The 576,716-nt window shown below is 40.6% G+C and overlaps 5 protein-coding genes and 3 long non-coding RNA genes across 24 annotated transcripts in view; 3 read left to right on the top strand and 5 right to left on the bottom strand.

Moving 5' to 3' along the window:
- Positions 1–10,001, bottom strand: part of LOC101483178 (adhesion G protein-coupled receptor B1) — a 22,892-nt gene extending 12,891 nt beyond the window's left edge. For both annotated transcript variants that reach the window (XM_004549017.4, XM_004549018.4), the window contains exons 1-12: positions 9,491–10,001; positions 5,289–6,184; positions 4,369–4,518; positions 4,175–4,273; positions 3,875–4,036; positions 3,301–3,465; positions 2,003–2,167; positions 1,701–1,865; positions 1,492–1,593; positions 1,268–1,374; positions 970–1,164; positions 812–880 (exon numbers count right to left, since the gene is read on the bottom strand). In XM_004549017.4, coding sequence (XP_004549074.3) covers positions 812–880; positions 970–1,164; positions 1,268–1,374; positions 1,492–1,593; positions 1,701–1,865; positions 2,003–2,167; positions 3,301–3,465; positions 3,875–4,036; positions 4,175–4,273; positions 4,369–4,518; positions 5,289–5,991 — 2,082 coding nt within the window. In that variant the 5' untranslated portion in view covers positions 5,992–6,184; positions 9,491–10,001. The remainder of the gene's footprint in view (positions 1–811; positions 881–969; positions 1,165–1,267; positions 1,375–1,491; positions 1,594–1,700; positions 1,866–2,002; positions 2,168–3,300; positions 3,466–3,874; positions 4,037–4,174; positions 4,274–4,368; positions 4,519–5,288; positions 6,185–9,490) is intronic.
- A 106,271-nt stretch (positions 10,002–116,272) lies between these two features.
- On the top strand, positions 116,273–125,110 carry LOC101482892 (homocysteine-responsive endoplasmic reticulum-resident ubiquitin-like domain member 2 protein). 2 transcript variants are annotated; one of them, XM_004549016.4, is made up of 9 exons: positions 116,273–116,356; positions 116,834–117,107; positions 118,785–118,862; positions 120,997–121,110; positions 121,288–121,412; positions 121,980–122,093; positions 122,192–122,479; positions 123,472–123,586; positions 124,146–125,110. In XM_004549016.4, exons 2-9 carry the CDS (start codon positions 116,961–116,963, stop codon positions 124,314–124,316), a joined length of 1,152 nt encoding a protein of 383 aa, XP_004549073.1. In that variant the 5' UTR covers positions 116,273–116,356; positions 116,834–116,960; the 3' UTR covers positions 124,317–125,110. The 2 variants fall into 2 exon arrangements, with proteins under 2 accessions (XP_004549073.1, XP_012774100.1); XM_012918646.3 differs by having other exon boundaries at positions 116,312–116,369.
- Positions 125,111–126,431: 1,321 nt separating this feature from the next.
- Positions 126,432–185,254, bottom strand: LOC101481040 (sodium bicarbonate cotransporter 3). 12 transcript variants are annotated; one of them, XM_076879397.1, is made up of 27 exons: positions 161,495–161,613; positions 161,294–161,381; positions 156,657–156,738; positions 154,802–154,948; positions 153,250–153,388; positions 149,591–149,751; positions 149,223–149,411; positions 147,801–148,160; positions 144,361–144,476; positions 143,417–143,574; positions 141,960–142,047; positions 141,711–141,857; positions 141,166–141,272; positions 139,913–140,087; positions 138,819–138,952; positions 138,479–138,724; positions 137,855–137,960; positions 137,116–137,277; positions 136,460–136,573; positions 135,952–136,113; positions 134,976–135,227; positions 134,668–134,736; positions 134,259–134,432; positions 133,920–134,057; positions 131,772–131,872; positions 131,412–131,450; positions 126,432–128,835 (listed from the first exon to the last, which is right to left on the bottom strand). In XM_076879397.1, the coding sequence occupies exons 1-27, from the start codon at positions 161,596–161,598 to the stop codon at positions 128,754–128,756; spliced, it is 3,840 nt and encodes a 1,279-aa protein (XP_076735512.1). In that variant the 5' UTR covers positions 161,599–161,613; the 3' UTR covers positions 126,432–128,753. The 12 variants fall into 12 exon arrangements, with proteins under 12 accessions (XP_076735512.1, XP_076735508.1, XP_076735510.1 ...); XM_076879393.1 differs by lacking the exon at positions 131,412–131,450 and adding an exon at positions 130,439–130,555; XM_076879395.1 differs by lacking the exon at positions 131,412–131,450 and adding an exon at positions 130,439–130,555 and having other exon boundaries at positions 144,397–144,476.
- Positions 185,255–197,451: 12,197 nt separating this feature from the next.
- On the bottom strand, positions 197,452–201,846 carry eomesa (eomesodermin homolog a). Of its 2 annotated transcripts, XM_004549006.2 has the most exons (7): positions 200,953–201,846; positions 200,346–200,500; positions 199,387–199,508; positions 198,963–199,121; positions 198,725–198,786; positions 197,876–198,594; positions 197,452–197,749 (listed from the first exon to the last, which is right to left on the bottom strand). In XM_004549006.2, the coding sequence occupies exons 1-7, from the start codon at positions 201,660–201,662 to the stop codon at positions 197,736–197,738; spliced, it is 1,941 nt and encodes a 646-aa protein (XP_004549063.1). In that variant the 5' UTR covers positions 201,663–201,846; the 3' UTR covers positions 197,452–197,735. The 2 variants fall into 2 exon arrangements, with proteins under 2 accessions (XP_004549063.1, XP_004549062.1); XM_004549005.2 differs by having other exon boundaries at positions 197,452–198,594.
- Positions 201,847–243,190: 41,344 nt separating this feature from the next.
- LOC143414735 (uncharacterized) lies at positions 243,191–258,959 on the bottom strand. The gene is made up of 4 exons (XR_013095431.1): positions 258,834–258,959; positions 256,859–256,927; positions 244,044–244,223; positions 243,191–243,532 (listed from the first exon to the last, which is right to left on the bottom strand). It is a non-coding gene; the product is annotated as an uncharacterized LOC143414735 (long non-coding RNA).
- Positions 258,960–259,449: 490 nt separating this feature from the next.
- LOC101479418 (RNA-binding motif, single-stranded-interacting protein 3) lies at positions 259,450–573,067 on the top strand. 3 transcript variants are annotated; one of them, XM_004549004.4, is made up of 16 exons: positions 259,450–259,725; positions 262,746–262,934; positions 350,008–350,244; positions 408,478–408,635; positions 422,967–423,025; positions 440,313–440,404; positions 497,040–497,197; positions 502,366–502,445; positions 527,270–527,376; positions 536,308–536,351; positions 538,735–538,831; positions 542,689–542,736; positions 561,320–561,430; positions 568,408–568,497; positions 570,214–570,338; positions 572,164–573,067. In XM_004549004.4, exons 2-16 carry the CDS (start codon positions 262,761–262,763, stop codon positions 572,165–572,167), a joined length of 1,584 nt encoding a protein of 527 aa, XP_004549061.1. In that variant the 5' UTR covers positions 259,450–259,725; positions 262,746–262,760; the 3' UTR covers positions 572,168–573,067. The 3 variants fall into 3 exon arrangements, with proteins under 3 accessions (XP_004549061.1, XP_004549060.1, XP_076735566.1); XM_004549003.4 differs by having other exon boundaries at positions 570,214–570,374; XM_076879451.1 differs by lacking the exons at positions 259,450–259,725; positions 262,746–262,934; positions 350,008–350,244 and adding an exon at positions 371,069–372,522 and having other exon boundaries at positions 570,214–570,374.
- On the top strand, positions 268,132–270,636 carry LOC143414738 (uncharacterized). Its single transcript, XR_013095434.1, has 4 exons — positions 268,132–268,847; positions 269,213–269,266; positions 269,364–269,589; positions 269,693–270,636. It is a non-coding gene; the product is annotated as an uncharacterized LOC143414738 (long non-coding RNA).
- LOC143414739 (uncharacterized) lies at positions 278,022–280,526 on the bottom strand. The gene is made up of 4 exons (XR_013095435.1): positions 279,811–280,526; positions 279,392–279,445; positions 279,069–279,294; positions 278,022–278,965 (listed from the first exon to the last, which is right to left on the bottom strand). It is a non-coding gene; the product is annotated as an uncharacterized LOC143414739 (long non-coding RNA).
- Positions 573,068–576,716: the final 3,649 nt, after the last annotated feature.

Here is a 576,716-nt window from a genome sequence, read left to right as displayed (position 1 = left end):
AGTTTTCCTGTCCCTCTGACTGTTAGGGTTGTGATTATTCTTTCAGAGTGCTCTGCAGTGGACTGAAAAAGGAGGAGAAAAAATGTTTCTTGCTGCTATGCAACCTCGGAACTTCCTTAAGGCCATAAATGGGCAGGCTGTTGATTCATACTGAGGTTTTTTCGTCCACTCTCTCCTGCTCAGTGGAAGGGAGGGCTGCCCGACTTGCGTGTTTCTGACGCACAACTGCAGCGATGTGGGCGCAAGGTGTGTGCTTGCATGAGATGTACAGCTTGTGTCTCCCTACAACAGCCATCAGTATGTAGGATGGGATGGAGGCTCACAGATTGCCGAGTGGGAGTAGTGATTTTCCCTGATTCAGTTTCTCTCTCTCCCTTGCTGTCACCTTGACGTGCTTTTCTCTGTGTCGCAATGGCCTTAGTAATCCACCCTCCTGTTTTCCAGTTTGTACACAAACACGTGTTTGCAAGATGCGGTGGGAGTTTTCTTCTTTTTGAACTTTTCTATCTAAAAAGTCTTGTCTCTGTTTGGGAACTCAATTAGTAGGAGTTGTTTCATCACTCGCTTTAGCAGGAACACTGACAGAGCATCATGGAAGTGGGAGGGGGGAATATGTTCTTCCCGGTCTGTTGTAAGAACAACTTAAGAACATATTTAAACAAATTGAGAAATTCTAGATGTTAGAGCCATAATTCTAATTATTTTCTTGTACATAATCCCATCTGGAGAATGTCATGAAAATAGACTCTTTTTCTCCAGCTTGCTCGCATCTACTGTGAATCACTTGTGTATGAACCCCCTTATCACCTACCAGCTGTGCTTCATCCCATTTGTCACGATGTTCCTCCTTCAGTAAGTTGCTGATGGTTTGGACGTAGTTCTGCAGATCATTAAATAGAGGCAGAGGTGTAAGAAGGTGCCAACACCGGTGCTTTTTGAATTCCTTGCTAACAAATCTTAAGGCCTCACCTCTATATCGGAGTTGCTCAGTCTCAGCCTAGTTTCTTTGTAGAGTTCGGTGGTGTTCTTCAAGATCTCCATGATGGCCAAGATGTCGCCGCTGTAACTTGCCCCTTTATCAGAGGAGGTTCTCAGGCGTGAGATCACCTCAGCGACCCCATCCACGCTTCGCCCCATCTGTGCTTTGGCGTTGTAGTCCCTCGACTACAACAGAGAGTCAAGAGGTTAGTCTGAGCCTTTGCGCTCCCAAAAAACAGATGAGGCATTTAGGATTTTAATTAACTGGGGCATGTTTTTCAGGGCTTACCAGCATCTGAATGTTTTCATAGTTCTTGGAGACACACTTGATGTAAGTTGGGTTCTCCCAGGAGGCAAGGCCAATAGCATCAAGAGTGCAGCGGCGCAGAATCAGACCTGTTGTAAAGAGAAAGCAAAATCTTGTTTTTGGCATAGTGGGGGGTTATATAGTTTAAGCACCTAAGGGGCGGAAATAAAAACTACAAATCACATCAAACATCAGTGTTACTCTACCTGAGGCATTAGAAGGGCAGCCAGTGGCAGCCAGGTCTCCAGCGGGGGTTTGCTTCCACACGACATCTCCAGTGATTTGCTCGGGGCAGATCTCATGGGGTTCTGACAGGTAAATGAATCAAGTGAGATAAGATAGGAAATCTATTTTCTTTGTATTTGGGCTGCGCTGTACTGAGACTATGTTTATTTATTGTATCAAGACCACTAACCAGGGCATCTCTTGTCATTGCAGCGCTTATGCTCTCTAGAATCACCAGGGCAAGGTTCTCCTCCAAAGAAAGGCCCTTCACAGACCCTCTGCCTCTGCTGGTTGCCTCCACCACAAGTCTTGCTGCAGCTGCCCCATGAGCTCCATTCATGCCAGCGTCCATCAACTACACACAAAATATTTTACAGCATTAACTCTGTACTGTGAAATGCCTGATTCATTTCTTTTTTTTCTTTAAGTGAATTAGATATATAGATATAAACATATATAAATATATATATGTGTATATATACATATATTTACCAGGGCACTCTTTCAGGAAGCAGTCGGCTGTCTCTTTAAAGCTGCCGTGGCACTCTGAACCCCCGTAAGATGGCCCGTTGCACTCCCTGGTTCTCTGCATGGTGCCATTGGAGCAGGTGGTAGAGCATGGAGTCCAGGCAGACCACTCATTCCAGAATCCGTCCACTAGAGGGAGGCAGAAGAGCACGTTCGCCGGAAAGTTATAACTTTGTGAAGACGTGACAGGCCCTCAGGCCAGAGGCATCATAGCACAGTCACCAGTACATTAACATTTCACATGAACTACTTTTTTGAGTTTAAACGAAACAGAAAGTTGGAGCTCAGTAATCTGCCCTTCAAGCATGACTGCATGTACCTTTCACCCTCTAAGATCCACTCTCCTTAAATAGAACACACGCAATTACACTGACCACGGAAGCCATCTTTCTTGTAATGTATTTTTAAATAAATTACTCAGAAATGCAACTAAGATTGAAGATTGACTGACAACAGAAACCAATTTTCACATCCTATTTTTATATTTAAGAGCATAATAACCCTGAAAAAAAAAAGAAGAAAGAATCAAAATTGTTATTAAATGCTGTCCTGAAATGATAAAATAGATGTAATATTCCTCGTGGTCTTTAGAAAATTTGGTCAAAATAAAGAATTAAATTACAGCAAATAGGCAGCTAAGGATGACTTAATTTCCTAAACATTTCAGTTTCAAATTGAATTTATAATCCTCTCAGTAAATGACTTTGCCAACTCTCTGTTTCAAACACTAGCAGTGATTTAGCTGTAGACGACAGAGACATCTGCTGATAGTAAAATGCAACTGCAATAAGATTTTATTCTGATTTAAAAAATAGAAGGAAAAACACACTACCAGCTGTGAACAAAGTAGGGAAAAACTAACAAACTGCTGCTGTGACTTCAAAATGAGTTAAATCTTTTCAGTACATGTGTAGGTGGCTGAATGACCGTGAGCATATTATGAGTCACTGGCAGTTGTTATAAAGCTACTGACTAATGCCCACAGAGGATTTTATTCTGATGCGTCAGATGTAATATCAACCTGCCACTGCAGTCGCTGTTTGTGATGGTGGTGATGCCAATAAGTGGCTTAATTAGCTCCCGTCTATGAATCACTTCGCCAAGGGGGGTTAAATAGCATATCCAGGGTCAGTTGTCATAGATTTTTAAGGACAGTAGTAAAAGAACATGAGTCCAGTAGAACTTATTTGATGAGGATTACGTATGTCTTTTTTATACTTACACTTAAATAAGCACTTACAGTCTAAAGGTTCATGACTCACCTGGGCAAACAGCAATGTTGCAGAACTTGGTTTGCTTTGAGGGGCCACGGCAAGGCTCTCCGCCATTCTGGGGCTGCTTGCATGTGCGGGTACGATCACGATAGCCGCGGCCACAAGTGGATGAGCACAGGCTCCAGGGGGTCCACTCATCCCAAGCACCATCCACTGCACAAAGGTAACACAAGGGGGTATTTTGATGAAGGATATTATAGAACACAGGATGAAAATGTAAGCTTTAATGTCCTGGAACATTTTATAAACTCTCCACTAGGTGGGGCAGTCAGCTAGGTGGAAGATAGTGAAGTTTCCTTGATGATGACAGTCAGCCCTTTTTTTCAGGCTCTAAATCTCAGTTTGTGAGAGCTCAGAGATGTTTTTATAACTTGTCTGCATCTCGTCATCTACTTTACTTTTGTGATTGATGTTGCATAAAGGAACCTAATTAAGAGATAATGGCTTCTACTTGTATTATACACTTCAAAGACGTCAGGTGTCTCTCCAATTTTCTACAGCTCTCTCTGTTTTTTTTCTTTTCTCCTTCTGCAACATTAAAGAGGATCAACCAGGGACTCACCAGGGCAGACAACTGTGTTATTACATGGCCGGTTCTCGCGCAGGGGTCCGGTGCACTGGGTGGTGAATGAGGAAGTAGCACAGACACGGCTTCGGCCCTGCCAGCCCTCCCCGCAGGTAACTGAGCATGCACTCCAGGGGGTCCACTCATCTGTAGTAGCATCTATGAACATGATATAATAGAGGGTCATCACAGCCCCTTAACACTCAGAAATGTTAGGATGATAATTAGATGCCCTGAGTAACACCTTTGGCTTGGATCACAGTGTGCAAAAGTGTTAACAAGTGCTTGCTATCTCACCTGTTTGAGTGGCAACAACTCCATGGTTAGAATCATCAGCATTGTCCCTTCTCAACCCAATTATGGCCCGCAGACCCTGGCTCTTGTTGCGCTCCTTGCCTGAAAGAGTTTGAAAATTACGCCATTACACTACTTAATCTGCATCATCTGCACCATCGTTCTCAGTTGCATGACTAAATTAGAGCTGGGCTTACCAATGCATGCCTGAGAGTTGCAAGCCCGCCCTTCCTCCACTGTTCCCTCGCACGCGGTATCATCAGGCTGGCAGGCTCGGCTGCGCACCTGGACTCCGCCACCGCATTCCTGACTGCATACGGACCAGCGGCCCCAACCAGACCAGCCCTCTGCAGGAAGAGATAAGAGGGAGCGAGATATTGAGCAAAAGTTGGAAACTTAAACTGTTGTAATGTAGCTGATTTTCAATCACATTTCCAATAAAAGAACAGGAAGTGAGTAATATATGTTTTATGTAAAGACAATGAGCAAGGACGATTCTTTATAAGCAATACAAGTTCAATTTGAAATGATGAATGTTTGCTTTTAACCACATGGTGTGAACCACAGCAGAGCAGTGTGTGTGTGTTAGCCTGACTGGTGCGTTGCTATGACAACCTCAAGTGCGGCACTTCGATTTCTGGTGCCAGCTGGCTGCGAGTTCTTTGTGTTCTTCTCTGCCCCGGGCTAACAGACAAACATGCCCTCTATCTCCCCCTAAGACTAAGCCTCCTTGTCAAGCATCTAGATAAAATGAAGAGCTGACTGTGTGTGCAGTTCAGGAGGTCCTGCCACTTAGGTGTGAACATGCACTGGCGAATTTCTCTAACACCTTTGATTTACCCCTCATTACTCTGCGATGGTTAAGTACACAACCTCTGCCTATGGCCCCGCTCTGCAGACGAGGATCATTACCTTAGCTCCTCTTCAGACACACACGCTAACAGACGAGTTGTAGAAAGCATGCAGAGCTGTGGGGTCTTGCACAACATTATCTAACCACCCCAACAACAGTCTGACCTATTTGATTATTGCTAAGCAAATAATAAGCAAGCCAGAACATACTTGGGGAAAAAAGGGGGATTGAGCACAAATCAAAACACTCAAGTTACAAACTTACTGATAATCTCAGCATCACGTCCATTGTCTTTGGGAATGGGAAGGCATTTCTCAACATAGACACCGCCTCTGTAGCAGCTTCCTGGCTTCCTCTTTGGGACCTCCCAGCACTGGCAGGGGGTGTTCATGATGCCACAGGGGTAATCATGGGTGCTACTGGACAGGCACTTCTCCAGCCACTGGCACAGCATCTGGCAGGCAGGCATACTTGGGTTCCTCTTCCCCACGACCAGAAACTCAGCCTTGAACTCACTGACATCATTCTCACCGTTCACAATCTGCAGGCCGTTTTGTGGAGCAACCTTGCGCATCTGCAGGAACTGCTTGCTTGACTCCAGATAGGTGACAGTGGTTGTACCATCGCACAGCCTAACAACCTCATCGAAGCTCTCCATGCCCAGGTAGGTACGGGAGGTCTCAATGAAGGAGTCGAACTGGAAGGTCCGGATCTGGCGGGGCACGCAGGACTCGGTGGGCTTGGTGATTTTCATGTAGACGGTGTAACGGCGAGGATCAGGATTCTGCAGGGTCCAGGAGCATGGTGTGGAGTGCAGGGTGGTCGTGGAAGTGAAAACACCAAAGAAGCGGCTCTGTTCCAGGGTAGCACAGGTGGGAGAGGCAGGTCCAGAAGGAGTGCAGGAGGTCAAACCGAAGAAGAGCAGGACGAGGGCCACACAGGGGCCGGTAAGAGCTGACCACGCCATTGGGTCGGCTTAGATAGAGGATATTGTTGATATAGCTGTGATTTCTGGTTTAACCAGGTCGTTTCTTTGACTTCTTTGTTGCAAGTTACTGCACTCAGATCTCTTACTTATCTTCACAACCCCTCTCAAGAATTGTTGGATGCTTAAGTTTTAGCAATTCAGACAATGTGCCATGTCTGTATCAAAGAGGAAGCTGCAGAAAAACAGAGAAATGAAGAAGAGGAAAAAAATTGTCAGTATGCACTAACATCTAACTAATCAAAACAAAACACCACATATTAGTATGCATGAGAGGCGCTTTCTTCAAATACAATGCATTTCTTCCACTTCCATGATATGCATTTTAATTGGCCCTATTGTCAGACTAATATTTATGCATCAGGAATCTGCCTTTGATCTGTATCACAGCGTTTCGGGGTATGTTCAGTGATCTAAAATGCCCTGTTCTTTGGGACATAATTACTCAGGCAGTGCAATTACAGTCCTTCACAGCAAGCTGGTATCTCCAAGCTTTTGCTCTTTCCTCCCACACACTGAACTGTACTGCGAATCGTGTGCGTCAGTCTGACGTTCATACAAGCATTGCCACTGGCAACCACAGACGCCTATTAGTTCCATCATTTGTGCAATGCGCCCCTGCTATTGAATGCTAAACAAGTGAAATGGTTAGTCTGTGTGTGACTTCATATCCTGCTATGGCATTTCTAAAATTGCTTTTGCATTACATACCATTGCAGTGAGTGAAATGATCTATGCAGCTATGGTGACTAATGCTTGTCTTCTGTGCATAATTAGGGAAAAAGCATGCATTTTAGGCGAGGTGCATGCACATATCATACCTGTGAATCACTGAAACCCACTCTAGTGAACCATTTAATTCTGCTCTGCTGAAAAGCTATATGCATGCACATTAGACATCTGCTGCATTCTTTACTTTTCTTTATTTTGTCTTACTAATCCTGCAGGCATACTTTGTACAGAACTTGCTTTATCTTGTAGAGACTCCAACCTTTGCCACTATATGACTAATCCTGCCTGGAGAAGCAGTGCACAGTCACTACAAAGTCTGTGTAGTCGACTGGACTCACAGAAGAAATGGCCAAGATGCTCCCTGAGCTCAGACGGGAGGACAAAACACTGTTGCTCAGCAACACCTTTTAGGGTTATTCTTTTTCATGTTCAGCTATACTTGACTGATTGTTGTCAGTGCAGCTCACTGAAGCTATCATCCACTGCGACATTTAATACATAAGCTGTGATCAGGAATTGTAAGATATGTGTATGCAGGATACTAAACATGTTATTTCAGTAAAAGCCTGTATTGGCTACATGTTGCCATAGGGTTAATCATAAAGGTGGGGCAGCGACACAGCCACACAATTGATGCCTATAGTGGCAGTCACTTTGAGAGGCACCTGCACTTTTCAGGCAGAGAACTCATAATTACTTTCCTCACATCTCGTTTCACCTCTCTCCATCCATCCCTGCCTCTCGCTAACCCTCCCTCTCCTCTTTTTGAGCAGCGCAGCAAAGACCTCTGCTTTGTGTAGGTGGGTGTCTCCCACCCGCCTCCCAACAACCGGAAGCTCCATGAATGGGCATCGGATGAGACACAGAGTGAAAAGAAAGGTCCAGCTGTCTTTGAAAAAGTCTGTGTTGCTCTCTTTCAACACCCCCCCCCCCTCCCTGCTCACCCTCCCCATCCACCCCACACCCAGTCTTTCTGCCCCTTTCGTCTTGCTTTTTCCATTTGCTGTCGTCAACAAAATTTTTGCATAGCGGGCAGCCTAAAAAGCAGGCAGATTGTCGTTATGGAGACGGGGTTATTTTTTGCAGATCAGTGTGAAACACATAAAAAGTGCAAAATAACAATCCGCAGCATGCTGTCTGCTTTTGCTGGCATACACAGTTCCTCTATGGCACATACAGCAAGCTTTGCATTACTCGTGTCAGGTGCAAAGAAACAATTATACTTATTAATGCAAAAAGCAAAAAAGCATCCATTTGATGAAATGTTACATTTGCACAGGCTGTTAAGAAACACCTGCAGATGTTTAAGACATCTGCATGAGTCTTGGCCAGGTCTCTCTTGTAAAAGAGAGTTTTGATCTTAATGAGACTTTTACCTGAATAAATAAAGAACTATATTACTGTGTAAATCAGAAAGTTATGATAATTTCCATGGGTTGTAGTAAGCACTGAGTTCTGATTTGGTTAAGATGTGATAAAGAGGATAGTGTTGAAATTAGTCAGAATACTATCTCCCAGAAGAGATATTTAATATTAAAATCCATTAAGACAAACCAATTACTTTTAATCTGATGTAACACTTTGAAAGCAGATACATTTAGTTATCTAGATTTGTATCAACTGAAATGTGAAACTTAAGCTTTTCTGTCTGAATGCTGTTTGAGATGGAATCTGTCTCCTTCTTCACTGGTAGATTTGTGTGTATGTATGTTTGAGTGCAGTAGAGGAAGGATAACAAACAGATAATCAGTATTTCTCGACCTCTGTCTTTTCTTTGCAAGCTGCTCTCTTTTGCTGAACCGAACTCAAGAAAAGCAATTTCTGAAGCCATTACTGATTGTGCTTCATCCACAAATTGCTCGCTTTTTTGTTTGCTGCACCCATTGCAAGTAGTTGCACACGTGTGCAGGAAACTAGACCACTGGAGATGGCTTTGCTACAGTAAAAATATCAAACAGCGAAACTCAACCGATTGCTCACATGGACTCTAGGCACCTGGAGGCACAGTTTGCAGAGTGCATGTGTGTTAAATAAACTCAGTCTGTAGGCTTTTTTCAGGGATGCAGACATTTCTTTTTGCTGTGCAAAGTCTCTGTCTTAGTTATCGTTGAAATCCTGCTACATGGAGTAGTCAGACGATGTAAGCTGTTGAGGGCATCACTTAAAAAGCATCTGCAATAGTTAAATGTTCTGCTTTATACAGTTCAAAAGATTCTAACATCTTTCACAGCCACACCCAAATCTTCCATGTAGTCTAAAAGATACAGCTATACCAGAAACTTCTGTCAAACAACCTGTTGCCAAAATCAGAGCGGCATGACATGGTACTATCGCTACCCTTCCAGGATTGTTGAGCTAGAACTTTCTAACAGTTCAGAGCAGCTGTGCGGATCAGCTGTAGGGGCTGTTAAAGGAACAAACATGGGTTACACACAAGAGCTGAATAACTACAAAGAACAACAACAGAACGATTCGGCAGAAACGCTTTGCACGAACAGAGCAGATCAGATCACTGACAGGCGAGAGTTTCAGCACCACAGACAGCGACTTACAAGTGACAACAAACTCCGCTGCCGGAGGACAACACTCATACACAATCACTTTGTAACTTTCAGTGTTCAGTGTCTTAACAGCATGTTAAGTTATGAAACACAGAAAAAACAAGCCCGCACTCACATAAGGCACGTTTAAGAGATGAAGCAACGAAAGAACGAAAAAAAAACAACCCCCACTTGTGCTCTTTTCTTACCTTGAAAACGTTTTCTTTGAAGTCTGGTCAGTGGCTCTCTAACCGATCGCCCAGGTATCTGGAATCTGGACACGGATAGCAGCTGCTGAGGATATCTCAAAGTCTGACCCGACTCAAAGTCTTGAGATCTGCGCTCTGGCCAAAACTTTCGCAGTGTTTGACGCCGCGAAAAGGATGCGCCAGGTCCAGCCCGACCCAGGAGGGTCGATCCCAAGTTTCAGTGCAGTCCAATCTCACAAGCAAAGAAATATAAAGCGACTCTAACCAAACTCCAAAGAGTTTACTACCAACTTTGTTTAGTTGCTATATCCAGAGAAACTGGTGTATAGCGGAGTGACAAATTGGTTGTATCGGAGCTCCAGCAGACAGTCCGCAGAACCAAACGCCGTGGTCTCGCTTGTCTTTTCGCTCTAAGCTCCAGGATAAATGTTGGTACTTCTACTCCCGGCTTCGGAGTCTTCTTGCTTGTGGTCTTTGCACTGCAAGTGGGTCCAGTCTGAGTGTAGCTTGTGGCCTGCTCTTGGTTGTATATATCCAACCCCGCCCCCCCTGCTTCAAGTTGGAGTTTGTGCGTGGATGGAGTACTGAAGTGAATGAGACAGCACCAAGACGGGGGGAGTGTGCGGGGGAGACGTGTTTGTGTGCGTGCGCGCGTGCGTGCCAAAGTGTGAGAGTGACTATGTCAGCGCACGGAGGAGGGAGGGAGCCTGAAGAGAGGGGAGGGATTTGTGCAGGGAGACAGAGACAAACGATTATGAACACCAAACTACGCAGATATCAACGCAGAGCCAAAGATACCGGAAAGAGGATCAACGAAATAGGTGTGCAGCCACGGGGACGACATAAAGAGATGAATTGTCCTCACATAAACACGAACGCAACACAAGACTTTGTGTGCGCGAACGCTGGACATTGAAAGATACGTTTTTGAAAAACGTGGCTTTACAATAATAAATATTATATTAATTATATTATGACATTTAATATCATATAGCGAACATGATTATGTTTTTTAATGTCAGACACATTTGATTTGTGGCGGAAACTCATCGAGGGACGATCCCCTACTTTAGATAAGGGAAAAGTAAAAGTTGTTAAACGGTCATGTGGGGGTATTTTGCAAGCTCACACGTGCATCGAACATGATGTATGCAAACGGCGGTATCTCCTCGACCAATTAAAAGTCGAGGTGTGGTGCAGACGGTGTGGTAATGCAGGAGGAAATACGGGCGCGCACATTCTTTCCGTCTGTCTGTCTCGCTAAAACACACACACACACACACACACACACACACACACACACACACACACACACACACACACACACACAGGACTAGGCGCCCCCCCCCCCCCTCGCATCCCTCCCTCTCTCTCTCACTCTCGCTCTCTCTGGGGATGTGGGTGGATCTGGGTAGTTCTCGAAGTGTGAAAGGGATAACCTAATGTGGGTGTCTGCCTGTTGGTGTAATGTTGGCTTGATTCCTCTCCTAGCAGAACTACATGACAGAAAAAAAGAGATCGGAATAAATAAATGACTGCCCAAACAGCATGATTCAGGAAGTGTAAAGCAGAGGAGCTACAACAACTGATCATCAGTCATTGTCCTTTTTTGTATTTTTTAAATTCTGTCCCGCAGTTTCATCGCGGTTAGTGGGAGGGAGGAGTCATGCTGAGTTGTGTTGTGATGGCATGGGAATCTTCTTTAAGTGCGGAGTCACCACAGACTTACAAAGTAGTACATTTAAAGGGGTGTGTGTGTGGCGCATATTCAAGTCAGGAAGGGACCAACTTGACCCCGTAGTTTTGTGGTTAAGGTGACCTTCAGAGCTGAATGTGTTTTTTTGTATGAGTAATCTGGAAATATGGTCTGTTTTGCACATTTTCAGAATGCAATTAAAAAGCCAGACATGGCACCTCTATCAAGATGCAACTACATACTGGATTTCGAATGAGACTAAAAATGACTAGAGTGATCATAAACAGTGTAAAAAAAACGAACCCCCCCCAGACAACACGTTTTTTTAAAATAACCTTTATAACTCTTCGCATAACTGGGACAAAGTTGGATTTTGTCACTGTTTGAATCACTTAAGCTTTATTTTTCCGTTTTTTTAATTTTTTGTGGAGAAAATTTTAAATTTTAAATAATCATTTGCAGATTATTCACCACTCACTAATACCTAACATTCTCTGTTTTCAGCTTTTATTATGAATAATTTTAATAACTGTTCCATGTAAGTAAACTAAATGTATGGATTTTAGAGCACCGGAAATAAAATAAAATTGAAGGCGTCTAACAACAATAAATAAAACCCGAGCTGACTTTAATTGGCTCGTAAACTACTTTTGCTCTTTGTGTAGTGTCACACATTTAATTGTAAGGGCTTTGAAACTCTACATTTGAAGGCAGCGTCTTTTCTTTTCACGGAAACTGTCTGAACTGTCTCTTTTGCGTGTGTAGGACGTCTTGCCAAATCCCTTCAGCGACTTACACTTAATGACATTTCACAGAGTTACGAGAACAGCTGTAGCAAAATTGTATTTGTTTTTTGGACTGAAGTCAGCACACAGGCTTGTGACGCTGGCGTTATGAGTAGGAACAACAGCGTTTGTATTTCTTTACACATGGGTGACACAAACTGTCACTGCAAAACAACATCCTGTGCATCATATTACGAGCCATGTTCGACATTTATAAAGCCACTTGTTACACAACACAAGTCGGGCTCCCTTTTACTGTACATTATCCATTATCATCATATCATACTGTCTACAGTAATGGCAGTTCTTTGAGTTCACTGTAACCCTGCCATTAACCTGCATTTAGTCATAAAGCTACATGTTGTCTGCTCTCCTGTTGCTGTGGATGCTGTATCCCATAGCAAGCATCCTCTATGCATACATTGTCCCATAACTTTTCACCCCTTCAGTAATACATTTATGTCACGTTTATTCGGATAGATTATACTTTCTTTTCTTCTGCTGTCTGAGCAGAGTGCTTTTGAGTGGAAATACCAAATATACGTCCAGCTGTGTGATCAAATGAGCCATTAGACGTCCCAGCATGTGAGAAGCTGGGGACAAGTTTGACCCATTGTTCAACAACTACCCTCCCTCATTAAGCTCGCCTACTGGGGATGGCAGACTTAAAGGGCCAGGAGAGTTTGTGAATTTTGATGATGAGTGGATGCTGGTTGTGACTAAAAAGGTAAACAGTGGTAGGAATTCTGATTGGAAGACTCCAGACAGTCTGGGCAAATAAATGTAGAGCATGTTTGTTCACTGTCTACTGCTTACCAGACCTTTCCTCACCTCCAGCTACTAAAGTAGAGCTGCTCAGAGGCCATAACAGCAACTGTGCAAATGAGTGCATGCCTGCAGCGAATGTGAGAGTAATTAACAAGCATGCACCATGGCTAATAAACAGCGATCTAGCTCAAAACAACTCAAAACCCAAACCGCTCCATTTAGTTATTTGAACCTGTGAATGCTTTCTGCTTTGCCGGTGCTCATTTGCGAGGGAGGCGTGGGCTGCTGCAGGCACAGTTATATAAACAAATGCCCATATATGCCATTGTAACAGAGAAAAAAAAAGTTTTGAGGAAACACCAGTGCACCTTTCTACCTTTCGCCTCCGCATTCTGTTCCACATGAGCCAGGACAGCCCTCTTACTACACAAGTATTTCGGAGGCGAGAGGACCGCATGGGCCCAGAAAAAGCATCACGCCCAAACGGAGGCAAATCCCCACATGCAGGTGACTCACAGGATGTAGTTTTCTCAAGGAACCAGGTGATTTAAAAAAAAATTGGTGGTTTGATTGTACTTTAAGACCTAAAACAGGTACATTTACAACTCTTTCAAAGATCACAGCAGTGTCAGAAAGGTATTTATTTCTACCCAATTTCAGCCATTTCAGCTTTGCACCTGTGTTGACTAAGCCCAGCTTTAGTTACACCAAAATGACTGAGGTCATTTCTCATGCTCAGCTCCTGGTTTGCCTTCATGGACCAGCAGCTATGAAGGTGTCTGGACTCTAGATGGTGCTGTCTTTAGATGAAGCTGCAGCATGTTGTGCTGGCCTCCTGTTCATGTCGAAACCAGGAGAACACAGAGCTGGGCTTCTGCATTGGCAACGCTCAAATTATATAAACAAATACTAAAAAATTTGTAAATATGGAAATAAAGGAAAGATTTTGAAAACCGGTTACTACTTGAGATTCATGTACATTACATGCACTGCAAAAATTTGGATGAAACTGGAGAGACAGACATTAAAGAGGCTTTTTGTCCCTGTTACTCTTTGGCAGCTGAAGTCTCAGTGCTTACATTGATCGTTCAGTCTGAAATGTGCTCAGCTGCAGTCTGCTTGAAAGAAGAACATCTCATGCATCTTACAGGTACTTGCATAACAAGACAGCTGTGCCTGTGTGCAGAAGCTTTTTGCCACGTACAATTAGCGTATTTGCTGAGACTCTAACTAAATAAGATGCTGCACAAATGATCTGCTTCATGCTGCACACTTGCTGTAGCTTTAATACTCCTGACAGCTTGAAAGAAAGGCAATGAACAACACAAAACAGGAGATACAAATGTTTTTATTTACTTTTCCTTTTTCACAGTGGAGAGCAAAAGTAGGACACAGACACAGTAGAGGGTGAAAAAAGGATACGGTGGATTGGTCCTCGTCCAAAACCAATTACCATGACCTGGGCTTGCAAATCACCCCTCACAAAGCAGACAGCACACCACTCTGTTAAAGAGGTCTACATCCTGTGGACGCTACAACACAGATGAACTACTGCAGTTCATCTTTTCTCAACTCACCTGATTCACCTGGAAAAGTTGTGGAAAGAGTGCATTTACAGAACAGAACAAAACACAACAAAAAGCCCACAATGCTTAGTGCCTGAGAGTAAACAGTTCAGCAAATGCTGTAGTTCCTATTGTAAAAGAAAAAGAAAATAAAACACAACTATAGCACAAACAAATCCAAAACTATATGTACAGATGTAGCTGGTAATCTGCTATATGATACAGATAAATAACTCACAGAACACTATCCTAACCAGGGTGTTTAATCTTAATCTGGAGGTTTCATAAATAAATATTTTCATATTTTCATCCGGTAAAATAAAGTGGATCCCATTAATCTGGCACATGTGTAAACTAACTTTTAAATTGATTTTGTGTATGTTTTGGCCTTTATTCTGATCAGAATGGTAGAGTAAAGAGAGAGCGCAAAGGGAAATAGCCCATGGCAGACCTGAACTGAGACCCCTGGAGAAGCCTTTTTAGCACATGTGCAGGCCGCCTGTTTGACCCGGTGAACCGTACTGGCACCCGGTGTGAATTCACTTTTAAAAGTCAGCCAGATATGCAGTTCTTAGTTTTTTCTTTTTGCGTATGTGTGGTTTTGGCCAAGTAACTTGAAACAAAAGGCAAAAACAGAAATCCTGGTGGGTGTCTGCTGGCATGAGCAAGGCAGGCCTCCAACAGCTATGCTTGGCGTGGATTTGAAATTCTGCTAAAGTAGCTTTAATGATATTTCCGATGCTCTACTTGCTCTTCAAATCACTGGAAGATAGCTTTTATTTCAAATCTTGGTTAAAAGTTACACACACATACATGTATAAAACATAAAAATGAGCAGTTCTGCTGTAAAAAAACACGTCTTTACACTTGCAGTGTGGCATAATTTCCCTCTAAATGACCACCTACTTGCCTACTTGCTCATCATTGTTTATCTACTGCCACTTCATGTGTACTGATAGTTAAAGTAATGGTTTCAATTACTCGTTATTAGTGGGAGTACTGATAAGAGCTTCCCTGGAAGTGAAAGAAAACAAAAGGTGAGGAAAACTCACTTCTCAATTCAAGAATTTGGCTTACATCTACAAATAAAAGAGATCGTACTTGATATAATACGTGGGAATTTGCATTTAAACATGAAAATTGAATTTTTTTTTTCACACGATGACCTACTTTCAGTGACAAAAGGAGACCCCTTTCCCTTTACAACTAAACCTGAGAAAAAGTGAGAAAAGAATATCTTCAAAGGTGTCTTTCATGCCACACTTTCACTCTTATCGCCATGTGCCAGTCAGACTTTTGCTGCTCATCATTTTTCTCGCCTTTTTCTTTGTCTTCATCCTTCAAACACTGATTGACAAGACAGCAACAACTGCCGCTGTCAGTCGGTGGACACATCCGTACTTTTTCTACCACTTATCCAATTTAGGATTGCAGGGGGTGCTGGAGCCTATCTCAGCAATCACAGGGCAAGAGGCGGGGTGCACCCCTGACAGGTCCCCATAGTGAGTGGACACGTGTCAAAGCTAATCTTGTGTTTGGTGGCAGGATGTTAACCTCACATCCCTTTCTCTAAAGCGCATCACAAACTCACTGAACCTCTATAAAACATAGCCATAAAAGGTCAAAAGCTGCTACATCAATGACCTCCTGACCCAGTATGAACCATCCAGATCCCTCAGGTCATCTGGATCCGGTCTTTTATCAGTTCCCAGAGTCAGAACCAGACACGGAGAAGCTGCATTCAGCTTTTATGCTCCTTATATCTGGAACAAACTCCCAGAAAGCCTCAGATCAGCTGAAACACTCAGTTTATTTAAATCCAGGTTGAAGACTCACCTGTTCTCAGCTGCATTTGAATAAAGCACCAAATCCACACTTTAAGCTTAAATTTCAAAACTTACATTTAACTACTGATTTTATCTACTGTTCTGATTTTATCTGTTTTGATTTTATATACTGTTGTTTGTTTGTTTGTTTGTTTGTTAATTAGTTAGTTAGTTTATTTGCTTGTTTTAATCAATTTTAAATCATGCTTTTTATTTGTTCTTGTTTCTAATGTCTCTGTAAAGCACTTTGAATCACCTTGTTGTTGAATTGTGCTATACAAATAAACTTGCCTTGCCTTGCCTTGCCTTGCCTTACACTCACACACAAACCATAACTCACCTTTAGAGCAGGGAAAAAACTGTACGATGTACCAGGACATACTGTACCGCACGGACAATAAGTGGCAGCATGAAAACAAACACGAGCTGGCTGTTGTTGTTTGGGTGATCTACCTTATATAACATCATATTATTGTTATTTTGATTTGGTTAGCCCCCCCACTGGTAGCTCTGTAGTCGTAAGAGCATAATCTCATTAGATATTGCACCACACACACACACACACACACACACACACACACACACACACACACACACACACACACACACACACAGATGTCATAGAGGATGATTGAAGTTCAGGAAAGATTATGTACTAGAAAACTAAATACGCACTGTTTATTTAACCAAGACAACAATCTCCCCCCAACTTTAACTAAATAAACTAATTAAAGTTTCCACACAATTTCAGTAACATATCCTGGATGGCAGCATGGTAGATAAATACTTTTTTAAGAGACAAGGTTGAGAAGAAGGAAGATTATGAAGGAACGTTTTAAAGGTCTCAAGGTACTTACAGTTCACACTCAACTACACTAAGATGGTCTCACTCCTCACAATCAATATCCCTCAGGGCTCATCAACTGGTCATTAACTCCCCCATTGTGTCCACTTCCCGTTTTTCACTGCAACGGCTGAGTGTACTGGGTGGCAGTAGAATCGTTTTAGACATCAATTTGGAGGCAGAGAATAAAAAATTGACTTGAGACAGAAAATTGATTCCCCTCCCTTAACATTTAGCGCATGCTGAATTGAACCCCCTAGATTTTTCTCAAGAACAGAAGCAAAATCACCCTGCCTGTCCACGTGTCAAACTGAGGTGGACAGGCAGGGCGTGCACCCAAGAGAACTGTGCGTTTGTGTCGGATCATACCAACAAAATGAATGATATGCATGGAACATAATGTTCATTTTAATCCAGTGGAAGCTTTCCCGTTGTTCATGACTTTCTCAGCGACAACAATTACAGTGAGCTAACAGCACGCACCGAACTGTTCTTTGTCATCGTCACGTCTGTGAAAGAGCAAGATTCATTATGCACTGATAGGACAGGTGGTGTGAATTTAATAAACACCAGGGAGAGAGCGCGAAAGAGATGTAGGCATGCAGGAGAATGACTCACAGGAGTTTCGTTACACTGAGTGCCAGAGGAAGGCCTCTTCACAACAGGTCCCCTCAGAGGAAACAGATCTGGCCACAGGAAAGACATACATGGTGTTACCTGTGGATGAGTAGTGCGGTGAATCCCAAACAAGTAGAGAGAGGATGAAAAACCTGGATAATACAAAAGCCAGGCTGGCCTTGAGGGTCTGACTCATTTCTTGCTTAGCTGCTGAAAAGAGTGACATAAATGTAGAGGAATCAAAGCGACACTGACATAACATTTTTCATTTACCTTGTAAATCTGTAACTAACCACATCAGAAAAAGTCAAGAATGTACAGAAACTAAAGAAACTGTAAGTAGCTTTAAAGGGACGGTTTAAGGACAGATGCAACCTTGCTATCCTATGACGACTAATATGAGAAGCTCATGCCGATCCATTAAATATAAGACGACAGTCATCGGACAGTTTGCTGAGCTTTGCATGAAGAGACAGACTCATATGGCATATACTCATCAGCCACTATTAGGTACACGTGTCTTAATTCTTTGTGGCATAAACTCAACAGGTTCAGGTCACATGAGTGCAGTGAACTCCCTGAAACACGTTTGACATGATTTGAGCTTTGTGACAACTGAACTGGATTACAGTTGGAACACAATGTCATGGACTAATGAGTGCATAATCTGTCCCTGTCACAGCCGTGTAATTTTCCCGGTTCTCATATAGTTAACATTTGTTACTGCTAACATTTCGGTAAAATCCTGTCTCCTCACACAGAGACAGCAGAGAGATAAACAGCTCTGTCTTAGAGGGGATTATACTCCTTCTCTCCCAATGAGGGGTCCACAGACTTGAATTATAGACTTGAATTACTCTAAGCTGTGTAAAAAGTGTTGCAACAGTTTTAATTGTGCAACACTACTGGCAGTATTTGTTTACTTTATACATTTACTTCATTTTTCTCCCTGCTCCCTATCACAGAGGCATAAATTTAGTCTATAACCTGAATGTTTCCATTAACCTTTCTGTCTGTAGCATGGCTATTAGCATGATAAAAGAAAAGGTTAGTCGTGGACCAGAGTGGGTATCTTGACTGCTTTGTTTGAAAGTCTCAGGAACTTCTAGATGAATTGGCATAAACTTTGGTCCAGATAATCTGAAGAGCAATAGCTTTATTTTGTATATTTGCTAATTGCAACCTCTGGGGTGGAAAAATGAAGCAAAAATGCGAGTGGTGTTTGATTCTTGCTTAGCATGTGATTGTACAAAAAACACTTTTTGGAGTCAGCTTTTCAGTTTCTTCAGTAAATGCATTTTATTTCTAAGCACTCAATTGTAATATCACTGTGAACAACATATTCACAGCGCCTCTAGGACGACATAAGGTTTGTATATTGCAGTCTGTGCATTTGAAAGATGTGCCATTGCATGTATAATGCAGTAAAAGTAAAAAATAAATATCAAGAAATGTAAAATTTGCTTTTTAATTTCAAACCCTGTGTGCAGAACTTGCAGAATACATTTTTAATGCACATTTTTTAATGCATTTTTCAATGCACGACACATGAAACATACAGGTGTGAGCAGGCTGCAGTGCTGTGGGTAGAGCATTGCGTGGATTTGGAGAGAGGAAACTGGCTTATATTGCAGAGTGCAGAGATTAATGTTTGCACAGTCATTGCTTTTCTTCTCTGGCCGTGTTACTTCCTCAGTGGGAATGTGCGGTTGTTATAATGTGAACACCATTACTTGTTTTAAACGTCTGCTGTTACACAGCTTTTGCAATGCTTTTCTTTCTTTTGTCGCTTGCTGTCTCACTCTGCTTTCTCTCCCTCTCTGACTTGCACACATGCAAGGCTAGGGAGTGTGGGAGTCTGAGGGATGACTCATCTGTTGCACACCTCATCGTTGCCTGGCCATATTTGGGCTTCCCGGAAATCCATTTTTCTGGTGTAGCAGAGAGAAGCAGGCAATGCAGAGACAACATGATGAGCTCTTTTCTACTTTCTTTTTTCTTCTGTACTGTTTTTCAAAGCATGGTCCTCTAATTCAAGTGCCCCAGTTTGTTCATCATCACGTGAACAAATGTGGGGCTAATTTTACATGTGCTCCTCACGGTTTTCATTATTCACATTTTTAGATTTCATGAACAATCAGTCATGGATATGTGTTTCTTCCCTCTCTCAGAGATATGAACACTCTCACACACACTCACACACCATATGAACCTAATACCACATAATACCCGTATTACTGTATTCATTAGGCCAGATTAACTTGACAAAACAACAGGTTTCCTACTTGTCAGTGTTTCCTTTTCTCACATTTCATAGATTTACACTTTGTCGGCCTGGTATTACTCTATGTTCAGCTCTTGCAGACAAAAGTGATGCGCCATATTTCAGTGATTTTCACAGAAAAATGAAATGCAGCTTCTTTTGTGCTCATATATGTTGGTGTGCACACACAGTGGAGACAGCAAAGAAAGGAAGGTGGAAAATATGCAAGTCAATAGATTTCTTTCAGTAACAGGACACACACACACACACAAAAGATTTTTGGGACTTGACGCAGGGACAAAAAAGGATTTTAGCACTAAAGTCATATTGATCTGTTCAATTTTACTTTTCTGTCCGCTTCTGTTGCATGTGCAGATGCTCGCACTCACAAAAACACAGTTGCATTCCCATCACTTCAGAGGACATGCCTTCGACTTACATTGAGAACTAACTAACTGAGAACTAACGCTCATAATAAATATGAATTTTTACTTAATGGGGGCTTGATTGTCACCAAAGGGGTGGCGGATCCTCATGAAGTGATTGCGTAAATTGATTTTCTTTGCTGTCCCCCGAATATATGTGGCAGAGTGCCATATCAACACAGATACACAAAAATTGAGTTTTTATTCCATCTAAGACATTCTCTCCCAGCAGTCTTCCCTCTTCAAAAGTAAAGGCACCGTTACACCTTTGGGCTATTACTATTTGTGCATATTTGCATTCATTGCACCCACCATGGAGGACATTTGTGTCAGAATGACAGCTTGATCAGACACTTTCATCTGCATCATATCTCGGTAGGTTTGCCTTAGTTTCTGCAGGTCAGCAGCTCGCAGTGTTTTCAAAAACCCACAACATACATCCTGCAGAAAAAAGCTGCTGCTGTGACAACCTGCTGTGGAACAAACAGAAGCAGCTTCCGTGTGTGTGGCAGAGACACTGTTGGATATCGAAACAATGCGGAAAGAAAATGAAGGTAGAATCGGATGAAACATTTCATCATCAATGCCCTGCGAGGCAGTGTCTTTGGTAAGTTTTTTTTAATTAAATGGGATTGTTAAATATCAAATAAGTTGTGAATAACATTATTTAATTCAAGTCATAATGATGGTTACACTGCCTGGTGTTAAAATACTTGATCTGTGCCTGGTCTTTCATAATTCTTTGCCCACTTACCTGCAGCATAAAGACATGCTGGGGCAGCAAAGGCTCTAAATGCCTTCTTATTCTGGCATATGCCAGCACACTGGTGCCGACTCCATCTTCCCTACCACATTGCACATGAATAAGCAGAAGTAGGCAGTGACTTGCTTGGTTAAATTTTGGCTTCCTCTCAAATAGTTCGGGCAAGTTTCCAAGACAAAAATTTTGTCTGTTAAGGATTAAAGTGTCCTGTTAAACCAGATTAACTCAGAAAAAAAGAAAAAGGTTTGACAGGCTTTGTGGGAGTCCTGGATTCAACCTCATCTTTAATTAACAAAACAGAATACCTGAAGAATTATTACAGTTTCTTCACAATTTAGAGGCTTAAGTTAAATCTCCAATGTGGCAAATTACTGCTGTCTTGGATTATTAGTGAAGCCCAAGGACACAAAGTAAGACAAGTACTTATTAAGGAGAAAAACCCACTCAATTTTGACTTTATGATACTAAATTTCAGTTTACAAGCCCATTATTACAATATATATATATAATATCACTAATGAAGTCTAGATCTAATGTTATTATGGAAAACACTTTTTTTTGTCTAACCTGGTCCCAGAACAAGGCATCGCGCATACTAGCTTTATCAACATGACATTAGCACAGACTGTTTATGTCACAGTTTCACACAAGATGCCCTTCCTGATTGGAATCGACCCAGCAACCTTTCACTTGCTGCCACTACACCATGAAGCACATGTTTTTTCAGTAAGAAGAAAAGGGGAAATTATTAGTATACTCACTAGGATGCTCACTAATATCACTAACAGGTGTCTTTGGAGCATGTCTGAAACAGCATTAGTTATTTGGCCTGCTTTTCTAATTTTTGCAACTTAGTATTTGTATTCTCCCTCCATACAGGAAATCCTGCATACCTTGAGTAGTGTCTTGCTCACTACCTTCAGGAGAACAGGAATCAGGAAGCTGGCCTTGTGGAGTAAAGATGAGTTAAGAATTTACTGGACGTTTAGACTTGTCTGAGTTTGTCTGGTTCATGTCTTGGATTTGATAGCTGGAAGATTTTCTTTCAGCTATCTCCTTTTCATGAAACCTGTGAACTCTTCCCTGCTGTGTCCTGCTATTAAATTTTTTGTTGGTGATGTGATGACTTTGCTGTGTATCTGGCAAACTAGACCAGAATATTTTCTGAGTGAATGAAAACAGGAAACATCGCACCAAGCAATTATTTCATGTACTTAAAAAATATGTGGAACATGTTGGACAAACAGCATTTACATTTTAAAGAGTCTCTGTGGCAAAAGTGTGCAAACATTTGCTGAATTACAGTTTATTTGTCTGTCCGTCTGATAAATTGAAGTTCAGAACAGCGGGGTGTTGGAGCTTAAAAGCAGCTGCCTGTTGCTACTTAAATGTAGAAGATGAAAGCAGGGAGGGTGGAGGGAAAAACCATCACAAAAAGTTTAAAGAATAAATTCTTTCTAGAGCTGTGGGAATCCTCAGAGTTTGGTGATGATTTCCACTTTGTCACTATGAGCAACCGCAGTCACGACTTACATGTTTATACGATCCACTGATGATTAAAAAGTACTGATCAGTGCAGCTTTAAGCAGACGTATTGTATCCACGTGTTCCCGTGTTGCGACAGTATCCCCGTGATACTTTGGTTCATGCCAGTTTCTGTTATCTTGAAGCCCACTAACACCCACTTTCACTCATAATTTTCCTCACTGTGATTATATCACATTTAGTCATCTGATTATTTTACGTCTGTGAGGTAAAAATATAATCGGTCTGGCACGCTCTCCCTTGCTAAACCCACTCACAGATACTGGTGTGAAGTGGGTGAAGAAGAAACGATTGAAGAATAAGCCAGACTGTTTATTTCCCAGTTGTGTACCTATCTGGTCTTTCTCAGTGCCTCCACGGCAACTGCTGAGTTTTGCAGTCATTACTTGCATTGTTAAGCTGGCTTTATTGCCATCGTGACCTTTCTGTGTGTTTGCTGGCGTGATTTAATATTAGATGTTTTTACCAACTTCTTCTGTCTTATCTGTCTTAAAGACATTCAAAGCTCTTCATTTGACAGTGGCTTCCTTTGGTTCTGCTCTCTGTCAAGATGATATCACACTGTTTCAATAGCGTTGAGGTCCAATCCATGACTGGTTGTGTCCCATCATGTGTTTTCTATTCAGGTATGCTTTTACAGGGCTGGAAGTGTGTCTGGGGTCATTGTTATGCTAAGAATTAAGCAGCTGACAATTAGGTGCTTTCCAGGTGTTGGATAAATATGGTAGTGCTTTTCTGAACTCATAATTTCATAATTTTGGATGAATCTCAAACTCCACTGTTGCATCTCACTCTCCACGTCCAATGTATATATTGTTGACACTGGACTCAAACATTTCAAATTTAGATTCATTAATCAGTAAGACCTGTTGCTGCTGATTTTCAGTCCTCTGAGATCATTTTTGACGAGGCAGTAGATGGGTCAGCTGAAGGCCAGATTCTGTCCTCTTTCTTAAGGGCATGACTTTCAGATACTGCTAGTTTGATAGTTTTATAGCTGTAACATTTCTTTTTTTTTTTTTGGCCCCCATTTGTCCAATTTCCTTGAAAATTTCTAAAGGAAACCCCGCACACCCACCTGATATATGTCAACTTTTCAAATAATAGCTCTTTGTTAACTTGTCTGTTATGTGTAGACACAACACTAGTTAATGTTTTCAGTTAGGTTCATTTTTTATGCTTGAGATCAGCATTAAGTCTCTTAAAAAACAAATGAAGAAATATTCCTATGAACATGCTCAGTTACACGAACCGGACTGAAAACGAATGAAAAAGCAGCCAGTGTCCAAAGAAAAGCCTTTCAGACAGCCTGGAGAACTTTTGCTCAAGACCACAAGAAAGTTTCGACTCCATACTTTTGCACAGCACTGCATCCACACATATAAATTTACTGACATTTTTTCTAATTTGCTATTGTTAAGAGAATTACATAATTCCAACAATTGTTTAGGGCCGCACATAATTAGGCTCGTTGCCAGCAGATGTGGAGACTGCTGCCTGCCTTCACACACGGACTATGGCGCTTTATAATCTCTCGCTATGTGGCTCAAAATGAAACAGTGATTGCTCTTGTAATCCAAACCTGTGGTTCTTTTTAATTATTTATTATGTTTTTTATTGTGTTTTTATTATTTGCATACTGTCAGTATGTACACGCACCGAGTGACCATTAATTTCATTGTATTTAGAAGAATGAAAAGAGATTGATAACTTTTAAATGATATACATGAAAATTGACAAATTTGCATTGTTTTAGGTTTATTTTATAAGATGTGGTCTTTTTTGTTATTGTTTTGTTGCTTTACCAGATTTAAGGGAATTTGGTCTGTGTGCTTGGAATTCACTCATATAGTTTGCGGTGGGACATTTTATTCAAGTATTTTATTTGAAATCTGAAGTGTCACAGGTGCAACACTCTCAGTGCTCCATCAGTGGTGGATGGACTGGTGCAACTGTTTAAATGCTGCTCAAATAAGATGTAAAAGTAAGGCTAGACCTTTTTTTTTTTTTAGCTGTTTACCCCTGAATGGCTAAACCAAAGTCAGCCAACACTGAATTTAACTTCATCACCTGGAGTCAACAATTCTCAGTATTCTCAGTTCATGTCCTGTAGTTGCATAAAATGGCCATTTCCAGAAGCAAAAAACAAACAGCACTCCTGATAACACAAAGCGGCAGCAATTCAGTCATTATATGTACTTATTTTTCAGATACAGGCATAGGATCCTTGAAACCGGTACTTAAGATAGCATGTTTTTAGTTTACAAAAACGATGCAAAAATAAAACAAAAACAACCTGTCAAGACATCAACACACATTTGTGTTTTCAAGAAAAGGATCAGAAAAATCAGAAGAAAACAAACACCAGGGGGGCGTGAGACTGAAAGACAAGGCTTATATCAGCCAGCAGTAGATGTAAAAATGTTGATGGACAGTGGGCTTAACTAACTTTTACAAAACATTCTTTTTTTCCTCATTTATCTCTGAGAACCTTCACAGACTCATTTATCTCTGTTTATTCGTCTCTCTCACGATGATTTCTTTTTACTAAGAAATCCCCTCTTGCGGTGTAACACTGCTGTACAAGACAAACACCTCTCTTTCTGCAACATCACATGTTCAACTAAATGAAATGTGTATTTATAAGCTTTCTGAAGTCTTGGTGCAAACTCTTTTGTAAAAAAAAAAAAAAAAACTCACAAAAAAAAAACCACGGTCACGTCACAATTTTATGGAAATATACTGTTCTGACATGCTTCTATCTGTGATGCACTTATTACCACACAGCTTTTCATCATTCAGCTATGTCAGGCTGCATGGAGACACAATGTGAATGAAATTTAGTCACATCCTAAATCTGGATGAGGAGGGGAGTAGGAGAAGATGCTTTAAATAGCAGACATGGTTGATGAACGCAGACATGGGCTTGCTGTTTTTAACCCAAAGCATGAGCAATGTAATCTAATAAAAGATCCTCAGTATTGATTGTTTAAATCCTTGATAGGATTAAGGAGTTAATTGGTGCAAGGGCACAGAGTTTCAACTGCACACACGGAAAGGTGTTGGAAAGCATCCAGTTTGCACTATTAAATCATACAGTCAACACTGCGTTACATATTGTTCTATGTGCAGAAGAATAAAGTTTCAAGCAATGAAGACAGTGTATCAGTGTATGCACAGTACAATCAGCCTGCTCTAAACACTCCGTTCTAGGCAGTATTTTCTAGTCTTGGAGAACACATAAGCCCCGCCCACCTACTGTTCAAACCTGTTTGCAAGTGGTAGCCAATCAGAAGAAAACTGGGTGAAAGTGGGTCTCAATGGAGCTACAACTGCTTGTTGTTGTAAGATAAACAACTCAAGTCAAGACAGCTTATTCATATAGGACAGTTAACCACAACAGCAGCAATATAAAAGCACCAATACAAATACTTTAAGAACAATAACAACAAATAAATAAATAATAAAAGTTAAAGTAGCAAATAACAATGAGAAAGGAGAGTAAAACTAGTAAAAGAGATGTTCTGGGGAAAGTGACATAAGGCTGTTGGGACTGGGTTTAGGTGGGATTTGACCGAATCTGAAAAAGGAGACAATTCCAGAGTTTTGGAGCTGCAATGAAGAATGCCTGCTGTATCCGCCAATCAGGAATTTGGAATTGCCAGGAGATGCAGATCAGTGGATCTAATGGTACGGTATATAGGAGCACGTCCATACGACACTTATACGTAAGATGCAATATTCTGAAACTGATCTGGTACTTCACAGAAAACTCGTGCAGCAACTCAGGAATGGGCAAAATATGATCATGTTGCAATCTCGATATTAATGTGTTGCTCAGTCCAACATGTAATGAACTGTAGTAATTCAGTCTAGATGTAATAAAAGCATGCATGACTTTCTCTACTGTAGGTTGTTGGTCTGGCTTCAGTTAAAAGTCTGCTGTAAATGAAATGAAAATATGCTTCACTTGTTGTTTTACTGTAATAGAGTGCAAACTCACACTGTCATCTAAGGCCCAGTCAAACATGCTGGTCAGTGATGTCCTTGCAACCCAAAATTCTGGTGGTCAGCTTTGGGGAACATACTTTTTTCCCTAGCAACTAGTGGTTGCCAGGGTGTTACTGATCAGTCTGGAGGCCCAGGGCTTTACTGTCATGTATTTGAAAAAACAGGAATTCTTCCACAATGTAAAAATAAAACTTTGAACACCTTCATAATCAGTCCGGCCTCTGTGAAGCTTGTGCTCAGGTTTGAATGCTTTCTTTTTTATTATTGTAGGGTCTTTACCTTAAAATATAAAGCACCTCGAGGCAACTGTTTTTGTGATTGGGCGCTATATAAATAGAAATTGAATAAATGAGGCAGGATCAGGGAGGTTTTCATTTAATTCGACAGTAATTTCTGTGACAGTAGGTGCTGGTGGCTATTATACTCAAAAGTGTTACCAAAATATCTTTTCCACCCTCATTTACATACAAACTGGGACTAAATCCTTTTAATATAATGTCAGCAAATGTGCGTCCTACCTGAATGGCTCTCCTGGTCTTTCCTGAGTCATTAGGTTGCTCCTGTGCTCATAGACTCATGCAGGGGAATGGGAATTGTTTTGGCCATTAAAGACTTTTTATTGAGGCAGGAGCAGTAAATGTATGACAGCATCTTTAAACGAGGCAAGAAGGGGGTTTACTTCTGTGGCCAGATGCAGATCACTGTGACTTTCTGTGTTAAAATGTGTCATCGGGTTTTTCCAACGTGCGTCAGAGACTCCATCACATCCCATAAAGTGCAGATTTCTTTGCTTATAATTGAAGGGGGGGGAAAGACAAGTGCTCTTGTTGGTGCTTAATTTCAGGGTTTCTGCAATCACTTGTATAGTAATTTGCAATTAGAGAAAATCTTAGATCTATAAAATATTTTAGAGTCTCGAGGGTTTTGAAGGATCCTTTTGTCGCTGCTATATGACGGTTTTAATTTGATTAATAGAAACTGAAGCTTTTCTATTGTTAAGAGATTATATCAAAGATCAACTCCAGTCTGACTTAATTAAGAGTTCTCGAAAGCCCAACTGCAGCTGAAGTCATGTTGCCCTGTCCTTGTTTACATATTTTGCAGAAAAATGCTAAAACAAGCCCCCCACAAACTTTACATGAAATTTCATGTATCATACATGTATACATACACAATATACAACATACAGTATGTGCCCTGTGTTACAGCGGCACATGCTGTTTAGTCAGACATATCAAAGGTCATGAAAGTCTGGCCAACATGGCTTTAAAAGTACTTTTATCCTCACAAACAAAAGGTCCACAGGAGTGACCACTATTCTCGCTGCATGTTGGTCAATATCAGACACATTTAACACCCAAATATCTATTTCAAAGGGAGACTCTTTTTATAAAATCTCAACAGCGTACCAGTGTATTTCTAGAAATGCTGTACTAAAACTATTAGTTTACTGTTTGGCTTCAACCCAAAAGATATAAAGATGACAAAAATTACCCATACATAGGACTTATGTAGACAAAAAAATAAAGGCTGAAAATCCCAAGAAAGGTGAAATATGAAACCACGGATCAACACCAGTACATCTGCTGCCCGTGGACAACCACTTCACTGTTACTCATTTATTTTTAAAGCTGTTTTTATGTCATACCTGTAATGTCAAATTCATTAAATCAGAACATCTTATTCTCCTCACACTTGGTAAAGAAAGATCATGGTCTGTCCCCTCACCCTTCTGAGTGTTTCACAGTCAGCAAAAGCTGTCATCTGTTCTTTGCCAGGTACCAGGAAAAAAATTACTCACAGCTCTGTCAGGTGTGCAGTACTTTTGGGTTTACTTTTGTAGTTCGTGGCACACATCAAATGCTGATCACAGACCATTCTGTTTGCATATTATAGAAATGCGTTTTACTGGCGTCTCTGCAGATTATTAGCGACCGTCGACGGCGGGGCACAAAAACACAGGAGGAACGTTGACATGCACAGAATGACTGCTCAAAGCTGAAAAAGACAAGCAGTTGGGCTCTTTCTGTGAGGCTGGCGATTCTAAATCGTGCCTGGGTATGTATGAGAGCCTGTTTTGTTTCTCTGTGTTAGCCCTATGATGGATGGATGGCCTGTGTGAATGTGCCCTGCGGCTCCTGGGAAAGGTTAAGACGATGGGTGTACTGACTGCTAAATAGAAAGCCAGAAACAGCGGATGACCTCATTAAATATTCACATTTTTATCTCACTATGCAAGATGATGAGGGTGTTAACAAACAAAGAGAAAAAGCTGGTACAAATACAAAAGACTTTCTACTGATATATATTCCACATGAGTAGCTCCATCTCAGACATCTACTTGTCCGAAATGCACCATTTAAAAAAAAACAAAAAAACGTTCCAATCACTGATATATTGATCCAATTTCTTATGAGGGCCTCTTTATAAAGGGCTTCAGTAACAGTTAATGCCTTCCTACACATTCTCATTTCCAACTCATAAATTATTGGTTAGGCCCCTGCTTTAATTTTTCTATGAACAGGACAGTGCTCCAGTTCAGCTTATGGCCAGATGAAGAGCTTAAAATCCACAATGAGGCATGAGGGAAATAAATTGCAGGACTTACAACAGAAGAACTTCACATCTAACGCTTTTCTTTTCTTTGTTTCCAGCTGCTGTTTTGGGAAGGATCAGCGCTTTGGTTAAAATATACTTATACTGTCTCATATGGTTAATGACATGCTTCAAAGTAAATATCTCCAATCTGCGACAAGCTCCCCCCGACTTTCTGTTATTACATTGAAATGTTCTGTGACGGTGGCGACACAAGCAGAGAACATCTGTCCGAACAGCTGGTGCTCATTCAGTCATTTTTTTTTTCAGTCAATTGAAGAGTGTGTGTTTAAAAACTATGCTCGTGTTTTTAACTAGTGTGATGCTAACAGGTCCTGCAAAGTGACAAGTGAAAATGAACCAAAGCTGGACAAGACCAAATTATTTTGGATTTGCTGAGTGATTGACCAAAGATGCACTCACCACTTCATTAGGCACATGGGTTAAACTGCACATTATCATACTGCTTTGAACTGATAGCATCTCTGAATGCACAGTATGTCGAAGCTTAAAGCAGATGGGTTACAGAAGAGCAAACCGGGTGCCACTCCTATCAGCCCAGATCAGGAAAATGAAGCTGCAGTTTGGATAAGCTCACCACAATTGTAAAAAGATTACTAAAAAAAGACCCTACCATCAACATGATAACATGGAGCCTTGTATCAACAGTTCAGGCTGCACGTGGTGTAATGGTGTGGGGAATATTGTCTACCAACAATTTGTCCCTATTGGCACCAACTGATCATCATTTAAGCACCACAGCCTTAAGTATTGTTGCTTACCATGCTCGTACCTTTATGGCCACAGTGTACCAAAGCTCAGATCATCTCAAACTGGTGCCTTGAACATGACAGTGAGTTCACTGTATTCAGTCACCAGATCTAAACCCAGTAGAGGACCCTTTGGGATGTGGTTGAATGGGAAATTTGCAGCATGTGTCAGGACTGCTAGGCCAGCAAAACTAGTGAGCTCAACATCCAGAAACAATGCAGATAGTTCTAGACAACAAAAGGGCTTTCATGGAGTTCTGGGATAATGCACAAGTGACAGACATCAGTTGATTAGAGAAGAGGAAACGGGTATAAAATGGGGTCAGTTAATTCCAAAACTGTCCACGGAGAAAAATCCACCACGAGTAGAAGTGGCTGATTCAGATTGCTTACTTGATTTATTAGAAGGCAACATCCAGGAGGGGTTTGGTTCCGCAGCATGGAAATGTTGGAAGATGGACAGACAAGTGTAGTGGTGAGCAAACAGTGAAGGGTCGAGGTTATAAAATCCAGCCTGATGGAAACAGGTGAGTATGAGTGTCCACTCCATCAGCCAGCAGGGAAATACTGGAAATGTTATGCTAGAACACCAAAGGTTAAATAAAAATAAAAAAACCCTACTTGATTTACCCTGTTTACCTATCAAAATTGCACATAATCTGGTAAAGATGGGAGTAAAGGGTGGCCCTCCTTTCCTGTTTGATGAGGCACAGGTGGTCTTGGCTGAGGAGTGGAAAATCCAGAAGGGTGGAGCCTGCCTGCTCAACCCAACCTGGACCTGAAGAGAGTTAGCACACAAACCAACGGACAGACCATGACAGCATGGATATAGAGCACACAATTCTGCAGCAACTGTGCGATGCATGTGCCCCTGCCCTCCCCCCAGCTATCTATCTATAGATATTTACATCAGTGAGCTATTAGCGTAGCTCATAATAAAGCATTTGCCAAGTTAATTTCTCATTTACCGATTCAGAATCTTTACAAAAATGTTCCAAGTCAATAATCTATGTTTATAACCTGATTCAGTAGTATGAACTGTAAACTATAGTTTTCAAATCCATCAAAGTAAGTTCCCAGAACTGTCTCACTACCCTATTTGTGTTAATGTCCTACCTGTTTACTTCTCTCCCCTTTGCTCTTGTTTTTGTTTGTGCAGTATGTAAATGGAATATCCCATCACTGCCTAAAATAACAGCATGCCCATGCTGAGACGTGTGTTTCACAAAACCAGTGACGACGATGTCTGCCTCAAGAGTCTGTGTGCTGATGAAACACCACAGCGGGGAGTTAATGATGATTTCGTTTACACCTCTTCCCACACTGCTCAGGGCTTGGGCCTAACTGTCACTGTCCATCTCAGCCAGAAAACCACTTGTATGACACATTGCACGGCACCCATCATTCATTACATGTGGTTTATGACTGATAACTGGGCCAAACGCCCAGAACAGGCTGCTGACGACTGGTAGGTCCCCGATACGAGGCACAGGACTCAACTTAGTCTTCCTTCTATCTGCAGAAAGTGGCATGAGGTTTGAATCATCAGTGGGTTTGGCACACAATAGCAGGGTCTCCCACCCACACGGTCACTATGAGTGGCTACAATATGGACTCATCTGAGCAGACAGGATGCCACTGGGAGCCACCTACTGATTTTCATTTGGTTTACCGTCATGTTATTTGTATTCATCACGTATCAGGAGAGGGAATGACGAAACATACGGACATGAGCTTGTCTCCATTTACCACTCACTGCTTTGCCCATTGGGCAGGAAAATGATGCGAAACTTTCACTGACATGACGTAAGTTTTGCTAAAATGTGTAATGAAAAAGAAAAAAACATTTCCTGACACATGATTTAAAAATTATGCTCAATGCATACGGGAGTAAAACTGACAAATTAAAGGATCAGTTGGACACTTTGTTGCAAAATGGCACTCATGCTTAGAGTTAAAACATTAGTATTAGACTCAGGTCTGTGAAGTAAAGTGAAGCTCAAGCCTCTGATCGTTTAGCAAACTACTATAAAGACTGATAGCGAGCAATTTTTAGCCACTACCTTCCCAATTTTATACAGGGAGTGCAGAATTATTAGGCAAATGAGTATTTTGTCCACATCATCCTCTTCATGCATGTTGTCTTACTCCAAGCTGTATAGGCTCGAAAGTCTACTACCAATTAAGCATATTAGGTGATGTGCATCTCTGTAATGAGAAGGGGTGTGGTCTAATGACATCAACACGCTATATCAGGTGTGCATAATTATTAGGCAACGTCCTTTCCTTTGGCAAAATGGGTCAAAAGAAGGACTTGACAGGCTCAGAAAAGTCAAAAATAGTGAGATATCTTGCAGAGGGATGCAGCAGTCTCAAAATTGCAAAGCTTCTGAAGCGTGATCATCGAACAATCAAGCGTTTCATTCAAAATAGTCAACAGGGTCGCAAGAAGCGTGTGGAAAAACCAAGGCGCAAAATAACTGCCCATGAACTGAGAAAAGTCAAGCGTGCAGCTGCCAAGATGCCACTTGCCACCAGTTTGGCCATATTTCAGAGCTGCAACATCACTGGAGTGCCCAAAAGCACAAGGTGTGCAATACTCAGAGACATGGCCAAGGTAAGAAAGGCTGAAAGACGACCACCACTGAACAAGACACACAAGCTGAAACGTCAAGACTGGGCCAAGAAATATCTCAAGACTGGTTTCTCTAAGGTTTTATGGACTGATGAAATGAGAGTGAGTCTTGATGGGCCAGATGGATGGGCCCGTGGCTGGATTGGTAAAGGACAGAGAGCTCCAGTCCGACTCAGACGCCAGCAAGGTGGAGGTGGAGTACTGGTTTGGGCTGGTATCATCAAAGATGAGCTTGTGGGGCCTTTTCGGGTTGAGGATGGAGTCAAGCTCAACTCCCAGTCCTACTGCCAGTTTCTGGAAGACACCTTCTTCAAGCAGTGGTACAGGAAGAAGTCTGCATCCTTCAAGAAAAACATGATTTTCATGCAGGACAATGCTCCATCACACGCGTCCAAGTACTCCACAGCGTGGCTGGCAAGAAAGGGTATAAAAGAAGAAAAACTAATGACATGGCCACCTTGTTCACCTGATCTGAACCCCATTGAGAACCTGTGGTCCATCATCAAATGTGAGATTTACAAGGAGGGAAAACAGTACACCTCTCTGAACAGTGTCTGGGAGGCTGTGGTTGCTGCTGCACGCAATGTTGATGGTGAACAGATCAAAACACTGACAGAATCCATGGATGGCAGGCTTTTGAGTGTCCTTGCAAAGAAAGGTGGCTATATTGGTCGCTGATTTGTTTTTGTTTTGTTTTTGAATGTCAGAAATGTATATTTGTGAATGTGGAGATGTTATATTGGTTTCACTGGTAAAAATAAATCATTGGAATGGGTATATATTTGTTTTTTGTTAAGTTGCCTAATAATTATGCACAGTAATAGTCACCTGCACACACAGATATCCCCCTGAAATAGCTAAAACTAAAAACAAACTAAAAACTACTTCCAAAAACATTCAGCTTTGATATTAATGAGTTTTTTGGGTTCATTGAGAACATGGTTGTTGTTCAATAATAAAATTATTCCTCAAAAATACAACTTGCCTAATAATTCTGCACTCCCTGTAGACTATAAACACAAACAATTCTGATCTCTGTGACCATATGAGATACTCTGCTACATAATGCCTAAAAAAGATGAATTTTATTATTTCTTTCCAGATGCTTTTAGATCTCTTTAGGCCTTTTTGTAATTCTTTAAAGTAAGCTGACAAGCCGCTGGCTCCTGCTTCATAAATACTACAGAGTTGTGAGGTTAGTGCACTTTATCTCTTTTACTATCTGCTCTTTAAAATCAGTTTGCCAAAGAAGCCAAAACCCCACTTGTTATAATTTAAGTGCACCACCCCTATATATCTTTTGCTTTTGTTCTTAAAGGAAAAGACAGTTGGTGCATGCAAATGTACCCACCTGCACATCCACACCTTTGCACACCTCCATAACTACATTTGTATTTACACGATTCACCTACACCCACTTATGCAACCAACCACACACACAGAGTACAAAGTAAACTCAAACACATACCGGAGCGGAGACTCAAAGGGCATCGCAGCAGAGACTTTGCTTTGATTCAGTTGTTTTTGCTGGGAAAAGAACCAGTTGGAAGCAGCTTAGCAGTATAATCTAGCTAATCCTGGTGGCTTCTTCCACAGCTGGGTAGTCTCATTTTCTTGGTCTTGTATTGCTCCGTCTCACACTCACCAAAGCCCTCTCTTTCAATATCATAATTGAAATGTGAATGTTTCTCTAACTGTCCTTCTAAAAAACAGGTTATCACTTATGATGGAGCCCTACCAGTTACAGTTGGAAGGATTAAGAAAAGTCGAGAAGCTTTCTGAAATAATGCACAATGGTTTAGTTTGTGTGCTTGAAAAATAAACCTGTTTCAAATATGTAACATCTTACAAAACTGTGCCTGAAATTAGACCTTTTTTTCTGTGAGTTTTCAAAAGAACAAGCCAATTGTTATGCCGAATAACCTCAGGACAAATGATTCCAAATAATTACAGCTATTTATGCTGGAGATAAGATGTATAAAGCAGCAGATTTAGGACTTTTGCGCGGGCGGCTGCCTTTGCTTTGCACCGAGATTACTTGTAATGATTTTGCTATTGTGTATTCGAATTACAGATCATAGCGCTGAAATCAAAACCTCTAATGACATGAAGACCAGGTACATACTCTAACCCAGACTCGTGACTTCTACTTGTTTGTAATGCCCCCACACAGCTTGGTAATGGCCTTGTTTATTTCCGAATGCAGATCACGATCCTCGTTGCTTTTGGAAGCTGATTTTTGACAGTAATTTGTTCTTAAAAGAGCTTAGTGATTGATTTTTTTAGTGAGAAGTTCTGATGATTTTTCTGCTTGAAGATATGCAATAAATCAAAAATAAGATACTGTGCCCTGATCTTAGGAGCCATTCTTCAGATAAACAAACAATTTATGGTGCACATGGTGACAGTTCTGCTTACAGCATTGCTGGTGATTGCTTCCTTCCGCAGCTTTTGTATTTTTCCATAGTTGCCATCAGCGCTCCACCAAACCAACCACTAAGCCTTAATAATATGTGACGTATGTTGCTAACATTGTGCTGTGATGCGATCTGTTCAATCAACAGAGTAGTCTGTTGTAACAAGAGCTAATGAGGAGGTCAGATGCTGCAGCAGCACACATGATATTACAGTATTGACCGGTGCCTGAGTCATTCACATCTCCTGAAACCTAGACTCAATTTAATGGTGACTCCAGTTCTGATTTAGAGATAATAAAGCTGCCACCGTACGATCAGACCTGCTCAAATTTAATCAAAGGAGTAAAATTCAGTCTCATGGGGACTTTTTTCCCCTTCAGTTTTGATAAATGTCATGAAACACTTCAGTATGTGCCTTAGTAATATTCCATCCACATAAATGTGTTCTCCAACTTCATTATTCTGTTGTTATAGACAGAAACCCCACATTTCTCTCCATTAAAGAATATGGATATAGCATTTGTTTTGTATCCTTTTTTTGTATCTATTGGTTATCAACTCCAACTCAAATGAATTTTTAAAAGGTTTTGTAATCTGCTGAAAAATCTTTTCTGAAGAACTAAGCAACCATCTTAGGCCACTTTTAACCCTTTACAAAGCTGCTCCACAGCTGTATCTGTAGTTTGAGTGTCAGAGCTTTACAACATTTCACAATTACTTTTCCCATCTGTAAACTGCAGACTGTGGCATTATGAGAACACGATGTGTCATTCCGGTAATGAGTGTTTGGAGCTCAGATTCGTTTGTGCTGGCCAAATTAACATCTGATCCATCCTTGATTGGCAAATTACTCACAGTGGATCTGACTGTATCAAATGCAGCACGAAAATCTGGAAATGAACAATAAAGAATTCAATAGAGTAAGTTGGGTTTTGTAGTCTTCCACTGAAGAGATGGGCAACAGGGGGCGAAAAAAGTTCCTTTTGGATCTTTGTAGAGCTTGGTATTGAGAACTGTGCTTAACTTTTACGAGAAGGACCCATTTTTCATTCCTGTCAGAAGCTCAGACACAGTCTCTTCTTCTGGTGTTACCTAATGCTGAGACAGGTATTTTAATGGAGTTTTGTAAAGTAGCAGGGATAGTCCCTCCAAGCTACCCTCTGTTTCTTTAATCATTAAATATATTTCAATTTTTAGATTTCCAGGCCGAACTGCACCTCTACCCACGTCGCTCTAAGGCTGCACATCTGCCGTGTGATATTTAAAATGGTTTTAATTAGTCTTTTCTGTAAGAATAAGATTCTATCTTTTCTAAATTTGTTTTTAGTAATTACGCGGAGAATCATAATTTCAGACAAGGTTAGAGTGGCCTAACCTTGTTTTTTCCTTTGTCCCAGGCTTTGGTTTTCTCATCGTTCCTTGTGTCTAATGTGGTGGACCTGAATTCTGGTAGTGACTTGAGACTTGACAGATTTTGTCCCTTTTGTGCTGCAGTGTAGGTTGATGAGATTCCATTGGTTTCGAGCCAAGTTTCCCCGATTAATCGGTTCTGGTCACCTCGGCAGGGTGACCACCCTCCTCCTTTTAAAGCCGGGCTTGGGACCGTCCTTGGCGGAGTTTAGATCGAAAAGTGTGGAAGATAATCGTTGGTCAAGCCAGAGAACCTGCGGCACCTACAGCAGTGTACTAAAGGACAAGAAGAAGAAGAAGAGTGTAGGTTGACGTGCCTTTATTTATTTATTTTTAAAAATACTCCCTGCAATAAGCACTCTGTCTATTTTAATTGCTTAGGTTGGTCACTGATGTCTGGCACCAGCTGTTTTAGCTTGGCATTTAAGTGTTCCAATAAAAAGCCTATTGTTCATATTCATGGCTTTACTGGTTCAAATTGGTTCCATTAATAGTAAAAGTCAGTTGTTGATTTGGATGTATGTCAACGGCTCTTCCTTGTGTAGGTAATGTAAATTGTCACTGCTACATTAACTGTAGCTATCACATGTATATGATAAGTAAATAAAAATATCTTAAGGCAATCCTCCACTCCCCCTCCTCAGCTTATTTTTATTCTCAAAGGGAAAATCTTTTTGTCATTACAAACAGCCAAATGTACCATTAACATTTCCTTCATGCTGTCCTACTTGCTGTAGGTCGGCAGTTCATTTACATGACATTCTCCAGCTTGTATTTTTCTTCAAACTTCATGCACGGCACTTAGTGATTAATCTGAACCACAATCTCAAAATAGTCACAGGAATCCCTCCCCACAATCAGACAAATGCGAGTCATTCAGTGTATTTTTTTTTTAAAGCAGATTGTGTGTAGGAGCTCTAACCATACAAAGAAATATCCGGCTCACACATTTTCTTATCAATTCCAGGGTGATACATCTTTTTTTTTTCCTCTCACCCTCCTCCATTCATGCATTTATCATGAGGTGTCCTTAGTCTTGTTGTGGGATTCGTCATAGACGTGTGCTAGCTATATCTGGGCTCATGTGTGGGCTTCCTTCATGTGTTACCCACTCTGTATTGCAAGCATGCAGGGCTTACCAGGTTGAAGTGAATGGTAGGCGGAGGAGAGGAGGAAAGAATATTAGCAGATATTACAGTGTCTTGTTTTAAAAATACATTATTTTTCTTGATTTTTTTTATTACATGCTAACAAACGAAACAGAGGGAGGGTTGTTTGATGTAAGGGTGTGGGTCACCTGGTGATTAATTTCTCATATGGCCAGTAGTGTGGCACTGCCTGAATCTGAGACAGACTGAGGGAGAGCAAGACAACCTGCTGCAGTCTCATGGGTTTGCCCAGTGATGTCATCTTCCTTAATGACCTCATAGCGCTATCCCCACAGCTATTGGCCATTACAGCCAACGGCAGAATAGAAGCTTCCTGGTGACTCATTCGTGATAACCCCATTTGCAGTCCTCTGATGTCTGTTACCAAAGTTCAGTTTGGAACATTTAAATGTTAAAGGTTGCTGCCATATCTAATACTTTATAGATTTTTTTTTAAAGCGGATATTGCCATATCAAATTTCTGATTTTGTTTATGCCAGGATTTAAAAGAACTGGCAAGTTTGCTGTTTGAATAACTGATTGCTACAGCAGCTTGTTGTGGGAAAAAGCCAGAAGGCAGAAAAGGAAAGACTCATATTTTTCCGAAGAGGAGCATGTGTGAATCATGAGGTTCCTACAAAAACCATGAAAGAAGGGACCAATAAGAATTTTATTCAAAACGGTGTCTGAAAGCCTAAAAGGCTCTCATTCACATCTTTTATGCTTTTATTTTACTTTGGAAGTAATCCATGCTCGTATGTTTGAAAATAAAAACCCTCCTGATGGAAACATCAGTTTGCTGTGCAGAATCTCTAAAACAATAGTTAAGAAATGGACTATAAAACTAAAATGTTTACAGAGAGAAGCAAGGAAGCACAGTGCACTGATTAGCACTGCTGCCGCACAGTGAGAAGGTAATGAATTTGAATCCTGGTCGCCTGAGGCCTCTCTGGGTTGAGTTTGCATTATATGCCTTCCTCCTTATGTGATTCTAAACTGGTTGTAGTTGCAAATATGGGCATGAACAGTAGTCTGTCTCTGTGTTAGCCCTGAGACAGACTGTGACCGTGCACCCTCTCTTGCACCCCATGACAGCTCCTGTCACCCTGAACTGGAAAAGTGGAACAATACGAATGGATGTCAATTTAACTTTTTTCGATGCAGCCTGTAACCTCAGAGCACAAATGGCTGGCCTCAGACACTCAGAATAGCTTACAGTAGGTCACAGTATGCCTTAGCACCATTTATCCATTGCCCCATCAGGCAGACGACAGCACCGAGCAGCTTTTAGAATATTTTTGCTCATTATAATAAAGTGATGCATTTAAATTTAGATTTTACGTAAACAGAGGTAATGGATTTAAAAGGGAGGCCCATCAATGCTCTTTAACCAAAGGTTTTCCCATTCACAGAGCTGGTAAACACAAAAGGTTTATCAATTGAAAAGTTGAGACTCTTAAGAGTCCCCATCTGGTGAGCAAAAATGATTCGCTGGCCCTTTTATGAATCTCTCACTAGGCAACATAATAATATCACTGGGGTCCATTAAAACAACCGCAAGGATATTATTCATGATCCTGTTGCTAAGCCAACCAGGACAAAAATAATGTAAAAATAAAACGTGATGACGAGGTAAATCAGCAGGAGTACTTCCTGGAACAGGAAAGCTAACTTCGTTATGTTGAGTGCTCTGAATAGATTTAAGTTTAAAAAAAAAATTGTGGTTGTAGTGTCCAGTCAAAATAACACTGGATATGCGCAGCTTCCGTTTTGGTGCAATGGGCAGCAGCCATTCAGAGCAAACAAAATAATATGTCTAGTCTACAAAACAAAAAATAGACACCAAACAACAAAAACCTAACAGAAATGGCAAAGAACTGCTGGGACATTATCTGGTAAAAGCTGCCCCAGTAGGAGAGAGTCACTCTGCACTACTTTAAAACAGCAGGTATCACTCAGGAGTTAGTAAAGTGATACGCAGCTAACACGTGGAGATTATGCAAAATCACTTCCAAAGTTGCCATGGTAAAGCTAGGACCTGCAGTAAATAATGTCCAATTGATGGAGTTTAATATGACCACTGTAGGAAGGTGTTCTCCATTCACATGCACAGGTGCGGGAAATTACGGTGTCTTTGTTAAAAGCCTGAGCATCTGATGGAAATCTGTGGTGCAGAGTGGTGGTGTGACTGATCTTCCCAACACAGTGTCCTGGGCTTCAGCTGGAGAGGCAGATGACAGAAAATGTAGATGCTAATTTGTATATTTGTGGTTTGTTTTAGTGAGTTATTTTGTGATGTAGTATTTGTTCCTTTAATATAAGTCAGTTTGTGAACTGGAAGTACATCTCCCACTTGTCCTCAAACCTGGAAATTGTGTCATCAAGATCACCAAGAATGTGATTTCCATACTGAGGTCTGACAACGACAACCTCCGGTGCTGTTGGCTAGTAGGGTGCTGGTGTAAACTGTGCTACCCTTGGCTGAAGACGCAGGAAGAGAAATGGAGAAAGGTGTGTTTAGGGAAGCGAGAGCATGAGTGTGGAGGTGATCATGCGTAAGCTGCACCACAGGTTGGATTTTCTGAAAAGGACAGAAATGGCATATTTCAAGAAGAGGGAGGAACATAGGGTGACAGAGTGGAGGAAGCTATACACAGGAGGACTGTATCTTATGCAGAAGCTGCAAACAAAGCTAAAAGAAACGGGACATGGAAGACTGTAGCTAGTGGGAATGGGTTGGTAGCCTGCAGAATGGCTTTGTAAATCAACACGAGGAAGCGAGTTAAGGCAGAAGCAAGGATTAAATGGTGAAAGCTGAAGAAGGAAGAATGTTGCCCAGGGTTTAGGGAGAAGCTGAGGCAGGCTTTAGGTAAAAGTACAGCAAAAGTGGTGAGAAGAACTGCTAAGAAGGTGTTTGGGGTATCCTCTGGACAGAGGAAAGGCGATAACGAGAATTGGTGATCTAATGAGAAAGTACAGGAGTACTGGGAGGCTGCATGTTCAGCAAAGAGAGCCAGAGGAAGAGGCTTAAAGTGAAGTGAAGTGAGACCTGACACTAAGAAGGGTGAAAAGGACTTCTATTGAATGGCTAGACAGCGACAGAGCTGGAAGTGATGTGTAGCAGGTAAGGGTGATAAAGGACCAAGATGGAAATGTAGTAATGAATAAAGAGAGTGCGCTTAGACGATAGAAGCACTACTCTGAGGAACTGATGATTGAAAAAAATGAATGGGAAAGGAGAATGAATGGAAGGCAGTTAGGGAATCGGGAAATGAGTGGGATTAGTAACAACAAAGTGGCTGAAGAGTGGAAAGACGGCTGGTGGCAGCGGTAACAAGATTCTAGTAGGGGTATGGAGATGTCTAGGATAGAGGGCAGTGAACTCTTTGACCAGATTAAGCAACTACAGAGGGATAAAGATGATGAACAATACCATAAAGATATGGAAGATAGTGGCTGAAGCTAGATTAAGAAAGGTAAACAAAAGCACTGAGCTAAAACCAGCAGAAGGAAACTGCAGTGTTGGCTTCTTTTCGAGAAGTAATCACTGTCCCTGAGACAGTTAAAATGAAGTTGTTTATTTCATATGTTTCTGTGATAGATTCATGCTTAATTTAGTTCATGCATTTGTTGGAAAGAATTAAAAATGTATTGGATAAGATGATAAAAGTGTAGCATTGATTAAAAAAACTAAAATATGTAGTTAGAAAGTAATGGTTTGTTAATGATGTAAAGCGCTGTAAAGTTTGTATTAGGTAGAGTTTGTAATGGTCACATGACCAGAGTTTGGCTGAGAGCACAAGCATGGCATTGTGGAGCTACCATGGATACAGAGCTACAGATGCAGCTACAGCCACAACATTAATGTTATTCTGTATGTGGTCCAAGAGGCGCACACGGTATGGTTTCATGTATATTGTTCATATAATGTTGCATACCTGTTCTACATTGGTAAAAAGTAATATCCATTCATTTGCATTTTTTCTGTTCTGCTTGCTCACGAATGTTTATGGACACTAACATGAGAGACTTTAATAAGATCAAAGACATTTATGTTGTAAACTTTGTGTTTCTTCAGTTTTCATGGTGTCTGAAGACAATAAGAGAGAGAGAAAAATAAATTTCCGAAGACATCAGTATGATGTGTGGCCATTCTTTGTTGGACCCCTGTAGTCACAATCCCTTTTAAATGAAAGAAGCCATGCAATCCAGCCATGAAGCCATGTTTATCTTCACCAAACAAAGGGAAAAGTTACCATGGCGAAGTATTTAATTTATGTCATGCAAATAAAGTTAAAATTCTCGGTTAACCTAAATTAAAGCAACCTCTTTCTGCTTGGATAATAAATTTTCTTTTTATTTGTTGTGGTTTTGTGATGCTTGTTATGATATTCAGACTCAGCGCATCATCACAAAGTTAATGGAGATTGCACTGATCTATTAAATGCATTAAAGGCATTTAATAGATCAGTTTCATTGCCCAGTGCACCTTTACCTCATTATGAGTGCTACTCTTGGTAAAATGTAATTTTTTGAAACTACACGTAACATTTTGAAAGCATCCTGACTTTAAGTTCCTAAACTTATCCATTTCAGCTATGATAGGGCAGGAGGCTGGGTACTACCCTGGACACGTTGCCAGTCTTCTGCAGGAGAAACACCCTTTTTTGTGTGTGTAACAAAACCCAAACCAAGAAGCTGACTCCCTCATGCAATCACCTAAATGTGTGTTTAATTTGCAAGGCACTATGACACTGAGGTGATTTATTGAGGGAATAAAGAGAGATAAGCACAAAAGGGAGATAAAGAGAGAAAAGCTGAGGCAAATTGAGCAGGGCTTTAATGAGAACACCGGGCACAAAAACACATCTAGCCTCTGACAAGTCATTAGTTTCTCCTGTAGCATAAATTGTCTGTTTTTGCCTTAGAGGTTGCAGACAAGCATATTTGGTATCACTGTCTGGTTTTCAGCAACTCTGATGTTCTGGCACCAGACATCCTGCTGACAACTACATCTCAACAGGCAACAGGCAAGTCAACATCTTTGATAAACTTCACAACGCCCCCTCCCTGGTCTTTCACCATGTTTATGTAATGCTGCCAAATGTCACAAGATGTCTTTTGCTCTCAGTCAAATGTTATTCTACCGAAATGAGGACAGCAGGGGAAAATTTGGGACCGCACATTAGGAATGATAATCGTAAGAACCGGGCTCCAAATGTGACACGGACCAACAGATGGATTTGAATGCTGAATGTTGCATTCATAATTTAAGGATTTGCATACGAACATTGTATTTCCAATCAGAGTATTCACAGAAAATTCTGAAACGCATGACAGCAAAGAAAGAGGCCTCAGGAATGAGTGAATGACATAATCTAGCAAAGACCTGGCATTTGTGTCATCCAGCTGTATAACTCACTTCCTGTTACTTTCTCTTCATGACGGTAGTGTAATGATTACAATAAGTGGTTCTCAGAAAAGAGGTTCCGCTCTCATAATGACGTACTTGCAATTATAATAGGTTTGAGTTTTGAAAGGTCTCGGTTTCTTAATCCTGAAATTATATGAAACTTGCTGACTGACACCTTAATTGACTTGTCAGAACGATCACTTATTTTTCTTACTTTGAGGACACGAGGGGAACAAGTTCTCCGATTCTTTTAAGAAGTAAAAGTAACACAGAAAAGTTTTGCAATCACATGGGAGGTCTTGCAAGTCTAAATTGGTAGAAGCATATCTACTGGTTGGTTATTAAAATCTATTGTAGCTTGCTGCAGAAGATAAAACCATATATGATGCCCTTAAGAAATAGGAAAAAATAAAATCCTGTAAAGACCCGACACAGCACCTGAGAGATAGATCTGAACCTTCAGATGATCGCTTACCGTTCACTGAAGTTTCATCAGAAATGGTCTATGTGTTGGAAGTGTTGAAGAATTAAGGTGGTAATACCAAATATAGACTTTCAACACTTGCTTGAATTGTAATAACTCTGTTTTTGCCTTAATTACTGCATTTTCATGCATTTTTGTGTATTTTTCAATAAACTGCTCCATGTATTTTCCATTTTCCTGGCAAAACTAAAAAAAAATGAGGGGTGAATTAAAACATTTACACAGCACTTTATACTTTACTTTCCACAACTGGCCTTGGCTGTTGATTTTGTAAAATGTGTTTACATGTACCACTTTCTCTACATTTTAAGTGGACCACGTCTTTTTGTCTTTGCAATTGCAATGATGTCACTGCAGAGAGTGTTTACAACGGAGTGGTGCACCACTAAAATGTTTTTCATCAGAAATGAGTAAAGCCAACAACTAATTATTAAATTGGGTACTTTTGGCCTTCCAAGCAGACTGCAGTGGGAGGCGAGGTGATGCACCCGTGAAAAAACAGGGTTTGTCGTTGGTAGCATAACATCATGCTTTTTTTTTTCTGCACGAGAACGTGGGACGAGATTTTTTGGGGGATCACCTGTGGAGGATGTGGAGGGCTCAGTTGGTAATATGTGCTGTGCTCTTAGTGCTGAACAGGAAATCCCTTTTATTGCCATGGCAACGCCTTGTACCTACGTTGTAATGGCGTCAACCAAGTCCCTGAGCCGCACAGCAATACTTTCCGAAGTAAATCAAAGAAAAGCTTTCCTTTTAGCTTGAGTCATGTCATGATCTTATGTCAGGAACAGGATATGACGGGAACAGACTTGTCTGTGCCCTGATTAGAGCACTTATCACCAGATGTGAAAACTGTAGGTCTGGTATTTTATACTTGCAGTCATATTCAGCTGCAAATAACTCCATAAAATTCAGGTCAGCTGTTAAAATCTGATTTCCAAAGTTGCTTTTTTCACAAATAACGTGAAGTACACAGAGGTATGTAAGAAAATACCTTCCATTCATACATCAATACTTCGTTGTCTTTTCAACCTGCCATCCCCTGCTTGCTCACTTTGTATATGGATTACATTGTTAGTTATGGGGTGCAAGTGATGGAGATTTTCATCAAACATTTCATTTTGATGCCACACTCCCGCTCCCCTTTTAAAATTCATTCAATTCTTATTAGTACACGAGGATCCGCCCGGCCTTCCCCAAACCACAGCCTGAATTTATGATTCTCCATCTGCCATTGTCCAGTCTTAATGAAAATGTGGTCCCAGCAAGTAAATTACTGATAAAATTTGAGAGGTGTAAGCATGAATTTTTGTGCAAGAATCACTGCTTTAAGGACACAAGCAAGAGCTGTGCTAATGTACCCAGGGCCTCTTTCCAATATCGCTTACCGTAATATTGGCCATTAGAATAAGCAGTCATGCTAAGCTGGTTTTGAATTCAATATTTTAACCCAGAGTTTCCTGAGTGTTTGCATGAAAAAAGTGGTGCTGGACTCACATGACCAATCATAATCAGGATAAGAGCAGAGGGGCTAATTTTTACAGAGGAAGATCAAACCATCTGAAAGTAACACACAGAAATCAGCAGTGAGTGTGTGAGAGGTAAAGCTCTGTGTCGTAGTTTAGTAGTAAAAGTGTTGTATGAATATATGAGACTGAGAGGGATAGGCTACACTATAATAATAATTCAGTGTATTTAAAACCTGGAAAGAAAGCCATCAAATATGCAGACTGTGTGAGTTAGCAGACTTATCCTTACCACAGCTGTATTATTATGACAGAAAAGAATCTGATGGATTATATTAGAGTATTTCATTTGATTAATGTTTTAAAGACATTTTTATTTTTTTCAGCTGCTGCCCTGGTGGTTTTTAATTATCTCAGAGCAAGTAGAGCAAGTCTCAGAGCTTAGATTTGTCATGGTCCTGGGTCGTGCGACCCAGTGTTTTGTGTTTAGCCTATTTTGATGTTTATTGTTTGTTTAGGTTCATTAAGTTAGTCCAGACCATTTGTAATTATGTTACCCTTGTATTAAGCCTCCCCTGCCCTTCGTGTGTTATGTCTGTGTGTCTTGTATTGTCAAGTCCATGCTGTCGCTTCAGTTGCACTCTCCTGTCCTGTCGTTAGGTTCATGTGTGTCAGCTGTGCTCCCATGTGTGGCCACTTCCCCTGATCATCCCTCATGTGTATTTAGTCTCGGTGTTTCATACAGTCTGTGTCGCGTCGTCTGTGTTCCCACCCTCCGTGTTTCCATGCCCAGTCTTTTGTATCACCAGCCATAGCATAGTTTGTTCCCAGTTTAGGTTTGTTTAGTTACTGCTCTTGTGCTGCCCTCATTCTTGTTTGTTTCTTTCCTGATCATCAGCCACAATAAAAGGCTCGCTTTTGTTTAAGTGCACCCCTGTATCCTCACTTGTGTTCGCACCTGGGTCCTCAACACACTCTCCACACGGTCTGCCACTGCGACCGTGACAAGATTATGTATGAATCTGATATAGGGTCCAGGTGCTTTGTTTTAGGATCATATATTAGTGTCATGGTCCTTCAGTCCATCATCTTCTGTCTCTCCTCATTTTTTGCTCTCCTCTCCCCTGTCTGTTTGTGTTTGTCTGTTTCTGAGAACTTTAGACCTTCCTACTACCCATACACAGAGGTCTCATGGATTCCAGGAATGGCAGCGTTATTTTTTAGAGAACTGATTTGGTGAATTTGTTTATTCCGATCTCAAACATAACCTGCTCCCAAGCAGGTTTGACCTACTGCACAAGTACAGAAAATCCAGGCTTAACCCTGAAATTATGTGGATGACCTGTAGGTTGCTGAGCAGGAAATAAGCCAAAATGAAGTTGAAGATCGACAAATAAAATAAATGATTACAAACAAACAAACAAACGAAAAAAAAAAAACAGGAACACAAAGGATCCCTAACGAAACAAGAGATGAAAGGAAAAATGGAAAACTAGATCTGACCAGTCATCCAGCCACTCATTCTCTTATTTATTTGTTTTCAGGACAATCTTAAACAGAGAAGCCAATCCAAGGAAACATTGAGGCATTCCTAGGCCAGCCAAGAAATGTAATTTCTGGGTTCACCCTGGGGCCTCTCTCTAATAGGACATGCCCGGAACACCTCTTTTTGGCATGGAGGAGTAGCAGCTCTATGAGTCCCTCCTGAAGAACTGAAATTTTCTCACCCAATCTCCAAGGCTGATCCAAGCCATGATTATTTCTTCCACTTGTATCTGCTGTCTCATTCTTTCAGCCACTACCTTGAACTTGTGATCATAGGCAAGGTTAGGGATGTATTGGGACTGCAATCAACTTCTCTTTTACACTCAACTCTCTTTTCATCACAATGGAGCGTTACAGCATCCACATCATTGAAAATAAAACATGGATGAAAAGACAAAAAACAAGACGATTCATCCAAATGGATTTAAAGAGGGATTATTATCACACTACAGTTTTATTTTCCATTGTTTAAATGCAAATAGGCAAATATCGTTTTATTTTTCTTTGAGTAGTTCTTGTTGGAGCTTTGAATGTCAAGACTCTAGAAAATGTCAGCACAAGAGGGAGGCGGCTTGAGTCTCTCACAGTAACATCTGGACACTCCCACGAGACCTTCACACTCTGCTTGGTGACTAGAGCCTTACTGTGTGTTCAGTATACTCACCCTTCTCACTTCAACACCCTCAGAATAACACCCTAAACTCACAGGTCAGGTCCCCCTCATTCTGAACTGTCGATGATTGCAAATTTGATCATCAACACTGCAAACTGTCACAGTCCGTTAATTTCTAAACCGCACGTCTGATTCACCTGACCTCAGTTTCAGTGTTTTCTGTCAAACATCATTGCAAAACTACATGCACTCACACTGCAGAACACAAGTTTCCAGTGTGTACACATGAGGCCTGTTTACTTTTTAACCTATGCTAATCACTGAAGCTTATCACGAAGCCTACTCAGACTGTCATGGTTTGGTAGAAATGAACAGAAAGCAGATGGCTGCAGAAGATGTGAATTTCTCAGAGAGAACGGTATATGAGGCAGTAAACAAGCTGAGTGGCAGTACAGTACCGGCGGGGCTGAAAAATCACCTGCAAAGTGCAGTAAATCTAAAAAGGAACTACTGAAAGTAAAAGTTGGTTAACTGAGATAATGAAATAATAAATAAGGCTTCTATTTATTTGAAAAACAGGTAAAAACTAGAGGTCCTGTTTTCAAGCTGCGTTTCTTTTAAACATATAAAACAACCATTTTTCCCCCTCACAGTAACATTTTTATCACCAAATCTACAAGAATTTTTACAAGCTCTTCTCAGGCACTTTACATTATTTGAATATTTTATATATTGTAGCATTCTTGCTGCCAATAAGCCCAATGTAGGGCTTTTGCATGCAGGAAGTCCATTTATTCATTACCTATATCAAGTTATTCTTCTGCAGGATTTGAGTGATTTACAAATACTTTGTATTCAGTGTTACTGACTAAACTATCCTTCACACTCTGTGGTAGAGGAAAATGTAACAACTCCGAACAGTAGGGTTAAGTTTAAAATCTTAGATCTGTGGAGAAGAAGTAGATACTGGATGGAAAAAATTGTACATGCTCACAGTTCAGGGTCTTCTTCTTAACTGTAGAACCACAGACTCGAGTATTTTTAATGAAGTATTAAAACATAATATTCAAAGTAACAAGGTCTACTTAATACGCCTAATCCTTGACTTCTTAATATTCTCTTTTTTGTTTTCTTCTTTAGGGACGATTCTGTTAAAGTTCAGGCTTCAAGCCACAGGAATGAACAGTCAGCTGAGACACTGAAGGTCAGAGGTCAAATAAACAGATCTACAGTTAGCTGAAGGAATGCACTCAGATCAAACAAACAACTGCAATAACCACTGGGCAAGAAGGTTGGACCTCAGCAACAGGAAATCCAACTGGAGGCAGGGAATGGACACTGTGAGGTGATCTCAAGGGGAGCACAACTTGAGGGCCTTACTGGCAAAACTGTAGCACCTTTGTTTCGCCATCCACTACGTATGATCAAATAATTGCTCCAGAAAACTGTGCTGGTACTGTACAGCCTAATGTAAATCAATGCAAGAATTCAGCTATAAATTTTACTTATGAAGCGTATCATTTTCAGCTTTTGTTGAACCTGAAAACTGAGTTACTTTTTTGTTTAGACATTTAGACGACACTAACATGGTCACAGATTCATTAAGGATATTGAGAAGTAATTTTCTGCTGAGTGCGTTGGGCAATAGACAAAAAACAAGAAGCACTTTCCATTATTTGCCAAGGTATAGCACAAATATCAGGCGAAGTCATGATATTTCACTGCATGTGTAAGGGGGATAAAAAGGAGTGCATAGAACCAAACACTAAATGCTGTGAAAGTAAAAATGGTGCAAAATTTGTGTTTAAGCATATTGTCATCCATCCACACATTCAGACTGCAGAGGTGAGCATATTAGATGGCATTAAAATGGAGGACTTTGTTTGAAAGCTCCATGATTTCAGGCACTCGCATAACACCTGGATCAAAAAGACGAGGCTCTTCAGTGTCCACCTCCTACACCCTACACATACTCACTGGCCTGACAAAACAAAACACCGAACCACTACCTTTGTTTTCTTGTCATTATTACTCGAGAGTCTGGTTAGCATAGGCAGTGTGTGGGATAGACTGTCTGCCTTAATATATTCTCCTGCAATTTATATTCATTATGCCATTTGCCTGCCTAATTATGATTGTAGCAGAGAGGGAACAGGCTGACTAACACTCTCTTTCCTGTCCTCTCAATTCTTATATGAGCTCTCCTTTTTAGCCATGTTTCAGAAATTGGTTTTCAGTCCAACTCTGTTGTGCTGGTCTTTGTCATTATCAATTCATCGCCAGCCTGGTGTAATTCAGCCTCTCATATATTTATGATATCGCTGCCCGAGGGTCACCAAGACACTAAACCTATTAACAAAGATTTGGTAGCTGTGTAGACTTTCCTGATCCTTGTCTTTGCTCGTGTTTAATATGCATACTCTCGACTCACACACTGGGCCATGTGATGAGTCAGAAGCGGGGGAAACACACAGTGCTCTCAATGTGGGTGAAGTACACAGAGCAGAAGATTGAAGGGGAGGGCTGCAAGATCAACCACACAGCTCTGTGTGCAGGGATTAAAAGAGGATAATGTGAATGGTTGATCAAGAAGGTCGGGTGCTATTACCTCATTACCATTAGGACATGCACCCAGCTGATGTAATAAACTAAAAAATCTGTGAGAGCCACGTGCCTCACTTGGGTTTACTGGTAACTTGAAGGGCCTGCAGATTTCTTTGTGCTACTTTGAGTGACTTCAAGTTACAGGACTGCTTCTGAAAACCAAGGCAGGAGAAACAATCCCACACCTAATAAGTTTTTATTTGATTGATTTATTTGTTGGTTTGTTTAATAATAATTTTAAGATCTGGAATTGTTTCATAACCTTCAGATAAAAGAGGGTGAGCTGATTTCTCTTTTTTCCACTTGTTTTCCACTGAACTAACCATTTCCTGTCTGTTGGTTCATGTGAAAGAAATGAGAGTGGCATTGGTATTCATGTGCACCTTAACCTTCAACAAATGAGAAGAGCTGAATCTGAAATATCAGGTTCATCAGTACCTCAAATTAAAAAAATCAGATACACTATGCATCAACACTTTTTAGTTATTTAAAACTATTGACTTGTTCCAACCTCATCACTCAGCATCAAGATAGAGTTGTATTAAGAGGGTAGCTGTAAATAAGCAAACTGCATGATGTGCTTATTTTTCTTCAATAAAAAGGTAAAAGATAAAAAAAAAAAAAATACAGTATTTACGGCAACAATAAAGTTTGCATGCCCATTTCTATTCTTCATCACACCCTGAACTCTCGTAGGCAGGGGTGGGCAACTCAGTTCTTGTCATTTATTTAAGCACTCTTCAGGAATACTTCTCCAGGCTCCTTGAAGGATACTCAAAACTCTTTGTTGGATGTTGGCTGGTTGTTCTGTTCTCTGTAAAGATGATCCTACACTGCTTCAATAATGTTGAGGTCTGGGCTCTGGGAAGACCATTGTGTGTTTTCTCTATCCATGAAAAATGAAGCCATTGCTACTGGAACTTTTCCAGATGGTATTGCATGGTGTATGAAAATCAGATGATGCTTTCCTGCATAACTAGATCCATTTTGGCACGACCCCCAACAGCATGGATGGATGGATGATATTCTCTCCATTAAGAATGGAAGGGACAGCCAATCTTCTACTGAGGCAACAGGGCCAGATGGATTTTTCAGGTTCTGTATCAGGTCTTTGCTGTTCCCTATTTCTTAAAAACACAACTAGCTAAATGCTAGTTATCTGCCGCAGATGCCACAAGTTTTTAGGCCTGCCACTTATTTTGTCCTCCACTTTTCCAGTTTCCTCATATGTTTTAAAGACATGCTGAGATATACTGAGTTTCACATTTGATACCATAGTGTGAGGAAAGCAACATTTGAATTTCTTACATCTGCTTTTCTTTTCTTCTTCTTTTTTTTGCTTTTTTAGCAAAAATTGGAAATTTTTCATTCATAAAAAAGAAAGATTGTCACATTAGCTGGCATACTTTTGTCTCTTCATCCAAATGAGATGCTAACAATAGCCAGTGATAGCTGCCTGGAGACCTATTCTCTTAAGAAGAAGACAAATAAAGCACTGCATGCTTTATACAATTTGCAGTTAATGAGTTTGAACAGAGGTTTCCTAAATTAAAGACAGTTAAACAACAAGCTGAGTACATAAAAGCTGCAATGAGCTCAAATGAAAAGCTGTTGGTGTGAATTTGTGTTTTGATTGCACTGGTTTGGTTGACATTTATGAAAACTTGACTGTAGGTGCTCTACAGCGTTGGATTCCCATAGTAATGCTTCCCAAAGTTTTTCAACATGTTTTTCAAAGTAATTAATAATAGCCATTCACTCATTGATATTCTTGATATTGATGTCTGCGTGAACACTAAAAGGCCACATCATAACCACTTCAACTGGTTTTCTGATTCATGCTTAAAGTCTACAATGTAAATTTACCACAATTTTCTGTAAAGTCTGTCATTGAAGTTTCTCCCACTCCCACTGTTCCAGTTAAGAGACTGGTAAAAATTGATATATTTGACAGCAAGCTCAGTATGTAATTTTGTGCTTCATCTGCCACCCTCATAAACCATCCTGTTTACTATTTAGTGTCTCTTTCGATTACCAGCCAAGAGGATATTGGCCTCAGCCAGGAAAAGCACATAATATTGTAGCCCACATTTTACGTCATCGTCCTTAAATTTCAACACATTCGCACTTTGTCTGAGTTGGTAACTGGGAAAAAGCTTGTGTTAAATTTAAATTTCAGACTACAACTTCCATCCTGGGAACCATCAGTCTGCGCCTACCTCCTGGTGCTCTATGGAGCTCATGTGCGTCATAACAAGTGCATCAGTCTGACGAATACAAGTCCAATGGGAATGACAAACGGGGCCATAAAGATGATTTTCTTCAATAACATTTGTACAGCTGTGTCTTTATCAGTATCATGGATATTACACTCAACTATTTATGATTAATAAAATATATTGTTTATAAACTTCCAATAAAATATTTGCAAAGCGTAATAAATCATTTCTCTGTGATTTGCTCATCAGCATTTGATTTTCTTCATAACTGATTATATTAAACTCAACATTGATGTTCTGTTAAATCTGATCAGTAAGTCTAAAATAATTGTGCATCGTAGTGACGATTAAGAGTGCAGTGAGAGTGCTATTATTTAATGGAGACACTAGTCATATCCTTCTATCCATCCATCGCAACACCATATAAGATCTTGGTTTGTTAGCCCAGTATCTGATGCACACCTTTCCCCATACCCCCTTTATGTGAATATAATCCTCTTTATACATTTAAAAAGGTCCACAAACTTTCTTTCCACTCAAACTTTTGGTAATAAGCTGTTGATTGTCAGGCAAGTCTTTTTGTTTCTCAAAGTTATTCAGATGTTGCTGCAAAACTGAACAAATAGCTAAAATCTGTGTGACAAACCATTATGAGATATAACTATGGGGGTGCAGAACATACTTATTTGCCATATAGCAAATAATTTTCTATCATTTTTCTGTTACTTCTGACTGACATGGAAGACTGTCATAAAGAAACTACTAATACTGGTTTCCCCAGTAAATCAAAGGTGAGGCCTTTAAAAGGATTGAGTTGTAGTCATTGTCTCTGGACATGTAACTGAGAACTAACTCATCATCCATCAATAACACACTATTGTTTTGTAATCTGCTCCATTAACATTCTGCGTGATGAGTGCGCTAAGTGTCATTTTCAAGCCTGAAACCTTTGCTTGTATTCACTCAGAGAAGGCATAAAGGTTGCATATTTTGAAAAGTGGCTTTTAATGTTGATGCATTCAAAATAGTCCTCAGTGGAGACATGCCGCCATGTTTAATGGGATTACTCCTTCATAAATATGCATGAATCACTTAGTAAGTAGGACATGGTAGATTTTTCCATTGTCATGGTTTCTAAAATAACATAGGAAGGAACTGGATGTATCAGACACTATGAAATGCTAGCAATGCAGCAGCCAAAACACTTACTACAGTGCAACTTTTAAACTAAGTCTTACTTAAACGTGTGCTCCATGTTCTCATTTCATGAGCAAGCAAAATATTTGTTTAAACTGACGGCTTGTGCAGAGTTTTGAACTTCTGTGCAGGATTGAGTGTTCTGGTGAGGTTAAGGCCACTTGTGTCAACAGAGAATTGGCGGTGGATCCAGACATGCTCTTTGGCGTGTTTGTCAGTACAGTCGGGGAGCTGATAGGGAGATTACCTCTCCTAAAGCCATCTGGATCTGAAAACCCTCCATGTGATGCTGCAATTTTGAAGATGATAGTTAGAGATGATGTGCAGCCTATTAGAGTACAATCTGTCCTCGGGGTAGTTTTTAAGGCATATTTAGTCACAGATATTAATTGTAAGGCAATCAAAAGAAACCTGTTTCTCATTTTTTCCCAATAACTTTAGTAATTGCTGCCAAGTTCACCTGTACCTTTATAAATAATAAGTGCATGTTTATCAGAAAAGCATTAAATGTGGTGTGTGGACCTCTGTTATTAGCCGTTAATTATGCTCCTTCTACTGCAAATCAGATTCTACTATCCCTTCACATTACATGGAAGAGATCACGCAATCCCATATAAAATCAGCTATATAAAAAAGTTCATTAGATTATTCATTAGTTAGAAACTGCAACTAAATTGCAATCCAAAATCTTGTTTTTGTTTATCACGATTTCTCTCCTTAAGCAACTTTCTGCATCAGTATCGTCACCATAGCTGCACCAGTTTAATCTGAAATCTTTGAAGTAGAGAAATAGATAAAAGTTGAGAAAACCTGAAAAAGTACATTTTGGGTAAACTTTTAAGAGTCATGTCAGTATGTGGATAGATGGCAGCTCAAAAAAAAAACCCCCAAAAAAACGTATAACATCTGACATGTCCAGTGTTGGGTAAGTTACTTTAAATTAGTAACTTACCCAACACTGGACATGTCTCATTTCTACATTTTAACATCAGGCTTTTATTCTAGCTGTGATTTCCATGTGTCAAAAGCATTTTCTATCATAGTCATACTTTGAAACTTGTGAAATGTTCTATTATATCATAGTTTGGAGACACTCCATTCATCAAACATCTTTAGGTCTTCAAAAACTTTTTTATAAATCCTCATAATGTGAGCACACAGAAGGGCCTGGATCACAGATGGTCTCAGGATCAATGGATGAGCTCTTCATATTTTGCTGCCTTAAGGTGAAATGCCTCTTTACCCATTTCACTAATCTTTTGCAGAGGGCATCCACTTGCTGTGACTCTTGTGTTCAGTGCCCTTATCTGCTCGGGCACACTCGGGTCAAACGTTCTGTGCTTATGAATCAATATAGTCTCAATAATACTGGAATCAAAATGCCACAAATTATAAAGTGCAACAACCCTTTGCACTTTGAGGGTTTGTAACTTCAAAAATAGTCTTAGTATGAAGTTAAAAATATAAAATATAAGTACTGTTAGTGTATAAACAACAAAATCAGCTTATTCTGAGGGCGTTGGGTGGGAGGTAGTAATTGATTTTTCAGGGAATTGTTTGAAAACACGGATTTAACCTGAATACATGAAGAAAATGTTAATGGTTGCACAAGATAATTCATTTAATTGCTAACTTTTTTTAAAAACTACACAACCGAACAAACAACTGCAGCATCACTGCAGTTGAAGCAAATCTCTGTAAATTTTACAGGGATTACTTAAAAGCCGGTGTGGCTTGATTGTGAATGCACCCCGAAGCTAAGGCATTACCAGCAGTTTTTCCTGTAAATGATTAAGAATTTTAAAGGCTTCATTCGGTGAACTCCCAATCTTTCACCCCGTAGGGTGTTCTTGTAAACAAACAAAATTATGTTCATATTTAGTGCTTCTTACTGACTGTTCTGGCTTGCCTTTGCAGTCACACATCTCTTACTGTCGTGGTCTGTGGATTTTGTTGTTTGGCGCCCTTAGTTTGAAGCTTTTTCAGGTTCAGCTGTCAGTTGGGTTTTGCTTTACTTTTGTAATTATAAGTAAGACTCTTATGGTTAAAGGATTATGTTATTGTGTTTCTTTGTGCCACAGACTCAGTCATTTTAGTCTTGTTCCTAGTTTCTGTTTAATTCCACATAATTTAAAAATCATCTCAGGGTTTTTAGTTCCTTTTAAGTTTTGTATCATCATCTTCCTTGTTATTAGTAATTTTTTGACTATGTGCTCTCAGTTTAGTCTTCAAGGATCCTTAATCCTTAATCTCTCTTTATTAGTTTGTTTTTTATGTAAACTTCCTTGTGTTTTGGGTAATCCCCCATCCAAATATTACTCTGTATCAAATTTCTGTGTTGGTTGGTGTCTTGCTTCGGTGTTTAATTAGTTACTTCTGTTACTTGGTCCGTTTCCCTCTGATTTGCTTTATTGCCTTATGTGTATAAATAGTCCCAGTGTTCCTCACAGCCTTTGTCAGATTATCTGCCATTGCTCATAGTAAGTTTCCTAGTTAGATTTTTGTATTAGGCATCCTTTGATTATTGTCTGTTTATTGAATTTAGCACTAAAATCTATCTCGTCTTTAACAAAAATTGTTTTCTTCAGGTATTGTCTTAATTCACACAAACATGTGCCTCCGACATTCACTAATACAAGTCAAATTTCTGAGCTGTGCCAAATTGTCCCATTTCAAATATGGCTGTTTAGCCTAAAACAACAACACTGACCTCTTTATCATGTTAGGCTTCGAGGAGCTCGAACTTTTCCATTATGAGACCTGACACTTGGAATATACATGTGGTCGTGTGCATGATCAGATTATGTAAAGACAGCTTCAGTGGCACCAGAGTTAAGATTTGTTATGTCAGAGTACCATTTCCATCTTTAAGAACATCCACTCTCACTCACGGGCACATGTGTCACTGACATATGTCTCTGTGAGATGGTGGTAGTGTGAAGGACAGTGTTCACAAGGAGATGGAGTGGTGTAAGTGGGACAGTATAATTTGGAGAAAACTCAGAATACCAATGTGTGTGTGTGAGAGAGAGAGTGATACAGTACAACCCTGCATGTTAGGGGGTAAAATATGGTTTCTGGTGTGTGACATTATGATGGCGTGTGGGAGAGAAAGTGAGATTTTCGGCTGAAAAACTTTAATGTGTGAACATGCATGTGTGCAGATCATCACGTACACATGCACACATAAAAACACGCTACCCTCTGACCCAATCTGCTCCCAGTGAGTAACTCTTTGCAGTTCCCAGGCTGTACTCTACACCCCCCCATCTGTAAAAGTTCAAATGGATCATATGTGAAAATCTTCACAACTTTTTTACACCTCCTGGTCTAAAAATCCTTGGTGTGATTTAGCAAATGAATATTTCATGGAATTGGGGGGAGGGGGGGGGGGGAGTACATAGAGCATCACAAGATGAAACGTGTATGTCCTCATAAACAAACAGAACATTGTACAGTGCCACTAACTTCTGAAACGCAGGACAAGAAACCTTCGCATTACACTACATCACTAAGGTCAAAACATCTGCTTATTTATCAGCTGATTAGTCATCCTTAGCAACAACCTCATCATCAGAGGTGGATTTAATCAGACCGTCAGCTTTTGCTACACGTGGGTGTGAGACAGAGTCAAAAAGATCTTTGACATTTGAATAACAAAACCCTCAGTCTCAGCTACCCTCCAGTTCCATATCACAGTGACATTATTTACATAATCTACGTGACCGTATTCACAGACAGATTTGTAGCAATGATGCATCCTGCTCTGACACAACAAACAAGAAAACAACAAAAAAGATGAATTATTTGGGAGCTGAAATGTCGCCTACAAGCTGGACGACTTGTTTAGCCTTCAAGATAAATCTGTGTCATTAGTCGTTTCTCTTCATGAAATGTCATTAGTGGCACAATGACGTGGCTGCTACTACTACTACTACTGCTCTTTTACCTCAACCTAGGCTAACCAGACCACTGACCACTTCTATTTACTGATGTTTTCTTAAGGTGCAGTGCATTTGAACCTTCAAGGCTTTAGGCCACATATTGATCCACCACTCCAGCACCTTCAAATAATGAGTTATAAAATCTGACAGGCAGTTTAATATTTAATATCAAGTGAATTTATGTTTCCTTCTCATTCCTGACATGCATTCATTAATGCAGTCATCAATAAAGCTAAGGTCACATTAATTCAACATCTAGCCAACAGCTTCTTTGATTTTTGGTCTAACACTTCAAATGGCTAAACAAAATTAGACAACGGATCTAAACATGTGTTGCAGACCTTATTTAAATGTTTTTGTATGGACAAAACTACAACAAAATACTACAAATCACAAATAAACAAATAAATGAATAATTACTGGTTAGTTTAGTAGAGTTTAGTGCAGGCTAACCTGGGTTGTTTGCAGTACTTGCATGGTGTGTTGTATGTAGTCAGGTTAGGTCAAAGGCAGCATTCATCTGTTTGTTAAAATAGCAAATGGACTGGTACTGCACTCTAACTCTGCACCAGTGTTGGTCAAGTTACTTGAAAAATGTAATCAGTAACTAATTACTGATTACTTCCCCAAAAAAGTAATCCTGTTACTTTACTGATTACTTATTTTCAAAAGTAATTAATTACTTAGTTACTTAGTTACTTTTTAAAAACACGATTTACAACCTGAATAGGTGATAAAGCGATAGATCTTTCAGCCCAATTCTACTTTTTCTGCATAATCCATCATACAAAATGTAATCAAATGGAAAAGTCTCTTTTTTTAACTTGTTTTATCAGTTTTAATCTTTTAACTTTATGCATCAAGCAAAAATTTAATTACATGCAACATTCTCTGACTGGAAGAAATTTGTTTAATATTTAAACCTGCACATTCCAGCACATAAAATAAAATATTTTTTTGTGTTTACACTCAGTCTTTTAAATAGATGCAAGTGAAACACAGCAGAAAATAAATAAAATCAAAGACTAGCGGTCCTGTTGCTCTATTATCACCTGTAAAGCAGGAGTGAGGTAGGCGGAGGTTTACCCTGGTGCAGGTGTGCCACAGTTGAAGAATCCGCGAGATTCTCTGTGTATTTCCCATTACGTCGTAGCGCACTCGGTGCTTGCTTGGAAGTTTAGGGGTTTTTTCGCTGTAAAAAAAAGTTTTCTTCCCACGCACAACGGACACTAATGTTTTTGTCACTTTTTATGGAATCAAACTCAAAGTAAGGTCAGTGCTTCCACACTTTAAAAGCTGCACGCTCACACTCTCTCCTGTACTCGATATATGATCCATTGTTGATCTGCACACAGCTGTTGTCACGAACGTTGCACTCGCTTACGTCACTGTCATGAGACATTCTTGCAAAAAAATCACGGTCTTAGTAACGCAGTAACGCAGCGTTCCTACGGGAAAGTAACGGTAATATAATTACCGTTTTTGCAATAGTAATCCCTTACTTTACTCGTTATTTGAAAAAAGTAATCGAATTACACTAATTTCTGAATTAAATTTAGGTTAATCGTGCTACTTATTTTCATTAGCCAAATTCTGGTTGTTCTCCCCCGGGTGGCTTTATATTGGTTAGGTGTTAAAAAGCTGTTGTTATGGCTCATATGACATCTGCTTCTATCTTGTCCAATTCATTTGTTTCCACAAAGATTAGTGACTCTTAAGCCCAGCAGCAGCACCACAGGTCAGCTGATTGCAGCTCATGGTCAAAGGAAAATCTACTGGAGCTCCCAGTGCAAATTATGTGACTCATTTCTAAGTGATTCTTTTCCCCGCGCTGCACGGCTTCACCAGATCTTTAAAGGGTTCCCCCACCTGCCAAATTCTACTTCAACCCCTGCAGAGAACCTAGGCATGAGGTATCAGCAGGATAAAAATAAAACTGGTGGCACACAGAGAGGCGCCACTTTTTATACAGCAAACATCGCCACAGCTGGTGGGAATAAATCTGTTTGTTACGACCAAATTTTCCATGTTCAGTGAAATTTCCTTAAAATGATATGCTCATGAGCACATGTTGTTGGCAGGCTTTGAAAAGGAATAGAAATAATGGATTACATGTATATTATAGAGAAAAAACATGATAAAAAAAACATCTGATGAAACTTAAACATTTTGTTGATGTTTGCCAGAAGGACAACAAAGTTGACATACATAGAAAAAGTTTCTTAAAACCAAAACTTAAAAAAAGAAGAAGTAATCACTGGTGAATTGTGCTGGAATCCACAGCTCCAAGAGATTCTTCAAATGAAAGCTAAGTGCACATTTCAACTAAGCTCAAAAACAAGGGGTTTTCAGCAGTCAATGAGACTTGCATAGGGGGCTGAGACGGGATGGATCACTGACACTGGAGTAAACTGTGATTAATAATAATAATAATAATGGATTGGATTTATATAGTGCTTTTCAAGGCACCCAAAGCGCTTTACAATGCCACTATTCATTCACTCTCGCATTCACACACTGGTGGAGGCAAGCTACGGTTGTAGCCACAGCTGCCCTGGGGCAGACTGACAGAAGCGAGGCTGCCATATCGTGCCATCGGCCCCTCTGGCCAACACCAGTAGGCGGTAGGGTAAAGTGTCTTGCCCAAGGACACAACGACCAGGACAGAGAGGCCGGGAATCAAACCGGCAACCTTCCGGTTACAGATATGCTTCCTAACCCCCTGAGCCATGGGGCGACCGTGGCTCAGGGGCGACCGTGGCTGATTAAACTGATTAAGGTGGACAAGGTAAAGTTAGAAAAGCATGACTGGTTAAACCGAGCAAGCAAAACACCAACAAAAAACTGTGTGACAATAGTGTGCCTGAGAGACTGTACTACACAAGGAGCGACAACAAACTGGTTACAAGTGGAGATCAGGATTGGAGCTTTATTCTGCAGGTGACTGGCAATGAAAAACAGGCACCCCAACTAAGGAAGTGCAAGGACTTTCCCAAGGCACACTCTCCCTGAAAGAGTTTCTAATAGCTACATAAAAAAAACCTCCCTGTTTTTAGTGATAATGTAAAATCTCATAAATATCAATGATTCATCATGAAAAGAAAGTAATCAAATTCAGTCAGTCCCTACTTAGCAAACCATACGCCAGATATGAATGAAGTCCAGAGCAAACCACACTATAAATCAATACACTTACTGTATTTAGAACATTTCCATCTTGATTTCATCTGCCTCCTACTCAAACCTGCGATTAAATCTCACTAATAATGGTGCACAGCATATATCACCAACCTCTGTGAGTGGACAATGTGCTTTTGATTAGATATTTAGATACATTTTGGTGTAATTTGGGTCATGCATAATGATCATGATGAGGAAGAAAATGATACTAAAAACGCTGTTATATTGTTAAAGCTATCACACCTGCACTTCCTGTGATATGCAGATTGCAATTAATGGAAATCACACCGTGTTCTGAACGTGAAGAGGCCTTGGTAAACACTTTATTACTAGTTTCGGAAGTTATTTTAAAATTATGGCTTATTTTAAAAGCAAAAGGTAATTATCGTCAGTGCTGTAAAAAAATTTGAGGAGTGAAATAGTTGTGGGTGTAAAATTGTGTTTCAATCCTTTGTATTGGCATCTCAGCTCAGTTAAAGCTCCTTTCAGTTTTAGCTCTTTTTCACATCCAAAGGTAATAACAGGAAACGCTTTTACACTGTGAGAGGGTGTGAAGTGCTTTGTGTTAGAATGAAAATAGACAAAACTTTGTTTTTAGCATCATTTATGTGGATTGTAATATAGTGATCTGACTCGCCAATCATCGTCAGTAAATTTAATAAAATCCTGTATGGCCACATTTTTAATCAAAGCTGTTAAAAACTGTGTTGTTAGTTTTTGTTGTTTTAGTTTTTTGAGCTTTTCAAATACATCTTATTGCTTCTGTCACTTTGGGGAAGCTTATTTGAGGCTTTACCACAAAGCCAAGTTTCCTCCTTATACTATTATAGTACATCTATATCGTTCCACTTAAACATACCCTTAGCTCTTGACTGCTAGCAGGGCATAATAGTCTCTTCTTTTGTATGAGTCTCTGTTGATGACATATTTTCACACATGTTAAAACATGTCACAGAAAGACAGGGTAAATAGGTGGGCTTCATTATTAGCATATGATGTCAGGAATGCAGGGACATTTTAAGAGATAATTGATGGCTGCTTTTATTACGGTAATTGTCAACATTGTCAAACATTAAAACTACAATCATAACATTTCATACTACAATTAGGCTTTGTCCATACTTTCATTATCTGTCACACCAGCTTGCTATATGGGTTACTGCACTTAAGAAAAGAGCTAAACTAAAGCTGCTTAAAACTACATATTTTACATATTAAACAATCAATTATAATGTTATGCTACAGTTTTTATTGTCTATTCTGTCAGTTAAAGCTATGATACAAGTTGAATATTGATATTCAGGACTGTCACTGTGAAAGTCACTACTAATTTGTTTCCTTCCAAGGAGTCTTAGAGTTTTTTAAAGTGGTATTAGGCCGTAGTTCTGCTTTGGATTTACCTTCATTTTCACATATTTTCACTTCCGTCCTTGTAAAGTTTAAGAGATCACTTTCTCTGAACCACTGAACCGAAAATAGCACGTAATTGAACGGATAAACTAGTGTTGTGTCGACACATAACAGGTGGCTGAGGTATGCTAATTACATAAGAACTGGGCTGAAAATCGATGGTAACAGGTCTTATGCAGTGGTGAATTTAAAGTTTTTGGTTCCGATCTTTGTATGGATGCAGTCATCTGTAAAACACAGTAGAGCCTCTGCCATGGTGATGTTGGGGGATCTTGTCAAAATTGATGGAATTATGAACACAGAAAAGTGCTGTCAGATTTTGATCCACCATGCAATACCATCTGGAAATGCAGCAATAAACCAGACAGAGCCTCCACTGTGTGACTGACAGCAGCTTCATTTCACGAAAATGATCCCAAACACACTGCCAGCGCAATTGTTGCACCTATTTCCCATTTTCCTAGTAAAATATAAAGAAATATGGGGTGGCTTAAGACTTTTGCACAGCACTGTAATGTAATGTAATATAAAAGCAAAAAATTTGGAGTCTTGCAAGTATCTATATGCACCATTAATGTCCGGCTGCAGGCTGCAGAACTTTGTGGAGGGAGTCTTCAGCTCTGCTGTACTACTACATTCACCATCACTCCAGGCTGCAGTAAATCTATCCCAGAACAACACACACACACACACACACACACACACACACACACACACACACACACACACACACACACACACACACACACACACACACACACACACACACACACACTCTTCTGTGAGCGGATACCAGCAGGGCAGCTTTCTCAGTGTCACACTGTGTTGTGACAACAGCCACACCAGCGGGTCAGCCGCACCATCAGGTCAGCTCATTTGTACCACAGTGATGCAGTTTCACACTTTGTTGCACTTGCATTGAATTACATGTATTATGTATCATGCTTTGGTAATGGAGTGACACATCACCAAAATTGTCCAGCTTCACAGAAAAAAAGAAATTACACATTACTTTATCAGTGTAATAATTAGGCGTTTGGCTAGCTGGACAGAAATAGAGGTGTAAGTCTTACTGACGTCAGTGGCACACAGTTTTCTACTCGTGAACGCTCACAGAAACAGAATGAGTGTTTTGTTCTGGAAAAAGGGGAGCAGCAGAGAAAACATGTACAGTATCCAACTATCAAGAGGTTGTACTCAGACCTGAGTCATCCTCAGATGCTTTCAGGAAACAGGTATTTATTCCAGCCCTTGCCCCACTACCACCACCACACCCCCTCATTACTCACAAAGAATGTTAAGGCTTTAAGCTTTTAAGGCTATAAATACATAAAGAAATATGGTGTCATTCATTCACCCTCCTCTCCTACATGTCATCCTGTTCATACTGTACTGTTGCTATTCATAGCTAAAACACCTTTTTGTGAACTCAAGTGAACTCTTTTTGTCTACCTTTCCCCCATTTAGCAACCCTGAAAAGTGGCTTGGAAAGTGCAACAATGTGTACACACACACACACACACACACACCTACCCTGTTGAGATCCATTAGAACACTAAAACATGCCACTTCTGAAAATAGTTCAGAGCAGAGATGCGCAGGAGTGACCATGCAGGTGGATGTATGTGAGTAAAAAGTGTGAGACTGAGGGAACTGAAAAGACATGTGAGCCAGTTTCGGTTGTTTTGAGTTTTGCTCTGGCTTTTCGTCTTATTTCAATATTCATACAGGCATAAATCCATAAAGTGTCTGACAGAATTAAATCAGTAGACTTCTCGCTTTTCTTATTTCCTGGTGTGAATAAATGAGTGAAAAAGGGGAAAATTTGCAATCTGAAGTGTAAAATGCAAAAAAAGGATTTTGCATGTACACCTATAGATCCACTATATGGACACCTATTAATCTTTGAGTTCTGGTGTTTTCACTCATATTGCCACATGTGTATAAAATCAAGCGCCTAGCCATGCACACTACCTTTAGAAACGTGTGAAAGAATGGATCGTGCTAAAGTGGTCACTGAACGGCAGAGTAGTATTTACAGTATTTACCTGTTGTAACAAGTCAGTTTTAAAAATGTCTTTCCTCCTATATTTTGCCGTTTGTAATTACACAGTGGAGGCATTTTGGGAACCACAGCAACTCGGCCACGTGAAGTTACAGAGTGCTGAAGCGTGTAGTGTGTAAAATCCACTAACACTCTGTTGACTAAATCAGCTTGAGGTGTTCCAGATCTCTACTGGCATTAACATTAGCAGAAAACTGTGCACCGTGAGCTCTATGGTATGGGTAGACAGCTCCTGCAATCATAATGTGTAGGTGTCCCAGTGCTTTTTGTCTACACGGTCTATATTTTTAAGGCCATTATGTTTTTGTTTTTAATGGACACTTTGAATGAATTGAGTGCTGACTGGCCATTACTTTAACATTTTTCAGACACTGCGCTCCACTGTGTTGAAATGTGCACTTAGCAATCCTCCATCACAACAATAGACCATTTAGACATGTAATAACAACAGTTAACCTAAAATGCATTCCTGTGTGAGGCACCTGGAGCACCTTGAGAAAATCCATGCAGGCAGTACTATTTGCTCACCCTAAAGAGTAACTTTACTCTTTAGTGGGGTGATTGTGGATCAGGAGGTAGGTGGTTCAATCCCTGGCTACACCAGTCTGCAAGCCAAAGCAAGATACTGAACCTTAACTTGCTCATGGAAGTGTAAATGCATGTGGATGTTAGATAGAAAGCACTTAAGCATAGAAAAAAGTGCTTGATTGAGTGTGTGTATAAAGGGGAATGAGGCATGTTGTTTCTGAGCGCTCTGAGCCCTCTAGCAGAGTAGAAAAGCGGAACATCAGAACTATTACATTTACCAGTGGGCACCTTTAGGAGAAACTTGGGTAAATCCAGATGGACAGGAAAAATTGCGCTAGGCTAATATATCAGATGAAAATACATGTGAGGAGTTACAAATACATATTAAAGACGGGGGTCTTCAGTTTAACTTCAAGGGCCCATTGTTCAGGATACACCTATAAAGTTTCACAAACACATCTTTGACAGTTGAAATGCTGTGTTGACAAACGTCTAGACAGTCCAGACAGATAGATTACGCATAAAAGTAGCCATAGGTACAGTCTTTCTGGCATTTTCTGCTACAGTAGGTCTCCAGAGCCACATTTGGCTACAATGACGCACACACGCAGAGGCAGAAACATAAAATACCAGGCACACTGTTGCAGCTATTAATCACCTGCTGCACAGGATTGCATCAAAATAACCTTCCTTTAAACACATAGTGTTATATTGAATTGCATAAATACACTTTGTACTTGGCTTTAAATTGTATTTATTGATAAGCATTTTAAATATTTTTTAGATTAACACATCCTACACTCTAGTGTTTGCTCGCATGTCCCAGCTCACACCTGCTCAGGTTTCCTGATTTGTTAGATGTAGATTAATTGCAACTTGCAAATGAGGAACAAAGTTTAATTCTGAAATTATACTTAAAGATGAGGTTAACTGACACACAAATTCATCAATGCAAATTTGTAGCACATAAGGACATAATGTAAATTGTTATTTTTCTCTCTGTTTAGTTGAATGCAGTACATGCTGATAGCCTGAATATAGCTTTCCAATCACTCTGGCCCGAGGGACGATGTTTTCTCAGGGAGCAAGTATACAGATGTCAGTCGAGTGACCATCAGAGAGACAGAGATTGCAGAAAGAAACCAACTGACCCCCAGGCTGAGGGGCAAACCATTATGTCAGAGAGAAAGGGAGAAATGGACAAGCAGAAAGAAACAGCTTTCAGCAGTAGGCAGAAACACAACAGCCTCACATTATTGCTGACGTTAACCTGGCTGTGAGACAACAGCCAACGGAAAAAAGAGAGAGATACAGGGAGGAGATACAGTGAGGAGATACAGGGAGCGAGGGAGCGAGAAGCGAGAGCGAGCGGAAGTGGTGGGCGAGGCTGAGGCAGACAGTACGTTGAATTTGTGCAAGACTGATAGAAAAGCACTGATAAGAGAGATGGAGAGCTGCTGGAGGGGAGGAAGGAGAGACAAGTATGTAGTGAGTGTTGATGAGAAATTGGCCTCGGAGGAGCAAAACAAAGAGCTAATCAAGGACAAGAGAGCAGCACACTGGTAAAGAGCCCATTCTCAATAACAGATGCATTATGCACTGGCATCAATTGAATAAAGAAGAGACTGAGCAGGCATGTAATGTTTTGCAGGCATGAAAGTTGAAGTCTGTAACCAAACCTAGAGGGAAATGAGAAAATTATAATTTATGGTTTTGATGTTTTCAGATTACACAATGTGTGGCTTAAAGGAATTTTATGATAGGATCAATTTGTAGAGATCACATTGTTTTTCTACGTGCTAGAGTAGAAACAATGACTATTATGTCAGACAACAAAACAGTCTAGTAGTCTGATGACAATAGAATAGGCCAAATGAAGCCCACTACAGCAACTTAGCACAGCTAGCTACATTGTTGCAAAGTCGGAATTACTTGAACACTTGTTGGCATCATTCCAACAAACATGGAAACATGTGATTGGCTAATGATCCACCACATCGTCAGCACGCTAGTCCAGCTCAACTTTGACTTTTTGTTCATCACACCCGTCATTCAGCAACAAGTGTCAGGCTTCAAGCCGCCACCTTCTACTGACACTGGCTTGTACCCATTTGACTTTCCACCTGCAGTCTGAAGAAACCATTAGATAAATGATTTTCTAAATACATCTTAACCTTTGGAACAAACTTCACCCTTTCACTCAAATTGTGGAGATAGTGAAGTTAGTTTCATAACACAGCCATTGATGTGTGACTTCTTATTAGTGGTGCAACTATTCTCCAAAGGGTTTGAGCCATGCCTTCAATAGGCTGTCTTTATATAACAGGCCTGAACAGCTGATCGTGATTAGATTGAGAATAAATATTAACCTATTATTCTGCTATATTTTCTTTCAAGTCATTATCTGAAAAATCTTTAAACATTACAGCTCTCACTGATGTTGCATGCTTTAAGTAATCATTAGCACCTCCACATGGGGTATCACGTTATGGGAAGATGGAACCACGATAACATATTATGGATACTTGGCTATTGCACCCTTACATCGTCCTTTTTGAAATAAACATCCAACTAGACTTCTTTCACTGCATGCCTTACTCATAAATGAAGTAAAGGGATGTTAAGTAAGAACAACGATTCAGGTCTTGCACCCCAGAAACACCTTCACCATTCTCTCTTTTCTTCCGTCTCCCTCCCATCCTCTTCTCCTCACACCCTGTCTGTACCCATCACTCTCTCTCTCAGCTGATTAGGTTTCCATGGGGACAGAAATCATTCTGTAGGCAGGTGGTGAATTCTCAAGGACTTGTATTAGTAATGGATTTTCCACTTCCGACACGTTAATAATTTCTCACAGGAAATAAAAAATGAAAAAAAAAGAGAGAGAGAAATTCAAGGAATGTTCCAGCTGAAGGCAGCGGGACTTGTCAACTACATATTTAATATGTGTTCTGGCTGTATGACATTGCCTTCTATTAATGCTAATAACTTAAATGTGCAGCCCTGTCTCTGCTTTCTTCATGGTATATGTGAAGTACTGTTCATTATGCAAAGCAAGTCAATTAAAGGAGCAGCTTACCAGATACTAAGACAGATGCACACATTCATTTTTTTGTAATTACACAGTGGTGTTGCCTTCAACCCCTGATTTTCTCCTTTTTTCCTTCCTTTATTTTGACACAACTCGGTCTCTGAATACTTTTGCATTACTTTTGCCAAAAAATCCATTTACCTCACATTTACTCTTTCAGTTCAAAAGTTTTATGCGTTACATGTTTTAAAAACATTTAAAATGATTTAAATTTAACCTCAAATAATCAATAACCTGAAGCCAAAATACAGAAGCAGTGTGTGAAAAACAAAAAAACTACAGCCCATGATTAGTTATAATGCACAGTTCTATGTTTGGGAAAAAACAAACAAACATGGTACTGTGCATTATGGCTAAAAATCTCCATTTTGGTCTCCTGTCTTCAATGGACTTGTTCTGGAAGTCTTGTGGTTTGTTCAGATGCACCGTTGTAAACCGAAGCCATGCTGCCAAGTTCTTTTCAGACAAAATAGGCCTTCTCTGGGCAATCCTTCCAAACAAGCCATACTTGTTCAGACAGTCAGCATGCTAACTGAGGCCTGCAGAATCTGAGAGGTAGCTCTTGTTTTTTTTTTTCTCTGAGCATTTAATACTTTGACCTTAGGATGAACTTGCTGGGATGTCCATCTTGCATAGACAGACTGTCGTGAATATTTCCACTTGTGAATAATGTTACTCACTGTAGAGTGATGGACTTAAAATTCTTTGGAAATCAGCTTATAATCATAGAAAAATAGCCATTGCTGCCCATCAGTCTCACCATTCTGAGACTGGTGGGCAGCAAAGGCTATTTTTCTATGATCATTGCTGATATCGTCCATCCTTGGCATCCTTGGTGTTGATTACTTAATGGCTTGCTGATGACCAATTAATCAAGTACACTGACTAACCCTCTTAATTCCTATAGCTGTAGTAAAGGTGTATATTATTTTTTTATTCAAATTTCTCTTGTTCAATGTCTTATTGCTTTTTCTTGCTGTGTAATTAAAGTGAAGTGAAGTGATGCAGTTTCTGAGATGAAAAAACAAACTCGGGGAACTAACAAACATGAGACTGAAAGCAAAAAGCAGACACGAAATTAGGAGTCTGTGCAAAAAAGACTTGGCAATAAACCTGAAGTAAATTGAACCAAAGCTTTACCGCAGTACTTTCTACACTCTGTGTCTGCTAGTGGTTTTGAAAAGCTTGCGAAGAAAATGTTCAATACCTAACACGAAAATCCAATACCTGCTGTGAGAAAGTATTGGCCTTTCCTGACAAGCTACCGGGCTTTTTTGTGTCTCTCTGGTCCACTGAGTTACAATAGAATATTTGCAGTCGGCGTGTTCCGTGTGAAAGGAGCACTGCAGTGCTGCTGTCAATGTCTGACTCCTTAAAAATATCAGAAAGTTATGTGACACTCTATACAACTGCAAACAACATTAAGTTGTTGAAATTGAAAATTATTAATAATATACTTGCATTATGGTGGTAACACAATACCAGGAAGATGGAAGAATAACTATACTGCAGCAAACTATCAGACAACAGTCAAACAAATGCACAATGAGGCATTTTAACTGTAACATGTTTTCTTAAAAGTACCTTTCCTAACAGATTTTGCAGCCCTGTTGTTCATGAATGAGGATTTAAAGGAAGTAACTAAAGGGATCCATAAAAAAAAGTATGCAAATTACATGGCAGCTCTGCAGACTCCGACGCCAATCATCTTTCTCCATCTGCCTCTTATGCTCACTCTCTCACAGAAAAATATGAAGATGCATTGCTTCTGAGGTCGCTCAAGAATTTAGCTTCCTCTCAAAAAAAAAAAAAAAAAAAGCAGGATGCACTCATCTTGCTATTGGGCCTCCTCTTCTGAACAATTACAATAGGCCTGACCCATCTGTACTGTAGCAGTGATCCAGGAGCAAAGTGACGTCCCAGTGACTCATATTTGCAGCTGCTTCTTCTCTTCTAAATATGCACCAGCAAATTGCATGTTGGTCATGATTTAACTCTCAAAGCATCATAAAAAATTGTCCACTAAATACATGCAATAGTAGGTGGGTTTAGTCTAAAGCCAAAGCTCTGATCACATTCCCGGGAGGAAAAAAAAGTGCTTTTTAGGTTTTTACAACCTCTTTAAAAGGAAACCACAGCATGTCTGTACAGGAAATATTTGTATATTTCCCCTTTATTAGCACACGTCCTATAATAAAAACTCTATTCTTGGATGCATGGGGACACTCATTAACTTTTAGTTCAGGTAAAGTCGCTACAACATAGCAAAAAATAGAGTTCATTTAGCAAACCCAGTTCTGAGAGAGGGTTTTCAAATTTAAGACATTCAATTATTTCTCATGTTTGAAGAAAATAGTCTGTGTATATCAGCATACTTTACTTTGAAAAACACATTGATTGAGCCACTTATAGAAGCACTAACCTGACTGTATTTGTTTTCATTTCGCATCAAACAATCTCAGCCTAGATAAATGCAACATAATTGATTGTGCACGGAAAATTGAAATACAAAGTGGAGGCCATAATTTGGGAGCTATTTTTTGCTTGACCGGCCATTTCAGTACAAATCTGGAAAAACAAGGAGGCAGGGAGTATTTGCAACAGTTTATGGTTGCAACAAATAGACCTTAAACAGCATGTTGTGAAGTCAAATCACTTGTGTGATTTTATTTTTGTGTGTTTCTTTATGTAATATGTGAGAGGCAGTACATTTCTATTAGTGTGTTTTGTTTCTCCTGTGCTTATAGGCTTATGAGTATGCATTACAACTAGCAAAACAAACCAAAGTTGTCTTAGAGGAGCAATATGGTTAACGACTGCAAGCTTTATGGTTAACGACTGCAGTTTCAAGAGCTTGAGTTAGAAATGCTTTTTAAAGCAGAATTAAATGGTGCTGGGGCACTTGTTGTACTTACAATAATAAGCAGTAAGTACAACGTGATTAACACAGATTAATTATCTTATAAACAGAACAGCATTCATTTGGAGGAATGTTTCTGGCCACTTGATGATTCAAGCTGAAAATGCGCTGTCCATTTAGCTCTGTTTTAGCACTTTGCAGTGAAATGCTTACCTCAATTAGCTCAGCCAGGATTGGTACCTTTGTCTGCCAGGTGTTTGGTGCTTTGGAAGAGGCTATAGATAATGCAGAAGCAGCTTCCTGGTCTGCTAGAAAGCAAGGTTGATAGAGTTTTGAGACTCAACAAGTAAGTTTCATACTTTAGAATCATCACAATGAACAGAACAATGAAAAAGACACTCAATACAGCTGATAGAAACTACACAGTCAGAGGATTATAACCTGTGGGTTCACTGACTCTATGAACAATACATTCACCATTAAAACCTCCTGATGCTTTGTGTAGCATCTAGTATGGATGGTGTAGTCCATAGTTAAAACATGTTTTGGAAGATTTGCAAATGTTCTGTCTAAGGACCACGCATGTTTACTGGCTCAACTTTTCTTTTTACTCAGTGCCCCTTTCTTGAGTATTTTGAATACATGCAGTCATGGAAGAGAGTTTGCACAGGATTCGGTGCAGTCCTGTGCAAACTGAGTACACGCCACGCTCAGTAGCATGTGGAACCACCATTAACAGCAACACCATGAACTAAAATTCTTCTACATAACTTTATCAGACTCTCAGATTATTGCGGCGCAATCTTGACCTGCGCTGCTTTATAACATTGCTTCAGTTTATTGAAGTTTGTGGGAATTTGTTTATGCAAAGCTCTTGTCATGTACCACAAAGCATTTCAGCCAGGCTGAGGTCTGGACTTGACAGTTGGTATGAGGTGTTTGTGCTGACATGATGTGTTTGGTATCAAACATGGCACATCTAAACACGTATGCTTGGTTTCATCTGTTTAACCTGTCCAAAGGACATTGTAATAGAAGTCTTGCTACGTTCACATGCAGCTTTGGTAAATCTAAACTATGCTGCCATGTTCATTTTAAGAGAGAATAGGCTTTTCCCTGATAACCCTTCCAAATATGTTGAAGCTCCAGCAACACTTATGAAGAACAACTTGATTATTTGGTCAGATGGTACGATGTGGACCTTTTCACTGAGCATTTCACAATCTGACCTTGGGTTGAGTTTGCTGGGAAGGCCACTCATCAAAAGATAGTGTTAACGCACACCTGCTCCAGACCAGCAAACTGCAAAAACTTTTACTTTTATAGAGGTGCTCACACTTGCTGATGATCAGTTAATCAAGTGGATTTCATTAGCAGCACCTGTCTGCTACTTACCCTCTTTTATTTCTATGGCTGTAGTAAGGATGTACATAGTTTTTCACATGACTATTTAAGGGCTAAGAAAGAGCCCTACTGTAACACCATTCCCCAAAGCTGTGTTAGAGTTCCTAGTGAAAAGACAGGTCTCGCTATGATTAAAAAATTAAGCAGAAGGCTTTTTTGTTCTGTTTTCTTTTCCTTCATTGCTTTATTCTCTTTCCATCCATCCAACATGCATTCGTTGTCAAGACAAATCTATGTATACCTACTCCAAACATCAAATGACTCATTTTATCCTCTATTGGCAAAAAACACATAAACAAGCCTCAATGTGTTTACACAACACAAGTGCATTATGGCAATTCCAATCCACTTATTTACTATAAAAGTAAAACCTAGAAAAGTAAAACCTAGAAAAGTAAATCCGATGCGTTAAGGTTTACAAAGAGATTAGCTTACTTACAATGTTTTTTCAAACTTGCATTAACTGTAAAATACTGTGTTTAAAGTAGACAATTTCTCGTGCGTTTTTTCCAGCATCATTTCAAAAAAGAAATTTCAACTGGAACAGCTTCTTTTACGACTGCAGCCACTCAAATTCATAAAGTACTCAGTTTGTTCCTCAACTTCATCGGCTGGCTGCGGGATTTTTAGATTTAGCTCTCATTTAACAGTTTTAATGAACAATCATTTTTCTTTTGGTCTATAATGCTCTTTTCTTGCCAAAATGTCTTCTAAGTCTTGTCTTATTCTTTTTATAATGCCATGATGGCACTTTGTCTGCAGCAGAATAGTGACGGTCCATCAATATCTGCCTGTGTAATGTTCTACTGAGTAGCACTGACAAGTAATGCTCAGTCACTACAAAACAGTGCGTCAAACACACTAGACAGTTTAGTCCCTACGCTGCCACTATTAATACAAACATTACCAATGCCACCAGCCCACTGGGATATCACCACTTCTTAGTAGGAGAATACATGTGTAGGGGGCAGGAAATAGGGCCCAGTTTGCAAAATAAGACAAAAGACAGAAGTCATATTTTTATTTGATTATTGATCCATGACTACAAGTTGTAGAATGAGTAACCGCTGACACACGGTCCACTCCTACCTTTGAGTGTAGGTTGTGGGATGGTGTAAAGCACGAGTTTTCTAGGCTAAAAATGATTCCAACCTGCTGCCCAAACACTGAAAACTGTCACACTCCCCCGCACAAAGACTGGATAGCCTCGCGCTCACTCCCCCTCACTGTTTCACCAAGTTAAGGCCAGTTTTGTTTATTTGCAGGGATGAAGATCATTGTTAACAATAAGGTGAAGACACAAATATAAAGAAAACAACTATATTTTGCAGTCTCAGAGCCTTGAAATTAAAATCAAGGGCTCCAGCTGAGGCATCAGTGATTTGTACCTCTTTCGGGAGTGACATGTGGAGCATGTCTTACTTACTTCCTCGACTTCTGTCCTCATGGCTGTAGAAATGTGTGGTGAAAGATGTGATAAGGCCAGAGGCAGGTGGCCAACATAGACTTTGCAATTAACCTAAAATGAATGTGGGAGAACATTAGAACACCTGGAAGAAACCCACACAGTGAAACAGATAACATGCAAACTCCACACAGAAAGGCCCAAGCTGATCATCACGCAAGAATCCAGAATCTTCTTGCTATGCTAATCAATGCTAACCACTGCATTTATGTAATACTCCTTCAAGACTTTCCACTCCAACAGATTCATCCCAACACTTCTAACCCCAGAACTTGCCAAAGTGCAGACATTTAGGAACTGACAAAGACTGCACAAATCTGACCTGAAGGGAACTAACATCATGCTCTGAAGCATGATGGTGGTGAACGGGTAATTATTTGGTGGTTGCTTCATTATACCAGGGACTTGCAATGACTAATTGAACAATGAATTCTGCAGTATAGAAAATGTTTAGTAGAGTGCCTGAAGTTGAAGCTGAAGTTGAACCGGAAGAAAGCTTTTGAACAAATTAATAATCATAAGCACAACAGTAAATGTTGTGGGAGGACTTGAAATAGTTGGTATGCAAGAAAAAGCTCTCAAACTGCAGGAACTCTGCAGTGGTCAAAATTTCTGCAAGCCAGTGTCAAAGCCTGGTTAAACGCAAGACGCCTACAAGAAGCTATTTTTGCTAAGCAGCCAATACGAGTTTTTGCAAATGAGTGGGAATCAGGGCGTTATTTATTGTGTTCACAAAATAATTTGTTGGTATTTTTGTTCAGCTAATTACTTATTTTCCTTGTGATTTTTATACCTTTATGCACAAGCAAGCTTTCATTAGAGGGTCAAGTGTTCTGCCTGTACACGTCTTAAAGAAGGCAACAATTTTGTGTGGAATGTCCCTTTTCACTTGATCGTAGTGCCACATCTCAATCCTCTGAGAGTGATGTGACGGGCTGAAAGGTTGCTTTAATCTGGTTTTCACTTGATTAGTGAGAAGACCTTGATGTGATGAATCATTGTTGGACTGGTGTGTGACTTTTTGAAAGTGCTGATGTCATCCACAGTGTGCAGAAAGGTATGCGTCACGGGACAAGGCTTAAGACAGGAACATCTGGTGCATGAAATGTGTGTGTGTCTGCATGCATGTGTATCTTAATCAACACATGCAATAATTTCTATAGTCATAAAAGTCATTACTGCTTATGAAAGGTAAAGACACGATACTTATATATTAACAGAAAACCTTTGATGTATAGATTAAGGCTTTGATGCCTCATTTTATGTCTATTTAATCATAGTTTGACAGTCACCACTTTTAGAGATACCTGAGGAAACTTCTGGAATTACTATCAGAATTGCAACTCTATGACTAAACAGCTGAGCTGTCCTTTAGTAACCTGCACTTTCCTCAGGCAACTCACAGTGCTGGCTCAGAGAGGGCATCTCCAGCCCTCTTCTGCCCCTCTCAGGCTGAACTGGGAATAGCAACACTTCCGGTTGCCCTCCTCTTTTGTATTCATCCTGTAGTGCAGTCCTCCTCCCTCTCTCAATCTTTCTGTTTTTATTGAAAGGACATCAGCACACACAGAATATGGTGAAGTTGGTTAAGATGGAAAGCATATATATGATTTTTTTTTTTGCATAAATCTGCAATGAAAAGGAATACTAATCTAGCCAAATATATTAAATGTGTATGCAAATGTCAATTCATGCTTTGCAGCGTTCTTGTGGCTAAGATGCAGTCATATCAAAATGAAAGCTAGGGGAAAAATGATGTTAGGTAACATTGTGTATACATGAAAGTGCTGCTAGGAGATCAGATTGAAATGAAATTGAAAAGCCTTTGAATCCAAAAACTGCATACCACTTCAGTGAATGGATGAGAGTGATACTGATGATCTGCAAAAGGAGCACGTAGAGCGTGAAAGGACTAGATAGAAGTTAAACTGAAGAATCCTAATATATTAGTTTTAAAGGAAATGCAGGTTAAATAAATAAGATAAAGACTAAAGCTGAGACATGCCTTGAAGTATACTTGATTGACAGAATCATGTTAAAATGAATTCATGTTAAAAGAAGTTAGTAAACGAACATCTGTACAAGCAATGCATGCAAAAATATTCCATGCAACATGTTATAGATTGCTATACAGTGTGACTCATGCATTTCCAGTTCATATACCTGCAAATGGTCTGCACATTTTTAAGCTGAGAGCATCTGTATAGGAAGTGCTGCAGTATGTAGCAACATAAATACTTAAAGCGCTTCATGTTTTTTTGTATTTATTTTTTTTATTGGGGAAGGTTTGTTCAAAGCTGGAGTTTAAAGTCGTTCTCATGCTCCCCTATGTGCTGTGGATGCTTCTAGACGCCTCCCTGCCTGCCTCCCTCTCATGCTCAGGCAGACCTCTGCAGAACAGACACCAGATCAAGCAAAACATTATTTTGTCGAATCTAAGAGACCTGGGAGCAAGATTCAAAAGAAAAAAAGTTTCTTCTGCAGTCACTTCCTGCAGTTCCTCTGGTACAGATTTCTGCTTACGTCTGTGTAAGGGTAAGTGCAGTCCCAGAACCCTTTGCATCATCTCCACCTCCTCAAACGAAAGAATCAACAGCGTCCAGCATATTGGTTTTAATAACTCTAAGCCGCACGTGGTTTTGTGCAGCACATGCTGAAGCAATCCACGAGATTGCTTCAGCATGTGAAGTATTCCTCCTCCTCCTTTTCACTGATATTCCCTTTAATAGATAAATCTAATGCCTGATTTGTGGACACTGCACCTCAGAGTTGACAGGAGTGGGTGGATGGCGTTACAGTCTGAGAAGAAAAAGGAGAAAAGGGAATTAAAAGTAAACAGGCTGGAAGAAAGATACAGCTAGATAAAATGTGTATAAAAGAGAGATAAATAAAAACAGCTGCCTTTAGCATTTTTGTCAAAATGAAATGTAACTAAGCTTATCGGCAAAACTGTGAAATCCTGAAAGAAAACCCTATTATGAGCACAAATAGAGAAACTGCAGCTTTGTCCCACTGTTGTTGATTACCCCTCTGGCTATAAAACAAATCTATAATGTGAGTAACAGCATGCAATTTGTTTCTATAAACACCAACTCTCCAGTCAGCTAGTAAACCTTTACCTCGTAAAGTAGGAAGACTTCCTACAAATGCTATTTAACAGGAGAACAAATTCAAGCGCAGACAAGGGCTATTTCATCTGAGAGGCTTTTTCTCCTTGTTTTTAACCACAGGGAATACCTTCACAAAACACTTCACAGAAGACGCTCCTGGGGGACAAGTGACCCTTAGAAAACTTCAGAGCCATTAACCTAAGATGACCTAAGTTTTTTCCTATCATTTGTTACATCAGTAAGTTCAGCAATGATTTATGCACTTTATGCTTTGAGATAAAGACCCAATAGAGAGACGCAATCCAATAATCAGCTTTGCACAAGCACTTGACAGTGTGTTGCTCAGAAAAAAATTAAAAAGTGAATGAATGAATAAATTAGTGACTGGTTGTGTGGACTAGTGGTCAAAAGATTCACAGTACATGCAATTGATATGGTTTGGAACTAAAAGGAGACACGAACACAGCCTCGCAAGCTAGTGTACTGTCAGTGCTTGTGCCAAGCCCAGATAAATGTGAGGAGTCTGTCAGGAAGGGCATCTGGTGTAAAACATGTCCCAGACAAACATGCAGGTCCATCTGCTGCCATGACCCTCTTGAGAAATAAGGGAGCAGCTGAAAGTACCTTCTTCACCTACAAATACCTGTTAGCAGTAATTCTTATTGTTAACAACGTACAACTTCTCAAGTTAAGCACGAACCAGGTGTTGAATAGCCATAGTCCCCCACCCTCCCGGGTGAATCAGTGTACCATGCTGAGCACTTACAGCTACGGGGTTCAATGAGCAGTGTTTTCTCTAATATGGGATGATATTGTTGATACACAGGCTTTTATTAAAACCACCGAACGTATAATTCTGTCCTCAGAATGAGTAATGTCCGGCATCACAGCACCGTCAGTAATTATGTGTCCCCAGCTTAGCAGTACGTGTGACAAAATGCATCCGTCATTAATATTATCATTTACGTTTGCTGATGGCAATGGCTGCTTCAGTTTAGGGGGTCTCGTTTTGTGCATGAGTATTCACCTTCGCTCTTACTGCACTAGACTGGAGCTATTGAAACTATCATGAAATTAGCACCAATGCCTGGGACATGTCAAAATGTCTGCTATGAAAAAGGCCTTGTACTGTATACTGAGGTTGAGATGCCTGCCAAGCTAACAGGCTAAAGAACTGATGTGATTTGCAAAGTTGCGTCGTGGAGTTGTGGTCTGTGAAACATCTGAGGTAGGTTGCTGATTATTTGATTGCCTTCCTGGTGGTTCACTTTCCCCCTTTAGCTCCTTTGCCGGTTGTTTCTTTGTCACCTTTTCTTCTTGCCTCTTTTCTCATATTAGTAGTTTTTTTGTGTCTTTGTTTGTTTTACGCGCTTTCGTAGCTTCAGTTAGTCTGTAATTGTTTTCAGCTGTGTGTCGTTTCTCAGTCAGCTTCTCTTGTGCATTCACACAGTTTGTATTCACTTTCATTCCTGCATCTTCACATTCTTCACATCTTGTTCCCACCGGAGGAGAGGAGATATCCTGAATCTCAGATGAGCATAGTAGATGAGAACTTATATAATTAGGAATGCTATTAATTCACAATTAACACAATATAGATCTTTTTTTCTTTTTCTTTCAAATCACACACCCATCATAGCATGCAAAAAAGTTCAGTTTAGGATGTTTATCTTCTTAACTGTGTTTCCAGCCATACTCCTGTTTTTCCTGTTTCTATATGTCCTTCCTTACTTGCTTGATGCCTTCCTGCTTCCTTTGATTTTCCCTCTTCTTACCTTCAGCTGGATCTTGATTTAAACTATTCTTGTTTAAACTACAACTGGTGTTTTTGTCTCTATTTTGTTTTCTAAATGCTAGTAAAATCCCTTTGTTCATCTTAACTGCTGTCTTTCTAATGTTTCTTCCTCTAAGGGCTCGTCAAGGTTTCACACAGATGTTACACTTTTTCCACAACAGACATTTCAACATGCCAACCTTGTCCCAGTAGCCACAGCTAAACTAAACACAATAAAGCCATCATCTTTCAGTTTAGTTACAAAACACACATAGGGCTTCAGATTTATTTTGACTAAACCTCTTTTGAGGACCGTTTGGATGTGTACACATCGTGTTAGCGTAAATCTATTATTTATTCATTCATGCTTTCGTTCAACTCATAAGGTATTTTGTTTTCCCTTGACTGGCTGTTTATTGCTCAGTTCAGTGCACTCAGAGGCTTTGCTGTGACAGCTTTATTTAGTTTAGTTATTTAGTCACTTTACTTACTAATTAAAGCAAAGCTGCACTCCACTGTATGGTGAAATGAGATTGATATATTCAGTGTTTTATCACAGGGTTAAAAACTAAAAGAGAAAACACTCCATATGAGGAAAATTACCCCTTATTTTGACTTGGTGTGTTCATAATGTCAAGGTGTTTGTCCCGGAGCTAATCTTCTAGTATTACACAAAAGCAATCATCTTATGTGCTTTGTAAGGTGTAGCCAGATGTAAACAGGTGGTTCCTCTTAAATTGGATGAACTGGTTTCTATTATTTTTATTTTAATGTAACTTCAAGAAGTGGTTTGTGAGGTTTATTGACATGGTTGTAGTTAAATACATAAGGGTATTAAGAATTATTTATATTGGCAGTTTTACGATGACCTCTTTACACAGTGATTCCTGTTAACTTGGATCACTGTACTTTGTCTCATTTCAAATCAAGAGCGTTATCTATCATACAGAGAAATACAAGGCCAAAAGGTGATAGCAGAGCAGGAGAGCAGTGTTATAGTGCAGTTCTAGTGAAAAAAGGCTTAATGCACACTTAAAATCTCAAGTGGTGGTCGATGCAGAATGACTGTTCTAACAGCATGACAGCAGCCAGTCAAGTCAGGATGGACATCTGGTATATGTGTGTATTTGGTGCAGAGCTGGTTTTATATTACCATCAAGAATACAGGCCAATGGTTTTACTGCAGAGCTGGGATGTTTTAAACTCTCTGCCCTGAAATTGAAAAGGCTCTTATGCTCTACCTGAGAGAATACTTTGGTGTTCCTGTGCGAGCAAACCTGTAATTAAAGTCAAGAGGTACAGCAATTCAACTGAAACTCTAATTCCCAGACTAATTGGGCAGCCGTAATAGTTTTTTGGCATGTTTCAAACATATTAAATTGATGGTGTTCTTTCAGAGAGCTCCATCTTGATTTTTAAAAGTGGAGGCAGTGGAACAGAAGACTGAAAAAGTTGTATAAAACTTAAAACAATAATAAAAAACCTGAAGTATTTCACTATATAAAGTCTACGTACATATTTAAATATTCAGAAAATGCCCTGCATTAAAAAGCAGACAGAACACTTTCGCCTTTAATGCAAATTAAAACAAAAAAAGAAACTCAAGCAAAACTAAAGAAACAAGACTTCTCCATACTCTGAGTTCCAAAACAAGTGGCTGTCATGGTCCTGGGTTTTCATCCAAGCATTTTAAGTTTTTGCACACTTTTGTTTGTTTTCATGTCTCTGTTCTGAGTTTCAGCTTTATTACTCTTTCTGATTGGGTCTTTTATTTACAGCACCTTGTGTTTTGAGTTCATTAGTCTCATGGACTGAATTTCTGCCTGTTCATATTACTGGCTTTAATTACCCTTCTTTCTATGTGCCTGTCTGTCAGGCCTCCGTCTCTGTGTTCAATTCAGTACTTCCTGTTTTATTTTGTTTTGCTTCTCTCATCTTGTCATCTTGTATTAGTTTCAGCTGTGTTTCGTTACCCTGGTGTTTCCCACATCCCGGACTACATTGTGCGTATTTAAGTTTCAGTTTGTCCTTTTTTAGTGTTTGTGTTTCCTTAGCATAGCATATGCTAGTCTGTGATAACTTTACTGTGTTCCCAGTTCATGTTTTCTAGACGTAAGCATTAGGATTCTTGTCACGCTCCTTTGGATTTTTTTCTTTTGCACTACATGGACTTTTGCTGTGACCTTAAAGGTCTTTTTTTAATGTTCACCTGCTGAATTTTTGCTCCAGTCACAGCATTATCCCTGATGCTGTAGGGTTGTTAATGCACAAAGCATACATATAACCTATGGAACAATATATGCTGCCCTTTAGACAACATATTTTTTAGGGAAGGCCTTGATTTTTCCGCTGAGCGACACCACCATAGTCTGTAGAGTGGTCTGTTTTCAGTCCAGACTTGTCTCTTGATGAAAACATTTATTATGGAACATTTACACAACAAAGGAGGCATTACCAGCAGGATTTCAGCTGCTGGATTCCCAGATGAGTAGTATTGAAGTAGGGATGATGCAACAGGGTGGTAAATGTGTCCCTGTCCCAACTTTTGGAATAATTTCAATGACGTCGAATTCAAAATCAATCTTTTTTTCTTTTTTTTTCAAAGACTAATACAGTTCTTCTGGACCAACTTTAGACTGTTTTTAAAGGATTTGTAGATAATTCGATTCTGTTTTTATTACAATTTTTTGCAGTAACTAGGTTCAGGGTTCTGTATAATGCATGGTATAATCACAACTGTCCTCTAAGTGTTATAGTAATCATACTACTACCGCATATAGTATTACATTATCCACAATTTACACTAATAACAACAGCAAACTAATAGGGGATAATTTTATTATGCTGAGCTTTTATCCAGCATAAATTTCTCAGTTGGAAGCTGTGACCAGCTGTAATCAGATTTTCTTTTCTCCTTTAGCATTATGCACGTAGTTACATTATCTAATTGCTCTGAACCTGCTAACATGTTCTCTGTCCAGGTTTAAAGATTTGCATAAATGTCAGATTTCCTAAGCAACAAAGTCACTACTTATACGTTTGGCATAAAGTTGAACCTAAGTGTGACAGTCTGTGACATCCTGTTGCATCATGAACATAAAAAGAAACATCAACATCATCACTCTCTCCTGGGACCATGAGTCAAAGTGTTGTCCATAAAACTTAGTGAGGGAGGAGCAGTAAACATTTCAGCGACTTCAAATGCTTGGCGGAGGAAACAACAATTACATAAATGCGTTTTGTTTTGTAATGTTTTGTAATGTTTTTTTTTTCCATTGCAGCAAACATATAAATAAAGATCGTGTTTTCATACCATTTTCCACGTTGCTCTCTGATAGTTTGTTTTGAGATCAGATAATGTCTCGTTTCCTTTTATGTCACAGTGAAAATAAACATACACGCGAGAGGTGGTGAGTTTGTGACATTTTTTTTACAGGAAAATGGATTAAAGTTCAGCGACCGGAGTATTTCAGCGGTCCTGAACAGCATTTTAACAGCACTCTGCTCAGCTCAAGTATCAGCTCCAATCTGTTTATATCATCAACTTTTTACTTTGATATTCCAACTGTAATGTAACCACAAAAACAAACAAAAGTTCACCTATGTTTGTCATATTTAATGCTACATTGTAGACCCTAATGACAATTTTTACCTGCAAATTCAACCCAGATCTATGTCTAGATTTTAACATACAGACTATTATTTACAACAAGTAGTCCATATAAGAAAGACATCTAAATAAATATTTTATTTATTTTACCTTTTATTTTATACCTTGGTCTCACTGACACCAAAAGCATTGAGATACCTCACCAGTAGCAGCAGTTAAACAATCACAATTGAGTAACATGCAACAAATGTAAAGTAACACTAAATTGGAAATTGCACATCAAAAAGAACAACCACATACTTCCTTCATCACATTCTTTATGACATCTTTGAATTCATCACTAGATGGTTTAGTGAAATAATACAGTACAAAGATAATATACTGTATGTGGAATTGCAGTTTAGTCCAAAGTTTTTCTTTGTTCTGTGTATTCACCCCCAACCAGTCGTGGCAGATGGGCACCCCTCCCAGAGCTTGTTCTTCTAGTTTTTTCCTGTTAAACGGGAGTTTTTCCTTCCCAGTATCACCATAATGCTTGGGGCGTTCTCTGTTTGTGCCTTGAAACACCTGCTGTTTTCATTTGGTGCTATATACATAGAATTCTTGTCATCAATTTTGATTGATCACTGATCACTCACTGTTGTACCTCTCCTGCCCTCGTCCATACATATTGGTGATGATTTGAACCAATCGATTTCACTTTTTGAATTTAAATTAATCACTCCATAAGACTCATTGTCAATCATTTTCAGTCCATTTCTTGTCTAATTTGGCATACCTCAGCCTTCAGTGAACAGTAGATGGATCGTCTGAAGGGCCTCTCAAGTCCTGTGTCAACCAAACAAATTATGTGTTATTGAAGAAGCTGCCAGCAAAGTGCCTAAAGATACTACTGATAGCTGGTTCTTTGAAAACTTGTCTGTTACGTGTAGTCACAACATTAGTTCATCTCGTGGGTTAGGTGCCTTTTTATGCTTAGATGATTCAAATGTCAGTGTTAAGAGGCTTAAAAAACAACAAGCATCCTCATGTACAAGGGCTGGACTGAAAATGAGTTAAAAAGCAGTAAATCTCCCAAGACTTTGGTTCAAGACTTGCAAAAGATTACATGTTCAGGGTGTATGGGAGAAAAAAAAGGATATTAAAGAAGAACCATTTGAAGAAGTATAGTTGGTGACTTACCCAGCTGAGACAGAGAGAGGAGGCAATGTGGAAGTTTTACCTGCTTTCACATTATGAATAAAAACATACTAATCATGTGCTCTGTGAGCTGTCAGTGTTCACCGAAAACAAATCATGAAGAATGAAACTGTGAGCTGAAGACTTTGAATTTTTAATGAAATGCAGAGACGCAAAGTACAAAAGCGCAGTGAAGTAGGATTACACATGCTTATCGCCAAAATAAATCACAGGCAAAAATTAACTTCCACAAGTTGAAAAGACTAACTTAATTCATGCCAGAAGTCTTCTTTGTTGTTGTTCTTTGAGATTATTTGGACTCATCAAGTATGATAAACTTAGAAGAAAATAAACAGATTTTATTAATATTCCATCACCACCTACAATCCCCATTTTTGTCATCTTCATGTTTACTGCTGTCATCATGTCAGTCACAGAAACAGTGACACAATCCGAAACGTCTTCTTTGAATGAACCATGATTCACAGAGAGGCTATTTAAAGATTGTGGAGGACGAAATGCTCCCTAAGATACTTTTCTGTGGGAAGAAGATCTTTCTAGATATGAGATATTTTAATATGGTTTTACTTATTAAAGCGTACGATGTCACAGTGATTCACAGCAGAGAAGAAGGGGAAGAAGGACTCTCATTTCAAAACTTTGTGTGCATTATATATATATATATATATATATATATATATATATATATATATACATATATAAAGCTCCCAAATGTAAATTCACAGCTGGACTGAGACAAAATTGCCCTCGTGATGCATATGCGCTTTTATCTTGACCTAATGAATGGATCATATGAATTTTTATGTGCAACTGCTAGAACTTAATACAAATTAAGTTACTTTGTGCTGAAGCACTATATATGAACAACATCCAGTGTGTAGTAACACAATGACCTACTTTATAAAGCAGAACATCTTCAACCTCCTGAGACCTGAGCTCCTGTTTAGGATGCAATTTTTTTAAAACAATATGAAAGAAGAGCAATAAAACCTGAAGAGATGAAGATGCAGGGATTCAGATACAGAAACTGTATGTAGCTAGTGATATCACCCACTGGCTGATGGAATACCATTTAAATGTGTGAGCACTGCATTTATCCTATACCACCTTTGTTTTTTTTGTCATAAATATTAAAAGTGTAAATGAGGGGATTTCATATCCTGGTATTTTAATAGTTTTAGCTCCTTTCAGTTTAGCTGCTACTTTGTTGTTACTGTAATTCCCTCTTATGTTGCTGGCAGCCTCAGTATTTCCTTCTCTGATTTGTTTCAGCGTTAGTCCCTTCTGTGTTCTCTGTTTCCCTGTCATTTTGTTTAATTTGAATCTCCTGTCTGTGTTCTCTCTGTTTTTCCACCTGAAGTGTTTCACCTGCATCAATTATCTCTCATTCCCTCCCTGTCTCTTCTTGTTTGACAAGCCCTCTTTGTATACTGTATCTCTTTTTCTGTCTTCATCACTTTGTGTGTGCCCTGTTATTCTTTCGGCCATAGCCATTCCTCTTATGTTTGTGCCGATTTTGGAATTGATCTACTGTTAAAGCTTCCTTTTTATCGAAATAGCTCGGACATACTCAATTTCTGACAGTTTTTTTTTTTAAATTTTACTTTTGAGTCTCTAAAACGTCAAAGAGCGTGAGAGGATATTCCTAATATATAGCACATAAGTAAAACACAAACACCTGAAATTAAAACATGCTAATGATGGGCAGCCATTTAGAATGGCGAACACTGGGGCCCCCTGACCACCACCAGTAGGCAACGGGTGAAGTGTCTTGCCCAAGGACACGGCGAACTCCCAACTCTTGAGCCACGATCGCCCCATGAAGTAGAAACAATAAGTCTTTCACTTGCCTGAAGCGTTGGGACTGCTTCAAAAATTGAAGCAGTCCCGCAAGTGATACCTTTAGTTGCAAGCTCAAAATGATTCCTTCTACCTGCACATAGTGAATAAATATAACATCCAATATTTTCTTGTGACAAGCATGAATGAACAAGTATTTGCTTTGAAACTATATGATCCACTGGTTCAAGTGCCTCAGCTAGATCAATAAAAGCAGTGTTTCCTGTTTTCCTTTGAATCCACTACAGAATGACCGCCACCATCCATGTGTTGAGCTTGATCGGTGCTGTTATTCCCTTTGGGTAATTGATTTTCAGATCAAAACTTGACCATTCTATATAGAATAAAGTGGTCTTTACTGGAATAATCATGTGGTGGATCAATAGCCTGTGCTTACTTTGAGAATGATACTTTTCATCAGGTGTGGCTGATTGTTGAGGGGCGAAAAGAATCAGCTACACCTGATTGTGTAACAGTCTTAGTCTGCACCTACAGTAGTTGTGCATCAGTTGCACAATTTCTTCCTCATTTTCTTCAGGCATTTCTGCCACTGTTCAATCTGTGGTCCAGGGTTTAATTTAAAATTTTCAAATACCCACCTTAGGACCAATTTTATCTGAATTATGCACTAATCAGCTATTACAGATTATTAAGGATGTTTGTTTGCACCGTAAATTGCGTCAAGCATCCTGGTTTGTTGAGTTTTATTCCATAATGATGCATCTTATAAACCTAAGAATAGGTGATTATCAGCTCTTCATCATCACTCTTACTCACCCCGAATTCATCTACTAAAGGAAGTGACACGTCTAATGACCTGAAAACACCCCCACAGATTCCTTCATAACCTCAATGAATGAACTAGCTTTCATTTTGTCTGTGTTCCTTCTCTAAACCTGCTTTATGTCTCTGAGACTCTTTTCTTTTGTAAAATTACCCCCACAAGGGTTTGCACCATCTAGTTTTATTGCTTTTACAGCACTGCTTTGTATAGAATGCAGTGATGTTGCAGTGTTGAAAAGTGTAGTTTTCTAAAAGTTGATAAAAGAGAAAATTAAGGTTTTAACATCAATAAAAAAATGTGTTGCTTACTCTTCTGCCTTACTGCAGTCAAGACTATATTACAGATAAACAAAGCCTGCCTTGTTTCACAATATAAAATGCAACCAAAGGCACAGAAGACAAATTTTAATGCTGCAAATTGTTTTTTATCACCCAAGCAGAACAAGCAATAACAGCAGCAATGTACTGCTAGAGATTGGGCAATATAAGCGATTATAAACATTGCTCTATTTAGATTACGTGGGAGATGCAATTCATTCCAGAAACACTTGGCTTGGCACTATGTTTTTGCTTACGTACACAATGATGCAAATGCATTCATTCAGTACTGCTAAAACTATACCGAATATAACTGAGTCATGTGCCACATGGAGGAGACACCCACATATTTGCACTGAGGACTGAGATTATAAGAGGATCCCTTTCACTACATCTACCTTGCACAAACACAATTAAAACACTATTTGATAAACGATGCATTAACACCTGCTTGCAAAGGCGGACAGGCACACAATGAGTTTTGCACACACTGATGTCAGCACATTTCCCAACCTACGCCAGCATGAAATCAGCGTTGTACTGTAGGGTTCAGTTTCTCAGTGTGTGACGTGTTCCCTGACTGCTTTGCCGGAGGCCAGTGGCAGAGGAGTGCTCCCATGTTAAAGAATGAGCTACAGAGTGACCATGAATCACTGCCTTCCTCAGTGGTTTGTTATTGTTGGTTTGGGTTTCCAAAGGCAGGTGGGAAGTGGATAATTGCTTTTCATTTCTCGATAACCGTGAGCATTTTGGTTTTTTGTTTTTTAGTGTGAAAAAAATAAACAAATCTGTAACATCCCTCTCAATTTGCTACAGACAGCAATTTCCTGAGTATGACAAATACACTGTATGCTAATGACAGTTAGTTTTTTTTTTTTAATTAAATCTTAAACTGATGTCATAGTCATTAATAGAAAGGGAGCATATTAAGTGCAATGCATGTATGTATAGCAGATAAAAATACACCCACTAATTTAAGAATGTGGTTGCAGATAGTTGTTATTAGCTCAGTAGGTCTACTCACACAGATGTGTAGCTTCACCCTACAGCACATAATCACTGTCTTAATGTGAGTATTTAATGAGCATTATTTTCAGTGTGTGTTAAACCTAGCATTGCTAAGTTTAATGCACATTACGTCTTTTACAACACTTAGGTTAATTACGTTGTATTTTTAGATACTATAATATTGTAAATCACTGTCTCTGAGGTTAAAGAAAGTCTATTTTTATATTTAATACACTTGAGGAGTAATTAAACTTATTTCTATCAGGTTAAAGATAGAAGCTGAAATTACACCTGGTAATTGAAAATGACTGTATGGATTCTCATGAGAAAACTGTTTCACTGAAGTTCAGTGCTGCACTGAAAGATGTTACAATCTGACCCCTGGATGCCATAGATGAAAAACAATGTGACTGTCTTCATGCTTTATTACAGCATTCTCTTTTTTTGTGTAATCAATAAACCGTGGTAAAAATGTAATTATGTCACTGAGCCTGAATACTACGAGTCTGTCATGCTTCGGGAGAGAGCGTGGACCCAACCTCAGGATGCCAAAAAATAAAGCTGCCAACAAATTTCATTATGAGCAAAATGTTAACAAAAGGAGCTGCCCAAAGACTAGCAGAGGACCGAGCCAAGAACAAGATAAATGCTAACGATCCTGAGGAAATTAAGCAGAGGCAGAAGTAACAAGCAAAGAGAAACACAGAACACAAGAAAACCAGTGGGTGAGAAACCAGATGGTAAAGGGGCAGAACAGGGCTATGTATGCACTAAAGGATGATTAGACACAGGAAGGGAATGACAGACAAGTGCAACTAATCAACACAGTTCATAAAAAGCACGACACGAGAACAACAAAACAACTAATCAGTACTGAAAAGAAGAGACGCTGAAGCATGAAAGACAAATACTGAACATGAATCAGCAAATTCAGGGGGAAGCACAGAAAGACAAGACAAAAAGAGTAGCAGACAAACATGCAAATTAAAAAGTCAAAGTAGGAACTGAAGCTAAACACAAAGAATTCAGAACTAACAATACAAACATGTAGGACAATCTAAGCTGGCATCCAAAACCCTGTAGAAACTAAACAGGAGCCAGAACTCAAAAACTGTGATTACAATGAGGCTTAGTATTACTAAAATGATCCTATAGCTGATATTTTCTCTAAAATAATGGGTTATTAAACACAGGATGACCCTGATGAAGGCCACAAGCTGAAACACGTTGGCCAGTCAATAAAGTTGTTCCTCTTCCCTTAAGTGTTGAAGGAGTCCTTGCATTGTGATTTTTTTCATCCTCTCCACGCACCTTGGAAGCAGGTGAAGTTGTGCCACAAATTTTTTGCTGTGATTTAATATCTCAAGTTACCTAAAATTACTCAGAGTAGAATCTGATCCTTCTTTCCTGTAAAAGTTTAATTACCCTTGTTCTAGTGAACCTTCTGGTAAGTATAAATAAATACAAATAAACTCTAATTTCAGAACAAATCCACTCAAATGCCATCTTAAAGTACCTGTATTATAAAGTGCTACCATTTGATGTCATATAAGTTTATAAGTCTCTTTCCACTTTCAAGAAAAATATACTGCCACGATGTTGGAAATGTTGGCATATCTGGACCATATTAGAACTACATGAACAGACCAGGACTTTTATGTCAGTATGGTGAAGTTTCAGCCAGAGCTTTGAATGAAAACCAAAAAACAGCTAGTGCAACTTAAATCAGTGCTATTCTAATCTCCAACACTTTGTCTGGTCTTAAGAATGTAGGAATATGCTTTGGTGAAAAATCTGAATTTAAACAAATGAATACTCCAGATAATCACGGCACACGGAAAAGGTCAAAGCCTAAAAGATAAATATCAAAATGTACTCTGTAGTGACTTTAATAAAGTGTTCCATGTGAGCTGTCTAGCTGAATTATTGTCAGTGAAAACAAGTGTGTGGCTACAGCAACACTTCTGAAGTAATAAAACAAAGGAGAAACTGACATTTACATACATACCAAAAACTTTGGATCTAGTATTTTTGAGATACACTTCATGTCCTTATGAATTGATAAAAATGAGAAAAACTCAATGTATTTCCATACAAACCATATTTTGTAATATTGTAATTTACTAGAGTTCAAAACAGAGTTTACCTTTAACCCTATTTTGATTGCAGAGCCTCTACACAACTCGTAATTGGACTCCAACATTTGAGTGACATTTACTGTGATTAATGAGTGGTTGTTAGATATACACAGAATTTATATTAAGAAATTAGATTAATAACAAGAGGATGCCATTTACTTCTGATCAACATTTCTGAAAAGTGAAATAAGGAAGCAATTAACACGATTGCAAAGTGCCACCTGCCATGATAAATGGCTCACTTTTAGTTCTGCGCCGCAGGTACAGTTTAAGAGTAAAGTTTGAGAATGTAAACAAGCGAAGCCACAATCACAGATTTAAAACATATGATTAGCACCTGCATGAATCCTTTCCAACGTCACCAATCAGAGAGTTACATTTTTGGGGAAGCTATTAGTATGGGAAACTTGACTGTAAACACAGGGGGAGTATGAGTATTGCTGAAAGATGCTGTGGCAGCTACAATGAAACAAAAAGTTTTGAATTTACAGTCAGAAGAGCACGTTTGGACATAATGAACATATTAGGAACCACAGAAAATTAGGTTTCTGAAAAAAAAACTCGGTTGCTAAAGTTGGCTCAGTTGATGTTCAACCCCAGTTCCCCCCAAACTCCCAACAGAATATAGAAAACATCAAATATCATCATTTTACCTTTTCATAAAAGCTATAAGCTCATGTTGTGTCTCCAAAAAGTTGAGATGTGGCAACAAAAGCTGGAAAAACAATTTTAGTTAACTGCATGACTGTGTATAAAAAGGGCATCTTAGAGAGGCAGAGTTTAAACAATCTGTAAAAATCTGTATCTACAAATTGAACCCCAGTCTCAGAACTGTGTTCCCTTGGTGTAGGATTGCAAATATCTTACATATCTCATTATCTACAGCACATAATATCATCAAAAGATTCAGAAAATCTGGAGAAATTCGTGTGTGCAAGAGGCAAGGCCTGAAAATCAAAACAAGATGGCCGTGATCTTCGGGCCCTCAGGCATGACTGCATTCAAAATTTGAAAGAATTTTCTGTGAATACAGTTATTGTAGCATTCACGAATGTAGGTTAGAGTTCTAACAAGCAAAGAAAAAGCCACATGCAAACATGATCTAGAGACACATCCATCTCCTCTGCTCTCCTCCTCCTCATCTTCCTCTAACAACCAGTTTTCCTCAATTCCCAGATGTTTACACACTCTTATTAAAGATGGGATGCTACACAATTGTATCAATGTTTTATATGTTTATAACTGTGCACTTGTTTCATTAAATCTGTCCTGTCCTTTTTGTTAAGTGGATTTGACAAACCAAGCAAAGTTGCAGCTGATCTGCATTTGAACTGCAGCTAAACTTATTTTATTCGTCTCACTGAGTTAATAAGGCAAACGGAAATAAATCAACAAATTTAATAATAACTCCAGCCTAGCCCCCCCAGAAGGTTAAAGCACATCCCATATAACTGCAACCAAAGTTCAGTTTCACCTGGGGTTGTGTTTTGATTTGACCTTTTCTTGGAATGGATAAAAGGTCGTCGCATTAGGATTCATGCTCTCTTGGATTGCCGTTCCATTGGAAATTTTAGTATGAATCATTTATGCAAAACATTTGTAATTTTTGCATGAATGATTTATTTACAATTCCAAAATGCAATGGAAACCTATTTAACCTCCTAACACCGAGACTCTTGGACGACATGTATTTTTAATTTCTCTTTGATATTTGGGCTGATTGGGACCTGATGAATGTAAAAACAAAGAATTGCCAGATTTTTTTTTTCCCTGATTTTTCTTTCTGACAAAAATGAGAGCCACATATGAGGATATTTGTTTAAAATTTCAATAGAACAGTGGCAGTATACTGTCCTCGTAATTGGATATCAGGCCCTTGTAGAGCAAAATTTAGTATTTTGGTCTAGACAACCCAAAGCGTCCACATATGTGGACACCAGGTCCTAGGAGGTTAAAGATGATCTATTTTCGCTCATTTCCTCCTCCCTCTTTGTATTCTTGGAATGAGCCAGAGTAGATGAGCATCATTCATACTTGGAAATTGTAATCTTGGTAATCTTTATTTGTGTTACACTGGACCTTGGAGGAGCTCCTTAGTTCAAACACTTTCTCAAGTCATTTGAGCTCTTCCTTTAAACCAGATTTCTTATAAATAGATGCCCCTTGAAAACAAAGGCAAAAAAATTGAAAAGCAGCCAAGTATGGTGTCAGACTTCCAGTGGTGTGAAAACACTTGCACTTAAGTGTTTAGGATCATTAAGCAATGTAGATGTTAGACAAAGATGACATAAGTAAACACAATATGCCATTTCTAAATGAAAGTGTTTGGCCCTAAACCTAATAGCTAAACCTTGGCTTCCCTTAGCAGTAACAACAGCAATCAAGTGTTTGCAATAACTGGAAATGAGTCTTTTACAGCACTGTGGAGGAATTTTGGCCCACTCATCTTTGCAGAATTATTTTAAATCAGCCACATTGGTGGGTTTTCAATCACCAATTGCCTTATATAGGTCATGCCACAGCATCTCAATTGGAATGGCCTAGTCAGGTCAGGACTTTAACTAGGCCACTCCAAAGTTATTTTGTTTTTCTTCAGCCAGTTGTTCTGCTGCACTCCTCTCTGCTCGGCTTTCACTGATGTCATACAGAGCCAAATGCAATTGCTGGAATGAGCCGGCTGAAGCCTGAGCTTTTGGCTCACTAGTACATCTTTTGCTGTTAGTTTAACTCTTTAGTTTACTTTATCAGTTTATGTTACGTAAGTTGGGCAATATCGACCGAATTTCTTAACCCTTTGTCCATTTCAAGATCATTGGGTGGCGGAAGCCTATGCCTGGGCCAGAGGCAGGATACACTCTCGATAAGTCACCAGTCTTTCACAGAGCTATCAGTATTAAGTTGTAATATGTGGTATAATGTGCATCATTTTGTTATTTTAGGCATAAAAGTTAAGTTACTTATTACAACCTTTTGTAGGAGTTGATTTTTGTTCCCTTTGGAGTTCGTAGTGGAATTACTTAGTGTTAGTTAAGGGAAATATCATTGCCAATAATGACTTTATAGTTCCAGTAGTACTGCAGGCCCATATAATCCCATCCTGCAAACAAATCTGACTACATACAGTGTTTCTGGGATATTTATGGCCAAATACAATTACATCAGCATTGTGTTAATGTAGGAAATCACACATCACCCAGGCCTTTATGGTGTCTGGTTTCATATACAAACATAACTGGGTATCATCTGCATAAGCATATTTTCACTACTTTTTGTGCTCCTGTTTCAGGTTGACTGAGTACATTCATTACCTCATTGTGACCTCCTCCTCTGCAATAGCTTAATGACACTTGAGTGGAGAATTCATACCACCAGCTGTTTACCTAGATGTACAAAGTACTAATATTCATGCAATGATAGTAGCTCAAAATGCACAAATATGACCAATTGGCATTGCCATCCTTCAGCGTGGCTCTAAAAATGCATAGCCATATTATGGTACATCATTAGTTTGTCACTATAACCAGTACATTCTCAAATGCTAAATTCCAGAAAAATCTAGATAAATTGGTTTCATAGTTGGTGGCTGATGCTGCATTAATAAATGGTTATTTCTCACGTAATCTATTTCTTACATAATCTATTATGAACAAAGTCATTGCAGGATTCAATTATGGTGACACATAGGTTTTATTACTCACTGTGGAACAGGGTTGAAAAAGAGAGTATTTGTTTACGCCTTTATTTACACAATACTACATTATAAAATAGTTTCTTTTGATCTTTTCATTTGAAAATGTATGTTATCCATTATCGGAGCCATGGTGTTTCACAAATATGACTAATTGTTCAGCAGATTACTCTGTTTGCACCTTTGAAGGGCATCCCATTTAATGGGCAATTAAGAAATGGCTTCTGCAGTCATCCCTGGGCACGGCACGCTAAAAGCACTTCCATAACGACCAAAGTAATTAATATCGGGATTTCATGCAAAAAAGCCACTTTCTATCTTTTAGTAAAGTGGACATTTCATTTGTGTTTATAAAGCCTGTTTTCATTTAACACCCATGACATTAAGGCACTTCAAACATTAGACAGACAGGTTGAACTTGTGCTATCAGGAATACTGGCTGTACAATGGGAATTCCATTAACCTGTACTACCTGACTGCTAATAGGAAGAACTGGATGTCAGACAGGCACTGCACTTCAATTCAAGTTAACACCAATTAATAAGTGAAAGCAACTTTATTAAGAGAATTCCACTGGTGTTTGAGGATGTGGTGGATGTTAACTCTATGCTAATCACCCGGGCAGATCCTTAAGTAAGTAACTACCACTTACCCTGTTTTTGAAGCCAGCAGCAGAGTTGCTGGAAAGACTGTAAATGCCATTAATCAAAAGTCCAAACGTTGAAAATATCAAATTACAGAAAGTTAATGTGTGTTATAATATATTTTTCTTCTCTAGCAGCAAACTATGGTGTAAGGTCACTGTGCATACATCCTCAGTTAAAAATAACACTAATGTCTGCATACTGACCAATAGGCTAAACATTTTTTTTATTAACATAAACTTTATGAAAGTAAAGCAGTCAAATATTAGTCAGTCTCAAATATAAAAATGATGTTAGCTGATATTATACATTAATAGTATGTTAGCAGTATTATACTTTTAGAGGTAAATGTAACAGTTAATAATGTTTTGAAACTAGCCAATATTCAGCATTCAGAAAACAATCCTGGGTTAAATAGTTGGCTCGGTAAGTCATTTACTGGAACTTGTGGCTGGCAGTAAGTACTTCATTAGCATAGACAAGGGAGAGAGCATCCAGAAGTGCTCCTTAGGTGAAGATAACAGAATCGGCACAGAGCCCCACAGCAAGCAGTCACATTGACACAATCAAATCAGGCTGAAAACACATACAGAGCTTTCTCCAGTCTGGATGTGTTCCCTCTTATTTGTCTGGATGTGAAGTTACTCAGAACAAAGCACTGAAAGACTGAATAACCATGACTAGTTTTAGTGTTGTTGTTGTCACTTACTATTGCTAAAGAAAAAACCTTTAGGCCTCTTTATGTTTTTGTAAATAAGTAATGTGGGATTTCCATTTACCTTCATCTCATTGTTTCCATTCATATAAACAGAATCGATATGGTTATAAAATCTGCTGTTACAACAATTTCAACCTAAGCTCTGCCTGGAGTAAAAAAAAAACTAGAAAATAATAATTCATATGATTCAGGAGTAGTAGATCTACAGAGCCCCAGGTAGCAACCAATGCAACAATACTGCATCATAATCATTTGCATTCTTTCACAGCTTGTAATAAACGACAGTGACATAGCTGCCTTTTTAAAAGAGTGTATTCGTGATCTTGCACCTTAAAATGACTCAATATTGCCCGATTTGTGCGTATTTGTCATTGCATTTGCGTGTAAATGTGCGTGTAGGACGTTATTGTAGAGCCATCAGGTGGGCGCCTGTGTCAGGGATCCAATGTGTACACTGCAAGCAGTTGCAGCCTCACAGGTCTTCAATCTAACCCAAACAAACAAGGAAGATAGATGACGCACAGGCCTTCCCAAACACCATCTCCTCCATATTCATCATGAAATCTAACAATCCATAATTACAGGTTTTAATGGATGTATGCATGAGATGGAAATGTTCATATTACCATGCTAATATACAGCAAACTAGCATATATTACCAGTTTTCCCAAGACATTCTAAAGCAAAAATTAGGTGAGAAGAGTTTGTTCCAAAAACCTGCCGTTCCACAAGCATCTACTCTGCATTATTATTTTGGCCATTATTGTGTTTTTCTTTCATTTAATCCTCAGGAAAGTCCAAGCATTATACTGTTGTTTATGATTTAAGCCTTGGATTACTTTGTGAGTGGGTTTTTTTTTGTTTGTTTGTGTTTCACAGGAAGTGAGGTCACACAGGGAGCAGACAGGGACAAATATCACTGCACTGAAACTCAAAAAGAAATCTAATAAGCTCGTTGACGTCAGTGTCCAGGTTCAGAAGGCACAATGTGATCGAATCAGTGCGGCCGTTGTAAACTGAACCAGCATAGAGTCTGTGTTTAGCTGCACACGTTTTGTTCTGATAATCACTCGCTTCAGGCTCCAACTTTGATGTCAAGTTACTGGAATGAGATTTTAAGCTGAGAGCCGAGTGGGGAGTACAACTTCAAATTTCCCAGGAGAATCTTCATAATAAGCTGTCATTTTGCATTCTGGGAATATCTGTCTTTTTAGTAAAAGTGTTGGCATTTATTACTGGCTAGCATCGTTTAGAATCTGCCGTAAAGCTCCACCTAATGAATGACTGAGCTTTATTGCGGTGTGACTTGTCATTCTGAAATGCTGCACTATATGTATTTTTTAAGATGGCATTTTAGCACAGCTTTATCTTTTCTCTCTTTGCTTCTTTTATATTAGCATAGAAGAGACAGATTCTACAATGCACAACTCAGAATTATTATATTAGATATGTTGCTGCTTGAACTTCCACTTTGCCACACTCAGACATGTCTTACTGATTTCCCTTGTCGCTGTGCTATGCTGATTACTTGATCTTGATTTTCTTGTCCTTGGAAGTAGTTGGCAAACAATGGCAACTCTTGTAAATTTAAGTATACACTGATTATTTGGCTTTGATTGCATTCGGCAAATCTTTAACACACTATTATGTGAATCTTTGCTCATCTCCTTTTATGCAAATCACTGATGGGATTGTCTTTTTTGATCATTAGAGACATTGTTTTCTTAAATTATGAGTTGAGTGCTTGAAAAGTGTTTCTGAATGAAAGTGCTGCTAGGGTGAAGGACTCTTATATCTTATGGTTTTTAGTCCTAAATTTTTCTTCCATTTACACCATGAGGGCGAAATTTTCTTTTATGAAAAAGGCCATTGTGAGTGCAAGTGTGCCACAGAGATATCTTTTTTTTTTTAATTCACTTCAAACACCCATATATTTGCCACATGTTCTGTTTTAATGAATGGTGAATGCATTGCAAAATGTTGCAGTAAATCTTAATTGACTTCTGAGAACTGTGCTTAACAATACAGAAAAAAAGACGAAAAGATGAAAACAGCAATGTCTCTTTGAGGTTTCAGAGAAAGAGACAGCCTTGCAGAGGAAGAATAAAAGCATTCAGGTTCAGATAGTTTAAGCATCCAATGTACACAGTGGATTATTTGCTCAGGGCCAAACTATCACACAATCTGGCAACTTGTTTCTTTCAGGTATTGCTCTTTTGCTTTGAAATATTTAGTGATCCATTCAGGTCGCCTACACTCATCTGAACAAAAATTGATCTGCATTCACCTGCCTGTTTGTGTAACCCACAGGAAGGGGCTGAGTTGTTAAACAGCATTCATGACTGCGCAGTTCTTTCAAGCCTCTAATGGTCACTTCCGCTGCAGAAAGCCTTCCTGTGACAATCTCTAACGCATTTCTCCTCACATATTTGTGTGAAATCTATTAACCTAACGTTTAAAGCTTAAGACATCGAGGTAATCGTACAAGCAGGTGATACAAAGCTCTCCGCTGGAATTTGTGTTTGCTGTCTGTTGAGCGATATACAGAAGGATGAGCTTCTACACAGCTTTTATTTCCAATACAGCCCAAAGCTGTTTTTAGCTTTACTGTATGTCATAGTTGAAATACCTAAACCGGAACTGCTCAGTGATGACAACTTTTAAGGAGATAAATTCAATACAGAGAAAAGCTTTGCTGGTGTATGAACCTTTCAAATGCTTATATTTTGCAGAAAGTGGATTTACCTTACTTTTCTATTATGTACATTCAAGGCATGATTATAAGTACTGGGCCTCTGCCCTTCTAATCTATGAATTCAGGAGTATTTAGTTGTATTGCCACAGGTGTATAAAATCACGTGCCTAGGTATGTGTCATGGTTGGCTGTGTGGCAGGCAGGAATTGGACCCAAAATGCAGGACTCACGGAGGCAAAACGTGAACTTGAAAGCAGCTTTAATGCTGACCAAAGGAAACCAAACAGAAAACCTAAACTGGAAAGCTAGAACTAAAATACAAAAGAAAACATCAGGAGGGACACAACACGAGAGAGAACTGACGTTAACGACGCGACGCAGAATGCTGGAGGACGCACACTATAAATACCCGGGCAGGAACATGAGGGAACGAGGAACAGATGGGAACACAGCCGGGAGAAATTAGACTAAACGAGACAGAGGAAGCGAAACTAGAAACACTGACATAAGATATGAACCTTCAAAATAAAACAGAAAATGAGTGCTGAGGCACATAGTGCGTAAAAGTCACCAACGCTCTGCTGACTCAATAAATGCAGAGCAAACCTCCTGTGGCATTAACATCAGCACAAAAACTGGTGCACTTCATGTCATGGGTTTACTGTATGTGTGGGTGTCGCAGTGCTTTCCAGGGCAGTCCACATAGTGTATCAAAATGAACGTTTCCCATTTGCTTTGACAGTCTAAACTCCTTTACCTTCACACCTCAGTTCTCTTTGCTTTGGATTTTGTCACGAGTTTGTGTTTTTCTCACAGCTGTTGAGATGAATTTTCTAAAAGAACAAGCAGCACCATAAAAGTATGGAAAAACAAAACTGTTTATCTTACTGCAATGATGCTAAAAAGGATGCTAGCAGTTTATCTGTGGCATCATTTCTGTATTTGGCAGGGTAGAACAAAAAGAATCAGCCTAAATGAGGTGATTAATACAGTGCGGTAGGTAACAGGGTGCAGACTTGGTGCCTAATGCGAAAGCTATCTCTCAGTCAGTTTGACTTGCCTGCAGGCTTTGTACAGTGTGTGTGTGTGTGTGTGTGTGTGTGTGTGTGTGTGTGTAGCAATGAAACTCTAGTTTTCTTCCAAGACAGATTCGCGTGCAGTTTTCTACTAAATATGTTTGACCTGAGCAAGTGTGGGTAAACATGCTCATTTCAAACAGTTTATAGCAGAGCTCCAGCCTGCAGTGAGGAAAACCTTTAACAAAGGGAAAGTCATCAAAGGTTCCGGAAAAACCTTGTGACTATTAGATGGTGTCAAAAAAAATGCATTTTTTTTCTAGGGGTCTGTTCTAAGCTCCAACACTTCATGTTAATTGCCTTGGTGAGCTGGTACTTCCAAGTAAGTGATTGCTGTAGGTGTTAATTTTCTGTAGTTGCTGCTTCCCTTAAAATGTCATTGACGTCAGTGGAGTTTGGAAAAAAAAAAAAAAAGCTAGCCCTAACAATTTCTCCCAAACCTTTTTCATTTCTATTCAGACACACATTAACCATGCACAGATTCACAGCCACACACAGATACACCACACTGAGAGAGAATGAGTGGGCTGATTGCAGTTATTGAACACAATGACAACATGAATGACAGCACTTCAAAAGCCTGAGCTGAAACAGACGTCATTGAACGCTGATGGGTGAAAAGACTAAGAGAATGAAAGACAAAGGCAGTGGAACTTACTGAAAGCAAAACATTTCATGAAAGCGCACATGGGGATCCAACATTACAACATGAAATTGACACCAAGAGGTAATCAATGAAATGTTGGCTTCAATAAGGTGTCAGAGTAAGCAAAGCCTTTCATATATGTATAGTACAATAACTCTGCACAATAAATGAGTTACTGAAAGTATTAGTGCACGTTGCATTCATTTATTTCTTTTTTTATTTAATTCAATTCTGCAGAGCATCTTTGATTGTGGAAAATACCTGTAAATACCTTGTGTTTGCTGCTGTAACATTATTTGCAAAGTACTTCTGCTGGATCATAATGACTTTAAAAAATTGGAAGTAACAGCCAGCGAAAATGTTGTTTACACAGACTGTATCTGTCCAAATTGAAAAAGCCTCCAGGGGGCAAGGATGTGCCTGATGCTCTGCCAGGTGGTGTAATTTGCTTGAAGCAACACATGGATTTCCAGTTTTCAGTTAAAAACAGGGCAACTTTCCACAGGACAACAAGTGACATGTAGATAGGGAGCTTTGTCCTTTCCATCTAATGACTGTTATCACTGCCAGTGGTTTGGGTTCAAAGCAAGTATTGTGGCATTCAGTTTTATTGCAGTTATTGTTGTTTGTCCAAAACACAGGGAAAAAAAGATTAAGTTATATTTTGTGCCATGGCAAAAGTAACAATTTAACAACAACTATTTAAGTTTATATCCCACTTCTTCTTCTTCTAAAAACATGATAATTAATGATCATTTAAAATATAATTTTTACCAGATTTGATTTTTTCCTTTTATTTCATTCCTAGTCGTTCCTGCACCTTAAACTTAATCCAAGTCAAGAAATCACACACAACCTTTAGTATCTAGCTAAAAACTTGCTTTAGAATTGATTTTAGGCTTTAACTGATTCATTGTAAAAAATTTAATTTATGGCTATATACACTTTTCAGAGTTGCTCTAGCCCCTAGCATTAAGCAGTAAAGAAGTAGATAGATAAGCCCACTCGGGAGTGGAACAAAAAAACATCAATTTTGTTTTGTTTTTTTGACTATGCAGGTCAAATGCACTTTAATGCTTTGCAAATCAGGTCATGTTGTAGTACCAGTACCAGTTTCATGTCAGTCTGTCTTCACAATGCAGCAAGTATTTGACTTAGTCATAAGTACCCAATGACCTGATAGAGGAGAAGATGGTACTGCAGAGAGATTAGTCTCACACAGATCCAATGACGCACATCAACCTAAAAAAAAACGTCTGCTTGGTGAGGCAGAAAGTCAGGTGAACAGCAGGAATGTGAAATGCATGCTATGCTGGATTAGTTACGGTTTCTTCACCTTTCCTCAATGATAGAAGATATAAGCATGGTCTGCATGCAAAATAGTGCAATGCTCTTAGATGTGATTAATGGATTTCTGTGCTTTTTAAAATAAATAATGTTTAAAAAATCTGTTTTGTTTATATCCAATAAATGCTTCATTTGCACAATGACAAAAATCCTGTTTGCTTTTGGCCAGATCACAGATAAACACAAGCTGCAAAAGAGCTTCTGCGTCACTGAGTGAACACTAGCAATAACAATATTCTCTGCACACTGCATATGCATACAAACACGCAGTCTGAGCAAAGCATCCATCAGCACATGCATGATCTTTTTGACACAGAGTGCTCCCGGAAGGAAACACCGAATATGGAATAGTGTTTGTCAAACCTAAAGCAATTGCTCTTTTCGCTCTCTAATATAATTGTTTCACATCGAGATGCAGGGAGCTCCTCTGTGCTGGAACTTCACTGCAAAACATGTTGTCAGGGTAACGAAGCCTGACTTATGGGAGAACCCTCAGCTTGTCGTTGCCGTGTTGCTGTGGTGACGCCTTTCCTCCGAATAAATTAAATGAATCTGACATGACGAGTGTGAACTGTGAAGGCAGTAGGGTGTTCACATAAAAATCTATTAACATTAGGTAGAAAACCTGAGCAAAGCCAAAGCACAGGCACAAAATGTCAGTGCAAGCAGGCTTATGATGCTATTACATGATAAAATGCACATGCATGTTGTAAATGTGCAAACCATTTAATTGATTATCTTACCTTATCTACATATATATTATATATATAAGATCTGCAACTGCATCTGATTTCATACTGCAGAAAATGCAGTTATTCACTGCTGCACGCTCACACTGTGACTGATAACTGACTTTTTTTTTGTTGGCAGCATTTTTTAAAATATTGATATCTGGAAACAATTTTTTGACTGACAAGATCAGCAGTAGTTCACGCCTCAAAAGGTGCAATTTTTGCATAAATGTGCTCTAGAGAGGGACATAGGGTATAGACGAGGTGCACCGCTTTAAGTCAAAGGTTTAACTAAAAAACTTGAAAAGCAAATTGTACAGAGTCAGAACGGAAGCTGCATGGGTTTTAGAAACACAGATGTGGAGCAGGGAGCGTCTCTGCGGTGTTGTAATTACAAAGGCTTGCACTGGCCATCGGTGTCTGTTGGAGCCTCAGCTTCCGGCAGGAGCTCAATGCAGAATACTAATGCTGCAATTAGTGTAACCCAGCAACAGGAAGTTGGCTGCCCTTGAGGGGAGGCAAGAGAATGGAGCTGAATACATCGCTCTGATACTGACAAGCTCTAGTGGCTGCTGTCAGGTGGCTTATGCTCTTTGCTTAGACCTGGGAGGAAGTCTAGAACAGTAGTTCACTGCAGAGGAGCGCTCGAGTTGACATGGCTGCAATGAGGGAGAGGTTTAAGGGCCATGTCAAGGTCAAGTACTACAGGTTCAATACAGTTAAGCCTTCATGACAACTGAGAAAAAAGCCATTTCCAAATGTTCCTGCTTCTGTTGAAAGGCTGCCCAATAGGTCATGATCCTGTCTTTGAGTTTAGAATATGTAATCTGACAAGAAGAAAAGTAAAAAAAATAATAAAAAAAAAAACAACTAGAGTGAGCAATTTTGTTTTGCAGATACAGAAAAGTATTGGTGCAGCTACTACAGAGTCTGACTTCAGGAAAAACAAACCAACTGTTGCTTCCTGTCAAGGATCTGCAGATGATGTGTGATTTTTATTTGTAGACACAATTATTACTCCCGTATAATAAAAGTCTCAGTGGAGCACCAGTTAGAGTCAGTAATATGGCTCATTTTATAATTAAACAGAATTTATGGCCACAGTGGAATTTTATAATGTCCTTAACTGAGCAAAACACAAAACCGTTGAAATATTTTAAGCAATCCAAAGTACAGGTTTACCATACAGGTTACTCTTGTCATCCTTTTTTTTTTTAGCTGTTACTCATATGAACAGAAATGGTGTTTTTGTGACTCATATGTTAAAAAAAAAAATGAAGTGGACTCAAGAAATATTTTCTACATTTGAACCTGACTGTCTTTCTGTGTGGATTTTGCATAGATTGTTCTCCCAGTGTCTTTTGATTTGTCCATTTCTGCCTCTTTTTTGGTTTAGGCTTCGGCTCCCATCAACCACACAAATGAAATTGGATGGACGTACACCAAAAACCACATGAAATTAAATTTTTGCAAATGGGACTGGATTTTAATGAGATTTCTGCATACGCAAAACAATTTTGGGAAGGGCAAGCATAACAAAAGAAAAAAAGGCTTGGGATAAACAATATATCATTTACTGTGGACATTGGTCATATTTCAACCAATCAGATTAACAAACACTCAAAGCAATACAAATTTGAATAAACATAAGGAAATCATAGAAAGGATTTCCATGTGATTAAATTGCTTTATTTTAGCATTATGCAATTCTTTTATTTCAACTTAATGTACTCGAGTTGGACCAACTTAATTAATTCATAATGAATCAACGTATTTAGTGCAGTTGAGTCAACTTAATTTAATTGAGTTAATCTAACCCATGCAAATTACGTTAGTCCAACAGAAGTACTTACTGTTAATAGAAGGACATTAATTATCGTGGATATCCTGTCCATGATTATTTTAAGTTCACTTATCAGGGTCACGGGTATGGGGGCTGGACCTAACCCAGCTGTCAAAGAGAGAGAGGCAGGGTACACCCTGGACAGATTGCCAATCTATCGCTGGGCTAACACAAAGACACAGACAGCCATTTGCACTCACATTAACTATTTTAACCTAACCCCACTAACTGCAAGTCATGGGACTGTAGCCAGAACATGCAAGGCCCCGTCCAGTTGGTGGATTCGAACGTGCAAAAATGTAGAATGAGTCTTAAAAGCTAGAAAGTAGCTAGTATAACTAATTTTGTTATTATTAATGTGCACAAAAATATTGCCAAACATAAATAATAAAATATATTTGCAGGTTTGACCTTACTGGTCCAAAGTAGCTGTGGCTCTCCTATAAGTCTGAAGCCTGCCAAACTAGATTCTCTCATGATAATGCACTCTTAATTCTCTCAAGAATCCAGCTGCCTCACAAAGTAACCATAGGTTGGCGTGTCATGAACTCTTTTTAAAACTTGAATCATTGAAACCCATTATGCCCCAGTGTGATTAAGAGGTCTACAACCAGCACCCATTTATTGAAGTCACATGTGTGTCACTTGTATGATGAACAAAGTCATATAGTGATCTCCTGTGGCAGAAAGACCATTAGAAGTAACTCTCCAGACCACAGAGAAGTTACTGGATGGATGCCTGCTAATGCAACTTAATGGTACCATTTGTGACTCTGCAGAGTGCATCAATTTAAGCCGCTTGTCCCCTTTCTCACATCTCAAGTGTTGTTAGACTATACGTGTTCAGCGTTCTGATGAACCTGTAGCTATGGAAACTCATTCTGGAGTGCTAACTTGTTCAATAAAACACACTTTGAGCGCTACACAGCACTTTCACTTAAGTGCAGTTTTCCGCTTGATAGCTTATTGCAGAGGCCTTGCACCCATTATCCCAATGTTGATCGACAAGAAAATGATAGACAGTCTTTTTTTTTCTTCCTTCTTGGATACACAGCAGGGCTTGTTTTCTGAATGAGTAGTCAGACCCATTGACAGTGCTGACATGCTGCAGTCTCCATTCATGTTTTTGTTTCTTGGCTTGTGGAAAGGAGGAGCGGAAAGAAAGAAAGAAAAAGAGGGAGGTTTACTAGTTGTCATGCTTTTCTCTGCCAACGCACTTGTTGCTTATTTTATTTTTGCCTTTCCGTGGGATGGCTGTAAACACTTTTTCTCAGTTTATTGTTATTCATTAAATTTAGCTGAAGGAGGAGGATAACAAGAAGGGGAATGGGATCTGGGACAGGATGGTTATTTGAGAACCCAGGTCATGACAACGCTCAAATAAACTTGACAACTTTTTAAAAATGTATATGTTTATGTAATCTGTCACTAATTACAGAATCCTTCTATTAAAAAGGTGTAAATGCATTTTATACTAACAATCAAACTGTCTGTTTATGATTTTTGCTTCCCATATGGAGGACCACAGGCGCCTGAGGAACTGCTGGTATTTGCTTCATGCTGATAACTGATGAGGGCTGATAACAAAAACTACTCTAAACTGAACAGCAGTCTAGCTTTCATGATTACAGTTAGGGATTTGCCACGATTTTACTGCAGTAGTAGGTAGTTCAGAGAAATTGCTCCTCAACTGGAAGACTGAGTTGTATTCAGAAGGCATTCATACACATAGTCAGGAAACATCATACCCCAAATGGCTTCTAACTCTCTGTTGAAAAAAGTTTTTTTTTTTTATGAAAAAATGTAAAAGCAAAACAAGCAGTGCTTCTCTAATGAAATCTAAAGTATTTCAGATGAGCCCATCCTTAAACATGTCTGTGTAGGTTCTCAGTCATCCAAGGCATGGTAATCTAAGGAGCTTGGAAAGAAAAGCGACTTGACTTCTTTAAGTTTCTTGAAGACGTTTCACCGCTCATCCGAGAACATTCTTCAGCTCTAAGATAAAATAGTGGAGAGTCCCAGCTATTCAAGACCCGGTGGGAGTAATATTGATCCAATAACACTCACTGAGAAAAAATTTTTGCAAAATAATTACTTGTGCTTTTAATAATTTATGCACGGTTTTATGTGTAGATTGGGTTTTTTATAGTGCTTTATGGCTACATTTGCAAAAGGAATGGTCCCCCAAAAGAATCTCCTCCACCACTCATCATTGTCAGCTAAATATTTCACAGATTGCTAAATAAGTAATAATATTTTATTAATTCTTCAGCCAGGAAGGAGCGTAGAAAATGAAGAAGTCCAGGACAAGGGCAATATTAGGCTGTCAGCATATACAGATGAATAAAGGGCAGGACTACACAGTATCTTTTAACTCACTCTTAACCAGTTTGTCTTGTGATAGAAAAGGGGGGTAGACTGTTTTGGTGATGGTGGTGAGATGTCTTTGTCTCTACTTGCTTTTCTGTACAAGTCACAGCACAACACTGGCTTTGATATGCTGTTTTAGTGAGTCTGTGCTGGCATATTTATGTTAGCCAAAAAAGTTTATTTTATGATTTGCTCTCAAAATTAATATCTAAGCTATAATTAAGCTTGTCAAAACTGGGGGTTTGTTGCTGGTTAAGGATTAAAAGGTGGGTGGTAAAACAAATACTGGCAGATATCAAGTAGAACAGAACATTTATTGTATTTAAGTGGGCTGAGCTGTCAAATTTCCTCCCATCTTAAGTCTTTAAAAGTAAGCCAAGCCCTTACTGAAACTTTTATAGATACTTAAATAAACACAACTTTTATTCTTAGACAATGTTCCAACTCAGGGTTACAGAAAGTAGCCAATTTTTAAAAAGGAAAAGGAAAAGATTATGTGATCCGCTGCCAGAGGATCTTGGGTTTGAATCCACTGTCTGTCTCAGGGCTTTCCCTGTGGAGTTTGTACGTTTTCTCTGTGCCTGCAGTGGTTCTCTCTGGGGACTCCAGCCTTACAAAAGCTGTTAGGTTAACTGGCTGTGTGAGCATGAATCAATGTCTGTGTTAAAGCCATGCAATAGACTGGCCCCCTGTACAGGTTGTAAGCCACCTTTCAACCTAAGATAGATGGGACAGGAAATGGATGGAGTCTTTGTCAAATTTGCTTTATCTATTCCTAAAGTCCCACGGAAGTTGTTTAGAGAAGTCAACTAAACTTATTTTCTTTAAAAACCTAATAAAGTTAACAATGTCCCCAGCATCCCAGTCTCACAGCTGTCCAGTATGTATATTGTCACTGCAACGAGTATGTCAGTGCAAGAAATCAATAGAATCAAGTTTGGATATGATTATTTAGCTGTACTTCTCAGGTTAACGTTGGACTTTTTTGTGAATTGACAATGCCTGTGTTGTAGTCTGCTTCATGTAGTAATTCCAATGATGATAAATGTGCACGTTTCAACTCTGCAATCAAGGCAACATAGTGAAGTGTCAGTAACATCCACCCATTCACTCTCAGGCAAGACGTTTAAAGCACTTTGCAAGACATATAAAATATAAAAGCACTTTGTAAGACATATATCTTGCTGTTCCACTCTTGTATTAATGACGCGACTTTGAACAAACGTAAGACAGCTAATTAACCTGCATATGAGTTATAATTCGGAGATAGTACATAGATTTTATAAGGCCTCAAAAAATTATTTAACATTGACTTCAGCCTTAAGTTTGAAAGAAGTCCTCTGGGCTTTAGTGAGCAACTTGGTCTCGCAGTTGCCATGACATAGCTTTTTGAACTTGAGCTGTTTGAGCTTGAAAAGCAGGGCTGTATTTTCTTCATATTGAGTAATAAAATTGAGCAGGGCGACCTCTACTTTAATCCAATGTATCTTTGTTTCATATCAGATCATATAATATTATGCTATATATTAAAGAAGTCAATATTATTTCATTTTATTTGGTTTTATGGTTGCTGAATTTGAATACGACATGAACTGTACCGTTTTGGGTTGTTGTTTTTTTTGTTTGTTTGTTTTTTATTATTACTTTACAGACAATCTTGTGATGCAAATGGGTTTTTTTAACCTGCTAATTTCCAAAAGTACTATTTTCAGCTTTCCAAAGCTCCGTTTTAGGTCACACTGCCCTATAAATACATGTCTTGAAAATGAGTCATTAGCTGCACACTACTAGTTATCTGTAATGCCCGGGATTGAATTTCAGGAACTATTTGTAGTTGCTGCAACTGATAATTTACCCGAGCGGGGAACTATTTTTGAACACAATGTTTCTGTCAAGATGTTCTTGCCTGAGGGCTGCACACCCAGTGTCTGCTAAGTATGCTATTCATGGTTTGCATAGGGCTATTAGAAGCCCACCAGAAATAAGTCAGCATTACAGGAACCCACAGGTGGCACATACATCATTGGCAGGCCTATTGCAGAGACATGGCACAGGGTCAACCTGATGATGCAACCTAATGACCCACAACAAATTGATGTGATAGACAAATACCACTACAACAAATGAGCTTTTATGGGCAATTTACGCCCCCCCCCCCCCCCCCCCCCCCCCCCCCCCAGTCTTCTTCAATCATCATGTCCATTTTCACCACTAGTAGGAGGGATTTCTTCAACAAAATACCAGACAATTGACCTTTCTTAATTTGCACATCTTTCCTTCCTGCAGGCAGAAAGCACTTACATACAGTAAAATGCCTGCTCACTCTAATTACAGTGCTTTTATCCACAATTTCTGGTTCCTGCTCGTACACAAAGAAAACTTAAGAGTAATGCTAAAAGCACAATAGAAAAAAAACCTGAGTTGCGTCAAGTTGGCAGATGAGTCATAAGTATACGTAACCACGTGAAGCCGGAGCAAAAGGCATGACCTCTCAATATGATACACTCAGTGTGTGCAGATGTTTATGCATCAGTGTTGCAGAACTCATAAACCGAACCCTGTCTGTCATTTCTCTCTCTCCATCCTTCTTTTGAATGTATTTTTTATTTATTTATTTATTTTATTATCAGGAAATCTCTTTATGGAGCTCCTGCAGATAGGAAACCTGTTTCCATGGGGACTGCTGTCTTTCAGACTGGCTGGATGTGTGTGCGTAAGACAGTCATGCAGCTTGAAAAGAAAAGTTTTCAGTTTGATATTTAATGTTATACTTAGCCATTGACGTAAAATAAAATTGCTGGGAGTGGTCTTAAAATTTCGCTCCAGTTAATCAATTACTCAATACGGTGCAATAGGTGCAGCACACAGAGTGTGCACAGCAGATCATAGTGCACAAGGATAAGTATCTGTTGCATCAGATATACAGCACATGGTTTCATGGTTAACAGTGACACTGGTTCAAGAGTAAATGATGCTCTTCTTTAAAATCAGGAATGGAAGCATCCACTCTTTAAAGCCTGTGATGTTAGATTAGGGTTTGCATGTTCACGTATACACGTGCACTTTGCATGACCAATGTGGACTCAAGTGACCATTGCTTTTTCATCTTCATCAGTCCAGAAGCATTGTTTTCTGCAAAGGTTACAGCATTTTTTTCGTACTCTGCTTACGCTCTTGTGCACTGATGACTATAACAATCAATGCAAAGTTGCATAATTCAAACCCTGTGATTATGAAAGTAATTATTTGTAAACATTACTGTTATCACATAGGTGCAGGGAATATAGCAGTACTCATGCATGCTATTGAGGTTGTTTGGATTTAGTATAAAAGTGATTGCATACTGCCACCCAGTGTAGGCAGCAAGTTTGTGTAAAAGTGACAAAAGTATGACTCAGAAATTCAAGTTTTATGTTTATTAAAAACAAACAAAAACTAACAAACAAAAAACACAACACATGAGATCAGAAATTCTCCTACCTCCATGTTTGAAACGTCTGGCATCATTGTGAGGATATATAAATCGGGCTGCATGTGTTTGCTGTCAAATATATCCAGATACAATATGTTTATTTAAGTTGGCATTCTTCTAAGCAAACAACACACATAATTACACCGTGTGCATGTCAAGGCAAAGTTAAATAACACTGAGTTATTCAGGCTGGAGGATATCAAGTTAACAGCCACAAACAGAGAAGAAGCACTACTCATTAGTATGGCATAATTAAAGGTTATGCCATACTAATAAGTGGTGCTTCTTCACAATACTGATGTCATTTTTAAACTAGTCAACATCAGTTAAAACTGTAGTCAAATGCCCCGCGTTTGTTCAGCGTTTGACTTTTCCCACACTGGTGAGTCACTAATTGTAGGCACCGTCATGAGTAACACAGAGGGGGCACAAGCGCTTCAGACTCTTTTCAGCTCAATACAAAAAGGAAACACAGTCAGACAGCACTGACCTAAAGATAATTGATTTTCATTATTTGTGCAAAGGGCAAAGAAGACAAGAAAATAACAAAGCTACAATATTTGATAAACATTTTTTCGGCTTAATTTCATTAAAGGTCACAAATAGATAAACTTGTTAAAATCAAATTACTTTATTCAGTCGTCAGTAGTATAGAGAAGAATCCATCTCAGTCTGACGTTATCCATTCACAGAATACAGAGCTACAGTCAAACTTTGATGACTAACTTTTTGAATTTTACCTTCATTCCTACGCCAGAGATGAGCTGCATAAGTCTGAGACTGGCAGACCTTGACAACCAATGAACTCTTGTGAAAGTGACGTCTGAGCGAGTTCCTCTGAGTACGATGTTTAAATTTTTATGCTCATGCTGCTGGTAGAGATTTAACGAATGCTTCTGCGTAAGTAAAGGATACTTCTTTAAAGTTTTATGGGATGCACCGAGAGCGCTGAGGTGCAGGTAGAATACCTAGAGTGTAGAAAGTAGGAAAGCTGTGAAACAAGTGGCAAATATTTTATCGGCCAAATTTCTGGCATTTTCTTAATTTGTAATGCACCAAGAACATTAAATACCTAACTATCACCATTCCCTATACAAAACAAAGATACTTTTGTACTCAAATGTACCAAACCTTGTTTTAATTTGTTATTTTCACAAGCAAATTATATCTGCCTTCCTGGAGGAGCATCACCTTAAGTATTTTTGATTCTGAATTGTCCTAGAGAATGCAACAAAAACAACATTTGTGTCATTTGAAGAACTTATTATTAAAAGACTGTAAGAACCGAAATAGCTGTGTTTATATTTCTCCATATAGTAATGTGCTAAAAGTCTTGAGTCACCCCTCAATTCATCATGTTTTGCTGGGAAAATGGGAAATAGGAGCAAAGATTTACTGAAGCATGCAAATATACATTTAAACACAAAACTAGAGTTTGAGCGAGCTTGAGAGTCAATATTTGTGTTTAAGAATACTTTTATTCTTAAACACAGCCTGAACTCTAGTACTCTTTCTTGTAATTTCCTTAAATAGTTCTCCAGGCTTCTTGAAGGACATTTAAAGCTCTTCATTGGATGTTGGCGCCCTTTAGTTCTGTTCTCTGTCAAGTTGATCCCACAATTTCCATCAGTTCTGACAAGATCCGACCACCTCCGGCTGATATGAAGCCAAAAACCATGACCGTGTTGGCTGTAGACATTCAGTGTTGTAGCTTTCTCCTGAATTCCTCCAGACATACTGATGTGATGTCAAGTTCTTGTGTAATTTGGCGTACCTCAGCCTTTTCACTACATTGCATAATGGCTTCTTGACAGCCACCCTTCCACTGGAAACGTTTCTCAATGGTAGATGGATCAACTGAAGGTCCAGATGCATCTCTCAGGTCCTGTGTCAGATTTTTTTTCTTCACTTTTTTAGGATATGACTTATTAATCTGTTGTAGACGTTTTTAGGCTTCCCACTTCTACTTTTGTTTTGGTATTTTTGGGGGTTAAAATATGCCTTTTTGCAACATTAACCCTGCACTTGAGAAGCTTTAATCATTAAAAACGGCGTCTATTTTTAGTTTGTGCTAAAACTCTAATATACAGTGTTGTATTAGAACATTCGGTAAGTTTTACTTTTTTGTAAAGTCCCTTCAGGTTATTAAATGTAAAAAAAAAATGCAGTGCGAATGATATTACTCAGCATCTAAACTATCTGTCTCTGTGAGTTTTTAAAATATTAAAAATACAACGTAGCATAATCAAAACACCCTGAAAACAGAAGATTTCATGCTGTTGGCTAATTGGGAAAAAATATACATTGGCTACAACCTTGGCTCTCAGTGTAGTCAACATTCATATTGCTGTGCAGGTTAAAAGATATTGCTTCTACAATGGATTTACTAGATTTAATATCTGTCACTTACACATCTTTTCACTGAGTAAATGATTAATTTTTCTGACCTCCCAACAGTGAGAGAGAGAGAGAGCTCTGTAATGTGAAAGTAATCTGACACACAAAGAAAGATAAATAACACTGACCTCCAAATCAAACTGCGTCACACCTTTACTTGTTACTGCTTAATTAAAACCTCCTCCAGTCGTTGCCCTTTTCACACTTTTGAATCACTAATGTAGTTGCTCATTATGAAAAAAGGGGGCGGGGGTACCCCCTCTGTTTATAATGAATCTGTTTATTTCAATAGAAAATGAAAACTAATTGCATTGTTGAGTAAATAACAGCCTCTCAGTTGTTAGATTTGTGGGATTTGTCAGAGGGCAAGAATGAGCAGACAATATTGAATTAAACTGTCAGGATTTGTGATGGTGCATTTTTGTTTTTCCATTTTATTTATTTCATGCGAAACATCATGTGAATATGAATAAAGGAAAGAGTGTTCCAGCAGCTGCATTTGTTGCTCAGGAAAACTCCAGTGTGCAGATTCACATTAAAGAAGAAGTAGTCATAAAAAGAAGGCATATCTCGCAAAATAAAGATAAAAGGTGAGTTACAACCAAAAACGAAAAACTTTATTTCCAATAACTTAACTCAGCTGAATTCACAATATATGTAAAGAAGCACACCTTGAGGTTTCCCATGTGAGTATTACAGACACTGTTGCTAAGAAAAAAAATGTGTACAGCATTCCCCAATTGGCTGTCTCTGGTTATAAGTGGCTGCTGGCTGTCACTGGGTGAAATCAGTTGCAAAGAAGTTGATGCAAAAAATACAGTTTTTTCTGCAAATATGCAGATGGTCACAGACTAGTCTCAAAGCCTGTTTGACTGGGCTTCTATTATAGAAATCTGACAACACCACGGCCAAGTACTCACTCAAGTTTCTTTGAAATTCACTACCTGGAGTACATCTATTGTTGGTGCAATGGAGTGTAAAATCCTCAGATGAGTCCACTCAATTACAAAGAAACTGCCAGACACACAAATTTAACAGGTGCTGCTTAAAAAGCACAATGCAGCACAATGCAAAGCACACCATTTACTCTCTTCACACGACCAAGGCTGACCCACTGAGAGCATGAGCAGCTTTTAAAGCAGTGTTGATTGTTGCCCACTGGCTCCACAGGAGAAAGAGGCAGTGCACCATTATTCCTTAACCCTATAGACTATATTTTCTCATGTGCTGAGGTCCATTAGCCTGTTTAACCCTTTTATGTCTGAACCATGAAATAACTGCCAGAAAATTGTTTTGTGAAACTTCTGACAAAATGTTAAAAACATATTAATTTGCATATGTGAGTGTACCTTTTTCTATCATATACTACATCAGACATTTTGGGGGGTGCAATTTCTTGATAAAAAATGCAGTTTATTTCAGTTTTTCACACCATAGTTGTCATGTTTCTAAGGACATGTTTGTTAGGCTGATTAATCTGATATTCTAAATTGACCATAGGTGTGAAAATGAATGCGAATAGCCCTGTGATACACCTGTCACTAGTTACTTGTCCCTAAGATCTTTTCCATTTCTTTTTCTTTTTATTGCATTTTCCACTTTGCAAAAGGAATCCCGATATTAAGAGTAACATGACATTAGGGGTAACCTCCATTAAGTGGCATCCTCCAGCACCAGAAATAGGACACAGGAAGCTCTTCGAGACCTCTGAGTGCAGGCTGACATTTTCTGGGATGAACAAAATGGAAAAATAAATGCAAAGAAGGCATTTTTGGCTGACTCAAGAAAACAGGGTCTGCTCATCTCTTGACATGTCAGGACAGCATAAAATGCAGTCGGTGTTGTCAAAAAAGCAGAAAAAAAATACTTGTCATAGGTGAATACATTTATTAAATTGTAGTGATTAATTAGTGGGTTACTACTTTTTTTTTTATCATTTTCCATTCTTGGTATTTTTACTATTATTAATATGAATTCTCTTGCATAATTTCTGTTCATGAAACTGCAGGAACATCTGTCTGCTGACTCACTACTACAAAACTTTCATAGCAGCATACATACAACAGACAACAATGCAATCACATAAAATGAGGTGTAGAAATAGAGTTTAGAGAGAGAGAAACAAATATTTGATATTCATTTATATGTGATATTTAACTGAATGAATGAATCTTAAATAGCGTTCTCAATACTTTGTCATTTGCAAAATGAAATGATTAAATAAGCTTTGTTTCTAAAGGTGTAACCTTTAGTTTCTAAATGGAAGAAATCACTGTAATGAGGGATCAGTAATGTTCCATCAACTCCCTTTCTTATGCAAACACCCAATCAAATTGTTACTTGAGCATAAAATTCAGCTTGGCTAAATTTATTCCAATGAGGATTTTGTTTCTGCAGCAAAAACACCCACTGAACAGACAGAGTGTAAACACAATGGCAACAGCAGTGCAGGTACAAAATCAATAAAGAACGAGGGAAATATCTTCAAAGCTGTTGATGCGCACTAGCGTATCAAATGACGCATGTCACCTAATTAGAAAATGTAAAATATTATTTTCTAATGGGATGGAAAATCCGAATTTAGGTTAAAGCAGACGTAATTTCAATCCCTTCCACTTTTGAAATCACACAAACAGTGGGAACAGGTTGGTGTCCCATATTATCACCCACTGCTAAATTGAGGCATGGTGTGAAAAACAGTCCTTTGTGACAGCGCTAATAGATGGAAACACACACAGGAAGAGGGGAAATGAAAGAAATTGGATATCTCTAATGTAGTGCCCTTAAAAAAGGAGACCCCGCTGACTGCTGCTATACTGAACACCACCTTGTCAACATGCTGCATCCACTGAGAGTGAATTAAAACGTGAAGACAAACATGATGGACGTCACAAAAAAGTGCATCACCTGCCCCGATGAGGTATGTGTTAATTGTCAGAAGTGTCTGGTTGCGTAACTCGGAGTAAGTAAATGAACAGTTGCTGAAATAATCATTCATTAAATTATTGTTTTGCAAATTATTATTTTTCCTTAAGAAAATCTTCATTTATTCTAAAGAAAATAACACATTTTGCAAAATAACAACAAAAGAGAAATGCATTTATCCATCCAACCTGCTTTCAGGTCATTTACAGGTGGAGCCGACAGACCTCTCATCCATCATGTGGTTCTGTGAAGCTGTGTGAGGTCATGTATACGCTGAGAATGTCAGTCTGTCACAGGGCTGACAGATGATCAAAATTCACATTTATACTGTAACTACTTTCTAGTTCAGTATGCTAATTTTTACTCATGCAAATAAAATGGAGAAACTTGAGGCAATATTGACCATGCAGGGGTTTACTACTCAAAGACTTAAAAAGTGCATTGCAGCTTGCTGTGCTTTTATGTGACGGCAACTGATACAAAGACAACAATGTATTTTTATCCCATACAAAAGAAACCAATAAGCTGGGACATTAGCACAGGATGAATAATGTGATGTTCTCTGCTACTCATAAAAGTAATAGCATGAGACTTGTTCTCGTCAGGGGACTGGAAGGGTCTCTTGAGTTGGCTGAGTCAATCGGAAGCTGACCCATTTCCAGAGCACGTTTATTTTCAGGTTTTCAGTGAAGGTCGAAGTAACCCAACGTAGTTTTTGTTATTATATGCAGAACTGCATGCTATAATAGAGATCTGATCATTTAGTTTGTTTATGTATCAAAGGTATTAAGGTGATTATTTACCTTAGGTGACTTTAGGCTGCATGTAGTAACTATGAGGAAAATGTGCTGTATTTTTCCAGTCCCTGCCTCTGAGTGCACCTCCCAGAGAACTGAGGATTTAAACAATAATCTGCAACATTAAGTAAAATATTCATCTTTACATTACCTGGTCAGTCAACTATAACCTCTTTGCACAACAGTAACTCACTAAGCTTCGGTAAGTTTTGATTTATTTTACATATTTAATTTCCATTCAAGTGTTTATTTATTGCTGTGTTTGAATATGCATAAATGCTGTCTTGGCTATCTTAAGCTCTCCTGTCACGGCAGCACCCGACTTAACAGACCACTATGAATTCAGTTCCTACACGTCCATCATTTTTCTTCAGACTAATCTCACTGTTGCATAGTCCCAGCCTTGATTCCACAACTGTGCTGAATATAATTTAGATAAAAGCTGTCCAAGGACACCAAACACAATGACCGTTAATGTAATGAGAAAGAGACCGGGCTGTTTCATCATGCTACCAGTAGATGGCAGTGAGAAGGCTTTCAACTGTTTTAGACTCAACTCTGATAAATGTAATAATGTTTGGGCTTCCGTTTCTTTTTCTCTTTTTCTGTTAGTTATCAATCAGTCGATTGTTTTAATTACTGATAGTGAAAAAACAGTCGGTTATTTCTGACTGTTTGTTGTCATGTTGGAGGAAGGCATAAAACAGGTAAATCATCAGCAGCATATTCATCAAAATAGGATAATTGTAAATATCTATATACTGCATTGAATGTAAGCTTTTTTGGTAAGTGTAGTGGATTTACCCCCAAAAAGTTGATTCTGTTCGTCTGGTCAGAGCGTTTTCAGCCAAACATTTCGTCACACATCTAAGTGACTTCTTCAGGCTCAGCCTTCAGCAAGTTCCCCCAACCTTATAAACAGTACCTTTGATCACAATGACTGAAACTAGCCCACTGAATAAATAATGGGCTGTGAGCTCAGTTCCTTCATCATTAATATGCAAATTGTCCTGACTTAATAGATTTAATGCAGGTAACATGCTGTGCAATAAATGGTTGTGCTTATCAAATGATCTATTTTTTGTAGGCAAATAATTTTCCATTTTCTTTATCATTTCTTTCTTGCACAACAATGTAGTTTTCTATAGTATTTTATTATGAAGTCCACATCTATTAGAAATTTTAATTAACTGCAGTAGAAAAGTACACCCTTACTGCCTCCATGGGTATTAAGAGGGAATTAGCAGCTGTGTGCTGCTAATTAAATGAGTTAATTTGCATTTGATTGGACATCCCTGCAAAGGACAAACTGACAAAAAAATCCAAGAGTTTCATGTCTGAATCTACAGGCTTAAGTTTGCAAGCTAAAGGCGACAGTTCATGACAGTGCAGTTAAAAAAGACTGAACAAGTATGGCTGGTTTGGAAAGGTTGCCAGAAAAGAATATAAACTTTAAAATGAATATTGTAGCATGGCTTATTGTCGCAAATTTCATTAACAGTTCCTTAACAAATCACAAGATTTCTGGAACAATGTCCTTTGAACAGATGACACCAAAGAGGCATCTGGGCTTATAGTACAGCACCACATATGCCAGAAACCAAACACAGCATATCACCACAAATACCTCATATCAACAACACGGTGGAGGAGGATTGATGATTTGGGGTTGTTTTGCAGCCACAAGACCTGGGCAACTTGCAGTCATTGGGTTAACCATGAACTCCTCTGTATACCAAAGTATTTAGAGTCAAACGTGAGGCCATGTCGCAGGATCTTAAGACATTAGTATATCAACAAAGGCTTGCAAACTTCAGTGACCTTAAGAAGATTTGTAAAGAAGAGAGGGCCAAAATTCCTCTTCAGCAATATCAGAGACTGATAGGGCCATACAGAAAATACTACTTGAAGAATTGCTGCTCAAGAGGTTCTACAAGCTGTTTCAAAGGACTGCAGAGACTCCTTTGAAATGTATATTAAACGTACATCTCCACAGTCTTTTTTAGCGTGTCTTTGTTGTAATGCACACTAAAGTCCAGCAGGTGGCAGTAATAAGTATAACGTCGAATGTTGACAACCTTCCGAAATCCATCAAAGAAGTATGACAACCAGGTTCAGTCCGTTCAGCCAACTAGACAACATTTTGCTGTCCGGAGGTAAACCAGGTACGTTAACCAGGTACATCATAGCTTAGTTTTACAAGAACACCGTTCTACAATTAGATCATTGTAATTTGGGCGGGTAGTTATCCAAGGCGAGAACTTTTTTAGCTTGACTTGACTGCTGTTAGTAGCAGAGAACCTACTAAAGCTAACGTTAGCTTAGCCATCCATTAATTACCCCTGACAAAATGTAGCGTTAGTTTTCTGTTAGAGCATATCACTTTGTCCTTAGCGCTATTGTTTAGTTCGGGAGCTTGTTACAATGTTGTCGCGAGTGTTGTATCTGTAATGAAATATATGTGTGGTTCAATGTGTGTCAGGGCGAATACAGGATAAAAACGAATAACTCTTCTTTCTCTGTCGGAAAATATTGAACCGTTTTTTCCCGTGCTGTTATTATTTGCTTCATTTTACTACGTAATATGTCACTATGCCACCTGGGCAACCCTAAACTCATGTTGTCATTTCTGTTTCTTCCAGCTGTGAGATTTTTTCCCCTCGATGGTGCCAGGAACCTATTTGAAAACTAACAGAGCTGGAACAAGGACACACACTTCGTAGTCCAGATCTCCTTTCTCTCTTGTTTTCCACTGAAGACAAATGAGTCATGGATCAAGCTGTTGTGGACAATCCTGTTACCCTTGTGATCAGGGCTCCCAATCAGAAATATGATGACCAGACAATCAACTGCTACCAGAACTGGACTGTGGAGAAACTCAAAGCTCACCTGTCTGATGTGTACCCGAGTAAACCTGTGAGTATCTCACCCTTATTTAATCAAAGCTGTTGATGTAAGAGGTTGACTTGCGTGTTAATTCCCTCTGATCATGGTAACACTTTCCTACTTTGCTTTTGTTATCCAAACCAGCTGATCACTGTTATTGAAGTAGGAGCAGCAGCTGCTGTTGTAATACTACTACTGTATTTGTTTTGATGGCATACAGTAATGCAGTAGTTCTCAAACGTTTTGGTATGCTTCACTTCAGAGGTTAGCAGAATTTTATTTCTGGCTATTTTAATCAAAAATTTACAATTTAAAAAGAACGATTGAAATTGAATTTTAATTAAATGGAAACTATTGCATCAGCAAACTCTTGTTTTTGTTATTCCCTTATAATGATTAAAAAAATTATTACATTCATTCAACTTCACATTTTTCTTCTGGTCGTTCATGCCCCACAGTTTGAGAAACACTGCAGTGTTGGGAGATAGTTATGTGGTTAGAAAGATACTCATAACATGGAACAAGTGTAACAAGTGTTTTCTTGCCTTTTTCAGTTAATAGTAATATGAATGACACACGCAATATGTTGGAGTTACAAAATCAACGAACATAATGGTACATAATGGTGCTGTGACATGTATTCTGCTCCATATGCTGCAGACAGTGACAGTATTGCAAACACTGCAGTGAAAGCCGCTCTGCTGGACAAACTGTGTATTGATATCATTACCAGATTTTTTTCTGCATTATGCTACACATATCAGGCAGGAAATGGCCTGCATACCCCCGTGTGTTACATATGAGCTTCACAGTTACACAGTTTTGAGAATGAATTGCATTTTTTGTTGTTTCTGTTGCCTTTTAACTGTGTTTTGATTTTTAGCTCTCACACAGTCTCAACCTTCATTTTGCTTTGCTTACTTTTGCTTTGTGAGTTCTGCTGAGTTCCCTCATGAGTCATATTATGTCACTCAGTTGAATAATCACTGAGTGACATAGATCATTAACCTTGATGTTTTTTCTGAAGGGAAAGAAATGAGGTTCCTAGAGTCTTTGTAGCTGAATGAGCCTTGGAGGCTGTAGATTTGACGTCACAATGAAGGGAAGGTGTTTATATTCCGGCTTTATTGTGCTGCTAATCTGACTTTGCTCTGCTTCCTCTGTGCTCTTGGCTTGTTTTGATGCAATCAAATTAAATACATGGGAGCAAACTGCATTCTGATAAAGCTGTAGAGTGTTCATCCAAATGCCTTTACATTTTTGTGTACCTCGGGGGAAGTTATTTCTGGAAATCTCAAAAAACAAAAAAATACTTCCACTTCCAGTTGTAAGATGGCCAGGATCTAAAAGAGAAAATGTGTTTTTTAACAACTGTAGAGTGAATGCAAGCTGTAAGAGGATCACACTCTGACCTTGTTGTAGTCAGGAGAGCTAAATCCACTCTTAAGACCCACTTATCCCAATTGAGGTTACTACAAACCAATCCTTATCACTCATTCACAGAAAGTTTCTGCCCTTTAATGCTGTGATCATGTACATTTAACCGTTAACTCTGTTTTCTTTCAGTGTATGATTGTATTTCTGGCATCTTTACCCTTTTAAAAATGTAAAACAAAACTGAGCAACCTAGATTCTTGGTGTTGTTCATTATACATAGGCTTCCTTCTTTGACCCAGTTATCGTTATCCTTTTTTTTTTTTTTTTTAGAGCTCCAAAGACCAGAGGCTGGTGTATTCTGGAAAGCTCCTGCTGGATCATTTTACCTTAAAAGATGTGCTCAGAAAGGTAAGTTTGTGTAGTTATAGGCATAGGATTTATTAAAGTCCATGTAGTTTAGTAAGTCTACAGCTCACAAGATTTAAACTGCCTGATTTACAAAAATGTATCAGGCAATTGTTACTTACTGTGTTTAAAATTTCAACAAAAGAGTCTCTCTGCACTCAAAGTAGAATGGAGTATGGTGTGGAAGAACTTATGTAGCCTACACAGAAACACCTTCCCACACATCTGAGATAAACTGGAATTGCACTCAAAGGACACTTTATTAGGTACACCTTGCTAGTACTGGGTTGGACATGCTTTGGCATTCAGAACTTGCATAACTCTTTGCAGCATAGATTCAACAAGGTACTGGAAACATTCCTCAGAGATTTTTTTTGTCCATGTTGACATGATGGCATCAAACGGGTGCTGCAGAATTGTCGGCTTTACATCCATGATGTGAACCTCCCATTCTACCACTACCACCCTCTACTGGACTGAGATCCAACGACTGTGGAGGCCATTTGAGTACAGTGTCACTGTGCTGTCCTGTCTAAGAAACCAATTTAAGATGATTTGGGCTTTGTGACATGGCACATTAATCTTGGTGGAAAAAGCCATTAGAGTATGGGTACACTGTGATTGGATGGATATGATCAGTACTAATACTCAGGTTGGCTGTGGTGTTTAAATGACACTCAGTTGGTACTAAGGTTCCCAAAGTGTCACCCACACCACTACGCTACCACCAGCATTAGCCGGAACTGCTGATTAAAAAGCGGGGGAAAAACCTTTCTTTCCCATTCTGATGCTCAGTTTGAACTAAAGCCTGATTGCATGCCTAAATACACAGATTTGCTGCCGTGTGATTGGTTGGTCAGATATTTGCATTAACAAAGATCTGTACCTAATAAAGTGTCCAGTGAATGTAGTTTGTCGTGCTTATGTAATCTTTATTTATTTCACTGGAACATTCGGTGCTTGTGCAAACAAAGCCACCTTATACACAATTACTGGATGTCAATGAGTCTTCATGTTGATTCCTGCAAAATTAGGCAACTCTTAGGTTGACCCATTTTTCTGCTATCGGCACGAAGTGACTTCACTTTTGTATTTGTTGCTGTGAAGGACTTTTCCTCCTGGTTTTCTTTGTGTAACCTGCAACAATGATTATGTAACCATAGGTGGCACAGCAATGACAAAGTCTTGAGGGGAAAAAAGTTTTAATGTTCATGTTGATCTTTTTTAGGTAAATTCAAGTCTAGTGAATTGATTTTTGAAAACGAAAAACTGGCCGACATATCATCACTAAAAAGAGAGTAGAATGGAGGAGGGGGCAAAGCAAGACAGTGTGTACAGGTATATTGCAGCTCTAATGAGAGTTTGTGTTCCTTCTTTTTATGTTGTTCTCTTTTAATTTATTTTTTAATATGTTTTATTACCTAGTGTTCCACTTTTTTTTCTCTTCTTCATCTCTAGGCCACTATTAAAGTAATGCATTTTATAATGGGCTTTCCTATAATTGCATGCTGTTTTGTAAAGAAACTCAATATGTTCAAATATTATGTAGGTATTATTAATATGTTTGTGTTTGAGCAGGAACATTGCAAATCTTAAATGTCCTGTCTCTTTTGTGAAGTTGTCCTTAGCCAAAATAGGCAGCAGCTCAGTTGGCAATAGTTATGCAGCAGTAAATAAACAGCATACAAAACATACATACATATAATGTGTACATAAATGGGGAACGGCATACAAAAAAAAACAATCGTGTATTTGTTTCAGTTATCACAGGTTAAGCTGGGATGCTGAGTTACTGCTGATTTGTTTAGAAACAGTCGCTTCCCTCGTGTTAATTTTGTCTTGTTTAAACCTGAAAGCAACATTTTTAAAGTTTTCCAGCACCTGATTAAGGTATATCTAGATAAGTAATTAACAAAGATAGTAACTTGGAAAACTCTTTTGAAGGATTTAGATCTGTAGCCTTGTAGAAAAGCTTAATGTATAGTATTCTTGTCTTTGCATTAATCTAATAAAGCAAATGTCCACAAAATAGATTTAGAAGCGCTTTGAAGTGTTCTTGAGGTTTAAAAATAACAAGTCCAAAGAACATGCTGCACTTAAGCTGTGTTTAATAATGAGCTCTTATTGGCTTCTACAGCAGGACGAGTACCATATGCTCCATCTGGTGTGCGCCTCACGAACCCCTCCCAGCTCCCCAAAGCCCACCCGCAGCTGCAGTAACAAGCCCCAGGAGAGCACAGCCCGTCCCACGGTGGGTCAGCCGTGTGCTTCTTAGACCTTGCATTTCATTTCATCATCGCCATATTTTCTTTCATCAGCTCCCTAACTGCTGTAATTTGCAAATCTCTGGAGATTTAAAAACGTCACTTACCTTTGTGTTTGGACGAGCAAGAAAATAGAACTTTTTTTTCCCCCTCTCTGGTTACAGGCCCCTCAGAACTCCAATGGAGTTGGTCAGGATAGCCACTCCTCTACGGGAGGGAGCAGTGATGGACTCAGACACCGAGCTGGATCCTTCCCTTACCACCAGATGTATCCACAATTTATGTACAGGTAAGCTACTGAACTGCAGTGCAGGTGTGAAGGGTAGTTCAGGAAACTGTTTCCCTAGACCAACTAATGATGAAAATAGAAAAACAATGCAAATACACCTGCTTATAAACTTCATTATTAAGTAGTTTTAACATGTTACTCAAGACACTTTACATAACAATCTTAATGATTTGGACTTGGCAACTTTATGCACATTGCGTCTTAAATTTTGTCAATCAAATTAGTGCTTGCATCCTAATCCTTTTTATGCTGGCAAAGAGAAACTACCAGCTGTACTCATTTATGACGATTAATCAGACCCCGCCAAAGTAAAAGACACTGTAGAACCTTCAGCACCACTTATAAAAAGGCTTTTTGAGTGTGTGTGTGTGTATATTTGAGCCTGTATAGATTGGAAAAAATCCCAAATAAATTAAAACTTATGCAGAAATCAGTAAAAACCCAAATTTACTGATATATAATGTTGTCATGTTTACAGTGCTGATGTTTTTCCTTTGGCTCTGACTAAAACCTCTTCTCCAAAAATGGAGAATGTCACTGTTTTCATATTGCACCCTCTTTTTCCAGCTGGAACCAACACTCTGCTCAGTCGATGCCTCCCGCAAATATGCCCGCTTATTACAACCCCATGACACTCATGTGGTGGCAGCAGCTGTATGCCAGGCAGTACTACATGCATTAGTAAGTCCATTTGTGTTTTAGTCTCTCCATTTAAAAACACAAAGGTTTTTAGGGCTGTGTTCAAACAGTGTTACCACCATCTGTCTCTCGTCCTCTAGTCAGTTACTTGCCGCCTCCTCTCAGCACCTCAGGCCCGACCAGACCTCGACCCAGTCTAACCAGTCCCATCCCCAGAGTCAACGACCCCAAGTGGGTCGCCACGGCAACCCAGAAGTCCAGATGAATGCCCAAGGAGGGGAGATCCTGAACGAGGAAGAGCTCAATCGGGACTGGCTGGATTGGGTGTACACATTTTCACGTGCTGCCATCTTACTCAGTATAGTCTACTTCTACTCGTCCTTCAGCCGCTTTGTCATGGTGATGATGGCCATGCTGGTGCTTTACCTGTGAGTTTACTTTAAACATGTGTTTTAAATGCCCGTCATTACAATACAGTGACCCGAACTACACTAAAACAATCTTCAAACTCTGAAACTGAAATAAAGTGTATTTGCAGCACGCACGGTGACACGCTAGCTTTAACTGGGAGAGTTTCTGGTATTGTTTAATATAACAACAACAACAACAATCTTTATTTATAGAGCACATTTAAAAGCCAGACAGGACAGCACAGTGACACTGTACTCATTATAGTGGCTGACAAATGACTCAAAGGTGCTTTTATCGCTACTTTCTTGTGGTACCAGAATGCTACATCGTTCCAGGCGTAGGGAAAAACAAGAAAATGGATATTTTAAGAAACAGTCACATAAATTATCGAATTTATTTTCTATATACTCTAAGAAATACTCGAAAATCTTGCCTGTCTGTACTTACAGTAGTGTTTGTTCTGTTACTGCATTGTTGGGTCTCATGATTTTGTTAGTGCTTTTTTGGATTTGTACTTTAACAAAAGGCAGTAATTGTGGGTGATACTCGGTCTCATCTCACATCGAAATTCACAACAATAGATAAATGCTTTTCTCCGGAAAGCATTTATCTTTAAAAAATGGTTGCCTTTACAATGAAGGCCACATTGGTTGAATGCTCTCTGATTAGAGCGATTTCCTGTGTCTTCATGCGGCGCTGCATTGAAGATTCCCTGTTGTGTTTCCCCTAATATAACTGGAAAGAAGTACCTGAATTTTAAAGTTATGAAGACTCAACAGAAGTTTCGATTTTTACAATGCATTACTTTTATATATTTTGCCTTTATCTTAACATTAAAGGCTCTTAGAATTTTTATAAAACATATTTTGTAGACACGACAGGGATTTGTTATTTTCATACCGCATTATAAGTACCTCAAAGATTACTCAAGAGTATAATGAATAATAAGTTGATATGACCAACACTGTGAAACATTTGTAATTTCTTTTCTCGTTGTTTCTGCCTGCAGGCATCAGGCCGGCTGGTTTCCGTTTAACCTGGAGAACGAACTTCAGCTTCCCGGAGACGGAGCCAATCAGGATGATGCCGAGGGAGAGCCACAAAACCAAGACTTACAAGAAATGGTAACTGTCTCTCTCATCCACTGGTGCTTTACTCAGAACTGATTGGATTCTTATCGGTATCATTTATTTTTTATCTGCAGTATAAGCTGTGAAATGAAGTACCAGTTTCCAGATAGCTGAAGGATATAGTACACCACTCTTCTTTAATAACTCATAACAGTGGTATTGTATTGTAGATTGCTCAATTTAAGAAAACAACAAAGATCATGAAAATGAGGTCAATTGGGGTCAATCACAGTTTTTTGACATTTACTTGATTTCAGATGGTCTGTTATTTATGTTGTTGTTCTAATTAGGTTAGAAAAAATGTAATTTGCCGGTCTAGTGGAAGGGAAAGATGAGCTAAAAACACTAAAATGGCATTTTGACTTCATAGGGGAATGAAGAAATGTTTTTTAAGTATGTAGACAAAGTGTGGGGCGTTATGCCTGAAGCTAATTTAGTGGATATCTCATTTCACAGTCAAATATGACTCTCATATTCTTGCCTAATCTTGTGCACTGAGCGTCAGGGAGATATAATCTCACTTGATTCTTGTAATTTGACTTCCCTCGTATAGGAAGGAGTGTTGGATGACGGTTCTGATGATGAGGATGGGGAAAGCGGAGAGGAAGGAGCGGAAGATCCTAACAGCGCCCCCCACACAGGCTTCTTGTCCTCCACATGGTCATTCATCATAACCTTTTTCATGTCACTCATCCCAGAGGGGCCACCAAACGGCGCTAACTGAACCACAAGCACTATGTGCTGCCACAGTTCCCCACCGAAGCATTTTCTTTAAGAGGAGGGTGAATATCTCTCCAGGTTAGGGAAACTCTTTCTTTTACAATGCAGTGTTACAGTTTCCCAATAGTCTACGTGAAACTTTGAGCAGAACCACAGCAGGCCGATTTAAAAAAGGAAAAAACGGCAATTTTACGTCAAGTTGTTTTGTTTGTCTGCACAAAGACAAATATTTTAAACTAACCAACGAGAAGTTTGTTCACGGTGTATGAATTGATTGCTATCGACGGCATGTAAACATAGGGACGACAATTAACTGCTGCGTTTTTGGCACCTAAATCTTTATTTTTTCTTTGTAAGAAGCCATTGTTGAAATAGTTGTTTTGCTCGAATTGTAATGAATTATTTGTAATTGTCGTTATATTACAATAAGACATTTTAAAAGAGCCACGTTAGTGTAAAAGCTGAATTTCAGTGATTAATAGTGAATCATGTAGCGCCTGTAATACATGAGTTATTTTGGCCCAAGACTTTATGAAACACATTTGTACTGTGTTTAAGTGAAACCCAGTGATGCTGGCTGGTAATGTGTGATTTTCTTGTTTGTTTGTTTTTTAAGGAGAAACGATGCTTTCAGACAGTCTCAGATTACTGAATGACAGAAGAAATTATTATTTTGACTGAAGTTCTGGCTGTTGAGAAGACAATAAAAAAAATCTCACTGTTTTTTGATTGCTGTGCGTCTCTGGATTTTCTGAAAATGACTAATTCTAACGTTTATTAAAATCCTTTTTATTGTAATTTAATCACGTGGTTATTCGTTTCTACCAGGTCAACACAGGAACACAAATAATGACTGAATTGTTCGCGCTGAGCAGGATTTCTGCTCTTATGAGAAGCATATCCTGAATTTATTTTTCACTGGGCTACAAATTGCAATACATTTTGTAGCCGGAAGATCCTTTTTTTTTAATAAAGAGAAAACTTGAAGTGAATACTTACTGGAATGATTTATTGTAGCGTCTGCTGTGCAAGCTCTGGTCCGGATGCATGGGCCTGAAACAGTGCTGGGCACATGCTGCTCAAATATAATGCTCAATCAGTAGAATTAAAATTACTGTAACCATTCATTTAATAACCCGAATAAACTGCTGAGACTGATTTCATTTCTGGCAGTACTTCAAAGTGAAGTATCTGAAATCTTTTCCATGACATGGTTTCTTGCGTAAGACATTAAAGCTGATGTACACTCATGAAAAAACATGATTAAAAATAAAGTCCTGAACTAATAATACACATTTGCCCTTCCCTTGTCAAACATATTGTCAAACTGTCCTTTGCTCAGTTCTTGTGCTGTTCAAGGACACATCTTCAAGAGGTTTAACCTCTTTCCTCCGTGTCTCTTTTATTTCTTTGTAACATTAAAAACAGGCTTATTGCGCGTCCTCCTTCATTCAGCGGGCACAGATGCATATAGAGTGTATTCATGTTGACTTGTACTTTACCATGAAGGAGAACATGCACAGCTGAAATGTCACATAAGGCCAAGTTTTAGTCAAACCAAATTATTAGACCATAATAAATATGCATATCCACATATCTCCACCTATTCCGGATTGCACCTCTCTTTATGCTGACCTTGCACATGAATTTGTAGTTTGCAAGAAAACAAAAATGCATTTTATTTGTATTTTAACGGGCTCCTAGAAACTAAGTGGAGAAAAAGGAGCTTATTAGTCCCCAAAAGAGGTTTGCCTTCTTGTCACCTTGAAGCAGTCTGCCTCCTCTGACCTCTGGTATCAACTGAACATTTTCACTCAAACAATATTTTCTCTTTTTCAGATTATTCTCTGTAAACCTCAGAGATGGTTGTGCAGAAAAGTCACAGTTTTTCCTTCATTTAAAACTTGTCCTAACTATGGTTTAAATGAGAAATAAGTGACTGCTAACAGATGTACCTAATATAGCTCCTAGTGAGTGCACTTCAGAGTTCTGGGTTTTAAATCATGTTGACTGAAAGTTATTTATCAATACAACATAAGGTAAAATGCGACCCGTAAATCCTAAACTAATGAAAAAATCTGTATTTTTTTTTTTTTTTTTAATGAAGACAGAAGAAAAATCACTTTGTATTCCTTTTTATTGCTTTTCAACAATCAGTCATGACAGAAGAGTCATCGTTCAAGTTAACAACTGGACGCTGTGTGCTTCACTGATGTCTGTACAAAACAAATGCATTTTCTACTCTGTGTTGTTGGTGTGACAATAGAGGCCAGAAACTCCTTCACATTATTGATCGTTTATCCAGATTCATGCATCTTAAATCGAACCTCATAATGTGGAAAAACAAGATAAACAACAGGAATCGTAAATTCTTAGCTGGTTGGTGGACGTTAACTGTCTCTGATGATACTAATGACAACATTTTACATGTCATTTTAACGTCCACATATGTAGTGAAATAACCACACATGAATCATTTTTCCCACTAATCAAATATATAAATTAACATAGATGTCACTTCTTTCTGGATGTTGACGGCACAACACTTTGACACACACTAATCACTTAGAAAAGAAACAGTACCTCAAAATTGATTACAGAGCTTTTATGTTGTGAGCAAACACTAGCTGTGATAGTAGAACACACAAACACACTGACAAACAGTATTTAGTTACATTTTTAAATGGAAGAATAAATTGAACTACACTGTTTTGAGTCAATGGCTCAGGCTACAACCTTCACACAGACATGGCATTACACTACGACAGGGAGAGCAGTGTCCTCGTTCACTCTACGATTCGTCTTTGGGTGCCACCGCGTATGCCCGTACCTCTCTTCTGAACACTTAAACTATCAGTACTAGACTTGTACACAAAGAGCTTCAACAAGGCACATAAGCTATTGTCCGTATAGTCACTGTAGCTACACACAGACAGAGCAGATTAAACATACACAGAAGTCGTTTGATGAATAATTCCTTGCCTGAATATTAGCCAAGTTCAGGAGTCCGTCCATTGCACAGTATGGAACACTTATTGCTAAAACAGGACTGCTGTCAGCAAAATAAGAATTCCTAGAATATAATATATTCTTTTACATATACAGTAGAAATATTTTGCATAAAATGATTTATGATTTGCAACGCTAAACAAATTATCTTTATACCACACGCTCGCTCGTACTCACACACCCACGCATACAGTAATAATAATACAATAATATAGACAGTATAAAAACAGGTGCTGCTATCTGGGGGTCACAAATATTCTCTCATTTCTTCGCACCTTTGTATATGTCGTGATTTACAGCATTAGGTAAAATAGTTGTGATGACAGCCATGAGAGAAACACAGTGGCCAGAGGGTTAAAATATCAAATGACAACAGTCAGAAATCACTCAAGATTCCTGAGTTGTATAATTAAAATTTGAATGACTGATGTATAAATACAGAGGGAGGAGGAGTAACCTTTTTATTAACACACCATAATTCATCTTAGGTAAGAAACTATACTGGCAAAGTGCTTACGATACAGTACAGACTTCGTATGGCCTCTGAAGTAGATTTCTACAATATTACAAACGAAAAGAACACAGTACACATACGCGTGATATTTCAGTAAGATCACATACACTATCAACAGTGAGACTTTACAGTAAAAACTAATTTTGAGCAGCAGTATAAATACTGAGTGTTCCCCTAGAGACAGGAGAGATTATTCATGAGCAAATCTGACAAAGATGTACGCAGTAATATTAGTGTGGTGCAGTAGTAGTATCTGAATGTACCTCTGTCTGTTTTGGTTTGTGTCATTTATTGTGCCAGACTAAATATAAAATAGAATTATCTGGTGCTGACAGTACCTGAATGGCTTTAATCAAAAAGGTTTCAAAGCTGGTGTACTTTAGTGAAAGGTCTCAGTTCCACCTTAAATATATAGAAACTGAGAATGCTAACAAGAAAGAAAAAGTAGAGTAAAATGAACAGCTAAAATAACAAAAGTAAAATATAAATACAAATAAAAGTTTTGATGGTTTAAAAGTAAAATTCACACAGTTGAACACCCCCACCAGTGAGGCCCCTTCCTTTGGTGTCTGTGCTTCAAATGAGTAATAAATGGCTGCTAGACAGAGAGAATTTCTGAACAGTGAACATCGGTGGGCAGTTACAGCAGAATTCCTTTGTTTCTTGGAGTTTTATCCTTTATAGTACATCTTGGCAACCATTCGTACACATTCTGTACATGAAGGACTTCAAGACGTGTGTTGAAGAAAGACTCGCATCCTTAAGGGAGCTCATCTGCTGCCCTGAAGGAGCTCTGCAGAGAGGTTGTGCTGCTCCAGTTCAGTGTGTCCCCTTTCCTTCTAAGATTGCGTCCATCGGTGTGGTAAAAGTGTTGTGAAGGAGAAGGTATTGAGGACAAAAGGAGTTCTGCACAATTTATTACAGGAACGTCTCGGTAGTGGAGTCTCTTCCAGGTGTGTCTGGGCTGACGTCGACTCTAACGCAGGCCACCTTTTCTTGGCTGTTCAGGGATTAACACATAGAGAGAAAATGAGTGTGTAGGCAGATTCATGGAGGTGTTAAGGGTTGTGAGCAACTACAAATGTGTGATTTCTATCAGGTAGAGGAGTGATAGGTCTTAATTACAAACACTTACAAGACTTTACCAGCTTTAGTACAACTTGGTAAGAATGGGACTTAATGAGAGAACTGTGGCAAAAGATTTGTCAACACAAAGCACTGTGCAAAGGTTTTAGAGACCGAACTTCAAGTTAGGATCTGTTTTTAAAAATCAAAACTAAACAACACAAAAAAACAAGGAAGTGGCCCACAGGGTAAGGACTTCTATTCAAGGCAAGAAGACAGTGGATAAATCTTGGGAGGCTACCTGTCTTTATTCTGTGTCTGATTGTCTTTGTCCCTAGATGTTTGAAACTTAGATTTGTGCCCAAATCTAAAGACATCTATGGATGGATGGATAAATCTAGTGAAATTAATATACACGTAACTCAAAAAAGCTGTTTACAGTGCAATGCAAAAGTCTTCAACCACCACATATTTTTGCATATTTTGGTAGTAAGATGGGAAATAGATGTAGAAAAGCATTTGGAAACCAACCAACAAATGTCAAACTGTGATAATCTTTGGGTTCTTTTTCAAAATGAACTAAATAAATGAATGAAAGCAAATTATGTGTTTATGTAATAGGTTCTTTGTCACCGGCAGTCTAACTATAAAGCTCAAAATTGATTCACATCAACACAACACTGGTTCATCCCTTCAATTAGGTACCTTTTTTATGCTTTGGTGATTCATAGATCAGTGATAAATGGATTTAAAAAAAACAAACAAACAACAAAACAAACATTCTTATGAAGAGAATGCAGATACGAGGACTGGACTGAAAGCAGCAAAAAATACAAACATTGAAATTCCTTTGGAAAGTCTGCAAAACTATTGTTCAATTCCACTTCAAAAATAACAAGGAAGTCTGTCTCCTTGAAATAAGGAAATAAGGGTAGCACAAGACCTTTGCACAGTACTGTGTTTTTCCTCTTTGCATCAACACACCTACTCAGTTTTTCAAGATACCTAAAACAAATTGTAAAAATCTTTGTGACTTTAGGAGATACACATCATGACAGCAAGTATGTTTAGGATAAATGAAACAGGGTGCAGTCTGAATGTGGGACCAATCAGAATCCAGTCCGATGGAACCAGGTGATAAATAGTAATTATTTCTAAGTGTTTCCTACCCTTTGCCTTTCCAAGGAAACCGAATCAGAGTTTGACATGCATTACTGTGCAAACTATGTCAAACTGTTATTGAGGAATGCCATTTTGCTGCAAATATATTCCTGTCAACTCAAGTCAGGTTAACAGCTATGGGATCTAAAAGGAACAAGAACTATTATCTTTGCTTTTACAGGATTAAACTGATTCCCAACACTCAAAACTGCAATCGCTGTGGACTTCCAGGCAGTAACTAGCTTCAGTTTCTGACTACAGCGTACGTTAAGATAGCACTACCAAGCAGTCCCTCTTGTTTTTAGCGAGCATATCATATTGAAGTAACAGAGTTGGGTGCAGGGGCTCTGGAAAACTCCAGGAGATGACATAGCTACCTTCCGCTAAGCTTCACAGGTTGGACACAAGACTCTGCACTCGAGTTCACTGCTTTCCACACTGCGGTTTTGGCCATCTCATCAGAGATATTTACAACCAAGGGGTCAGTGTCAGAACTACATGCCAAAATGAAAACACACACACACACACACACACACACACACACAAACAAACAGAAACAAAAAGAGAAGACAGGCATGTAGACATCAAGACAGCAGGACAGGATCAGTGCAGGAGAGGCAGACGCAAACATGCATATATTAGAGATTAAACCAAGTTAACAACACAGTATGGCTGACCAGACAGACCACAAACAAACTTCTGTGTTAACATGTATTAAGAGCTGTTTGCGTTTTAGGCAAAGGGGTATCCTGAGAGTTGACTGTATGCATATTATTAGATAAGGCAATCATTCTATCATAGACCTTTTTACCTTAAAACAAATAATAATAATAAAAACAAAAAGACAGGAATACACAAAGCAGTGTGTTTAAAGCCATCTGTTTTGAAAATCTGTTTTTTATGGTCTGAAAATTTCACCCATGCACAAACTATCAGCAGGGTTAATCGTGGGTGATCGTGGCTCAAAGAGTTGGCAGTTCGTCTTGTAACTGGAAGGTTGCCGCTTCGAGCCCTGGCTCGGACAGTCTCGGTCGTTGTCCTTGGGCAAGACACTTCACCTACTGCCTACTGGTGATGGCCAGAGGGGCCGATGGCGCGATATGGCAGCCTCGCTTCTGTCAGTCTGCTCCAGGGCAGCTGTGGCTACAACTGTAGCTTGCCTCCACCAGTGTGTGAATGTGAGAGTGAATGAATAGTGGAATTGTAAAGCGCTTTGAGGGCCCCGAAAAGCGCTATATAAATGCAATCCATTATTATTATTATCATTATTAATATGCAGCAATGTGAGTCAGAGATTATTATTATTATTATCATCGTCATTGTACACACAGCCATGCTACCTCTTCTTACAATGGGACGCTGTGGGTCACTACTTCTATTCTGTAGGATCTGTTAAGATGGACATAACCACACAGCTGATGACCAGTCTTTAAATTGTCATTTCAAGCTGTAGATAAAAACATATTTTTTAAGTTTAGACACAGCAGAAGTCAAGACATACGAAATTAGTGAAATCTTTATTTATCTGGATCAAATTTTTTTAAATATATTTAGCCATGAGGCCATAAGATAAAAATATTATAGTAGTATGTGAGATTTACGGTCACTAACATGAATACACTTCACTCCCAAGTGAAAATTTACAGAAGATTCAGCTCTCCATCCCACAATCTGACATTTAAAGGATGCTTTATGGAGTGCATTACTCACCTCCCTGAGAGTTCCTTCACTGGGATCTTGAGCCGGTTCGAGTCTTCATAAGTGTCCTTAATCCCCATCTCTTCTTCTTCCTCCAGTCCGGACTCTTCATCCTAGATTCAAATGCATCTATAGTTTAAAAACCAGTTATTACTGCAGTGAGGTTCATCCTCCAACAATTGAGTCTCACATTTTTATTCATATTTACCGTAATTGTCGGGCTATAAGCCGCTACTTTTTGCACAAGCTTTGAACCCTGCGGCTTTTAGTCAGGTGCGGCTTTTCTATAGATTGTCCATGATTTTTGTCATATCGTAAGACGATTTGTTTTGTGTGTTCCGCTGTTGTATGGCACTACGTTGCCTGGCGGAAGGATCGGGGTTCAAGAGTGGTATGTTGGTCACATGTCCGTCCGCTAGGCAACGTAGTGCCGTACGAAGTAGCGCGAAAAACAAACTTCAAAGTAGCGCTACACGTTCAGCGGGAGGCGTGGATGACGAGCGGCGATAAACTTGCGAAAAGCAAGTTATGCTCAACTCCACCGGTGGATTCTGACAGCGTGGAAAAGTGTGAAAACATCCACGATCACCAATGGATTTTGAAGGGCTGGACTGCTGCATGATGGAGAGGACGACACCGCCACGGCCCTTCAGAGGGTGTTCGACTCTGACACTGACAATGAGGATTTCTTTGGTTTTGAAAGTGACAACGAAGGAGAGAAGCGGAGAGTGGATGACGAAGCCATCCTGAGCCTGTTTGTATCCGACACTGGAGGAGAGGACTTTGGTGGTTTTAGTGCGCAGGAAGAAGAGAAAGATGGTGGTGAATGACTGACTTTTCTTCTTGTTAAAGCTGTGTCACTGCACCTGAGCCTAAAAGGTAGTCCGAATCTATTTTTCTGGTGTGCTGTAGGCTACTGTTATGTACTACATGTGCAAATATGTACCCATAACTTGTTTTTCAAAATATTAATAAAAGTGATGTCTCCAAACAGCCATCTCTTTCCTGACAATTCCCTTTGTGCATATTCTCTTACATATGATAAGTCAACATTGAAACACCTGCGGCTTTTAGTCAGGTGCGGCTAATGTATGTACAAAACAGGATTTTCCCCTGATTTTAGCTTGTGCGGCTAATATTCAGGTGCGCTTTGTAGTCCGGGAAATACGGTAAATCAGCTTTAACATCTGGCTTATTGGCCCGGGCTTATATTATATTGGGTTTTGGTCTCCCGTGGCTGTGTAGCACTGAAAGTACTTGATTCAAAACTCTCTTCTTCCATAACAGCCATGCTTGCAAGACCAATATACCCATTTGATCTTGCCTAGTTGCCACAATTATATAGCAATTTAATTAGCAATTTGATTCGATCCACTGTTAAGGCACCCACTCGAATTGTAGTATAATTAAACTGTCTTCCAATCTGAGCTTCAGAAGGATTTACACGATCTGGAAAGCTGTTGTTTACAACAAAGACAGATGGAGCATTTGGAGAGATTTTGCAGTATTACTGTTTAAATGCAAATTAGGAAGAAAAACAAAGGATAACTACATTTTTGTCATTTCAGTGCATGTCTTGAAGTACAGTAGAAAGGAAACAAAATCTCATTTAGTAAATTTTTGTAACTGAGGAGCAGTTTTAATTTTGTATCATTTGGAAGCAGAAGTAGTTGTGACCTTCAAGTAGATATTGAAAATAGTCAGCTGTTACCCTCCAGCTCTTTCCTCTTACTTTTAAGTTCTTTCCACAGAAGGAGCACAGGCATGAGCTCTTCACAGATGCTCTGAACTCCACTCTCAGGGTCAAGGCTGTCTGCTTAATCCTTAATCCTATAAAACCTTGAAACCTTGAGTATACAGAACTAATATTTTTATTCATTAGTTCTGTATACTAGTTACTATCATTGGAAAAGGCTTGTGATTGGATACATTTCCTGTCATGGTTTAGATCTTGCTTCCTATCATTAACATCATGCTCAAAAGTTAATATGATTTTTTTTTCTGTCCAGTGATCCCAGTAAAATACCGCCTTCCCCATTTTTGACACAAAATCTGCTACAGCCAACTTTCTGTTAATGCAAAGAAAAGCAAAAACTTCTTTCAAATTCAAATTACAAATAAACTTGTGATGTTCACTTATGGAAAACAGATGAGTTTTACCAGCTTTTCACGCGCTTTCTTTTTCTTATCATCCTCAGTCTTCTTTTTGCTTTCTGGCATCAAGTCATCGAGCCAGCTCAGCTCTCTCTTGGTAAAGAAAAAGTCTAGAAGCTTTCGGATAAAGACCAGCGCCAGAACCTAGAATTACAGATGAAACCAAACATAAAGTAAAGGAATGACACAATAAAAATCATATCTACTAATAAAAGAAACCCTCTGCTATACTGTTATTTGGCACAACATACAGATGAATGATCAATAACTGTGACATTAAAAACATTTCTATAACTCTTCTCCAGTAAAAATGAAGTGATAAAATAAGTAAGGCTGAGTCATTACCATCATGGGGAATACAACAGCTGCTGCAGACACCTTGATTACCCAGAGCAGCACCAAACAGCTGAGCTGTATCAGGGTGAAGATATGGACCTTCCACAGTGGCACATAGCGCAGGTAGATCAGGTCAGGCTGGTGCTTTGCAGGCATGCCAAACAGTTTGATTCTGTCAAAGAACTAGAGTAAAGAGAGTCAGTGAAACAGTTAAGCAATACAAATGCATGAAAGTACCACTTAATAGATTATTCAGAGGAGGAAACACATTTAAGAGAAGCTCCCAGGGACTCTGAATTACCATTAAAGGTTTGCAACAGCAGGGGGCAAACTTATCTTTATTAACAGCTCCAGACTCCTGCTCTGTTCTGAATAGAAGGGCAGCACTAGCTTCAAAGACAGCAGGGGAGAGACTTACTTGAATGCCTTTGAGGGAAGAGACACCCATGTAGAGAAAGACTCCGTACAGAACCGGCATTGGAATAAACTGCCGAAAGCACAAATCAAACAACATATTAGAAAATATTTAACTTACGGTACATGAAGCAAAAAGCTGAAAACATCTATGACACACTTGTGCCAGGTGACAACACATTAGTTAGTTTACACGGAATTAACGCAACATTTGTCAAATAATCAAAAGACATTATTATATACAGTGATTTACAGGGGGAAGCAAATCCTCATGAAGAAGCAAATATTATTTCACTGACAACCCCATCGCACCTTGAGCACTGATGTCATGAAGACAGAACAACCCATCAGGACAAAGATCATAAATCCCGTGACTCGCTGTTCCCGGATTCCCAAAAACTTGGGCTGTTCTCCCGGTGCGGAGCAGCCAGACTCCACCTTCAGGCTGTTAACGTGGGAAATGGAGAGGACGGTTGCAGCCACAAACCACGGCAAGCCCATAATGGAGCACACGCCCAGCATTATTGCCACGAGGAGCAAGTCCAGGTGATAGCCACATCCTTTCTGTAAGATACGAGAAGTAGAGGCATGGACATACACAAACTTTCAAGACTGAAGAGAAAAATCTTTGTGACAGATTCATTCACTGTGATCAATCAGCTATTTGCCTTTTTCTGTAAAAAAAAAAAAATTAAAATAAATTTTGTGAAACTTTTTATACTTCCTCCAGCTTCTCCCTTTAGAAGTGACCACACTGAATCATCTGTCTCACCCTTTCTCTACCATCCCTCTGCATGTCCTCCTTCTCTACATCCATAAACCCTCTCACTGCTCTTCCTCTATCTTGTAAACCCTCCATTTCACTCTTGCTGCTGTCCTTCTGTCACAAATCACCCTTGACACTTGTGTTCACGCTCTTCTTCACCTCTTTTTTGCACTGTCTATTCCTTTGGATGCTGACCCCAAGTATTTAAACTCATCCACTTTCACTAACTCTACTCCTTACATCTTTACCTTTCCACCTGCCTGACTTCATCAGTCAAACCTGTCCATCACCACTGCAAACAAGAAGGGGTTCAGAGCCAATCTCTGATGTAATCCCACCCCCACCTTGAACCAATCTGTCACTTCTACAGCAAAACCTCATCACTGTCTCGCTGTACTCATACATATGCTGCAGTACCCTAGCATACTTCTCTCATTCCGGACGTCTTCATACAGTACCGCAGTTCCTCCCTTGGCACCCTATCACAAGCTTTCTCAAAATACTTTCAGATAAAAGTCAGACCTTCAGCTTGTGCTCTTTGCGGTTGATGATGACTGCTGTGATCTGCTGATCCATAAAAATGAGGATGGTGCAGAGCATGGCAGGAAGTACTGCCACCAGCAGTGTCCACCAAGGGTTTTCTCCTAACGGATCCATTAGCCAGCCTCTGTTCTTTGAAGTTGGCTGAGGGGAAAAGTGCAAGCCACATTAAGTATTTAAGGTATGAACTAACTGAGAATATTTATCTTACACATTACTTGTAATGTGTTGGTCAGAATCTAGACTATTCCAGCAAGAGCTTTTGTATATGAAAGTCTTAAGCACACACAATCTGTACTTTTACATCTCTGAGAAGAGACTGCTACCACTGTAAAGAAACCCTTGAGTAAAATACAATAGAATTACAAAACCTTTACTTTATCTACAGATTATATACTTTATTTAAAGCTTACGGAAGATAATAGCTATGATCCGTAAAAATGTACTCAATAGTAATAAATGGAGGAATGCAGATGAACAATATGCCTACCTCAAAGCGGTCAGGAACATTCAGTTTAGGAGACGGGATCCCCATTAGGTAGTCCACTAGCACCATAATCATGATGGTTATAAACACTGCAAAGTCACTAATAGTGGATCGCACCTATGTAACACACACATATACAAAATAGATTAATTTATTTAGGGATTTGACATGTGCCTTCAGCCACCCTTTATAAATGTATTCCTAAAACAAAGAAGCGAAGCTGCTTAACTTCATATCATTTCCTTCTGTAGGTACAGCTCCATCAAAGTAATTGTTGCACATTTTACAGTTTACACAATACCAACACCGGCCTACACCGAGTGATAACACTGTAGATGGTACTATGTGGGAGGATGCAGGAAGATCTCTTCTTTCTGAACATGAGTCTGCTCCTGTACTAATGACTCAATGCAAACATTTACATAGTGTCAGAACCTTTTAGGTTAATCTGCCCACACTTGCGTGCACCAGGTGTACAAAACATATAATGACATGTGATGTTACAGATCTGATGCTTCATATTTCAAATAGTACTATTTAAACATCATTTTACATGATTAGGGATTAAACAGTGCTTTCTTTTGTCTTTTAAAAGCTTCTTTTTGCTGCGTTTTACAAAAGAAATAACATACATAAACAAATTAAGCCCAACATCTCACCCTGGTGGGGAAGTATCTTTCTGTTTTAAACTGCTTGAGGAATGATGACAAAAAGAAGGTTGTGAAGAAGAGGATAACAGACCAAAAGAGAACATCTGGGATGTACGGCCCATGGTGACCACAGGCAGGACCCACAAAGTCTCCATGGAGCAATTTGCACGTCTTTAAAGAAGAAGAAAAAGGATAAAAATTGGTAATTTAACGAATCATCTGTATGACAGAGGTAGATGTATTGCTGGGGGTTGTGCTTATGACTAAAATTGTGAATTATATAATGTAGACTATTGGCTTATAGTGGAATTGAACTTCTATGTTAAATCTACGCTGTAGGTATGTAATGGCAAACCTTTCTGAAACCTTATGCAGTAACTTACACCCTAACCTGACACACACCTCCCTACTGATGTAACTTCACAGTACAACAGCACCACCTTTTCCTTCCATGCATTTCTGGCTACTTCTTTTGGTGCCATTTTTGAAATCAGCTAGAAGACAATGGAGCAACTTGAAGAGAGAAACTCCACTGCTAGCAAGTGTTTATGTGGGAAAATTGTAGAGCAATGGAGACACACCACACGCACACACAAGTATAAAAGCTACTTGGGGAAGCTATGGCATGTGCTCTACATAGATTCAATGCATGAAGTCAACATTAAGCTTCACTGTTTGCTCTCCAATTTTAAAACTGTGTTTGTAATTTCTGCTTTTTACACTAGAGGTCACTGTGCGCTAGTCTTACTGAAACACTGAGGCTGCTCCATTCGATAGAGTCTGGACTATATCCGGACTGGTTCCACTTCTGCATGACCTCATCTGTAGCATTTGCTGGTGGAGAGCACTGACACCTGGGGACAGAGGATCCAAAACTAAGCAAAGTCTGTACCTTGAGCCTTCTGTGAGAAATAATGTTTAAGGTTCAATTAAAGCAAACTTTAAGTACATGCTACAGTGTATCTGCCGGGTAAAATTATATTTTCCTTAAGAAGGAACTACTTTATGTGATGCTTTGGAATTTAATCTAAAGACTGTAATAGAAAATGTGGAAAGTCCCTACTTTGAGACCAGGGGCAGACAAGTCCCTCTGAGGTTGTGTCAAAGCCCGTTACAAATCAGAAATTAAATGAAAATTTAATAAGACTTTAGAGTTTTCCCAGTAAACCAGTCAGCTGAAGTAGTCGTAGAAGAAGATAATATAAATTTTAACCTCTCTCATTATCAGTTAACGCACTCTTGCAGAGACAGCAATTTGAAGAGCTAAATTTAATGCAACCTGTGCAAACAATTCAAAATATATAATACTGAGCAAACAATAATAAACAAATGGACCTTTAATCATTCATGTAACTTAAATCTCAGTACTTACGAATACAGAGTAAGGTTGTCCAAGCTGTTATGCATGTTGACAGGGTACAATTCTCCCAGATGAAAGAGCTTCTCTAGAGCTTCGTAGATGAAGATGATGCAGATCAATGCTGCAAAAGCTTCCTCTGTGAAGCGGGTAATGTAGCAAACCAGAGAGCTTGCATCTGTGGCCACGAGGAGGATACACAGGAAGGCAGTCCACAGACCAATGCTGGTCCGTAGAGACAGGTAGGACAAGCTATAGTCCCTGGGAAAGACAAAGAATTTCTATTAGACAATGGGAATCAACATAAAACACTGTTGAGCATTTTTTACTACAATGCAAACTTGCTCAAACTCACTTGCAGAACTTAAAGAGGATCTTCTCAAATACTAAAACAGGCCCCGTGCTGCCAAGAATAGTGAGGGGCTGGCCTGCAAAGAGGGAGTATGCTACTCCTGTCAGTGATGCCCCAAATAGAGACTCGATGGCGCTCTGTAGAGACAGAGGAGAGGAGTGGAGTGAGGGAATAAGAAAGGAGGGATTGGGGAGGTGAAATTGCACAAAGGAGGATACAGAGGGAAAGGCTGAAGGAGAAAAGAAACAGATGAGGAGGAGACCACAGACCAGAACATAAAGCTTTGATTAAACAGACATTATGGGCTGCGTCTGAGAGGCTAGATAAACTGTTCAAATGTTCCCACACTGCTGACTTGTCCGAAGTCATATCTCTGTGCAGCGTGTGAGTTTATTTAGACGCATTACACACACCAGCACACAGACTGTCTGTGCCAACAGTCCCTGGCCTAGCACAGACATCTGGATGAAAGAGAAGCAGACAGTGAGAGAGAACAGAGAGAACCACAAAAAGAGACACTATACTAAACAGTTTGTATGGTAACAAAAAGAAAGAAGTGAAATGTATTAATAGTTTGATTTTATGTAACATTTTTTTTATTTTGATTGCTCATACACGTGTTTTAAAGAGGTCAGAAACATGTTGTGTGTAACATGTGCGCATTTGATCCCATCTTATTGTCTAGTGTAAGAGTGCTGCATTATTTAGCTAAAATTGTTCAAACTGTGAAATGGATTTCTTATTTGAAAACACTGATAACACTATTATGGATGGTAGAAAGAACAGATTTTTGCACTTTACAATTTTACGATGGAGCGTTTAGGATGTAAAGCGCTTTGGGGTCCTTAGGGACTAGTAAAGCGCTATATAAATACAGGCCATTTTTAGGATTCTGTGGAACTGGGGTATTTGCTTTCCGTCATTCACAATACCCTCACAGAACCCATCTGAAGTGCCAGTGCAAAAATCACAATATGTAGTAGCAATAGTCCCAAACGTTCGACTATAACACGACTAAGGGATTAGGGCTTTTACGCCCACTGGAACCCATGAAGCGATCAAATACTGACTTTTAAGTGCCAAGCTTTATGACTCACTATGTTGCCTTTTGTCGCCTCCCCAAGCAGACCCCCGAATGTGATGACAGGAGACATGCAGGCGCAGTAAAGGAAAAGGACAGAAGCGAGACACTGCAGACTGAGAGCGTCCCTGATGTCGCTCCAGTAAAAGGGCGCTTTCCGCTTGACATCCAGGACCAGACCTCCGAAAATTCTAGAAGATTCCCAGAGCAGATTTTAGTGCTTGAAATTTTCAAATTGAATGTAATGTAATTACAATTACCGTAAGAAAAAAAAAAATGCAAACTTCAACATATTTTCAATCAGGAAATGTGAAGAGTGGAAGCTTCAAGAGTATTACTGTCACAAAAACTCAATTAATATGAAGCTAAGTATCTAAGTGTCTGTGGTGGATCATGTGACCATCTGGTTCAGAGCTTATTAGCACTAAAGAAAAGACTCTTACTGTAACAGTGTCAGCTGTAAACCGATGTTCTTAAAATGTACTAATTTAATGTTTCTGGCTTCACTGAGATGCTGTCTGATGTTACTTACTGACCACTCAGCCTCTTTCTGCCTGTTTTTCCTTTGCCTTTCTATTTCTCAAATCCATTTCTCACCTTGTATATCGTCTCCTCTCTTTTCTCTAACACCAATCCAAAAGCCTTCCTGTGAGGTCTTTTTTTATATTTACTTTCCCTCACACCTCTGAAATAACCTCTCTTGCTGTCCTTCACAGCCCCTGCTGATTCTTTCACAGAGCCCGTGTTTTCATTTTTTTTCCCTTAACATTAGCTTCTTGTACTTTCTTACGCTCAGCTTTCCCTGAGTAGCTCGCTCATAGCACAAGCCTTTTATAGTTGCAGTGAAAGGGAGCGTGACTCTGTAAATAATACAGTGCCTTCCAACAGACATGAGTGTGTGTCAGTCTGAGGTTGCCAATAAACACATTGTCCTTAGTGTGTGGCCCGTGGATAGGTGGTATCAGTTATCCATAAATGTCGACATTTCAGTTTAACAAAGTAATGTATCTGCTCAAACAAACTAATGTCGTGCTTCTAAAATTTCACATTTCATACCATTTCAAATTTTAATAAAAGCTCTGTTAGAAAAAATTATTTGGCTGATAGCTTTGAATTCACAGAAATTTCATTTTAGAGCATCCTAGAACCATAAACAAACCCCTGCAACTCAAGATGATAAACAGAACAATAAACAGAACAAGTCACTTCCATACAGGGAACAGCAGCTGACTGGATAGATGTTTAATAATGTCACCATTACATACTCACCTCCCAGTCCTCTGCAGCTCAGGCCCTGCATGATGGTCCTCCTCCTTTTCCAGTTCTCCAGCTGGAGGTGCACTGCCATTGGGCTGCAGTGGTATTTTCCTCTTTATCTGCAGGTAGGACAGTTTAAAACAATATGTTCCATATGTTTTAATTCTTTTAAGGCCTCTCTCTTCGTTTAAGGTGCCTCTCTTACTGTGATTATGATGATATAAAGCTAAATGTGACATATAAACAACATGTTACTGTTTATAAGACTTGTATATATGGAAGTACAGTATGAAAGATGTTGTATTCTTAATGACTTATCCAACTGTTTACCCAAGCTGAACTCTAGACAGGCTGCCAGTCTATCACAAGACTAACAAAGAGATCTACACCTATGGCCAGTTTTAGAATCATTAATGCATCAGTGTATCCCAGGCAATTTTCTCTATATTTTTGTTACAGTCATGTCATTTTAGGCTAGGTTTAAAATGAAAATGGACACTTAAATGTATATTCAGTAGATACACCTGATATAAAATGTGGTAGAGATCCTAACTTACCTGAGATGGGACATTCTTGGGTGGCTCAATTCGAATTGTGGGATCCCACTCTCCAGGAGGAAGGACAGTCACCTGATCAAGGAACTCATCTATCCCAGAGAGTAGATCAGTTCGGTCTTTGGCCTTGTATGCAACGTCGTGGAAAATCTAGAAAATGAAATATATTTGGAGAATGGTTGCACAATTCAATTAACATTTGAAAAAGATAAAATAAGATAAAATTCAAATAAATGGCAGTGTCCTTCTCACCTCGTCTGTCATTAGCGTGGCCATGGATCTGCCAATTTCATGGTACTGTGGTCCTTTGCCGTGAGGACCCAAAAGCAGGAAAAGAAACCTTTCAACAAGAAACAGATTAATTAAATACACTTAAACTGATGACAGTGATACAAACTGCATTCAGTCTTTCTTAAATTTTTGAGGAGCTGGTTTGTAGCTCCGAAATAAAAAAAGAAAAAAGGTGTCATCTCATGCTATGTATTTATGCTCCCTAGAGGGCACAACAACAGCACAAGCCCAGACATGTGAGATCAAGAGCAGAACCTCAGCTAACCTCACCTAAGGGAGCTACTTTACAAGTATGGAAGTACTTTGGCTATTACACCACCAATAAAGCGCAACACTTTGAAAAATGTGCAAGAAAAATAATTAAAGGTGGAAGCAAATTTGTTTCATCACTTGAGGTAAAAATACACTGTTGATTGCATCCAAGCTAAGAAGCCACATGAGGAGGAGATACCGACAGCTGGTGAGGTGCGACCCAAACATAAACAAATGACTCAACCGAGCAATGCTGGATCTGGCTATTTGCCCTCCATATGACAGACAGAGCAGACAGTGGATAGAAATTACTGATGTGGTTAACTTTTGTTTGCAGGCTTTAAGAAACTGGTCAAAGTTTTTTCAGTTTATTTTTATTTAACCAGGAAAGAATATGACTCAAGATTAAAATAGAGTGTCCTAGTAAAGAATCGGTTTATCATAAGTTGAATAAATTAAATCCACACAGCAGTTAAGTATGAGTAATAAAAATAACAGAAAACAACGAAAACACCTAAAAAACCTAGGGTACATTTTTTTTTTTTATTTGCAATTGACTTATGTTGCATCACTACAATGGCACTGCAAGAGCCTTGCAGCAATAGATTCACACTTCAAATTAGACAGTCTGACACCAGTGACAAAAATAAGGGTGAAGAATGCCCTTCATTTTGTCTGCACTAGCTGCTACTTACTGCAATCTCCCATAAAACATTCAGTATGTTTTTCTACATCATCATTAATGTCTTTATTGCGAAGTATGATATCATTTCGGGGCTATATAGCTATATAACAATTTGCATTGTTTATGTTTGTTTGTTAAGCCATCAGCCTTGTTGTTTCTTCTTTTGATCGCTTTACTTCTTCCCGTGTTGATTAGAAAAAAAAAAAAAACAAGCGTTGCCCACATTTTTGCACACCATGCTACAAATTTTTTGCCCAATTATATGTTTCAAGATTTGTATCCAGGCATTGCAAAGGGTTGTGTATGATCACAGTCATGGTAAATCCACAGGTTATAGTAGGTCGATGTGATAGCAGCATTAACAAATTATTTAAAAAGTCTGCTTTAAAAAAAACTAACTTTTCATATTTGGTGTGTTTTTTTAATGACAAAACTTTAGGCAAAGAAAAGACCTTATGTGATACAATTCTTAAAAACTTACCTTGTGGGCACAGGCACCTCAGTAAGGCCTGTGATAAGGACTGCAGGTGACAGTCGAACAAATGCAATTATGGGCTTCTCCAGGAAGTCCACTTCTCCCACTAGCACATTGGAAGCCTCAGCACCCGGGGGAATCTTTTTCATGAAATTCATGTCCACCTGAAGTCAGTGAAATAGTAAAATCATACATACAGATCTACACAGAAGAAAGAGCTTAAAAAAGGTATAATAGACTTGGAGCCAGTGGAAGTACAGACATGTGAAAAGAGATGAAGATATGGAAATGAAAGGAATGGCAGCAGGTCAGTTGGATGCTATGATAATAAATGAATTATAAGGGGATTTGAGAGCAGCCTATAGAACTACATAGTACTGAGCAAAGATTGTCCATTGATTTTATCCATTTCTTATTATGTTCCTCAGATAAATGGCTTTTACTGCTACGCTAAATAAAAATAGACCCGAGCATGGCAACATTTTGTTCCTCTCTGTGTAAAAGGGTCTGTGCCTTCATCTCCTGTGACTCATGCAAACACAGCACCTTATTTTTTGGCAGTTATGGATGCTTTCATATTGACAAGTGCTTATGGCAACCTGCCATTTTACTTAATGGATGCAGACCTAGAAAATGGTAGGATGAATGGGAGCCATGCTACGGATTTCCAAAACTAAACAGTTATGTAACTTTTACTTTGATGCTTATTCTGCATCCATTACAGGAGGAGCAATGATTAATGCCTTTTACTGAGCCCAGAAGAAAAAGGCTGACAGGTATGTGATGTTGGCGCTCATAGAGGCTGTTTTCAATGGAGGCCATCGAAATGACTGAACATCCAGAAACTGAAGGAAAAAAAAACAAAAAAAACAAAAACAAAACACTGATGGCTCAGTCATGGGTCCCTCCACCACGGACTGTTTCTGTGCTCAGTACTGGGGATAGGTTACCTTGCTGAAGTCGACACTGCTGCTTTCTCTACTGACCCCTACTTTGGATGGCCGCCTATCCATTGCCTTGTTGCTATCCAGATTGTTTGGGACGGAGTTCTGAGACACCAGTGGTCCTGGGATGCAAAAGAGGAGAGAAAAAGACAAAGCGGCGGTAGAAAACGTGTAAGTACAAGGCAGGAAATGACGGCAGGAGACCAGCTGTGAGGTCTGCCATGAACGCTATCTGTCATGTGATTAGTAATAAGATTAATAATGATAATAACAACTTTTAATAATTAAAGTAAGTGCCATTAATTTGCCTGTCTAATTATGAAGAAGATTATATAATGATATGCGTACTTCTACTTTACAGCATGGGCTCAACAAACGTGACGCAATTGTGGAATTTAATCACTCTATGCAAACAAACCTGATACAAAGCGAATCACACTTTTTAAAAAAAATTTAGTATTACAGTTTAAATAAGTGTTTCAACTTCATATTTCTATATTCAGTTTTAAAGGGAAAATTAAACACTGTATGTGCTCTTAGCTAAGTGGCCTAAGGAAATTTGCTTTAAATGTTCAACCAGATCAGTTCTGCAGTTTTTTGGCTCCAACATACTGCGCCAAATGTTTAAATAAAAAAAAAAACATATGCCGGAGCTGATTAAAGATTAGTTGAATCTATTTTATTATGTTATTTTTCTGTCAAGTGAAATGATTTCTTCCACGAAATCCACTAAATGTGATACAGAGCAGCAACGATGTGACAGCTCTTCAGAGGGAAGATGATATTTGACACTACAGTATTCCTGAATGCTCCCAGTCTGTTGAGCTCATGCTCTGGCACTGAAGTTACTCCTGCTTGGCTTGAATTCATGTCGGCTTTGCTCTAAAGGTGAATGGAAGTGTTTGATGTCCTGGCAGATCAAATGTTAAAACTGTCATTTCTGTGGACGACTGGTTGCACACTTTATGCGATCTGAGCCATACCAGATACAGGAACCGCTAGCACTTTATGCGAGATGAGAGAGGGAGATGAAATGAGGGAGTGCTGCATATAAAGCGAAGGACTACATATGCATACTGTCCTCTGAAATTCTTTTACCAGGTTTTTCTTCATTTCCACTTCCACAAAAAAAATAAAAGTCATCAAGAAATAATTAAGCAAACATAAAAAACGAAATACACCACAAGTCAAAGTGAAAATGTATCATTTCTGCCAGTGATTTCTGGCCACTGATTCATACCCTTGAACTGTACCCTGGAGTAACCCCAGTGAATGCTGGGTAGCTAGGACTGCTGAACAGAAATGTGATTGCTCACATACCTGACAAAGCCTCTTGAAATATGGGAGGGATTAGTTTAGGTTGTGTCTGCCAGCACACCTCATTCAGGAAGGCTAAGCCCTGGAATGCTCCACCACACCAGCCTTTTAAACAGTGGTGTCACAGCACTACCTCATTCATATGCAAAAAAGTAGCACAGATGTCTGAAATTACCGACTGGCGGAAATTCCAATAAAAGACAAAAAGAAGATTAGAGGGTACATTTATAGCACCTGTAGGAATACATGTACAGATCTAAAATAATATAATTTGTTATATGCATGAAGGAGTTTTAAATGCAACTACTGTAATAATAACAACAACTCTCTCTTTTAACGTGTAACAAGTGGAGTGCAGTGAGTCCCTGAATGGCCCGTGTAAAGGTATTTTACACATGACACGAGCACACTCAATGGGTGCATGACATTTACACATAAATAGCCTCTTGTCAACTCAATATCTACAATACCTTCACTCTATGTATTTGTAACATGTAAGCTAGACTTCAAATAGCCTCCAGACATGGCATATACACTTGTACAGCTGTTAGATAATTAGCCATTTAGCTCAACGGTACAGTTTCTACAACCTCCAGCCAACACCAGATGACATTATTAAATTTAATGATTTGAAAGTGGAAAGGCCTGAAAGCCTCCTCTGAAGCCTGCTCTTAATTCTATGTATTTCCCCAGGAGGGGGTACAATTACAGAAGCTTGTCAGCTATAATAAGACCTCCCTAACCTTTCAGATTCAGCTCCCATCAACTGAATGCGGATTCTAACAGCCCATACTTTGAAATGGAGCCATTCCCAGAATGAAACAAACACAGACGTACGTACACACATGCACACAGAGTCTAATAATAAATTAAAACCGCTTGGTTCGGGAAGAACAAAAAGTCACAGTAGGTGCCAGTGTGATGGTACATACAGTACCAACACACCAGCTCTAATCACAGGCTTATTTTTGGCCACGCTGCTGGCACACATTGCTCTCTCTACACTCTTAGACGGGTAAAAGAACGTTTATCTTTGGAACTGATGCCAAATGATGAGAATGGGTGCCAAATGATGCAATGGGAAAAGCACAAGTTGAATGACATTTCAGTGAAATCAAAGGATCAGTCGCCTGAGGGCAAATGCTCATAGCTAAAAGGATTTAGGATGTATTGCTAGTTTTGTTAGTTCCAAAACACCACCACAAAAGCAAAAGAAATGTCCCAAGGCTTCTGCAAGATTTGCGTCAAACAACAATCAATAAGTGCTGCTCTAACTGTGCAAAAGTCCCCAATTAATTGATGGGAATGTATTCTTTATACAGTGCTGTGAGTCACTGACAACAGCAGGACAGCACAAAAAAATAAAGGCCAGCAGCTCCAGTTAACGATGCCCACACTAAGAATGGCTAAAGTGGGTTACAAAAACTAGGCAGCATTTTTCAGCTGTACCTCCACAGAAAACATACAGAACACACTATCAAAAGATTTATGTGACACCAGTGATAAGAGTTACACTTTCCCTGTTAATACATTTGGATTTTTTTATAAACATATCTAGCCTACGTAATTAATGCTGTGCAACTCTGAACTGCAGAAAACGAAGATGAACTGAATGACCTATTGGGCTGATAAACTGCTCATTGTGAAATAAACCCAATAACAAAACCCCTTCAAACAAGTTTTTCAACTAATAAATGTGAGTCATGGTGAGCAGAATGTGTAAACAAAAACATGAAAAGACAGATGACGAAGTATCGGCACAAGATTTTGGGGGTAGCTATGCAAACACAAGGGGAAGGAGTGAAGATGGACTCAGCTAAGCAAGGCGTAGATGCTTAGAAAATGTGTGGAGCAAAGTTTAAGGGGCAAAACAGGGATGAGAGATAGCAGAAAGGAACAGGCTGGTGGAAGAGATGAACAGAAGGGAAGGGAAGCAGAGGTTTCATCAGTGAGTAATGTCAAAACGTTTATTGATATATATACACAGTATTCAGTGAGTGAGCCTTGCTGTGGATTAATTATGAGATGGACGCAAGGTTGGAAGTTAACAGTGAGCAGAGCTTTCATGCTAGTGCTAGTGTTCTCTGTTCAAGCTGTGACTCACACTGGCAGGCTACACAGATATTTGCCTTCTAAGGGCAGCAGCTCAACGCTCTGGGATGCTGAGGATGCTCGCCGGCTGAGCTGTGGTGATACCGCCTCTTCTTCTGGTGGGTCCTCATCCTCTGGAGGAGATACCACAACCTCAGGGATGCCTTGTGGGCCGAGGACTACGCCCTGTCTGTGTGATGGGCTCTGAGAACGGCGTAAAGCCTGAGGGGTGGTAAAGGGAGAAGGACCTGGGAAAAGCCCAGTGTTGGAAGAAGAAGAGGGCAGCAGGTGGTTGAGCAGAACGGAGACTCTGGACTCTCGTCTCTGGGACAGGTTGGATACGGAGGATGCTGTCCCTGGCTTGTGGAGAGAAAGACGTGAAGAGGACAGGCCCTCTCCTAACAGAGGAGACAATGGCAAAAAAAAAAAAAAAAAAAAAAAAAAAAAAAAGAAATAAGGGAGGGGGGGAGGAGGAGAGGGAAAGCAAATAGGGGAAAGAGGGGATTGAGGGAGGGATGGGGTGGGACAAGGAATAAGGAATGGAACAGAAGAAAAACATGTGAAGTTGCAGTACATCACAGAAATGGTATCTGAAGGAGACAGCAAGAAAGAGTGGGCAGCGATAGGGTGACAGAGGTGTAGTTAGAGATTCGTGCTTGCATAAACGTGAGCTAAAAGCATGGCTGTGTGCAGAAGAAGCCAAGAATGATTCAGTGAGGCATGTGGGAGGCTCTACAAGGGACAAACAACGTGTTATACTCAACTCCAAATAAGCCGGTCACACACTATGAGTGAGGCAAAGCTCCGAGTTCAGAAAGGCTTGCATGCAGGCGAGGATGAGTTAGCGCGATGTTGGTGCACTGCGAGGAAATGTGCTCTGTCACACACAGACCACTCATAAGTCCTACACAACACATTCATATAAACATACATATTTCAGACTGCAGCTGTTACCATCACAAACCTACAACGTGAGAGAATTCTGACCTCTCACATTTGCATTTCAGTTTTAATGCTGTGAAAATGCAAGCCCAACAAAAACCACAGACAGAGAAGTGGAGAATGGGATATTTCATTCATTGTTAAAACCTCAGGCATCTAACCCAAGATCCTAAAATGTGCAACACCACTGTGGCCATGCCTAGTCAAAAAACAAAAGATGCACACAATGCTGACTCCAGTTGCAGGTAAAGCGTTATTTCCTGAATGTCACACCCTGAGGAGTGAAAACAATTAATTCAAACCCCAAAGCCAGGCCAGCCATACAGGTTAGCACATAAATTAGCACTCAAATTTCTTTTTCACTAAGGGGACTGAGTGCTTCAACAATTTTACTCACTTTAAACCATCCACCTTCTACGCTGGCTTTGAGGGATTTGAACAGTGGATTTTTAAGAACAGTTCCCCAGTGGTGGAAAACATCGGAGAAAAAGAAATGTGAGTGCGCCGTAGGATCTCACCGTTCTTTTCAAGCAAGAGTGGGTCAGAATGTTTCTTGCCTATGTCAGCAATGGAGCGCACAAGTGGGATGCGATTGCTGAGCTTTCTCTCATTCTGATGATGGTGTTTCTTCAGCATTGCTTCCCGCACCTTGTCACGCAAATCCTCCTTCAGCTGCCCTGACGCCACCATGCTGTCTATCACCATGTCTGAGTCACACAATGTCAGCGGCAAAAATACAAACACACAAGAACACACAAAGAAGGTTATATATAGACCATTAAACATGTAATTATTATTGTAATAAATTCAATGCATTTCATAGTAATCGCAATGCTACCTAAAAAATATAACAATGATATGTAAAAGTCCTCTATTGTAAATTTACCTGCGATTTCCTCGATACTACTGGCCCTCATATCCAGCAAAACTGTGCCGTTAAGTATGCAGCTACGCAGTTCAAATAAGCTGTGCAAGGACAATGTGGCCACGTAAGGCTTACTCCACCTCTCACCACCATCTTCCACATCCTCTTCAAACTTCAGCCATCTGTAGGTAAGCGCCAAAAAACAGACATGTACAGAAAGACGACAATGTTTTATTTGTACCCACATACAAGCTGTATTGCAATTCAGTAAGAGTCTGTGCTGGCTTGCAAAGCCAAGATGCTATCCATCCATCCATCCATTTTCTTCTGCTTATCAGAAACAGGTTCGGGGGGGGGGGGGGGGGGGGGGGCAGCCTGAGGCAAGGATGCCCACACCTCCCTCTTCCCAGCCACCTCCTCCAGCTTATACAGGGGTAGACGTTCCCAGGCCAACCAAGAGATGTAGTCTTTCCAGTGTGTCCTGGAAAACACCTCACCCACGAGGTGCCCAGGAGGCATCCTCGTCAGATGCCCTAGCCACCTCATTGGCTCCTTTCAATGTGGAGGGTTAGTGGGTATACTCTGAGTCTCTCTCAGATGACTGAACTCCTTACCCCATCTCTAAGAGAGAGGCCAGCCACCCTTCAGAGATAGCTCATTTCCACTGCTTGTATCAGTGATCTCATTCTTTTGGTCACTATCAAGAGCTTTGCCTTTCTTCTGATCCCTTTCCTTACAACAATGAACCAATGCAGCATCAGGATTACTGCCACAGGCCCAATCTGTCTTCGAATCTCCCACTCTCTTCTCCCTTCACTTATGAACAGGAGCCCAAGCTACTTAAACTCCTCCACTTAGAGCAGCAACTTGTCAGCCAAGATGCATTTTTTTTTCTAAAGCACTGCAAATTAAGTTTCAGTTCAAATTATGTCAGTCTTTGAGATGCCAGGGAAGCTAGGTCGTCATTCGTAAACTTAGCACAAAAGTTTGTATTTGGTTGATTATTTCTTTGTTGTAAAAATGCTTTTTGTCAATAAATCTGCTCAACTGACAATCTAGGTTGAGAGTTGGGTATGTGGGTTGCACACATAAAAAACTTGCCAAATGCTAAACCGTTTATTCTCTGACCAAGACAACCACACTGACTTGCGACAAATGCTGGTTAAAGAATGTGATGCCATCCCACAGCAGTGTTTGACTAAGCTGGTGACCAGCATGAGGAGATGTCAGGCTATTGTGGCAGTGTATGGTTCTTCCACGTGCTACTGAGGCCCCTGTTTGTTCAATGAATTGTTAAATTGCCAATATGTCTTGTTTCTTCAGACGTCAATCATTCAATCCAATAAATAATCCAGACAAAAAGTAGAATAGGGCGTTTGGCATTGACAGAGAAGCAGAGGTGTGGACTCGAGTCACATGACTTGGACTCGAGTCAGACTCGAGTCATTAATTTTATGACTTTAGACTTGACTTGAAAAAATGTTCTAAGACTTGTGACTTGACTTGGACTTTTACACCAATGACTTGGGACTTGAATTGGACTTGAACCGGTTTACTTGAAAAGACTTGATATTTTACCCCAAATATAAAATCTAACATGCATATTATATAGAGATTGAAAATGTGACGTCATTCACGGGTAGAACCGCAAAGGATTCTGGGAACTCGTGGCAAGCGGTACTAGCGCACGCAGGCTTTCAATTAAAATCAGTTATACAGCGATAAAAAGAAACACAAAAATGTCAAGAAGCCGTTGTATGATTAACTGCAATAGCCGGTCGCATGACAGCCACGGGAAGCCGACGAGTAAAGAGATCGGTTGTTATCGGATTACGTCGTTGAAGAGAAATTGTTCAAGCCATGTTTCCGAAGTAACAAAGAGGCGACGGATGGCCTGGATTGCAGCCATTCAAAGATCAAATATAACATCCCAGAACACTCCAGCTCACAGGTTAGTCTGCTCCAAGCATTTACACGAAGGTCAGTGTTTTTTAGTAGTTAATACGTCATTTTCACAACATAATTAGTGATATAGGTTACAAGCAAGTCTGGCGCTGAACAGAAATTGTCGCGCTATGCTCCTTTATTTATTGTGCATAAATAGTGAATTGTCCTGACACAATATTGCGTTTCGCTTCTGTTATTATGGTACATTGACAAAAACATATACTTTTATTCACAGGATAAAACAGGTTTTTTGTATCACTAATTGCCCAGTACGATTACAGCATACAATATTGTTGTCACTGCTACATTTCTGTGATGCTACCAGAAATTATTTCCACTACTAATTAATTACCGTTGAGCTCAAAGGTCCTATTAATAAACGGTTAAGGAATGTGTATTTATGACGACGATTTGTGAGACTGGTAAACTTATGATACGTACGATGGTCTTTCGTTCTACACGGTGCATTTCAAGGTCCTGCACCCATCCGTCGGTAAACTGTACCTGGGCTTGTTGCAGTGACCTGAAGTTACTAAACTTCATGAGTGTATGCACTCACTCCAAGAACCGTATGATTATAAATATGCATATAAATATGCTAAGATGAGATAGCTGACTTCATCTAACTAGCAAATGTTGTCCAGGCTACGTTGGTGATACAGTTTTTTTTAATGTGTATATTTTTGTCATGCGATTTTAAAGCCGGTCCTACAACCGCATCCAAGAATAACATGCAGCTTATCTCAGAACTGTCGGTGAAAATTATTCTTGGAGCTAGGTTTAATTGAGCTGCATTTTATAGAGGTGCAATTTCACAATTTGTGTATATTTTCTAAGTTCACTATTTTGTCATGTGTTGAGAAAAACACAGATTTTAAAATTACATGGTCTAATATTTACATTTAGCATATAACTGCAACATTATTTTTTCGTTGTTTTTTTTTTAAAGACTCGAAAGGACTTGAAATTCAAAGTTTCAGACTTGTGACTTGACTCGGACTTTTACACCAGTGACTTGAGACTCGACTCTGACTTGCCTGACATTACTTGAGACTTGACTTGAGACTTGAGGATAAAGACTTGAGACTTACTTGAGACTTGCAAAACAATGACTTGGTCCCACCTCTGCAGAGAAGATTCGGCAAGTTTTTCATGGGCACAATCCACATACTCAACTCTGCGGATCAACCAGTAAATACATTTTCCTTACAAATGTGGGACCATTTATAACAAACAGGCGGTTGCCAAGAAGCATTGTAACAACAAAGGAATCATCGACCAAATTTATTTACTTTTTTTTGCCAAGTTTATTTCAAACCACAGCAAACAACCCTGGAAATGTTTATGTATGATATTAGTTTAGTTTTCTTTTAATATCAAATTAAAATTGAGATTGTTCAATGAAAGAAATGTTTCAGGATTGCTGCAGATTCTGGGGGCATTAAAAATGCTGTGAAGGCATTATGGAATTATTCAATTGTCATTTAAAGTACTTCACAGTAGAAAAATTCTAAAGTTCACAATGATTTTTTACTGAGAAATAAGCCACTTAAGCTGATAGCTGTGATTATTTGTCAAAAAGACCTTAGGTAACACCTTCCCTTTTAAATCTAACTGAAAATTAATGGGTTTTTCTTTAAAAAGCCAATAGATCTGTGCTGTGGGCTTCTGTTCTGTCTTTTTTAAACTTCATATGGTCGTTATGCTGTTCACACTTTCATCTGCCTCCTAACCTGGCAGTCTCTCTCCACTCAGTGGCAGTGCCATCTCTAAAGGACAGCTCATCCATTTCGGTGAAGAGGTCGTGAGGGACGTGCTCCAGGTCATCATCCTCTGTACCCAAGATGAACTGTACCCTCTGGGATGGCGTGTCTAAACAGAGAGTGGAACAAAAGGCCAAGGTTCATTTTTGCAATAATTATAACAATAACAATAAAATTAAAGAAACTGAACAAACTGTCAGGAAATGCAGGGAAGATAGAAGTTTCCAAAATAAAGTATAAACTCAGAGCATTTTGGTTAGTGGCCCAATGTAAACAACTTTTCTTACTTCACAAGAAAATTGCACAGGGCAGATGTCTTATTCTTAAATGTTTATTTCAACTCTAAAGGATGATGTGGGAAAATGCTCTGTGAAAGCAGAGATTAAATCTACAATTATAAAGCCGGATGGATTGCGTCTATGTGTAGCTGGTCACGACAACCATCTATGTAATTGCTTTTCTTTGAGGAAGAATACCAAGAAGTGTGCTAAAGAGAATAATAAAACTCGGACGCTTTAGCAACTTCCTTTTCATGTCTGATTGAATTAAGAGATACAGTATTAGGATATCTGAAACCACAGAGAAGAAGGAAATAGATAAAGTATATTAGAAGACTAAACTCCACAGGGAGGCAGAAATTAAATAGTTGAAGTGAAAACAGGTGAGTTACTTTCTGTTAACACAAGGGTACATTGTGTGGTGATTTGGTGTCTATTACGCACTCAATATTAACACTTGATTTCCAACTGAAAAACATTTATTTTCTGGAGCAAAAGCAGATACTGAAACATTTTTATAAACATCCCGAACACACTGAAGTGTTTTAGTTTGTCATCTCTGTATCACTGTGATAAACTGTTTTTATAAAACACATTTTTAGTCCTATCCCAAAAAGTCTACCTCAGAATATTGACACTTTAAATGATAAAACCGTGCTTTAAAAATAAAAGTATCTTTTGTTAGTTGCACTGTTACAAGGCTCGATTCAGTCTTTCATCGAGTTCAAAGTACTGCTTGGTTGCTTACGAGTCTTACAGCTGGAATGACGCAGCAACTTCAATCACAAATGCGTACGCACATCACTTAAAATGCCGGAGCCTTCAGTCTGTGAGAGGCCGTTCACAGCGGCCTTTAATGCCTTTTAGAGCTGCACTGTTTGACGTATGGAGAAAATCAGAGGGTTAAACAAAAGTAATTATCTAATTGCACACAGTGGCTACATTTTTTTTAACTTAAGCTTTTTGTGGATGCTTTACTTAAAGATTTTATGTGGAGTTTTTCATTCATTATATTAAAAGATTCTACCTATTCTAGATTATAGGAGATTCTATTTAATATGTGAAGGAAGCCCATTAGTGTGCGGTAATAGATAAGGTAAGGTTCAAAGGTACACACTAGCTGCAAGCTACAATACTGTGGGATGGGATATAAGAAAACAGAGCAGACTAGAGAAAGAAAAGTAAAAAAAAAAATGGCATGTGATATGGATGAAATTGCAATTAAGTTCAAAATAGTCGCCAACCATAAGTAGGAGAATCCCTGCCATCTTCTTTCCCCTCCTCGGAATCTCTATTCTTCTTCTTTCTTTGCTTGTGTCCTCTGTGGCGATGCCTCCGCTTACTCTCCCTCCCAAGAGGAACATGGACACCCACGTACACTGCTCTGTGGCCTAGGAAAAGTAAAGATGCAATATCTATTGACACACTGTATTACACTGTGACACAGCTTCTAATCTGCAAACACTTTACCAGCACCAATAATTGGATGTGAAAAAAGAGATTCATTGAAATTTTATTAATTATTGTCTGCTTGTGTAGGAAATAAAAGGAGGGGAGAAACGCCATTCAACCTCCTTATGCATGTTAACATAATCATTTGTCTGCCAGAGGACACGGTGCAACTTACCTGTTCCCAACACACCTGTTTGGAAGCCACAAACACAAAAACCAGCAGATCCAGAGTCAAGCAGAACATAAATGAGTGAATAAATAACTACACATAACAAATATTATAGAAATCTGTTTCTATTTTGTGTATCTGAAAGGAAAGAAAATATTGTTCAATATATGAGGATATGATTTTTAAATCAACAAATCCTGGCTCAAGTTTAAATGACCACAACTGCTATACATCTTGTTATAATGGATCTACATAAAATTTGAACTTTTTTTCTCTTCGGATAAAGAAGTAACAGTTCTATATCTAGCAAACCTGACAGATTCGAGGTATAACTCCTCGGGTATAACGACAGCATACAGCTCACAAACCACATGTGCAGCAACATTATTTTGTGCATTTTTTCGTGGACAATCCCGACACTGCAACTGTGCAGAGTGGAAATGCTATAGTCATTTCCTGCATATCGGTAGCTTAAATTTTTAACTTATAGAAAAAAATAATTAGATTGTGGAGCAGATCTCACGGCACAAATACCATTCAAGTTCTCACTTGAAAAGGTCATCCATGCTCTCATTTCAGACTTCACTACAATAATGCACTTTACACCAACCATCAGTTACTATAAAATGTACAGGCTAGAGTTAATTAAAAATTTAGCTGCCAAGCTTTAAAAACATAGCAAAAGGAGTGATTTTCTTGTTGGCTTTTAAAGCTCTACGCTCCTCTCAGGCTCCTGCTTCACATCTGCAAGTTGCCGAGCTTATATAGGGATATAAGTGGAATTAAACACTAATATTAAAAAACACTAAACTATGTTGAAAAAGGTTTACACTGTGAAAGCAGTATCATATTTCCAGGGACACACACATTCAAGAAAAAAAGGCAATTAATTTCTTTCCTATTCTTTTGAGAGCTTCAAATAAAAAAAAAATATGGAGGAAAACCATAAACGTGACACCCCACACCAGTTTGATCTTCTCTTCATTATTGTTACTGCGACAAAGGAGCCATATTGCAAAAAGACAGCACCCCATTTTCACCCTGCATTTGCTACCAATACCCTTTTCTTTGTAGATGAGTCATCGTTCTTTGATCTGAATGGGAGGAGGATTAAAATCAAGAGAAAAGGATTGAGCGTAAGGGACACAAGCACAAGTCTAACAGATGGAGACAAACACCGAGAGCAAAGACAACAGAAAAAAGGCGCAGGAGATGAAAGAGCATGAAGAGAAGAAAAAAAATGGACAGCTTAGCTGGACAGAAAGCAGAGGGCTCCAGCAGTGCCTTAAAACTGAGATAATACTGAGAGGAAGTTATAGTTATGGATCCACTTGAAGAAAGATGCTTTTACTTGAATCTTGAAAGTGTTTCCACCTGATGAGTGCTGGCTTAATCCTACATTTCCATTACACAGTAAAGCACAAGAAATATCAATAGTTGCAAGAAAAATACTTGTGGTCTGGCAGTTTTAAACTTACTTTCAAAATCGTCTTTCTCATAGTTTGAGAGAGTGGCGAAGCTCGTCTTTCCGTGGTCAACAATCGCCTCCTCATCTAGACCCTGACAAAAAAAAAAAAAGAAGAGGTAAGAAGCTAAAAGAGGATTGATGGTTTGCATAAGAAAAAATGTGTATTTTCACATTAGTTATGCATTTTTTGTGTTTTATTTTCCCATTTTTTATGATTTTTTTTAGAAAACTCGACCCTAAAAGCTTTTATGCTTTGATAGATGATCAAGGGACACCTTGATCACTCTGCAGGGGTTTAAAGCAGAAATAACAATGTCAGAAAATCACCTGTGAGGTGGGTGAACAAGTTGTTTTTGGATTTGTATATATACACCCCATAGTCAATAATGCTGCAGCTTTGCATTTAAGCTCATAAGTACAACAAGCTTTTTGGTTTTACACACAGCTAATAGCTCATTTCCAGACCACTTAACATGGCAGTCAAGAGAATTAACTTTGCCAATGATCTGCACAAAAGTGCAATTACGGGCACTTAATGAGCAGTAGACAGATAACACATCTTATTTTCCCTCAATGAAATAACATAGTCAAACAGGTTAAATTTAGACCAAGTCTTTAACAACCCTGTCCACTGTATAATGCAGGACGGTATCACTTGCTGTTTTATTATCTATGTGCCATTTTCCTCAAACTAATTAGTCTGTATTGTACTATATATTAATTGTTGTAGTCCATGCAATTAAGGTTATGTTTCACAGCAACATCAAGAGGCTGGCTGGAGTCATTTAAAAAAAAAAAAAAAAAAAAAGAGAGAGAGAGAACATGACCTTAGTGAACATAATTAGCTTGATATCACTAGCATGGACACATCTAGAGATAAGGAGTTTGCAACAGTGAGGACATAAAGCTGTCAGGACACATAAAAACAAAGCCACATATCATTAACATTTCTTTATCAAATAATAGCACCCATAAAATCAGTATTACAGCACAGCAGCACACATTATCACACATGTGCTATACTGGTGAGGACACAACTGCCCCATTGATCGCCCAGAGCATTAATCATTTACCAGTATAGGGGTAACCTGAACCTTCAACGTGAAGGCGGCTCAATCTTTACACTAACTTTAAACCAAACCGCACCTCAAAAAATGTGAAATGCTCTCACAAGTGCACAGGTGTAACGAGACAAATTCACACCTAAATAGACAAAAACAACAGACTTGAGAGATGCTTTGCTGGAAAAAGTCTGGGTGTGTCTAACACTGGAAAATACCAGGTGACACACATTGTACTGAGGCAACAACCACAAAAATGAGAGGCGGGGGGGGGGGGGGGGGGGGGGCAATTTGTCAATTGATTCTCAAATCAAACCCCCAGTGTCACTGTGAATCTATTCGGCAAATCAAACTAGGCAGATCAATTTACTTTAACCATTACACCTCTGAGACACTGCATTTGTGAAGGGGGCACCTCCGACAATTTCAATAACTTCAGCTTATTTGCAAGGGAGAAAATCAACAGAAGATGGGGTTGTCCCGTCATAACAGGAAAATATTACATTTTACCGGTACATAAAACATTACATAAATATTACATTTAAGGCTATTAAATAGCTGATTTAAATTTCACAATAGATATAAAAAGACTTCAACATCACAATGTGGCACAGGTTCCTGAGTGCTGTTGTATGTGTCAACTCACTGAGTGAGAGGTAAAAGTAAGAAAGAGCAGCTTCTGTCAGTGGTTTGACGCTACGTAAAGCAAATATTGAAACTGTTTCAAACACTTTCAATCAGTTTCACTTTTGACAAAACTAACATTAACTATAAAAAGGTATCGTGATCAGGAAGGAACAGCTTTTTTTTAGCCAGACATGCATATAGACTCAAAGAGTGAGCTAATCCTAGCTCTGACTGTCAGGCTGATACAAAACAGAGATACCCAGTATTAGGTCTGAGATAAACCAATCCTTGTAGCTAGGATAATATATTTTCTTTCAGGTTTTTTATAAAAAAAAGGTTGAGAAAAGGATGAAGACTATAGCAACCAAAAATCTTAAGTTAATCTAATTCCTTATTATATTTGTAATATAATTATTTTTCTGCGACCTCACAAATATGTGACCTTCAGTATCTTATGTAAGTCACGCATAACAAGAAAACATTTCAACAAATACAAATCATCTGCTCTCATGCCTTAAGGACAAACACTTTGACGCAATACAATTCCCAATTGGAGGAGCCCGTCAACCCCTTCAGCCAATCACAGAGAGGCACAGCTGCCATGCAGGAGTGAGTGGAAACAAAAGGTGATGCTAGACATATGCTGGAAAGATACACGACACCTGAATGATATCACGGCCTTGTGTGCCACAGCATCTCAGTCATCTCTGCTATTCACACTTAGTTTCTTTCATTTTGATGGAAAGCACATACTCTTCTGCTCTCCCTCGTCCGTTATTGGCCTACTTGTATGAATGCGTCTTTAATGACATTCAGATATCGACACACATTTCCACCTACAATGAATGATGCCATCTGTGACTGAGCTTGTGTGAGCACTTATAAGTTTGGGAGCTTGCGTGTTTCTCAGTTGTTGGTGAATTTATATGATAATGAGGCACACTGCTCTCTGGCAGTGCCTTGATGGGGAGCAGTAATGATTCAGCGTAGGGAGAAGCACAGCAAGAAATTAATCTGTGTCTCTCTAGTAACTGCTGTTCTTTCCAAACAGCACAGTTCAGTAAAAGTGACCAACAGTGACTAAACTGGAACGGGTTTCTCCTTGTCATTCGTGATCAAAAAGTGCCAAGAAATATAACTAAGTGGGTGCCACACATCCAAGACGGAAGTTTGGCATTTAGTTGTTGACCTCCTGTTTTTATATTTGTTTGTTTTATTCAGATGTGACTATTTGGAGGAAAAAGTACAGCTAAGGAGATTAGCTAATGCTAGCTGGCCTAGACAAGTTGCATCTATAATTCATTGTGATATTAAATGGAAGGCTGATTTTGGATAGCAAAAAGCAGGCTAAATATATGTACCCAATACCTCTTGGAGAAATTGGACAGCTAACTGTTTTTTTGCCAGGTGCAGAAAACCCCCAACTGGGAGCCGTGGGTGAGGCACTTTGATATTCTTTACCATGGCAACCAACCAAACTAAGGTGTTGCAAATATCTGATCAGCCAGGAGCAAAGACAATGATCCTCCAAGCATTATTTTTCTTATTAGTATTATCTTGTCTGCGGATATCATTTGTTACAGGTATGGACACTAAAGAGTAGCCATATCCAATTCTCCCATATTGTTATTGTCCCATACTGTAACATCTAGTCCTTTTACTGAATCAGAACTCTGGGGTGATCCAGTGACCGCTGCGAAAGAGCAGCTGACAATCAGGGAAAGACCAGATGACAGACTGGAAAGACTGCTGACAGGAGGAAATAGACCCTAATGGGGCTGGTGTGGGTTAGCACCTCATACCAGCAGGACCCAGCGCTTTTTAGCATACTTGGGTACACCCAATATTGCTACAGAAATCTCAAAGGAAAAGATACCCCTAGGGTCTGCCTTTCCGTATGGATTTAATGGCAATGAACCATGGAACGTAACCAATGATCAGCCAGCATTGCAAATAATGGACCATCAATGGAAAGGAAAGAATTCTGCAAAACTGCATTTGTGACTGGTCAAAACTAACAACTGACATGGGCCTTAAAATCCACCAAGGCAGGAAGAAGTGCCTCAGCAAGCTGAGAAAGGGGTCTTGCATTGACACATACTTTTTAAGAAGTCAAATTGAAGTCCAGAGGCAGGAGAATCCCCACAGTCCTTAGGGTATCAGCACCCCGTTCGAAGTTCATTGTCATACAGACCCCCCCCAATAGTCTCCTGATTGGAACTCAGTCAAATCCAGCCAGTAGCAGTTCCCAAACTTGAGCTTAGCCAGCCACACCCAATATTAGATTCTAGCACAGGGCCCGGCCATTTAATATCAGCCCCTAGCTTAGAGTTTAGCCATCAACAGCTAGCAACACATTTGTGTACAGATGTAAGCCAGCCACAATCAACACCATGTTCCAGCCCAGAGCTCATCCAGAAGCAGCCAACAGAATCTTCGAACACTGAGTCTAGCCAAGCACTGCCAGCAAGGGAAAGGAAGATGGAAGGTAGGAAAGATCAGATTATGTGGCCCAGATCCAGTGAGAAAAGAAAGTGGGAAACCATTGACTCGGAACTGGCTCTTATACTAGATGAACAAATGGGTCCAGTTTAAAGGAAGTTGGAGAACCTGGGAACTATCATCTACAGCTATGGGGCCGAGCGATTTGGGGTAAAGAACAAGACTCAGAGACAGCAGAAAGGCCCTTTAAACCAGGTAAAGTCCAGGAGACAGTAGGAAATTGACAGATTAGTGAAAGAGAGAAGACAACTGAGGAAACAGTGGAGGAGGGCCTATGAGACAGAAAGGGAGGAACTCACTGCCCTGCAGGAGGAAATAAGGCAACAACTTACTAAGCTGCGAAGAGCAGAACACCTCACACCCATACAACTTTGTTAAGGGCCTTTTTGTCAAAGAGAAGAGCGGGTGCTTCAAAATGCCCATAAAAGACCTGGAAGATCATCTGAGGAAAACTTACTCTGAGGATTGGAGGCATGAGCCAGTTACCATTCCAAGTGATATGCCGCCTATCCAGGCACCTGAACACCAAATGGACATAAGACCGCCTACATGGAGTAAAGTGGAGAAGGTAGTGAAGCAGGCAAGAGCAGCATCAGCCCCAGGACCTAATGGCATCTCATATAGGCTAAATAAAAACACCCCACAAGTTCTCAAATACCTGTGGAAGCTGATGAAGGTAGTGTGGCAGAAAGGAGTGATTCCAAAGGCTTGGCGAAAAGCAAGAGGTATTCTGATCCCTAAGGAGAAGAACTCCTCATCCATCAGCCAGTTTTGCAGATCAGCCTGCAGAACTTAGAGGGAAAGATCTTTAGTGTCTTGGCCCAAAGATTATCTACTTTCCTACAAAGAAAAAACTACAGGGAGTGCAGAATTATTAGGCAAATGAGTATTTTGTCCACATCATCCTCTTCATGCATGTTGTCTTACTCCAAGCTGTATAGGCTCGAAAGTCTACTACCAATTAAGCATATTAGGTGATGTGCATCTCTGTAGTGAGAAGGGGTGTGGTCTAATGACATCAACACGCTATATCAGGTGTGCATAATTATTAGGCAACGTCCTTTCCTTTGGCAAAATGGGTCAAAAGAAGGACTTGACAGGCTCAGAAAAGTCAAAAATAGTGAGATATCTTGCAGAGGGATGCAGCAGTCTCAAAATTGCAAAGCTTCTGAAGCGTGATCATCGAACAATCAAGCGTTTCATTCAAAATAGTCAACAGGGTCGCAAGAAGCGTGTGGAAAAACCAAGGCGCAAAATAACTGCCCATGAACTGAGAAAAGTCAAGCGTGCAGCTGCCAAGATGCCACTTTCCACCAGTTTGGCCATATTTCAGAGCTGCAACATCACTGGAGTGCCCAAAAGCACAAGGTATGCAATACTCAGAGACATGGCCAAGGCTGAAAGACGACCACCACTGAACAAGACACACAAGCTGAAACGTCAAGACTGGGCCAAGAAATATCTCAAGACTGATTTTTCTAAGGTTTTATGGACTGATGAAATGAGAGTAGGGCTGCCACGATTTGTCGACTAGTCACGATTACGTCGACTATCAAAATCGTCGACGACTGATTTAATAGTCGACGCGTCGTTTGAAGCTTTGTAAGATCCCAAAAGACGCAAGAATAAGAAGCAGGATTTAAGAGTGTAATAACGGACTGAAACAGAAGATGGCAGCACTGCATGTACAAGGATGCCAGCTGCCGTTAAACCCCGAAGAAGAAGAAGCTGTGTCCCAGAATTCATAGCACAGCCCTGCTCAGTTTCCAACAATGGCGGCAGCTAGTTAGTTTTAATATTACTCTTATTATTCTTTCTGGGTCACAAAATAAACGTTTAACATATTTTCAGGCGAGAATGTAGCTGTGTAAACCTCAAATATCTGCTCAGTTTATCAAGACACCACATATTTTCAAAAGCGCTCCGACGTTTTCGGAGACGTCTGTTACCCACTAGCTCGATAGCTAGCCGGAGCTAGGTCACTAGCACCGTGAGAACACCGGACTCCCGGCAAATTGTTTTCAAACCCACCGCTGTCTTTCGCTACTCAGGTTAAACATGATATATGAGTCACTTAGATAAATTAAAAATGTTATTGTTTGACTTTTTTCAGTATTTTATTTGTTCCTGAGTAAATCGGTTTGGCTGAGATTAAAGTTTTTACACAGCTGAATAAACGTCAAGCAGACAGCTGATTATCAGAAGTGTGAGATGCTCCAGAATATACTCCGGTGTCCTGTTATATTTTAGATAGCAAGGAGTTTATTAAACTTCACCAAAACAATCTGCAGATTTCATTAAAATTTAATAAACTATCATCTTGTCTTTATTTTTAGTTAGCACCTTAAAAGCTTAAAGCTGTAAGCTAATGATAGTTATATAAGAGCAGATGCTGCTGGTGCAATAAGCTGTAGTTTTACGTCCAATGGATGATGATCTGATTAGTCGACTAATCGCATAAATAATCGGTGACTAGTCGACTATCAAAATAATCGTTTGTGGCAGCCCTAAATGAGAGTGAGTCTTGATGGGCCAGATGGATGGGCCCGTGGCTGGATTGGTAAAGGCAGAGAGCTCCAGTCCGACTCAGACGCCAGCAAGGTGGAGGTGGAGTACTGGTTTGGGCTGGTATCATCAAAGATGAGCTTGTGGGGCCTTTTCGGGTTGAGGATGGAATCAAGCTCAACTCCCAGTCCTACTGCCAGTTTCTGGAAGACACCTTCTTCAAGCAGTGGTACAGGAAGAAGTCTGCATCCTTCAAGAAAAACATGATTTTCATGCAGGACAATGCTCCATCACACACGTCCAAGTACTCCACAGCGTGGCTGGCAAGAAAGGGTATAAAAGAAGAAAAACTAATGACATGGCCACCTTGTTCACCTGATCTGAACCCCATTGAAAACCTGTGGTCCATCATCAAATGTGAGATTTACAAGGAGGGAAAACAGTACACCTCTCTGAACAGTGTCTGGGAGGCTGTGGTTGCTGCTGCACGCAATGTTGATGGTGAACAGATCAAAACACTGACAGAATCCATGGATGGCAGGCTTTTGAGTGTCCTTGCAAAGAAAGGTGGCTACATTGGTCGCTGATTTGTTTTTGTTTTGTTTTTGAATGTCAGAAATGTATATTTGTGAATGTGGAGATGTTATATTGGTGTCACTGGTAAAAATAAATAATTGAAATGGGTATATATTTGTTTTTTGTTAAGTTGCCTAATAATTATGCACAGTAATAGTCACCTGCACACACAGATATCCCCCTAAAATAGCTAAAACTAAAAACAAACTAAAAACTACTTCCAAAAACATTCAGCTTTGATATTAATGAGTTTCTTGGGTTCATTGAGAACATGGTTGTTGTTCAATAATAAAATTATTCCTCAAAAATACAACTTGCCTAATAATTCTGCACTCCCTGTATATTGACACATCAGTGCAGAAGGCTTGCATCCGGGGCTTCTCGGGATATCTGGAACATGCCAGCATCATCTGGCACCAGATTCAAACTGCCAAGAAAGAACAAAGAGACCTTCATGTGGTCTTTTCAGAACTTGCCAACGCCTTTGGGTCAGTTCCGTACAAGATCTTGTGGATGACTTTCAACTATTTCAGCGTACCAAACCATATCACAGGACTGGTCAAGACCTACTTTCAGGATTTACAGTTTTGTGTGACAGCTGAGAACACCACCACAGCCTGGCAGCACCTGGGAATTGGAGTTATGGTAGGCTGCACGATTTCCCCTCTGGGATTTATCATGGCAATGGAATTGATCATGCGGGAATCTCGGTGGGTAGTGGGAGGTGAAAGACTCAAGAGTGGCCTTTGTCTTCCTCCCATTGGAGCCTACATGGATGACATGACCATCATTACAACAACAAAACCATGTACTAGGCCATTGCTACAGAAGCTCCAGGAAAACATTGAATGGGCAGGAATGGAGTTTAAGCCAAGTAAATCTCGCAGCATCTGCATCATAAAAGGAAAACTGACAGCTGAGCAATTCTATATCGGTGGAGAACCAATTCCAACAGTCTTAGAGAAGCCCATAAAGAGCCTGGGACGGTGGTATAACAGAGACTTTAATGATACGTGGCAACTAGCACTCACAGACTCCCGGGACCCCATAGTGAGAGGCACTGCTCCCACCCGAGCAACGGGGAGGAAGTGGACCGCAACCTCATCTGTGCTACAGGCCAAATCTGCTCTCTGGCATCGTGACGTGGTGGGTCATGTCCAACAGGGCAGAGGATTTGGTCTTGGAGCAGTAACACCTCGGTGGCAACTGAACATCGAAAAATGGTGAAGGAGGTGCGTCGACAGGAGGAAACACCCAGACATGCCAGAGCCAAGCAGGGCCGCTGGATGAATTGGGAGAGTGTGGACAAGAGGAAATCTGGGGAATGGAGTCTAATAGACTAATTTTCGTCATCAATGTGACATACGATGTGCCACCTTCCCCAATAAATCTGCAGCTGTGGTTTGGAAAGGACCCATCCTGCCCCCTGTGTACAGTCCCAGCCACACTCAAGCACATCTTGGTTGGTTGTACGACTAGCCTTACTCAGGGCAGATATACATGGAGACACAACCAGGTCCTCAGGTGTCTAGCAGAGAAAGTTGAGTGCAAAAGAAAATCCATCAACGCTCAACCTTTCACGAACCAAGAAGATCGTTGGCTTTCATCAACATTTGTCCAGGAGGGAGACAAGTCGAGGGCAAGCCCCTCAACCCCGGACCTGGGCCTGCTGAAGGTTGCCAGGGATTGGCAGATGCAAGTGGACTTGGATCAGAAGCAAATTTTCCAGCAGGGATTGTAACAACTACTCTGCGACCAGACCTCGTCCTTTGGTCTAGCGCCCAAAAACTTGCATACATCATTGAGCTGACAGTACCATTTGAGGAAGCATTTGAGCGTAAGAAGCTACGGTATGACAACTTGGCAGCTGAGGCAGAGGACAGAGGCTGGAGGATCAAGGTGCGCCCGGTGGAAGTGGGATGCAGGGGCTTTGTTGCCAGTAAAACAGCAACATTGCTAAGAGAGATTGGGATCAGAGGACAGGCGCAACGGCAGGCTATAAGAGAATTAGCTAACACTGCTGAGAGGACCAGTCACTGGCTATGGCTAAAAAGGGCTGACATCATTTGGGCAGCTAAGGCAGTAAGCTAACCGCGAGAGAAAAAAAAAAATTCCGCTCTTCTCCCCTCTGCTCTTGTTCCCTTTTCTGGGAGGGAGTGGGGGGGTAGAGCGTACCTAATGATCCGGCGGGGAGGTGTGGGAAGCCAGATTGGGCGCACCCCTTCCGGCTCTCCTATCTTGTCTTTTTGTCTTACTTCTCTCTATCACCTTTTCTATCCCTTTGAGGAAGTTACCTCCTTAGTATTTATAGAGCCTAACTATTATTTCTCAGTTGCAGTGAATAGATAGTAGAAAATAACTATACAAAACTAAACAGAAGAAAGAAGAAGAGAAATAACAATTTAATATAAACTAGTGACACACTCCGGGGTAGGGCTGGGCGATATGACCCAAAATTCATATCTCGATATTTTTTAGCTGGATGGCGATATAAGATATATATCTCGATATATTTTTTTTTAAGCCATAAAGTAAGAACAAAAAGAGAGTTCTTAGTCAAAGCTGTGTCCCAGATGTCACACAGGCACTTTTATTAACATACAGCACAGATGTACATGAAAAATTACTCAAAATTAAATTATGAGCATTCATTAAATAATAATGCTCCATAAATAAAAGAAAACAAGGTTGTTTTTGTGCTAAACAAAGAGCTCACAATTGTGCAGTCAAAATGTAAACTAAAAGACGCTGAGCGTAATAACAAAGATTTCACAGCTGCTCTGTTCCCAAGTTTTACTGTGTGACTGATAGCCTGGAGTTTGAAATCCGCTTCATAACCACGTCTCTTACAGGTGCCATTTATGGTCCTTATACACACACAATACGGTAATATTACGTTGATGCACAGTACGTATCACTCCGCGAAGCTCTTCGGTAGCCGTAATGCGCCGACAATCTATCAAGCGGTGCAGCTCCGTAGCTTACCAAAGTCGTACTCAAACATTTTTGACAGATTGCTGAGCGCCGTGTACCACATAAAATCGGTTCGCGGCCATCAAGCACAACCAGAATTCATACATAAGGCGCGCTATCAACTTTTGAGAGAATGAAAGGATTTTAGGGTTAGCGCTGTTAGCTCGTTAGCGCGGTTAGCTCGTTAGCATGTTTAGCTCGTTAGCACGTTGACGCCGTCCAGCCCCACGCATGGGGCGATGCGCAGTAACTCATTAACGGAGATTTGCCGTGTCCGTCTTGTCGCTGCCTGCACGTGAAGCGATGGGGTAGAAGGGGGAGTTGTCTTCAGTGAAGGCGAGGCGGAGTAACGTTGCGTAGAGACAAAAGTGGACGAAAGAGAGGCAAACTTGCGGCTCCACAACTATAATTATAACGTAACATAGACTATATCGATATAAAGGATATTGTCACATCTTATATCTCGTATAAAAATATATCGATATGTTTTAAAAACTCGATATATCGCCCAGCTCTACTCCGGGGCCTGATCAACCCTGGCAGGGCCTCCTTGGATGAGGGTGTCTAGTGATAATTGTCGAAGCACCCAATGAATCCAAGGTCCACTACTGACGATGTGTCCAAATTTCAATATGATAATCTAGATCAGATCTCTAATCCCTAAACCTAATCAAGGGGAAAAAAAGATGGCATATTAGCTTGGGTAAAAGACTGAAAGTTGAGACACACAAAATGTGTGCTGCTGTTAAGTTTCTGGGCTGTCTTTCCTCATAACAGCCATCCTTCAAGCTTCTCTCCATTTAAAGCAATGCATTATCAGGGACTGTAACATCTAGTCCTTTTACTGAATCAGATTCCGCAATTTTATAGGTTGCACACAGATCAGCTGTCTATTTGTTTGTGTCAAAAACTTTATAGCTGTTAATTACCTGAAAAAAAAAAAAGCACTAAATGCAGTGATCGGCGTGGAAGTGAGGGTCTCTATCTGATAGTGTCGCTAGAATTTTTAGCATCTTGCAAAAACAAGGCGCTCCAATTAAAAACTTAATACCATAATATGATGGTACTGTGCTTTTTGGACAAAGGAAGAAAACCTTTCAGTTTAATAAGCCGGCTAAATAACCAGCACCCTGAAAGGATCAAAGTATTCAAGGTAAATGAGTTTCGATTTAACCTCCAACAATATTTTTAATATTATTATATTTTCAGTATTATCCTTCTTATCTTATCCTAAAAATCATATTACTTTTTTTCTTTTGACAAAGCTGACATTACTGTTATACAATCAGCTATGTTCCAAAGGCCAATATGTTTATAACAGCTAACATTTTTAAAATGCTTAAGCTAGCATAATGTTATATATGCTATACCTCATGGAAATTATAGAAAAGTATTAAGAAACCACTTCAGTCTTTCAACAAAATATCTTTAGATATACATTAACAAATAGTCTTCCACTGCTATGTCAGTGATTTAATATGACCTTTTAATAATTATATTTTGAATTTAGAATTTCTGTAAAATGGCGTCCCTATCGCAGACTTGTCTTGAGAGACTTTACTTTACTCCGCACCTACACATGAGCCCTTCAGGCAGACTTCAAACGGATGTCAGAGAACTATAACTGGGCAGACTACCCGTGCATGGGTCTGCAGCTGTTCGTGTCTACAACCAAGTGTAATAACTGCCTAAAGGGATGCCAATTAGTCTCTTGTGGCCATTTGAGGCCACTAAAGACCATTTGTGGAACCTTTCATGTTGGTACATATGTGTGATGGCTTAATTTTTCATCCCCAGAGGCTTATGCTTAGCAAACGAAAAATGACTAACATATTAAAGTCACCCTATTTTTTATTTTTTTTTGATCAAGGTCTTTTTATTGAACTAAGAATTGCTTCAGAACAGTGTAACTAAAACCCAGCCAGAGAGGAAAGAAGAGATAAAATAAAATAAAATTACAGATACAAAGTAAATAATAAAATAAATGAACAACAGCAAGGGAAAAAAAAAAAAAAAAAAAAAACACTCACACGCACACTAAGCGATAGTATCCGGACTTAATCTTTCAAAGTAAGTGAGAAAAGGTTGCCATGTGTCATAAAACCTCCGAACCGAACCTTTTACAGTGTAGCGGATCTTTTCCAGCTGAGTATAGTACATGACATCCTTAACCCATTGCCCATATACAGGTGGAAGTGGCTCTTTCCATTTCAATAATATCATTCTACGGGCCAAAAGAGTGCCAAAGGCCAGAAGATCAGAGTGTGATTTGGAAAGACTGGCATCACAAAGCGTCACCCCAAAAATAGCTATAAACGGGCAGGGTGCATTTGGAACACCAAATACGTTGGAAATGGTTTCAAATATGCTTTTCCAAAAGCTACCCAGTTTTGGACATGCCCAGAACATGTGAAAAAGGGAAGCAGGCTCTCGTTTTCACCGGTCACATGTGGGGTCAAACCAATCCTTGATTTTGCTCAGTCTAGCTTTAGACCAATGGAGACGGTGAACCACTTTGAACTGAATCACCACATGTTTAAGGCAAATAGATGACGAAGAAATTCTATTGATTATCTTATCCCAAGTCTCATCTGCAATCCGTTGGCCAAGATCACTTCCCCATCGTTCCCTAAGTGATTGCAATGTGGACAGCCTAAAATTACTTAACAGCTCATAAACATCACTTATAACCCGCTTGGCATTTGGTTTAAAATCAAAACTATCAACTAAAAGGGATGGAGGTGGACAGGACGGAAAGCACTCAGTATTAGAAGCAACAAAATTCCTGAGTTGTAGATACCTGAAAAAGTGTGACTGAGGGATCTTGAACTTGTTCACCAGCTGTTCAAATGAGGAAAAGATATTGTCTGTGAAAAGAGCAGTCACTGATGTTATTCCAAGTTTTGTCCATATGTTAAATGCCTTGTCCGTTAAGGATGGGGAGAACATGCAATGTCTATGCGGTGGTGCATTAAGAGAGAGTTCAGTCTGTTTAAAGTGCCTTCTGAGCTGATACCATAATTTCAGTGAGTGGACAACAAGAGGATTCGTGGTGAAGCTGGAGATCTGTCCCGCCAGAGGTAATCTGGCACACAGCAAAGACACCAGGGAGGATTGACTCACCGACAGCTGCTCCAGTGTTACCCATGATGATGATAAATTATCATGGTCTTTTATCCAGTACAATAATGCCCTTATATTAGCTGCCCAGTAATAAAACAAAAGATTTGGGAGTGCTAAGCCTCCTGCGCTCCGCGGTCTTTGTAATACACTCTGTTTCAGCCTAGGTGGTTTTTGTTCCAAATGAAGGAGGAGATTTGACTATTTAGATTATTAAAAAATGACTTAGTTAAAAAAATTGGAAGACACTGAAAAAGATATACAAATTTAGGAAATATAGTCATCTTAATGATATTTAATCTACCACCCAGCGAAAGAGGCAAGGACTCCCACTTTGGTAAATGGTAAATGGCCTGTATTTATATAGCGCTTTACTAGTCCCTAAGGACCCCAAAGCGCTTTACATATCCAGTCATCCACCCATTCACGCACACATTCACACACTGGTGATGGCAAGCTACATTGTAGCCACAGCCGCCCTGGGGCGCACTGACAGAGGCGAGGCTGCCGGACACTGGCGCCACCGGGCCCTCTGACCACCACCAGTAGGCAACGGGTGAAGTGTCTTGCCCAAGGACACAACGACAGAGACTGTCCAAGCCGGGGCTCGAACCGGCAACCTTCCGATTACAAGGCGAACTCCCAACTCTTGAGCCACGATCGCCCTTTCCAAAATCCTCTTTTAGCTTAGACAATAAAGGAAGATAATTAGTTTTATACAAGTCTCTATGGTTCTGCGTAATCCAAATGCCCAAGTATTGAACTTGTTATAGCTGAGTTTGAAAGGTGCTAAAATAGTTCCCCGGTTATTGTACCTAAAGGCATTGCCTCGCTTTTCCCGAAATTCACCTTATATCCGGAAATTGTCCCGAATTCCTTAAGTACATCTAAAAGTTTAGGAAGGCTATTTGAAGGGTTGGAAATAAAGAGAGACTTTATGCTCGACATCCCCACGACGTATTCCCTCTACCTCAACAGTGTCTCAGAGCAATAGCTAGCAGTTCAATTGCGATGGCAAAAAGGAGAGGTGACAAAGGGCACCCCTGTCGTGTGCCACGCTGAAGCTGAAAAAAGGGGGACAGACTATTGTTGGTCCGAATGGCCGCTACAGGGTCACAGTACAATACTTTTATCCAGGATACAAAATTACTCCCGAGGCCAAATTTTTCAAGCGTATGGAAAAGAAAGTCCCATCTCACCCGATCAAACGCTTTCTCAGCATCAAGTGAAATAACAGTTTCCAATACAGTACCTTTGACATGGCTATAGATTATGTCTAATATTAAAAAACGAGTACCTGTTTTTGATAAAGCCTGTCTAATCGGGTGAGATAATGGAGGGCAGATGTTTCTCTAAACGGCAGGCCAACACTTTAGCAAGGATTTTGGTGTCCGTGTTCACCAAAGATATTGGACGGTATGAGCCACAATCTAAATGATCCTTATCCTTTTTTAGAATTAGGGAGATCACTGCTTGACGCATTGTTGGAGGCAAGGATTGTGAGAGGAAAGATTCTTCAAAAGTTGATTTTAACAATGGATTCAATTGGTTAGAAAACTTCTTAAAAAAAATCAGAAGGATACCCGTCGGGGCCAGGTGATTTTCCAGACTGCATACTCCATATGGCCATGTCAATTTCAGCATTAGAAATGGGCTCCTCCAAACTGGTGGCCGCATCGTCTCCTAAGGAAGGGATATCAAGTTTCTCAAAGAAATTTTCTAGTGCCAGGTCATCCTTAGCGGGGGGGGGGGGGGGAGCTGTATAAAGTCTGATAGTATTTAAAAAAAAAAAACTATTATTTATACCTTGGTTATCCGTGCACCTTATTCCCTGGTCATTCCGGATCTCAGGGATAGCTTGATTAGCTGTTCTTTGTCGTAGCTGATGAGCTAGCAGCTTGCCTGTTTTTTCTCCATGTTTATACGAGTAGCTACGCAACTTCGAAATTAGATACTCAGCCTGTTTTAAAGTCACCTTTTAAAGGTCAAGAGCCAAATTTGCAATTCATTTCAACAGTGAGCTTCATTTAAAAAAATCCAAATCTTGTAATACAATAATAAAAGGCACCTCACTTCTGTATATAGAATTACTGTAAATTTTCAAAGCAAATGAAAAGATATTTTTCAGATTGAATATGAAATCTAACTAGCATAAAATGTGAGATATTTATTTATGAAGAACTGTCTCAAAAATTCTATTAAATAATTCTGGTAGCAGTCTAGTTAACACTATGGATGCCGCTGTCTTCAGGAATCACATGAACCAATGTTTACAAGCAAGGCATGTGAAGCTAGTTGGCTCATACATTATAATAAAATCTGTTAATTTTACTGCATAAACTACAGTTTGTATACAAACCCCCTTTGTCATGCATTCAGAGTATGTTGTTTACTGTTACATGCATGTTAGTGTGTTAAACATGTCTTTGGTGCCCTCGACCTTGCGTTGCTTGGTACAATTTAAGAACCCATGATGCAACATGTCACATAGCTTTCTTGAAAATAAACCCCACACTGTCAATCACAATCCCCAGGCTGGGGGGCGAGGGGGTTTATTCCTCCTCCGGCTCAACCACAGCTGTGCTTTGTAGCCATAATGACCAGTGTTACTGAGGAGGACTCAGAGACCAGAAGAGTAGACAGCTGAGTGAAAAAAGCCACTATATAATGTCATCAGTGTAGGGGTGTTAACAGAAGACAGATGTGTTTCTGGCTGCATCTGGCCACCATATGTACCTATAGCGTAAAGTTCTTTATCATTAAAATAAAAATGTGTGCAGTCTATAAGAGTCTAAAAGCAAAGCAACTTGAGCTTGTTTTGCTTCAGTTTTGAATCAATAAACAATATAAATCCAATATTTCATCCAGCTAGGTGATACTGGTCATCATCCAGCTCAATAATTAACAAAGCTGCTAGTAATGATTTGATGATTTATCGGTTATGAATATCTATCAAATTGCATTTTACCTTTTCTAACTCTTAACAATAAAAGGCTGGTACGGTGTGTTGTGTGTTTACATGGTAATATCACCAATGTGCAGTCAGTTTTATGGACGAGTGGAGATTTACAGCTCACATCATGCTTTAAGAGTAAACAAAAGCCATTTGTGTTGATTCAATGAGCTAGGCACACAATCTGTATGAACTCACCATTTAGAAGGGGATTTATCAAAAGGTAAAATAAAGGCGAAATGTACCAGCAAATATTCATTTATTGTTCAAGATTTTCTTTTAGGAAATTAGGGTGACTTACACACACACACACACACACACACACACACACACACACACACACACGCGCACACACACGCACACACACGCGCGATCAAGATGTAAATACAATACAACAGCATTTGATAAACATTGGTTAGTTGTGCTCTATATTAATATATTACTGTAAGGTTTACCTTAAATTGCACTTCCAGCCTCAGTTGAATTAGAATATTGGACACATTGTTTGAACTAACACACTGCATTTGTTTTGTGCAAATGTTACTAATGTGACTAATGACAAAAAAAATATCTTTTTAATCCTTGAAACTTATTAAAAGTAGCACGAGTTTAAAAACGAAACTCCTCAGTAACAAAACACCAATGGAACTAGCAAACAAATTAATCTAATTAACAGATTACTAAAAAAAGAAGTCTTCTCATTCTATTTGATTCATTGCTTCACTTTAAGCCGGCAACAAATTTAAGCTAATTTCATCATTAACAACGTGCAGGGTGACCTCATTTCTTTTACTGTGTTTGTAAGGGAGTAAAATAACGGCTCGGCTGCCAAACACCTCTTCAGCAAAACAGACAGTGAATGAAACAACCACCCAACAACACAACAGACCTTGGTCCGTCTAATCTTAATTCTTTGCCAACCCTGCTGTACTGGGATCTGATCCAAAGAAGAGGAAATGACGCAAGAGTACATAGTGAGAAACCTGTCCTCAGAATACCATCTCTGTCTCACAAATGCAGCTTATAGATGGCAATGTATACTGCCGATTTGTCTCAAAACACCATAGCACAAATATTAAATATAAATAAATATATTCTGATTGGGATAATAAAATTAGAGATGCATAAAATTGAGATAGATGGCTGCTTAAAAAAAGTGGGCTCCATGATACAGTATGCCAATGAGGCACAACATTATGACCCTGTCTGCCTAACAGGTTTTTAATAGTGTAAGTATTTAACTTGATATATCTCTAACACTAGTGATGTTATTTTGGCCAGCACCTCCTGTATTTATACACTGATATTGTGCATATATATATATATATATATATATATATATATATATATATATATATATATATATATATATTTATTTTAGGGGTGCAACGATACACAAAATTCACGGTTCGGTTCGATACTTTGGTGTCACGGTTCGATATTTTTTCGATACAAAAAAAATGTTCATGCCTTTTTAATTTGTCATTTATTAAAATTATAAATATATATTTTAACTCAAAAGTACAGTTTTTAAATTTAACCCTAACCCTTGTGCGTGTTTTTTATTTTGACAGCGAATGCACACCTGCGGACCACTTATGTGCAGCCCTGGTTATTTAGCTCGTCATATTGCAGCCACAGAAATTATTTTGTCCATGAAACCATAAAGCTGCACTTTCTTTTTGCCTTATAGTCTGATTTGTCATAACTTCTCCTGCTGCTTTTACACACGCACTCACATAAGCTCAGCGATTCTCTGCGCGATCAACCTCTCACATGTTTAAGCTTGCTGCAGGAGATTTCACTTGTCATGTTTGCATAGTAAGCTAACGATTAATAAGACGATGTCAGAGGAATTGGTGCACAAATTATCATCACTCACCAATCAGTACTGTCGCTCTCTATACACAGTTCGCACGATTGCAAAGTGAAAGCAAAAAAACAAGCGCAAATTCAAACGCGACTTCAATATGTCACATATTGACAGTGGCTCACCGATGCCAATGACATAATTACCCAGCTACATTTCTGAAAGAATGCAAAAGCATTGACATATATTTTTCCTACAATAGCCCGACGGGCAGGGAAGAGATAGATTTTGGTAGCCCGACTGAAAAAAATCGCTAGCTCCGGGACGTCGGGCTAGCGATATTGCGAGCCCTGTATCTGACTGAGGAATCACTCATCTTTGGAAAAGAGAGTTTATTACAGAGAAATGGCTCTTTCCAAAATAAAAGCTATACTATCCGCTTCTTCTGGGCTATATTCTCAGCAGCATAAGGAGAATCATGTGCTAACAGCTGTCTAAATGACTCGGCTAAAGTTAGTAGCATGCTTGTTGTTTTTGTCTTTGCACTAGGATGATGTCGGCGTAAATGTGCAGTCATATTCGTTGTGTTCCCACTAGTGCTTTCAGGTTAATCTCGTTGAAATGACCTTAACGCCACAACACTGCAAATCTCCGTTAACGAGCTACCGCCGATCGCCCCGTGCATGGGGCTAGACGGCCAACACGTTAACGAGCTAACTGCGCTAACACACTAGTTCACACCAATGTAATTGAGCATTGCATGGCACATCCAACATACTGTTTTACTTTAGTCCATGACTCGCTTACCTTCAGGGTCATACGTCACATGAAAACCAAAATAATTCCAAACGCCAGATCTGAATGAGAGTGGGGGAGGTCCATGTTGCTGAGAGCTTAACTTCTGTCTCGCTAGGTTGCCCTGTGCGCTTCCTCCTGACTATGCTGTCTGTGTGGAGCGCTCAGTGGATCTGCGCTCGACAGTGCAGCCTAGGCGGAGTAGTCGAACACAGATTCACTGAGCGCTCAACACAGACAGCATCGTCAGAAGGAAAATTGATAAAATAAATTACAAATGTTGTATTGTTCGATACATATGCGTACCGAACCGAAAGCACTGTATCGAACGGTTCAATATCGATACGAATATCGTTGCACCCCTAATATACACACACATATATATATATATATATATATATATATATATATATATATATACACACACACACACACACACACACACACTATATTATATATACTATATTTACATAATAAAAATAAATAAATAAATAAAAATTAATGTAAATATAGTCTCTCTGTATCATAAATGCTTTCCTCCCTCTGTGCATCCAACCCAGTTTAACGACCCCCTTTTTACTAATTGCTCAGAGTATCATTTTTTGCCATATATGCTTTTATCCAGATTGCGGAAAACCAGCATTTCAATTAATTTCCCTTCAGTCAATAAACATTATCTCTATTGACAGCATGCTCCTTGTTTGGATCCTGCTACCTCCTCCTTTCCCTGACAGTACTTTTCCTCTCTCCTCTCTTGCTTCCTATTCTCCTTGTCCCGCTCCTTAAAGCAGCCATGACTGTCTGTCTTTCTCTCATTCGTGCTGCTTGAGGCCATGAGATAACAGCCGCTTGCCCCCTCAAACACCTTATCCCTGTCATCCTCACACCTCTGCCTTTCTCATTCTGGTCAAATGTACGGACCACCTGCCCCATTCATTTGCACAGACCACAACACCGCTGCACCGCAGAAGAACACAACCAGAAAAACCAACATCAATACAAACACACAGCATAAATGCAGCAAATTCAGAGCTGCTGGATCAAGAGCATACGGTGACAGTAAGGAACACAAACACAAATACACACAGGATCAGACGTACCGTGAGCACATGTTCCCCTTCGTTCTGTTCATCCATTTAGACTAAAACATCCACAAAGCAAAGGCACCAGGGATGTTCACCAGTTCCTTCTGTCTGGCGTTATCTATGCTATAGAAGGAGCTACGCGCGGCGGTGTCGCACTCGTCTGTTCCCTCTTCCTCGGCTCATCTCTTTATACAGAGGGAGGAAGGGAGAGAGGGAGCGAGCTGCTTCAGAACACACAGTGCTCTGCTCTACCCTGTCAGCCCGCTCTTTGCACAGCAGCCAATCCCACCATGCCTCTATGAATATTTTATTTGCCCAGCCAAGAGCTTAAAAACACACTCACACACCATCACACAGAGGACACATACACACATTTCGAGGACATACAAATGCTCACCCGCTGAGGTATTCAGGTCACAAATTAGGAGACACCACCAACACAGATAAATAGAAACAAGCACACGTGTGGGCTCGGCATTCCTCACTGGGTGCAACGGACTGAAAAAGGGCAAACTGCTGTGTATTCAAATCATCGAGATTCCAAATGCCTTTGACATTCAAAATCCTTATCATAGCTTCAAGGTTGGTCATGTTTTTCAACAACCTGTAATTTAGCAAGGAACTGTGACCCATTTGTTCCTTGTATATAACAAACGTGCTTATGATCAGGGCAAAAGACCATAATTCTGCAACCTGAGCAGCAATAAAAGGGTCTATTTTTTAATTCAAGGAAGCCCCCAGGATCCCTATCCACACCAGAGATACTCTATTAAAAGTTTAAACTAGACTAACCAGAAAACCATAATGGCAAAGTGAAGCCAAACTTAAAATTAAATTATGTATTATAAAAAGGGATTTAAAGTACACATGAAAGCAAATAGAAAGAGTGACATCTAATGGCTGAACCTACACTGAGTTGATGTTAAGGGAAATGAGAACATGAGATTTTGCAAAATTGAACTCACAGCAACATCCAGCAGTGTCACGCAGCATAATCGTTTTTAGGAGAGGCATAAGCTTAAAATCTTTCAACAAGTAACATATATTCTTATATTAGAGTTGCCATAATTATTTAACTGTTTGGTACCTGCGAAAGACAAAAAGAAAAACACCCACCAGTTCCCAGTTCTTGAGGAAATATAAACAGCACATTTATGACATTTAGGTCTCCTGTTCAATTTATTTTTAAGGTAAACACCTAATTAGCCAATTATATAGCAGCAGGTCAATGCATTTAAGAATATAGGCATGAAGATGTGGTCTAGATGTAGAGCATCAGAACGGGGAAGAAACAGGAGATTCAAATCATGGGAATTCTCTGAGGAATCTGTGTTTTCAGCATCTGATTGAATCTGTGCCACGAAGAATTAAAGGTGTACCTAATAAATTCTCCAGCTGTATTTGTCATTTCTGTGTCACATGTTAAATGTTGAACATTTCTGCCTGTCATGGCATTGCTTTCTACGCCCATGTCAGCTTTACAACTGTTAGGAGCTGACTGGTCACTCTATTAATCACTTATCTCACTGAATTAAGAAAAAATAGCTTCTTACTCTTTTCAAGTGTGAGAACATGTTTTTGTTTTGTTTTTTTCAATTCTATTCAAATGCATAAAATTATCATATAAAACAGTTACTTTCCTTGCTAGAAAGTTCAAGAAAAATGTCGAGGAGACATTCAAGACAGCCTGCCCAACTTTCATTTTTGTGTTCCTGTTCACCCTAGATTAGATTGCCAGCCAACAGTAAATGGAGTGGTGCCTATATACTGCTTTTCTCCTGGAACTGGGGACTAAAATCACTTTTTACTACAAGCCTCATTTACCCAGTAACATACAGTTTTCAGTGCTTAAAATGCTGTTTTTTTGTGTCAGTTTAAAAACACAAAATGTGAAAGAATTTGATTTTCTACTACAGATAAATGCAAAAGGCATCAATTAATTCCTATGCTAATCAAGACTACAAAGTCTAAGCATACTGCTTACTAAAAGAGAAAAGTAAATAAAAAAAAATCAAATCCCCACACTGACTAAATCAAAGGAATATTTGGGACTGTTTTTCTTGGAAATCTTCAGGTTTACTATCCATTAAAATTATTCATTTTCCTGTCGGTTTGTTATGGAATCACCTAATTTCTTTAAGCTTTTCTATGATTTCTGCTTCTAAGAAAGAAAGAACCTCTGAGACACAGCATTTACTCAACCCAGGGTAGTGCTGGATCAGGAAGCTTAGCTGGATCAAGCTGATCTAAGAGCCAATTTTAGACCAGTCTACCACTCAAGATCAGTGGAACAAGTCTTTGTGATCCTGACCCAAGCAGGCAATTCTTTTTTTCTTTCATTCTTCATTCTATCCTTCCTTTCTTTCTCAAATCCTTCTAACTATAACAGGATGGCAAACAGGGTGCTTGGTCTGAAACATTATTTAGGTGGACTGTACAAGTAAAATCTACATGAATGCCACGACCCAAGGTTTCCAAGCAGAACACTGCATTACAATAGATCTAACAGGTGATCATTATTAATAACTTCATCTATCAGTAGTTTTGAAGTTGATCAGTGCAGTCAATAAACAAAAACAGAAATCGGGGTGGTAATAATAGCACATTTGGATTTATTAGGCCCAATATTCAAAATGGACGAGATACAAAAAAGGGAAACCCCAATGGTCTAAGTTTAGTTTGTAGACAATTTGTGGTTGATGTTTTTGTGTTGTTGTTTTTTTTCCTCAATAAATATGTTTATACACTTCAAGACATTTAAACTATCCATCCATCCATCCATTCGCTTCCGCTTATCCTTTTTCAGGGTCGCGGGGGGCGCTGGAGCCTATCCCAGCTGTCATAGGGCGAGAGGCGGGGTACACCCTGGACAGGTCGCCAGTCTGTCGCAGGGCCAACATACAGGGACAGACAACCATTCGCACTCACTTTCATTCGCACATTCACACCTAGTGACAATTTGGGTTAACCAATTAACCTATCCCCACTAAGTGCATGTCTTTGGACGGTGGGAGGAAGCCGGAGTACCCGGAGGGAACCCACGCAAACACGGGGAGAACATGCAAACTCCACACAGAAAGACCCCAGCCTGATGTTGGAATTGAACTCAGGACCTTCTTGCTGTGCGGCAACAGTGCTAACCACCATGCCACCGTGCTGCCATACATTTAAACTATTGGTATAGTATTTATAGCTCTGCTATGATACAAAGGACTTACAGCAAGAGATCCTCTGTTTAAATCCACCAGCTGTGTAGAGTTTGTGTTCCTGTGTAGAGTTTGCATGCTCTCTACAGGTATTCTGGCTTCTTCTCACAGTCCAAAACCATGCATGAGTTATTTTAATTTGGCAGCCCTAAATAGGCCATAGGTGTGAATAGGGCTGCCACAAACTATTATTTTGATAGTCGACTAATCACCGATTATTTTTGAGATTAGTCGACTAATCAGATCACGCATCCATTGGACGTAAAACGTACAGCTTATTGCACCAGCACGCATCTGCCCTTATATAACTATCATTAGCTTACAGCTTGAAGTGTTTAAGGTATGTGCTAATTAAAAATAAAGACAAGTTTGGGGCGACCATGGCTCAGGGGGTTGGGAAGCGTATCTGTAACCGGAAGGTGCCGGTTCGATCCCCGGGCTCTCTGTCCTGGTCGTTGTGTCCTTAGGCAAGACTCTTTACCCTACTGGTGATGGCCAGAGGGGCCGTTGGCGCGATATGGCAGCCTCGCTTCTGTCAGTCTGCCCCAGGGCAGCTGTGGCTACAACCGTAGCTTGCCTCCACCAGTGTGTGAATGTGAGAGTGAATGAATAGTGGCATTGTAAAGCACTTTGAGTGCCTTGAAAAGCGCTATATAAATCCAATCCATTATTATTATTAAGTTGATAGTTTATTAAATTTTAATGACATTTGCAGATTGTTTCGGTGGAGTTTAATAAACTCTGCTCCTTGCTATCTAAAATATAACAGGACACCGGAGTATATTCTCGAACATCTCACACTTCTGAAAATCAGTTGTCTGCTTGACGTTTATTCAGCTGTGTAAAAACTATAACTTTATTTCTCAGCCAAACCAATTTACTCAGGAACAAATGAAATACTAAAAAAAGCCAAACAATAACATTTTTAAGTTATCTAAGTGACTTATATTACATGTTTAACCTGAGTAGTGAAAGACAGCGGTGGGTTTGAAAACAATTAGCCGGGAGTCTGGTGTTCTCGGGCTCTAGTGAGCCTTGCCCCCGGCTAGCTATCAAGCTGGTGAGTAACAGACGTCTCCAAAAACGTCGGAGCGCTTTTGAAAATATGTGGTGTCTTGATAAACTGAGCAGATATTTGAGGTTTACACAGCTACATTCTCGCCTGAAAATAGGTTAAACTTTATTTTGTGACCCAGAAAGAATAATAAGAGTAATATTAAAACTAACTAGCTGTCGCCATTGTTGACAAGTACGCTGCACCGCGCTATGAATTCTGGGACACAGCTTCTTCTTCTTCGGGATTTAACGGCAGCTGGCATCCTTGTACATGCAGTGCTGCCATCTCCTGTTTCAGTCCATTATTACACTCTTAAATCCTACTACTTATTCCTGCAGCTTTTGGGATCTTACAAAGCTTCAAACGATGCGTCGACTATTAAATTAGTCGTCAACGATTTTAATAGTCGACGTAATCGTGTCTAGACGACTAATCGTGGCAGCCCTAGGTGTGAATGTGAGTGTGAATGATTATCTATCCTGAGATATCCTCCCTGTGATAGACTAACTGGCAACCTGTCCTTTAGGGCTGGGCCATATCATACCGTTCATGGTAATACCGGTATAATGTTGGGCAACGATAAGAAAATTAAATATTGCGATAGAATATGGGTAAAACGCGCATGCGCAGTGCCTTTGTTTTCATATGCACATGGCGGAAAAAGGCATGGTGGCGACGAAGAATGAGAAGGGCGAAAGCGGATCATTGAATGAAACAGATGAACCGAATTGGTTTGTAAAAATGCTGCAAGTTCAGTGGTTTGGAACTGGTTTAGCTTTCGTCTGTCAGATACACAACAAAGCACTATTTTTGGTAGAGCATGCTAGTGGGCCGTCATTATTACCATGTTAATGAATTAATACGGCACACTTAACTCATTCACTGCCAGCCATTGGCAGTGAATGAGTTAAACCCATTGACTCATTCACTGCCATTGACGGCTATAGACGTCAATGGCAGTGAATGAGTTAAAATCAATCCTTTGATTTTTCTGAAAATCGACAGTGCCCTTTATAATCCCGTGTGCCTTATGTATGAATTCTGGTTGTGTTTACTGACCTCGAAACGATTTTATGTCGTACACGGCACTCGAAAATCTGTCAAATGTTTTAGTACAACTTTACTAAGCTACGAACCCGCACCGCTTGATGGATTGTCGGAGCATTACGGCTACCGTAGGCAGGAGCCTCACGGAGTGATACGTACTGTGCTTCAACATAATATTACTGTATTGTGTGTGTATAACCTCTTTTTAAGTTTTGTGGATATTATACATGGTTATGCTGAGGATATGTCGGCCAATTTCCATTGGAAATGCCTTTTGGTTAAACTGTCAGCGAGGAATTTGCATTTGCACTGTTAAATTTTTATATAACTTTAATGGAAAAAACAGCTGCTTGTTTAAGTGAAAATACATTGATGGTGTTTTTTGCACTAATAAAGTTGTGGAGTTGTAAAGTATTTTGTCTAGTGTCAATTATATCGTCAGTTATATCGTTATCGCAAATTTTCAAATGTATATCGTGATAAATATTTTTGGTCACATCGCCCTGCTCTACTGTCCAGGGTGTACCACATCTTTCACCCAATGACAGGTGAAATAGACTCAAGGCTATATACTCATGATAAAGATCAAACATGCAAAATATAGCCAATCATAAAATTATTCTGCCATAAAAATAAAAACATTCTCTAGCACTGAGGCTGGTCAATTAAACATGAAGTAAAACCCATGCAAAGGCCTCCCTATAAATACCACAAACACTGCCTGAGAAGAAACTAGCTTATCAGCAGAATATATTACGACACCAACTGTCTGCCATCTAAAATCCAGTTTTGTGATCCCTTCCCAGACGCCTTAACGCCCACTCACATCCTGGGCCTTTTGACCTTAGTAAATCACATGATAGGGTGAGGCTAGGTTTCACAATGGGTTCACCCGAAACCTTGACTGATTGTGACCCGCACCTGTTTTCACACCTTGGCTCATGTGATTAGGTAGAGGATCAATGGGACACTCCCATAGGCCTTAAAATCTGGAACTCTCCCCTGATTGCTCTTAGAACTGAAGAAGCTTCTCAGATGAGAGGTGAAATGTCTTTAAGGAAACTTGGAGAAGTCCAGACGCTTTTCTTTCCAAGATCCTTAGACGTTAGCCTAGCAAATGTAAGTTCAATTGGTTCAACCAAAAAAAACCATCCAACACTGGACAGACTTAGCACGACAAAGCTACCTCCTCATTCAGAGGAAGCTAATGGCTAAGTCACACAAGTAATAATAGGACAGCAAACTCCTTACAAAGAAACAATTTCAACTTGTGCTGACTGAAGTTTGATGGTATTACACACTTTTTGCTGTTTTATCAGAAGTAGAATGCATGTAATTGCCAACTTGACCGTATTCAATCACACCGATGTCAGACTGGTAGCAGACTGGCTGTCCTAAGGCAACATTTATGGCTGGTTTTAGTGACAGTGTTTGCATGCAGGACAATCTCTCTTTTCAGTAAAAGTAAATAAATAACTGAAGTGAGACGAACTCATCCAATTGGATAAAACATACTGACAAAGTCTAACTTTGAAGACATAATTTGCAGTTTAAAAAAAAAAAAAAAGTTGATTGCAGTATATATTACTTCAATAACCCTCATATTGCAAAATGTTTAAAATTAGCAATAATATCGTATCCTGAGTGAAGCATTGTGATAGCATCATATCGTGGGGTGTCTTGTTATTCCCAAGTCTACTGTATATGACAAACTCAAGAGAATAATGACCGCTCTGTGCCAGAACATAGAATGTGTGCATACTTTGCGGGACTCTAACAGCAAGTCGTTTTAAATTAACAAGAGCCAGGGCCAAACTAAACAATTGCTAAGTCTTCAGTCGCAGTTAAATGAGATTATCACTGCTTAAGCACATTTCAATAAGCCTCCCAACAATAGCAGGGGTCAAACAGCAAGCCTGATAATACCATGAGCAGCTTGTTGAAACAGATTCATGCATTTAATCATACAGATGGTAGCTGAACCGAACACACTGCCCGACTCAAAGCTCACCAATGGTATGTTCTTGAGATTGGTCATGTAAATATGTAAGCACACAAAGGGGCCTAGTGTCAGAGCACATTCTGACCTCCGTGTCTAGGAAAGAAGTGCGCATATAGCTGAAAAGTCATTCTCACTGTACGGCTAGTGTGGTTGAGCTTCCTCACTTGCACGCACACTTTCTCACGCGCACAAACATGCATGCCACATAAAGACAGAAGTGGGACCCTACACCAGCCATGACGTCAGTCACCCTGCCTGCATTTTAAACTTAGCTCTTTTTGGGAGGGGGTCTTGAAAGCAGCACTGTGTGTTTGATGCGCTTATCATCCTCCTATCTTTAACACCAACAGATGTGCGACTTTAGCTTGTTCTCGCCCACAACTGCGTTTAAACATCAAATAGTCGAGAGGTGGTCCTGACTCTTTTGACGCTGTGCATTTTTTTCCTTTCACTTACGTGTTTATTTTTTCCTGTCGAGCTGCACCTTTACAGTAAGCTTTAGCAGCATTTCCTGACACGGAAACATCACAGCAGAAAGCGGCTTTCTATTCTGGGGGCATTTGATATGCAAACGAGGTTTTATTTCTGTAGACGTGCTAGCGGCAGATGTCCTCGCTTGCGGAGCTGGGGCACATAGCTTCATTTTAACGGGCAGGTTAACTTGTTGAACGTGAGAAGAAAAATGCACAACTGCCTGTACAGTCACCCGTCATCAATTACAAGCATGATAAAGTAGCCTTATGCTTGTAACCATATAAATATTCTGTTTCATAAAGTAAGCCACTTTGGCAACAAAGTAACTGATTTAGTCAATTTTTTTATATCATTTGTTCTTAATAACGGTAATAAGTTAACCGAGCAGGCCAATTAAGTCAAAGCAAACCAATTCCAGCTATGCGAATAACCGGGATGGTAAATAACTTTCTAAGAGAACCTGCAGCTTCGGCATGTGACACAAATAGAAAGCCGGCTAACAATAGCATTCGCCGGATGGTGCCTCACTGACTCCCACGCATCCCTGATACTTGTAGCGCTACCTGGCAAACGAGGGGCAAATACGTACAAAAGAGCCGCACAGTTACAACGGACGTCTGGGTCGTGCTGTGCGGGTACTCACTGCTCTCAACAGGGGCCTCATTTGTTCCGAAGGACAGTCCATTTTCACCTGGTTAGTGTTTTCTGATAGTTGCGGTAAGTGGGAGCCTTTGCAGTTTTCCTACGAACTGGGTAAGAAACGCCTCTGAAGTGATCGACAGCGACGTGACTTTCAACGCCCGGCATTCTCGACCAATTAAAATCCAAAAGGAAACAACAAGGGTGGGGTCTACTCCTCTGACGCGTGAAGTCCCAAACGGACCTTTTCTTATGTTTTACCTCGTCAACCCTGCTGGAGAGTAGAGGATGATTATACTCAGAATTAGACTTAATAAGGGCACTGAAAGACAGGAGAGAGAAACTGACACAGTATAAGTCAAGCAGCCCATATTTGATTGGTTAAAAGGTGAGATGGATCCATTTCACATTTGACATTTTCTTTTGTACTGGGTCTAAGTTGGACAAACAAAAAATATGTAAAGTAAATTCAGTTCTATTGTTGTATTATATACATGATTATATTTAAATTATATTTCTTCCAAATTTAAAGTGTTTTTTCCTTTTGTTATATATTGTTATTTTTATAGGTTATGCTATACACTTTGCCGCTTTAATAATGTGAATTTCCTAATTATGAATCAGGCTTATCTTACTACTATCTTATCTAATAGAAAAAAACATTCAAAGAAATAGTGTTTGAAGTGCACGCTGATTTATAAAACTAAACATGCTTGGGAAAACACAAAGTCAAACAGTTTCATCATCACCTGTATGTTTCTGGTCATTCTAAAAGTAAAAGAATATAAAGGGATAAGAACAAGCCGATATTTTTCTGATTAAATAACGTAAGCTCAGGCTTCTAAAACCATTAATCTGTAACAATCATGTAGTAAAGACTAAGAAAAAGTTTAAATCTGTACCATCCTCTTACATATAAAATTTGACTGTGTGTTTTGAGCGAGGGATGCAGCCTTCTCCGGGCTAGCCAGGGAATTTCACATGGAGCCAGTGAAGTTCCTGAAGGACAGAGGTGATGTGTTGGTGGTGTCAAGACACTGGGTCTGTGACCCAGTATTTTGAGTTTATTTTGTCTGTCTGATTTCTTGTGATGTATTAGAGTAATGGTAAGTTCTAGTGTTATTATTACAATGTCTTAATTAGGTTTTGTTTAAAGTTTCATCCATGCTCCCTTGTTTATGTATCCTTTTGATTCCTGTGTAAGTCTCTTGTCCCCCATGTATGATTTTTAGTTATGTCTGTCCCTTGTTCCCCTTATCTGTTTCCATGTTCCTCTCCTTGTCTATCATTCCGTGTCCCCAGTCTGTTATGTGTTTCATGTCTCCGTTTTCCATGTCATATCGTCAATCTTGTGTTGTCATAGTCTTCCTCTCTTTATGTTTCCTATTTTATTTTGACAGTCTTGTGTTTCTGTGTTCAGTGTGTTTTGCTTTCTCTGTGGCGCCATGTTCATTTGTGTCAGCTGTGTTCCCCATGTGTTTCCACTTCCCTCATTAACGTTCTGTGTATTTAAGTTCTCTGTCTTCCTTTGTTTTGTGTCAGGTTGTCTGTAGAGTTCTGTCCTCGTGTTGAGTTTTTTTAAATCATGTTCAAGGTTTTGTTATTTGTCCCTTGTGTTTAGAATTTAGTTTTCCAATAGTGTTCATCTACCTTTTGGTTTCTGTCTTTTCCCAGCCAAAAATAAACGGCTCACCCTTTGTTAAATTATAGTTTTGTTCCAAGTGTCTGCATTTTGGTTCTCCTCCTCCCTCCACACGGTCTGCCCGTACAACCCATGACAGGTGGGAGGGGGTTCTGGTAATAATGCAAGCAACTGAGTTTTGAACCAATTGAAGCTTATGGAGGGATTTTTGGGGAAGACCATGTAAAAGAGAATTACAGTAGTCAATGCAGGAGGTAACGAGGCTATGAACAAGACTGGACGCAAACTGGATGGAAAGAAAAGGAAGTAATCTTCAGGGATGACACCAAGGCTCTTAACCTTAAATGATTTGATGGAGTGAGAGACAGTGTCAAAGGCTGAACTCCGATCCAAAAGGACGAGAATGTTGAGAAGAGCCAGTTCTGAGTAGAAGATCATCAGTGACTTTAAATAAAGTGGTTTCTGTGCTGTCAGTGACATCAGTGGAAGATTGAAATCTCTCGTATATATTATTATGAACCAGGTGTAAATGAAGTTGAGCTGCGACTTTTCAAGTATTTTAGAAATAAAGGGTTGATTGTTAAACAGATGAAGGTTGTTAGGATCTAAGGCAGGTTTTTTCAGTATAGGAGTGACTGAAGCAATCTTGAATAAAGAAGGAACAATACCGGTGATGAGTGGGAGTAAGGAAGACAGGCAAGATTTCAACAGTCCTGTAGGCATAGGTTCAAGATGACATGTAGCGGGCTTCGATTTACATATGGACATGGAAATATCAGCTATATCAGGAACATGAAAGGTGGAAAGGGGCTCAAATTGGAGAAGAGGTTCTGAAGAGGGGGTAGAAACAGCATTCGAACTGAGTTGCTGGTGAATGTTATTAATTTTCCTATTGAAGAACAGCATCAAGGAGTTACAGGTTTCAGATGAATAGAAGTGTGGCGATAAAGTGTCAGGGGGTTGAAATGTAAGTAATGCGATTACTTAAAACCCATTGCTGTTTCTTGAAACTGTAGTTATATCTGCACCAGTGATTTAGTAAGAACCGGTTGGCTGAATCATCCAAACATCTACAGAGAGACTGTCTTTTTTTAAATAATTTTTATCTTTAGCAAGTTCAGTACAGGTAGAGACAGATACGCTTAGATCACTGTATTAATTTAAACCTTCTTTATGTTTTATAATGATTCATGCACAGGTGTAGTTCACATCCTTGCAGGTTCAGCTGAGCTGTGTCTGCCAGTTAGCAGAGTCCTTTCTTTGCAGAGCTTGTATTTTCCTCCCTGTGCCTGCATGGATTGTCTCCAGTCACACCGATGTCCTCCTATAGTCCAAAGACATGCATGTAAAGTAAACTAGTGATTTTAATTTGGCTCTAGGTGTGAATGTCAGCATGAAGGAGGAAAGAGGAGGTCTGAAATGCTGACTTTTTTTTTTTGCCCTCCAGACTAATCTTAAGATCATGCCACCTCAGCTTCAGCAGCACAGCTTGGACGAGAATGATTCCTGAAAATCATCCCTGCCAAAAAAGTTAAACACAGAAATGTGTGATATATATAGAATGTGTGAGTGTCAGAGCTATTTGTGTGCAAGGGTTGATTAATTATTGATATGAACAAGTGACACACAAGCCTCAAAGCAGAATTTTCCCCTAAACAAAAGGCACAACAGTAGCCTGCTATCAAACACAACTGTCAGCTCATTGCACTCTCATGTTCACTTCTGTAGCAAAACAGACAAACGACACAAAAGGAAACAGAGGAACAAAAGGGAACTGTTGTGCAGAAGTCTTGAGCCTCACCTCATGTCTCATTATTTTGCTAAGAAACTGGTAAATATGTGCAGTTACTTATTGAAACGTGCAAATATACATGGAAATACAGTAGTATATAAAGCAAAAACAGAGTTTCTGTAGTTCTATCAAGCTTGAAAGTCAATATCTGATATGACCACCTTCATTCTTTACCACAGCCTGAACTCTTACTCATGTTTTCTTGTCATTTCTTTAAGTCTTCAGGAAAAGCTTTGCAGGCTTCTTGAAGGATGCTTAAAAGCTCTTCTTTGGATGTTGGCTGCCTTTTGTTCTGTTCTCTGTCAAGATGATCCCACACTGCTTCAATAATTTTGAGGTTCAGGCTCTAGGGACGCTCACTGTGTTCCATTCTCTTGTTTTTAATCCATGTATAGTTTTACTGCACTGGTGGTGTGTTTGGGATCATTGTCATACTGAAAAAATAGATTGTTGCTTCTCAGACATATTCTGGGTGGTCCTGCATGCTGGCTCAAGCTGTAATGCTACTTTTTGTCTCCATAATTCCCTTAATTTTGAAGATAACAGTGGCTGAAATGCAGCTGCATCATGTTTTACAGATGGCTATAAACACTTAATGTCGTACCTCTGTACTAATGATAGTTTCAACCAAAAATTTCTAACTTAGATTCATCACGCCATAAGACTTGTTGCTGCTGATTTTCAGCCCTGGCCTTGTGTTATTTGGCATCCTTCAGGCTTTTCTCCCCACATCTTTTCCTCAAGAGTTTCATCCTAAACTAATGTGGAAACATTCACGTTTTATCACCTAAACCTCAGTTGGTCATGAGCTGAGTGACCAACAACACCAATGTTCCTGTTGAGATAAAAACTGAACGGCCCTATAAGTAGAAGTTATACCACCTATAAGCAGAGATGGGCAGTAACGCGTTACTTGTAACGCGTTACTGTAATCCGATTACTTTTTTCAAGTAACGAGTAAAGTAAGGGATTACTATTGCAAAAACGGTCATTAGATTACCGTTACTTTCCCGTAGGAACGCTGCGTTACTGCCTTACTAAAACTGTGATTTTTTTTTTTTGCGAGAATGTCTCATGACAGTGACGTAAGCAAGTGCAACGTTTGTGAAAACAGCTGTGTGCAACAATGGATACTATATGGAGTGTGGGAGAGAGTATGAGCATGTAACGTTTAAAGTGTGGAAGTACTGACCTTACTTTAAGTTTGATTCCATAAAAAGTGACAAAAACATTAACGTCCGTTGTGTGTGGGAAGAAAACTTCTTTTTACAATGAAAAAAAACCCCTAAACCTCTGAGCAAGCACCGAGTGCGCTACGATGTAATGGGAAACTCACAGAGAAACTCGCAGATTCTTCCACTGACCGCTGCGGCACACCTGCACCAGGGAAAACCTCCGCCTACTCTACTCCTGCTTTACAGGTGAAAATAGAGCAAAAGGACCGCTGAGTCTTTGACTTTATTTATTTTCTGCTCTGTTTTACTTGCATCTATTTGAAAGATTGAGTGTAAACCCGCTCAAATATATATATATATATATATTTTTATGTGCTGGAATGTGCAGAAAATAGGTTTAAATAGGTTTAAAACAAATTTCTTCCAGTCAGAGAGTGTTGCATATAATTAAATTTTTGCTTGATGCATAAAGTTAAAAGATTAAAACTAATAAAACAAGTTTTAAAAAAGGGACTTTTCCATTTGATTACATTTTGTATGATGGATTATGCAGAAAAAGTAGCATTGGGCTGAAAGATCTATCGCTTTATCACCTATTCAGGTTGTAAATCGTGTTTTTAAAAAGTAACTAAGTAACTAAGTAACTAAGTAATTAATTACTTTTGAAAATAAGTAATCAGTAAAGTAACGGGATTACTTTTTGGGGGAAGTAATCAGTAATTAGTTACTGATTACTTTTTTCAAGTAACTTGACCAACACTGCTAATGATAGTTTCAACCAAAAATTTCTAACTTAGATTCATAACACCGTAAGACTTGTTGCTGCTGATTTTCAGCCCTGGGCCCTGTGCTTCGTACGTCGCTTACTACATCCAAGATCAAATGAAACATCCAAGACCAAATCATCGCGCTAACTCTGAGCTCGCTATTCCGGTTCCCCGAACACACCTGTTGTTGACGATTAGTATAGCTGGATGAAGTAATGTGAGATCACTGGGTGGCCCAACAGGGGCTACGCATCGATAGTAGAAACATTGATCGGCAACCCTTTGATTGGTCGGCGAAAATGTCGAAGGAGCGCGCTCGGTATTTTTCGGCAGCAGAGCAAGAACTCTTGAGTGAGGGATTTCAGGAGTTTCAGAGTTTAATTAAAACGCAAGGGAACACTGCAAAGGCTGCAAAAGCAAGGAGAGAGGGCTGGCAGAAAGTTGCTGACAAATCAAACTCGTAAGTAATTCAATAATAACAATAATAATGGAGTGGATTTATATAGCGCTTTTCAAGGCACCCAAAGCGCTTTACAATGCCACTATTCATTCACTCTCACATTCACACACTGGTGGAGGCAGCTACGGTTGTAGCCACAGCTGCCCTGGGGCAGACTGACAGAAGCCAGGCTGCCATATTGCGCCATCGGCCCCTCTGGCCAACACCAGTAGGCGGTAGGGTAGATTTATCATATCACACCATATTATCCAATATTATATTACATTACATTATATTATAATATGTTATATTATATCCCCTTTCACATTAGAGCCACAACAGGACCCACTAGAACATGGGAACAAGTAAAAGTGAAATATAAGAATATTCTACAGAATGGTAATATTTATCACTTATATTGCTTGTCGTCTCTTGGAAAGAGACCCTGGAATACTCTGTTTGTTTGTTCATAACAGCAACCAAGAAAAGGGCAGAGCAAAAAAAAGACAGGTGGTGGTCCTGCACCCCCTCGTCAACAAGTTGGTTAAGTGAATAATACCCTCACGGGAAAATCGATATCTCTCTATGAGCACACTGTCGCGCTGAGCTAAAGGATCCTGTCTGTCCCGCAATATACGCTGGATTCTGAGGACTCTCCTTATCAATCTTGCACCTTCCGCAATGGGTTGCTCGCGTAAACGGACAGGATATGACTGCGACAGACTTCCCAAATCCACCTTCGCTTTTATAGCCGTGGTCTCTCATCTTGATTACACGAAGTAATTTACAATTACTACTCTGAAATATGAATTACATCTGTAATAATCACATACATGTAATAGAATGTTAATAGTACATTTCCCTTTTTTAGGGAATGACCTGTATGTATCTGTGTGAAATCAATAAAAGGATCAAGTGCTGCATTATCTTTAGTTACATTGATGTTATTTATTTATGGTGAAACAGTGGTGGAATATCGCTGTTGCTTTCGTATGAATGACGCGGACATACCTGGGTGGCCGCGATCTAATCCTGTTTACATAAAGTAAACCTGCTCCCCAGCAGGTTTACGCTTACGGCTCTGTTGCTATGACAGCAAGTCCCGGATGGGCTTCGGGGAACCGAACGATCCAGGATCACGCGAAATCGTCAACAATCTCATCCAGCTAACTCACTTAGCGCGGTACGAAGAACAGGCCCCTGGCCTTGTGTTATTTGGCATCCTTCAGGCTTTTATCCCCACATCTTTTCCTCAAGAGTTTCACTTTTCTGTAATTATTCATCTTCACCAGCAGATGGCAATGTCGTATTAAACAACTCTTTCTGTTAATACAAGTCAACACAGCCAGAAATGAAGATATTTCATTCACTCTATAGATACACTGCTTTCTCTTCTGTCTGCTATTCCTCTCCCTTGTTTTATGATTTAAGGTACATATTCACTTATTTCTAGATCATGACAAATGACTGAAAATAGTGTATGGTGAACCACAAAGAAAGCCACAGTTTAAATTTACTATGTAAAGCTGATGTGCCCAAATTATCATAATAATTTTCACTATTGCAGTTTATCTAAATGATCCAGCCCTAGAAGCCCATCTTCAGCCCCACTAAACCACCAAAACTTTTATTGTTATTCCAGTGAACACCCTCAGTCATGTGCATTATTACATAATCTCCTGGTTCTCTTTCATAGGTGTGGCACAAAATGCACTTCGAAGATAAACCAGACAGGTGCAAACAGCCAAAGAAGTCTGCTCGTTCAGAAGTGTTCAGGGGCGTTTTCCTTTAAATAGAGCCCAATCCTCACCCACCCATCAACCTCCGGCATAATCACGCGGCAGCTCAGAAATAGAACTGCGAGGTGGGAGATCAAACTATCACCTCTTAATTGTAGCCTGAGTCTTAAAGATGCTGAGAGCCCATTAGCGCACAAAGAAGTGTGCTGTGTACTGCTCCTTAAACATGCATCAGTATAATGCAGCTGGGAGATGAGTCAGAAGTTAGACAAGTGGAAGAATCACCACAGTGGCATCCACCTGTGCTGGGACTCGCAGAAAAAGATGCAGATTGCAAGGTGTGGTGATGATGGGAAAGAAAGTTTTCTCCTTTCGCAGCTTCGGGAAAGAAGAAAGGGAGAAAACATTGCTAAAAACTTGTAGCGCTTAAAAAAACTGGAGACTTGATGCCATATTTGCAAAAAAAAATCATAAATAAATCTTTAAAAAATATCTAACTTGTTGAATCCTTACAGAGGTCACAAAGATAGTTTTCAATTGCGCTGAGCTCCAAAAGGTGACACATTGGAGAGTGTAAAATGTTAAGTAAAACCCACCAAATGAATATTGATTGTGTCATGTTTTGTCTCAGAAGCTGTAGAAATGAAGAGTCCCTTTCCCCCAGAAGGGTTGGTGGATGTTGTTTTTCTCCAGTGGTGAGGCCTTCTGAGGGTTCCAGGAGAAAAAAGGAAGAGAATGTGAAATTCCCAAATCTGCCTGAGCGCTCCATCAAAGTGCCAATGCATTGATTTTGACCACAGATCTTTTCCACCCAGCTGCATCTATGTGCCCTACCCCAAACACTGCTCTCAAGACCAATGTCTTGCGGGAGCGTTAGTGCCCCTAAATCCTGTTCAACTCCTGTGGGACATTCGGGGGAAGGAGGAGTAGAGGCCAGTGACCAGCATGGTGTACCCAAATCGACACAGGGATGGGCAGATAGTGGGAGGGGTAGGTTGTGGAGAGGGTAAATGGTGTTGGTGATCAGAAGGAGAAGGTGGGAAGAGGGAAAAGGGTGGGGGTCTGGCCCGTCGAGGTGCGTTCCACTGCCCTCCAGAGGGAACACAGGGGTTTGAAATCAATGTGCTGTTAAGTGCAGCTTAGCTGCGGGATACTCTTTCCAGCATTATCCATGCACCAATGAGTCAAGGCCATGCTTGTGTGCTGCATATGCAGTCTATGGGTACCAACAGGAGGCCCTTCTACGCCTCCGGTTCTTTTCACCTCCATGCTCTCTGCCAACACTCAACGGTCTTCTCCAAACAGTTGTGGCCCTGCTAACTTGAGACTCATCTCACACCAGGGTCTCACTCAAGCAGACCTGTGAGCATTACATTCATACTGTAGTCAACCTACCCTCCAACCCCACATCCACTGTTGGTGAACCAGTCCAAAAGAAAGCAATGAACTAAATAAAGCCTCATGTTGTGTACATAAAACACCCTGGGAAAGACAAAAGAAAACTCAAATACTGTCAATGCACTCCACTTAACAATGCATATGGTTGTTATACATAAAACAAATTACAGGACAGACATTGGTGTATAAAGGTGTCACAGTATAATCTAGTACAGTTTGTTTCCTTGCCTTTGTGCTCGTGGAGTAATCAGAAAGAAAACTGTGTTGCATCATTTCAGAAACAATTACAAGAAGTAGATGTGACTCCCTTAGACAAATGACATTAACCTCAAGATATTTAAACCAAAACCTTTAGTAAAATAAGAGTGATTAACTAGATCATGAGTGAAAGCATCACAAACAACAGAGTGGCCATATGAGACTCAAAGAGTCCCCGAGGAATAATTCTGCAGTAATTCTAAGTGGCTTGATAATCATTTAACAGAGGTGACATTTATCAACACATCAAAAGAGGAAATATAGTGTGAAGAGGAATCAAAATTGCTTCTGTCTCAGCCATGACTGTTACTTTTTAAAAGGGGCGGATATAAAACCTTGACCCAGACACGCGTCTGCCCGTGGCTGCATTTAGTCAGTGAGAGCAGTAATAGAGTGTGACTGAAGGTGAGGAAACAGCCTCAGGCCTTCATCTGTGTTTAGATGTCAGCCCTCCTTGGGTACAATATCTCCATAGCCTCCTTGGCCTTTCTTACATGGACTCTCAACATGGTCACCAAAGGACAGCCTGAGGGAAGGGCACAGACATGCGACTGTTCACCTACACACACACAAACAGACACAAACACACAAGTTTTACACATTCACTGCAAGACTCTGGTCCTCCTAGGCCTGTATTACTGACACTTCAACAAAACACAGTCAATTACTGAGAATGTAGCTAGCAGTGTTAACAGCTGTAGAGCAGAGCAGTCAATTGTTCAGGCCTTATCCCAATGCGCATATCTCTAAGTTAACACGAGTTGAATTTCTGCAAGCATGCTGCAGAGGTGTCTATTGATTACTGTACTTCTTGCTTGAATGGTTGAGAAAGACACAATCTATCGACTTGTTGTTCTTTAGAGTTGCAGGGAGCTCACAAGAATCCCCTCCTATTAACTTGTGAAACAAACTGTGAGAGGATCTTTACAAAGCTTCGGCTTAAGATTATACGTGTAGTTTAGACTCGGTCAAAGTGTCTGTGTATCATTCCGCTGCTGTTTATATCACTTCATGGACAGGAGGTTTTATTTCTGAGTGATGATGGCAGAGATTGGGCAGTAACTGCTGAACAGGGCGACATATCTTGACAAATGAGGCACTCACCTTGGAGATGGTGTGATGGTCACGACAATAGCTAAAATGGGTGTGGTGTAGTGCAAAAGTCTTAGAAAGGCATCAATCACCATCAGAAATGTGTCTGATCACTCCCAAGTTTATTCTGTAACATCACTCCAAGTGCACAGCCAGTGTCATGAAAAGCAATCTTCGGCAACACAAAAGGAGTCTTGCATCGTCTCGACTTCCCTTTTGGCACCTAAAATATGCGCGCAATGTTTCGAGCCATCGTATTATTTTTAGTTCGAGTCAAATTCTTTCTTTTTTTTTTTTTACTATGAAAGCAGCATTATGTCAGGCCTTGCAAATTTAAGAGAATACGCTAAACTTTGCTGACATAAGAAGTTACTCTGTGGCTTCTATAAGAGGGGAATGCGATGGCTGAAGTAACTGCTGTTTCCAATGAGTTACAAATGTACTGCCTTCCTCTTCTGTTGTCAGTGTATCGGTTACTCTCACATCTCGGCAACTATCCTTTCTAGAGAGTGTGGAAACTGTGGTCATACGGCTCTAATCTTGACAGCTATTCTCCACATCGCGACAACTGATGAACAGAGGTCAAGACAACATGAAAAGGAGAAGAAAAACATCATCAGATGCACTGAAATACAATTTGCTGACACGCACAAGTGCAAACATTTTTATTCTCTAGGCCCAAACCCCTCCCCCCCGAAGAGCCTTTTTCTTACAGCTTTCCTGAGAGGCCGGGGCAATCAAGCACTCTACCTTGTTAGGAGGTGTTAATTGGAGTTAGTCAGACTCCTCACTTTGTCAAGGAGTCTGACAACAGAATTAATTAGAATTCAAGTATGTAAATCAATTCAAATTGGGGTCCTTATGGGGATGGATATGAAGTATTTTCACCGAAGAAAAAACAGGCACTGAGAACATGAGCCAAGAAGTCTTGGTGTGAATATTATGACTTCTCTTTTTGCGGATTTTAGTTTCACCAATCCACTTTTGGAGAGGCCATAGATGCGCAGTATAAATAGAGGTGTTAAGCTGAACGCTGCCCTTAGATGGATGGTTTATGGACTGTTTTCCATTTAGTTTTTTTCTTCTTCGTGTTTTCTAAGTATACACATGCCTCAGATGCAGTTGCATTCTTAGGTAAATGATAAAATGTGTGAAAACGCCATGGCAACAACAGTGGAAATGGTAGTACTCCCTCCCCGCTTTGCGTGCTTTTCACCTAATTGAGTCTATGTTGTGAATCATGTCATGTAAAACTTATACTTAAATTGCACGTTGCTCACTTGAATTGTGAGCCGCTGTGTTACCTTGTAACACTTATTTGTGGCATGAAAAGGATGGCTCAGCGCTTTTATGCATACGCGCCGTGGATTCTGAGAATTTCAGCTTTACATTTCCATGGGTGAAGCGCAAAAAAATACATTATTGTTGCCTTAAAACAACCTCTAATCTATATACCATCCGATGTCATTAATATTTAGTGTTGTTTCCTCTGATTGTTCCTATTTATGGTCACAGTTGTCTGCATGTGAAATAAAAAAGAATAATTAAAATCCATATTTTTTTTAAATAAACAAGACTAAATATAGTTTATTAGTGAGATGAGTCAAATTTTAATCAGTTGAAACATACAAAGTACAGCTGGGAATGGTGTTCATTGTGTGCCTTATTCGCTTGGTTAAAACTTCTGACCTCCATCTATACCAACACAAGATAAGGCAGAATTGTCTTTCACTGATTTTTGCTGAGTTTGAGAGAACCAGCATGTTTAGATTCCTTGTGGATTTTACACACTTTATTTTGTTGCAAAGTCAACGATCATTAGGCGTGCTTTATTTTGAAGGCCAGAATTTTCAGCCATAAAAGGCAGTAGATTGTAAAAAATGAGAAACTTGCTCTTCAATTGTACTAAAATGTCTTAAATGCAGTGTTTTTATCAAACGTGGGAGCTGTTTCGTCTTAAAATGCACGCATAGATTTGTATTTGCGGCTGGTGAACATCCGAGAGCTGTTACTGATCGCTCTTCGTATAAATAAAACATACTCAGACATTTGAACAGTGCTTCATGAAAAGCTGTTTTATTATCCATTTAATAACACCTCCATGAAGACAATTTGTACAAGATACATCACATTCTAAAGTGCACAAATACTGTACAACAAAAATGACTTAAATATGCATGGGGGACGGGAGGGGGAAAAAATCACATCTGTCAAAAAAAGTTGCAAAAATAAAGGAATTAATTGGTACATGCTTTTATTTTTAAAAAACAACAATCACTATGCATGTTTCTGCTCAGGTATGTGGGAGGGGCTGGCCTGGGAAAAAAACCTTGTGCAGCTTGCTTGGGGGGAACACTAAGCTTTGGCACCTTTAGAGAAAAGAGAAAAAAGACATTAACAAGGAATGGAGATCACTCAATAAAAACGAAAGATTTATATTTAGTTTAAATAAATAGAGTCTTAGGGGCTTGTGTAGAATGCATAATAACCCATGCCTTTTGGGTTGTCCTTGTTGTACTCCTCCGTGGTCAAGTCCTCACACTTGATGGTTGGGGAGTTCTCTGTGCTTGAGCCCCCTGGGGACATCCTGCGCCTCTTGCACACCATGGAGTACACACCAGAATCAGCAGAGTCCACTGATTTCAGTGAGTGGGACGTTTCAATCCAGGTTGAGGTGGGTGGCGCGTTCTCCTCAGACAGCTTTTCCTTAGTTGCCCCCAGCTGGTCCTCCGGGAAGGCTGGGGGGCTTGGACGAGGGGACCAAGGAAGGCCTGTGGTCATTTTGCGCTGGTAAGAGCTTCTGGTTCCCCAGCCTGCAGCCATGGAAGCGAAGGCCGAGTCTGGGTAGTAGCTGAGAGCATGGGATGTCTGCAGGGACAGGGGCTTAATGCCGTAGGACAGCAGGCTACTTGTGGAATAGTCATTCTCGTATGACAGATCCAACTTGTTGGAGCCCGGCTGCTGAACTGGGGGAACAAACCAGCGCTGGGCAGAAGCAGCTGCACTGGCATCCTCACTCTGCGGGGAGAGAAGGCTGTTGGTTTGGGGAACGGCGCGTTCGCCAGGGTAGAATCGGTTCTGAGGCAGGTTGTTGACAAACTGGTCCTGAAAGAAAGGCTGCATGGCATAGCGGGCTCCGGGCACAATCTGGGTAGAGCGCGGCGAGTCTGTAGGAGATGGAGTCAGCCTGTCACTCTCTGGAGCTGTGTACATCCTGTTTAGCAAAGAAAGAAAACAAATACAAAAATGAATTGCAATAGGCTACTACTGGTTTTGAACAAACAAATAAGGGCACCACACAAAGAAAACCAAAAACCACATTGCTTTGAATGCAAAACACGTACGAGTCATAGTTGTCCCGGAAGCCTTTTGCAAATGGGTTGTGATCTATCTTTAGCTGAGTAATCTGAAATAAAGACGAAAGCTTGTATTAATAATATGCATCTTTGGGTAAACTATTACATTAAAGACTGAAAAACAATATTAAAGATTGCGTTTTTTTCAAACAAAATTTAGAATCAAATAATTTTAATTTGTTGTATCAAAAAGGGGAAAAAATAAAGAGACTAATCGTGTGCTTACATCTGTGTTCTGATAAGCTGTGACAGCTATAAACTGGTTTTCTGGGAAGGTGAAGGTCTGAGTTCTGGCCTCATTGCTCATGTCCTCCACTCCATCTTCTGTCACCTCCACAATGTGCAACCGCGGCTGATATTTATGAAGTGACTGCAAGACTATCATCTGAAAATGAGAAGTGGTTGATAAGTGCAACGCTATGCATGCTGATACGTACGACTGCAGCTGCAAGTCTTTATGATTCAGTGGAGAGGGGCACTGTTCACAAATATTAGTCAAAGACTGGAAATATTCTGGAAATGTATCCAAGCATTTGCAGCTGATGATAAAAATATATAAATAAATAAAGCAAGAGTATTTGAAACACTATTTCACAAAAAAAAAAAGAAGAAAAAGAGAAATTCAGCCATATTTAAAAACTATATCTAACCTGTGTGTTGTTGTTGTTGGCTCCTTTATTGTTGGTCAGCTTCAACTTGCTAAAAGAGATTTCTTGCCTCATCCAGTGAGCACCAGTATTTGGGGATTCAGGATGAACATACACCTTGTTACCTAAAATTTAAAAAATGTAAAAATCAATAGACTTTTAGTAACACGACTAACTGAAAGAATATAAACACGGGTCTGTGCAAACTGCAAAAAATATTAAAAAGCACATGCAGCTTTTTAGTATTTGTTTCTTTTTTCAGAAGCAATAATTCTTCTGATCGTATTAGGCCTGTGTTACAGTAAAATCAAATAAATCCATAAAATATGACTAAAATGAAAACGTGCCTGTAACTGTAATTTAAAAATATTAAATAACCTACAAAAACTGACAGTAGTTCTGATGATGAGGATGATTTTATGAATCCTTCCCCATTTATTTGAACCAAAATGGACACTTGAAAAATGAATGCTTCCTTTATATTTTCTCACATCTCTACTCAACTTTTACATTTTAAAATGAAGGTGCTATTTTTTCATGTATTTAAAAGTTGTAACTGTTAAATATAGCACTTATTTAAAAGCCACATTTATCGAGTAATTTCACGCCTTACAGGCTCATGGCAAGGACGTGGCCATTTAAATAAAACTCCACCGAAGTTGATATGTTGCTGCGTTAAAACACTGGAAATTCCCTTTAAAAAATACGCTTCACAACAACGATCGATTTTTTTCTTGTCAGTAAAAACTTACATATTTTTTTAACATAAGGGTTTGTTTGTTTGTTTGTTTGTTTGTTTGTTTTTTAAAAAACCTTAAAAAAAAACACTTGCGACTAAATAGCATCTGTTGCATCGTTTCTAAAACGCTTTGTCATTTCTTTTTTAATTTTTTAAAGAAAATATTCACTAAAACAAAGTACAATTTTAATACTCGTAAAACTGTGTTAATTGCATTACTCACCTTGCATATTATTGTCTGCTTTTCCACAAGTGACCCACTTTCCGCCCTGAAAGCGCCAGTGATTCGGGTCAGCCAAAACAATTTCCACGAAGACATTGTAATGCGCTGTGAGGTTGAGTCCAGTGATGTTGAAACTGAGGAATGGAAACATCCGTCTGGGGGCAAAAAACAAATACAACAACAGGAAAAATTCGTTAGCTTTCAGTGCAAAAGACACAAAATTGCAAAGCAAAACTTTATTGATAAACGTCTGCACGGGTTGAATTGGCCAGAATTATTTAATCGTGCTTGCTGTTGTTTTTTTGCAGATTTAAATATACACATTTTTTTGTTAGTGTCATGATTGTCCTGATGCGTAATTGGGCATTAAAACTCCCCCCAAACTAAAACTGAAACCCCACCACCCCCGACATGTTGGGTCGGGGGTGGCAGAATAATTAAAATTTTGCGCCTGCATAAAATGTTACAAAAAATGAACAGCCATTCTTGTAAATAAAAGAAAACAAATTATAATAAAATACATTATGGAGCAGATGCAAGTAAATATGACTTTAATGTTTAATTTTCTGTATTGTTAAATCCGTACTTTTTAACCAAATGTTCTTACCTGCCCTGCTTGGTGATGATCATCTCGGTCTGGTGCCGGTGGAATTTCAACCACAGGGGTCTGTTGCACAGATAGACCTGCGCTCTGGCTCCGGCGGCAGACCCCGGCAGAGACATGGAGCCAATACCCGTCCCTGTCCCGGGATAGGAGGGATACAAACAGCCCGGACCCTGACTGAACTGATACCCTCCGCTGCTAAACTGGCTCCGACCGGTACACACGGAGGAAGAGGAGAAGCCTGTCGGCGGCAGGACGGATCCGTAATGTAGTGAAGCCGGGTACCTGGAGCTGCTTGACCCGGTGTACACTGACCCGGTCTGTCCTGCGTAAGGAAAGAGTGAACAGGGGCTTGCCATGTCTGAACTCGCCTGGGATGACGAGATGAAGTATCTGTCAGAGCCAAGTTCATCTATGTTGTACCGGCGACCGTTCGTCAAATCGTCCTCACCCAGCACCGGGGAGCCTTTTCTCCCATCGGGCCCGGCTTTAGTGAAAGTGTCCCCCTCTCCCTCGCCAAGCATCCCGTTTCCCACCCCGCTCAGATACTTCTTAGGAGCGTTGCTGGACTCTGATTCCGTCCGGTCTACGTCTTGATATTCAAGCTGCGACGATGGCCTGGGGCTGTTGTTAGCGCTGTCCGACGAGGACAGATTGTAAAAGGTCTTGGGTAAGTTGATATTAGCGCTGGGAAGGATGTTCTCTAACTGCATTGTTTTCAAATCTTGCAATAAATAAAGAATTTCAAGAGTCCAGGGTGAATCTCAGCCAAGGAGGTGCCACAGTCGCCCTGGTTGTCTCTGTCTCTGCAGCCTCCCTCCCTTACGAATGACGGGAGGTTGAACCCTCACCGCACCTACAGATTTTCAGATGAGATGATTGCCTGGGTAGGGGATGTTCAGCGCCTCTTATAAGACGACTTATAAGAGAGCTGAACCTCTCTGTTAGGGGAGGAGCTCTTGAGAAAGCATGAGGGGGCACCAGCCCTCTCCATAGCCAATAGCCGCACAACTCTAATTCAATTAGAAAGTGTGCGGTAGGAAGAATACGAGAGAAAGAAGAGAAAGTTTATTTTATTTATTTATTTGTCTTTTATCCCTTCGCGGCAGTAGATATGACTTATACGGAACAATGTCTTCGCGCAATTTCGTGCCGTTTCACTATAAAAACAATCATAAAAATCAGTGCACAAAAACATATTGTTTGCTGTACTAACAACGCTAAAGAGGAGAAGCGTAATTTCTGCACAAACACGAAACTGACAGCGTTTGGTCGCATTTCACAAGTTTTGCATCTCCAGTCACTGGCGGAAAATCGCTTCTGATCAGCCATCACCGATCAGCACAGAGACAAAATACGCATTCAGATATAAAGAGTCACGTTGCGGTCATTTGTAGTTATCTGTAAATACAAATCAACTGCCCGTGAAAACAACCCTAATGAGAAAAAAGAAATCGTATGTGCACCATATCAACTATAATTGGACTCCTGCGCCCCTTCAACCGGTGCCTCTTCAGTTGGTTTAAAAAAAAAACTGTCAAAACCAAGTGAAAAACAAGAGAGAAAAAAACGTTTTTTAAACGTTTCGAGTATTATCAGTGAGCATTTACTGCAGATAAGCGCCTCCTTTTTATTAGATTATGCGAAAAATAATATTATGGTGCTATAGCTTTAGACACCTTCACAAATCTAAAATAAATAAACGCAAACACATTTTTAAAAAGCATCATTTAAAACCTTTACTATTTCTGTGCATGTTTTTTTTTTCATGAACTACAGCAGGTTTAAAATTGTAGTTCACTAGTTGCATAATTGCATGCATCAAACAACAAGAGGCCCATTTTATTTCATGCATTAAAGCAGTCTGCTAAATAGCAAATGAGAAAACAGGAAGGAAAAATAAGTCGGTTGCTTAATTTGATCTGCAATTAAAAAAAAATTAAATTGCTCCAATCAGGTTCTGTGGATTTAGAATATTTAAATACACATTCATAGTGACAGAGTGCAGGATTTATTAAAGCAACCCCAAAACAAAAACGTCTTTTTTTTTTCTTACTTCTTGCATCTGTTGCTAGAGTTCAGCACAGTGTTTAAAATGGTGATAAATCTCTCCTAACTCCAATAACCTCCAGTTCCAGCAGGGAATGCCCAAATGGAGGACTAACACAAAACACTGCAAAAAAAGAAGAAAGAAAATCTGCATGCATGCTTGCAAAATACATAAGGAGACGGAACCAACAAAATGAAAACAGTAGAACCGCACTTGTTTGGTGACAAATAATAATAAACAAGTGAAAAACGAAACTTTTTTTCAAATATAAAGTGACTTAAAATTGTGAAAGTCTCTCACTCACTCACTCTCTCTCTCTCTCTCTCTCACACACACACACACACACACACACACACACACACACACACACACACACACACTGAAACATATGAGTGTGAGACACGAAAATCTCCCGAAACCAGAAATAATGAAAGAAACGTGTCGCACAACAAACGCCGTACTGTATCCAGGCCTAATGATAAAGGGGGATCTGAGCAGTGTCACGGGGACAGCGCTCTCTAGTGACCGATCAAAACACTGGGCAACGGCTACACGACTCCTCATATTGAAGTAAAACAACGCAGATTGGTATGCAGGCCGCTAACTCTCGGATTTTCCACTTGTTTCTCACTTTACATCAGCTCGGTGTTTGCATCTGTCTCTCTGTTTGTGTGTGTGAGTGTGTGCGTGTGTTTCTGCTCGTGTGCCGGCAGTTTGTGCATGTGTGAGTCTTAAAGAAAGCTGGAGGGGGAGTATGGGGTGAGATGAATTTGGGGAAAATGGGGATACAAATCTGTGAAAAGCTGAGGGAGAATCTCGGCTGGAGGCAGATTGGCTCGTGTCATAAATGGGACAGTAAAGCTGGCTACTGGTCCATCAGGGGACCAGAGCTACATGCATACAGCGCACAATCTGTCAATCAAGACTGAGAGCCTTTCCCGGACTGAGACAGAAACAGCAAGAAAAAAAATTGACAACTGAGATCAAACATTTCTCAACTGATGAATGATGCTGAAAGCGTTTTTATTATTTATTCTGACCTGTTTCCCAACAGAGAATCTCACTTATCAGCATAAGTAACTCCTGATTTTCACCTTCCTTTTTATTCTCTCTGCAACAAATAAAATACCTCTGGGAAACCTGTTTAAAAAAAAAAAAGATGGCAGTGAATATTTGGGGGTTTTGAGAAACGTGTTTACTGTAAGTCGTTAATTTCATGTGAACAGAAATCAGTCGTGAATGTTCAGTTATGTGTTTTTTCCACAGAGCTGAACTGAAGCCAGTTGGATGCGGCTTGAGGATCATTTATCCAGAATGAAACACTTTTAAGTCTATGTCCTTGGTCTCTGTGTTTCCTGCTGCCCTGATGCACTGCTGCTGGAGGTTAATGCAATAGTTAGAGAGTTCTGGTTCAGAGGAAGCTGCATTTGTATTTGAAACATTGTCCAGCATTTTATAGCTGAGCTGTCAACACCTCATTGCTAAAGCCTTGCCATAGCATTTCTATAGTCAGCAATTTACTGATTACTGTTAAGGGTAAAACTGATTTAGTATGAAATTTTCATGGCACCTGCACAAGCCCAGACTCTCGATCCTTTATAGTCTGTCATTAAAATACGTGAAATCTCCTTTGTATTAATTTCTTCACAGCCAGTCATTGCGCTTTACAGCTTTATTTCAGAGATGATTACAAGCCCGTTGAGAGAAAATCCTGGTAAAACAGCCACGATCTTATTGTTTTAATGGCCGTTTTCCTAAAGCATGTCGGTTTTTCCTACATGACCCCAAAGACGTGGTTGCCATTTGAAAACTAGAAAACAAAATAAACTTGATTTATAGGCCGCCTATAAATAAACTAATGCCAAATGAGGTGGATGTGTAGATCTTACTCATAAAGGAGCTCCCACTTGTGACCTGTCAGCATGTTTCTTGACTACCTATAAAAGTCCAAGTGTGTCTGAGATGACCCTCTTTGGCCTCAGGCCAGGGCCCGCGCGACAGGGGAAGGGAAGTCCTACCATATTGTTGTCAGAGTAGATCATCAACACAGCACATGAAAGGAATACATTCCAGGTTTTATGGGCTAAGGTGGCTGCTGAAGCCTTTGCTCAGGAGTGAATTCATGTACCCCATTGCAAGGATTAATAACGCAAGTCTCATTAGAGATCCTCGCTACCGAGACCCCTGGAGGGAGGGGTGCTGGGAAAAGAACCGACTGCAATGTGCACCATGCCAGTGCTGCGCTCCTCCGCAAATCATCATCCTCAAGAACATTTTTATTGGAAAGAATTTATTTCACAAGTTTATCAAAGATGTCCTCCAGTATATTTTCCAGCGTCCAGGGATTGCGAACATTTAATCAAAGCAGTAGTCTTTACGCAGGGACAGCTTATGTTACAGACACGCTGCTATCTTCAAAGATGCAAAGGTGACAGCTTCATGCATTTCCATTTGGCCGCATATTGCGCTCATCAATTACTTTGTCTCTTCCTTATTTTGCTGCCTTGGCCCTTTTTCTTCAACATTTAAACAGCCCTTCAGTTTGAGAAACATTTGTATGAAACAAGAGCTTTGCATTTTTGTATGCATACAAAAGAACCTCGGAGTCAATATGTAAAATATATTCATGTTTGATGCCATTCCGGCAGAACAAATGATTGTGAAATGGAAATTTTCTCCAGCTGTAACCAGTCAGAGTGATGACCCATGGGACTCCCGTCTTTGTATACAGCATGTTTGCATTCCTCAAAATGCATTAAAATAGACTGCATGGAACCATCGGATGCCACTTTGCGTCATCTCGACAGATCAGTCCCGATGTAAGCGCGTGCATGCATGCATATATGCGTGTGCCTGTTTTGTGTGTGACCGTCCTGCTGAAGGAGCGGTGGATTACTGCACAAATGTATCTAGGGAGATGTAGGCCCGATACTTTTGTGTTAATAAAATAATAATCCACTGTGTTAAGACAAATCTTAGAGAAATAAGGTATACTGGTTACATTCAGGGAAATAGGATTGAAGCTGCTCTGCTACATATGATCCCCCAAGGTATGATAACATGATTTTTGGATTACTGCATTATAGGAAGTGTCGCCCAGGGCCTGTGGGGAATGCAGCAGGTACAATTATGGAGGCAGGGTGAGTTTAAAGTATTGGTGTGTATATATCTGACTTTTCCAATAAATCGTCTCTATCTTATTTGTAGCAACTGGCACAAAGACTCAAAGTTGTTGTTTTTTTTAGGACATATGCTTATATTTCTTTCATGTCTGGAGTATTTTTTAATGTCACTAAAGTAATTACCACCAACACTCAGTTTACTATGAATCACTGAAGTGAATTTGACACATCCACCCTTTTCACTTTCACTCACTGCGTCATCACGGGCAGAACATGTAGCCAGCAACACCAAAAGTGGACGGCAGTCCACTGGCCCTAGTCTCACCCTCAGCCCCATTTTAGCATCAACCTTTGTTGACCCACTTCTCGGAGCCCATCCTCCTGAAACACTAGAGGAATTGACATAAGGGACCCAAAGCAAATAGCAGGTGCTAAAAGTCTGACAGCGTAGACTGGATATATGCGTTCCCTAGAACGTGAGGTGTAAGGGAGGGTGGTGGAGTTGTATCGACTCTGCGTTAAGCTTCCAAGACAACACGCCCTCTCTGACAGACATGCTCTCCTGGCCGAGGCTGGTGTGCGCTGGGGTAGGGAGGGGAAGACTGTCCCACACTTGAGCTTCATCAACCAACCAGCGAACTGCCACTAAGACGGAGCCACTCCACCCTGCTCACCCCTTGGTTCTCTGTCCTTTCCCATAGCACTATTACTGCCAAACAAGCTGGGCTTTTATCACATTGCTAACCCTGACTCAGAAACTACATTTCAGGAGGACTCTGTATTTTTCTCTCATCTTGATTTTTTTTTTTTTTTTTTTTTTTTTGGACAGGGAACACAAACAGATTTACACCACAGGAGTATTCTGCTGCTGTTCCTGCCTCAATGTGGTTAAATCAGTGAGTCAGAAGTGAGAAGAGTTTTAACACTTCTCTCTCCCGGTATGAAAGCTTCTAGAGCGACACAGAGGAAAGCCCTAACTGACTTACTGTCTACCAACCGGAGGCATATGCTAGTGGGGAGGGGGGAGGGGGAGGGGGTTATGGAGACATGAATAATGGTTTAAAGTTGACCCCCCAAGTGAAACAGGCATGTTGCCTTGGCATCTTCTATCTTCTCTTGGGGTTAGGGGCTACATTCACAGTGCTCGAAGCCCCTCAGATCCCCCTGTGTGTCAATAAAAAACCAAAAACAAATCCAAAAACATTATTCTATCCCTCTTTAAAGCATATTTTTATGAATGTAAGTCAGTATGATGATTTCTTTTTATTGATCTGTCTGCAAAAACTAACTGATAAATTGCCAAATTATTCAGCGAAAAGCCTCCTATCTCTGCTCTGGAGAAAAGCATCCAGCAGCCATTAGATGTAATTACGGACCACAGAATGGTTTTGTATTAAAACATTTGCAGCAATTTGGCAGCTGTATAATTTAGATGTACTGGATCATGCCATGCACATACATGAAAACACACAAGCGTGCATGCTCACACAATCATATACACTCGCCGGCGTGTAGGCGCACACGCTCATATATGCACACACAGAGGGACCTCAGTGCAGCGGACACCTTCAATATTGAACCCAGACCCAGGCCCGGTCTCTGTATTTACATGTAAATGGTCTACAACAATCTGCGGCCCTGTTCGTCTGCTCTGTCCCTACAGCCGTCTGGGCCTAGGGAAGAGAGCTGCTAGTCAGATGGGGGGACCACATCAGATGGGCTCCCGTGGTTATGGAGCCAAACGCTCCAAAGAGAGAGGGAAAAGGCTGCCTGCCTGGCAGCCACTGAAACAGCAGGGACTCCCACATAGCATGGAAGTGGTCCATGGTCTGGTCTCCTTCTCTTACTGGAAAACAGGGGAGTGACATGAAGTACGAAAGCAAAAAACCCCAAAACAAAACAAAAAAAGCCCGTCCTGTTCTTGAACTAAAGACCTGGGTAGGTGTCTTTTACATTTGAGAAAGGTACTGTAGTTTCTGGGGGATAAAACTCCCAAAACGTAGCTGGGACAGTGAATACAGGTATTCTAGAAAAGGACTCAGAACCTGGTCTCTTTCTTGTGGGTAGAGGTGTCATATTTGACAAGTGTATAAGTGGATGTGGAGGGGTGGGTGTCAATGATAAGAAATTACGAACAGCAGTGTGCATGAATATCCAAGTCACATGGTGGTGGGAAGGAGCCTGCCTGTATTTGTTCCTTATGATCGTCTGTCGAGTGTTTGCGTGTCCTTCTGTGCTGGCGGGTCAGATATGGTGGAGGTCTAGACACATGGACCAAACATTCTGTCTGACGGGGAGCGCTTGTTTCGAGGTTCATCTGACTGTTGTAGACCTTGATAGAACAGACCAGCCGAGACAGGCTGGACCCAAACCCAGTGTTAATGGTCCAGACTTTGTTTGAAAAATCTGGTGTCTGCTGAGCGAATGGAGCCCCAAGTAAATGCAGACTTTTAGCTCTTTTTTCTTTTATCAGTGTTCAATGAATTAGCAGTAAAGTGAATGGAGAAACCCTTATCTTGCAACAGTTAAAAAAAAAGAAAGAAAAGGAAGCAGTGTTTCTGACTTAGTTTGCAAATATTTAGTACCTACTCTGAGAAGGCATGCACCTACTTTCATGCCAACCCGATGTGAAATGGACTCGGTGGACTGGCGTTTTGCCGTGATACTGGGTTGTTCACGCAACAGAAAACACGGTGACAGTGGTCGACAGAAACGAATCCCATTTAATTTCACTGTCTTTGAGCATTTGATAAAGTAGTACTGTGCTTTAAGAAATAAAAAAAATGTGACATTTCTTGAGATTGTGTCACAGTGGTGGAACGGACTCAGGCGCAGACTGAGAAAGCACGGTTCAACAATACTTTATTAATCACACTGGTGCGATATGTACACGTGAAGGGGGGGAAACACCAGGGTTCCGGGGATCAATAGGCTGGGGAAACACACTTCTTCGCACTTGCTCCGCTCCTTGTCCAAACAATCTCCACACAAGCAGCCCACTCACACTCACGGGGTCCAGGGGTCACAAAAGGGCTGATCCAGGTAAACTTATTAACACAGACGAGGGTAAGTCGGAGGAAAGCACAGGAACAACAGAATCGCAATGAAGCCAGGCAATACTAACAAGAGTTACTCAATATTCCAGCGACAAGTCGCTCGGAGCCCCTGCCTTAAGAAGAGCTGCAAATCAGCTGCAGGTGCGTAGGCCAAGGGCGGGAGCCCAATCAGAGCTCCGCCCAGGCAGACAGGTAGGAGAGAGAGAGAGAGCAAGGCGAGGGGAGCAGAGAGAGAGTAAAACAACAAACACTTGTGGCCACACTGGGCTGGCCAGGGAGGCACAGGGATCATGACAGATTGCTTGCTGAAACCTACCCAGCTGTATATACAATGGAGAGTGGGTCTACTAAATGTTAATTAGTTAGCTTTAGAAGTGCTGAAAGCTGGTTTTATTACTTTCTGCCGGAGCAAAGCTTCGCTAACTTGACACAGTTTCTAACTACACTTATAATGGTTTCATCAACATCTCAGCAAGAAAGTGAATAATCAGATTTCCCCCAAGTGGTGAGCTGCAACAAATATGACTACACAGTAAGTAATAATTTTTCTTAAAATGTTTTTACCTACTTCATTGTCTTTGTCTTTTAGTTATCAGATAATGAGATCACAAATGTAATCAAGCAGACACAAACACACAACACTCCAGGGAAGCACATTTTTGGTTGGCAAAACCCACTAACTGTCCTAGACATCTGTGACGAGCGCACAAAGGGGATCCCCAATCGGGGCTAATGTTTGATTCAAAATGAAATGATATGCCAGACGAGGACACTGGACTAATACCTTCCACCCCTGGTAAAAGAATGTCCCCCCACCTCCTCAGCAGTGCAACCAACGATCACACCTTTAGCGCAGAGGCAGACAAAAGGGGAGCCCCAGGCTGATGTGGTCTTCATATATATATATGTGTGAGTGTGGGTCTACGTGTGTTTCTGGTGTGTGTGTGTGTGTATGAGAATAGCTGTGTGGGGGACAATGCAACACGTTAAACCAATGTGGGAGGTGTGAAGACAGGGGATCTGCTGCAGTCAAAATGAACAAAGAAGAGAGCTGCTTTTTTCCTTGTTTTTGTGTTTTGTGCAGTTGCAATTAATTATGTTTTTTGTTAGGCTTTTGGGGGTTTTGCTGTTTGCCTGTTGAGCTGTCAGAAATGTTAAGGGGCTGATCAACTAGTCGCAGTGTATTGCAAGCCTTTTACTAATGCTTCAACAACCCCCACTAAAAAAGAATCTCAGCCTAATAAAATGCCTAACAAAAAAGAGGTGCAAGTGACAGAGGACAAATCAGTGTCATACGCCTGACAACTTTGACCTTTTCAGTTATTCTTTTGAAGTGAGCAGCGTAGGCGTTGGTGGGATGGAGCTATGGTTTATTTCACCTGTGTGGTTAGCGGTGGTTGGTAGTGACTCACCCAGAGCAGGGGGAGGATTTGAGTGGGTGGGCTCGTACGATGGTAAAGCAATTTTTTTTCTTTCACTTTCTCAAGTGGCTTTCACTAAATTTAATTCAACCAAACTGAGGTGGAGATGCATTTTGAAATTAAAATGTATATGAATATATATACAAACATTTTGAGCAAGGCCTGGGGTCAACTTTCAGTACTGACTACCAAAGACAAGCAAACAGCTCTGCAAAGTCGCTAAAATCTTTTTTTCTCATCCACAAACTTAAAACATGCTTTCTTTTTAAAGTACTAAACAAAAGTCATTACCCAGCCCTCATTTCTTTATTGCTAATATATATATATATATATATATATCTTCCAGTCTTTCAAGCATAAAATTCCAGCTAACTCAAGGAATGGACCAATGTCTACATATAAAAAACAATTTAGCAAAAAACCACTTTGAAATGATATATTTAGGCACTTTATTACTAGCAATCTGTCGCAAAAACACCGTTTAATCTCTGAAAAACACCAAAGATAACATAGTTTTCACTTTCATTTTCATTTTCCATAGCTGAAAACTTGTCATATCTCAGTACGGTGTGCAGTGTGTTCTTAAAAAATGAGGAAACTGAATAAGTGTAGGAGTCCTGACTCTTCTGTCGATCCGTCAACTGTTTGCCAAAGTCTCATCAGAAATGGTCAGTGAAAGGCTGGCTGCCAAGAAGTCATTCTTAAGGCAGGGTATAAGAAGGCAGATGCATGCCAAAAACACAAGAGCTGGACTGAAAGTCAATTGCAACAGGTCTGATTAATCAAAATTTGAAATATTTGGTTCACATTGTCATCAATATCTACTGAATAGCCCAGGAGAAAGTTACAACTGTAACACGGTGGAGGCTCTGTCTTGGTTTGGGACTACATTTCCGTCAGTACTGTTGGGATATTGTCAAAATGATGGAAACATGAACACAAAAAAAGTAGCATTAAATCTTGACCCATCGTTAGGGATGGTAGGATAGGAATTTAGCCATTCAGATTCCATTATCAATATCACTTTTCAGTTCAATTCCTTATTGATATTCTTATCGATTCTCATTAGTTTCTCACTGGCTCCGCTTCGAAACAACATATCAAAGAGATTATATCCATGCCAATTAATTGAATGCTGAAATGTTTGTGCAAGATGGAGGTACTTCCCCTCTCTGCTGTGATCATTATTGGGGTCATTACTCAAAAAAAGTCACGTATTACACAGAACACTTTTTTTTAAAAGTAATGCAGTACCTTACTTAATTACTCCCAGGAGAAAGTACTTCGTTATACTGCTCTTTGCATTGCTTTTACATTTCTCTGTGAAATGTACTAAGACATAATGTGTCATAATTTATGCGACAATGAGAGAATATAAACCTATAAGCTACAGTCCCATGCACAAACACAAACACATATCCCTATCCTATGATCATATGTATCCCATAAATATGATCTTTCTCTTAGTATTTAAGTATAAACACAAAGCCAACAGCACAAAGAAAAGATGAAAACTAACATAAAGAGACTTTAAAGTGATCCCACAGTGCTTCTGCTTTAAAAACATGAACAGGTAGAAACGGAGGCTTCGGCCTGACTGCTTAGCACTGCTTTTGTTACCTGTTGAAGTTTAGGGTCTGGTTGCTGGGCTGCGGTTGGCATTCAGTCAGCTTTAACATCACTCTTGAATCTTGGCTAGCATAGCGTTAGCATGCTGTTTGTGCAGATGCCTGCAAAGAGCTTCAGTTGTGTTAGCAGCATAATACAGCTGTTTCTGTTCTGAACGCAGCTTGCACCATTTTTTACCATCTCATCCTTTTGTGCAATAAAAATAAAAGTACTGTCCATATCCACGCCTTAGTCATAGATCGGTCTCCCCAGAGCCCCGACCTCAACATTATTAAAGTAGCATCATCTTGACAGGGAATGAAACAAAAAGCAGCCATCCTCCAAAGAAGAGCTTTGAATGTCCTTGAACGTCACACAAAATATTGAATTTCAAGCTCATTATAATTGTACAAGCTCTGTTTTTGCCTTAGATACTATATATGTATATTTGCACATGTTTTAATAAATTGCTACACCAGAGATATGGGGTGGTTCAAGACTTTTGCACAGCACAGTATGTTTAATTCCCCTTTTGTGTTTGGCTCCAGTGGTGGGTCAGAATGTAATGAGTTGACTGTTGCACCGCACTGCAAAACAAAGCCATAACTTTGATACACAAGCATTTAAGGCAGTCTGATCTACTCTTAATCATAATTTTTTATACAGAATTATATTGCGTAGGCAGAATCATCAGTACTGTAAGAAAAGCTGACTGAAACCTGTGATTCTTCTACTAAGGCACGTCAAATACATCAAATTGAAATAATGATTTATCGTTTGCATTGCTTTTTTGTCATTTGTTGCAGTGTTTATGTGAGTTACAGCAGGAAAACCTAAATTTCTTGCAACTCTAGTGGATTTACGTCATTGTCTGGCTTGCTAAAAGATCCCTGCTTCAGGTGCATGCTTCGAGGCTGAATTTGACGTCTCATCAGTCTGTGAGAAAGACTAGTGAAGCGCATTTCACAAGATTTCACACTCATTTCTGTCAAAATGCTCAGAGCTAGCAGAATGCAGTAATTTAAACAGTGTCAAGAAGGATGTAAAGCATAACAATGTATCTTTTTTTTCACATGAGTTGGCTCTGGGACCATAGTAAATAGCAGAAACATGAAGGGGAAGAACTACAAATTAGTCGCTATATTTAACAGATGCAACAAAAACGCAACTCTTCCAAACAAGACTGCCAGGAATACAGTGTGCCAGGTGAACATAAGTAAAACTCAAATCTCAAACAGAAAAAGACCTGGGCTAGTAGTGTTTATAATGTGATTGCTGATAGAAGTAGCACAGAAGATGTGAGAATCCGGTCGTTAAGTGATGACGTGACGAATCCTACTTCCGGGCCTAAAGTAGTCTGCGTTTAATATGGCTTTTGTGTTGTTAACATGTTTAATGTTTTGTTTTTTCTTCTATTTAATCTCAAAAAGCTCCTAAAACAGTCAGTGATCACTGTTGACCTCCTTCGGCTTTTATTACCACTAACCATTTATTTAAGCTCAGTTTTTAAAACCTTAGGATGTAACTACAGCCCAGCCCATGCAGCAGTATATGAATGACTAACCTCATATTGTGGATGGATTATCTCAGTTGTTCTCCTGGCTGAAGTTTGGTCCTTTTACAGCATCCTGCCATGCGATTACATTTGTTCCTGACCACAGAGAACACTCACGTTAACTTTTATGGAGTGGAAAAAAAGTTAGCTTGTTTATATTATGCTAATATAGCTGTGTCGCTAGCGGTCACGTAACACATCATTATATACCAGCTAGCCAAACTTCAGTAACCCTACAAACGTCACTGCTGTTTAGTTTTCTGTCTTCATTTATGTTGGAAGTGATAACAGAGCTGTACGTTTTAATTTGTTTCCAAAACTCCGCAGTCAGGACATGCTATATTGTATTTAGATAGAAGCTAGCGAGCTAACTCCCTGCTAACTTCTAACTCCGTTAAATGTCATAAATTCCGTTTTCACGGATGCCTGGATGTTAAACTCAATTGTTACACCTGGTAGAGCAGAACGCTGATCATTTTATTAAAGAGGAAAGACTTTAGACAGTTTTTCAACTCTCAGTAATGCCATAGTGATCGTTTGATATATGGACCTGCAGCGGAGTTTAGGCCCAGACACGGCTAGTGACGTCAGACTTAACGACCGGATACCAGGAAAATGAGGGTTTTAATGATTACAATGAAACCCAGGAGCTTTCTTTGATTTGATCATCAGGTTCCATCAAATGTGCAAATGGGAAAGTTTTATTTATTTATTTTATTTCATGTTTGGTTATTTGTCTCCATGTAACTTCTTTGACCTTTCATTTAATATTGGGACTATCTATCAGCTCTGAGAGTATGTTGATTGGAAACATTCTTGTGGAAGTATCACACCAGCAGTGTCATCATTGTACTCATTACTACTGTGACAGTTAGCGGCCTGTGCTCATGGGTCACACAAAACACATCTTTGAACTTGGAGCTTACATGTCATGGCCATCACACATCTAACCAAGTTTACAAAGCTAAAAAAAAAAGAAAAAAGAAAAAGAAAAACTGAACTGTAAAGTTCTTATAAACTTTTATATGGGAGCAATTGAAAGCATCTTTATTGGAAACTGGTGTAGGACCTACTAAACCTGAACGTTAATGAGGCAAGGTACATTTAGGTCTACTATTTGTTGGATAATGAGCTGATATTTATAGTTTTGCCTCTTTACACCACTGTGTATATGTGATTAAAAACCTGGGCTAGACCCAGATAATTTCCTAAAACAAAATGAAAAAGCAAGATAAAGAAATTTTATACCTGGGAACTGTGTACAGAAATGTTTGCAACTCGTGAACTTCTAATGCTAATGTTTTCTTTGCTAAACCTCTTAAAGCTTAAAGTCTGCACTTCAATCACAAATTGATTGTTTAATTTAAAATGCCCTGCAGTGGTTTACAGAGGCAAACCTAAAACTACCGAACTGTCAACAATGCAACATCATAACTGAAAGAAAACATTTTACGCATCCACACATCCCCACATCCCCACACAAACTTACAAGGTTAAACCAATAGCAGCTACACTTTCACAGCTGGCATAGAAGGCTTAAGGCCATTGTGCACTCGTGACATTTTACCAGTCTTGGCAGAGCTGACATGAGTGGGGGCTCAACACAATAGGTAAACAAGCATCAAGCAACTCATGCCAGTTAACAATGTTCCACAATCTGCTCTTTGCAGCTCTCTGATTCCTTCAAAACACTGTGTCACTTGTTCCTAGGCTCTAACCCTGAACGTAACGAGCTTAATCGCAACTCCTACTGAAGGAAAAAGAGTGTGTTTTTGAGTGCATGTGTGTGTGTGCCGTACGTGTGTGTGATGCTGCAGCCTGCTGGCCTTCCTCCCTGCCGAGGCCAGAAGGCATGCTCCCCAAGTCCTGCCAGCTTCTCCACAGTCTGGGGCCACTGATGTCAGAATGGCAGGAGCTTGTAGGCGGCTGCTATTAGTGAGTCCTCTTCACGCCGGATTCTGGAGTTCCATAAGCTGGTTGTGTAACTTGTTTCTTGTGGGACGGGGGGACGGGGGGATGTGTGCGTTACTCTGTGCATTCAAGAGGAGGGGAGGCATGACGAGTTGGGGGCTAACTTTTGGCTCTACGCTAAGCAGTGTAAGTGGACATTTAGCCGCTTTAAGCTAGCGTGAATGAGTCATTTAGGGAATCCTGAACTAAATATGAGTAAAATGAGCATTTTAAAATGAAAGAAAATTTTTGATTTCGATGACAACACCTCTGAACAGCCGTCCTCCCCGTGTCTGTGTTTATGGTTCAGTCCTGTCTCCTGTATAGTTCAGCAGCAGGGGCGAACCATCACATTTGGTGCCCAGCGTGGGGGCGGTTGGTGAGCTGTCGAGCTCCAACTATCCCATGGAGCTTTTCTTCTGTCTTTTCAGTACAATTTTGACTAACCTCATTTGCATCTGCTAATTAGATCCTGTTAGCATAATTCATACACATGACACCCTTTTGAAGCTAATGAATAGATACATCTCCAGACAACTCGCAAAGAGCTTTTAATGAGACCCAACTTACTCAAGAATGCTTGTTACTGTGAAGAAAGTCAAGGAAGAAAATCAGAGGCATTACAATTTGTACCTGAAAGTCAAGTGAGAGTTATTAAAACTTGATAATTCAATAACATCATTTAAACTATAACAAATCCGATGACCTGCCGGAAAGTGGTCCACATGCATATTCAGTGCTTCCTCTGGACTAAATTATACGTGCGCTTCTTTTCACACTGAATAAAAAGTTTGTTTTAAAAAAAAATTGTCCAGTAATTTGTAATAATATGAAAGAACACTACAGATGGTAGGATATAGATCATAACTGTGATTTTGAAGCCCTCCGCCATCCATTTCTATTTAGAAAAGCTATATGCAAAACATTACATTATGAATATTCATTAGTAAAAAAAAATGGTAAACATGATTCATCTTATACAGCTGGCCATTATTCACAGAGCCAATGTGTAGAATAGAGCAGAGCCTTCCTGTCGGCTTGTCAAAATGGAAAAAAATCACCATGTTCTTACATATTTGAGCTGCTGATCTCTCTAGAACGATGTATTTGTGATAAGAGTTCAAAGCTTCTGCAGTAATCCCCTTCAAAGCTGAGTCGAATCTAACGCAGCTTGCTGAGAGGAGAGCAACACTAGCTGCCTGTCTTTTAAGTGAGGATTGTTTTCCTTTGATAGTTACACTTACAACAGCAGAATAAGGAGAATCAGCTGTATGACCTATTCACTATCACACAAGTTTACAGTATGTGTCAAGTAATGGATCAAGTGTAGTCTTTAGACTTTAATTTTAAATATTTGTACACTTGGATGCTTCTGGGGTAATATGAGTGTAGTTAATATGAGTACACCTTAATGTGTTGCCTTTGAAATAATTGTTTACTTACTGAAAGTCATCTATTAGTTTAATTTTCCTTCTATAAATAGCAAAAATAAATGAGCAGGTTTGAGGTCGGTTCTTGGTTCTTTCAGTATGAAAGCAAGAGTTAAAATTTATAGAAATGAATTACTGAGTACAAACTCCAGCACTGCCTGATATGAAATATCATACGTTTATTATAAAATATCCCCCACATCTACTTTCATAGGCATTTCTTTATTTTTATTTTTTACTTATTTATATGCCTTTATTAACCCTTTTTGTATTTTCTATTTAGTCAACCTCCTTCTTTTGTGTATTTTGAGCTATTTCGTTTCATGATATTTTGTTTATTTCCATGAGCTTTGCTTTTTTATGTTTTGGCTGCTAAAACTCAGTAATTTCCCAACTTTTGTGATAAATAAAGTATTTCTTATTCTTGTTCTTATTTCCACACTTAGCGACTACGGCATGGAGTGTTGGAGTTGTGCTGCCATTCTGCTGTGGAGCTCCACCTGGCTGATTGAGTGAGGACTCAGCGGGGAGTCCTGAATCATCTCAGCTGAGGCCTCATGGCTTGGCCTGGCTGGAGCCCTCATGATGTGATACCACAGTGAGCCAGGCCCGAGTGTGTTTGTGTCAGAGTGTGGGTGCATTTGTCTATGTGTACGCAAAGAGATGCGTGCACACATGCACACGCGTGTGTGCAGTCGAACAAGTATGTGTGCATTTGGGAGTGTGCGTATGTGTGTGTGCTTGCTTCCGTCTGCTCCCTCCAACCGGTTGATCTTTCACATTTTGCACGGGCAGGAGGGACAGGAGGCTGCCAGGCTGCGCCCGGAGCCTGGGTACAGTACAGTTAGCAATGCCCGGCATTCATTAGCACCTCCCAAGCTGTCTGCACTTTTACCAAACGCTCTAGCTAGCTAACATGCACTGGCTCCCTGCACCCTGCTCTTGTCACCCCAGCAAAGGCCTTCACCATGCTTTGGCTCAGCTCAGCCACAGCTGAGGCCTCCAGTCTTGGCTTCGGCCATTTCAACTTTGTTACAGTTCAGCACAGTGACACAATGGGAAGCCGGGCAGATTTGTCAGAGTTCATAGAACTTTATAGAGGAGAACATAAATCCCTACTTCACTCCTTTTATTCGCTTGATTCTCTGTTCAACCAAGCACACTGCAGTACACACACACACACACACACACACACACACACACACACACACACACACACACACACACACACACACACACACATCTATATGTTTGTCTGCATCTCTCTCTCCCTTATTCCCCCAGTAAGTCACAGTGTTGATTAAATCTTTACCTTCTGGATGGTCAGTAACGAGTCAATCAGTAGCAGCCTATTGACTCGCATCACAAAGCTGACAGCTAGAATATATGTGTGTGCTTGTGCTATAAATATGCTATAAATAGGATGCACGAGAAAAATTATCACCTATCACCAGCAAGGGTGAGGTTCACTTTCTGCTGGCGGCTTGAGGCTTTGCATGCCAAAAATCATAAGTGGCAATTTTTGTTGGTGCTAAGCCAGCAGCAAGCCAGCAAGGGATCATGAGAGAAATACTTTTCTTTGTACACATGACAATAAACGCTTTGAATCTTGAATTACTACACTTGTAACTTCTGAGGCTAGTTTGACTTTATTATTTGTAGGAACGATGTCTAAAAAGTGTTTGAGTCACTATTCAAAAAGCAATTACACGATGCCTTATTTTTCCTTAAAAAAAAAGCACTACATTATTTTACTTATGTCTTCCCCGAGGTAATTTGTTACACTTCATGTTACAGCATTCATTCATCCATTCGTGTATCTGGCATGGAGGTGGAGAACATCTTAGATCAGTGCAGGCAAGGCTTCCACGTTACATTGTTAGTGTGTTTTTCCACACGATGGCCTGACAGTGGGTATAGGCCTTACTTCTTATCACTGCTTTTGCTACCTGACTGCTTCAAAATCTTCCTGGGACCAGGCTTACTTACTACTTTCTTTCAGTACGCAACTTTTCCAAAAGTGTGTTAGCAACAGTGGATAGTTTTTTCTGGCCTGGGTGGAGATTGCACTCGGGTGCCATATTCTTGACCTTTCATGCGAAAACCATGAAAGTAATGTTCATATCTAAAATGCTTTTCTCCTTTCACTACACAAACTAAAGCCAGATGACTGTAGCATGCATGCAGGAAACTGGCACATTTGATTGTTTTTGTTTATCCACCCATCATACAAATAATCAAAGAACTTCTCTAATGTGAGTAATAATTGCTTGGTTAGTAAAATTTGTGTTACTCATTAATTTACAATACTTAATAGTATTAGGCTACAAAAAATGTTATTATAGTAATGGATTAATTGTTTGCTTAACAGTACAGGCGCATTGTTGGTAAATTGATGGAAATATTAAGAATTTTACACATGCATACAAGGATGAGAAAATCTTTTTTTCTCTCTCTTTTCGGTCCTTTCCCTTTTTTTAAGCAGAAGAAGAGGCCTTTAACACACACTCACACACACATATGGTTGGCACTCTGCTAAGTGGGTCACTTTTACACTTTACACTATCATATGACTTAATGACAGTTCTCAGGGAAGGAGAGAAACAGCAGAGAGGGAGGAGGGAGCTAAAACTCAGACCTAAGGGCTCGGGCTGTAGCAAGCGGCATACAAGGTGTGTCTTACCTCATCACGCATCTCTTTGTTTAACACTTCCATTTCTCCCCTTTCTCTCTCTTGCCCACTCTCTCTCCCATATCATATGTTCTCTCTCTCCTCCTTTTCCTCTCGTTTGGTCCTCTCTCTTTCCCTCACAAGCTCAACAGGCTGGGAATACCTCTGAGAGCTGCGACCGGGGTGCAAAGAACACAGCAGGAGTGGTATTTGCCAGTCTTGGCACTTTCCCAGCCAACTCCATTAAAGCCTGAATATACTCATTCTGAACTGCCTCTGAAAACCCCTTTAAAACAGAGTTCTTTCATGGATCCTGAAATGTATATATGCAGTCCTCCTGTATGTTTGAATATTATCTTGAGTCATTGGGCATCTATACCACTAATTAGGTATACAGCAAGAGGTGGTGAAAAGACATTTATATGATATACTGATATATATGATATGGGGTTTTTTTTTCAGGGAAAAGATTTGTTTTGTTTCACCGAAATTAAATTTTAATTTTTGTTTGTGGTCATGGTTGAAAATAAATTGTCGGTGCAATTCTTTTTTAGCATTTGAAGTGGGATAATCCAGAAAACAAGTTTAAGAAGCACCATCTTAGATAGGAAAGCTGAATTCATAATGAAAAAAGGTTACATTTTCTATTTGGAATCAAATATGTAACATTGTCATCATGCCATATGTACTGTAAACGCTGGACAATTACCTGCTTCGAGTATGATCCCAATTGCAGACACTGCACTCATGAGCTGGCAGGATAAGGTCCGTTTAATACCTGACCCGACAAATTCAGATATTCGTGTTCTCTCACATAGAAAAGTTCAGAGGTGCACTGAGCATGTGAAAAGGGTTAGTGAAAATAACCTAACGGGATTTATCACAAGATGCTTTCTGTTTTACTCAAACACTGCAGTCTCTTAAGCATGTTTTTCTTAATGAAAACTTACGTTTATACTCTCATTACACTAAAGCACATCCTCCCCTGAAAACTAATCAAAGTCCTCATCCACCACCGCTGTCTAATATAATAAACATAGCAAGATCTAGCAGGAAGTTCAAGTTTTAAATTTAAGTATTTTTTAAAATAACCTTATTTCCTTTATCACTTTACAAATCTTGCTTAATGAATTTGTTCATAGGTTATCATCAAGTCACTTGGTTGTTATTTCTGTCACTGTGGGTACAAATCCATCACTGCCTAAGGCTATGGTAAAGGTTGCTCTTTTGGGGCACCATCATAGATTTCTTATATATTTCATCTGCTTAGAAGAAAGTGACTTGTGAAGATCAGTGATTGCTGTTCCCTCACTGCAAGACTGTCCTAGTGGCTTTTCTCTTCAAACTCCAGTTTCTCTCACTAATAAAAAACATAGTTTAATGATAGATAGATAGATAGATAGATAGATAGATAGATAGATAGATAGATAGATAGATAGATTCATTTTGTTCAGTGCTAACAAGTTCTTCATCTGATTTCTAATGACCCACCAGCATGAAAAAGCTATCAAACAAGGCATTTAACACAACTGGAGGTTATCCGATCAATGTCTGCTCATCCATAACACTTGTAATTCACTCTCGCTGCTACTTGTCAGTCTCATTTCCTCTAGCTCCAGATGAGGCACCATAACGCGTGCCTTCGGGCAACCATAAATGTAATATGGACCGAGCATTCATGCCACGGCCTAAGCTCGTTTAAGGCACACTATGATCATCCTGTTCTTCCATGAGCAAATCCATCTGTTACTCACATTTGCTGCAGCATGCTAGGTACCCTGACAAACACTTTTGAAATATAGTTTCAGGCTAATCATCTCAATGGAAGACAACCCGATAAAAGCTGTTCGACTACATCCTGCAGTAGGAGGGGGCTAATGACATGCGATAGGGAATCTATTTAACTACTGAGCCCTGTCATTCTCAATACACTCATGATGAACATAGATGGGGAGGGAGCAGCGCATCTGAAAACTAATTAACACTTAAGTACATGACAAGGCTGTCACGTCTGTTATGTTGTGGACTGTAACAGTTTGGTTCTGACTCGATTTCTCAATTTGCATTTTCTTCGGTTCATATATATAAAATATACCGTGAGTGACTTCCTGTCGTTCTTGATTTAAGTGCATTTTATAAGTACTGTAATAGTTTGTCAGACTTGTCACTACTTTCCTCCAATGTATTCCCTCTAAGAAAAAAAAAAACAGGAAAGAAGGCTTGCCACAAACACGAAAAGCAAGTGAGACATGGCTGTTTTTTTGGATCCGCAAACATCCGCAGTGGAAAAACTGCAAAACGGCCACCGCTGACTTGAACTAATTTTAGGTGATGCCATGCGCACAGGACAACCTGCTGGGCCCAAAATGGGCCTTCGCCATGCCATGACAAACAAGTAGTGGGCGAAAAGAGAAAGGGAAAATTGATAAATGCAGCAGCCCACGCCAGTTTTCTTTTCCAAGTGAACAATACCAACATTGTTCAGCAGGGGCTCTGGCACAGGCTTACATGGTGGCGGCTGATTGTTTTGTAAAATCAACAACTTAGAAAATAGATTTCTGAGATTTCTGGCTCTGGTTTGCAAAGTGAGTAGGCTACATACATCTTTTAAAACAATGTCACCTCTCCACGCAAGCTGCACAGAGGAAGCAAATAATGGCTTTAACAGGGGAAAAAAAGCCTCAAAAGGGACTTTAATTTGCATTAACATTTTAATTTTGTATTTACATTTCTCTTAACCACTATGTCGCTTCTGGTGGGCCTTCAGCAATCTGTGGCTATAAATCTGCAGGCCGTGTCAAGCCAGCTCCCATTTTTCTTTCAGCTCAACATGAGCTGTTTAGGCAGATGCTAAACGTGAACAGCGTACTCCGTCCTTGTTCCCCAGATCCACCCCTTACACCACATTCAGCACACTAGCCTTTGTCTGCTTTAACTGAGCCCCCCGCTTCTTTTAATGGCCTGTTTAATACTTATTGAAACAGAGCTAGTGCTGGAGGTTAAATACATCTTAATGCACTGCGTTAATCCTTTCATTAAAAGAAATGTAAGGCTGGTTGAAAGCTGCAAGATTGCCTCCATTAATTAGGGGGTTTCTCTGCCCCGTAGCGCTGCCCGCCAAGCCGTGTGTCACCGCTTTTAAATGGTGGGAGAGGGCTGCAGAAACAGGGGGCCACCGGCCGTACAAACTGCTAATACAACTGGCAGAAATGGATAAAAGAGGAGCCAGAGTTTTATTGAGCAAGGCATCAAAAGAAAGCATGCTTGTACAAGCTTCAGTGCACTCTGCTCTTTGGTAAAAAAAAAACTCATATGTTGGTAGGAATGAAGATGAAGACGTGATGCTTGAGAAGGAAACAGGGAAGTTTTGTTTTAAAGGTTTTAAAGTTACACTCTTTTGTTCTTTTTTTGATTTTCTTGATGCTTTCCCCACTTTTCTTCATTATTTGCCATGAGTATTATCTTTATCACGCTTACACATTAATACTTTCTCCACCTTGAGACTTCTCGCTGCAAATTGTAGTCACAGGAATTTACCAGCTAGGATAATTTGTTTGTTTTTCACAGGGTGGAGAGTTGGCACCGCGGCATTTTGATCCCCACGCTGCTGTTCCTGACTCCTGTACAGAATGGCCCTCTCTCCATAGCGAGACAGGCAGGCCCAGCATAGTCTTGTCTGGGCTCCAAGCCATGCTCTACGGGTGAGGGTGTGTGGTCACAACACTCCTGTGCCCCGCATCCCTACCCTCCTCCACCACTCTATTGCCTTCACCCAAATCCAAACGCATCTCCTTCAACCTCCCATCCTCTTCGCTTCCGCTCTAATTTGGATCGAGCCCCTGTTCTTTCTGCTCTTTAATAATAAAAAGAGAGGCCTTTTCCGTTGCTGTCGGTCTCAGCATCGCTGTAAAACAATGTCACGCGCTGCAAGTAAACTGTTGAGATCAAGAACATTTTTATTTTTACCCAAACTGTACAGACAGCATGATGTCAGTAATCTAGAGCTCGGAGGCCGCAGAGGACTGCTCCTCTCTGGAGTCACATAAGCAGATTGCCGTCATCTTGAACGCTGCTCTACTACCACCCACCGACATCCAACCAACGCCCCCCCCCCCCCCCCCCCCCCCAAACCCCGCGTCCCCCGCCCTGCTGCTGCACTCCGCTTTAATTTCCCGACACTTTGAAAGCTTTTCTCACTGTATATTTTATCACTTTTTCTTAAGACTTGCGCTCAGCTACGCCTCAGCTCCTTTTAAAATACAGAGCCAAAAAACAAGACAACTCGCTTCTTGGATTCTCTCTCTCTGTCTCTCCCTCACTCTCTGTCTCTCTCTCTCTCCTACTCTCTCTCATCCCATTGTGAACAGGCTTATTGGAAAGAGCGCACTTAACAGAAGAATTTCACACTGTATTAGAAAAATGCATCTTTTCACACCTGTAAATATCTTGTCTAATCTGCTTGGTAACCAGCCCCTCTGAAGGAGGGCCACATGCTGTACAGCAGAGGGGCGACGGGGGAATTTGCTTCTGCTGCCAGAATAAGAGACAGAACACACAATTATCTTGTACATAGCACTGCTTAAATTATAAAAGAGATCTTGAGCTGTACATATATATATATATGTATATATGTATGTATTTATGTATACGCATGCACAAAAACTGTTTTTGTTTCGTTGTCTAGCAATTGTGGCCGCGAGTCTTTTCATTCATCACTTGCTAAAAACGAAAAGTCAAATAAATAGCAGCAAACACCATCTATTAATTGCTAACATGCGGTTGGGTAATGTTATGTGATTGAAGTGTGACAAAAAGTTGTGAGGTTTATTTATTTTTTGTTGCTGTTGCGACGGAGCTGGTAGATCTGTGGGCGTGTAATCGCACCGAGGTAGAGACACTCGAAGAGAGGCACACATTACATCTCGCCGTGCCAACAAGTTCAGGAGTGAAATCCTGTGGATGTGAGCACATGTAAAGTCATCATAACATTGGAACAAGGTTATCTGAGAAATGGCAGTTTATACGGCAGTTTATGTTTTACCTTCATGAATAGAAAATATGCTGACTGATTGGGAGGATTTTGCACATGCGCGCACGCACACGCTCGCAAGTGAACAACACACGCTCTTATGAATACATGCCTGCAAATACACCTTGGCACACCCCCATCGACAACCACCTGGGATCCCCTTGAAATTAATAGAAATGTCACATTGTTGAATTTGTTTGCAAACGTAAGCGACTCTGTTTTTCTCTCATTGTTCATCCGCGCAAGTCCTGACATGCAGCTATAATTTTATGGTGATCAATCGATCAGCTGGTAGGCTGTTGAAGAACAGGTGAAATTTCCAGTGGACGAGTGTCAGCATGCCCCGTACGCAACACTCGAGCACTACCGCTAGCTCTTCGTTAACCCCCCTCCTATGGCCTTCTGATGTCTCTAATTGCCTACAGAATACACACCCTTCCAACCTCACCCCACCCCTCCACAACCTTCCACCTTGCCCCCGGCCAGAGGAGGGCCAGGATGACGGTCGGCGGACCTTGTGAGAGAGTGGTCTCGGCTGGGACCCCCTCACTAACACTCAGCCCAATGTGTTAATAGATCCAATGCCATCTTATTTTCGCACTTCTGCGAGACGGCAAGGGGCGGCCAGGCGGGATCAGCAATCTGCCTCACTGAAAGAGCTCAAACAAGCGGGTGGAGAGGAGGAGTGGATGGAGGGAGGGGGCAGCAGAGGGTTCACAGCACTCTAGCAAGGAGGTCAACAAGAAGGCAGGGGGGCACAAGTTCAACTGTGCAACACAGAATGACGGGATCAGGAATGGAGGAGTGGAGACGTATGAATGAATGAAATAAAGTGTGGATGGATGGATAAGGGAAAACTGCATTTGTGTGAAATCTGGGCAATTTGTTGTAATTTTTCACTCTTTTGATGAGCATGGATTTCCAAGACAAACAAAGGTATCACCTGTTTCAGCAAATTTTCCCCTATGACACATGCTTATGCTGAAACTTAAATCAGAACGCCCTCACTAGAAACTGTACAAATCACGTCTCACGATGCTGGAAGTCCTGTGCCTTTGTTCCACATCAGCTGAGGCTAAAGTAATGAGAGGTAGAGCTGGGTTGGTGGGTTAAGCGGATTATCACATTTCACATGGGCGTTTTTTGCTGTTTATGACCAAAAGTTACAGATAACCGATTACTGGTTTCTCTTAATGATGACTGCAAATCATAACCGTATAGGTGGAATCATTTCTCGCATGAATCATTTTAGAACAGTCATTTGGGTATCAGGACTAATGATTTCAACATGAGGTTGAACGGATTTCTTTTCCGCAATAAATGATTAAAAAAATAAGCTGCTGTGTTCTGTGCAAACAATTTCGAATCAGTAAAAGTGGCATCAATTGACAAAAAGCTTTGGTGCAAGGGACTTTTCTGGAACAGCTCATTCTGCTTTTTCCTGTTTCCCCCCTTTTTTCAAGTTTCTGATCAATTTTATTTCTTGATTTATTTCGATAAAATCTCTTCTTTTGCCTTTTTGGAGTCCATGTTTCCTGCCCTTGTTAGGCCTGTGTCTTACCATCACTCCTTTTCTAGTATAGCTGCGCATCTCCCTTTCCTTTGTTGTCTTTATACCTTTGTTTTGCAAGTGTGGCAAACAATCAGTTATGTACCTGTTTTTTTCCTGGAATACCTGACTCTTTTCACGCTCTCTGAATTTCCCCCCGGTTTTCTGTGTATTGACTTACTCTGAGTCAGGTGAATTTTTGTTTCTGAGGGGTGCTTTCGAGTATGCGATCATCCTCTGCCCAGTAGTTACCGTTTGGGTTTTCGCTTGTTAAATTGCAAATAAAATGAACAAGTCTAAGCTGTTGTTTTTGCTAGAAGTTACTACTGTTTGAGATAATAGGTTTTCACATCTCTTACTTGGTCTGAGTAATGTTTAAACAAATCACATTAACTAGTCTCACTTCTCACTTGTGCATTTAAATTAACTTTCAAAGTATGTTTTTAACAGTAAAAAAACAGTCATGCCCAATGCTGTTTTGTTTGCCAATTACCTTTATGCTAATCAGCTTCTATGTGACTTTCATTTTCAAATGCAGTGGAGTCAATTTTAAATTTTTTAAATTTTATCCTAAAATATTCTGATGTCATAAAAAGTGTTCAGCTTTGTACTTTCAGAAGAAAGTTGATCAAACAGACCACAGAAACTGGTCCACCTACAGCATTTAGATTGCCTTGCAGAAAATGTGGAATCCCTTGTTCGCATTGCAACACCCACATGGTAAAACATTAGTCATTGTCACATCTGTTAGTCCTGAGGGGTTGCTCCAGTGTCACAAGTGTTTGCTTTGTGTGTGTGCGTGTGTAGGGGTTGGTGTGTGTGTGTGTGTGTGTGTTTTCTCTCACACAGGTTTAGGTTTTCTCATATGATTTCTGATAAGTCACATGCTACCAATAATGCTAGTTTTCATTGTGGGTTTGACACCAGACTCATATGACACCCAGAGTAGTTTTACCCAGAGTTAAAAGTATTCAGTGTGTCAGATTTTTTAAAGTGCTTAAAAAAATTGTTTCTTTCTTTCAATATCTTTATCGTATATATAACAGGTATTATTTAATGTTAAAAAAACAACAACTTTCAGTTCTCAAGGTTTCAAAAAGCACGATGAGCGCTTAAGAGAGAAACTAATCAGTCTTTCGAATCCTTGTTGCATTTAATCCTAAGATGTAAAGGTTAGAAATATCATAAAGTATAAAAGTTTGCATAGACACTGTGAGGTGTCAGGAAGAAAAAAAGAGGGGGAGGAGCGGCGTTTGGCTGTGAGCCAAGGGTGTCTCAAGCATTCTGGGTCCTCACCTTCCGCTGCCCCTGTCAGCCTGGTCATGGTCTCCCTCTCTAGGCGTCAGAGATGTAAAGTGACAGCCAGGGTGGCTTCCATGTCAGTGAGGTGAGACTAGCCTCTCCGGCTAGATGCCCGGACCAGGACCACCCCTTTGGGTCTGCCTCGTGTGAAAACAGAAAAAAAAAATCCTCACGCCGCAGTGTCTCGGCATGATTATATTGTCAGTGCCCCCCTTCTAACCTGTAAGATATCCCCACCCCTCTGCCTCCTCCGCTCCCTCCCTTCCTTCAGCTTCTCAGTGATCCAACAGTGGCAGATTAGGATGCTGTCATCAAAGTGGCAGAGTGCTAAAACATCCATTAAGCTTTTAATTGAAGAGACAGTAGGATGGGGGAAAGGAGCATGTGATGTTGTGTGCATTGGTATGACAGAGCTTATCTTGCAGAGGTGAGAAGTGACAGAGACTTGTCAAAGGTCACAGTCGGCCAGAGGCCAGCCCCACTACGCTGTCAATCCAAGCTGCTCTTTTGTTGCAGCGTTCATTGATGCAAAACACATCAACAGACGGATACAATGCACTCATGGTTTTATTACACCTCTCTATTTTTACCACACCTTTAGTTTACACCACATCACTGATACATGTATAAAACCTCAAATCCACTTTCAGGATACTGGTGGTTTAAATAATCATGTATGAATTCAGAAGGTCACAATGAAAGCAAACCTGAAATTTAGTACTAATACCAGGAGGATTATATCAGTAATATCTGATGTCACAGGAAAATAAAAAAATATTAATTAAATGGATTATACCATAAACTCACTTATTAAAATGTAGTGTTTACATCACTGACATGCTGGTCAACCTGTTATTTATTAAAATGTATTTTAAAAAGTTGCTGTGTAGTGTAACAATGTTGCTAAAAGTTATAATGTTTGCAACATAATTTTATCTTGAAGATATGCATATCTAATAATTAAGCATATAAAATATTAGCCATTACAAAACAATTTTGAACACAATTGCAAATTCCTACTGTCTAAAAAAAATTGCAAATTAGATAACAAGCCAAAATACATCCATACCTGACCTTTCCCACCTTTTTAAAGCCTTGATTATACTTTCTCTATCTTATCTTATAACCAGGAAGGGTGTAACCCTATGCCCTAATCTTTCAAGTCATTCAGCCGTTGCCGGCTGCATCCACCTGACATGTAGTCAGATCACGTGGATAGTTACAGCATTGAATTAAAGGGAAGAAGTCTAAATCAGACATTAGTCATTCCTGTTAAGCCTCAATTGTACCATCCACACGTCCACCAGGCGTGACATTTTGTGTGTGCATGCCTGCTTATTTTTTGTGGCTTTGGGGACTTCTGCAGAGAATGCACCAACTTCACATGTGCCCAAGGCCTACAAGTTGAATTCAAAGATGTACACCAGGATTAACTACTCATTCATCATCTCCAGCGCTGTCTGTTTCCATGTCCGCCACTTAGGTTACGTCACACAAAGATTCAATTGAATTAAATTCAGTTCGATTCAATTTTATTTATATAGCCTGAAGTACATACACTGCCTACAGTACCTATGGTGGGTTTTCTTTTTGTTTTGTTTTTTCTTTAGACAAAGTAGGCCTAACTTAGCTTTTTTTTTTTGGGTTTGGGTATCAAAAGGTAGTAATAGTAATCAATAGTAAGTATCGGTTCCAGAAACATCCATAGTATTTACACATACAGCAATTTCTTCTTAACTGTCAGAAATTAATTTGTTGTAAGCAGGTAATTCAATTCATTTCAATTTTATTTCTGTAGCGCCAAATCACAGCAACAGGTGCTGCAATGTAGATGTCTTTCTTTCTGTGTGCTTTGTAAAGTGTCATACAGGTTCAGTTTAGCCATTTTCAAATCTGGTAGTTGTAAATGAACAAAAAGCATTTGTATAAACATAAGCAGTGGCCTTATTGGCACTCTCCCAAAAGCAAAACTTGAAGACATCAGGATCTTTTTTATATGGCGTGATGGTGTCAAATTTTGTACTACGTAAAAACTTTTGTGGTCCCCTAACACCATTAAAAGAACATTTTGAGAGAGTTGTTACTTTGAATTAATTATTCCTTTGGTGAGACCATATCTCTTCATTTGGTACACTCAGTAAATCAAAATTAAAACACTGACTAAATTAATTACATATGCACTGGCTTCATCTGTTCTCTTTTGAAAGATATTAGATTAAAAGTAAAGTGATCATGACAAGCATTACCAGTTATACATCATAGCTTTATCATTTTGACACAAGCATTGAGAGGCTGCTACTCTTTGAAGCATGGTAGACCTATCACATAAAGATCAAGTTGTGCACTTACCTGGAACGGCAATCTTTGACCTCTGCAATCTTGATGCTACAGTAAAAATTTAATTAAACTCTTTAACAAAAAACAAAACCGCAACAAATGGAGCAATAACACCTGAAAAAAATGTCCCATTTTAGCTAGTTAGCATGCCCACTTTAAACAGGCTAAGGGTTATCTGGTGTTTTAGCTTGGCTTTGTGCTACGAGGGTTATGCTCTATTTCTAGCCATGAGTAGTCCACCAACGAGCTAACAGTGTTAACAGCTTTTTACTAAATCAAAAGGTTACAGCACATTTATTGAATGTTGACTTACTTTATTACTTTAAAACTTCTTTTTTCTGCTGAATCCCAACAAGTTTCTTCCTTCTTTGTAAAAACAATTTGTATCAGCTTCAGTGCCATGCTTGCTTTTAACCACTTAGCTAGTTCAGGGTTAAAGGGAAAGTCTTAGCATTTAACAAGTTAGCGTAGCATGTGTTGCTGGGTCTGGTAGTGGAAATATTAGCACGCTGATGCATTTTTCAATTTCTGATGAATGCACACTTGCATGACTCACATAAACCCACACTGTCCTTCAGTGTTTTGTCTCCCTGCTGGGAGGAAGTAATGTCACTGTTACTGCTGGTCAGCAGGGTCTCTGTACACACAGTCAGTGGGGTTAGTGGCCCCACAGCAGGACCTGGACACTAGGAAAAACATAGGGAGGGGGTTCAGGTTCTGAGGGGTCCACTCATCTTCAAATCCAAGCCAAGGTCTCAGATGCCAAGCCAGTCTGTCAGGGCCCCCCTCTTACTGCAGTTCTGGCTTCAATATCCTGCTGTTATGGAGGCACAAACTGGCATAGGCCAGCATAAGCTTCCTCGCGGCACTGCATATGATTAACTGGACCATTGGGCAACTTGGCCTAGAAGAGGCCCATGGCCTGGGCATGAGTCCACAGGGCAAGGACAGGCAAGGTTTTTCCAGGATGGAAGCACATCTCCCCTCTCGTTTACATTTCATTGCAAAATTGTGCTGACTTTAGGCAAAAAATAATAATTTTTGTTCTCAGTTGCATCAGATAGAGCTTTCTGCCAACATCAGCGTCTCACACTTTCTGAGGCTTATGTATCTGTGTGTAAAATTCTTCAGATGCTAGCTAGTCTGGTTTTTACAAGTAGAGAAGGTGCCGGTGAGTCAGAATGATGGTCCTTGGTGATGGTTAACGTGTTCCCGTGTTTAGTTTATACGCAACAATTAGTATTAAAAATGTCTCTTAAGTTTCAGTGTTTGATATTTGTGTAAATAAGAATTGTAAATAATATTGCTGACTTTCAGTTTCAGTAATTACCTTCAGGCAACAGATCCACACTAAAAGTTGACACATTTTTAAAGTGTGCTGTATTTTTTAATACTTCATTAGAGTTTGTAAAATATTTACACATATGAACTGTTTTAGAACAGAAAGAGTGGGTTTTAAAACAGCAGTCCAAAAAGCTGCCTTTAAAGATGATAAAGTTTGTCACACCTTCAAGTTCACAAGTGTGACTTCCGTCTGTTGCTTCTCTCTATCTCCATCTTGTCTCTCTGTCCCTCCTGCTTCTCTTCTTTTCCTTCCAGCACCGTTTTTCACTTCCAGTACTGCATTGGCTATGCAAGAAAGCCATCATTCACATCATCACGGTGCCCATCAAAGAATGAGTCAGAATTCAGACCATATTCACGTCAACCGAAGAAAATCAGAGAAATATTTATTTTTATTTATTTTTATATATGAGCCCTGGAAAACAAAACGAGAAACTGCATTTCCAGATGGGATAGATTTAAATGTGCTGATCCGAGGTTGGAGTGTGAGCAAAGGAACAAGGATTATTTTGTTGCTTTAAGATCATTAGCTGTTATCTGTTATTGAGCACTTCTGCATAGCAGCATTAAAAAGCTGTCTGTCATCACTCCCTTGCAATCAACTTTTAATGGGTAGTATGCATGACTGTAGTTGCTATAGATGCCTACTATTAATGCATGATTAGATGAGGATATCTAAAAGTGCATAGCCACTTACTTGTAATTTTAAAATTTGATTTGATGCCATGTGTTGCCTAGTGAGCTGTAATAATGTCAGTAATGTCGGTTATAACACCTACACCAAGCTACATAAAGACATAAAGACAAAGTGCATTTAAAAGGCAACAAAAAAAGAGCCTGCCTGGACATTGATAATGTCATCCTTGTCACTAAAGTCTATCCCTGGGATGAGCCTACTCCAAAAATGAGTAAAGCTATGCAGACCAGTTTGAGTCATGCTCACTATTATAAAAAAAATCAAATATATAGCCTAATAGCTTTTTTAAAAATATAGCAAAAGAAAAACAACTGGTCAATTTCAGTTTGATTCTGGCTACAGTAGCAGATAAAGTGCGCCTGTAAATCAGGAAACCTGATGGTGTGAATGAAAAAACTTTAAAAAATTAACCAGTCTTCATTTCTAGATTTATATTAATCTAATTTGTTTTGTTGAAGTCATAGGAAGTTGGACAAAAGAGCCACGTGCTGCTCCACAGCTATAGGTTTAAGAGGCCTGATCTAGCCACTCCAATTAATCAATAATAATTTTTTTGTTGAGGAGGCAGCAATGAAAACATGCAGATAGAAGCTACAACATTTATAAAGGTTTCTGTCTTCTGCTATTCAGGACCCAGACCACCCTAAACCCCACTGGTACCCCTTCTATATATTCCCCCTTTCCCCGAGCCTCCATAACCCCTCAAGTCCTTCACTTGTCTCGCCCTTCCTCCTCCACTCCCTCTCTTCCTTTCCCTGAGGGCGATGTGGCATTTCTTCCCTCAGTTGGCTGCCTCCCTGGTCCCGTGCTGTCACTCTGGATGGTTCCTAGCATGCTGTGCCCTGCTGTGATTGAGCATTACGAGGTGTTTCACGCCTCTGTGCATTAGGCGAGACGGCAGGGAGGGCAGCGGGTAAATGATACGTATGGATCGCAAGGGCGCCAGAGTTCATGGCTGGGTCAGGTCAGAGGGAGCAACGTGACAAACCACGCATGCACAAAAGGATGTGCACACCTGCATGCGCCCACCTATATTCAGTGTACACAAACTAACACACGAACAGCAGTGTAACTACAAGCACATGATCATATAGACATTTGTTCATATGCATGGACTCAAAGAAGGAGGCATTGTAGATTGATTTCTTCAGCAAAACCTGACTGTGGTTTACTTTGGCGCATGCGGCTGCAGCATGGTGTTTGTAGAGTTAACGAAAAATGGCAAACACAACCAGATTGTACTCTCTTTCCAGCCCACTCATCGAGAACCGTCACAAGGTCCACTGAGTTTGAACTACTTTTCACATTTTAAAATAGTGACTGCTCACTTCCAGGTGTGTGTCTCGAGCAACATTTGCACAACGTGGGGAGTAAATGCAGATTTTTAAACAACACACGCTCAGCTATGTTCTTAATCTGTCTCATGCACGAACTGGCGAGCCTAGTTTGAGCTGGTGAGAGTGTGTAATTAATGTGCTGTGACGAGGGGCTTCTGCCCAGTGACAGTGAAAGACCACCTACTGGCTTTTAATACTGCCTGTCAGTGTGGCCAAAGGACATTCAATACAGGCCTGTTCAGCTCAGGTTGCTGAGAAGGTGAATGCTGAGAAATAAAGAGAGAAAAAATGGAAAAACAACATGAAAATAGTACAAAATAGAAAACAGATCTGATTTTTTTAAATGAATTCTGCTGCTGATTGTTTCTGATTGTTTTTTAATTGTAAGGAACAGTTGCCAGTCTAATATAATTTTTTGGGGGGTGAAATAAACTGTAATGCAGCATCACCTTCCACAGCAACCATGAAATTATAAAAATCAATTAATATATCAAAAACAATATCCTACCAAATTGTTTGCTTGTGATTAGACCAATTGAATTAAAGACTTGGAGCTTAAAAGTCTTCATCTGTATTTGATTATTGTTTACAAAAGACTTTCCAATATAATTTATATGCATATGCACTGGTGTGATACAGGATATAACATCTCAGACCTTTGCAATATCCTGTGTGAATTTTACACACTGGTAGACTTCAGTGAGTATTAGAGATCTATTCAATGGTGAGACTGAACTGTCCAATCTCACTCACTTAACCCTTAAAATGAGCATTACGCAGACGTTCATGGATGCAAGTGCAAGATGAGAACCTCCTAAATTATCCTAAATACCCAAAGCCCAAAAAGTACGTGCCATGGTGATATTGTCACACATGATATATGGCCTAATACAGTGAGCGTAAAGCAGCTAATGTCATGAGTTGCTATAAACGTGAAGAGAACAGAAAAAATATACCTTCCGTTATCATAAAACGATTCAATGTTGAAGGATTGTGTGAAATAAAGCGAGGCTAGACGGGTGCCTGGTTGTTGCGTTCCCCATATCATCGTATGTCACTAAGTCCTGCTGCGGTCTGTCACTGGCGTGTTTTCAATTGTTCTACCTTTTGTTTACAGATCTCCGCACACTTCTAACATGATAATTTCAGCCTGATTAAGCACATACCCATACGCACTGGCCCAGGGTACATTTTACCATGCCACCTGTGATACAAGCAACCCAAAGTACCCTCTTGTACACATTCATCTTGTTCAGCTCTCTGTTCTGGGAAGCAGTGTATGTACTCTTCAGATCAATATAGCCATCCAGGAGCTCTGCCTGCCAGCCTGCCTGTCAACCAGCCTGAGAGTTTCTGGATGATTTTAGGTCTCTGGCTGTCTTCTCTCTTTTCTCCTTGTTTCCTTCTCTTGCCACTTTAATGGTCTTTCAATGCAATCTCTTCTCCACGTTCTTTCAATTGCTGCTCCTTCTGTTCTTTTTCCATTCACTCCCTTCCTCTGTCACTCTGTCCTACTCTCCCTAGCCGCCTGCAACCCCGGGGCTTGACAAGCTGGCCAGTCCACCGCATCTGCCAGCACATCTTTAGCGGCTTGGCAGTGAGGAGCGTCCGTCACAGGTTGTAATCAAACCTGCCTGGAAACTGAGCGGGAGGACAGAGGAGAGAAGGGGAGGAGGAGGTGGAAGAGGAGGAGGAGGGAGTGCAAGTGAGGGGGAGGGCCCCTCCTTCTGCCTGATTAATCATAATGTAATTTTAATTAAAAAGCACAGTGTCAAAGGGTTTAGCTGCCTGAGAAGTGAGCCCAGATTGCCACGCAGCAGCAGCCCCCTCAGTCTGCGGGCAGGAAATGCGTCCTGACAAATCCAGGCGCCCGGGCCAAGAAAAACAAAGGCCACCATTACCAGGATATTGTCACTGAGGGAAGAGCAGGGGTGTGGGTGAGGGTAAGGCGGGAGGAGGGGAGACACGGATGATGAGGGGATGAGGAAAAGAAGGAGAACAGATATGGGAGGGGACGAGATGTGGGTACAAGCAGAAAAAAGGTTGGGGGTCACACTGTCATGCCAATTGGTGCTCGGTGCAAACGCTAGTGTCATGCAAAGAAAAAGAAGAGGCAAAAGTGAGGTGCGAGAGGGAGTCTGGCATCGTCTTGTGTCAAGGGTGGATATTGTAAGCTTTTGTGAGCGATGCTGTAGGCTGGGGCTGTTTGATTCCTAAGTTTGTTTACATCTCAGGTGCACGTAGTGTGCACTCAGTGTCATGCCAGACTACATTTACGCTACCTGAACGAGGGTTGCTGTGTACTGTGTCGCCGGCTCCAGGCCAAACTGTGCCTGAGACGATGTAGCTGTTTGAGACAGGGCAGACGGAGACATGGTGTCACCGAGGGGAGGCCAGAGGGCTACAGCCAGGGTCAGGGAGAGTTTCTGAGGAGACGTAAGGTGTCAACATGGTTGAGTCAAGAGCAAAGCCAAAACACTTGTGGTGACATCGCATTACCTTGGGTCATAGTGACAGATTAGGAGGATTACAGACGTGGATGAATTGAGTCTTTGCAGGGGTGCCCATAAGGTGTATAGTTTTGAATATGGGGCCTGGAATTGAGTCCTCTTGTTTGTTTGTTTTTGTTTTCCTGTCATATTCTCAGTCTTTATGCGAAGAGAGACTCTGGATAGTCAAAGATCATGGTCTCCATAAATGACAGATGGGGAGTGATGGTGTAGTATACATTGCTCAAGTGTGACAACAAAGGAGATAGATACACAGCTAGAGAGGACAAGGGGCTAAAAGCTCAGTGTTCATACCCTTCATTTCGTTTCTCTCCACGGTTTTGGGGGGTGGTGTGGGGCACCGGTGAGGGCTGGATGACCTTTGAAGAGGGAAGAAGGGGGGCGGTAGAAGAGTGGGAAGGGTGGGGGCGGTCACCAGCATCCGGGTGGGGTTGGGGGTGGTCGGTCCTGGGCTGAGGTTTTGGAGGTGAGAGACCATGAAGGGACTTCCACCGAGCCTTAACAAGCGGTTGATTTTTCCCTCCAGGTGTTGTGTGTGCCTTACACGCCACAGAAGACGGGTGGAAACAGTTACTAAATCTACTGATATTGTGCTTATGATTTTGTTATTGTTAATATACTAAGAAAGAACTGTAAAAGAAATATTACTTTATAAAAACTTTTGCGTAGAAATTTCACATGAAAATTAAGAATTCAGGAATCTATTTAATGACTTCCTCCAAGTTAGGAATTAGTAAAATGATCGATTTTTTTAAAGTAGTATAAATTTACATACTACATGAAAAGTAAGTGTAAAATGAAACCAAACTCAAGCATAGGCTTCTGTAGGAAACACAAACATGTGTTTACGCAGTTCAGATACAGGAGGAGAAACTGATGCACAAAATATAGATCAACCTTTACTGAACACAAAATGCTATACATTTTTTATAAAATCTGCCGACAATGCTTGTTGCACTTCTGTCACAGTTGCAGTTCAAAATTGCATCACAGCTACTTTAATTACAAATTAGCATTATTGATGCAGTTTTAGTCTTTTAAGGAACACTTTGTAATTCCTATCATCTCTACTTTTTTTAAAGGAAAATGTTTTTGCATCTTGAATTTAAAAAGAATCCAGATACTGCTAACATTTCATTACAGTTCATTCAAAACAAAACCTGTGATCTTCTTTTAATTTGGTAATTACGAGCTCATTTACAAATGTCCTCTCCATTCATGTTTGGATCCTATCCATGCGCCAGAACTAGCATCGCACTTTTTTGCTTTTATTTGCTAAATCAACCCCATTGAGCCCAATTGACCAGTAAAAGCTAACAACTGTTGGAGAGGCCTTGAAGTGCAAAGTGAATAATGAGGTCTCTGTATGATCTGATGTGGCCCATATTGTCCTGTGATCTAGAGAGGCATGTTCCAGCAGGGCACGCACACGCACACAAATGCAGACACACACGCCCACTCTACGACACTAACGAGGGGTCGAAGAACCTCTCCTGACACCTGGGGCTGGAGACACAAGGCATGCCACCAGCGATACTGAATGGAGAGGCAAAAAGAGACAGATGACATCTTAAACAAGCATTAACACGCAGGTACTGAACAAAGCCAGCTCAATCTCATTTACATGTCAAAGAGACGCACATGCTTCGGGGCGAGGCATATGTACCAAACATGTACAAATCCAAAGCATGAATGCATTACATAAGCAAGAGTGCACATATGTGTGGGTGTGACACAAAAGCGCACACTGACACAGACAATTGCACTCAGTCCTTCAGGTTGAGATCATTACGAGGAAGAGATTCTGCCAATTGGATCAACAACTGGAAAGAGGCAGAGTCACTTGTTTCCTGTCAGTCTCCTTTTCACCCAGAGCTCCTGGCATCCCGGCTCTTGGTTCCTTCTGAACAAACAACCCACTGGCTGCCTTAACCGCCCTCTAATAAACCCATCTGTTGGGTCATTATTGCATCTGCAGCCATCTGAACAGGGGAGCAACCCTGCAAAGCAAAGGCTGAGTGCATGCAGAGAGAGGGAAAGAAGGAGGATAAAATCGAGTCAGAGAGTTATTTTTTGTATTGCTGTAACACACAAGGAGAAAGATAGTGGAAAGGAAGATAAATTCAAAGCTAAATAAAGCAGGTAATGCTATTTATCTGCATTTTTATAGTCTTCACTTCTCCTTCTGTTGTATTATGAATGATAACAGAATGATTGTGGGTTTGCCCCCTCTGCTTTCCAGTGATTGTGACTGAGAGAATACAGTTTTAAAAAATGTCATGGACCTAAGTCTTGCACCCAAAGTTTTAGTGGACTTTGTATTCTTTTTATTTATTTGATCTTTTATTTGGTTTCATCCATCTTCATTTCCATTTGAATTGTGTTCAGGGTTTATTTGTTTATAGCTGCTAGTGTTCTCTATGTTTAGGTTCTGACTTCTTATTTTATTTTGGTAGCTTTTTGTTGTTTTGTTGTACTTCCCCTGACTTAGTTTCTGCATTTTTCATTTCCCGCCCGTTTCCTCTGCCCAAACTGTGTCTTTCATTTGTTCTTTCCCCCCATTGTGCTGTTTCCTCATGCATTTATCTACATTGTCAAGATTTTAATACTTTGCATAGTTTGATTTCTGTTTTGAACTTCTGTTTGGCCTTTTTTCAGCCAGAATAAAGTGCTGACCAAGACTTGCTTCTAGCATCATGCCTTTCATGATCTCACTTTAGATGTCCCACATTATGACAAAAAAATTAACAAAGAAACAAATAAAAATACATTTAATTTTGGACAAGTACAGTTACTTGGTTGACTACCACTTCTGTTTAAACTTACTCCTTGGATCAGTGTTTTTTGTCCATTATGATAAATAATAACGTGTCATAGTTATTATTATTTTATATTTCAGAAGATATTTTTTTAAATCATCCATCGATGTTTTGCAAATTAACACAAAGCACATCCTGCAACCTCACATAAATGGCACGCAACTCATTCCAAGGCAGAATAGGTGTGCTTTGCTGTGTGTGTGTGTGTGTGTGTGTGTGTGTGTGTGTGTGTGTGTGTGTGTGTGTGTGTGTGTGTGTGTGTGTGTGTGTGTGTGTTGTTCCATTAGCTAGAGCAGCCAGGAAGGGCTGGTGAGGCTTTAACTTTGCTAAGCTTTTCCCTGCCAGGACCCTGGGAGATCCCACTGTTCATTTATATTGAACTTTGTAGACCGGTGGCTCTGCCAGGCTCCCCTGCCTACTGCTGTAATATAGGAGCTGCTGGGGACCTGCACAGCCAGCAAGACCTAGGGAGAGAGACACAGATCACACCGGCCCTGTGGTTATTACATTTACCCGAGTGTGTGTGTGTTTGTGTGTGTGTGCAAGTGTGGGTTTTGCGTGTATGTGTGTGTGAGTAGAAGAGAGTGTTTTCCCATAGTTTTTACAATCTAGGTGCGATGTCTGGCCATTAAGAAGTGTTTGCTTGTGTGAATTTTGTGTTTGTACAATATGAATAATTGCAATAAAATTCACAACAGTTTTTGTGCGCCTTGTTTTGTGTGTGTGTGTGTGTGTGCGTGTGTATGAACATGTGTGTGCGCATGGAGCTGGCAAAGCTCCACTGTGTCCTCTCCAGCTCACACAGCCTCTGTCATAAACAGCCACAGCCTCTGGCAGGTGTTGCGCTGTAGTGCACAGATATGTGTTTCCCAAAGTGACACACACACACACACACACACGCACAAACATTAATAAGAACACATACAAGCACACACTACTGGAAATCCCCACAGGTGAGGCTTAGAGGGCAGAGTCAACACCTTATTATTAAAATGCACAGACACCCACATGTGCACACACACATGCACAGTGACAGCTGTTTAGAGCGTCTCACGCACTCCTGAGCTTTCATAGGTTACTAGTCCTGCGTCAAATTAAATTCCAATTTCAAAAACTTCTGTAATGAAAACACTTTTGATCAGAATGACACTCCTGCTAGCTTCCGTTTTTTGTATCTGCATATGTAGATACATTAATTTCCTTCTGCATTTATAGATTTAGCACAAGCTGACGATCTTATTTAAAACCAAACATTTTATTCAAAACTAATAATCAAAAACAACATAAATTAATGAAAAACATGTAAGATCGATGAACTAAAGCTGCGGCTGAACAATTCATCCTAATGATTCGGCATCTGGAATAAAAACCACAGAATCGAATGATAGGCACAGGACAGCTGTCATTCTAGCTGGAAGTGCCAATTTGGAATAAGAAAAGAATAAATATGAATAAAAATGTTGAATTTACACATATTAACATTAATAATTATACTGTCGGAGCCTGTTTGTATGATAAAACCAAAACAATGGTGCATTTATTTCAGTTACCTGGTGGTTGATGGAGTGTTTTCATATCAGACTTGATTATTTAATTTTCTGTTATGTGCAGTGAAACTTCACAATCAGTATTACAGTAACTTTTAGTAGTCGAGTAAATGTTAGCAAATGATAATGACAATCATTTATAAAAAAAAAAAAAAAGAACAGTTATTTTCTTAATTAGTTCATTTCAGATTACATTTGAACAGAAGCAAAAAAAAAAGTATTAAAATAAAACTATTAATAGGCCATGACTGACTTAAACACCTACCTCCTGTAGGACTCCGTGCAGCCTAGCTCTGTGCTTCATCCTGCAGTATCTGGATAGGTGGAGAACCTGTGCAAGCATCGTGTTTGTTGACTTTAGCTTGTGGTATTACAGCTAACTCAAGCTCTCTCTCAGCTGACTGTGCTTGAACCTAAGTGTCTGTGGATTGCTAACATACTAACTGACAGACTTGAGCATCACTAGGCTGCACGTGCTCCCCTCTGTTCTACCTTGTTTAAATAAACGAGCTCCAACAGCTCCATAAAGCCCAGTAACAGTCTTTGATTTGTGTACAGACGGTCAACAGAGCAGCTCACATCTCGGTGAAGCTGCAGGCTGAATGAAGATAAATCTACTCAAGACAACAGACTTCAGGAGCCTTTCTGAGTTCACACTTCTCATTTAATCCACGCACTTGTCAGTGTACCAGTTTGTATTTAATCAAGCTGGTACATTGTACCACACAATTTCAAACAATTTTCAGCTGAGCTTATCATTGTTGTGCTGTTATTTTTATATTTGTGAAGCATCTCTCCACTTTGTTTCTCTTTCAGTTATTACCTCACCTTGCCTTTTCCTGTGTTACATATCTGGATCAAATGCAAAGACATTTGCATACTCTGAATCTTGCCTTGCCTTTATACACTGGGTCTGGTAGATAAAGTTACTCTTAAATGAATCCGAAGTGTCTTTGAGCACATTATTAGAAATTCAAACATACTTGGCCTGGTTTAAACCTGAAAATATAAAAAAAAAATCACAGCTCTTCACATTCTGAAGAGATAATCCCTACAAAGCAGGGTGTTTATCCCTTGTCCAAAAATAGCAATTCATCAGTGACCCTATAGTGCTATTCTCTGTCCAGGCCCAGCAAGACAGCACTAAATGTTCAAGTGGAGGTAAGTGCCAGCAAGTCCTTTGACAATACATGCATAGTTTCAAGCTCCCGCTCAATACAGCTCCTCTCCTCTGAGGGCATAAGGGGCAGAAGCTGGGGGGAAGAAGGGGGAGTACAAGGAGCTTGGGGTGGAGGGGTCAGAGAGTGTGTGGCTAGGGATGCCTGCGTGGATGTGCACATATGTGTGTGTGTGTGTGTGTTCTGTCTCCTCTTTGGGGTTCTGGAGAGACACATAGTGCTCTCTGTGGAAAGGGGAGATGTCGTGTCTTTGCTTCAGTGAACCCTGCAGCCCTGCAGAGCAAAGGGCTAACAGGGAGGATGACAAACCAAATCCCCTGACATCAGCTGAGACAATAAGCACCAGCTCTAAAATCAGGAAATGTAACACCACAAGCAGAAAAAAAGATGACTGTATAATGTATATAATAATGACACAAGCTACAGCAAGTCGCACATGACACATGGACTTGCAGTGAGGTAGAACGTTTGAAACCAGACTAGATCAAATTCAATACTAACGCATCAAACTAGCTTTTGAAAAAGCTTATGGGAAGTTTGCACAAACACTCACATTAAATAAATACCCATTAGTTGTAGGCACTAAAAGGATTACCATGGTAATGTGTCGAAACACACTGCTATTGGGTTTCGATCTTGTTTGCCTGAATAACTGATTGGTTCCTTTCCTCTCTGCTCAGCTAAACAAAAAACAAGATTAGTAAATGGTGGACTGCAGAAGTGTCTGCAAACAAACAAACAACCAAATGCTGCCATTTGCACAGTGACAGGAAATATTAAGCTACGCTGCCTCTGTATATATGTGCAAGATGCTTTGATAAAATGCAGAAGTGAAAAGGGTCTTCTTGAAAGGCCGGCCTTGACACGAAAAGGTCACGCTTATGACGAGTTGACCTCAACACTGCGGCCGTTAGATGGTAAATAGTATCAGAAACTCAGAAGGGTGAGTCAGGCCGTGCGAGTTTGTCATGAAGAGGTGGTGGGGATGCATCTGTGTCCTAGTGTGTCATGACACGCAACTAATTAGAAGTTTGTGTTAAGCTGAAATACAAGCGTGGCAAAATGTGAACGTGTGTTTGATGATGGTAGTCTGACTGTGCTTCCATTGTGAGGAAATTACACAAAGCAAGTTCAGAGCTTATAGCAAACAGATTATTGTGAGGTTAAAAAAAAGACTAAATGTCAGTAATGGTAAGAGTTTTCTTGAAGGTGCAATAATAAATTAGATTGGTTAAGCAGCAGTTATAATAACAATTGCATACTGGTTAAATGGGAAATACGTATACATGATTTTCTTTTTAAGCAGTAACCACAATCTTTTCCTAAACCCGACCAGCTGAATGTGGCATATCTTAAACTTTAACCACTTACTTTACTCACATAATCTTTTAATTTAAAAAAAGTCTCTTGACATCCAAACTAATTCTCTCGTGTACTTTTTTGTCTTTGCCCCAAACCCTCTGGTCTCTAAGTAAGTCTTATAAATTTCATTTTAACATTAGCTCTGTGCAACATTTGGTGCCTTAGTAAGTATTTTCAGTGGTAGGATGTTATTCGTGGGATTAACTGTCACTGGAATATTCCCCATGTGCATGGTAATGAAAGAACATTGCACTCAGTTCAGCAGTGTCGCTCATTTATGGATCGTTAAGTCATGTTGGTTTTTGAACGCTGTATATAGCAGAAATAATGAAGCTACACATGCAGAACCTAGGTGAAAAGGTCACTTTATTGTTGGTTTTGGTCTGTTCGCGTTCATATTTTTTATTGTTAGAAAAGTAAATAATATCACCATACTTCCATACTGTATTTTCCAAATGCATTTCATATACAACAGCATGGTTTTAGCAATGGTTTCTTCAGTGCTTGTGTGAAACTCTAAATGTGAAGTACTTCAGCCACAGGTTCTTCCAAGTGCATATAGTTACAACTCCAATGATTCAGTGAATAGATGGAACAAAGACATGTAGTTGAGCATCCTCGTCTCTGACAGAAACAGATTCTTCCACACCTCTCCCTGTTCTGCCTGAAGGCTTCTCACAGGTACGATTTCTTGCCCTCGGTTTGGGACCTGAAAATGAGAATCTCTAAATTAGAAGTCGTGTCGGAGCCTGACCCTGGATTCTCACCTCCTATCCAGTCAGACCTGTGAATACTAGATCTGATCCATGTGATGCTGCCCTCTGCGGTCTCCTCTCAGCGCTGGTCTAATAGTTTTTTCTCTTTTATTTGTTTATAATAACCTCTGTTATGATTCTTTTTTTTCCCCCCACTCATCTTTCTCCTCGTGTTTATGCCCCAGCTTGCTATTTTATTGGACGGCCCCACACGTTCACTTCAACCATCATTGTTCATAGTATATTTACTGTAAGTGCAATCGTATCTTATACAATCCTGTAGATGCACGTCTAATATCTGACATATAATCTTAGCCTAAAATGCAATATATTTAGCCACAAACTTGTTTAAACTATTTGCATCTTGAAACTATATTGATTTTTAGGACAGATGGTGATGATGCATATGTGAGTGCACCCTGCAGGGTTCCACAGTGACAGGTCTGGGACCTAGCAGCCCATTACCACACATGTCCTGTCAGGGGGGCTCGGGTAGCAATCGGTGAGGTATCAGCCTCGAGACCGTCCATCCTGAGCAGAGAGCTGCTCTTCGGGAATCCGGCGAAACACAGCCAGACTTCTCGCCCTTAGTGCTCTGGGATGAGCTCTGTCCACAAGGGTCTGGGAGTGAGGCGGACGATGGCTCTAGATGGGAAGGGAACAGAGGAGTGGAGATTGTGAGGGTTAGCAAAGCATTAGCTGGCTCTGCTGGAGAGCTGGCCCTTTTGAACCAGGCAGCGACTGAGTAGTAGTGCCTGGGGCTAAACGTGGCACCTTTGACAGTGTCAGTGTGGCACTACAGCGGCGGGCCAGCTAGATGCTTCTGCTACATTAGACACCAAACGGTTGTTTGTGCCTACGCTCACGCTGACTTCGAATGAAGGATGATGATGCACGACAGCCACGTATGGATGGGGAAAAAGAAGGATGACAGTAAACTGGGGGATTTATTCTCCACTTTATAATGTTGATGAAAGGAGAAACCAGTTTTGAAAACTTTTTTTAATGAAAAGTTTTTTAATAAACATAATGCACAAGGAATTTCCCAAGACGTGGATTAGAGTGCAACTTGCAGGTTCTTACATCATTAATCAAAATTTAAATACATTTTTAAAAAAGACAAATGAGCCTAAGAAATGTTTGACCAATAACCAAAGTGATGAAGAAATAAAGGGCAAAAAAATTAAGGCAAGTTTCTAACACTAATTTTCTTTCCCCCCCTTTATTATTTAAGTACCCTAAGTGAATAAAATGCTGCACAGATACACACAGAGACTGCAAATGACACACAACTGTTGATTGATATTGAATGCATAAAAACTGGTGTGATTGTTTATTCCTAAGACTTAGTCACTGATCTTGGTATGAGAGTCATTTCTTTTACATTCATGCTCTTTAAACTGACTGATTGGAGAGACTTGCAGAGATTATTTTTAATCATTAATTACCATATAAATGTATAGGAACAAGAGGTGAGTTGCTTTTTAAAGGACCCTCGAATTTAAGATAAGAGAAAATCAGAATTTCCTTACTACTTTAAATATGGAAGATTTAGCAAAAGTACCTAAACAAACATATCTAAGGTTGGATTTAAAGGCATAAAAAATACTGCTGTTTTTCATGAATGGATTTGTGTATCTGCTGTTTTTCATAAGTTTTTGTATAGGTTTTTTAGTGTATAGTTTGTACAGGTTTTTTGCATTTTAATATCTTGTCAGTTTGCACAGCTGCTAATTTGGCCTGGACAGATTATGATTTAACTGAAACTGAAAAAAAAAGAATAATCTATTTATTCTTTTATAAAACTACCTCTATAACATTATCAGCAATCCTTAGTAGCAGTGTTGTCATCCTCACATTTTTCTCGGGGTGCTGCCTTCACGTTTGATGCGTTGAATGGCCGCGCGTCTACTTCCTATACCAGCAGCCCATTATATAGAAAGCAAGCTGGCACTCTCTCACACAAACACACACGATAACCATTGACAGGCTTCTCTCATCACATTTGGAGAAAAAAAAACACGCTGCTAATGGGGGAATGAGGGACATGAAATCACTTTCAGCGGGACATAAAAGCGGCATTGTGAAGTGGCCTGGTGGTAATTACACCACACAGACCCATACTGAAGGAAGCTATTTAGCAATATGGCCCTGGCCTGGGCCTGCGCTGCTGATCTCATTTGGATGCATTAATTAGCTTGCTCTGAGCCTTGGAGCTGGGTGTTAACGCCACAGCCCACTGCTTGGCTGGTTGGTTGGTTAGTTAGGATGACTAACATGACAGTCTGTTCAGCTCTGTTGTGAATCTACAGGCCTCCTGAACTTCCTTACACCTCGCCATCTACCCCCCCGCCTCCTCCGCTAGCCTATCAGTCAAAGACAGCTGGGGCTACACAGAGGCCATGACTGCTATTCACCGCATTCAGCACGGTGGAAGCCACAGCAGCACAATACTCAGCCTGCCTCATTTGTAGACGCAAGAAACCTACCACATTTGTGTTGTTTCAAATAGGCCCGATCACAAAGATTCAATTTCTGCATTGCCGATGAGGTAATGTGAGAAATTTTAGGTCGCAGTAAAGCATATGTCACAGGAACCAAGCAGATCAAGAAATGTAATAATTAAATAAAACAAAATCTCTCAAGTAACTTTAGTAGTGGAAACCAATAATAAAAAAATGTCACTTTATTTTCAGTGTGAAAGTGCCACCTCTGAAAGGCACTCAAGTTCTCCTTTTAGGTAGCTTTTTTTAAATTACTCCAACTAGAAAGGCAGAACCTAGCACACAAAGTCGCATAACCTTGTCTGTTTACCTCACTGCCCAAAAAAGAAACTACAAACAGAAGCTAACACAGTTTGAGGCTGCTGTGTTGTATCGTTTTACCAGATTACATCCCGCATTTCTTTCTCTCATATCATGCTAGCTTTGTAGCATGAACACAGACATAACAACTGTAGTTTATGAGTAATTAAGCTTCTCACACATACTTTAATGGCAATATGTATGAAAGAAAAGGGAGGCTGTATTCCATCCTCAGAAACACGGCTGCTTATGTCTTACAACTCAGAACTTTTTAAGTCGTCTAAAGTACCATGCTCTTTTTCACACTAGAGCTTTTTTGAAGAAGGTGTGAGTTTTTCAAATACAGGATGTCTTATTTTTAGAATCCAACTCGACATTTTCTCCTGCTTGTGAGATTGGTGTTTTTTTCGGTGGCTTAACAGTGAAAATGCACCACAGTCACATGTTAAAACCCTGCTCTGCATGGCGATGTGAAGGCCAGCGCGCAACCTCATGTGTTGCATTAAGGAACAATTAAGGATGCTTAAGGAAACCCCCTTCAGTCTTGACAATCGACCACATCAGAGACACGCTTTGTTCTACATGCTCATGTGCCAAAAACACGCTTACTGTTAGATTTACAGATGATATCTCAGAAACTACAAGAGAACAATACTGTTGTGTGACAGTATTTCTTTTGCCTTAATAAGAGATAATAATGCTTTCGTGGTCTTTAGGCCTGATGTGTAACGACTGCATTTTGTGCCCAGTTCACTTGACCATTTTCGTTCCTGTCGTCCTAAAATATCAAGCAGTTAAACTATGCGTTGCTAGAGAAATACAAGAGTTGCTTCTCTCAGCGCAAACCTGAGCGGAGAAGACACAGAGGCCATGGTGGCATATGCTGAAGGTGAGCCATGCGTGTCAGCTAGGTCAGGCAGCAGTAGGTCATTTCCATAAGGTGCCGATGGAGCAGGTGATAGGAAGGTGCTGGCATGAGCAGGACAGAAGTAATGGGGCAGATGGACCTGTCTTGCACTGACCATGTATTCCTGCACCCCACTGGGGCCCCAGGAGGGGGCTGAGCAGGCTCCCAGAAAGGAGGGTGTCCCACTGACACCCTGGCAATGAGCCCTGTCCAGTCTTGGCCTGTACCCATCTCTGTAGCCCCCCTCCCTCCTTCACCCAGCCTCCCTCAGCACCCCACCCTGCAAAACACCCTAAACGCTGACCAAGCCCTCAGGGCTCAGGCCAGCCTCCTGGGCTAACAATGGGCCAGACAACAAGCTGCTCCCTGGGAAGATCATTCCAAGTGAGTATGCCAAGGTTTGATTTTTGCAGGAGGGCGTATCAGCACTGCAAATACGCAGCTACATTTTGAACGCCATTGCAGCTCACCTTAAGGAAAAGTTACTGCACTCTACAAGCAATGCAGGGGGACGCTTCAAATTCCCCTAAATGTATTTGTTTTCGATGTGAAAGAGTAATCTGTTTATGCAGATGTAACTTCTCATCTTTTTATCTGCTTCTTTGGAGGTCCAGTCATTTTCCGTTATGTGGCAAACACACACAGCTTGAGCTGTGAATTTTCTTTGCAAGGTGACATTTCCTGGCTATGTGCAAATAAAGCACACACAGAAACTCTGTCACAGACAAAGACTGAGGTAGATCTTTGAGAGAGAGATCTCATAATTTACTATGAAAGCAATTTAAAACAAGAGAAATGTAGTTCAAGTGTTTAAAAGTTGATTAAATAATTATAAAGCTATGATTAAAGAACGGCTTTTTTAAATTTCAGCTTATCTGGTGAGGTTTAGTTGCCGGGGCAGAGCAGGTAGGGGGTCTGAAATCTCAAGTAAGCACTTCAAACTATTATTCCCCAATAGAAACTCAATTTGCACCACACAGGATTACAAGTTGTATTTATCGACCCATAGCTGCCTCTCTGCAGCAGCCTGAAGCTTGGTTAAATCATAAGGGAGGAGGATGGTAGGGGGCTGCAGAGCAGTAGATTGGCGATAATTGGTTGAAGGACAGTATACAGTAATAAAGGGTCTAAATAGCCAGGATTGTTCCTGTCATGTTTCACCACTTCTATTTCCATACCAATTAAACCTTGTTGAAGCTGCCGTGATGAGAAAATGGAGGTGTAAAAGATTTGGAATAGCTAAACACATCAAAGCAATGCTCCACTTTTATTTATGCAACTTCTTCTTATGGAAATTTAGTCAAAGTTTAACACTTTTTGAAGCTATTTATCCAATGTGTCTTGACTGTTTTGCACTTTGGATTCAACAATACTGTGCACATTTTGGTATACCACAACACTTGGAAAATAAACATAGATAACGTATGCCTTATTCAGAATGTGCGCTGGCTTTCAGGTTTCATTTGAAATCAGACTTCTGATTGAGATATGGATTATCCTATTTTATTCACTGACAGAGCTCAACCAAACACAGAAGAAGACAGTAAGAGATGACTAGAGGGACAGAGAGATTGAGTGGTAGACTGATAGGTAAATGGAGATCAGAAGGAGCGGATGGGGATGGATCTCTAGAGATATTCTCTAGCTCTGCCGTCCCGTGATGAGCCACCTATAATCCACGAGGATGGCTATGTCTCATTTCAAAGTAAGATGGAGGGCTGTATTGATTCCACTCGGCTGAGAGGAGATCTGATTTAAGTTTTGAATGTGAGAGTGTGAGCTAGCCCACCCCAATTTCAGTGCAGATGAAATTGGCTTTGGTGCATTATATTCTTTTGCTGCCCAGCAGACCGTGCCGGGTGCAGTGTTTTGTCACACTGTGACAGATGAGGAATATAGGGTTGGTGTCACAGGCACCTGCACAGCTAGAGGGCATGCCCATACATGATGCCACAGTAAACCGTGGCCTAGTTTAAGTTTTCCCCCATAAAATTACATCTTCATCTGCAGCAGATCATCCAGGAACCACAAATCATTTACTCATTTCTGTTCATTAGACACAGTGTGTATAGTAGTATAGTATTAGTATAATATAGTATTATGCTTAGAAATATTGGACAGTTTTGCAGGCTACATCAGTGCAGGCTATTCTTTATTAAAAGGAAATATCCTGATTGAATGTGAAGAAATCAATTTGGGGAATTTTTTCCAATTTCATGCAAATGAACAAATATCAACAAAACACGATGCAGACAATTTCCAAAGCTCAACATTAGAATCGTACAACCAAACTATGAATTGATGCAAAACAGTGTGCATGGCTAGCTCTTATACCCATCATGTTTTGCTGACATATTCAAGGAAATCAGAACAACTAAACTTGAGGAGAATAGTTGGGGGCTTGAAATGGGGAAGACAGAGACTTTTTAGAATTAAACACTGTCACACTTCGAGACTTCTTACTTCCAATTTAAATAGTGCATGTCAATGATAGGAGTTCTTTTTGAAGAAAACAAAATACTTGTTTTGCAAGTACTAAACACTCATGAAATATCACTTAAACTGGTGATCTTTCAGTTCTGGAGTAGATTTTATTTAATGTTTTTTTAACTGTTTAACCTATTTTGGATCAGCTGTTTATGAAAAAGCTAAACTGACCATTTGCAAGCAGGTAGCAGAGTGGTATTGTTCCAGTCTTCTATCTACCAAACCAAACGCCAACATGATTTTTATGTAAGGAAAAAGAAATACCGTCAGGATTTCTTTCACATGCCAAGGATATACTTGTGGTTAAAATAAAAACGGAACTACTATGGAAAAGCATCTACACAGAGTAACATTTTAATTTTGAGACTGTTTAAGTGCACATCTGCTATCATTTTTACACTGTGCATTATACTGTATATCATTCAAAAAAACAAAAAAACGCAGGTGTGCACAGCTACACGCAGTGGACGAATGGTGTCTTCTGAGCGTTTGAAGAGGAGACAGGTCAGAAGAAGCCAAGACGCCACATCTGAAGAGCGCAGTGCCCCCCATATTGGCGAAGCAGGAGTCCCTACTCTGGGCCCGTGTTTACGTTTCCCTTCAAGTGTTTCCCCCCACGGCACTCCATCCAATTCTGCTCAACAAGGGAACATGAGGCAGCGGACTAAAATGAGAGTGGGCTCATGAATGGAGAGGGACAAATTGACATGTGGCGTTTTGTGAGGTGAGTGCCCAACCTCTCGACCGCTGATTACCATTCGCTAATGAGCACTCCTGTTTGTGTGTGTCTCTGTGTTTCCCTCTCCCTGCTTCTCTGCAGAGGGCTCCTTTTTCCTCTCCAGCTTTGTGCAGCTCCAGAGTGGCCGATGGACCATAGGTGCTCTGTTAATAGGGAGACGCACACATCAGTAATTAAAGCAGTAGGGGGCCTTGTACTATACCAAGTCCCTCCAATCCCCCTTTTTAAAGCTCGCCCTCCCCATATAATTCAATCCCGCCTGCCGAATTGATCATTGTGCGAGGCCAGTTTTGCCCCCGGCAGTTTTGTCACTTTCTAATGATGCTTTTCAGAGATGCAAGGCCGGGGTCCTACCAGCACCATGATCATTTGGGACGAATCGCTATCTTCACAACATCTGACCAAAATCCTTGCATTTACTCACAAGAAAACTCACCGACAGGTTGCTACACACAATACAAACAAATGCACAAAACACATCCACTGTCCGCTGCTGAAAATCACAGCGTACTGAACTGGAACTCAAGTATGTGGTTCGTGCCGCTAAAGACTACGAGGAGGAAGCGATCTCCAACCCTGATAACATATTTTTGCTCCTTAACTGGTCAGAAAAGGAAGAAATCACGGTGTATGATGGAAAACAATAACTAGTAGTAATGGACAGTTTTAGGTTATTGAACCAGTCTGGTGGAGCATATATATCCTTCAGGCTATTATATAAATAAAAAATATGAGAAGAAATGTCATACATGTTTGTACAAGTCTGTTATCTTTCAGGCCCGGAAATGCTGCCACAGGTTTTGAGCCCATATCTGACAAAGTGTCCTTATATCTGTAATACACGACAGATTCCCTTTCTAGTTTCCTTGAATCATCCCTGTTTGTCTGTGTCTATATGTCCCCAAGCCTCTTTATTCTGTCCTCAGCAGGCAGCAAGAATCCACTGGGAATGTCTCTCACTTCTGGCCCAACTTATTCAAAGTGAGCTAAAGACAGCAGGGAATTACAACTAGAAATGTTTCTTTTTGGAGGTACTGGAAACAGCCAGCTGACAGTTTGGATTTTTGATTTTTAATTTTCATCCATTTTTTTTCTATTAATGGGGGAAAATTCAAGTTAATTCATAAGATAATTACCATGATTATCGCATTTCATTACAATTTGAACTTTGCTTTGGGGTGGCATCAGTCTTTAAGAAATGCCAGTGTTATCGATCAGTCGTGTTCCTTCTCCTTCTCTCACACTGACACCACTTGTAGCTGTAGTTAATAGGGTGCCGTACCCTATTTAATTAAAATAACCCAGCCGAGGTGTTTTAACATGGCATTCTGCTTCTCTGAGCCATGTTTGTTCTGTTTCCTGCCCTGTTCAGCTCCCCCTTATCTCTTAGACCCCCTTGAGTATGGCGTTTTACATTTCTGTTTGTAAAACTGTCAACACATCCACTGGCTGTACTAACGTGTGATTTAGCGCCAACAGAGAGGAGGGATAGAGAGTGAGAGAGAGGCAACTGCATGAGATCTTGCACGTTCTCAAAGTGGAATATTTTTTCACTGTTATCCCCCTAAACCCCAACCCCACACCCCCAAAGATGCCTTGATGTTTGTGAAGAGCGTCTTTTTACCCTTTAACAATCGCGTACCCTCTCTTACTTTTCTCATGTTCACTTTCTGTAGCATTCGTCGCCAATATTTAACGCTACCGATGCCTTTCATTTGAAATTAAATATGACGGGAGGGCCGGGCTGTGAAGCGCCCGTGTCGAGGTGCAAATCAAATTAACGAGTGAAAAGAACATAAATCACCTTACGTACAAAAATTCATGCTGTTCTACTCTCATCGCAGAAAGTTCAAAATGAAATAGCAATGTTCAAAATAATTGGTTTAATGTGTGTCACTGAATAGTGTGAGTGAAGTTTACACCTGTCTCACTCCTGTCAAATCAGAAATCGCCCGTCATAGTTAATAGGTACCTGGGGGAAGGGATGACATATCAGGACCAGAAAAATAAACAGCAGCTATAAATCCTGCAACAAGAATCCCTTATGGAATCAGCTTATCTGTACCTACACGGCTCTTCCCCACATGAATGCACACTCCCTACACAAAGTTTAAAAAGATAAGAACACTCCCAAACCAAATGAATGAAACATTTACCTCAGTCAGATTCTCATCAAGAGCAGAAATGCTAATTAAATTACTCGACACATCTATAAAAGTCAGACAGAAAATAAACAAAAAACGGTTAAACATTATTTGGCAAGGGAAAAGAATTGCACCTGCATCTGTTTCTACCAGAGGTGGAAGAAATTCTGCTTTTAATAAACAGAAATACTCCATCCTGATTCTGCGTTTGAGATTTTTGTTTTTTTTCTTACTTTAGTTGGCTTTAATTTACACCTCTGTTTTGCAGCTCTGAGCGGGCAATTCAGTTTTTGTCCCTTTGGAGAGGAGCACTCGCAGCAGAACATTAGCTCATTTTAACGGCCAGTGTAATAATCTGTGCACCGGAGGGCCTCCGTTGGAAGCTCTGCTTTGCACTAAAGCATCGGAGGCTCCCCTGTCAATAACAAGCCAGTCACTTCATTATAGCTTCACAAGTCACCCATTTATTATCCATTGGCCCCATCAGAGAACGGCAGAGCGCGGAGTCAGATGTTACAACATATTAATCAAAGCTGCACCATTGTGTCAAAATGTAATTTTCTACACGAGGACTGCGGCAGTAATTGTTTGATTCGATAACAGAAGTAGATAATGTGTCCAGGGACACGACGGTGCTCGAGCGGATGCAAATAGATGAAGCTCGGACCTGAGCTAATGTTTAAATTTAAGATAACTGGCTGTTCTTTATTTAAAAGAAAAGAGAAGTGAGAATATGATTGGTGGGTTGTGCTCGAAGGGAACCTAAGAGGTGCCAAAAGACACTTCTACAATTATTACCGAATGTAGATGCAACAAAAAGTGGAAGTTTTTTGCTTAATCTAATATGTGTCATAACAAAAATTAATAGAGGAATTCATGAGAGCTTAATATTCTTCTGTGGTTTTAATGGGTTTCACTTGCAGGGGAATATCTGCAGTGTAATCTGTTTTCACTGTTCATTGTTTATTGCAGTTCTGTTTTAAAACTTTGGGGTAAAAAAAATCTGTAAAAAAAATTTAAGGTTTAAAGAAATCAAAGCAATATTTACGTGTCTGATCTTGCTGAAGGAGGGAATTTTGCTCGTTCTCAAAATTCACATTTCCTGATCTATCAGTGAAATCTACAGACCATCCTTAACCTCCGTTGAGTTTACGCATGGTCCTCTAAAAAAAAAGATAGAAAATTCGTTGCAACTTGGGGAAAAAAATTAAAAAGAGATGGCACAACACTTCTGAGAGCCTGAATGTGTGAATCCACAGACACGTCTGCATGAGCGTAGTGGCTTAGTGCCGATTATAGTTGCACCAAATGTTGAATAGGACTTTCAAAAAACACATTCACGAGAAGCTGTGAGAAATTCACTCACACCAGCAAATGCAAAAGCTGACCACAGCCAACTACAGGAGCAGAGCAGAAAAAGCCACATAGCAACTGTAGCTGAAGAAGAGGAAGGGGGATGCAGAACACCCAAACACAGAGAGACAAAAATAAAGATATATGGCTCTCATCACAGTTTACAAAAATTTGTGCAGATTTAAAAGAAGGGAGCGTTTGCAGGGAAGTGTTTTTATGAATGTTGGTAATAATGACATAACTGAGTAGAACAGTCTGACATATTTCTCCTTTACTTTTCTTTTCTCTTTTTTTGTGGAAAAACTAAAAAGCGTCAGCAAACTCAACAAATCTTGCACAGAAGCAGAAAAGCAAAATCTGACGCAATCCCGAGTCAAAGTTGCTCGTGACACTCACAACAAGCAGAGAAAGGCAGCGCGAGACCCCGACAAACCCCTTTCACATGTAATGATTACTCCCCTTCATTAAAACTGCTAGTAACCCTGTTAGGCTGGAATAGACTCACTACGGGTAATCGTGAAAACACTTTTAATCAACGCACAGCAACAGTAGAGACCTTGCTAGAATGCATTCACTCCAAATAAAGCAGGCTCTTTATAAACAGGCGCAGCAAAACAGCTAAGACCCTGATAAGACTCCTCACACTCTCCATGGCGAAACCTGCCTGTGAATGTCTCCTGACAGCTCCTTAGCCCTTGTTAGAGAGAATCACTTCCTAATGATTCAACCCAGCTTGGAAACATCAACAGACACAAAGTAACACTTGGGCATGCAGTTTTACATGAAGTAACATGCAGCCGATGCAGCTGACTGGGTTCGCCCATGTGCGGTTGTGTCCACGAAAACTTTTCAACGAGGTTCGAAACAAAAACTTGAAGCGAACAAAGAGTCACTAAATTCCGATAATTGGTCGGCCGCGAGATATATTTTAGAAGGTCGAAACAGAATCGCGCGACGAGTAAAAGGGAGTCGTTAACTCGCTGCTGTGTTCATAATCGTCTAAAAGTTTTGTTTAATCTGCGGATTTTTTTTCTCTGAAAGATTAAATATGTATATATGTAAAAGTACGTTAATCTAAAAATGTGTCATTTGAAAGCATTTTTAGGATATATTCTTAACATGTAATGTTTTTTTGTTTTTCACAGTCATCAGCCAGACTGAATGTTTGACTTTTCTCCTAGTTGGCTCTTGTGTGAGACCTTTACACACGTTAAACAATAAAAATAATTGGCCTGCATTTCTTTTACAGTTCACACCAACGAGGAGAAGAAAAAAAAAGAAAGAAAGAAAAACACCTCTATGCACACTGCGGCTGACACAAATGTATGCATGTGCTTGCTCATAAGCACCCACACAAACACACGCGCGCACACGCGCACACACAAACAGGGCAGTTGACACATGGTATATCAGCAGGCGCAGTTCTTTTGTCCTCTTGTTAGTTTTAGCCACACCAATACTCTTGGAACACATCATGCTTTTGTCCTGAATACATAGGACGCCAGTATAGAGAAGAAATCAAAATAAAGCTTTCAGGCTACCGTTTAAAAATCAGAAATCACGTTTATTATTCTCCATCTCATCCCTCTTTTAAACAATTCAGTGATTCCTATTTGATTTTTTTCCCTCCCAATTCTCCTCGTTGTATTTTCCATTGATCGCAGCGATGACAAAATTCAATGTATGACTAAGATTTTTCAAGGTCCCTTTCTGTGACTCAGAGGCGTTTATTTTTTTCACGCCGCAGCGGCTATATTTTGGTGATTATTTGTCGTGTGGTTTTTCATCTGTGCCTGAACTGTCAATTATGCCAGCAGTGGGTGGGGTTTGAGTCATGGATAATATGATTTTGACAGGTATGATTCACTGGCAAGGAGCAGGCATCCATGTGCACAAGCAAACACATAAACACGATGATTAAAGTTTACACATAAACATTAGGATGTAAAATCATGTCTGTAGGTCGTGGAGAGAATCAATTCTTTGCCCCCTCTTTAATAAAAGAATATATCACTATATAGGCCCAAAAAAGACAAACTTTCTCTCCTTACATGTACTTTTTTCTGTTCAGGTATGCTACCCACCCTTCCTTGTGCAAATTCATCTCATCCAGCACAATCTTATCCCACAGATGCTGTCACTCCTTCATCCTAGGTGTGAAAAATACGGCAGGCTAAGGTGCTACTCTGTAATCAGGCTGGACTGTTGTGCAGCGTACAGTGAGGCGTGCTGATAACCGCCACAGCTTCACAAGGCTGCGGTGTGACCCCATGGCCACGGGGGCCTCAGATGCCTCTTCGTTTTTCAGACGGTTCTGCACTGTGGCAGAAAGGCCCAACAAATCGCGGTGGAAACAAACAAAAAAGCACATGAAACACAGACATACACGCATGGAGAGCAACAAGGTCTAAACTCTCCGCCTGGCCTGGATGATGTTCGCAACGGGATTACACAAACGCTGGGATCCTGCATGGCTTCGAAAATAGTGAAAAGACAGATGTGACATCGGCTCTATTTTCACTTGCATCTTTTGGCAGCAAGGACAGATTATGAAATGCAGTCTTCATCCAATGCTCTGCTCGTGAACAGCAGATTCCACGGCTTTTTCTGTCTGCCTTCCCCACATGCTCTTAACAGTGCGCTTAACACCTACAATTATATATTTATATATATATATATATATTTTTTTTTTTTTAAGAAAAAGAAAACAGGACTGGACCAAATTACTTACATCTTGCGTCAGTCTGAAAAAAAGCTTAACATCTTGACACTAGCTTTTAGTGTGGGCTGCATCTTCACAGGAGTGTGGCATGCTATGGCAACAGATAAGAGTAGCTTCATCATACCTCAGGATCCTTCTTTTGAGTCAGTGCTCCTTGCTGGGAGAGGATGCCGAGCAGCTTTTGGGTTCAGCACTGAAATGACAAACAGTTTGAGTGATGGATGGAGCCGTGTACTCTAGCTGTAGAGTCCGAGCACAGACAAAAACATCCATGAAGCTTCGGGATAAAAGCTTTAGAAAGCAACCAAGAGTTCCATCATTTAGCAGTCAAAGCAAACGCACATGATTAAAAATTGTAAATATAGCCAGTAATTTACAGAAAATTTTAAATCAGTAATTTTTTTAAGTATTGAACAGTTTACTTTAGGAAATAGGCTGTTACAGTTTTGATCCAAAGTCTCAAAGTGCCCCCTAGTGGGTCTTTCCTGTTTCTGCTCTCAAGGAGCTCTGGAGAACATCTGACCCCATAATAAGGTCTCTGTAGTTCACTGTGCTAATTAAGAGGGCACTTTCAACATGGGATCACAGGATAACACTCAGTGCCTAACACAGTTTGAGTGCATTAGCTGCTCTCTGTACCACAACAAACTGCTAAGTGTCTGCGAGGGTAAACTGACATCACAACACCAATTCACTGCACTGATTGTAAGACACACATAACTCCAGCCTCAGCACCACGCTATGCTCTGAAACACACACATTTACACTGAAATTGTGCTAAAAACGAAGGCCTCAAAAGGCTACTCGATGCTCAATTTGCATGCCACCCTGCTGCAGCCAGAGCGATACTTGCATTTCAACACTGAAATGCAAAATCAAAGCCCAAATAGCAAATGCTTAATTCTTTTCAGTCTCTCGTACTGTAATTCAAGCGGCATGGAGCACAAAGAAAAAGCTGGACAGCTTGCATACAGCAGCCTGCAAAGCGCTGCTGACTGATAATACACTCTGTCTCTCCATCTCCTCATAACTCCTTCCCACAACACAACCTGGCACCTTGTCCCACTGGCTGGTCCTGAAGGAAAACAATTACCAGAGAGGCGGAACAACAATACCCAGAAAACATCTGCTTGTGCCGGCTGAGGCCATCGACATGCCTGACTGTGTGTCCCTGCTGGCTTAGGCAGGGGACACATGCCTGGCTGAATATGGCTGATGGGCCCGATTGTACGAGGCCCCAGTCTCCTGCTCCTTGTGGCGCCTAACCCTCCGCCTGTTTGCCCGCCGATCCACCTGCCTTTCTGACTGCCTGTCTGCCTTCTCTGGCAGCGGCAGCTCTGTCAGAACAGACGAGGGTCCGCCTGTTAGAGCAGTTGTTCGTTTGGGTAAAATCCCTCCTGCTTGGATGAAACAGAGAAACAGTATAGCAGGACGAAAGGAAGGCAATGAAGATAGCACAATGGACCCATGTTATGCATATCTCACGTTATTGTCCCATCTTTAGGGCAAACAGTGAATCTGTCTAAAATACTACACACTGTATATTGCTTACATATAATAGCACCTACTGGTTTATTATAGTTGCCTCCACCACACAGATAGGCTTACACTCTTTAACACTGGCACACAGATGATAGCATATCAGACACTTATTAGTTTGGTTGTGATTTGGTTACCATCTTCTTCTTTTTTAAAACCTTTTATAATTCAAGCAGCAATGCATTAAGCATGCATCCTCTTTGACATGCTCTTCTCAGAGTTTATTGATTTTATATCGCCACCTTGTGGCCATCATCGAGGCTTTCTAATTATTTGTCCACAGTAATTCTCAGGAAATGTACGTCGAAATTCGCAACACAAAGCTCAATTATATAGATTCAGCAGATTTATCAATCATTGTTTTGATTGGATTAAAGACGGCGTGTGTCCAAAATTGAAGAGTAATATTTTTAAAATAATAAAGAAATAATCAATGAAAAAAGGATGACTGTTTAACAGCTTGTATGTAAGAATTTAAATGAGATTCATTTGTGTTAGGTTACAGATTACTTGTAAAACATACCATAACCATATCGTTTCTTTTACTCCCACACACTTACCCTATTCATCCAAAACCAAGATCACCATGTCACCATGACGGTGATTATTATCATTTTAAAGTATCACAGCTTTGCAGTGCACACGTTACATAATAAATCTATTTCGACCTGCACTGCCTGCTTAGGTGTTACTGGCCCGGCTTCACTTCACCCCCAGCCGTGTAGGTCGGCCCCTCCCACTGTAACAGAGCTTTTGCTGCTTTTACAAACTGTAGGAAATGTCTGCTTAGAAGGCCTAAAGAAGGAAAAAGAATCAATTGTTAGTAGAACTAGCAGTTACAATTAGCAGCTGTGTTATACTCTCATTTCGTGCAGAGTAGTATGTCTGCTTTCTTTTTGCCATTTGTGTGAAAAAAGTGCAACATAGAGGACACTCGCTACGATTTCAAATGACTACGTTTCTTATAAATAATAACAAAAAAATAAAACTAACGTTTTAATCTTTTTTTGCTACTTTTCAGTATGAAAAGCGGCTTGCTTTATAGCAACTTTTCTACGACAGCGATGTCAAACGTCAGCTCTCTCGGATATTTCGAGGTGTACCTGAAGGCAGCATTTTTGACACGGGCTCGGTGTAACCGGGAGGTGGGTTTGTTTGATGACAGCTTGCGGGGACACGCCCGCCGTGACAGCAGCAGCAGCTGAAGCGGCTTGTGTGGCTTTGACATCGTGCACTGCCTCCTGGGCTCGAGCTGAGCGTCTCAAAGCCTCGCGGCCAGCTTTTGACGGAATAACTTCTCATACAACTAAATGAAGCGGTTGCCTGTTGTTGTGCCCCAGACTGCTGTGGCTTTCCGCGTCAGAGCAACAACAGAGATGTAAAGCAATTTGCACTACCGCATCTTCCTCTTGATATGCTTCTGACATAACGAGGAGCCAAGAAGTGACAGAGGTATTTCGGCATTCTTTTGGAACTTGTTTGTGTTGGTGTGCCGCTGCCGTTACGCTGTTGAAGCCATTGTAATATCACAGGCACAGCGCTAGGAGCGACAACCCCCTCGGGAGGATGTTTGTGTCGCTTGAAGTCGGGACGACGTTAGAAAATGTTTGAGTTGCTCTGGTGTGCATTAAGTGAAACGTCCACGGTTAGCTGCAGCTTCATTTTTAGCTGTGAGCGTGAACGGAAGACCTAGCAGGCGAGTTCACATTAGCAGCTGAAGAAGGAGAACTTTGAACACTGAATGTTGCACTGACCTCGGGCCTCACCTGCTAGGTGCCAAACATAGAGAGACCTGCAAGAGGTGTATCCTTTGACACGCCACACGCTAAGATAATCTTTGCAGAGTTAGTCACTTCTAGTCCCACTTAGTGCTTTTGTAACCTTTTTGCATTATAACAATTAAATGATAATACTCGAGGAACATCACAAGGGTTCATTAACGGGGACCAACAGGTGAAGTTCACCTGTCTGTGTCTGTGCCAGTTTTCACTGGGCTGCAGCGTTATAATGCTCAGTGAAAGGTCCTTCAGGACATGTATTTATGAGGCAGCTCATCTCAGTTGCAAGAACAACCAACTGACCTCATAACTTATTAATGGCCCCAGAATGCAAAATGAAGCAACTCAGATGCTAAACATCGACCCGATGCTGATTTCAGATCTGTCCTTCAAACGAGGTCACTTGTCTTTACTTTGTTTGTCTTCTGCTTTATTGTTCGGAGACCTGGAAAAACAAGTCCTCACTACTGAGATAATGCTTCCTTGCATGCACCACACTGTTAAATGATTTTTTTTTTGTTCTAGATTATAAGGTTACAATTTAAAACATGTTGTTTGATCAGAATTTTTTTTTAAACATCTGTTATTTATCCAGTTTATTTTTTTAAGTGCTCTCAATGTGACAAACACATACAGATTAGGAGAGAATTATTAGTCCCCAAACTGAAAGTTTTTCTCAAAATCTTCCCAAATGCTTTTTAACAGAGTAAGGGATTTTCAACATCCTATTTCTAAAAATATTAGTTCGCTTTAGATTTCCACACAATAACAGCATAATATCTGGGTAAAAAAAACCCACCCCAAATGACCAGGGTTATTAGCCCACTGAAAACTGACCTTTTTTTGAGCCGTAGCACAAACCACTGCTGTGCAATTATGTGCTTTAACGTTGCCCAAAGCTTGTAAAATAAAATGAAAACTGAGGTTTATCTTCCAATTTACAAACAGTATAAACACTTCAGCAAAGGTTTGAGCTCACACCTGAGAAACCCTCATGACAACAACAAAATAAATCAGTTAACTCGAGAAAAAGAGTTGTTGATGCTCACAAAGGATGAGATGGATATGCAAAGTTATGACACTGTTTCCAAGTGTCATCAACTGGAGTGAGAAGTATCATTAAGAAAACTCAAAGAGAGCCACGGTGTACAGAACAAGCCCATCAGAGGTAAGAAGAGAAAGATTTCAAAGACCCTTAAAAGAAAACTAGTGATTAATGATGTGTTTAGACTCCAGAACAACAGCCAAGATGTGAGTGACTTAACCAAGTCTGGAATTGTAGTCTGAATGAAGAAAATCACTTGAAACCTGCACAAGAGTGGACTGCAAGGTTGCAGATCAAGATAAACTCTGCTTTTGCAGAAGAGACACTTTTAAGACAAATTAAAGAAAGAGAAACATTATGCATGCTGGAAGCACATTCTTCCAGTGTATAAAGGAGCTCTTTAGCCACAAAGATGCTTTAGTTTGGAGAAAGATGGGAGAGGTGTAAAACCCAAAGACTATTGTCCCCAGTCCCCATGGTGAAACACGGCGGTGGGAGTATTATGCTGTGGGATGCTTCAGTGCGTCTGGAACTGGGAATTTTATCAATGTGGGAGGAATCACGAAGAACGAAGGACGTGAAGATTCTGAAAGAAAACCTCAAGCAGCCAGCACCAAAACACAATAGCAACACAATACATACGTCAGCCCTGGTGAAGAACTACTTCCATAAGAGCAAAGTGAATGCCATTGACTGGCCTGCACTATCTTGAATCCCATTAAGAATCTGTAGGGTGAACTGAAGAGGGAAGTCCATGCCAGAAGACCACAAATTTGGAGGAGCATGTAAAATTCACCAAAAAAGAATAGGCTCAGATCAGGAGACGTGTGTGAGACTTACCTAAAACTACAACAAATGACATGCGCTGTTTTCCAGCAGATAGGATACACAATTGACTATTAGCGTTGGGTGGGCTAATCATTTTGACTCTGGTAGTTTCAGGGTTTCATGGATTAAAGTGATCCATTACATTCAGAATAAAACTTTTAAGCTTTGTTTAACAGCACTTGGGTAATTCCCTTTATAAAAATTACATTTTCACATGGGGACTAATAATATTGTGCAAAGTCAGAGGTTAGGTTAGGATACAGTGCAGTGCCATGGGAAGGATAGCAAATCATTTTGTGCTGTGATATAATCATTATTATTAAGTTTTAATTATTTCATTTGTAGCTGAGAGAATGGCAACCAGAGCCTGATGGGAATTTCCTTGACAGACCTTTTACTTGTTAACTATGACTGAGTGTCCTCAAATTTTCCAGTTAGTCATGCATGATACCCAAATCCTAAAGGCTAACTTACATAAACAGACTCCAGCTTTAATGCCATTTAATATTAGTGATTACACCCGTGCCTTTATTGATGTGAAATGTCTAAATATCTCCCTTGTTTTTGAAAATTTTAAAGATGGGATTATATTTACCCCACAGTTGTGTTCCAGTGATATGACTTATAATGCAGAAAAGCTCGAACGACTTTTGTAATAAATACTGGAAATCGATAGTGATGTCAGACTGAGATATGTCTCAGAATACAAACACTGGTGCAGAGATTTTGTGAAAACAACCATGACTTGTAAGTCAGTCCAAGTGTTTCATTCATCCACTCTTTCGTCATTATTTTCTGCAATCTCGTGCTACCATTAAAAGGCACTGCAGGGGAAGATGGAGGTCCAAAGTGGTGTTCAGCAGCCTGAGCCCTGCCCTCTGGGCTCTCCTCGGTCAGGGGCCGATCAGCAGAATGAAGTGGATGACAGACAGATGGATGCCGGTGGCAGGCCTTCCACTGACAACCACAGTAAAGATGCACAGCCAGCAACGCAGAAAGACGACAAAAAAGTGAGTTACAGGCTCCCACTGCTGCACATCTGCAGGCGCTGGGTCTGGGTGTGTCTGTACGTGTATGTGTGTGTTGAGTGATGAGATCCTGCCTGACTGTTGAGCTATGTGGGAAATATCCTGTACTTTGAGTGTGTTTTATGTTCCAGTGCTTAAAAGCCAAGTTGCATTTTTTGCCAATACATTTTTTTATGTTGTGGGGCGTTAGGAAGAGCACAATGGATATTGGCAGCTAGCAATATTAGCCTATCCTAGCTATTTGCTGATATATTGGTATCAGCAAATAATTGTAATTTCTTGCCGTATAAAATTTAAATTTAGAGAAGTAAAGAAGAGACAGGCGAAACACCCTTCAGCCAGGTTGCGAGTGTTGTACATTGTATTGTTTGCCCACCAGAGGGCGCTCTGCAGCTTACCTGTTTGCAACGCACGTGATTGGAATGCGACAAACACATTAGAGCGTTAGGCAGGCCATGAATGAATAATCATAACTTGTTGCAACATTATAACACGTTTATTTTTAACCTACATTGCCATATTATATAAGTAATGGCTCATAAATAACAGCTTATAAGAAATGTTTGGGAGACCTGCTTGTTTTGTGTGCCTGAAAGAATAAATATCGGCCAATATCTTATTTTTAAATTCCCTATTAATAGTATTGGTCTTAAAAACCCTATATCGGACCGTCTCTAGTGTTAAGCGTTGTCAGTCCTCAATCATGAGCTTCGACACTTCTCCAGTTCTGCAAGGACATGTTTGCAAAGCATTGTTGCTTCAAAACTATAGTTACTTTTGCTCTCATGCCTCAGTTGTTTTAAAGGGTCCAGTCAACGCAAAAATATCAAGCACCGCTGTGGTATGGACCTGTTCCTATTACTTATCAAAACCCAAGTGGATTGTGCAGTTCCCTCATGGGAGCGCTCATTCTCAAACATATCAACCCTCTGCCATTTTGGAGCCCTCTGCACGTCCAAGAGTGACAGTAAAATCCTCACTGGCTGTGCTCCATCTCAAGGATGTCAATCATGCTTCTCTGGCAGGAGCCAGAACCTCTTTCCGTCAATCAGCCCGAGAGGCTCTGCACGCCTCAGAGCAGAGAAGAGATAGAGGCAGAATAACCACAACAGATATCAAAAACATTCACTAGATGACTGGACTGACTGCTACTGGCAGCTCTGAATGGGTTGCTTGTCATGGCTTGCTGTATCAATTTTGAGTTCTTTGAGCAGAGTTTGAGCGTACAGTAATCGACATCACGCTTTAGGGTTTCCAACTTAGTGAGGTGAAAGGGCCTCTGAAGCATTAAACTAACATCAAAAAGTCATAATCATACAATGCAGTTATTTTAGGTTGAGTTTCAGCTTGTTACTGTAGCATTTAACTCTACTTAATATTAGGTATTAACCTGAAGGAAGTCTTTGCACTTATGTCTAAAATTTCTGCAGTTTAATGAGTTAGGGGATTTTTCTGCAGCTGTGATCAAATAAAGCAACTATTACTTCAGTACTTTTACTTTCACGTTTAATGCTAGCGACCTCATTCTTGATGATCTACATATTTGAACTGGCGAATATGCCCTTCCTGATGCATCCCTCTGGTTTGTGACTGACACTAGGACTACACTGGCTTGTGGCCCTTTGTCTCATGCCAGGAAAGAGTACTACAAATGTGATATTTGCTTTGAGAGTGAAGGAGTTGCTGTGAGTCTTTGTGGACTAAGAGAAAGCATATAATAAAGTGATGATAAGAACTGTACTGCACGAGGAGTCAGGAGTGGCAGAGAAGTATGTAAGGGCAAGACAGTGGTGAGGTGTGCAGTAGGATTGACAGATGGGTTCAAGGTGGGGGTGGGATTACATCAGGGATCAGCTGTGAGCCCTTTCTTGTTTGCACCGGTGATGGACAGGTTGACAGATGAGATCAGGCAGGAGCCTCCGTGGACTATGATGCTCACAGACGACATGATCTGTAGTGAGAGTGGGGAGGAGGTGGAAGAGAGGAGGAGGTATACTCTGGAGAGAAGAGGAATGAAAGCCAGTGGATACGTGTGTGGAAATGAGAGGGAGGTCAGTGGAACAGCTCAATTTATAAGGCAAGGCTGACATGGTTTGGACATGTGCAAGAGGAGGGATGGTGAATGTATTGGACAAAGGATGTTGAATATGGACCTGTGGAATAATGGAACTGTAACAAAAACACCCTTTGCTCATGGAGCTAGTTGCTTTGTTGCAGTTACTGCAGTCTGTGACAAATTCTTGTATAAGTTGTAATTGTGCAGTAGTACTGTAGGATAACATACTTTGTGACCATGCAAACTTAGATTATGTTCGCTATCTGAATTCTTTCAGGTAGTTCACTAAAGTCTCTTATTACAGTCCTTTGACATACACATGAATACACACCATCTATAAGACTGGATAGAAGATCTCCTGCCTTTGAGGTATTCAGCACAATAAGACCATCAGAATTTCCACACATACACTGGTCTACCACCCGCAGTTGGTGTGAAGATTTAATTTTTCAAACCTCAACCTATGCCTTTTAAATCCAACATTGACTCGTCCATGTCTGCTTTTATTGTCTACTGACAAATCAAAACCTTTGTACAAATATCTTACATTAATGGCTGTAATGATAAATGTTGCCACCTTGGAAGGCTGAGTGCAGTCTGTTAATGTTGAACAGGGGCATTTGTCAGTGTTTAGCTGTTTGTGCTGCACTGTGAAGCAATGGGGCATGAAGGCTTACATTTCAGAGAGCAGAGGTTTTCTAACAAGCTCACAGAGGCAACATTAAACATTAGTTTTTAATTTTACTGTGGGTGTTTCCACATAAGCAGACAACAAACCACAACATGCAATAAGACCACTGTCGCTGTCATTTAACCTTTTTCTAATTGAAGCAAGCAGAAGTGGGCATTTTTTTGTCCTTTTTAATTTTTTTCCCCATTCTCTGTTGTTAATTAGCAGAGTAGATAATTCTAATAAGTGGTGCATTTTCACAGAAACATCGCCTGGGGACCGCGGGTCCCAGCGCCACTGGCCTGACCAACTGTTTGGCAAGCAGGCCACTGCGGCCGTGGATTCATCGATTCCTCTGGAGTGTTAATTCATCAAGGTGTCATCAGTGGAAATGGACCACTGCTCTGTCCTTGTTAAAGGGTGCTCGCCTCTCGCCTGCCCTGTTGTTTATTAGTGATGCATCATACAGAATGAGGTGACACAGTTTGGCCTGTGGGCGCAGGCTTAGAGCTGCGGTGGCATATAAGGTCATCATGAGTTCAGTCAGCTGTTGCATAAAGGTTAAGGAAGTTAGGTGGCGAAAGTATATTTTCCCGTTTGAATCCCCAGACTGACCCTGTATTCCCAGGAATAAGAAAGTAAAGGTTTAACATTTGTTTCAACCTGATGAAAAACCCTTTAGTGAGCAATTAATCCCAAGCTTGTACTTTTAATGTTGCATGCTAACTGTAGGCTGTTCTTTTTGAGCAGGCTTTTTTTCAAAAAGAGCATTTAAAATGTCTCACCAAATTTTTTTTCAGCTTGGTTGTTTTCTATTAACACCATGGTGTCAATTGACCAACCATAAACTGAGTTATACGTTTAATAATATATAATTGGTATCCTGGATTTAACATTTGACCCCACTTGATTCACCGTTGATAATCCGTATCAGTAGATCAGAGACACCAGGATTCACTATTTTAATCTTGCGTCTGTACTATTATTACATGAATATTTTAGGGTGTTTGTTCATAACTAAACATTTCAGACTGAAAGGTAACTAACATAGCTTGCTACTTCTGCAGTAGCTTGCTACTTTGTTTGGCCCTTTGTTTGGACATTTGTGCACAGAAGAGACTCCAGCTGTTGTAAGGTGTCTTTCTGCTAAAGGTCAGCTGATGACCAGACAGTCAAAAGTCACAGCATCTGATCCACCCTCGGCAGTGTGCCCAGATGTGTATGGATTAACTGACTAATGTAGGGAGTGTTCAGACCACAAATGGCTCTCTGAAATGACCTGTCAGGAGGAACGAAAAATTAAAAACGCCCACGAAGAGCCTCTGACAAGAGAGAAAGAAAAGTCTCAGCTCAGCACCCAGGCATTTTGTAGAAGAAACACAAGATAAGATAAGATAAGATAAGATAAGATAGAACTTTATTAATCCCTCGGGTGGGTTCCTCTGGGAAATTCGATTTCCAAAAAGCACAGCACCGACAGAAGTTACAGTTACAGAATATTATATATATATATATATATACACACACACACATACACACACATATATAAATACAGAGACAAATATAAATAAAATATACGAAGGGGATAAATAGAATAAATAGGAATAAAAATAAAAATACAAGTGAATTGCACATTTCAAGTATTGTGGTGATTGATAATGTGTTGATTTATAATGTGCTGAATCTGATCGTGCACTTAACCCTAACGTGGTCCCGCACGGATATTTGCTGTGCCCTTACCCCCACGTTGATCCGTGACACTAGAGAGTGATATTATACCCCTTTCGTCAAAAAAAGTGACAGGTTACTTCCGGAGCTCATTAATTATTCATGAGCTCCGGAAGTCCGGAAGTAGGAAGTAATTAAATTATCCCCTAATTAAATTAGCCCCTAATTAAATTAGCTCCGGAAGTCCGGAAGTAGGAAGTAATTAAATAATAAAAATATGATATTCATAAAAATATGATATTCATAAAAATATGATATTCATAAAAATATAATTGATTATTTAGAAAGTTTCTTATATATCAAAATAGCATTCTTTTATTTCTTTAAGCAATTAAAAAATTTATTTATTTTTTTATGCTCAAAAAACGCCATCTGGTGGTGGGTCAGTGTGTGCGCGCGCCCGCGCGCGCCCGAGGCTGTGTGTCTGGGCGTGCGGGGGCGCACCCGTGTCTCCGGACCGTGCTCTCTCGGGCTCTGTGCTCATGTGTTTAAAAATGTATTAAACCATATTAAAATTGTTTAGTTAAACTTGTGCTTTTGTAACGTTCAGTATGGCCACAAACACATGCTGCATGCCTTGGGGGAAAACTTTATTTAGATTTATATGCATTTGTAGATTTAGAATAAAACTCATACTCAGAAAAAACAACTCGCGATCCCCGCAGCCCCCTTAACCTAATCCTTAGATACATAAGCAGGGAAAACGCCTTAAAAAACCCTCCGCTATTTCTCCAAAACCCTACAATAACTTGTTAGGGTACCCCCTCTATTCCCAAAACCTTATATTCGATAACAGGGAAAATCCTGAAAAAATCCTTAGTCTTTTTTCTCAAATTCAGCGCCCCGCGGCTCCCTTCATGCTCAGCCAAACAAAGCCAAAACTCCTTTTAAAAATTTCTCCGCGATTTCTCCAAAACCCCTAGAATAACTTGTTAGCTACCCCTCTATTCCCCCCCAAAAAAGCGCTATAATCCAAAAACATTGGGAAAGCTCCTTACTCTTTTTTCTTCAAAAACTTGCCTCTTGCTAGCTACCTCTAAAATTCTACGCAGAGTCTAAGTTCTACCTCGCTCTTAATCGCACCGACCCGCAACAGCTTCCAGAGCACAATTTTTTCCTGCTTGTTCGCTCCCCGCTCTGCTCCCGAATGCGCTGCTTACCTCGTTTGAAAATTCCCCCCTTAGACCAACTCCGCCTCACTGCGCCCCGCTGCCAATCACATAACCCTTGCACCGCTCCCTTCGCACCCCGGTTAGCCAATCCACTCCAGGTCTGATTTTACGATCTCCCGCTGATGTTAAGACTATCTTCGAACCCCCAGAAGACCCCTGCCTTCAGCCATATCAACAACTGGAACCGCTCAGACTGCTTGCGACTTCGCATAGGGAGCGGCCGATTTCAACAGCAACTTGCGTCTCTTTCCTTATCCGCATATCATTCGGTAAGTGTTAATCTTGCTCTCTAACTACATTTTTGCATTTTCCTTTTTACCATTCTGTCAATCCTTTCATTTAAATAAATAAATAAATATCACAATGGTTTGTAACAGGTACAATACACCATCCATCCATCCATTCGCCTCCACTTATCCTTTTCTCAGGCTCGCGCAGTGCGCTGGAGCCTATCCCACGTGCAATACACTTTAAAATATATATAAGCTCCACTTTTAACCCCCGTAAAAGTTTATACATTACATGTCTACATCACCTATCATGGCCTCATCGGGTATCTCATTTTTTCTCACTCTTGTTCATATAATGTTTATATTTTTACTGTTTGTAAATACTCGATGTTATTTCTTTTCAGACTCTGAGATAAACCTGCTCAACTCCTCTTTTTTTGAGTCTCTCGATCGAATTGGTAGGTTTGGTTCATTCTTGTTCCCCTTCTTAACAGCTAATTGTACAAGAAAAACAAAACATTTACCCTCTTTTTTCATTTTTATCAAACTTTCTAGATATCTCTGACTTGGACACCTTTATTGGTACGAGTTCCCCGAATTCTTCACCACCAGTGCTTGTGCGATCCACAGGAAAGAATATTCGTCTCTCCACACGGGACAGAGAGTATTTGCTCTCTACGCTAGATCGCCCTGCTTCATCTGGCCCCAGTTCCATTCCCGTCGGAGCTTGTTCTCTCCCGCAACCCTCTGGGAAAAACTTGCGCCTGTCCGCCGGGGACAGGCAAGATTTGCTATATCATCTTGTTATTGTTATGTTATGCTTCTTTGATATTTTGCTAGTTTGCGTGTTTTAAAACTCTTTTTGTTTTTCTTTATATTTTTAGACCCAGATGTGTTAACCTGATCCCTGCGAAACACCAGCTCTGCGTGGATTTTGACCGCGAGTGACCGGATGTTGTTTCCGGCCTGAGGTTGCCTGAAATGCCGTGAGGCTCGTTTGAAAGATTGCGCCCGAGACCAACTCCGCCTCCAAGGCATGCCTACCTTTAGCTGCCACCAGTGAGATATCAGAGCCGGGCTCCACATATCCAATCAGGAGCACGAGCAAGACAGCTTTTGCAGACTCTCCAGAAATATACAAGTCCTTACCAACTGCTCTGCAACCCAGTGTTTCTGGTCCCCTCACTAACATCGCTTTTTGAGATATTTTTTATGAACCACCAAAAAAGCAATTTTACCCCACAGACTGGGTCTGAGGGCAGCAGCGGGGACAAATGATTGAAGCGACGGACATTTCATGGCTGGTCTTGCATAATCGTGAGTTATTATGTCATATGGTGATAAGTACATAGTTTTGCAAGAGGCATACAAGCACTGTGGAAAAAGTAATCATAAAACTGTTTTTGTGAACACCCTACGTTATGCTTTAAAAAATGTGATACATGTAATGTGATCATCAAAGAACATGATTTTTTTTTAAAAAAAACTTTTATTCTTATGCTTTTAAAGTATGTCAGATTATCTTAAAACACTTATTTGTATGTTATAATGTTTTTCTTACACCATGTGTAATTTTTATAGACACCTTATTCATTGTATCAATGTGTAATTATGTATCTTTGATAAATAAATAAAATATTTAATCTTGTATTTGTGTACTTTCTGGTGATTCAATAAAAAATTAGTCACATATCGCTCTGATAAACACAGATGGCTGAAAGAAATGTTTGATGGAACAAAGGAAACAAGTGTCTTGCTGCTAAACTTTTAAGTCACCATGGTTTAAATGAGAAAGTCTGTATGTAAAACATGAAAAACTCCATATCAGTGATATCTACAAAGGTGTACTCATTTCTTTGTAATGGTACTTTACTGTTCCAATGAAACAAAAAGAAAATCTCATTTTTAAAGTACATTTTTCGGCCACCCTGACCTATTTTCAGGGGCAAGAATGTTGATGTTAGACTGTGTTTTAAATCAGGTTGTGATCTTAAACTAACTATCACAGCACTGATTTCAGTTGTAATGTCAATTAGAATCCCAATTTGGCTTTTCTCCAGTCAGTGTTATGGTGAAATTTAACTTGTTCTTTTGTGTAATTGCACATGGCCCAGCAAAGGACCCCTTAGTAAACTGTACAGCATAAGTTTTCAATTCACTTTTGTCAGAAAACTTCACAGTATGAGAAGTTACAGCACAGTTTCTCCAAACGTGTGGTTCTTTTTCAGCCAGCGTGCTTTTAGAGCATCTACATTAGCTCATGTAGTAAAAGTACAATCAGTAAGTGTACTTTAACATTTGAGATTCCGAGTCACTCTTGCTTAGATCATGTGAACTATATCATGAACCTTTTTTTGTATAATGCATCAAACGTGTTCAAATCAGTTTATTTTCAATTTATTTTAACTAATCTAGAGACAAGCAACTCCTTTTTAGCTTCTGTTATGTATTTACCTCTCACACCTTAATCTAGATGTTAGTGTTCTCAGAGTTAACATGTCTCATGTTGCCATGTTGTATTTCTAATACCCAGCCTCAGTGTTCGCCCTGTTGACCCTCAAATCCAAACACCAATGATCTAGATATTCACAAAATTCATAAGGAGATTCTTAAGGTCTTAAGTTTTGTTGTTTTTATGTTTTACAAAAAAAAAAAACTTCACATTTTTTATATTTTTAAACGAAAGTGACATGCAAGGATATTTTTCTTTAGTGATGTTGCTTCAGCAATCTCAAATACTAATTATTCTGGGAATTTTTATGGTCAAACTATGTGATTTTCCAAATGTGTATGTGTGGAGTAAAATGACCTTGTTCTTATGATGTTGTCACCGTGAATCATTTAGGATTAACAACACAAATTGTATCGATAGCAGAAACAGTCTTATAACTTATAATTCTCACACGTTACCGCTAGTTTTACAAACGCAGTCTTCTTCAGCTCTGTTTATGTAGCTTTTATGAAACTGATTTTCCATAGTACAAGTAGAATTTAATTTTTCTTTGCTCTCCAGTATAAATGCAATAATTTGCAGGCTTTTTACTGAAACTCTCACAATGCAACACTCAATGCTCAGAGCTTCATATATCAACAGCTCTGAAAATATCTTCTTTTTTAAAGTAATGTAGGACAGGATCTCTCACTCTCTGTGTCTCAAAAAAACCCAACTAAACTGGCAATCACCACTAAACAAATGAAAGTAGTTTATGGCTTTTTTATCAGCTGCATTTCTTTCATTTATGTATTGATCCCATTGTTTATTGGTAATGCTTTTAGGTCACTGTTTTAGCATGTCTGCCTCACACTCCATTTAAACAGTTTAACAGATAGTGGGGTCTGGTAAGGAAGTTGGGGGGAAGCAGACAACTCCACAGGAAGAGTCTTTTTGTCTTTTCTCCACTGTAAAAGATAGCAAGGCAGTGTGAAACTTTCTTTGCGGGAAAGACAAAACTGAGAGCCATGCTAGGCTCAGTGAGAGACTCTGCTCACCCTCTGCCCCAGCGATGGCAGTCCCTCACCAAGCTTGATTTCTGTTCTTTGTCTTGATTAAAGAATGTTAGCTACCGCTCATCGCTTGTCTGCAGGCTTTATTAAACGGAAAACTTCCACAACAACCTCTAAACAGTGGTTTATGGCTTTTTGTCACCTGCAACACCATGTAACACTTGGATGTTAGATTCTTTTACCAGTCAGTGTTGTTAGCCCCAACCCCCAGGCTCCAGGTGTCTGAGCTCTAACCCTGGCTGCCAAATGTCCCCCTGAGGCCTTTGTGCCTTTTACCACCAGACTAAGTTTGTAGTCCTATCTACTAATATTATTTTATTTTTTTATTATAGCACAAGGTTCAGTTAGGTTACTACTTTGACTTCCTCAATTTGAGCACATTTCTGACCCGATACTTTATCAAGCTTTTACTCGAGTGTTTTTGACACTAGCAGCTGTACTTCTACTTAAGTGAAAAATTGCCTGCAATTTTGCCACCTCAGTTGACACTTTTCTGGAGTTTGTACACTTTTTATATTGAAACGTTCAACGTTTTACGTGTTATCCTTGATCACAGTTCTAAACAAGTTAACTTTCTTCACTTCAAAGTAACCCAAAAAAAGAAACTATATGTCCAGTTCTCTTTACTCCAAACCTGGTTTAAGGCTATGCTGTTGTTGTGATATGGCCATACAAATAATATTAAGTTTAATTAATCTTTAAAAAAAAAAAAAGGCTGCTTCATGGCTACCTGTTCAGAGAATTTGCAGACTTTTATGGAAACTGTCACAATGTAACACTCTCACTGTCAAAACATGGTTGATCCATGTTTCTATGAACACTGATTAATATATCAACAGCTCTGAAAATCCTTTTTTTTTAAAGTAAAGCAGAACAGGATCTCTGTATCTCTAAAAATCCCAACAAAACTGGCAATCACCTCTAAACAAATGGAAGTAGTTTATGGATCTTTATCACCTGCAACACCATGTAACACCTAGATGTTAGACTCTTTTACCATCACATTTGCAAGGGTTTATGTGTTATCCTTGATCACAGTTCTAAATAAGTTAACTTTCTTGACATAAAAGTAGCCCAAAGAAGACAAATATATGTCCAGTTCTTTTTTACTCCAAACCTACTGATCGGAAAACATTATGTGATGCTGGAAGTTTTCATCCTATCCATCTGCAAAACAAGTTTACCTGTAAGTCAACACATTAGACGTAAGCAAATTTGTGAAATTCCTGAACAATGTGCTTTGTGGAGTAGCAGTAGTACTAGAACTAGTACTAGTAGTCCTAGTATTCTGCAGCAACCAGGCTTCAAGAGTGATCACTCTTGTGGCTTTAAAATGGTTAAAACATGTCACAGTCTTAACCGCAAATCAGAAATGTTGGTAAATTTAAAAAGGAATTTAAACGTCAGCTTTGACATAGACACAGACTTTATTAATGCCACACTCAGGAAATTCACATGTTACACATGATTTAGCTCACCTGCTAAATCCCCAGAGCAATAACCCCATCAGCATCATTAGCCTGAGTGTTGATCCTCCAGGTGAGTGAGTGGAGTTGAGTGTGTGTGTGTGTGTGTGTGTGTGTGTGTGTGTGTGTGTGTGTGTGTGTGTGTGTGTGTGTGTGTGTGATCAGAGGTGAAGCTGCTTTCTGCAAAGTCTCATCAACAACATCTTTAGAAACAAACATCAACAACCAGGAAGAGTCTAAAAGCACTAAATATGAAACAGACCATTTACCATACCCAACACTGAGCTCCTGCACAGTCAGATGGAGTGAAACATAATGTCCCAGTGGTGTTCTGTTGGATTTAGCAGGTGAGCGTTGTTGCCAGTCAAAACCTTTTTGGAAACTCTTTACAAGAATCAATGTAATTATTTGTTTTACTTGAATCAAATGTATTGGTTTATATACCTGAAATAAAACTTTTTTTTTGGAAACCCGTTACATCAAATAAAACTTTCTTGGAAAAGCATTGCAAGAATCAATCGAGTTATTTGTTTTACCCCATTCAAATCTATTGGTTTCATTACATCAAATTAAATAATTTTGGAAACCCGTTACATCAAATAAAACTTTCTTGGAAAAACTTTACAAGAATCAATGTAATTATTTGTTTTACTTGAATCAAATGTAATGGTTTATATACCTGAAATAAAACTTTTTTGGAAACCCTGTACATGAAGTAAAAGGTTTTTGATCTTGTAAGTTCTGGCTTTAATATTTTCAGCTGATAAAGTGAACTTCATCTGACTGTGCAGGAGCTCAGTGTTGGGTATGGTAAATGGTCTGTTTCATATTTAGTGCTTTTAGACTCTTCCTGGTTGTTGATGTTTGTTTCTAAAGATGTTGTTGATGAGACTTTGCAGAAAGCAGCTTCACCTCTGATCACACACACACACACACACACACACACACACACACACACACACACACACACACACACACACACACACACACACACACACACACACACACACTCAACTCCACTCACTCACCTGGAGGATCAACACTCAGGCTAATGATGCTGATGGGGTTATTGCTCTGGGGATTTAGCAGGTGAGCTAAATCATGTGTAACATGTGAATTTCCTGAGTGTGGCATTAATAAAGTCTGTGTCTATGTCAAAGCTGACGTTTAAATTCCTTTTTAAATTTACCAACATTTCTGATTTGCGGTTAAGACTGTGACATGTTTTAACCATTTTAAAGCCACAAGAGTGATCACTCTTGAAGCCTGGTTGCTGCAGAATACTAGGACTACTAGTACTAGTTCTAGTACTACTGCTACTCCACAAAGCACATTGTTCAGGAATTTCACAAATTTGCTTACGTCTAATGTGTTGACTTACAGGTAAACTTGTTTTGCAGATGGATAGGATGAAAACTTCCAGCATCACATAATGTTTTCCGATCAGTAGGTTTGGAGTAAAAAAGAACTGGACATATATTTGTCTTCTTTGGGCTACTTTTATGTCAAGAAAGTTAACTTATTTAGAACTGTGATCAAGGATAACACATAAACCCTTGCAAATGTGATGGTAAAAGAGTCTAACATCTAGGTGTTACATGGTGTTGCAGGTGATAAAGATCCATAAACTACTTCCATTTGTTTAGAGGTGATTGCCAGTTTTGTTGGGATTTTTAGAGATACAGAGATCCTGTTCTGCTTTACTTTAAAAAAAAAGGATTTTCAGAGCTGTTGATATATTAATCAGTGTTCATAGAAACATGGATCAACCATGTTTTGACAGTGAGAGTGTTACATTGTGACAGTTTCCATAAAAGTCTGCAAATTCTCTGAACAGGTAGCCATGAAGCAGCCTTTTTTTTTTTTTAAAGATTAATTAAACTTAATATTATTTGTATGGCCATATCACAACAACAGCATAGCCTTAAACCAGGTTTGGAGTAAAGAGAACTGGACATATAGTTTCTTTTTTTGGGTTACTTTGAAGTGAAGAAAGTTAACTTGTTTAGAACTGTGATCAAGGATAACACGTAAAACGTTGAACGTTTCAATATAAAAAGTGTACAAACTCCAGAAAAGTGTCAACTGAGGTGGCAAAATTGCAGGCAATTTTTCACTTAAGTAGAAGTACAGCTGCTAGTGTCAAAAACACTCGAGTAAAAGCTTGATAAAGTATCGGGTCAGAAATGTGCTCAAATTGAGGAAGTCAAAGTAGTAACCTAACTGAACCTTGTGCTATAATAAAAAAATAAAATAATATTAGTAGATAGGACTACAAACTTAGTCTGGTGGTAAAAGGCACAAAGGCCTCAGGGGGACATTTGGCAGCCAGGGTTAGAGCTCAGACACCTGGAGCCTGGGGGTTGGGGCTAACAACACTGACTGGTAAAAGAATCTAACATCCAAGTGTTACATGGTGTTGCAGGTGACAAAAAGCCATAAACCACTGTTTAGAGGTTGTTGTGGAAGTTTTCCGTTTAATAAAGCCTGCAGACAAGCGATGAGCGGTAGCTAACATTCTTTAATCAAGACAAAGAACAGAAATCAAGCTTGGTGAGGGACTGCCATCGCTGGGGCAGAGGGTGAGCAGAGTCTCTCACTGAGCCTAGCATGGCTCTCAGTTTTGTCTTTCCCGCAAAGAAAGTTTCACACTGCCTTGCTATCTTTTACAGTGGAGAAAAGACAAAAAGACTCTTCCTGTGGAGTTGTCTGCTTCCCCCCAACTTCCTTACCAGACCCCACTATCTGTTAAACTGTTTAAATGGAGTGTGAGGCAGACATGCTAAAACAGTGACCTAAAAGCATTACCAATAAACAATGGGATCAATACATAAATGAAAGAAATGCAGCTGATAAAAAAGCCATAAACTACTTTCATTTGTTTAGTGGTGATTGCCAGTTTAGTTGGGTTTTTTTGAGACACAGAGAGTGAGAGATCCTGTCCTACATTACTTTAAAAAAGAAGATATTTTCAGAGCTGTTGATATATGAAGCTCTGAGCATTGAGTGTTGCATTGTGAGAGTTTCAGTAAAAAGCCTGCAAATTATTGCATTTATACTGGAGAGCAAAGAAAAATTAAATTCTACTTGTACTATGGAAAATCAGTTTCATAAAAGCTACATAAACAGAGCTGAAGAAGACTGCGTTTGTAAAACTAGCGGTAACGTGTGAGAATTATAAGTTATAAGACTGTTTCTGCTATCGATACAATTTGTGTTGTTAATCCTAAATGATTCACGGTGACAACATCATAAGAACAAGGTCATTTTACTCCACACATACACATTTGGAAAATCACATAGTTTGACCATAAAAATTCCCAGAATAATTAGTATTTGAGATTGCTGAAGCAACATCACTAAAGAAAAATATCCTTGCATGTCACTTTCGTTTAAAAATATAAAAAATGTGAAGTTTTTTTTTTTTGTAAAACATAAAAACAACAAAACTTAAGACCTTAAGAATCTCCTTATGAATTTTGTGAATATCTAGATCATTGGTGTTTGGATTTGAGGGTCAACAGGGCGAACACTGAGGCTGGGTATTAGAAATACAACATGGCAACATGAGACATGTTAACTCTGAGAACACTAACATCTAGATTAAGGTGTGAGAGGTAAATACATAACAGAAGCTAAAAAGGAGTTGCTTGTCTCTAGATTAGTTAAAATAAATTGAAAATAAACTGATTTGAACACGTTTGATGCATTATACAAAAAAAGGTTCATGATATAGTTCACATGATCTAAGCAAGAGTGACTCGGAATCTCAAATGTTAAAGTACACTTACTGATTGTACTTTTACTACATGAGCTAATGTAGATGCTCTAAAAGCACGCTGGCTGAAAAAGAACCACACGTTTGGAGAAACTGTGCTGTAACTTCTCATACTGTGAAGTTTTCTGACAAAAGTGAATTGAAAACTTATGCTGTACAGTTTACTAAGGGGTCCTTTGCTGGGCCATGTGCAATTACACAAAAGAACAAGTTAAATTTCACCATAACACTGACTGGAGAAAAGCCAAATTGGGATTCTAATTGACATTACAACTGAAATCAGTGCTGTGATAGTTAGTTTAAGATCACAACCTGATTTAAAACACAGTCTAACATCAACATTCTTGCCCCTGAAAATAGGTCAGGGTGGCCGAAAAATGTACTTTAAAAATGAGATTTTCTTTTTGTTTCATTGGAACAGTAAAGTACCATTACAAAGAAATGAGTACACCTTTGTAGATATCACTGATATGGAGTTTTTCATGTTTTACATACAGACTTTCTCATTTAAACCATGGTGACTTAAAAGTTTAGCAGCAAGACACTTGTTTCCTTTGTTCCATCAAACATTTCTTTCAGCCATCTGTGTTTATCAGAGCGATATGTGACTAATTTTTTATTGAATCACCAGAAAGTACACAAATACAAGATTAAATATTTTATTTATTTATCAAAGATACATAATTACACATTGATACAATGAATAAGGTGTCTATAAAAATTACACATGGTGTAAGAAAAACATTATAACATACAAATAAGTGTTTTAAGATAATCTGACATACTTTAAAAGCATAAGAATAAAAGTTTTTTTTAAAAAAAAATCATGTTCTTTGATGATCACATTACATGTATCACATTTTTTAAAGCATAACGTAGGGTGTTCACAAAAACAGTTTTATGATTACTTTTTCCACAGTGCTTGTATGCCTCTTGCAAAACTATGTACTTATCACCATATGACATAATAACTCACGATTATGCAAGACCAGCCATGAAATGTCCGTCGCTTCAATCATTTGTCCCCGCTGCTGCCCTCAGACCCAGTCTGTGGGGTAAAATTGCTTTTTTGGTGGTTCATAAAAAATATCTCAAAAAGCGATGTTAGTGAGGGGACCAGAAACACTGGGTTGCAGAGCAGTTGGTAAGGACTTGTATATTTCTGGAGAGTCTGCAAAAGCTGTCTTGCTCGTGCTCCTGATTGGATATGTGGAGCCCGGCTCTGATATCTCACTGGTGGCAGCTAAAGGTAGGCATGCCTTGGAGGCGGAGTTGGTCTCGGGCGCAATCTTTCAAACGAGCCTCACGGCATTTCAGGCAACCTCAGGCCGGAAACAACATCCGGTCACTCGCGGTCAAAATCCACGCAGAGCTGGTGTTTCGCAGGGATCAGGTTAACACATCTGGGTCTAAAAATATAAAGAAAAACAAAAAGAGTTTTAAAACACGCAAACTAGCAAAATATCAAAGAAGCATAACATAACAATAACAAGATGATATAGCAAATCTTGCCTGTCCCCGGCGGACAGGCGCAAGTTTTTCCCAGAGGGTTGCGGGAGAGAACAAGCTCCGACGGGAATGGAACTGGGGCCAGATGAAGCAGGGCGATCTAGCGTAGAGAGCAAATACTCTCTGTCCCGTGTGGAGAGACGAATATTCTTTCCTGTGGATCGCACAAGCACTGGTGGTGAAGAATTCGGGGAACTCGTACCAATAAAGGTGTCCAAGTCAGAGATATCTAGAAAGTTTGATAAAAATGAAAAAAGAGGGTAAATGTTTTGTTTTTCTTGTACAATTAGCTGTTAAGAAGGGGAACAAGAATGAACCAAACCTACCAATTCGATCGAGAGACTCAAAAAAAGAGGAGTTGAGCAGGTTTATCTCAGAGTCTGAAAAGAAATAACATCGAGTATTTACAAACAGTAAAAATATAAACATTATATGAACAAGAGTGAGAAAAAATGAGATACCCGATGAGGCCATGATAGGTGATGTAGACATGTAATGTATAAACTTTTACGGGGGTTAAAAGTGGAGCTTATATATATTTTAAAGTGTATTGCACGTGGGATAGGCTCCAGCGCACTGCGCGAGCCTGAGAAAAGGATAAGTGGAGGCGAATGGATGGATGGATGGTGTATTGTACCTGTTACAAACCATTGTGATATTTATTTATTTATTTAAATGAAAGGATTGACAGAATGGTAAAAAGGAAAATGCAAAAATGTAGTTAGAGAGCAAGATTAACACTTACCGAATGATATGCGGATAAGGAAAGAGACGCAAGTTGCTGTTGAAATCGGCCGCTCCCTATGCGAAGTCGCAAGCAGTCTGAGCGGTTCCAGTTGTTGATATGGCTGAAGGCAGGGGTCTTCTGGGGGTTCGAAGATAGTCTTAACATCAGCGGGAGATCGTAAAATCAGACCTGGAGTGGATTGGCTAACCGGGGTGCGAAGGGAGCGGTGCAAGGGTTATGTGATTGGCAGCGGGGCGCAGTGAGGCGGAGTTGGTCTAAGGGGGGAATTTTCAAACGAGGTAAGCAGCGCATTCGGGAGCAGAGCGGGGAGCGAACAAGCAGGAAAAAATTGTGCTCTGGAAGCTGTTGCGGGTCGGTGCGATTAAGAGCGAGGTAGAACTTAGACTCTGCGTAGAATTTTAGAGGTAGCTAGCAAGAGGCAAGTTTTTGAAGAAAAAAGAGTAAGGAGCTTTCCCAATGTTTTTGGATTATAGCGCTTTTTTGGGGGGGAATAGAGGGGTAGCTAACAAGTTATTCTAGGGGTTTTGGAGAAATCGCGGAGAAATTTTTAAAAGGAGTTTTGGCTTTGTTTGGCTGAGCATGAAGGGAGCCGCGGGGCGCTGAATTTGAGAAAAAAGACTAAGGATTTTTTCAGGATTTTCCCTGTTATCGAATATAAGGTTTTGGGAATAGAGGGGGTACCCTAACAAGTTATTGTAGGGTTTTGGAGAAATAGCGGAGGGTTTTTTAAGGCGTTTTCCCTGCTTATGTATCTAAGGATTAGGTTAAGGGGGCTGCGGGGATCGCGAGTTGTTTTTTCTGAGTATGAGTTTTATTCTAAATCTACAAATGCATATAAATCTAAATAAAGTTTTCCCCCAAGGCATGCAGCATGTGTTTGTGGCCATACTGAACGTTACAAAAGCACAAGTTTAACTAAACAATTTTAATATGGTTTAATACATTTTTAAACACATGAGCACAGAGCCCGAGAGAGCACGGTCCGGAGACACGGGTGCGCCCCCGCACGCCCAGACACACAGCCTCGGGCGCGCGCGGGCGCGCGCACACACTGACCCACCACCAGATGGCGTTTTTTGAGCATAAAAAAATAAATAAATTTTTTAATTGCTTAAAGAAATAAAAGAATGCTATTTTGATATATAAGAAACTTTCTAAATAATCAATTATATTTTTATGAATATCATATTTTTATGAATATCATATTTTTATGAATATCATATTTTTATTATTTAATTACTTCCTACTTCCGGACTTCCGGAGCTAATTTAATTAGGGGCTAATTTAATTAGGGGATAATTTAATTACTTCCTACTTCCGGACTTCCGGAGCTCATGAATAATTAATGAGCTCCGGAAGTAACCTGTCACTTTTTTTGACGAAAGGGGTATAATATCACTCTCTGACACTATCTCAAGTGCAGTCCGTGACCTCTAAACGACTCTGAGGGATTCTTTCAGTTGCATCCCTCACCATGATGAATCGCCTTGTGCGGATTATTCTCCAATTAGCTCTGTTGAAATCTCAAAGCATCGGCCCACCACTGCTGATGAGCACCAGTGCTGATTTGAAATATTGCACTAATTGGTGTCATAACAGCCTACTGACCTTTAACTCATTAACTGCACTGGAAGCAAAAATAAGTCGGCAGTGCAAAGCCTATGGCTGCTTGTAGGAGTTAGCTTGCTGAGCATGCAGTTTTTATAATTGTTCTCTACAGTTTTCTAAAGGGGCTGTCTACGTGAGTGTGTTAATGCCTGTACCTGTGTGCACTCTATTTTTTACGGACAGTTTATTTTATCTCTCATGAATGTAAAACTGACTGATCTATTCCTCCCTCGATGTGGTAATTTGTGTTTTCTTTCCATTAGAAATGAGTCACTGGGGAGTGAGCTTTTATGCGTGGAGTGGAACAGTCGTACCAGTGATTATTGCTGTTGTATTTGATTACACAAATGACAAACATTCAGGAACAGAGGAAGCAAATTATGTTAAATTGCTTCGACTGAATTTGTGTGCACTTTCAAATGAACGATCCGAAAATTAAAATCTGTGCAAATGTTACTGGGTCCAGATTTGAATGAATTTCATGTTTGCTAAACTGTAAAATCAACCTGAGCGAGCTCAAGTCAGGTAAGTGGAACTTTCTTGACTTTGTGATGACTTGTCCAGATGCTGTTGGTGCACTTGCTTAATTACTTCTTGCTCATCGTGATTATTAAGATAACTGTAAAAAAGCAGATGGCATCTCACCTTGCTAGGCAATGTGGCTTCAGCTGCAGTGCGAAAGCTTGGGATGTCTTCTGTTTATATATATCATTATCTGTGGTACCTAATTTTTTCGATTAACATTCAAGTTCAGCACGATCCAGTGAAAGGTGATATAATAGCTAATGTATCAAAATGCAAAGAATATGTGAGGAAAGTAAAGTGAAAGTTTTTGTCTTCATCAGCTTTTGCTGGATTGAACTGAGTGCAGTGAGTTGAGCCAAATATGGACCGACATCCTGAGCACCACCTCCGCAACCCCCCTTCGTCCTCCACTCTACAGATTACCTTGGCGGTAGCTAGCGGGGCCCAGATAATTACCTTGTGTTATTTCTCCTCCCACACTTTGCTTTTGAACTTGTAGCTGCCTGGCTGCCTCAGCTCTAATAGCATCCCGGCATGCCATCGATCCCGCACCCTTCCTCCGGATATGGAGGGGTAGTGGAGGTGGGCTGATGGTTGTGGAGGGAGGAGGGCTAGTCTGTCCCAAACCTCTGCAGGTTTCCTAAAGCGCAGGTTAATCAAAATGCCAGCGTGCCTTATCATAGGAACAGCACAATGTGCAAATAGCTGTAATATGCACATTAAACAGCATATTACAATGTGCTCTTTGCAAGTGCATAAATTGAGAACTGGCACCTTGTCAAATACTAAACATTCACACATACAAAGGGCTTCCAGTTTTTTCCCCCATGCAGCAAATTAAACCTGCTATAACTAAATGGCTTCCTGTGTGAAGACTGCAGTTATGGCAGTTCAAAGACCTCATAATAGTGACCTTTAAAAAGTCTTTACTGCTTTTCTTTCTTTCTTGCTGTTTTTTTTTTATTTTGAGAAAATTAAAATCTGCTCAGCTGTGTCAGGAAAGTAAAATAAATTGGAAGAGTGGTAGCTATAATAGTTTTAGATATGGTGTGATGTTTTAATCCTTGGACAGCACAAATATTCACTGCCACGCGCCAGAGCATTTCAAGGAAAGTGTCTTTAGAGACAGTCATTTTGCAGAGAGGTGAGTATGATGGCAGAGCATCTCAAGCAGATGTGGTAATCTCATTACTGTAATGCATCCCTAAGTATTATAGGAAGCTGCTTTTTTTAAAGCTAATTTGATATATAAGTGTATTCAGAAAGCATTTTGTCTGTTATTCTTTGGAGAAAGAATAACATAAAAATAATGTCCAGATTGAATAATGAAATATTTGGTAATCCTGCTGTGTTCTGTTTCACGAGCAGACCTGTATCAAGATAGACAGGTTGACTTGTCAAACAAAGCTGTAACTAATAGCATCAGTAATAGCTCTATTTAATTTTGGTTTACTGTCAGGTCTTTGGGAAGGTGCCTGCTGGCTTACTGTCATATTGGCACGGGTAGATAAAGCTTTTTTTTTTTTTTTATTGTTGCTTCTCCTCACACTTGTGAGTGTGTGTATCTCTTTTCAAAAGATGTGAATATATAGAATATGCACCTTCCAATTTTAATGGAAGGGCTTTCTAAAATAAATTATTAGACAGTAGAAATAGGTGTGAATAACTTGATGCTGGCTGAATTTTGTGTTTATGCAGTTCAGTGTCACACTTGAATAGAACATAAGGGTGCACAATTAATTGAATTTTAATCTCGATCAGGATTTTGACTTCCCAAAATTAAATTAAGATGATCGAGTGATATTAAAAATGTGTCTTCCACCAGTAAGAACGCAAAGAAAAAGCAAATCAAGTTCTTTGTAAATCAGCACCTGACCATGTGCCTAGAGTAGAATTAGATAGAACTTTATTAATCCCTCGGGTGGGTTCCTCTGGGAAATTCGATTTTTTTTTTTTTTTTTTTTTTTCAGAATTAGATTAGTACATGTGCCAATCAAAGCTGTTCTCTGCAACATACAGTTTAAAGTTTTCTTGACTAGTCTGGATGGCAAAATTCAAATGTTCGGCACAGCAGGGGGAAGGGGAAGCTCATCCCTTGAAGTGGGCTGTTTGAAAGTAGCTCAGATTTAAAGCAAGTGATGTTAACCAACAACAAATCATATGCTGAGAGTTGTGTAGAATTGCGTCTGCACCCCAACGCAACACAGCTGAGTTATTCAACTGCCTGGAAACACACCACAAAGTGCAGTATGATGAGTGCATAAGGCCAAGAAAAACAGTGCAAAGATCTCTAATGCGGACACGTCAAATGTTCAACGTTATCTCGGACATCACATCAGCTCACAAAGACAAGTGAACTCACCAGTGCATCACATTCAGTTAGATGAAACACACATGTCCACTAAACACTGCAAGTAATGAAGGCTTCTGTAAAATGGCCAGCATAGTGGACACAAGTTGCATTGTCCCCACCAAGCAATTAGTTTGCTTCAGTGGCAATAATTGCGCTGTATGCAAAACATTGCAGGGGAAATGTAGAGGGATTTCACAGCTGTGGAGTACTTTTGAATTTTGTTTACATCCATCATGCAGGTACAGTGAAAACTGTATAATTTAGTTCTAGAAGATGGACTCTGCAAAGTTTTAATTAACAGGAATGTAGGACAATGCAGGTAAAAATTGTCCTCTGATGATTTCATTTGGTGTTAATTTTTAGTACAATTTTTGGAGTTTTATGCATATTTCTTATTTTCCTTCTAAGAGATGCACCAAATTTAGGTGACTAAGAAGCCCATATTTTATTTTTACATTAACAATTCTACATGGGTCAAATGCAGCAGCACATGGCAGTGTTATATTACATGACACACCAATCAAATATTTTTTTGTTCATAATTGTTCAGCCCTAAGAGAACACTGATATTTAGATTTTTACTTTTATGACCAATAAAAATGTAGCCACTGAAAATGGCTTACATTTGATCATCACATATGAATCTTCTAACTCTCATTGCTCATTTCTGGCTCTTTAAGTCCAGGCCATCTCTCCTGCATCAGAGACTTTAGTACTGGAAATCATAAAAAGAGAAAAGGTGTAACTTAGTGATATGTTCAATACCAGAATTTAACCTCTGTAATTTATTCATCAGTACAACTCTAATGACGCACTCCTGCAACACTGCTTAAATTTCCAGCCTCAGTTTAGTATGGTACAGTATTCATATGAGCACCCAGTATAGAAAAACTGCATCACAGAGCTCTGCACGGGGAACCATTGTGCTAAAGCTGAGTGATTCTAAATAAGGCAGAAAGAGATGTCACTTGAAAGAGGAAGTTAAAAAAGTCTAATCAAAAAATAAAAACTATCTGTCATCTGGTTTGATACACTTTTTTGATTCAGGCCCCCACAGTGAAAATTAAACTCTGTGTCCCTGTCAGGTTATTTGAAGTAAATATATCTTCTATGGAGTGCCTAGAGCATAAGGTAATTGGGTTACCTCCTGGTTTGGTGACCAAGGTCATACTTTAGCCCATGAGCTCATGTATTAGGGACGGATGATCATTAGTGGAGAGTTGGAACGGCATTGCCATTTGGTTTTTGAACTGTTTGCTCTATTTATAATGGCTGTATGGATGCTTGTTAACATCAGCTGACCAGGAATTGATGTATCTGAAGAAAATAGTGATGCACATTTAAATGCAAATGGAATCTCTGCATGAATAGTAATAGATTTGCTTAGATAGCGCTTTTCAGGAAACTTTATAGGATGCTGTAATAACCCCTGTAACACTATACTTTAAACAGTAGGAAAAGCTTATCAGTGTGACTGGTATGCAGTCTAATGTGTTTTATGACGGCCCCTGGCTATTTGTAGACGTTATTTGTGTTCCTGCTTGCTATTTTAGTCTATTGGCTCTTTAATCTGTCATACAAAAGTACAGAGGCTGATCAAGCATGTCAAATGCGTATCATGCATTCATGTATCAAGATGCAACCTTTCTTAGCAGCTCTATTTATCTCTTATTGGTGTGTTTTGCTACTTTATTCAAAGCATATACTCTCAGTATAAACATAGACAACGCATGGACCTTCATGTGTTCACAGTGACAATCACACACACGGTGACACACTACCAGCAGATCGCAGGCAACTTATTAGCTGCTGTCACAACACATTTGTCCCTCATCTGTTTGTGGGAGCTGTCGTGAGCAAAAGGTTGCTCTTTGCTGCAAAGTGGCAAAGTGAGGTCCTCACTGTGTTTTGCATTCTCTCCTAATGGAAAGCGATGGCATGGGCCATGGCCCCCTCTCTCTGTGGCCCTGTGCAAACCAGGGTGATTTCTGCCTGAAAATAGCCCCGCTGTCAGCTCGCCTTAGTTGCCGGGGCAGTTAAAAGAGTCAGTTAAGGGGATCAGTGCTCGCTGGAGTGTGTAGCTCAGTGGCTATGACACATGGCTTTGTTGGGATCACTAGCTGCTCCTAATCCTCTTGACACAGATGACCAAAGTGTCACCAGTCATGACTCCAGTTTTGCTTGTCTTTAACTTCGTAACTGGTTGACCTTATACCTGTACACTTGCTAACAGCATGAACAGCTGTACTATCATATTATATTTGTTTTTTCTAAGAATTTTTTAAACCAAACTGCCTTAATAAAAACCCCGCTGCTGTTATAGATTTAGTTCATAATGAAATATTTGTTGGACGTGCAGCTTGAGTTACAGGCCGGCAATTTGGCATGCTAACATAAGCACGAGAATGCCCCATTTAGAAGGCCATCTGGAAAATCCTTCGCTGTGATTAAAAAAACAAACAAACTGCCTCTTGCATTTTTTTTATGAATTGTAGACCCCATGGATGTTTGCTGTGTGTCTGCCACACTTTAGCTGTGTAGAAGTATGCATGCTGTTGGTGGTTTGTGTCTGACTCAGTGTCAAGGCTGGAAACTGTTCACTGTGTTTGTGATGACTTGGCAGCAAAAGAAAGGTCAAGGAAGACTTGTGCAGAATTGCCAAATGTGCGAGATTAGCAGTAGTCAGTTCTAGTTTCCATAGGGTGAAATTCTCTGGAGTTTTTCTGTGTTGCTAGAAAATGTGTTTAGTATTGTCAAATGTGGCTATAAGCCAAAAAAACCAAAACGGAGCATAGAGTAGGGCTTGGCGATCACTGCTTCAAAAATAAAAATAGGAATATTAGTTGATAGTATGTAGTTTGTTTTGTTGCTGTTTTATATCACAGATGACGGAGGCTAATCCTTTTGCAATATCAAGATAGAAGCTTCTGATGTGCAAATCACTTGCAGAAACCATCTTAAAGACGGAAAGAAAAAGATCAGTGTTTGCAAATTTAGTCTTAGATGATTTGATTTTTTTTTTTAAATGAAAAGCTAGTTACAGAGTATTCTCTCAGAATAAAAGAATAATGATATAAACCAGATGTTCGTATTAGATATATTAGTTAAACACTCTGTTTTCCATGTTTGTGCAAAAGTGTTTTGTTTTCTGTGTGTGAATTTCTGTTGCAAGGTAAAATCTAATTAAAAGTGTCTTAGAAAGGTGTTGGACTACCACGTGCTGCCAGAACAGCTTCATTGTGTATTGGCTATCTGTCCAAAACCTTGCATAGGTCTTTAACTGATTTGAAAGCTGCTGACTACAAAGTCAATAGCACATGATTCAGATTATTGTAATATTCAGTACCTAGCAGGGCTGGTCTTGGGTTGAATCCGCCAGCTGGTTGGCATCTGCCTGTTCTCCCTGTGCTTGCATGGGTCCTCTCTGGGTACTCGAGCTTCCTCCCACAGTCCAAAGACATCCACGGGGTTAAGTTGATTAGCAATTCTAAGTTTGCTGCAGGTGTGAATGTGAGTGGTTGTAAACGACCCCCATTTACTGATAAACTCATACACTAGAAAAGGTGGGGGATGCTATCCCAGAAATGGCTGCTCCCATCACTTAAATATTTCATTATAGAATAAAGGTGCACATTAACAACAACCTTGTATTGATTTAGCAACCCTTTACTCTGGGAGGACAAGTGGGCACAAACTATGTCAGCAAAATGCAGCTTGCTATAGGGAGTTCAGTATGTACAGGTAATTAATGTGTTTCTGCCATTTTCTAATACAAAAGATATGCGTAGGGATAACATAACGGACAAAACCTTTCCAAACAGTTGAACAGTGTAGGAAGAAATCAAGACTACTTATCCCTTTTTCATGTTACTTATGCAAACTGCTTGTGCTTTATATCTGTTTACTTGGTGCCTGGTTTTCCAGCTGAAAACTGGTCCAAGTAAGTGTTGAAATTTTCAGATTTAGAACTTAAACACAGCTGTGGATAAAATGTTAGTTATTTTTCAGAACACTGGGAATCATTTTGTAGTGTATATATTTAATTCATATTTATTTTTCTTAAAATTAGTGTCTACATGAATTTAATGCTGCAAAGAACAACAAAACCCTTTTACTGTCAATGATGCAAATCATCCCCATGTGTGAATGTGTATTCTTGTCACTGTAAGCTTGAAATGTCCGTACATAGATTAGTGGCTTTTCAGACCATCTTCAGGATGAGAGCGTTCACATGGGAAGATGACCTCAGCGCTGTTAAGTCCAGTCAAACAGATGCTACTCTGTTTGGTAGTGACACACGTGCTAAAATATTTCCATTAGGACAATCTGTTTCTACTCAGAAATGTGTTTTGATTAATTATTATTATGGAGCACTTACATCAGTGTTTTCCAGTGTTTAGATGAGACTTGGCTTGCAGTCTTCATAACACCCTTCTCGAACGTTTTAGTGAATACATATAATCCCAACCAAATGGAAAACAGAAAAAGAAATCACAACATATAAAACTTTTTTTCTTCCAATTTCTGTTCTATAATTTCTGCTGTGCGCTGGAAAATTCCATATCTATGCTCTTTTACACATTAACAGAATTAACAGGAAGTAATGATAAGAAACAGGTGACTGTGCTTTGGCTATGAAGTATTGGTGGTCTTGGTGCAACATTAGCTTTACTGACAACAGCCAGAGCCCAAATAAATGTACATAAATAAAAGAGACACATCAAAACAGCTTTGGCAATGTTTCTTCCCCTTAGGTGTGATATGAGAGATTCAAAACCACTGGATGTTGTACTAAAGTATAAACATCTCCAACCCAGACAGAAATGAACATCTGCCACATGTCTGACCACCCATAACACTTCACTAAAAGGAAAAAACAACCGTGCAGTTGCTATCATTTGCTCACCTTAGCCTTGGGGTATACAACGGCTGGATGAGATATGCTTCTGTAACTGACGTCGAGTCCACAATCATGATGAAACCATATATTTCTGTTTTGCTGCGCTCCTCTGCTCGCTGTGTCTGTTCAAACATGCACACAGGGTGATTGAGAAAACAGAGGAAAGCAGTAAAGCATGAAAATTTACTTACACAAGTGCACATACCATATGTTAAAAAACTAGGGAAGCTTCTAAATCACACATTGGATCTTAATGAATGAAAAGACCTGACTACACTAACATGCACACAAAGTTATCAAAACATAATATAGAGAAGTTCAGGTTACAGCACACACAGTTTGACATCACAAATAGTTGTTGACTTTTATATTAAAGCTAGAGGGTGAATTATGCTCCAGAAGTTGTTCTTTTTTTATTTGTTGAAAATGGTTTTACATCTACAGTCAATAAATCAACTGTTCTGATAATAAAAATAAAATGTTGTCTTCTGACCAAATGCAAAGATTGGATGGCGAGCCAGCCTGCATGCCTGTCTGAATGTACACTGATTACATATCAGATGGAAAGCTTCCAAAATACTAGATATAGACACTGATAGCGTTAGCGAGCTAGTTGCCCGTGAATGGCAAACAAAAGCGTAGACATTAGATGTATAGTTCAGCCGATAACAGCTTTTGTTGTTTAAAACCTTATGGAGCAAAAAAGCAAGTGCACAAAGGAAAACTGATCACACATGTGAGATGGCCATGGTTACACTATTTTATTTTATATAAATTATATTACTATGATGTTGCAGGTGGTCTGATGTTAACTTGTCCTCAGTGCTAAGGCCAATGGCATGCATAGTTGTATTGGGGATTAGCAGAAAGAGTAATTCGTGCATTGCCAGGTAGTGTTTCTGAGTACATTGCAATGCTGATTCTATTGCAATAGGATAATGTGGTATGTAATTATTCTTATAGACACATAAGCACACAAAGAGCAGTTGTTCACACTTCAAATTTTTGACTGTCATCAGTTCTGGTTATAGCTGGGTGCTTCTTAATGCTAATTTTAATCGACAGTATTTTAAAACCAATGGAAATAGTCTTTTTCTCTCACAGCATGAACACTCATAAACAGTCAGATAGCACATGGAGTCGTTTTGCTCTTTCCACACGCCAGACAGAGCTAGAGGCTTTGCATCACATGTAGACCATGTAAATGATGGCCTATCATGTTGCACAACTGAAAACATATATTTACTATACACAGTTATTAGTGTGCGTTATTGTGGTTGATGCAGCCTATTTGATGAGCTTCTAATCATTTGCTGAGTTTCTTTCAAATTGCATGATAATATAAAACTTCCTTGGAGTTTGTAGGTTTAAGAGCTAGTGTTTATTTTATTGAATGCTGTATTTGTTTTTACATATGTGTAAGCTTATCTAATTGTTGAAGAGATAATTGTAAAATGAATAAATGGAAGTGATGAAGTTTCATGTCTATTGTATGTATAATGGATAAATGGGTCCCGACCCCGCTACATTACTTTACTCTAATACTAGGGCTTAATGGTGCAGAAGCTTCATTGCCTATCATCGTCTACCTAATGTACTCAACACAACTAGAAAAAGCATCAGTCAAGGACCGAATTTGGATTTTTAGCATGGTGGGCAGTGGCTTTTCAACATTTAAGAGGGAGTATTGTAACTTGTTGTTATTAACCGTCATCTTAATAAAAAAAATTTTTTTTGCTCTGTTCATAATTTGACATGATTTGACATCATTATTTTCTATTTCTGCTTTGCTTAATGTTTCTTTTGAAAATCAAAATTTTTTGAGGTCCCAAGGGTCCCTGGCCTCTTGGACATTCATATCAGTCAAATGAAGGTTAAAAAAACCCAGCTATACCTATGAAAGATATCCCATAGATTCTTTTTCCTTTTTAAAAGTCACATGTGAAAATCATTTTATGAATTCATCCGTTTATCCGCATTGGGTGATTGTGTGGTTAGCTGTATACCTCAAAGGGGCACTGTTAGGGCACCCCACCAGCTCTTTGATAAAAAAGAGCCAACACCTCCATAATGATCCTTGAGGTCTGTAATACAGACGCATATATATATATATATATATATATATATATATATATATATATATATATATATTCACATCTCATTAGACTGTTTGACTGGCCTTCTTATTTGCAGTTTTCAGACCGCACCTGCCCACTCATTAACACTACTGATAGAGACATAACACAAGTCATTACTAGAGTGGATAATGGTAAAATACCGTACTGGCTTTTAACTGATTGGCGAAATAAAACGACATCCCCGTTAATGCATCATGCTGAGCCGTGCTACAGTTATGTCATAAAGATATTACTGTTTTAAAAGCTGTTAGAAAAGCTTGGCTTGTGTGTAAGCACAAAGGTCAGCGGACTGTGCCCTGTGATGGTGTGTAAATGAAATGGTAATAGAGGGTTTCATCACCATTACTAATTACTGAATGACAGTTTACTCACTAGTGTGTAACTGTGTCTGTGCGTGTGTGCATGCGTGTGTGTGATAGGCCTAATTAGGTAAACTCCCATTACACTTAAAAGTGCATTACTGCTGCTCTTTTGTAAAGGCTATAATTAGAGCGCTGCGGAGAGTGAACAGTAATTAAGTTATTTCAAGTATTATTAGGCTGCTTGTTATACGAGCCAATTGTATTGAAAACGATGGAATACATATCTGACTCTGTGCCACAGCTCTGTTAACTTTATAGATATTAAACCAAACAGCTATTACACAGTGTATAATTTGAGCGTACGCTATATACATCTTTTTCTGAAGGGATTTCTGTTTGTGAAAATTGAGATATTATAAGAGACAAACTCAGCCTGTGGAGAAAAAAAAGACAAATGACAGCACAAATGCCAATTGATATGCTCATGCATTTCTTGTCTAAGGCTCTCAGCCTGACTTGGCATTTTTGTGCATGTGTCATCCGATGCCTGCAGTAGCAGCAGCATGAGCCGCAGATCCTCTACCTAATCCAGATTGCCTTCTATTCCCAATCACACTCTCCTCTTCCAGCCATTGACTCCATTATTTCTCAGCAGTTTTATGCAGTCTGTCTCTTTAAAATTCTTATGATCTCAAATCATTAGAATTATTGGAAAGGCCCCGGACACCCATAAATGATCGACTTCCCTCATTTTGCCTGATTATACTTTCATTCTGGCATTCTCGAGTCATATCCCTCAGTCTCTTATTAGTCTCGCTGCACATATTATATCTTAAAATGTCATCAGTATTTATAATACTATTTAATCAGACAAACATTTAAGTGCTATAAACTGTATCTTTTCTATGAGCATCGTGCTGCTCTTTTCTTCCTCTCTGGCAGCAGATTTAAGTAACACTTGTAATGATGTTAATCACTGTCTTAGGAGACCTTAACAGGTCTTGAAGGGGAGAGGAGACTCGGTCACTGGCACATTTGCACGAGGTTAGCAAATCTCATCGGAAGGGTGGTGGGGTGGATTGGGAGCATGGGCTCTTTTGCCAGGAGAGCTGTAGCAGATCCTCTTTACACACTGCTCTGAATGGACCTATTTTTAGCACACAGGGTGGTTTTCTTGGACAGAAAGATATCTCTTTGTTGCGCAGTTGTGCTCCGTATACTTAATCATTCTCAGTGGAACCACTTTAAATCTTTGCGTGCACACAGATTGTGTCGATTTGTGTAGAAAGTATTTTTTGTTTTTATTGACGTGAAAGGATTTATTGAGATTGAAAGGATAGCAATGTGACATCTAATTGCATATAATTACATAAATGTGTTTAACAAAGTGTAATAGAAGATAATGGCATGGCTCCAGAGAGCATATTAAAAGAACGTGCAAAAATGTATGTGGTATTTAAAAAGTACACAAACTGAACAAGTAAACTGCTTGTTGGGTAATCATGTAACTACATGTCGTGTTGGTCAGTGTAATGGAAATGTTACCTGTTAATTACAGGTTACCTGTTATAAACTAGACTTGTTAAGGACTGAAATTAGCTTCTCCTTTTTTTAATAGTATTATCTGGTAGGTACGGCGTGCTGCATGACGGGCCTGTAGCTTAGGAACTGCAAAATATGCAAAATATGTAATCTATTGGTTTCTTAACTGATATCTTAAATTTATCAGTGAGGTAAAGTTCAGCCTCGAGGTTGTCGCAGTAGGCTGCAAAAGTGGCCAAGAAGTATTTTAAGGTAGCACCTGGCAAGGTGTGTGAATGGTAAACTACCCATGTCTATATGAGTGACAGACCAGCAAATCTTATTTGAAGTATATGGATTTCAGAAATGAAGGAAAAGGAGATACAGACATGTCTAGTTTCCCCAGACGTGGAACCCAGGATGAATGTCATGCCCAGGTTTAGCAAATCTCATTTACACATTTCACGCAGGGAAATGTCCCTCTCTCCTTGTGTTCCCTCTGTCTTCCCCTCCCATCGCAATAAAATGCTTCATACTTAGCAGAACCATGAGCCCGGAGGCTGTGTCTCAAAAACACAACACACAAACACACACCACACACAAGGAAAAAAATCCTTAGTTTTACAGTTTCTTTTTCTAGGTGATATTAACTCATTCTGGATGACCCATGTTGATAGGCTTTCTCTGTGGACTTGCATTGCTTACATAGAAGAGTGCAGACTGACAGCTTGTTTAAAATTCAGGTGCGTAACTAACTTCCATTGAACAAAGCTGCCATAAATAACAAAGGGAGTGTAATTTAAATATTGCTAAATCTAAATAAAATAAAAAAACAAGTCAGTTTCTAAACTCACTTTGTTTGCATTACTTTGAGTGGTGGTTAGATAGCTATAAATAGCATTTGTTCAAAAACAGTCTACTGAAAAGCTGTGGTTTCAATCAGTCTTGCATGCAGTCAGCAATTTCAGACTAATTTCTCTAGGTTATGTGTGGAGAGGTGAAGAGTAGGTAAGTGTAGCTGATTGCTTAATGTGCAGTTTAAGTGTGTGCATATATTATTTTCCTCCGTATATCTGTAAAAGTGCAGTTATCCACACTTTATTACTGCCTAAAACTGCCTTGGCTGGATCCCAACTGTCCTGGCTGTCTCTTATTTTGGGACATGTTTGTTACAGAATGAAAGGAGTGTTTTGAGAGATGATCACAGACATTCTCCCTAGAGAAATCTTAAGGAGGAAAGTGAGCCTATTTTCAGCGCTGTAGCAGCGGAGAGTGGGACTCATTATGACTCACTCAGAGCTGAAATGCTCTGGATGATGTCTGAGTCAGACGTGAGGGCCAGTGTCCGCTGCCATGGTGATGCACAGCCAAATGTAAGTGAACTCGGAGAGCAATAGACATGGAAATGAAATGAGGGAAGCTTAAAAGGGCCCCGAGGCTGCTTCTCTATTGTCATGATAAAATTCCGAGAGCAAGAGCTGGTACGCTAAAGGCACATTAAATGTGCATAGTTTTTGTGTAGTTTTTAATTGCCTGGTGAAAAATCTAGGAAGAATTCAAAAATATGTCCACATTTCTTTGATTAGAGATGCCAAGTCCAAATTGCAAACCTTCAACACAATACCTCAGCAAAAACATGCTGTAACCACAGAAAGCCACATCAAGCAGTATTTATTGTTTTATGTTCAATACTTGTTTTTCTTTTCTCTTAAATGCATTATAATTGAATTACCACAGTTACTTGGATTTGGCCTCCACGCCACCTTTTCTTTAGCCTTCAAGATAAAATTCTAAAAGTTAAGTCTATAATACAGCTTTACTCAATCACTTGCCTCTTTCATGCCATGATTCTCACTTTGGCACCCTGAAGCTTCTGGCTGCGATCCAGTATAGCTTGCATTAGCAGGAACTCGCACATGCATGAGCTGCATTAAAAAGGAGCTCAATATCTCAATATGTGAGAAATTAATGGAGATTTTTTTGTATTGATGTAGTCTTTATGGAGTGTGGCATTTGGCACTGATGCATTGAATTAGTAAATGGTAATTGCAAGTGAAATGTGAGGAATTATTCTGTCAGTAAATCCAGTGTGGCACCTCTGACACTCACCTGGCACCTCAGTGTGCTTCTGTGTGCAATTTGACACGCGTCTTAAACTTCACAGCTTCACTGTCCAGACAGCAGCAGAAAACTGTGATGTAAGGACAGAGCCACGTAACAGGCCAGCAGATATTAATCCGATGTGCCTGGCTTGGCCTGGGCAGGTTGGCCTTAAGCCAGGGTAAGATAGAACGGGGTCAGATAACAGCACGTGTTCCTGCCAAATCCAGCAGGTACAGCATGGAGAGAGGCACATATACCTTGCACATGTGTCTATCTCCCTTTGTTTCTCACAGTAAGATACATTTTTCAACAAAGGTTTTTGACAGCCATCATCTAACGAAATCTGAGAGCGGTAATTGTGTTGACTAGTGAAATCAATAAAGAATAAGTAAAGTTGTAATTTTAACGCATTGATAAAAGGTGTGATAGTTTTTAAATAGTGAAAATTGTCAATGAAGTATACCTGAGATTAAAGTAATACCTTTTAAATGACTCAGTCATATTCCAGTAAACAAGATATTTGTTCTAGAAAAGAAAATTTTATAATTTTTGAAATCTGAAACAGAAAAATTTAGACCGTTTTTAGTACATGTTTATTATTTTTTTCTCTCTGTCAAAGTGTGCTTAATTAGCAGCACAGTTTCTGAAAACAGTGTTGGCAGAACATCGAAATGCAGTTTACACAGTATTACAATAGAAGAGAACAATAAAATGGACAATCAAATTTCAACTCGGTTGAGTATGCAAACTAAACAGCTATGCATCGTTTGTATTCACTGCCCCTCATGTCGATATATGTGAGTAATTTTACTTTTCAGATGTTGCAGCACTGAATTGGTTAAAGTAAATGTTCATAGCCTCACTGACTGGCTCACATTGCAAGAGGAAATGCATCTCTGCATCAGACTCACCTGTCAAACAGTGATCACATGTTTTGTTTCCTTTTGGTTGGCATGACATTTTGTGTCTTCGTGTTCTATTGCCAGTTTGTGGTCACTGAGCCAACACTTGGTTAGTATCCGTCGCTGCTTTCTGTCTCTGACACTCACAGTTATTCTGCTCTGTTTAGGGCTAGATAAAGCTTAGGCAGACTAGATTATTTAGTTCCTTCTTTCCTGTGTATTCAGATAGATTTCTTTGCATTTTCTCTCTCTCCCTCTCTCCCTCCCCCATATAGAGATAGATAAACAGGTCGATAAAATGAGAATAGTAGTCAGGTACACACACATACTGACACATGTGGCCCTCTATATCAGTCAGGCTGCCAGAGGTCAGCTCTGTGACCTGAGAGTCAGTGACAGACAGCAGGCATGCAGACACACAGAGGTGGATGTGGAGAACTGCTACAGCCAATCTGTGTCATTCACTAGTTCACTCTGAGCCCCGTCTGCAACACTGTTTGGTGGAAACATCCAGAACACTTGGAACATATATTATAACAACTTTTAATCATTTTATTTTGGTTTGTTTGTTTTTTGCATATGCTAAGAAATCAATGAATGTTTAGCTGAGACGTTGAGTGTCTCTAAAAACAGTAGCAACATTAGCACTATCAGTTGCACTGCACATGAAGTGAGCCTGTTTAACCCTTATTTAACTGGAAACAACATGGAGGGCTTTAGGTTTTCCAAGATACATTCGCATCGTACGTATTCATCGAAATGGCTTGTTTACTTCCATATACTTCTTAATGCTGTAGCAACAACTTCATTCTTTGTACACAGTGGGGATCTGATGCTGCCAATGTCTTGTCATTAAATTGTCATTATTTGATATTTAAGCTGGTGTTTGTCGTTTCACTGCTTTTGCGTCTGATTGGCCGCGACGATAATGTGCTTTCATATATGAACGCAATGGTTTTTTTACGTTGTTTAAATTCCGACACATTTAGTGCATTGGTCTCAAACACAGTGCAGCTCTAGTGGGGACTGTATATTTAGTGTTAATAATAAGCACATGCATTTATCTGTATGTCTGATCTCATACTGCTTTGCAACAGAGGTTACAAATCATGGCTGAAAAATAAAAGGGCAGCCACAACAAAGATGCTTTGACAGTTGGCTAAACTTAAAACAACTGTGTGTGTCATTGTTTTTTTGTTTGGTTTTTTTGTTTTTGTTAATTGTGTTTAGCATATTAATATGTAGAGCAGAATAGCTGAGTATTTGTTAAATCTGTGTAAACCAGCTTTCTATTTTTACAGCTTTTCTTCATACCTAGCTCAGGATCTTTATCAGTGAATGAGGAAATCTAACAAAAAAGAAAAAAAGCTTTCACATCCACAAGCACCTTTCTGCAATGTGGTTTCTCTTCTGCTGAGCAACAGCGTTTCTCTTCTACGCTTGAATCTTGACTCTGCGAGATGGGCTGTTCCGCAGGTTTCACACTTCTCAGAACATATTCACATTTCCAAATTAGTAGATCCTTTCCTTCTGATTAATTTTATTCTGGGGAAGTCGTGTGAGTTTACAGTTGTACGCGTGTGTGTGTGTGTGTGTGTGTATGTACGTGTGTGTCAACAGGCTTTGGTGGCCTGTTGAACCACTTAAAGGATTCTATTTAACGGGTCAGCCGAGCAATTAATCAAGGGTTTAATTGGAATCCCAAGTGGAGTGACATGATTTATGCAAATAAGGTCATTAATATGCAGGCCTGCATTCGATGCTCAAATTAAAATGGCTCATCCGCCAGCGCCGGCTAGCACTTTCATTACGGTAAATTAGAGAGCGATAATAACTCCAAATACACATATTTATTTTCTACAGACATTCAGAATAGGACATGCCCACAGGAAGAAAAATATGAAAAGGCAAAAAAGAAGGAAGTTCTTATATGGGAGTTGGAAAGAGGCAGCGCTAATGCTGTTAATTTTACCTCATTAGAAGCACAGTGCTATCTGCAGGGCTTCAGTTTTAATTGGATCACCAAGCAATTTAAACCACATTTGGTTCTTAATTGCTTTTTCTTTCCTCCTTATAATAAATAGTATAGCAGTAGTAGCTATTCGCCAGATTCTTTCCCTGGTCAGTGCTGTGCAGTGATTCAAGTGTCTGACCTATGCTGCTGTCCTTGGTTACTGCACCCACAAGGACAGTTTGTGGTTCTTGGTCCAGTGTCCAGTCCCCTCTTCCTCACTATCTGCTGATGCCAGGATATTAGAAAAAAGGCGGAAAGGAGCTGAGCCACAGCTGGAGTTGCATTTTCCTGCTACTTCTTTCATGACAGTAGCTGCACAGAATGCAGGCTATAAAAGCCACTTGTATTAACAAGTAATACCCAATAATTGCCCTGTCACTGTGGAGCAGTTGCCAGCATAAGTGAAGTGTGTATGTGCTTTTAATGATGATGAGAAATAAGGTGTAGTCTGATGCTCAAGTAGCTGTTGATTGTGACTGGAAGTGAAGAGAGGTGGTTAGCAGTACCTAATAATGTCTGTGTAAATCTTAATGACATAAAGTGATTGTCATATCATGGTGTCAACAGCAGTGTTACCTGATGTATTTATGCAATGACTGTGCCGCATCAACACACTTAAAGTAGGTTTCAACAAAACAAGTACCGCACTAACTACCAGAGAAATAGAGTGGAGGCGCTACCTCACCTAACAAAGACTACATACTCTGGCATATAGATACTGTACCTGACAATATCATTCTCTGATGGTTAGATGGGGTTGTAGGAGAAAAGCTACATTACTGTGAATGCAAAGGTTGTATACACACAGTCATTGAGTCATTCCCAGTCATGGACCAGGTCTATGGAGAAGAATGCTAATATTATAGCATAGAGTGTGTTTTTGTAATCCAAAGTCATTTTTATATTCATGCCTTCTTGACTGTTGGTGAATAAACAGAGGCAAAATGGAGCAAATCTAACCCTCAGATCAAAATTAGTAGATTGATATATTTTTTTGCTTGTTAAATGTATATATTTAATTAGTCCATTTTTTTTAAACCAATTATCAGATTCAGGATTACCTATGCCACCTCTCATAAGATGAAAGGTGAGATACACCCTGAACACATCACAAGGCTTATATGTACTTTAAATAGTTTAAATCTCAGTAAAGACCACAAAATAATAATTTTTCTCCATATGGACAGAAACAAACGTATAAAAAGCCCCTTTCTGTGCTATGTGTAGAATATTTAAGACTATACTGTGACGCAAGTCTAGTCGGCTAATACGGTGAATAATAGATGAATCACAAAACCACTAAAATAATATCACTTTGATTCAAGCACATTTATTCCACAGCTTTATCCATAAAATAGATCTGGGCATCGCAAATGACACCCAAATGGCAGCAATATACTGTCTGGTATTGGCTACAAGAAGTGAAGTGAATTCATTTCCATTCTGATTTCATTATCTGCTGTTACTGTGCAGAGTTTTGAAAGCTAATACTAGCCGAGCTCAACAGGAGGCCTAATGAATCAAAGGGATGATGCTGAATCTCTCTAAGTCTCAGTGTAATGAAAATTTTTGTTTTACTGAAACAGTGACATCATACAAATGTTTTTATGAATGTGTGTCATGTGACATTTGTTTCCGTGAAGTTACTCAATGTGAGTAACGTATTCTGAATACTTTGGATTACTTAATATATTGTCATGCTTTTTACAATTACATGAATGTACTATTACTGTGTGATTTATTACTATTACTAAAGGCTACTCGTCACCGAGCTAACATTGTTAGCTGGCGTTAGCTGAGGTTAGTTCATAGACTGCTTTCAGAACTTAGGGTTGCCAACCGTCCCTTAAAATACGGAATCGTCCCGTATTTAGAAACAAAAGTACACGTCCCGTATTGAGCTAATAAGGGACGCACTTTGTCCCGTAATACAGTGAGAATCAAAAGTAGTCTATAAATGTTTATGGAATTAACGCTTTGTTTGAAAACATAATTCCCAGCCCCTCTCCTGCTTTGTGACCAATGAGCTGACAGCACACTTATGACAATTCGAGTATGACAATTCAGATTACCGCTCATCTCATTGGTCGAGGAAAGGTCGCTTACGGAGAAAATACCGGAAGACAACAGATGACCACAACAAGAAGCATGGCCAGCAGGGAAACAAACGCCGACACTGCGGTGCAAGTCTCGGACGACAGTACACCTAAAGCTGGGCAGACACTGTGCGATTTTTTTCAGTCGCGTTATTCAGCTCCTGCTCAAACTGCACGATTGACTCGCAGGGTTAGAAGTTGGTAGGTCACGATGCAGGTCTCACACTATACCGCCCGATGCTCTGATGCGACCTGAGTGCGCACACTGTGCCTCCATAACATGAAGGTTATAACAGACAATCTGTCGCTCGCTCTCTCTGTCTCTCACTCACACAGACACACCACCATCAACTTTGCTAAATTGCTAATGAAAAACATGATCAGGCAGCTGTGATTTAGCAGCGATGTAGATCCAACTATTTTCACGGTTGTTGTGGTCGTGATAATTTTGTGAGGCCACATCGAAAAGGCTCGGATGAGCTTTTCAAAGTTCTACAAGTTGTGCCTCCATCGCTTGTGTCCAGATCACACGCTGCACAGCCGCGCTGCTCCGTCTTTTTCACGGCGTTTATGTGTTTGCGCGCGAGCAGTGTGAGCGGCTCACGAGCGATTGATGATCGGGAGCTGGTCGTGAGGTGTTAATCACTTCTCGTTACCCCACGTATACTACACGACGCACGATGAAGGCCAAAATCGGTCCGATCACTCAAAAATCGGCTCAAAATGGGCCTAAAACCGCACAGTGTGAGCCCAGCGTTAGAGCAGCAATGTTTGTTCCCCTCAGAGAAAGGGAAGAATGGGAAAAGGAAAACACCTGGCTGGAAAAAGTTAATATGGGCATGTGCAGTGAATATCAGCGCTATGTGGCCAGAAGTGTGATAATATAATTTATTTTGTGTAATAAACGACTGCAAGGATAGATGATTACAACAAATAGATGACTAATACATAAAAGTAATACATAGATGAATAATGATGATGAGTTAAGATGCGTAATCATGGGAACAAGCGGGTTTTCAAACGGGAGCAGCTGATTAGCATCAGAAAAGCTGAAATAATACCTCAGCTGAAGCCAATTGTACTAAATGCACTAAATGTGCACTGTTACAAGAATGTTTTTCTTTCTATTGTTTTCTATTATTTTAAGTTAAGCAGGACAGAGTTCTTTTAAAGAAAGATTTACTTATATTCTCAAAAGTTAAGCATGACAGGCTTCTGTTTAAGAAAGAGACCTGTTTTACTGTGTTAATGTTGTCATTTTGAGCTAAAAATAAATGGCTAAATGATCATTTGTTTCACATGTGTTCATCTCACAAAGAATACACATCTACTTAAATCAAATTCAAGTCAAAGGGTTAAAAAAAATAATTTCACACACAAAAAAAGAGCTAGAAAATTCACCACACTGGGAAGGGTGAAGACAACTGGGTCGCCCGGCCCTGGCCACGAGGTGTCCCTTATTTATTTTTCAGGGAGTTGGCAACCCTATCAGAACTGTACATGATTATTTGCAGCTAGCAGGTTGGTAATGCACTAAGCTCAGCTAACGCCAGCTAACAATGTTAGCTCGGTGGCGAGTAGCCTGGTCAGGCTAACGCTGAACGTACTTCCAGATGTTTCTTTAGGTTGGAGTCTTTTGACGCTGAGAGCAGCTTGGTTGCTGGCAAACAGAGTTTGTATTGCACGGTCAGATTTCGCCCATCCCTTTCTTCTTTTAATGTGAAGTGATTTTGGAATTTCCAAGTATGAAAAACGCATTTCTGCCCGTGCACTGCTGGCTCTGTTGTGGTGGCTCTAGGTCCATTGTGTAACTGACGCCACCAACATTAACAGGAAGCTTACATTAGAGCAGAGCTTCCCAAAGTGTGGGGCCCGCCCTGTAGTGGGGACGCAGAGCCATTGCAGGGGGTGCGCGGTATGAAAAGGTGGGGGAAAAAACCCAAAACGCTTGGACACTGCCAGCACGGGGTGCCCAAACAAACGCAAAGCAGGAGATGAAGCATAGCTGAATATGTTTCTAAACCAAAGATTAGAAAATATGGTGAAGCAAATCTTCCCTTTTGTTTCACCTGCACAAGTGCCAAGGTAGGTCTCCCCTGCAGAATTGGTTTTCCCTTCGTCAGGAGCACGCGCTGGGCTGTTCAAATCATGGACAAACGGCATCCCACATTCTTGATTTTTAGCTCACAAACACTTGTTGTAATGACTAACTACTCCTGACATTTTGGAGATGTTAGCTCTTTATACAGTAAAGTTACAGCGGGATACAAATAATATCAGGCTGATCCTGCCACGATTTGTTCCCTCGGTTCAAATCCCGGACAAACAGTATCCCACAGCTGTTTATGTTTTTAAACCCATTTTGCACAGAGAGGCATTTTTGAAAAATGTATTGACAGCAATGTTGAACATTATTACACAGGAAACAAACAACTACACGTAAAATAATCACACCGTGACGCCTCTGCCTTTGTAAATGGAGGGACAGTAACTGCGTGTGTATATGTAAGCTGTAAAACCTGCAGATAGTCAGATTAACAGTATTTTGTCTCTATCTGCCATTCTGCAATTTATCTCATATAAACAATAACGTGGCGCACAGCGTGACGTGAAAAAAGGCACATACCTTTGACGTTGCGTGACGAACTCTGTATTCCTCGTCCACACGTAAACGCAAAAAAAAAGTTCTAAAAAATCTCCGTTTTCAGTGATTCGAAACGCCGTTTACGTGTGGATGAAACAGCTGCGTTTTCAAAAATACCTGTGTAGGTGTGGACGTAGCGTAAAAGAGTTAGTAGTTTATTTTATTACTACTTGTAATTTATTGCAGATTACTTGTATTTGCTTAAATGTTTACTAAATGTTTGAGGTGTGAAATAAACCGCAATGGAGCAAAATATGGGTGTGTGTGGTTGGAGGATGGGGCAGGGGGGGCAAACATTTTTCTTACTGATGTAAAAAAAAAAAAAAGAGGTATAGCATATACAGCTTTAACAAGAGGGAGCCAAATTACTGCATTAACCCCTCCAAAACCAGGTCTTCCGATTCTGTAGAGCCCAACCAGACAGGATTTTTAAGTCTAATACTGATACCAGTGTTTGCTGATCTTTCTTTCTTTCTTTTTCATCCTACCATTTGTTTGTGTAGTTAATCGTTTACATGACTCTGCAAAATGTGCAACGTCAGCACTCGTAACACAGTTGAAGGGTGTTTCTCTCGTCTCTTCTGTCAATAAATCTTTCAAACTATAATACTAAGTGTCTCATGAAATGTGAAACTGTGGCTGCTGGAACATAATTTTTCTGATTCAGACTTGTTTGACAAAAATAATAAAAAATGTGTCCCTCGTATCATAACATTTTTACACTTTCTCCCTCCCAAACTAAGCATTTAAGCAGTTTTGCTTGTTGGTTATTGGTGCTTTTGTGTGAATGCCATTAACTGAAACTTGTATCTGCTTCTTATTTGTTTGTGCCCTTCATGGTTGCCTTACCCAGTACACTGTGTATTAGGAAACAGTTACAGTGTTTTACTAGAGCTCAGTGGGGAGTTTGACAGCTGTTTTATTTGGAGCACAATGCATAACAACAAACAAAGGAATGGCAATGAAACATGCTTTGTATACTCTACTGTGGATGGAATGGATGGGTCTATTTAAAGCTCCTTTTATCTGCTCTGATCTGTTTGTTGCATTCTGTTTTACAGCAGAAGAATAACACTAGCTTGCTCACCTTACAGAGTTTTTAATAGCTCAGTTTATTTTATTTAAGCATTTTCTTCTTTTGCTTATATTTTTCAGTCCCCCCCCTCCCTCCCTAATTATTGCGCGCTCATTTTCTGTCACTCACGCGCACACCTCATGTCCTCATGTGTGCCATGGGTTGCTGGCTGCTTGGGGTTTTCTGTAATTACAGCAGTGCGCAGGGAGCTGTCTTTTGCATGGCAGATGGTCCAGCACCATGCTGCATCAGGTATCCGTGACAACCGCCTCCCTCCTTGCAGTTAACAGCACCATCATGGCTCTTTACAGTGACCAAATGTCATTATAGAGTCTGTGGAGACAGAACAAGAGCACGGGTTGAAGGAGAGACACAGGGACAGATATTCTGTAGTGGGATTAGCAAGCATGACACAGAAAGCAAACGAATGAGGCTGGATTTTCTCAGGATGCTTGTTAAGCACGCAAAAAACATGTTTTTTTTATGGTGAGAAGCAGTTTTGTTTGAATCATTATTGTGCTCAGATAATCAGACTTGTCTATAAAGCTTGAGTGTGAATGTGTGTGAACGTTAGATAGCATTGATAAAGTGCTTGTATGAATGGGTGTGATTGGGTGAATGAGACATGTTGTATAAAGTGCTTTGAGGGCTCGGGTAGAGTAGAAAAATGGTGTTTACTGTTCCACCTGTTTATTATCAGTGCCACTAAATGACATATCTGTGGATTCAGTACCACATTCATTCTTGGAGCAAATGTAGTTAGCTTATTTTGGGTATCAGCATTTTAATGTAACCTCTTTCCCCCCCTTACCTCCAATATTTGATTCGTGCAATCACACCCTTATGTCATCTATTATATCTGCCCATTTTCTAGATATCTTGCATAAGGGAAGCAGATATACAGTCAGTTTCTCTTCAGCTTACCATGCGGCTGATATGACTGTCTCTCTTCTGGTTATCATAAAGGCTCAACAAGAGACTGAGTTTGTTAACTGTTAATTTTATACTAAATATGAAAATGCTTTGTGGTTTATTTCAGTTCACGTAACAGTTAAATATAGTGGTATGCAGTATACTCCGGGTCCATAAAGGCAGAATTGTCATAGGAGTTCTCCTGCTTGTTAGTGAGGTCTGTGCTTCCCCACAGTACCAGAGGGAGGCAGTGACACACCTTGCTGTAGCATTAGGTGTTTGAGGCATGCTTTCAACAACACCAAGCCATTTGTTCATTCAATTAATAACCTACTCACTTGTTCACTTGGTTAATGAACCAAACAAGTCAATCTTGTTTCATGCAAAATATCACTTTGTTTTTATGATATTAGAGCTTCTCTCCTTAGTCATTTAAAAAAAATAATAGTATTATAATTGTAGCCAATTTGAAAGACCTTAATCATTATCGGCATATGGCAAAGGCTACTTCAGCCTGTGGCACATCAAATATTGAGTCCCAATAAAATGGCATTTGGAAAGCATCCATATATTTAAACATTTCTTGTTGAAATGGGATGTTTGGAAGAGACATAACAGAACGAAAAAAATGATAACACTTCACAAGCATTTCACAAAGAGAAGAGAGTGAATTTGAAGAGGAAAGTATTTTTATTAATTCACAACATCTAATATATTATTAGAAATTTATTTTTCTATCAGGCTTTTCAAAGCATTTGATAAAAATATGAAGTAACTAAAATGTATTTAGAAAAGTGATTCTTTTTTACTCCATTGTGGTTGATCTCTAAATTAATTCATGGATAAATTGGGCTGAAAAGTAATTTTTTTTTACTCTTCAAACAATCAAAGAAATGGTCACAGATAATGCATAGTAAAATGTCAGATCCCATGTAGAAGAGAAGAATATACACAGTACATTAACGTAGAACTATTAGACTGCCATGAATAAAAAAGGACTCCTAAAAAGGTGACCTGTTTCATCCTAAAATTTGTATGTTTAAAAAAAAAATGTTTTATGCTGTAAGGTAAAGCTCCAATAGTATTTTGGTGAAAACGCTGGCATTTAAACAATCCCCTATGAGCAAGAACTTTGAAGAATTCCCTTTTAACCAGAAGAAAAACTTGGGAGAATAAGGCTCAGGAAGCTACTTGTCATGATGGGTTAGAGGGTAAGGAAAGGAAAGGGAAGGAACCGCATAGGGAGACTGGACAAAACAAAGACTGAAAGATAGAGAAACCAGAAACTTAATGATATGCTGCACGGGTATATAAACACCTGGGGAATGAAAAGAGGGAAGTGGAGATGATGTGCTCAATGCATCACAGCATATCACATGAAGTCTCACAGTGGTCTGAGCCTATAGCAACATAACTGAGGAATGGTTCAAGGTCACCAGATCCAACCTAAACTATAAACTTTATCAAAATGGAAACGTTTGAGTCTAATCTTAAAAGTAGAGAATCTGTCCCCCAAATCCAAACTGTCTGAGAGTAAGTACTCTGTTGGGACAATATAGTACTATGATGTCTTAAAGGAATACTGGGGCCTGATGCAATAATTTGTATGTGAGGAGAAGGATTTGAAATTCAATTCTAGATGTAACAGGGAGGCAATGACGAGAAGCTTATATGGGAGAAATATAGCCTTTTCTTTTCTATTCCCTGACGTACAATCACTGCTGCATTTTTGGATTAACTGAAGGGGCTTTAGAGAATTTTTAGAAAAATCTGATAATAATAAATTACAATAGTCCAGCATAGAAGTAATAAATGCATGAACTAGTTTTCAGCATCAGTCCAAGACACAATGTTTCTAATTTTAGACATATTGCACAGATGAAAGAAAGCAGGAAGATTTGATCAAAAATGACTCCAAAATTCCTCATAGTGTTGCTGGAGGCCAAAGTAATACTATCCACAATAAGTATATGGTTAGACACCATATTTCCAAGATTATTAGTAATAAAAATATTTTGAATTTAAATTTTGTCTAAATTTAGGAGATGAAAATCCAGGTTTCCATGGCTTTAAGACACGCCTGTTGTTTAACTAATTGATTTGTATGCTCTAGCTTCATAGATATAGCTGGGTATCATCTACATAGCAATGAAAATGTATGCCATGTTTTCTCATATTACCTAGGGGAAGCATGTTTATTGTAAAAAGTGTTGGTCCCAGTGTAGAACCTTGTGGAACCCCATAACTGACTTATGTGTGTGCAGAAAACTTCCAGTTTACATGAGCAAATTGATTGATAAGTATGATTTAAAACACTGCAGCACAGTTTCTTTAATACCAACAAGGCATTCTTTCTATTGATATTGTGATCAATTGCTGCACTGAGGTCTAACATTCACTAGAACTCTTTCTGTGATATATTGAACTCTAAATCCTGACTGAACTCCAGATCAGCTTTAAGGCCTGTGTTGTACCAGGGAGTCAAACCTCTTTGATCTGACACTTTCTTTTGGAAGAAAAGCCACACTATCCAACATCAACACAGTTTGGATGTACCAATAATATCAATCAACTTCAGTGGCAGTAATATTTAGGTAGCTGCACTGCATTGTGTTTGCACATGGCATTGAAGAAGATGTTAAGAAATGTTTCCTTGTTTGTCATTTAGTTCATTTTTAAACTGTTTTTTGCAGTACTGTGTAGTCCATTAGTATAAAGTTAAACATTTAGAAATGGTCTGACAAAAGAGGGTTTTCAGAAAAAAACTGCATGGTGTTGACAGTTTAATAAGAAACACAACAATATGTAAAATTAATGCTAAATGAATCATCAGGAATACAGGATTTGCTGTCAGACCAAGAGAAAACCAGCAAATACGCCATAGTTCACATAATCCAGCAAGGTTAACTTGACTGACACAAATAGGTGTGGAAGAAATTGTATTTTCTATTTTGTTATTTTACTTACATTGTCCTTATGATTGCTCATTGTTTTTACACTATTTATTGCTTATTTCTTTCTTTAGAAGGAGGACTTTTGGTGTTATATTTTCTAAAGGAATCTAAGAAAGGCTAAAGAATTAAAAAATGTAACACATCGATAACCCTGTTCACTTCATAAATTCATAAATAGTATAATGTGTGATACATTCCATCCTAATGGCCTTAGGGTGTTGTACCGCTTCTACTGATCTCCTGCTGAGTGTCCTTCTGTTTTTTCCTGCATCTCTCTGTGATGTCCTAGTTAGCATGTTTACAGCTGCATGCAGATGCAGTGCTGCAGTCTTTCAGCAGGACTTTCCCCTGGGTGCCAACGGGGAGCTTACATGCACTGCAGATTTTGAGGTAAATAATTATTAGTGGTGACAGAAATACCAAGCTCTATGAGTTACTTGTTGTCCCTCGTGCTATATTGCGGGACATACAATAAATATTATATATGTTGTTTTTATTTCATTTTATGTCATTCTCTTCTCTTCACCTCTCCTGCCTCTAACATGGCACAACTGTGTACAGAATGGTTAAGAGTTTGCACTGTTCTGCCAAATCAATAGTGGGTTTGTGCTGTGGTATAATTTCTTGCACCCTGTCTGATCATAAATGTACCTCTTGATCTGCCACTGCTGAGGGAAATCAATAGTCGTCCAGAAGGCCAGCTGTTAGGATTTTATTATTTCTTAAATCAGTCAAGTCTGCAGTTCAAAGTTACTGGAGTGGAGGGAGAAGCAACAGTAGAGCTTTTAGCTCATAGAACTAACATGCCTCTAAAACCTGTATATGAAGATATTGATCCTGTGCTTTGAAGTAGAAAGGCTTTCACCCTGTATTCCAGCATCCACAGCAGTGGTGCTATTGTGTAATGTGGTTAGCACAGTGTAACTTCCTGGTTAGACACAGGAATACGTGGGCATGAGATGTTTAAGGTTAAAATTGTTGCTCCCCCTGCAAACGCAGAACTGCTTATTTAATCTCATTCCTGTTTTTAACACTATTTTGCTACCAGTGGTTCATTTTATTATTATTTATTTCAGATAACAAATCTACTGTTTTTATGGCATTCAGTTGCTTCTGTCAGTGTAACTACTGCAGATGTAGTAAGGTGAGTTTTCTGTTTTAGTAGGAAAAACAGATGGATAAACTGTGGTACACAAGCAAGTATTGTGATACACATTAGACATAAAAAATAATATTTGTCATACCATTATTTCAATTCAATTTGATAGTTTGGCTTTAAATATAGTAACTAGAAGTGACAGTTAACTCCGTGTAATGACCCAGAGGTGATTATTGCTTAACAGTGTGTTGATAGAACTCCATTTGATGGTAATTTAATGTGCATATGCATGTGAATCGTGAGTGCCTTTTCTAATGGGTTTTAAATAGCAAAGATAACTATCTAAAATATGATGGACATCTGTGTATTGTGTTCAGTGTTGTAAACTTTGGATCTAGTCATGCCATTTTAGCAGTTTTATGCTAAAATGGCATGACTACTGTGGTCACTTTGGAGGTAGCAGTTAATGCAGTGAAACTGTATTGTGTTAGAAATGTTTCTGTTATTTTGTCCACCCTTTTTGTATCAGTGAAGGTGCGGTTCATAATTGTAACAAAATAAAGTGTAAATGCATCACAATCTACATCAGAAATTAGTGATACTGGCTTAGTTTTATGCTGCAGCCGGAATGGCAGCAAAAAACACGTGTAATAATGCACAATGTAATGGCTATACAGGAATAACAATGTGTGCATTTACACTTTTACAGCTCTGCCACCAGGTAAGAAATCATCTGGGAGTGCTTTTGTTTTCTCTGGTAGCTAACAGTAGTTGTCTCATGGCAGCTGAAACTGCGGCTGGTGAAACTGCAGATGGTGAAAGAGTCGGCGTAACAGTGAAATCTGTACCTGCTGTTGGGGGAGATGAACAAAGTAAAGAATGGTAGAAACTAGGGCTGGGCCATATTATACCGTTCACGGTAATACCGGTATAATGTTAGGCAACGATAGGAAAATGAAATATCGCGATAGAATGGGAGTAAAACGCGCATGCGCAGTGCCTTTGTTTTCATACGCACATGGCCGATTGTTGAGTGAAACAGATGAACCAGAATTGGTTTGTAAAAATGGTGTAACTTCCGTGATGTGGAACTGGTTTGGTGTTTGTCCATCAGATACACAACAAAGCACATTTTTTTGCAGAACATGCAAGCAGCCGTTGTTATCCGGTTGTTCAGTGATGACGCCACGAATCCTACTTCCGGGTCTAAAGTTGTCTGCGTTTAATATGGCTTTTGTGTTGTTAACATGTTTAATGTTATGTATTTTCTTCTATTTGATCTCAAAAAGCTCCTAAAACAGTCAGTGATCACTGTTGACCTCCCTCGGCTTTTATTACCGCTAATCATTTATTTAAGCTCAGTTTTTAAAACCTTAGGATGTAACTACAGCCCAGCCCATGCAGCAGTATATGAATGACTAACCTCGTATTGTGGATGGATTATCTCAGTTGTTCTCCTGGTTGAAGTTTGGTCCTTTTACAGCATCCTGCCATGCGATTACATTTTTTTCTGACCACCGAGAACACTCACGTTAACTTTTATCGAGTGGAAAAAAAGTTAGCTTGTTTATATTATGCTAACATACCTGTGTCGCTAGCGGTCACGTAGCACATCATTATATACCAGCTAGCCCAACTTCAGTAACCCTACAAACGTCACTGCTGTTTAGTTTTCTGTCTTCATTTATGCTGGAAGTGATAACAGAGCTGTACGTTTTAATTTGTTTCCAAAACCCCGCAGTCAGGACATGCTATATTGTATTTAGATAGAAGCTAGCGAGCTAACTCCCTGCTAACTTCTAACTCCGTTAAATGTCATAAATTCCGTTTTCATGGATGCCTGGATGTTAAACTCAATTGTTACGCCTGGTAGAGCAGACACTGATCATTTTATTAAAGATGAAAGACTTTAGACAGTTTTTCAACTCTCAGTAATGCCATAGTGACCGTTTGATATATGGACCTGCAGCGGAGTTTAGACCCAGACACGGCTAGTGACGTCAGACTGAACAACCGGATTGTCATATTTGTCGGACTAAGATGCTCTTAAATCTGGAAATATCTGGGTCCTAAACTCCGTATGCTTCAGGTCAAACAACACTGCAGCATCACTTAGAGTTAAAAACTGTCTAAATTCTTTCATCTTTAATAAAACGATCAGCATTGCTGCTTTACCAGGTGTAACTATAAAGTTTAACTTCCAGGCATCCATGAAAACAAAAGTTATTACATTTAACGGAGTTAGAAGTTAGCAGGAAGCTAGCGGAAGTTAGCTCGCTAGTTTCGCTAGTTACCTAAGCATGATATTGCATGTTCTGACTGAGAGATTTCTGAAAAAAATCAAACGTACAGCTCTGCTATCACTTCCAACATAAATGAAGACAGGAAACTAAACAGCAGCGACGTTTGCAGGGTTACTGAAGTTGGGCTAGCTGGTATATAATGATGTGCTACGTGATCGCTAGCGACACAGCTATGTTAGCATAACATAAACAGTGAAGCTGGAGGACGAACACTAACACTTTTCCACTTATAAAAGTTAACGTGAAGGTTCTTCATGGTTAGAGACAAATGCAATCGCATGGCAGGATGCTGTAAACGGACCAAACTTCAGTCAGGAGAACAACTGAGATAATCCATCCACAATACGAGGTTAGTCATTAATATACTGCAGCAACATGGGAATAGAGCAGCTGCCAGAGAATTCAACATTAATGAATCAATGGTACAGAAGTGGAGGAAGCAAGAAGAATGAGTTTAATAAAGTTTGATTTATCTGACTGCTTTGTTTCGCTTAATGTGCCTTATAATCCCGTGCACCTTATGGTCCGAAAAATGCGTAATGCACACTGCAGTTTAATGTTGCAAAGCACCTCTTTTTAACTTCAGTGGATATTATACAGTGGGGCAAAAAAGTATTTAGTCAGCCACCGATTGTGCAAGTTCCCCCACCTAAAATGATGACAGAGGTCAGTAATTTGCACCAGAGGTACACTTCAACTGTGAGAGACAGAATGTGAAAAAAAAATCCATGAATCCACATGGTAGGATTTGTAAAGAATTTATTCGTAAATCAGGGTGGAAAATAAGTATTTGGTCACCTCAAACAAGGAAAATCTCTGGCTCTCACAGACCTGTAACGTCTTCTGTAAGAAGCTTTTCTGTCCCCCACTCGTTACCTGTATGAATGGCACCTGTTTGAACTCATCATCTGTATAAAAGACACCTGTCCACAGCCTCAAACAGTCAGACTCCAAACTCCGCCATGGCCAAGACCAAAGAGCTTTCGAAGGACACCAGGAAAAGTATTGTAGACCTGCACCAGACTGGGAAGAGTGAATCTACAATAGGCAAGCAGCTTGGTGTGAAAAAATCAACTGTGGGAGCAATCATCAGAAAATGGAAGACATACAAGACCACTGATAATCTCCCTCGATCTGGGGCTCCACGCAAGATCTCATCCCGTGGGGTCAAAATGATCATGAGAACGGTGAGCAAAGATCCCAGAACCACACAGGGGGACCTGGTGAATGACCTGCAGAGAGCTGGGACCAAAGTAACAAAGGTCACCATCAGTAACACACTACAACGGCAGGGAATCAAATCCCGCAGTGCCAGACGTGTTCTGCTGCTGAAGCCAGTGCATGTCCAGGCCCGTCTGAAGTTTGCCAGAGAGCACATGGATGATACAGCAGAGGATTGGGAGAATGTCATGTGGTCAGATGAAACCAAAGTAGAACTTTTTGGTATAAACTCAACTCGTCGTGTTTGGAGGAAGAAGAATACTGAGTTGCATCCCAAGAACACCATACCTACTGTGAAGCATGGGGGTGGAAACATCATGCTATGGGGCTGTTTTTCTGCCAAGGGGACAGGACGACTGATCCGTGTTAAGGACAGAATGAATGGGGCCATGTATCGTGAGATTTTGAGCTAAAACCTCCTTCCATCAGTGAGAACTTTGAAGATGAAACGAGGCTGGGTCTTCCAACATGACAATGATCCAAAACACACCGCCCGGGCAACAAAGGAGTGGCTCCGTAAGAAGCATTTGAAAGTCCTGGAGTGGCCTAGCCAGTCTCCAGACCTCAACCCCATAGAAAATCTGTGGCGGGAGTTGAAAGTCCGTGTTGCTCGGCGACAGCCCCAAAGCATCACTGCTCTCGAGAAGATCTGCATGGAGGAATGGGCCAAAATACCAGCTACTGTGTGTGCAAACCTGGTAAAGACCTATAGTAAAAGTTTGACCTCTGTTATTGCCAACAAAGGTTATGTTACAAAGTATTGAGTTGTATTTTTGTTATTGACCAAATACTTATTTTCCACCCTGATTTACGAATAAATTCTTTACAAATCCTACCATGTGGATTCATGGATTTTTTTTTCACATTCTGTCTCTCACAGTTGAAGTGTACCTCTGGTGCAAATTACTGACCTCTGTCATCATTTTAGGTGGGGGAACTTGCACAATCGGTGGCTGACTAAATACTTTTTTGCCCCACTGTACATGTTATGCTCAGGATATGTCAGCCCATTTCTACTGGAAATGCCTTTTGGTTAAACTTTCAGCAAGGAATTTGCATTTGCACTGTTACATTTTTATAAAGCTTTAATGTACATAAAAACCAGCTTCTTGTTTAAGTGAAAATAAATGGAAGGTTGTCTTTTTGCGCTAGTAATGTTGTGGAGTTGTATTTTGTCTCGCATCAATTATATCGTCGGTTATATCGTTATCGCAAATTTTCAAATATATATCGTGATAAATATTTTTGGCCATATCGCCCTGCTCTAATAGAAACTAAGAGTAAATGGAAAGTGAAGCTTGGATGGGGATTTACTCGATGTGGTGAGGTCAGAGGACTTCAGAGTGTTTAAAAACAGCAATAAGTTGACACATATTATACTGATATGGCTCCTTTCTGCTTAGTGGCACGGTGGAATATAGTAGGTGGTCCCAGAACACCATCCAAAAGTAGCGTTAACCTTTTGGTAGCTGTATTTAAGAAATGACCTCATGTTTGGATCACTATGCCGATGTTTGTAATTAGGTAAGCCTATAATAAGACTGATGTGTTAGATGTTCCTGAGTGACGCAGACCAAACCCGTGGCTTTGAACTTGAACCAAAATCCTTGGTTTCATGCCGAAGACTAAACAATCTAAGCTATTCTGAGTTGATTATCCATCCCTGGCCCAGGACCTTGGCTTTGTCTTACCCCAGCTCTTTAGGCCATGTCTCTTGAGTCTTTCTCTTAGACATCAGTCTTCAGTCTCCTGTGAGCTGCCATCTAATCCACCAGTCATCTGAGTCCAGACCCTCATCTCACCAAGGTCGGGATGAAAGAGCGTCTCACTGGAGCTGAGTTTCGTCCGTGCGTGGCAGGAGAAAAGGGAGAAGGCCTTAGTACGAAATGTCAGTGCTTTTCCTGTGAAGCTAGGCTCATCAAAGGAGGATTAGTGTCGGACCGATGGCCTCACTGGACGAGCAACCTCTGATGGGGTAATCTGATGCATCAGAACCGATATGAGACTTGGATGAGGCACATGAACAATATGTACTCTAGCACGCATGCAGCCACACGCGCAAGAGCACACACACACACACACACAGCAAAGATTTTCAGACACATAAGGTGACAAGTTTTACATCTCCTGTCACTTTGAGAAGAATATTATTACTCAAAGGCCTTAATGCTTCCTGGATGCGAATCATTAATGTACAGTACAAATGCGAAAACCAACATGTCCATAATCATCACTAATGCTGTAAATAATGGTAAAGACAATTATGTTGTAATGAGCACAGACCTAAAATTTAGTTTAGGGTTTTGTTTTGTTTTTGTAGTGAGGTTTTTTTTGGACTCCCCACTTCTCCCTCACTGCCAACATTAGAGGGAAAAATGTGCTCTCTGTGCTGACGGTGATGCCATTAGCTCACTTAGGAGTGATGTCACATCCATTCAGTAATAGATAGTTTGCAGTTACATCATCTGGTCTGGAGTATCAAAGTTTTTTTGTTTTTTTTTTCAAATACAATTTCAAAGGCTCTGATGACCTACCACCACAGTCTGTCAGCTGGATAACATAGCTGATTGCACACAGATACTGCAGATTGGGTGATTCATGGGATCATTTCAGCAGCACCTGTGCCAGCCCCATTACAGATGCGTGGGAAAATGGCCCTCCTAATAAATTTAAAATACCAGGCTGGTAATGTCTGTTTGAATGTTTGTTGCTCTTTAAAAGTACTTCTATTTGTTTAAGAGATTTCAGTCATTCTGAAAGAGTAGTTGCCATCTTTGATAAAAAGTCAGACATGTCATGGAAAACGTTGCTTTTTGTTTGTTTCAAAAGCAGGTTTCATCCCAGTATTTACTGCTTCGGGACTAATGGGAGAAGCTGCACACCATGTGTTAGCTTGAGTTAAATCAACCATTTTGCAACAAATAAACTGCAAGACAAATAGGAACATCATTCTTAATTTGGAAAGCTGACAGGGCAAGAAATGAGAACAATATGAAGGCCCTGCATTGTCCTCTTCATTAAAGTGTCTGTCCTCCACACATGACAAAGCAGATTGTGATTGTGGCACTGACAGGCTGTGGACAATTCCAAGTGATGTATTTGTGGATTTACAGTGCGATCTAATCTGAAATATAGCTGCTGTCAGAGCCAAAAATATACTGTATAGAACTGCATTAGCAGAACTTGACTTGGTCTATATTTTGATTTGAAAACCACAGTCGATGCTCAGTAATGGAACTGAGTCAGAGGGAATTTGCTTATAGAGGGGTGGTTTATTTTTATTAGCTCCTTGTGGTTTGGGGTATTGTTATAATTCCTCCTGCAGATTAATTGACATAATTTGAACATTTCAAGGTTCAAGGTTCTTTATTTGTCACCTTGAACCTTGAACCTTGAAATGTTCAAATTATGTCAATTCTTTACTTTGCTTTGGGTATAACCTAGATGGGTATTTTAGGCTGACTTTAAAGACATGTTACAAGTTTTAAAGATACATTTTGCAAACAATCTGTTTGTAATAAAAGCATTAATGATGATCTACTATCATAATGAGCCATGCTAAGCGGCTACTTACTTATTTAGCCTGCTTAAATATTTCAAGCTATAAGCCAGACCTTCCCAAAGTGTGGGGCCCGCCCCCTAGGGGGGGGTGCAGAGCCATTGCAAGGGGGGGGGGGGGGGGGGGGGGGGGGGGCGGTATGAAAAGGGGAAAAAAAATCAAGGCTTGGACACTGCTAGCATAATGGACAGGTTTTTCTGTCTGACTAAGGGGGGCCTAGCAGAAAAAGTTTGGGAACCACTGCTATAAGCCATGTTTGAGGTTGATGAATGATTAGCTTCCTGCATAGGTTGCATTTCACCCTTGTCCTCGTGAAATAATCCCACTCTTTAGGTTTTATGCTCAGTCTGTCACCACACCTACCAGCTAACTTTAATTAAACTGTCCTGTCAAACTTAAAACTTCCCTGCGATCTGCCACCATGGGTTACTAAATCTTTTTTCATCTGCTAACATTTACTCAAACGTTCTCTTCTTAAAAGCCTTTTCTTTACATTATGTTTCACGAACAGTTGAATCTAAAAAAAAAATTAAAATAAAATAAAACAAAAAAGGTTGATGTTGCGTCGTTAAACTTTTTTTACCTGCTGGAAAGTGCGTGTGTCCAATCTTTACTGATTCCTGCAGCATGAACTGAAAATCCCAGACGTATTCTGGCTTATCAAACTGTCTTTTGCACAAAGAGCTATTTTATTTTTGGCTGTGTAAATGAATTGACATGCAGTGTCTTTTGGAATGAGGCTCCAGTGTGAGTGCTCCCTCTGATAGTCGTGGAAAGTGTTGCAGAATGAGCAGGCATGCACAGAATCAGAAATGTTTACAGAGATCACAGAAGAAATGAGGTAATTCTGTGGTGCTACTAATGGCAGAGCCTTGACAGAGGATATGTTTCATTTATCCTGTCTGCATCAAGGTCGGTGTGGCAATTACCATGGCGGGGAGACGCTAAAAAAGAAAATCTACTGGCCCAGTGGTGAATATACAACAAATCACCTGTGCTGTTCAGGGCAGGGAATTTTTAAAATGGGTGATATAAAGTGTAGCTCAAAGGCAGAATGTTTAAGCATGTAGGAAGAGAGTGGATGGTTTATTAGCCAGCACAGAGTAGCTCTAAAAGCCCACTGCAAGATCACACCTTTTATGTCGCTTATACTCATACGGCTGGTTTAGGCGCCATGAAATACAGCTCATCCTGTTTCCTGGGGGAAATATTCATCAGTTGCTTTTTTAGTCCCAGATTACAATTAACAGGCTTCACAGGAGTTTCCTTGCTGCAGTCACATTTCTGCGTCTTCTTGTCCTACAAATTTTCAGGCTAAGCATATATAAATGTGAAATGTCTAAGAACCCTCCCTGCTTTATTAGTATGGCAGTCAAGGCAGAAATTTTCTCAGTTTGCCCAGGCTCTTGTCACTCTGGCCTTCTATCCCTCTCCTCTCACCTGAATAGCTGCTCAGTACCTCAGTGTTGTCCCTCTTGATCCCTTTACCACCCCTTTCCCACTTGCCATCATCCTTTGCCTGTCTTTCTTCCTTTCCTCCACACTTGTTACAGACTGTCAGGCTAGCAGCACAGCACACTTGCTGTGTTCACGCCGGTTGGTCAGCTCAGATTGGCATTCACAGTGTGTCCCCAGGACTGACCTGCCTGCCTGCATTGCTCTCCTATTAAAATTCCTGTGCCAGATCCCCAATGAGGAGAGTGTAGCAGGGTCAGCTTGGCTCGCTGGCCTCTTTCCCCTTGCCTGCCTAATGAAGAGGACGCCTGTAGGGTTCATTATTAAAGAACTGCTAATAACAGACGGAGAAAGAGGAGTGATGAAGAAATAGGAGGGGGTGAAATGAGTTAGCAAAACATAGACAAGGGAATGGGTGGGATCTAAGGCAGTTGAATGACGAGAAAAAGTAGGCCGCTGTCTGTAGGTTTTTTGCCAGAGTTTTGAAGACTGCTTTGGACGGATGTTTTTTGATGTTTTGGTACTTTTATAACTGGAACCATACTATTTAACGGAGCTCAGCGAAACTCAAAAAAACTTTTACAAACTTTTTTTGAAACATCTCACTGGTTCATTTATCTTTCACTGAACAAACGTTCTACAGCAGGGGTGTCGAACTCCAGGCCTCGAGGGCCGGTGTCCTGCAGGTTTTAGATAACACCCTGGGTCAACAAACCTGAATCAAATGATTAGTTCATTACCAGGCCTCTGGAGAACTTCAAGACATGTTGAGGGGGTAATTTAGTCATTTGAATCAGCTGTGTTGGATCAAGGACGCATCTAAAACCTGCAGGACACCGGCCCTTGAGGCCTGGAGTTCGACACCCGTGTTCTACAGAAAGACCAACCATCCATCCCTCTCTCCCTCTCCCTCACCCTCTTCAATTAAAAACAAAAAACAGGCATGTATCCCCTGGACAGATTGATTGATTTCATCACAGGGCTAACACAGAGGGCTAACTAGTCATCCTCACATGTATACCTATTGCCATTAACCTAGTCCATACATTTTTTTAAAAACTGTGAGTCCTATGAGTCAGAGCATCCAGAGAGAACAAGAAAAGTCCACATAGAAGGCCCCAGTCCTGCTTATGGGTACGATCCATGAACTTTCTTGCTATGAGGCAAAAGTTCTAACAAACAAAATATCATGCTTTAAATACCGTAAATAATCTTTCTTTGTGGTAGCCAACAATGTATTTTATGTATTGTTTTTTAACCCCTGGCTCAGTCTTTTTTAACATTCGACTTTCAGGAATGTTTGGTCTGTGTACAGTCATGAAATTCTGTCATAATTAACCTGCCTGCTTCTATAACAATCTAAATGAGCAAAAACTGAATTTCACATCAAAATATTTGCACTCATCTCTTTGTTGTGGAATGGACATCTACAGTTAACAAAAAGTGTACAAATTAAATTCTTCATAGTGGCTCCATAGAGGGAAACTAGACACGTTTACCTACATGCAGGTTAGATGTTCCACTAAAAATTCACGTGTTCTTCTGCATGAATTATCCATTTGCCAAGAAAAAACATTAATTACACCTGAATTATCATATAAGTATCCTGCAGACCTATACATTAGGCCGAAAAAAATTCCATTTACTTTTTTTTTTGTGCAATAATAGAATTCCTTATAGCTGCCTGAAGCACATCCATTCTAAATGAGTCTGTCTGCCGCAGATGCTCTCGGTAAGTGATGTGGGGTATTATACAGAGTATTACTTAAGCCCTCAGAGGCCTAACCTAGGTCCTAGAAATTGCATGTGTGTTTTGTGTTTGTATGTGCGTCCAAATTTATGTGTGGTATGTCTTTTCAAGTTTGGGATATTCATGCTTATGTGGGCAGAGCTCCCTGCCATATGTCTCTCAGGTATCCTGTTTCTCAACCTAAACCAGGCAAAGGTTTGATGCAAATTACCAACTATAAACAGCCAAGCGTAACAACATAAATATGTATCGTGCAGTAGTATGCCTTTGAAGAGACAGTGCCCATCTTATGAGTTGAGAAAGCAGAGGAGGAAAAAAACTGTGTGATGGAATTTAAGTGTGTATTTCTGTGAAATGGGCCAGGGGTGTTTATATGGTTTCCATGCAGCATGACCATGGCTATTAGTTTCTGGTTGCCTCTATGGGGCAGACCACAAGAGCTATTAAAAAGGAAGTGGGTCAATTAATTTAAGCCGGATATGGGATCCAGTTGCAGACAAAACACAATAGAAAAAACAGACTGGGGGGAAAAAGGACAAAGAAAGAAATGCATAGAAAGCATGTCTTCATTTTGGGGAGATTGAGGCAAGTTTTATTCAGCTTGTTTCAGCAAGACTGTGAAAAAGAGAGTGCTTAGATTACCATAATTGAGCCTCCTATCAGATCCCACGAGTCTCTTATGTTTACAGTCAACGATGGAATGACAACAAGCATCGAGAACGTAGGAATGCTGCTGTAGGGATTTTCAAGACAAGGAAATGACTGAAATTCCAAGTTAAATCCCCCCCCCCCCCCCCCTTGTAGAGAGGATCTATTATCCTCATAATGCAGAGGATACTGTTGAAACAGTCATACGATTCAATAAAGAAATAATAAGAAGTTTGCTTTCCCACTCAGTGCATATAATCTAAGTCACAATTGAATGGCTCATCCCTGTGCAGAAAGTAAATCCACCCAACGATTGTGGAGGGCAGTATCCTGCTGTTTACAACAGGGCCGGGTCGATATCCACGGGAGGCATTCAAATAAACAAACCATAAATGCCGGGGCTTTTGCCGGCCTCCAAGATCATGGCTGTAACAATGATTAATTTTAACAACCTGAGCTAATTGTCTCTGAAACTTTAGTTAACGGCAAATATGATCTAGCCGAGGGTGCTTTTCTCTTCTGTAATGAAGAATAATGAGCAATGGAATTACTCCTGGCACCATTTTTTTTTCTGTCAGAGATTTGTAGAGAGCACAGAGGCCAGCAGGATGTTAGTCCGGGAATGAAGAGATAGACTTTGTCTGTCTGTGTGTCTGTCTGCAAGGAAGGAAACGGGCAAGGAAGGAATAGAGACTTGTGCTTGGCTTGAAATCAAATCTGAACCTCCTGATTAATGCGAGGGAGTTAGCCTATTGCCTGTGTGTTTTTCATCAGCCTTGTTTCTTTACCATGCCCTGCTCCTTGCTGCTCACAGGCGGTCTGTCACATCTCACCCTCTCGGGAGGCTTCCCATGAAGCGGCAGCATTTTCTATTACGCTGAATACCGATATTGTCTTCTCCACCCTCCTCCTCCTTAGACTCCTACTCCTCATCTTCTCTCCATCTTCTCTCTGTTTACTGCCAGCCCTCTTTATCTCTCTTTCTATGTCTCACCCCCTTCCTGTGTGCCTGCACACATAGAAATGTATAACACCGGTGCTGCTGTAGAAAGCAGCTTGGCCTCGAGCGGTGTCTGTGATTCGCCTTCAATCTTAGCCGTGTGCTGGAACACCACCTGAGGCTGGAGATGAGACCTCTCCACAAGTGGCAGAAGCTTAAACGCCCTCTTTTATCTACACTATCTCTCCCCTAGTGAAGCGAGGAAGATCAGCGAGAGAGGAAGGACCGACCTGATCCCTTCTAGCTCTACTCAGACAGAGAAATGTATAGATAAAGTGTGGCGTGTCTATGTGGAGGAGGAGACCTTCAGCACATTTAGACAGCACACAGCATACTCTGTTGTCTTTATGATTGTATATCTTGAGAAAAGATATCAAATCAGTCTAAAATGTTTGTGCTTTTTGTGTTGTTTTCAGCTGCACACACTGCCTTGTGTACAGAATAGAAGCTTTGTTCTTCCTACTCACTTTCTGTACTTTTTGCTTCTTTCCCGTTGTTTGTAGGTGGAATGCACAGCAAAAGTAAGGCCAATGTGGACTTGTAGGAAATTTCTGTTATCACGTTCCACCAAGGTGCAAAAAGATCCTGACCTTTAACATAATCACTCTAACCTATGCAGCATCTGACACACAAGGCACAAGCGCATCCATATTCTCAATAAATATACTCAAACTTATTAAGCCATTGGATTAAATATGCAGTTAAGTAAGGGTCACCAACCTAGAACTAAAATCAAATCCCACATAGGCAACTTTGCTAGTGAAATTGTTTATATTTCTCCAGAGTTTCTTAAGGGAAGTTGTCAGGAGTGTTTTCTAAGTGCATTCCAGCATATGCAGAGGGACCAGTTCAGGTACCCCTTTTAACAGTGAAACCAAGTAAGCCACAAGCCGTGACATGGTCTGACTTTCACTCCACATTCCTATGTGAAAGGTTTTACAATCTCTGTGAGAAGGAAAGCGGAGATTCTCAATTTTGTCATTACAGGCAGATTTACAAAACTCACACCTCTTTCCTTTATGGGCAGTTACATTTCCAAGTTAATGTGTTTTGGCATAAACAGAGCAGTAACAGTTGTCAGCTAAATAGAGAGAATGTGAAAGCTTGAAAGGAAAAAAAGGATTTAATGGATCAAAAATATGTGGCTGTTTTCCAAAGATTTATTCTTTCCACATACTGTACTTGTCTTTGATTGCCCTGTAGCCTTTCAGAAAACTGCGTTCATCCAGTCATGTTTCCAGTGTGGGTCTTTGTGACTGGATCATTTCAACCTAAAACTCCACTGTTCCTCAAGGGAATGTTGTTGGCAATTATACACTGGTGAATCCAGCCAGTTTGTTGGCTCATTGCAGTGTGTACTTCTGCTGAACAATAGCTACACTCCAAATGACTCACGCAGTGCACTTCTCTGCTTGGCCCTGTTTGCTGCGATGTACTGGAGAGGGTCGTTGAACTTGAGGATGAACCTTGAGGAAATGAATGTTCAGAAGTGGAAGCCGCTTCACTGTACTTTAGAAAAATTGCAGAAGTTGAACTACTTGATGTGGGTCAATAGTACTTACAATAACTTGGCTTTAAATAAATGATGAAGATCTTTGCTTAGCAGCTCCAATCATCAGACTATTCGCAAACAGTCTGATGCTAAAACTAATTTGTGAGCAGTCTTGACCATGTGTCAACATAAAGCCAAACATTGGGTGTCTGCTATTAAATGAGTGTTAATGAGATCTTAAATTACAATTTTCATCCATGCAGATTGGCTAATATCCCAGACATAATCAAGCAGCAACCTCCGTCGAAGAAAAATGAAATCGGTGCTGAAAAGTAGAGTGTGGGAGGACCACTTCAGCCAGACACAAAGACAGCTAATTTACCCTTCAAATGGCGATGGCACATTGGCTGCATTTATCTTCTATATAGAATTATAGAATAATACAATAGAATTCAACTCTTCTGCCTCTTCTAAAGAAATTCTAACTATCTCTATACCCAAACAGTTACATTGTTTGGGAAGCAACCCCATAAATAGAAAAAAAAACATTGAAAATATTTTGTATCTATTCTCAGTAAAAATTCAAGAGACTTTCAAAGAGGCTAAAGCTAAAGCTACCCAGAGCTCAGAAGCCATCCAAAAGCCAGCAGCCTCAGTATGAGCAAAGGATCAAGGCAGTTATATGACCAATGGAGTTAAAAAAGAAAACAGTCAATGTTATTTGATGTGGTTAAGTTAGAAATGTACTGAAAAATGATAGAAATACCTGACGTTTGTTTTGTTATTGAAGTGTGCTGTACCTACTTTTGTTTGTTAAAGTAGAATGTGTCAGGTAAAGCTAGAGGTACGGCAGCTCATTTCTAGGTATATATTTGTACCTCTTTCTAGTAGCAGAGTAAAAAAGTATTGCTACTAGTGTTTCAATAGAATACATCACAAATTCCATAGACAAAAAGCAATATGTGGCTGGGTTATTCATAGACTTGACAAAGGCATTTGACACTATAGATCATGATATATTAATAAGAAAACTGGAACGTTATGGTGTCAGAGGGGTAGTTTTAGATTGGGTCCGGAGTTATTTAAGTGACAGAAAGCAGTTTGTGAAAATAAATGGTGGTTGCTCCTTATGTATGGACATTGCTTGTGGTGTACCCCAAGGGTCAGTTTTGGGTCCAAAATTCTTCAACTTGTACATTAACGACATCTGTAAAGTGTCCAAAGTATTAAAAATGGTTCTCTTTGCTGACGATACAAACATTTTTTGCTCTGGTGATGATCTGCAGAATTTATTGGAGGATATGACTAATGAAATAAGTAAAGTGAAGTTCTGGCTTGATAAAAACAAATTATCATTAAATTTGAATAAATCTAAACTTATGTTATTTGGAAATAGTAGTTTAAATACAAATGCAAAGATTCAAATAAATGGTGTTGATATTGAAAGAGTCAGTGAAAATAAATTTCTGGGGGTAATAATAGATGAAAAACTTAACTGGAGAGCTCACGTAAGATATATTCATTCCAAAGTATCACGAAGCATTGCAGTACTAAACAAGGCAAAACAGGTATTCGACAGAACATCACTTCATATTCTCTACTGTTCACTGGTTTCACCATACTTAAGCTATTGTGCAGAGGTCTGGGGCAATAACTATAAAACCACATTACATTCACTTTTTACTCTTCAAAAGAAAGCAATTCGAATCATCCACAATGCAGGTTATAGGGAACATACAAACTCACTATTTTTGCAGTCTGAAATATTGAAAATTGACGACATAGTGAAATTCCAAACAGCACAAATTCTATTCAAAGCAAAAAATAAAGAACTGCCAGGTAATATTTAGAGTATGTTTTTTTTGAAAGAAGGAAGTTATAATTTAAGGGGTTTTTGTAACTTCAAAACAATGAAGGTACGTACTACAAGAAAAGGCTTTTGTGTTTCTGTTCAAGGAGTGAAACTATGGAACAAACTGAATATGGAATTAAAGCAATGTCCAAACATAAAACTGTTCAAAAAGAGTTATAAAAATATGATCTTCTCGATCTATAAAGAAAAAGAAAATATTTAAATTAAGTGAATGTCTCTATTTAAAAACAAACAAACAAAAAATTCATGATGTGATATTATAGTATATAGTATATCAGAAATCTGTTCACTATTTTTATTACAAATTATATCAGTAAGGAAGCTGACTAAATATTCACTGATAATTTATGGGACAGGGGTGGGATTAAATAAGTGTATACTTCTTCCCACTCCCTTTCAACATGTAAATTAATCAGAATGTTTTTTTGTATGTAATTTGTATAGTATATTTTTTTTCTCTCTTATTTCTTTTCTAAATGTACTTGTATATTGTTCACATGTTGAAATAAATTACCAATCAATCAATCAATCAATTATACCAGTATTATTAAAGTATTACAGTGTCACTGCTTTAAAGGGGTGTGTCCTTGGATAAGACAGTGAACTCAAAAGCTGCTCTACAGAGTTTCCATTGGCGTGTTTGAATGAGTGAACGAGAAACCCAGCTTGGAGGTATATTAAGTATCACTTTGAATACCACCAAGGTGGGAAAAACCATTTACCATTTGCTTTGGATAACCCCAACACACTCAATTTCAAGTCAAATAGAACCATTATCTTGAAAATAAAGGAAGAGTTCTTAATTTTCACTTCATTAATGTGCCTCATTTTTTAAAGTGTGGGATAATATTAATGTGTGTTGCCACTCAACATTTAATTAATCCTGATCACCTCATGATATTGTGCTTCCACTTCTCTTTAAAGCCATTCACTAAGTGACCATTTTTAGGTAAAGTCTCTCACTCTGTTTATCTCTCTTTCTTGCCCCCTCACTCTTCCGCTGACTTTAGTCATTAACATCTTTATCTTTGGAAAAACACAGAGCTTCTGCAGAATGTTTCTCTCATTTTAAACCTTTTGAGAATCCACTAAAAGCAGGACTTAACTGGATCCATTCTCAGTCTCTAGTATGGAAGAATTATGTCAGTCTGACTTTGTTGTGTCTTGTTACTACTGCAGTTGCCTCAAGTTACTCTTTAGATCTCACGTTTTCTCCTGAGTTGATCACCTTAATAGCAGACTTTCATCTCTTAATGGCAGGTAATGCTGACAGTTTTTCATAACGATCATGGTCATTTACACAGATTTGTGGTCTCGTTTTTTCTATTAATCTGTTCACATTTGAGTTGAAAGGTTATTCAACAATATGCATAATTCATTTGAGTTATGCAAGTTGAATTATTTTGTCAGTCATCAATGTCTGATCTGTAAATTGCAAGTGGGATGTGTAATTGTAGCATTTGGATTTAAAAACCAAGTTATTATAAAATCCATCTTCTTGCTCTGAAGAACAAGGAGCTCCATGCAATTATGCAAATATTTGAGTAACTGGCACTTTTTACTAATTATCCTCATAATCAGTTATGAGCACCTGTAGAAATGCTACATGAGATTTAGTACACAAGTGCTACCTGTGTCTGTAGAAGGTCCAGTTGATTATAATGTTCCATTGCACTTATTATTAAAAGTGTAAATAATAATAATTGAAATTAACTATTCATAAGTACTGTCTTTATTTGGGTTATATAGATAAATCAAACTTTAAGTATCAAACCACACCCAGTTTGAATGTGTTTATGAAGGTTATTAATATTATTACCAGCTGAACTGGCTTGTATCAAACTTTGTACAGTCACAGTTCAAAATGTTAAAAAAGAAGCATTTAAGCATTTTTGCTACTGGGCAAATACTTTAACCTCATAGGGGCTTTTAATCGTAAACATAGAAATTAAGATGGAGATGACTGAACAGACGAGGGAAAGCTGCCACGCCTGCCGTTCACAGAGATTAATTGCAGACTTTTATGTCAGTTGCGGTTTTTTTGGGGGGGGGGGGGATTTGGACATAGCATGCAAATGTGCAGAACGATTCCTTCTTCTCCACCATCTGTTGTGACCGTCTTTCACCCTCGGTGAATGGTGTGGAATAGTGACGAGGAAACAAAAACTTGCCCATTGTTGAAGCTTGATAACCATTAAAGTGTGTAACATACACATAAACATGCATATACATCTGTATGCATATATACAGAGAAAGAGACTGTACTTTTTAGATCAAGTAAATATTTTAATTAATTACCAAAGTCATGTTTGAAGTTCATTTCAAAGTCAGGTATATTATGTTTATATGTGCGTTGTTTTAAAAAAAACAAAAAAACAAATTCACTGAATATTTGTTCACTAAAACTGAGTTTAATGGAAAAAAAAGTCGTAATTACAATATTTGCATGACAATATAGAGATAATCATTTTTGACATACTTGTTTGTCCCTAGTCTGCATTGTCGTCAACATGGGATGTTGTCAGATTGTTTACTCCTGAAGAAATAACTGACAACCTCAATACCCCAATCTGCCTCTCAGGTCTTTAGACATGCAGAGTATTGGATGGGCCATTGAATAGAGCCAATAGTCTTTTAGAGGCCTATGGGAGGAAACAGGAGCACATTAAAAGTGCTGATGAATCCAATCAGGCTGTTTGCAGGCATCCAACACAGATATGCCGGTGCACTAAGCAGTGGTACTCAGGGGCTTAATTAGAAGGATGCTCGTGTATTGTTTGTTTTCAGGCATTAGTAAAGTCTGTGTGTCCTGATAATGGAATTGGCTGGGAAATGGAATCGTTTGGCCCTGCCTTCATGCTGCTAGGCCTGATACTGCTTGTCAACACCATTGTTTCCCAACCCTCCTGTGGAGCCCCTATCGATGTCAGTGAAGGAAGACTGCTCTGCAGCAGCCAGCCAACCCCTCAGCTGGAGAACTCAGATTTGCCTGTTAGCTAACAAGACCCTCCATGCTGGAGAGTCTTTTATATCAGAATCTACCTCTAATTAGCAGCTACAGTTCTCCCCTCCAGCCTGACACCTCAGATCATGCCTGTCATTGCATGTGTGCAGGGTGTTTTATTTAGCTCTTCAACACTATGCTGGAGTGCATCACACTATGTCTTCATACCTCAACTTTGTGACCTTCTACTCCACCCAAAAGCTGATGTGTGAAAAGCTAAAGAACTCAGCAGGTAGTTTGACTAGTGTCTTAAATGAAGGGTTGTAAATATGAGGGTGTAAATCTGAGACGTTACATTAATGAATGTGCAAAAAAATGTAATATGAATTATAGATTTTCATTTTGGTAATTATAATAAATATTTCATTGATATTTTATTCATGTCGCCTTTTATGTGTTTATTCCATCAACTTGAGTAGGGATTTTTACATTTTTGTGGGCCATGGAAATCTTGGTGGCTGTGGCTCAAGCAGTAGTGCATGTCAACTGTTTAGAAAGTCGTTTGTTTAATTCCCAATTTCTTGAACAAGGAACTGGACGCCGAGTTGCCCCTGATGCATCCGTCTAAGTATGTGTTTGTGTATGTTAGGTTAAAAGTGCATGAAAAAGCCACTTGTGTGAATGGGTGAATGAGGCTGGCAAATAAGAAAGTGCTTTGAGTACTCAGCTAAAGTAGAAAAGCACTGTATCTCTTACAGAGATGAAAGCTTTCAATCAACCCCTCAAAATCCTAGCACTGGTTTACCAGGCTTGGTCTTTGCATTGCTTGATTATGTGGCCTGATGTAGTTTTTAGGCTCACGTGAGCATTTTTTTAAAATGCAAACCTAATAAACTAATGTATGCAGAAGCACAGAAGAACGAGTGGTTCTTAAATTTCAATTGCAATTTAATGACATGATATTAGCAAACGTTAACAAATGTGGAAGGGAGTCATCAGAACACACAATTGTTTGCAAATGGTCCCTTTCTGTATATACTTAGTTTAACAACACAGCACAATTTTATAATTTATAGTAGATTATTTTGAGTTGTGGTTTGTGGATTTGTGGGGATTCCTGTAACCCACTTTGAGAAACCACTGTCGTCTGTGTATAATTTCATCATAGATGGAGTTATACAAGGAACTTCTCAAATGGCCCTTATTTGGTCTTGCCCCCTAAGTATCTATGGATGTGTGTTAATGTTAATATCAAGTTAAAAGTTTGTTATCTGTTTGGCACATACAGTTTTTATTTTTGTTGTGTCATGTACTTTGGGATAAAAGGATATTTGTAACCATTTCCTTTTGTCTTGGGCTACTTTTCCTGTAATATCTGCTGACATGACAGTGGCTGCTCATAGTAGATTAGTTAGAACATCAACCAGCCAAGCTGCCCACTTGATTTGGAAAAAGGAAGCTTAGGAATTCTTTCTGTGGGTGAGGCAGGAATTCAATCAGTCATACTATGGGGCTAGGAAACTGGGCATCCGATACAGTTATGCTTGAGCACTTTTCAATTTGGGCTTGGACTGCTCCAGCCTCTGGCCTGTAGCATATCGTTAATGAAAGTCACATTAGGCATCCCTGTCATGCTAGTCACTAAGGAGTAGGTTTTATAGCTGAATAGGAGGCAAATGTTTCTAGTTGTATTATATACATCCACCCTACTGTTTGATGGATACCTGCGCTTTCTATCATTAGATAATGTGCCCCAACTATTCTGGAAATCCCAACTGCCTGCTGCTTAAGAATCACATACGATTCTAAAAATAATCATCCACCTTGTTTTAGTGGGCTTTCAATTTGCTCTTGATCATTTATTTATCTGCCATTTCTCTAATCAAACCTTCTGCCCTTTTCTGTGTCCTTTCCCTGGCCCAACCCTTTTGCTATTCATGAGTTTCATGCTTCTGCCTTCTTGCTTAAGCACTTGCAGTGTAGAGGTCATGGGTTCCTATATTTATGCAGGGAGGATTAGATGGATGTCTTGGATTGTCTCACAGTGTGACCTCAACCTTTACCTGCGTGCCTAATACAGTTATTGCCTGGTCTTGCGGAGCTTCAGTCCTAAATAGGGGCTCCAAAAAAAAGGCCATTTGTGACTTTGTTTTGCTTTGACAAAGGAATTTTTTGTCATGTTTGGGTAAAAACATTTATAGAACTTTTATGGTGTACATTCTTTTTGTTTTGTCCCCAGACTTTCAAAGTCCATAGCAAGAAAGTCGCTGTTGACCTGTTCAAAGCCGATTCCAAAAACAAACTGAATTTAGCTCATTTTGTTCGACCTGAAGTCTTCCCTACAAATGGCTTCTTGACATCCACCTTTTCAATAAGACCATTTCGGATGAGGCTTTAGTGAACAGTAGCTGGATCTACTGCGGTGCAGATGCATCTCTTATGTTCTGTATCAGGTCTTTGCTGGAATTTTTTCCTGTTTCTTGAGGACATGGTTTAAATCTGCTGTATATACTTTTTAAGCTTGTCGCTTCTTTTTTCCTCTACTTGATAGAGGTGGGAATCACCATATATCCCACGATACGATATTATCACGATACTTAACGCACGATACGATATTATTGCAATTTTCTAAAAATATTTTGCAATATTCAGATTCTGTACATAAAGGTAAACTTTATCAATATTCATTTTATCTAATAACAAAGTCTCACACTCATTCTTTCTCTCATTTCAGTCAGTTTTATTGTTGACAAACTGAATGGTTTGTATTACAGTCTAGTCCAACTTAACTGAATGCAACCATCTGGTACAATTATAGCTATTCTGAACTATGCAATTTATGAAAACTATGCAGCCCATTCAGCAACTGAAGAATTTGAATGTAAATTAAAACAAAATATAATTTTACATTAAATAAAAAAGTTTTAAACTTAATTAAAATAAAACATGTCTTAAATTAAAATAAGTAAACTGTCATGTTCATTGCTGCCAAAAAACAAGTTAAACACATTTGGACAGTGAAGGAATGTCAGGATTCTTGCTCAGAAAAAGGATCAACATGCTCTGAAGTCAGAGCACAAAAACCTTTTTTGTAACAAAATATAGATTTCTGCTGTCCCTGTATCGATACATTATTAGCAAACAAAATATCACGATACTACACAGTATCGATTTTTTCCCCCACCCCTACTACTTGACTGGTTTCCTGTTTTTGAGTAATAGTTTCTTGGGAATCATCTTGTAATGCAAAAATATAATTTTATTCCTGCAAAACTGTCCTTTTCATAGATTCATCTAAATAAATGGGAACAAATTATATTTTTATGATAATCTGCTAGTAACATAGTGTCTAAACTATGTCCAGAGTAAAACTTTGAAAGACCTTCAGAAAGCCTGGAGAACTGTTTCTCAAGCTTAAAATTTGCAAGAGTGGTTTAGGGCTTTTGCACAGCACTGCCTAATCAAACACATTCTCTCTGTATTCATGTAACATGTCTGTTCAATGTAGGTGTTTTTTTTGATGTGTCATGTCAGTTTCTTTTGACATGTTGACAGCAAAAGTCCTGTTTTTGGATTTCACTTTAGGGGCCCCGTGTTTTCCTGGCTCTTCGCTTGACTTTGTTGTCTATATCATGTCACTTCTCTTAACCAGTGGCTCCATTTTGAAACCCCAACTGTCAAAACGTTTCATACTCATTCATCTGCCTGGAGGACAGGATGCACAAAAGCAGGACTGAGTGACCACTGTGGTTAGATTTGGATGATAAGGTGAGATGGAAAAAAGCTTTGCTGCAGCACATGGAGGCCCACACGTGAATGTCAACATATACTGGCTAAATATGTGTAATATGAATAGTTAAAAGTCATATTTGAGCAGCAGCTTAATCCACTATTTAACAGCTTAATAAAACAGGGTGGAAATTGTGACGCTCCATCTGCGTTTGCCTGCATGGCCTCACTCAGCCACAGAGAACACAAACTGCAGTCAAAGGATTTGTGTTGTGCAGTGCAGTGAAACGCATCTTGCCCGTGAAAACTTTGACCACGAAACATAAACCAAAAGCTCAAATGATAGTTTCATTTGATCTTATGAACTGAAGGAAGACTTGTGGTGTGGATTCGGAAGCTATTGCTGTTTTTCTAACTGAATTACAGAGATTGATGGCTCCGACTAGCATAAATCATGAAGTTTCTTAAGCTGACTCAGTGGTCTCAGGCGCACCCTCCCTGCTGTTTTGTGATTTATTGTTAGTTTGGCCATTTGCTGAATGTTGGTGAATACTTCAGTGTGCACCAAATCATTTGGCCCCTGAGAAATGACGACAGGAGCAGAAAGTAATGTTCATTAGTTGACAGATCATTCTTTTCCACACTGTGCATGACATGATGTCCACTTAAAGGCAAATTCCAGTATTTCTAAGCCGGATCTTACTTTATCATTTTTTGTAGTTTACATTATTAATAGGGACAAAAATGTTTGATATCAGTCAACTATTGAGTGACAGTGCTACAACTGGCAACTGTGAAACAGCTGTGAAGTAATTCCACCGGGTAACTGCCTGCGTCAAGTGCTTGTTTTTACCACTGACGGGCTTAAATTGGTGTTCTAAGTGTCTGTGATTGTTTTTGATGTTATACTGACATGCATTTGCACGTGCTGATGCTACATATCAGCAGATATGTAGCAGATCGGTCCTCATTTAAACAGAATTTCTTTTCAGATAATGTTCTTGTTGTATTTTCAAAAAAAGAGTATAACTTTGGACAGAAAACAAAGTTGGAAAAAATAACCAGAAAGGTTTTTGAAGGATCTTAATGTGAGGCTTTGAAATATGTATCTGCCACCCTATGGCTAAATACAGAAGTATTGTTTGGTTGCAGTTTTTCTCAAATGCTAAAAGACATTTCACAAACGTTTCCACCATGTTCCCCAATGTCTAAACACAACACCCTTTTCTAAAGCTACATAAACACAACCACACCTTCCCACTGCAAAATGCAAACTTTCACACCAAAAGAGCAGCTCGAAGCTTTCAAAAATGTAAACACTATACACATCATTACACACTACAGCAAAACAATTGAAAACACAATGCCCAATTTGTGAGAAGGTTCTTTGTTTCATAACTGCCAATGCATATTTTTAGAAACCATACAGTAACGGATCGTCGTAGATCTCTGCAGAGGATTAGGCATTTAGATTTGTTTCATACGAAGAGTATGAATTTATACAAAATCCTGCATGTACGTACACTACTGTGACACAACTCGATGCAAAAACAGAATCTATTGCGCACAACAGTACTCCTGAAACAATGATCAGGGTGTGAAGTTTTTTTTTATTTACGTTATTCACACCACACACACACCACAATCACTGTCGCTGAGCTGCATCGGGTCACATCACCTCATCCACATCGCAGGCTATATTGTCTCTTGTCAGGCACCGCGGGAAAAACGCCCTGTAACGGCGAATCCATCCTTGGTAGGCCTCCGCTGGGATGTCAACACAGTCCAGCTCCATTGCCCTTAGGAGGTTCTCTCTTGTGTATGGTTGTCTGTCATAAACCTTCCATCTCCACGATGAGAAGAACTCCTCTATAGGGTTCGGGAAAGGGGAGTAGGGTGGCAGACAGACGTTTAAAAAGTGGTCACTGTTAGTGGTGAACCACTCTCTGATTTGGTTTGTTCTGTGGAAGCGGACATTGTCCCAAATGATCACATAAATGTGATGTGCGGGCCCAGGATGGTGTTGTTGGCGGTCCAGGGGGATGTCTTTTAGCTCCTCTAGGAAGGTGAGGAGACGTTGGGTGTTGTAAGACCCAAGGACAGCATGCCGGTGGACAAGCCCCTCTGAACCCATGGCCGCACAAAGGGTAATATTAACACACACATACACACACACATACACACCCATTGGCCTGGGACCTCAGTGATGGCTCTTTGGCCAATGATGTTACAGCCTCTTTGCCTTCGTTTCTGCAGGTTGAAGCCAGCCTCATCCAGGAAGAGGTACTCATGAGGTCTGGCCATCGCGTCCAACTGTAATATCCTCTGTGAAAATGTGAAAGGGCACAGGTGTTCAGAACAACAGTCAATCAGGTAGCACAGTATTGTCCAGAAGTAATGTAGGCCACTGAGCAACACAGTATGTCCACTAACTGTACTGTGAACATGGATGTAAACTTACTTGCACATACTCGTAACGTAGGTCTTTGTGTCGCGCAGAGTTGCGCTCAAAGGGAACCCTATAGACCTGTTTCATCCGCGTCTTTTTGCGCCGGAGAACTCGGTCTATTGTGGCCAAGCTGACATCGTCAATGCTCTCAAAGTTGACATTATCGGCAATGACTTTGTCTCTGATCTCCCGGAGTCTGATTAGGTTGTTCCCACGAACCGTATCCACAATGAGGGTTTCTTGTGCTGCTGTAAATATGGCAACCCTCCCACCTCTATGTGGCATTCTTTCAACTCTAAAGAAAGAAACGTGTTGTCAATTGACATGTGTTACAATACAGTCACAACTGATTTGAAACCAATAGACTACTTTTACAGGTTTGTAAAACTGTATTGTGACAAAGAAAGCAATCGAGTACAATACCCGTTGTGTTGTCTGAATGCCCTGATAATTGTGGCCACGGTGAACCTACTCAGGTGTGGGCGGACTCTTAGTCCTGCTTCAGCCATTGTCATGCCATGGACAATGACATGATCAATGACTGTTGCTTGCATCTCGTCCATAATGATGGTGCGAGGTTGTCTTGCTCTCCCTCCTGGACTTTCTCCTCTTCCTTGTTGGCCTGCTCCTCTTCCTCCTCTCATTTAAACTCCTCTTCTTCGTTGGCCTGCTCCTCTTCTTCCAGGGCCAGCTCTTCTCCCTCCTCTGCATCGAATTCCTCTGACTCTGCCCTCATCCATTGTGTTTGTTTGGACTCTTCAGAATACTGTGCACTCTGAACTTGCTTTTATACATGTGGTCACAGCATTAGCAACAGGTTTCTTCAATTTTGAGTCGTTGTGTGTAATGAATGACGCCAGGTGTGTTCATTGTGTTCAAATATTGCTGACTGTGGCAAGCATGTTGCATCACACGAGCTTTCATTTGAGAATATGAGCAGAGTTCTTTTGCAACTTGTGTTTTAGCAAGGAAAGATGTGTTTAGATTTATGACAACGGAGGATTGTGTTCTGTGAATTGTGTCTTCATGTGACATGTGTTTATGATATTGGTAAATGATGGCTAGATTTAGTAAATGTGTTTAGACAGCTGGTCATTTGGTTTAGAGGACTGGCTTTTGTGTTTTAGCATTTGAGAAAAACTGTAATATAAATACAGCAGCACGGCCAATCGCGTCTACAAATATGATAACAAAAAAAGTACACTTTGAAGGTCGGTCTGCTCGGTACACCACCTGTGCCAGATCGGTGGAAACAAGTGCCTTTATACACCAGAAAATAGACACTACTCATGAATAAAATTGCAATCGTGTCTTAGATGGCACCCCTTGAAACACATTTTTTTCTGAAGTGTTAATATTGGTGTCTGCTACACTGAGAGCCCAGCAGCTGTGGCATACACCATCAGTTGTTAAAAGCTTAACTGAAAGAATAGTGCTAATAAATAGCTGCACACAGGTAGAATGGCAGCTGAGTAGAACCCTTGCCAACAAAAGCACTGCTGCACATTTAAAAAAGATGGATTTTCAGCTAAGGCAGCAGACTTTTCTGGAAATGTTATGTTGTCACTTAACAAAAGGGTAGCACATAATTTCATCATCGCCCTGTTGTCCATAGGTAGTCAAAGTTTATTCATAGGTGAGCAGCTTTCTTCAACTCTAACTTTTAAGCTGTTTTCTGAAAGAAGTAGTCCTGGTTCAAAAAAAGACTGAAATTTTATTTTAATTAATCAATACCAAAAGGTTATACACTCTCTTCCTGTTACAAGGGAGTTTTCCTTCCCACCGTCTCTAAGTGCTTGCTTATAGAGGGTTGTCTCATTATTATTTGTTGTAGTGTCTTCACCTCACAGTGTAAAACACCCCGAGACAGCTGTTGTTGTGATTCGTTTTCTGAATTGAACTGTTTACTAAATAAAATTAGTGCATAACTGAATTAGCCCCACATATTTTTACTGAAGGAACCATCTTTAAACTAATCTGTTGGTTCTTAATAAGTATATCTGGTAAACCATGGTGCTCTGTCACTGGTGTTTGAATCAGGCTAAAAAATGCAGCCTATACATTATTTTTGGCTGCTTTAATGTTTGTCCCTTGACTGCTTGCCTCCCATTTATCCTCTCGTGCCCTGTGATTATTGTGATGTGCTTAGCATCCTGTCATTTGCTGTTCCAGAGGAGCATGTTCTCATGTGCTTGCGGCAGGACACAAGAAGACAATCGGTACAGAGGTCTGTCACTAAGCAGAACACATTCTCGTTGCACTCCACAGCTGCAGAGCAAGAACATGAGTGCTCGCAGTTTATTAACTTAGTTAATTACTGAATGCACAGTTCAAGTGCCTTAGCTTTGTGTACTTTGTGCTTTTAACTGTTAATTTGGATAGACAGCTATGCGGTTTTAAAGGCTGTTTTTAATCTGAAGATCAAATTTATAGCTCTTGTTTTTATCAAGCTAATGAAGAAATTCCTACCAACAAGTTTAAACAGCTAATCTCATTCTTTCCTATGAAGACAGGCAGGAGGAAACGTTTTTCTCTTGCCTACCAACGGGGTATTCCCGGAGAAAAGAAAACACATTGTCTGACAGGTCGTGGTACAATCATATCACAGCACCGACCTTTCAAAACAGTGACAGTATAGCTGTCTAGCTTTCTCAGGGGGCCAAGAGCCACTGTTCTGACATGTCCCTGAGTCAGCGGTCTAGAGAGAAGCTGGAATGTGGTCATGACTGTACATGTGTACCCTGTGATGCTCGACTGGGGTACAGAGTGGCAGGATCACTCTGTTTTATACTAGAGTCTTCCTTAAGTTGAATGAGGGAGATAGAGAGATATTGCAGCAGTAGATGGAGCATGAGATGCGATGTGGAATTCTCCACTCTTACAGTACATGCTGTAATATATTAAAAAGGACAATCTAAACACTTCTAATTGAAAACAATGCATTATTCACCTTTATTTACTATATTTTTGGAAAATACTCATAGGTAAAAAAAAGTGGCCCATCTTTTTCATTTCTTTAAACCTTAGGATCACCCACTTTTTTTCTTACCCAAGGCATATGCTTGCAAGTGGATAAATGTGGTTTATGATGGTTCCCTTTGCTGAGAACAAACCTAGGCAAATAGGAGGAGAGTGATTATAAAAGCCTGATCTGATTCTTAACTGAAGAAGACATTTTGTCTCCTTTATGTGGCACACACAGTAATTGTCTGCTCTTTAGTGGAAATCAAAACAAAGCCCAAGGTTTAATAACGATCTGTGTTCATAACAGCCTCTCACAGCAAAGTCATATTGCACAAGGCGGACTCATATGGGAAACTTTCACAAAACTGTGTGCTCGTCTCTGAACTATACAGTTTTCATCTGAGTGGGGAGGGAAGACTTTATTGAATTTAAAGAAAAATGATAACATCATGTGGAGACAGTGTGCAGAGAAAATAGACTTTTATCAAGAACTGTTGTTATTGGAGGGCTGCAGTGTTCGCTGACTTAGTTGCAACTTGGTTTGTTTTCTTGTGCTCTTGTCTTAATTCTTCATTTCCAGCCACCCTAGGGATATGACGAAAACAACAAAACAAAAATAGATTTCAAGCATGAAAGAAGAGGAGATTAACAGTACAGGGGAGAATGGTGTTTTATGTCTTCTGACCTTGACCCTTTCTGCAGGTCTGCATGACTGTGTTTTCATTTATGTGAGAGGTTTGTGCTGTGCGCCCAGCAGCTTGTGGTCTTTTAAAGCAGAGTATGGCAAATGCTCTTTGCTTGATATACGCAAAAAATCTATGCATTTTTGCAGTTTTTCAACCCACCAAAGTCAAAAGTTTGTACCTGCACGGTACATTCTGTAATCGCTGACAGATGTGTATGTTTGAGGGTGGTATCATGTTTCCTTGAGGTGGAAGGGGTACAGGCCTAGAAATAGCAGCAGCAGTAGGCAGCTGGGGCCCGTGTCATCATGAGAGGTGCTGCAGCAACCAAGGCCCATCTGGAGGGAACACAGAGCCAAGGACACTGCAGAAGAAGGGGGAGGAGAAGCAAAGATATGATGCAAGGCCCCTATCATTGCCCTTCTCACTGGATATTTGGAAAAGCAAAGACTTTCTGTCTTTAGGTTTCTGTCTTCTTTTGTACTTTCTCTTTCTGTCTGTTAGTTTCTTTCTCTTTCTGACTTTTTTCGTACTTTCTCTTTCTGTCTGTTAGTTTCTTTCTCTTTCTGACTTTTTTCTTACTTTCTCTTTCTGTTTGTCACTTTTTTTTTCTTTCTTTTTGTTTCTTTTTTCACTTTTTCTTTTCTCTTTTGAATTTAATTTAATTTATATAGCACCAAATCACAACAGTAGTCAGCTCAAGGCACCTTATTGCAGGATAAAGACCCTAAAATAACCTTTGTCTCCTTTTCTTCCTTTCTCTTTCTTTTTTCTATATATATGTTTCTCTCTGTCTTTCTCCCTCAGTAAGTCTTTCTTTCTGAGAGACTTAATCCCTGACAGAAATGGAAGACTTTACGTCACCTCAAAGCCATGCTCGTCACCTCTCATCTTACGCGCCCCCTCCTCTTCCCATCTTCTCACATTGGCCTGCTGGGACAGTGTCAGTGACAGAAGCACAGCCAAACCTAAGTGCTGCGCTGTCTCACCATGAGCAAAGCTGTGCAGACATGAGTACTACCACCACACATTCTGTTGTCCTTTTATCTAACTTACATGTAGGAATGTACAATAGAGATTACAGGAAGAGCTGGTAACAAATCTTTTTTATCTGTCTTGACATTTTTGTGAAATGAGCCATGTTTATACATCAATGCATTTCAGAAATTTACCTCACACTTTGTTGCCTCATCTGGTATTTACTTTGGTAAAATTAAAGAATGGGCAAAAGCACAATAAGGCTTTTTGCTCATCCATTTGTCAATACTAAGATGTTGCTATTTATTTACTGAAAATGTCAAAAGTAAAGTAGATAAGAGTTTTATATCCGCTTTATTACCCAAAGCAATATGTACTTGTATATATCTTTTGCAGCTAACAGAACTTTTCAATAAGAAGACTGTGTAACGAGAAGAATAGCTTTGACAGTTTCAGTAACCATAAATCAGCTGGTAAAACAAATCCAAGTGCTTGTTATAGATTTAGTGTCAATTATATTCGTCTGCCCCTCGCCCCAGATTACTTTGACCATACAGACCTGTGCTCACTTAGTGATCATGTGTGGCTATTTCTGCTTTGTGTAGGTGTTGTTTTAATGGCGCACAGCACTATACAGAGCTGGGAATTTAGTGTACTGGACTCACAGGCTTCAGGCAATCAGGGGCATCCATCATCCCCGCAGTTTATAGTGTGACAGAAGGAGAGAGAGAGAGAGAGTTGACCACGTAGAGAGAGTTAGAAATACACACAGAGGAAAAAAAGAGAGAGGGAGAGAGACAAAAGGAGACATTGACAGAGCGACATAAACAGACAAAGTGACGGAGCCAGAGAAGTGGGTGTATAAAAAGCATACATAAAAAGAGGGGTAAAATGTCAGTGTAAAAGCATTTGTCTGGAGGTGTGATTCACTCAGACACAGCTCGGCTTCCCCAGTGGGTAAACAGCTGTAATCATAGTTCAGCAGCAGACATTAACAGCCTGTCTCTATACTGCTGTTAACGTGTTGAAGTACTGTGCATTCATCCTGGATTCCTGTAATTCAGAACTCAAGTGCAGCGCCTGCTGTCACAGACATAATAGTATCAGAAACAGGCGAAGCTACAGTCAGGAGTTTTTAATATATATATATATATATATATATATATATATATATATGTATATATATATATATATTAGGGGTGCAACGATACACAAAATTCACGGTTCGGTTCGGTTCGATACTTTGGTGTCACGGTTCGATATTTTTTCGATACAAAAAAATGTTCATGCCTTTTTAATTTGTCATTTATTAAAATTATAAATATATATTTTAACTCAAAAGTACAGTTTTTAAATTTAACCCTAACCCTTGTGCGCGTTTTTTATTTTGACAGCGAATGCGCACCTGCGGACCACTTATGTGCAGCCCTGGTTATTTAGCTCGTCATATTGCAGCCACAGAAATTCTTTTGTCCATGAAACCATGAAGCTGCACTTTCTTTTTGCCTTATAGTCTGATTTGTCATAACTTCTCCGTTTTGTGGTAAGCTTTTCTTTGGCTGTCACTTCTTCACCCTGACTTGTCTTATTTGGCTCAGCAGAACTAAAATATATATACTGCTGCTTTTACACGCGCACTCACATAAGCTCAGCGATTCTCTGCGCAATCAACCTCTCACATGTTTAAGCTTGCTGCGGGAGATTTCACTTGTCATGTTTGCATATAAGCTAACGATTAATAAGACGATGTCAGAGGAATTGGTGTGCAAATTATCATCACTCACAGATCAGTGCTGTCGCTCTCTATACACAGTTCGCACGATTGCAAAGTGAAAGCAAAAAAACAAGCGCAAATTCAAACGTGATTTCAATATGTCACATATTGACAGTGGCTCACCGATGCCAATGACATAATTACCCAGCTACATTTCTGAAAGAATGCAAAAGCATTGACATATATTTTTCCTTCCTACAATAGCCCAACGGGCAGGGAAGAGATAGATTTTGGTAGCCCGACTGAAAAAATCGCTAGCTCCGGGACGTCGGGCTAGCGATATTGCAAGCCCTGTATCTGATTGAGGAATCACTCATCTTTGGAAAAGAGAGTTTATTACAGAGAAATGTCTCTTTCCAAAATAAAAGCTATACTATCCGCTTCTTCTGGGCTATATTCTCAGCAGCATAAGGAGAATCATGTGCTAACAGCTGTCTAAATGACTCGGCTAAAGTTAGTAGCATGCTTGTTGTTTTTGTCTTTGCACTAGGATGATGTCGGCGTAAATGTGCAGTCATATTCGTTGTGTTCCCACTAGTGCTTTCAGGTTAATCTCGTTGAAATGACCTTAACACCACAACACGGCAAATCTCCGTTAACGAGCTACCGCCGATCGCCCCGTGCATGGGGCTAGACGGCCAACACGTTAACGAGCTAACTGCGCTAACACACTAGTTCCCACCCATGTAATTGAGCATTGCATGGCACATCCAACATACTGTTTTACTTTAGTCCATGACTCGCTTACCTTCAGGGTCATACGTCACATGAAAACCAAAATAATTCCAAACGCCAGATCTGAATGAGGGTGGGGGAGGTGCCCTGCACTCTTCCTTCTGACGATGCTGTCTGTGTTGAGCGCTCAGTGGATCTGCGCTTGACAGTGCAGCCTAGGCGGAGTAGTCGAACGCAGATTCACTGAGCGCTCCACACAGACAGCATCGTCAGAAGGAAAGTTGATAAAATAAATTACAAATGTTGTATTGTTCGATACATATGCGTACCGAACCGAAAGCACTGTATCGAACGGTTCAATATCGATACGAATATCGTTGCACCCCTAATATATATATATATGTATGTATGTATGTATGTATGTATGTATATATATATATATATATGTATGTATGTATGTATGTATGTATGTATGTATATATATACATACATACGTACATATATGTATGTATGTATATATATACATACATACGTACATATATGTATGTATGTACATACGTACATATATGTATGTATGTACATACGTACATATATGTACGTATGTATGTATATATATACATACATACGTACATATATGTATGTATGTATACACACACATGTATGTATGTATGTATGTATGTATACATATGTATGTATGTATGTATACATATGTATGTATGTATATGTATGTATGTATGTATGTATGTATGTATGTATACATATGTATGTATGTATGTATACATATGTATGTATGTATGTATACATATGTATGTATGTATACATATGTATGTATGTATACATATGTATGTATGTATATGTATGTATGTATACGTATGTATGTATGTGTATGTATGTATGTATGTATATATATGTATGTATGTATATGTATGTATGTATATGTATGTATGTATATGTATGTATGTATATGTATGTATGTATATGTATGTATGTATATATATATGTATGTGTATGTATATGTATGTGTATGTATATGTATGTATGTATGTATGTGTATATATATGTATGTGTATGTATATGTATGTATGTATGTATGTGTATATATATGTATGTATATATATATATGTATGTATGTATATGTGTGTGTATGTATATGTGTGTGTATATATATATATATATATATATATATATATATATATATGTGTGTGTGTGTGTATATTAATCTGATTTAATATCATCGTTATGACTCCACAGAGTAGAGTGACATACCTGTGAGATCAAAGCATGCATATGAGATGTTAAATCACCATGAGAAGTTACGTTTTTGCCTTTGATAATGATGACTTGCAAAAAAGAGGAGTGCAGGTTTTGCATGGCTTCAACCTGATCCCAATAATGAGACCACCCTTCGTCCAAATTGATTTAAAGTAAGGACTGCAATGCACCCAAACTCCACCAAGTTTCAAGTAGATCCCATGTCATCATTTGAAAACAAAAAACAGACATACTTATTTACTTAAACAGATTTATGGCGATATGCATGGAATCGTGGGTATTGCAGCAATGAGAATTTCCATAAATGTGTTGGTATAACTTTAATGTGGGAATATGCTTTTGTTTGTATGATTTGGCACCCTCTTGTGGCCACAGTTGGTACTTGGGAAGTTGTTATGCCCAGCTAGTTTGCTACAAGTGCTCAGTGGAGGTGAAACTTTTGCCCACGCATGCCTGTAAGTTTTCATTACATACTATAACCTTAACTATCTAAATTTGTGATGCATGTGTAATGTGCATATACTGAGTTACTATTTCAGCTGTGTGGTCATTACTCATTTGTAAAGCTACTTGTGTGCTAGCGACTGTATATTAGCATGTGTTTGCTAACTTGCTATGATCAATAATGCTAGTTAACGGAAGGTGATGTTTATGTTTAATTTAGGCAACCTTAAGATTTATGTTTTTTGCTGGTTGTCATGAAAACTAAGTTTCAATTAGTACATTATGTATGTTCAGTGAATGAGAAGGTAATTATCTGTTTTGTGTTTATTTAGTTTTACAAAAAGAAAAGAGAAAGGAGAGTAATGAAAATGGATAAAGGATACCATGTATAAGAAGCCTCAGTAACATGGCCTGTAAACTGGAGATGCAGATCGAAGTAAAGAAGAATCTCAGTTCAAAGCATTCTCTTCTTCTCATTCTGTTCACTGTCTGTCAAACTGGATAAGCTAAATCACGCCCACATCTAGTGAGGACAGAACAATAAATGTTGTTATGCCTGTTGTCTATTTATTTTTTATGCTCTCAGTAACTCCTGTAACGGTTTAACCCCAAAGAATAATAGGAAAAGAGAGCACAGCAGACAAATACTAATAAATTTGTCACTGGTAGCAGCCCTTGGGAACAGCATTTCCCTAATCTGACACCCCAGGGGAGAATTTTGGTAGGTGTTAATAAATCAGTTTTGTGATGTGTAAATAATTGTTGGCTTTATACACAAAGAACAAAATTAGGGAGAGATCATTATTTCAAAAATGTAACTTACGTTGATAATGCAAAATGAAATGGTTTCCCATGGTACGACATCCATCTATCCTTCTACCCCACACATACTTTGTTGTCCTATGCAATATATAATAAATTCTTTGTACCCTTTTGTTGATTTAACACACATGTATATCATTTTTGGAGCACTTGGTGAAACGGCTAATGCTAAAGATTTTTTTTCTGGCAGTTCACCACACAATCAGTCCTGATGGTGAGTATTCTTGGATTCACTGAAATGTAAGAGAAACTGGTTTAGATGCAAACCCAGTTATGATTAAAATTATTTGAAGATGAATGAGGTTACTTACAAGTACGTGAAAATCTCCACATAGATTGCTACTCTGCTTCAGTCTACAACAGCGTGAAGCAGAAAAATTGCTGAAAAAGAGCAGCAAACGCCTTCATTGATTATTGATTGAAAATCTGAATCAAACTGACGAATTGGCTAATGTGATGAACTGTCGAATCCATCCTTCCCTAGCCCTGTATTAGGTTTTCTACCCTCCCTGAAGTACCCCTGTGTAAATGTTTATCTAGCCTCTCCGTGGAGGAGGTGAACGCTTCTTGTAGCTGGTCCCAGAATAGTGGGAGTTCAAGGGAAGGCGGCAGGAAAAGGAGTACTGTGTACTTTGGGTATCAGTTTTCATGGTGAAGGTTTTATCAAAATCAGAATTCTTCAGTTTAGGCTAACAGTAATGTAACTTGGCATGATCAACTCCCATTTGCTTCCCATAGGAGGTCAAGATGCAAATTTAGGGCTCTACATCCGCTTCACAGCGGCAGCTGCCTTTAAGTTCATCAGAGCAAAAACATGTGAGAGGCCAAGGAAAATATTTGGTGAGACGTGGAACAGACACAGAATGTTGTGAGGTTTGCTTTGAGCTACAAGCGCAGAAAGGTCATATTATTGTTCATCAAAGATTCTTCGGTAAATAAAGACTCATTCAATAAATATCTTTGCTTCTGGCATCTATCCTCTTTTTTTGTTGTTTTTTTTGTCTGTCTCTGTGACCCCCTTTGCACCTCTATTCCCTTCTTTCAGCCAAAGCAAAAGACTATATTTGGTATGAAAACAGGTTAGGAGTCCACTTTGAGCTTGAATACACAAACCTGGTGTCAAACCACCCAATAGCTTGAAATAATATTGCAGCAGGAAGTGTACGCTGTGAATCCAGTTCATCTCCTGAGATTAGAGCAAAGTCTCTTAACAGGTAGGGTCACAGCAGTTTGTTTGGGGACTCCAGTCAATAAAGATTTTGCAGCCGCGGTGAGGTCAGTGCAGAAATGTTCACAGTATACACCACACTCCAAAGGTTGTAATGCTTGTATAAGTGGCTGTCAGCCATCACAAGTATAATGTCACACTCTGACCCTGTTGCCTTGGTTACCACCTACCGCGTGGCCCTCCAGACTTTCATCAGAAGTGTTTTCTTAAAGCGTTGATAGAATAAGCGGAAAGAGAGAGAGAAGCAGAGACAGAGTTTTGTTCTTGCCAGTCCTTTTTGCCCCAGTTCAAGTGATTGTGGAGGCCACAGGGGTAACTTCTCACTTGCTTTTCAACTGAGAGCAGCCTGAAACCTGTCAGACGTGTCCCACGTGCCAAAATCTACACATGCCCTGCCACCGCGTTGCCTTGGTTACGATTGAACTCGGTCCGCAAGTACTGGAGAATGAATGATAGCGAGTGAGCAGGGCTTCCATTTGTGATCTTACTAGGCGGAACTCCTGCATTTTACCAGGAGTGACACTCAAAACCTGCATGTTTGGCAGCAGGAAGCTGACTTGTGTTAAGGGATGAGGACTGGCAAAGGAGATGGACTTGTACAGAAGAGGCCATTTCACGCAACACAGCTTCCAGGAAGTCAGTCATCAGAGATGCCAAAGGAAAGCTGCATCTCTTTCATAGCTGGCCAAACAGAGCAAGCATGCGTGGAGGACCCTCTTGAAAACAATGTCCCCTAACTGATGCCATCTGGGGTGACTTTCATTGTCACAGAGCCTCTCATTTTTAATTCATTTTCCAATTTCAAAAAATGCTTTGGCACTCGGATGTGTAGCCGTTTGTCATGTTTTGGAGACGTAATTTTTGCTCGTTTAATCCCTTTTTAAGCACATAGCAGTTTTGTGCCAGTGGTCATTCGTCATTCTGCGTGGGCCTCTTGTAAAATGGCAATATGGAGGTGACATGAGAAAAACACGCCTTTATGGCAATACTCCAGGCTTTTTCGAAAACAAGCACAGAGCCAAGATAAAGCACAGATAAAGCACAACAGGAAACCAGCACATTTGAAACTGTGTTGTGGGAAATCCACATTTCTGCCTGCATTACCGAGCATTAGCAATGGGGCATAATGCCCTCTGGATGAACAGATAATCACAGCGCAGTGTTATTTAATGTGTACAGTAAGCAGAGTAGGCAATGAGACAATATTATTTCTCCAAATTTGGTATTACACCTTGAGCTAAAGGTTATGATCAAATTTAAGGAAACTCGTAAGGGGGGGAAAAAGCAGTGTTTTGCCTCAGGGTCTTAGATTCATCTTATAAGAAAGTCTGTACACACCATATTTTTGTAAAACTTTCTTTACTACAAAAGCCATGTAATGTCTTGGTAATAGGACACTGATTACTTCCTCAACAACTTCCCCTTTATTCTTTCTTCTGTTGTGACATAGATTTGGAAATATTTCCAGTATACAAGGAGTCGCTCTGTATGACCGTCCTTAGAGTGGACGTTTCATAATAGTCGTAGGTCACAGAGGGTTGATTCCAGAGGAAACAATGTCTGTCTTTCTTCTTTTTAGTTCACGAGTTATAAAATAGGCTAAAATAAAATGCTGCTTCCTTCTCCAATACTTAGAGTGGCCATTACAACCAAAACCAGGTTAGATTTATGTATTTCTTATACTGGAGTACATTTTTCAATTTAAGTACACACTCTGTGCATTTTATTTTCATTAGAGCTAGCAACATTTTTCTAAACTATACTGCAGCCTTTGTGTTGCATCAGGTTTGTGTTCTAAGATGACAGAAGTTGCTCCTGGTACGGTCTTCTGCTAAGAAGAGATGCTCTTCTGCATACCTCAGTTGTAACGAGTGTGTTATTTTTGCCTTCTTATCAGCTCAAAGCAGTCTGGCCATTCTTCTCTAACCTCTAGCATCACGAGGCATTTTCATTTAGAGAACTGACGCTTGGACACTGGATGTTTTCTCTTATTTGGTTCGTTCTCTGTAAACCCTGCAGATGGTTGTGTGGAAAAATCCCAGTAGATCAGCATTTTCTGAAATAGTCAGATCAGCCTGTCTTGCATGAATAACCATGGCACATTCAAATTCACTTAAATCACCTTTCTTCTTAATTCCGATGCTCATTTTGAATTTCGCCAGGTTGTCTTGACTAGTGTTCACATGTCTAAATACACTTGAATACTGCCATGTGATAGGCTAATTGGGTAACTGTGTTAATGAGCTGTTGAAAATAATTAAGTGGCTGGTGAGTATAATTTATTTAATGACAACTGAGCTGAGAAAGTAAAAATAGAAAATTAAAATGAAATTAATAAGAAAAGCTACTCTTTTTGTGCCAACTGAGTTAAATAGCGGTTTTCCCATAACACCTAACAGTATTACACATTAAATAAAGACAGACAAGAGAGAGAAGAGTTCTGTAATTCAAAAAGGTCTGTCCCCTGATGCATCTAACCATGCCCATATCACCAGGAAGAGAGAAGAGAATGGGGAAAATCACTTAACCAGAGAAACATGGACTCAGGAGAGGTGCTGCGCTCTGGTTCTTCTCTACGTTTTAATGGATCCGCAACACTCACTCACTTGTTCACAGCTGAAAGAAAAGCATTATTTTGCATTACTTGAATTTTCAGTAATAAATGGTGCTGATTATTCCCTGGCTTGCTGAAGTAGTTAGTTTTTCTTTTCACTTAAACCATGTCAGTATCTTGCATCAAAAAATAATGCACATCCCTCCATTTGTAGCATGTATTAATGTATTATGATTTAAAGCCTACACGCTGGATGAGACATTAATATGTGGATGTTCTGTGGGGCAGCACCAAGTTACCTCCATTAATAGGTAATTTCAGATGACCTTTTCACAAAGTATGACAAAACAGCATAAAATGTCCCAAGAAAAGCAAACATAGTTAACATTTTAATATTCTCTTCATTTGATCTTTTTCTGAACTTTCTGTAATATCACATTATACAAACAATATGTGTGTGGGGATGAGCTTTTATTGTAAAAAAGTCATATGTTTTGCCCTGTGGACCTTCATAGCTATTAGGTATTTTGCCGAAAGACTGGGTTGAATCATATTCAGCAGCTCCAACATTTTTTACTCCCTAAAACCACCCGTGTTCACATTTAGGTTAAAGCTGTTCAATCACATGATAAGAATATGAATTAGAGCTAGCATTCATAAATAACTGATAAAAATCAATTAATCATATATTTTGTTTTGATGATCCAGCATTGATTACGCAAGTCCTGAGATAGATTTTTACATGTGGAAAGAGACTTATTAAAAGTTGCACACAAAGGCTGACAAGTGTAAATGTATTATAGATGATAGCTGGCTGGAGTAGCTGCCTGCCAGTCTTGACTCTCGTGTGAGTAGTCTCTGTGTGGATCCACTGCAGCTTCCTGCATTATCCTTACTCAGGATGGTTAGATTTACAGTGAAACCATTACAATTGAGTTTCAAAGAAATGCATAAGCTAGCACAAAGAAATGGTAAATGGTAAATGGTAAATGGCCTGTATTTATATAGCGCTTTACTAGTCCCTAAGGACCCCAAAGCGCTTTACATATCCAGTCATCCACCCATTCACACACACATTCACACACTGGTGATGGCAAGCTACATTGTAGCCACAGCCACCCTGGGGCGCACTGACAGAGGCGAGGCTGCCGGACACTGGCGCCACCGGGCCCTCTGACCACCACCAGTAGGCAACGGGTGAAGTGTCTTGCCCAAGGACACAACGACCGAGACTGTCCGAGCCGGGGCTCGAACCGGCAACCTTCCGATTACAAGGCGAACTCCCAACTCTTGAGCCACAATCGCCCAAAGAAATGTGTAAGCCAGCAGACAGTATATACACATCTGTTTGCCAAATATGTAAAAGCCTCCTCCTTAAAAGTGGAAAAGTACCTGTAACCAGACACTTTTATAAAATGCTGAAATATGGGCAGACTGTAGCTCTCTGACAAGCCGCTGAAAATCTGTGACATGAATCTCAGTCTGGGGACCAATGCTGTATTCTAGTCAAGAATGTCAGGACCCTTGGATCTCGGGCTCGTGTAAAACACAGCCCTGCCCTATCATATAAAGAGGGAATCATCCAAATCGCCTTTAAATGTATTAAACATGTTTAAAATTCGTTGAAAAAGAGTCTGTAACAGAACATCTCTGCATAGATGCTTTAGTCCTAAATGCCTCCTCATTGCCTGAATGGTCCTCATTCATTAGACCAGCGGAGGTTGTTGCACGACTTGGGGCAGCACTTAAACGCCATGAACTGGCGAATGCTTGTGTTAAAGTAGCGTCTATGGCCACGCAGCTTAATGGACCATACTGGGGGCCGTCCTTCCCCTCTGGCTTTTACAGTAGCAGTATAACATTGTGTTAATGTCTCTATAGCACCCAATAACTTCCATCAGCGAGATCCAGCTCGAAATGCTTATTTGTTGTTGGTACACTATATCCTGCCCACACACACAGTTTCAAATTCTGACCCTGTGACTAAGCCTTTTATTTAAGCCCTGAGAGAAAAGAACATCTCGGTGCGTTTCATATGTTTGTTAAAAGGGGGAGGATGCTTTATTTATTTTTTGTTTTTTGTTTTCCAGCTGTAGTTTCCATTTTTACATGGGTTGAAACCTGGTGATTCAAAATTGTGCTTCGCATATTTCTGTTTTTTCCCAGCGCTTACGGTTTTATGACACCATTGGGCCTCATTTTCCACCATGTAGTGCTGTATAAATGCATCTATTCTGCTTTGAGGGGGGGAACAGATTCCTCCTGTTTTTTATTAACATGAACCCTAAACCTGTCATTGTATGTATTGTATGAATTAGGCTGAACTTTGGCTTACATTTTCCCCCTCCAGTTCTTTAGTGATGAAGAATACAGAACTGGAAAGCTTTCTAAGCACAGCTGCCATCACTCTGCTCCAGTAACCCCTGTGTGGGGTGGCCTCTGACCTCAGTGAAAATCCAACAGGGGCTAAAGGGGACTATTAATGTTCACTAGTGATGTACAGCTGTGCTTCATTCAAGGTGGTTTGCTCTGCACACAATTTGCACATGCAAATTAAATTCGTGGCAGATGGTCTTAAGATTGCATCATATTTTAGATGTTTTACGTGAGGGAGTGAACTCTGAATTAGAAGAGTTTGCAGATACCTGCAGTATTTGCCCTAGGTCTTGTTAAAATGCCATGGATCGGCATGTGTGCTCTCTGTGCCCTGTGTGTCCTGTATTTCTTCTGTGCTCCACTGGCCATGACAGCCGAGGTAACCCATCTCAGAGCTGCATAAGCCAGACTGTCAGCAGATTCAGCCCTGTGTTTCCTGGACCCTGTTGATACCCAATACTTAATGGCATACTGGGAAGCTTTGTTGCGAGCCTGTAATCCAAGCATCTTATCAAACCAATCAGCGCTTTTCCAGCAAGAACACATCTCGACCGTGACAGTAGGAAGTTTCACAACATCTGGTGTTGGGTGGGGGCAAGAGGGAGTTGCGTGAAAAGAAAGTGAGAGAACAATCTTGATGTTTTGGCATGAAGTCTTTAGATCGACGCCACATCCTGCTTTTCTTTTGATACAGGTCAGTGAGCGAGCAGTTGGGCAGTCACTGCTCGCCGGCATTTTTGATTGTGATGTTTTGGATGCCAATGTTCATCATTGCACTCGCTTAGTTTCTTTTTTTCTCTCTCACTCTCTATCCAAAACAAACTTCTTTTCTTTCTCTCTGTTGTTTCTATCCAGCCGTCCTTCCAGCCCAGTGCAGCAGTGAGAGGTTTCCACGGCAGTAAGTCAGCAGCCATGGGTCCAAGTCTTGGCTCCAATTGGACCAGTGGTAGCAGTGGTGGTCAAGGGGCCTGGAGCGGGCCTTCTTTCACCCGTGCAAGTCTGCAGCATTATATATCTCACCAACAACAACATGCGCAACACCACCCTCAGTCCACGCACACTAGCTACGCTTACTGCCCAGCGCATACGGCTGTGAGTACAGTAAATTTCCTCTGTGTCTGCACCTCTCTGTCATTTCTAGCTGCTGTGTTGCAATAATTTCTTTGAATACCAAGAATGCTCTTCTTGTCTCTCTCTCGCTTTGGAGTCGATTGGTTGCAGTTACCATCAGGGAAGCTCTTACGCACGCAGCAAATTCTTTCTCCATCTCCTCCTCCCACTCCTTTCTTTGTCTTCCGCTTTAATCTTTGCCTTCTTTTTCTCAAACCCAAGTATATCACTTCCTCTCAAACCTTCCTCCCCTTCCTGCTCTATCTCTTACTTTGACCCTCTCTCTCCTTCTCACTTCTCTGCAACTTAATTTGTTTTTCTTTCATCCATCCTCTGCATCGGCAGTGCAATGAGAGACTAATTGAGGTAGAGACACTTCTGGATGGCTTCCCTTGTCATTATCCTTGGAATTAATTGCTGTTCTGCAATCCGTCTGATTTGACTTTATTTGTGCTATCTGCCTTTCTAATGTAACGTTTGGGGTGTGACTGGAACTAAGGCACAAGCCAAATTGAGGAATTTTATTATCGTCATGTTGCTGTCACAGTCACAGAGCTGGAAACAAAGATTTGGCAGCTTTTTTTCCCCCCTCTCTGTATTTCTTCCTGTAATAAATGTATTTTACAAGGCTTCACACCAAATCTTTCTCTCATTTTCTCTTTTTTCCATTACAACACTCTGGTATTCTCTCATCTTACATATGCACCACGCGAATTCCCTGCTGCCTACTTGCCTGCATGTTGAGACTCCCCTGAAGCGCCTCCGTGTAAAGAAATTGGATTGGATTTAGATATGATAATCATCACTGTACATCAGCTGCCGGATCCAGCATTCCTTTTATGTTATTTCTTACACACTAAAGGACACATTCATACTTTTTAGAAAGGTGGAAAACGGTTGTTCTTTAAGAGCCCTAACTGTTCTTTGTGTGTGTACGCTTCATTTCAATACAGAAGTCCTGCTTTTGCTTGCAGTACAAAATCGTCGCCATCACTAACAAACACCATCTCTGCCGCTGTTGTCAATTAGACCACTTCTGCTACCTGAGGCAAATAAGAGCTCTGTTTTTGGTTCCAGCATTTGCACAATACTGTTGAAGAACAACAGAGAACATTCCACAACAGACATAAATGCTGATTCTGTTATTGTAGATGCGGCGCCGCTCGATCAGTTGTCATAAGTTTTTGGGAGCATTACGGTCCTTTCTTGTCCTGCTGCCACATCCCACCAGAGATATCAGGCACAGTCATCAACATCTGCACACACAGGACCCATGAGTGTCTTAGTTCTTTTTATGCAACAAACAATTTAAAAAAGAGCTATCATAAAGCCACTTTTGTCCTCCTCTGACTGAGCATGGTCATTGTTTTCCTCAGTGGAAAATAGTGCTGATCTTCATGAAGCGTTTCAAAGCTCGATATCCACCCAGGCAACAGCCATCTGTAGGATTAGTGTCCGTATTCCCTTAAAGGGAGGAAGTTATTATCAGCACACTCCATTCTCTGCTGTGTGTAGCCCTATATGTTCTGCATTCACATACAGTGCATGTATATTAGTGGTAATTCGCTTTGTGGGAGTGAGGAGACTGAAATCTGGGTTTTGCATACAGTAGGTCACCAGAAAGTGTAACATTTTGGCATTGGTAGTGAAATTAACTTTAGATTGGACAGGATTTAAAAACAATAGAAATATTATGTTTTTTGGTTTTGTTGGGGTTTTTTTTATCCTTTGGGTGGCTGTTTATCACTTTGTAGACTGAAGAAAAAAGTGTCAATCAATTTCTAATGGGTTGATTTTTTTTTAATTGCATCATTGTTTAAAACCCCACAAATTTTCAAATTTCCGAAAATGCATAGTAATGGCACACATGATTTTATTATTGTTAAAAAACTGAGAAGATAGATTCACAACAGACCGTTTCTTTTTCTTTTTTCTTTTATTCTTCTTCTTTTCCACTCTATTGCTCTGTATGTGTTTTTGTACGATGTTGCTAAGCCATACTTCTCACACTCCACGTCTAACCTGTCTTGGTTGCTGATCACCACAGGATCATCAAACTCCTGCCCTTATCTTGGCCCTCTGCGATCAAACCATCGCAGGTTTAGCTGGCTTTAACTGCCCTGTTTTCATGGGACAGTGGGGATACTTGTTTGCTTTTTGGCAGTTTTCATTTTCTCCCTGCAGAAGGTAATTTCTTCCCTACTATCATGCTTTGGCCTCAACACTTGGCCTCAAGGAAGATTTACAGTGACTAGAGATGGCTAATCCAGACACTTACAGTAAACCAAAGAATGGTTCCAGCTTTTGAGTCTGCTTTTGTGTTTTAAGTTTCTCATAGACAACACATACTATATTTATATGGAATTGAAATCCAGTATATCTCGAAGACACTGAAACCGATACCCCTCTGAAAGTTAGCTTCCCCTGTAAATCCGTCAATTTTTTATTGCCCCTCCAAATGCTGTTGTAATTTCAGGCGTATTAGATGCAAAGAATGCCCAACAGAAAGGAAAGAAAACAGAACTGATAGCTTAGCGTGTGTCTGTCCTTCCGGCTAAGAGAGGTGAGTAAATAAAGGGGGGGAAACAGAAAGGCAAGTTAGGATCCAGCAGAGATCAAGAAGCTTTGCCTTCAGTGGGTTTGTAATTACAATGGAAGGAGATACATTTCCACTTTTAATATGGTGAATACCCCTCAGGGAACCACGGGCTGACAAAACACAGTAAAGAAAGTCACGTAGACGTCAGAAGATGTGACTAAAAAGAGAGTCAAATAGATGGATTCTCCTATTTCCAGCAACTGTGCAATACTAACGCATACAAAGTTCTTTCATAAACTGCAGATTTGCCGTGTGTGTGTGTGCGTGTGTGCGTGTGTGTCCTCTGCCATTGTATTGTTTGACATTCTCACACTACACATAAGGAGTTACAGGGAAATTACTGAGATGGTTAGTGGTTTAAAGCAGACTTTAATAATAAACTTGGACACCGAAACATTTGATTTTGATTATACAGGGTGGGCCATTTATATGGATACACCGTAATAACATGGGAATGGATGGTGATATTAAAGTCCTGTTTGTGGCACATTAGTATATGTGAGGAGGCGAACTCCTCAAGATGGGTGGTGACCATGGTGGCCATTTAGACGTCGGCCATCTTGGATACAACTTTTGTTTTTTCAATAGGAAGAGGGCCATGTGACACATCAGACTTATTGGTAATGTCACAAGAAAAACAATGGTGTGCTTAGCCATTATAGAAGGCTCTCTGTGATAGTGTTGGTCAGCCTGTCCAATATTTTGGTTCCGGTTGAAATATTTCAACAACTACTGGACTGCTTGCAAACAAACACTTAAAACTCTACAATGAAACATAGTGTTAGGCTCCTAAATTTGTTTTTTTTTCTTCCATTACTGTATGAGACTCAAAGGACTTGAGGTTCTTAATGTTTTTATAAAATGTATTGTCAGTGCTGACAGTCATTTCAATCAAGCCTAGAAACCTGTAGATGGAAAATTGATATTTAAACAGTAGGAATATGGTTTGAATCTTGTTTACAGGGTTTTAAGAAGCTTTGAAAGAAACGTGTGTGAGTGAATTAATGTGTTCATAACATTGTTTTGCTAATTACTGTTGAATAACGATGTTATTTCCCAACCCCGATCCACTAGCTGTTCCAGCTGAAAACACCTAATCCTTATTTTGATCAGGTTTGCTACAAAGGTGATCAGGCATATCTGCGTGATGATTGGGCAGACTGAATTGCCATCAAAGCTGGGATTGAAGTAAATGCTAAACGGACTGGTTCTTACATAGTGCTTATAGTGTGCTTGGGCACTCAAAGTGCTTTATACAATTTGCCTCATTCACTCCCATTCTTACAAACACTTTTCCCCCCCTATGTTTTATGTAAAAACTAATCTAAGTAATGCTTTCTGCCAACCTCAACATCCTTGGATTTTTAAATAGCAAGCAAGCTTTCCTTTTATTTTTTCTGTGTGTGATTGACACAAAACAGAAAAAGAGCATGTGTTTTTAGTCACCTTCTATCCTTACATAAACGCCTTTTACTGTGTGACCTGTGAGCTGTTTCATTTCTGATGGTATGCTTCTTCTTTACATCATATTATGATCAAAGAGCCTCACATCAACATTGCTTTGTTGTCCCCTCAGTTTATCCTGTCCAGATATTATTCATGGTTGTGATAGTGTTTCATTATTTCACATGTAAGGCATTCTTGGGATTGTGGTCTTGTATTTGCCGTTTAACTGTTTAATTGTTTACAACTGGGGGGAATTGAGTTACCAACATGGTCTACTTGAGTTGACTGTGTCCATGTAATGTGCTTATAACCAAGTTAAACTGAATTCATGCAGATATGAGTGCATATGTTGGAGGGAATAAAAAAACTGAGGCCTTTTGCTCCTTTGGTGTTGTGACAAGATATATGTGGAAAGACTGGGGATGCATTCTGAACTCAAGGGTCAGCCCGCATTGTGTCTATATACTGCTGCAGAGTTCATCTCTCTTCATAACATATAGATAGAGACACCTGCACACGTGCTGCAGAGGACAAAACCAGCTTTCCTCCCCACAGCTTGGGAATTGTTTTAAGAACTGTTGGAACACATTTTAAAATGTTATGCCCTGCAGTACTAATGCTCTTATCAGGTATACATAACAAGATCCATTTTTCCCCCTCTAATGAATACATTTGGGTATGTTATCACTCCTTTATCTGAGAACTTGGACATCCCTTTGAAACCTTCAATTTAATCCACTGTTGTTGCCTCAGTAAACTCTGATTGTTACCTCATTAGATGTGCCGAGCACAAACTGGCAAATGATTCAGTCAATACAAACGGGCTAGCAGGGATTCCCGGCACATATCCAGATTCACAAGGTCTAGAAATTCAGAGAAGAGACAGAAGGAGACACTGCAAGACTGTGATACAATAGGCGGTAATCAAAAAGGGTGGAATAGACGGAAAGGAAGATAAAAAGGGAACGAGAGGAATCTGCAAAATGTTGCTCCGGTGTGTCTTTTTAACAACCATGACCAGCATTTAACTTTGATCATGAACCCTTGTGTTTGATATCCGATAACATCATCAATGGAGATTTCAGCAGAATAATGGTTCTCTGCATTTTCACGTATAAACTAGGTGCAGGTGTGCTATAAATTCATCCAGCTCACCTTTTCAACTGTCTGTCTTTGTGAGGGCTGAACTCTGGCACAACTCTTTGTGTTGTGATTAGCTTAATTACCCGCAACTCACAAACATCCATTTATACTGGATGACAGATGATACTGTCATTTAGCTGAATGAATGGCCTGATTTCTGGCAGAGGGTGAGGGTGCAACTGCTGGCTCAGGGCCTGCACAAAGGCAACTGAGCTGAGATTAGTTATTTGTGGATCCACAAAGGAAGCACAGTAATCAGACCTCTGGAAGTGAAGTAACGCTGAAAAGAGTGAGTGGGGAGGTGAGGCAGGGATTCAGATCTGCTGTCATGGAGTCCAAGCTTTTTTCCTCATGGCATGTTTTTCAAAGAAATGTTCCTTCCAAGAGAAAAATAGTTAGGACTTCCTAATAGCAGAGGCAACAGATGCCAATGTGTAAGGAAGTGCATTAGCTTTACACTGCGAGCCTCTTTTATCAGCTCGTGAACGAAGCGCATTGCTCATTCCCCAAATACTGCAATGATTCATCTTTGCCATGAGCTAGAATGGGCTTTGTCTCAGTAATTAATTTAGCTCTCGGGACAGCAGTTGGAATGAGTCGTGTCTTCGAGGCCTAATTAAAAGAAGATTGTCAAACATATTCTAGGTCACACAGCTCAGAATCTCCAGCCATTAAAGGGATGTTTTTAGGCACTCCCACCTTGTCCTTGGTGGACCATTTTGCTGGCTGATAGAGCATGGGCTACACAGAGAAAAACAAATGGTTTTATTTGCCATGTTGATTTCTTCAGGCAGCACTTGAAAATTGAGACACTTGATGTTTTGTTTATTATTGGCTGCTTGAGTCAATAACTCAATCCACTTATGGGTTTGTGCCCTGCGTGGCTTCTTCTTTGCCTTCGCCTTTGTCTGCCGTTGGTTTGTTTGTAATTGTTAAGAGAACAGAATTCCTTTCCGTGGAAAATAGACACACAATTAGCTTCCTATACTCAGATAAATGAGAACGTTACTGTGCATGAGGTTCGCGGGTTTAGGATCACTGTCTCTACAATAACAGTCAAACAGTGGCTGGAAACACTTTTTTTATTGGCACCACATTCATCATAATGTATCAGCTGGAATTGTCATTTTATTGAACCAGTCAGACTGACAGGCATGAAGCGTTATCTTATCTGTCCTCGTAATGAGAATCATTGACTTTAGTTACAGGCGCAGAATATCTCTAAAAGTGTACACACACTCACATATGCGCACACACACAGGTTCTCAACAATTAAGTGCGAGCTGCCGGGCTTAGTGCCTGTGTCCATTGTAAGCACTCTAAACCTGTTAGACTGTGACAGACCATTAAAAGGCTGCCAAGACTTCCTTAATTTGCTTCAACGGTGCACACTGAGTGCCATGAGTGTGTCTCTCTGTATGAATGTGCATTTACTTCTTATGACACTCCTTAGCTCCAGCCTCCCACGACCGTATCCGCTGCCGTCGCACTAACATTTACAAACAGTCGAATTTACAGGATCAACCCTACCAAGTCATCGCAGTATCTCTGCTTCAATTTTTAGTATGGAAATAACACATAACGGCCAATTTGTGTGTGTTTAGGCAAATCCATTAAACCATAAAACTGCTGTCAGCATTGATGTATTTTCATGCTGAATATTTTCTGAAAATTGTTACAAGCAAAACATACACATCAGTAATTATCTTTGCACTTGAGCCATTTCTACTATAAATTGAAGCTGCCGATCCCCAGCGCTTGTCAGTTCACATATTTCCGATATATATAAATGCCTGCTGCATGCATGTAGATGTGTTCACATTTGAAAATGTTAATCATTAGTTTTTTGTTTTTGGGGCATTGGGATGTGGATTTGTCCTGGTAGACAGTGCCAGTAGAATCTGGTAAAAACTGTCAGGGAAGTGGAAATTAGAAATTACACACCTTACAAATTTCACATCTTTTTTTTCACACATTGAAATCAACAGGATAAGCCCAGGCTCCCACACTTTTTTTTAAAATGCTCTGTTTCCCGTCGTTTGTTATATTTGACTCGTATAAATAGGTTTCCACAGAAGCGTCAAGTACAGTTTTGTCTGTAATGCACAAAAGTTGCTCATTTTAACTAAGGCAGAACATGAATTTCTCTTTAAATACTTCTGCAGCTGGCTGGATTCTAACCAAATGAGCATGGTCACGATGACAAAGCACTTTGTTTACTAGTGCACCAATCCAATTTAGAGGGAAACCTTTTGCGTTTGACACTTCTGAACGAATGCTTTTTGGGTGGATGTTTCACCTAGAAGGCATTTCCTGTCGTGACCAGAGCTTGGCTTTCTACACCATTAGGAATTAAAGGCTCGGGCCACAGGATCTTGAAAACCCAGACCACAGGAATATCCAGAATCTGACAGCGCTTCCAAGCCTCCGTATGTTTCATTTCCTATTTCACAAGAGCGGGCGGTCCATGTAAATTCCTGGCTGTGGTATACCACCACTCTTCATTTAGCAGCGGTTCATGGTTGATATTAGATGTTGAACACAATGGGGGATGTTAGAAGGTGGATTAGGAAGGGTGCTGGCAGATCTTACAGGGATTTAAATGGGTGCCTTCTCTTGTTCATATCATGTGGACTGTCATATTTACATGCCATTGCTGGCTTAGTGTTGTTTCTTGGCCGTGTTTCATGGCAATTCGTAGCGTCTCATCTGTGAAATCACTGTTCAGAAAATCAGTTTGCACCTGCTGCTTTCTGTTCAGGTGATTAGTCAATGACAGGTCAGAGCAAGGAACTATAAATCACACATCCTGAGCTGTGGATGTGGCCTTAATTCATCATATTTCACTCTTATCATGCCTTTGTTGCAGCTACACATGCATACTTATATGCACACACACATAACTGACATCCATGCACAGATGGGCTTTCTTATATGGCTGCCTGGGGCTGTAGGATTGGCTTTAAAAACACCCATAACATCTGTAAAGTATTATGACTGATTATACTGGTCCTTCAGTGCAATCATGCAATATGGGCCTGAGCAATGGTTGAACGTGAACCGTATGGGAGGAAAACGAGGCGATAAGGTCTCTGTGATTCGAAGCCGCGAGGCCCTCGGCTACATCCACACCCTTTCATATTAACTTACTTTATTTACATACAGGCATGGGCCTCACTTTAAGTAAGTATGGAATTTGATCATGTGAATAATTAAAAACATGATCCGATATGAACTACACTGAAAGTATGAGCATCAGAAAACACAAGTACACTAAAGTCATGATCACTGAAGCAAATGTAACATGCATTTTCCCTCAATAGGAAGATAGTAAAGATGGTTATGTGGCAACACCTTTGTTCAGATTAGGGTTATTAAGTTTGCTGTAGACCTGACCACGACTATCATGGTGATGATGTCAAATATCAAATCAAACCAAAAAGTGGGCATGTGCATCAAATCGAGCCACACTGAGCCGTGTTTAATTTGTCGCTGTTTTTGAAGCAGGAAGTAAATTTAAGATGCAGTATGATATACACAGACATTTTGCATACATTGTGGTGAAGTGCACCATACCACAAACATCAGATAACAGGAAAACCCATATACCGCACATGCATGTAAGAGGTATGGTGCGCTTTGTCCTCAAGCTAATGTTGTGTGTAAGCTTGAAAGTTTAGGGCTCTGTGTAGTATCTGTATCTGCAGCAACACTGATTTCCTGGGAAGATTTCTTTTTTTTAAATACTAAAAATGATCTCTCATGTATTCAGGAGAATTTAATTTAAGCAAGCTAGTCAGTCGTACTGGTACCTTTATCCTTTGTTTCTGTAGTCAGATGAGACAAAGTTGCAGAGTTTTAAAAGAAAGGCTGTTTGATAGTCTCGATATCTTGTCTCCAGACAGATTTTCAGCTCCTCTTCCATTACCACCTCCTGACTATTCCTGCATATTTTTCTATAAAGCCAGTCCTCACTTGTCCACCAGGTGGCTGGAGTCATTTCTTCAGTACACCTGTGGATTGTTTGTAAATCAGCCCTTTTGGGAAGTAAGAAGTCATGGGTTCCTTGATTGACATTAACGATGACTCATGTTTACGGTGGCCCTGAGAGGCAAATAGGAAAAAACTAATTTCCAAAAGCACAAGGGAAGTGTTTCTGGGGAAACAATAACCCGACAGACCAGTTGTAGGAACCCAAAACGTGCTAGGTGTGTTTTATCATGATCCATATAATACTGATGATGTATTTTTAGGCTAATAGTTAGGCTAACACACTTACCTCTCATCTTTTCTTTCCTCACAAAGCCGATAGATCCTCCACTTCTTTTAAGTGTCTCCCAGCGCAATTCTTAGCATATTTTGGTTCCTGCAACTGGTCCGTCGGGTTATTGTCTCCCCAGAAACACTTCCCTTGTGCTTTTGGAAATCTGTTTTTTCTTCCTATTTCTGTTTTTCCTATTTCTGTTTTCCTTTTTCCTATTTCCATTGTGTTTTGTGTGCTTTTGCAGCGTTTTTCTTATTGCTGGTGTTTTAAGTTGCAGTCCCTTTGGCCCCTCAGGGCCACCATACACGTTCCTGCAATGAAATAATGAATTATAACTGTAATTACTGTAATTAAGATATCCACCAAAAAAATCAAAATATAGTCAGATTTTGTTTGCATTGATAACAAACTACATTAACTTAGTCTTTCACTAGAACCCCCTGCAGCCGTAGGCCATGATGACTGTCATGCACAGTATATAGGGGTTGCTGTAGAGCAGGTCATCCACTACTTGGTCTGTTGGTGTTTCAGTAACTGGCTGCTCCAGTCTGCATGCCAAAGTATACTAGACTCTGGATGTCTGGAGTTTTGATCTCCTCCATACCTGCTTCATACCCTGGAGGACGGGGCTGTGGCTCCGCACACTCCCTAGCAGATCGTTACATGGAGAAACCTTTGGAATGCAAGCATGCTGATCCACACAGGTATGCACACAGGTGTACACACGGGTATTCACAGACGCGGACTACAGCTTTCTTGGCTGCTGCCTCAAAGCACATTGTGCGCTGTCTATCTTACGTGCTGCACAATATCGTTTATTACTTAGTATCTACTGATATTTACTGCTAGCTAGTTTATTGTGATGGTGCCGTTTTTTTTTTATTATGTTGCTCTTTGTTGTTTGCTTTCTCTTCTGTTTTTTTTCTCCATACAGGTGACCCAGGTGTTTTGTTTTGTTTGGGTTTTTTTTTCTTTCTTCCCCCCCTTCTCACAGTCTCTTCTCCCCTTTGGTTTTCTTTCTCTCCCTCTCTTTCTTTCATTCTTTCTCCCTGTCCTATCCCCCAGTCATGTCTGTCCCGTTTGTAGCAACTGAAAATAAAATAAATTCATAATTGTAATAAAGGTCAATCAAATGGACCAATATGGCAAGGCCATGATGATCCACTTGGTAAAATAAATCCGCTTGGCATCTTTCTTGGCCTTAAGACAACAATTCTGATGGCTAAAGATCCAAATGGGACACAAAAAAAACCAAAAAACCAAAAAAAACAAAGTATACTAAACCCCAGGTTTCTCTCTGGTGTGTTCATTAACATGAATGTTAGCGAGAAAGCACTGAGCCATAGAAAAAAAGGGTTTGTATGAATGTGTGTGAATGGGTGAATGGGGTGTGGTATGAAACTGATAACCAGTCCATTTACCATATAGCTTTCTGACTGATGTTGATAATGTAATAACCAGTGCAGGATTTCAAGTTTACTATGTGGCTATATTCCCTTAGCCTCGTCTCTTAAATGATACATCACATGAATCTATTCAACAGAAAATAAAACATGAAAAGATAAAATGGCTGAATCCATGATTCAGTGGTTGTGTGAGGTTTTGCCACTGAGCTAAGCTGCTGGAGCGTTTTGATTTATTTAAGGGGAGCATTGTTTTTGAATGTTCCTCTGAGTGTTGTTTTGGCAGCGAAATTGCACTGCTCGAACAAGTCTTGTTGGAAGACAAAGCTTGACGGTTCACTTCCTAGTTGGCTCTGTTAAGGCACATACAACGACAAATGCATAAAAGCCACATGCGATTGCACACCTTGTCACCGTTGTAAACTAGTGGAGTCAAAAAGCAGTATGAAAAGTTATCAGTTAAGTTCACCTATTCTCAAAATGTGTTTTAATAGCATTACTGTATCACATTCTTCAAATACTCTCAAACAGTAAAGGATTCTTGTATGAACAATAGAAAGATAGAACCCTCCATTCATTCTCTCCCAATAGCTTTGGATGTGTGAAAAGGTGGGAGGCTTGTTGGAGCTGCTTTGCTCCATTTAGTTAGTGCACTTTGATGACTTCAGTACTTGTAATTATAGAGGCGCCACCAAGGAAGCAATCTCAAAGTGCATTGCCCTGAAAGTCTTACACTCGCTGATATCAAATGTTACCCAGTGGAGTTGCACCATAAAGGGAATGTTCTTACTCATCTACTACATGGTTTCTAGCACCTCAGTGCCATCTGCTAGTATTAAACCCTACAAACCCCACGATAATGGTCGATGTGTGGGTCTGGGTGTGAATGGACATCCATCTATTTTTGCACTAGATACCTTTTTGGGGATGTACCATGCTTCTCGCCCACTGTCAGCAAGGATAGACTCCAACAGTCAATTATAATAATTGTTTGGTTAAGTGGGAGATTAAGGAAATCGATGGATAGATGTTCAGTGTGATGTACTGTATGCCGGAAATATGTGACACATTTTACATTGTGACCATGATGTATGTCCAGCATGCCAAGTGTGCTTAAACACATTAAAATTGCTGAAGCTGCAGTGGTTACTTGAAGGCATATCAGGCTTACTAGAGCGCATGAATCCATTAATTGTTCAACAGTCTTTAATAATGCATTTGTTGTACCATTTAGGAGAAATTAAATAGACAAAAAGTGTCAAGTTCCTAAGACTTAATTAGCAAGAAACTGTTGTATTAACAAGAAACAAAGCCTAAAGAAAAACATGTTGTACTACGTATCAGCAGTTTATAAGTGTCAGCCACTCGGCTTGTCCTCACTCATATGATGAGGACAAGGCAATTGATTTAACATTGATTTGATAATGATTAATACATTAAGGGTTATTTAAACCAGCGCTAACATGTTTTTAGCCTAAGGGTAAGCAGTAATGAGCTGTAAACTAACATATTATCGCCCGGCAAGTAAATCTGGAGAATTTCACCCCTAACTGTTGCCCATTTATGCACCCAGAATACGTAGAGCAACAGCAAATTCATTTGTATTCTACTACTTTTAGCTGTGTTCTTCACCATCTCTCATGTGAAATGGTCCACTGTGTTCAAAAGCTAGCCACTAACTGTATGTCTGCCAGTGGTTGCTGGGCAGGGAGTTATAGTAGTTTTATTATGAAAAGAGCTGCTTGCTGCAGCCAAAAACAATGCTCTGAGAGTGGTTGGATGCTTACACAGTAAAATGATGTGCTGGAAAACCAAAACAATAAGCTGAAAGGCACTGTACAGCCCTGCACAACTGAGAGCAACTAAATGTCAGGTAATAATTTTGAGTCCGTCACTGTATCATCCCCCTTTTTTATTCACACAAATAGCCATTTGACCTACTGTTGGTTAAAAACCCACTGCAGTAGTTGAAAGCGTGCACGTTAATGCAGCACAAACATATTCCAGTTATGTTTCGTGTAGTTGCCTGTTTGGTCAGGGTCAATGACTTTCACCTTTTTTCCATTTAAACCACAATATGGAAAGAATAGCAATTGTGCTATTTGGCTCTGTGTGTGTTTTTATGTTAAAACAAATGCATGAGTAAAATGACCTGTCTGTTCATGCAGTGTTATTTAGTCCTGAAGTTGTCTCTTCAGCTCTCCCTCTCTGTTTTCTTTGTCTCCTGGGCTTCATGCTTTGCATGCACAGGATGAGACACCGGGGGAGGTTAAGAGAGGAGCTGGAATGGAGTTCTGCTCCATTTACCACCCTGAAATATTCCTCTTAGAACGACACACTCTGTTTTCTATCTCTCCTTACTCTCAGCACCGTTTCTCACTCTGCTGGTCCCCTCCCTCTCACTTCTCATCTCTGTGACATGTGGTCATTTCACTTCATTCCAGGATGGCTTAGCAGTACTTTAAAAATTTGCTGCTGTCCTCCCATCCCATCCTGCTCAATTGCAGGCAGCATTGAGCTTCATAGGCAGGCCAGTACCTGGCAGCTATAACTCTTTTCCTAATCACAAGTCTCTCTCTGTGCCAGGGGCAGAAGCTTTATCTGTTGCTTCAAAATTTTAGTTTTCTGCTGGTATTACCCCAACACGGGCGCCCGTGAACACCACTTACCATATCCACCCATCAGGCACAACGTTAAAACCACTGACAGGTGAAGTGTGTAATGTAGAGCGGTTTCGTCTAGCATTACGATACACATTTCTGCGCCTTACAGACCTCTTAGTTATTGTTCCAGGAACGCCTCCTAACTCCCAGTCTGACTGAGCATCTGGGAATGTGCCCAAACAAGCCACATTCACAAATGCCTAGTGCCGGGTGCCAGACACTGCAGGATAGCCCCAGACATCTCGTGTCCAGTGCCCCGAGGGGTTAGAGCCGTTTTGGCAAGCGTGAGTCAAACACATACTACATGTAGTCGCAGATACTAGCACTTTCTTGTTATATGGTTTCATCCTTTGGATAATTTTAGTGTTGTTGTTTAAAAAAACAGAACCTCTTAGACACTTAGAGATTCATCAGCACATTTGAAGACAGATAATGTAGCACAAAACTGATGAGAATAAATGGCTTTGCACTTGGATCTATTTTGGGAATTAACACAATGAGTAAAACAAGATGAACATCATGCGCTGAGAGTGCTGTGATGAAGCTTTGATAGGCCTCTTTCTGCATTTGTACAGTATATTTTTTTCTGTCGGGTCTGCTGGCCCTTTTGCGTTCTTCGTTTTCCAAACAATGTTGATTTTGAACATTTTTGGCTTAGCACGCTCGCATGGAAAATACCTACTGTTTAAACTCGCACACTATCTTCCTGCACGGCACTTAAATCCTTATTACGCAGAGGTTTTCTTGGCATCGTCTTTTCTGTATCTTAATGGACGTCACCGTGCTGTCCCCGGCAAGTAGAGCTGTAGCTGGTTCACATACGGACGTTGTCACCTTCCTTTTTACAGTTTATATCATGTATTAGGCCACAGGAAGCCTGATGTATGAGCTTCATTGAAGTGTTTTCACCTTGCATGTCAGTATAACCTTCACCCTTCTGTAACGTTTTGCTCACCACTGCTCATGGCAGCACACATAAAGCTGCCACAGCTTTACACCACCTGACCTTAAACGTACTTTCAGAAACACAAAACCACATTAAAATGCAGCTACATACGCTTGCACATTGAGACACACACACACACAAAATCCACCCTTGCTCGAGGCCTCTTTTCCCAGTTTCATTTATAACAATGCTGATCTTTTCTCAGAATAACATTAATCATAAAACAAGTCGGTTGGCATGACTTGTATATACATTTCACATTTGGATTAGGGCTCCAGTGAGTGCATCCAATTAACTCTTTTGGGTCTATTGCCCTTCCCTTGTTGGGTGTGCTGTGCGTCATTTTTACTCATGCACGTCTGGTTTCATATTTCCTCCCCATTAAGCCTGCTATGCTCTCCTCTATGTTGTGATAGAAGCTAATGACTCACTGGAAATCTGCCTGGTGTTTATCAAATGTCTCAATGCAGGGCTAGTGGTCTGGAGTCAGTCTGGCCTTTTTACATTATCACGAAGTATTAGATAAGCAGCCAAAACCAAGTGATGACACCGTCGTATATAAAGAAGTAATAATAAAGTGAAGTACCCTGCAATGATATCTTGACTATATCACTCTGCTCGTTGCACTGTGGAAAATTATACTCTCAGAGGGGGAATGTGTCGAATTACCTCGGGCTGTCATCCGTTGGTGAACTGATAAGAATGTATTAAGTAATTGCATGTGTTGGAGTTGTAGTGAAATTGCACACATAATGCTTATAAATCTCTGCACACAATTTCAGGAGATGGCGTTTCAGCAAGTAACTCGTTCAGAGTGTTTACTTACCTTACCGTCTTCTCAGATTTTTGTTCCAGAGATTATTAGGCCGCTTGGCTAACACTGACTAGAGACCTGTTGGTGACCTTCTGGCCAGCTGCTTGGGAAAAGTGAGAGTTTCCTGTCCAGTTGTCAGGGGTTGTGACCCACTGGTAACCACTGATCCCAGACTGGTTGACAAGCAGTTGCTGGCTGTAGCTGGACTAAGCACATTAATGTCTTTTCTGTGGTTTTGTGTTGTAGTGAAGCTGCCAAAATCTATGATTGTACTGCAGAATATACTGAAAGATATACTGACATATTTTAAGTGTTCTTAAAATTTCATGTCTGTTTCACCATACCTTTGGATTTGGCTAAAAAAAATAAAGATTTATCAGAAAAACATTCACATTATTTTATGCACTATGTGACTTTGTGGAGATTGGGGGGAAATGTTCTTTTGGTTTGTTTTTTCATCACAGTTCAGCCCTGTTCTTTAACCTCCTAAGACCCGAACTCTTCCACGGCATGCATTTTTTATTTCTCTTTGATATTTAGGCTGATTGGGACCTGATGAATGTAAACCTGATTTTTGTTTTTAAGAAAAATGAGAGCCACATATGAGGATATTCGTTTAAAATTTTGATAGAACAGTAGCAGTATAATGTCCTCATAAGAGGATATCAGGCCCCTGTAGAGCAAAATGGAGTATTTTGGTCTAAATAACCCAAAATGTGATGTCCAAATATGTGGACGCCAGGTCCTAGGAGGTTAAAAATAATGGAAACAGTTTTTGGGATCTTTCCGATAATCCATGACAGAAACACTTCTTCCAACAACATGTGCACATCAACTATTTTCACTTTCACTTTATGCTGAACAGAATGCCCCACAGAAGCTGATTAGTCATGCTGCATTGTTTACACGAACGATGTCAGATGAATGATTGCGTGTCATCCAGTAGAACCGTAGCCAAAAGCAAAGGGATTTTTCCAGGAATACTGTACCATGTCCTGCTTCCCTCTTCTCCCCTTTCCCGCCTTCATTTAAGGCTCCCCCGCGCTCCTGGCACAGTGCTAGTCTTCCTTTGAATTCCATGCATCTGGTCATTTTTGGGAAACGCCCACGGCAGAGCTGTCGAGTGAACCACAGGAAACAAAGCCTCTTGGTTTCCTCAGCAGCTTGAAGAAGGCCAGTAGTGACCCTCGGGGTGGGGTCAGGCAGTAGAGTGGGAAGGTTCTGGACTTTCTAGGAATTGTTTTTCAATGGAAACGTAATGTTTTTCTGTTTCTCTTCAGAAGAATCCATGGATTCTAATAGAATTAAACTATGTTGCATAAAAGCTTTCTTTGATATTTGTTCAGACTTGCTAAGTAGGAATTTGACTGATTCAGTTAAATGAAGGATAAAAATAACACTAAAACCTTCGAGCTGTGTCCCTAAGCCACAGTGTGATCATGCAATGGTTTTCTTTTACTAGACTAAATCCTTTGAACAGGGTTGTAACTACTTAACACCTTCAGGGGCATGATACACCCTCAGCTGTCTTCCTCTTCCTCTATTTTTGCCGTGTGAATGACTCACTTATGCTCTCAATTTAGAACGTTAATCAACAAGAATCAAAAGAAGGCCTAAAGAAAAAGAATAGCAGCAGATGGCTACTGCCTTGTTTTTTAAAAATGCTTACAGACCTGGCTGCAGAAGTTTGTTGCTTTTTTTCAGTGTAGGCTTTCAAGTGTCTGTCCAAGTAGAGAGCCAATTTTGGTTTCATTGTGTTGAACAGCTTGTAAATCAGAGTTTTCCATCACTGTGAAGAACACTCAGTGCCACCTTGCTGCGTGGCCTACTCAAGGGTCTAATAGTTTACAAAGGAGGTTACAAAAATAGGAATGTTGGTGGAAATTTATGTATTTCCTCTCTGTTGTCCTCATGTTCTCATTTTGAATAAAAAAACCTTTTTCTTACAGCAGTATTATTGATAGAGGAACAGAGACAAACACACTTGCTCTTTTTTCCCCCTCTTCATGAAATATTTGGCTGCATATCACTTCTCTGTGACGCCAGTCTCACTGATTCAGACCAGAACACTTCCATCACCATCAAGGCAAAACGCTCTTAGAGTCTTCAAGGTCTGCTTCAATGGAATGAGACACAGTGCTGACATTTATTTACATGCAGGATGTAGTACAGCTCTCCAGTTACTTAATGTTAAATTGCCTTCATAAACTAACCTCTGCCAGTTCATGGGTAAAGGCTGAAAGTTCATGTCAGCCAGTTCTCAAGAGTTTCTAGTGTTGTCTGTAGGGCCACAGGTCAACTTCTTTAGTTTCAAGAGTCAAGTCTCAGTTCCCAGCTTTTAATTCTTAATGGTTGAACCAATTAATATTGATGATTTAGCTGACCAGTGTCTGTGTAACGGTACTCTCCTGTGTTTCCATTCCCTCTTGACTAATTTCAGTAAATTTTAGAAAACGAGAAACCCTTTTTTGTCATAATAATACTAAATATTACATAATATGAGCAAAAATATCGTTCTCTCTTACTAAAAGTATTAAGTACAAATGCTAGCAGGCATTTTTATTACAGTTTAATCATAATAGTTAGTTTTTTTTAATGGAACAAAATATTTTTTTCATGCTTATATTTGACATTCCTCTCAGCCCAATGTGACATTAAATAGCATGGATGTTGTTCTTTATGTATTATGTTCTACCGACAATATTTCGTTTATCATCATATATGACACAAAAAAATAATAAAATATTATTGACCAATAATGGCTGATTGACAGTCACATTAAATTCGTTATAGATGATTAACCATCTATGTAATTTTTCAAATAAAATGACAAAGGTCCCACCGATGGCCTGATCAGAACACTGAGTCTGATTCACGTAGGATTTTCTTTTAAAGCTATATTTGACAATTTTAGAGAATATGATTTTCAATATATATCAGGTTTCTTTTCCAAAGGCACATTTGTTTCTTTTGTTGTTTTGTGTATGTCTGCCTATGCTTGTTTGTGGCATTCCAATCACAATGCTAACAGGGAACGTCCACAGTGCCCTCTGGTGGACAAACTATGTTACATCAAGACTCGTAACATGGTTGAATGGTGTCTCTCGTCTCATCTTTCTTTTTTAAAATTTTCATTTATCGGTCCTTTTAAATATCGAAACTGATAGATTAAATGTAGCTTAAATCAGTCTCGTGATAAACTAATCAGACTCTACTAATCATCCCTGCTTTTCTGGAGAAAATGTGGATGCCATGTGTGATAAACACACTAAATAAACAGTTTGTAACATATCTGGATAAAATGTAGGACCAAAAAGACATCGTCAGTAAATTCAAATGAGGCTTTTAGAGTGAAAATACAAAAACGATGCTCCTTATGTATGAAATGCAAACAGTGCCACACTCCTGTATGAAAACACATGAATATTTTTCGTGCTGCTTCCTCTTATTTTCCCTTGTATCCTCTCTTTAGCCACTTTCTTCGTTGGCCGATTTCCTGTCTTCCTCTGTGTTCTGTACAGTAGATCTTTCCACAGTTGCTCAGAGTTTGTGCCCAGTTGAACCAAAGACTGTTAATCTGGTAATCCACAATCAATATCAGCCTCAACTCTTTTCCTTCAGATAAAAGTGACCTATCTGATAATTGTATTTGCTTCACCATGTCTGAAAAAGGTGCCCTTTCTCTCTGTGCTTTCCTTTGGTCCATGAGATTCTTCTGCTGGTATAGATTTAGTCTGGAGAAAGGGGGGGAAAAGTGACATTTACACCATATTATTTAAATATGATCTGCAAAGTGTTATCAATAATTCAATTTCCTGTGTCTGATTTACGCAAACACAGATTCCATTGTAACTTACAATATGTGACATACAGATGTGGCTGAATTAATTTTTATTATATACTGCGTTGTGAATTCTTTTTTTGGTTTTGTTTTACAGCTGAAATCACTTATCTTGAGTGTGTTACTGCACTAGACATTTGTAATTAGGCTATTATTTTTTGAGAAGGAGACATCAGCCTCGTGGGTTTTTGTGTAACGCTCTGAAGTGGAACAGATGAAATGCAAAACTAAACTCATCAAAGTCAGGGGTCTATTTTCAGATGTGGAAATTGCCCAAATGTAATTGTTTTCAGTCCAGTAATTTCATGTTGTACTTTTTGGCTGCAGTTTTCTTCAGTTCTCATGGCAGGTAATTTAAACGAAACCCAAGCTGATTTGATAATTGAGTGAAAAATGAGGCCCCTGAACTTGTGGCCTCAGCGTCATCGAGATACTCTCGAGAACTTTCAGTCTGTTGCTGTTCATTCTTGTGGACGTGTGTGTGACGAAAAAGACGTAGGACTTCATAAGCACTGTGTTTAATCTTGTTTGCAGATGTGATTGGAGCTGCGGTTGCTTGTGATCAGGCAAACGCTCTCCAAATTGACCGAATGCTCTTTTTGTGATGTTTTTGGTCACGGTCAATCAAAAGAGATTTAATGCTGCACAGGAAGCGGGTTTCACTGGATTCTTTCACTTGGCACGATAATTACTCATTGTGTAGTCAGAGGGTGCGAGATGACATACAAGTGTTTCAGGATGGTGTGTAATCAATGTTAAAACGAAAAAACTAAATCATATGTTGAATCTTGAATATCATCAACTCATTAAAAAAAAGTTGAGATAAATCGGCAAAAGAAGAGCGACAAAAGAGCAAAAATACCAAAGACAAGATGATCCATCTGACCTGCAATCACGACACTGTTAAAAAGTCAACATTCACAGTGTTTAAATAGTGCCTGAGTGTGCATGAATTTGGCATCTGTGAAGGCACCATTAAAGCTGAATGAAGTATATAGTTTCAGGAGCAACATATCTTCCAATGCAACATTTTTTTTCAGGGAAAATGCTCATTTCAGCAAGCCCACACTCTACATGTACTACAGCAGGATGGATCTGAGATAAACAAGCATGTATGTAAACAGGACTTCAAGTAATCCAGAAACAGTTTGTAAATTATACAACAAACACGTGGGACTCAGGGGAGCATATTTAGCAGGATTGGGGGAATATTTTACACTCAAAACTGCCTTCAGTCCCTAAAAACTAATGATTTGTTAAAAAGAGATTATGAAGTTACATTGCTTTGTCCCAGGATTATCTTAAGTGCTGTGAAATTCCAAATAAGACCTATAATTAAAGAAAGTAAAATATATATATATATAAACACATATTTTTAAATTGGTTTCTAAAACTTGTCTTTTATTTTTGTTTTTATTTGCATTTTCTACAACAGAAATTACCTAGTCTATAGTTAACACATAGCTCAGATATACTTTTAGATTCTGAACAGATACACGTGTGGAGTCATTTATTGAACATAACTGGTTTTTGAATTTAATCGGCTAAGATTGGGAAGCGAAAGCATCTGTGTGAAGACACAGTATTCCAGGCGGTAGCTCCTTGTGTAGCCAGTAGGGGGAATCGACTGCTCGCGCTGGCGCCATCCCCGCTCGTCTCCACTCCTATTCCCTGCGTTCTCCCAGGTTGTGGAAACGCTGCAGCCCGCTGGTCTGTGTCTGGATCGCTCTCTTGCACAGATCTGCTCAAGACCCTCCCACCAGCTGGGCTGGAGAAGGAGGAGGGCAGTTTGCTCCGCTCGCAACCTCGGACGAGCCCCCTTTACCACCCTGTCAGTGTGGAGTAGAAGGAGAGCGAGAGAGAGACAGGGAGAGAGAGAGGCTGAGAGACTGTGTAATAGAGAAAGCGCACGCGAGAGAGAGAGAGCAGCTGTGTGACAGAGAGAAAGAGAATGAGGCAGGGTGCTTAGAGGAGTGAGAGAGCCAAGGAAGAAATAAGGAACACATTTTACAAGAGCAGAAAGAGGGAGGATCGCAGACGAGGGACTCCTTCTCCACTGGGCACCCGGGACACTGTCACTGTGGGGGCTTTTTTCACTCATCTACTAGCTGGAACTCAGTGGATTGAATAACCAACCGGTGGATTTAAAAAAAAATATATATATGCTTGTGTCACATCATTTAGAAACTGGGATCTTTGCTCTGTTATCTGTCCTCCCGCTGGCTCAACCGTTACGGACTGAAATTGCTTTGCGTGTCTGTGTTCAGCTCTCGTGTTGTGACTCTGCTCCTTGCACAAAGTGCATCTGACGGCGCTGAGGATATCTCCCCTCTGTCAAACAGGACAGCACGCAGCCATCGTCGGATCAGACAGAGGCAAGAGAGAAAGTGTGTGTGTGTGCGCGTATATGTAAGAGAGGGAAAGAGAGAGCGAGAGGGGCAGCTAGAGAGAGAGTCAGATTCACAGTGTTTGGGAGAGAGAGAGAGACAGATTAAAGCCCAGGCAAAAGACTGGAGTGAAACAGCTTAAATAGAGAAGTGAACGTATACGTCCTTTCCCGTTTTCCTTACCATTCCTTTCCTCCTCCTCTCCTCCTCCTCCTCTTCTCCCATTTTCCAACATTTATTGGACTGCCAGAGCTACTGCCACCTGCACCTCCTCGCGTCTTCTCTTTCCTCTTCTTCCTCTACCTCACCCTTGTTAGGCGTTAATATCCTACAGCAGCCTCTGTAAAACGCGCCTGTCTTGCTTCTAGCACTTGTGGAAATATTTGCATTGATCCAAGAGTGTGAGACTGAGTGAGCATCTGCCTCGGTACTGATTCCCTGGACCGGTAAGACACAGTTCGTCAGGAGCTTCCTCATCAGAGGCAGCCCTTCTCCCAGCCACTGTCCGATACGCAAACCCTGCTTTCTCCCTGGAGGGATCAGCGAGTGACACAGCGGTGCGGATAGCAAAGACAGGAATTGCACAGTCCCTTCATTGCCTCTATCCCATTGCTAGCTACTTGGCAGCTCCCGCCCCCGTGTCACCATTCCCTGCCTCAGTGCTAAGGATTCCAGCTACATGGGCAAGCGATTGGAGCAGCAGCCAATGTACCCTCAGTACACCTACTACTACCCCCACTATCTCCAGACCAAGGTATGCTGCTCTTCTGCTCTTCTTTCATTTCTCATTTACTCCTACACTCTTGTCCTGTATCCCTCCCACTCTTCCTCATCCCCCCCCCCCCCCCAATCTCTGAGTGGAGATGGGATTTGGTGGATAGTTGGCCTTGGCTGCGATGGTTGTGATGTCAAGAACCTCATTGGAGTTCGGATGTTTATGCCGCTCCGTGTGTGTGTGTGTCTGTATGTATGTGTGCATATATGTCACAGAGTGAATGATCAAGGATCAGGGATCAAGGCTTTGGTCTACTCTTCTGCCTAGCAGAGCGTAACCAGGAGCTGTCCAGTAACCTCCATCTATACTTAATCTGCCTACTGCTGAGCTCCTAAAGAGATGCTCTGAAGCGTAACATGTTAAATAATATGTTTAGCAGATTCAGGGGAATTTTATGAAGCGGAATCTCTTATTGTGCCACTATAGATTAAGCAAATGAAAGATTCTAAACATCTATTAATTAATGTAGCTCACTTTAAATTCTCTAAACAGCATAAATGTCCAGATTTCTGCAAAGATGAGAAAAATGGGTTATGAACCCTTTTATTCTGTGGCAGTGGTACGGCTGTGACACAGAGCAGGCATGAGGACGGCCGCCTGTGTTTGTTCCAGTTATAGTATGCATCAGTGCCTCTGGGATGGACGCCCAGGCTTGGGCCCTGATGGCTGCCAGGACACTGGCTGGGCACACTACCCAGACATCATCAAGGGATTAAAATGGAAGCCTTTTGGGGATTACTCTATTTGTTTTTATACCATATGTGTAACACTAATTTTTGTCCATTATTGTGACAGTGTGATGCACATCGGTGAAAGAGCTGCAAGTGTACAGTTGAACTTTCAATAGAATTACTTTGCATTTCATTTGGTTATTAAACCGTGAATTTATCTGATATGATTATTATAAAGAAAACACAGAAATTTTGTTATTTTTAACTATTTATTTTTTATGTGGCAATCGAATATGATTGATATGATGGACTTTTTTAAACTGCCAACCCAAATGTGTCCCCCGAGAGTACTTGACGTTGCCAGTGGCATATTTAATATTTTCTTCAGCCTTGATTACTGACTTTTAAATGTTATCAAAATATGGATTACTGCTTCACAGTTGCACTACAGAGCGCAATGGCAGTTTAAATATTTGGGCAATGACACCTCTTTATAATTGTGGGCGTGTGCACCGCCACAGTGGATTTTAAATCGATTCAAGGTGTTCGCCAATAGAACTGAATCAGCTGTATATAGAAATATTTTGATAATGGATTGCATTTATATAGCGCTTTTCTGGGCCCTCAAAGCACTGTACAATTCCACTATTCATTCACTCTCACATTCACACACTGGTGGAGGCAAGCTACAGTTGTAGCCACAGCTGCCCTGGGGCAGACTGACAGAAGCGAGGCTGCCATATCGCGCCATCGGCCCCTCTGGCCATCACCAGCAGGCAGTAGGTGTAGTGTCTTGCCCATGGACACAATGACCGAGACTGTCCGAGCCGGGGCTCGAACCGGCAACCTTCCGGTTACAAGACGAACTGCCAACTCTTTGAGCCACTCTCTAAGTGCTGGGCTTAGTTCAAGAGACACAGTTCGGTGGGTCTACAAACGGATATTCTTCTTCTTGTCCAAGTCAGTCATCTGATCTCAACACAAAAGAGCACGCTTTTCAGTTATTAAATACAAAACTGAATGCAGAGAGCTCACAAACAAGCAACAGTAAAGGCCTTGCACAGCTTCTCAAGGGAGGAACCACAGCATTTTGTGATGTCCATGGGTTCCTGAATGAAATGCAAAAGATTTGTATCTGAGTATTAAAAATTGTCCTCATATTTAAAATATGATTGTGATCTCAAAAACGGGTAATGCAGTACTTTTGTTAAACCTCTTTACTCAAACAGAAATTCTATATAGTCATTTTTTATATTTGTATATCTCAGTCTTAGTCTGTCTTTTAACAATGATTGTTATCCCTCATTATTTATTTCATAAGATGTTTGTGTAAAATTTAGGTGTAATTTATGCCTGAGTTTTAGATTTCTGGTCAAACAGAAATCTGGTTAGCATGTTTTGTAAAATCACAGTGACCTTTACTTTTAACCCTTGACCTGAAAAATTAAATCTGCTCTCCGTGAGTCCCACTGGATGTTCGAGGTTAATTTAAAGTGTGGAGTAATAATTTAAGTAAATTTAAAGAAACTGCCCCAAGTGAGCTCGTGTCTACAAGAACAGACTGGATGGATCATAGCAGCTGCCAGTGTAAAAGCATAAAAATATATTTTATTTTTGTGGTCTTTTCAAGCGAGAGCTGTTTTTTGGCATTCTTTCAAACGCTCAGCTGGAAGAATCAATGTGCCACTTTCACCCCATTTATTTCCAGGAAATAAAAAGAGAAATAAAATGTGTTTAAGAAATATATGCAAGGGAAAATTATAAAGTTTAAAAAGGCAAAATACCAGTGATGCTTTCATCCTTTTCCGTGCTGAACTGCATTGTGAACCATTGCACCTCCAGCTGGGAGGACCTGACTGCGGCCCCACCTGGCAGTCCACTAGCTTTCCCCCTGATTTATAGTTTAATACATTTGTACTGCTGCCATATGGCTTCCCTCTCCCTCACACCACCCTCCCCTACCCCTTCCATCATCCCCCTCTTCCTCCCTCCCCTTTCTCATATCTCAGAGTTGCTCATCTTGGGAGCCTCTCAATCAAAGCATGCCCCTCAATTCCCTGTCCGTTCATCCCTCCCTCCTTCCTACTTTTCTTTTCCCTTCTTTCTGTCTTCCCTACTTCTCCTCCTTTGTTGCAACAGGGCCCCTTTGCTCCATCGCCTGTGTTGCAGTTCACTCCCAAGGTCAGCATAGATCCGATCTTGCCACCGTCAGCGATTGATGCATCCTTGAGCGAGCTGCTAGGGTTCTGTGTCGTGCAAACGAGACCAAAAGTGGAGTGTGCGGAGCAACGGAAGGGCGCATTTCCGCGTATAGCTAAGCAGCTGACGTTCATATTCATTTTCACGGTTAGTTAGTGTGGCTAGTGGCCTTTAGGGCGCGTATGGCAGAGCCACAGATGGGGTCAATAGGAGAAAGGAAGCCTGGGATAGAGGCCAGAGCATTCGGCAGTGTGGCCAAGAGGGCTGTGGAGAGCTATCTCACGCTCTCATTAATGATCATTGATAGCTCGATTACAGAGAGGGGAGAGGGGCCTTGGCTGGCAAGTTCACACCACTTGACAAAATCACATGACACTGTCTTTGGCTAAGCATTTGCACGCACATAGAGTGCATACAAATTCCTTGCAAGCTTCTCTTTATGGATACACAGTAGTCTTCCTTCACTCCCTAATCATACAAGTCTGTGTAATCAATAAATAGCCTCAGTCTCCCAAGAGACCATGCAGTTTGGGGGAGGCAGAACTCTGAGAAAAATTGTTACCATTCTTTCTGTCACCTCTGTTATATGACTCATTTGTTGAGTTTATGCATAGAATCTTTATAGGACATCTGTGTTCACTTGCAACTAATAGAAATATTGTGACAAAAGGAACAAACACTAGCATCACAGCACACCAGGATAAAGTGAGGCGCCTCCTAAATTTCGGGTCCCCTTGTCCCCTTTGTATGTGTGTATTATATTTTAATTTAATGGAGTTCTTTGATGCTGTCCAGCATGTGCTAGTCAGCCCAGATTATAATGTGAAAGTCAGAGAATGAGATGAAACAATAACATTTGGCTTTCTATTGATTAGTGCAGTGGGGCGTAGCATGTGCTTCTCTTTAGCTGAATTATTGATTCCTGAAAGAGGACTTGTGTGTCTGTGTGTGCACATTAGTGTGTGTGTGTGGCTTTTATATGAGGTTATGGCTAGGGGGAGCTGGCAGGATGTAGCTTTGATGAAAGGATCCTTTAAAGGCCCTATTTCTGTCTATTCCCCAGATGATCAGTCCATGGAGTCATTTGCTGAAATTCAGCCTTTATTCAGCCTGTGTCTTTCCATGTGAGCGTGATCCTTAGTGCTGTTCACAGCTTGCTGTGCATTCAACTTTAATGATAGGTAATAGATGTGCATCACAAATGAGAAAATTACAGTAAAATGCCTCGCCCAGGACCCAGCCTGGCCCCTCCCCTCACCCACGAGAACAATTACTGCACACAGATCAATTATTGTTGTTTCATGATGGTGTTTAGGGAAGAATACGATTTTCAACCAAATGTGCGCACTAAGTGCCTGTTAGTTATATCTCAGTCTCACTCAGTGACAGGCATTTTCGGTTCAGTTTCATTATTACGCACGCAACGCACAAAAGGGACTCTCAAATTAGCGATAATTTGCCTTGAATACCAGCAGTAAATTCTGGCTCTGTTGTGACATTTAGTGGACTTTTGCGTTGTTGGACTGACACGGCTGTACCTTTGTGCTGTTACACCATTGACAGTCTAGGTCATTACACGCTTGCTGTCAGTGATCACGCGCTGTCAGACCGTAACAGACACACACGCTCTGAAACATACACTGTGCCGGGCAGGTCACTTTGTTACAGTACAGAATCTGAGAAGCCGAGAGGAGCAGATTGAAGTAGCGGCGGCTAATGTCTCTGGCCTTAAGTAAACACCAGTCGATGGAGCCCTTTGAGAGGATCTGTGCCTGAATCTGCCCCTGCCATGGGCACCATTAATACTCTGTCTAATTCTTTATAAATGGAGGAAGCAGCGGAGGGAAAGGTTGTGTTTGTGTGAAAAAGACACAGTGGAGAAGTAGATACTGTGAGGAGGGAGGGACGGGCTTTCTATAAGCAAGGGGGAAAGGGTTAGGTTACATTATACAGGTTGATCCATTGTGCTACAAAAATAACAGGGAAGCCATTTAAATCCTTCTCTAATGCCTCAATAGAGGAAAAAGAGAAACATGTGGACAACAAGAAGGGAGGCAGGTTTCCATATACTCTGAGAGCAAGCAAAGTCAAAGAGGGTGAAAGGAAACCTGTTTCCAAAATGTGTTATTAAATCAGCAGTCAGTGGCATAAAATTTAGCACGTGGCTTAGTTTCTTTCGTCTTGTCGACGTGACTCCGTGCCGAAAGGTTTATCTTGCAGTTTTATGCCTGGAAAAGTGCATGTTTTAAATTACATTTATTTAAGCCGAGCTGCGTTTTAAGTCTGGGAGATGATATGTTTTTATTTGTACAAAGAAAGGGGTATGATAACTCATTTTGCCGCTTGTAAGTCCTGATATGCACTTCATAATTGACTGTCTGAAACAAAATACCTCCCCTGCCTTGATGCAGATTAACCCGTCATGCATTCTCTTGTAGCTTATTCTGAGCTTTTATCAAGAGTTCTGCCTTGCCTTTCTTTTTATTCTTTTATGTTTTCCCGATTTTTACTTCATGGGGTCGGGGAGTTTGCTTTTTTAGATTATATATAAATTTTTTGGCAGCTTTATAAGATAGGAGCAGTATCACTGGCGGGAAGTGTGAGAGAGAGTCAAGGAGTAACATTCAATAAAGGTCTGACCAGTCAGGAGTCAAATCAGGAACTAAGAATTAATAAACTAACCTCCTTTGCCTTTATCTGCTTATTCTTAAAGCTTTACCCAGCTTTAAATTTCCGCTGTGTCAATTAATGAAGCAGAAAATGCTGTTTTCTCTCTCTCTGTCTCTCCGTCCTTTGTCTGCATACACACACTCAGAAACACTACAGTGGATGTACTCTGAGCACTTCTCATTTGTCAGATGACAGCCAAGCCCTAACTACACACCCTTACATTAACAATGTGTTTGCTTTACTGCTTCTCACGACCCTTTTATTCAGAACACCACACTGAGCCTGGTGCTGAGTTCTGGCTCTTTGCGTGGTGCCATCCGCGTGTCATTAGAGCTGCTTTAACAGGGTGCTCTCTGAAGAATGATCCACATTTTGTTAGTGGAAGGAATGGAGGAACATAAAGAGGAGAGGAAACATGTTTATAGTCTCCAGAGATGGGAAGTGGAACCTGTTCTGTATTAGCTTTGGAGCACCGAGGGGATTAGAAATGTTGGAGCAATGTTACACGAGTGCATTTACTGCATAGCATGGTTTACAAGCACAAATTGGCAGCGGCATCGGTATGTGCATACAAATCAAGTCGGCTAATAAGTTTGACACTTATGAAGTCAGGAGTTACAGACTGATATTGTCTGTAGTACAAAGTGCTTAAACGGTCTAGTGCTCAAAGTAAAGGTTCTAAAACCAGGTCATGTATTGCTTCTTCACAATAGGCTAAAATATAAAATGTTCTTGGCATTGGACTTCTTGCCCTGGGGAATCTCCTCCCCTGACCATCTGGAGATAACGGGTGACTCTAGTCTGTACTGCAAGATGGAGATACTCCTACCTGCGTGTGGTGAAATGTGGGGCATGGGGGGAGGAAGGTGGTGCAGTGAAAACCTGGGTTTTCTGCTTCCCAAGGTGCTGTTGTGAAAAGAGGCAAACAAACACATAAGCTCTTACTGGTATCATTAGTGCATCAACAAAATGCGAACCACAGGTGGTCAGTGGTACGTGTGCACACGCAACGAGGATTACATTTACAAAGGTTTTTCCTGTTCATCAAAATGATTTGTCTTAGGATTCGGAGCTCTTCCTTATAAGGAACTGAAATGAAACACATTTTTGTTGGAGTGGGCTTTCTGTGTTTTCTACAGAGACAGAGGCATGCAGAGCCAACAAAAAGTGAGACGTAGAGGAGCAGAAAAGATATTCACTTAGTTTTAGAGCCGTATGAAACAAGACACATGATGTGCCACTCAAACCCACCAGTGGGGTTTACAAATATACCTGCTTTTCTCCCTCTTGTTTCTTTACTAGTGATTCCTTCTGTAGCATGCTTTCTGCCTGGAGCTGTCTAGTCTGGCCCAGTGTTTTACTCTCTTGCTTTTCTGGCAAGGGCCTTGCCTGGCATTTTCATGCTCTGTTTTCAGTCGCTCGTTTTGCATCTGAGCATGGTGGGGCACTTTTTTTTTCTCATTTGCTTTTTACTCTTTTCATCTTTGTTTATATATCCCCTCACTTATTCTCAAATCACTCTTTTTTATTTGCCAAGACTCCCCTCATCTTTAAATTCTCTTTCATGTTGTCTTTATAATTACTCTTTTTTCCATCCTTCCCCGCTTTTGTGTGCCTCTTACTTTATTTCCGGAAGCTTCTTTTGTCTGCTCAGCCTGGTGTCCTGCCATCTGTGCAGGATGACATGAATGGCAGACCTCTTTTAATATACACAGAAGAATGAGTGAGGTTTAATAAAAATGACAATACAAGTAATGATAATTGTCCTGTGATCACTGCAAACATAACATAACATATCAGTACATTCCACCCAGAACTAATCTGTTTAGTTTGTTTTTAGTTTTTTGGTCTGGATGTTTTCTACAGTAACCTGACAGCGGTTCTACATAGAACTGGTATTTTTTATGCTAAATGGAAATACTCAGTATATAAATCAACATTTCACAATGGGAACTACATGTTCAGATGAAAGCTGGAGCCACATGTGAGATGTCGCAAACATTTTTATTAAAACAAACTATGCTCAGCATAACATGCAAAGACATGATTTCCCTTCCTGTTTGGAAATACACAACAGCAAAACATCCCTCCATACACGGGAAGAACACGCAAGCTTACCACAGAAAGGCCCCAGCTGACCAGCAGGTTTGAATCCAGAATATTCTTGCTTTAAAAGCTTTCTGTTTGACTGTTGCGAGGGGTTGCCTGCTGTATATCACCGTAGTTTCTCTTCGTAAGGCACAGCAATGGCTAAATGAGGATTACGACGCATCGTTTCGTGGCAGAAGATTTGTGAACTGCGAGCTGCTCGGAGCTGCAGCACAAAGTTTAACACAAACTTTAAACTGCAGTTTAACTCTTTTCCCCCGTAAAGACGACATTTGACGACCTCCCCGTACCCATAATGATGAGTCTTGACACCTCGGGATATATAACTAAAGGTGTGATTTGATGACTGCTAGAATAGTTTCTGGGGTTTTCTGAGGGCAGTTGCAGAGGCGGAGAACACCCTCACTAACTTCTGATGCAAACCCAGTCATTTTGCTGTAAAAGGAGGCCTGAAATATGACAGAAACCACTTGGTTCAGAAAAGAGCTTCAAGGGTTACTCCTAGTAGGCTTTAAAGGGGTAAAGAGTTAAGAGATAGTGTAAGGGGCCTTCCACTCTTGGATACAACCTTCCAATGACATTCACAATTGATCATTATGATCTGGCTTTATAGAAAAAAGTATTTATCCAATGCAACATCAGATTGTTAATGTATTGATTACTGATATAAACTATATTGCCTTGTTACATATCTAGATATCTTAAAATGTTCCGATGAACATTATCAGTACTCAGGCCACTCTTAAAAAGTCAATATGAAGCCCGGCCTTAGCAGCGTGTGTTCTATGAACAACTGATTATTCCATATATATCTATTTTAGAGATGTTTCACAGCATGTTTGACCAAACTGTGAGCAACTACAGTCTGTACCCTCAAGACGAAGTGAAAATGCATCCATAGAAAAGAGAAAATAGAATCTGCTTTGCCTCCAAGTGAGATGGAAAGCTGTTAAGACCAAAGGGGTGGAAGTGAATATTGGTCAGGCAAAGGAGAGCAAGCTGCTTGTAAAGGATGAAAACCTGGTACTGCAAAGAAATGAAGCGGAGGAAGTAAAGACGAGAGAGACAGGCAGTGTTACTCGAGTGTAGCTGAAGCTTCCTTTGTCTGTATCTTTTGCTGTACCGTCGGCGTGCAAGTTCACGTGACTGCCAGTTGGGTAGGTGGTGTAACGTCAAGGAGTTTGAAGGTTTGGAGAAGTTGAGGAGGTGGTTGCTTGGCATGGTCGCATTCACTGAGTGTGACTCAGGCTCTGTCAGAGTAATTGCTCACGTATTGTTAATGAGTAGTTCCTGCTCACGCTTAAGGAGCAGTGCACCAGAGGATCTCTGTATGGCCCCCTAGTGCAGCAGAACTGCTTTTTCACATTCTTGACTGAGGGCATCTGAAGGAGGCCCATGACTGCTTTTTATGTTCATACCTAATCAGGCCTAAATGTCTCTTCATTGTCTCTTCAGACAGTAGGAGGCCCTGATCTCCCCTTTCTTAATGAGTTCATAATAAAATTGTCATGAGTGGTAGTGTTGTGAATTTAATATGTTAATCACTTGAAGCCCTTGTGCATGTGATGTGATCTAAAGACTCATGTTGATCCCAAAGTCCAGAGATACTTTAGCCAGAGGCTCGTGGTTTCAGGTTACTACTGAGCTGCAGTCTGTGGTCTCTATCAAACCCAGACATGCTTCGGTAAACTAAAAGCACCTCATCATCATGAAGTCATAACCAAAGTAGAGATTATCTTGTGTCCGGTCTGTTAAACTTTATTTTAATCTCACCTACATGCCTGTAAGATGACACGACTTCTTCTGACACCTACTAAGTAACTCAAAATGTCCTTTGTGGTAGTTCTTGCTTCCTGAAAGATCACATTTTACCATTTTGACATACATAATCTTAAATTGAAAACAATGCCAGCTTTCCTTTGTGGCTGGTAAATAAAGACAAGGTTTATTCTATTAAGATACAAAACAAAAGATTTATTTTCTACTTTTTGTTCCATTAGAGACAAAAACTGGAATTATCACCAATATATATATATATATTTTTTTTTTCAGTGTGGTATTTCATCTCCCTAATGAGGTCATCGCCTGGCAAGTAAACAAAACTATCTGCCCGTGTACATCCTATTTTAAGGAATTTGCATTTAATTTCCATTGTGGCTGCACAAACCAATGACCTGGTGTCTTCACCAAGATATTTAGATGTGGAAACTGGAGGAAACCCCAGCTACAGACATGCAAATAGTAGTGTAGCCTTTCAGCTGTGATTACAGTAGGAGGCCCTGGTTGCCCCTCTTCTAAACACACATACTGGCTGCCGGCAACATTTACTCTGCGCAGCTGCATTAGTAGTGGCAAGCTCAATGAAAATACCGTGTCACGCATAGCTTGAAAAATGGCTCCGGAAAAAGCCAATTCTGCCATGAATGAGGATAAGCAAATAGGCACGAGGGCTTGAATGGCTGCCAGTTTGAGCTCCTATACAAATAAGAATACGTGCACCAATTTAGCGCAGCAGATGAACCTTGCGAAGCCTTGTCGAGCAAGTGGGGGATTACCAAGAGCAAACAGGCCTTTCTCCCAGCTTTATTTGAGTTAAATGACTCGAGCCACCCTCTTAGATTTTGCCTGAATGGTTTCTTTGGCAGCCCCTTCCACTTCTCCAGCCGCTTCTGAGGCCACAACATGTGCACATTAGTCAGCGTATGGAAAAACACTGAGTGGGACAGGTAGGCGGCATGAATTAGATTGCAAGGACTCTGATGCAGAGAGCAAGCTGAGCCAGCAGAGTCGCAAACCAGGATAAATGGAAAGACGAGGAAGGTAGAAAGCCCTTGGCATGATAGAGTCCAATTGGAGGAGAGATTATTATTCTTCACCAGTAATTAGTAGCACATAAACAGCCATTGGCAACAGAATTAAAAAGTGTCATTATGATATGTGGTCTCCATACAAGATGCCGGTTCTTTGCCTTTTCAGCAGTTAATCATGTCGCCTTACCGACACCCCCTTTTGCACACAATAGAGGGTAAAGGTTCATATTGTAGCAGGTGAATGCCTGAAAATGACAAACCTATTGGAAGGTTTGATGCAGCACACTGGTTTCCTCCTGTACAGTCTTCACAGAGGCAAACGCTATCTCTTCTATCTCCCCTTTCCCCCTAAATTATTAAGGTCACCTACATTTCTGAGAGAAGGAGTAGGACTGAGTATGTGAAAGCGAGAGAGTGCATGCAGGATCAGTGCTTTTATGTGCACTTAAGACAAATCTTTCTTTGTGTCTATATTAATATATTACTGGTGCTAGTTTGGAATAAATTCAAATGCTTGTGTACTTTAAATGCTGATGAATACTGATGTTTTTATCTTTGTGTATTTTTTGTCCTTGGGCTTTTATGAAAATGTTAGAAAACACTGGCTTTGAAAAACAGTTAGTTACTAATTCCCTGTCTGCCTTCTCTCTCTCATTAGCTGTCTTGAGTACCCCGTGGAAGACTTATATCCATTATTTATTTCTAGCCCCCAAAAACAACAGCTGCATGCTTGTGTAACTGCCATATGCTATGCTTCCCCAACATATTGGGAGGAATCATGCTGTATAGGGAGCTTTATATCAACCCATAGAGATCTGTATCAAGCCCTGTGCAGACATGCTGCACTTGTAGTGTTTCCTAAAGCCTCTTTTTTCAAACTTATCAATGCAAAATGCAGTAGAAACTTCCCCAGAACTATGAAAACTTACACTACATTGGGCAATTAACCACAGTGGCACCTTGCCGAGTATTTTCGGATGCTCCAGCACCACTGGAACCATCAGAGGAGGGGAAGAAAGAGGGTCACATTAGGATTCAGCCGATAAAGCAATAAACCCTTGTTGGAGCTGCAGTCGGCGCCGTTCAGAGCAGTTTCTATGTCCTCAGCACTTTGGGCGTGCAATTAATCACTAAGCTGACATTACCCCACCTTCCCGCGAACGTTGGATAAACACTTCGGCAATGGTGAGCCAACATTCCCCACCACCGATCCAGTGTAGTCAGTAAGATGACTGTTGAGCTCGTGTCTCTCAGAAATGTCTAGGAACTCTGCGCCCCAGTTATTTAGACCTCCTGTAGAGAGCGGGATGATCTGCTGATCTGTTTAGTTATAGAGAGCAGCTCAACTGCTGTAACTCTCACTACAGCAGGCAGCCCCCACGCCACCGTTCCCCACTCATGGGTTATGGGGATGCTTGGCTCCCACAGCAGCTTTAACTAGCGTGTTGCATATTTTTAACCCATATGTGTGTCTGTGTGTGTTTGGAGTTGTACATTTCTCTGCTGGTGCAATTGCATGGTAGTTGCCACACTGATTTGTTAAATAGGAAGCCTCTTAGCCTGTTGAGGCTTTATTAATAGGCTTGCTGGCAGCGTGTGCTCTGTTGTTACTATAGTGATTGTTGTGTGGTTACCGTTCTCTAACAGGTCACTCGAGGTTACAAGGTTACCCTAATTTGTGGTTTTTAGTGGACACATTTGGATTTGATTCCAAGTTTGTACGATACCAGGTTGATGATATTTACTGGGAAATCTCTAAAGCTCTAGTCATGCATGCGTAGAGACTGGTCATTGACTGCCTGGAAACCACTGGTCACTAAGGAAAAATGTCTATTTCCTGACTGGTTGGCAAGTGGCTGAAGGAAATTGTGGAAAGTTGCTTGCAATAAGTGGAATTGCTGTACTGCTGTCTCTAGCAAATTGTCGTGGTTGCCTGTAATTTGTAGAGAAGGATTCCAGATAGTCTGGAAACACTGCTGTTGACTCGCTAAGTGGTGAAACTGAAGAATGTGATGCAGAATGCAAAAGCTAACCGTTTGCCTTTAAAGTAAAACTAAAAATGCGGGGTTTTTTGACAATAAGGTGCAACTTTTGAAATTGAACGTTCTCTGCTTTTGGTTTGTGTCATATTTTTTTCATCTTTCATTACTGCTGGGTGCTTGGTTAGCGAGTATTTGCAGACAAATCTGCATCTTCCATGCAAACTATGCATGGCGTTGGCTAGCTGCCAGCAAACGAAAGCAACCACGACAAGGTTTTTTGGTGCAGCACTTTCTTTAACACTGATTTTACTGAGGTTTTCTCCACCAACCACTTGCAAACTGGAAGGGAATGCACATTTTTTTCAAAGCAACCAGAGGTTGTGAGGGACCACTCTAGCCCTGTGCGATTGCTGCTTGAAGGGTTATGCTTGTTTACTCTTAATTGTTTTCTCTGCCTGTATTTTTTTTTCTTCAATTTAGAATTTTCATAAAGAAATATGTTAACATACATCTGTCTTTGAAAAGATATGAAAGAGAAGGTTCATGTATATTAGAAAATCGCTAAAAACAGTTGATCAGCATTAATCTTTACATATAACATGCCTGTTAGAAAATATGAGAGAACATTACGTTACCACTGAGGAAGAAGGCGGGGGGGAACTGTACAACAGGAAGGGTGGGAGCCCTGTTGAGTTCATAGAGTTCACTGGCGGGGACTGACACCCAGCTCACCCCCCCGAAGTGTCTCTTTCTCTCTCAACCATGGTTGATCTGAATAATTTATCTCCTATAATTTATCTCTCTACCTTTCGATCTCATTCACCCTAACACACAAACACACCCGTACATGCAGTTATCTCCATGCAAATACACACTCATGCACACACATGCCTCAGGGGGTTGGGTCTGGGTATGGTGTGGAGCGAACAAGCTGGAATCTGCACACAGGGAAACCTGATAGGCATTCCCTGTGCCAAACACATGAGGTCACCCTGACTGACTGATCCTGCCTGCCAGCCCTCCTCTGCCGTCACAATAAAACCTTGTCTCATCTGCAGTGGTAGGAGGTTTTCTTATTGGGGCTCATGCATCTTAGTAACTATAATAAGTCTTTTATGTGCTCTCAAGGATCATAAAGCTTTTATAAATGGCCATGCAAACTTAAAAGAAGAGTGTGGCTTATTACAATTCAGGTCATGTTTCCATAGTTTTGGCCATCAGTAAATGTAAGTTAATACTAACATGGCTGCCTCACTAGAAGTGGCGCGCAGTAAGCCTTTAGGCAATCTTTGACGTTTTAGACAACTCAAATGTTATTTGAGAGACACAAAAAAATCTTTTGTTGACATCCATCAATGTTTATAGGCTGGCTCTTAATTCTCATTCATTTGTTGTTGTGGTACTTGGACCTAGTTTTCCTGGGTGATTAATCTGCATTTTGGGTATAGGGTATTGTGTTTGTGTTGCTATGTTTGCGATTTCATTGTATACTTCAGTGAAATGTAATTTTACCCCAGTGAAATTATAGCCTATAACTATAGTCATAAACTATGAAAATGATAAAATGCGACATTGACATCATCTTAGGAGCTTGTCAGTAAAAAGAGCCAGTTTTCTAAGGACAGTGCAGTTACTCAGTGGTTGGCACTGTTGCCATGTTTTCCATGGAGCCGCGGTTTCTCCTGTCATCAGAAACATACCAGGTTAATTATTCTGTCATTTCCTTCTACCAATCTACACCCACCAACTGTAATACTCTGCAGAAGAAATTGCCTACCAGGAACTAGAGTCTCCTGTAAGTGACGGTGTCAGAACATGTAAACATTAATGGCTCCTCCTTCTTCTAAGATGTAACGTTAGCTATTGCATGTCATTTTTTGATTAGTGGAAAAAAACTCGCTCCCTCGTGAAAACATTTAAAACACTGTTTGTGGATTTTGTTTTCTGAGTAAAATAGTCATGATTTGGCTCATCCAGGTCAAATGTCACTTTTCCTTTTTTGCATTTTGAATGCCACGAGGAAAGTGCCACTTGCTTCCTTTTCTTTAAATGCATAACTTTACTACCGCATTACAGATTATTTATGCAAATCAAAAAATATATCTACATGTACTGTAGTCCATTGTATAGCGTAAAAAAGCAGCATACCTTGCGATCTGTCAAAGTTAATGCCATAAAAGGCTGGAGTCATAAAATGGAAAAATGTGTAGCAACTGTAAGCTCCAGAGACTTGTCTTTTATCCCAGCAGCCCTTTGAAATACCTACCCAAACCCAAACAACACCATCAAGTCAAAGCACTGGTCTTAAAAGAACCCCGAACATGTGTTCTTTAGATCCCTGCTCCTGTTCTCTTGTCACACAAGCATGCAACATGGACACTCAGATTCAGTAGGTCTTGCATACACACACAGACTCTCTGCACATATAGATGCATTCTTTCTCTGGTATACACAATCAAGCACACATTTACACAAATCTCACACCCCGACGACACAACAGTCACCTCTCGCTCCCACGCATCTCATGTTCTCCTCATATTATGTTAAAATGGACACGCATAATTGCGCTGGCACGGTCTGTTGTTTTTGCTGGCGGCTATCAGCAGCCCCCATGTCTCTGACAGAGGTGATCACCGTTGCAGGCACCACAAATCTACATCGCAGCATTCCCAAATATGTTGTTTCTGTGAGGTCCAGCTCTCGAGACAGAGTGGTCTGGTTTTAGAGGAGGTAAAAAAAAAAAGAGTAATTTGAGTAATTATACAGTGACTGTAGGCTGTACGTTTTTAGATATCATTAAGAATATATAACTTGAAGGCAAATGTACATGCTGACATGATATATATTGTAAAGCGGGCAGCTGTTAGTGGGGACTTTCTTTTTAGAACTTATTGTAACTGTTTATAGTGAACCAATTTCCCATTGACACAGACCTTGTGGTAAAGTGGGGTGAAATGAAGCGTAGAGTGAAGTCTGGGGGATATGAGGCTGCTACATCTGTACCAAAGCCCCAATACAAGCACTGTCATTCTAAGACGGAATTTAAAATGCTTTAACGAGCTTATGTCTGACAATACCACGGTGCTGAGGCGTTTACAGCACATCAGTGTTTAACATTCGCTTTTCTGTTTCCTACAAGTAACGAAACAGATCGAAACAGATTTTTGACTTCATAACATGCATGTTCATTTTGCTGGAATTCTGTTTAAAAAGAAGATTCCACCCTCAGTAGTATTCGGTAGTTTGCGCTCATCTTTAGCCTGTAATTTTAATGCTACGATAGTTTTATTTTGTGGACAGTAATAGTATCCACAATACACTTATTTGTTGTTATTTTTATTCACAATGTGGGCATTTCTCTTTGGAAAGCCGTGCATTTTAATGTTATCTTTCTCTTCTACGCACATCATATCAAGCATGACTCTGCAAAGATATTCTGTATTATTGTTTGTAGCTCCCTTTCTGTTCCCTTTCTCCTCTCTTTGCCTTTTTCTTCATTTTTTTTTTCCTCTTTAGCGGCTGAGGTTTGTGTTGTGGGTTAGAGAGGGTGAGTTAATGGAGAACGTCAAACCGGCTTGTAGCGCTGCCTTGGCTCTGACCCGTGCAGATTGTGGAGTGACCCCAGCGATGCTGCCCTGAGCCTGCAGTTGGAATCCAATCTCCTCAAAGGGATATGGTGCATGTTTTAGCAGTCCGGTTAAATAACTTTGTACCCCGGCCTCCCCCAAAGTGTCTATCATTCGTCTAATAAAACGTTGTTTGTTTTCACCTATGATGACCCGGGTTAGGTGGGGTTTTTGGCTCACAGGTGGCCATAGCACATTTGTTTAATCGCATTAGACCCTTCCTGCTCCTTGCTGTTCGACTGGATGGAGGTAGGAAAATTGGAAACCAGCTTGGCTCTGTCTCTGGAAAAGAGAGAATTTTCTAATGTGGAGGCAGGTAATATCAAATAGGTTGCATTTTATTAAATCACATTTAAAGGTTAATGAAGTGATTGAAGCCTCAAACATAAAGCCACTGTTAATCAGCCGGAACGTGCTACACTGAAATGCGGAATTACAATTAAATCAATCAGCCTGCATTATACTTAAATTATCATTTCAGATTCGGCGTCATTGAAGAGGGATGATTTTATCATCTGAAAAATGTCTGCCCTCATCTCACAGCTTCAGATTACACTTACTCTTCTTCCAATTATAAGCCGGGGAGGAAGAAATCGATGACTACAGACAAGTGACATTATTAAAGCATTTTGAGAGAAACTGAAATCACATGGGGCCTGATAGCCGAGTTGTTTAATGAATCATCCAAAGGAGTGCTTCTCCGCACCTATTTGTTTCCTCCCCATTTAGGGCCCTTTGCCTTTCTCGCTGGTGCTAATTGTCTGGAATATACAGGCTATGACACAGCTACACTGGCTCACGCTGCGATGCATTAGTGCCATTTAAAATGTTGCTCTGGGTGAGACTGCGGTCTTGTAACTCAATAAACGTGGATGCAGGGAAGCATACAGTAGAAGCAGGGAAGGATGAAGCCAAAGGGGGCTTCAGAGTGATTCGTCAGCATGCTTTCAAGGTGAAATGCATCAGCTGAAGGTCTCTCTTTTACTTTGGCTTCTTTAATGCATACACGTATTATCATCTTGCTACCACAATTTACCAAGTACTTTAGTGCCCAAAAGAACCTCTTTAGCCCAAAACTGAGCAACGAGGCTGATGTAGTAAAGCTTCTCAAAACTGGGCTTTGGGGAAAAAACAAGAAAACATCTGAATTAGATCAGTTTGGTGTAGCGAGGAGAACCGAGTTTACAAATGCAACTATTTAAGTTTACCGAGGTAAGTGATAATGGATGAAAAAAGGAAATGCTTACCTGAAAAGATAAAGATAAGAAGGAAATTCAAAGCAGAGACAAGGGAACACTTTTAGCAGCAATATATGCAATTAAAAGCAAGCTGGAGAAATCGCGTTTGGATCTCAGGGAAGAGAGACACAATCAGACATCAGCAACCTGCTGAGAGTCTTCAGACTAATTCTCCTCAGAGCAGATAGTTAACTCTGTTGCTTATTCCACAATGACTGGCAACTTGAGAATTCAAAAAATAATGAGAGGCGAACTGAGGCAGAGATAAGAAGAAATGGTAAATGGATAAATGGAAATGTTTTGATGAACAAAAATGCTTTGTTGCAGCACGGAGGAAATTTAGTGCAGATGCAAGTGAAATGAAAGACAGCTGTCTGCGCATGTGTGTTGGTGTGTGCATGTGCGATGTGTTTTTATTCATCCCTGGGGTAATGTCACACGTGTATACGCACATTGTCACGTTGATGATTTATTGACAAAATACTTTGTCATTGTACATATGATTTAATATCGGTATTATTAATATAGTACTGTGTTATTATCTAGCGCATTTTCTAGAAAATTGGTTAAGAAACTGTTCCAACAGTAACAGTATTTAATTAAATTGCCGAACAGGTTTTGTTCAGTAATTTTGCAACGATTACCACGTTGGATTTTATTTTAAAAGGATAGCTATCAAATGTTATTAACTTCTCACACAGATACACAGGTACATTGTATCCAATAATTTTATAATTTTTCTGTTTATATAAGTTTTTTTTTTTAAGTTTTTCTAAGGATATCTAATTGTTTGCTTTTGTTAAGTCTTTCCGCCTTAACTCTAAAATGAGCCCAGCGATGTCATGTCAGCAGGCATCAGTGCTAAATTTTGCCCATCAGTGCTATGTAGGGCACCTGTTTTCCTTATTTTTCTTTCTTTTTATGTAGGATGCGATGCAAACCGCTGCATCTTGTTCTAATAAATAAATGTATAATGAATTTACATAATGCATACAATGCAAAACATATTCCCTAAAGCCTCAGCCGGTGATTGCTGACTGCCGAACAGACGTCAATGCATTATGCAGTGGCATCATCGTCACTGTGAATACACTTTTAAGGTGCCCTTTTTACCTCGACAACTAGCGACACCGTTTGCTGCTCTAAGAAGGAGCAGGAGGAGAGTGGGTCTGGTTTGAAGGGTAAATATATCTTGCTATCCTTCACTCCTGAAGCATGGTAGTTAGATTCGAGTGCTCATACTGTGTGCTCCCACGTGGATGAGGTTCTGTGCTTCAAGATCCTCCTTAAATTTCATGGGAGAGGTCTTTTAACTCAAAACCAAAGAAAAATGTTAGTTTTTCTCAATTTTACTGAGGAAAGGGGGAAAAAAAACCCAGAAATTGTATCTCTTTTGTTTTTGGTCCCAGCAGTGCTGAGAGTATTAAGCCTGGCCACCAATTAGGGCATGCCGATTCTAACAGCCCATGAATTATTAAGAGGACCCCATCGATGCGGAGTAGTGACGGAGGGCGTTAGAGGGGGGCCAAGCCACCTGAGCACCACAGCTGTATTTATTAAAGCATAAGCTGGCTGTGTGCTCCACCAGCTCTGTTATAATTAAAGAAAAAATAACCTCCACACTACAGAGCGCCAATGTTCGGGGTTTTTTGAGTTGATTATTTTCAATCTACAAATTGGATAAATGCTGTATTTATTCTCAGACTTTAATGTATGAAGGGGAGGGGATGGGGGCGAGGAAGAGAGACAGATAGGATAATGTACGGTATTAGATTGCAACTTGCAACACCGGCTACCCTTGAGGTCAACCAATTCATTCCTGCTGCAGAATTTATTGCCTGGTAGTAGCTAAGGCAATGAGGTGCTGTGAACCTTGAGCTTATGTCGACATAGAAGGTCTTCACAGCCATATACTGAGAGAGGGGTGGGGTGGGGGAAATCCTGCTTGTTAACTCTCTATTCAGGACTCCAGCCAGCTCCAGTGCCTGAAACGTGTCCTCACAATAGCGTCAGCCAAAGCCTGCTAATGTACCTACTTTTTCAGTGGGAACAGAGAGTCAATGTTCTCGGGACCAACACCTCATCATAAATAGTGTAAGTCTTTGAGCTGGTGCCAATCGGCCATAGCATGTGAGGAATGAGGAGGACGCTGCGAAATTAGGTGCCCGTCAAATGTGACTCCTGGCGATTGTCAGTACTTAAGATGTATTAGATGGAGAAGGGAAACTGCTTTGTGTGGGAACCCCTGCTTTACTGGATAACACAGCTATCATTATGCATGAATAATTGGTTGCGTTCCTTCTACCCCTTTTCTTTTTTCTATTTTTTTAACCATTGGTCTGTTTAATGTAGCAGAGTTGTCAAATAAGTCTGTCATAAGGAAAAAGACAGATTTCTTTATGTGAATCCCCCGCACCCCCTTAGTGAATTAATATAATTTAGAGCAGCGAGGAGAAGGATATGTGTGGATATTGCGGCACAGCGGGGCTTTTAAATGTTTTGTAATTTTGTTATTTATTGTTTTGCTGCAGGGAATAAGACGAAAAGAAAATGCCGGGCTCTCAGATGTCTTTAAATAGAGATCCCGACTGCCTGCTTGCCTGCTCGCTTGTACTCAGAAATGACTGGGCTCTGTTTAGTAATATACATTAACCACGGTCCTGTTTGTCACCGAAATAGCTGAAGTGCCCTTTAGCTGGCATTAGATTTAGTGTTTGCTTCTTAGTTCTTCTGTTGTTTTTTGAAAAACCACCAGGCCGAAATAGTTTAATGCTTGTGCAAGAGCACCGCTTTTTTCATTACTCAGTGCACCTCCCTGTCTGAAACACACACACACAAACACACAATGACGTATAATGGCAAACTCAGGCTTAAATTCAGAAATTCACAGAAATTGCATCCTTCTGTTTGTCTCCTTTATCCTTGTCTCTTTTACATTTTCTCCCATGAAGAAAAAAACATCAGTTTCCACAGTCTTAGCAAATATGCATGTGAGATGTTATTTGGCAAAAGAATAAGAATCTGCCCAGTAAGTCTAATGAAATAAGCCACTTCTGGATCCTAAATTAATACAGACGCAACACTGAAAAAGCACTCCAGACTCTCTTAACTTCAATAAAAATAGCATCCAATAGCCATTAAATAAAAGCATTTACAAGGTTGCTTTAGAAGTTAGTATTAAGCTAGTTAGTTAGTTGAAGTCTAAAGATAATGTATCGGAAATAAACAAAATACATGTGCTGCAGTGCTGCAAGTTTGGAATGAAGTTAAACTTGTTGACATATAAGGATATAATGTGGCTAACTACAAAAGTATTAAGCTCATATGAGAGCTCGTAACCATCCAGGCAAGCAAATGGCATCAACATTATAAGGCTGGCAATTAATATTCAGTTCAGTTCAATTCAAATCAGTTTTAATTATATAGTGCCAAATCACAACAACAGTCACTTAAGGGCACTTTATATTGTAAAGTGAAGACCTTTTTGCTACAAAACCGTGATCTTTAGCTTAATCTTCTTGCTGAAGTCTTAGTTGGCCAAACACTGATTCCTCTTTTCTTAGGAGCCCGAGGGACTCTGGGAGCCCGGGAGCTGCAGTGTACACAGTGTATTTTTAAAAAGCTTAGCTTAAAGGTGTGTTCCACTAATAAAGTCCAAATAAAAGACTGTACAGTGGTAGAGTAACAGCTGAAGATAGTCGTACGACTCATATATGTTGAAAGGGACATAGCACTGCAGTCAGTGCAGAAAAGTCTAGGAAAGAGCGTTACTGTAGGATTGATGCGTTAACATTAAACAAACAGTATTTCATAACATGTACTATACTGTGTTAATACTTAAAGAAGTTATTTGTTTAGTGCAAAACTAGATTATAAATATGATTAAAAATATAAACATACTTTCTTGAAGTGCAGACACACTTCAACTAAACAGGGTAATCCATCCATTATCCCAACCCCTTATCCGATCCAGACTGAGGTGGATGCGGGAGATCTGGAGCCTATCCAGTGGTTCATAGGGGCAGAAGTCGAGGTACACCCTGGACAGATTTCATTGCTGGATTAATTGAACAGGGAACAAAAAGAGCCACAATATCTCAAAGATACCGCACCAGCTGCAGTTTCCAATAAGGACAGAAGGCCAAATAATATTGTGCTTTCTGCCAGCGAGAAAAGTTTTTGTCACTAATCAAATTCCATTTTTTTTCTAAATTTAGCTGCGGGAAGCAAAAATAGACTCACTTAGAAGTGCTGAAGTCTCAAGATTTATACCCGTTAGTGTCAGAGACAGCTGCTTCAGTGTTTTCGTAAGCTTTTGTCTTTCTTTTTCCCCAGATTTCTGTTTGTGTTTTAGTGTAGCACCAAACAGATCAGAGAACTTCAAGATAGCTAGCAGTGCACAAAGTCTGGAGTCTTGGAGCCCAGACCAGACTTAAACTGAAGTGGACTGTTGGAGCCTCTGAGTGCTGTCATGAATCATGTCTCAGCGTCATTATCTTTATTGTTTTCTACTGCTGCCATCGAGCTGTAACCCTTAGTTCAGCCTCAGCATCAAACTGATATTTGACAGTCTGTTTTTTATGGGGGGCTTTGTCTGTTCTTCTTTCTGTCTTAATTACCACAACCTGTACATACAGCTCAGACATTTACAGCAACTGATGAAACAAGTCACTTTAACAAAGTTCTAATTTGGTAACTTAAACAGATCAACAGACTGATAACCATGATGGCAAGTCTTAAAATACACTGGGTCTGAAGGGATTGTGGCAAGGATAAGTTGGGCCTCGTGTGGGAACTGAAGCGGCCTGTAACTAATTAATTATGCATTTCCAGCACAAAAATGAAGGACTGGCACTGTGGCCTTTTGCTGTGTGGTGAGCCTCAATTCCTTGGTCTGCTAGGAGTCTCATAATCAAAAGAAATGAATAAATTAAAAAAACAACAACAACAACATGAGGCTTACTGTGATGGTAGTGGTCCATCCACAGCTATGCAGACCCCTTCATGTTCAATGCCACAATGACTCTGTTGTTTTGGGTACTCAAGAGGTGGTCTGCTGCTGGCGGGCGACTGAGCTCAGGAGCTTCCTGTTCATGGTACAATGGAGCGAGCATTCTTCCCTCAGAGCCCGGCCCCACACATTCACTCACAAAATGGAAGGCCCTGCACCACAACAATAATAATCCACTGCTATCATGTCTTCAAAACGTCCAAAAACATCATGTATGGAATGTAACTAGCGTTAAGTCTTGTATTAGTAATCTTACACCACTTTCATAGATGCCTAAAGACCAGTCGGCCACACCGGTTGGTTAGTGGCTGCTGGAGGTTGCTGCAATTTACAAAATGTGCCTTACTGCTGAAACTAATACATGGTAAACGTTCTCCAGATCCAGTTTGGATGAGACTTTGTCACGTTTCACTACCACTTAGTGGTTAGTTAGTGAGTGTTTGCTGGTCACCAAAGTAATTACAAGGAGGTTTTTTTGGTGCAGAGCCCAGTGCCAGTCAGCAACCTCCAGCAAACACTTGCCAACCAGCTTGGGAATGCATATATTTCTCTAGCAGTGAGAGGCTGCATGAGGCTGCATGACTCAGGCCTCGCAGTTGATTTTACAGGAGCTGCTAGTACCCAACAATCTCACAACCAAAAAGGGGATATTTAGTTTATTGTAGTTACTGGTGGTTACCACAAGTGCCTTATTAGGGTAAGCAGCAACTGATTCTATTAAAGGAATTTATGTCTAACTCCATGGGATAAGCCCTTTTTTATTTTTTACTGTGGTTTTCGATTTTGAATCAAAAATACTGGCAATGGTAAAGATTAGTACAGTATTGCGATATCCCTGATAACCAGTAGCTATTTAGGCTTTTGTTGCCATTAGCCTGCCATAAAGTGGAAACATGTAATAACTTTAGTTACCTTTGAAGATACAGAAAGCATGACAGCATCAGCATTCACATCATAAAAAGAAGAGAAATAGCCTCTTGAATTCGAAAAAGCAGGAGAAAATGGTGTTATTGCTATCACTCTTATGTGTGATCAGAAGGTTGTTCTAAATGTGAGCATGTCTTTGAGGAATCTTTAACAATGCCGGAGCAATTGTTAGAGGGAAGAACCATAATCCCCGGCATTTATTTATAAAGTGGTATGCAACAGGATTGCTGATATGGGACAATTGCACGTGTTTTCCTCAAATTTATGGCCATTCAGCTCGCAATGTGGTGCTAAATTAGACTCTCGAGAAGCCTTATGAATAGATACAGCAGTAGATAGATGCAGAGTGGCAAAAAAGACCAAAATGTGCAGCTGTGAGAAAGATTCTTTCTTTGCTTATAGATCCTCACTAAAGCAAGACACTGAAAATATATGAATGCGCTGTGACGCTTTTCTTTGTCGACCTACCGTAAAGTGGAAAACATAATAACTTCAGTTACCTTTGAAGATACAGAAGGCATGATAGCATCGCTGTTGAGTTTGTTTTAACCCAGATGTCCTGTGTTTATCTATACTGGCTGTGATCCCTTAGCGTGTCCAAGTGTTGCATGCATTAAACTCTTCCAGCAGGCTGGCAAGAACACAGCAGGCCAGACTCACCGAGGCATGCAGTCAGGCAAGGGGGAAACATTACACCATTACACTCACCTGTTCCACAGCCATGGTGACTTATCTCATGAATAAATCACACTACCAAGGTTCGGACTACTCAGACGGTGCACCTCTTCTCCTTTGGCAGACGTCTGCATCCCTATTCATCTTCCTCTGTCTCTCTCTTTTTTTGCCTTCTTCTTTTTTCTGCTTCCTGTCTCCCTTCCTCCCACTCTACCATCTTATTTCTTATATCTCTCAGTTCTAGCGGGCTGCCTGACTCCGCTCACTTTATTTATCATGCAGTTGTGACATTTCTGGATAAAGCCTCACGCCCACACTGATTGAACTCTGCTTGTGCGAGCTGGGAAGCACAGATCATGTGGTTTCCAGTAAGTCATGGGATCGACAGCCCAGGATGGTTTGCCCAGAGCATACTGCTTCTTTCCCTTTAAATCACTCAAAAAGGTGCTTCTGAAAGGTCCCTAACTCATACAGTTATGATTATAGCAAACTAACAGAAACACTGAAAGTACGCATTTTTGAAAATAAAAGCTGGAGGGGAGGTTACATTTGAGGCTCCTTTTTAATATGAATACCTCACTTCTCTTCATACATTTTTCTCTGTATGACGTCCCCAGATGCAGTGAGGCAGAAATGCAAGCGGTGATTCCACGGATTTTACAATGCAGCATTGTTCTCACATTGACCCGAAGTAAAACAATCCCCGGCATAGCTTCGCTGTCTGCTGCTGATGGCAGCTTTGCAGTATGTGCGCTTAGGCCCGAGGAGGCGGGAGAATACAGGGGTTTTTTGTGTTGAGTAATGCTGATATTCCTTCAAGGGGGATAGTTGCTTAACACACTGTGCAGAATCTGGCACGGCATCTTCTTTGGCCTACTAAACTCTGCTCAACACTATGTAAAAACTCCCTGATGGCTCTTAGACGGGGAGGAGAAGAAGGGTGGGGAGGAAGGAGGAAAAAAGGGAGAGAGGGGAGCTGGAAGGAGAAATGGAGGACAAGCAGCCAGATGAGGATTGGGATGGATTTAGAGATAGATGAGAGCTGACTGAACGGATTGTAGAAGGTGAAGAGAGGATGGATCGAGGACTAGGTGGGGATGAATTCAGTTATGGAAGGTTAGAAAGAAGGAACGGGAGGGGGGAACATGATCCACAGAATGGGAGTTTAGCAGCGTAGACAGTTTAAGGCTTGGTGTACGGATAAAACAAGCTCTTTAGGCTTTGAGGAATCTTTTATCCTATGTCAAAGCAGAGGTCTTGGACTGAAAAGGTGCAGCGAAATGTGTTAACAAAGTGCACTACTTTAGAAAAAGATGATGATTCAGTGCATTAAACAAATACCAGCTTCAAAGGATAAACTTGCTTAATGTTGCAACAAATTTGAACTCAATTTGCTTGGGAATTTTCTTATTGATTTATTTCATGTAATTGACTGTCTGAAAGTCTGTCAGTGACTGATATGTGTGTTGATGAGGAACATTAAACAGCCGATAGAACGTTAAATAGAATAATGGCTCATTATTTTTAATGCTCTAATCTGGACTCTAGTAAGCACTCTCCACGTAGTTCCTCTTTGGGTACCTATGTATTTGCGACCTTTCCTCACTTGTTCATGAAAGCCTTAAACTTCATTTTGGTCTCTAAATGCTGGACTGTTATTTTAAATAAGTCTTATATACCAGAAACACGAAAAGAACGAAAATAAATCCCGAATAAGTAACTGATTACTGGAAAACATGCCATCAGTGATCTTTTTTTTTTTCTTGGCTGTATAATGTGAAATAGCATGGCATTTGTTCAGTGCTCTGATTGGATGAGCTGGAGATGTTGATTGTGTCAGCGCACTGTATCGAACAATAACATGTGAACGCCTGCACATGCACAGTAGCTTGCAAGGAGGGAAGAAAAAAAGGGTATTTGTATCTCAGTTTGGGGCAGCTTTTTAAAGAGTTTATCAGGTTTGACAAGCGATTCTATTCATGTCCGTAATAACTTATCATCCATTGACATTTATGTGCTACATAAAAATGTATAAATTAGTTATGTGTTACGAATGTGCTTATGATTTATTGAGGATTTGACCTTCATAGAAAGCGTCGTTCAGATTTTCACTGTAAACTGTTCTACTGTTTCCTTGTTGATTTTCAGGCTTGCAACAATGCATTGATTGGGTTTTTTGTGCTCTGTTTTTGTTTGTTTTTTTCTTAAAATTCTTGTTGGTTTGATTGCCTGCTGTGGCGTGACCTTTTCTCAAACTCATCCAGAAGTTCACGTCCATAAAAAACTCATTTATAGCTTGCCTCACAATTAGAAAGTGGCACCATTTCAAAGCCATTTTAGCTTCCACTAATGCTTCTTTCGGTTGTTATATCGACAAACAACTGGATGCTTGAGTTACTTTGTGCCACATTTAAATAATGTCAGTATATTTGCACAATAATCAAAGAGAATGTGGTCCCAACGTTTATTACAAATCTGTTTTGTCTATTTAAAAGTGTTAATACATCAGCATCACCACTTTCCTCCCGCTGCTTTTTAGACACCTGATTTTCCTGGCTTGGAGAAAGAAGTAAAACAGTCTGGCTGGGTAGGATCCCTGTGCGAAATCCCTGGTTTTGTTTTTCAGATTTATGTCATAAAATAACCCTATAAACTACCACAAACCAACCATTCACCATTCCCTGCTGTAGCTGATTTGTTATGGCTGTCTCAAGCCTTCCTGCCACAACAGCGGCTGGTATTTAGTGCCAGTATTTAGTCTGGCAATTTTCAGAAACGCTTCAGTGAGTATATTCCTTGGGGGCCAAAAGTGACATTCCAGACCTGGTGCAAACACTTTGCATGTGAAAGAAACTGAATATTCAAAAGGATGAGGATATGCATTCTCTCCCCCGTCTCTATACCAACTTGTGTAGTTCTTATCTTTTTTTTTTGTCTTTGCATGATTGTTTTCATATATGTAATCAGTGGGCACAGTGCTTCCTCACTTTGTGTGTCCTTATTGGCTTATTTCTGCAGAAGGAAACCTTGGAAATCTCAGGAATCTAGCACATTATTCTTCAAATTAGGCAAACTGTGCTCTGATATCTTCATATTTTCTTATTACGTATTTAATTATATAACTGCCAGGTTACATATGCTGCTAGGACTGCAGTATGTGCTTTTACATGTCTTTTTTGCAAAACATTGTCTCCTGTTTCTAAAAGCAATGTTAACATCGCTCAGTTATGCAAACATTACATAGCAACTGAAACATATGGCTGTGGGCCCATAGTCAAACACACACACTGAGCTGAGGTCAGTCTCAGGCAGTAACTCATTGGTTAAGCTGCTGGGAACCTTTGTTACTCGTTTCCTCTTGTGCACCGAGCATGGCCTTATTTATGAATGTGAACGCAGTTAACCTTTTGCATACGGAGACCTACATTTTGTCTGGAGAATAGCATGACAAATAGTCGAGCGTCTTCTCTATCGATCTGCTCTTTCTCTCTGGCATTCTCCCTGCCGTGACGATAACTCTCACCAACTGCTCAGCTATAGATAGAAGTAGATACTCATCTATCTGGAGTCATTTATTACGGTAATTCATTAATAAATGGCAGTCCGTCAACAAAATAGTCTTTCGATTGCTGGAATCTGAACCACTGAAACATACAGGCTTAGGAGGTATTTTTGAGGGAAAGCGAAAAGATTTTGTGGATCCTTTACGCAAACTTTGAGGACATTTTAGGGCTGGACTCAATTGCTAGACATTTGTGTCAGTAAAAAAAAAAAAACAGCAGCGATGCTCCCTCTTCCCTCTCTGCATATTCCACAATCTTGTTTGTGCTTATACTTCCTGTGAAAAACACAGCTGACTCCTGAAGAATGTGCCTAATTAGAGATGGAGAGTGAACTTGGGGGGGTGGGTGGATCCTCAGACATTGTGGCTGCTCATTTTTTATTCAGTTATTTATTTTCATCTGATATAACTTTTTGTACAAAGGAATTGAGCTTTAAAATTAGGGTCCTCTGGGTCAAAAAACAGCACAATATTCAGACACATAAATTTTGCTCATTGTTGGAAAACACACGGTAAAGTCATGGAACATGACTCTTTACTGGTTCTCGTTTTTCATCATAATAACAAATGAAATACACCCTCAAGTAACTGTTATAACAGAGGTGCCAAACGTTTTCCTTTAAGTCTGACATCATTTGAAGATGTCATTTTGGGCTTAGAGCATTCTCATTTTGTCCTCCTCGTGGTTATGGATGCCTGTGTCTACCTACTCCCTGTCTCCAACCATCCTGTAGTCTCCACTCCCACACTGGCTAGCTTGCAAACAGACCCAGCTGGCCATAATGATGACAAATCAGCCCAAATATTTATGTCCATTGAGTTTCACTTTGGCTCTGCCCACGGCTCGTTTTCTGCTTTCTTTTACGGATCCCTCTGCGGCGGTCACAGCACTTGCAGCCAAACCATCATAATCACGCTCCACAAACACACTTTAGCCCCAGTTATGTCACCTAAACACCAGCTGACTGTTAATGTCCACAGAGGACCAAGTTTATGGTTGCCGGAGGAGTGGTATAAACATAGAAGCTTAAGCTGTCCTTGTGTAGATTTTTGTGTGGGCTTTGTGACCAACCTGCTCTCTGAAAGTGATGTGCATTGTATCTTTTATGTGGAAAAGCGTGTTTGCCTCAAACTAAACAACAATCTAAGGTGATGGAGGACCTCACTGAGATGGTTGGAAGCCTTGTGTAACTCGCAGGAAGCGGATATGTAAATAGTTTGAACAGATGAGGCTGTTTTGACTGGGAGGTTGAAATCAGAGCATTAAAAATGCGTTCAATGCATGACACAGCATTAAAATTTCAATCCGAGAGAAAGGGAAAAAGACATTTTTTGTATTTTAAATACATCACCTTGGCTGTTTTATGTATTAAAAATATTTTTGGAAAACTTTTTGAAGTGTCAGAGGTGCAGACATAATGCTGCTTTGTTTTAGGTGTATTTTTCATATTATGTGCGCTGCTGTTGCCATCTTTGCCATGAATATAGTACATGTATTGCAAATTCTGATAAAGCTTAACAGGCAGATTACTTGTGTGATGTTCAACCATCAGCAAGAGTCAAATTTTCTTTCACCTGAATTGCTTCATCTTTCCCATATTTATTTGTAGTCCCCTACTCTCTTAAAAAAAAAAGTGTAAACACCTGATTTCGAAGTTATCAGCCCATTGAATGCCCGTTATCTGTCCCGTTATCACTCCCATACATATTGCAATAGGTGCCTTCGTTAGCAAGCTCAGTGGGTCGTTATCATTCTCTTTAATCAGTGATAAACACAGAGCGGCACAGATTAAGCAGACATCTAGTGGAGGTGTTCAAAAAAAAGTAAAATGTTAAACAAGTTTGCAAACATAGCTTATGACGTCTGCTTTATCTGTGGGGAACCCCACAGTGACTGAGCCGATAACGACCTCCTCGTGGGTGGAGGAGGCCACCTTCTGGTGATATGTATTGGACTGATAACACCTGATAATGGCCATTCAATAAGCTAATGACATTCAAGCTTAAAGAAATGTTCTTTTAAGTCTCGCAGCAATTCCAATTCCAGCCGTGATCTATCTCTGAGTGCCGGCTTTACAATCTGTAACGACAGCCGCGGTTTTGTTTACAATCCAGCCTTAATATTAAACACTCCGACTCGCATCTTTTAGTATGTAGTATATATTCCTTTTTGGCCTACAGTATACCTCCCAGTATTTTTCTTTTTATTCCACTTGCAGCTAAACAGATGAGTCAGGGTTTTAAAACAGCGATGCATAAAGCATCCCTTGTTTACCTCTGTCGCTTTTGTCCCCTCTGTCAGATAACATACATGCATCCTATCTCTCACCCTTGTGGAAGATACGGGCCTGTATTTTAACCCCGGGGCTGTGTATCTAGATACATGCTTCCTGACACAACGCAACGCCGCTCGCTTATCTGGCCCAAAGTCAGAGCGAGAAAACAGAGTCAAAGAAACAAAAGGAGAGCAGGGAAGGAAAAAGAAGGTGAGAGAGATAAAAGGATAGAAACGGGAAGAGAGAACAAGGCCCATCTTCTGCTTGAAGGATGCTGTAGATGGGCCTATCAGCATATTTAAAATTAGCCCACTGCATCCTTGTCCACAGCAGTGTCGGCTTACCAGCATCCAAGTCTTTTCTCTCACTCCCTCTTCTTTTTTTTTTCTTCCTGAGAATGAGGCACACAGTTTAGTAGCGCCTAGAGAGAATCAGACATTCAGAATTACCCCTCTACTTTAATCTTTTTCTAATTTGTTCTTTACATATACTTCCTTCCCCTTTTTCCTTGCCCTCTGGCTTTACACTTCTCTCAGCCTTTGGCTCCAACTCATTTGTACCTGTAACTATATCTCTCCTCCACTTCTTCTTACTCTCATCAGCTCTCTTTCCCCACTTGCTCTCTCCATGCCCCTGCATACAGAGCGCTCTCAGTCTTCCCTTATAGGCTAGATTTTGCTATAGAATCAGCAGCATTGCATTCCCAGGTGATTCGGGAATGATTTGCTATTCACTCCTCTGGCTATGGGTTTACCTAGACAGGCACAGACAAAGAGAGAGAGCGCGAAGCACAGAAACGAGAGGACAGGCAATAGCTTTTTTCCCGTCAGTCTTACAGTGTGTGTCGTGCGTGCCCCCCAACCCCACCTCCTCTTCTTTCAGCATTGAGATGCAGCTGCAGTTCTCAAAACACATGTTTAAGGGCTAAAGGTTTGGAAGCAGCTATCCAGGATGGATGGGGGATTTGTGTTCCTCCCGTGCTTAGAGGCTGCTGTGAATGCAGCCGACCGCCGAGCTAGCTGTTAGTTCTGGCAGTTTGGAAGGGATGCCTCTGGGACTATGCTTGTCTTTAAGAGTCTTTGCAGAGACTTTGCCAGCATGAATTAATGAAAAATGAGCCGAGAGGCTTTTTTCTTCAATTTAAGGAGACTGCTTGTCATTTTTTGTGGCAGCTTTTTTTCTCTCTCTCTCTTTTCAGTTTCTGTGTGTGTGTGTGTGTGTGTGTGTGTTACTCGAGTGACTTTTTGAACACAAGCAAATACAGAAACCCAAAGAATATCAAATAGACAATAACACAAGAACATACGCATGTGCGCACCCTTTGGATGGTGATGACTGATTCCCAGTAGTGGTGTCTTGGCCATGGGGGGCTTTGGGCCGGGTTAGGCTGGTTTACTGATTTTGACAGCGTGGCCTTGTCTGGCCTAGTGCCAGTGTTGAGCTAGCTCTCGCTGGCTGCTCTGGCCTCCTATAAATCAAGGCCAATTACCACGCTAGTGTGCAGCCTCCTCTCCTCCAGTCACAGCCCTGCCCTGCGGAGTGCAGGGAGGAAGGGAGAAAGACAGGGATGGCATAAGCCTGCTTTTATTCCAATTACAGCTGTGGCTGCCCTCTGCTCTGTTCTCTATGTGTAGTCACAAAGAAGGTTTTCACACTTTTTTGATAGAAGTAAGAAGCCACTTTATCTGAACACGTAATCACCTCTAAAATCGGGACAGCCAGCAATCCAGGTGCTATCTAAAAAGGTAGCTTGTCATAGACTTTACATCACAATTAAAAAAAAAGTAAATGTTCTGTTTTAATCCTTATTCTTTAAATCTGAAGTGCATGTTTAATTTAACCTTGTACTTTATAAAGTTATTGTCTTAATTCCCTCCTCTGAAAACCATTTATCTTCATTTTTTTATTTTAGAAATTAAGTGAAAGATTAAGTGTTCCCTTATGGGTTGGTAAATTCACAAAGTGGTAAAGTTTTATAAAATATTTTAAGAAGTCAGAATTTAAGCATTGTGTAAGCTCACTGGTTTTCACCGTCTCTCACGGTGTTTGTTAAACACTACACAAACATGCATGTGACGCAGTGACCAAAGCAGGTTTAAGCCTTTTATAAGTCTAGCAGTGGTTTTAAAAAAAAGCATATAGCTGTGGTTTAGGGGAAAAAATGCATTGTCCTTGTGTGGGTGTGTAAATATACATCACAACGCCATGCGCCTTCAGCCTATGTAACGTAGGCTAGATTTATCATCCTCACTTAATACACTCATAAACATTCCCTGGCGTGTCACAGAGGCTGTGAGCCCCCCTTCACGACTGGCTCGGTAAATTGGGCCTGTGTAAACCATTTTGCCTGTCTAAAATACAGTGCAGCAAATTGAAATCCCAAGTAAGCCTCTGTAGCGGCATGTCACACCTGGGTAGGGAGGAGGCAGAACGGAGGTTTTTCTCATTTACCACCTGGAGGTTTTTGAAGTGTCATAACCAGCGGTTTTCTCACACCCTTCTATTTCACTCTAATTCTTTCTACCTTGCTTTATTTTTTATTTTTCCCATCCTTTTATTTTTCCCATCCTTTTTTTTATTCCCGTGAGTCTTCTGTTCCCTCCCCTTTTTGGTAAATTACTCTTTGCCAAGTGCTATACTCAGTCCTCATCATTCTGACACATGAGGCTAGTATTTAATATATTTGAGAAGCCTGATCTGGCAGGCTGACAGACCAAGGGTAAACAGGAGTCATGAAACTGTCCGGCAAGAAAAACAAGCCTGGATATTAACCTCTAGTGCAGCGACCAGCAGAAGCAAAGAGGGAAATGGATATAAAACAAAGAGTTTGAAACATTTGGTGCTCTGTGTGTGTGTGGGTGTCTGTGCTGCAGAGAAAACCAGTTGTGTCCAGGATTGTCTTGGATCCATTGCATTTAAAAGTTCACATACTGCCCCAAGATTAAACAGAAATCTTACTTAAATTACATATATGGCTCCTACACAGCACAGCAAGCTGATATTAGGATCGTCTTCATAGAAGAATGATGGAGTTACTTGAGTAATGATTAGATTTGAGGAGCTCTCGCGGAGCTTTTTCCATTTCGTTTTTACCCAAAATATCTAAACTTGTACCACATTCTTCCAGATATAAAATAAAAGTAGTATTTTTAAAAATGTGCCATTAAATTCACCCTGACCCACCCCCAACCGCATAGTCAACCATTCCTTTGAGGCCTTTAGCACAGACTGCGTTCTTCATCCCAGGGGATTCCTAGTGGATACCTTTGCATGCTGCCTTTTAACCCATCCCTGTAAGTATTAGACTGGTTTTGACCCTCCATGCCTCACTGTGTAAGATTTCAGCTTCTGACCTTAAAAAGAAAAATGAAAGCAAATCGATAGGGCGGGACACATGAATTCCAAAGAGTAAGCATGGAAGCCAAGCCTGGAGCCCGAGAAGGACAGTCAGGGCTGTGTGTGTCACCATGGGGGCTAACAAAGAAGTGGGGGGAGAGAAAGCCTGAGAAAGCGAGAGAGGGGCTATTAATTAAAACTGAACGCTGAAAGAGGTTCTGTCTAGTGTCTCTCGTTTGTGCTGCGAATTTGTTGGAGTCACACAGTGTGGTAATTACCATGTGTGTATTTTAAACTGCAGCGGACTAAGAGAAAAATCTAACGAGTGGACGGGGGGGACCTAAGGTGAAAGCCTCAAAGTCAAGGCTTGGACTGCAGCTGTGCATTTGAGTGAGAAAAAACAAGTCCCACAGGGCACTCGAGAGATTAAGATTCTTCTATACTGCCACAGCGTGGAAACTTGAATGACTGGAGACTAGTTTGGCTTTTTTCATTCAAGCCCATGCAACCAAGGCTACCAGATGGGCAAGGTGGGGGGCGGGATGGGGGAAGTTTAGGGAAATTTGTGTCTGTGGTGATCGGACCTGTGTGCTTGAAAGTTGGATTTAAATTTCAAACTTCTTTCAACTTGGACGTCGACTCCCTAAATGTACAAAGTCATTCTGATGGTCATCATTCGTAGACCTAAAACAGTAGTTGTTTTCACTTTAATATTCAAGCTTTAATATTAAAGCTTTAATATTAATGCGCTGTGGATGACTGTTCTGAAAAAGGTTGTTTCTGTGTTATCATGTGGCGCATAGGTGTGTCTGTGAGTGTGAGCGTATGCACAACGGCCGACATGTGTACAGTGTGGGTGAGTCCAGCACAGTGAGTGGCTGCCCATCAGTTCCACTAAGCTCAGCGTGGTAATTGGCCGTCTATTGATGGACGTGGCTCCCGCTTCACGCTCCAGGGACCCCGGCTCTTTGTCTGAGGAGTGGGAGGCGACACGCTGGCATGGCACACACGCTTAAAATAGCACATCAAATCAGCCATGCTCCGCCAGTCGCTGCTAACGTGTGGGGCAGATTGGAGGGCTAATGGCGTGTGTGTGTGTCTGTGTGCGTGTAGGTGTATGTGCATGGATATGTGGGGGGGTTTTACAGCATGGTATGAGGGCTTGAGCTTCTCTCTAGGGAAGATAAGGGTTAACGTGGTTAACTGGAGCTGGTGGTGGTATTTAGTCATGTCCCCCTCTTTCCCTGACCATTTTTCTCTCCTCCCTTTCATTCATCACTCACTCACTTTATTGCAGTGTGGTTTCTTTCGCTCTTCTTCCGTCTCACTTCCTTCCTCGCTCTCTTTTAGTGTTTCTCCCTCGCTTTTTGTCTCTGTGTCTCTGTTCATGCCCGCAGGGCCCCGGCTCTCTCTCTGTCACTATGTGCAGTGTCCCTGCAATAGAGATATAAATGGGCTGTGAGCGGGGGGCCCTGACTCCTATACCATAAATCTATGCTAACAGCACAACAAGCACGTAAGGAAAGCAGGAGATGGGAAAGGCAAGGAGAAAAAAACAAATGGAGGGGTTGGGGGCATCATAATTCTAATACATTTTGAATACATTTTGTGAGATGGAGATTAAACTGAAAATTTCATTCATATTGAGATGCTTATAAAATAGGCTGTACTGGATTATTGCATCAGGATCTCACACCCTCTGAGGTGTAAATTGTTTCGCAGTGTAATGAAATTGGTTTTGAGGGTATTAGTAGAAAGCAGGAAGTTGCCATCATTTAAAACTGTTCATAAGCTGCTAGGAGCCTCGTGAACTCTAATATCAGAGAGTCACCTTGGTGAAATGTTTATTTAAGATGCAAAATGAAGAAATGTTTGTCCCCTCGACTCCAGTTGCATATGCGCAAAAAGCCCAGAAAGTTACAAAACCAGATATAATCTATTGCTTTATTAAGCAGGAAGGTGACAAAAGTTTGAAAGAAGCGAAGCACTTTTCCTGTCATTGTGTAGACCTTTTTATTTCTCTACGTGAAGATGTTCTCCTCGCAGTATTATTATTTGAGGCTAAGGTTGCTTTCTTGAAACTTTTACTTGCGTTCTCCTGGGTTTTCATCTCGTAGTGACCCTGCTCGCTTCTCCTCGCCGCTTCACAGCTGCCCCAAAATGTCTCGTCTCGCGATTGCGGGGACATTGTGCTGGCAGTGCCTGCTGTTTCTTCAAATGAAACATTTTGAACTCTCTCTCTCACATTTTCTGCTCCTGTCTAAGAAATGTTTTCACACCTCACTTCTCATTGTCTTTTAAAGCTGCTGTAAACATCAGAACAGTAGGATTACGGCTGGATGATGTGTCAAAATTTTCCAGTCGCCCACCCTCAGTCCAGCAACCAATGATCACACACGCATTTTAAAAAAAAAACAATCCCCTGCTGAAAAAAGAGAAACTTTGCTGTGTGGTTGTTTATATTCATTGGTTTTTACTGGCAACAGCTGAACACCTTGAAATGCATTTTGCCATCTCTCTTTAATAATGACATGCAGGAGGTCACTCTCTTAGTTTCTTTATAAATTTTGGGGAGGCCAGAAGTTTCAAAGAGAGGGACTCACACACAGTAACATGAATACGAATCCATACCAGCTGCTAAAATGAGAACCAGAGAAGCTTTGACAGAGACATTCCCCACTAAGGCTGCCATCACTTCCCCATTCCTTTAAGCAAATACGCGTTTGCTGCCATATTCTTGTTCATAATCATGCTCTGAGAATCTTTAAATGCTTTGACTCTGCCTGCTGCCTTAAAATGAAACCTTGTATTGACTTGCTTTCTCTTTACCTTCTCTTTCCAGCAGCCCTATGCTCCACCCCCTCATCCCATGGCTCCTCCCAGCCCCAGCACCAACAGCTGCAGCCAGGGAGGGGCGGAGCAGCTGAGTAAGACCAACCTGTACATTCGAGGCCTGCCACCTGGGACCACCGACCAGGATCTCATCAAACTCTGCCAACCGTGAGTACTGGGAACGATCGTCATTAAATACAATGGTTATACTGTAATTCTTGCCAATAGTATAAATATTTCTTTCATTTACATAATTGTGTGCCGCTCTTGGCCACGCTGTGCTTGTCAAGCATTTATCAGAACAGGTGTACGTTATAGATACACATATGTATCCTTCGATTTTTTTACCATATGCGCCATTTATGAAAACAAAACAAAGACAAAACATACCCCAGTACAAACTGGTGATTTTTGTCTTTTTTATTTTGTTGGAGTCCTGCAAATAAAACTAAGCACACATTTACTGTGTCCATAGGAATTAAGAGGCTTAGCAGCAGCGGCCACCTCTGTAAGAGCAGTAGTTTTGGCAGTTTGCTGGTCTGGAGCATTTAGGTGCATCAAAACATCACACCAACTGTCAAGAACGGTGATTGAGAAATAATGCTTTGGTGTTGTTCTGTAACTACAGGACCTGGGCACCATGAGTTGACCATGAACTCCTCTGTACACCAAAATATTCTTGATTCAAATACGAGGCCATTTGTCTGGCAGCTAAATCTCGTCCCAAATTTAATCATTCATCAGAACAATGATCCCAAACACTGCAGCAAATCTAAAATAAAATGCTAAAAATGGCTCCGACCTTGAGGTCCAAGTCCAGACCTCAACCTGATTGAAATGCTGTGGTTGGACCTTAAGAGAGCTGTACATGAGCAACCGTGGGAATCTGATGATGTTAAACAGAAAACGATTTCTTCAAGATATTACTGCTAAAGATGATTCTACAAGCTAGTGAATCACAGCGTGCGTTTAGTTTTGTCAATATCCCAGTTGAAACTGTCATCTTTTAAAAAGATATAATACAACATAAACACGTATAGGTATCCTGAAGAGAATTTATACTAGCTGCAAATCCCAGACATACACCATTAGAACATTGTACTAATGGCTAGCTAACAGTTATAGTTAACCCGCCTAGAATACAGGTAATTTTTACTGTGTTTGCTGGATAATCACTCACCTGTTTAACTAGATTAAAAAAATGTCTGTTTCCTCTTTTTAATGAAAAAAATATGCATGGCGTCTGTGCTTTCAAGGACCTAATAAAGATTCCGTATCTATGTTTCTCTGTATTTGAAAAAAATATTGTGAGATATTCAAGGTAGAATGCAGGCCACAACTCGATTATTTGTCATGTAGCAATAAATCCGATCTGTATTTAACATACAGCAAACGGTGTCTTTTTTCACAGGATGACACATGCTTAGACCCAAGCATAGCTGGTTGAGAAGCATAGCTGTGCCTGTGTACACAAATGATGCAATCAAATCAAAAAAAATCACCTCTAAGAAGAAAATTACAGGCTTGAAATCGGGTCCATGCACACCCCATTAAACTGCAACCAACTCGGTGTCTTTTGGTGTCACACACACATACACACACACACGCACGCACGCACACACACAAAGGTACTCATAAAGCTCTGCCAAATGTTCTTGATAGAGGAAACACACAGACACACACACCTGCTTGCACACAGCTCAATAAGGCCTAATAAAGCCTAGATTGGACCACCTCCCCAAGGAATCACAGACCAAGACCTCATCAAGCTGTAACACACAGCCACACAGGCTTTCTTTTTCTCTGTCTCACACAGTCACAGACACACACACACACACACACACACACATAGACACACACAAGCAGCTTTGTTCAGCTTCATTAAACCCTTTTCACTTCTGAAATGGTGAAAAGGGGGTCAAGATCATTAATGGAGACAAGGCCGGCAGATTGTGAAATACAGGCCATGAGCGAGTCTGTCTGGTTGCATAACCTTTTCTTGGACATATTTTCAGAAATGTCCTGGTCAAACTTGGCCAATTATTCAATGATCCTTTGGAGAAAGGAACATGCTGTCCAGTGTGTTTGGTAATCTTCCCAGCAGCCATGTCATAAGTCATGCATTTATTCTTGAAACTGACCCATCGAGATTCCATTAGGCTGAGAGGCGGCCCGATAAGATTTGGAAAAGCACTCAGCATTTTGACATTGGATATCTCCTGCTTTAGCTCTTGCATTCACCCAGTTGTACAGAGTTGGAGAGCTTCAATTTCATTTCTAATTCCATGTGATCTTGAATATTTTGAGCATAACTGTTTGGAAGGGCAAACCATGTCGGAGCTTATGTAAAATACCCAGGGAGCGTGCATGTTTGTGAATGTAGATTTGCATTCTAATATATAGCTTTTCTCCACTGTGTTATGAAAATCCACTGACTTTTTGTTACAGCTCGGATCTGCCGTGCTGTCCTCTAGTGGCTGTCCTTTCTTTAAATGCATTTACTCTGCTACCTTCTGCCTCTTTTCTTACATCTACCGTCTTTCCCACTTTGTGTATCGCCTGCCTAGAAGCCCCCAAGGTTGCCCGGGGTGTGCTGTGCCAGTGAAAATTCAATGCCACTGAAACTTTAATTAGCCAGACTGTGTTTCAGTGGCAGGCGGGTGGCAGCATTGTAGAAAAGGTCATGCGACTCTTCTGCAGTCTGCGGCACCCTGGGTTCCCCTCAGGTTTTATTCCCCCCCACATGCCCAGTCCCCCTTCAGCACAAAACACCTCCTTTCCTGGCCGTCGGCCCCATCAGCTCTCCCGGGGAGCCTCTGTGTTAAACATAAATGCTCGCTAAATTTGGCACTGTACGTTTAGGAGAGTAAACTGTGGGTGACTTTCAGTAATGTTAGCCGGCCTAACTGTCGTGCTCTTATGTGTGTACACGGCATCCTGTATCGACCCTCGTGAGTGCTGGAAGTGAGACGGGTCAAAGATGATTTTTAGGTCGGCGTTTGTAGCATCGCACACAAAGCAGCTCTTCCCACCCTGGTTCACATCTAGCTCAGAAGCAAACACGCTGCCGCCAAAGTGATGCATTCTTGACACCGAGCCATATCGTAGCTGCTGATTGGAGGCTGCTGAATGCGCCTGAGAGATGCCAGAAAAATAAATGCCTTGTGGTTTTTTACCCCATTCTTGTGAACTCTAATATTTTATTACCAAGATCCTGTCTTTGAGAGCCAGTAACCTTCATCAAGTTCTCTCTCCCAAAATTATGTTCTCATTTAAAATGCAAAACACAGAGGGATTTAATTTTGTGATTTGCACAAATATATAGAGTCATATAATATTCATATTTCCAAAGTGTTTAATTTACTGATTGCTGATTTAAAGACATAACTCTATCTTTGAAGACAACACTGTGAATTACAATATTGCAGAATGACTGTTATCTATGCAGTAAAAACCTATAGTGTGCAAAATGAGGGTTTGTGCATTCAGCAGCAGCGACATGCTTTCTCTATATAGTGACAGCATTGGATCGTTGTTGGTGCCATTTGTAGTTCTGTTTGGTGATACTGGCATTCAAATGGTGACTGTACTCACCAGTGTGTTTATGCAGATGATTAGAGACGGTTACAGATATGATATGATTTCCTTGTTCTTGTGCTCTAAAAACCAAGACTGAAATTGGAGAGACACAAGTATACAGTTAAAAACAACTGAGGATGCAGTTACTGCAGATGCTAAAGCCAACATTTCTTTTCGTTCAGCTACCTCGTTCAACCTTTTTTGTTCCTGGGAGTAAGAATACCAAAGTTCGCACAACGGTTGGAGTTACATGCTGTTAGATTCGGGTGGGTGCCTAATCTGTTTTATTCAGCTGGCTCGGTGTTGGGTCCTCCACAGCCGTCAGCCTAATATATGGGTGTAGGGAAGAGGCCAAAGGAGCGGAGTGGGGATTTGTTGGCTGAACACTCTGATAGTGAGAGGCCTTCCTTTTTTTGCCTGGCTAGCAGAGTGGATGGATAGATGGATGACAAAACTCAGAGAAGGAATAGCTGTTATTGTGAGAAAAATTCTTTGGCCTAGCCACCAATGTTGAGGCAGTAGGCCAACCATAAGCCCAATACCAACCAACCCAACCAACAAAGCAAGCGCATACCCCCCCAAATCACTTTGGGGTAAACCCGTTTAACCAGCATCCACATTTTTCTTGTTTGTGCTCTCCACCCCGGGCGATGATTAGAAATAGAGGAAGGAGGTAGCTGAAAGAAAGGAATTTCTTCATGAGGTTCTACACCTGGAATAACAAGTAGAAAACTGGAGGTATTTTACCTGCCAGCCAAACCCTTGAAAACTGTTTTTCCTTGTTTCTTGTCCCCTTTTCTTCCCCTATTTCTCATTTCGGTTCTCCTCACTCAATTTCAGTCCTGGCCGAACAGCTGTGCCCTCAGTTGCAGTGGGTTTCGCATCCGTGGACTGGCCTGATCTCACAAATAGTCAGCCAAATCAAGAGCTAATCACCACCAATTGCTCAAATAACCTTTCTCGTGTGTGCTGAGGGAATGGTGGAGGGAGACCTAGAGAGGGGAAATGGAGGGAGAGAGGCATGAGATATGCTAAGCACAGGAGGTGAGGGGGAGAGAAGGGAGGGGTGACCCTGGGACCACCTGTTTTTATGGAGCAGAGACTCAGGCACTCAGTGCCACATTATCCAAAATGACTCTCTGAGGTCCAGTGTTGACATTAGCTGCTTAGCCATCAGAGCTTGCCTGTCCCATGGCTCCATTTCAAAAAACTGACAGAGGGGAGAATAAGTGTGACCAAGGGCTCTGCAGTCCAGCTTCAAAGTCTCAAATTTACCATCACGTCACCCACAGTACATCTGCATTTAAGCCAGAGAAAAACACTGGCAGATAATATCTTGTTTTTTTATGTTAGGCCAATGAGTAGCAGGAATTTGCATTACAAAAAGAAACTCAAGCATCAAACAACATGGATAACATTTCAAGGTATGTTGTCACTAGGTTTTATGGACTCTAAAATGTCTATATTTGTATCTGTCTCCTTAATAGTCTGTCTTCTTAATTCATTTTTCCCCCTTGAATTGTAAGTGTCTCTTTTCACTTTTCCACCTATCCACCTGCCTCAACTCCTGCCCCTCTTCTGCTCTGTCTTTGCCCCCAGCACACCATCCTCTCGTCTTTCTGCAGGGTCAGGGTGTGCGTCACTCAGGGTACAAAGAGATAGTGATGTTTAACCTCTGAAAAGCAGTGACACAACCACAGGAATGCCTAAACTACTCCTACACCTACAGCTTCAAATCGAGTAGAAGCATCTGCTATTCTTGGAACTAGAATCCTTCACACCCACTTTTTCTGTCTCTCTTCCTCTTTCTCTCTGTAACACTCTATTCCGCCTCTCCAACTTCTTTTCCCTTTCATTCTCGTTCGCTTGCTAACATCTCTTTATCATGTTAAACCCTCCACTTCTCTGCTCCGGCACAAGTGACACAATCATTTTACTGGCCAAGCCAAACTGGCTAAAATACTACACCTCCTTCCTTCCTGAACATCAATTTTAGAGCGAGGGCGAGCAGAGAAGTTGATTTGGCCTTAGGCTGTATTTTTGAATTATTTATACTCCCATTACTGTATACATGACACATAGACAGTTTGCCTATTTAGAAGCTGAAAAGATCTCCTCTTCCAGTTTTACACAACAGCTGACACTTTCAGCAGAGTTATTTTCTTAAATAGCGTTTTAGTAAGAGTTTAGATTCAGATGCATTTAGGTTAACAGAAAATGCCTTCTCAAAAAATGTCTGGTTTTCTCTAGCTGCACTTCACTTCAGTTTAAGTATACCAGCAACCACAGCAACAGTGTAGTCATTGCCCGTCTCCACACACTGCATTGCCTTTTATCTGAATCCAGCTGTACAGGGCGAGAGAGTTTTTAAGCTCCAGCAGAAGCAGCAACAGGGTCAGTTGTACAAAAAGACTGATTGACGTAAGGGACAAAACCTGAGATCTCTGGACTCTGCTTCGTCCTACCTCTTTCTTTTCTCCTTTTCACTCTGCTGACTTTCCTTTTGAAGCAATATCTAGAAAGCAGAAGCCGCACCAGCACAGATGAGATGTGTTCATTTGTGCGTGTCAGACAGCAGTGCACGGCATGTGGGTTTGACAGGTTGGACACTTCCAAACAAACACAGGCAATTCTGCAAGGCTGGCTCTGAAGAAGGCCAGTGTACGTACGTGTGTGTGTGTGTGTGTGTGTGTGTGTGTGTGTGTGTGTGTGTGTGTGAGAGAGAGAGAGCTGGAGAGAGGGAGAAATGGTAACTAGCAACACTCAGGTTAATGCCTCCTGTTGCTACTTACTGTTGCCCTTGTCTGTTCTTGATGCACACTGTCAGTCAACACAAACTACCTGCTTGTTTTTTGATTTTCCCAGGCTCAGATCTGGATTTATGCATCTGGTTTTTGGTGCACATTCTTTCTGCTCCAGTATTTTCAACTCTCGGGCTTTGAAGAGTGCATTCAACTGAACAGGGCACTTACCAAACAGTTAAATTAGAAGTTTAATATGATACTTAAATGCATATTTTAATTATGGAGGTTAAATTTACTCCTAGTATTTAAAACAGGATAGAAGTGGGGCGGCAAGCACTCGCCAACCATTTGGAGAATACATATTTTTCAATACTTCGGTTACGTTTGCATAAAAGTCATAAACAAGGGTAATCAGTAGAGTAGCTCTGACCACAGCTATCCCCCCCCCCCAAAAAAAAGTTTGCTAATTGACCTTTTGTTTCTTTAATTTAAACAAAAAAGAGTGTACATGAATAAAATATGAAAAAACATCTTGATAGTCAAATCCCTGCCAAGGCAACTCACTCTCTCAGCCTTTTTTCTTAATTCTAAATAATGTTTTAATTATGTGGCTGTAGTTTAAATGAATTTTAATGGATTGTTAATGTGACCCCATTCAACACCCCTACAAAGTTTCATCAGAATTTATTCAAAACTTCTTTGTATAAGATCTTTGCAGACAGAAAGATGATATGCATGCACACACCAAAACGCTGCCAAAAATATAACCTCCTTGGCAGAAGTAACTTGTCTTAACTAAAGTGTTTGATGTCCAGAGGTGGTTGTCTGCCTTGCCTTTAGCTTAGCCTACATTTGTGAATCCAAGATTACACTATGATGTGCTACCAGTTCATCACAATCAAGTGTTTTATAACCGTGGAACAACCCTTCAGAATACATCAAGTTATTTTTTGTTTGGCACTCTTAACCACTGGCTTTATACCAAAGTTTTGCACTGGCATACTCAACTACAGTCCTAAATATCTTTTTTTCTTCTTTTTACTAAAAGTGTGTCCCCCTGAGCAAAAACTTTCACACTTTACATGCAACTTTAAAATAGCTTATACAATATTTTTTAAAATTCAAAGAACTTATTCTTTTATTCCTCTTCCTGCCGTTATAAATCAAATCTATGTGAATTACTTTTGCAAAGAACAGCAGGTAGAATTAATAAGTATCAAAGGCTGGTAAATGAATTCCATTTATCCTGAAATATATAATTTTTTGCAAAATTTTGAATTTTATGTCAATTTAATATTAGAAAAAAGGTAGGGGGATGATTATTCATGAGAAAGTTGCACAGCAAGACATAAATGGAATGCTGCTGGATTCAATTCAGCACGCTGATCCAGTCTCATCCAAAATGACACAGAGTAAATTGTGAGAACAATTTTCCCAGTGGAACCTCTACGAGCTGATCTGAATTTTAAAGCATTCCTTTATTGAACATCCCTTAATGTGAAAATGAATTGTTTTAAATTTAACTCTGTAACAATGAATTCTGAACATATGCTAAAACTTTTAAATTACCTCCTTTTCCTTTATAAATTACCTCACTGGCGCCCGGCAGCTTCATTTCTGCTTGCAGCTATAATCCATTCTTATTATTGAGGGAGGTGAGTAAGTTTGAATGTTTCTAATCAACTTGTCATCCATTTTAGACTTGCCAGTTCATTAAAAATAAAATCCCATCAGTAACAGAAATGGGCAAAAAAGTTAAATGACAATGGTTGATGACAGCCAGTGACCACAGCGTGTGTGACCACAGCCAACTTCAGCAGATGGGTATGATGACATACGCTGGCCAAACACTTTAGCTCCGTTCTGTTGAAAATGAATGGACTTTATCATTATGTTGTTTTTCGTCTAACAAATTATGAAGCTCTATTACCTTATGATGCCATGATTGTAAGATGTTGTGTACTACTGCCAGCTTGTTATTGCCCAAAGAATGTGACATTTGTAGAAGCAGGAGAAAAAAAGCAAAGCAAAGAAAAAACACTACAAACAGCCAGACTACCTTCCATTCCAACATCCTTCCTGCATTTAGAGCTGTTAAGGGTTCGGTAGGAAACATTCGCCAGTTTACTGCAAACCCGCCAACAAAACTCTGGGGAATCCCGGCACCTAAAAAAAAAAAATACAAAATTAAGTGATTCTGCCAAGAAAAAGATTGACTGCTGAAGCCAGAAGAGGAATTATCCAATTTGTTGAAGCTTTTTTGATTTATCGCTTCTCATCCTTGCCAGCGCACTGTTTTGATGTATAAATTTTGTAGTCTTTGTTTTTCTGAATGATTTTTTTGACATTGTTTTCATTTAATAAGCGTATTGAATCAATGTTATACTGTATAGATGGAGAGGGTAAAATGCACATTGTATCTGCTTAAGGCAAAAAAAAGAAGTGTGTTGAAGCGCAACATTGCACTCACTTTGCATTGGTCACGGTTTTCATGCGTTTCCATTTACTTCAGGGATCATGAGAAGTCACTGATGTCATTTCACTAGTGTTAGGGCTTAACAGCATTATGAGTCATGAGAGGTTTACCTTTTCCCTTCTCACTGGATCTTTATTATTTGTGTGTCCTTTCTCTAATGTCTAATTCTGAGTGTCTGAATGTTTTTTTTTTTTACTTGTTCATGTCTTCTTTTTTTTTTATCATCCTTGAATGTTTAAATGAACGATTAGCCGTCTACATGCTCTCTTAATGTTCTTTCTTCTGGAAACTTCTCTTTTCTAAGCTTACAACATCACTTAGTTTACAACTGACATTCAAACTCTTTGCCACATTTTGCAGCATAAACAGGAGGCCTAAACTCTGAGCTGGAGATGTGTGAGCTGTGTGACACTTAAGCTGTTACAAGGGGACGGTCAAGGGCAGATGCTGCATAGTGCTTGTATACAGCATGAGAGTTGTAGTGATTGTCAGTGACCGGGTAGGATGGATCCATGCTTTCATGTTCTTTACACCAGCTTCTGACCCTACCACCTGACTGTCCCAGCAGATCAGGGACCAAGAGATCAATTTTGTTGAGCCTAAAAGCATAGAGTTGCTGCCATGTGATTGGCTTATAAGATATTTGCATTATTGAGCAGCTGAGCAAGTGTACCTAACAAAGTGGCCGGTGAGTGTACGTACTATTTTCTCTCGTCTTTTAATGACTCGTGTTCTCGAAGGCTTAAGTGCTCGCATGTGATCTTTGCCCAAGATTTCCTGTTTTCATCTGTCATCCTCTTTATGTTTGGTTCTTTCTTACATCCTGTTTTTCTTTTTTATCTTTGATGTAAGACTATAAAGAAGGCGCGCTTCTTTCCCATCTTTTTTCTCCCATTCTGCCCTCTCTGTGCATCTGCCGCAGTGACACCTGTCTTTTGAATTACCATCAAAGACTTAACAAAATAAAATGTGCTGTATAAAACTATATGTAATGTTGTTTTTCTCAAATAGGTGTAATTTCACAATACAGTATGTCCATATATTCTTACTGATTACTGGAAAAAGAACAAAATAAGACGGAGAAAACTGCTTTTTTTGCAGTATCCATCCTTCTACTTGTGTTGTGTTATACTTTGCTGTTCAACTTTAAGCAGATGTTCGTCAAGCCAAATTCACAGCTGCTAAAATTTACTATGGCGGGACTCATCCTTAAAAATATGGCTGTTCAGTCAGCTGATTGTTGCCTGTTGCTGGAAATTAGTGGAGTTAATGTACTCAAATGCTGCTGTGTGCAACTCACAAGGGTACTAATATGGCATAATCATTACACATATTTAATAAGACAGTGTGCTTTTTAAGGTTAAGGAAACCCTCGGGGTAATATTTACTGCTCAGAGGAAACAGTAAATCTGGATAGTGGGTGTCTCCTGCATCTGGTTTTACATGGGAAGAACCCTCACTGCTCATATTTTTTTCAGCTAGAGTATCTATATTCTAATTAATTGTATAAAGACCTGCAGAGATGATAGAATACAGTTACTATTCTCCATAGTGTGCCTTTGCACCTGCCCCAAGTCCCTACACGGGTTCTCCAAAGGTGCTGAACAAGCCTAAAAAAAAGAGTGTTGCTGCTTTTATACAATTTTCAGCTGATTTTACTCCTTGCTTTTCCAATTTTTTTTTTTTGCTACTTTTCCTTTGTTCTTGATCAAACAGTGCCGCCCAGTATACACAAGTAATACATATGTTCAAGTCTTCATATGCATGCACAGATGGGCTATCATATGCCGTTATAGTAGCCTTCATTTGCACAGGAAAAGAAACGCATACTCACAACTCACCAAGCATTGGCATAAAGACCTTCTGGGAGTGCAGATGTGAGGAGGTTGTCCCACATCCAAGTTCAGGTTTCACCTACCTGCTATTCAAGGCAGTGCTGTGTTGTGTAATCGTGCAAACACACAGTCACTTTGTAAAGTGTGTCAAGAGGCAGAGGGCAAGGTCTAAGCACAACACTTGGGTGGTCCATCCACCCGTTCCTTTCCTGTGCTTTTGTACGTACCACACTGACGTGTTGTGGTTCTGGGCAGCTCTCTGCCTGCCCACGTACAGCAAAGAGGCACTTCACTTTCTCAGCTCTGATGACGGAAATGGAATACGCCTGGATCCTTTCATCCAGCAAGAGCGAGAAGAAAGAAAGAAATGCCGTTCTGGGATGTCTCATGCACATGCAGCTGCCCTCTAAAAAAAATGTAGCTCAGCTTCAATTTTATCACATTTCCAGTGCCTAGACAGCTGTCAAACGAATGACATGTTTTACATCAACCACAATTTGTACATTTTCATCAGCCTAAAATAGCTCGTAAAGCCTTTGTTTTATAGGCAGTTTTATTTCTGGTGTCTCTTTTTCTTGGGGTTGATCCGATGTTGCATCAGAATGATTGCCATTGTATTTCTATTTGGAAGAAGGAGGGCGAAGAGAGACAAAAGGAGAGAAATAAGGATACAGTACAGGAAAGAGAAATGGTAGATGGTAGAGAGACATTAAGACAGAAAGAGAACAAGTAAGAGAAGAAGATTTGTAAGGAGGGGGGGAGGGCCGAAGGCCAGCAGAGTCAGAGATAAGAGGCTGGAAGAGTGATTGAAATAGGATTAGTGGAGACAGGCTCTGCATCCCGGCCGCAGCATCACAGTGTTAAACCTGCGCCTCACAGGGACTGCCTCTGTCACATCAAAGCCTCCCCAGGCTTGCCTGGCAGAGAGGCGAAGGAGCCTCCAGCAGGGTCATCCACAGCCCCACACACACACACACACGACACATATATGACCATACTGATCACATTCTTCATCCATTTCCAATATGTTTCCATTATGGGCCTGAAGCTTGCTCCTTCCTTCTTGCCTTTTCATCTCGCTGCAGTATCTTTGTGGCGTGTATTTGGACCGCGGATAGGATCCATTGATGAGCCATCTTTAACATTTAATGAGGCAAGCAGTGATGAGTTGGCATTGGAAAGCTACTGTCTCCTGCTTCCCCAGAGTCCAAACAAAGTTTTAATGAGAACTTTCCCCCAATTTGTGCCAAAAGCACAGGGCTTTTTAACTGCTTCCCAGACTGAAAGCATACAAAAAATTTCACGCAAGTACTGAAGGAGGGCAGACACCTAAGTGCACATAAACAAATAACAATCCCTTTCATATACTGTGGTGTTTGGCGGTAAATCAGCACAAAATCAGTACTATGACGTAAGAATGAATATAATCACTGGTAAGGCTGGGCGAGTAATAGGCTGTCAGTGACTAGCCGAGTCTATCGCCTGTTTTTTATTTTGGGGGTTTAAGTTGTGCTCCTTTAGTGTTTAATTCAGTCAAAAAAAAAATCACCTGTTAAATAGTAGAAACAGCAATAGGACCTGGCAGCTGGTGTTAGACACGTTCTTATTCCGCTGAAATATTCATTTCGCAAAGGGCAGTGACTAAATTACAGTTAAGATGTCTTTAGTGACTAGTTACGATTTAATATTAACTAAAGCTGTAAAGAAAACCAATAATTCATATTTGAGAACTAGACTAAAGCTCTCCATGTAGTTTCACATCCTTATTATTTCAGCACGTGTTACCCCCGCCTTCAGCAGGTGCTAAACTGACTGAGGGTAGCTGGGAAATTTTGACACATTGCCTCAACTGATTATGTGGTTATTGACATGCTGGTCTTGAATGCTTATTTAATGTTCTAGTTTAGTTAAAAGTTAGGCTTTTTTAATTTTGAAGATGTTTGCTGTCAAACGATTCAAATGACTTGAAATGTATTAGTAGAACACAAAGGTAATTCCCACCTACTTCCTTTATCAATACTTAAAAATCAAATCTAAATTTGTATCTCTAATGTGCTACAAAATTACTTACAGCTTTGTAGCTCAGCGAGTGCTGAAGGCACTTGCCCCAGCTCTCCACATTCACTAATCAAGTGAAAACTCCTTGTTCCATGTTCATCTTTTGTGCTTATGCTTGAGAGTGTCTCGGTATGATCAAACGCTGCACCTTAGTCCCACTCTGTTGCAGTAGATTATGAATCCCTATGGCTAAAATGGCCTGTTTATCTGCTGAAGAGAGACAATCCACTGATTGGTGAGTGCTGTCGCTCTGTGTGTTTGTATGCGTGTATGTGTGTGTGGGTGTACTCGTGTGGTATCTGTATTAGTGTGTGCGAGCTGGTAGTTTTCCTCTCGGAGCTCATCAGTTCATATCCACCACCCATCCCACCGCAGCATGCAATAAATAGAGTCTCCGCCACTCGTTGAGAAATGGCACAATTATCCCCTGCTGGTGAAATATGGGCCGGGATGCACCACTGCTTCTTCCCTACAGAATAAGTGTGAGTGTATGTAAGTGTGTGTGCCCAGATGCAGCGATGAGGGTGGCTGTTTTTTGTCCTTTGTTGTAGTCTTTGTGATGTGCTTTTGACATACAGGGAATTGTTCCCACTTACATATCAGCACACATGCACGCATGCATGCATGTAGTATATCTCCGCATGTACATTAGTGCACACAGTGTACTTAGAGAGCAGCTCACAGTGCAGCATATTGCAGTTTTAGCTGAGACAAGCAGATAGATCTTGCTGTCTGTCAGTCAGGAAGGTCAGTCAAAAAATTCCTTGCAAGCCACTTTGCATATAGACCCGTGGAATAAAGAAATACAATATATTTTTGCTTTTGCGTGGAGCTGCATCAGTGACATGTAAGCTTATAAGCATACCGTAGGTGTCTTTATGCAGTCCTGCTCCTTTGGCAATTTCAACTTTTGTATTGGATTTTCACAGGTCCAAATAGGCTCCAGCATCATACACGTTTTATATTTTTTATGAATAAGTTATATCACAAATTCCAGTTACAGAATCTGCCAGAATACGGGGAGTCTAGAATTTATTCACTCATTTACAAACATAGCGGTAAAATTTGGGTATTTTTTTGGATACTTTCTTTCTGAAAGGGAGATCTGAGACGATAGATACACCAAAAGACCCAAATTGTTATGACAATTGCTGCCAATTTTCCCTACAATATTTTTTTTTTTATTGTAACGTATTCGGTAGAGCTGCTCTGAGGGGCCCAGTGGTGTATGTTCATTCACTCTGAAGCCAGAGTCAACAGACAGTTAGCTTAACATAAAGAACAGAAGCAGGAGGGGCTACTGCACTGTACTGTCTTTGTCTGAAGGTTACATCATATCACCCTACCAGCTCCTCTAAAGCTCATTAAGACGTATCATTATTCCTTTGAGTCACCTTTGATTTAAATGTGTTCGCTTTATAGTTTTTAGATTTCAAATAAATTCATTAGCAACACATGAATTTTACTTTACACCAAAAGAGCAACCTTTAGGACCGTTTATTGCACTTGCATGCTTTTAGACCTTTTATAATGTTCAGTGACTCTCTGAAATGCCAAAGGGCTGCCCATTCATTCCAAGTCAGCCATACACATAATTTTATTAACCTCAAGTGATTTCTCTTCCCAGTGGCTTTTGACATTTCTGTGACTTTGCAAATTGCTCGTTGTAACTAAATGGCAAAGTATAGAAAATAAGGCAAATATATTAACCACAGGTTGGTAATCCAAATGAACTGTCCGACCAGGCGAAGGCCCTGTGGGTTATTACGAGTGTAAAACGCTAAATTAGATTTCTCTGTTTTTACAGGTATGGGAAAATAGTGTCAACCAAGGCCATTCTGGATAAGAACACTAACCAGTGCAAAGGTAAGTGTCTAGTTTTTGTGCCTTGTTTAAGTGCATTGACTGTCACTCTGTGGGTGTCCTGTCACAGGAGCCGCAGTCCAAACCTTTTTGTAAATTTCAGACATCGGCCGAGAAAGGTGCACACGGTAAATCAGTGATCTGGTGAGAAAAAGGATCTAGGTAAACATCTTGCTCTTGGAGGCACTGGCCTGCTTCAGAGGATGATTAGAAAGGGAGCCACACTCTTAGCCTTTCCCTATCTCTTCCTCGATTTCCTGCTTTGTCGTACGGATGACAATCATTTGGAAAGGGTGTTTCCATTAGTATCCGCGCAGTAATGCACATGAAATAATGACATTACTGGCTCATTTGAAATTGTTTCTGGGGCACACATACTACACACAATTACATGCTTGAACATATGCAGCCAATTAGAGGGCTAACAAGCAAGCAAAGATTAGATAAACTTCAGTTATTATCTTTGTCAAACTCATCTTCTTAGAACCTTGGTCAGCTGCCTTACAAGGCTGAAAATACTTTTTGAGGAATCAATTTTTTAATGATGAAGACCAGTGAAGTCTTAAGTGAAGAAATTGTGAAAGAGAAGAGAATATAGAGGGATGAGGGAGGGGAAAGGAAAAAAAAAAGATTAGTGTGCTACTTGCCCCGAGGTGTCTGGCAGCACTGTTTAAGAGCTATTGAAGTTCCATCAATACTTTTAATTGCTTTTTGTGGTTTCCCGGGCTCTGAAGTGTGGCCTTTCAAGGTGAAGCTGCCTTCTTAACCCTGTTACACACATGAGTATATCCTGCTGGGTCAAAATGTTGAGGAAAAGAACCTTTGCCTTTTAGAGGATAGGGAAAAAAGGCTGATTATCTTGGCAGGTCCTTTTTGTGAGTTCGCCTGGCCATTAAAGACAACACTTGGATGCCTGTTAGTAGCAAGGATATATCTACAGGTCACAGGACACAGAACAGAGTGGATTAGAGGGGACAGTGAGAGGTATAAAAAGAGGTGAGACAAGCATCTTTGAATCTTCCTGGGTTGCGAATAAAAGAAATTAGATGTTTAGTGTTGTCCATGTCCAGCTGACCTGAGTTATGTACAACACTAAAAAAAAAAAAAAAATCATCCTAGCTTTTGTGGGAGACAGCATTTCCCATAACTCACCTTCCTGGAATGCAGGACTGCTGAGATGCCAAAAAGCAAATATAAGCAGACTTATTTTATGAGTGGAAAGGATGGTCCTGGTCTACACCCAGTCACAGAGAGGTAGATGGATACAGAAAAGTGGTGACGAAGAAGAGTTTGAGGACGAAGGGCTTAGTAACCTTGAAGAGAAATTTACAGTTCTTTAGTGTTTGAAAGGCAAATTGAGGTGAGGCAAAGCTGCACAAAAACAGGATTTTTGCCGTTTTTTGCTTCCCATTTCTGCCTGGGCATCTCTCCCAGTAACTGTTTTATATATATATCTATGTCAAATTACAACGTGAATGATCTTAGTGCACTTGAACACCAAGACCTTATAACGTTGCAGAGAGGATAAAAGATACGTCTGTTATAGTATTAAAAGTGGTACTTTTTAAATACATATTTATAATTACAAATGTATTTTTTAAAATATAATTTATTTTATTACATATTTATTTATTGATACTGTCATTTACTTATTTCTTTTATGTTCAATGGAAAATCTAAACCCATAAGATGCCCTGCTAGCAACCTGTTGACGGTGCACTTCACCTGTGACAGCTCTAACCTCTCCATAACCCTGACTTGGACAAGCGTTTAAGAAAATGGGATGGGACAAAATGGCAAAATGCATAACTATTTTTATTTTTATTTTTTGGAGTGCAGCAGTTCTCTTTGATTTTCTTTGATCAAATACTTGGCGATGGTAGGGACAAGCATCTCCCGAAAGGTGAGCAGCTATCAAAGCGCAAGCGATCCAGGCAGGTGCACTGAAGCCCGATGGGCTGCCGTCCGCTCCTCGTAACAAATCGAAATTGGCACACAGCCCCGATCTGGTCACGGCTTGTTTCCATTCATCTGACCCCCTGTATCTGACACTTGTTTAAATGTCAGGATGGTGGCTTACCTTCACTGTGCTACCATCACGCAGCTGTCTCTCTCCCTCCCTCCTGTCTGTTCTCCTTCTCCATCTCCTCTTCCCTCTTTTGTGTTATCTGTCTTTAGCTCAGCTCAGTGAGTGCACTGCCAAAACCATGTGAAAAATGGGCTAGAGAAGAGGTCAGTCATCTCTGAGAGAGTGCTATTAAGAGAGAATCAGCCATTGGAAAACCAAGCTAGTAACAGACCTTGTACTTGCTGACTAACGTTTGGGTGTTTATATTTTGTCAAAGAGTAAAATGTTCTTCATAACAGTCTAAAATAATTATGCTTTTGTATATACTGTACAAAGCATTGCAGAGACTAATGACTAATTTATCAGTTAATTAACAAAGACTTTAGATTAGTTACCACTGGATTGTTTACACTCATAAAAAACAAATGTCTCAAACGGCAGAGTTACCTGCTCATATGGCAAAAAACTTTCAAACGACTCAACCTTTTGAGAGCTCAGTGCTGTATGTCAAGCTGCCAACTGTAGGCACAAATATGTAATTTCTAAAAATGAAAGTATGAACCAGTAAAGATGATGATGATGGTGACGTAGATGATAGTGACTTGTGTGGGGGGGCGACCGTGGTTCAGGGGGTTGGGAAGCTCATCTTGTAACGAGAAAGTTTCCGGTTCGATCCTCAGCTCTGTGTGTCTTGGTCGCTGTGTCCTTGGGCAAGACACTTCACCTAGCTCCTATTGGTGTTGGCCAGAGGGGCAGATGGCGCGATATGGCAGCCTCGCTTCTGTCAGTCTGCCCCAGGGCAGCTGTAGCTACAACTGTGGCTTGCCTCCACCAGTGTGTGAATGTGAGAGTGAATGAATAGTGGAATTGTAAAGCACTTTGAGGGTCTCGAAAACCGCTATATAAATGCAATCCATCATTATTATTATTATTATGATTGTGTGTCCAGCACATCGACAGATGTTTGAATGGATTGAGATCTGGGAAGCTTGGAGGCTAAGTTAGTGCCTTAAGCCTGTTATTGTGCTCCTCAAACCATTCCTGAATTGTTTTTGCGTTATGGCGGGGTCCATGATCCTGCTGAAAGAGGCCACAGCCATTGGAGAACACCATTCCCATGAAAGGGTGTACATGCTCTGGATTTTCCAACCTTTTAGCCACGGCACATATTTCACTTTAGAAAAATCGCACGGCACACCACCAAACACAAAATGTTACAAAAAACATATTGATAATTTTTCTTCCACGGCACACCTGATCATTTCTCACGGCACAGTGGTTGGGAAACACTGCTCTAGAACAATGCTTAGGGAGGTGGCATATGTCAAAGTAATATCCATATGGTTGGCAGAACCCAAGGTCTGCCAGTAGAACATTGCCCAAGCCATTACACTGCCCCTGCTGACTTGCCTTCTTCCCATAGTGCACTCTGGTGCCAGGTGTTTCCTAGGTATGCAACGCATCCTGACAACATCTAGCCATCACGATTTGTCCCTTGTGAAGTGCGCTTAAATCTTTATGCTTTCCGGTTCTTCCTGCTTCTAACACATCAACTCTGTGGACAAAATATTCACTTGCTCCCTAATATATCCCCCCCACTAACAGGTACCGCAATGAAGAAATAATCAGGGTTATTCACTTCACTTGTCAGTGGTCATAATGTTATGCCTGATCGGTGTACACTGATGACAGGGAAAAGTTTGGTGGGTGAGCTGCTAATGACGCACGGATTTATTCACAAACCTCTGTAATGACAAGCTCAAATAAGCAGGTCACAAGCAAGTAGCCTCAATAAGAATACTAGTAATCTCTTAACAACACAGACACAGTGCTTCCCTTTAATACCCCTCAGGAAAAGTGGTTTTGGGCACTCGGTTTTTCTCTTATCAAGCAGCACATACTTGGAATACAGCACCCACAGAATTAAGGAACACGATGTTCTTTACTTTTTTCTTTAAATCTAAGTGCTTATTGGACAATCAAGCAAGTTGCGATGATTTGCTTGCATGATGAGCTTTCCCTGAATCTATTCATAATACCTAAAATGTACATTCTAGCTTTGTTTGATAATTCTTTAAGAAATGACTGTTCCACCCTATAAAAAGAGTGATTTTGAGCTTAAGACAAAAGCTAGTTGATATGTGAGATGGAGTGCTGAGTGTGGGAGTGGAGGCTGTCTGTTGTGGTAATGCAGAAAAACAGAGATGATGCTTTTGTGTGCTTACAGGTCAGGTGTTTGGGAAGTGTGTAGTTACCGTGCATAGAAAAACGAAGCAATACGGGCACCTAACTAATGTGCATATATGCCTTGTTTCTCCATAACCGTACATCTGTATATACATTTGCCCTCAGTAAATGAGTGTGCACTGTAAAGTACTGCAAAGCCTTGTTTGAAGTACCACATCATAAAAACTACACTCCAAGACCATGTAATATACCTCTCCCACGCACTCAAACACAAAGGGCACACTCACACACACACCGAAAGACTAATGGTACCCCCGCACTCACTCCCCATCCATTTGCCTGAGGTGTGTTCGACTCTTGCAGCAGCAGTGGCTGCGCAATAGATCTATCAGTCCTCTTCCTAACTTCACAGCATGTGTGCCTGCGTGTCTGCCTGTTCTGGCTGCTCTCCTCCACCACCTCACCACGCAGGCCTTTCAATGAGCCTCTCTATCTTCCCAGCGCTGACTCACTCCCTCACTGCCTCCCTTGCTCGGTGAGACACTCACACACACACACACACACACACACACACACACACACCTGTACTCTTACAAGGGTGCACAACAGTTGCATGTAAGCCGTGCGTTCCGATAAATGCACGCACATGCTTTGGATGTAGCCCAGTTCAGAGAGGAACAGGAAGTTGTGAAAGGGCTTTAGGGTTGTCAAGAGCTGCAGGTAAGAGGAGGCATTCAGCTTTTCATCTCTCCCTCTCTCTCTCTTTCTCTCATGCACCTCCGCACTCTCACTCTGCTTCTCCTTCTCTCTTCATCTCTGTTTTTCTCTCCCCCTCTCATACTCCATCTATATATCTGTCTATGCACTTTCACATAAACTGTAGAAATACAGCAGAGATTTGGGCTTTACATCACAGATGGAGTGGGGGATTGAGAATGGCAGAGAGAGAAAGGAATAGATTGCGAAAACCCAAAACCGCTCATTTGCCATCCATGCCCACAAGGGCCTCTTAAAAGGCAGCGGCGGCATTTGAAATAAAGCAGGGCTGACCGAATGGAGACATTTTATTTTTCCTGCCAGAGCCCGGAGGCAGAGGAAATGACCTCAGCCCTTTAAAGGACCTCCGTTTCCTCCTCCGCTTCTGGGAGATAAGACTGTGCTGAGATTCACCGGCCCGACTGGCGCGCTGCTGCGACGGCCCACCGCACTGAATTGTGGGAGATAGATGAGATGAGATAGTCTCTTGTGGCTGTGTGTTCGGCAGTTTGTTGTTGTACATTTCTTTGCCCCGTAACTTGCCGTCCATTTTACATGAGGATGCTAAAAACTCACAAGGGCATTACATGAACTGACATCTTGAAAGAATTACTGTCGCCTTTACTCTATTATGTGGGTGAGCTGTTGTAAAACATGCTAACCTCTTATTTTATCCCTGCAAAGTTAAATCATGTTTGAAGTCTCCAGGCATTTGATTTAAAACTTAAAGAAGTAAGTACAGTATGTTTGACTGAAACCCTAATTAGTGTGTATTGGAAGCAGAATGTCTTCCCTGCTCTTTGAATGCTCAACTTGATCAATTTCGTCTGACTGCTCAGCATGTGCAGCCTCGGTTTGGTGCAATTTAAAAGCCTGTCAGGAACTTGACCATTACATTCTGAAGCATCTAGTGCCCTTACCACAACGACAACCTAATGGAGAAATACAGGCAACGTTGCATTCTATAAAAACAGATTTATTGCTGCATCAGTGCCTAAGTAGAGTATTGCATGACTCTCAGCATAAGGGCTATTGATGAATGAGGTGACGCTGATCAAAAAAGGCCTGTTTTTCATTGTCATGTGCATGTGTATTGGTGCTGGCGGTGGGGGTGGGGGAGAGACCAGAGTGCTTTCTGAATCCGTTATTGGTTTCTCATTAGAGGGCCAAGATATAAACATTTGTCTATGTTCTGCACTGTGCTGGTGCAATTAAGGATTCTCTTTGCCGCCCCTTCTGCCCTTTGAAAGTGAATTATGTGCAGATGAGAATCTTGACTGAAGTGTGGCCAACAGCAGACCTTTTCCAAATGCCTCTGCTCGCTCAAAGCCATTCCAGAAAGACGCGATATCAGCCGAAGGAGAAAGCGAGAGAAAGTGTGTGCTGTTCCCTGCTTGCATTGCGTATTAATGACTCTAATTAGCAATAGCTGAGAGATAATCACATCGATCTGGACAGATTCAGCATGCAGAACGTCACTGGATAACATCTGCAGGCTTTGTTAACACCCCCTATAGCACATACACATAAATCTTTTTCTCTTTTTAACCCCCCGCCCCACCATTTCCCAATCACTCTGCATTCCACTACATTCCAAGTTGGCAGTTTACCAAGAGGCTGTCTGATTGGCCAAGATTGTCATAAATACAGTCGGGCCAAAGCCATCGCATTCCTTGAGCCTCTGACCTTTTGTATCCCTTCCATTTCCTGTGTTGTTTTTGTATGCAGTGTGGTCGTCTCCTGTTTATGCGATTGCATTTTTAATTCTTGTAAGTGTACAGTCGAGGTCATGGTGAGGTGATAACCAGGAGCCAAGTTTTCCCAAGATGCTTTTTTTAGACACAGATCTGTTGCAAAATTTGGGAAATTTGTTCATTTCTAATTTGTTGTTGTTGACTGCCTCTCCTCTGGATCTAAACAAAGAGAAACATCTAGTATTAATTGGAGTGGCAGACTCTTGGGAATCTCCGTTCCAGGTTTTTGTTTCTCATCATTGTTTCAATCCATTTTTACATCACACACATGCCTGAATTCCTTTCCTTGTCGTGTTTGTTGACAAATGCCTCAGCGGACCCTGTGAAAGTTGAGGAGGCGTACCTCCAGTCATCTCTTATCCTGGACCTAACCCATGGATGGCAGGGGAACCACTATGTGAGATACGGCCTTGCACTGACCTGCCAAAGCCCTGGCCCCTTGCACATCCCCTGACTAATGATCATGCCCTTGATTAGTTAAGGAAGGCATAAATCATAACTGCAATGCAGAGGAAAGTTAGCTGGGGGCGGCCAGGCCGTTCCTCATGAATGACTAACAGATGCAGGACAAAAGAAATGGGCTGCATAGTTGTTCGGAGGAATGGGACAATCTGTCTTTGTCCAGATTTTAATGTTTGTCTCTACCTGGAGATTTTCCCCATGTTCCTAGGGCACTTGCTTTTCATTGATCCGGCTTTGTTCAAATATTAGCCTGCCTTGCTGGTGGTGCTTTCAAGCCCTAGTACCTGACGTGATTACATTGCTTATTACAGACTGCCGCTCAAATGGGGATAATATGGTGCCGCAGAAGATGGTACCCCGTGTGAATATTAAGGTTAGTAATATCCAGGTATAGTCAGAAAGGAGGGAGAGCAGGTATTTTAAGATGCTCACTAAGTGAAGTGAAGCTGTGAAGGAAGGACTGCACCTGTTCTTTGTGTAAAATTATGTGATTATGCTCCTTGTGTTTTCACATCAGCGTGTGCCGTAATGAGTAACTATTCAAGGCTGTTTGCCGTTCTAACTCTTAAGTGTGCGAATGTGCATCTTCAAGTGTGGGCATACTTCTATGGTAGAGTTTTAGATATGTTAACATGTGTGGCTGTGCTACACATGCATTTCCTTTCTGGCAGTTACCGGTTTCTTTGTGTGTGTCTGTGTGTGTGTGTCCTTGTGCACTTGTAGGTGTTCATTCTTAGTGTTGGCATTAGTGCTTTGCAAATGTGAGTGTGTGTTCTTTCAGATATCTGTGTGTGGGTTCTGTATAACCACTCAGTTTTTTGCTACAGGTCTCATTTTAACAACCTCTTGACAAGTAATTAACACCCTTCAGGTCTCAAACCTTTCTCAAGTGCTCTTCACATGTTGCACCAAACACATCAGGGTTTTGCTATTAAGCTAGCAAGCTAATGATGCTACCAGAAGAAGGATGCACCTCTGCTTTCTGTGGGTTATTTTTTTATTTCTTCCACTCAGTGTTCGTCTACTTTAAATCCTTGATAGCTGTAATGAATGTATGAATAATTTAGTTTTGAATGTCTCTTAAACTTCATGAAAATAATCTTGTGCCTTCAGATAACTCTGATTTAATGCTATAAGCTAGGTCCTCTTTTTGTCCTGATACCGTTTCTTTTTTATGCAATGTCAATGTAGAACTACAAATTCATGCGACATATTTTAAGTTGTTGCTTCTTATCCTGAATTTAGCTCGAAAATGCAGTAGAAGCCATATGGTGGTGTGCTAGAGCTAATGAGTGTGAATAGATATGAGTTAATTAAGGACTAAAAGAGAGAGAGCAGAAATGAAAAATGATGAACAGAAAAATGAAGATGTAAGAAATACTGAGCTAGAGAGGAAGGATTACTGTGAACCCACATGTTGTTTAGATATTTAACCTGAGAAGAAGTTCATCTTATATTAAACTGTAATGTACGTTATGTCCCTGAATCAGTATGACCAGAACAGTTTGTGAGTAATACTTGTTCTTTGGCACTTACTATACTTTCTGAAGAATTGCATCAAAGGAGAAGGTGTGTTAATAACATCAAGATTGCTTTAATGGCCATCTTTTTGCAAATATTTCCATGGAAATATAATATACAAGGCAAAAATAGATTTTTTACAATTCTAACAGGGCTGAAAGTCCGCTTATTAACTTTTATTCTTCAGCACAGTCTGAACTTTCTTAGGCAAGCTTTCTTGTCTTTTTAAAAAAGTATTCAGGAATAGTTCACTAGGTTTCTTGAAGGATGATCTCTTTGGATGTTAGTTGTCTTTAGTTCTTTTCCCACACTGCTTCAATAATGTTGAGGTCTTGGCTCCTGCAAGGCTAATCTATGACTGATCATATTCCATTGTGTTTTTTTTCTAGACATGTATGGTTGTACTGCATTGGCGGTGTGTCTGGGATCATTATTGTGCTGAAAAAGTAGGCCAATCAGATCCTTTCCGGGTAGTATTGCATGATGTGTCAAAATCTGCGTTCATCAATTTTGAAAAGATCCCCAACACTACTAGCTGAACTGCAGCCTAAACCATGACAGCGCCATCACCATGGTTTATAGATGGCTAAAACACTCACTATTATACCTCTTTCCTGGCCTACTTGAATTAAATATTTCAATTGATATTAAATATTACACTGATTGAGGATTTTTGGATTCATCACTCCATGAGACTTGTTGCCACTGATTTTCAGTCCAGTTATTGTGTTATTTGGCATACTTTAGCCTTTACTCACTGAGGTTTCAGAGAACAGCAGATGGATCAGCCCAGATGGATCTCCAATGTCCTGTGTCAGGTTTTAGCTGGATTTTTTTCCTGCTTTCATGTCAATGGGACATACATAGTTTTTTTTAAGCGGCCACTTCTTTTGAAACACTGCACATCATGCTGATATATACAAATATACGTTTTCAGCTAATATTTCTTTGGGAATTCTACTCCTGCACCATCGAGAGCATCCTGACGGCAAACATCTGCACCTGGTTTGGGAACAGCACCAAGCAGGACAGACGAGATCTGCAAAGGGTGGTGCGCTCGGCCGAACGCATCATTCAATCAGAGCTCCCTGACCTGCTGTCCATCTACACCAAGCGGTGCAAGTCCAAAGCTAGGAAGATTATGATGGACCTCTCCCATCCCAACAATGGACTCTTCTCACTGTTGAGATCTGGGAAGCGCTTCCGCTCCCTTAAGGCCAAAACAGAGAGAATGAGGAGGAGCTTCTTCCCCCAGGCTATTTGGGCCCTGAACCAGGTGTAGGACTGGACTCTCCCACACACATCACCACACGCACCACCACACATTTCCTATAATCCTATAATTCCTATAATTTATAATCTTTATAATCTTTATAATCTCTTCTGCTATTTGCACATTCTTTACTGTAAATTCCTAAGTTAATTTGTAAATTTTGTAGTAACCTGTAAATTGTAAATATTGTAAAACTTTTTTTCTGTCATTTAATGGTCGGGCATTGTACAGCTACAAGCATTTCACCCCCATGTCATACTGTGTATGGTTGTGTGTGTGTGACAAATAAAATTTGAATTTGAATTTGGAATCATCTCAGTGGTTTAAAAAAAATACTATTTTTTGGCATTTTTTAGAGATTGAAGTAAAGAAATGGCAACTAATCATGTGTTTTGTGACAGGCTACTAATACACACCTGGTTAAAGATATAATTTTAAATTGGTTCTTTGCCAAAAATAATTTCACTGCAAATTCTATGGAGAAAAAAGGTGAAAAAGGGGGGAAGAAAAAGAAACAAATGTCTGGCTCTTGGGACCAAACTACAAAGAAATAAGGGGTGGCTTAAGACACAGTCCTGTACTTGGATATACTGTTGGATTATTTTATTTATTTATTTACAGCTCATGTCCAGTTTGGCTTCTGCACAATGAACTGCCACTGCCCCCCCTCTTGGCCGTAAACCCTGGCAATCTGCCCTCTGCAGATCCCCGCTCCCACTCTCTGACAAGGACAGTCCTACATCTGTGAGAGAAGACGACAAGAAATACAATACAACCAATAGGCTCGCTGCTTCAGCCCGAGATGAATACCTTAGCTATAAATCCATGTTGCAGGGTTGATAAGTTAATTGCCTGTATTGCTATCTCGTCGCCAGCGTCTAATATAAAAGAGCCCAGTGTGAGAGTTATTTTACAACAAATTGGTATTGTCTCTAAGTACAAGGCCAGTAGGACAGTGAATCTGGACAAGAAAATGAGGAAAATTTACTTTGAGTGGCTCCAAGACCTGCTCTCTGCGTCTGTGTATTAAAACAATCTTAAATAACTTTTTGCACACTGAGTTTTGAGTTGTTTTGATGTTTGCAGATGGTTTAAACAGCTGTTTGTTTTCAGGCTGTCAGGTGTATACGAGGGTGTAGGATTGCGGAGAAAGTGTTTGCTTATGACTTGTCACTTCGACGCAGCATTAATGCACAGACAGTTGTGATGTGGTCAGAAGTACAGAGTGCTGAAAAAAAATATGCATTGCAGATGTTTCTCTGTGGGATCTTTAAACATCGAGATAGATTTATGATCCTCCCCTGTTGACTTACTCACCCACACATACACACAAAAACAAGAAAGTTAGAGGTCGCACGCAAGCACTCGTACACGCCCATTCAACAAACACACAGGCAGAGACGCACACTTTTACGCACACACACACACCACCACATGGTTTAGTGGAGGGTAGCCGCAAAATTTATCATCAGTCAGCTGCTGGTGGTGCAGGATAAATGGAGGAGGACACAGGAATGTAGCCCCAGTGAGGATGCTCTCCTCCGGGTTTGGAGTGTGACCAAGGCGGTCTTGGCTTGGCCACAGTTAGTCACGGATGCCAACTCGCTTTTTTGAAACCGCTGTTTTCTCCCTTAATGTTTGCACAGCTCGCCGCAGTCTCCCAAAGCCATCACCCACCCTCCCTGCAGGGCAAAAGTGCTGGTTAAACCCTTGAATGGACAAAAGAGATCCATACTTGTAAAGCCAATGCCAAATTTCAAAAGAGTAGTTTTATTTATGTCTACTGCATCCCAAGAAAAAGCACCAAATGTCAGACTCAAGAACAAACAGCAGAAACTTGCATGCTAAAACAAAACAGATCAATATAATGACATCAATTCAGGGTCTTGAAATTTCTGATAGACCTTATTTTTTTAGTTCTTATTTTTTCCTGTTAAGACACACATAAGTAATTACCATTCTCAAAATGTAAAAAAAAACCCCCCAAAACATCATTTTTATTCAACAGGAGACGGATTAACTGAGTAATAATGTGAGCACTGTACAAAACTCTATATGCAGCAAAAGCACAAAAAGTGTTTGTACAGTCGTATTGCTGCAGGTAGAGTGAGGCTGAAATCATACGGCAATGAATCCATTAATCACAGGAATCATATTAGAGCATTGTTATGCATGTTTGTCAATTGAGTGGCCTATCTATTTCCTCCATTAACCATAATTACTTTAATACATGCAAAGCTGGAATTATACACATACATGCAACTACAATGATTAATCATCCACATGCAACAGCAGCAGCTTTAGAAGTCATCTTGATGACTCACAGCGACGTAAACAATTACGCTGTTTCCCCCTGCACACCATTGTAATGCCCCGTGACTTGTCGTCGATTCATTATTCATACTTAGGGCATTATTATTCCATTGTGCGCTGTGCAAAATGGGATCATTAGCACTGAATATGAGAATGTGAAAAATGGATATATTGGGGAAAATTGTGGTGGATATTGTAGGTAGAAAACCCTAAACAATCCTGACTATTAGCAGATAAAGAATAGTAATTTTCCCCAAAGTAATTAGGATTAGCATAATATGACAGTGAATGCATGAATGATGCATACTTGATTGATATGTCGATGCAAGCACTGTAATGAGTCCCTTATCTCCACTCTCCAATGTAGGCTTTTATGCAGAGCGTAGCCCAAGGTGGCATCTACTGTAGTTCTACACCTCCTTAAGGGGACTGTATTAAGGAGCGCCCTGCGTCTCACACACACATTCATACAAAAGCAGTCACTGAGCAGTGCTAGCGTCTATCATGTAGTAACTGATTGAGGATGGTCCTTTTATCTTGACAGGCTCCCACTTAGAGCCAGACCAGGAAATATGATATGGCAGCTCATGTTCTCAGAGAGACTGTGTGTGTGTGTGTGTGCGCGCACGTGTGTAGGTAGGAGGGTGCCATGCTCCGAGTGTGCAAGTGTGGATATATGTGTCCTTCAGCAGCACTTTGCGTCAATCTGCATATTAGCGTGCAGCTGCACAGCATTATCAACAACCTCACATGTCGTCAGTCACTTTGAGCTGCTTTTAAGTGACAGCTATCGATTGGAGGTTTGCGTTTGTGCAGAAGCATCAAAGCAGCACCTTGCCCTCTGCATCCCACTTGAGATTGTAACTCTAGAGTACCCGCATCGAATGCAGCACCAGTACAGCATGTACTTGGCTTCGGAAACTCATTCTTCAAGCAACATCTGCGTGCATCTGTGTGTAGGTGGGTGTGTGTTTGTGTTCTCTAAGTGTGTGGAATGTGATGTCTTAAATTGAGCGCCACATTGTTTCTTGACCCTGCAGCTTTCTCACAACTTAATGGAGTTTTTTCCTGTTCAGTGACTCACCGAGGATCTGTGTATTGAGTAATTGTGTGCATACTTTACAGTGTACAAGTACACTGTATAAGTAAACAAACAAGTACATACAGAGCGAGTCTTTGAGGATCATTTTATTGAAATTACAGGAAGAGAACTGCTTTCATGTCTAATAGTATTAAATAAAGCTGATACTTATATTTAATGTGCATTGTTGTGTTATATTTGTCTATATGATTAGATTTATTTACCTTTTACTCCACTATATTGGAACCAGTATCTTCTTTTTTCTCAAATCAAATTGCAGTGTCGGTGTGGCTTTAAGAAAAGCAATAACCTGTTACTGTGCATAATCCACACAGCATAATCATAATTACTTTAAAATAAAATTACACTGTTTTTGATGAAGTCGTATCACTTGGGGTAATTATGTATGTTACCAAAAGTTGTTATTTTTTCCTTTTTCCGAGCGATTATTGCAAATCTTAGCAAACTAGGTAACGAGTATTCAGCTCTGAGAGGGGAACCAAACATAACAGATGGATTGCTGACGTGTTTTTAATCACCAGTGTTAGCTTAACAAAAAAGTAATCTACATACTACTATTAATTTTCAATGCTACTTCCATTTAGCCTAATAAGGTACAGTATGAGGCACTAAATTATATGTTTATATCCCAAACAATTATATGTTCTTTTCAGTTCAAAATATATTATATCTAATGAGGAATTCATTGAATATTTCCTTACACAAGTATATAAGAAAGCATATGTAGTAACAGATAAATCATGAATCTAAATTCATAGTAGAAACATAATGTATAAATTGTTTCTTTATGACTTATTGCTTAACTCTGGACTTTTAAAACTCCAACAAAAGAGCTCATATATCTATACAAAAACTGAAAGACTCAGGCTTTCTATAACCTCTATAACCATTCAGCCCGATAAAAGCACAAATAGTCTTAAAATGTCTCTGTATCTCTCAATTATTATTTTCCTTTTCAACAAAAAAAGCCTTTAACTCTTTTTACCCTGTGGCTACAGTTCAAACATTCCACATTACAGAATCATTATACGAATATCAGCTGCAGTAACTTCACATTGGAAGAGCAAACTGGATCTTTTACTGAGTGTCAATTCAGGCTTTTTGAGTGTATTTGACTGACCTGAAATCACCCCCTTCCTCAGTCTGCCTTTCTTCTCTACACACCTTTTCACTTGCCTCCACCTTTCTCCCGCTTCTCTCTCGGTTTAGAGAGATTTGAATGTAGGTCAGCAATCTCTGAAATCCTCATCCAAGTTTGATAAGTGCACTCCAGGTGGTAGTCGGGTAAATATTAAATTTGTAATTGGGGGTTCAAAGTATCCACGATTTAAATATTCTGGTTTCTGATTGTTAAAGAAAATAAGCCATCGCCCTGAGGACCTCGATAACATAATATGTAGTTCTCTAAATGTGCTCGTAATACATTTTTTTAAAGTGTTAATTTGTAGAATCTGCAAACATTTAAAGGGTCTGTTTACCCAAATGACCAGAGATGCCAAATGAAATTTTATTTTTGGCACTCACAGTAATGAAAATAGCATTTAAGCATTTCAAAGGCCTTTTCAGACAGTTACAGAGGAACACGGGTGTGATATGTTCAAGGGAATACTCTTAATAAATAATGAGTTTACTCTCATAACCAGTGTAGGTGCTTCCATGAGAGACACAGATGTCACTCAGCATCAGAAATTCACTTGATGGGAATTCTTTTCAAGTTGTCTCCACGAGGTGCGTGCAATAAGAAGGCTACGCTGTTTGATGTTTGTCAGTATGGAGTGAAAGAGTCTAAAGAAAATTCAGTTTGCCTTTCTGAAATGTAATACATAATAATAAATCCACAAAGCATACACAGCAGTCTGTTTGGATTGTTGTGATTATGGGTCTGCTTTTTGTGCAGCACCCAAGAAGAAGATATTTGGAGAAAATTGTGTTTTTATACCTATATAATATATAGTAAAGGTTTATAGACCTGTGTTGTACACTGTGGAGATATATGAAGGCACACTGATTTTGTATGCTGTGTCTGAAAATACGCATTAATGTCTGTTTCACAACAGCAAATAATCACTGGAATCCAGTGGAACTGGGAGGTCAGATAGTTGTCTCTTAATCAGGTCAATACAAATATCTGCATGGGTAAATATCACTGAAGACAGGAAGGAAAGATTTTTATTTTTTATGTCTTTTTGTAATTGGTTAAGCCAAAACCCTCAATTAAATATATTTTTAAAGCTCAGCCGGGCTCTCTTTAAATACGGATTAAAATTTCAAAATTATACGTTTGCTAATATAACAATGGGTGAGTGCACTGCGGCTACTTGGAAAAATAGTCCTTGATTGCATTTATTTTTAAGAAAATGACTGGTTTCTCTTAATATTGCCTGTGGACTTCTCATTCCGGCCCTTCATATTTCCACAATTAAACGCAGCCTCGCTCTAACAGCTGGCCATTAATCAGTCCTCGCGCTCGATTTCTCTTCCACCTCTAGTTATGATTTTCACATTACTCCACACTCGTTTGCCGCCGCCCGACAGGAAAGTGACCCCAACCCCCTTACCCCCAGTCGTCGCTACCGCCGCAGACGCGCACCTCAAATAATCGGGAAAGTGAGATGCTCGCATAAAGCTGCACACGGGCACACACGGGGTGAGTTGATGGGGTAACCGCAATGCCAAGTCCCCACCCCCAAACCCCTCCGCAGCCCCACCATCTCACAGGCATTATCCTTTTCTAATTACACTTTCCTTCTGAAACAGTGGATCAGAGGGCACCATTGACTGCTTTTAATCCGCCACCAAATTTTAATTAACACAGACGTGACCCCCGTCGCCGATACATACCGGAGAACGTCGAGATCACAATAACTCATAAATCACAGCCACAGATTTCATTCCCCCCGCTTTCCGCCGCTGATGAATTTCCAGATGGGGCCTTGTGGCTGTTAATGTCAGAAAAATATGCGAGAGAGAGAGAGAAAGCGAGAGACAGAAAGTGTGTTAGGGAAAGAAAAGGACGGAGGAAAAGTGTAAGAAGATGAACAGAAAAGCTAAATTGTAAGAAATAGTGTGTCTTTATGTCTATGTGAGAGAGATGGAGTTGAAGAAAGAGAAGGAGAAATGGCAGCAGCTTTGGTATGCTGTCAACCTTTGAGAGATTTGTTACCGGGGAGAGGATTATGGAGGCTGTGAAATGGGGTTGTGTTAATATGCCGGGTGTTGAGGAACACGATGTGGGCCAGCCAGCTTCACAGCCTCCAGAAATCAAAAGGCTGAACAAGTGAAACGTGACGTTTTGAAGAATTAATTGACACATCTCCGCGTGTATGTGAGTGTATAGTGTGTGTAATATCCTTTAATCATTGATTTTAAATCACAAGCCTTTCATAAATAACCATTACTTTAATTAACCTACTTAATGAACTGAATGCATATGGGTTATCATTAAACAACAAACTGACAAACAGTGATGTTCCCTTATTCTTACGATACCGGTTGTCTTATTCGAGTGTGTATATCTGCGCGTTTACGCATGCATGCAGTGTATCAGACTACGTATGTGCGGAGGTGGAGGTGGGCAGGGTGCCGGGTTTTGTTATTACTAAATCGCTCATCCATGCTACTAATTAAGATGCATAGCATCCCCCTATGAACGTCAGTGTCGCTAATTATCAAACAATGTAGTGCTCACTAGATATGAGAACTGGCAGCCTCTGTAGTCATGTTACCAACCTATTACTGCTACAATTACCAAGTGCCTGTCATTCTCCTTGTTAGTCATCTGCCTTAATTTTTTTCTTAACTAATGTCTTTTTTTCTTCCTCTCCTTCTCCCCTTCTCCTCCTTTCTGTCTCCAGGATATGGCTTTGTGGACTTCGACAGCCCAGCTGCAGCACAGAAGGCTGTGTCATCTCTCAAAGCCACTGGGGTGCAGGCCCAAATGGCCAAGGTAAGGAGTGTCTAAAAACAAGTTGGCGTCCTCACTTCCTCGTGCATTATCTTTAGCAATTTTTCGTTTTTGCTCATTCAGCTCCTGCCAGGTGTTTAGTATTGCACATTTAACAAACTTAACAAGTTTGCCATGAAGGACTTTTTATCTTGAAGAGAGACTCCTAAATGTGGGCCTCAAACTGCATTTGAGTGCCATTAGACAACAACTTGGGAAGTGACACTGGTGCATGTATGTCTCTGTTATCTTACTGATGCTGAAACTGGAGTCTAGCACAAGATACGTGAAATTGTGGATCACTTCTTTCCTGTGGTTATGTGGGCTTTTTGTGATGTGTTTGACAGTATGCGTACAGTATGTGCTGGATTACAGCACTCCATGGCACTTGTGGTTTCCAGTTAGTGAGCTGGCCCCTCTCTAACTGAGGTTTGACTAGTCGCTTGTGCTACGTTGTCGAGTGTTATTAGCCTGCTAAAGTGGAAGCAGATGAGACAAGCTGTTTGAGTAGTACAAAAAGGGCCCTAGTGAGTTGTACAATGGAGACAGGTTGATAGGCATATGTGGAGAGGTGTAGCTTAGAGGAAACTGCACACTGCCAGGGTATGATCTTATTCACCAATTTCCTATACAATCTTGTATTTTATGTCAACACTGTGGTTCCATATTTATTGTTGGGCATTTGGCTGTCTGACAGGAGAGCCGTTTTACCGGGAAATGCATTTCAGAGATATTGTTTGGTGTTTGGCAACCCTCAGGCAGTGATCATACTGTTCTTTTCCCATTTTTGTTCTCTAATTTTCTTCATTTCCCTGTTGACTGCTCTGAGAGTCACCATATTAGAAGGCACAGCAGGGCCCTCTCTCCGGACATCTATGACAGACAAGCCTGCCTGACTTAACCAGGCTATTCTTGTACCCGTCAAACATTTGTTAATGTCAGAATACCTTAATAGGTGAAGAAAATGTCAGTAGCACTGAAACAATAAATATGCTGATGACTATTTGAGGGTGCACCTTGAGTGATTTTTCTTGAGACGAGATGGCGTGCATTTGATCCAATCCAAAAATCCCCCCCTCCCACCCTCGAAACCGAAGAAGACCTGATGAGATGGGGAGCGGCAATGGCTCCGGTGAAGATGACAGAATTGATGGTAACGATGAAGGTGGCAATTATTTTGATCAAATGGGATGAGATCTGACAGGAGGAGATGATATTCCGTGTGGTGCTCAGGTGTGCCATTTCTCAAATGCGCCATTTGCCCGTTTCCTTTCCCCACCAGTGTCCTTCTTCCAATATTTATAAGAGGGCAAGCTCTCTGAATACTGATAAGAAACCATGCTCTTTGTCCATCACATTTTAAGACCACTCTTTGCATTGCTCCCCTTCTCTCAGTCAATATTTTCATGAGAGGGGGCTCGTGTCCCAAAACAAAAGAGCTGACCTTTATAGAAATCTTGCCGCAAACACATTCTCAAAATCATTTTCTATTAGCATTTGTGTATAATAGCTGATTTTTTTGAGTGCTCCCTTGTTCTGTTCGCACAAATGGTAAGACCAGCGTTCTCTGCTGCAGCTCTATGCTTTTATCACACTTGTGAGGGACATTAAGTAGTAGTTTGCTTTTATAGACTCCCTCTGTATCTCGCTAATGTGTCTTTACCAGGTATCACTGCCATCACTCTATCGACTCCTCACCCAACACTTCCAGCCTAGCCCCTCACCATTTCTTTTGCTTAGTGCTGTTTTCTCTCAGCATTGTTTTGGGTTTTGTTTTGTTTTTTTGGTTCTCCTGCACACACAAATATACAGACACACACACACATTTGTATTCACATCCACCAAGTGTTGCCCTTCGAGACATCCAATGAGCAGTTTTTCCTCCATCAATAATTAACAGCGTGTTATCTTTGTGTCTGCCTACCTGTCAAGGTGTCTCTCACACCCCACCCTCCTCCCGCTCGTTCTGTCATGCCGAGTAGCATTCCCGCAGCGGGAACGGATGAAAATACAGGTGAGCACCGAGGAGGGTGCAAATCAGAAAGACTACTGCTAACGCCGTGGACGGCTTCCACAATAAGAACATCCAGCCTCGTTCTCTCGCTCCCTCTGCTCCATTTTGTCACTCCACAACAAAGTAATAAACGAATCGCAAGTCGGAGCCAGAGGCTTTGAGCTCATTAAATAAAACTGTCACAGTAATCAAGTTGCACCCTTTTTCCTGCCTTGATGCCATTAAAACACTTTTATTAAGGTGCCTTATTTTAAACACAGCTGCAAACCAGGCAAGAAATGGAGAGAAAGGCAAAGGATCACTTGATTTCCTCTTCTTCCGCCAGTGAAGCAGCCCGCTGTCTCTCTCCTCTTACTCCCCTTGGAATTTGAAATACCAAGGCAGTAGAGATGAAACGTTACCTTCCTTTTGTTTTGCCCTCCCCTGGGGATGGTGACAGCGAGAGGGAGGAGAGGAGCCATAATTAAGACACCTAAAGGACACTTCCCCCCCGTGCATCCCTTCCTGTCACTCACCTCTACACAAGTCACAGATAAGAGCACTTAACATAGGTGTGGAGTACGTGTGTGTGTGTGTGTGTGTGTGTGTGTGTGTGTATTTGAATGTGACAGTGTATTATTATGTGCATGTTTGTCTGCACTACATTCCCTGAATTACACATTTTTTGCATCATTTTGTAACATTTTTTATATAATTGTAACTAATTTTTAATTTAAACTAGGATGCCTGTCATTTCATCTAAAATGGAAAATTACATTTTGTAAAACACACGTTATACCTTATTAACCTTATCACCTTGTCTTTGCGTACAAAGAGTTGAATGACGGGGGATAAGCTCACTTTAGTATAAAGAGTTGTGAAAACGACCGACTGGCTTCATCTAAGACTGAGAAATGAAAAAAACGTGGGGTGTATTTCTAAATCTGGAACAGGCACTTTAGCATTTTGCTTTCTAACTAGTCAAGCGTCTCTGTTCTAGCTATGCTCTTTGAATAAAGATCTTCACATCCATAAGTACAGCAGGTGTGTCGTGGGTTTGTTGAATTTTATCCCATTTCTTAAGAACATGACTGTCAGATCCTTTTCATCTGCACCTACCTCCTGGCACAATAGACTCTTCTTTTGTTCTTCATTTGTCCGATTTCTCGAATTTCTTAAGGACACACTGCACACAATGCCACAAAACACCAAATTTTCAGCTTAGATATCTTTGTAAATCTTGTTTAATACTATTTTATGTCTGTCAGTTTGTGTTATCATTGGCATTTCTGGCATAATTGAGAGGAAATTGGTTTTTTTGTGTGACAGACTACTAGCAACAAAGTTCCTACATATACAATTTTTAAATTGGTTCTTTGCTAAATTTTCTGTTATAAAACTGTCTCATCCTTTGATTTAAGTGCCTTTTGTAATCTCGAATGAGTCGGGTTTAAGTTGCTTAACGAACATATATATATACATATATGTATATGAGTAAAAAACCTGCTAATGTTCAAAGAAAAGCTTTAAAAGAACTTCAGAAAGGCTGGAGAAATACTGAGCAAAATCTAAAACAATGTAGCTTGGTTCAAGTCTTTTTCATGGTACTAGAACTCTTAGCAAAAAGGTGAAAGGGATGAATAAGTATTAACCAAAATGTATTAGTTTTCTTATTTATCAGTAGAGGTAGGCACAGATGACTGCTTATATAAATAACATGTTTTTAAATAAGAGGCGCTTTTATGCTGCTTTAAAAAAATTGTATAGATTAGTGTGATGTGTACATAAAATGTACTTTTTACATTGTCATTAACAGGCGCGTGTATGACATCACTAAAGAAGTATTAAAACATTCATATAGGCAGTATGACTTTATATAAATTAAGGTGGGAAAATCTGGTAAATCTTAACATAGTGTTCTAACAGGAGACCTTAATAGGATTCACTAGGGTAAGTGTGTTCGTGTTTTGTGCATGTGTGTAATACGGTTTGTAGGCACGCACTTGCCTCCTGGCACCATAGACTCTATTCTCCGTGCCACTTTGTTCAGGTAGCTTTCCAAACTGAGAAAACCGACACATCGAGCAGACAGAATGATAACAGGTAAACGCCGCGTCTAGCTTCGCAGATGCAAACCTGTCAACCAGCCGCTCGCCTCACTCTCCACAGGCTGCCATTTTCCCCTTGAGCCAATCAGACTGAATTATGGGAAGGGCACCCTCGATTGTGGTGTCTGTGTCGGAGAGGTAATTCCGCCTGACAGCTGCTTGCTTTCAGACAACAGCCAGTCTTTATGGAAATCATCCCTCCCTATTCTCGCTCCAGTCGGCTTCTGCTGATAACAGCCCGGATGAAAACAAAGCTGTCCTTTTTGTATTTTCTTCTTTTTCTTTTTTTTTTGACTCGTTCCTCTCGGCATGGACAACCTAGAATTAGAAAAAAACAACTCTGACACCCTATGGAGGCTAACCAGGTTCACCCAACTTTCTATAGCTAATTGTTATATGAACTTTGGATCTTGCTAGACATTGTCTGATACAAATAAATATACATGCATTATGTGAGAATAGTATACATAGTGTCAAAAGTGTCAAAACTAAACAATGGTGTTCATATTAGAGAATTTAAATAGTGGGGATGAAGACTTTGTGAATAGCATCTCCATCCTTACCCTTGTTTAAATAGCCGATATTTATAAGGTTCGCAGAAGCTGCAGGCAGACAGAAAGGCGCTACTTGCCCTTCACGTTACAGAGGGGAAATTATGCTAAAAGCATCATTAAAGTGCCTCCATCAAGTGAATCCCAAATGTTTATGATAACGCAGTGCACACACCGGCCCTTCAACCAGTAGTCACTGGCGAATGCTTCAGATGGTTTAACGGTGTGAAACGAACCGGAGTGTTCAGTCCTCCTGCTCGTTCCCTCTCTCCCTCTCATGCATTCTCGCTTTCACTGCCTTTCGCTTGCTCTGTCTCCTCCACTGTCTTTTTCTTTCTCTCTCCCGGGGAAGGTTTTCTGTCAATATCACATTTATAGTCATGTGAAATGCACGGATCCCCCTATGGGTGGTCTGCAGTCAGTCAGCAGACTTTCTTATTATCCTTTAAAGGTGACTTCTCTGATGTCTCAGCTCCACTGGCACCCAGGACACCACCGTTCAGCTCAACACAGGGTGACCTCTGTATGATAATCAAAGGGACTTGACTGCGCTCTCACAGTTGGTTACTGACAACAGCTAGCCTAGCAGGCCTAGCCAGCATCGGTTAAATCTGGAGAAAATGCAGCTGGAATGCAGTGCATTGTGTATACCGAAGGATAATTGCAAAGACTTTGGGGATACAGGTGCTCACTCAGCAGCATCATTCACCTCGCTGTTCTCCACCTTGAATGCAGTGCCATTTCCCCTCTGACATCCACCTCAGCATTTGTTCACAAAACATATGGTGTCAGTGTGGTGATCAGCATTTTCCCCCGGAAGCTGCCATCAACTGAGACATCCTTATGATTATAGTCCCTCACAGCACCTCGTTTTCTTACATAGTGTTGTGCTCAAATTTTATGGATGTAAAGGATTCTTGTCAGCACATAAGTATAGTTTGGACATCGCCATAACCTGTAGGTTTAGACTGATTTCCTGCAAATGTCCCTTTCTTTCCTCACTAATTGTCATCTCCCTGAAAGTATGATATGACCACTTCAACATTATGTTGGCCCACCTTACTGTTGCCAATGTTTACCTTAACCTTAATCCCAGTGCATGTTGAATTTGAATTGCCAGATGTCCATATTAAAAACATACAGTGTATAAAAACAATCCTTGTGAGACAAGAACTGAGGCTTTACTTCACCTTGAATACTCAGTTTCTACCTTCTTTTTTTTTTCATTTATAAAGCACAACACAACCACAAGGTCAAACTACACCAGTAGTCTAGTCAACATATGTGTATAAAAATGTGCACAAAACAGCATACTTGAATTGTATTAGGCATTTAATACACCCAGCACAGAAATAACCAACAATAAAAGGATGTTTTTTGGCAACAGCAGAATAACATTTTAGTAGACTCTTGATTATAGATGCACTGATTGCAATTTTCATGGCCGATTCCAATTTCCAGTTTGTTTGTTTTCTGTGTGACCTCCTGATGCCGATTTTTGATGATTCCAGTTTACTTTCTAAGAGCTATAGAGGATGGGGTGTGCAAACAAAAACACATTTTCTTCTATGCAAACTTATTTTATTATTGTCATAATAAAGGAAGTTAAACTTCCAAGGTGAAAATAAAGTCCTCTGCTAATACAAAGAGGTACAAATAATTAACAGTAAATGAATTGCTGTACATCCACCTTTACTTGACCTTTTTTACCTTATCTAACAAAAGTAGGAGCAAAAAATTTTATGTCACAAAACAAATGTCAGATACTTTCCAGTGTGCTTATAACTTCACTAGATAACTGCTTTGATCCTTTGCTCATACCGAGGCTGCTGACTTGTGGCTGAGCTCTGGATAACTTTAGCCACTTTAAAGTTTCTTTAATGTCTGTGTCCAACCAGGTGAAGGTGATTTAGTTTTGTTGTTACACTTTCATGGTTATTCCCAGCCGTGTTTTGCTTTTGGGAATTTTGCATCGCTCACAGCGAAGAGCCTCCACACTACAACATGTTAGCATGTATCTGTTAGTCTATGCATGTCAGTTTGTCTGTGCTGTGTATGTGTTGTGCATGCATTTAAGCCACTGGCTCATAATTGGGCATACATAGTGCTGACGAGTCGGTCACCGGTCCATGCCGAAAACAGGAAAAGGGACGATTCCTGTTCCTCGCTGGTCAATTGGTGCATCTCTAGTCCTGATGGTATTCATTTTTCCCTTGGTTTGACATATATACTTCACAAGTACACTTACTCATTGTTACTCATTGTATGATACTAAGGAGAGAGTAGTAGATGAGGTGCTGCCCCTTGGCATGTATATATAATATCATCCAATCTGAAGGAATTTTGCTTTTAGGAATGGCCTTAAAGTGGTCAGAGCTAATGTGTTTCTAGCACAGGCCCAGCTGAAAAGCTGAAAGCTTCAGATTGGAAGAAAAAACGAGTTATGAATCATGCAGGGGTACTTGTCCCAAATAAAAAATATAGTGCTGAAATTTGCATATGTCCACTTTAAAATAATTAAGTTCTCTAAAGTTGTGCTGCGTTTCTGCTGATTTACTGAAAATGCCTGACAATTTAAATAATCTTTTTCCATGATGATTTTGACTCTTTTTCTTTTTCATTTTTGTAATTGGCCTACACTAGAATGACGTGAATGAAGAAATATGTTGACACCTGTTGAAATGTGCAGTGTAGGGAGATAATATAACTCCTAAAAAGAAAGAGCTGGATTTGCTAAGGTACAACTTTTTTATAAGCTGCCGTTAGCACCACTGTGGCTCAGCACACCACCCCCCTCTCGTTTTTCCTGCAGAAGTGATACTTTTGAAGGGCAAAGCCAGTGAGAGTGAGACGGACCATCTGACAAGCACTGGCTCCGAAGCACCTCTGTTGGCTTCCACTGTCTCTGCCGTCTAATTACGCTTCAATCATCCACGGGAGCGCTGCATGCGGTAAATTATTTTGCAGAGCAGTGCGGAGACGTGCCGAGCTGCGAGCATGAGAGAAAATGAGAAATAGAGACTAAGTAGAAATCAATAAGAGCTCAAGTAAAAATAAAAAAAACCCCACAACTTTAAAAGGTAGGAAAGATTATCAGAATAATGGAATTAAGAGAGAAACAAAAAAAGCCGGAGAAACTGCAGAAAGTGCTGGATGGTGAGAATGAGATCGCTGTCTCTCATAATGTCGCCTCCATACAGCCGGATTTAGACGAGTGCAAATGAACAAAGTTACAAACTTGTCATTTAACCAGGCAGAGAGGTGCGGGAGAAAGCGATGCACCGAGAGATGCCGAGTCCTCTCCCACCTACTCCACTTTTATATGTTGCCGAAACTAGCAGCCAGCTGTGTAAATGAAAGCATGAATAATGTTAGAAACTCACTTGAGCACTGCGTAACAAAGCCTTGGTTTAAGCGGAGTAGGTGGTGACTGATACATGTGTTCCCCTCGGGGCTTACTAAAGCTGTATACGCCTACTGCAGAGATCGAGCAGTACTACGAACACATACTCGTATACTTGCATTGACTCATCTCTACTCACCTGAAGCTGACACCGGTTCTTATACATGCTTATGCCCTTCCTGTGCCAAAATGGCAAGACTGAGATCTTCAGGGCTCACAAGATTTTCTCATGTCTCAGTGTGAGAGTCTTTGTTGGCCTGATAGCCTGCGGTAAAACCCCTGATTCTGGTTGCCTGCAGTCTTTGGATGGAGTCTCTGCTGCAATTCGGTTGGGTTTGATTATCGGAATACAAATAATGTACAAATCAACTGTTACTGCACAAAAAGACTTGCTTTAATTTATATAAAACACAATTACTTCATAATTTTTGCATCGTAATGTATTGGTAGCTTATTAAAGCATGTTGTTTCACTAGTTTAGTTTGCCCTACATTCATACACACAATACTCAAAAATACCTGCTGGATTTGCAAGTTTGGAACTGGTGTACACTAAGGGAAAAACACCAACATTCCAGCAGTACTAGAGTAGTACAGTATATGCCTGCTGCTACATGAAAGATGGCACAGATACTGAGGAATCATTTGGGAATTACTGCCATTTTTTCTTAAGAATATCAGTCTGTCATTGGGTTATTTTTTATTGGTTTCCACTCTCACTACAAAAGTGGGTCTAATTAAAGTACAATTTGCAGTGGTTGTATTTATGTGTGTATAAATAGCAGCTTGTTCTGTTCCCAAATTGCTCCAAAATGGCCTTGTGTCTAAATTGTAGCCTTAATAAAGAATAGTAAAGGCTTGCATTCTCAGTACGCTCAATGCTGCCATGCTTCCTTTGAAGCAAACATAAATATGGCTTTTTCAGGTCTGGTAATGGCCACAGTGTGCAGTTATTAGAATCTCTTTGATGTGGCAACTGTGCCAACCTGCTCGGTGTCTCTGTGAATTGATCTGGCTCAATTAGCGGGCCCGCAGAGACGACGTTCAAAGGACTGGGCTTCCACGCTCAACACTGACACATAGGCCAGGTGAAACGCTTTGCATTCATTTACGCAGCTGGCCCTGAGAAGATAACCTGCGAATAGTGGTGAATATTGGAAAATCAATGGTGCAGCTTGAGTTTCAAGCAAAGCTTTCACCAAGAATGTTTGGTGCATTCTTTAACTAATTTCCCACAGCTATGGGCTTAAGTGGGATTTAACTAAATAACTTCTAAACATGCTTCACAATCTGCTCACTCTACTTTTTAACAGTGTGCTTCTTCCCACAAAGCTTACATGCACACTCATATTTGACTACGATAACAATATGCACCTAATAATATTTCCAATTTGATGCTGATCATTTAAAGAATATGTTCACTGTGGTTATTTCACACTAGACGCTCATTGTACATCTGCTGTACTGCGTATAAAAGAAAAGTTTGATTTTCTAGAAGATGCTCTGTTAAACACTAATACTTGGTTACAAAGGAACTAAAGAGTGAGGCTTCCATCACTCAGGTCAAACAAGCCTGTGTGTAAATGGTAATATTAGGGTGATACTGAGTGCCATTAACTGTGTACATACACAAAAGGCAAAGAGTGCATTTTGTGTATGTAAATGTAGACACTCTGGCCTCTCTTCCACCCTTCGTCTCTCCCCTGATTCAGCTGACCTATTTCAATTTGTCTTCATCAGTCATACCAATTAACTCGAGGATTAGATTCCTCAATGCCAGCCACCCCGAGTCCTCCCTATATACCACTACCTCTACAGTCCCTCTGTTCCTACATCCAATGCTACCGCTGCTTTTCTTAAGATTTTGTGTTTTGGAAATCTTTGATACCTCTGCACAACTGTATATGATATGCTACAAAAAGCGCACTTCACAGGATTTTTCACGGGAAGTATTGTTCGAAATAATACATTACAGTGCACTAAAACCACTAAGCTTCAGGTTTTACTATTGCACGGGTGGGGTTTTTTCAAAGCACAAAACTCTAAATGATGAAGTACAATGATTGTTCACACAGAGAACGTGTAAAAAGTAAGGTACAGTGGGGCAAAAAAGTATTTAGTCAGCCACCGATTGTGCAAGTTCCCCCACTTAAAATGATGACAGAGGTCAGTAATTTGCACCAGAGGTACACTTCAACTGTGAGAGACAGAATGTGAAAAAATAATCCATGAATCCACATGGTAGGATTTGTAAAGAATTTATTCGTAAATCAGGGTGGAAAATAAGTATTTGGTCACCTCAAACAAGGAAAATCTCTGGCTCTCACAGACCTGTAACGTCTTCTGTAAGAAGCTTTTCTGTCCCCCACTCGTTACCTGTATGAATGGCACCTGTTTGAACTCATCATCTGTATAAAAGACACCTGTCCACAGCCTCAAACAGTCAGACTCCAAACTCCGCCATGGCCAAGACCAAAGAGCTTTCGAAGGACACCAGGAAAAGTATTGTAGACCTGCACCAGACTGGGAAGATTGAATCTACAATAGGCAAGCAGCTTGGTGTGAAAAAATCAACTGTGGGAGCAATCATCAGAAAATGGAAGACATACAAGACCACTGATAATCTCCCTCGATCTGGGGCTCCACGCACGATCTCATCCCGTGGGGTCAAAATGATCATGAGAACGGTGAGCAAAGATCCCAGAACCACACGGGGGGACCTGGTGAATGACCTGCAGAGAGCTGGGACCAAAGTAACAAAGGTCACCATCAGTAACACACTACAACGGCAGGGAATCAAATCCCGCAGTGCCAGACGTGTTCCGCTGCTGAAGCCAGTGCATGTCCAGGCCCGTCTGAAGTTTGCCAGAGACCACATGGATGATGCAGCAGAGGATTGGGAGAATGTCATGTGGTCAGATGAAACCAAAGTAGAACTTTTTGGTATAAACTCAACTCGTCGTGTTTGGAGGAAGAAGAATACTGAGTTGCATCCCAAGAACACCATACCTACTGTGAAGCATGGGGGTGGAAACATCATGCTATGGGGCTGTTTTTCTGCCAAGGGTACAGGACGACTGATCCGTGTTAAGGACAGAATGAATGGGGCCATGTATCGTGAGATTTTGAGCCAAAACCTCCTTCCATCAGTGAGAACTCTGAAGATGAAACGAGGCTGGGTCTTCCAACATGACAATGATCCAAAACACACCGCCCGGGCAACAAAGGAGTGGCTCCGTAAGAAGCATTTGAAAGTCCTGGAGTGGCCTAGCCAGTCTCCAGACCTCAACCCCATAGAAAATCTGTGGCGGGAGTTGAAAGTCCGTGTTGCTCGGCGACAGCCCCAAAGCATCACTGCTCTCGAGAAGATCTGCATGGAGGAATGGGCCAAAATACCAGCTACTGTGTGTGCAAACCTGGTAAAGACCTATAGTAAACGTTTGACCTCTGTTATTGCCAACAAAGGTTGTGTTACAAAGTATTGAGTTGTATTTTTGTTATTGACCAAATACTTATTTTCCACCCTGATTTACGAATAAATTCTTTACAAATCCTACCATGTGGATTCATGGATTATTTTTTCACATTCTGTCTCTCACAGTTGAAGTGTACTTCTGGTGCAAATTACTGACCTCTGTCATCATTTTAGGTGGGGGAACTTGCACAATCGGTGGCTGACTAAATACTTTTTTGCCCCACTGTATGTGTGTAATTCCACAGAATGCACTGTACTCTTGAGTGTGCATTGATCGAGTCACATAGTATGCATACCTCCAGCAGAATTTCATATTTTACCCTCCCTCCAAGATCATTCAGTAAATTCACACAGAAAAGACAATAAGTAGGCTTCTGCATCATTTGCACAATTTCCTGCTGTACAGCTACGAGCAAACACTGGGGCTTTTTTTAACGATTTGTTTATTCATGTGTTCACCATGCTAATGTAAATCTGCAAGATCTGCATTACTGGCGAATATTTAGTACACGATACAGACTAACAAACATGGTGTTGAAACAGTACATTGCATTTTTAGGGGGGGGGGTGTTCAAACTATGAAGCAAAAACAATGGAAAAAAAACTTAGAAGTAAAAACTCAAAAATACCAGAAGAATATACTAAATTAAATAGATCTTTGCTACTTAGTCAAACATAAAGAGTGACTATATGAAAACACAGCACCTTAAATTCATCTTTAATTTACCAGAAAATGGCATTTGATTAATGACCACTGCAGCTGCAGAAGTCCGTATGCCAACTTGAACTGCTTATATCCAGTTGCACGCTTGTGTGAGTTCGCATTCCAGTCGCACCGAGCGTCACTTTGCATAAGTCATATTTAATAGCAGGTTTGGGGGCTGAAACACAGTCAGTCAGATTAGAGACTCCATCGGTGTTAACTCTGAAACAGAACTGCCAGGAAAAACTGGGGTTCAATTACAGAGAGACCAATGACACATACTTGGAGGTGCGGGATGTTGTATATAGTACATTTGCAAAAGAAAAATGGACAGCGCTAATATTTTTACGGCCTCTTATCTATAGGCTTCCCAGCAATGATTAGGTGATCAGTTTAGTTTTTACAGATGGATGCGATAGCTTAGCTTTATTTCCCTCACTGCCTCTTTTCAGTTTAAAAAGAATAACATCAGACACGCCTCTTTCTTTTCTTTAACCAGCTGTCCTCAAACCATCATCCTCCACTTTCTTTATTAAGACTCATCTCTTTTATCCTTCCTTTATTCTTCCATAGCGCCTCGTCTTGCTCACTGCTTCCCTCTCTATGTCCCTCTTTAATGAATTCTACGGGTATGCGATGTTAAATTACACTGACTGTTTCCATTTCCAGCGGCTTCAATCATATGTGAGAGGTCTGTAGTAGAAGGGGAGCCGTGAGTCCAGCCAGGGCAGATCAGGGCTGCAGTTGATGAACCAGCTCTCTGACACCAACACAGTCGCTCATTCTGCCTAATGAGGAAAAGGAAAAACCAGAGCAAGGAGTCCTTTTTTGTTTCCTCCGTCCTTTTCATCTCACTGGCTCGGCTCCCATGAGTCCTCTTGTGTGAACGTTTCCTTGCAAGTTGCGGCGGTAATGCCGTTTCGCATCAATATATGAAACACGTGTGATTGTGCTTTTATTTTTGGTTATTTTTCATATCTTTTATCTTTGCTCTTTCTTGATCGACTGAAAAGTAAAGCATCTTTAGAAAAAAAACTGAAGCTCAACAGGGGACTTGCCCTTAAGACCTCAGGACTAGTACAGACATATCGTGTATGTACACACACTGGAACAGGAAGAAAGAAGAGAAATACAGCTTAAGGACGGGTGGAGCAAATGATCTTTTACCTGCAGTTTTCTCCAGGGTCTGGATGAAATAAGAGATGGTCAGCACTTCAGAGACAGAAATTGAGATGGGACAGGTAGATGTATGGCACACGGGTGTCTTAACCCTCTCTGAGGTGATTTCAGATCATTACCTCTCCTTCAATGTCTCACCTCGAAAACAAAACATCAGCACATTCCTAAAATCCACTCCAAGGATCTCTAGCAGGCAAAAGAAAGTCACACACATTTTTTCCCAGCCTGTTTCAAATGATTTACTAATAGTTTTATTACTAAGGTTATTCCTTATGGGCGATATGACCAAAAATATTTATCACGATATACATTTGAAAATTTGCGATAACGATATAACTGACGATATAATTGACACTAGACAAATGCTTTACAACTCCACAACTTTATTAGTAGAAAAAAAAATCAATGTATTTTCACTTAAACAAGCAGCTGTTTTTTAAGTGCATTAAAGTTACATAAAAATTTAACAGTGCAAATGCAAATTCCTTGCTGACAGTTTAACCAAAAAGCATTTCCAGTGGAAATTGGCCGACATATCCTCAGCGTAACCATGTAGAATAGCCACAAAACTTAAAAAGAGGTTATACACACACAATACGGTAACATTATGTTGAAGCGCAGTACGTATCACTCCGCGAGGCTCCTGCCTATGATAGCCGCAATGATCCATCAAGCGGTGCGGCTTCGTAGCTTAGCAAAGTCGTACTAAAACATTTGACAGATTTTCGAGCGCCGTGTACCATATAAAATCATTTCGAGGTCATAAACACAACCAGAATTCATACATAAGGCACACGGGATTATAAGGGGCACTGTCAATTTTCAGAAAAATCAAAGGATTGATTTTAAGCGTGCCATATTTTCCAAAATACGGCCGTCGCTAGCATGCGCTGCCAAAAATAGTGCTTTGTTGTGTATCTGATAGACGAAAGCTAAACCAGTTCCAAACCACTGAAGTTGCAGCATTTTTACAAACGAATTCTGGTTCATCTGTTTCATTCAACGATCCGCTTTCGCCCTTCTCATTCTCGCCGCCATGCCTTTTTCCACCATGGCGTATGAAAACAAAGGCACTGCGCATGCGCGTTTCACCCATATTCTATCGCGATATTTCATTTTCTTATCGTTGCCCAACATTATACCAGTATTACCGTGAACGGTATGATATGGCCCAGCCCTATTCTCCACTGCCCTTTTGTTTACGCACGGTGGCAATATTTTGCCTGCATGCATTGCGATGGGTGTTGTGCGACTGCGTGCAGACTTTGTGTTGTTGTGTTGTCGGTTTCTCTCTCTCCTGTTCTCTCCATTTGTCTTTGTTATGTCTGTCACTGTTTCTCGTTCCTCCGCTCCACCCATAAAAGCAGCTGTTCTGTCTCCTTCACTTACACTATGCTTGATGTTTGGCATGAGTGCTGGTTTGTCGTGCTTTGTTTGTGATGTATTGGGTTTTGTGTGTGCGTGCGTGCGTGTGTGTGTTATCTCCATATTCTTGATCCCATCTTGGTGGTGCCGCTGTGTTGTTTGAGACTTATCTTGCCTCCATCGCCGGTTTTATCTTTGCATTATCGTTTCGGTCGTTCCCATGTTATCAAATGGCACGATCGAGCTGGCGACCTCTCTTTCTTGACATCGTCTTAAAGTGCTCTCAGAGATGTCTCAGCAGTTCCTTGAAGGTTTTCCTTCCTGCCACGGGTGATCTTTTTTTATTGCATGTCATCGTCCCTTCTTTGGCATGCGGAATGTCAAAATATTTGATTTTTTTTCCTATTTGCATGCGTTTTAGCCTTTGTGGATGGTATAGATTTTCACATGCGTCAAAAACATTTAACTCTCAGGGATATCTTTGTTTCTACCAGCAGCTGCGATTTGTCTCCTGCCATCATGTGCGTTCGCCTGTGTTTACATGGCTGCAAGTCTGTGTTGTTACATTTGATTCAGAGTATGGTATGATTCATAGCAGATGGCTGCCTCCCTCCAAATATTTCCTCCAGTATGACAGCTGAAGAAAGTTAAAACTGAGAATGGTAGATGAGCTAGAAAAGGGAGGAAAACCGGGGATGTGATTAAACCATGTGCTCAGTGGAGGGAGCATCCATCCACATCCTTCATGTGGTATGTGACATAGATACAAGATGTCTCCCAGGCTAATTTTCAGAGCAGTACACACTCTTTACAGATTCATTTTGAAGTTACCAGTCAAACAGAATCAACTCGTTTTCCTCCATGCAAAGAAATCAGACTGGAGACCCCTTAAATATATACCCCAGGCTGTTTGCACATCAGTTGATCTTCTAATGCCTCCTTTCCTTCCCTTTTGCCCCTCATGCGTGGGATCTTTTTTGACTGTGAAGTTTACATCTTCTTCTGATGTTTTATACAAATTCTTTATTGGATCTGTAAACAGAAATCTCGATGGCCTTCTAAGCCTCTGCTAGTCCAAATCAGAGCTTTGTGTACCACATGTTTTTGCAGCACTGTTTTTTGTCTGCACTTCAGCATCCACTCAACCACACACACACAGTCAGTATTCCCTTATTAGCAGGGTACGTACAGCTCATACCTGTCAGGACAAAGAAGAGGCAACCTTGACAAGCTAGCTAGTAAGGAGGCACTGCCAGTCAAATGATGCTGCCGTGTCAAATAATGATCAGTCTCACTGAGCCCAAGCTGTGAGACTTAGCTACCATATACAGATGCTGTTGTTTAGATCACATTACTGTTTTCTGTATCTTGAGTTATTACTCTTTGATTTAAAGCAAGTATTTGCTGGAGACTTGAATTTACAGTCTATTTTCTGGACTGGGTCATTTTATCTGAAGAGTCACTGTTTTGTTCATTTATTGAAAGATGCACATTGCTTAAGAAATGCTGTTTCACACAATAAAAGAAGTGCCTTTTCACCTTCAGCCTGTAAAATACAATAATACAGCGCATTTCCACTCTGCACATTTTCAAGAAAAGAATGAAATGTGAAAAAAACATACAAGTTTCTACATTCAAGTTTTGTATTATTTGGTTTTTATTGCTTATCCAGTAGGAGATCTGAGGGTATACACTCTGAATTTTATTTACAATATGTTGATAGCAGCATTCCCACCAGTATACCACCCACTACCTGTTGTTAATGAATGACTATAAACCTTTAATAAAAATGTAAATTACCTGCTACAGTTTGATTGAGTTAATCAATGTGTGGTACCACACACATATAGATCAGAGAGCTCAAGATTGTCTTGTTTTTGCTTTTGTCATTATTGTTTGATGTGCTTGTATTAGCTGTTTTGGGTTGTTGTTTTTTTAGGTTCCCCAGAAAAAACATTATCAGTGATCATCATTATTGAGAATTTGTATTCACCACATATATAAAACCTCATTTTATGTTCAATTCAGCCTCAATATGTTCAGAGGAGGTCAGGAGAGAGGTACAATAGGGATGTCTACGGCCATTTGTAACGCACAGTGGACGCTCTGTGGCTTTTGAGATCTTGTCAAAATCGATGAAATTATGAACACGGAAAAGTAGCGTGAGGTTTTAATCCAGCATACTGTGCAATCAGGAAAGCATTTGATCAGCAACAGCTTCATTTTTCAGCATGAAAATGATCCCAAACACACTGCTGATGCAGAAAAAGCATTTCTGGATAGAAAAAAACACACAGTACAACACTATCACTCGTTGATTGGCCTCCCCAGAGCTTGGACCTCTACATTATAGAACCAGCGTGGGGCCATCATGACTGAGAAAAGAAAAAAAATTAGCCAGTATTCAAAGAAGAGCTTTGATTGTCCTTCAAGAATCCTGGAAATCTGTTCCTGAAGACTACTTAAGGAAATTAGAAGGAAAGCTTGAATAAGAGCATTCAGGATGGTGGTCATATCATACATTCACTTTCAGTCTCATTAGAATTGTACAAACTTCTTTCCCTTATATAGTATATTTCCATGCATGTTTGCACTTGTAAATCACTGCACCTGTTTCCTATTTTCCTGGCAAATTATGAAGGAATGAAGGATGGCTCGAGACTTTTGTAGGTATCATGGGATTGCTTGGCCACAGCATTGACAAGTGTAGTTTCAAAGATTACACCCAGAAAACATGACTTGGCAATAGGTTTCTATGTCTTGCTAAAAATGTTAGTACTATTGAGTAAAGGTACTGAGTGTGAGTAACACAAAACGCATTAATTCTTGTGCACATAAGAGAATATGATATTTTGATTTGTTTGTGAAGTAGTTTAAAAAGTCTTTGCGACCCTTATGGTTTCGGTCATTCACTGGTTTAAAAGCTGGCAGCAAGACGGCTTCTCGTTGCCTCAAGCAAGCGGGGGACAGCGAAAAGGAGGAGAAGGAGAAGAGGGAGAAGAGGAGGGACAGGGAAGATGGGATCTGAAGAAGTAGGGGAAGTAGAGATTTGACTCCAATCAAATTATTGGCCAATCAAGTCATAACGTGAGTAATTCAAGGCTTACATCGACGACCCTAATCTCATTTTCTGTGCATTAGGGGCTCAAAGGCAGGCTCTTACCGAGCGCGCTCAGTGGGGGGTCCTGGAGGGAAAAGGTGCTTTGATGGGAGACAAGAGAGTCACGTTTGGTGGTGTGTGTGTTTATGTAAGAGACAGACAATCTGCTGGGTTGCTGAAATGCTGCCTGTCTCTCTCTCTCCCTTTTTTGAGCAATACTGTAAAGAAGAGAAAGCCAAGCTAGGGGTATTGGGAGGTTTACATCGCCTTTCTCTTGCCATCTGCTTCAGTGTCATTGTCCAATGGCAACATCTTTCATTTGCCCAATTACAGAGTAGGGATTATGTGTTTGTTTCCTGCCCACAGGCTCCCTTGCCACACTTGACTTATGTTTTATGTAGACAAGTATCATTTATCCTCTAATGAGGCTTGCCATGACACCCTAGGTAAAGGTACTTTTGCTTTTAATAGCGTTTCTCAACACAATATATTGATTATAAAATAAGATTATGTATAATTTGTCTTGAGAATAACCCCTATTATGGTAGGAAACTCTGCTGTAACTAGTGGGGTGAACGCAGCTCACTGGGAGAGCATACACCTGGAAAAACATGACGAAGGACAGATCCTCTGAAAAAGAGCAGGGTTTTCTGTCGAGTGCTCATCATGCTCGGCCTGAGCGTCCCGGGGTCTGAGTGAGAAAAAGCCTGGCATGTTTCCATGCTGATTTGCATGTGGAGGGTTCCTGAATTAGTGACCCACCCATCCCCACAGTGTGGGCGCATACACGCATGTATAGACTCCAGCCTACCCCCCGCGTTTGGGGATCTGCATTGTCGAAACAGCTGCCAAGGGAACAGCTTGTGTCAGACGGGGGGGGGGGGGGGAGTGAGAGGGAGCACAGGGGAGAGCGAAGGTAATCAGTTTTTAGAAAAATACTGCCTCTCCATCCTCTGCCAAGAGTTAGTTTGTGTTGTGGCTTTTTTTTGTTCTGGCCCAGCGTAGCCCTGGCACTATGGCCCCAGCCACCCACCCCTCTGCGGTTAATTCAGCAGTAAAGGGGGGGGTTAGGTCGTAAACCAACAAAAACAACAGCCAAACAGAATGGTGTTTCTAAAGTGTGCCTGTTTCTCCGTGTGTGTCTGTGTGTGTGCACGGAGAGAAACAAGCTGATTTTTTTTTTCTAATTTCAGCCATATGCTTATTTGTGGGTGACAGTCAGACATCCGTAAAAAGGCTTATTGTTGTGATACCACAGCAAGTATCCATAAGTGAGCAATCACCCTTTTTTCACAGTGCTGGCAATCTGCCTCCTCACAATATTGTGGCATGTGTCCCTGTTCTCCCACACACTTATTCTCAGGAACAAATCTGATTCCATCACAACTGACTGACTAAAGCCATTGTAGCAATACAGCACCAGTCGAACAAATGTAACAAGCTTATGCATGGTGGATCTAGTTTGACACATGCTGCATGCCGCAGACCGAGGATGAATAAACAGGAGCGTCCTTCTCTAATAAAGCCTGTCAGCTCAAGAGGAAGTGACAAGTTCAACAGTGTTCCTGGTTAACACAGCAACCTATGAATAACCTCATCTCATAAAACATATGGCCCTTCCATCAAGCATGATGCGAACAAGGCGGCACATGTGAATTAGGGTGTCAATCAAAACAGAGCTTTTGTGTGGCCTTGAATATCAACATGTGCATCGTCTGAGGAATGATGTGTTTAACATTAGCATTCCTGGGTTTAATTGAAACATGTATTAACAACTTTATCGCGTATTGGTTAATGATTTTTATTAGCCACGGATTCTACAAGACGAAGAATGAAAACTGCTCTGTACAGCTATTATGTTACAGAGTTTAAAGTAGTTTTTCTGAGCTCATTGTTTATCAAGTAGTTAAAGTTAGATTTTTAATAGTGAAAGAATTTGCAAGTTTTCTGCTGTGTGCATATATCCATTTATTCATAATGTATTACCGCTGTTTTCTCAGCCTCTAGTCTGGGAACCAACTAAATATGTTGCTGACAGTATTTGACGGAATAATCCAAGAATCAGTGCTCACCGATGCAACATCAATTAAGATCAAGTGAAGGGTCGATTTGTCTTCAAAAGGTCGGCGAGGATCTGAACTGTGAGTTATGTGAACTAGAGCCTTTCCTCTGACTGTAAGCAGAGGAAGAGCGAAAGAGGTAGCCAGCTCAAGGGAGAGCTAGCTGTTTACTGCTATGCGGATGTAAACCAGTGTTTGCCGTCACACTTTTAATCACTTTGGAACCTTTTGAGACGCTGTACAGCAGCAGGGGAATGACTTTCACTGTTTTGCTGTTTAGGGAGACTGAGAGGAAGGAAGAAAGGAAGCGATACAATTCTGTTGCTCCTCTGGCTACTATTCACCCTGTTTCTTTTCTCCGTTTCCTTCTCTCCCCCCTTTTCTCTGCTCCCTACAAAGGTATGTTAAATGCATAAAAGTCTAATTGCTATCACAGCTGCAGCTCCATCGGCATTCTGTCTGAGTATTGGCCTGGATACTTCTTCCCTCTACTTACACTGCCCAGAAAGGAGAGAGGTTATAATAACGGCTCAAAGGTAATGCTGTCAGGCTTTACCTCCATTTAAAATTCTCCTTTTCAGGTTTTTTATTGTTGGTTTTGGCTTTTCTGTTCTAATTGCTCTCGCATTCATCATCCCATTATAGGCGTTGTGATGTAAAAGGAGTATTTATACAACATGTATTGTAAGTACCTACTGTATGAGCACTTTACTATCAAGGTGAAGTTCATAGAAATTACAAACAAAAAATACAATATATGGAACCCATATGCCACCTTGTATATCTGCTGCTATAACAGCCCTCATTGTTGGCAGCATATACTGCATCTGTGAATGGCAACCTCAAGGGCTAAAAAGCCACGGTGGAAGTGCCTAATGGCCACTTGAGGTTGACTACAAAAGCGAGTACACTCCCATGTTAAAATGCCCAACTAAAGGACATTAAAAGCATGTTTACAACCTGGTACAAAAAAGGAAAATTATCTTGGCCACTGAAGACAAACGGCAAAGGGCCCGGACCGCTGCATTTGGCCTTGTGGCATGTGATCAACCACTGAGCTAAACCAGCGCACCCTTTTTACGCCATTTTTAATAGATTTATCCAAAGGCCTGCTTTGAGGTTCAGCCTGCAGAAGTATATTGTTCAGTTTTGATGAAATTTTAGTATTTTATTCGTCTTTTTCTTAATCACTCTGTGTTGTTTGCACTGGTTTGATTGCAGCTGAAAACACAAATCCCATCTGGGTTGCACCAGGATGGGCATCCGATGTAAAACTGCCAAATTAAAACATGGGGAGCTACCTGCTGTGGCAACCCCTTGTGTCTTGGTTCATTATTTAACCCTCACGAGATACATTAGCTTATGAGTGTTACCAGAACTAGAGTTAAAGCTTCAAAATAAGAACTTACTAGCTTCATCCATCTTTTCTTTACAATCTGAGTTTCTGACTTTCCTGAAATATCTGAAATTTAGCTCGATTTCAGCCATTGGGCATCAAAGCCTCTGCCCCATTTCACCCAGTTTTGAACAAACCGGGTGTATAATGACATCAATTGTTCTCAAAACAAATGGAATACTTGTGCATGAACATGGGCTCTCAAATCTATTTGTAATTTGCAAGCAATAAGGATTTAGCAAAACCTAACTGTGGCGTGATTTTTAGACATTCCAGTAAGCACTGCTCATGATCTTATTTTGAGATTCTGACCGCTGGTTTGCATTCGCCGTTGTAGTTCATTTAAAGTGTTTCTGCTGGGGCTGAGGTCATCACTGTGTAAAGATGAGTCAAGATCTTCTTCAGCAAACAGATGAACTCATTTCTTATGTGTCAGGGGGAATTAACATACTTCTGGATATATAATGTACTTAAATTTTACCTGACTCACTGCTTGTGCTGCTTGGCTCTTGTCTTTTTTCTTTCTTTTTGCCATGGTTTTCACCATCTTGCCTGCTCTCACCTCCTCCATATGAAAAATAAGACAGCCTCTCACTCGCTCGCTTTCACTTCCTCTCACGCTCTTTCTTTCTCCCTCTGCATTAATGGATGCAAATGGAGGCGTGTGCGGGGGAAAGGAGCTGACATTTATGCCTCTGATTAGAACATGCAGCCCCAATGCTTAGTAATTGATTGCAGCCGTAGACAGCACACACTCACCCATACCCTCACTTAAAGGCCTGCACCATTTTCTGAATCTTATTAGTGTGTGTGTGTCTGCGTGTGCACGCGTGCAGCACTTTCCCTGACCCACACACTTCAAAACATTCAGATGAGCGTATGATATGCATGCACACACACACAGCTGCTCACACAGTATACTCATATACACAAGGATATCCATAGAAGCCCACATAGACTGCATCCATTTGAATAAGAAGATTTTAATGGTTGTTTGGTTCAACTTCATGGCCAAGCTAACAAAACTGCAGCCGGATCAATGTGCAGGCTTGGCTTGTGAACTCGAATAATCCAGGAATCCTGGGAGTCACGTCAGGGGTCAGGGTGGTATGGTGATGTTTATTTGATAGGTCAGAGTTAGTTTCAGGAGTGAAGCACGGGTACATTAGGGTAAGAGTTCAAATTTTGGAGGCGGGGTTAGAAAAGTCAAGAAAAAAAACATCTTTCTGAAATGATTTAAGGTTTAAAGAGGAACAAAAAGAAGTGAAATGGTCAAGCAAGAGTGCGCTGATGGCACAAATGTCCAGACTATTGTGCCCATTTATTTTTTTGTGTGTGTTTTGTGTCTAGCCCACATGTGTGTTTATGAATGCACGTCCATTCCCAGTTGACTCTGACCTTATTTGCTTGTGGTTGCATTTGCATGTAGCCTGCTTACTTTTGCAGTCTTCCTTATGCTTTGTGTGCATCGCTTTGTATGTGAATGTGTGTGTGTCTACACATGTATAGGTGTGTGTAGAGATGGGGGCGGGGGGGGGGCAGCAGGACAGTGTGGCAAGGTGCTGTATGCAGTAATTAGCATCATTCTCACCAGGGAGGCGCTATGTGTGGAGGCCCCATTAAACACATTGCAGGGACAAACACTGAGCCCTGTTCTGCTGACGATAGCATGCCGCCTCCTCTGCAACACACACTTAAACACAAACACTCCTAAATCAACCTGGCCTTCCAGCTCGTGACATACAGTAGCCGTACACATAGTTTGCGCTTGCCAACGCAAACTGAGTAATATTCAAACATGTCACTCAGCTTAAATTATTCACCAAATAAATTAAAACTAGTTATCAAGCTGCAACAGGGCGCCGGGGTGAACAAAAATAAATTATTCCCTAAATTATCTTTCGTAAAAGTCCATATCCTCACATAACCTACATAACCTACAGATGTTTGGTATGCATAAGGTTGTACACAGTTTCAATTAATATTACAAAATTTATTCCAGGCTAAAACAATAAGTTAACTCTGTTTTTCCGTGTATTCCTAGTGTGAGATTAGATCCATTTGCTTCATCCCGTACATACCCACACACATTCTATTATGCACTGTGACATACACGCACACAGGGGGCAAGTGGGGGTGTAAAATTATGCCGCGTTAGCTGGCATGCAGTGTTTGTGCTAATGAAGCTCGCTGTCCACATAGGCTGATAACTTGCTGATGACTCGATATGTCTGCCAGAGAGATCTCAAGCACAGTTGCATACTGAAGCAGGTGTACCCTGTGGTGGTTGAGTATTATTATTAGCTGAGAGGTTGTTTTTTTTTCCCTTCAATATGCCTGCATAAGTAAGGATTAAATCTGCATTATTTGAGTCATACCACTAACCCCGCCATATGTCAACCATGGTGCTTTCTGTGTTTTTGTTCATTGTAATGTTTTTGGCACTACTTCATAGAAGGGCCGTGCTGACCATCAAACATGGTCAGCGTAAGATATGTGATGACACATATTTATGCACATATTTTTCCCAATCTAAGCCCTTTACTGCTCAATCTAGTAGGAGGGTAACAGAATTTGTGTGAGTAGGCAGAATAAAGAGAAGGTATCTGATGGCATTCGTGGTTCATTAGCCTAAATTATGTGTACCTGCACCGCTCTTGGTCGGGCTTGTTATAAAAATTACTCCGTTTTGCAGGACAGCTGTTGGTCACGTAGAGGCTTCTGCTAATCAGAACGTTGGTGGTTCAAACCCCGGCTCCTCCAGACCATATTTCAATGAAACAGTGTTTGGGTGGTAACAAGCATCTCCTTGGTGTACTGTAGTACAAAATGTGCTAAAAGCTCATTGACTGGTCAGTAATACTAAAACAGCATTATCAATATAAATGCAGTTTGATATATAAAATCTGGGGTTTCCGTGTGAATTTTCTGTAAATATCTTTTTGCAAACTCTAGCCAACTGGACAAGTTTATGTAAGTTTGATAAACTATTCCAACATATTTGCCAGTTTCAGCTTGGATATGCTGAGCTTAATTTATTTATTTATTTTAAGAAAATTCAATAATTTACAAACTGCATAAAATAAGTATTTTTCCAAGTTTAACAGCAGGAAGTGAAAGAACTGAATCTCCACTCCATTCAGTGCCCTTTCTGATACGCGTCCCTTTTCATGAGGAAATTTTGCAGCTGAAAGAATTTAAGGATGTCAACAAAAGGAAGATACCGCTCCCTTCCTGTATTGTTGTTGCTACTTGCTTTGAAAATATCGTCAAACAGACGACAAAGCAGTAACAATATTAGTGTTTGTGTTAAAAGTTAAACATTTAATGCTGATAATGTATCCGAGAATGACTGTAACACTATTAGGCCAGATGAAGTGTGCTGTGCCATTGATAAATTGGCCTTGATAGAATTATTGCAGAATAATACTATAACAATAATATCAATAATGCTTCCATAGTACTCTTTTGTTAATGCACAGCATCCTATCTGACCCCATGTTAACTGTTCCTTTGCTCTAGTCAAACACAGAACTACCTGTTACCCTGACGAGCTCACCGTCAAAGGTAATTGAATAAATTTTTTGAACAGTCTGCCATAAATACAGCACAGATCTGTGCATTGATGGAAGTTATCCCACATAAAACATACTGTACTGATCATGGTCAATCATTCATTAAGCTACAACCAATTTAAGATCACTTCATATCTGATCACGATATTGCATTAAGCTTTGCAACCCGAATGAGGCAAGAACCTCTGACATCCAGCAGCGTATGGGATCAATTTGTATGGGAATGATCTTTCTAATACATAAAACAAGCATTTTAGTAGATGTCTGATGCGAGATGGAAAATTATCTGACCTTTTAGCTGTTCTCATTGTAAGGTTTGCCTGCTGAAGTATGGTGGCATAGTATAATAATGACCAAGAAGGACCAGAAGCAAAAACTTTCCTTCATTCTGTTTCATAAGATTAAGAAATAAAGATCTGATAGCATCACGAATGATCTTTGTGATTATGATGTTTATGTGATGCAGCACCTGTTTTAAAGAAATTACACACAGGAACCCAAAGTATGTGCAAATTATTTGAAAATACCATTTTTAAGAGCCTATTGTACTTTATGCAGCACATTTGTAGTGCAGTTATAGTGGAGTAAAATGAGAGATATTCCGTTGCACATAATGCTGCATTCAGTTTGTAACTAGTAATATTCTTACCTTTTGTTCTCCTCCGGCAAATGTTCTACTTTAAGCTATACAAAATATTTCTCCGGTTTCTGGAAACATTGGAACAATTGCCTTGAAATTGAAATGAACACTTTAAGGTTTACTGATTTCCTCAAGGATGCTTCTTGACAGCTGAACCACCACCCCCTATTGTTAATGACTCAATCGCTTTAAAACTTGACCTTCAGCCACCTCTGAGATAATGGAAATCCAGTCAAACCCGATCAATTCGTGAATGGGTAGAATGAGGAGAATGGATTTACCTCGGTGAAGTTCATGTTCATCAGGTCCCAAGGTGACAATTTGTTATACATTTTTTTATGTAGCAGGTTTGTATTTCAGCATCGTGTCCTGCAAATAAAAAACAGACAATAGGACTGCTGCTTTAACGCCAAGGTCGTGATTGTAAGTATTATAATAAGAAACATCACACATGTATTAAACTTAAACTTTTTGAAGGTACTTCCACATACCTGCACTGTCTCTGCCAGTCACAGCCAGCGAGAGCTGCCTGCTTGGCTTGTTTGTTGCACATCTGCTTAGCAGCTGATGCACAAGTTGACCTTAGAGAAACTCTGCTTTGTCATTTAGATGTACACACTGAGACAGTTAAAAAAAGAGGAGACATCTCACACACAATGGAGCCGAAACACCCCGTCCATATAACCAGCACGGGGAACAGTAATTAGTTAGTGCCCCCAGGACTGTGACAGGCTCTTTTTGACAAGAGGAAAGGGCAGGGTGACATTTTTGGTCAGCACACTACACTCACTGTGCTGCATACTTCACAAAATTACCAGAGGGGTTGAGAGTTTAATTCCCTGAGCTCGTTCTCCGAGTCTGTGTGTCTGATAGAGCCTTCAACCTTTATAGACAATACTTTGCACACAGATGACATGCTGGTTTAAAAGGACCCAGTGCAGTATGTCCTTTGGGACGCTGGCCCCTCATCTTCTTTGTTTAGACATTAACAGCCCTGAGAGAGCCAAACGCCTTCTAAGCACCATCTATAAGTGATACATTCTCCACTCGAATGCTCAGAAGCGGATGTACTCTCACAAGGGACCTTAGACAGTGGAGTTTTATAGCGATTATGTCTCCGTGTTGCTGTCTGCGTTTTGAAAACTGGGCAGCCATATTTGTTTGTTGATGAGAGATTAGCAGCCTTTAGACTCCTCTGTAGAACAAAAAAAAGCCACTAGAGAAGAGAGGTGAAAAGAAAAATAACATTCACACTGAATCTGAGATGGAAGGAGAGAAACGGTAAAGACCTATTAACAGTTTGATGCTGCAGCCTCTTAATCTTATCTTAATATTTCTCAGTAAATAAACAGATTTTCATTGGTTGGCTTCAGCTGTAATTACTCCTCTGTGTAACAGTACTGTAATACCTGCACAGACTGCACCCCCATCCCCACGCTACACACACACATACTTATCCATCTCTCACTAAACCTTGCACAGGCTGTTGTCCGAACAGTTCTGGCCAGTCCTATTACACTCGAGCTAACTGCGACGGCTGTCAGTTTCGATTTATTAGCCTAACAACTTTGATAGATGGGCCAAGATCATGACTAACTGGCTGCCCACTCACTCCCCAATCCCATGACCTCATCACTGGCCGGCTGGCAGGGTCTTGACTTTCGTCATGCCCAACCATTTATTAGGCCGCTGTGGCCGGTGCCATCTTACCAGACCCTCTGGTACTGCACTGGTGGCTTAAAGTGGCTTTCTGTTGCCTTTCTTTCTATATGTCCACTTTTTGTGTTATTCTCTTTCTGTTAACCATGGCAGCAGTCATCTTGAGACACTTGATATTCTGAGGTAAAACCCTGAGCCTTACTGTTGGGCCTGACTACAGAGACACAAAAGTGTCACTGTTGGTTTGCTGCTGTTGTCACAAACTCCAACAGCAGTTAAAGGTTTTAACTTCCCATGAGTGGTCCAAATGAGCTACACGTTTGTCTCTGCCAACCAGTCTGGATTAATGACTACAGACAACATGTGAGCCATGCGGGTCATTTCAGTTACTGCTGTGAAATACACTTGAAGAAAGAGTAAGACTGCAGGGAGCAGACGTCCTGTAACAATACAATGTGAATGCACTTCAAGACATTTCACAGCTGTCACTACAGCTGCATTGCTGTGCAAAAGTCCTGAACCAACCCTCACTTCTCTTGTAATTTTTGAAAGTGGACACAAGCAGTAGTCCTCCAGGCTTTCTGAAGAAAGGCTGGCTTTCTTTGTTGTTTCTATTGTTGTTTGTTAAGCCACTTAACACTGACCTATGAATCATTCCAGCTTAGAAAAAGCACCTCACTCAAGATATGAACCAATGTTGTGCCTACACATGACAGACAGCTTAGCAAGAACCAATTTTAAATTCTATAGGCTTTTTGTGACTCGCAGTCTGTCACACCAACATATAATTTATTCACATCTCTGTAGATGATAAGATAACACAGTTTGACAGACACTAAATAATAATAATAATGGATTGGATTTATATAGCGCTTTTCAAGGCATCCATATCGCTTCCACTATTCATTCACTCTCACATTCACACACTGGTAGAGGCAAGCTACGGTTGTAGCCACAGCTGCCCTGGGGCAGACTAACTGAAGCGAGGCTGCCATATCGCGCCATCGGCCGCTCTGGCCAACACCAGTATAGGGTGGGTAAAGTGTCTTGCCCATGGACACAACGACCGGGACAGAGAGCCCGGGGATCGAACCGGCGACCTTCCGGTTACGGATACGCTTCCCAACCCCCAGCTCCACAGTCGCATTTATGCACCTATAACACGATTCCCAAAGCGCTATTGGCTGAAAACTTGGTGTATCTGGAAATTGGACAAGTGGAAGACAAACGAAAAAGTGGCAGGCTTTAATAGAAACAAGTCATGTTCTTAAAAAATAGAAGATAATCCAGCAAAGACTTGACTCAAGATGCATCTGCTCCTTCAGCCGATCCGTCTACTGTTCACTGAAGAATGGCATGAATTTTCAGCATGATAGTGATGGGATCATGTTGACAGAGAGCACAAGAACTATTCTGGAGGACTACTTTAAGAAATTACAAGAAAGCCTGCCTAAGAGAGTTCAGACTGTGTTAAAGAATGAAGGCGGTCGTACCAAACATCAACTCTCAAGCTGATTAGAATTGTAAAAACTGTGTTTTTGCCTTATGTACTTACTTATTTCCATGTATGTTTGCACTGTGTCTGTTTCCTATTTTCTTGGCAAACTTAAAAAAGGGGGGCAGCTCAAGACTTTGCCACAGTGCTGTATAATGAGGAATCACATTGACAGTTATGTCTCATATAAAATGTGAATAAATATTTAAAGTTCTTTCATTAGGGTTAGTCTGAAATATGTCCGAGATATTGACACCATTGAGTAGATACGTGGTTCTTACTCTCAGTGGCCTTGTCACTGTGAGGCTGTGTTTCTCCACCTATATTCTTCATTAATGCCATTTTTCACTTGATCATCTCCCTTACATGCTTACACTTTTATTATTTCCCCTCATTTCATGCTACCCTTCATCCCCCTCAACCTCCCTACTGCTTGCCGCACCCTAACAATCCTAACAACTCGGTGTGTGTATCGTGCAATGTCAGGCAAAGGCATCCCCATCACATTGCAGTTTGGCAGGCTGACCTTGTCCTGCACTTCCTGGGATCCTCGCTGCAGCCTGGTTAATCCAGCTAGCGTGGCTGGCTACGGAAACATCAGCTATTTTAATTACCAAATGATGTATTTTAATCCCACTAACCAATCAAACCGCAGAAAGCAGTGATGAATTATTGGTGTGTGTTTGTGCACTGGAGTCTGTCTGAGCAGGTTCACAAATATGCGCATTATCTCTGCAGGGTCTTATATGGTAAATGGTAAATGGCCTGTATTTGTATAGCGCTTTTCTAGTCCCTAAGGACCCCAAAGCGCTTTACACAACCTGTCATCCACCCATTCACACACACATTCACACACTGGTGATGGCAAGCTACAATGTAGCCACAGCCACCCTGGGGCGCACTGACAGAGGCGAGGCTGCCGGACACTGGCGCCACCGGGCCCTCTGACCACCACCAGTAGGCAACGGGTGAAGTGTCTTGCCCAAGGACACAACGACCGAGACTGTCCAAGCCGGGGCTCGAACCGGCAACCTTCCGATTACAAGGCGAACTCCCAACTCTTGAGCCACGATCGCCCCATATAGCAGAAATACATGCACGCCCTCCCGTGAAATATGGTAGACTGAGCCATTCAGAACCACAAAAGACAATGTTCTTCAATCTACATTTGTTGAATGGATCCTGTGATTTAAATATATACAGATGGACGCTGAAATGGTCACAAACATACAACCAAACACATGCACACATGTGTTCATGAAGGACTTGGATGCAGAGATTGCAAGCTGGTCTCAATGGTGTCTCCCTGTGAAATCTGGCTGTACCACTTAAGCTGAACCCACAGTGAAGTAAACACAGGGAACCCAGATGGTCACTGCTCTCACCTCTGCCAGAGGCAGGCAAAAGATGATTTACATACTGTATCTGTCTGTGTGCCTGTTTGAAATTGTATTACTACATGCATGTGTCAGGCGATGGGAATGCTCAAACGTTATCCTTGCCTGAAGTTATATAGATGATCAGTTCAGTTCAAAAGTTCAGTCAATCAAAATACATCTGTTTATTTTTGCTGTTTAACATCCTAATCACGAAGAGGCCTTGATTTTGTTTTATGAAGCTATTCTTGAGTGAAAATTTTCATAATTCTCTCTAATGCAAAAAAAAAAAGCAGTCAGAGCTGTTGGTTATCAGCACTTTTCTCTGCATTAGGTCCATCCTGCCATACCATGAATTACTCTCACCAGAGCCTGTAAAATAAACAGGCTGTACTTAAGTATAACTCAGTTAATGTATTTGTTCTTATAAGCTAGACCATAATATTATAGTTTAGCATGGTAAAGCATATTTTACTGAAGGGCATGTCAATTTCTCAGTACCCTTTCTCAAATCTGATCTCTTATCTTGTTTTGCTGGAGTTTCATTTTTAAATTTGTTTATAGGAAACAAAGCTGAAACTATAATGCGCTCAATATAAGCTTATTTCCATAAATAAAAATACAAGTGTAAATACTGCCATGGGCCCTGTGAAAAAGCAGTACTTTGCAGCATCTTTGATAGTCTCGTACTTCTTGGTTTCACCATTGCTATGCCATGGACTGCACTCGAAATCAGTGCAAAGCCTGTTCTCTCAGCCCAGACGCCATTTTGGCTCTGGCAGAGGTCCGTGTTTTTCATCCAAGTGCTCTGTGACAGAGTGTAATCAAATCTTGGTCTCCTCCTACACGGGACGCTAGACATCTCCCTCTGTCAGCCGCAGGAGATTTGTAGGCTCATCATGTTTTGGTCCAGGCAAGTTTTCTGTATATCCGCCACCAGAGTCGAAGCGAATAGGATGCGGATAGAACGAGATGGTGTAGATGGTGGCAAAAACACATTAAATGCAACGCGTAGTAGTTTTCCTACCTCATTTTCTTTTTTAGTTTGCATGAATCCCCAAGTGGTTGATACCTGCCACAGTGATATATTTGCTTACTTCCTTCTACAGGAGAATCTTCCAGTACTTTTCTTCTTGCTTCTATTTGCTGTAGTCAAGCTTTTTAACTACACAACCTTTTCGTATTAACCACCGAGCACAGTAATTTAAAATGTGTTACTGCTATAACGCTCCACCATCCATTCTTAAAAGGAAAAAAGCTCAGCGTGAACCGGTGGCACCATGGAAAAAGCACTCATTAAAGATGTCAGTGGCGTTGTCTGCCAGGCCAGGGGTGCTGAAACAGTTGAGGCTGAAAATAGTGTTGATTGATGAGTTTGAAGGTGCACGCAGTGTTGATGGAGCGGCGTGTGCATTTTTGTCCGTTCTTCGGATTACGTGAACAAAAACCGAGGCGCTGCACTATTGTGCCTGCACTGCAGGTTCATATTACATACAGTGTGTGTTTGCGTACGTGTGTTTTCTTGTGTGAGTGACTAGTTCGTGCACAGCTGACTTAGTATGTGTCATAGCGGTTGAGAATACAAACTTGGCCAACACATCAAAAGCAGTGTGTCATTTTGGAACAGCTTTACTCGGAGCACCGCTCACTCACTGAACTTCCCAGCACTTCAGCTTGTTTACAGTGGCACATGCCAAGCCTCCCCTCCATCTGAAAAGCCTTCAGCATGTCGTTAACTCCCTCCCAAAAGGAAACCTCCATTTTTTTTCCTCCCCTCCTCAGGGTACGGCCTGTCAGAAATACAAAAGAAGAAAATTGCCATTGCATTGCTGCAGGAGGTACTGTGTCTGATACTTTGTGTTATTTGCGCAATTCAATTGACAGGCTTCTAGTAGTTATCATTTCTTGCCTCGTGTGTTCAGAGAGCAGTACATGGTAGTGCAGAGGAAAAGAGTCTGAGCCTAAAATCACATCCTAAGTCCCCAAGCATTAGAGTAAGCATCCGCATGGTTCAGATAAAGGAGAAAGGTGAGCGCGAGAACGGCAAACAGTATGAAAGAAAGAAATGAAAATTACTAGAAGAGAGTTGAGTAAGAAGAGGAGATAAATCCCTTTGAACTGCTGGGTAGGTTTCACGGATTGGCCTCCAAATAACTGCAGATAGCATCTCACAAGCCTGTGGGGCTATGTGCCCGCTGACATCGGAGCCCTCCAGACCTGCCTGGTTATCCAGGGCCTTCCAGGAAATAGCCAGGGAAGCCAGGGACCGTGCTAGGGTCAAACTACCTCTGCTGGCACAGTAACTGTTAGAACAGAGAGGCAAAAGAAAATAACAGGCAGGAGAAGTCATTATCTGTGTGGAGGTCCTATGTAGAACTCTCAGGAGGGGGGGGCTTGATGTTTGGAAAAGAGCTGCATATTGCTGGTTTTAAATTTCGGGTTTTGGAATCTAAGCGCTAAGTGCTGACACAGAATTGTTATTTTCTGGGTTTGTTTTTTTTAAATGAACTATTGTATTGAGAGGCTTATTTTTTCCCCGTGTGTGCAAAGCTTATATTCAAAATATTATATTCATATATGCTTTTCTCTCTCCCGTTCAAACACGCATACAGACAGACTCCTGTTGTGACATGCTTTCTCAGGTTTGTTAGGGAGCTAACCTCATCAGTGTCACAGCCTGGAAGGTCATGTTTACAGCGTGGGAGTGAGTGATGATGAGAAGGGAGCCAGGGTACCCCGATGCCTAAAATGCCACAGAGGTCGCATAGTAACAAATATGCAAAAGTAACATGTTAGTAAGGGAACTAACCCTCTTCAGAGTGTTATGCTTAAATAAAGGTAAAATACTACGCATGCAAAATTTCATGCAGTTTAAACAAGTCACTACTTTATTTAATAGATTTTATTTTTTTTAATGAACCAGTGTTGTGTACAATAATAAGACAACAAGAGCTTGAAACCATTTCTTTAGTTGTATCTGTAAAAAATGCTAAAGAACAGAACAAAAGGCAGCCAACATCCAATAAAGAGCTTTGAATGTCCTTCAAGAAACGGAGAAGTATTGCTGAAGACTATTTAAGGAAGTTACAAGAAAGCTTGTCTGAGTGAGTGCCAGCTGTGTTGAGTAATAAAGGTGGTCATACCAAATCCTGACTTTAACTCTTATTAGAAGAATCTGTTTTTGCCTTGTATACTGTATTTCCATGTATGATTGTGTGTTTTAATAAATCTCTGTAACTGTTTATGAGGGGTGGCTCGAGACTTTTGCACAGTACTGTACATTAACATTGTCTTATTGTACCTCCTGCAAGGGGACCAAACAAATATTATAACAACCTTAGACGACAGTATGCAAATTAGTTTTTCCATGTAATTCTACTCATGCTAGATCTTTAATATTGAATGCAAGTGTGCACGGACAGCTGTGTTTCCTCCCTTAATCATAATCAACTTTTCTTTCTCTTATTCCACTTTTTCTTGTTTGTCCAGCACAAAAGTCTAAGAATAGAGAATGTCATGTGTTGTGCAGATTGTAAACATGACGGAGATTTGAACCTGGTTAATTAGAGAGCAAGAATGCTGGCGCAGATGCAGTCTTGAACAAAACAAACAAGGTCTGAGTGGACAGGAACATGCAGAACAAAGTTGGAACAAAACGGCATGAAAAAAACAAAACCCGGCCACGTGGCTGCATAGTTGCTTTTATCGAACGGAGGTTGTCTGTTCTGCATTTTGACTGCATTTGCTGGTACAAACAGTGCAGCAGTTACCAACAAAGTCACATTTTTAATAGAAAATAAAACAAAATTGTCTTTCATCAACTTAGGCAATAAACATGCATTCTCTCTATATTTTGAAAGAAGAATGCATGTTTATTGGCTGCGTTGATGAAAGACAATTTTGTTTTAGTTTTACATTCAGTTATTGTTTGGCCCCATGTAAAATAATAGGCCTTCAGTGGAATATTGGCATTGTTTCGGCTTATTTACAGTCTGAAATTACTTTTTGTGAAGGTTATGGTCCCCGTTTTATAGTATTTGTGTGTCTTCTTTAATACCTGAACATATGCCTGCATAAATGAAGTTGTGCAGACCACACACAATCATAAAACAAATGCGTACACGTGTAGACAGATCGGCATGCACGTTGCACCGTGTCAAGTAATTCCTAACAGCCTGAGTTTATCTCAAACAGTTTCCAGGTGCAGTCATCTAGCACACATTCCAACATATAACCACACACACTTTATGTTCAGACCCACACATGTATACATAGCCAAACATATGTCCATGTAAAAGAGCGCGCATGTCACTCAAAAGACAAAAAACCCCAAAACCAGACACTTTCTTCTTCTTCTTAACGAGTCATCTCACCCTGCCGCTGTGTAATCCTCACCATATCTGACAGAACGATCCTATTGTCACCAAAAATTCTGAGCCTCTTTCATGGATGCTTAATGATGTTTTATCACACTCTCGGCATTGTGTTCACATTTCCCTGCATGTTTAAAAAAAAAACCTCACTCCAGAATGCTCATGTCAGTTAAAGGGGCGATTGATATGCTGTCTTCCCGGCTCCCACCCTCCCCCTCAGTCTCTCTTCTTCTCTTCTCCTCATCTCTCCCTCTTTTCAAGATCTTACATTTTCACTTAAGTCCCCTTCTCTCTGTTATCATTCCACCAGAGGCTCTCAAAAGCAGCTTTGATATTGAAAGCAGGCTTGGCATGAAAGGCAAGGGTTTAGGGGGAATGTAAATGCTGGGGGTCTTTTTCTTTTCTTTTCTTTTTTTAAGGAAGAGATCTTCCAGTTAACGAACACCTAACGCTATGGCACTTTTTTCTCTTTCATTGCATGTGGCAGCAGGGATGAAAATGGATTCGTGCATGCCGTTTTAATTTTTTGTCTATATTTTGTTCAGTTCAGTTGATGAAATGCTGTCACGCAGGCTAAAGCAAAAACAATATGAAAATTTTATTGGCAGAAATTTAATGCATGCTGAACTATTCAAACTAAAGTCACTGGAGCTGTTAACTCATATATATATTATAAATGTGCAGCATTTTTAAAAAAAAAAAAAAACTAGTATGCATGAAGGCAAGTGGACAATCTTTAGGAGTTACATGTCGAGGAGGGGGAAAGGGAGTGTCTCTCATTCTTTCAAGGCAAGAATCAATCCATTTTCCATATCTTGCCCAGCTAGGACTCTAACCAAAGCAGATGAGACCTCCCTCTCTCATGGGACTTCCACCAGTTCTTTCATTGGGATACTGAGTAGTTCTCAAGCCAGCCATTATAAGAGACATAATCTCTTTAGCTTGACTATACTTCTCTTCTTGATTGGAGGAATCAAAGAGGCGTCTTAGTCATAAGCCAAAAAAACTCCCACTACTTCCATTTGATATGGAAGAGTAGTGGGTCGAGTCTGAGCCCCTACCAAAGGAATGTGGTCCTCATGATACATCTAAGGGTGACCCCAGTCGTCCATCTGGAGAGTCTCATTCTTCCATTTCTAGGCATGATGTTCTGGACACTAACTACTATTTGTGCATATTTAAGCGTAGAAGCATCCAGAAAATTGACACATTTGCCTTAACACTTCTTTCTTCACCGTGACAGAGCTATACATTATCTGTAACAGTGCAGATAACTCTACTGATAACAGTAACACCTGACCAATTTTTTTGAGCAAATTGTGATGGTAACTGAGGTGTTCTGCAATTTTCTCTTCCTGTCAAAGCAGACAGCTGCCTCCCTGACATGGTCACCGTTTCACCATGGATCCGAGTGATTTTACAAAAAAACAGTCTAATGTACTTGTGAGCATATGGAGTCCCAGCACATCTGTGATGGTGCCCTGCTCAGTATCCTGCTGTGAGCTTCTGTTTGAGTTAAAAGACAGCATCCTATGGCTATCTCCCACTCCCACTCCCACACACTGTGGCTCCTTTGCACCCTGCCAGCACATCGCATTCTTTCTGTTCCTCCTGCAGCCTGTGGTGCCACTTAAGCTTTCTAGCATCTCTGCCAACCGCTGCTGCCCAGAACAAGGACAGTCAGCCAGTTTGTCCCAGTCTACCCTTGTGCAGTTCGGAACTTGTTTTTTTGGACTGGAAACTGTAGCGTGAAAAAAAACATGTCCAGGAAAAATAAACACACGCGCGCACACACACACACTCACAAACTGTTTTTCACTACACTCTCCCATACACGGCCTTCTTCAAATAGCTCCGCTCTTCGCTAATGAGTCCCTGGAGGGTTGTACCCTGCAATCGTTCTCTTCAGACGCCATTACAGCCAGTGTGCCTTCAATGAGATGGGTGAAACCATTACCATAACTGGGGACTTCTACCTGCCTGGATTGCTTTAAACATTAGCAAAACCTTCAATTTGCTTGACTTGGGAACAGCACCCATGGAAGCAGTGGAAGTTCATATCCTCGAGTCTGGTCTTCTCTCTCTCTCTTTGTGTTTTTTCCCCCAAATATTTGCTTTGATGTCTTAGTTGATGTAGACTTAGATAATAATAGGCTGTACTTCGAGCACGTTGTTAAGCAGTGTTTACTCTTTGCTTCTCCACTCTGTTCTATTTAATTCAACTCCATTTTTTTATCGCCAGCCTCTGCCCTTTCAAGGTCACTGCACCTGATGCAGATAGATCTATGGCTAATTAAAATCTCATCATCCCGGTGATGAAAAGATAATGTGATTAAAAAAAAAATTAATATATACACTATTTAAACTCATAGCAAAACTCTGTGACACTACTAATTTGCTGGTATCCTCTGCCAACCGGCATGATGTGCAGAAGCAAATGTCAAGTTAATGCAGCCAGTCACCCATCAAGTAGGTTAAATTAAATGCTAGGCAGCCGCGTGGAAGTCCCAGTGGTAGCTGTCTCACCATCAGCCCTGGTGAGGTTTCCCTTTCTGGGATGGCTGAGAGAGGGTGCAAGGGTTCTGATACCCCACCGTCACCCGCTCGTGTCCCGCTGCAGCTGGCAGGTGCTGGGCCCACGGGAGATTTGCCTGCGCTCATCCGGGCACCAGAGCCCTGCAGGAGCTGTCAGTCTGAGGAGCTCTATCACTACTCTTTCTACTTCAAAAGCGCCAACGTAGACCAAAAAAGTCATGCCACACACAATGCTGTGCTATTCTGGATCGTGTTTCACTACGCTGGCTCTGGGGATACATTTCAACCCCCAATGGAGTTTTTTTTTTTGTTTTGTTTTGTTTTTTTAAATCATTCTGGAGGCACTTTTTGTTTTTACTAAATGATTGCTGACAAAAATATCTTTGCACATCTGTATGTGTAACGTGTGGATCAAGAAGCAATTAAGCATGGTACAATTATACTGTTATACTTGTAATTATACTGCATGATTATGATTATGCATATATATTATGCAAACAAGATTATTGAGATACAGCACAATAATAATTTTGTCTTTATTTCAGTTTTGCAATAACCCTTTCAGATATACTTCTGCCTAAAAGCCCAAATTCACTCAAGAGCAGGTTTAGTTCTGCCCTTTGTTTTTGGGGATTGCTCTGCTTTTGTTGAGCAAATACATTCATGTGGATTCTTTTCAAGAATTGTGATGATTTTAGCTGCAGTCTCTAATCCTATTTCAATGTGAAATTATTAATCAAACAAGGCAAGTCACATACTGGACATTTCTTCAGTCCTATTTATATTTCAGTCCCTGGGCTTTTATTTCAGGACAGTAAGTTCTTACTGTTTTTACTCATAGTGCTGATAGAAGGCTCAATAGGGATCAACAGCAAGCTATTTGATGCAAAAGGAAAATTGCTGCTGTTGAAAGAGAAACTGAGTTTTATTTTTATAGCCATTCAAGGGAATTTTGTATTAAATGACAGCTTTATTGGAAGCGGTGTGAGGGCCTTTACTGCCCTTTGCACTACTAGCCAGATAGGTCATCAAGGATGTCTATCTCCAATTTGTCCAATCTGTCTACAGCCCTCTTAGGTCGGGTTGTCGGTCGATGATGGTGCTCTGTATAAGCTTTTTATTTTATTTATTTATTTATTTTACCATACTGAAGAGGCAATTTCCTTTGCAGCTCAAGTGGCAGTTGTCTTTTGCCTCTTTGTTCAATTAGAGGGGAGGGGGTAAGAGAACTGGAGGGCTGCAGTAATACGTCTGGTCAAAATAAAGGCTTTTTGCAAAGACATCATGTCATCTATCTCCCAGTAAATGATACATCTTTCTCTTACAGCCGTCCCAATGACCTTGTTTGTGTGGCCCTGTTAGTAGTGAGGGAGACTATGGGAGGGAGTCTGGAAATGAGTCTGGTCATTGTCTGGAGATGCGGGCAGGCACACACGGAGAGACAGAGACAAAGGCAGGGAGAGTGCACTGGTCTCATATCTGACCTGCTGTACGCATCAGGGAGGCACTGTGGCACCTTGCATCTGATTAGCCAGACACTCATTAGACCTGACCTTGGATCCCAGCATTACAAAACAGTGCTGACTTAAAGTGGGGGGAAAAAAACCCCAACACAATAAACAGGCACAGTGTTATTGCGTGTGAGGGCGGAAGCAGTTATTCCTCCCATAAACATTTTCTCAGAGAATTAAAGTTTGGGTTGGAAGGAAGATTAATATGGGGCGAGGAGAGTGTGCCAGCGAAAAGCAGGCTAGTGGAATTTAATGAGTTTTGTGTGTCGACTGGGGAGCCTGCTCGCGCCACGCTAATTACGCTCTGTAACGAACTGAGATCTGGGGAGCATCGAAGGAAGACAAAGGCTCAGAGCGGTCCGGCAGCAAGCGGCAGGCAAAACAAAAGAGCTGCATACACACATTTAAATCCCACGTGGACGGCTAGAACGAGTGTGAGACACAGAGAGACGGAGGCATGCTTATAGTATTCTACAAGCTTTCCCTGGTTGCCACCCCCATGTTAAGGGTAATGAGATGTAGCCAGTGTAGAGAGCTTGAACCTGACAAACAAGCCTCTCTATTAGGCTCGCTAGACAAGGGGTGCAAACTTCAGTGGTAGAAAATGATTTGTGCAGAGACAGTGGGATTGTCAACATAATTGAATCAACCTCTCTTGACTTCTTGCAATTGCAGCTCTTTAACTAGATAAACAAACACCACACACACACACACACACACACACACACAGAGAGAGAGAGAACAGGCACATAATATACCACACTGCCCCCTTTTGATAAGGAGGCCAACTGCAGCATTTGATCCCCAAGGGTTTGGTGTAAATGAGGAAGTCCCAGCTCTTGAAGTGGGAGTGTGTCTCATTCCTTCATTAAGCTGCCAGTGCCTGCAGGGAGTCTAGCACTCTTCCCACGCATCAGTGGCCACAGCGCACAAACAGCAAACAATCAGGCTGACTTTCAACTGTGACTTTCAACAGAATGAAACCACCCTCGCCTCCTTTCCTGCCTCTCTCCCCTGCTCTCATTCTCTTTCACTGTCTCTCCAACAGTTTCTTTCAACTTGGAAGACGAATTTGCTTCTGGCGCAGTTTAAATGAAACTTGCCCTCTTACCGACAGATTCTAACCTTTAATATTCTGGCCCTTTGTTGGCAAGTGTATATCCAACTTTCATCATGCAATATGTATCGTTATCGCCCTGTGGCCCCCTAACCCTCACTATGAAATGTTTGTGCATTGCTCTGCCCAAAGCCCAAGCTGCTTTCAGATGAGGAGATTGAATTTCAGCTTTCACTCATTACTGTGTATAAATCATGCTCCTTTAATTTGCATGCTTTGCCAAACTCACTTCACATGTATTGCCTTACTTCGCATCACGCTTCCAGTATTGCCAACATGCAACGCTATTCAAACGGCATTGAGCATTTCAATTTGTTTGCGTGTTTACGGCAGAATACCGGCAGTTTTATTAAAGCCGGAGCAGCCGAATGCGTGACTGCACACCTCGTCCTCCGCCATGCATCCTTACCGTCTCGTGTTCTCTCTTCCAGCTGATTTTCCCGTGCGGAAAAGCCCCATAGCCCCGTCTGCATTCCTTTCCAATTAAGCCAGCATCATCTGATTCCAATTACTCTAATTATAGCAGCCAGGGTTGTGAGTGAGAGGGGCGAGAGAGGCAGCAAGCGAGACAGAGGAGCAAAGAAAGCAAGCAGAACATGGCGAGCCTTCACACTTTAGAGAGCAGAGAGCCAGGCAGCCTTAAGGTCACTCGAACGGCAACAACAACAACAGTAACTAACAACAAAGAGTCCTTACAGCATCACAGCAACAGCTGCGAAGGTGTCACAAACACTCACTGTAGCTGGTAATAGTGAAAACACATGATAGTGACTGACTGTGTAATCGCACCACACATTCTGAACAAGGTCAGGCTAATGGAAGGACATGGGTGCTGCTAATCACTCTATGACGCGATGGGCATTCGTCCACTCAGTTTGTCTTGTGAGAGTATGTCATATAACGAATCCGTCCGCAGTCTCCGAAGCATGTTTGACACCTGGAAACTCCCATAGTAATCTGTGATGACCTTACACAGAACGACACCTCTCAGGCACTACTTTTCCTCATAATGCAGTGGGCCACGATGTGGTTTTCAAAGCCAAGTGCCCAGGAGGAGATGCCAGGGCACCGGACTGCCCTGTTTTTAAAGACCTGTTTGGCAATGGTAAACACATTTCTTTCGGACTTTGACTCCCTTTGCGCCTCTGTGTGTCTCTATACCTCTGTTCTGCTCTCCTCTGTAAATACCATCCCCTCCACCCATTGCCCTAAATGCCATACACCATGGAATAAACTGCAGATTTGCATTTTCTTTTATTTGACACAAATGAAGTATTAAAAAAAACCAACTTCATATGCATATAAACAAGTGCAAACATATACTATATGCTTTTGCCTGTCATTATGCGAAGATGAAAGTTTCATTTGACAGCTGTGACATCAAACAGCGGGCCATGTTATGATGCAGATGCTGTTAAATTAAGAGCTCATTAAGGATTGCCGAGATAACAGACTGATGAGCCAAGATGGTTTGTGGAAGGGTTTCTAAAGAAGGCTGGTATTTTCTGCTTAATCTTGACGTGTTCATTGTGTAGTCATGTGCAATGGGCCTTAGCATTGCCTTCTTACGGCTCGCGTTTGTTTTTATTTTGGTCTCGCGCACTTGAGACCAAGGCTCTCGATCGTGACGGCTGTGGTGATAATGGCACTGACCACAATTATGTCGTCTAGAACGGCGCTGATAAAAGACGGAGTGTTTATGGAAATGCTCAGACCTGCAGGGAGACGTGTGACACTTAATTTTCTGGAGACATGAAGCTGTTGACATCAGATGCCTGATGTTTATATAAAGTCAGTCAGTAAGTCTCAACTCGTGAGGACCTCTTCCTCCTTACAGGATGCTCCTCCTTGCCGCTTCCCGTCCTCGTTCTCCAGTCTTGAGCTCTCTCCCTCCATCATGCTGTTTTGCGGACACTGGTGTTCCTGTCTCTCCTGCCAAGACTCATGACATCTGTCTAGACATTTTCATACTGCTGGCTTACAAAACAAATACTCCCTCTTTGGAATAACTAGGAGCTAATCCTCTTCCATTTTTATGTGTGTCCATGTCATCTGTGTCCATGTACAGAGTCTTAAGAGTCTCTTGTTGTTGTTGTTGTTTTTCTGTGCCTTTACATTTGTTAATTTACTGTGTTTTCATATTAAATACTCAGCTGTATGGGTGGAGTTACCAGCTTACCAACTTTAAGTTGGCTGAAGTCACAAATTTCATGCATGACTTCAGAATTTGTCACAGTGTTGTGTTACCACTGCACTTTAGTGTTAACACTTATTTTTTTTTATTTTTGCAGAACTTATTATACCTCCTCGCTTCATAGTTTCACCAGCCGGTAGTTTCCCCTCATACTTCCTGCCCTCAGCGTGTTCCTCTCTCCATCTCCAGGAAAAAGGAAGCTGTTAAGAAGAGTCTTTTCCAAGTTTTTCATGGAAAGGGAATGATAAAGCCATTGAACTCAGTGGGACACCCAGGGTGGGTCGTTAGTTTGCTTCCACTGTATCATTAGTGTCCATAACAAACACATTATCTCCCGCTGTACCACCCTTCTTCCGGGGCATTTAGGGTGATAATTAGACTGTAACAAGCAGCGGTCCCTTCTATATAGGTCATCCACTGCTAATGATGCTCTGACTGAAATACACACCAAGGATTGGGTTTGGGTTTGGAAGCTAACTATACTGTTTTTGATGGGTCAACAGAGGGAAATAAAAACATTTTTTTCCCCCTTTTTTTCTTTTTTGTGCAGCAGTGTTTTTTTAAAGCCTGGAACATGTCAGTTTTATATTATTTTATCAATTCATGAAAAAAGAGCCATTAATGAATGAAAGGTACGTACATAATATTGAATTACACAATTATCTTATTCCTGAGCATCGTGTTAAGCCGTCCCGTTTTTCTCCTCTATATCCAATCACGAAGTTCAAACATCTGTCTGACTCCTTTTCCCTATATGTCATCAGAACCACTAGTAGAGTACTTCTGCATGACAGATGGTTGAAATTAAACAAGTGAATGGTATTTATTCACAACTTTCTTACAACTGGCCTTTAGATTGTATATGGATAAATGATTTGGGCCAACTAATCAACACCTACAGGAGCTTTTAGGACATTCCAATCTAAATCCATAGGCATTCATATGGAATTGGTGCCGTCTTTGCATCTACAGCAGAGATTTTAGAGTAGTTTTCAACCCCCGCCATAGTTATTTCAAAATTGATTAATGAGGTTTGACCAGAGAGACAAAAAATGTATTTCTAGATATAATTATATACAAATTAAGACTAGTTTTCACCTCTGTTAATATGTCTCAAATAACATGTTGAAAAGTCACAGACTTTGACAAAAAAAGGGTATTAAAACAGGAATTAATGAGTAAATCAGAGCAGCTTTCAAGACCCTTGGTTGTGGGTCTGAAATGTAAGTAAAACTCCAGATCAGTGTTTTGTAATTGAAAATCATTGCATCAGCTCCATGACTGAACCTGACTGATGTCACATAAATGTTGATTTGTTCTGAGTGGCTTTCTTCGCACAACACTTCCATTATTGCTTTTTTATTACTTTTGTTGTTGCTGTTTTCCATTGAGAAATAATTCTTTAATATATATTTCAATATTTCTGTGGCTCTCGCCTCCACTGTGTTTTCATTTCTTTGTACAGATGTGACAGAGCTAAGGCAAAGTATTTCTGCTGCAGTTAGACATATGATGCTCACATCGCCGTGTAGTTTCACATAGCAGCCTTAGTGTTCCCCAGTGAGTAGTGGCACATTAAGGAATAACAAATGAGTCCATGACCCAGGGTAGTAATTCAGGGTGTGTTTGTGGAGTAGGCAAACAGCGTATGCTATTTGCTTTGCAGTAGATTCATAAGTGAAAATTGCATTGTGCCTCCATTTGGAGAGCAGGTGATGGAGTGTGGAGGGAAACATAGAGATTGTCACTCTCCTGCTTTCTGATGATGCTTATACCACTCTCCTGAAAGGCTCACACATCCTAGCTGTCATCTTAACACTGAATCTGACTTGTCAACATATTGCATGTGCCGCTTTTTTAAACGAGAGCGAAAAAGAGCCGCGTGCACTCCTGCGCAAGTGCTTTGTGTTTGCGAGCTGAAGAGCAAGTCATCAATACGTGCCGAAGCGCATTCGTGTGACCGTACATTCCTCACAGTCTGTAAATTTTGACCCTCTAACAGAGCTAGTCTGGCGAACACATTGCTCACACAGACATGTGCAGCCTGTTGAAGTCGCTTAAGATCCACTACCACGGCTCATTTCACCCATGTACCGTGGAGTCAACATATATGACAATTTTATGATGCGGTAAACCCCATCATGGGCAGCTCTTTGAGGAACACACACCACGAGAGCAGCGTGTGTCGAGCCCCTCTGAAGTGGGGAGGAGGCTGTGGCTTGTTGGAGACACATGGGATTATTTAAAGTGTTTAAGTGCAAAGGTCAGCGTGCAGTTTTGCTGTGATCTTAGGGACCCAGAGGTATGGTTTTGCAGCATTTATTTATTTCATTTTATTTTTTGGTTTGGTGCTCCTCCGCATGCTATAACAGCCCAGGACTGTGGTCATCCACAGAAGCGATGTCTTTGTGGAGTTATTAAAAAATGTTTCATTGCAGACAAGCCCCTGGGGTGGATCTGTGACATACATGAAAGTTGGTTATAATTACACTGTCAATGCTTCTCCTTTTTTCCAGTACATTTGGTTAATGGCAAAAGCAGATTATTTCCAGACATTTATCTGCTACATTTAGTTGTCATTGCTAACGTTTTGATTATCTTTTGTTCATTGCTTCAGCTTTTGTGAACATAGATGAGTGTGAGATCAGACTCACATCTATGTGTATTTGGTCCTTTTTCACCTGAATGCAAATTTGTATGGACATATTGACCTATTCCCCAAATTATTCCCAAACTCCTATTTTTTTCACATAAGCTGTGCTGTCCTTGTTCATACTTCTTTGCAGAACTTCCCTTTGTGGCACACAAACCCCTGTTTTGGAAGCACTCATCTGGATCACATTTGGCTATAGGGAGAGCTTTTCCAAGTTTGTGGCTGTCCAGCCTCACTGACCGTAATAAATCTGGATTTTCACAGTCCCGAGAAACAAAATAAATGGATCTTTCTATTTTGTCTTTCAAATTATTTGTTGACATTATTATTTTTTAATTGTTCAAACATTTTAAATTCACTCAAGAATAAAGACGATTCTTTTTCACATTTGATAGTGAAAACACTTGGGCTTAAATGAATGGAATTGCTAGTAGGAAGCCAAAATGCTTGTCCCCCTTGCCTCTTAATGAAATCACTGCACCCAAACAAAAGATAGAAGAACTTTCTTTTCAAGCAGCTTTTCTGTTTTATCCCAGCCCTCACTAAATCATCAAGAGATTGAAAGGAAACTGTGAATTAATCCAAAAGGTTAAACATTTTCAAAAGTTAAGAATGATAATAGACAAACGAGACTGAAGAGAGAATAACGTGAAAAGATGCAACGCTTGTGCGAACAGACGACCTTGCGCATGTAGAGAAAATCAAACAGTTTACAGTTTTTCTTTTACCTCACACATACGCGCACTCTTACACCTTTTCCTCATTCTACTGAAAAACCAAAAACCTTCAGCACCGCTCGCTGCCTCCACATGATGTCAGCCAGGAGGAATTCAATCTCAGAAAAGATATCATGAATGATGCATAAGACGGAAAAATGCATTTACCATGGCCACAACACAATGAGCTGTTGTTGCAAACACCGTAATGGAAAAATACGAAGGTTACGGTGATGAAAATATATTACGAAACCGGAAAGGCATTTGTGAATGTTGCTGAGGGAGCACGACCGAGGACATAACCGCAGCTTACAGGGAAAATCCTCAATATTTCTACAAAGAAGGGGCGAATTTGTCATGAAGTCTTGAGGGAACAGAGTAAAAAAAAAAAAAAAAAAAAAGTAACTTTGCATGTATGTGTGCCTGCTCACTTGCGCGTGCATGAGTTTTGTCTCCTTATGGCGGAGGGTAAGGCCCAACGTGCCCGTCTTCCATGTTAATAATGAATTTTTGATATGAGCTCCACATGAAATTTTAATCTCTGGAATATTAGCTCACCGAGGGAGATACAAAATCAAATCAGGGGGTCGTGATTAAGCGGGTGAAGCGCATATCGACCCATTTAAATTCACATTAACCCAGCATCAAAATGTATGAGCCATGACATTGATGGCAGACGTAATTTAGTGGTGTTATGTCTGTTTTGCAAAGTAAAGGTTTGATCTCTCGACCACACATCTGCAAAGCAGATAAAAGCCTTCAAGCTGTTGTTGAGACAGTGTCGCCGCGTTGATGAGGAAAAATAGTTATGGGCAGACACCGAAACTGTAATGTGTGGTTATGGGGCAGACGACCCTTTGTAGGCTTTGTTTTTGCAAACCAATAAATGTTACTAATATCATTGCTAAGAAGAATGCAAGTGAGTGCAGTGCAGTCCTTTTGGATGGCAGTTTTTGTGTGAAATGGTTCTGATCATGCAGTCATACGATATGCACTTTTATTTTTTAACTAAAGACATATTTGTACAGGCGTCTGCGTTGCCCCAGTGCTAAACAATCATCCCCCTGCCTCTTATCAAAGGAAGTGTGTCTCATACTGTGAAGGCCAGCTGACTGAAACAGGATGAGAATCAATGTGAGCATTGACAAGGTTATGTGTACAATCCTATTTGCTAGGCATTTGTTTTCTTCTAATTGACAAAGGATCACATACAAAAAATCTTGTAAACAAGCTCCCCCTCATTGGGTAGAGCAGGAAGGACATCCAGCAGACGCTAATGAAGGACATCCAGCAGACGGCCAGGTAACGTCCTGGATATCAGCACAGCAGTCATTTTTTAAAATGTATTTATTTTAGCAACCATGACGCAGCATCTTCATTGAAAGGTTGTCACTGAATGTCAAATTGTTTCGTGGGAAGTCAAACTCGATGTACTATGAGACTTACTGGACTGGATGCTTGGAAATATCACAGAATAAAACTGGTGATTCCTTTTTAAAAAAAAAATAATAATAATAATAATAATATTAATTCTCCAGGATTTTTTAAGGGATTTTAAAGTTTTTCTTATATATTTTCACTGATTTTCAGTCCACTCATGGTACCTAAGATTGAAATATGAATCATTCAAGCGTAAAAAGGCTCCTAACTCAAGGGGTCCAGCAGAGCTGTCTTTGCAAAGAACCAATTTTATATTCCAGGCACTTACTAGCAGCCTGTTGCAAAGACAGAGCATTTGTTCCCGTTTTAGTTGAATCAACGAAAATGACAAATATTTGTCCAGCTTATCCAAGGGAACACCAAGGCATTCCCAGACCAGCAGAGAGATATAATCTCTCCAGTGTATCCTGGCTCGGCCCGGGGCCTCCTCCCAGTGGGACATGCCCAGAACACCTCACTTAGGAGACGCCCAGGATGCATCCTTATCAAATACCCAAACCACCTCAGCTGGCTCCTTTCAATGTGGAGGAGCAGCGGCTCTACTCTGAGCCCCTCCCGGATGGCTGAACTTTTCACCCTATCACCCTAAGGGAGAGGCCAGCCACCCTTCGGAGGAAGCCCATTTCGCTTGTATTCGCAATCTCGTTCTTTCCTACACTATCCACAGCTCGTGACCATAGGTGAGGGTAGGAATGTAGATCGACCGGTAAATAGTTTTTGTCCAAAATTATTATTAAAAAAATCACTGAACCTTATTATTTTACTGTCATACACAGTTTAGGGTTAAAAAGATGCTGCTGTTTAAAGTAGGGCATAAAGACTAACGGACTGTTGGTACAACACTACACTTTAACTTCTCACTAATTTGGATTAATTCTGTATGTTATGGTAGCAAGTGAATTTGACCTTTAATGTTTGCACTTGTTTGCATTGGTGCAGTAAATAGCACATCGAAAGATATACCAAAAGTCCCTTTTGTGCCACAGCGCTCACTGTGCCTTATGTTGGATGAATATTTTACCAGCTACGCCAGCAGAGAGCAGATCAGGTTGAGAGAATGAGTAAAACAAAGTCCCACCACACTGTGTTAGCATTCTCAAAGGCTCAATAATGTATCACCCACTTTTGTTCCCTTACGCAGCATCTATCATCTCAGAATAATGCAGAGTAGCTGGAAAGCCATTTTCCATAAGCAGTAATGGGACAAAGATTGACAGTGTGTGTGTTTGTGTGCTTGTGTCTAAAAATCCCGTGTTGGCTCATGCTTACGCGTGTGTGTGTGTGCGTGTGAGAGAGACGTTGCGCTTATGAGATGCAGAGCTGTGCAATAGCATTGTGTGTAATTATGTGAGTGAATGAGTGTAGGCCTTAAAACCAAACTAAACACCTCAGTGCCTCTGGGTACTAGGACACACTTAGTTGTCATTGGCTTGGATTGCACTCATGGGAAAAATTCTGTGGCTGAATAATGTGATGTATTAAGGTGTGCTCTGCAGCAACGTATGGTAATTTGTAAGATTTTTATTTAATCAGGTAACATTGTATTCCAGCCAAATGGAACGCCGCATGAGCAAGGTGAACCTCTAATCTTTTGCCCCTGAGCTTCATATTCTGCTCTTTTTTTTAATCATTTTCATCTAGTAAAATACATAATCTTAAAAAAACAACTTTGTGCCCTGCTCCAAACTTCAAATTACTTTTTGCTGTGACAATGATATTGAGAGGTTAATTAATGGGCATTTTGTTAGCCACAATCTGTTAGTGAGTGGATAATCCTGTTGCAGCTACTAAGACTGATCAATCATGTGTATCCTTATGCGAGCAAAGAAAGTAATTGATCAGACTGGTAGCTTACAGTGAGCATGACTACAGCTTAGAGAAGCAGAAAGTCAACAGAGAAGAAGAAGGAGAAGGAAATAATCTTTTGGCATGTAAAGATAAAACATCTTTGATCCAACATATGCAGCACTTGGAGATACACATGTGCCAAGCATTATAGTGAGAGCGCTACCATTTGATGTTGCTTTTTTTTTTTTTTTGATGCACTGACAACTTTAAATATATATTTTTTCTCATTTCAAAATTCTGTTGTTCAGTTGCCACCACAGTCAGAAAAGGCCACCAGTTTGGTATTTAGGACCCTCTGGCCTGGGGTTAGGGTTCCTAACCACTCTGGTCATGCAGTATTGTGCAGTACTGTTGAGCCACCCCTCATTTCCTTATATTTTGCTTTTCATTCTAGCATAAAAGGGCATCTAACTCAAGGAGTGAACCAGTATTGTGACTAAACGTAACAGAAAACTTGATAAAATCACATTTTAAATTGTATCTTTAGGCATTTTATGCGTTTTTGCAACAGGCTGCTAATTGTAACAATTTGTTCCCATTTTGTTAGTCGAATCTACAAAAAATGCCAAAAATAACACAGTTTGACAGACATAAAATGATAAACTAGAAACTGAAACGGTCTCAGTGGAAAGATGACTGTCAAGAAGTCATTTTTAAAGAAAAGAAACGGGGAGAAAAGGCTGAAGTATGCCAAGTTACACAAAAAACTGAACCAAAAACAACAGGTCTTATGGAGTGATGAACAATAACAAATCCACATTTAAACATTTTTCTTTAATTGAGGTCATGAAAAAGGTGAAATAGTAAGGTTATATAGCTGTCTATCAAACACGGTGGAGGCTCTGTCATGATTTGGGACTGCTTTTCAGCCTCTTGTGTTCGGGACCTAGTCAAAACTGATGCAATTACAGAATTAAGAAATCTGGAAAAGCATCTGATTGGCTTAATTTTTGATCCCAGATGCAATGCAATAAAAGCATACCTGGATAAAAAAAAAAAACACACACTGCAGAATAATATCAGTCATGGCCCAGACCTCAACATTTCTGATTACTTAAAGAAATGACAAGAAAGCTTCCCTATGAGAGTTGAGGCTATGTTAAAGAAAAATCCAATGGTTTTATACAAGAAATGTGAAAGAAATGTGTGGTGGCTTAGGACCTTTGGGCAGTGTTGTCTGTTTGCCTACATTTGAAGTGAATCCAATGGGTTTAATGGAGGTATAAAGAATTTAAAATGCAGAAGTGACCTTACTTGTAGCAATTCCAAAGAAAGTTTACGCAGAGATAGAGGAATGAGTATCCGGAAGAAAAAGATTGAGTCAGTAATTTATTTAGTTTTTACCACCTGTCACATGATTTGCGGTGCCATATTCCTGCTCCTTCTGCTGTACACAAAGCTTTAATGGGATACTCCCACTCACACTGAAATGCGTCCAAAACACTAAAAAGAGTTGATGTATCTCTAGATTACAAACAACATCATCTTATGTGCGATGAAATGCAGATGATGGTGTTACTAATGAGTTACTGATGTTCTACTAATTATTACATCTGCTCACTTATTCTTGGATATAGTTGCATACAGCAGTTTGAATTAATTCCTCTCTGATTCTCATTTCCCTGCACTCGAGTTTTAGAAATAAGCTAATAATTAATGTTTTAAACCAATCATATGTGGCGTCTTCTTAATCTTTATTTTTTTGTCTTCCTTAATATTTTCTTTCACTGCTGGTAACAAGTATGTTTGGATGTATTTCAAAACAACAACAAAAAAACAAACACATTGAGACCTATAATCAAAAAAAAAGAAAGAAAGTAAGGACTTGGTGCGTGCGTGGGTGTAGCCGTCATTATATGCAGTGTTAAGTGAGGAGATTGGTGTTGTTTTGTTTTGTTTTTGATGCTTTCTTAATCACAATCAAGCCTACAGGTGCACACGCCAAAGTGATTACAGCAGTGCTGCCCACTAAGCCGATTCAGTTATGAATTAGCAGAAAGATGTTATCTATAAGAGAAATAATAAAGTAGTTTTAATACAGCTGCTAAAGAACTGGCAGCTATATGCCTACATAGTATGATTGCAGACTTTAGCTTAAACCCATTTACTGCAGAACTATTAAAGCCATGTTTAAGTGACAGGTGTTTCGGGCTGTTTGTTCACACATAATGTGGTAATTGGATTGTATAGGCTGCCCTGAGTGATGGCACAAATTCTTTGCCTCGTAGCCCTTCACAGCCCTTTGTTTCTAACAGAAGGTTTGAATCAGAAATATGGATTTCATCAGTCCTTCAATGAGCAGCCGAAGGACCTCACGCATTACCAGCTTGTGCTCTTGTTATCTCTTTTTTTTGGCATTGTAACATGCTGTTCTGTGATTAAGCCTGTCTACGTTGGAGGCATTTATGCATATTTTGAAATGTAAGGTGTGTTTGCATATGTCCGCTTGTCTGTAAAGATGCGTATCAGATCGAGCGAAACACTTCCTCCCTGCAAAGTTTCGCCATCTGTCTGTGAAATCGGACTTTGATGAATACATGGAGCCGTTGTAGAGGCCAAACTTTGAATCTGACGTTTTTTTGCGGCGCTGAAAAAATAAGTAGCTGCTATTTGTTTGACTGGCAAAAATAAATAAAGTAAATTTGAATTCTCACGTCAGAGGCTGACCATGAAACCTTTTGTACACTTGCAGCCTGGCTGTGCTAACAGCTACGTGCTCTTTAAATGACTGCAGAAGCAGTGAAAGACTGCGATAGGGATATATAGTCTTGGATGTGGACCGGGTTTGAAGTCCGGTGTCACAGAGGGTCTTTCATAATAGACAGAATCACTACAGAGTATTGAGGAAGCGTTTGACAGTAGCCTGTACAAAATGAAGTAAAATGATCCAAACCATCCACTTGAGAGTAGAAACAGGCAATGTTGGGAAGCACTCATCAAAGTGCAGCAAGCTGCCCAGCTGACTTTGCCTGCTGTTGTCTGACCAGCTGACTAGCCAGCTGACAGAATGATAGGTCCTTTGTAGTGTAGCTACTGTTTTGTCTCTGAATTCTCCAGCTCTTCACAAATTAAACTCAAATCTTTTGAAGTGAGTTGATGTGCTCATAGGCTTCTTCTCTCTCTAACTCCCCATTCTGCTCCTTCCTTCTTCTTGGTTGGCCAGCTTGTCTTTTGAATGCATTCTGCAGACTCAGGCTCCCACAGCAAGATCTGAGTACAGAGCCTCAACCTATATACAAGAGAACAGGAACGCTCCCTCTGGCATCTGCAAACTTGTCAGCCACACATCCTCACAACAGCAGAAACACAACAACTATTGCTTCCTTGCAGTTTTCTCCAACCAGTCAACACATAAACCATTGTCTGTGGCTTTAATTGTGCTCCTTCAGGCTGCTGGTTAGTCACACAACAAGCCAGAGTGGCATACCTGAGGGAAGTGTATTGTGTGTTTGTTGTAGCAAGGATTGACAACCTTATAGACACGTATACCCAAGCACGTATACGCTTGTAGAGTGTGTATCTGAGCTCAGAGGAGCATCCAAAAAGCCCTATAGTACCAATTATACATAGAGCTCTTTACTCTTGAGCAAGAAGAATGGATAGAGGGCGACAGGAGAGACGCCATGGAAGCAAGGACGGACAACGCTTGGTGTACAAAGTTAGGAAACTCTCATTACTGAAAGAGAAAAGGAAGAAGGTTAGTAAAGTGATTTAAAGGAAAAGGGAATGAAAAGATGTGGGTGCAAGGTAAATCAGGGAGAGAAAGGATTGTTGGAAAGAGACTGAAGGCGACTCAGTCTCAACCTGGATTTGGATGCGGTGCCCCGAGTCAAGTCACATATCTATCTTTCTAACGTTTAACCGTTAAATGGATACAGCCCTGAGAGCCCTATAGGCAGAATGAGAGACTTCTAACGCCCGACGTTTCTTCTCCCTCCAGCGTTGTCAAAAGGCAACAAGGGCTTCCTTTAATGTGCCATATCTGCCTGTCATGTCAGCTGCCTCCATCTCTCTTTCTCATCGGCTCTCCGTACCCTTTCATTCCTTAACCTTTTGCACGTGATCTGCAACTCCTATTTTCTGTTTAACCCAGATCCTCGCTTTCTTTTCTCTTCCTGTCTAATACTCTCCCTTCCACGTAGAATGGTAATGTTCTCAGAAATTACAGTGAGGTAAACAGAGCAGGGTGTCGAAATGAAATAACTGCTACAGGGCTGTCAGCTCTAGCGAGGGGCCCATCCGTCAGCAGGAAATGACATGTCGCACCCCCCACCGCATTCCCCCCCCCCCCCCCCCCCCCCTCGTCCCGCCATTCTCCCTTTCTGTCACACGCACAGTTGGATTCCTCCTGTCCTCCTGGTGGCAAGGTGAAGGAATTATGCTCATCAAAGCCCCAGTGTAGCCTGGAGCCTTTCCATTAACCTTCCACAATGCTGGTCAATGGCGAGAGAGACATTCAACCATCGACACGCAGAAGAAGGAGGCTCGCTTACACGACTTGAAACACACACAGAGCCGAAAGATACATAAACGCATACACGAGTGTACAGTAATATAGTCTGCATTAAATGGAACAAACACACATAATTACTAATAGATGGGCTACACACAGGTGCACGCAAGCGCACACACACCTCAATTACCGTTTCATTCATAGCGTGACAGCGGAGCATGTGCAAAGGCTGACATTAAAGGAAATTAAATCTCCTTGAGGAATGGGCCAGCCCATCTCACCTCCCGTCAAAATACTCCAGTTTCCACTCCTCTCCATAACCTTCTCATCTGGGTATTTAGGGCTTTGTGATGCGGAACGTCATCAAAGAGAAAACTTAGCGAGGCGGCCGTGCGTAGACGAGGCCTCCCCCGCGATAATCCCCCACCCCCTTTGCAAACGGAGCCCTCTACTTTTAGCCCACGCACACAAATTACCGCATCACATTCTGTCCTCACTCTTTCACCGCGTGCGCTGTCTCGTGCTTATAGGAGAAAGTGCTTTCATTCCAGTGTGCGCGCAGAAACTGTTTTATCATTGGCTTAGCTCAATGAGGGAGTCAGTCAGTTAACTCTTTGATCCGGACCTCCTTTCTGCATCGGAATATGAAGCCTATTTGACATAATCCTGAAAAACATCAGCTCACGTAACCAATGAAATTCAAAGGAAGGCGCAGCTGCAAGGGTGCACACACTGAAGGGACTTAGCAAGAGAGTGACACGTGTACAGTAGATTTTTACAGACAGATTTAATTAAGCTCCATTCACTGCCAAATCCCGTGTTATACAAACTCTTGCGAGCTTTTTCTCTCACATGCTCCAAAGCACCCAAATGTGACACACTTGTAGAATAAGGAGGTGGAGTTTAGTTAGGTAATTGAGTTTCCTGGGTAAAGGAGAAAAAAGCTGTGGTCTCGGGCGCTGGCTTTCTCCCACAGGTTTTCATCAGATCAAACATGTCCTGTCAGATAAGACAGCTAATTAATCAGGGGAGGGACCAGTCCTGTCCACTGACGGATAGAAAGATGGAGGCAAGAGACTGGTGGAGACACTTCCTTTCCTCTTCCTTAACCTCTTTCTCCATCATCAGCAGAAAGCAAAACAGGACAAAGTGAGAGAGTGTTGCCTGTAGAGTCTGTGAAGACTCTCAAAGACAGTGTTTACGCAGCCTGCAACTGAAGTAACTCCACAACCCCCAGCTGAGAAGATGACAGACTTCTGTGCTGAAGTTGCTGTTTACAGTACTGCATGTGCGTATGAAATATGTAACTGAGAATTCACTTTTTTTAAAACTTTTTTGAGGCCAAGTCAGCTGTTTTTCCAAATAAAACCATATTAATCTCCTAGGACCTGGCGTCCACATATGTGGACATCACATTTTGGGTTATTTAGACCAAAATACTCAATTTTGCTGTACAAGGGCCTGATATCCACTTACAAGGACATTATACTGCTACTGTTCTATCAACATTTTAAACAAATATCCTCATATGTGGCTCTTATTTTTCTTAAAAACAAAAATAAGGTAAAAAGAAATCTGGTAATTCTTTGTTTTTACATTCATCAGGCCGCAATCAGCCCAAATATCAAAGAGAAATTAAAAATGCATGCCGTGGAAGAGTTCAGGTCTTAGGAGGTTAAACTAAATTTTAAAGGAAATTCCAAAAGGTTGATCTGGACGTAGCGTTTTCAGTGGGAGAAACATTTCCTCACTCATCCATGTGACTTCTACAGTCTCAGCTGACTACACGTTTCCCCAACCTTATAAACAGTACATTTGCACAATAACTGAAACCAGTTATTGTGCAAATGTGAGGTTAGTTCCTTGATCATTAATATACAAATTGTCATGACCGTTGATCAATAGCCACTCATTGATGAATGACCATTGATTATTGATCAAAGACCACTGACCAATGGCTGTGAGTATCATTCACAGACAGTAGGGCGATGGTTGCAATCACAGCATTGTAGGATGGCGAAAGATGTACCCATAGGCCCCCTCCTCAATTCAGAGATGGTCTTTCCCTTTTCACATAGTTAATATCAAAAAGTCATTTGCCCTCAGTTTTTCTTCTTCTTCTTCTTCTTGTCTTGTTGCCAATTTTTGACATTTATGAGCCTGGACTTGGCAGATCCACGCCTTAAAAAAATGTATTTATTGATTTCATTTCATACATTTTTATGCGCACGTGTCTTGGAAAATTGCTGTTGTTATTCAGAACAGATTCAGCCACCTTCCTCATTATTAGATTGTAGACCATGACACAGATTATTACTGCCTTTTTACATGATGGTGCTTAAAGCTCCTCCACTGCTCACATTATTGATCTAACCTGACAAGGGAGGCTGCTCTTACAAATCAAAGGAAATTTATTTATAATTTATTGTATCGCACATGCACATTTAAAATGAATCGTACATAATAGATGAATATTTTTCTTTTTGTTGTTTATAAGACTTTAAAATTAACTGATATTGTTTTAACATTTCACACTCTGGTAAACACTAGAAGTTTTACCTTTTACTGATGCAACAATAATCATGTAAGTGTCATTAAAATGTTTCAGTGCACATTCTCTTATTAACTTAGACCATGCCTCTGTGTAGTGGAATTAACTCGTGATGATCCCAGCGCCTTTTGAATGAAAGGATGAAAGACACAAGTGTGAAACAGATCAGACCTGGCTGTTTGCCTGATTAGAGTGGACTGTTGCTACCTGCACGTTGGAAAGATGGATTGAATGTTATTCGGTTCATTTGAAAGAGTATATGCTAATTTGCCTGTAGCATATATGATTAGAACTAAGGGCAGCACAATGTAGCTTAATGCTTAATTAAGAGAGACTGACTGACTGGTGGAAGAGAAATATAGATGGAGGCATAGTTTGGTGGCTTGCCTGGCACAGGCAGTGACTGATTGGCTGGTGGGGCTGTTTCCAGCTGCTCTACTGTAGATCTCAACGGGCTTTCTGTTACCTCGGGCTCACCCCAGCACCAGCTGTGCTTTCGTACCTAGCTTGCAGTAGCCCCTGGGCACTACACTGAAAACACTGTTGTATAATACACAGCTTTTCTTTTAATAATAATAATAATAATAATAATGGATACTTTATTGATCCCCATGGGGAAATTACTTGTTTTTCTCTGCATTTGACCCATTCACTCAGTGAAGCAGTGGGCAGCCCACTAAGCAGGCGCCTGGGGAGCAGTGTGTAGGGACGGTACCTTGCTCAGGGGTACCTCCCTACACACTGCTCCCCGGGCGCCTGCTGTTTCTCTTGATTTTTTACCTGACCACTAAAAAGAAACACCCAGAAGATGCCATTCAAGCTATTCTGAATATATCCACCATGCTACTTGTTAAATTGTCATAATACATTGAGTGTACTAATACTTGCACATGCTCATTTTTTATATTTCTTTATTGCATTTAAGTGGAATATGTGAGTGTCAGCAGGGCCAGATGTCATGCGAGCTTAGCCTGGATTTGGCTGCACAGTTAGCAGTATTGCAACACGTTGCATGATTCCTCACAACCCAAAGCTGATGTATTATTTCATATTTTCTGCAATTGATAGTGATGCATTATTTCTCATACCATCTTCTCTTTTCCTTTCTTCTCTTTGCCGTCTGTCCAACCTCTCCCTCCTCTTCACTCCTCGAAATCTCTGGCATTGCAGCAACAAGAGCAGGACCCCACCAACCTGTACATCTCCAACCTGCCAGTGTCTATGGATGAGCAGGAGCTGGAGAATATGCTGAAGCCTCTGGGTCACGTCATCTCCACAAGGATACTGAGGGATGCCAACGGGGTCAGCAGAGGAGTCGGCTTTGCCAGGTAAACAATGTTAATGAAGCAAGTGTTAAATATGCCTCCTTTCAGTCCCTACAAATGGTATGCCAAGCTCTAAAAGCCAGATCATTTCTGTAATACAACTCTCTAGCATCTCTCTTTATGCTGCACACCTCGACTTTGTAATAGGCTTTATTTTAAAAATGCTAAGTCTGAAGAGTAAGTCGAGATAAGCCTGCTGGCACACAGTAATCAGGGTTATTTTTTAAAACTTTACAAAGCTCCCTCCCAAGCCACAGAAGACACTATACAACTGTTGTCACAGGTTGAGGAGTGTTCCTTGTGGTGAGTAAATCTAACTAGGATTTTTACCCACTGCTCACATTAAGATCTGCCCTAGTTCAGCTGTGCCCTGAGATGACTCGTGTCTTGTTTTTGGTACTAAATTAATAAAATACATTGTACGTGTACTGGCAAGCACACGCTTGTGCATTGTCTGAAATATGAACTGGTACTTATGTAGCGCTTTTCTACTGAATTTGAGCAATATCCACTACAGGCCTCATTCACCCACATATTTGTACAAGTGCTTTTTTCTGTGCCTAAGCACATCATGTTCACACGCTCACACTCACATGATGGATGCATCAGGTGCAACTCAGGCTTCAGTATCTGGCCCGAGCATAGTTCGACATACAGGTTGGGCTCAACCACTGAGTTTCTGATTACTAGACGAGCTGCTACTAATATGCTTTTCATTTTAGACAGTGAAAATATGAAAATATGATTTGATTCTTCCTCTAAGCCTGTTTGTCCATCCATCTGCATATGAGTTAATGAATGCTTTCAGCTGTGCATTCTCAAAAATTAACAGATACCACCAATGATTGTGTGTGTATTATATATAGTAATAGTATATATAGTAGAGTAACGGATGCTATTTTTCCCAAAACAAAGTCTGAATGACTGAACAGTTTGTTTCTTTTTCTACTTAGAAAAGTTTCCACTTCAGCTTGTTAATCCCCCAAAGTCATAAACCGTTCTGTCCTTGTCCTCGACAGCAGCCACCAGGCTCTCATTCCTCTCCACACATTCCTTCCCTGTTTACCCAGAGGAGGCCAATGACGGCCACAGAACCACCATCTTGCAGGGATTTTTCTTAATCACCTGCTCTGGCTGAACTCCTCTCCTATTCCCTGCTCTATTACCAGGGGTTACAGCAGGACAGACTGGCACAAACACACAAAAACACACACACACACACACACACACACACACACTTGCACACCAATATGAGCATCTGCAGAGTTAGACCTTTACGCAGGCGTACACACTTGTGAATATGCACGCGTGCATGCTCGTGTGCACGCACGCAAACACGCGCTGAAAAGCAAGCTCTCACACAGAGACACAGGTAGGCAGCCTCCTGCAGACCAACAAGCAGAGCACAGCAACAACCTGCCACAGGCCACCTGTTCAAGAAGCTCTCGGTGGGAGGAGGAAGACGCATGACGGAAAGGGAGGGTGAGACATGAGTGTGAAGCGATGATCAGATAAAAGCTTTAGAAGTTAATATACAGAGAAAGAGAAGGTGAATGAATAGAGAAGGAATTGAGGAAACTTTTTAGAAGACTGAGAAATACTAAGATGAATTAAAAATTTCCATGAGCGTTGGCGTGTGATGAGTAAAGAGAGTACAGGTCAGGGAAAAGGGTAAAAAAAAAGATCCAACCAAAGCAAAAATAAACAAACAAAAACCAACACAATTGAATGTTTTTTATGAATTGGAGAACTCCCATTAGCTGTGTCGACAGACATACAGACAGCTGCTGAGGGCTGTGCTGTGTGGGGCATTAGAGAGAGTAAACTGAGCTAAGTGTTTGTGGGCCGATCCATTACTGTTATCAGAGCCCATTACTCCAGCCCCAGCACTAATCATTGCAGACAGCAGCACCTGATGCCATTAACCAGCAGCGCACACAGAAAATCCAGCCGGCTTCACTGTCTACCTGGCTGACTCTCTGACTGACTTGTTACCCCAAAAGCTTGACTGACCAGCAGACAGTGAGTCTGACTGGTTTGCTTCCCTGTGAGTGTCTAACAGCCTGTCCGCCATATGCACTTCATGTCTACTTACATCCTTTCCGTTTACCATCCTGCTGTGCAGCTGGAGAGAAAGAAGGAAAGATGTTATTGTGTGTAGGAAGGCTAAAAAGTGCAATGAAATACAAAGAGAAGCTTTGCTTTGACATTCAGTCAGAGAAGCACTAAATAAACAGTGAAGAAGGGGGATGCATCCAGCTGCTATTGTAAGCCTGTCTCTTTTAAAATGGACAACAAAAGCATCCCAACAAACAACCTCAAAACGGCTTGTGCTTTGATAATGGAGTCCACACCACAAAAGTCATTATTTCATAAGCACTACAAGGTTGTTAAGCTTGAGCGATAAAGAGGTTAGCTGTGCTTCAGGCAGATCCTCTCCGTGTCACTAGCCTGCCTCCTAAAGTGAGAGCATTATGAGGCAATAATTTCCGTGTTCGTAGGACTGTGCTGAGATTCAGTGTTTGGTGTGGATTAGGAGCATATTGCCAGCGTATGTTGTAAACATAAACACTCGATGTATGCAGTTCCCGGTATATTCACTTCAGCTTTCTGATGTGGCACCTATATCAAAAAATCTATAGCATATAAACAGAGATAAATAAACAATGAATCAGAACAATGATTTCTTATAAAATTAATGAATTAATTAACCAGCTGGCTGCTCTTGTACTTCAAGTTTAGTAGTAGTTTTTTTGTTTTGTTTTGCTTCTTTTGAGTGAAAATGTGCTGTGTATAACTTAATATATCTTTTTGAATATTATTTTATAAATTAAAGTCATTTTTAGAAACTCGTTATGTTTTGCAGTTAGCTGAGTTCCATTGGTTGGTTCATATCGGCCTTTCACTAACACTCGTGGAACAGAAGGGAAAGAGTGAGGGCTGGGGAAAGGGAGGATACAGGGTCAGTGAGAGATTGATGATGCCAGGAAGTGTGAAAGATTATATATTCTAAAAAGAGGAGTAGGGAGGAGAAAAGGGGAGAATGATTTTGATGTGGATAGGGCATAATGTTGAAAGAAAAGGATGGACACAGTGGGAAGGAAAGGAGGGCACAGAAAGTGAGAGAGATGGGCCAGGAGAGAGGAAGGATAACGGTGAAAGATGGAGGAAATAACCAAGGTTGAAAGACGGGGAAGAATGAGAGAGACGTCAAAAAGAAAAGGTGTAGACGGGCTGGGAGTAAGATGGATGAGATGGAGAGCGCGATAAAGAAGCTATGGTAAAAAAGAAAAGAAAGAAAGATGAAGGTAGCGATAGCAGAAGGATGGGAGACAGAGGACAGGGAAGGGGGAGGCTGACAGGATGATATGAGTATTTTAGGAGGTGAGGGAGAATAAAGCATGAAAATCTGGAAGGCAATGAATTCTGCACATTCCAAGCGCATATTACCATAAAGACATGGCATTCAGTCAAGCCTGGATTTAAAAACTCTCTCATTTTAATATGTCTTCTTTGCGTCTATAAGGGAATCTGCAATATATGCACAACACGGATCGTGCAAATTCATGCAAAAGGATATTTGCTTTTTAATATGTTACTGTCTTAACACAATTGAAATTTTCAGACAAATCCATTGCACATTGAAAAAGAAAATCCTAGCATTTTACTCATGCAGGCTGTAATATGGAAGGTGTTTAAAAATTCTTGTAGCACACACAGTTAAGCTGCAAGTTAAAGGAATATTTTGATATTATTTGCTCTTACATCAACTTGTAAGAGAAACTGATAATTAAGTTACATCTTTGGATTTATGGTCTTATACCTTTTCAATGTCAGATAGGGTGTGTGTATGTGTGTGTGCGCATGCGTTGTAGATCATTTGCTGTAACTTTCCGAAAGCAGCCAGCCAACATTCACACCCACCTCATGCCATGAGCGGCCAGCTGTGTGGAGGTGAAAGAGGAGACAGCCATTGTAATTGTCTTTCAAACTTTTGTTGTTGCTGTGTGTCCACCTGTGGAGCTTTTGATTTGTAACACTGAACGCAACACAGCGAATGCCTGAAGTGTGTGGCCCTTCTCTACGATAGCCATTCTCCTGGTTTGGCCACACACTTCTGATTCCCAGTGTGGTCAGCAGCCAGTCTGAAGAAGGTCTCCCAGCCCTTAGCTTAGCTTTACAGAAAAGAGCTGCTCTCCAGCACACGATCATTTCTTTAATATGCCAAAGTGAGAGTACAAATTGTTTTAATTTACTGGTGTTCAACTAGTAAAATTTATTAGCCTAGGGCAATAATTCCCTGTAGTTGTCACTGTGAGGCAACTAGTCTAGAATTCATGAATGCAGTGCTCTCAGCCAATAATAAGTCACATTTACTAGGAAACACCCACCAAGGATTCTGATTAGTTTTCTGAAATGCAAAATTGCATAGAAAATATGTATATGCATGTGTGTATAGGTTACATCTCCTATTATATTTCAAATCTTTGGAGCTCAAGTTGCTCAACTTTCCTTTAGGGTATCTGTTTATTGTTGCAGAGCAGTGTGTGTGTGTGTGTGTGTGTGTGTGTGTGCATGTGTGTGTGTGTATGTGTGTGAGAATGACAACAACACTCATATGCATTTGAAATGTACGTGTTTTGATGTTATGTGTGTATGACATTAGTGTGTGTAGGCTTGTGATGTGAAGATCAGAGCCCCCCTGCTGGCCAGCTGCTTGGCCTGTATATACTCTTTGATCCTTTGGTTGGAAAAGTGGAGACGAGTCAATCAACTTCCTGTGTTCTCGCTCATCTTCACACTGGAATTGCCTTTTATAAGCATGTAATTTCTACCTTCCCGTACCACCTCATCTTTCACGCCTTTCACCTACTCTCCAAAACTTTCTATGCTTTGTCTTTTCCGTTATGCGCAGAAAAGGACTGCATAAACACCTCTTTGCCTGAAAGCCCTGAATTTCATTATGAACCTCTGACTCATGTAACCAGTGACTTGATACGGCAGATCAGCTCTCGATAGTCTCACTGCACTATTAGTATGAAAAGACTGATGCTACACAGCCAGCAGGACACAGTTTAGGGGGTGATGCTTTATGGTTGTAAATGTGTCATCGGTGCTTCTGCTACAAACAGATTGTTAAATTGAACCCTACATGCCGCATGTCGTTGCAGGATGGAGTCTACAGAGAAATGTGAAGTAGTGATACAGCACTTCAATGGAAAATACCTGAAAACCCCACCAGGCATTCCAGGTGAGTCTCACCTCTTTTGCTTCACATTACTCTCACATCACCCCTTCCTTTTCTTTTTTTTGGGTGGGGGAGGCATCATTTTGCAATAAGGAACTGCCTTTCTAATTCACTTATGGTAATTCCTCATCTCAGATCTGCCGGACAGCTTGATAGATTGCGTACACTGCTGTTTCTGACATCTGAAGCTAACTGTCGTGGTTCTGGCTCAATAGCTGATGGTTCTATAGGTCTCTTCCTCGCTCGTTCTGTAACGTCTTCACTCCGTGTCACCGTCTCTCTCCCTGGTGGTGCTCAGGCTGCAGGCTGGAACTTCTCGGGCAGGAGAAAACCCTCTTAATATTCACACTCATGCCTCTGTGCTGTTCTTCGCAATCTACTTAAGAGCTTGCACTCTCCCCTCGTTCCTCTTCTGCTCCTGCTCCTGCTCTCTCTGTTGCGGTGTCCTCTCGCCTTCCTATCGCTCTCTTTTCTGCAGTCACCCTAGACAGTGGCCAAGGAGAAAGCAGACAGGGAAACATGGGTGAAAGAAAGAATAGCAGAAAATGGAGACAGATGTAGAGACGAGATTGTACCTCGCCGTGTATCGGTGCTGAAAGAGGCATCACAGTTCCACAAGTAAGCAGGCAAGGCATTGGAAAAAGAAGCAAGTCTCCAGGGGAGTGAGAGTATCAAGAGGTGGCAGTGGAAGAAAAGTGAGTTGGAAGGGAGTAAAGATATGGGGAAAAAAGTGTCAGAGGGAAAGGCCAGGATGAAGAAAAAATGCTGCTTAAGCACTTTTGGGTCCAGGTGCTGCAGCAGAGTCTCCCGTGTATCCCAGCAGGACATGAGGGCCAGACGGGGTGATACCTGAGGAGATCTCCTTCACCACTGTGGCAGCTATATTAACACTCACACCTCCAACCAGCAGCATAGAAACAGACCCATAAATCGCTCTCCTCTATCCAGTAATATCTCAGAAAGACTGGATTTAGAATCTCCGTATGTGCTCAGTCACTGCATAGCCAGCAGCCATTAAAGGCAAGGTGAGTGGTTATATTGAAGTTGAGCCGTAATAGGAAACCTTTAAAGCTGTAATATCAGGCTGACCTTCCCCTTTAAGGGTCTATCTCCCTGCCGCTCAGGCTTTATTATTGTTAATGGATTGTTCAGGCTTGTGCCAAGCATGGAGATTTACCGCCCTGATCGAGGAAATCCTTCTGTGGAATTAAGAATGGTTACGTTTACAAGGTCCGCTCTGGTTCAGCGCTGCTATGGTCCCTGCTAAAAGGTCTATGAAAGCTTCTCTTTCCTTGCTTTACACCTGAACTTTTACTGTTCTTCGAGTTGTTGCCATTTGTGATATGTGGTGATACGGTACTTCCAAAGGTTGCTTTCGGTTTATTAGCTTGGGCTTTAGTTTTGTAGTTTTTGTCACAAGCCTGATATATTCACCTGAATTCACCGGGAATTTGGGAATCTGATGAAATTGTACCACGCAACCTGAAGGGAACAAGCCGACAAGCAGTCAGAGAAGCTATGCAACCAAAACTTGAGTAAGCAAGTCAGAATTGTTAGTCAAGTTCCTCTTTGGATGTGGCAATTGTGTAAAAGGGGATCAGGTCAAATACTTGAACCTTGTCGGACTTCTTTAAAAAAATTATAACTTCCTTCCAAATACCAGAGTAAGTAACACTGATATGGTAGATGCACAAAAGCTATAAGTTAGCAGCTGAATTTTCAAGTTTGCTGTGCTGGTACGCTGCAGATGCTCTCAGATGTTCTGATGATGAATAATGATAGAGTAATGCTCCCTGTGATATTTTATACTTTTTCCATAGTTTTCAGTTCACATGAGGGTGGGGTGGAGATGAAGCTGTTCTTTTTTCCTCTATGATGTTGACTTGCTGTCTCCTAAATGGAGATTTCTGGACATTTTGCTGTTATCAAACTCAGATGTTCCTTTGCTGAGGGCCCTAGGGCTGTTTCTGTTTCTCACAGAGGGAGAGCGAACAGCCCTTTAGTAAAAGTGTATTTTTGTGTGTTGGGTTGCCTGAAAGTGCGCGTGTTATGCGTTTGCACTGCATTTGTATTGGTCTCAAATTTATGCGTGTTCACATTCATGCACGTGTATTTAAATTTCTGCATTTCCAAATGGGTGCACATACATACCGTGTGCTGACAGTCTCTCTGTGTGTGTGTGTGTGTGTGTGTGTGTGTGTGGTTGTGTGTGTGTGTGTCATTTTGGTGGTATTTCCCCAGAGCCCTTTGCTATGCAGGGCAGCTTCTTCATCCATCCTACTTTGACAGCTCAGCAGCACCCCCCGGGGGGCTCCCACCACACGCAGCACAGGCGGAGTGTGTGTGTGTTTGTCTGTGTGTGCGTGCATGAGTATGCTTATGTGACAGCCATGACTGTTACACTGTGTGAGCCTTGACACACGCACAAACCACATAAGCACAAATATGGCCATGCACCGCTGACTTTGACCTCAGTGGAATGTCAGCATCCATATAATGCTAATGAGAAACTTCTTTTTTCTTTCTCTTACCACCATTTAGTGTTTAAAACATGCTCTCAAGCATACACAACACATTTAGGGTAGCACTCCCAACACACATGCATATATACAGGCACACATTTCTCAATCATCAGGCTTACTCCCCCAAACCTCTCCAGCCGATATCTGACAAGCCTCTGCATTTCCGGCTTAGCCACTCAATCACACTGTGTCAAGAGATGTGGCCGTGTGTGTGTGTGTGTGTGTAAGAGGGTGAGTGTACGCGTGCATATGTGCAATTGGGGATTGTACTAGCTGCCTACCTCCACCCAGGTGTGTCCAGTGCCAATACAAAAAGGATATTGAGTTGTAACCTTGCTGTCCCATACCAGGAAGTAAATATCTTGATGTCAGGTGCCAGGTCATCTGGTAAATTCAACTGACCATGGGAAAACAAACCAAAAGGAAGTCACCATGTTGGCAGGAAGTTAACCGTGAGTTGCTGATAACAGACCAACACAGAGAAGAGGAATTGTGGAGATGCTAACAGATGGCAGCTAATAGCGCCATAGACTGAGTCCATACACTTCCTGCTTAAATTTTAATGTAATAACATCTGACTTCCTTGTGATTACATGAGATATTGAGTTGATCTACAGTGTGAAAATATGATAGCAGATGGCAACTAATGATACTTAACAGCTTCCCTTTTCTTCCCATTAGGTTTTCTAATGAAATTCTATGTAATTTTCTATGAGATCCAACTACATGCGCTACATAGATACACAAATGAACTCATTTTTTGATCCGTGGTAATGCCATCCTCTCTGAATGCTCATTTTGATCACAGATGATTTAGAAGTGCGTTAAACAAGAGCTAGTGCTTTATTTCTGTCTGCAGTAAATGTCAATTGCGAGAAGACATGTTGCATTCTGAGAACTTAAAGCGAATATTCGTGTGTGTTCCAGCAAGTTCTACAGAAATGCGTACCACAGTACTCGCATATAGATGCATCTAATCAGCAGTCCAGGTCAGGTTTGTTTGGTGAGGCCTGGTTGATATGAGAGGTGCATAGCAGTCGTCCAACAAACCAGTCACCGAGGCCTGCTCTAGCCGCTCTGCTCTGCCCACGTCTGATTGTGATTCAGAGAGAGGGACATGATCGATAGCCCTGATGGAGCACCACAGCTGTTTAGCTATTCTGTGCAATGCGGCAGCCGCTCTCCCTGTCGCTGTGGTCGGCGGTGAGCGTGCATACAGTATACGTGCACACAAATATAAACTCATACACAACGCATGCACACAGATGAAGAACATGTCCCTTACGCCCAAAATATACATACCGTGTGTCGTTTCAAATATTGACACGCGCACATTCTCGGATGCTTCCAGCTGATGCTGCACATATAAATGAACATGTGATTTCTGGCTGCGCGCATGGATTGAATCACGCGAGCACGATCTCCTCCTTTTCTGAGAAATGGTCAACTTTTAAGTTCGAGGCGAGAATAAAGAGTTATCCTTGTTTTTAGTGGATGTGGATTTACTCAATAAACAAAATAAATGGAATTTATGAAATGTGACTCCAGCTATAAACTATACTGAAGTGAGCCCAACAGGGACACATTATGATTTACACTGCAACCCTGAGCACTGGGAAAGTCAAAGGAAGCGCAGATAAAAAGTGATTTAATCCGCTGGCTCCACTGAGCCTCGCTGATTAAAGCCCTTCGTCCCACAATGCATTAAACAGCTTAGAGATGACACCCTATGGTAAATGTAATTCAGACCAGAGATACATTAGCCATTGTTTGTTTTTTGGCAGGTGAGTAATAACATGTACATACCTTACTGTGTGGCGGCAATGGCAGAAAGAAAATTGATAACCTGCTCCACTGAATTGTGTCTCTTTATGTTTTTTAACTTAATTTTAGAGTCAGCAATCAAACCATAGTTAAATAATCAATGAGGTTACGTGCAAGTAGTGTTGAGCATCAGAAAAGGGCAGCGCCAGACTTTGATGAATCTAACATTCGCTTGGACGTCTAACTGTGCAAACAGAGATTCAGTCCAGACTGAATGTGCAGTAACACTGCTGCTTCTTCCTTTTCACTTCCGCTGGTACCGCTCGCTCCGTTGTCTTTCTGCCAATATGGCAGCAGAGCTGCGAGTCAGCTCCAATATTGTCCAATGGATGCTGGATAAATAATGAAAACCACATCAGGAAGCAGCCACAGTGGCCTTGGGAGATGGAACGAAGCGGAAACATGCAATATGTACAAGCTTTTTTCTTTTCTTTTTTCTTTTCCTTTCTTTTTTTTTACAGAACGCTGGCATTTTTCTCTCCCTCTGTTTTTGCAATTTCCACTAGTCTCTGTCTTTCTCTGTCCAAACTCTCACTTTGCCTCACTTACTCTGTCAGTCACAGTGCTCTGTTATACAGAAGAGGTTAATTTAGGCCTACAGTAAAAGCCATATTCTTCAAGGACACTTGTGGTGAGTGCCAGTGCTTTCCCCACCCTCGAAAATGGTAATTGTTGTGTCTTTCAGAATACTGATCAGATAACCAGTTTGATAATTTGTCTGTTCTGCCAGAGATCTAAATAACACCCAGGGTTTTATAAAAAACACTACATCTGTCAGGATAACACCAGACAGAATATACAGGGTGCACTCTTTGCCAACCACCTGTTAAATAAAATATAGTAAAGACAGGCCAAAAAAGTGCTGCCCCACCAACACTTTCCATCATTATGTGCGGATCACAAGGCCTGTGCAGCTGAGGTTGGGAGGAATTGTTGGTGGGGGTGGGGGGCAGTTGCAGGAAAGAAATTCCTCCCTGTTGGCATCCTCACCAAGGCAACAGTGCCAAGATAGCAGAGACAGCCCACGGTATTAAAACATCCCTCACTGAATTAAGGCAAGTCCCAAATCACTTGGTAAGTCACAAAAAGCCCTTCTGAAACTGTCAGTCATACTTGAGTAATCTATGTTAATTTCTGCCATCCCTCCCACATTCCCCTGGCTAATAACTGGCCTGTCGGCGGGCCTCGTCTCTCTCTCCCCTATGGCGTGTAGATTTAACGTGCAGCCAAGTAGGTTGGCGACTTGGCTGTCAGGATGTCTCAGACATGGCTGCCTTTCCAAGTACGTGAGAGCACGCGTTTCCCATGATGCATCTGCGAGTCATGTGTAGTTTGTGTTCTGTGAATTTTTTTGTTTTTTGTAGCTGTTGTTATCCTTCCTCGTTTTTTCGTCAGAAACAAAAAGGTCAAATCCATTATGTATTGATGATTAATTTACCGCTTCTGCTGTCACTCAGTGCGAGCCAGCCATAGTTCTGTCTCTGTATGTGATCCTCAATGGCAATCAGACAGCTTTTCAATATACTCCGCCACAGATAATAAGTGGCCACAAAACCTCAGTGCTTTCCTCGGGATATTGCATCATAATGAAATCTGTCCTCTTAGCATGAACCTTCCACCCCCACCTCTGACTTCACCCTCCTCCCATTAGAGGCGGGACACACAGGAAGTTATTATTGGCATGCCCAGTAAATCAGACAGCTTCCTGAAAAAAGGATCAATTTCCCCCGATGCACTTTCTCATTATAACCTTATCTCGCCTACAGACAATAATCTGGATTTGTCACGCTTTGTTTGTTTTGCCACTGAACTGTATCATTCATGAGCAAAGCCAACGGTTAGCAGGCAGGAGGAGGAGAGCGGAGCTGCTCCGAGTGGATCTGTCACTGAAATATAAAGTATTCAGCTGCTGCTGTTCCCTTCCACTGAAAATGATATAAGCCCTTTGATTGGCTTCAAAGTTTGTTTAGGCAGAGAGGAGGTAGCTCCGACTCCTGGAGGGGTTCAGGCGGGAACGATTGACTTTGCTCTCCACTCAACCGCATCTAATGTGGATGGAGACAAAATGAAGGAGAGTTACCACGAGGAGAACCCCCCCACACCCACCCACCCAACAATCGAGAGTAATAGAGAGAAATATAGCAGGAGCACAATGGAAAGGAATAGATTAGGAGCTTTGGAGATGTGACAGGAATAAGCGAAGAAGATAAAAGAGAACAGATGGGGAAGGGCAGAGGGGGAAGAAAGTGATGGGTGGTGCATGGAGCAGAAGAGAAAGGAATGAGAGTTGGATCAACCTGTGCTTTTTGGAAGGTTAAATTTGAGTAAAGTTTAGGCTGCTGCATCTCCAGCAGACGAGATGAAAGGATGACATTGACTGTACGACCGCTTCCTGAGCTTGACCTCCGCGACCCTGGCCCAGCTGTCCGCGATGTTGATCCCCTTCTATTTTCCTCCCTCTCACCCCGCTCACACCTCTCCTTGCACTTTTTGTTGCCCTTGCTTTTATACTCTCTCTCATGGCTCCCTCCCTCTCTTATCTGCCCTGCCGCCACTGTCTTTCATCCCTCGCTCTCCCTCTGCACGTACACCCATCCTTTCAGCCTGCTATTCTTCACACACTCCTGCTCAGACGTCCCTAATGCTCATCTATGTTACCAGATACAGCTGAGTGGACACAATATTAAAGCAGGAAAACTAAGCACCTGAGGCTTCTTTTATTTATAAAGAGCGTTTTTCCTCTATTCTCTGGTTGACATGTGTTCAGTCTGTCCATTGATGTGCTTGCCTCTCTGTTATGCTGTGGATTCACCGTGTGGGCAGCTGCCAGTTGTGTCAGAAGTTTGGAGGTTCTGTAGGTTAAACATCAAAGTAGAGTAACAACAAGGTTGAAAGCTATTGCGAACATGGCTGAGAATACCGTCTCTAGCATGTAACCTCATTACAAAATAAGCCGGTGAAGGCCGTGCTGGCGACGTGGTGCTTAAAATGGAAACATCTCGGCCTTTCTTTAACCAAAAGTCTTTAAGCGTATCAGATTTGGTAATGAGAAAGTCCACGCATACGAGCAGACAGAGATGTTGGTAATGACAATTGTAGCTGCTAAACATTAAAGCAAGGCGGCAAAACTTTTATTGTTAATGGCGCATTTCGTCCCCGGTGGGAGCGCAACGTGCTGCACGAAGCACGAGCTATCACAGGAGAGGCCGTCATAAAATTATAAAGTTAATATAAAACTGCAATAAAAGCAACCTGAAACCTGATTAACGTAACGGTGTGTGTTTAAACAATTAAAGTGAGTATGAACAGCAACTAAATAATGAAAAAAATGTCAAAAACATAAACCCACAGGATGGAGTGAAATAATCACACACTAAATTTGAAACAATAAACGAGGAAGATATAAAATAGATGCATTCATCCGTAATTTTTCTTCTGTTTGTCCAAATCATGGTCACACGAGGCACTGGAGCTTATACCAGCTGTCACAGGGCAGGGTTAGATGTGGGCATCACCTCTGGACGGATCACAAGTTTGTCACAGTCCCAGTAGTTTGCACTGTGACCTCACAGTAAGAAGCTTCTAGCCCCGGATCGCTAAGACCTTTCCCTGTGTATCCCTACAATATGGTGATGACCTGTCCAGTGTGTAACTTGCTTTTTGCTGCATGACTGGAAGGATTGATAGTCGGGTATTTCAAGCCAACAGCAGACCATTAAAAAAGATTATCAGCATGACTATGCCAGAGAAAAGTTGTACATTAAAATAAACCACGGGGCAGTTTTGGTGGAGAAATGTTGCTTTTAGCAACATCAGGGAGCTCAGCTCTTAAGATTTATCATGATAGTAATCAATTTATAGCAAGGTAAACTGTAGAAATACAACATTTGTGTGAAAAAAGTAAGGCCTATGTGATTGGCCAGATTGCATTGCGTTGCTGCAGGATTTGAGCCGGGTTCCCTCTACACGACTGATAGGTTATCAGACTGGCTGCATTCAAGTCAGAGAGCTGCTCTTTTGAGTGGTTTGGGCTTAATCTTGAGTCATCCCCCTCTGTGGGTTTCCAATTTCAAGTACGGATGAAGTGCAGCAAACTCAATGCAAATACATTGCTTTGTAGGTTGCTAAAATTACTAAAGGCTTTAACCAAGAACAGCGGTCATGTCAATGTATTATTAAACAAAGTTCTTTGATTTTTTTCTATAACTTAGGAATGTGCAATGAAACACAGTTGGGAGACTGAGTAGTGGTTGAGTTTCTTACCCAGGAAACTATTTCTTATTTGTTTATTCTCTAAATATTATACTGGCAAGCTCTGAAATCAGACTGTTACTGCCGTAAGAAAAAGCCTCTATCTTTTTTTTCTGCTCCCTAACCCAAACTGAGATCTCCACCACTTTAGGAAGATGGTGCTGTGATGTGCACATTATATTCAAGGATCCCTAGATTCTTGGTTTTAGCCATCAGTCAACTTAATCTAATGCAGGACCTGAGGCAACGTATTTCTTTTGCAAAGAATAATATTCAGCCTCTCAGCAGATACAGTAGGTCACTGAGCTCATAGCCTTCCGGCCAGCTTGCCCGTCCTCTAGAATGAAGATTAAGTTTGCTGAGGAGGATAATCATGCTCTAAGGTCTCTGTGGTATGCAAGCAATTCAGCAGGCTTGCTTTCTTTGGTTCTGTTCTCATCTACTCTCCAGCTCCTGCACCTGTCTTTATGAAAGATCAGACTATCACGGTGAAGTATCACAACACAAAGCCGATGGTTTACAACTTTCCTTTATTCCTTTAAGGGACATTTGAAAATGGATACAGATAGTGACGTACAGCCGGGTCATCCGGGTGCCCAGAAGTGACAGATTTTTATCCTGTGTGTGCTTGCGTAAGGGAAGCAGGGAAAAAAAAAAAAGAAGCAGCAGGCATCAGTTACACCACGTCAGTGTCACCGTCCCAGGACACAGAGGGCAGTGAGATAAATCTAGCTGCTGCCCCCAAAATAGAGCACGGGCCTCCATTAGAACAGGACGCAGACTGTGTGGGAACAGGCAGAGGTCACTGTGGTCAGCAGAGTTATTTCTGTTGTGCCACCGGACCTCTAGGAGTGGACGCCCATTCATTCATCCGATTGCCTGCCAGCAGGTTAGGGGACACACGCAGAGACACACACGCATTAAAAAAATACACCCTACATGCTCTACCAGTGGACCATCAGCAGGAGTGCGACATGTTGTATTTGGTGAAATTTACTGTGAAGGTGTCTGAGTTACCACTTCTGTTTTTTTTGTCACCCGGGGATATTTGTGTCTTTTCCTTCCTATATGAGTGTATTTATACGTGAGCTGCCTGTTGGTGTTTGAGCTGAAGGACGATGGAAACACACCTGGTTCCCGGTGACCTCATGTCTCAGACACAGTGTCTCTCTGTCTGTCTCTGCTTCCCTTGCTGGAAGCGCAACACATCTTGGCCATGCTATTGGATCGCACTAGCAGTTTAATTCTACTGCTTTTCAGCCCGTATAGGTGATTTACGTTAGCTCGCAGACATGAATGCTCACTTTTTGCCACGGCAAAAACATCGACACAGACAACGCACAAAAGGAAAGTGGATGAAAATGCCAGCAGAATGATTTCTTACAGTTTCTTTTTCCTTCCTTTGTTCTTTCCTCTGCCTTCCTCTCATACGTCCACACGCGCACACTCACAAATACACACACATCAATAGTCCATTAGGAGTGTGTTGCTTTCATTACCTCCAGCTTGGCCCTGAGACAGCCTTCAGAGTGGAGTACAGCAGAGCGGAGCTGGCCAGGATTGCAGTATATATAGAGAGAGGAGTCTGGTAATTGCCAGCTCTCTGTTCTCTCTATCCTGTGCGTCAGGTGGAAAGTATGAATCTGTGGTATCTGGGGACCACCCTGCTGCGCTGCGCCGCATCTCGCTACAACTGTCTGTGCCCCCACCGGGCACAAGTAATAGAGGGAAAACAGTGAGCTTAAAGGCCTCAGAGAGTCCAACAACTGCCACTCTAACAATACACACTGCCATGGGAATAAAAATCCTGCAGCCCACAGTAACAGTGGAAATGATATACCCTGCCTACAAATCTCACTTTTTATGTCGCGCTTGTTGCACAGCAGTAAGTACTGTAAGTGGTGTTTTTTTGCTTCTTTCTTGAAGAGGAATGTTTTGTTTGTTTTGTTTCACCTGCCAGGAGGCACGAGAAAGAGTCTGATAGCAAAACGTTTAAGAAGGGCGAAAACATTCAGAGTTTGCTGTAAAAGTTCAAGAAAAAGTTACCTCCCACATAAATGTGTAGCGCTATAATATTGAATAAATATAACAAAACTGTTATTGGAAAATTATTTGCCAGCCGCCGTAAGCCTGTTTTTCTTTCATTACTTTCGGTAATGATTTGTTTTTTGCTTGCAACACTGCGGAGAATGAAATACACTGACCTGGACTTTAAGCCATGACTGGTCATATTGTTAGTTGCCTTAAATCTATTTGAGGAGACATTCGATAAAGCTAGGCAAGGTCGCTGATCTGCTCTCTCTTGCCATTTTCTGTCTAAAATAACAATTTATTCACAGGCTCCTCCATGTGTTTGAAATCAGTGGGCTGGTGTGTCATAAATCTGCTATATTATCTTTTCGATCTGAGTTATTTTGTAATTTCGTATTTGGAAATTCCTGTATTAAGAGGGAGCAGTAATTGTTCCTTCATCTCCCAAGGAATTTAAATGAAATATGCCCTTGATGGCTGATATTCATCTTTGGAGACAATCTTCCTTCTGTAATCGGGAAGTAGTGCTGAATCTTGGCTAGCAACAGTTCTTACGCGAGTCAGGTGCAGCTAGTCGGTACTAGATGTATTTACACCACTGTAAATGGTTTAGATTAGGTTTCTGGCTTAATTGTGCATTCGGGAGATGGTACACATGGCATGTACTACTACTGTCAGCTTCTCAGGACCTGTTCTGTTTTCACATTGGAGCAAACGGACTTTGAATCTGTACGAGGGAGCTGGTAGGGATTGGGCAGTTTAATGTTCGATCCCACTGAGTAGGGCATTTGTGTTCGCGCATACAGGAAAATGTTGGAAAAGTTTAAGAGGGCTGCAGCACGTGTGTGAAAGTGGCTACAGTCTCAACTGTGCAACTGCACAGTTTAGATTGGTTCATAGACCCCCCTATATGTGGTCTCTAGCTGTAGCCATTACTCTGGGGGTAGAGACGCCACATGAGGAAATTCCCATTATCCATTAGGTAGTATTCCGATTGGCTGGAAGTGAATGCAGCCAATTGGAGTAGGTGGTCATGAATAATGCAAGTTTTACATAAATTGCCTCTGAAACTGCCTGTTGGAGGAAAGATGGGGACCTTGGCTGCAAGGAAAGATGGATTTAGAGAAATCTAAACAATTTTTGGTGAATAAAATGTCACAGGTATGTTTAAAATGGACAAATATGGTTGTATAAAAATAAATCAAACAAAGCCATTCCATTATGTGCTACTCAGGTCATTTGTCAAAGAAAATGTATTACTCCACAAAAGGCATCATTGCTTTCAGGCAAAATAAACAAAGAAAACCTATTATCCTTATGTCACTGTTAATCATACCTACAGTATAGAGTGTATAAAAGTATTTTTCAATATCGGTCTTTTACCAGCTCTTAATATTTGTTGAGATGTTGCTGCAGCAGTCTTCTAGATGGTAGTGATGTGGCTATGATAATGCTGCCACATTCGCCGGGCCCCATCATGACGCGCATTTTTATCAATTACCTCGAGCTAGTCATATCTCTCTCTTAGCCCTAGACGTAATCTTGCTACAGATGCATCCAGATCAATTTTTCAGGATGTCTTATTTGTGGAGCGCACAGCAGGCTTTGCGTAGCAGGCGGGTGGGGGTGTGCAGTCAGGGTGTATCCAATTTCAGGCAGCAAAGCAAATGGCCTTGGAGATCAAGGATTATACAGCAGATTTCTAAGTCGAGCTAATATTGATTTGCTGTGCCCCTAGTGAACTCCAGGTTGTACCTTCTCCATGTAAGCTTTTAAATGTTGCTGCCTTAATGGCCCTCCTCGTCAGTGTGGTCCCTGATCTATAAGGCCGCAACAACTGACCCCTATAAATATGGCCTTTTGTTTTTCTAGATAGCACTGGGATGTTACTTTGACATGTACCACCTACCAAAGCATCCATGGAGACCACACCTTACAGAATCTGTTGCTGGGTTAATTGCATTGATAAACTCTTTTTCAAGAGTTTCAGATTATTCAATAAACTGGTCAAAATCTACAGTTCTGCCGATTAATTACCCGTTCCGTAAAGAATCTGATGCTAACATCTTGGTGCCAGATACCACAGCATGGCTTCAGGGGTCTAGTGGAACCTCAGTGGGTCAGGGCTGTTTTGGCAGCAAAAGGGGGGACCAACACAATATTTTCCAGGTGATCACAATGTCAGAGATTTAAAGCAGCTTGTTGTTTTTAATAGTAAGGCAGACAAAGAGCTGGGTGCATACATCAGAAATACACCGCGCATCTAGTTAGTAAGTGACAGTTTGAGTCACTTACTATAACCATGCGACTCTCTTATTGTACCTGCACTTGAGAATAATAGTCAGATATTTGCTCCTTTGCTGCTCTTCTCGCAGTCTTCATCTGAGTAAATGTGCTTTATTGGATTCTCCTCACAATAGAGCTGGTACTGATGAATGTCCTACCACCTAAATGCATAATTCTTCCATAGAAACTTTAAATTTGAAATTCAGATGCTTTACAGTGCTGTGCAGCAAAGGCATTAATCACAGAGTTTTCATCAGTTCGAATGGAATTTGATGTGCTGTCCCATACTGAGCAGTATTCTTGGCACCCCTCTGCGACTTCACAGTCTCCATCTCTTTCACCAGTCTGACGCACAGAATTAAAAGTTTGTTGTCCTGCCATTCAGCCATCTGTTCTCCAACTTCTGCCTTCCTCAGCTTTTTTCCCCCTTTTCTCCGCTGCACTGTTTGACACTTCTTCTCTCTCTCTCTCTCCTTTTTGTCCCACACATGCATTATAAAGCGCTGAATACTGTACAGCCACATACTGAATGTTTGATAATTGCTTTTGAAAAAGAAAAGAACATTTATTTCAAAGTCTAATTATTCAACAATGTCCCTGCCTCTCCTCCTGAAAAGGAAAAGGAAAGACAGGCAAGAGGGTTGAGCTGGGTTTTGGGATCTGGTTAACTTGTCCAATAGACCCATTATGAGGTAAAATCAACACTGGGGAGTGTTAGATGTGTGCTAGCGAGGGGAAATCGTGTCCAAATCCCTTTCGTTCGTTCAGCCATTATAAACAAGAAAGGATTAGCCGGCAGCTCCCTGCTGGGACAGTGAATGGATGAGAATGGGAAAGGAGAGGGAGGCTGCTCCTCTCCAGCATTATCCATATAATAGGCCAGGGAATTCAATAAGTACTGGCCTCATCAGACCTCATCAGCTCCCCCAATTAGGCTGCACATCATGGCAACTGGCAGGCTAGTTGCTGTTGGTGACAGATGAGAGCCAGTGTGGAGATGTGCTTGCCTCTGCTGCAGTGCTGTGCTGCCGCACATTCTTGGCATCAGTGAGGTGAATGCATCGCTCTGCGCGCGTGTGTGTATGTGCCTGAGACAGGTGGGTAGTTTTGGAAGGGAGAATCGTAAGCACTGATGAGTGTCATTAGTTTTACATCAGTATTTGTTTTGCATCTTACCGCTAATTTACAGTCTGCACTAACTGCCAGCACTTCCTGCGCTGTACTTCTGTTGTTGATGCTGCATTGATGAGCCAGCCTCAACTTGAAGTAAGCGCCGCTGTTTGTGAACCCTGGTGATATTGACGTTGTGTGTCAATATCTCTACCCTCCCACATTACCTCCCTGTGTTTCCCCAAGGGTCAGGACATGTGGAGGGGAAAAAAACACAGCTCTCCCACATCGATTGGGGCCCATTAACGCAGGCTGAGAAAAACAAAGCCTTTCATCACGTCTGAGATGTTTAGGCAGGGACTTACTCAGACTTGCTCTACACAGGTCAACCCTTCTCTCTCGTTCCGATATTGCTGTCTCAAAGAGGACAGAGCATAGCTATTATGGGAGTTCATATGTTTTTTTTTCTTCAAAAGAGATATGTGTCATCAAGCTCCTGTCATTTCTTTGTGTTTGTGTTTTCTTTTCTTTTATATAAAGACTGAGGAGAAAACAGTGAAGCATGGACAAGGAAAGAAGCAGGGTCAGATTTTGATTTACGTTTGATCCATTTCTTTCTTAACAATCTGCCTCTAAATGCTGGTATTTGGTTTCTTTAAAGAAAAATATCCATATTAATGCCAAAACCAAATAAGCATATTCAAAGCAAACACTGTGTAACGCAATAGAAATAAGAAGGTGTGCCGTTTTGTCTGTTTAATTCACTTCGGTAGAACGACCTTCAAATACAAAATCAAAATCTTATCAGTAAATGCAATATTTTTTTTGCAGCTTCCTCAGAAAACGGTCGATGTATTCGTTGAACCCAAAGACGATGCCACTTTGCAACTTTTTTGGAAAGACTGAGGAGAATTAGTGTGAACGCTACTTGAGAACAAAGAGAATACCTAAGAAATGAATGAATTATGAGTCTTGGGAATGTCTGATGCACTGTTTGAAGTTGAGACATACATGGGTCTTTGAGACAAAGATTATGCATGTCTGACTTTGGACCTTACTGTGGCTTTTGAATTTCATGAAAACTGGCTTTGTGGTGCCGCATATGTGGCCGCTTTTGTTTATGAGAATTATTAATTATACAGTGAATACTTTTCTTCCACTGTTATATTATTAAGACCAAAAAAAGCAGTGAATGTAAAAAAAAAAAAAGAAGAAGAAGAAGAAAAAATGGATAGAAAAGAAATGCACAGTTTAAAAAAAATTTCTTGGTGTGCAGGGTGTAACAGAGGTTAAATAATACAAAATCTACCAGAAACTAGATTTAATAGTTTCATGGCCATGGCAACGACTCTTTGTAATCTAGAGTTAAAGCAGCCGGTTCCATTCATAGCAAGCTGATAAAGTCATGAAGCCAGCTCTCCATACTGTAACTGTTTTTGTTGTTTCCTTTTTATTGAAAACAAATCTGTTTGCACTTAATTTACAGCAGGTGTAGTATAACAAATATGTACAGTGTATAACAAAAGTGTGTCAAAGGCTTAAATAAATGTAGCATTATGTCTCACATGAGTGTGACCCATTCATCTCAGTAATCAGGAGCAAATGTGACTACTGTAGCTACTGTAAAATATAAAATATGCTCCTTTAATTTCCAGTCTCACCTGAATGTGAAAGGTCAAATCTAACACAAGTTAGCTAATGAAATGAAAGACGATAAAGAAATAAAGATTTCTTTATTTCTTTACTTTTAATTCATTCTTTTCAGTAGTGATGCTTAAGTCATTTGGGTTAGTTTGAAGACTCTAAAAGCAGTGATAATTTCTTAAATATGGCTGAAAACAAGCCAGAATAGAGAGAGGATGTCAGTGCTGGTGACAGATTTCTGCGAGGGTGGGGTGGAAGAAAACAGTGCAGATCTTCCTGCGCCGTCTTTGGGTTTGTGTGTGTTCTGTATGTTTCTGAGTGAGCATAAAAGAGTGTATACTATACGCGTGTGGGTGTGTGTGCATGGCTGCTCTTTTGAAAGTGAAAGAGCAAAGAGAGCTGCACCTGCAGCTTCTATCAAACAGTGGAAAGCTCCTTTCAGCACAGCTTTAATTACAGTCTCTGCAGCTCTGCTCAGCTCAGACAAGCCGGTCTCCACGCAACCAACCAAATGCTCTCACACATAGCCGCCTTCCTCTGCTCGAGACCGGCCTGATCCCTAATCAGCCGCGGTGTCACTCTTCATCGATCCCCAATCAGTTACAGTAAAGGGGACTCTATGGAATCCCCCATGCACACTTCCCCTCCACCCTTTCCCCCCTTATTAGTCGGTGCCCTTCTTTCATCGATCATAAATCAATGTCACTGGTAGCATTGATCGTCAATCACCCCCAGTGACATTATTGATCTGGCTACCCGCAGCCCTGGGCCCACATTGCAGCCCGGCTCTGGCATATTGATCCTCCCTCAGATACAGTATTGAGGCTTTTTATTGATAATTCATTTATTGTGCTGTAATTTCATTTTCTTTCCTGTCCATACCGTTGTTACTGGAAGCCCCTACGGTGGAAACCTAGTTAACAGACACACTGCCTTTTGTGTGCTACTCTAACTGATGTGGCTCTTTCATTTGCAGCGTATTTTCTGCTTATGTTCAAATGTTGTTAGCAATTCTCAAGCACGCTAACCTAAAGGTTATATAAGCTTATAATAAAGAGAACCAGAAGTTTGGGTCTGTGGACCACCAGGGAAATTCTCCGAGAGAGGCAAGATGTTATTTTAAAAAAAACACCCAGCATCCACTATTTCCTCAGAGCTTTATACTAGCCAATAATAGAGGACTGTTTGTAATGCACTCCTAGTGTGAATTTGAGTAACTTTGTTGAATGTCAAGCAGAGAAGTGCTGAAAAATAACCCACTCAGCAAAACCTCGCCTTGATAAATAAACCTACATTTTGCTGTATATGATAACGAAAGGTGTGTAAAGCTGAGTAAGATGCTAATATGCATTCAGGCTTAATGCTAGATATAAGTGATGAAGCCTTCACAAGAGATTCAAACCTCCCCTCACAGAACAATAGAGTACATGATACATTTTAAGGCGTACTGTCAGAGCTTAAAGTTGATTTATTCTGATTCTGATCCAGTGTCATATATACTGAGAAATATTTGCTGTAGGTCTGGTAGATGGGCAGTTCAGTTGAATTACAAAGCGCTGTATGATTCATCTCTATAGATGGGAGTTTTCACGGGTCACTGGAGGCGTTGGCAGTGTTATAATACTCTGCTAACAGGGACAGAGCTAGTTTCACTGTCTGCCCACACAGGCAGTGACACAGAGCGTAGAAGCACAAGTCAACCCCCACAGGCAAAGTCCGGCAACAACTACTCTTGTGTTCTTCTGCCACAGCCAAAAAAGGGCAGTTTCACACGCCAGAACTTGTTTCACACCACAAGGTCAAGCCAGTGAAGGCTTATGTATTAATTCCCTGGACAGATGGATGGACAGAAGAAATGTTCATTTTTAGACTGGGTCAATATTTTAATGCTATTGTTTATCTTTTTCTGAAAGTTTTAATAAAGAATTATTATCCCGATATAACCATATAACCTTTAAAGGGAAAGTTCACCCTACAATCAATTGTACATATTTGACCTGAGGCTTGTAGTGTTGTCGATCCATCTAAAACATTTTAAACTGTGAAGCCCAGTGTTAAAGTTATCACAGATGTCTTCTTCTTCTCTTGAATATAATAAATTTAAATAGTAATTGTCACATGGTGCCAGAAGTACCAAATAATACATTTTAAAAATTTTGTTGAAATGTCTTTCAAAACATCATGCTTTAACAACGTGCTAACCTTATTTACCAGAAATCCAGAAATCTTTATTGTGAACAGTTTATTCTAGAAAATTCCAAAACTACGCCCAGCAACAGTGTGACTGAAGAGTTAACCAGCCAAGAGAATGGTTGGCAACCAGCAATTGTGAGGGAAAAATGTGTATTCCCGAACCAGCTGGAAAGTGGTTGCTGGCGACACAGAGAGGTTCCTAAACCACAACTTTCTGATTGCTTTGGTCACTTGCAGCCACAGTCACATGTAGTTTGCATAGAAGATGCCAATTTGTCTGCAGAAACTCACCACTTACTCTCTAAGCTGTAGCAAAACTTGGAAAATTATGATGCTAACTAGAAATGGAGAGCATTCACCTTTAAAGTAAAAGGTGTGCCTTTGAAATCAACACATTTCAAATGGTGCAACTTTTACTTTGCAGACGAACGGTTTCGTATGTTGCACATTTTCAACACTCCTTCGCAAGTAGTTTGAAAGTATTTGCAGACAAGTCTGCATCTTCCACACAAACTACTGATGACTCATAACTAACCAACCAAAGTAAATCAATGAAGTTTTCCGTGCAACATTGTGGACTTCATTTTGACTCTTTTTAGGACACATGATTTCCAGGTGGTTGCTGACCAGTCTCTAGACCTGTGCAAACATGCCTTTAGCATTCAGTTTTATAGTGATTGCCAGCAACCACTCACATCTAGTAAGAAAATACACATTTCTCCCTCACAGTCATTGGTTGCCAAATGGACTACCAATGACTAGGCCCATGGGACTGTAGCCTACCTGCAATGTAAACATTAATGACATTCTTCATCAGCTGAGCTGTAATGTTAGTTTTGATTGGCAGATGCAAAAACTAAAAGAAGAATTCATTGAAAGTTCTATGAAACTTCTCACACCGGCTTACTAGTGCTTTGAGTTTCATACATTATAGCCAAAAAAAGGTAGACATCACAGCAGCCGATGTCTCCAAAGCTGGGTATCTCATACAAAGTCAGTTTAGATGGCAATACAGGCCAGTGGAAAATTTGGGGGTGAACTTTATCTTTAAAAACCCAGACCCAGAAGATTCTCATGCATATTGTAAATTATTTGAAAAATAAAACTAGTCTGTTCTTCCAAAGCTTGTTTCATCAGTTCAGTGGGGAACAAGTGATGTAGCTTTTTGAAGAGTACAACACATCATCAATATCCTTAACACCAAAGTCTATTTTTCCCACTTATAGATTTATCTATCTGAAGTGCTGGCTTAAGTTGCCTGGTGCATATTTTCTTGGATCTTATTTCAGATCCACTCTACAAATAGTCATTTTAATCTCAGACCCTGCTCTTACGTTTTTTGTGGCCACTTTTACTGTAATTGCCACCCTGGCCAGCTGTATAAAGTTGGTAGTGATATTGAGACCTACTGCAGAAACAAAGATGTTGGCAGCGTAGAGCAGCTTGTGTGGCTTTAACATTAGAAACATCTGCCACCGCCACTTAAACATTGCAGCTGACTGCAGGACCCAGAAGCACTCAACTATGCCATTTGGACCGAATGCAGTGGGGACTGTCTGCCTGTATAAATGTTATTTCAATATATGGATGCAGGATTGTGAGCCATTCATTAGAGCTGGCAAACACACATAAGCATAACTTCGACTCACTCACTCACAAACTTCTGTCTGCACTTGTTGTTTCTAGTAATTTATTTACTCACCATGGCAACCTTAGTGTTGGGAATAGCAAGTGGAATTAGCTGATTAAGCTAAAATGAAGTTCTCGTTACACCGGTACATCAGAGCTCGTCTCCCAGGAGTCAGCGAGCAGCTGGAAACCCCTCCTCCTGTTTGGCGCTGCACTGCACTTGTGGCTCTCAAATTTAATGCAAAAGCAGATTAATCCAGAGTCAGTACTTGAAGTGCAATTATATTCAACCCATATTTTCAGCTGCTAAAATAATTACAACTCAGTGTTTAAGCAGAGTATTGTTCACCTTTCTGTTAGATCATTTCGCATTGATTTCTGCATATTCCTTGGCAATTGCATTTTGTATTCCCATTACCACGAGATGGTTTCAGTCGATTTGAGTTGTCTGCGCTGTTAGAGACTGACTCAGTGCCAGACCTACATGGAGGTCGTCTCGTCCATCAGCTTTGTTTATTTGTCTAAATTTGGTCTGGATTCGGTGCTCTGCAGTGGATGGATAGATGGATGGACAGAAGAAAGAAAGAGAAAAAGAAAGGGAGTGAGAGATGCAGACAGGAGATAACTACGACAGAGAGAAATGCGATTGAGGGAGATGGACAAAGAGAGTGAGAGATGGATTAGCATGTCAGAGACTCCCTACATAACATTACTCTTGTTAAGTGTGCAATAGCTCATCGATCAGGCTTCTACCGCCCGCATGCAGGGCTCTTCCCTCCATTTCCCTTCCCGTAATCCATAATATCATCTCAGACCAGAACTGCATGGCGTGCTGCAGAAGCCCTCTATGGAAGTCTAAGCAAGCACTGATCAATAGCCATTGAGCATGTGTAGCAGATGCAGGATGAGAAGCAAGCTGTTGTTGACATCCTTCTCCCTATGCTCATCCCACTCAAAGAGATGAGCTATACAGTATGGATCGGAAGAGTGAAAACTGGACTGTGCCTGTCACTTCTAAACTCGGTGAATCTCTCCCCTCTGTCTCTTTCTGTCACCATCTCCTCTTGTCTCGTTGTCTGTCTATGACACTGTATCTGTCCTTCCATCTATCTCCCTTTCCTCTTTGTGTCGCTCTCTGCCATGCCTTCCTCTCAGCGCCGGCTCCATTTATTGGGCCGTGTCATTGAGCCATGTGTGCCGTCCCTGTCAGCAAAACGCCTGGCAGACTGTCTTCATTTCCATGCTGAAGGATGCAAGGCCAGCATGGCAGTTGTGAGAGCTATCGACTGGGATCTGTCAAAGCCCTCCCTGTAGGAAAGCTGTTCCCGCCTGCCTTCTAGGTTGGCAGCCATTCTGAGGCTGTCTGTTTGACTCTGACAATGGCGACGTATATGCAGCACTGCTATAGTTTTGTTCTGTGACCCTGCTTGTCCTATCCACCTGTCATGTTTTTCTAGCATCCTTTTATCTCTCTCCAGAATAGCGTCCCTTTCTAACGCCTTCTGTTTCCCTCTGTGCCTTTCTATGTCTCTTATTCTCTCTCACTCCCACTCTTATTCTTTCTCTTCCCCATAAGACACAGCCTCCTCAGTCTGGGCAGACAGGTCAAGCTGGCTGAAGGGAATCAGACAGTTGTTGATCCAATTAGAGATCCCCTCGAGCAGCATCAGAGTAGAGCAGAATTCCAATAAAATACTGTCCTCTTTCTGCCTTTTCCATGTTCTCCCCTAACATGTCCTTGCAGTAAAACACAGTGAGCCTTCCTGAGACTTTTCTGAGACCCATAGGAACCTTTAGCTAAAGTTGTCATTGAGAAGTCGAGAGCTTGCTTTCACTGAATCTTTTCAGGCTGACATATTTTGGTACAAGTGGCTGAACAGTTCCCTCTGTTTGCCCTCTTTATTGCTTTGGACACTCTGAGAGCAAAGCAAGGCCGGCCCAGTTTGACTCCAAACCCTTCTTAGAGGCCTCTTTTGTAACTGTCCTGATGGTGAAAAGCTGGCTGTTTCACTGAGCAAAACCTTTCACACAGCCCCTCTGCAACTATGGAGCATTCCTGCATTGATTTCACCATTCAGGCCAAACAGATGTACAGTCCAATTCAGAGCACCAAATGAATGTACAACAGGCCGAAATTGACGTGTTATAATACATGTACTGATTTGCATTCATAGATCAAGATGTTTTTCAGCTGGCTTTTCAAGCCATCCGGAGCGCACGAGCGCTCTTTGTCTATAGATAGAGAAAAAAGCCACTGTGCTTGTCTGCAGCCAAAGAGCTGATTTCGACCAGATGCAGTCCCATAGGAAACAACTGTAACAGCAATAATTGCTTATGAACATAGCGCTAATAAGTGAAAATTTCAACAAGCTTTCATTTAGATTTCTATTGTCGCTGTTATTTACACAAGTGCATTTCCATGCCTCTGCTGGTTCGTTTTGTCTGTTGGTAATGCGTCTATTGATGTGCAGAATGCCATGACTATCTTTTCAGAGCCAAATGCACATTGAGGAGCATGATTGAGCCAAGGCTATGATCAAATGAGGCTGGCAGCACAGGCATCTTATTCTCACTAAACTGCTCCCCTTTCATGTGCGTGCGGGATTGTGGTCGGTCTTGGTGCGCATATTTCAAAGCCCATAATGCATGTGCGCATGTCCGCAGCCACCCCTCGTTAACGTGTTTACCAGTTCCTACAGCAACCCACATAAAAAACAATTAGGGGTTCCCACGGAGCACCTTGTTAGCGGCAGTTGTTGACCTCTGACCAAAACTACTTCGTCTTTTTCCCATGATGTCGAATCATTAAAGGGGCAGTAAATTAGTTCATAGCAAGAAGCCCCCGAAAACACATATTCTGGAGCCAAAGTGAATTAGGCATTACGTGAAGCCTTTACCTTAAAGACGCAGGATCAGCAAGCTGGAACGTAGTCGGTGGCCCAGTTTGTTCTGGGCCGTGCCAGGGATGACGCCGTGTGGCGAGAGGTCTAGAAGGGTTTATAGCCTGGCACTGGCTTATTCTGCGTATGTGTCTTTGGCTATTTTTGTGTGTTTTCAAAGGTTATAGCAAAGAGATTTTAAGGGCAGGAGGAGGGTGTGTGTTTCAGGGCTACAGAAGGGTGAGTGTGTTCACAGGGAGGGTGGGGTGGTGCGAGGCTGTTGATCTTGGGCTTGAGTCTTAAACAAATGGGCTAGTTCGCTGTGGGAACTGGGGATGTAGTCACTGGGGGAACGTCAGCGTGCTCTATGTCAGATTCTCCAAATTTCTCCAATAGCTAATTATCTCCCACAGCGCCAAAGGAGAGGTTTGGAGGAGCTTTTGTTGTTTTTCTCCTGTAGCGTCTCATGCGCTCTCCCTTCCCTGCTACTTTTTCTTTGGCTGACTGAAAAGTTTGGTGCTGTAGTGGACCCTAAAGGCACAGAAACACAGTAAATTTCTTTTGCTGTTTTTCCAGAGTTTGTTTGCATGCATTTAGCCCCATAGTACCCCTTTAGCCACATAAATGCAGTCCGTAAGCTCCACAGCCTTCATCTCATTTGCATCTCAGACATCTCCTGTAACTAACAAAAACATATTTTCAGCAGCAACATTCCTGGCATGAGAGAAAATTAAATGCAAAAGCAAATCATCTGATTAGCTCATTAACGCCTCGGCCTTTCCTTTTTCTTTTTTTTTATCAATTTATCGCCTGACAAAGTCGCTTGTCATGAGCTCACTTAACTTCAGGTTGTTTCATGGCTGTCACTGCTTTGTCAGTCTAGACAGAAGCTTTTTCTCTCCTGTCTTGTGATGCTGCATTATTATCAGGACCCAAAGCACCTCTAACATCTGGGAGTAGAGATTAAAGCATCAACAATTCTCTCGGTGTCATCTCTGACATGGCGTGATGAAAGGTCCCTTTGCTCAGCCTCCTGCAGACAGCCCCCATCATTGGCCAGTGTCGTCACAAAGCCTCCGTGTCACAAGCTGCCAGGCCTGTAATGTGAATGCGTTGACAGGAGAGCCGTCAGCTCTCTCCTAAGCCGCCAGGTGCAGAGCAGCATCGGTTCAGTGTTTGGACAAACTTGTTGGCGCTGTGTGTACTGTACTTTTGCTGAACTGTACAACTCTCCCAGGGTTTGATCCTGGTTTAGGTTCACACTCTAATTCCTTGGTCAGCCATTTCCCTTATCTCTTTCACCATCTTCTCCTTTTGTTGTTTCATGTTCTTTACGCTTTCTGTACTCCTGTGTTTCTGCTTGTTTATACAACTGTCTCCCTTCCCCTGTTTCATCTCCCCAGTCTGTGTCTTAAGAGATTCCGATCTCGCTGACGCTGACTGAAAAGGGGACGGACACTGTGAAGACCCCCAGATCCCCAGCCAAGCGAGCCGCTCATTTCTCATGCTTTTTCCCCCCCTACTCTTTCTTCTTCTCTCCAGATTGACTGTCTTCAGATTTGCTTTTCCTCTCTGCACTATCTCATCAGGAAAGTCATCTGCCTGAGCCAATTTTTCCCTCTTTAGGTGCTCACCTGCAGCACGAGTGTGGGAAACTGCCCTTTCACAAGTTATCTTTACACAGGCTTAGGTTATCGCAACACTTTCATTGACCTTTCATTGGTAATTATGCATACAAAAGGCTTTTGATGCAGATACAGCTTAGATGAGGTCGCTCTTCAGGGGGCTCTTTTCTTTTTTGTTTTTTTAATGTGTATAATGACAGCTGTTTCATTTTCAAGCCATCCTTTATTTCTGCTGATGCCAGCTCTGAAGTTAGAGCATCTGTCAATCCTCTGTAACGGTTTCATCTCGGGGACCCTTAGCCTGCCCCTAGTGTTTGCACCGAGAACAGCACAGTAACGTCTATATCAGCCGTTTCTCAAACCATGCACCCCAGTGAGGTGCTCACGCTGATGGCTGCTGAGTGGAAAAAGACATAAAAATTTCAAATAAAAGAGGAGATGGCTGTTACAGTAAAACACGGAGGGATTATGCGTCAGGAACAGGAACGCCTTCTAGAAATAAGCTTTGGCTGACAGAGCGGTCCTGTGTTACCATCTCAGAGGTATTTACAAGAGCGATTACTGTGATTATTATTTCAACAATACCTTGCAATGCTCTTTCATAGGCTGCCAGCCGTTGCAAGGATAGGGAGGGCCTGCCAACATCACCGGACTGGGAATTTGTGTAGGAGCTCCATAGGAAGGCAGAGCGGAGGGAGGGGGAGGAGAGAGAGAAAGAGATGCAGTGGTAGAAGAAGAGACAAAGGACACAGTTCAAAAGGGCTTCTTTCTTTTTGGAAAGGTCGCACAATGCACTTCTGCTAACATGATTTTGTCCTTTTCTCTCTCTGCAGCTCCCACGGAGCCTTTGCTGTGCAAATTTGCCGACGGAGGGCAGAAGAAACGCCAAAGCCAGAGCAAGTACCCTCAGAATGGAAGGCCGTGGCACAGAGAAGGCGAGGTAAGATGTTACGCCAGTGTTTATTTTTCTCACTCGCAACTGGAAAAAAACTCTTCCACAGGGTTTTGGTGTAGCACAATTCATGAAATAGTAAATCACATAAAGATTTCTTCGGCAAATGCCTCTCTTTACATACACCTCCTTTAGGTTTGCTGGTGATTTAAACTATATTTATATATATATATAGATTTTATATATAGATTTTATCTCACCTGGAAGCTAAATTCACAAATAAAATAGCAATAAAATTGAGTAAATGTGCTAAAAACTATATAAGCTGCTATTCGGATGAGTTGACAAAATAACACCGCTCACTTACACTCCACTAACTACTGTAGCACCACATCTCTAGATGACCATCTGAGGTAGTGGTATTTCTAAGAAATGGCTCCACCCTGCTCACAAGGGATCAGAAGAAGTTGGCTAAAACATCTGGCAGAATGTAAAGTATTACCGCCTGCCATTTGTATTTACTATCATGTATGGAGATGTTTTCAAAAAAAGAAAAGAAAAATAGCCCACATATCGATCAAATTGTCTCCAGATGTATATGTGCTGTCATGTAAATTGCATCTCAAGCCTCACTGAGTGCATATATTTCCACCATACAGCAGAATGCTGGGAAACCTGAAACTGGAAACGGTATGGTAACATGTAGATACGAGGTTAAAATCTTTTCTTAGACTACCAACAGGATATACTGGAAAGGACGAACAGAGGAGACAAGTACGCGACTGCTTTAGACGGGACTATATAGAAGAGACAGAATGCACACACACGTGCAGCTGCACATGCTCAGTCTGACAATTGTGCTGAAACTGCAAGTTACAGGAGGAAAGATGGAATGTTTGTCCTTCAAGAAAAACTCTCCATACGTCTTAGTGTGTGCTGCAGACGCAGTTTGTGAGTATGTGTGAAGAAGTAGGTGGAGGATACAGTTTCATCTCTCATCCAAGTGATTTCTTCAGCTCAGATTCATGATTGTCAGAAGATTGCCTCCTCCTCTTTTTAGCGATGGTTGCTCCCTTTCCACATTCAAATGGCCTCCTTTACTCCCCGCTCAAACCAGGAGCCATACCTGCCCAGGATGTGTGCACGTCCTCATCATTGAAGGAATAGCCACTGGCCTGTAGGTGGATGAGGTAGCTCTTCTGTGTTTTGCCATGACTACATCTTTCACTGTGTTACAAAGCTTGAATTGCAGCCATTCTCCAAGTCTCTGTGAACAATTATCATGGCCATCGACCAATGGTCATGACAACAATCATGAAACTGAGCTCATGGCTCACTGTTAGTCAATGGTGCTACTTTTGGTGGTTATGCAACTGAACTGTTTATAAGGTTGAGGAAAGCTGCAGTCAGCTGAGAATGAAGAAGTCAGTTGGAAGAGTGAGGAAACATTCCTCCCACTGAAAACACTTCGTCCAGATGAACAGAATCAACTTTCCGGGAGTTCCTTCACTGAATTATTGAGCATGCATTAAGACGTAGGTGTTGTATTCCCTACACAGGCTCTGTGTGTGTGTGTGTGTGTGTGTGTGTGTGTGTGTGTGTGTGTGTGTGTGTGTGTGTGTGTGTGTGTGTGTGTGTGTGTGTGTGTGTGTGTGTGTCCATCACATGTTCAGCAGGCCTAACACCTATAAACCAATGAAGCGTGTTTCACCTAAATCACATTGCTACATCCCCTCAGGCCCACACATTGACAGGTTGGCAGGGTCAGCTCGGTTGACTTAAGGTAAAGTGAGATGACTGTGTATGTGGGAGTGATCAGATGCTTCCTTTTAAAGGAGACGGATGCAGCCTAAATAGACACAAACATTTATTCATTTTGCTATAATGCATTCTTTGCATTGCATACAGACACTTGACCTTCGACGTGATATATTAGCCTGTAAAATATGTTTACTAATTCGCTTTACCAGGTCCTTAGATTTCTCTGTGATTATAATTGTGCCTTAATTGCTACACTTTTGAAATTACAACACTAAAAATGAACATTTTGGACAAATATGTTTGCTAATTAGTGTAAAGTTTTTAGCAGATTGGGTTTTCAGCGTATCTCAGGGCTTTTTAAACAAGAAGAGACTTGAGGAAAAAAGGAAAAACTCAACTAGAGACTCAGAGTTTCTTAAGAATTCTGAGTTCACCCAGAGGCTGAGCTAAAAGCTCATAAGAAGAATATTTACTTAGTTTTCTGTCCTTCAAATTCAATTCAAAAAAGATGCTGTAAGTGTCTCAGCATGAAACTTTCACTATTGTCGTCCCATACCTTCCTTTGCATCATAACCCTCTCCTCCCCTCCGCAATCCACAAAAAGTGAGGTATAAATGTGGGTTTAGGGAGACTTGAGCTTCGGTTTACTTTAGTTTTTATTGTTTTAAAGCTGCTCATCAAATTTATGTGTTTGAACATAATTTCACTCCAACAGATTTCCCAGAACCCTGTACCAAGAAAATAAGTTCTGCAGATTTACACCCACTGCATGCATCCAATATTAAAGCCTCTTGAGAATAAATAATTGGTTTTTGTATTGATTCATCTCCAGTTTTTTGTGAACTGCATTTTTCTGTGTACATTCTGTGGCATTTAAAGGCACCTTTGTGCTTTATTTCATTTTCTGTCAAACTTTAAGTTTGGAAATCGTAGAAATGCCACCCTGTTTTATCAGTTCTGAAAAGGACTTGAGAAATGAGAGCAAATTAAAAAATATATCTTCTTGTATTGTCTTAAAGCATGATTGCGTAATTCGTTTTTCTATTTTAAGCTCAGACCAGCTAAAAAAGTATTTGAGAATGAGGTGGTTTAATATGAAAACGACTGTTTGGTGTGTAAAGACGACATCATATAGAGGTTAAACAACAGCAACATGATACAGACTGCTGACCTAACATTCGCTTTGATACATTATGCTGATGTTGAGAGCTAATAATAGACCTTTGTGCTTACATCTGGTAAGAATAGGCATCTATATAATCTTGACTTTGCTATACAGTGTTGCTTACAGATTTGGGAGACAGAGGCAGCAGACTTATCATCATTCATGGCAGGTCTTGGGTCGGGGAAAGGTATACTGCTGTATGGGCTTTGTGTCACATCTGTGTCTTTGCTGAGCTCCCTTGGGATGCCAGCAACAGCCAGAGTTAGGTGACCTTACAGTTTTCTTAAGAAAATCTGTTCTTCTCTACAGACTGCATTTACACGTGAGTCACATCCTGTCCAATGTTTGGGTGATTACTCAAAGCATTATACGGTGCTCGTTACTTTTCTTAAAAATAATGCTGTTTGTTACTTGATTATTTCCGAGAGAAAGTCATTAGTTATACTACTTGCAACGTTACCAGCGTTACCCAAAATGTACTGTCACATAGTTACAAGTTGTTTTTAAACCTTAGGCTACAGTTCCACATGCGGATGAAAATCCCTGTATTATTGAGGGAGTCTGCAAACACTCAGCTTTAACATCACTCTGGGCTCTTTGCTAGTTTTTTGTTAGCATGCTGTCTGTGCAGATGTTTGCAAAGAGCCCGTGTTGTGTTAGCTGTATAATGCAGTTGTTTCTGTTGTTAGTGAAGTCTGCACTCTACCACCGTGCTCTTGTCTTTTCCTGTGGTATTTCCAGTCCTCAAAAGTTGTACATCCCTCCACCGTTTTCTTCCTCCCTGCACCCAAACCGAAATCAACTTAAGGAAAACAAACAGTTTTGATAGAAGAAATTTGTAATGAACCTTTGTTTAGTACAGTAATTCTGGTAAATGACTGCATTACTGAAGAACTGTAATATGATTACAGTAATGCATTACTTTGGAAAGCATTACAGCCAACATTGATCACAATGCAACTCAGATCACCTGCAGATAAAGTCTGGTTGATCTAAAACTGTGATACTGCAGTGCATTCTGCGTACATTTACACTTAGAATAAAGTGGATGGCCCTTAGAAGCATGTGTGTGCCTCTGTGTGGTCATTGATCAGCTGTGGGCAGGGGAGATGGGAGATGGCCATCACATGTTAGTCTGTTTATAAGAACTGAGGCCATTCCTCACTCCGCTCCCTGTGGCAGACAGATGAAGCGAAGCAACAGCCTACGCCATCCATTACTGTCTCTTCCGACATGTCTCTCTACCTTCTCCTTCTACAGTATAAATCTCACTCTACCGCCATCTTTAGCTTTCCATCACTCTTCCCCCTTTTCCTCCACCCATATTTAAACACTCCCTCCTCACAGCTTCTTTCTCTTCCATTTTGTCTACTGTCTCCTCTTCCTGTGTTTGAAGTCTTCCCAGATCCCACAGCAACATATGGAGAGAGAAAGAGCAAGTGACTCACTGAGACTAAGAGAGAGGGAACACATTGCATGATCAGTCAGGAGTTACAAGGGGTTGAGTGCTGCAGGGTGGCTGGTGGTGAGGATTGAGAAATATATGACAGATTTTCTTGTAAACTACCCAAAGTGGGAGTCTAGAAAGTGCTGTCTCTCGCTGTCTCATGCTGACAAACATATTAGTCACTGCATTTTTTTTCTTCCACCACACATTCGCGCGCCTAGCGCCATGGGTGCTCATTCTTCTCTCTCTGTCTCTCTCTCTTCACATCCTAACTCTTTTACACCAACACACACTCCTACACACACGCACATAAAAACTTTCAAAGTCACACTTCTCAAGCACCTACTCTAGGGGAATGAGTGTGGATGAAAAAAAAAACATCCGGCTTTCCAGTCTGTGTGAAAGCTTGACAGATGTCCCTGTGTGTGTTTGTGTGTGTAGCCACAAGGCAGAAGAAGCAAATGTGTGTATAGCAGGCAAAAAATTAAGGGAGGGAGCGGGTCAGCGTGTGTGAGGACACAGAGACGATGACTCGACTTGGTTTTCCTGTGGTTTTTGGAAGGAGTTGGCGGGTCATCCTTGGGGCACGGAGTGGGGATGTGGAGTTGTTTTCATGAACACCAAAAAACATTGGGAGAATCGAGTCGAAGCTGCCCTTACTCCTATGCAGTACACGGCAAGAGATTTATCAGATGAGCTGGGTCCTAATTACTAGAAATATTCAGCTCGGTTTAGGCGAAGGAGCTGCCTGCAGAAGGAAGTTCACATGGTCTCACACTTTTATCTGCACTGCTCCATATCCATGCTCTTGGACAGATTTTGTACTAGAAAGCTGGCAGTGTAAAGACTGGCTAATGTTTGCCAAACATTTTCATTCTTTTGTGCAGGGTAATGTCTAGAAAGCCTCAGGGTTGTGGTGCATCTTTGAAAACGGCTTTCAAAATATGATTTAAGCACAAGAAAATAAACACAACTAGCTGTTGAGCTGTCTTTTATTAGACTAAAATTTAGCTGCTCCTCCTTCTTGTTGTTGTTGAGAGTTAAAAAGTTGTGAACTTTTTCAGCTTCTGAAGGGCGCCCAGGTGTCAGAATAAGTATGAAAACCACTTCTGCAACAGGAAAGAACAGGTGACGTCTTTAAAACCGCTAGTGTAGGCTGTCCTCACATTTTTAACTCTGTTAAACACAATTTTGCATACATGCATTTTCATACATAATATGCTAAAAAAAAAAAAAAAGCTGCTTTATTGCCATGATAAAATGCATTCACATTTTCACTGAGACTACATTAGTATAATTCATTTTGTAAACCCTAGAGCACAGTTGAAATGATATTAATGCAAAATAATTCTTCACAACTCGCTAAACTTGATAACTTGAATTAATGATTGACTACAGAAAGAAACAACTGAGTCATACTCTATGGCTTTTTCATGAGTTTGGAGCCATCTGTCACTGTGCTACATTTTGGGATTTTACTGTGGGTACAGTAGGGCATATTTATCGTTTTACATTTACATAGAAGGGAGAACATATTCTAGTGGAAAATACATGGTACAGTAAGTCTTATTTACTGCATAAGCATGAAAAAACGGCCACTTGGTCTTCGAAAGTCAGGTCTGTTCATGGGAGCTTCTATCAGGGCCAAGCTTTGTTCACGGGGTCTGTACAGCATTAAAGTCAAGTTTTTTTCTGCAGTCTTGGATCAAGCTAAGACGGATACACAGTCTGTCTGTGTCTTTTCCTTTCCTCTCATTTTGACGGAGCCAAAAGCTAACTGCATCAGTAATCAGTCACTGGCTATGCAGGGTCCTCCGGTCAGGAGCTTCTCTGCTGTGGAATTCATCAACACGCGGAACCAAGGGCAGCACTTAGGGGAGTTATCAGCCTCACCGAGACAGCTGGCCATGTCTGCCGCTGCTATTAGCGAGCATGGGAACACACATTCGCGCACGCAAACATGCTGACAGGCGTGCAATGCAACTCTCTTGATCTTGGATTTCATGTAAAGGGAGAGTATAAATACATGCACAGAGACCTTTGCATGTATGGATTTACAGAAAGAGATGTTCACAGATGCAAAACCAAATTTAAAGTAGAAAATAATTACAAAGCGCATGGACTGAGTGGCTGCATTCGGCCTTTACAGCTTGGTATAAAACGTCTCTGAAAGCCTTTTACAACCAGTTGTGTAAATACACAAAATTAGACACAAAGGTCCGTCCATGCCTGGATCCCTACACATCCCTAGTTTAAGCAAGGACATTGTCATTTGGTGGAGAGTCTGTGTTTTTGCTCACTCTCGAGGGCTCGGTCCAGGCTCACTGATCCCCTTGGACCTCTGAGCCACTATTCCCTTAACTGTATAGCTCAGTGTAGGTAGCCCTCTGGGGGAACAAGGGCAAAAGACTTACAGGAAGATGGGAGGGGTAGATTAAGAGATGAGGGGAGTGAGGAACGGAGAGAGAGAAAGGAGAACACAAGATGTTGAAGAAGAAAAGGAGTGGGAGGGAGGGCAAAGTGAGGGAAAGGAAGGGCAAAAAATGAGTGTGTGTGTGTAAATGTGTAGTGTGTGCATGTGTGTATGCTGATGAAATCTGCCATCCTCAGCAGCCTCCTGTTAAAAGAAATCGGATTAGCTCTCCTCGGGGGGAGAGAACCTTCAGGAATGCAGATGAAGGATTGCGGCACACAGGTTTCTCTCCTGGACTCTAAAAAAGGGCCTCACACAATCACACGCAGACACACACTCATGGATAGGTTTGCTGTCACACACTTACCTAGACACATGTACACACACCATCACAACAAGGAACTCAGTTTTCCACTCATTCTCTTTTCTCTCCAAAGGCCATTTCTTTATTTCCTCTCATTCATAAAAACACGATGATACGTGGTTGAAATAGAAAAGCGCGTCTTCGATACTAATTCACTTTGTCCTATTGACTAAGCTTTCCCTCACATTGGCTTTGTCACTTGTCAGTTTTTCCACTTTGAAATGAGATGATTTGGATTTGATTTCATTTGTTTTGGACAAAAACAATCAGGATCTTAATCAAGTTATTCTTCGAGTACAATAAATGTACAGCAAATTATCTTGGTCACAATAGTGCAGGAGTATATCAACAGCATTGCCTTTGACGTACAGGTGACATACAAGTAGCCCGTACGGGGAAAACACTGTGATTTAGAGGTAGCAGAAGTGGTTAAATGTACAGAAAATTACTCTGTGACCTTCTTGAATACTTAGCTGGACAAAGACGTGATTTATATAGTTTTGCCTCTGTGCATCACCACAGTGAACGTGAAATCAAACAATTATAATGCAATTGAAGGGCAAACATTCAACTTTACATCAAGGAATTTCACAAAAATTTCGCATGGACTGTTTAGGAATTACAGCATGACACATGTATGCTTTGGATTCGGCGGTTTCTCTCCTTGTCTGTATTTTTCCATATTTGTTTCATCTGTCCAAAGAATTTTTCCACAACTGTGCAGCCTCTTTTAGATGTTTTTTTGGCAAATCCTAATCTGGCCTTCCTGTTCTTGAGCGTAATCAGTGGCTTGTTGTAAACTCTCTGCATTTACATTTGTGTTGATTGTAGACCTTGACAAAAAATACACCTATTACCTTGAGTGTTCTTGGCTTGGTTAGATGTTTGATGTTGTTTTTCCGCAGCTATGGAAGTGCCTCTGTCATCATACACTTTGTTGTGTGGTCTTTCAGACCTTTTGCTCTGGCCAAGTGCGTTCCTTCTTTTTAAGAATGTACCACTCCTAATGTTTCTGCTGTCTGTCTGATAGATTTATTGTAGTTTTTGATTATGAGGATGGCCTCGCTCAACTTCAGATATTATGTCTGTTTCATTTGTTATTGAATAATAACAGAGTAAGCCTCATGTGGCCTTGAAAACTGCGTTTATGCAACAACTTTGTAAAACCCCTTGAATTAGAGTTCAAAGTCTGCACTTAAGTCCTATACAATTAAATAATTGTGGTGGTCTATAAAGTTAAAACTACAAAAATTATATTTTTGTCCAACAAATTATGGCTCTAACTGTATTTCACAGAAGTACGTTCGATCAGCAAAGCCATCAGTGTCCGACTTACGACAACATATAAACATATAAATAAGAGACACTTTAAAAGGGTTAAATGCAGCTTGAAATCATGTCACCAAATTTATGGAAGAACATCTTTTGTAAAAAAGAAGGACAAGACATTGATCAAACTGTGTTCCAGCCACAGTCTTCTCTTTGGCTTTGTTTAGGTCATTATTGAAAAGTAGGCTTAAAACAAAAGTGTTGACCACTTCTTTCTGTGTGTTTTGCTGCTTCGCTGCAAATCGCCATTCCTCATTTTTGTCTGTCAGTAAATATCAGAAACTGGCTTCTCACTTAGAGTGAGATTGATTGCTTTTGTTGCCTTCTCCTTTTTACTACAGCAGATGACACTACATTGTCACACTGAAAAAACTGATATAAAAGGTGGTAATGTAGGACAAGTTGTCACATTTTCTTTTGCTTCAGCATTTTAATATTACTTCCCATACTGTATGAATCTTGATAGGCCGTATAATTTGTTGTTGTTTTTTCTCTTTCAGACTGGCATGGCGTTAACATATGATCCTGCTGCAATGCAGAATGGGTAAGACTTGATCTATCCTTGGCACCAGCTAATACACTCACCTCCTGGCTCATAGAACCCCAGTCGATACTACTGTCATACACAAAGATTAATGTAGTGTCTGCACTTTGTTACTGTTTGATTAAGGAAATCTATATGGAGTTCAGATATCGGTTTTCACTGGTGAGGTCAGGTGAGAAATGGCGAGTGTGTGTGTGTGTGTGTGTGTGTGTGTGTGTGTGTGTGTGTGTGTGTGTGTGTGTGTGTGTGTGTGTGTGTGTGTGTGTGTGTGTGTGTGTGTGTCTTTGGATACTCAGATATGTGTGTCTTCATGTCATGGTGCTGTGGAAATAAATGACCCGCGTCATGTTTTATTTTTCCCCACGGTGCTGAGACAGGAAGGAGAATGCTGAGGCTCCCCTTTATCTCCCTCTGTCCTCAGTCATTCACAGGAAGCACCTCACTCCCACTTCCTAAACCACTTATCCTCCAGTGAGTCAGTCTCAACCAAAACACAACACTGGATGAATAGCATCACTCATTACATACGCCCTGCAATGTAAAAGCCTACTTCAGTATAAATCCCTCAACTTATGATCCCAAAGATACAAAACTGCGAGAGAAAGAGAAAAATGTGTCGCTCTCAGCACCTTGAACCAGATTTTTTAGAGGGCAATAAAAACAATATACATAAATAATCATTCTCTAGAAAAGAAGAAAAATAACGTAAAACAAAAAACGTAATGCATAGTTTAAAAAAATGCTACTTTACATTTCTTACAGGTACATAAATAGTTCAAATTCAAATTGGTGAATTTAGTGCTGTATATAATTATAATGCAAATTACCCATAATTAATGCATATATATATTATTGAGGGACTTAATTTACATGTCCTCCTCAGTGTTAATATTTGCATAAAATGTAACTGTATACTTTCAGAAACCAAAAGCAAAAAGACGTTTAGAAAAACTGAAACACTGCACACGATCCCAGCGTTGGGTGAAAACTAATGTAGCTCCTTCCTTTGTCATAAACTGACCTTTTATATTTAATCAAGCTGCCAAAGTTTCCAAACTACTAAGCAAACTACACAACATCACTTTTATGTGTCATTCACATTCATTGAAATCATTTTACATTTTGCACAATCTGACATGGATAATAAAACAATGAAAACTCTGTTTTTGAGCTGCTGGTGTTTGACTCACATTTTCACAACACCGGACCGTTAAAGTCAAACTATAATGTGGTCGCCGTTGATGCTGTATGTAGTGATTTCAAGGCTCGTTACAGAATTAGTGTTGGCCTGTCCTTGGCCAGTATTATGATTTTCATCAATTGTTGCTGAGACTGTTGGACATCCCGCTTAACCTCCCAGGGGATCTCGGGGAGATTCAGCACCTTTAGATGTTCAGCATTAAAATAAAGTCTTTCAATTACACAAAGAAGGTCTCCAAGTACACAGAAAAAGATTTCCTTGACTATATCCCAGTGTTGAGTGCATCGGTAATCCGTTGCAGATATGGCCGTCCATCAGCTGTCCAGCGTATTATTATTGCTCTATTAAGTAAATTCCAGTATGAGAACTAAGCCAAATATTCAGAAGTTGAAACTAAAGTTTAAGCAAGCAGACCAAAAGAAACCACACCATGAGAAGGGTGACACATCAAGCTTGCCTCACTGAGAAATAGAAAAGCAACACAGACGGCTGTTTAATAGCAGTTTGAAGAGGATGAAGAGGGAAACAAGGCCAAGTTGTGAATGAGCATATACCATATATCTTACCATGGAGAATGGACAAGTTCATTTTACTGATGGATTCATTTTTATGTAAGGCAGTAGGAGAATATTCCTTGCATCAGACATACAGTCAACAATGCAGTGGACGTAATCGAGTCAGAGGATGTTTGTCTGCTCCAGAGTTGGACGCCTATACTAAACGAACCACACCCCGTCCACTTAGAAGCTGCAGTCCTTTCTGTAGACATATGCACACCCTCTGGTTTCCAGCTGTGTGGAGAAGGGTAATGACTCCCAGCACACCTCGAAGCTTTGAAGAAATTACCTTTCAGGCCAATCAAGCAGTACTGACTGTCATGGACTTCCCTCTACAGTCACCTGACCTCAGCCCTCCTGAGCATTAAGCGCAACTGAATTTACATTCCTGTTTGCGCAGCCTTGAGGAGTCCCTGCTGCTCACTTACAAGTGTCATTAATGCAAGATTTGAGGCATACCAAATATTCTGTATTACTCAATAGTCTTGTACATTTTTCAGATGTTTCTATTAAAGTCGTTTAATAGCCTCGTAACATGGAACCACCCAATGCAAATAAACTAGGTATTCTCTCTACTGTTAGTTACTCAAATCTATTCCTCTGTTCCTTTTTCCTTTCGGCTCAGGTTCTACTCCTCGCCTTACAGCATCGCCACCAACCGCATGATCGCACAGACCTCCATCACGCCCTTCATCGCTGCTTCCCCCGTTTCCACATATCAGGTGGGCCATAATGCACTGGAATATGGGTAGATTCTGTGTGTATGTATATGAGAGTATACTTTGTGTATTTTGTGCACTTTGGGTTGGAAAAGAGGGGGTGGGCTTCAAAACAGCATGAGGCTCTCGCTTCTTCCCTCATTGTTTCTTCGATGCTCCAGCTGTGCTTGATGACATCTGTTTCGTAGGCAGCAAACACGCCAGGGATCAGAACAGAAGCGGCAAAGAAAAAGGGGGATTTTAAAAAGGCTGACAAGGTAGAAAAAAAGAAACACACCCATCAAGAATGAAAGTATCTAGGAAAAAGAAACAGTTTCCTCTCTCCTGTAGTCCATACCTCTTTTGTTCCCTCTCTCGATCTCTTTTTATTTTATTTTCCTAGCTTCAGCACCAGTCCTTCCACTTCCAGAGCGAACGTTTGCATTCCTCACTGCTGCGATCAGTGGAGTAATGCAACAGAACAGAGCGGGATCGTAAAAATTGGCCCTGTGATATGTCAGGAGCGCTAACTATTTTCCGTCACTGCGCATTTCATGCAACACCCTTTGCCGAATCTAAACATCAAGAGACGCTGCCACTGTGCCCTCTCGATCAGACACTATCGTTTAACATCGCCTCTGTTTGGTATGCAGAGACAGAAAGACGAGGATAGAGAGCAGGAGAAAGGAGATGAAGGATAGATAAGAAAATAGAAGAGACAGATGGAGAGAGAGAGAGAGAAAGAGTAGGTTTAGGTGATGGCGATGGCACGGCTGGGTGGGCAGAGGAGGGGTGTTGCTGAAGGTTGCGGCGCCCGTCTTTGAGGCACGCTTGATTAAAACTCTGGTCCAGTACCTGTGGTGGAGGGGCAGAGGAGAGAGAAGGAGGGAGAAAAGTGGGCCAGGGCGCGCCTCTAATCCGCTCTCGGAAGGCTTCCCAAATTGATTTATCAAAAACAATGGCCAGGCTTTTGAGGAATATTAATCCTCACAGTTTCAATATCGGGCAGCTCTGCCGCCGCTTCCTGTAATATTGCCCTTCAGCCAGTCACGGCAGGAAGGTGAGTCCTTCATCTTCTGCTCAAGTACAAAGAGGCACGGGGAAGAAAGAAGGAGAAGACAAGCCAGGCAGATATATATGCAAGACAAAAGGAAATCACTTCCTTTTATGATGAAAAGTATTGCCTTTGTAATGAAAATCTCAAGGTGCGCAGAAATGACTGTATGTGTCATTCCTCCTTTTATGTTTGTGTCGCGTTGATATTTTGGAGCTTTTGATAGAATTGATTTATCAGATCTGCAAATGACCCATACCAACAGCGGTACTCTGGCGTTCTTTATGCTTGGCTCCTCAATAACGATTGGATTCATTTCCTGGAAAAAACGACTTTGATGATCCGCATGACAGGAGACAGTCCAGGCCAGATCGCTACCAAGATTTCAACGAGTACCGCCAGCCAGCCGTGAGCCTGGTTTACATCACTGCTTATACAGACTGGCTCACTGGCTGACTAAATATGTGGCTGGCTGATAGGACGCGGGGCTGGCAGGCATACTAACTAGCTAACTGGCTGGCTGTTTGGGTTTACGTGTGACTGGTTGGAACGAGGGCCAGCTGGCTGACCATGCAGCTCGACAACTGACTTACCGGCTTTTTGGCCTGTTGGCTGACAGGCTCTTTTAAATTATAATATAAGCTGTGAAGTTCAGCCAGAGGTAGGGAGCTTCTTAGGTTGTGCACATTTTACCCTTCACTCACAGTGAAACTAATGTTCATGTAGAATTACTCTACCTGCTGTAATTCTGAGCAACTCTGTAAAAGCTGTAATTTGGTGCTTTGGGGAAAAGCCAGCTCAGGTCGAGTCAGTTAACTCTAATCTTCAAAAGCAGTCATTTGGATCTCTTTATATTTTGTGTTACACTTAGCAACTTAGCACGTTTTCCCTCACGTTCTTTCCTGCCTGATAACAGATCAGTCTCTGGCTTTCTGGTTTATTTTTATCTGGGAGATGTCTGGGAGTGAAGTCCTGCTGAAGTGGTTAATGCTGTAACTCATCAGCCCTTTTGCTGTTTTTAACATCCCACAGATAAACGCATTTGTCATATATCTGCTGTTAACTTGGACTAAACTACAGTCTTTTCACGAACCTAAGATGGTAGTGTTTGGTTCCAAAAGTAAAAAAATGAGTGAACACAACTGTCTCACAGCTGGCAAACTGGGACTTATCTCTCAGCATCCAAACAAACCCAGAGGACACATTATCAGTGCATTACAACATTTTCAGCTATCAGGAAACACATTACAACATTGCTGTACATTGCACTGTTTGAGAGGTGCTTTTATCCCGTCTTCCTTCTCTCACCCCGACCGGTCGCAGCAGATGGCCCCGCCCCTCCCCGCGCCTGGTTCTGCCGGAGGTTTCTTCCTGTGAAAAGGGAGTTTTTCCTTCCCACTGTCGCCAAAGTGCTTGCTCATAGGGGGTCATATGATATGTATTAATGTAGGGTCTACCTACAATATAAAGTGCCTTGAGGCAACTGTTATTGTGATTTGGCACTGTATAAATAAAACTGAATTGAATTGAGATTAATCTAATAATATAAGAATCTGTACAACACCTGAGGAGGCTGTAAAGATCTGACGTAAGGGCTTTGAACAAAATTGAAAAGGAAGCTGAGATTATGAAGTAAATATGTTGGAGGTCTCTTTGTCTGTTTCTTTTCAGTGGATTGGACTAGCCTCCCATTGTGTTCACTGTGTTCTTATCGGTTCAGGTTTGGACTTTTTCATCTTTGGTTGCTTCAGATAAATTGTGAGTGAGCCTCCCTCACGTTAGTATATGTAAGACTGGCTTTTTTTATTTACCCAGCAAAGATTTCACCATGATTCTCTCACGATTTTTTCCTTAAGCCCAGTGTAAAGCCATCCTTTCTTGTTGCAATAATCACATGACGGTCATGCAATATCTTAGTTAGAAAATGCAGAAGACAAGTGATTAAATATAAGCTTTCTCTGTGTCTATCTGCTGTCCCATTCAGCTGGGGAGAACAAATATTGCCGTGTATAAACAAGCAGACTTGGCACCGCGTTATAGAATATCAGGCTTGTTTAGGTATGGATCCAAATCACGCATTTGGGTTGGCTCAGAGGATTGATTGCTCTTACAGCAGATTATTCCATGTTTGTCTTTGTTTAATCTAATCATTTTACCAGGATCAGTGGCCAGTCTGTGTGTTTGTCTGCTACAAGCTGTCTAATTCCTCTCTCCAGCATAAAAGCTCTGTTTGTTCATCGTCCATTCCTCCGGTTTCTTTATAGTTTCCACTGTCACTGTTTCTCCATCTCTTTAACTTTTGAATCTACATTTGTAAATATGCATATCTGTCACTGTTTTTTTTTTTTCCTCTGGTTGTAGCGTTGAAGTTCTTTGTTCTGTTTTATGCTGAGATTAAAACAAAAATGCTTTTTGTATTTTGTGAGTCTTCTCTAGAGGTCTGTCCCTGACCTTTCACCCCTGCTCCAACAGCACTGGGCAGAGCTTTAATATTCTTATAATACAGAAAAAGACTCATTTTACGGGCTCAACGCACAACGTACTGCCGGCAATAATGGGAAGGCAGGAGGGAGATGGGCTGCCTCCAGACTTTCAGATTCTTCTAGTAATTCTTTGGCACAAATTAATCTGTGTAAAGTTCAGCCATTTTGGTGCATTAAAACCAGCACAATCATTTTAAGACTTACAGACTGAAGAGTATTTGAACATATTGGGACTATTTGAATTGCATTTATTGTATTATGTGGGATACGTTTCAGCTCTTACTAAGACAAAGGAAAATTTTATATTGCCACCATCATTTTACATTTTCTATATTTCTCCTCAGGTCCAGAGTACGTGGATGCCTCATCAACAATATGTTATGCAACCTACAGTAAGTACTCCACCATGTACCTGAAGTACTGCAGCTGCCCTTGAGTCCCCGCTGGGGATCCACCCTTTGGATGCGCATCACAGATTTTCAACTAGTCTGATCTGCTGTTAATCGAAACTTTTTATTTTTAAATTTATCCTGAAAATAGTTTACGACATGGAGACATTTTTATATTTAGCACAATGTGACTGACCAGAAAAAGATTCTGTTTGAAAAAACGTTTAAGCCACATTATTCTTCCGTTGCAGACTAAATGTTAAAGCAACTCAATTTCTAACATGCACTTGGCCACTATTACTTCTGGCCAAATGATTACACCATTTCGGTCCTGGAGTTACTATACGAAGCACTTTACCCAATTCTGATAACCACATTTTTCCATCTCTCCTAAGTATACAAACACATTTTGTTTTATTTTTGGGAGGCTTTGTGGAGTTTATATGTTTTTGGTAGTGCCAGGAAGCAATTCAGAGTCATTTACCAGACCACAGCACAAGACAGACTGCTGCTTGAGGTTACCATCCCAGACAGCAGACAAGGGGGAAAAAAGCTAATATTAATTAGACTTAGCTCACGAGCAACACGGTCTTTAACGGTGAGGTAATCACATTGCCTTCAGTCACATTCAGTTCTGTTTTGAAGAGAGACAACAGAGAAGCTTCAGAAGGTTTGTACTGGTCACTAAATTTCACATTTTAACATTTCAATAACTGGCAAAGTCCTACTTCCTAAATATTAGTAAAAACGAAACCTTCTTGGATGTTATTCTTTAAATCAAGGTCAATTACATTTTCACAGAGAAGTACAGTGCAAACGTTCCCTCTCATTTCTTTGTACAGAATTTCTTCTCCTTTTTAAAGTGGCATTTAACAATAGTTCTTCGAGCTTCATGAGGGTCTTCCAAAGTTTTTCTTTGGACATCGGCTGCTTTTTCACTCATTTTCAATCCAGTCCTTGTACCTGACCATTTTCAGATAAATGTTTTCTTTGTTAAGTTACTTGGCATTGACCTGGGAATCATTCAATCTTAAAAAGGAACCTAACTCAAGAAATGAACTGGTGGCGTGTCTACACATAACAAAAAACTTAGCAGAGAACCACTTTTTAAACAGTACCTTCAGGGACTTTGTTACTAGCAGCCATAATTTGTTCCCATTTCTTCAAATTCATGAAAAACGGCAACAATAAAAGTTTGACAGGCATAGAACGAGCGATTAGCCAAAAACCTGGTATAACTGAAAGCCATGCTCTTAACAAACAGGAAAGAATTGTGAGGTGCATCTGGCCCTTCAGTTGATCCAGTTGATCTACTGTTTACTAAAGCCTTATCAAGTAGACGCATGGCTGTCAACAAGCCATTCTTAAGGAAGACAAACAGAGAGGAAAGCCTGAGGTATGCTAAATTACACAAGAATTAGACTAAAAAACAATGGCACCAAGTCTTGTGGAGTAATGAATCCAAATTTCAAATATATATATATATATATAGTCTCTTACAGCCATCATGGTTCGGGGTTGTATTTCAGCCAGTGGTGTTAACGATCTTATCAAAATTGATGGAATTATAAACAGAGAAGAGCACCATCAGATTTTGATCTACCATGCAATACCATCTGGAAAGTGTCAGATTGGCAAGAGCTTCATTTTCATGACAATGATCCCAAACACAGTGACAATGCAGCAAAAGCATACCTGAAGAGAAAAACACCCAATGGATTGCCATCAGTCATGGATTGGCCTCGCCTGAGCCCAGAGCTCAACATTTTTGAAGCAGTGTAGGATCGTCTGTACAGTGAACAGAACAAAAGGCAGCCAACATCCAAAGAAGAGTTTTGAATGCCCTTCAAAAAACCTGGAGAACTATTCCTGAAGAAACGACAAGAAAACTTGAGCAAGAGAGTTCAGGCTGTCATGAAGAATAAAGGTGGTCATACCAAATATTGATTTTCAAGCTCGTTAGAGTTTTACGATCTGTATTTGCAGAGTTATATACTGTATTTTCTTGTATTTTTACATGTTTCAATAAATCGCTGCACATATTTTCAAGCAGGAGAGGTGGCTCAAGGCTTTTTCACATTTCCTGAAATACCCCCGCTTGCACATCCAGTTTTATTTTCCTATCGCTGAAGCCTCACCCGCACTCTTGCTTGAAAATACTTTTCCTTCTCTGTTGTTATAACAACAAAGCACATTAGTGGTTTACCAAATTGTTTTAAGGTTGAGTTTTTAATTGATCCAAGCTCTATAAGTGTTCTCATTTTGTTTCTTAGTGATTTTAAATCATTCTGCCAGAGATTTTTAGTGTTTGCTTGAGGCTTGTTGTGGCCCCTGAAGCGTATTCAATCTACTTCATTGCTCTCAGTTTGTTCACAGAAAAAGACTTGTTACCAGTCAAGGGCAAATATATCTGATTCTTTACCACTATTTTAAAAAAAGCTTCACTTTTTGAAAATCTCAATACTTCTTTAATAAGGTGGGTACTTAGTTCTATTAGCCTGGAAAAGGGAGTGCAGTGAAGTTTTTTTTTCTACATAAAGCACATTTTTAGGACTCTGCGTCACAGTATGGTTCATAATATGCATGTAAATTCTGCACTGTGGTTCTAATTTTATTGATACAATAAGTTATTTTGTCTTTGGAAAAGAAATGACCAGCCTCAGGGTAACTTGTGTTAGTTTTTGCTGAAGTTACCTCTAATGAATCTCACAGCCGCATAATTTAAGTCATGCTTTGATATCGAGGTTCACTATTCTGTACTAATGAGCAAATGAATATGCATATGGGTGAATAGGTAGCACCTTACAGTTTGGATCTATAACCCGGGGTTATAGAGTTCTATACTGCAACAAATATTTTACACACTGGGTAGATACCAGCCCAAAAGTGTTATAATAATAGGGAGAAAACTAGTAAGAACACACAGTTCCAGCGTAATTAGTCATTATTTTTTTTGTGTAGACTGTTAGATTAATTAAATTTGTTTTCCCCAGATACCGGGGTCGTATGCCTCCACCAGTTTAAATCCTTCTCTCTTCCCCTTACTTCCTAAATTAGAGTTTTGGGAGAACCTTATGATATCCCAATGAAGGTGACCTTGCAATGACCTTTCAGTGTTAGATAAAATTGCATTAGTTTATGTTATCCTCTTATATGATTAGAATTCTAGAGTTACAACTGAATACTGTAGCTGTTTTGTGAGTTCCTAATGACCTTAGCTTTGAACTTTGACGGCCAAAATATTATCGGTTCATTGTTACCGGCACAGAGGCACAAATCAGTACACACTACCTGATATTTTCACATCATGATATTTTTAGCTTTTGCTGTTGATGGTTCAGAATGAAAAACCAAGTTTGGCTAATGAAGTCCGTACGAATGTGGATAACATTGTAAGCGTCAGTCAAGAAGACAACTGCTTTAGAGTCCCTGCCACTGAGCAAACTGGGAAACATTGGCACTCACTCACTAGAGGAGTGCTCAACCAGCCGCGTGGCTCCCCGCTGTGGCCATTTACCACTCAGTCCTACCCATCTCACTTCCACTCCCGCTGTGGGACAGTGAACATGTAATCTGGTCGCAGCAGGCCACCAGCCCAGCAGACACACACACACCCACACCCAGCTGCAGCTGCCCTGTGAGGTGCCCAGTTTACCTTTCAGCCACACAACTTCCTGCCTTTTTTTTTTTTTTTGCACATATCTTCACTCAACCAGCCACCTCCTTCCCTCCCATACTTTGCAGTTCTCTCAGGCAGGTATGCTCCTTCCTTATGGCACTCGTTTCAGGCTGGATTAAAGCTAGCTCGCTAACAAGCTGCTGTTTTTGCTGCTGCTGCTGAGTCTCCCTGTTGTGAAAATGAAGCTGTCTTAGGTGGTAGACAGTATTACAAGGTGAATGACAAACGTGACAGAGTCCTCTAATAGTATAACTGCTCAGCATGTGCAGTGCAGCCCGTTTGTGTTTTAGTGTGTACATGCATTCTTTCTACACAAATACATTTGCATGTCTGCTTGTGCGTGTGCATCCACAGTACAAGAATACACGTTTGCTTGAATGTGCATACTGTTTTCTTCATTTTCTGGCGTCTTCTCAGGCTCTCGGCCATGTGGTGTTGTGGTTTGTCTGTCATCACATGGAGAGAGTATATACTGCCTCATCATCTATGCTTGGGTAACTGTGCGTGTTTGCCGATACATGTTTGTATGTACTGTATGTGTTATGAATTGCCATACGTGTGGCCCATACGGGTTATTCTTTACCAGCCCATGCGATGCCTGATGGTCATCCATCTTTCAGCCTTATGTCATGGGGCCTCTTGAAGCCTTTGGCACTAGCCACTAACCAGCAGCCACATTGTACTGTCTACATCTCATCATGCCTCCATGCCAGCAGTAGCCATGTGGCGATATAAGTCCCCATGGTCCCGTCCCCTTTGTGTTCCATTGGCTCTTTCTGTCACCAAATGGCTGGTAGGTGCTAACCCCAGCTGTCACTGCTGACAGTGAATCATAGATACCAGTCTGTCTCCCTTTATGACCCGTGCTCGTATCAACTACCAGCTACAAACACAGCAGACTGCCCTTTATACACACATGCATACACACACATTCTGCCATCAGTTCAGTGAATCACATCAAATTAGCTAAGCATCCTAGTTCAAATGCTTGGGGGGCTTCTCGGGGCATTAAAAACCAATTGATTGTGCTGCAGTTTGGCGACTCCTTCCTCATGTTGTGTGTTAAACCAATGGAGCGTTGTGCAATGGCGCTCCTGATATCTGGGCAATATGGAGGCAGCAGAGCGTGGAAGGGGAAGAGCTGGACAGTCATACAGAATAGAATAGAATAGTCTATATGCATGTTAAATAAACTTGTTAATTAATCAGACTTGTTAAGTTTGATTTAACAAAATAAGTATTTAAGAATAGATCTAGAGATTATTATTTAGATAATTACATTACAGATACAGGTTAGGGTAAAATGTGTTTTTGAGTCTACTATTAAACGGAGTACAACAAATGGCACCTAAAATCTAAATAATGTTGAAGAAGAGCATTAAGGAAAGGTTACAAAGGAACTTTGGATAAATTGTGGTATTAGTTATGCCACAACGGGACTGTTGGTTCCTGCAAATGAGTATTGTAATTCATTATTAATTTTAGTTTTAAATAATATTGGTTTTTTTAGCTGTTATAAATTGTGCAAAAAGAGTGAAGAAGTCTTTTTGAAGTCTTAGTTAAAAAGCATAATTTTCTTTTTGTACATTGTAATCTGCATCATAATAAGCTTGGCTGAAGGACTACTACACTATGATCTTGCATCGTCCCTCAGTTTCTTTGTCAGATCTCACCAAGTCTCACCCAGTACCTGGTGGTCAGTGAAAATCTTTATGTCAGAGTTTTACGGTGGGTGATGAAATGGGCTGCATCCATCTTTAATTTACAGTCTGTGACCTGAACTATTCTGCAAATGCCAGATCTCTCTGTGTTTTACATTGTTCCTACAAAATATAACGACGTTTTCTTCTGGAGTGCCTGACAGGCTGTTGTTGTTTTTTGATTTTTAAAGTGCTCATATGAATTTTTTATGCTTATATGAAGTTGTCTGTACTTTCTACTTGAGCCTTTAAAAAACAGCATGCCTGCTATGGTAAACTTACTCTGAAATGATATGCTGGCTTTGGTGTTGCTGAGTTGAGTATCTCTCAGCAGGACAAATTTCTCTTCTTCGCAAAATTGTGCAAAGTGCTGGTGGAGCCGTATATTGTTAAAACCCCTTGTTAGTTAGCTACTGCCGATACTAATGATACCGCATTGATTTGTTAACCTAATTTGATGTTTTTCTTCATTTCAGCCCTCCGCTGCCTTTGTAAACCTGAAGTCCATTAACTGCGTTAAGCAGCAATTTGTTGGAAATAATAGATGTTGTGTTGAATGGAAGTAAATCAAACTGCTGACACTGAAAGCAACTTGACCGCTACTTGCCTTATTGCACAGTAAACAGAGAGCACTGCAGCATGTACTTCTAAGGCAAAAGGTGTTTGTTTGTATCTGAGTAGATTAAGTTTGACAAGTCTATCCATACGAAACTGGACTTCATCCCACAGAGGAGCCGGCGCTTTGTTAGCAGTTAGAAAGGGTGACTAACAGTTTTCAAAATTTGCTTATCTTCAATTAATGCGCAAGATGTTCTCTGCGGGAAACCTGATAGAAAGTGACAGCGTTTCTTTTTCTTTCTTTTTTCCTTAAGTGGACGTCTAAACGAGTCTGCAGTCTGTTCTTACATGGGTTGTTCTTCTTTCCTTTTCCTTTAGTTTATCATTTGTCTTCCTTCTTTCCTTTCTCATCGTCTGTGAGATGTTCTCACAGGTCATGTCAAAACACGACCACTTGCCTGGTCAATGCTACAGAAATCAGCAGACCTTGAAAAAGTACGAACAATTAAAGAACTAGAGGCCCCAAAAAGACAAATGCATACGTGCAGCTAACACGTGCGAATGCCTACACGCACACAACACATTCCTTCCAGTGGTAAATCTTACTTACATACAGATCATCAATCACATGTACGTGCTCTTAAATTCAGTTCGCACTGCCAACGAGTGCCGGACTAAGTGCTGTGCCAGCCATGCGCAGCATTGCTGTCTTTCCCCATGAGTTACCCTCCCCCCCCCCCCCCCCTTTTTCCTCATTCTGAACTGTATGTGCTTCAAGTGTGCATTTGCCTGAGTGCACCAGCCCTTACATACTGGAGGTGAATTATTGAATTCCTCTGCCGTTGCACTCCGGCCAGTTCTCCCTGCTTTGAATAGACGTTCACTGGGTCTGTGAGAACGTGAACCGTAACTATCAGCCCTCATCGAATAGGGTTGAATCAGTGCGCTGTGTGATACCCATCTCCCCGCTTGACATTAAAAATGCTCCTTGGATTCAGAGAGGGAACATTATGTTGGTCTCATGGATTTGACTGGCGAGGCAGAATTTGAGACGGGGCTACACTCGTCCTTGAGTTTCTCTTTTATTTTTTTCCATCCCCGCTCCCTCTGCACTCCTTCCTGTACACCTAGCTCTCATTTCTCCCTCATTTTTGTCTCACTCTGTCCTGTTTCTCTTCTCTTCTGCCCTTTCAGACTACAACTGCACCTACTGTGTCCGTGCCAGGAAATAAAAAATTGTCTTGTCAGGGTTAAGGTTTCATATATATGTAAGAACAATACTGTTGCAGAGACACCAGGTGACTGACAAGGAGATTGAGTGGCTGCATTTTCACTGTAAGCTTTTTGGATATTACTTCAACAAATTTTGCGATAGTAGCAAAAAAATATGTTTGGAGACAAAGCTGATATGCTTTGGTGGGCAGGCTTTATTAGCTGGCTGTGTTTTTAATTGGATTTCTAATCTTTTTTCCCCCCTTTTTTGGTTTTTATAAATAGAGTAAACATTCTAGAGAGATCCTTGTGTGTGAAATGATCTATTTGTCTACAAAAGGCAGTCAGAGAACGGCTGATAAACGAGCACAGTCCGACCGTGGAGAGGAATGGACCTCCCATGAAGACATGACAAATACTGTTACATGCTTCATCTAGCACCCTTATCGCCTCATACACACATTAAGAAACACAACACACAAACGCACGCTACAAATCCATCCAAATAGCATGTCCTATTCGATATGCAGAAGTTGGTGCTTTATTTTTCATAATAACTATATTACTAGAATCATTTTATAGTCACAAGCCATCATATTACTGGGGGAAATTATTAGTTTTGCTTTCCTTCACTGACACGCACACATATATATAAGATTACAAAGCAGCAGCATTACCATAATCCATCTCAGCCACGGCAATTTGGTTATACATGCTCCCAGATTTTGACCTGCAAGTTTAACCTGTGCACCTCATCTGCCACCTATTGTAAATTGAATATGTAGTATTCTAGATGATAGACAAGCTGATGCGTAAATAGGCGGGGAAAAGCAGATTCATCATCGCTCTTATTGCCTTTTCATTGCATAGGACAAATTTATACAATGTAGATAATCCTCATTGCCACATAACCAGAGGTGAGGAATCTTTCATCTGTATCATGCTCCACATGTTAATCTGTTAACTTACATTTTTTGCAACCCCTCGGCTGCTTCAGTTTCTTAGTACCAGTTCTCTGTCTTCCCTGCAGGGCTTTCCTGTGTTTGCAATTAAGATTTCCAAAAACCATTACAAAATCAGATTCCAAGTATCCCTGTGATCACAAAGACCGAGTTAAGCCGCTACACACATCACTGTCAGCTTGGGAGGCTCCTTCATTGCTATCTTTTGGTCTGCGCTACTATTTGCTGCCCCACTTGGGTAAAGTAAGCTGTTCACTGTCCTGGATCAGTCTATAGCACATTTGGTCCTGTAGACAGACTCTGTTGTTAATAGTTGAGAAACCCTGGTAGTCTGTTAGCCCTAAGGAGGGATTCCCACTGAAGATTAGTTTGAAGCACCCGAAATGCTGGCTCCCTTTTCTGTGCTTACCCGAATACAAAGGTGCCCGAGGACATCTGGAAAACATGGTCACAGTTGAAGTAGGTGACATACAGCACAACCACAGAACAGGGTAAATACGGACACCTTTAGAAGACACATTCATATTACTTCACAAGTTTTTGTTTTGTGTTGTTTTTTCTGTAGTTTTTGTAGAGAGACAGTCATTACCAATAGTTTAGCCTTCAAGTGGGTGAGCCTGGTGCAGTTGGGTGCCGTTACCACTCAGCCATCTGCAGATGTGCTGCGTGTGTGAGCATGATTGCATTAGGGAGGGTATTTGTCATGTTGCTGGTTTGTCATGCTGCTTGTTTACACTTTGACATTATGGGGACTTGTCTTCCTCATGGGGACAAAAAGCTCATCCCCATATAGCCTTGTTAGGGGACCAAGATGAAGCTCTTTGGAGTCATGAAGCTGGATAGTCACAGTACGTACTTTGCAGAATTAAGACCCTGAAGCATGGAGTGTGCATGTCTCATTTCCACTGACACAAAACACGCTAACTAGTACAAACGAGCATCAGTGTCCAAACCACAGTGCCTCACATGGAGAAAGCAACTGTCAAATACAGCGAGGAATGCACTGAGTCAAATGCAGGTCGTCTTTCATGGGCCCGAGACAAATGAAGCTTTGTTTTAGCCAAAGACTCAGAAATACAGCCTCGGCCCATTGGCGTTCTTGAGGCTTTTAATGTGCCAGTCTTTTGTCTTCTCATTCCCCGAGTTTAATCAACATCTTCCCCCAACACAAAGCATATAAATAAGCATGGTCTCTTCTTACCAGGCTGGCAGTAAAACACTACACAGTGATCTTCTTGCAAATAGTGAAACATAGGGACCTGCAAGGTGAGGAAAAGAATGTGAACCTCTCTTTGTAGCCTCAAGCTGTTTTCCGAGTGAAGGTATTGCCCCAAGGTAGTTACATGTATCAACACCGGCTTGAAGCAGCAGGGTAGATATGCAATAATGTGGGAAATTATAACCTGCAGCAGTGAGAGATTAGCAAAAATAGCTAGCTGTGGGGGTGCTGTGATCAGGTTTTTTCGGCTGATACTGATCAGTTTTCATGTCAGCAGAATCAGACACTGTAATGCTTATCTTTACAGGAAGTCCATAACAGTTTTCTCATTTTATTTTCTTTTTTCGCTCTAAAATATTACACTATGTTCATTTTGAAGGCAGTTGTCCTTCTGTGCCTGCCTAAGACAGAAATCCCAGTCCCAGAAAGCACACTTTTAGTGTTTACAGAACTGGATGAAATCCTGGGCGTCCCCCAGAAGGACATGTTTAGTAAAAAGGAGATACTGCTTTCAGTCTGATACCAGCAGCCTGAGCATACTGCTTAGCTGACTGCATCTTGAGTATATGGAGGTCTGAACCTGAATGTAAATTATCTTAATAGCCTGCTGCATGTGGTGGAGATCCTTCAGCTGTAATGGACCAGGCAGTAAAAACAGTCACTATTTGTGTGACATTTATGTAGTTGCCTCACCTTTTTTACAATTGGTGTTGCTGATCAGCAGATGTAAAGTCAAGGTAATGAATATCAGCTGATACCAACCAGTGTTTCATAAGCAAGTGCTTGTAATGCGATAGTCATTAAAAGAAAACACTGCTGGTTGTAAGAATTTTTATAAGATTTCTTATTTACTGTACATTGTGTCAAGCCGTTGAGCGTATATCAATGTATTTTACAGGCAATGAGTGGATATCCTCTCATCTCCGGTCTAAAGCAGAATCAATACCACCTTAAGCAGGACTGGCTTTTCCACACGCATGCACACAGACGCATGCACAAACAGGAATACATGTGCATACATTGCGGAGCTCTGTAAACATCGTCTCGTACATTTGTAACAGATACGTCTGCAGCAGGCATTATCTTATTCTCTCTTACACACAGAGGACAAATCAAAAACATATATTGTCTCTTTGTGTCAATCTCTTTCTCATTTTCTTTCCTCTCTAGCCCATCAATGGACAGACGCACAACCAGACAGACGCTTTTGCACACAGACACACACGCACACACTTTAAACCCTCTCTCTCACAGACACTCAGTCTCACAAACACAGAAAATCGAAATCACAAATCGGCTTAACTCTCCCTGACACATCTGTGAATTAAGCCTTTCCGTTGCTCTCCCTTTCCCATTATAAAGGCATTGTCAGAGGCTGAAACGGTAACAGGTAGCCCACAGCCCCTGCTGCTTCCTTCTCACTTCTCCTCTCTCTTTTTTTTTTCTTCCGCCTTACTCATCTGTCTTCTTTTTCATTCTCGGTCTTTGACTTCTCTCTCTCTCTTTCCAAAATTCCACTTTTTCTCTCCAAGTCTCTGGCTTCACTTCCCTCATCTATCTTTCTTCACTCCCGTCTTCCCCGTGACCTCCATCTTTGCTTAATCATCTCTCTCCTGTCCTCACAGTGTCTTTCTGTCTCTCTTTCCTCATTTCCCCTTTCCCTTTATTTATTCATCTGTCACAGCCAGTGGCAGAATAGTACTGGGTATTTTCATTTGGTGCTACTTTATAAGTCTGTGTGCTTTTGACTGCATTAATATTGCTGCTATAATTTGTCAGTTCAGCTTATATACAAAATATAGGGTCAATTTTTAGGACACTAAGTATGATTATACAGTAAAGTACTCAGCAGCATGTAAAGTGGTTACATTTGTCAGAAAATACTGCCTGCATACATGTTGATACATCAGTAAGAATCTGATAATATATAAGTGTTACACTACAAGATACTTGTACTTTTGTAAATATCGTTTGTTGATTAGCAGTTTTAAGTGTGGTCAAAAATATATAGAGCTTATATTCTCGTCTTTTTTATTTAAACATACCTTCATCAACAAACTTCACAATCAAGTTCACAATAAAAAACAAAATCTATCAGAAACCATTTTTTCCACTGAGATTAGTATTAAGTTTGAGCTTTAAGGTGTATTCTTTTTCTTCTTCTAATGGCAGTGCTATGTTTCCACAAGCTTCCAAAGTGTCTGTTGGGTCTGACTGATGTTTCGTCAACAGAGCGAGTATGCCAAGCTCAGTGTAGATATCTACATGTCCTCAAATTTGGTGTCAACACATTACTTGTCCAAAAAGAAATACTTTATTACTAGGGCACCAACTACACTCAACAAAAATATAAACGCAACACCTTTGTTACTGCTCCCATTCCCCATGGGATGGACGTAGAGACCTAAAATTCATTCCAGATACACAATATAACCATCCCTCCCAAACAGTGGTCACAAATCAGTCCAAATGTGTGGTAGTGGGCACATCTGCTATATTGAGATAATCCATCCCACCTCACAGGTGTGCCACATCAGGATGCTGATCTGACATCATGAGTAGTGCACAGGTGTACCTCAGACTGCCCACAACAAAAGGCCACCCTGGAATGTGCAGTTTTTTGCGCTATTGGGGGTCTGGGGACCCAGAACCGGTCAGTATCTGGTGTGACCACCATTTGCCTCATGCAGTGCAACACATCGTCGCATGGAGTCTATCAGATTGTCAATTGTGGCCTGTGGAATGTTGGTCCACTCCACTTCAATGGCTGTGCGAGGTTGTTGGATATTCGTGGGAACTGGTACACGCTGTCGTATACGCCGGTCAAGCACATCCCGAACATGCTCAATGGGTGACATGTCCGGTGAGTATGCTGGCCATGCAAGAACTGGGACATTCTCAGCTGCCATCTGCCCTGAACAATGTGAACCATGATTCATCCGTGAAGCGCACACCTCTCCAACGTGCCAGACGCCATCGAATGTGAGCATTTGCCCACACAAGTCTGTTACGGCGACGAGCTGGAGTCAGGTCAAGACCCCGATGAGGACGACGGGCATGCAGTTGAGCGTCCCTGAGACGGTTTCTGACAGTTTGTGCAGAAATTGTTTGGTTGTGCAAACCAATTGTTCCAGCAGCTGTCTGGGTGGTTGGTCTCAGACGATCTTGGAGGTGAACCTGCTGGATGTGGAGGTCCTGGGCTGGTGTGGTTACACGAGGTCTGCGGTTGTGAGGCCGGTTGGATGTGCTGCCATATTCTCTGAAACGCCTGTGGAGACGGCTTATGGTTGAGAAATGAACATTCAATGCACGGGCGACAGATCTGGTTGACATTCCTGCTGTCAGCATGCCAATTGCACGCTCCCTCATTGCTTGTGGCATCTGTGGCATTTTGCTGTGAGACAAAACTGCACATTCCAGGGTGGCCTTTTGTTGTGGGCAGTCTGAGGTACACCTGTGCACTACTCATGATGTCAGATCAGCATCCTGATGTGGCACACCTGTGAGGTGGGATGGATTATCTCAATATAGCAGATGTGCCCACTACCACACATTTGGACTGATTTGTGACCACTGTTTGGGAGGGATGGTTATATTGTGTATCTGGAATGAATTTTAGGTCTCTACGTCCATCCCATGGGGAATGGGAGCAGTAACAAAGGTGTTGCGTTTATATTTTTGTTGAGTGTATGTATGTGTCCTTGAAGTGCACTCCCAGCAGCTTAGAATGTGGGTGTAATAGGTACAACTACTTGCCCGTGGTGTGCAAAGACTCCCGTCTGCATATCCACGAGGGAATTTAATCTTAGTTTAAGTTCGGGTGGGATATATCAACCTTACTGTCATGTGAAAAGAAAATCACATCCTAAAGCAGAGTTCATCTTGCATAGAACTAGACAGAAGTACTATTTTGAATCAGAGCGTCCTAGTCATTTGTTGGCACTTATGCTGAAAGAATGTGAAACAAGGGCACATATTCCAGCTATAACAGCTGCAAACGGTAAAATTACGACAAATCCCCAGTCCATTAACACCACTTTCTCGTCATTTTTTGTAAATCTGTATAAATCAGATATCAATTTTAAGGATACTATCTGTAATAGCTTTCTCGAGAATCTGGATCTACCTCATATTCCACAAGCAGATCAGGATGAGCTAGAGGCCCCATTAACTCTAGATGAGCTGCATAGAGCGCTGAAAGACCTTAACAAAGGTAAATCACCTGGACTGGATGGCCTTCCGCCAGAACTATTTCTAGAACTTTGGGATACAATAGGCTCGCTCATGCTCGGCTCATTTAATTTTGCAATCCGGAATGGGTCCTTCCATAGAGACCAGAAAACAGCACTTATTACCCTTCTCTTAAAAAAGGGAAAGGACCCTCTTGAGTGCTCTAGTTTCAGACCGATATCTCTGCTCACAACTGATCTTAAAGTATTTGCAAAAGCTCTCGCATTGCGCCTGGAAAGAGTTATCCATGTTTTGGTCAATGCAGACCAGACAGGATTTATCCGAGGGCGGCTTGCATCTGATAACATAAGACGGCTGTTGCACATCATAGATGCCGCTAACAGCTATCAAAATCCATGTGCAGTATTTTCACTTGATGCAGAAAAAGCCTTTGATAGGCTAGAGTGGGACTATATGTGGATGGTATTAAAACACTTTGGGTTTAAGCAGAAATTTGTTGCTATGATTCAAACACTATATCACTCACCTCTTGCTAGTGTCTTAACAGGGGACCTGGTCTCTCCCCCTTTCACGCTGCAGCGTGGAACGAGGCAGGGTTGCCCTCTCTCTCCTCTCCTGTTCTGCCTCTCTCTAGAGCCCTTAGCGCAAGCCATTAGACAGTCCACGATTTCTCCCATAAGAATTGGTGGTCATAATCATATCATATCTCTATATGCGGATGATATTATTCTGTTTTTGGACAACTATGAGACGTCCATCCATCCATTGATTAAAAACTTTGACCATTTCAGCTCTCTATCTGGCTACAAAATAAACTGGTCGAAATCTGCTTTGATGCCTTTGAACGATAAAGCTACGAAAGTTTCCTTACCCGGTTGTGTTCAGATCAAAAGCACTTTTACTTATCTGGGCATTTCAATTCATAATAGTATTCCAAAGATAATCAAGGAGAATTTTACTACTATGCTAAATAAGATCAAATCCGACTTTCAAAGATGGGACAATTTAAAAACTTCGCTTCAGGGTAGAATCAACACAGTAAAGATGAACATACTGCCACGGCTTAATTTCCTTTTTTTTATGTTGCCACTCTCTCCTCCTCTAACTTATTTTAAAGACATACACTCCGCGGTGTCTAAATTTATTTGGAATGGCAAAAGGCCTAGGATACGTTTGTCAACATTGCAGCGGCCCAAATTGTTTGGTGGCCTGGCAGTACCAAACTTTGAGTTTTATTACTGGTCATTCCAAATCAGGGCGCTTAGTACGTGGGTCAACCCAGAGACTACTACTGCGTGGAAAATGATCGAATCCGCCAAGGCAGCACCGCATAGACTACAAGATCTTCTGTTTGCTAATGTTCCCGCCAATACGCTCTACAACAACAACGAATTTGGACCTATTATTGCCAACTCTATACAGGTATGGAGGAAGATAGAACGGCGGCTGGGTGCTCCAGTTAAATTTTGTAAAAGCTCACCACTCTGGCATAATTTAAAATTACTATGTGGCAGCCGACCATTTGTTCAACCCTCTTGGTTCTCACTCGGGATAAACCTTTTTGATGATCTATTCAACGCCCAAGGCCTTTGCTCATTTCAGGACTTAAGGACACGTTTTTCTCTTCCTGCATCTTCTTACTTTGTATATCTGCAGCTCAGATCAGCTTTAAAAGCATACGGTGTCCCCTGGGACTCTCCTCTTCCCTCTCATCCCATGTTGGACTGGATCCTGCCTAAATCTGGCAGACCCTCTGTTTCCAAAATCTACAACAAATTAGCTGAACATGGTATGAAGTCCCTGCCCATTGAATCTATTTGGGTCAGGGAACTGGGAGAACTACAGGTTAATATAGACTGGGATACAGTGTGGTCTAATCTGAGTTTGACTTCTAAGAACCTGGCGCATCAATTAATTCATTTCAAAACCATACACAGAACATACATTACGCCCTATAGGAGGTTCCAGATGAAACTACAGGCTACGTATTACTGTCACATCTGCAATGATTCATCACCTGGCACGTTTTTGCACATGTTTTGGGACTGTCCTGTGGTATCCGATTTTTGGGTCTTTGTGAACTCTGTGTTATCTGAGGTACTGGAAGTTTTTTATGTTCCCAATCCTGGTCTTTGTCTCCTTAATGATACCTCTGAAATCTCCTTAAAACAAATGCAATGCAAAATGTTGTTCGCTGGATTTACATCCGCAAAGAAGACTATTACAAAGCAATGGTTCTGTCCTGACATTTGTATGGAATCATTCTGGAGATGATGTCTTATCCGTGTTATTGGTTTTGAACATACCACAGCAAAATTAAATAAAGCTCGACCCACGACTGTTGACGCTTGGAAAATCTTCTCATCCAGAGTTATCTCCTGGAAGAGGCAATAATTGGTTTTAACTTTGTGTTTTTGTGTCTTTTCCTTGCTGTCCCTATGCCTTGTTTGCTAATGTTTGCTTTGCTACTGCAGTTTACAGTTGTGCTGTATATGTCTGTACCCCCCCCCCCCCCCCCCCCCCCCAACCCCGTTTTAAATCAATAAAATGTTGATCACAAAAAAAAAAGAAAATCACATCCTTACTGCTTCCAGTAAGTGGGAAAGTAGCAGCCGGAGGTTGGTGATCGAATGCACTTGATTAATTGATCATCAGCGAGTCTAAACACCTCTATAAAAGCAGTTTGTTGTTTGCTGATTGGGAACATTTAAGCGTGTGTTAACATAATGTTGCAATATCCCCAGAAGTGGACATCTCAGCGAATTCGACGCGCAATGCTCAGAGAAACTGCAGAATGCCAAGAGCTACTTCTCAGAGCTACAAGCCTCCATTAACATGTTAAATCTTAAAGTTTATGAGAGTACAATTAGGAAAAACACTAAACAAGTTTGGCCTATTTGGAAGGGTTTCCAGGAGAAAGCCTTTTCTCTCTAAAACAAACATGGCAGCACAGCTTAGGTTTGCAAAGTTGCATTTGAAAAAAAACCCCACAACTTCTGGATCAGTGTTCTTTGGACAGATTACACCAATGTGGAGACATTTGGACCTTAATCTGCAGCATCATGTTGAGCAAAAACCAAACAGCCTGCCAGCACAAACACCTCATTCCAAAAGACAAGCACAGTGGTAGAGGGTTGATGATTCGGGCTTGTTTATCAGCCAGAGGACCTGCGCCACCTTATTGTCACTGAGTCGACCACGTGACTCTAGAATACTGTGGACAAATGTGAGGCCACCTGTTGGACAGCTTTGCTCTAACTGGGTCATGAAATAGGACAATGACCCCAAACAAAGCAGAAAAACTGCAACAGAATGTCTGAAAAATAAAAAAAATCAAGGTGTCACAATGGCCCAGACCTCTACTTGATCAAAATGCTGCGGCGAGCCCTTAAGTGAACTGTGTATAAACAAAAGCCTGAAAACCTCAATGAACTGAAGCAATGATGCAAAGAAGAGCGGCTAAAATTCCTCCCCAACAATGTGAGTGACTGATAAAGTCAGACAGAAAACAATTACTTCGACTTATTGCTCCTAAAGGCGGTTAAACAAGCTATTGAATCCTGGGGTGTACATAGTTGAAAGCAACTAAGTACACCCCAGGACTCACCATGCAGTGAGTCCTGTGAAAACCTTCTTTTTCACAAGATTGTATTTGATTACCTTCTTCACTCCTCCTCGCCTTTATTTGTTATCAAACATTACATTTATTTAGTGACTGGTAATTACTGTCATTGTTGAGTCACCTGCCTTAATATTTGTATCCAAAAAAAACATTTTCAAGGTTTCAGAACTTGATACATTCATGTGTTTCGTGGTTCTTTCCTATAAGGCGTTCTCCTTTATGTCTCTAATTGACCTCACGGCTATTCATTTAGCCTTACAGTTTTCAACAACACTAGTCCAGGACATGAAGAGGTGACAACTAATCCTACTTTTTGTGTCCACTCATTATCCAGTTTCTTTCTTGTTTGTGTACCTCCACAAAGTTTCATGTGAAGCTTCTATATTGAGCTAGAGGTAGCAGAGATGGAAGAGGAGAGGGAGGAAGGAAGAGCGGTTTAGCTGCCTGTGTTGGGAATGCAGGGAGTAGACAAGCAGAGCAATTCTGACAGGCTGTGTCTGCACAGTTTGTTCTCCAAAAGGCCCACACAGAGTCGCCAGTGGGGTACACACATGCACACACACTCCCAAGCATACACTACTTAAATTGCACCCTCACACACACACTTTGAAGTTAGACAGTACTGTCCTCCTTCACACTCGTTACACACAGTGTGTTGCAGGCTTACCCACAAACACACATAGGCATCGTTACAGTGTTACGAGCGCACAACAAGAGAAGAGAGCCGAGCAGAAGAAAAAGGGCTGGTTTTGAATGCATTCCTTCGAAGGCTTCAGTGCTGAGGAAATGGAGCAACAATGGTTTCATCGCTTTCCCTCATGTTTCACTGCACCGTGAAAAAGAAGCTTCTAGTGTTCTCATCCGCCCGTTAGGGAAAAACATGCTGTGCATTATACTGGGAGGACAGGCTCAAGAGCGAGCAAGTGAGAGCGAGGGACGGAGAGAAAGCATTTTCACTCGGCAACCCCAAAAAAAAATCATACTGCTGATACATCGGCAGCAGATAGTGATGGCTTTGATAGACTAAAGACAGTGGTGTGTATTGGTCCCTGTGTTCTGTTGCTGATTATTGACACCGTCCGTCTTTTTGTGCCCAAAAACCCTCCTGTCGTCCTCTGTTTCTATTCATTTCATGCTTTTGATGATTCAATCGCTAACCCAAGTTTTCTTCTTTCTGTCCTCATGCTGACATTCTCTTATGTTGTACTTCATCTCACTTTGTTTCGCCTAGTCTAAAGGACTATATAATTTATATTTAGACAGTATGAGGACTAGCAACTACTTGTGGAAGTTCGCTTAAGGCTTATGTAAGCCCGCATAGTTAATCAGAGAGAGAAATTCACTAAATCAAAATGCTCCATCATTTCTTCTGTTCCTTAATTCTTCTCACCTTGTCCTTTTTTTGTTTTTATTTGTTTGTTTGTTTTTACCTGCTTCCCTCAGGGTGCAGTGATCACGCCAGCCATGGACCACACTATGTCCATGCAGCCTGCCAATATGATGGGCCCTCTCACTCAGCAGATGAACCATCTGTCCCTGGGCACTACAGGAAGTGTGAGTAGGATTCGCTGTGTCACAGCGAACCACACACAGATAACCCCACACAAGCACACATAGTTGCCGTGATCATCGTGACAGAATCTGGCTACAAGGACATTTTGAAGTGCTCCAACATGTTAGCTGTACTAGCAACAACCTGTTGCTTTGAGTGTCGTCCTCAGTGCATATTTTACATGTTTACTGGAAGTCACTTAACTCTAAGAAATACCTACACTCGACAGTAACAGCAAGCACAACCAAATTTTCCTCTGCTTATCCGATGTCCGGTCACGGTGGGTAAGCAGTGTAATCCAGGTGTCTTTCTTTCCCCAGCAATACATTCCGGTTTCTAGTGGAGTATCCCGGGGTGTCTGCAGGGTAGATGACATGTAGTCTGCTCCAAAATGAAATCAAATCGATTCATAGAAGGGTGCACTTTAAATATACGTGGTCGGTTGTTTTTTGTTATTTGTTTCCTCTATTCCAGTATACAGTTGGAAAATATCTAAAAAAATCTGCGTCTAGTCTTGAGAGATGAAAAAGAAATGTTCAAGTTGTTGTGAGGGGTGCTATAGGTCGGTATGACCGAGTTGGAGGCTTTTCATCTCAGAGAACATTGTTCGTTTAGTTTAGAAACACTGAGTAAGAGATGGGTTTTACATTTCCTTTCAAAGAAGCCAAACCTTCTTAGGCTGTCGCCACATGTGCTCAGCCACGGAGCTGCCATATCATTTGTTTTACACAGCATGCGTTCACAGCCACATATTGAGAGAGCGTATTTCCTTCCTGATCTTCCACATTAAACAGACTTCCTGTGAAGCTCAACAGTGTGACAGGCCTCTCGCTTCTCCACCTTTTTCACTTTCACCCCCTAATTTCTGTTTCTTTCTCACACTTTTCTGTCTCTCCTCGCTCTCTAAATCGCACAGAAAATCTATCGCTCCATCAGTTTTCCACACACTCACTTACAGTTGCTGGCCCCTAAACCGTGAACTCCCCACCTGTTTCAGGATCAAGTCGACTTAGAGGTGTCACACGGTTCTGAAGCCTGACTTCCTGCCCTAACCCTGCTGCCCGCAGGCAGGCGGGCAGGCAGACAGCTTTGCTCCAGAACTACGTTTGATCTCTGTGTGTGTGTTTGGGTGTGTATGATTGAAACAGTGCTGCATTGTACAGTTATCCATGTGTTTCCAGGTGAGCTGTCAGCGACTGTGACGCCATGTTGGCTCTGTCAGGAATGCCCCCTCCCTAATCTGCCCCAGCTGTGCTAACAGCCAGGATTAGAGACAGGCTAATCTATGATGATGGCTTCTGATGTTTGATGGGTTGTATTATAGGAGAAAGTGGGTTAAAGCTCTCTGTCTGCTTTTTTCATTTCGGGTTTACCCTTTCTACCTCTCCCCTTTATGCGTACTTAGCTTTCCTGAGGCAATGTGCTGTGTAGCCTAACCTCTCTACGGCTGAACTAACATGCACGCCATGCCACACTTGATCATCTTGGGGAACTGAGACGCGTTTCCTACACCAGATGCAAAATCCCTTTCATGATTGGGAAAGCCTGTTAAAAAGAAGGGGTTAGGAACAAGGATCTGTAACTATTCATGTATTTAACTGGACTTGACACCACATACTCTTTGAGCACATTCCTCAAGTGTACACACAGAAGCGGTGAGGTTATTTTGAATGCCCCTACTGGTCACGTGACTTAGCCTTCACCGCAGAAGAGCACCTGCAGTAAGCACCGTCTCCAGAGTCAACAACTTATCATGCTTCTGGCTGCTGAAGTAGAGCCACACCTCAGAATACTCTTGGCTGTTCCAGGCCTCGCTGCGGCTGTTTGTGTATGGCTGTGGCTTCCTTTTTCTCTCCAAGAAAAGAACCAAATGTTCTCAGTCCGCCCAAGCTGTCACACTGGTGTGGTGACCGTAGCTTTCCGAGAATGCCGTGTTATTTTGCAGCGCAGATCAGCTTGCAGGGTGAGGCTTTAAAAAGGAGCGGCAAGGAAAAACCTCGCCTCATAACGAATGAGGATGGATCGTTGCCTCCTAATGGTCACTGCTTTGGAATTTAGCTGCTTCACCAGAAAATGTTCTGTTTTGAACTCATCCAGTTCAGCTTGGTGTCTGTCTGACTTGAACGACTTGATTACAGAATGCTAAAGAACCTCAGGCGCACTGTTTATGGATGGCACACATAAACATGCCATCCATGCTTCACGCTGATTTATTTTACCTTGTTTGGTGCATATTGCTCTGTTGCTGATTTATTTACCGTCTTCGAGGTCTCACCACTTAACAGGAGTCTATCTGTCATGCCTCGTGTCCCTGTTAGTCGCTGTGCACGTGCATGTGCACATGTGCGTGCGCTCTGTTCGTCCTTTTGATATTTGTGTCTGTGTGTGATTGCATGGCTGTCAGCATCTACGTTTGTGCGAACGACATATTGTTTGACATGACAGGAGGTGACCTTCCCTCAGTGTTCTCCATCCTCTTTCTGTCATGGCATGAAGAACTCTGTTGTCATGGTGACAGCGGTGATTGACAGCATCTGTGTCACAGGAAGACAGATTTGTATGAAGCGTTTTCCTTTATTATCTGGACAGCTTCCCTCGTGTTTTTGCTTTTTTCTACATACATCTGTGCGTGTGCATGCTCGTAAGCTTTCCCTGCATGGGTAAAGTTGACGAGCATGCACTTTCTTCTTCCTCTTCGACTTCGGACTGTAACACATGTTGACACCCTGCTGATTCCCCCTACCACCGAGCTCTTTGGTCTTTGCAAGACTGGGATGATTATTTTTAATGCAACACTCTTGAACTATCTTTATTTTGTCTTAGTCCAGGTTTACATTCTTTTGAAATATTTGGAGCTGTGATGTTGGTCTGATCCTGAATCTAAAGGCTGGATCGGGAATCAGTGACCTCCCCTCATTTCTTTTATATTTTGCTACGAAAACAGGAAATAGGTGCTGCGATTTGATGAAACATGGAAATATATAAAGTAATACGTCATATGAGGCAAAACCAGGGCTTGTGCAATTTTAAGAAGTCAGTATTTGGTATGATCACCTTTATTCTTCAACACAGTCTGAACTCTCTTAGACAAGCCTTCTTTTAATTCCTTTAAATAGTCTTCAGGAATAGTTTTCCAGCCTTCTTGATCATTGTCATGATGAAAAATGAAGCCACTGCCAGTCAGACTCTTTCTAAATGGCACTGCATGGTGGATCAATATCTAATGGTACTTTCCTGTGTTTATAATTCCATCAATTTTGACAAGATTCACCTGTTGCACTTCTCTCCTGACCTCCACCATATTGGTAGCGATTTGAACCAAATATTTCCTGTACTCACTGATTTTCAGTCCAGTTCAGTTCATAGCTTGGCCTTTTCTCCCTGTTTTCCAGACAAGTGAAAGGCCAGATGCATCTCTCTGTGTCCTGGCCTTCAGATACTGTTCATCTGCTATAGATAGTTTGTAGGCCTACCATTTATTTTGTCCTCCCTGTCTAGTTTCCTCACGTTTTTAAGGAAACACTACACCGAGATATGCCAAATGTTGCGTCAATAGCTCTTTGTGAATCACCTTTTTGGTGAAAAAATACAACTTTATGCTGTCAAACTATGTTAATTGGACATTTTTCAAAAATTCAACTAAATAAATTGGAGCAAACTGGTTCTCTTGCAAAGTTGTCTATGTGCAGACACAACACTGGTTCACAAGTCATTCAAGCCTTTTTATGCTTGAATGATTAAAAGGTTAGTGCCAAGTGGCTTAAGAAATAAAGAAAATGCTTCTCTGAAGAAAAAAGGACTGGACTGAAAATGAGAGAAAAAGCAGCCAATGTTCAAAGAATAACTTTGAAAGACCTTCAGAAAGCCTGTTTCTCAAAACCACTTTAAATAACAAGAAAGTCTGGCTCATAGGAAGCAAGCAGGTTGAGTGGTCCTCAATGTCAATCAGCTGCAAGAATCTGCAGTCGGACAGACTCCAGCTCCACATTTTGAACTGCAGCTGGCGACGGTAGTCTTCATACCTGCTGTGAGCTGAAGGGCCACTCCAACCGGAACCCACGGCAACAGCTTCTTCTTTCATACTCGCGCGCATATATGTACGAGTATATGCCCCTGTCTCCTTACAAAGCAGTGTAATTCTGTGGGAAACACTGATAGCACCAGTGGTCAAAAAGTTTAAACAATATCCTGGTGAGGGAGAGTGAGTCGTAAATAAAAGCTTTCTACCATAAAAGTGACTGATTTTACTGGCATTAATCTCTGCAGGCAGTCTTAACAAACCCTTGGGATGAGGATATGAAGAGCTTGTCACAGTGAAGTGGGACAGCACTGTAATTCACAACTATTGATGTGCATTTCCAATAGAACTTCACTGTGATTTTTAGATCAGTAATCATCAGAGCCCTTCCCCCACGCCGCATGGCCATTAATAACATACACTGAGTAGCTGGATGTTCTAGCCTTGACCCGCTATTATCCCTCACCTTGCAGACGATACAACTGAAAAAGAGAGCGTCAACGCACAGAGGATGGATAGATGCGGAGCTTGAGTGGCAGGCCAAGAGGCAGAAGATTTATGTGAACATTTGGAAATGCTAATGTGCTGTGCCACATTCCACCAAAGCTGAGAAATCCTCGTACCCACCAAACTTAAAGTGTCTTTACACATCATTGTGGTGCAGAGGCCCAAACCACCGCTGAACCAGCGCGGCTGTGTCTATGCTATGGATTTTCATCCTGGTGTTGCTGCATTGCGGTTTATACCGTAGTTATAGGTGTATGTCATGGAGAGTGATGGTAGAGAAGAGACTTAAGGAGTCTACTCACACCATTCTCGTTAAGGAGCTATTCAGGCCTCCTGTTCATCAAACATACGCACACGCCATCTGCTTCTGGCACTGCTGTGTGTGTGTGCATGTGTATTGACGTATATGTGTGACTTGGAGAGTGAAACACCATTTATGGCCAATTAGGGATGCTTTATATTACCCAAACCTGTCCCCTGAATATGGACAGCAAAGTATTAAAAGTGTTGAAATTGGACAAAAATCATCTTTATCACTATAGCAACTCGATTATCTGTAGCCGCGCTTGACATCCCCCTGACTTGCCGCAGCAGCGACTGGAGAAATATGCCTTGCTCAACCTGCCACATTAAATAGGTTAACTAATGGTTATGGTAAAAGAAAAAAATCTTATCTTATTAAATTTTCTTGTTAAATCTAATTTAAATTCCTTTTGCAGTCCTGCAGAGAAATATAACCTTTCAAATGGACATTCTCCCTATGACAGGGAGATTTTGATATTGCTAATTATCTCCTACTTTCCTTCATTTGCTTTCATGCAGCCCTCACAGGTGAGTTGGCTGAATAAGTTAATAGGGTGGAGAGGCGAAGACCTAAAGTCCCGAGGAAAATTGGTATGCATGGTTTTGATCCACCAGGGAGAAGGTCACTTCAACAATCTGATAGGCCTTTTTAGACGCTAGCAGGTTGAAAGAGAGCGAGCAAGAAAGAGAGAGAGTGACAGGAAGGTGAGAGGAAAGAAGGGACGACACGGAGAGGTAATGTGGTAATGTGTCAGGAAGTCTGGATATGCCACCTCACCCCATCCTGAGTGTGACAGCTCTGAAGGTGTGATAACCTTAAATTCCCCTGCCCGGACCCACACAGCCACGCTCGCCTACGAACGCCACACTAACATCCATCCCAGGGCATCCTCCTGGCCGCGCGTAGCAACGGTGGGGGAGTTAATCACCCATGTCCATGGCCTTTAGCTGCTCTCATTAGCGGTGAGCGGTGGAGCCGTACCCGATCCATTAGCAACGCTGCCGGTAATGACACTTCACCAGCACCGCCGGGCCCGCGGCCAAGAAAGGCTTCGCAGCCCGGCGCAGCCCCTCCATTACCGACTCGTACGGCATTCACTGCATACACGCTTTTTAGCACTTGCAGGTGGGACTAAGAGGCAAAGGGAAAAATAAAATAGAAAGAAAGGGATTGTACTTCCCTTTTCGCTTGGTCCGGAAAAGCAGCAGGAAGATGAGGCCAGGGGGAGAGGCAGCCTGGTGGCTTTTATCTGGGATCACATCCGTTGGCGCTGTACTGCAGCATTATCATTCCAAGCCTCTTTGTCTTTGTCTGTCTTTCTCAAACACAGACACACACACACACGTATGTATCCCACACACAGCTGTACACAGGAGAACTTGCACATTCACAGTTGGACGGACAAATAGTGATAAGTCATCTTTTATGCACAGGCATGTGCTAATTAAAAACAAGCACGCACACTAGTAAATCAGGCTCACACTGATGTGTGTGTGTGTGTGTTCACCATTACCACCGCCACACAAAGCATTCACAGCAAGTTACAGAAAAGGCTTTGCACAAAGTGCCGTGTCTTCATTCATATTGCATGTGAAAGCCCCCCCCTGGCTGTCATGTAACGAAACCTGTGTCACGCCTGTAAAATGGCCATCTTGGAGCAAGCTAGCACCCTGTTAAAAGCCAGGGCATGCATGACTAAAAGAATATAGGCCACAGGCAGCAGACCACCTGCTTTTTCTTTCCTCTCCCTCTCTCTCCTCATCCCTGTCGTTTTTTTATCTTCTCAGCTGTGGCCCAGTGCATTTGCTTGCCTCTGAAGTCTTGGTGGGACAGCAGGGCATCTCTTCTTTCTCCTCTTTCTCCTTCTCCTTATGTAGTCTTCTGATCTGCTCTGCTCTGCTCAATACATACACATATTCTTTTAGCGCCCCCCAAAGGATGCTGAGGGCACAGCAATCTGCCACCCTAATAGTTATGGGAGTAATTACACTGAATGAGTCTTCCAGGGAATTATGATAGACATAGGGCTTTTTTATGTGAAAAGCATGTATTGATTAATGTTATAATGGAATTTGTGGTTCCGATGTGTGTTGTAAGAATTACCACATGACAGGATTTTGATGCGTGTGTGTCTTTTGTTTCTGTTTCAGTACATGACTGCTGCAGCCGCCGCGGCGCCTATGCAAGGGACCTACATTCCCCAGTACACTCCTGTGCCTCCAACCGCTGTCCCTGTCGAAGTAAGACCCACATGCATGCGCACGCTACTCGTCAAGTATTAAAAATCTGTCGACGTTTACGCATAGGAGGACATCATTAGTACTAACAGCCTACTCACTTCCACCCACAAGCACTCCCTTCGCCATTTCTAAGCCTGCTCGCCACATCAGTAGACTTAAACAGTCATTAAATTGACAAATTACATTTGAAGCATGGCGCAAATTGCTTTTATTCTCTCTAAACAAATGGCTTCGTACCAGCAGCACATAACAAGGATCAAAAACTGCAAGCAAAGCAAGATGAGTCAGAAGTTTTATAGTATTTGGGAAAGACATTTGAAGTGCAGTGTAGACTTTCTCACGTCCTCGGCGGCTGTCTGAGCTCCTGGCAGGTTCGGGCAGTCCAGGCTGAGAAATGATGAACGTGGAGAGCGGGTGGGTAGGCAGGCAGGCAGGCAGGCAGGCAGGCCAGCAAGGAGAGCGGGCCAGCTGTCTGGCGGCTGACAGTGCGGTCGTACTCAGATGGACTATCAGTCGTGTATCAGATGACAGGAGCTGAAGTGAGACACAGTGCCGGCGGTGCTGTCTCTCTCTCTCCACCCCACCTCTTCCCCTACAGCCGGTTTAAGCTGGTAGGTAGCTGGAACATGCACACATCCGTCAGCCACGGAGCTCTGGCTAGCCCACCGGCAACGGACAATGACAGTTTTCACTGACAGAGCCATTAGTCGCTTCCTCGCCCCCCCCCCCCCCCCCCACCCCCCCCACCCCCACATCCCACCCCGTCAGAAAGTTGCAGTCTTCGTCATGAAGGAGCGAGGCGGAGGAAAGAGATGTAGTTGTAGCGTAGCCCACGGCACCTCTTGCCTATTTCATCCTCACAATTGTCTTCTCAGTGCCAGCGTCAGCAGCGGGGTGTATATCACTGTATCAGCCAGTGTCTGGAGGGCTGATGTATGGACAGGACGCAGTATCCTTGAGAGCTTGTTAAAGGTGATTGAGATGACTCAGTGATGGTGGCTATCTGTATTGCTCGACACGTAAAAAGGCTAAGAGGCTGTTGTGATGAATTCATTGTACGTAGCCATCCTTAAAAAAGTTTCTACCTTAGACTTAAAATTCGGCAAAAAATATAAAGTATGTTTCATTAATGGCATGATCTCATGCACAGACTGTGCATCTTTTTTATTGTTTAGCCTCCTCGGTATTGCTCTTCTTAGAATAAAAATGCTCCTTTTATTTTTTTGTTGTAGTGCACGAAGCAAACGTCGGCCGCACTTCTACAGCGTGTGTAATTCTTCTCAACGTATATTGGCTTCTTCGGATGGAAGAACTCTTTGCTTTAAATGAAGTTATGTGTTTAGAGTGGATGGAGCTGCCATAGGGTCTGTCAGTTTGAGAAGTGAATAAACAAAAAAATGCTCTTTGGTATACTTTTATGTCAAGTCAAATCAAATTGTCTGTATTACGTCTGCGGGAAAGATATTCTCTATCCTTAGACTCTTGATTTCTGTGATGAAACTGCACCAAAAAATCCTTTTACAGAAAACAAATAAGACAAACCGCATAAGCAGCAGAAAAGCAACAGAAGAATTGTCCCTTTTCCAAGACAGACAGGCATGCGACACCACAAATGTAAACACAGAGTAGACAGAAGGAGAAGTTTACTAGATACAGCCGCATACTTGTCTTCTTCCAAGCTTACATGTTTCCACCTGTGTCTCTGTGTGTGTCCAGGGAGTGGTGACAGACGCTTCACCCCAGACAGTGGCTCCTTCATCACAGGACGTGGCTGGCCAGCAGCAACAGATCCAGGTGGACAGTGCTACTGACCATGTTCCTGCTTACTCATACCAGTCCAAGTACGTCCAGCAGGAGACAGTTTCTGCTAACCTTTTGTATGCATCAAAATCTCTCTTCATTGATTTTTTTCTTAATATATAATCTTATTTTTAAAATTCAAGCTTTTGAAACGGCAATATATATGACTATGTATATGTATGTGTGTGTATATATATATATATATATATATATATATACCAGCCACTTCATTAGTTCCAAACAATAAGGATCCCCCACACCATTACACCACCAGTAGCCTGAGCCACTGATACAGACATGATGGATTCCTTATTTCTTGTTGTTGTACCAGGAAACATTTTTCCAATCTTCTCTTGTCTGATTTTGGCCAGCCTGTGCAAACAGTCGCCTCAGTTTCCTGTTGTTAGTTAACAGGTGTAACAGACGCTCCTCTTGCATACCTTGGTTGTAACAATCATTTATTTGAGTTGCTGTTGCCTTCCTATCAGCTCCAAGCAGTCTGGCTGTTCAACTCTGACCTCTGGCATCAACAAGGCGCTTTCACCCAGAGAACTGCTGCTCACTGGATATTTTCTCTACTTTGGATCATTCTCGTAAGCCCTTTAGGCAATTCAGTGCCTAAATGCAATGAACTGCTGCCATGCGATTGGCTGATATTTCCATTAACAAGCAGATGAACAGGTGTACCTAACAAAGTGGCCAGTGAGTGTGTATTGATCCAGCACATAAACCCAAATGCTCAAAGTAATTAAAGCTGATTAAATACTTTAAATGACATTTTCACCCATTTTGAGTTAATGAAACAGATTATTTTAATTAACCATCATGCAGATTAGGTAATTACCATTTATATCGTCTACTTATTTATCTCGTGTACGTCTGTGGAGGATATGCTTGGCCTTTAATATTGTAGCATCCGGACATGTTTGGGAAGGAGAGGAAAATGATGAAGATTAATGATCTGTCTTATTCAGCGGATTTATATTTGTTTACATTTCTGCTATTACGATTATATTTAACTTAATGCTGTAGCACAAAGCTGTGTTAGTGACTATCAGCTGGTAATGTGCAGAGTGATGCCCTGCTAATTTTAAAATATAAAGTGTCTAAAGTTTTTTGTCCAAGATAAAGCAATGAATAATAATGCTAGTTAAATAACACCGACTGCCTTATGTCAATTCAGACTGCCTAATGGAGTAATGGATACTACGGTACTTGGGTTTTATTAACTGACACTATTTGTCTTGACTTAATAAGTGTATATCATAATCAAACAGAACACATAACATAAAAACTAAAATGTTTTATTCCTCACACCATTTAAATATTAACTTTATTGACTTAAAACAATATTAAGCAACTGATAGGTATTTTTTTGTTTGTTTGTTTTGTTTTTTAGTTTTTGTTGTCCTTTTTAAATAGGCTGGAAGTAAATGATCATTTTGGGTTTTATAATCCGGTACAATTTCTCAGTTTTGTTTTTTACAATTTGTTTTTAGTAGATAGTCTCCCTCGGGTGTTTGTGATAACAAAAGCAGTGAAGTTTGTGAGGTTTTTCTGTTTGACGAAGGTTTTTGTGAAGCAGAGGCTTAATAGAGACCTTAAAAAGAAATCAAAAAAGCAAAGTACTATGAAATGTAGTAGCATTACATAATGATTCAGATTATTCCTGGCTGCCGTTGTCACTTTTTTGCTTTCTGACCCGATCATAACTCTTTAACGCGTATCATTTTGCTCCAGCATTCTGACTGAGCTGTCAGCCGTCGGCTCTATTGCTTCGCTGCGTTTGTAAAATTGTGCTTTGATTGCAGACGCACTCACGCTCTCTCTTTCTCTCTGTATTTCTGTTTTCTCCTCTTTCATCAGATAGCAACGGCCTAGGCGAATGTTCCTGTGACAGCGTTGCCTTGAGACAGAAGGTGGCTGCACTGTGAATGTGAGGAGAAAGAGAGAAGAAAAGAGATTGCTTCCAGATTGCCCAGGCACCAAAAAAAAAAGAGACACTTTTTTCATTTCCTACCTGGCCTACAAGGAAAAAAATATCAAGAAGGAGGCAAAGATTGCAGAGGAAGGGGATGGGGAAAATTGCTGGGCACAGTGCAAAGAAGTGAATTTGTTTAGTCTGGGAACCTGCCTGAAGGGGCTGGGCTGAAGCTTGAAAAGTTTCTCAAAGAAAATTCTCAACGAATTGAAACAAAACAAAGAAAAACTACAAAAAAAGAATAAAATTGAAAATTCGAAGAAAAAAAAAAAAAAGGTTGAATGCGCAGGTAGGTGATGAAGTTTATTTTGTAATTAGAAAAGGGGAGTCAAGTTTGAGATACACACAGAGATTGTCTTCCTCAGATATTAAGCTACAGTTTCTTTTCTGTCTTTTTATGTTCTAGTGTTAAATCTTAGTTTTCTAGATATATTCGAAAAACAAGATGTTTTTTTTCTCCTTTCTTTCTTGAATCTTCATGGCCTTAATTTGAAGGGCGCCAGAAACTTTTTACAGAGATTAAGTCTGACGTCATGTTGGGAGGAAAAAAAAAAAAAAAAGCTAACAAAAACAGTCTCTTGGACCACTTGGAGGGTACAAGACAGTAGATGAATTGTTCTAAAGAGGAAAAAAAAAGAATCTATCACATAAGCTGTACAGATTTAATAGAGAAGAGCTTTTTTTTCTTTTCTTCATTAGAAGAAAACTTTGATAATTATTATGTCAGAGGTAACTAAGTGTCAGAAGTAAACAAATGTCTGTCGTGGGGGTGGGAGACTCTGGGTGGGCGGGTGGGGGCGAAGCTTTGAAGAGATTTTTCACAGTGAGGAAAAAAAAGAAAAAGTAAACATAAGAAAACATGCTGCAGTCCTGCAGGATGCAGTCTGCTGCAAATGCTGAACTTGTTTTTTATCGTCATTATTATTTTACATGGCAACGTTGCTGTCGATGACATTAGTGCTTTTTATCTGCCACATTTTACCTTTTTTATGAGCTTTAAAGATGTTTTTAGCCCGCTTTGCTTGTCACACTGCAAAAAAAAAACTCACAAAAAAGGAGGAAAAAAAATAAATAAAATGAGCAGGAGGAAAACAAAAAACTACAGAGAAAATTCTGGCAGTAAAACAAAAAAAACAACAACGTTAGATTCAGTAGGAGCTTATGGTTTAAACCAATCAGTGCAAAAGCAATAGAAAGAAATTGTTGACAATTTCTGTAGTCTTTCCTAGTTGTGGATCAAATGCAGCCCATGGATGGCCATTTTTATACCAAAGATGAAGAGACACTCTGAACCAGAGTTTAGTTTTTCTTTTATTGTTTCCTTCTGTTTTGTTTTCCTTTTCATTTTTCAGTTTGATTTTGTTGTTGTTGATGTTGTTGTTGATGATGATGTTAATGTTGATGTTGATGTTGTTGTTGCTGTTGTTGTCGGGTTTTTTTCTGCTTTTTTTTTTCATTATTTTTTCTTTTTCTTTTTTTTTTGGTTTTGTTTTTTACCTTAATGGCCGGACCAGTCCTTGCTATCCTTCTTAACCGGGTTTAAGAACACTTTTCACAGTTGTCAGAGCTGTCGCGCACGCTCACGCGCACGCATATCGATAACGCTCATACGCCGTCTCAGACACACACACCACACAGTGTTGAATTGCGTGGCAGTTTTATCAAAAGTCCTCTTTCCGTCTTTTAATTTCTCTTGTGTGTGTCTCATCTCGTCTTCTTCTGTAATGCTTTCACACACTGTGTGTGCATCCCACCTCTGTCTCTCTCTCAAATCCTGCAGGGAAAACTTTAGGAATCAGACTGGGGAATGTTGCTGTGTCTGCTAAGTGGTCGTTGACGCGACGCATCGCTTCCAGCTAATTTCATTCTGTTTATCTGTTTAATTCAACCATAACTATCTCAGCCATTTGTCAGTGTACTAAGCTTCAGCAGGAAGCCCCCCCCCCCCCTGCTGTTTGACCTCATGTTTAATCAGTATGTCATAGGTGGATCGCTTTTTAATATATTTATGTGCTCAAAACACCAGAGTCACCTTTGCTGCATATTGTGCATAAATTGCTCCCCAAAAGGAACAAAACTGAAGTCTTTTGGTAATGATTGCATAAACTTTACGGCACTTAATGGCACTCTCCTTGTGTTTACAGCAGCCTAACTGAGTAGTTTGACATTTTGGGAAAATTATCGCAATTTTTTTTCTTTAGAAGTTTATAATCTTGCTGGATTAGTCAGCACCCAGCAGTTTGGCTTAGCCTTGAACAGTACGTGGAGCAGAAAACCTTGCAGCACCACCAATCATTTGTTTTATACAAAAATAACACCTTTAGTCTTGCAACGTCCCCGCCTCTCATCCTGTGACAGCTGGGAATAGCCCCTCCCCACCGCGGCCCTGAATTGGACATGCAGAAGAACAATGATGGAGAAATATTCCTCTGAGCCACATTTAACTTTGTGGACATGTAGTAACCATTCACTTTGCTTTTGTATTATTTGTGTAGTAAGCCCGCTGTCACTACCGCCTGCCATCACTGTGACGCTAACAAAGCATGGAGGTAAGGAGTTTAAAAGCAAGAAGAGGACTGCTTGTCTTGAACATCCCTCCTGATCATTTGTAGAAGGTCAGCACACCTGTGGGAAGTAACTAGGCTTCCCACCAGCCATAACAGGATGTCGATGGCAGCTTCTTCCTCAACCTCGCCGCTGAGTGTCAGTTACACCCCTAGTTGTCCCAATTTGTTGCACAAACAACCCCGTCTCGTCTGACCCGGTCTTTCCATCCCTGAGCCGCATGAGGTTTTTTTCAGTGACTTCATCTCTGTGGATTGTCCCCAGAGAAATTGCCTGTGGGTCATTTCTGCCCGTATTACAGAAAGCCTGTGTGTCAGGAACGCTGTGTGCGTCTGTGTTCTGCTCACCCGTGGCCTCCCCTGCTCGGCCCCGGCTGTGGTGCCGCAGCACTAAAAAGAACCGCGGCTTCGCTTGCAACATTAATGTGCCATGGTCAAGCCACCCTCCTTTGCTCTCATTTTCCCCTCGCTGTCAGCCTCTCCCTCTTCCACCAACACCGCCACCCCCGTCTCTCACGCTATCTCTCTCTCACTCTCTCTCTGAGGTTTCTTCTCTTTATTGGATGGTGCAGAAGCAGAACCACAAACCAATTTCAGTCACTCTCGCAATGAGGCTTGACGGGCCCAATTTGTCTCCCTCCGGGGCAATAGGATCCACTCCAGTGTCCCTCAAAAGACCCCTTTCTTGCGGAGAGAGAGGGAGCTTTTTGTTTGGTGACAATTGCAATTGAGCACTCGCAGTTCATGTGACTCATTCAAATCCTGTGCTCCTGGCAGTGTGCACGTTGCAAAGTGAACTGCGGTATGTCATCATTCGCGGTGATTTCTCGTTTTCCTTTTTTTCCGTAAGCAACAATCAAACTGTACATTGAGTGCCTTTTTAACAAAGCTTCCAAATAATTCCAAATCATCTGTGTAATTGTTAATAAAGCAAAGCACATGGAAGAGCTTGTTAAAGAAGCTGTGCTGAGGAAACGCTACTCTATGGTGCTAAAGATGAAGCTGTCTTGGGCTTCTGCCTTTCATTGCGATCGGTGATTTTCTGTGGTGAGCCGGCCACTGTTGATCACTTGGCCGCCAGCTCGATCTTAACCGGCCTCCTGTCCACTCGATGACACAAAAAAATTGTTCCCGAAGTGAACTACACTGTAAAAGCCATATTTTTATTTTCCCTCAGTCGCACCGCGAACACCCTCTGAAGATTCCTGTCTTCCATCCACCGACGGACATCAGAAGCCAGACGTGTCACTCGAGCTGTCCCTCATTGACTGTTATCCAGTCACATCAACACATTGGGCCTTTCCTTTCATCTGATCTACCACTCAGCATCTGCTTTCGCTCGCCTTCAGGCTACGATCTGCTCTTATCTCCCGTGGAACAAGTCCCTTCCACCTCCAACTGCTAACAAGTCACTGTTGGGCTTTAGGGTTCCCTCGTCGTGCCAACGCTGCTCATCTGCTCACAACTGTTCGTTTTTAAGTGTCCTGACAAAACAACAGAGCTGCTACACTTTACCAGTTTTAAGCTAGTGTGTGTTTTTGTGTGTCTGGTGTATATGTGAAGAGTTGTTTGTGTTAGTGTTTCAACCTTTAGCAAGGTTATGAGTACAGCATAGCTAAAACCGAGTTCTCTAGACTTTTACAGCTGCTGTTTTATAGAGTACAGGAGACATTTTGAAGCTTAATAGGACTCATAATGCAGGAGTTGCACATCAGAGAGCAGAGCGTCCTACAAATGGCCTGAGATTCAATAGTAATGGCATTATGGGAAATGGGATTACAAATAGCCAAGAGATTATGGGGGGGGGAAATGCACAACAAAAGGATATCAGTTCTATTTTGCTAATGGAAATTCAAGAAAGAAAAAGATGTTAA

This window comes from Maylandia zebra, linkage group LG22 (genome assembly GCF_041146795.1).
Source record: "Maylandia zebra isolate NMK-2024a linkage group LG22, Mzebra_GT3a, whole genome shotgun sequence".
Lineage (NCBI taxonomy): Eukaryota > Metazoa > Chordata > Actinopteri > Cichliformes > Cichlidae > Maylandia > Maylandia zebra.
This window is presented reverse-complemented; position numbering and strand designations above follow the sequence as displayed.

Bases quoted from the DNA above. Each gene is read 5' to 3' on its own strand.
- LOC101482892 (XM_004549016.4), top strand. From the start codon at position 116,961: ATGGATCAAGCTGTTGTGGACAATCCTGTTACCCTTGTGATCAGGGCT. The intron at 117,108-118,784 runs GTGAGTATCTCA...TTTTTTTTTTAG, and splicing joins ATGTGTACCCGAGTAAACCT to AGCTCCAAAGACCAGAGGCT. The intron at 122,094-122,191 runs GTAAGTCCATTT...CTCGTCCTCTAG, and splicing joins AGGCAGTACTACATGCATTA to TCAGTTACTTGCCGCCTCCT.
- LOC101481040 (XM_076879393.1), bottom strand. From the start codon at position 161,598: ATGGATGAGGAGTTCTTCTCCTTAGGGATCAGAATACCTCTTGCTTTT. The intron at 149,412-149,590 runs GTAAATTTACAA...TGTGTGACTCAG, and splicing joins TAGTATCGAGGAAATCGCAG to ACATGGTGATAGACAGCATG. The intron at 137,961-138,478 runs GTAAGTACTGAG...CTCTGTCCCCAG, and splicing joins GACAACCTTACTCTGTATTC to GTGTCAGTGCTCTCCACCAG.
- eomesa (XM_004549005.2), bottom strand. From the start codon at position 201,662: ATGCAGTTAGAGAACATCCTTCCCAGCGCTAATATCAACTTACCCAAG. The intron at 199,122-199,386 runs GTTAGATATAGT...TCTCATTTTCAG, and splicing joins CCAACAACAACAACACACAG to ATGATAGTCTTGCAGTCACT. The intron at 198,787-198,962 runs GTAAGCACACGA...TCTTTATTTCAG, and splicing joins CAGCTTATCAGAACACAGAT to ATTACTCAGCTAAAGATAGA.
- LOC101479418 (XM_004549003.4), top strand. From the start codon at position 262,761: ATGGAGGTCCAAAGTGGTGTTCAGCAGCCTGAGCCCTGCCCTCTGGGC. The intron at 262,935-350,007 runs GTGAGTTACAGG...GTTTCTATCCAG, and splicing joins CGCAGAAAGACGACAAAAAA to CCGTCCTTCCAGCCCAGTGC. The intron at 423,026-440,312 runs GTAAGTGTCTAG...TTCTGTCTCCAG, and splicing joins GAACACTAACCAGTGCAAAG to GATATGGCTTTGTGGACTTC.